General features: G+C 31.7%; 4 protein-coding genes across 4 annotated transcripts; 3 read left to right on the forward strand and 1 right to left on the reverse strand.

Annotated features, from left to right (window-relative positions):
• The first annotated feature begins 12674 nt into the window (after positions 1 to 12674).
• On the forward strand, positions 12675 to 343193 carry LOC115891359 (fasciclin-1-like). Its single transcript, XM_030911811.1, has 13 exons — positions 12675 to 12855; positions 13040 to 13115; positions 98565 to 98637; positions 159241 to 159385; positions 232321 to 232508; positions 235337 to 235470; positions 250576 to 250672; positions 258411 to 258588; positions 289492 to 289652; positions 305228 to 305353; positions 320075 to 320083; positions 342843 to 343097; positions 343167 to 343193. Exons 2-13 carry the CDS (start codon positions 13075 to 13077, stop codon positions 343191 to 343193), a joined length of 1434 nt encoding a protein of 477 aa, XP_030767671.1. The 5' UTR covers positions 12675 to 12855; positions 13040 to 13074.
• A 3498-nt stretch (positions 343194 to 346691) lies between these two features.
• On the forward strand, positions 346692 to 449598 carry LOC115891260 (fasciclin-1-like). Its single transcript, XM_030911698.1, has 6 exons — positions 346692 to 346788; positions 376087 to 376307; positions 420517 to 420679; positions 427379 to 427577; positions 438162 to 438185; positions 449209 to 449598. The coding sequence occupies exons 1-6, from the start codon at positions 346783 to 346785 to the stop codon at positions 449406 to 449408; spliced, it is 813 nt and encodes a 270-aa protein (XP_030767558.1). The 5' UTR covers positions 346692 to 346782; the 3' UTR covers positions 449409 to 449598.
• Positions 449599 to 463309: 13711 nt separating this feature from the next.
• Positions 463310 to 476089, forward strand: LOC115891267 (gamma-interferon-inducible lysosomal thiol reductase-like). The gene is made up of 4 exons (XM_030911711.1): positions 463310 to 463481; positions 472313 to 472444; positions 472513 to 472695; positions 475732 to 476089. The coding sequence occupies exons 1-4, from the start codon at positions 463422 to 463424 to the stop codon at positions 475975 to 475977; spliced, it is 621 nt and encodes a 206-aa protein (XP_030767571.1). The 5' UTR covers positions 463310 to 463421; the 3' UTR covers positions 475978 to 476089.
• Positions 476090 to 476796: 707 nt separating this feature from the next.
• Positions 476797 to 483400, reverse strand: LOC115891276 (elongator complex protein 4). The gene is made up of 8 exons (XM_030911721.1): positions 483179 to 483400; positions 483077 to 483112; positions 482901 to 483016; positions 481773 to 482007; positions 481391 to 481525; positions 480761 to 480912; positions 478890 to 479118; positions 476797 to 476982 (listed from the first exon to the last, which is right to left on the reverse strand). The coding sequence occupies exons 1-8, from the start codon at positions 483279 to 483281 to the stop codon at positions 476894 to 476896; spliced, it is 1095 nt and encodes a 364-aa protein (XP_030767581.1). The 5' UTR covers positions 483282 to 483400; the 3' UTR covers positions 476797 to 476893.
• Positions 483401 to 489295: the final 5895 nt, after the last annotated feature.

The raw sequence follows: 489295 nt of genomic DNA on the forward strand, positions 1-489295 counted from the left end.
TATTCCCAGTTTCCAAAGATTTCAATAAATCTTTAATATCTAGGATTAAAAAAACGATTCTTGATTTGAGGTTAGATCATTCATTACCAACATGACGTTAGCCACGGGCCACGGGTCATTATGTCACCGAACTAGTAAGGGGTGTTCTTTTAATATATCGATAACATATTTTTCTAACAGAGAAAAATGCAATTACGCGTGGGCTACTCTCTTTTTTCCCTTGTATAGCAAAATAACTAAGCTGTAACATCTCTGGGACTATGCGTATATTGCTTTCTTTGATGGTGCCTCGAATAACGTTAACATTTGCCTATAAAGTTATATCGCTATCTTAATTTCTATGAAATGTTTAATAAAAATTAAAAAAACATCATAAAATTATAAAGCTAGAAATAGTATACGGTATTAGGTATATTAACTCTAATTTTGTTGAAGTTTGTAAAAAGCATTGATAAAAAATATATACACTTAAAATTCATCAATTTAATAGCTGTTAGTAGAGTGTTAGTGCAATAGTAAATTAAAGTTAGTGCACACACTGTTTTTTTACGAATAATTTAATACCACACACTTGGTATTTCGAGTCAAATTGTCGATATGAATCGCATGTTGCAATTTCAAATAAACCATATTCGAAAATGTCAAAAGTTGACATACGATATGTCATTCTATTCATTTGTGTGTGTGTCTCATTTTCAATCGAATAAAGTAAAAAAATATTGAGGGTGTCAGTTAAAAATCAAAAGTTGGAATTATTTCCTGTGAAACAGGAAGTGACCGAAAACAATTGAATACGTCAATCCAATCAATTTCCTAATTTATGTCATATACTAACATACCAAATCTCGTTTTTTTATCTGAAAAAATAAAAAAGATATAGAGGTGCGTCACGAAAGTGGCTCTTTCAAGACGCAACCCGTATTTCAATGTCTTTCTAGATTTGAGTATGCCACATGTCCCACAATTTTTCTTTGAATTTCTTTTCTATAATGTCTAGTGTGTCCCTAATTGTACAGTGGAGACCGAAATCGACAAAATATCAAGATACAACTTTAATAATAGGAAAAGAAAATCATTGGCGCACATGTTTTTTCAAATTGTTCTTGTTGTTGAAAAATATTCTATCACTGGAATAGTTTGCACACGTGACCTATATTCAGGTCCCCGGTCAATATGTCGGCACTTTTTTAACATTAAAATATGTTGACCTTATAGTAACTCAAAATTTCATTCGAATTGTTTAAAGGATTTGGAAGAAAATTATAAAAAAATGAAAAAAAAAAAAAATATTTTTACCCCCGGTCGCAACCTTTGTTGGTATGAAAAATAAATCTTATTTTTAAATGAGCAATATACACACGAAAGATGGCACTTGTTTTTTGAAACACCTGGAATACCTATATAGAGCATTTTTAATTGATTTTAAATAATAAAAAAAAACGCTTTATTGTACAAAAAGCCAAAACAGCTTCATCGACAAAGCAAAACAAAAAAAGCACAAAAACCAATATACAAATAATAAAAAAAAAATTCATACAATACAAATCAATTAAAAAAAAACGTTATAAAATTACAAATAAAACATATATGGACATTGCAGAACATATTCGTATCTAGAAAATTTTACAAAAGGAAAACTGTAAATGGATAAAATCATGTTATAATAACATAAAATCAAGTAAAATATTACAAGGTTAAGCTTCATTCAGAACATCGCAATTAGTGGAATAAATTTGTGGTTTCTATTACACTTTATACTTTTTAGTTTACGATCATTCACAATGTCTAAAAAATACAATTAAAATTAATAGACTATCCTAGCAACAGCTTGCGGCAGTCAGTTGTATCCATAGAAAATGTCTAATGTTTACCTTATAAAACAATAAACTTTTCATTTCTAACCACAATTTCTCTTGACGGATGATAATCAAACGCCAAAATGACATTTATCGCAAATTTTGAAGTATATAATTAGTGGAAAAAGTTAAAAGTTTGATAACTTTTTCTACTAATTTAAGATGTCTACCACTAATTTTGACATTCCGAATGTTTAATGCTTACATTAAAATTAAAGGAACAAACTTCTACCCTAATTGAAATCACTAATTTATTCCACTAATTGCGAGGTTCTGAATGAAGCTTTACCGATAAAAGCTTATACACAACAGTAAAATAACTTTATAATATTTAAAATAAAATACATAATACATTTTTATTGTATCCAATATAAAAATATAAATCAGCAAGTATTTTTCAATAAAACTTTCGTAATCCAATCACGTAAAACTTCTATTATTCACCGAGTTTCCCGGCGGCGTCGGCGGAAATTTTGCCCGCCAAAGTCAAACACCGAACTGTTCCAAACCAATTACAATCAACCGGATGGAATTGGTAACTCATTAAAATTTATTCAAGAAAAGAATACAATGTCCCGAAAGCCGATAGTCCTTTCAGCTAATTAGAGGAGGAAATTTTTGCACTTATTTTTCCTAAAAAATTAATTAAAATTAGTTGATAAAGCTTGTGCGGACGATGCAATTAATTTTGACGAAGGTCCGTTTATGAACGAATACAGCTTTACGAACTTCAACATAATATCCTCCCTCATAATTGGAAATTACATTGAATAAAATTTAATTTGGTTATTGCAATTGTGAAACTTTTCCAAAAAAATCATGTTAGTAATAGCGAGTTGTCATAATTCATAATAGGCTAAGATCCGGCTGCATGATTATTACGCTTATCTTATTTTGAATCAAAACGTAATTTTTACGAATATTCTTGAATAGGAGAATACACTTTTTACAAAAACTTGCCGCAAATAGGGGTTGCCACGTTTCAAAGATTTTTCTACGAGCCCGGCAAGTATATACTAGGATGTATTTCAGGAAAATATTTTAACTTCTACAGTCTAGCTCAAAAAAGTGTGATTGGATCGGCATGACTTTTTTTTAAATACTTGTATATTAGCCTCTCATTAGCCCTGTATATCATGGCATTTTTCGTTTCCTTTCTGATCACTTTACGTAATCCAAAGATATCATTAAATATGTTTTGATACTTGAGATGTTAATAAATAAATAAAAAAGAAGTCTTTTCAGCCTTTTAAAAAAATATATTAAAAATACAAGAAATATTCTGAAATCAAAAGTAAATTAGGTGCCCGGTGGCGTAGAGGTACAGGCTCTCGTCTACCAATCTCAAGGTGTGGGTTCGATTCCCACACTCGGTATTTCATCAGCCGACTATTTTTATTAAAATAAAAATAATTTGAGTACCTAGGTCGGCTCAGCCTTAAATGAGTACTTGGGATTCACAATCCTGAGGTAATAAAAGGCGGTTGAAGCGTGGTGCTAGCCACATTACCTTACTTGTATACCGGCTCTAGTATAGCAAGCTGTACCTTGCTACTCCCAAGGTGTTAAACGCTATATACGGGAGCTATTATTATTATTATTAAAAGTAAATTAGGTATTTACTTTAGATGGGCTATGCTCTCATTGCTACAAATATCGTTATCTTAAACTATACAGGGTGTTCAAAATTCGATACCAAACTTTCTAGAAGACCCTGTATATTATTCCATTGTTAGATGGAGAATTAAAAGATTATACAAATATTCGCCTTTTTACATATAGCTCTTTCAACTATAAATACGAGACTAATATTGACACAAGATACAAATTTTGAAATACTTTAAATATAAAAATGATTTAAAGTATTTTTTTAATTCTCATCTAACAAAGGAATAATATACAGGGTGTTCCATTTAAAAAAATAATCCCGATCCACTCACACTATTTTAGGTCACCCTGTAGAAGTTAAAATATTTTCCTGAAATACATCCTGGTATATAGGTACTTTAGTTCGGCCTTATACCAAATTTCTATTTTTTTATTATAGGAGCAACAGATGCTCGATGAACTGTTACCGGGCTCGTAAGAAAAACTTTGAAACGTGGGAATCCCTAGTTGCGGCAAATTTTTGATTGGCACCCTGTAAAATATGTCTTCTCATATTCATAAATATACATAAAAATTAGATTTTGATTAAAAATACGATGAGCTTAATAATCATGCAGCCGGATCCTGTACTAAATTTCAAAATTATATGAAAATGGCTAATAACAAAAAATTAAGTAATTCGCCAAGTCTACAAAAAATCAAGTAAGTACCTATAGAGATGTAAACCCGTTTAATAATGTAAGTTTCTATTCTGAGATCAATCATTTAGAAAGTTAAAGTGAATCGATTTTGTTAAAACGATCATATCTAAAAAATATAAATCATTCTTACATAAAAATCTAAACAGTAGGTACAGAAAAAATATATAATATATAGTCTTCAAAATTCAAGTAAAAAGTAACAGCGAAAAATACTTTATTATTATTATGAGTAGAATAGTACATGGTGTCCCATTTTTCGGCGTCAGTACTCGGTTTTTTTAGTTCTGGTTTATGACGGCGGCGAACCTTTCATTGATGCTGGTGATGCTCGCATCTCTTTAAAATATTGTAATACGTTTTTATTTTAAAAAAAACTCACTGAGATCTCCTATAATAAATTAAAATTCTCAGTAAACTTATTCAAATAATTAAATTCAATTATTTAATGTGTGTATTGATTGAGCTTTATAGACAACGCTAAGACCTACGCTAAACGCGAAAAATATCTCGACAGCTCGAGGATGCGACTGTCTTCATTGCATCTTGAAAGCCGTCGATCACGAGCCGGGATCAGTGAACTTTCTAGTCGCGATTACGTCTTCTGTTCGCTGTTTTAGTCGGTGGGTGATACGGTTTTTTAAACACATCTCGTTCGCGGTATAAAATAAAAAATATCGTCGGGATGACCGATTTTGAGTACAACTGTAAACTAGAAATAATTTTGCAATCATCCTTCAAGTCTATGGTGTAGAAAAATTGAAAAGTATTGAAGAAGGACCTCCAAAGCATATTTTGAATATTAGTACTAAATTAAGATCTAAAAAATAAATAAAACTGAATTATACTGGTTATGTGGTTGTTAAGGCACACAATAAACTTCTTTGTTGACCTTGTCTACTATCTTATCTAACATATACGTTCACAGCTTTGTTTTTTACTTAAATTTAGTTATTTTTTTAAATCCGTTTGATTATTTTTTAACGTATTATATTTTTTGTTTACTTAATTTTTGTAACTTCAAAATTAAAGAATTTAATAAAAAAAGAAAAAACTTTATTGTGTTGGCAAAATGTTAATTGCAGTTATTTATTATATTCTCTTGTATTGATGCCACGATACGCCGCTGGTTTATGAGTAGACCTACAAAGATACCATTTTTATATCACTATGCTACTTTCTTATGAAATTAAACATAATAATAAAGTTTTCCTAAGAAGTTAAAACATATTTTATGCATCACATTGTGTTGATTTACTAAAGCTAAAGAGTTTTACAAATTACATTCTTTAGCTTATGTGTTTAGTGCAAAACTTCATGCTAGTGTTTTTCCTTAAATACGAGTAAGTGTGAAAATGTTAGTATGGTCTATGAATAGAAGATTTCATAAGGCGATATAAATATTAATAATTGATAGCATCTGTACACAAATTATAATTGGGGGTTGAAACCTCTAAATTGCCACAATACACCAAAACACTTTTACTTTTACACTATACGCGCATTTCGCTAACCATCATCAGCAAGTTATTCACACTAAACTAATATCGATAAATTGAGCGCTGATTGAGCGTGACAAAAAACTAGCCAAGAGAGTCAAAACAAACCGAGCGTAACAATTAATAACCTAAACTAGAGCAGAAGGAACAGAGAACTGGAAGGAATTGGCCATTGTCTCTGTTCATACTATCTTTACATTTATTAATTTTGACGCTAAATTGCCTATTTTAACCTATCTATACTTTATTTACATTATATTAATATTTGTGTTCATAATGGCGGCTATTAGTAGACAAAAATAAAAAGATAACATATTTTTATATATTTGTCATAATGCAAAAAATGGGCCGTATAGCCGCCCATACTAAAATATGTTAATAAAAAGTTGGTAGGCAGTTCTTTTAGTTTCAAAGTAAAGGAATTTTTCAATATTTTTTATCTCAAAAACTGCGACTTTGACTGATTTTGATGTTATTACAAATTTTGTTGCAAATATTATTCCTTATCTTAAATTGAAAACCGCGTTTCGCTAGCTACTGTAATTATGGAGTTACGATTTTTTAAATTTTTAACCCCCTCCCATACCCCCTTACCAACCCCCCACCCCCACCAAAAACTAATAGCCAGATTCTCGGGTGCCACAGTATTTTTGTACCAAATTTGGTTAACATCGGTTTAGCGGTTTTTGAGTTATCGTGAGACAGACGGACAGACAGACAGACAGACACCATGAAAATATTTTGTATTTAAGTCATTTATGATCCAAATAACTCATTTTGAGTGAAATTAAAAAAACTTTTTTTTGCCGATCTTAATAGCCCAGCATACCTATTGGTATGGTCGGCTAAAAATGTTGTAATAATAGTAAAAAAATATTATGTAGTAATTGTTAATATTTATGTAATTTATGTTATTTATATTAATTTAGAGGAAATCAAATTATTTATGTAGTAAAAGTAATATTTACATATAAACTAGTCTAAGGATTTCAGGTAACTAAATACAGGAATTTAAACTATGGTATTTATTATACCTGGGTAGTTTTGTTCCGCTTAGAGAAAATTATTAGTGCGGTTATCTGGCTCTGTAATGCATTTAGATGACCGCTAAATATCTTGTCAGGTTGCTGTGAAATTTGTGAGGCAACTTTCACCAAATTATGGTTATATTTTGGAAATTGGTATTTCTAGGCTTCCTTAGCTTCTACGCAATTTGTATTGAAGTAATTAAACATTAACAAAAATATGAATTTTTAAAGGTAATGTTTATTTGTGTGTCACATCATTGAAACTTCTTCCTTTATCTAGTAGTAGAGTCTTATAGCAAAACCTTAAATACTATCATTATTTTTGGAGATACTAGTGTTTAAAAGTAAGCAACATTTTTGAAAATTATTAATTTAAATTTACACTTTTCCTTAGGACCAAAAAGAGTCCCAATTGCAACACTGAAAAAATTAATTTGTGAATTTAGTAACAATATTGATGGTTATTTCTTGCCACAGATTATTGTAGTAAATTTACCAGCCGTTCTTTAGTTTTACAACTCGTTTGTAAAATCGCTGTATGGCTAATTTGTGGCATGTATGTAAATTTGTTATAATATATCTTTATATTCACCAATATTCTTTGAGAATTTCTCTGAAAGAATAAATTAACTCGTCGTCTCGTCTGAAAGAATAAACAACAATTTAGATATGTTGATATAGAGAAATCATGAAACAATTATGTTTATATAAAAAAATCGCTAAAATTAAAATGCATATAATTATAATAAATGGAAATTGTGTTTTCTAATAGGGATGGCTTTATATTTACAGACACTACATATAAACATAATTAATATAATATTTTATACTAACCCTTAAATTATAAAAACACTAATCACCCATACAATCTGAAAAAATATTTTTGTAAAATTACTTATATTGTTTTCAGTGTAGATACTAGTTAATTTGTCACACCGTATAATAAAATTTGAAACTTTTACAACTTATAAAACCAATAAACAATAATTGTATATTAAACACGTATTTTATTCAAAATTTGGAGAAAATGTGTTACACTATAAAACTTATTATTTGTTTGACTGCTTTCAAACTTTTCGGCCGAGTTTCGCAAAGCAAATGATTCCAGTGTTCTTTGTCCGATCTACGCAAATATTGAATGTAGCAAAAATCCATCAAAATATGATACTCGCCCTCGAGCATGGATCCCTGAAATGTTTACTTTGGCATATAATATGCTGTAGTTTATGTCACCAGCCCGTCTCTATGCTATGCGATACAGTTGTTTGCTCAGTCACACCGGATTCGTGTTATAGCCTTTCGCGGGAGCTTATTTTCCATAACTATTTTGCATACGAAGCTAAAAGATGTCTTGGCAACTTTTGAAATCAAGCAAACAATTTTTTTTAATACTGTGATCTGAATACCAAAGAGGAAATAATTGGAAGAAAAAACATATTTACGTTTAAGATACAGTATGATTTTGTAACTACAGCCAAATTAATTATTCAATAATGATATTAGCTAATATTATAATTTATAAATTCTTTGAGAAAAACATTTTTAAAAGTGTTATTAACCATATTGTATTAACTTTGTTATTTAAGATTATTTCGTAAATACAGAATGATAATGATTTGCTATTTAATACAAATATTCATTAAATTATTATAGTTATTCAAAAAAATGTTTATTTTTTAAATCTGAACTAAACTTGTCTAATAATTAAGTAATAATAATTATGTAACCACCGAGATGAGTTAATAAAATCTATTTAGTAAGAGAATTTACACACAGTTTAAAACTTAATATTTTTAAACATTCTCATAATTTTTCATTCTAAAAAAATTATGAATAATTGCGACTCATAGTTGCATTAATTATGGAAACTTATTATTTTTTTGTGATAAGAGTTATTATTTCTGAAAATGCTGGAATTTTTTACAAATTAGGATTTTTTTATTTTAGAGAGATAAAAAAGTGTATGGAGAATAAATTCAACATGCCTATTAACAAAAAGGTATATTTCATATCAAATAAACTTTAGTCACGTGATTAGGCACTTTTACATATTTTTTTAATCAAAATATTTTAGTAAACAAAAATAAATTAATTATATAGATACAATATACACAGTTATTATTTACATCAAAAAATCTCACCTTCTTAACAGCACTTAAGGGACATAAAGGGCCATTATTACCGCTTTCCTGTTCAAAATATTCTAATAAAGTTGCGATGATTTTTTTACAGCTATTAAGCTATCGTACACTTCGCACTTATTTTTTTTAAAGGACAATATTCGACTGCAAGACCTGCTAGTAAACATTTTTAAGGTTAAGGTATCACAACCCTGGGCCCGAATTCTGTAACTTAGAAAACGCTAAGCGCTTTTAGACGCTCAGCGTATATGACGTTAATTTTTGCTGAGCGCGCACTTAACTAACGATTTGAGTATTTTCGTCTGATGTCTTAGTGTATGAAAACGAGAATACGGACCCTAAGCGCTTTGAAAACGGTTGCCTTAAAGGATCGTTTTGCTTGTCGAACTGTCAGTGAATATCGAAAAAATTGTGATTTCGTGCGTTATCTTGCTCTTTAGTGAAAACTACTACTTGTTCTATAAATTCCTAAATAAGTAATCGACAAATTACAAGTTGGTAGCTATAAATATTGTTGAAAACATCGAAAATGCTGAGAAGCGTCTTCAACATTTCCCTCGTATAATAAGAATAATGACATATCCATAGAAAAATAGGTTGACATAACTCAACAATAGGTTATAAAATTCACGTAACATTGACATTTTTCATTGTTATAGTCACATTTGACTATTAGATACCTGCGAAATTACGGTGCTGTCAATATGTGCTCAACGCGTATCCAGAAAACGATTCGCACAGCAACGAGAATACCAAAATCGACTGCCTTGCGTTTCGCTGATCGAATACATGCGCTCACCGCTTTGAAAGCGTAACGTTTTTATGTCAAAGTTACAGAATTCGGGCCCTGATCACAACACTATTTATTTAAACAAAAAACTCGTAAAATACAAAACTAAATTGTCAAAACGAATGACAATATCAGGAAATAAATAAATAAATGTGGCAACTTGCCATTTTTTACAGCAGAGCTACCACTTGAATCCCCAGCGCGAAATTCAAATTCCAGTTAGTCAGCCAGGCGCCGAATATGTCCATGGTTGGCAACAATGAATTTAAAAATCACGCTGTCGATTACGTAACTAAAGGTTTTTTAACTAAAAATTGATATCAAATACAGTTACGGCAATGTCATGTCATCGGTTTTATACCGAAAAGGCGTATCACAATTTTTGCTACTTTTCAGGAGAGCAATTTAAAGAAAAGCACTTACTTTATTTGGCCAATAATAATTGTGAAGTCTTTAGTTTTTTAATAGTATTTTTATTTTAACACTTAAACGGAGACCCTGAAGAAACGTTCTAAAGATAAATGAAGGGTAAATTCTAATAAACAATTTATTTTTATATATGCCTTTTGGTTGTAATACAATAATTTTATTACTGATTGAATAGTATACATACGCCTATCTAAAATAAACTTACAAATTATGATAAAGTGTTCTTAATAAGGAAAAATGATAATACAATATTCACTTTAGATAAATACCATAAAAAACTAGGAATCACCAAAATAAAAGAAACAAATATGTTTAAATATCTTTATTCGATTTGGATTAAATGAATTAAAAATAAAGGCTATGTCATTCTAGAGGCAAAAATTAGTTAATTGTCGCATTAATTTATAATAAAACATCTTCTGGTGATAGGTTTTTAATAGGTTCATTAGACTATATTTCTACTAGGTACATTATTTTGAAAAAAAAATTGAGAAAGTAACTTAAACATTCATAAAAATAGAAGTAATTACTGTTGTTCATTCTTCGTTATATTGTAAACATTGAAATAACTGGAAGCTAAACTTTCTACCTGCTTATATTTAGAGCCAGTGTCTCACGATCTTTTTTTACGATGGCCCTAATATGTTTACTCCTGAAGTCGATAAGGGCGCCATATCAGTAGAAAAAATAAACAGAACATCTCACTTTTTGTCGGTCGCGCGTACACAATGCTTTTTGTTTGTTGTGAATAGCAACTTCGCTTTTTAGTTAACTCTATATATTTTAACATTTCTGAAACAATATTCTCTAATTGGTAAAACGTAAAAAATCGTTAGATTTGACAACTCTGTTGAAACTGGTCGTTCATCTGGCCGCAGCTAAAAACGCAATACATCCGACCAGCCGACGGCCAGGTCGTTGCGACCTGGTCGTCAGTGAGTTCGAGCCCTTAAGTGCACGGAAAATGAACGGCCAAATTTCAATAGGCCTCATCAAAAATTTTGAAGAAAAGTTTCTATATATACAGGGTGATTCCTGTAAGTCGGTCATGCTTTCAGGGAATGACGGGGGGCGTCGAAATATTAATTTTGATATAGCACACTATGGGTCGGATGCCTCTTACGCAAAATACAGGGTGTTAAAGTTTTTGAATTTAGTTTAGAATGTGATGTTGAAAAAATTAGCTATCGTTTTAGGGTTACTGTTCTATAACTTTCACGAGTTACCCATAACAGCTGGTTGGGCATAAATAATTTGTGTGTTTTTTTTATCGCATAAGCAATATTACATCCGATGTAGTAAAATTGTTCCAAAACAATTCACCAAAGGAGAATTACCCGAAAACAATTGATCGAAAAGAAAATTAACCAAAAAAGATAGTTTCACGAAAAGAAAAATCATCAAATTATTGACAGAAATAAAAATTCTTCCCTAAAATGTTGATTTTTGTTGAAGATTGTCCTAATACAGGGTATTTACATAAAAACACAGTTCATTTAATAAAAACCAAACTAAACAAAGGGAAAACATGTCTCTTCAACCGTGCCTTTTTGATAAAAATAACTATGGAATAACAGTTTTTGTTTTCCCTGTTCACTGGTTAGAAAGTCGAATGACAATAACAATGATCTAACAATGATAATGAGCAGACAATTATTGTATTTTTCGGAGCAACTTTCTAGTTCGCTAAAATGGGGGTTAAAAATTGTGTGTATTAATGTATAATGTAAATGTGGGAAATTATAATTTCGGGCAATTTTCCATTAGGGCAATCTTCATTTCGGTGATTTACGGGATACGCAATACAGCTATATGCAGAATCTAACTCATTCCGATCATGGCTTGTAGCAAAAAATCAGCGACTTATTTGCTTATTTATTTTAAGTGGGTTGAATTAGCCGCACTGTAAAAAAGAGCTGCTGCCAGATAGAACTTTTATTTTGTCCCAAGCAATCATCAGAAAATAATTAGGCAGAATGTGTCATTTTCTCTCGCACGTATTTTCATAACTTAAAACAAAGGACCTATCTCAAATTCCATCTTTATTTTAGTATGATAACAATAGATATAACAAAGAGCCCTATCTCAACTTACGGTTCTTCGTCATAACGAAGAATTCTAGTATTTGAGATGGGGCAAATTCGCTATGTTAAAATATGACCCAAAGGGCATGTCATGACATTAATATCACAAACACGCATTGTGTGTATTAAATTTCTAATTATTTTCTTATGTTTCGCAACTGTAATAGTCATTGTTTTCTATAAATGCGACTGGGTTAGAATCCAACAGGCAACGACTTTCTCAGTGCTTTTTACTTATCATTTTCCTAACCAATTTTTCATTGTCTCTGTCGTCAGACCACAAAAAAATTCAAAGTATTTTTTTTAATATGGCTAATTTAATCCGCGCGGTATGTATACATAGTATATTGTTTAAAAGAAATAATTCGATCTAGCCGTATCATATTTATATATTCATTTAATTTCTAGTTTTACATTTTAAAAAATATTTGATTTGCATATTTGTATATTTGCATTTCTACCATTTCCGATCGAATAAAGTTCGTTTTATATGAAGCTGTCATCCCAATTTATCGTTGACACACACCTATCAACCACGTCATGTCTCACGTACGAAATATAAGCCAAGGAAAATATGTTTTTATCCTTTAATTTCATTTATAGGATACATTGCCAACAGATGTTACACTGTGGGTATTTTATCAGTTGTGGATACATTTCTTAAGAAAGAAACATTGATTTTCATGCACATTAGAATTCATATTTGGATAAATACTAACAAGGTCTATAATCTATTAATTTGTAACTAATATGTTTTGTTTTTACAATAAATATTCAGAACTTTCTGAGAAAAATCTTAAGGAAATTTTTTTCTCCTATTCTATAAATATGGAAAAGAAAATAAATAGAAAATATCTTTAGAAAAATGTCGGTCGAAAAACTAATTTTGTTTTTTTTTCGTTTCAGGTAAACATCTTCAAAGACCTAGGACAATTTTTTTAATGAATGAACAACCTCGAGCAGCTATAGAAATTTCAGCAAGGTAAATGAATATTTACTTTATCAAAAAAGATAAATATATACCGTACTTCAAAACGAGGAGATTAAAGATCGAGTAAATCATTTTTGATATACAGACTTTTGAGAAAATTTAATTATAAATATTTTTACTAATTTTGTGTATTAGTTTATTTTTTAAGTATTTATTTTACTAAACTTAGGACGAACCACTACCACTAGGTACGAACATTAACACAAATATACAGGCCACAAATAAGTACCATATGTTTTTATACACTCAGATGGAAAAAAACGCAAGGGAGAAATTTTTCAAATTTAAAAATGTTATATTTCTGTGAATTTATTAGCAAGCTGTATACAGGTTGTTGCCTCGAGTAATAAACAAATTAACAACCTGTATAATTGTTTCAACTTTAATTCGTAAACTCAGTTTTTTATAAACTTTAGTATTTGGAATATTATACAGAGTCAATCAAGGGGTCGTTTTTCTACCTCAAATTTAAAACACCCTGTGCAATAATTTCGTGTATAAATTTTCCTAAAAAATAATTTTACGGTCAGAACCATGTCTCCTGAGCATTTTGCAATTTTTTCAATTATTATTTCTTTTTGAAGTTATTTTTCAATATGACAAGGCGGCTTTGGCGATTATATCGTCCTTTGGGAAATGCTTAGCAGGAGTGTTAGAGAAGTACCATGTTTCATGTCCTGAAAGGCGCCGCACTCGCATTTGTCCTCATTTATGTCCAGCAAACCCCATTTGATTGTATTTTACTGGAGCCACCCCAGTTCTGATACGGTTGAGCATTCTCCAGGTTTTCCAGTCGCTAGAAACACCATTTGGTGGGTCCTCTCTAAGTGGGTAGTGGGAGAGAGGTTAATCCAAGGGGTGGCTTAGTGAAGTATTATCATGAAAAAGGTGATCGAAATTCGAAAAAGCAAATGTGTTTAATATTTCCCAAAAAAAGATAAATGATAAGTTAAATCATGTCTGCCATGAATGGCGTTGCTACGGGCGTGTTTAGTTGCATTCATTTGTTTCAACGAAACGTTAAAGTGGTTACTTGTCACAGATATGAGGTAAATGGCTAAATTTTATGTTTAAAATTATAAATTGTTGTTGTTCTTGTGCTCCTTTTACGTTTATATTATTGTTTTGATTTAAAATGGCTCAGCTCAATCTTGGGTCGTTTATTTTAGTCATCATTTACCTACATGTCTAGAAGTGAATCGCTATGGCAATCTTGTAAGTCGGGGAGAGAAAATTATTACCTATCCACTTAATCCGGAGCTCAACTTCATACGCTTGGGAAAATTCTTGCTCTTTTCTCTTTGTTCATTTATACAATCACAGAGTCTATAGACTCTGTGCACGACAATCGGCACCCAAAGCCGTGTGTACATTATCGGTTATATCATTAAATAAACTAACCAAAAAATATGCTGTATTACGTAGTAAATAGTGCAAATTCTATTGTCGACCATTCTAATCAGTATTAAATAATAATGGAGTGAGCCAGTGTGAAGTGAGACATTAAATGATTGATCTTTTTGTTAAATTACGTGGTATAACTTAACACAATGATGAATCGTTTAATGTTTCATATGCACCTCCATAGTTATTTAATCTGTAATCATACTGACTACATTGTTCGACAACAGAATTTGCGCTTTTAGTACGTTTTGGAATTAATAGATTATCTGTCTTATTATGCAACTAGGGATGTACGTGTCTACGTAATAGAGCATCAGCATCTCTCTCAATATATCGTATTGTACTGAACACGTTGACACACGAGAATCAGCAACCAAAGCCGTGTGTACGCTTCATTAAATAAACTAACCAAAAAATATGCTCTATTACGTAGTTGCGTACATCCTCAGTTACATAATAGGACCGATAATCAATTAATTACATAATGTTGTAAATATCACAAATTCTATTGTCGACCGATCCGGATTAAGTGGATAGTTAATAAACTTCTCATTTTTCTCCCGTATTTTATAGTCTTTTCTCTTTCAGTATATCGTATTGTACTGAACAAACGTTGACTTTATTCTTCATACACACGACAATCGGCATACAAAGCCGTACGTTGTACGTTTTATTAAATAAATTAACCTTTTTGTTTATTTATTGGTTCGTTTATGCTTTATTTAATGATTGATATTATTTTGTTATGTTATACCACCAAGTGCTATAAACTAGTACAAAATTAAAAAAGTTAATTTGAAGTAAAGTTCTTTGAAATATATCTATATTACTATAATGAGTGAGAACTCTTATCGATTTTTAATTTGGAATTATATTAATTGCCATGTGTCATGTTTTTATTATTATTGTCAATTTTCTGCGGATAGCTGATAAATTAATCTATTGTCAATTCAATATGATTATAATATGATGTTCAAATACCATTTTGTTATTCATAAAAACGGCCTTTTTATTACTTCTCTGTCATACTGATCCATCAATAAATATTTCTTACGTGTTGCAGCAGACGAGCAAAATTTATTAATTTTAGGGTCCTTTATATTTACTCATCCCTGATTCCATCCAATTATGGCCGCTGATGAAACGGGAGGTAGACGTTCGCTTTCGGTCATAGGCGTACTGAAAACTAAAATTTCTTATCCTCGTATTCAGAATTATAAATAGCAATAAAAAGGATAAAGATAAGTAAAACTTTATACTGATAAGTTTGCTGTACCAATATTAAAAAAATTGGTAGTAGGAAATATTATTTCATAATATTATGACATGATAATGTTATAATGTAATACTATAAAGTAAAGTAAAAGTTAACGTCTCCTTTTTGCTGCCACACAGCGGTCCTCGGTCAATGACCGAGCAAGTGTCTAAATCGACTCTTACTCACGAGATATCCGATCTCATCCGGCCTCGAACCGGCGTGAATGAGCAGTGTGTGTCAATATATTTTACACTTTTGCCTTTATTGGACAACAGCACGATACAGAGTTTCGAACTGGTCACCCGTCTATCAACTAGTATCGCCTTACGTTGCTTAACTTCGGTGTTCTAATGGGAACCGGTGTTTCGACGTAGCTGGACCGTTGGTTGCCCGTAATACTATAGCTACAACCGTTATAACACTAGTTATACCACCCCGCATAAATTCAGTATTATTATAAATAAGTAATTTATTTCACACCCCTTAAAGTGTAGCACAATTAGAATCATAAATACGATGCCCACTTAACAGTTATATAATGTTTATAATGTTAATTTTAAAGGTCGTTTTACATAAAAATTGTTTATCTGTTTTTATTTATGATACAAAACCCGCTTGATCATAAAACTTTTTGATCATGTCGATGAGTTTTTTTTATATTGAGTATGTATGGGGCTTAAGAAGCAGCGTGGTGAAGGCGTTCCACTGTTCGCATCTTAAACATTGTCAGCTGTCATAAAAAAATATTATTAAAATTCTAATAAATTAAATTTTACAGAATTCATAAGCAAAACTTTTAAACTAAAATTGGCTGTAATACTAAATCTAAATGGAAATAAAATATTAGTACGCCTATGACTAAAGAGTTTGGTTTAGTTTGGGGGCGACACGTGCGAAGAGATATGCATGGCTTCCACATTTCGAGAGGCGGGGTGAGACCAATCAGCTAAGACAAATCAAGTGGTGGGAAAGAATATGGCCGTAGATGCCAGGTCTAGGAAATATTCCCTAACATTAAGGTTTCTATCCAGGAAATACATTTTTAGAAAGCATATTTTTGGACACAATTTAGTGTGTGTATTTAATTTGTTTTCTCAAACTTGGCATTTCTAAAAGTATCATCAGATAAATATTTTAAAAGAATATTTTTTGTTGGTAGATTGACCGTGCCAACCAGGCTTCAGGAAATTTTCAAAACTTCATCTGGCAACACTGACAGTATCGAAGTCCTAGAACGGTAGACATACTTTGACACATTTATCAAATCAGTCGGATTTTGAAAGGGGTTGGGTGTACATCATTCTACAATATATTTACGATTTTGAAGGTTATCCATACATCTCGAGACGTTTAATCTTTTAACAATAAAAATAATTAAACGTCCGGTTGTATCTACACTGCTCATGTTTTTGTTGCTGTTTCAGCATAAGTTAAAACAAGCATTAAAAAAATGACTAAAAATCAACTTTAATAAAGGACAATTAGCAAAATAATTATAAAAAATTAAATCAAAGGTTCAAAAATACCTCCCTGTTGTGCTTCGCAATAGCCAAGACGGTTATAAAACTCTGACCTAACTTTAGCTAACATAACAGCGGGGATATTTTCTATAATCAGGAGAACGTGGTGGCCAATTAATTGTGCCTTGTGTGAAAATTAGCCGATTGGGAAATGTGCTTTGAAGGAACAGATTTACGTTCCGCGCGTTATGCGCAGGACAGCCATCCTGCTGAAACCACACTTCCTCAAAATTGATTGGCAAATTTCGAACTGCTGGTACAATTTGGTTTTGTAGCATATTCAAATATTTGGCAGCTGTTAACATACCATCAATAAAAAAAGGCCCAATGATATGATTTTGCAGCATGCCAGCCCAAACATTTAGTTTTTGTGGATATTGTGTCCGCAGTGCCATACTAAGGTGCTTATTTTCTCGAGACCAATAACGTACTATCGAGGATTGTGGTAGCCATGTAAGGGAAACGAGCTTTCATCTGAGAATAATATATTTTCCAAAAATAAATTATTCCGATCGGCTCTTTCTCTTACAGCCTCGCAAAACTCCAGACGTCTGTTACAATCTGCGGGAAAAATTTATTGCGTGGTACTGATTTTGTAGGACTTTTTTTTGTAGGATTTTGTAGGACTGATTTTGTAGGATTTTTGTAGGCTTTTTTAAAACCCTGCGCACCGTTCGAGCATTGCAACCAACTTGTTCGGCTATATTTCGGCTTGAACAAGGTTCGCTTGTTTCGGCCGCGGCACAAATATTAATTTCCTTGTCGGGAATCACCTTCTCTGCGCCTTCCTTATTGTCACAATTTCTGCACGCCGCAATGCAGCCTGTTTGCTCAAATTTATGAACAATGTTGCGTACAGTTGTGGCATAAGGCACAGGGCGATCTTGAAAGGTGAACACATAACGCCCAATGACCTCTTCCACACTTGAGGAAATGTAAAACCATTTAACGATATGCACCTTCTCTTCGGTCGTATAAATAGCCATTTTTGAAACACTTAACGTACACACCGAAACAGCTAGGCGAAAAGAATGATGCAAAAATAGTTTGGATCTCAGGTGATCTATTTCCTTTCCCCACCTTTTCATCTACATAAAGGTGCGTATTCACTATCCGAACGAACGAATGCTACTATCCAACGAGCGAACGTCCAGTCTTGTTCGCGCGGTTCTATAATTCTCATTCGTTTGCGAACGTCTTTGATATACCGAATGGAAACAGATGAGGGAGCGAACCGAATGGCGAACGGCCGCATGCATTCGGTTTGCTGTCCAAATATACCGAATTTCATTCCTTTGTTCTTTCGGATAGTGAATACGAACCTTAACATAAAGCACCGCCCCTCTCAATGCGTTCTCCCACCATGCTTATGCTTTACCTTGCCCACACCCGTAAAAACCGGCAACACTGTATCGGTCGCACCGGCTCCTCGCCGGCCCCTTTTGATGCTGTCTCTCTGTCTGTCAACCGGTCATTTATATTATTCTCTGTCTTACACGTTAAAATCCTATACACAGTAATCAAATGACCAGGTCGATATACGTTTTACTTAGTAAACATTTGGCTTTCATACAGTAAAATAAAATACTGCGACTTTGCTGATAAAATGAGAAAAATATTCTTCGTTTTCTCTAATTTGCAAATCAGTCATATACTAATGCGAGGAGTAAACCGCGATGACATTGTAGTGTACAAAGCGATCGCATTAGTGCCATTAGCAGTATAGCACAATTTGGCATTAGTAACGGCTTTTGTGGTATGGGCATTGGTCGCGGATTAATCGTAGCATTAGTAGTATTAGTTGCGATATTACTACTGGCATTAGTGGCATTGACGTGGAAACATTGGGACAGTGATTTTTCTTTCTTTTTTTTTGAATCGACGAATTATCCTTTATTTTGTTCATATTATTTCCTCTTTAATTGAAAATAGCAATAATTTATATAAGGTCTACATAAAAAAATCTCGATCAACTATCGGTGTCAAATACCCCACTGTGCACCGGTGCGGCGTCTGGATTTAAGTTTACCTGGGCCGCACTCTTGACCAAAAATTGAGTGACGAGCATCAAAGGTTTGTTTTAGCTTCTCACTATGTTCATGAGCTTTTCTGCTTAAATCGGAGCTTGTAAAACCTGCGGCCTTGTAAAGGTTTTCTAAGGGGGTGGGTTTCATACAACCTATTCTGCATTCACTATTCTGCATGTTTCATTTAGGCTGATATTCACCTTTTTTGCATGGGCAGATCTACACCACACTGGGCAGGCATATCAACAGTTGAGAAACATAGAGCTTGAGCAGAAGTTCTGACCACGATAGGCTTGGGTCCCCATTGACAATTGGTCAGCTTCCTTATAAGAGAATTTCGTGCCTCCGTTTTTTACGTGTTTCTTCGTAGTGATACTTGTAGGTCAATGTTTTGTCCAGCACGACACCAAGATCGGTAGGCTTATCTGTGTGTTCTAGTGCTGCCCCGTCCCATGTGACATTAAGTCTGCGGCTCGCCTGTCTCGAATTCAGGTAGAATGCACTTACTTTAGTTTTGATGGGGTTGGGTTTTAAAGAATTCTTTTTGTAATAAGCTGACATTGTTTTTAGGGCGGTTTCTAGTTTATCCTCGATATCTTCGAACCCTTTGTTTTTAACAGTTATTGCTAGGTAATCTGCATATGCACGCTCTTCTTCTGGTTTCGCCATCCACTCTTTTTGCCCTCGCATCACGAAAAACTGCCTGTTTTGGAGCAAGGATTCAAGTATCTTGATTAGGTGGTAATGTTTCAAGGTCTCGTTAGCTTTATGCAGTGATATCTTGTGGTTTACTCTGTCATAAGCGGAATTTAGGTCGACTAGGGCCAGCCCTGTGATATGCTTATTCTCAAAACCCTCGCAATTCGAGGTCTGAAACCCGCTTGGTGTGGAATCAGCTTTGAATCAACGGTCTTCTCTATTCTGTAGAGAGAGAATCTTTCGTAAAGCTTAAACAGATGGCAATGGAGGGATATGAGTCGGTAGCATTTCGGAGAATCTGGATCTTTTCCGATGATTATATTCACTATGATCACATATTTAATTTCTAATATTTTTATGATGCCACATTCTACTTAAATAGATATCTTTCTTTTTCTTAAGTCTTTATTCAATATTACAATTGTGATTTTTTTGGTTTTTTATTAACAATTAAATGATTCCTAGGTGTTTTTAAATAATTTATTTGCCGACGTTTCGATTTTTTTTATGCAAATCTTTCTCAAGGCATCTCAGATGTTGTTTCTTATTGTTTCGGCCGTTGAATTCTTATATTGATATAATATAAGAATTCAATGTTGAATTCTTATATTGATTAAATATAAGAAATTAGAGTTAAAAATATAAGAAATTAAAATTATAAACATTACTTCCCGTTCAAAATATTCTGAGAAAGTTGATGTGATGGGTTTTTTGCAATGGCTATTAAGCTATCTTTTACACTTCGCACTAAATGAGGTTCTAAAAAGAACAATGTTCTACTGCAAATAAAAATGTTTATGCTTAAAGTATCACAACACAATTAATTTACACCAAAAACTCGTAATAAAAAACTAAAGTATTAAAACGAATGACAATGTTAGGAAATAAATGAATAAATGTGGCAACTTGACATTTTTTTACAGCAGAGCTACCACCTGAATCCCCAGCGGGAAGTTTAAATTCCAGTTAGTCATCTCCACGCTGAATATCTCCCTGTTTGGCAACAATGAATTTAAAAATCACGCCCTCGATTACGTAGCTAAAAATTTAATTGGTATCGCGTATATGCGAGTTTAGCTGTTAATCAAATATGAGCATATTAGTAAATATTAGAAATATCAAAACGTCTGGCAATAGTTTCTACTATTGGACTCATTACAAATCATAAATATTTCACAGTCTAGTATGAATTATTGATATATGATTTATGTTCCCATGTGACCATATCGATGTACTGTTTGAAAATGAAATTGACGACGAACCTATAGCCGAAAGGAAAGGTTTGTATAGAATATTCTGAAAGATAAAGAATATCTATCAAATAGTCAAGGATAAAATAACATTAATAAAATAATCAAAATGTCATTTAATATACATATTTTTGATAGGAATAATAATATACTATAGAAAAAGATAGAAGCTATAATTTCATATATTTTTAAATGACATGATTTCAAAAGTTTTTGTGTGCAGTAGTTTTCCTGTAGTATTATTTATATTACCATTTATTGCCTTAAATTTCGACTTTTACATTTAGTAACTAAATTTTCTTTATTTTGTTAGTTACATATCCATTTCCATTTTTGTTAGTAACATTATGAGATAACAGATCTGTTGAATGATATAATATGATCTTTATATTTATGATTTACTAGTTGAAGCCTGACGCATCCGCCACGACATCAGGAACCAAATACTTTTTATTTTTTGTTTAACTAAATGAAAAACAAAAAATCCGGCGACGACAGTTTTTAGAAGAGCCATAGAATGTAGAATGTAGAATGTTTAGGAGGGGAGTTAATCACCGCGACCTTATAGATCTATTGTGTGTTCCCCTTTCTTGAGTTATAACGAGTTATAACTCATCATACAGTCTCAGGGCTTTAAGAAAAGCCAGTATCTGAGACGGCTAAACAGAGGCCAGCTCTCCATCCTCGACATCAGACGTACCAAGGTTCATGGCACGAATGGTCGTCGTCTCGGCGCACTCAGTGATAAGGTGTTCTGATGTTTCCCCATTTTCCCAACAAAATCTGCATTCGCCGTTGTTTCTCAGTTTCAGCCTACTGAGGTGTTCGTTGAGGAGACAGTTTCCTGTTAGAAACCCCGTGACAATCCGAAGATTGTTTTTACTTAAATCAAGGAAAACCTTTGATTTTTCTCGGTCATAAGTTCTAAGGAACTTTTTCGAGTGTCTTAGACCGTTGGAGGACACCCATTCCAAGTTACGGATGGAGTCTTCCAGATTCTTCAGTTCCGCTTTCAGTTGGTTCCCGTTTGGAAAACAGAACCGTTCTGGTCCAGTTAGTGGAGTGTTCGCTCCTTTCTAGCTAGATCATTTGTTTTTTTTTCATTGCCTTCTATCCCTTGGTGAGCAGGCACCCAGAGTAGGAGGACTTTATTTTCTTTGCCTAATTTGTTGAGCTTCTCTAGGCATTCTTTGACCAACTTCGAATTGATGGTTACTGAGTTGATCGCGTTAAGTGCTGCTTGACTATCGGATAGGATGGCAATTTCCTGTTTTCGATAGTTCCTATCCAAGATAAATTGTACGCATCTTTCGATAGCGCAAATTTCTGCCTGAAGGATACTGGGGTAGGTGCCCATTGGTTCGGAGTATTCAGTTTTCGGCCCAAATACTCCTATCCCTGTCCCTGCTTTGGTTTTGGAAGCATCAGTATACCACGTGATGGTATGGTCTTTTATATGCTGAGTAAGCGTTTCTTTCTTCCAATCCTTTTTATTACTCAATACTACAGTGAGGTGTTTCTCAAAGTTGTAAATTCTTGGTATGTCATCCACTGGGAGTTGGAGAAGTGGAATTTTCTTTTTGAGGGTGTTCCAAGCCCCTGACCTGAAAATTCTCCCAGTACTGTTTCCGTCAATGACCATTCTAATCATTGTCGCATTGGCATAACTACCGACGACAATATGCAGTGGTGTTAGGTCTAGAATGACCTCCATTGCTGCTGTTGGACATGTTCTCATGGCACCTGTGATGCAGATACATGCCAGTCTCTGTACTTTGCACAGGGTTTGCCTTGCTGTACGTTGCTCTAGTTTTGTATACCAAGCAACTGCTCCATAAGTAATCATGGGTCTTACTATCATGGTATACATCCAGCGCAAAATGTTAGGGGCGCAGCCCCACCTATTTCCCGCCAGTCTTCTGCATATCATGAGAGCCTTTGTGGCTTTGCTGGTAATGTTCTTAATATGCCTGTTCCAGAGAAGTTTACTATCCAGGGTTATTCCCAGATATTTCACTTCCTGTGATGGCAGTATTTCCTTTCCATCTAGATGGATTCTTTTCAAGTTTTTCAAACTTCGCTTTCTGGTGAATGGCACTACTGCGGTTTTATCTGAGTTAATACTCAGCCCGACAGTCCTGCACCATCTCTCAGCGATGCGGAATCCTCTTTGGATAATATCACACAAGGTGCCTTCATGTTTCCCCCGTGCAATGATGACTATGTCATCTGCATACCCTATGCAGTGTATTCCCGCTAGAGTTAATTCTTCCAGTAGTTCATCCACTACGAAGCTCTACAGTAGGGGGGAGGTCACTCCACCTTGTGGAGTTCCTTGCGTTGGTTTAACAACTACAGTTTTGGTACCTATCTCAGCCTCTGCTGTTCGTGTTGAGAGTGTCGTGTCGTGTTCGTCCCAACACCAGCGAATTATCGTACTGTTCACCCCTCTTGTTTCAAGAGATTGCTTGACCACCATATGAGTTATATTGTCAAACGCCCCTGCAATGTCCAAGAAGGCACAAACCTATCAATATATTATATTATATAAAAGCTATCTATATATTATAGCTATATATTTCTTTGCTATCCAGGCTTGCCTGTATTAGCTCAGTTTACTGGTACAGAGCAGTTTCTGTGGATTTGCCCGCTCTATATGCATGCTGACTATCGTGCAGTGGTTTAACTGTAGATGATTTACTCTAATATGCAAGAAGTCCACTACTTTCTCCATCGTTTTTAATATGAACGATGTGAGACTAATAGGCCTAAATGATTTGGGGTTAGCCCAGTCAGTTTTGCATATTTTGGGTATGAAGATGACTTTCGCTCTTCTCCAGATGGTTGGTATATATCCCATCGCTAAGCTGCTTCTTGTAATGTTTAATAGATGGAGTGTAACTATTTCCTGACCCTTGCCTTCTTTAGAAGGGCAGGAAAAATCCCATCTATTCCTGCTGTTTTATAAGGCTGAAAGGTGTCAATAGCCCATTTCAGTTTTTGTTCTGTTATTACTAGCTTGGCCGTCTCCCAGTCTTCCCTGCGAGGATTGTGGGATTCGGTCGGAGCTACTTGCCTATCAATAGATATGCTACCTGGAAAGGGTGTATGAAGTAGGAGGTTAGCTCTCTCTTCATCTCCTTCCGTGTAGCGTCCGTCTGGTTTCTTAAGTGCCATGTTGGGGATGGGCCCACTCTTGGCCATAGCTTTGTGTAGCCTAGCTGCATAAGTAGTTGAAGTGATGTTTTCTCAAAAGCATCTGAAGTCAGACCGCTTTGCCCTTCTAATCTCCTTATTATACTCAGTTCTCGGCGTAGAGCTGCCATTCGCCGCTGGGTTTGGCTCTGTTGAAGAGTCGTCGGACCTCAGATCTAAGATTGGCCAGCTTTTTGTTCCACCAGGGCTTGTTGTTACTTTTTTGTATGCCCTTACTTATGGGGCAGCTAGATTCATATGCATCCAATATTGCACCACTGACTTCCTTTGCGTACCATTCTAGATACAGGCGGTTCCTAGCCCTACCTGCATCTATTTGGTCCAGGTTGTCTACGAGATTGGTGTAGTATAGTATAGAAGAGCCATAAATTAGCTCTTTTAGTACAAAAGCAACTTTCTAGAGCAAGTCGTTACTTCAGTAGAGACGACACAGATAAACATTAGCATTTTATATATGTAGATATTAGATAATATGATCTTTTATAATCAAGCGATCTCAATTCAGTTTCCTAATTAATTAATTAAGTTAAATTTTCTAAGATGATACAGGATTTAGCATGTTTGTATTTTACGATATATTTATATCTTCAGTTGAATTCTTTTTTAAGATATCGACTATCATTCATTTTATTGGTATATAGAAATTATATTTTTATATTTTGGTTAGCTGGTAAATAAAAATTAGTGGAGTACATTTTAATTTTAATTACAAGAAGTCCAAGCAACCTAAATTATTAAGTAATAAATCAAAGAAAAAATACAAGAAAGCAAGATTTCGATCATGCGAGATAAAGAACGAAATTGTGGTTATACTAACAGTTTATACCTAAATTAGTTAGGTAACCTAATCAAAAATCGAACGAACCATATAAACCGGGTTCACATCAAAGTTAACTCTATAACTTTTTTTTTTCAATTAAAAAAAAGAGATTTGGTATGTTAGTATGTGACATAAATTAGGATTAATTGACGTATTCAATTGTTTTTGGTCACTTTTTTTCACGATAGAAAATAACACTCTGAATAGAATGATTTATCGTATGTCAACAATTTGACTCGAAATACTAAGTGTGTGGCGCCAAATTATTCGTAAAAAATGCGTTTTCCAAATATGCTAATGAGCCATCTTTGTTCAATTTGAAAAAAAATGAGATATGGTTAAAAACACGATTTGGGCATCTTTTAACCAGCCAGGACAAGACACGAAAAACATTAGATGGTCAAATATATTTTTCCATGGCTCTTAAATTAGTGTTTCAACACAGCCATAGCACTCTAGATTGAAATTTAAAATACGATTTTTTTATGCGAACATGTCAAAAGTTGACATGTTCAGAGTGTCATTTTCTATTGAATAAAGTAGAAATATACCAAGGGTGTCATTTAAAAATCAAAAGATGTAGTTATTTGCGGTGAAACAGGAAGTGACTAAATACCAACTTTCCAAAACTTTTTTCCAAGTGACCCATTTAATTTGATTGGCCTAAATTAGGAGTTATTCTGATAATATAAATATAATAATTTATTTTTACCGATTACAACTGTGTTTACTTGTATATGATGCCAGGCGCTCAACTGATATATTGACGAACCTACAACAATTCTCTGAACAGTACGAGTAGGCCGTTCGCGAAGGGTGTAAATTGAAAAAAAAACTTACAAACTTTTTTAGATATACAGGGTGTTTCAAAAAAAATGTGCAATCTCTCGTGGAGAGATTCCTCATGAAAAAATAAGTTTAATTTTTCATATCAACATAGGTCCGATTCTGATTCGTTTCGTACCTGTACGGGGTGTTAAAGTTTTCCTTTTTTTTGGATTTATTATATTTTTCTTCTAAACACTTTTAGCGATTTGAATGAAAATTTGAGTGTAAAACATACTATAAGTGTGACATATTTTAATGCTAAAAAAGTGTAGACAGATTTACCAGGGACGTGCATATGGGTTATCACTGGAATATTTTTTCTAAAAAAACATATGCGCCACTGATTTTTTCTCTTGTTAACATAATTGTGTAGACCGTTTAATGCCGATTAAAAGATGTCTCTTGATATTTTATCAAGTTCGGCCTCCTTGTTGAGATAAATGCAAATTTATTAATTTGCCTTAGTCAAGTCTAATAGCAACTTTTAAAACATTTTAGGTCATTAACAGGTCAAATTACTAAGTGTGCATTCATTGATTCCTCATCAAAAAATATGAAAAAAAGTTCATATAGACATGGGTGCGAAAATGCACAGTTTTAAAGTTACAGGATATTAAACCTTAGTAGGTCTAAAAAAGTAGGACTTGTAATTATCTTAAAAACCATTTCTTTTTTTTAATTAACGGCAAGGAGCACTAAACATCAGTATTAATACACAAATACATACATTTAAAAAAATATAATAATAAATTAGATGAAATAAATAATATATTATTTTAATTTTATAAATTGCAATTAGTAAAATTTCATTTATCTCATCAAGAAAGCCGAAATCGACAAAACAGCAAGAGACAACTTTTAATCGGAATTAAACGGTCTACATAATTTTGCTAACAAGAGAAAAGAAAGTCAGTGGCGCACATGTTTTTTTAGAAAAATATTCCAATGATAACGCATATACACGTCCCTGTTAAATATGTCGACACTTTTTTAGCATTAAAATATGTTGCACATACCGGGTGCGTCTCAAACGTAGCTCACCCCTATAATTTTTTTTATTTTTTCAGATAAAAAACGTATATGACATAAATTGGGATTGATCGAAGCATTCAATTGTTTTTGGTCACTTCCTGTTTCACCGGAAATGACTACAAATTTTGATTTTTAAATGGCACCCCCGGTATATTTTTACTTTATTCGATAGAAAATGATATTCTGAATAAAATGACGTATCATATGTCAACTTTTGACATTCTCGCTTAATAAAAAATTGTATTTTAAATTTCAATCTAGAGTGCCATGGCTATGTTAAAAACACTAATGCTTAATCAAGGAGCATTGGAAAAATAGATTTGATCGTCTAATGTTTTTAGTGTCTTTTCCTGGCCGGCTAAAAAATGCCCAAATCATATTTTTAATCATATGATTGTGCCATTTGGAAAAATTGAGATATCTCAATTTTTTCAAATGGAACGAGGGTGGCTCATTAGCATATTTGGAAAAAATATTTTTTTACGAATAATTTGATACCACACACTTGGTATTTCGAGTCAAATTTTTGTTACGAACCGCAAGTTATAATTTCAAATAAACCATACGCGGAAATGTCAAAAGTTGACATATGACATGTCATTCTATTCAGAGTGTTGTTTTCTATCGAATAAAGTAAAAAAAATAATGAGGGTGCCATTTAAAAATCAAAAGTAGTTGTAGTCATTTCCGGTGAAACAGGAAGTGACCGAAAACAATTTAATACGTCAATCAATCCTAATTTATGTCATATACTAACACACCAAATCTCGTTTTTTTAACTGAAAAAATAAAAAAGTTTAATGGGTGAGCCACTTTTGAGACGCACCCGGTATAGTAACTTTTACCCTCCAAAATTTCATTCGAAACGCTAAAAGGATTTCAGAGAAAATTAAAATAAATCGAAAAAAAAATTAAGACTAACCCATTGTAGGTACGAAACGAAGGAGAATCGGACCTATATTGATATGAAAAATAAATCTTATTTTTACATGAGAAATCTCCCCACGAGAGATAGCACATGTTTTTGAAACACCCTGTATAATAATTGGTCAAAAATACTACAACATAGTATTCAAGTCATTCTTAGTTTAAAATCTCCCCTGTTTCAGAAAATTTTAAAGTTATTAAATCAACTTTTCCCAGAAGCTTCGATAAATTCCTCTAGCTAAAATCAGTCCACTTCGCTTGATATTTTCATTAATCCTCCCGACAATAATTTGTTTAGAGCCGAGTTAAACTTCTAATAAAATCAATCGACAGTAACTTGTAACACTTAAACTGGCGAATCTCTGGAGAGGGAGATGGCGAATACTTCTCCTGCTATTGATATTACATCATTGTCAATTAGGGTCAGTCCCTTCTGCCGACAGGGCTGTAAATTCCCATTAAGTGCAGTGATTGTAAGGGATGTTGTGTTTCAATTAGGGCCGAGAGTTTTGGGGCGTGCAGTTTGAATTTCAAACCTTACTGTGCTCTTTTTTGTTCGTCCCAAAGGGGCGATTTGAAGTTACTGGGAAACGAGAACATCAAAAAAGGTTGGAAGTTTAATAAAATTATAGAAATTGCTTTTTGTAATAATATGATATATTTATTGGTTCAGAATCTTGGTAGAATGAATATTGTAACGTGATTAATATTACAGTTGTGAGGGAGAACCTTTGGTTATTAGATTACAACAGCAAAATAAAATACTATTTCGCCACAATACACCAAAACACTTTATTAAAATAATAAAAAGCAAGTCTGTTATGAAATTTCTATGGTTTATAAATGAATTAGAAAAAAGGACAAAAATATATTTAACTATATTTACTATACTTAAAATACTTCATAAAAGTTGAAGGGTTTTTAAAATCCATCGGAAAAAATGAAAATATATTGTATGTGCCATTTAAAGAAAAATTGAGAATATTGATAATTAATATTGAATATTGAATTGAGAAATTCATATTATACTGGCACATATTGGATGTACCATTTAATTCCAATTTGTACCATTTAATTTCCATTTAGAATATACAGGGTGAGTCTTAAATAAATGCAAATATTTTCAGGGCTGGTAGATCTCGATGAAACAAACATATTTTCTCTTTACCGTTTTTCAAATAAGTCCAAAATAACCGAGATATTTTACTTTGAAAATAAAAAAAAGTTTCCTTAAATTTTGAGGACCACTGGTTCTTTTTTGGATTTTCCTTCTTCTAAATTTAAACTAATACCTATGTTGCCATATTATGAAGATATTATGTTTTTTAAGTAAAAATTAAACAACATTCCAATTGTTTTTAAAAAAAATTTTCAAAATTTTCAATTTTTTTTCACGAAAAAAAAATTGAAAATTATATAAAATAAAAATATTTGCACTTATATAACACTTACCCTGCATAATTCATAAATATGTTGAACACCCTGTACTATCTAACTCCAATATCTTTACATATAGGTGTGTATCTTTTTTTTTCAAATCTAACATTATTCTACCAAATTTGGATACTCCCACTTCAGAAACAATAGCGTCACTGACAAATGTTTATCATGAATACTAATACTTTTCTAAACAGATTGAAGTATTACAAAAATCACTAGTTTTGGGTATGTATCATAATATATAAAAAAGTTATACCGTATGTCCCCGACAGGAAACACTTTTTAGTACGAGAGCTGGCAACGTCGGAAAAAGAAGTATTTTAAGACGTCTGGCTCTTTGATATATATTTTGCAATGCTCTCTAGAACAGCATGCGGCCCGTCTGGCTGCCGGTAAACGTTGCGTTCCATACTGCGCATTGAAAGAAGATCCTATATTTTTATTAGTCCTTTAAATTCTAGTATTGAATATAAACTGACCGAGTCTCCATAGCTCAGCGCGTAGAGGTTTCGCCTATCAAGCGAGGAGTTAGAGTTCGAATCCGGGTCAGGACAAAAGCTTTCTTATTTTATTTTCGTTTACATTCTGAGTTCTGAGTTCTAAGTATTAAATATTTGTTTTTTTTAATCACCAGAATTATTTAATACTTTACTATCAGAATATAAACGAAAATAAAATAAAAAAGTCTTTGCCCTGACCCGGATTCGAACTCTGAATCCTCGGTTCGTAGTCGGAAACTATAGGCACTGCGCTATGGAGAAATGTTCGATTTATATTCAATACTAAAATTTATAGGACTAAATTAAAAAAAAATATAGGATCTTCTTCCGATGCGCAGTAGTGAACGCAACGGATATCGGCAGCCAGACGGGCCGCATGCTGTTCCAGAGAGCATAGTAAAAAATATATCAAAGAGCCAGACGTCTTAAAATACTTTATCGAAGACGTTGCTAGCTCTTAGACTGTTTTTATTAGCGACATTGTGAGAAAATGCATTCTTTATAAAATTTTTTGCTTGTTCTAAAATGGTTAATCCTGTTTTTACTTCTCCATATTTCCTTACCATTTTAGAGAAAATAAAAAAAACATGTAAATATTGTTGAATTTTTTCAAAGTCCTAAAATCAGAAGGCGTTTCTATGGTAATATAATTTCGATATAATTCTTTGCTAAATGGTTGATTATTAATTTTGATTGACGTTGTATTTTTTGCTATTGTTAAAGTATCACATTTTGCGATAACTATTATCACCCTTTCCGTAGTATTGAACTAAATAAATTTTGTGCTTCTTTAACATTTTAAAATAGTAAAAAATGGCGTTCATTAAAATTCTGTCAATAACAGACTATCAAAGAATGAAAATAACATTATGTTATTATAAAAACGCGTTTTGATTTTTTAGAACTTTCAAAAAAAAATCAACTATATTTTCATGTTTTTTTTTCTAGCGTTCACTAAAACTGTATGGAAATTTGAAAAAGTATAAACGAAATTGCCCATTTTAGAGCAAGCAAAAATTTGTATGAAAAATATATATTTTTTTCTCAATACATCAATAATAAAAGTTTTACTTCTTGTAGAACAAACCGGGGCACACTTTCGAATTTTACGCAAAATCTAAAAATAAAATAAAAATTAGTTTAATTTGTTATATCGGCCACGCTTTTTTGAACTATACTGTTTATTCAAAAATAATTTTAAAATATACATCTTAACCTTCCCTAAAACTTTTCTAATTAACATTTTTTCATAATTTTGAAAACTAATGAAATAATTAACTTAACTCACTCGCCCATATTAATTTTATCAATAACTTTATATTTGCCAGCGATATTTGGTTCATTATGTATGTCTATATTTGTAATAATATTTAAGACCTACATAGGAGGCGGAAAATATACCTTTATTGTACTGTAACCTGAATATTATTATACTGCTTACTATAGAAGTATATATTCCAAGATAAAATAAATATCAATTTATATTAACTCCCTTAAGCATTGTTGTTGTTTCATAAACCAGACAATATTACGGTTGAAAGTTTTTCCTGTTATAGAAACATAAACATACAGCGCAGAGAGATGAGAAAAATTTTCCATCAACATAAAACAACAAAATGTTTTCAAACTATTTGACTTTAGAAAAATTCTATTGTAACATAGAATTCAAAAAAAGTGTTTTAGTGTACTGTGGTGTAGAAGTGTTATTATAAATACATAATATTTCTACCTAAGTTTTTATTTATGGATTTCTGCAAACGTGACAGACGGCGACAAATGTAATTAAAATTGTGCGAATCTTATTGCCTAAAGCTTCATTCACAACCTTGCAATTAGTGCATAAAATGAGTGGTTTCAATTAGCGTAGAAGTTTATTCCTAAGGTATCAATTTAGGCATTCAGAACGTCAAAATTAGTGGTAGTAATTTTTATTTACTAGAAAAAGTTAACAAACCCTAAACTTTTCCACTAATTATACTTCAAAATATGCGAATAGCATTTTAGCCTTTGATTATCATCCGTCAAGAAAAATTGTGGTCAGAAGTCAAAAGTTTATTGTGTGTTTTATATAAGTACTACTACAAACAATTATCTTCTTCTTCTTCTTTCTTTCTATTATGGTTGCCCATATAGGTAGGCTATCGCCTGTTCAATCCTAACAAGTCTTCCCCGGAGGACGACGTCCAGCATTCTCTCCACCGTTTTGGCGGCCTTCCTTGCGACCTTTTTCCAATTGGGTTGTTTTGTTGCGCTTTTTTTGCTAGTCTGTTGTCGTCCATTCTTCTTTCGTGTTTGTTCCAGTGCCTCTCGTTTGTCTAACCCATCTTCCTATATCCTGGATTTTGCTCCACTCTCTAATATCTTTGTTTCTCGCTCTATCATGTAGTGTTTTTCCGTGTATGCTTCTCAGCACCTTCATTTCTGTTGTTCTCATCATTTGCATTGTTTTGGCCGTGTCTGGTCTTGTTTCGGCTGCGTACGTGATGACTGGTCTTATCGCGGCTTTATATATTCTAATCTTGCTCTCTGTGTTGGATACTTGTTCCTCCAGACGATGTCATTTAAACAGCCCGAAATGCGAGACGCCTTCATAGTGTGTTCTCTAACTTCTTTCTGCAGGTTGCCATAACTTGATATTCCAACCCCTAGATACTGAAAGTGATTCACTTGTTCGATCAGTTTTGAGTCCACTTCCAGTTTGCACCTTACCGCCTCCTTGGATGTTACCAGGCATTTTGTTTTTTCGGTGTTGATTATCATGTTTAATTGTTTGGCCTTTAGATTAAACGCATGTAGTAGTCTCTGAAGATTGTCCTCTGTATCTGCAATGAGTACTGCATCATCAGCGTAGCATACTTACTTAGGCTTTCTCTATGAATATAACTGACTACCGCAAGCTGTTTCTAGGGTATTCTATTTATTCTACTTGTGTTATTAATACTTCTATAGTATTGGAATATATACTTCTATATTATACAGGATGTTCCATAATGACCTATTAATATTTAAGGAGGTGATTCTTGGAGCTGTTCTAAGAGAAAAACTTCATATGAATGTATGTCCTGAACATCTTAATTTCTGAGATACAGTGAGGTGGTAAATTTTGATGAGGTGGTAAATTTTTCTAAAAAAAATCAAAAAAAATCATTCATTTCATCAAATTCATAATAACTCTGATTTTATTACAGATATCTTTATCACCTCCTTAAATATCAGCATGTCATTAAGGAACACCCTAAATACATATATTATATGGTCATGTACATCGACATACACATCAATTTGTACATGGACTGAGAATATACTTAGGTACTGTATGTGCTAAACTATAATGCACATGTGCATCGTAAGAAATTTTAATAAAATCCATAAAACCGACTGGATATGTAGGAATGTTACTGGGAGAATATGAAACGAGGCCATAACAACGTCTGGAAGTTTCGACATGGTATGCGAAATATGTTTATCACTGCGTATGAACTTGCTTCGAATAATTATGTTATAGATATATTATGATATTGGCCAGATATTACTTTCCATAACAAATTTATATATTTTATATATACTCGTACATCACAAAAAGGTCCGCCATATGCGATTTTTTATTAATTCCTATAGGTGAAATTTTTCTATAATGATTTGATTAAAAACATAATAAAATTTAACCGATGCTATGGCTGCCTGGCACATTTGAAATTTAAATAAACAAATGTGTAAACTACGGGTATTACTTATTCAATTATTTTCAATTATTTGAAATTATTTTTTTTTTAATTTTACAAGTACTTTTAGAAACTTTGAGCGGATTGCTGCATCAAGGACAGTTTTTATTCAAAGGTAAAGGTTGTGACAATACTGTACACAGTTTAAATATATCTTGTTTATAGATTTATCGATGTTAGCTTACAGTATTCAAATATGCTTAAAGCCATTAGTTAAATCGAATAAAAGTATTTTTAGAAATAGAGAAACATAATAGGCGTTACTGAAAAAGGGCGGACAGGCACTGAACTTAATTAGTAAAGACAAATCGTATTTTTGTTTTAAATAATTATTTATAACAGTCTATACCGGGTGTTTTTTTCAAAAGTGTCTCACCCGTATAACTTATTTATTTTTTCAGACAAAAATGACATTTTGTATGTTTTGACTTTCGGCCACTTTCTGTTTCACCTGAAATTACTACAGCTTTTGATTTAATTATTTTACCCCTTCATTTTATTTGATAGAAAATGGCATTCTGAATAGAATTATATACTAGGTACGTCTCAAAAGTGACTCACTCCTATAACTTTATTTCTTCGAATAAAAAAACGAGATTTGGTATGTTTTAGTATGTTAGTGCATGACATAAATTAGGATTGATTGGTGTATTCATTTTTTTTTTGTTCACTCACTGTTTCACCGGAAATGACTACAATTTTTGATTTTTACCTTTTTTATTTTTGCACCCTCGGTATTTTTTTACTTTATTCGATAGAAAGTCACATTCTGAATAGAATGAGATACCATATGTCAACTTTTGAGATTTCCGCTTTAAAAAAAAGTATTTTAAATTTCAATCTAGAGTGCCATGGGTGTGTTAAAAATACAAATTTTTAATCAAGGAGCCTTGGAAAAATAGATTTGATCGTCTAATGTTTTTCGTGTCTTGTCCTGGCCGGTTAAAAGATACCAAATCGAATTTTTAAACATATCTGAATTTTGAGTCAAATTGTCGTTATGAACCGCATGTTACAATTTCAAATACACCATATGAGACAATGTCAAAAGTAAACATATTTCTGATATCTTATTCTATTCAGAGTGCCGCTTTCTATCGAATAAAGTAAAAAAAACAAGGATGCCATTTAAAAATCAATCATTTCCGGTGAAACAGGAAGTTACCAAAAACAAATGAATACTAACATACCAAATCTCGTTTTTTTATCTGAAAAAGTTATAGGGGTGAGCCACTTTTGAGACGCAACCGGTATTAATATGTATTATTAATATAATAATTAAATTCCAATCTAGAGTATCAAATAGCTGTGTTTATAATGCCACTTTGACTCGAAATATACTCGACCAAGTGTATGGTACCAAATTATTTGTTAAAAAATGCTTTTTCCAAATATGATAACGAGCCACACACGTTCCATTTGAAAAAAAAATTGAGTTATGATTAATAAAAAAATTATTTGGGCCTCTTTATCCAAAGGCTCCTTGATTATAAATTAATGTTTTTAGCTCAACCATGGCACTCTAGACTGAAATTTAAAATACGATTTTTTTCAGCTAGAATGTCAAAAGTTGACATATGATATGGCATAATGTCATTTTCTATCGAATAAAGTAAAAAAATACCGAGAGTGCCATTTAAAAAACACAAGATGAAGTCATTTCCGGTTAAACAGGAAGTGACCGAAAACAATTGAATACAACAATCAAACCTAATTTATGTCATATAGCCTAGACACTGTAGATTTAAATTTAAATTACTATTTTTTTAAGCGAAAATGTCAAAAATTGACATATGATATGTCATTCCATTCAGAATATCATTTTCTATCAAATAAAGTAAAGATATACCGACGCACTGTGTCATTTATAAAGGAAAAGTTGTAATTATTTCCGGTGAAACAGGAAGTGACCAAAACTAACTGAATACGTCAATTAATCCTAATTGGTCATATACTAACACACCAAAAAAGTTATAGAGGTGAGCTGCCGGTATAAATATATACATAAAAAATAAATTAAAAACACCTGGTATAAATATTAAATGTCAAGCTATTTTTGTAATATATTCTGTAATTAAAAAAATAAGCATAAGTACTAGGTCATAGAAAGAAAAAGTAAAAAATAGTACGTACATTAATATTTTATATCATCAAAGCTAAAGAGTGCGAACTGTTTTTAATTATACCATTCCATTCCCAAAACGTACTGTTATCTGTGCGAAAAGATCGGCAACTCGAATCGTAAATGAACGTTGCTAGAGAAACTTCAGTCGAACGAAGTTTATTTGGCCACTATATTACCAGCATATCTCCCTCGACTTCCTGGCCGAGTACATAAAAGCCAGAAAAGGACATACTGTTAACGAAACGCTGCTTATTGACCGTAACGATCATAAAGTTTTTGTCCCCACGCTCCCTTAACTTAATGAAAATGTCTTTGTCGTAGGGACGGACGAGGCCGACTTACGAGGGTTGAATAGCAATTAGATAGGAAAAAATTCGACATTGGGGAAATATATTCATATATTTTATATGTGGACGCCTGCGATTTAGTGTCCTGACATTTAATGTCACAGAAGAAATGCTTTATTGCAACATTAGATTTGAATATGTAATTTAGTTTAAATATTCCAGTGTATCTATGATTGTAGGATCGTTAAGCTTCATTCATAACTCCGTAATTAGTGGAATAAATTAGTGGTTTCAATTACACTTTATACTTTTTAGTTTACGATCATTCACAGTATTTAAAAAACACAATTAAAATTAATAGAATGTCCTAGCAGCAGCTTGCGTTAGTCAGTTGTATCCATAGAGAAAGCCTAATATTTAGCTTATAAAACAATCAACTTTTGATTTATAACCACAATTTCTCTTGACGGAAGATAATCAAAGGCCAAAATGATATTTCTCACATATTTTGAAGTATAATTAGTGGAAAAGTTAAAAGTTTAATAACTTTTTCTACAATTAAAAATGTGTTGCAAAGGTATGCACTTATTTTGACATTCTGAATGCTTACATTAAAATTAAAGGAACAAACTTCTACGCTAATTGAAACCACTAATTTATTCCACTAATTGCGAGGTTCTGAATGAATCTTAAGGAATTTTAATTTTAAAACTTCATTTAGAACCTCGCAATCTGTGGAATGAATTAGTGGTTTCAATTAGCGTGGAAGTTTGTTTCTCTAATTTGAATGTAAGCATTCAGAACGTCAAAATTAGTGATAGGAATTTTCAATGAATGGAAAAAATTAACAAACTTTTAAGTTTGCCACTAATTATACTTTAAAATTTGCGAGAAATGATATTTTGGCCTTTGATTATCATCCGTCAAGAGAAAATGTGGTTAGAAATCAAAAGTTTATTGTTATAAGCTTAATATTAGGCTTTTTCTATGGATACAACTGATTACCGCAAGCTGTTGCTAGGATATTCTATTAACTTTAATTGTGTTTTTTAAACAATGTGAATGATCGTAAACTAAAAAGGATAAAGTGGTATTGAAACCACTAATTCATTCCACTAATTGCGAGGTTCTGAGTGAAAAAAACAGTAAAACAGCCTCTACACTATGCGGAAAGCTCTTTGAAACAGGTCAAGGTCGCCTTTCGTCGCCCAACTTTGTCGCATTTCGAGTTATTTCCAGTTGTCTTGACCCACTTCGGTTTGCCTGGACTTACTTCGATTCTTAAAAGCGCCTGAAAACTACTCTTGAGGAGATCGTGAGGGGATTTTTTTAGCGTTTTTTGCTGCCTAGTTCAATTTTGTTTCGTTTTGAGCTATTTCCAAAACGTGGCTGTATCGGTACGCGAGGCAAAGGATTTTTTTTCATAAATCTCAGTGAAACAAGTAAACCTAGAGGTTTTTAAAATAACTGTTGTTACGATGATATTTCGTTAATTACATCTCGTTTTATGTTGATATATATTCCACAAAATTAATATTATGATATATGTTTATACGAGTTTATAATATGTATAGTAAGATATTTAAGAACAAAACTTTTTACTTAAACTGTCGGAATATAATTTCGGGGATAGTCTAGAGGCTTTTTAAGGTTGTAGTGGGTTTGGCCAAACGCAATAAAGATAAATAATATTGTAGAAGACCCACCAAATAAATATCTATGATGCTATAAATTACAGAACTATGGGTAGCATCCTAAATGTAAATTGCAAAATTATGTTTATATAGGACAACACGTACCGTGTACCACCAAATCTAAATAAGCCATTGCTTTTTGATAAGTTGACAATATTTTACATTGTGATATATAACTTTTTTTTTCCAAATGGCGTCCCTTTTTTGACAAATCATGTATCTATCAAGTCAAGTATTCTTTGAAAACCAAAACAAGAAAAAAAAATAAAAATTAATACGGACAGGCTTAAAAGGTGGCCGCCATAGGCAATTTTAAAAGGGACCCTATGAAAATCAAGTAGGCGTAAAAGGTATACAAATAACAAACTCTGATCCAGAATTTGCCTGTCATCCAGAAATGTAAAAATAGATACAAGGCTTTAAATATTAAAAACCTGGGCCACCGAAAAACGAATAATTATGCGAGAACTCTTCCCTTCGTATGCCATATATTTCTTTTTGCTGGGTTTAGTAGTCAATTTTTAGAAGTTACGGCTTGTCTAATAGGCTCATTGAAGATTTAAAAATAGTCAACTCTTACAAAAACACTAATGCCAAAAGCACTAATGCCAATCTCAAAAAGTTAAGAGTTAAAAATCAATCATGTAAAATTTGCAATATTCATACCTATATTCTTATACATTGTTTATTAATATACCTGGACTATAAATCAAGACCAACTGATTATGATTATAATTTTATAATTTCAGTTTTTGTTTCAAAACTTACTACAAAAAAAGAGTGAAAAGAAACGCCCAATCTATAGATCATATCAAATAAACTTTTAGTCACGTGATTAATCTTTATCCACACAGCGTTGATAGAGCCAGCCATTGTAAATGAGGTTGAAAATCAAAGAGATTTGGAAGGAAATTTGACTCTTAATGAATACCTCATACACTTTCAGCAAGATGGAGCCCCTCCGTATTATTCTATTGTCAGAAGGCGGTGGTTGGATAGATCTTATCCAAGGTAATGGATTGGCAGAAGGTGTCCAATCGAGCCAAGGTCACCTGATCTCACTCCTTTAGACTTTTTCTTGTGGGGTTACACTAAATCCATAGTCTACAAGACAAAACCAGATTCGTTGCAAGAATTGCGGCAGAGGATAACTGAAGCATGTCGAAATATTCCGAGAGAGACTTTCCAAAAAGTGAGAGAAGAATTTGAAAATCGTTTGTATTTTTGTATGGAACAAAACGGCTGTCATTTTGAGCAATTGTTAAAATAAATTATCATTGATGATATCTGGTCATGATATATCATGACCATCGTTTAGCAATTTCAATTAGCTTTCTAAAGAAGTGTCACAAGTGGGGTATGGCTATCTTGAGATTAGAAGTGAGGGGGTGGCACCTAATGATGGGTCGGGGTGGTTTGAAAAATACTTCATTTGCCTCATTTAGCTGGGTCCCAATTTGTAACTTATGCTGAAAAAATCACTTTTTTATTAATTTCCACCTAATTTTTCGTGTAAGGGGTAGTTTTTCAATTTCACCCTAAAAACTTTATGATCATCGTTTAGCATTTTTCATGGACTTTCCAAAAAGGCGCCATAAGTGGGGTGTTGCCATTTAAGATTTTCAAGTGAGTAGGGGTACCGCCTAAGGGGTAGGTCGGGGTGGTTTAAAAAATACGTCATATGTATTCCCCCTCGATATTATAGAAACAGTACTTTTTATTTTTTTGATATCTTTTTTGGTTTAAAAATTATAGCCATTGTAACTTTTCAGTGGCCCACCCTGTATACTTACGTGGATGCATAAACTCCAGACGATTAGCTTTAAAAACAATGTCTCCAACATCACGACATGCCATTTTCAAACCTTCTTTATTGCATTTATGAAACGTCCAATAGGTTTGTCGTTTCCGAGGACCTTACTTACGTCATCATATTGTGATAATTTTTTTTCCAATGTGTAACGACGCTTGTTCTTTGCGTTTTTTATTTTAAAAATTGTAATAATTACTCTTTTAATGATAGCTTTTATATAGCCAAGGATGCAGATGCAAGTGTGCAGTGGGAAGTTAATTTTAAGTTTGTCCAATTATATTTCTATTTTTATTTGGTAGACTTTTTAAATACTCGTAAAAATGACTAGGAAGTGTTCTGAAAATGACTAGGTGGTGTGGAAGTTCTAATATAAAGGTCCCCGAATTATCTTTTCATAGGCAAGTAAATTATTCAGTTGTTCTTTTATTTAAATTAAACCACACGCATACTTTCTGGTTAGATTTCCTAACAATATTGATATTCGTTCGGAGTGGCAATATGTAATTTTTATATAATTTAATTTTGTGACAGTAAACATTGAATTTATTGTTCAAATATGCATTTTACAAATTAAATTTTTATAATTAATATTCAAAGGCGCTTGGACAATAGGTCTTCGACAAGGAGATAGAGTTGAAGCACCGCATGTACAACAAAGAAAGAGGATAAATGTAAGTCGTTGATATGCTTGCGACAGTTTCCATAGTGATTTACTTATCCACGTAAGTATATTATGATCTAGGTTATCACTCCACCAAATTCATCTGTTGCTTATGGTTTTTTCATAATTATTTTTATTTATTTTTGTGTCATTAAAACCACCGTTCATATACATATATTTCATATCAATATAATTAAAGTTTTAGTTACGTAATCGAGAGCGTGATTTTTAAATTCATTGTTGCCAACCATGGACGTATTCTGCGCCGTGCTGACTAACTGGAATTTAAATTCCGCGCTGGAGATCAAGTTGCCGCATTTATTCATTTATTTATTGTCACTGACATTGACATTGTCATTCGTTTTGACACTTTAGTTTTGCATTACGAGTTTTTGGTTTAAATAAATAGTGTCGTGATACTTGAAGCTTCAAAATATTTACTAGCAGACCCAGAGACCCAGTCGAACATTGTTCTTTTTAGAACCTCTTTTAGTTTAGTGCGAAGTGCTACAAGATAGCTTAATAGCGGTACAAAGCTCATCGCAACTTTATTAGAATATTTTAAACTGGAAAGGAGTAGTAATGGCCCTTTATGTCCCTTCAGTGCTCTTAAGAAGGTGAGTTTTGTTGATGTAAATAATAAATGTTTATATATTTATGATTAATTTATTTTTGTTTCCTAAAATATTTTGATTAAAAGAAATATAATATAAAAGTGGGCAACGTTGTGCCGGTCAAGCTTAATCACGTGACTAAAAGTTTATTTGGTATGAACTGTAAATAATAATTTTTCATAACTTTTAACCTAGGATTTAACTAATTCCAAAGAGAAAATGACTTGTGTTTCAAAAGATAATCTCAATAACTGTCCACGGTAATAAAGAATGATTAAAAATGACTTTTTTACCCTGTCGATTTTTACAAATTACGAAGAAATAAAGCCTCTATATCCCGTCGCTGGAAATGACAGTCAACACGTCATGTCGACGGGGGGTGGCTTTACGACCACGGGGTGAACGGACCCCTGCAGCATAAAATTTTGTCGGTTTGGGGGTGGGGGAACACCGGAATCGTCTGGGTCTTGGATTTCCGACTCACCACGTGGAATGCCTCGATTTTACGAATTATGGATCGAAGGGTCGTTTTCTTTGGAAGGCCCTTCCTTTTCTTAGAATATGACTTGTCGTTAATTTCGGTTTATGAATGATCGATAATCTATAAATACAAGGGTTTATTGGGTCTCGAGTTCTACCTCAAATTTTAACATTAATATGAAAAGTAATATAACAAGGTAAAAGGGCCGTCTAAAAGCTTTTAATCGTATTCGTGGTATTTTGGGAAATGGAATTATATTTTGATTAAATTCTGATGTGTATTATTTTTAATATGAAAATATATTTCGCTACTGAAACAGTATTTAAAGCATAAAAATGGCATTTTTTGGAGAAAGAGATGTAGAACATATTTAAAAGACAAAAAATATATTTTGGTTATATTCCAAACACAAACGGAACGGAGTGGTTCCCGTTTGTGTTTTTAATTTTTTCAGAGTATTTTGGTTTGTATAAATACATTTTCCTAATCCACAAGAACAATTAACATTTCAGAGAGTTATTTTCACCCGTCGGGCATCGGTGGTCGTAAGAAGCAAAGCACAAATATTAATGACAAAAGTTTTTAAAATGACTAACTCCGGCTATTTCGACCACACTTTTTTTTTCAATAACAAGTGGCCGTCATCTTCCAGAAACGTTGCAACCTGTGACGTCTATTGTTGATGTCTATCCGAGGTGTCCCTTTTCTATATCTGCGCTCATTCTCCTATCCCTGTGCCCTGGACTAACTTATGCAGGTCCTTGATAGGAGGGGAGCATAGTTCCTCCGGTTCTAGCCTAGCTTTCCTAAATAAAAAGTGTCGCTTGCGATCCAGAGCCTCGCAGTGACATATTATGTGCTCCGCTGTTTTAGGATCTTTATCGCCAAGTCTGCAGTAAAGACTTCCTTGATACAGGTTGAGCTTGTTCAGGTAACGCTTGGCAGCCATGTGCCCTGTCAAGAGGTCCGTTGTAATTCGCACTTTATTCCTGCTAAGCAGTTCCTGCCTTAGCAGTTCTTTTGCGGTTTTAGAGCTAGGTTCTTGTCTGTACCCCTGTCTGTTTCTCCAGTGGACATTCTGCTTTTCCTTGATCCAGAGTTTTAGTGCACTACGGGCCATATATTTGGGTATTCCCAGTACTGGCTCTGGCCCAAAATAGGATGCAAAAGATCCTTACTTAGCCAGCTCTTCGGCTTTTTCGTTGCCTGGGATGCCGCTGTGACTCGACACCCAGAATAATTTAATTCTGTTTCATCGTTCCAGAGCTCCCAGTTCACCTAGGCATTGACGACTAGTCTCTATCTGACGATATCTTTGGGCTCATAAGCGCCCCAAGTGCCGCCTGACTGTCTGAGCATATATTGATGAGCTTACCTGAACAAGGTCTTCTATTGTTTTCTCTCGTACATTGTAGAATGGCGAAGATTTCTGTCTGGAATACGGTTGAGTATTTACCCAAGAAAAAGGATAAGCTTACCCTTGGTCTTTTCCCAAATACTCCACCTCCTGTTCCTTCAGCGGTCTTTTACCCGTCTCTATGCCAGGTTAGTCCGTCCTGAAGGAATGTTATATTTGTCCACATTCCTCGATCCATTTTGATCACCTCGAATGGTTTGTGATAGTGATAAGAGGGGACATTTGGTTCGATCTCATTTGAAGTAGAGGTCCCCCGATGGAATCCCCCATCTTTACTTTAACCACAATTCCATTATTTAGTAATAGATACGTCTAAAATAAATCGTCGTTCGCGTTTTTTGGAAGCTCTTTTTTTTTAAATATCACTTGTCTTTAGTTTTGATTTATGAAAGATGGATAATTAATCTCTAAATACAAAATATTAGTATTTTAATAAATCACGCTTTTATATGTGTCAAAATTTAATAAGAGAGTAACTTTATCTGTACATATTTTTCGGTTATTTACTAAGGGGGCAGGTTTAGGGAGTTTACAAAGTTAGAAATGTTAAGATCAGTTAAAAACGACAATAATATAAACGACGAACGAAGATTTCTAAACACATTTTTTTATTACCACTATTGTAAACTTATTAAACACACCCCCATAGCAAATATACAGGGTGGTCCGAACTGTATTCCGGAAACTTCGGCATCATATTCTGCAGGTAATAATAAGTAAAAAAGTTTGGTTTGGTTGCAATTCAGTAGTTTTTTTGAATTGGTTTCAATTTTTTCCAGAAATATATAATTTTTGGTCAAAATCAAATTATGTCATTCTAAACAATTTTTTAAAAACTTCTATGTTGACTCGATACAAAAAATATACCTTTATCACCAATCCCTGTTGGATAGCGTGCTATAATGTGCTATAATGCCCAACAACTGTGCTATAATGCACTGTACATATGGTAATATAGAAGCTCTTATATTTTTTTATTATTATTGCTTGCTCTTAGTTTCGGTAAGATCGATAATCCATAAATGGATGGTTTATTAGGATTTGCTTGACGACGCGACCGCCTAAAATTTCCACGTTGATGTGGAAACTTGGCGAATTGCAATTAGCCTTTATACAATAAAGCAAATGTTCCGTATAATGAAGATTTTATAGGTTGAAGTTGAAACTCACCTTTTGGAAAATTAAAAAGTATGTATAATAAATTGAGTATCAAGGGATCCTTTCTAAATTTAGAAGAAATATTTCCATATTTTAGATCACGATAATGAAATATGTTATTTTTATTAACGGAATTTTAAATAAGTTTGCAATAGACTAACTATACATATAAGAATATTTCCTATGTAGACTAAATTATATTTGATACCCTATACTATACCACTTTTACCATATATTAGGTATACTTAAAAATTATTTCAGACTGTAAAATTAGGTGGTGTTACATAACAACAAAAAATGTTAAAAATACATAACATGCTCTATATTGGTGATATAAATTGTAATAACAAGAAATGTTCAAAAGATTTGACATACGAATGTGAACATGATATTCGTTCATCTTACAGCGTTACATCAATAAAAAAATTTAGAGGTATAACCATAATGGAAACTAAAAAACCGTCTATATACACTCACCGGCACGAAAAATAGGCACCTTCAAATTTTGATGTAATTTAAAGTTCAACAGATTTTGTTCTAGAGGGCTGATTTTCATGATTTTTTGAGCAATATGTAGCTAAATTATTTCACTTTTTAGTATCTCTTTCTAAATTAAAAATGAAAGTTCCCATCTGTGAATTATACGAGGGAAAACATAATGTTGATAGTTTGGTGAAAGTTTGAAACGCCCTGTGGAATATACTAAGACAGCAAGAGATTTATAAATCATTCACTTAGATACATCCTTTTTCGATAGTTTGTTTTTAGATTCATCTCAATAGCTTTATTTCTGTTGGGAATATTCGCATTTGAAGAAGACACTAACATTTTTTATCATATCATCACATAAATCATGCCTTTGCTTTTGGTCTTAGTCAAGTGTGACCAAGGTGAAGCAAGCCTTTTTGACATAAGATTCACTTCGTTTAATCTTCTTACGGTCCGTTCACTTACATATACGCTCCTTAGGTGGTTGCCAACTTTCAAATAAAAAATAGAGGACGAGAGGGTAAAAAAGAGGCACAGGTGAAACATGTTTTGAAACCTCGCCCAAAAAAATCTAGAATTTACCAAAAAGTTATGTCAATGGTATGCGATTGATGGTGTTTCTTACTTTCTTAACAATATTTTTTTTTAATCAAAAGTTGTTAAAATAAAACAAACCATTTTCAACAAAACTTTTTTGTCAAAACATGAACCAACAATAAGTACCTAAACATAAAATATACATGTTTATCGCTTCCACAAATATTTCTTTTACATAAATATTTCTTCGACTTCTTTTCTGCCCAAACGGGTGGGAGCAGCGAAAGAAACAGATTAACAATTTTTTAAAGCATTGTAGCGATACACAAACATTTTTTGTGTATGTAAAAAAGAGGACTTTTTCAATACGCGAGAGAAATAGGACAGTGAGATCAAAAAGAGGACTGTCCTCTGGAATAGAGGACAGTTGGCAACCCTATCCTTAGGTGCAATTCATTATAAATTTGAAAAGCTGGCAAACGGCGCGGCAATTTGTTAGCGATAAATTTATAACAAGTCCGTTGTCTAGATTCGAAGTTCTCATACAAAAGTTCCTGGACGTCTAGCATATGAACTGGTCTAGAGGAAGTGACTGCACTCTACTTCGTGCACACCCAAATCTGTTAGCAACATACTTTTGATCTCTGTCATCTTCAGTTTAAAGCAGCCATAGCGGACACAACTTCTGGACTTAAAACCATCTCTGCTAGAGTAACTGCCCAACAGCCAGCAGACAATAATAATATGACTTTTCAATAACTCTATTACATAAATCATAAACACTATTTCATGGATGCGTTGACTGGGCCAAAAACAAAGGTATGGTTTTAAAAATAAAAATGTAATTTTAAAATATCTTGCTGTCTTAACTTATTCTACAGGGCGTTCCAAACCTTCACCAAAGTAAATGAAATTATGTTTATTACCCTTTTAATTTATTACTTTTTCAACATTTCAAACAACACTTTTTCAAACATGTTCTTCAATCCATCAATTTAATAGCTCTTAGTAAGAAGATTCACTTCTAATATGAGCACATAGTGCACACACACTTTTTTCTATTTAATATGTCGACTGTTTTTGATTTCGCAATTGGAATCGACTTCGGCATGAACAATCAGGATATTTAGCGTGGACGTTAGATAAATCACACAAATGTGCATCCAAAAATCACGTAGCCATGCATAAATAGTAAACTGAACGGTTTACCGAAAGCTTCGGTTAGGTAGCACGTTATACGTAGGCTTAAATATGTTTGATTTTAACTATCTGCTATTAGAATCAAATGTAAAAAATAAGATCGATATTTGTAGATCAAATTAAAATCTGAGTTTTAAATTAATTCCAATAATTAGCTTATTTAATAGAAAAAATAAGCTTATTATTGGAATAGTTACAGGGGACTCAGTTACTCTGTTGTCTTGTTTATTTGGATTGTATTCACATACTAAGAGTGGGTCCAAGGTGGTACCCTCCACTGCTTTCGCAAGGGCCTACTGTGGCTCAGTTATACAAACTTTAAAATTCACCTTCAAGACCCATTCTAATAGGTTGATATGTCACTAAGGTCTGACAAATGTTGCAAAACAACTCAAACCTGGTCCTGCTTCCAGCGGGGTAGGTAGATATAACGTGCTTCATAGTTTCGTCACTTTTTATAGAGTCGGCATTCGGCGTCTTCCACCAGTCCCATCCTCTGCATGTGTGATCTCAGCCTGCAGTAGCTCTTGTATACTGGAGTGAGCATACGCGCACCACTTTGGCGGTCTTTAAGAGTTCTGTTCTGCATTTGGAAAGCCCTGACAAAATTTTCTTCACATGTTCCATTTCGGGACTGTCATTCCAGTTTTGAAACCACATGTCTCTACTCATTTATTTCTTGCGGGATTTTTTGGAACGTTAAGTGTCGGTTCTGGACCCACCAATAACGTATACCTGCATCTATTTTGGAGAAGGGGTCGGTACATTCGTTGTCCTCTTTTACTACTAAAGTACTCTGGTTGTTTAGTTAAGGCTCTGAGATTTATTGTCAAGATAATTAGACATCTACTCACAATGAAAAAGATTTCAGTTTTCATATTTCTATTTGAAGTATTTTTATGGAATACGTCATCGTGGACATTATTATTCACATGCTTTCGTCCACTATAATTTTTTCAGTGTAGTAACTATGAAGAAAATAGATGCTAAAAAACGGAAATCATATTGAATTTTTATTTTATTTATGATATTTAAGCTTTATTCAGAACCTCGAAGTCTAGTCTAGTCTGTTGTATCCATAGAGAAAGCATGATATTTAGCTTATTAAACAATAAACTTTTGATTTCTAACCAAAAATTTTCTTGACGGGTGATAATCAAAGACCAAAATGACATTCCTCAATTCTGAAGTATAGTGGACAAGTCAAAAGTTTGTTAACTTTTTCCACTAATTGAAAATTACTACCACTAATTATGACGTTCTGAATGCTTACATTAAAATTAGGTGAACAAACTTCTACGACTAATTGAAACTACTAATTTATTCCACTGGTTTCGAGGTTCTGATTGAAACTTAATTGAAACCACTAATTGCGAGATTCTGAATAAAGCTTAAAAAGTATAAAATGTAATTGAAACCACTAATTTATTCCACTAATTGGGAGGTTCTGAATGAAGCTTTACACAATGAACGTATATAGAAATCAATAACATTTAAACGGAAAAACGACATTGATAAAGAACCAAAGAAGAAAACCCTAACTTTCATAAAGTGTGCAATATTTCAGCTAGGATAATAAAAATAAGTCTACAAATCAAGACCTTGTCACGCAAGACTGGGAGAATAAAAGGAAGTATATGCTAGATAAGAAGAGTTTTGTGCCATATTTCAGTATTATTATATCAAAGAGTTTTCTTCGAGATACTGAATTTAAAAGAGAAAATTTTGTTAATGTTGTTTTCTCTATTTAATTATAATTTGTGCTTTAGACAACTTTGATGTTTTAGTTTTTTCATTAGACAGGCATTTTAAAATATATGTGTGAATATATGTGTGATAAATATATATGTATGAATTATACAGTACCTCTCGCACAGCAGATCGCCACAGTACTGCTGGAGCTTAACTGGCAGCCCACTAACGAAGTTATTTGCTTATGGCGCTTCCCTAACGAAATTATTTGATAAACATTAATTATATACATTTCATTGTTTGGTTCATGATTGTGCAAAAAAACACAAGTGTTGTGTCATACGAGTATATCATATTATTTATGTCAAAAGTAAACAGTTGAAATTCCCAAACACGAATTTTCAGAGGACCGAAAAGAGACTTAGAGAAATAGAGTTTACAGAAAAATACGCTAAATTAAAAGTTTATTAGAATAAAATACAACGTGAATATACCTATTATATAGTATAATAGGTATATTCACGTATATTTTAAATTTCACTTTGTCATTTATTACTTTTGCTTTAGGTTTGGCTACTTCTAAATTTTAATTTGAGTTATAGCAATATTCGCGTTTTAGAGATGAAGAAATATATACCGGGTGCGTCTCAAAAGTGGCTCACCCCTATAACTGAGATTAAAAAAGAGATTTGGTATTCAATTGTTTTTGGTCACTTCCTGTTTTACCGTAAATTACTACAACTTTTGATTTTTAGATGGCACCCTCGATATATTTCTACTTTATTGGATAGAAAATGACACTCTGAATAGAATGACATATCATATGTCAACTTCTGACATTTTCGCATATGGTTTATTTGAAATTCTAACGTGCGGTTCATAACGACAAATTGACTCGAAATCCCAAGTGTGTGGTACCAAATTATTTTTGAAAAAATAATTTTTCCAAATATGCTAATGAGCCACCGTTGTTCCATTTGAGAAAATTGAGAAATGATTAAAAAAAAAGATTTGGGCATCTTTTGACCGGCTAGGACAAGACACGAAAAATATTAGACGATTAAATACATTTTTCCAAGGCTTCTTGATTAAAAATTACCGTTTTTAACACAGCCACGGCACTCTAGATTGAAATTTAAAATACGATTTTTTTAACCGAAAATGTCAAAAATTGTGTTTATGAATGACATATTGTGTATGAATGACATATGATTTGTCATTCTAATACCGAGGGTGCCATTTAAAAATCAAAAGTTGTAGGTAGTCATTTTCGGTGAAACAGGAAGTGACGAAAAAAATTGAATACGTCAATCAATCCTAATTTATGTCAATACTAACATACCAAATCTCGTTTTTTTATCTGAAAAAAATAAAAAGTTAGGTGAGCCACTTTCTAGACGCACCCTGTATATACTGGGTGTTTCTCAAAAGTGACTCACCACTATAACTTTCTTTTTCAGATAAAAAACAAAATTTGGTACCTGTATGTTAGTATATGACATAAATTAGGATTTATTGAGGTATTCAATCGTTTTTTAGATTTACTTTAGGTTAGCACTTATACAAAATGTCTAAGTTGTTTGTTATAGGAGCTGCATATGCCCTACGCGCTATATCCGGACTCTGTATGTCAATAACAAATGATTGCCAAGTACACGAGTCCCGGCTGTATAATGAAAAAATAAAAATTGAGATGTTTTTGTTGACGGAGAATGCTATAAAGTAGAATGGCGGCTTGATCTTGAATTCCTAAATAATGATGATTTCAGATTTAATAAAAACGCTGTCAGCTTATACTGTTTTTTATGCCTAATGTTTCTGGCGTTTTTACGAAATATATACATTTTTATTATTACGTCTTTTAATATTTGTTTTATTAAATACCAAAAATATGTTTTCTTGGAATTTAATACTTGGTTCATTTATGTTACTTATTGTTGCTTTGTCCAGATATAAAAAAATAACAAACCATGATAAATATCTATCTATAACAAAGAGGTTTTGTATTAATTTTAATTAATTATGACTCAAAAAATACCCTACATAATGTAAACAAAGCTGGTTATGTTATATGAAATATGAAAAAACATTGAATATTGTGCTGCATACTGTTATTTATTATTGTTTATCTATAGTATATTATAAATTGTTAATTAACTCTGTTATGGAGGTACAACATATATATTATAGTGGAAATGATTTATTGTTTAACGTACTTTAGTTTTTTGATACATATCTAAAAAATTGTTTAGTTAAAATTTCTACGTAAATTAATACAATATTATAATACATTCATACAAATAATAGTAGTATATCTACCGTATGATAAAAAAAACAATGTTAATTTGACTTGGAAATGACGATCGATGACATTTACCGTGTAATTTTACATATTAAATGACAGCCAACTTTATTTTCAAGACAGTTCTGACGTCTTTCCTTTTTGTCGATTCTTTATATAATGAGTTGCACCTAAGTAAAGTTGGGAAATGTTAAAATTAACTAACTTTATGTTTTACTAAATCACATCAAAGTACAATCTAAATGAAAAAAAATCTGTATTTATACAGTACAATAATAATACGTCTGTATTGTCGACAAAAAGTGCCGAACAAAAGAATTAATAAATAAATAATGACTGAAAAAAAAAGAAATAAAGACTATGAAATAAACTAGGCAAATCCAATAGTTAATATTAATTAAATAATATGTAATAATTCAAATAACAAAATGTTTCATAAATCATAAAAGCTAGTCTAAATTTTCATGAATGAAATACCCTATAAACAAATAAAATATACTGATTTATTGCTACAATTGCTAGGAATGATAAAACAAAATTTAAACGTTTTAATAATGGGTATATAAAGTACGTCTACTGGATCTGTGTCTATGAAAGAAATTTCAAGAATGCACACACAATATTGGAGTACGATCAATTTACTACAAAACACATTAATAATACACAGCAATATATTCTATTTGTTTTTTTTTATTATTATATTATAAAATATTTGCGTGGTTTTATTGATTTTTTATTCTTTTTCTTCTTAATTTGTTAATTTTTATAAAGATTATATCTCATTTACGTGGAAAAACGTTGAAAAAAAGCTGATTTGGTATTTTTAAAACGCTACAAAGAATTTTGTTTCCCCCTTTACGGGTAGGTACCTCGTAGCTACAGAACGTACTGTACATATATTTATTATTAATAATAAATGCACAAAAATTAATATGTCAATAAAAATACACGTAGGCTGGTATGTAGTACGATTTGTTTTAATTAAAATTAAATTTAAACAAATTGAATAAGTAAAATAGGTGTCTCGATCTTTTTTGTGGAATTAATTAAAATGACCCCACGTTGGGCACCAAAAATAAAATTTTGTAACGCTTTCTTAACACGACAGGTAGATCTTTTTATTATGACCAGTGACCAAGTCACTTTTCCCAGATCTTATGTTCCCTGACTGTTACCCAAATCACGATTCAATAACGGAATATTTTTCTATAAAAAATATGATCATAGAATCTTATGATCGTCTTAATTATTTATGACAAATACTATCTAATAAAGTTGGAATAAACATAATTAGTTAGCTCCAAAAATATTTTTAATAACTATTGTATCAGTTTTAAAAATTTAATCTTGTCATTCCATAAATGTTTTGTAAACAATTTTCACCACCAACCATAGACCTTTCAGCAAATATTATTTCAACATATTTCGCATTTTTTAAAACTTATGCTCTGGTATTACGTATGCCGTTTGAATGTTTCCATTTTACTGTTTTTACTTTCTCTAAATCGCCATTTAGAATCCATTTGATGTCTAAATTATTCAAACACGGAAAGCATGGCGCATCCGTCCGTCACTGTTTGCAATGACAATAATGGTTTTGGGTTGGCGCAAAATAGGGAAGTCGTAATAATTGGCAAATGGTCAGTGTGTGTCCAATTTGAAAAGTCAGTTAGACAGTCGGTATCCGATTTTGCATATATACGATGTGTTTATTGAGGTTGTAAATTTATTTGGCGTTCAATAAAAATCGAGCTTTTTAGAACAATTTGACATGCATAGGTATTTGAAAAGCGAATAGAAAATAGTTTTAAAGTTTTAAAAAAGATGTGCAATATTTAATATATTCTTTTTTTATTTTTAATATCGACCAAAATCTTTAGTATTACTGGTCGAATATTAATTAATCAAAAGAGAGTTTGCAAAAGCTTACATTTTATTAATGCACTCAATATTTTTCCCCAATTTTTTTTAACAAGTGACAGTGAATTCTTTCATCTGTAACTATAGGCACCTGTACTTATATTTACATCTAATTTAAATATACCTAACGTAAATTTGATATTTTCATTATCGGAGATGGTATAATTGTTGTAATCGCTATCTATATGACATTAAACTTAGGTTAGGTTAGGTTAGGTTAGGTTGCTGGGGTTTGGGATCATGTTTGATCCCTCACTCGGAGGTCTTGGGCCCATTGAGATACCCCTATATTGTTGTACCAAAACTTCCTCTGATTCTTTCTTTGCGTTAAAGCACTTCCAGTTCTTTGTAAAGTTCCCGATGTCGCTGATGTTGGCTTCTGCTGCTTTCTCTAGTCTCCAAAAAATCTTGCCCTAAAGTTTTAAAGCGTCGGTATTCCAGTGGCACAGCAGGTGCTCTATGGTTTCTTCTTGCTCTCCGCATTCTCTGCAGTAGTCGTCGTTTGAAATCTTCCATCTTAGAGATTTAAGTGGGGCAGTTTCCAGTGATGACACCTACAATTATACGTACTAGGTTCTTTTTGTGCTCTAGTAGTTGTTTTGTCTTTTTGCTATCTACCATTGGCCATAGTCTTCGAGCTGTAGCGCAGTCCTCACGGTGTTGCCACGTCTCTTGCTGCTTGGCCTTGATGGTAGTTCCTATAACTTCCTTTAGTCTGTTGATCGTCACAAGTGGTGGGTCATCTGCCACGGCTTCTCCCCTGGCCCCCTCTTTGGCGAGTCTGTCTGCTTCTTGATTGCTCACCACATTGCTGTGGCTTGGCACCCAGCACAGAGTACCCCTGACGCAGCCAGGACAGTGCCTCGGCAGTCCATCACAGTTTTCGATCTCACTGATTGCATGGTAATGCTTCTTAAAGCGCCCAATCTGTCAGAGTATATCAAAATTGCTGATAGACCAATAGGGGATATCTATTGGTCTATCAGCAATATTCTCTCGGATACAATTGGCCGCTTCCTATGGCGTAAACCTCTGCTTGTAGAATATTACAGCCATCCGCTAGCCTTAAAGATTGTCGGATGTCTAGTTCCTCTGAGAAAAGATGTCTATACCTGACACTAAACTAAAACTAAAAAAAGAAAATAAAGTACAAAAAGTAAGTGTTTACGCAGACAACCAAAAAAAGCTAATTTTCAAGTGGCTCTTGAACCCGAATAGTTCTTCAGAGAAAAAAATAATTAACATTTAGGATATTATATTTATCTACTTTAATTTTGAATAGAAAAATTATTTACGAAAAGATGATATTTTTAGAATTATAAACAAAAAAACCCTAAAAACAGCTTTTTTCCACTGTTTGGAATTATTCTGTTACGTCGCTAACTTTTGTTAGCAGACCTCAGATTCGAATTCAGCCCACCAAAAAACATAATAAATAAAAGAAATTAAAACTAAAATCAATCAACCATGGCTTACCAAATAAAGACAAAGCAATTTCCAAATCCGAAAATTCAGGCAATTAATATTTAGTTACAATTTAAAAGTTTTTCAATGCTGATAATTGTTAAAATTTAAATAAATAGGTATGTTTTACATAATTACTCATTTAATCCAATTTTTTTCGCATGTTTCTCATCAATAATTAATTGGGGTATTAAAATACCCGACTCCAGTACTTACGTGAAAAAAAGAGGCGCGAGTAACAGGAGGTTAATTTCCCCACGTGTTAAATTAGAAATTAGATTAATTGCGATAGCCTCTAAAAGAAAAGTAAAAGTGGTTTTTAAATACAATTTAATAAAATTAAATGTATTGCTCATGCTTCTGTAGATGTTAGTAATGTATGGCAATCGCTATAATATATATGTTGGAGGCAGATGCCGAATTTCGGCCAATGTCCCAAATAATTATACATATGGCAATTTGTCCATACTAAACTTGCCAGGGGTTAATTTTTTATTTGATATAATATAACAACAAAAGATTAACACCCTCCGCATAGAAGTTGAAACCATTGCAATGAAAACTCTTCCGCGTAACTATGTGGATATAGGTAGGTATATTTAATTATAATCGCCATATGTCTAATTTTCGGCATCTGTCTCCAACATATATAATATAAAATTGATTTTAAAGAACATAACATAAATAAACATAACATACGTAATAATTAAAAACAAATTAAAAATAATCATAGAGAAAGTTTGAAGTTTTTTTGGTTTTACCTTATTAAGACTCTATTAAGCTGTACTTTCGGGTCGCTTACAGGGGTCGGGTAAAGCGGGTGTGTGACTGAAGGAAATATGTATTATATTTCAGAAATCTGCCTAAGGCTTAACCCGATCCTGTCGTGTTAATCCACACCCAAAATTCCAAACACACGTGCTTTGATTAAGGCTTGATTAAAGTTTGCAGAGCTTTAGCATTTGCCATAAAATAGCGAGCAATTTATTACAGAACCATATAAATTATATATCACTGTGATTACAAAGTTTCAATCTATTTCCGTATTGTAACGGAATTTTAAATTATATCTTTATTTTCGAGAAAATTTAGTCCAAACATAAGGAATATTTTGTTGATGTTTGACCATCAAAATCTTGAAAATAAAGAAGTTGTCTAAAAATATGCTACAATACGGATATAGTATAATCCTTTATATTTAATATCCTTCTTCATTTGTGTAAAAATACCTAGCCAGTTTTACATAAAACGTTAAATGCCGAACGCTTATTTTGCTACTTTTTCGGACTAATGAAATAGACTCTTAACCCAAGTACCACAATAAATTATTATGAGAGTGAAGTTTTATTATTATACGATTTATTAAAGCGATCTCATACACTGAATTGTTATATAATAAACGCAAAGAACACAAATTTATTATAGAGACAAATGTGTTTTATTATTTTTTTATATAGATGTTTTGGCGACTAATTTATAAAATATTTTTATAAATATATTCGTTAATATGCTCAGGAACGTTTATATAACAAATCTTATACAACTATTTATACTTGAGCTAGATATATTTTATAATTGATTTATAATATAATTTAAAACAATTATAAAATAATTACAAAACAGCTATAAAAATATGCATTGTTTATTAAAACATTATTGACATATTTTATAGCTGTTTTTACGACTGATTTATAAAACAATTTGATCTTCGCAATAATTTAGTCGCGACCGCTACCCTAAGAAAACAATTTTATAATTGCTGTTAAAGAAACGAATTAAAATTCTTATAAAGCGATTAAAAAAACAAAAGTGTTTCCCCAAATACAAAAATGTTATTTAGGAAACCTTATAAAATATACTATAACATTAACCTCAAACTTTGGTTATGGTCAGAGTTTAAAATATATTTTAAAATTGTGATTTTATCTCTAAAACTTAAAATGTCAAGTATTTTTAACTCGAAGATTTTATTTTTGATATTAAACATATTTGTCTAAGTATAGCTAACAAAAAATAAATAACATAAGCAAAATGAATAAAAAATAATCAGGTTTTGAAATAGCGGGATAACACCTAAAGTGCAACAATATTGCTATGTTAAAACCGGGTTCGACTACATAGTAGTGAGGCCCATTTCTACGTTATTATTATGTGGCGTTCGTATCTAAAAGGCGAAGGAAAGAAAGTCATCCAATGCCAGAATAAAAATAAAGTCTGCGAATATAATTAAAAGTCAAATTTGTGTATGTAATTATGTATTTTTTTCTAAATATTTGCCGAAGAAAAATCGATGAAAATTTTAATTTTTTGTAATGTAATCTGTAATTAATGTCTTCCTGTGTTATAAGTATTGATGAACCTACTAGCGAATTTAAAAACAAATGTCTATAATTTTATTGTTGTAAATGTGACAGCACCGGAATATATAGACGAATTTAATTGTATTTTGCCGACATTATTTTAAGTAATAAAACAAATATGTTCCGTATAGCATCATTGTAAAACAAGTTAATTGTATAACTGTTCCCTGAGCAACAAAAATGTTTTTTTAGTCGACGCCATGATTTTATGTTGAATTTGGACGATTGTATGTCGGCCATTTTATCGAGTCGGGATTTGCAAAACAAAATAATCGAAATTTAATTCAAAATAAACGTATTTATAAGAAACGAATTAGTTTCCATTAATATCGGATATTGGACAATGTTGATTTCCAGTTTACAGGTAATTTTGTAGTAATTTCCTAAAAATTAAATATTTATTATAACTGCAAAATCTTATTAAAATGAAAACGCCTTAAAATATTTCCACGAATATGGATATACAATATCAGTAAAATTTGCTCCGCAGTAAAATTTGACTCCTGGAGCGTTTTAGGCGATATACTTTTTATACAATTTACATCTTTCTTTAAATTAGCCATATCTGTCATTTAAATAGTATATATGTGTACTTTGCCATTTTAAAATCAGTTTTATCTTGGTCACTATAAATACACGATATTATAATTTTATTCTTGATAACTAAAAAACAAAAATGCAGATGCATGCTACAAAAATATTTTAACTGAGACAAAATATGTAATTTTTAAAATATTTATAAATCTTTTATAAAACAGTTTTATAAATATTTTGTAATGTACTCAATATTATTTTGTAAGCGTTATCGGAGATTTTTTAACGTACTTCTAAATAAGTATATTGTTTTATAAACCTGCTCCTTTTTCGTGTTTATAACTATCGTATTAGGGTTTATAAAGCACTTAAAAAATAGTACATATTTATCATGAATTGTTTATAACACTCTATATAACCATATTAAGCACATTGGTGCCACTTGGGAAGTAATTGTTATCAGGTAAAATTTCAAGTTAAACTTCAAAACTGTTAATTTTGAAGTTTAACTTGATATAATGTCATTTTAACAGTATGTCAACGTTTTTTGTAGACGTATCTGTTTAAAAAATACTAAAGTGTCCTCGAATAGTTGCATTTAGATATTTTAAATAATTTTTTCTTTGTGCTTTTTGTTTTTTTGCTTACGACGATGGAAAGAGATATAAAAACCGAAACGTTAAGCATTTTTTTTGTTCGTTAGAAAAATTTGTTTATTAGTAATTTATAATAATTAATAACTGCTGACAATATTAGTCTACGTTGGATGCGCGGCAGTGTTTACAAAAAATAATTAATTTTATTTTGTAGATTTTCTTACAGTGGCGAAATACCCTTAGGACTTTTTTGGAGAGATGAATCCGCTACAGAGGGATAGACATTTTTTGATAAGCAATAGTTTTCTTCAAAAAATTGATCTGGGTTTTTTGCTACTAAAAGAAAATTTTCAAGAATTAGAGATAATTTTATACTTTGTGTGTCTCATCTAAAATAAAGAGATATAATTTCGCCAGTGCCTTTCTGAATACTCCATGTAGCTATGGATTATCTGCATTTAGACATAATCTTCCATCATATTCTGATTAGACTACACTTTATATTATTGTATTCGGTAGAAAAATCTGCTAGCAAATACGAAGCACATATTTTTCCGATTCATGTTATAACAGAATCTAATAATAGTGTTAGAGAAGCGAACTGTCTGGCAATAATACGTAAACGCAATATCGCAGAGTACAAAAATGTGAATAAAAATTGTTTTATATGCATCGCTATCTCCCAAATAAATCCGGATTTTTTTTTCGCAAATATCTCTGAAAAAAATAGACATTTTTGAAATTTCAAAACAGCGTGGTTTTAAGCTCGTTATACTTTGTCCCGTTTTTTGTTATTATTTACTTAACGCTGTGCTTTTTTTTAAATTGAACATACACTGCAATATCTTCTAACAGATTGGAGTATGATTTTAAATAGATATACTGGGTGCTATAAATTCGAGGTACAAGCATTGGTTGGTTACGGTCTCTGTAACCGTAATAAATACGAACATAATTAAATTGGGGCAAAGTTGCGCTTTGGGATGTTCGCCAAGATGCCATCAAAAAGTTTTAAAAATTTCAAGGATTGCTGAGTTTTATGGAAAAAACGGATTTTTTTGAAACTGAATTTTATTTTTTTCGGTCATTACTTTTAAGAAAATCCAAAAACCAAATTTTGCACATTTTCATAGCCACTTTATAAGGACTATCTGAAAGTATATTTGGACTTTTAAATTAGCTGATAATTTATGAGTACAGAGGCCAACTTATTTTTTTAAATACGGACCTACATTTTTTATTTCAGATTTTGAAAGAAGTCGGCCTCCTGAGTACAATGATATGCCACACTTAATATTTCTTGTTTGTTTCGGACATTTGAACACAATTTATTTAAACTAATTTCAAGTCCGGCTCTGTTTTTTTAAATATTTAATCTATTCATAATTCACCGTTACAACATTGATAATCAAATGCAATAAAATACAAATGAATACATTACTTCACGTCACTTGTGAAATCAAAAGTGAAATCAACATATTTCAACATTTACAATAAAGAGTACAAAATGCATTCGGAAGTATAAGAAGAATGTCCAAAGAGCTATAAATAAAATTGAACGAAAAATAAATCTGTGCAATAGGGATGGTGGTAATCCTTTCGAACATGTAGAGCATTAGAAACTAGTTTGTAGAAGTTGGTTTATTTATAATAACTACAATAATTAATATTACGCATATTATTAGATCGCACATTGAGATTTCAAATTCACAATAAGAAAAGTTAAAAATAATATCTTTAAATTGCTCACCTGGATATATGTATGTAATTTATTTGAATCTTCCAATTGGCTCGATTTTCCTTATCCAATGTTAATTAGCGCTGATCAATATTGTTGCGATGAATATAATCAGATTAAATAATTTAAAAAACCAGAGTCGGACTTGAAATTATTTTAAATAATAATTAAATAGTTTTGTTGTTGTTAAGGTACCCAAAACAAAAAAAGTATAAAGTGCGGCATATCAATGTACTCAGGAGACTGAGTTCTTTCAAAACCGGAAATAAAAAATGCAGGTCCATATTTAAAAAAATTAAGTTGGCCTCTGTTATCAGCTAATTTGAAAATCTAAAAATACTGTCAGATAGCCCTAATAAGTGGCTATGAGAATGTGCAATTAGTTGTTTGAGTTTCTTAAAAGTAACGACAAGAAAAAATAAAATTAATTGTCAAAAAATACGTTTCTTTTTCGAAAGAACTCAGCAATCTTTGAAATTTTTAAAACTTTTTTGATGACATCTTGGTGAACATCCCAAAGCAAAAGTTTGCCCCAATTTAACCATGTTCGTATCTATTACGGTTACTGAGATACCAATGCTCGTACCTTGAATTTGGAGCATCCTGTATATACAAATGTACCGATATCGGCTTTTTCTTTATTGGTGTGCAAAAATCTATTTTAGTTTAATATTGCAGATCTATCGAAATTTCTAATGCCACCTCATCTAAAGGTACCCGAATCATAGTCACGAAAAAAGCTCAATTCAGACAAATCTTCGATTTTATCTAATCCTATTTTGATGCTCACCATGTTAGCATCATCCGCAGATAATTAAAACTGTTTGAGGGTTCTAGTTTGGACGAGTAACCAGCCAAAAATTTTGTTGTTTTTTTTTTTGCTTAATAATGTTAAATTATTGTGTACAATAATAATTAGATTACACCCAACTTACTAATATGCTCTAATATACAAATTTTTACATCAAAATAATAGTTTTTAATATGTTCAGTACTTTTATAAGTTTATTTATAAAGTAATTAAACTGTATTAAAGAAAAAAAAAATATTTTTTCAAAATTATCTTCAATGTTTTCATCAAAAATGAAAACATTGAAAATTATTTCTATTTAGGTTTATTATTTTTCTTTTGAGAAAATATTCTCAAGTTATAACTTTTTCTTTCCTGGGAAAACATAATAATGCTGCATTAATTTTCCAAGAGATATATTTCGCACTTCCAAATTGTTTTTCCTTCTTTATTTAATCCTGTAATGCATTTTCTCCTCAAAAGAAATTTATCGACCCTTGTATTCGTTTACAGATGAAATCCTAGCTGCCACAATATAGCCTTAACATCTCATTAATTTTGATATTTTTATAAGTATTTTATTTTATCTGCTCATTTATTACTTTTATTTCATATTTTAAAAGTAGCATTTTAGACTTGAATTAGAAGAAAACAATGTATAATGTAATAATAACAATAGATAAAGCTTTATAATTTTATTTTGTCCTACTTTATCATGATTTAACTTTTTTATTTTTTGGTAACCAAAACTTTTATTACAAAAATAAATTAAAGGGTGTTTAGTCAAATTTGTTAATTTCACATGTAACTAACCTTTGTTAAATGTGGAATAAAATAAAATACTGGTAAAATTAGTTTAAAATTTCATATTTATTTCGATTTTTTCCAAATAATTTCTGAAGTAACGTCAATATTTGGATGAAAATTGATGTCTGGGGGTTTTTTGACATGATAAATTTAATTTTGATATCAATATGACTCCTATTTGTAGGGGGCGCCACGTACATTATTTGTTTTAACTATTTTGAAGCCGTAATAACTTATTGTCTGTACCTGTATAAAACTACTGAGGAAGAAAATACACATCACTGTGACTTTTTACGTAAAAAATATTTCTTTGTAAAAGTCGCTACGAGTAACCGTTCTCAAGATATTTAGAATGGAATACATGTCATTATTGACGAAAAATAAACACGTTGAGTAAAAAAAAATATTTTTTTTTTTAATTAATCATAAATTTTTCTACCAAAAAATTATGATAAAACAGAACTGTTGGCACAAAAACATTTCAAATTTATGATTTAAGTCTAATAACTATTTAGTCAACATGTTTAATTTATTTAAATGATGACAGATATTGATAATTTCGATTCCAAATATCTCGAGAATCATTACTCGTAGCGATTTTTAAACTCGTAAAGGTATATTTTTTCATTCATAGTTTTATACAGGTATGGACGAAAAGTTATTACTCTTCAAACCAGTTAAAAAATATGTAGGTGGCGCCCTCTACTAGTAGGAGTCATATTGATACCAAAATCAAATTTCTCATGTCAAAAAACTCCCAGACACCAATTTTTATCCAAATATTGACGTTACTTCAGAAATTATTTGGAAAAAATAGAAATAAAAATGAAACTTCTACACCCTGTACCTATATCCGAAACTAAGCATTTTAGGACATACATTTATACGAACTTTTTCACTTATTTTTATCTGCAGAATATGCTGCCGAAGTTTCCGGAATACCTCGGACCATCCTGTATATTATAAAAAAATTAATCAATTACAGTTCAAACTTTTTAACTGTAATGCTTTTTTAACTGTAATAGTTTTATAGTAATCTGATCAGAGTAATGTTCACTCATTGTACCAATTAGTTTCAAAGCACAGCGCTAAAAGCGTTAAAAGCTGAATATCGAAAAATGTTTTCCTGCCACGTTCCAATACTCGGTTTAAACGTTAAATTTAAAATATTTGATTTTAACACATTTGCATTCGGGATTTTTTCACTTTTATAAGCGACAATTTTTGACATTGTTTATATCGTTCTTTCGATACCTACTACGTATTGATATTTACAAAAGATGTGAATAATAGTCTAATAATATTCATTTTTAGTATAAAAGTTAGCTTTTAAGTTATCGATAAATATTTAACCACCTATTTAACTAAAATATACCACCTATGAAAATATTTGCACTTATTTAGGACTCGCCCTGTATAGCAGCTACTAAATGTATTATAGAGAAATTAATACAAATTGGCGTGCACCAAAAAAAAATTATTCTTTGTAATACGAATTTTATTTCAGATTTGTCAAAAGTCAAGGTTTCGACGATTCTTTTTCAGCGATTTTGATGAAGTATTGCACGTCTTTTATGACGACGTGAAAGACGTATACAGAAAAGCGCAAGTAACCGCATATCAAAAAGAATGCAAGAAAACCGCATACCAAAATCTCTGCTTTACGGTGAGCTTGTAGGCGGCAAGAGGAGGCCTGGTGGACAACTGAAAAGGTATACAAGGACATTTTCCACGAAAACTTAAAGGGGATTAACATGCAGAATGAGTGGGAAGAAGCTCACAATAGAACTCAATGGAGAAGAATTGTAAACTCAGTTAACAGCGACAACCAAACAGTAAAGAGACAACAAAGCAATTAGATTTTTTTATTGATTTTCTTATAAATATTATAATAGATAGTTTATTATTATGTATGCTGAACTGATTTCGCATAAGCTTTTTTCAACAAACCAGTAACAAAATAATAATTTTCAATTTGCTACATATTTTTTGACCATTTTTGTCACTGTATAAGAAAAAAAAACAAAGAGTTAAGTATAAGATTTTCCGCAACTACGCTTTTAGACGCTTTTGCTCAGAAACATTTGCAGTGCGGACATTTCCTTTCAGTTGTTTCTTCGTTAATTGCTCTTTTCTATTTGCGGGTCCATGGCGTTCAAGAGGCAAGAAAAAGTAGTTACCCGCTGTTATTTCGTTCCAATAGAATTAATTTAATAGAGTAATCCGGATTATTCTGCTTAAGGTTAACTCTAAATTCTTTGTATGTTATTAACCCGTTTCACAATTTATATTTGTTTCTGAAATTATTACTTTCACTAAACAGTTTATACCCAATAGAGATGAGCAAAACTTCGATTCTCCAATCGCAATTTTGCGGTTTTTAAATCGCTGCGACTGTAACCTGCGATTGCGATCTTAATATTTAAATATTGTAGTAGGCATTCTATTCAGAGTGTCATATTCTATCGAATAAAGTAAAATAATACCGAGGGTGCGATTTAAAAATCAAAAGTTGTAGTCATTTCCAGTGAAATAGGAAGTGAACGAAACGAATTGAATACGTCAATCAATCCTAATTTATGTCATATGCTTACATATTAAGTCTCGTTTTTTATCAGAAAAAATAAAAAAAGTTATAGAGGCGAACCACTTTTGAGAAACACACGGTATATTATTGATCTTGCCCCTAGAAAATACTACCTTCTCTATAAATAAATAAAATCAGAGAAAAAATCCAATCGCAGTTTACTATAAAATGCTTCAGTGGACCACAAAATTATATTCGCAACAAAATTGCAAATCCCAACTCCTAAAAATTCAAAGTCGCAGATAGAAGGTTATCTAATTTCTTCATACCCATACTCTATACAGAACGTCGCGTCGACTACCTCTCGCATGTACTTGTGATGTGTGTCATCACTGTTTCACAAGTACACGGGACCTACAGTTTATCACCGAATCCAAATGGCACTATTTGAGAGGCTGTACAAGGCAGATATACTCAAGGTGGCTTGCCATTGCCTTCCATGAGGTGGCGGCTCGCTGGTCGCTCTATTTAGATAAATCAATATTTTTATTTAAATAAAATAAACCGACCGTACTGGCTGAGGATCGAACCTAGTAACATCCTATCTCTCGCACCGCAGATCGACACACTAACTGCTTGCGCTACGGCCGGCCACAACATTCCTAATTTGCAAAATGACAATCTCATCAAAATCGCAAATCGCAACTATAGTAATATTAGTTGCCTAAATTAAAACTCGCAAATAGAAGAAATCGCAAATCGCAGCAAAATAGCAACTCGCAACTATAGCAATATTGGTTGTCTAAATTGAAACTCGCAAATAGAAAAAATCGCAGTCGCAGTTTCCTAAGAGAGCCAATCGCAGGTTGCGATTGCGATTTTAAAATCGCTGCGATTGAATCGCAGTTTGCGATTTGTTGCTTATCTTTAATACGCAATAAACTTTTAGTCACATGATTAAGCTTGACCGGCGCGGCGCAGCGTTGCCCACTTTTGTATTGTATTTATAAATTAATTATCAATATATAAACAGTTATTATTTACAGCAACAAAACTCACCTTCTTAACAGCACTTAAATAAACGACATAAAGGGCCATTACTATCGCTTTCCCGTTCAAAATATTCTAAATCACTAGCTAGCCATTTTTAAATACCGGATGTTAATTAAGTATCTGGCCAATCTTCAGGAGGTGATTCTTTGAGTGTTTTTAAGGTAAAAAGTTCATATAAACAAGTGTTCGGAAATACATAATTTTAAAGATACAGGGTGTCAAGGTGTTTTCTAAAAGACTTTTTTATTATTATCTCAAAGATCCGTTGGCCGATTTTGTTGAAATTTAGCCGTGTTGTGAACTTTAATAAGTTATTAGCACTAATTAAATGATAATTATTATTTAGAACAATAATCAAACGATAAAAACTTATACCAATAAGGCAATAAATATTTGGCAACGCCTTGGAGTCATTTGTTTTTACGCCTGTTGGCGGTGGAAACCATGCAAGCTTTTTATTTGTCCTAAGTAGTTAATTAAAAAAATAGTGATCATAAAAAAGTTCTAATAACCTAAATTTTAGCAAAATGTATCGGCAGATCCGATGAAACCCGAGTTATTATATGTTTTGGAACTTAAAGAGAGAAAATATTGCATTAGTCTAAATTTATTATTTATATGATTCCGCTTTTTCTCGTATAATTTACCCCTTATTTTACATACGCAAAGAGTTAAATTAAAATAGCCAAACTGGACACCATGCCTTGACACATATTCTTTTTTATAATAATATCGCCTTTGTTTATCCGCCGGCCCAGACTAAACATCCATATCCATAAAAGTTGGTCCACACTGATAAAACCTCATTTCGGCACTTCGGCCTTGCTCTATTCGCTGATCAACGCCGGCTAAACTATCGACTTACGTGTTGACAAGTTGATTAGACAGGTTATTATAGATAGGTAGACGGGGGTCCCATATACATGAGGCCAGAAGTATTTTCAATACTAAAAAAATTGAACTGTTAAAAAACTGTATTTATATGGAGAAAAATATCTGTATTTCAAATACAATATGATCGAAAAAAACTGCGTCAGCGATGGCTTTGAATATCGCTTTCATTTTATATGTAAATCTATATGGGGAATGCCATCCATCGCCATTTCCATGACATCTAAACGACGTTTTTTTTTTCGATCATACGATAGATATGTATATCAAATTTAATATTATCTGCATTTATAACATTTTGGTGTTTTATAGCTTCTTTTATATCTCTCCATAATATTTTTTGATCTTTTCAAAATGTTTAATTTTTAAAATCTGATGAATTATTATTGTACCTTTAGGGGCCGTTATGAATTATCGAATATCACATTTTGCTCTATTGCTGCTATTGCTGTTATGCTCAAAAGCAATAAAATATATTTGAATCGAAATAGGGAATATTACCGGAAATTGGTCAGTTGACGATGTCAGTTTTCAGATTTTAGGGTCGAATAAGGCTTTCGCATAAATATGCAAATTAAAATTTGCTGCTGGTGACCCGAAACTAATTATAGAATGACTGAATTATGAAAAAAAACCGTGGCTATTTTTAAAATTATTTGGTATTCTTTGTAGTATTAAACCTCTTATTTCAATATTTAGTACTTTTTCAATACTTATCTAATAAAATAATTAACATAAAGTAATTGCAAATTATTCAGTAAATTCATAAATCTGTATGTACTGTGTTTTCTGCATAGGTTCTGTCTAAAGAGTTCACTTAATTTAGAAATTAGTATAACCAATTTTTCTATTTTTAGATTAAATTGTCTATACCTACCGAGTGCGTCTTAAAAGTGGCTCACCCCTATAACTTTTTTTAATTTTTCAGGTAAAAAAACGAGATTTGGCATTTTAGTATATGACATAATTAGGATTGATTGACGTATTCAGTTGTTTTTGATCACTTCGTGTTTCACCGGAAATGACTACGACTTTTGATTTTTAAATGGCACCCTCGGTATTTTTTTACTTTATTTATATTTTGACATTTTCGCATATGGTTTATTGGAAATTGTAACATGTGATTCATAACGACAGTTTGACTCTAAATACCAAATATGTGGTACCAAATTATTCGTAAAAAATGTTTTTTTTTTCAAATATGCTATGAGCCACCCCTGTTCCATTTAAAAAAATTGAGATATGATTAAAAATACAATTTGGGCATCTTTTGCTCGGTCAGGACAAGGCACGAAAAACATTAGACGATCCTATCTATTTTTCCAAGGCTCCTTCATTAAAAATTAGTGTTTTTAACACAACCATGGAACTCTAGATTCAAATTTAAAATACGATTGTTTTAAGCGAGAATGTCAAAAGTTGACATGATATAACATTCTACAGGGTGACGCACCTCATTCGCCTTGGTTGATTATACGAAAACGGAAACGTGTAGAAACAAAATATTTTATGGGTATATGTGGGAAGGCAATGTGCATAATTTAAAATTATTTTGAAATGTACAGGTTGTGTCAGAACTAAGATCCATACCATAGTTATATTTTTTCTTATGGAACACCCGGTATTTTATTTCATTTTTGAATTCTTGAACATAAAATAAGGCATTTATTATAAAGGTTTAATATGTTTAAAAGTTTTGGTTTTTGAGATATTTAAAGATATTTAAATATGCATGCTACAATAAAAAGTGTCTCAACACCCTGTACATTACTTTTCGGAATTAATTCTTGTAGTGACTTTTAAGCCAAAGAAATAAACTTTACTAATTAATTTAATTTCATTGCTTCCAAAAATGTATACAGGGGTATCAAAAATTGGTGGTCTATTTTAAATATTTATTTTACATAAAAACTTCGTTATTTCAAATGCAACACCATGTATATTTTAAAACAAGTCAAAGCAGATATAAATGCTCTTTCAAACTATATTAGGGTTTCCTATACCTATTTGTCTCAGATTTCGAATAAAAAGCGATTTTTTAATAAAATGGCAATCAAGATGGCTGGTGTTGCCATGGCAATTTGCTAGTGACAGTTAGTAGTTATTTTCAAATTCGTCATTAGTTTATTGATTTTATTTAAATTTATAACAGTTTACTTTTATTTAATTTACCTTCAGTAGTTCAATAAGTAAATATTTATTATTTTATTAAGAAAAACGAAGAAGTAGTTCTTTGATTTATATTACGATGATTTGTGGATAGATTGGATTTTCTATAAAAGAAACAATTAAGGCAAACTCATTTTCTTCACTTCCAACGACATACTCATGAAAAATTTTATTTCTACATCTGTCCGTTTTCGAATAATCAACCGAGGCGAATGAGGTGCGCCACCGTGTATATTGAGAGTGTCATTTTTTATCGAATCAAGTAAAATGTCGAGGGTGCCATTTAAAAATCAAAAGCTTTAGTAATTTCCGGTGAAACAGGAAGTGACCAAAAACAATTGAATACGTCAAACAATCCTAATTTATGTCATATACTAATATACCCAATCTCGTTTTTTTATATAAAAAAATAAAAAAGTTATTGGGGTGAATCACTTTTGAGACGCACCCGGTATAATTAAGCTCTCTCAAAATCTATAAATCACAAATTATTGATGCTTTTTTATTTAAAACTATTATACTATAGTGTCGTTTTAATTAGGTTTTATTTAATAAAAAATAAATTTCGATAAAAACTATTTTTTTTTTCAAACGTCACAAAAGTATTAATTTTTGCGACTTGATTGACAATATAAAAAAACAACAAACATTTTAACGTCTAGGCATAAATCTAAAGCACTTTTATGCTTAAGCAAAAAGGTAGGAAAATATATTATTAAACTGACATAAAGTGTCAAATTCAACGAGCGTAACCATAGTTTCTCTGTATTAATATTTTTATATTATTTGCACCGTTTGAAATTGTTTATAAAATTATTTGTGACGTTAAAATTGTTGAAAAAATTGTTTTTATTTTTTCATTTTTACTGCTAATAAAACTATATATTATTATTTGTATCATATATAATACAGGCTGCCCAATTTATAATAGGGAAAAATAAATAATATATAGTTTTGACTTACCCTGTACATAACATGCAATATAGTTTCTTCCAATGCATTTAGTTTAAGAAAAACACTTCTGAAATATTTATAATTGAAAAATTGATAAAATTGGCATTTTTTATTTTTGAAACGTGTATATAATTTAATCTGAAAATGGGCATTGTATTATGGTCCTATATCAAGAACTACTCAGTATAAATTATATCATTATAGTGTGGAAAATCCGCCTAGTAAAAAAATATAGACAGTGAAAACTTTGACTTTAGCGCAAAATATAATATGAACCAATTTGTAGATTATATATAAAAATAATATAAACACGTTTGTGTTAATAATATTTGCTACAAAAAGTGATCGTCATTGTCAGTGCCGTTTACCTTTATTATTATTAATTTTAGATTTTCTTTGAATTGGTCAAATATATTACAACCGAAAAACATAAAATTTGTAAATAAAATTTCACAAAAAATGACAATCTCAATAAAAGACAAAGTTGATACGATATTTTATTTCGTTTGTAATATGTGAGCTACTATTACCCGCATATGTTGCAAAGAAGATTTAAGAGAAAATTTCATATAAGAAACCTGATATAGGGCTTTTTAAGAGTATTACAATACTGTGAAATCTTGTATAGTAATATATTTTTCTTTCATTTTTATTTTTGGTGTGTAAATAATACATGTATCAGATATACGTGTGTTTTCTAAATTATCATTTAACTCTAAAATACGATTTGATTAACTACATAATATAAAATTCCTTTTATAGAGATTAATTACTATTATTATTATAGTATACAGAGTCGTACGAATTGTATTCGTGAAACTTCGGCAGCATATTCTGCAGATTAGAATATGTAAAAATGTTCTTATAAATTTATGTCCTAAAGTGCTTCGTTTTGGGAGATTCCTTTTATTTGGGATTTTGCATATAATTTCTAAACTATATTCGTCATCCAAATATCTACAGATATTTGATGATAGTTGGTGTCTGGGTGTTTTTTTACATTAGAAATTTGATTTCGATATCAATACGACTTACTTGTAAGAGGCGCCACTTATATATTTTTTAACTGATTTGAAGAGTAGGTAATAACTTTTTAACCTGTATAAAACTACTGAGCTAAAAAAATATACATTTACGTTATTTTTTTTTTCGGAAAAAAGATCTCATTCCAAAAATAGTTACGAGCAGCAAGTTCTCAAGATATTTAGAAATTAATTAGTCAATGCATGTCATTATTGATAAAAAATAAACATGTTAACTAGATAGTTATTTGACTGAAATGATAAATTTAGTAAATTTTCTTTTTTTAATTAATCATAAATTTTGTAGAAAAAAATACGATTAAACATTTTCCGTTGAACCTTTTGGCACAAAAAATATAAAATTTAGTATTTTAGTCTAACTACTATCTAATTCTAGTCATGTTTACTTTTTGCCAATGATGATATAATTTATTGACAATATGCCAAATATCTTGAGAAGGGCTATTCGTAGCAATTTTTACCAAGCAATATACCGGGAGCGTCTCAAAAGTGGCTCACCCTTATAATTTTTTTATTTTTTCAGATAAAAAAAACGAGATTTGGTATGTTAGTATATGACATAAATGAGGATTGATTGACGTATTTAATATTGTTTGCGGTCACTTCCTGTTTCTGAAAATGACAACTTTTGATTTTTGAATGACTCGGTATTTTTTTACTTTATTCAATAATAATACACATTATGTGTCAACTTTTGACATTATTGCACATGGTTTATTTGAAATTGTAGCATGTGGTTCATAACGACAATTTGACAGACACCAAGTTCCGTTCAAATATGGACGTTCAAAAAAAAACATTTTAGGATATAAATTTAACTAAATTTTTAATAAACTTTTTTACTTATTTTTATTTATAGAATATGCTGCTAAATGTAGAATATGCACTCTGTAGTTGTTAATCTTCAGAACTATATTAACGCTATAGTTTCTTTTTCATCTCTACGTGATTTTTATACATATTTTACGATCATATATTTTACTTTTTTATCACTCCAAAAGAAAGATTATAAATACTAACAGTAAAAGCGAACACAAAAAAGTGACTTATGTCTCGTCGTCTGTTTCCTTTCGGCTGATTCCAGCCAGTTCTGCCCTATCTTTTCAAAATGTTTATTTATTTGAACCGTAAAAATTGCTACGCGTTTTGGAAGGGTCATAAATAGTGGAGAACGCATCACATTTCGCCCGAAAACATTGCCGCTGTTCGCAAAAGCAATAAATGGCATACGAATCGAGACAGACACCATAACCGGAAATTGGTCACTCTATGCAGGGTTTCTCAGCTTTTCTATATGCAAATAAGAATTCATATAATAAAATGAAAATCATATAATACCGAATTATGCTAATATTGAGAAATAACCAAAAGAATATACAGCAAATATACAGGTGTCCCAGAAATGAGTGCAAATATTTTAATTGGTAGTATAGTTCAACCCCAGAAACACGCCTATGAGGGTTTTTTTGCGAAAAAAAAATGTTGAAAATTTTATATTTTTCTTGACATTTTCCGGAAAATTTTGAAAAACTTTTGAGTGCCACTGTTCACTCTCTGGAAATTCGTTTATCGTACATAGAGAGAATTTCGGAGAGAATGCAATGTTGCGACTTCCTACCATACCCACATTCTAAATGTTTATAAATTCACAGTAATAATTTTAATGGGCTACAACATAGTGGTAATCATAATCATCATTTTTGTCTTAAGCATAAGCACAGTCACAATCACAATTTTAATATGCGTTTATACAATATATATTGTGCATAACTTGGAATGTAAATTCAGCTGATAAAGTAACCTAATTTTCTTATTTTTCTATTTCATAATCATTTTAGAAGTGTATTTTTGTTTAAATTTTATTACTCAGGTTTTTTAAACACGAAAATTATCATAATTAGTAAACATAAAAATGAAAAAAGTAATAAATAATGCCCCCTAACTGATTTTTGTCGTAATCACAATCAAAAAAGTTAAAATTTACGAATTTCAAGGTTATTAAATTATGCTTATGATTACGACTGCGATGTATAAACGGTCGTATCTAAAATAATGGTTTTAACTTTTATGATTGTGACTAAAATTGTGATTATGATTACGATTATGTTGTACAAACCCACCGTAAGTTTCTATAGAAAAATACGAAAACTAAATTTATTCATATTAGTGGACATTGCTAATACTAATTTTAGGAAAATGCGCAATGTTTAAAGTACTTTTTGCAGTTGAGTAGGCTGAAAAAATAAATTATAAGAGCTTCTTTTTTCGCCCTATTAGGATTTTTTTTTCAATCGTTTATCGTTTCAATCAACAATCATAATCTTTAAATATTAAGTTAGAGCTTATCCTTTTGATGAAAATTGATCAGTATTTTTATCCAACATATACCATTACACATACACACCAAATATCTAATAATCTGAACATCACAAATCTATCACTTGCAAAATATTATTTAAAATGTTTCACATTAAACACTAAACTCACAAATACAACAAAAAGTGTTAAAAAACTTGCTTTAATAACTACTTAAAATCTCTACTGAACTCTCCCACAAAAGAAAATTAATGATTTTACACCAAAAGTGTCAAAACGCGATACACGCACGATACACGAATACACATACAACATACGTTGATTTTGGTTTGTTTACATTCTTTAAATGATTTTGGAAACCCCCGAGAAATCGTAAATACCGTTAAGAGCAATAGAGCCCTCTACCGCTCCCGTCTAATACGACTTGCCTTGCGTGCCACAGTGCCTATTGTCCGTTCACCAAAAAAGCTTAATTCGATATTCTATATATGTCGCTGGTTTATCGATTTGAGTTTAATTTTGGTTAATAAATACGATGATCAGCACAATCGACTATCAGAAATCGTTCTAATAGTATCGAGCTTTTAAAACTCCAGAGAATTATCCATATAGTTATTTTGGGAACCCCAGAAAAATCGTAAATACCGTTAAACGCGCTAGGGCCCTCTACCGCTCCCGTCTAATACGACTTGCCTAGCACGCCACAGCGCCGATTGTCCGTTCACAAAAAAAAGCTTAATCCGTTATTCTATAAATGTCGCTGGTTTATCGATTTGAGTTTAATTTTGGTTTGGTTAATAAATAAGATTTGTGATCAGTACGTTCGACTATCAGAAATTGTTCGAGCATAGTAGTATCGAGCTTTTAAAACTCCAGAAAGTTATCGGAGATTGTGTTTAAAATGTTCGTTAGTGCATTTTTTTGTGTCGGTAATCGGTATCAGTATCGGTAAATCGTGATGGCTGGGCCTATACAAATCCGAAGAAGGTGGATATGCTTCTAAACTCTACCTAAAGTGTGAATTTTGCATTCTTCCTCCTGGCAGGTGAAGGGGCTGCGGAAGCTAAAAGGCTTTATTCCGAAGAGTATTCGAATAGAGAGATCACGAATGCTCGAACCTTTGTGAGTATATTGAAAGTAAAAGAATTTCGGATTTCCATTGTCTTTATTTATTTTGATTAACCCAACATTTCGGTCAGAAGGATCGCTTACCGTTATCAAGTGTAAACTCTGTGAGCTGTGAGTATGGTTCAGTATTTGAGGGATTTTGGAAGTTTGGATCCTCAGGGGGGCATCAAAGTTCAAGTGTTGTTAAGAATTGTAGTGAAGTTAAGTGTAGTGTTAAAGGCAGTTTTAGGACTGGTAAAATGGAAAAAAAGAAAGCTTTGCAATTATATCGATCATTATTATTATATTTTTTAACGTTTGGTAAGTTTTTTTTCTTTTAATTTAATTTGGGAAATGTGGGAAGTATGGCTACTGGCGATCATCCACTTAGTGTTCTGGAATTTTGCAAGTAGTTTTTAAGACTTTCTAGTCGCGGCAACAGCGGGCGGCGAATAAGGCGAGATCCGGGAAATTGCCGATTTCCCCCGACGCGGCGGCTTTCAAAATATGGCAATTTATTTTTAAAACTTTCAAAGTGAAATAACTCGGTTATTTTTAATTTATTTTAAAAATGGTAAAGAGAAAATATGTTTCTTTTGACCAGATCTACCGCCCCTTAAAATATTTGCACTCGTTTCTGAGACACCCTGTATAATAAGAAATTAATATTAAATAAATATAATTATTATTAATTACTTGTGCTAAAAAAATATTAGTCGTTGATTTAAGTAAGCAATTCTTATTGACAATAATTACAAATGAAATTTATAAATAAATGCTAATTTAAACGTTTGTAAGCGCTCTTGTTTTTTTCAGGTTGATTACTAAATATAAGAATAGCGTTATTTTTTAAGACATTTGTATTAAAAGTGGTCTATAATTATACAATATATTGGGTGCGTTTCAAATGTGACTCACCCCTATTACTTTTTTATTTTTTCCGATAAAAACGAGATTTGGTATGTTATGTATATGACATAAATTAGGATTGATTGACGTAATTATTTGTTTTTGGGCACTTCCTGTTTCAGCGGAAATTACTACAACTTTTGATTTTTTAAATGAAACCCTCGTTATATTTCTACTTTATTCGATAAAAAATGACACTCTGAATGACATAGCGTATGTCAACTTTTGACATTTTCGCTTTAAAAAATTGTATTTTAAAATCTAGAGTGCCATGTTAGTGTGTTAAATCCAATAATTTTTTACCAATGAGCCTTGCAAAAGTAATTCTCATCGTCTATGTTTTTTGTGTCTTTTCCTAGCCTGTTAAACGAAGAACTTTTAATTTTTAAATGGTATTCTGGATATGGTTTGCTTTATTTGATAGAAAATGACATTTTCAATAGAATGGCTTATCATAAATATCTCAATTTTTGACATTTTCAATTAAAAAATAGCATTTTAAGTTTCAATCTACAGTGCAATGTTAGAGGATGTGTTAAAACCGTTAATTTTTTACAAATGAGCATTGGAAAAATGATTTTCATCATCTATGTTTTTCTGTCTTTTCCGGGTTGGTTAAACGATGTCCAAATCGTATTTTTAATCAAAACTTATTTTTTTCAAATAGAATGAGGATGAATCATTAGCATATTTTGAAATAGCATTTTTTACGTATAATTTGGTTCTACATGCTTGGTTTGATTGGTATTTGGAGTCAAATTGTCATTACAATTATCGTCGTGGAACTCTTGATTATATTTTAAAACATTGTTTTTAATTTAAAATGTAGAAAGTTAACCTATGATATGTCATTCTATTCAGAATGTTATTTTCGATCAAATAAAGTATAAAAATACCGAGGGTACCATTTAAAAATCAAAAGTGGCAGTCAATTCCCGTGAAACAGGACGTGGCCGAAACTAATTGAATACGTCAGAATTCTTAACCTGAACCGCCATGTCCTAACAAACCACATCTCGTTTTGTTATTTGAAAAAATAAAAAAAATATAGGAGGTGAGCCTAGTTTGAAAAACACGAGGAATAACATAATGGTAACGATTTTCTTTAAACGAAACAACTATAATAGAATTATTATCTTTTAAAAGGCTTTACTAAAGAAACCAGAAGTTTTAGGTATAAAAGCAAAAAAAGGTTCAAAAAAGGTTCAAAAGCAATTTTATTTGTGATTCGAATTTCTAAATAATATACACAGGCTTGAATTTAAAATATCAATGTTTTTTTGAGCGATCTTATAATAAACGGAAATAAATATTTTTTCTGATCTCCCTCTTTAATATCCGATCGGTTGTATTAGACAGAACGAATATGTGGACTTTATAAATATAATTTATAAACCAAATTTCAGCTTTCAATATGCCGAATTTATGATTTAAACAATGCTTAATTAAGGTTATGTTTTTGTCAATTTTACACATGTTTTAATTTTTATCTCGAAAACTATTAGAGATATGATGTATAGGTTAGTATAAGAGAAAAATTATTAGATATAAAAGTAGTTTCGAAAAATGTAATAATATACCGGGTGTTCTATTTAAATAAACAAAAATGCTGCCACTTTTAGTATGAAGCGCGGCAACACTGTAATTCTAAAAATATTTTAGACAGATGGAGCAGGTGCCTTTATGCAAAAATCACCGACTCTCCATAAACGTCTAACGTACCATGGCCGTGAATCACCCTATACCGTACAAATATTGGGTGCGTCTCAAAAGTGGCTCACCCCCTATAACTTTTTTATTTTTTCAGATAAAACAACGATATTTGGTATTTTAGTATATGACATAAATCGGGATTGATTAACGTATTCAATTGTTTTCGATCACTACCGGTTTCACCAGAAATGACTACAACTTTTGATTTTTAAATGGCACCCTCGATATTTTTTCACTTTATTCGATAGAAATTGACACTCTGAATCGAATGACATATCATATGTCAACTTTTGACATTTTGGTATATGGTTTATTTGAAATTGTAACATGCGGTTCATAATGACAATTTGACTCAAAATACCAAGTGTGTGGTATCAAATTATTCGTAAAAAATTCTTTTTCCAAATTTGCTAATGAGCCACCCTTGTTCCATTTGAAAAAATTGAGATATAATTAACAATATGATTTGGGCATCTTTTAACCGGCCAGGACAAGACACTAAAAACATTAGACGATCAAATCTATTTTTCCAAGGCTCCTTGATAAAAAATTAATGTTTTTAACACAGCCATGGCACTCTAGATTGAAATTTAAAATAGATTTTGTTTTTGAGTGACTATGTCAAATATTGACATATGATCTGTCATTCGATTCAGAGTGTCATTTTCTATCGAATAAAGTAAAAAAATACCGAGGGTGCCATTTAAAACTCAAAAGTTGTAGTAATTTCTGGTGAAACCGGAAGTGACCGAAAACAATTGAATACGTCAATCAATCCCAATTTATGTCATATACTAACATACCAAATCTCGTTGTTTTATCTGAAAAAATAAAAAAGTTATAGGGGTGAGCCACTTTTGAGACGCACCCGGTAAAACTAAAATTTTAAAAAAAGCAAATGATAAGTGTATTATTAAATATATTTGATACCAATTAAACCTTTAGTTACGTAATCCAGTGTGCGTTTTTTTAATTCATTATTGCCAGCCATGGTAACATATTCGTCGCCAGGATGACTACCTGGAATTTAAATTCATGGATTCAGGTGGTAGCTCTGCTGTAAAAAATGTCAAGTTGCTACATTTATTGATTTACCTGACATCGTCATTCGTTTTGACACTTTAGTTTTGTATTACGAGTTTTGGTTTAAATTAATTGTGTTGTGATATTTCAAGCTTGGCCAACGGCCCCGCTACGTCGAAACACCGGTTCCCATTAGAACACCGAAGTTAAGCGACGCAAGGCGATGCTAGTGGATGGACGGGTGACCGGTTCGAAACTTTGCATCCTGCTGTTGTCCAAAAAAAGGGAAAAGTGTAAAATCTATTGATACACACTGCTCATTCACGCCGCACTGTGGTCAATTTTTAAAAATTAACAGGAAAATATTAAAAAATCTGATGAGGCTAAGCGGCTTCAAAAACTCCATAAGTAGGCTTTGAAATAGTTGCTAAAAACATTTCATTAACAAATATGTCAAAGGTCGTTGCGAACTTACTGTTATTTTGATTGAAAGTGTAGTATAGTTGACAAATTAAACTAAATAATCTTGTTATTTGCACATGAATAAAGTTTTTAATTTGCGTATTCCGTGCAAAAAGTTATATGTCATTAATACTATCTAAAATGGAAAGAGCAATTGTTGTTCGTCGTGGTAAGTTTTTTGACATTAATGTTCTTCTGTTGAGTATTGAATATGAGTAAATAATTTTGATATGGTTAGATTTTTTTTTAAATTATTAGAATATACATTTTTTTAATGAACTAGCAGAAAAAAGTCTTATGAGGTTTCAGTTTTAAATAAAGTTAAGTTGATAGTTAAACCATTAGACAACTTTACCAAACCTACAAATTTACCGTCCTAGTCCGTCTATTAAGTCCAGGCAATTTTTAGGACGTATTGCCCATATTAAATGCTTGGAGGTTGTTGACTTTTTAAAAGCAACTTTTAGCAAAATCTGTAAGATCCATAGTATTATTCTTATAATATGATAATTTGTAAATATCTAACATATGCAAATGATCGCGACCAAAATCTATTTAAAATAAAAAATAACGAAACTTTTTAAAGAAAGTTTTTAATTATGATACACCCTGTATACAACTTGTTCTTATTAATTATATTTTTAATGTAATTTTATGATACCTAACATATAAAATCGGATATAGCTAGTAATCAAAGTTAAGTAATTTTCACTAATATTTTTTTCCGGCTAATTTGACAAAATTGACCACAGTGCGCCGGTTCAAGGCCGGATGAGATCGGATATCTCGTGAATAAGAGTTAATTTAGACACTTCCTAAGTCGGTAGGCCATTGACCATGATATGGCCGAGGACCGCGGTTCGGATTCCGCGTAAACAAGTAGGTCCCGTCCAGTTTAGCCATTGCAGCAGAAAGGAGACGTTAACTTGAACCTCAAAAAATATTTCAAGCTTAAAAATATTTACTAGCAGATCTTGCAGTCGAACACTGTTATTTTTAGAACTTCTTTTTGTGCGAAGTGTACAAGATCGCTTAATAGCCGTAAAAAACTCATCGCAACTTTATTAGAATATTTTGAGCGTAAAAGCGGTAGTAATGGCCCTTTATGTCCGTTAAGTGCTGTTAAAGAAGTGAGTTTTATTGATGTAAATAATAACAGTTTATATATTTATAATTAATTTATTTTTGTTTCCTGAAATATTTTGATTAAAAGAAAATATGTAAAGTGGGCAGGCTTAATCACGTCAAGCTTAATCACTTGACTAAAAGTTAGAAACTATAGATTGAGAAGCTGAGTGAAATAGACTGAGAGTATTTGTGAATATTTAATATACATAGCAGATACGATTTCCAATCGTTTAATGTGTATAACTCCACATTTGAACATCATAAACTTGTTTAAAATCAAATCTCTTAGCATATTCGGAAAAGTTTCAAACTTTAAAAACTAATTAAATAACTTCTTTTAGTCTAGTTTGCTAAATATCAAAAAGTTTTTACTTAACAAAGTTGAATTTTAAAGTAAACTACACCGCGGAGAACTTTTAGCTTTATGGAAAAATGGAGCGGACTGAGATTTATTTATGATTAACTTACTCTAGGATGAACTAGTTAGCTATTCTTTTTAAGTCAAAAATAATGTTTTAGAAAGTAATGCATTACAGTATCCTCTTTTTCTAATATGTTTTTAATGGAATTTTAAGTACAATCATTAATCTGTAAAAAGTTAGGTATACAGGGTGGCGTCTCTCATACGCTGCGGAGACTCCAAGGAGAACGACAGTTTGTATTGAAATCAAATTTATTATTCAATTCGGAGCATTTTTTAAAAATATAGAGAGTTGGGTGTCCCCAAAAAAGTTACATATCAATGTTGTGTTTTTTGTAATGGAACACACTATATATTAATTGATTTTTGGATTCTAGAAAAAAAAGGTGAGTTTTATTAAAGAAGCATGTGCCTAAAACGTAAGGATTTTGACATATTTCACATTTTGTGAAAATGAGGAGTAAATTTTATATTTCAATAAAAGGTACCTAAATTTTAATTTACCCTGTGCAAAATTAAAATTTGACCCGCAAAATTATACAGGGTGAGACAAAATTAATATGGAACATTGGTTACTTTCAAAAGCAAGTTACTCCTTTATTTTAAATGGAACACTCAGTATATTATTCCAGTGTTCAATATGGAATTCATATGTCTTCAAAATATTATTAAGGTTGCCTACCCCTCGGACAAAGATTTTCCTACATATTTTAATTTTTATAATTTTGCGTCAGTAGATTTTTATTATTTGAAAAAATCTAGGTGGCTGAGATATACCTTTTGTTAATTTAACAGAAATTAAAGGATGTAGAGTAAAACACCAAACGGTAATAAAAATATACACGTTTAAAATATATTTTAATTATTATAGAACTAAAACTAGATATAAGGTCTGTTCTCAGAAGAATCCCTGACTAGTCAGCACGTTTCACATTGGTTGCGAATCAAAATGCGTAGAAACCTGATTGTTAGTCTGGTTTCTACGCATTTTAACCAATGAGAAACGTGCTGACTAGTCAGGGATTCTTCTGAGAACAGACCTATAAACGTATAATTATGTGACAAAAATTAGGTAGATGTAGAGCATTAGACATATAGTAGATTTTGAGTATTGGATTTGCTCAAAATACTTCCTATCCTGTTCAGTGCATAAAATGATTCTCTTTTTAAAAGATCTTTTGATTTTAAAAGGCATATGTGTAGTTCTACCTCGAAAAGCAGTCACAATCATTTCACTCATATAGTCGACAATAGGTGGTCAAGTTTTGTAAACACTCTCTTTAATATATCCCCATAAAAAAGCCCACACTAGTAGTGTGTAAGTATTCTTTTAACTGGTGAATGCGGTGTGCACTAATAAGAATCATATCAATTCTCACTGATGTAATATAAGTTTCCATTTTTGGCAAATTTCTGGGATTTCTTTTGTTTTAACTGACACAAAATGATAACTAGTATTTAAAGCTGAACTAATTAGGCAGCTTTCTTGAAGTAACGTTAGACACATTACAGGCTACCCTAGATTTATCAAATAATAAAGATCTACTGACACTAAGTCATAAAAATGAAAATATCTAGGAAAATCTTTGTTTGAGAGGTAGGCAATAATATTTTGAAGAGACATGAATTCCCCATTGAATATCGAAATAATATACTGTGTGTTACATTTAAAAAAAAAGTAACTTGCTTTTAAACGAGCTTTTAAAGGAGATCAATGTTCAATATTAATTTTGTCTCACCCTGTATAACTTTTTGGGTCATGTTTCAATTTGATTTAATATACAATGGTCTACTAGTCCAAACTACACCGGGTAAATTCCAATTTAGGTAGATTTTATTGAAATTTAAAAATCGTTTTTTATTTTTAGAAAATGTTAAATATGTCAAAAATCTTACGTTTTAGTCATATACTTCTCTAATAAAACTCACCTTTATTTTTCTCTTAGAATACAAAAATCAATTAATATATACGGTGTTCCATTATAAAAAAAACTTTGATATGTAACTTTTTTGGGGACACCTTGTAAAACTCTCTATTATATTTTTAAAAAGTGCTCCGAATTGACCTACATATGCTCACAAAATTTCAGTTCGTTACAAACTGTCGTTATCCTTGGAGGGAGCCTCCACGGCGTATGAGAGGCGCCAGCCTGTACTTTAAAATATTTTCATACTCTAGAATTGTAGAATATTTAGGAGGGGGTCAATCACGGCGACCTTACAGATCTATTGTGTGTTCTCCTTTCTTGAGTTATAACGAGTTGTAACTTATCATACTGTCTCAGGGCTTTGACAAAAGCCAGTATTTGAGACGACTCTACAGAGGCTTGCTCTCCATCTTCAACATCAGCCGTACCAAGGTTTATGGCACGAACGGTCGTCGTCTCGGTGCACTCAAAAATAAGGTTCTAACTTTTTCGAATGTCTTACACCGTTGGCGGATTCCCATTCCAGGTTACGAATGGATAGAGTGAGTCTTCCAGGTCATTTTCTAAATTAGATATGCTTACTAACGGAGTTTAGTGGCAATTTACGCCACTAAATATAATTTAAATTTATTTAATTGATTGCCATTTCAATTACACAACATCTCAATTTACACAAAATTATTTCATAGAAATAACAAAAAAATCTGTTAAAACATATAAAATAATAAAATAAATTAAAAAGACTAATAGATGTTATAAACAGATATTGACAAATTTAAAAGTATAAATTGACACTGTAAAGCTTGGAAATGTATTTCCTAGAATTTTCCAATTTGGCTGCAAAATAAATAAACTAAATTTAATGTGTGTGTTTTTATTAAATATACCTACTTTTGCAAAAAAAAATATGTTGAAGATGTTATTATATTAATATGAATACATTTTCTAAAATGGCATATAATGATACAGTGAATCTGTGGTAGCGCTAATTTTTTAGCTGGTTTCTATTTTCAGACTGGATCTCAGTAAAAATATTAGTAATTTTCTTAATTTATGGTAAACAGTTTTAGCATACCTTGATTTTCATGCGTCAGTTATCTGTTCATAACTTTGAATAAGAAGACTAAGGAAGGAGCATAATGCTATCCATGTATTCATGCATGGTGGGCGGAAAAGCCACCATAAAAGCTCTCTAGGGTGGGGATCCTTGACAGTTCTGTTTGACGATTCATTTGACACATTTGAATTTGATTTGAAATTTTGTGGATTTGTCAGTCTTTACGGAGCTTATTTTATGTTATTTATTATTTATTCTACTACTGATAGTTGTAAAAGGTAGTAAATCTAGATGGAAATTGTGGCAGAACTTAAATTAACAGTGACACTATCGCGATTTATCGAAAAAGACTCTAAAATAGTTGGTTGTGTAGCGTGCGGTAGATCTCGGAAAAATTGAGTGAAATAATGGAACAACTTTTCGCTAGTAAGTGACTATATAATATACATACGTGTAGTAAACCGATCATTTATGAAATTCACTTAAATTAACTAAATTATATATTTTTCTTGCATTTTTAGCTTTTATTTATTACTTGTCAAAGATTAGATGTCAAAGAATTTAGATACGTTAATTTGACTTACCTGCTTCAGTAGCGTATCGGATGTTTGTGTTAATAAATACTTATTATAACTTATCTATTTTTATTAGAATTATATATTTTTATAACAATTTTAATAACTACCAACATTTATTCACAACGTAAAATAAAACAACAAATTATTGAGTCTACCCCACGTCTACCCTAGATCATAGTTTTACATTTTTTAAATAAAATTAGAACGACACTGATAAACCGGAATTTAAGTCGGCCATATTTGAGGCCCATCGCGGTGTACCTAAGATTTTTGATATGCTCCTTCCTTAGTCTTCTTATTCAAAGGTTCATAATTAAAGTATTTTTTTACTCCAGCCCATCAACGGAGAAAGATCGTACGATGTCAGATGTTTTGACACTTTTTTGACAAATTTAATCTAACCTTAATAAAAATATAATAGTACAAGAGCTAGCACCGTCGGGAAAATGAAAATTTTAAGAAAGCTGATTCTTTAATATACCTTTTGCTATGTTCTGTGCAGCAAAAGATATATTAAAAAACGTTACTAGGTCTTAGACTATAAAGTAAAACGGAGAAATCATTATGGAAATGAAAATATAAAATGACACCAATCACAAGCAAATCGTATATCCGACGAACGGAGGTACGAAAATGCAATAAATTGCGTAATTTTCTAACCAATTGTCTTTAAACTCGTCGTAAACCAGTCTTTAAATTCAACCCAAATAAAATTAATATCATATCATCGTATCGTCGGACAACGGATGCATGAAAATCAAGCTTTATGCTTACTATAGTCATAATACCAAATAGTAATAATTGGGAGGTTTACTACTAATATTCGAAGTATATTAGGTCAATCAAATTAAAGGGGTCAGTTCTAAAAAATGTTGGACTTCAACCCCAATCTCCGTTGAGGATTGTCTGTTATTTTAGATTCTAGATACCACTTTTTGTTCAAAATTGTATAACCACTGTTATGAGTAGCCTTTTGCTGTCCCTTTGTCACTTACTATGATGAGTGACGGAGGGGACAGTGATATCGAGTCTGTGTTGGATACCAGCGAAGATATAAATAAATCTCAATCCCAGTTTAATAATTATTGTTTTAGTGTATAGTCCAAGAACATAAATACCGTATAATCGAAAAACGGCGTCCAGTTGGCTGGGAAATGATGATCGTTGACATTTTAGTTATAACTCATCATACAGTCTCAGGGCTTTAACAAAAGCCAGTATCTGAGACGGTTCTACTGAGGCCAGCTCTGCATCCTCGATATTAGCCGCACCAAAGTTCATGGCACGAACGGTCGTGGCTGTCTCGGCGCACTCAATGATAAGGTGTTCTGGTGTTTCCCGATTTTCCCACAGAATCTGCATTCGCCATTGTTTCTCAGCTTCAGCCTACTGAGGTGTTGATTTCTATCCCTTGGTAAGCAGGGACTCAGAGTAGGAGGACTTTATTTTCTTTGTCTAATTTGTTGAGCTTCTCTAGGCATTCTTTGACCAACTTCGAATTGATGGTTACAGAGTTGATCGCGTTTAGTGCTGCTTGACTATCGGGTAAGATGGATATTTCCTGTCTTTGTATCTAAGATAAATTGTACGCATCTTTCGATAGCGCAAATTTCTGTCTGAAGGATGCTGAGGTAAAAAAAAATCAAAAAACAACGCTTTATTGTACAAAAAGCCAAAACAGCTTCATCGACAAAGCATTTACAAAGCAAAAAAGCACAAAAACAAATATACAAATAATAAAAAAATATCATACAATACAAATCAATTAAAAAAAACGTCATAATCAACGTCATTAAAATTACAAATAAAACATACATGGACATTGCAGAATATGATGCTGGGGTAGGTGCCTATTGGTTCCTAGTATTTAGTTTTCGGCTCAATTACTCCTATCCCTGTCCCTGCTTTCGTTTTGGAAGCATCAGGATACCACTTGGAATCATCAGTATACCACTTTTCCCATTTAAATTGACATATAAAATGACACCGATCTTTATTTCACAGACATCGCTGATGCCGGTTTTTTTTTCGATCATACGGTATATTACTCATTTTGAATTCGTTAAATAATAAAGGCCATATCAAAATCTATCTAACCAATAATAATAACAAAAAAGAGTTATGAATTAGATTCAAATGTAAGACCACTGCTGCCAGGGCAGATGCTAAAATCGGTTCTCAAACCGTTCCAATCGCATTTAATTTTGGTATCGTAACAGAACTGCCCAAGTTGACACATGCGCACAAATTCGATCGCAGCGATACCAATAACCGTTCTAGAACGGTACAAATTTCTGCGTCGGAACAAAACTATAGTTGCAAATATAAAGATTTGAATTTATACTAATAACCAAATCTCTGTTAAGGCATACTTCATCTCTTTGATCGGCAAAATTACGTCGAAGAGTGTCTTTTAACTCATCCCAAGTTTTAACGTTCTGTATATTAACAATTAATTTTGCGATCAACGAGTTAAGTAAATAAGAATTTTGAAAATTCTGTGATTCAGCAGCAATATATAAACATTATCGTTTAGACTCTGAAAAGTTACTAAGTATTCTATTTAGATCATTTGGGTTAGCGTCAAAGAACGGAACACAGTTTAGATATTCTGGTTTTAAAGACATTTGAACGTTTAAAATTAAATTATCTTCTCTAAAATTTCTTAAATTATTAGGTACACTAGGGTCACTTGAAGGCGTTAAATTTAAATTTTGTAAATTTATAATATTTTCGAGCTCAGACATTAAAATAAAAATTGCACTTCCAATAATATTTTGGACATTCCTTTTCTATCAGGTCTCTGGTTAGCGATGCTGTCATCCCAAATTACTGGTTGTTGCGAAATTCGACGATGCTGGTCAAATCCCCTTTAGAGTTCATGATCTGAAAACAAATCTTCTGTTGACCAAAATCTTCTTTCTTGAACACCACTCTGTTTTGGACAGTTTTTGGTTGAAAAATTCAAGGTGCGATACGCTAGAATCTAAAAAATATCCTACCGACTGCGCCAGTTAAAAAACTAGAACAACCAAATTCGTTTTAAAATATTTATTGATTAAAAATTACAAGTTTTTAAAATGACATCTGCCTTTACAATAACTAATGATAAATACAAGTTGTCTAAGCTACTCAAAATGTCTAAGCTTGTCTGGGCTACAGCGGCGACGCGTGTTGCGGGTTATATAGGCAAAATATGATGATCCAGCACCTTTTGGGGTAGCATCACGACATAACTCATGTAAAAATATAACTTTTTTATTATATTTCTCTTTCACTGACTTAATGCCCACTATTTTGTCAAGTAATATTAGGTACACAAATAAAACATTCCGTATTAAACGAAAATAAATTTGGCTTTTTCATAACTCAGACTTTGATACCTTAATTATGTAATTATAAAGGGCCTACCCTGTAATATTTATTAATTAACTGTTTTATAAACTTGAAAAACATAAATCCCTTAGGACAGCTTAATCACTGTCTTATATATAATATACCAAAATGCCTCTTAGTCTCGGCTCAGACAAAATAATTTGTATTTTCTTTGTGTTGTCTTTTATTTTATGAGCGAAAACTTGCCGGCTACCAAGCCTTATTTGTCTTTATTACGAGGATGCGGGGTAATTGTAATTTTATCTTTATGACTGGCGACTAAAAACTGTTCTTCTTCTTCTTCTTCCATCTTCCTTTAGAGTAATTGCCACAGAGAAAACTTTATTTCAAGAACAAGGAATGGAACATTTGGGGATTTTTGTTTATGTTTAAAATAAGCAACTACGCAATTAACCATTTACTTATAAATGAAACATGGTAGTCATTAGCTCTAGTGTTAGATATTTTAAATGGCAAAAAATATTTTAAATATTTTAATATTTTGCTTTTATCAAATATGCAGTCGAATGTCCCAATCAACACAAAAAAGGAATGATTATTTGAATAAGAAAATGATGTCAGATAAAAATATGTGAAAACCATAGACCGAGCCATAGACTTAAGGCTGATTCATGGTACACCGTGACGGGCCGGGGCCGTGCGACGGTGAAGGCACGGCCAAACATTGTCAAATGGTATTTATAATGCATCCAAATAGAGCATCCGGCCGAGCTTCGCCGGAATCCGTGTGCCCCGTCAGTATTGTCGGTTGTCATTTTCCTCGGATCCGCTACGGTCCGGTTCTTGCGGCAAACAAGAATGACTAGTAATATTTATCTTTTACTCCTTGGAGCTATGTCCAAGGGGTTGAAAAAGAAAACTGTATGGCAACGATTCAAGTTATCCTCACGGGCCTATAAAGCGACTGTTTTTTTAGCAGTGTTATTAGCACCCAACTTTGAACGCGTACCACATTAGCCGAATCTAAAACTGAAACTTTCAAACTTTGGTACAATTTTTTAAAGCACAACAAAAAACATCTGCAAATGACTTTAAATAATTTGTCGCTGTGAATTTCTTCATAAATTTCTACATAAAAAAACTTCCTGGAGAAAGACACAAATCGAGACGAAAAACATGAAATAGAAATTCAGAAAACCCAATTATAAGTATGTATAGGTTGAAGAAATCTAAGTAATTCTAATACTATACACAATACTTGGAAAACTTAAATTTTATTTAAAAAAAAACGCAAATATAGAAGCATGTTAGAAACAGTAAATTTTCACTTATAATATCACAAGAGCTTAAATTATTTTCGGAAATTTTTTTGAGGGCACGAATATTTTGAAAATTATCCCGAGTCGAAGACGAGACGTTCACAGACAAGACGTTCACACACAAGTTTTTTATTTTATTATTAGTTTCGGTCACTTATTGTTTCACACACACACACACACTAACTCAATGACGACCGTGCAAATGACTACAACTTTTTTTTTAAATAGCATCCTCTTTATTTTTATTTTACTTTATTTGATAGGAAATTACATTCCGAATAGGCTGACATATGTCAACATTTGACTTTTTCGCTTAAAAAATAGTATTTTAAATTTCAGTGACGACAATAAATTCAGGATGAATCTTAAATAAGTGCAAATATTTTCAGGGCAGGTAGATCTCGATAAAAGAAACATATTTTCTCTTTACCGTTTTTCAAATAAGCCCAAAATAACCGAGTTATTTTACTTTGAAAAATTCAACAACAAAATTATATTTTGATTAAATTTTGAAAACCACTGGATGTCTTCTGGGTTTCCTTTCTTGTAAATTTAATCTACTATCTATGTTGCCATATTAAAAGAAATTATGTTTAACTAAACTCTAAAAGAATTTCCAAAAATTTTTTCAAAGAATTCTCAATTTTCAAAATATGTTTTCGCGTAAAAAACCCTCATAATCGTGTTTCAGGGGTCGAAATATACTACCCCTAAAAATATTTGAACTTATTTAAGATTAACTCTGTATAACGACAATTTGACTCGAAGTACCAAGTATGTAGTACCAAATTATTCATAAAAAATGCTTTTACAAAATATGCTAATGAGCCACCCTCGTTCCGTTTGAAAAACATGAGTTATGATTAAAAATACGATTTGGGCATCTTTTAACCGGCAAGGAAAAAGACACGAGAAGCAATAGTCGACCAAATATATTTTTCCAAGCCTCCTTGCTTAAAAATTGGTAATTTTTACACACCCATAGCATTCTACATTGAAATTTAAAATACCTGTTTTTAATTTGCAAATGTCAAAAGTTAACATATAATATATAATTCAATTCAGAATGTAATTTTCTACCAAATAAAGTACTATCAAGTAAAAAATACGAGGTTATCAAAAAACAAAACTGGTAGTTTCTGGTGAAACAGGAACCGAAACTAATTGAATACGTCAATCAATCCCGATTTATGTCATATACTAAAATACCAAATATCGTTTTTATATCCGAAAGAATAAAAAAGTTATAGGGGTGAGCTACTTTTGTCATTACCATCATCATCATCATCATCGTCATTCTCAGCTTTAATGATCAACCAGTGATCAACCATTTCCAATTTTGGTGTAGTCTCCCTCGCATGTAGTTGGGCTCATTGTTGTCTATTATTGGCTCTGCTGGCTCAAGTATCCCTGCTAATTTTCTAATATAATAATCCCATCTCAGTTTCGGTCTTCTTCTAGGTCTCTTAATTCCTCGTGGGTTGCTAACCTAACCAGGCTGTAATCTTTGTGATCCATCTGTTGTCAGTGTTGTCCGTTCTTCTTGTCAGGTGTCCTACCCATTCCCATTTGGGGAATTTGACTCTGTGGATGACATCTATTAACTGGGTCTTTTGTCGTATCCACTCTATTCTTTTACGGTCTCTGTTGGTTATTCCCAGCATATTTCGTTCCATTAAACGTTGTGCGACCTGCAGTTTCCTTATGATGTCCGTTTTAATTGTCCAGGTTTCGCATACTTAGGTCATGACTGGTAATCTCACTGGTCGAATGTTTTGTTCTTTAGATAGAATGGCATTCTAGATTTGAATATGATTGAGTTTCTTCCATAAGTACTCCGTGCTAACTTAATTCTTCTGTCGATTTCTGGTAGTAGAGATCCCGAGTTGTGTATTAGTTGTCCCAAATATATATATTCTACTATTTCCAGTGTTATGCCAGTTATTAGAATGTCTTTCCTTTCCACTAGTTCGTTGTACATTACCTTAGTTTTTGCTAAATTCATTTTGAGACCCACATTATTGCTGGCTGTATTTAGTTCATAAATTTGTGCTTCTACAAGCTATAGTACTGAAGAACTACTTCTTCAGTACTATTATTAGCAATTAGGATTATGTTATCAGCGAATCTTAGGTGGTTAAGATATTTTCCATCTATTTTTAATCCTTTGTTGTTCCACTCCAGTTGACGAAAGATTTCTTCTAATGTTACTGTAAACACCTTTCGAGATATCACATCTTCCTGTCGTACTCCTTTGCCAGTTGGGTTTTGGTGCTATGTTTGTATCACCCGGTATATATAAAAAATAAAACCAAAAAAAAAACAATTATCGCTAAGATAATAGATTAATTTTCTTGGTATGTTCGATATTGATTAAATTCTATTCCTTAATATAGACATCAGATGGTGCCAAGAAATATTATTTAATTGCGCTAATAAATGTATGTAATTTATGCCCCTGGTCCGTCCAATTAAATTACAATTAACCATAGTGAAATAAATTTCGCAGAAAATGGCACAATTGTGCTAATAAAATTCTAAATTGGATTATATTTTCCGCAGAGTAGGTTTTTATTAAATTTAGTCTGGATTCCCCATTTTTGACTAAAAGCGAGGCTCTCGCCAAAATCGATTGTATAGCTGTTTATTTTACACATTTCCTTTAGCCTTATATATAGAAAAGCCGTAAATTGTGTTTGTGTATTTTGAAAAACGCTTTAGATTTTTACCATAATGGATTTTTTTGGGAACAGTAGAGAGGTTTGAACACATTTTTAAATTCACCGGTTTAATCCAATATTTTTTTATTGATTTATATTCTATAACAATCAATCGTTGCTTTTTCTACTATACTTTGTTTTTCTTTTCTTAATTTCTCGTAATAGAAATTAAAATATTTTTATCAAACTTTTGAACATTGAGCAGAAATTCGCACATGCAGGTGTTAAGGCGTTTTATATTTTTATATGATACGGCTAAAATGGATAGTTTTACTAAACTATCCATTTAAAAAAAAACTAATTTTAAAACTAATCAGCAATTTTGGAAACTGTATCTGTTATTTTGAAAGAAGCGCCTATTAGAAATACTAAGTCTCAAAAAGCAGTTCTTCCACTTCAAAAAATTGTAAGTTTGTCTGTTAAACCAATACAGATATTTTAATTAGTATCTAGAGAGGCATCTAGTCAACAGCTTTGTTTTAATTTCCTTGTTTTTAAACACATTTGGGGTATATGTACCCCAAATGTTTTGCGAAATATTTGCGAAGCATTTCTCGAAATTCTTTCAAAAGCATTGAGTTTAGCTTTTCTTAGGTTGTGGAGAATTTCGGCCGCAAACACCGAAATAGATCGAAATAGACCGAGATACGCTGTATTTGGTTTGTTTTTTATATTATTATTATTGGAATTGTCTCGAAATGCTGCCAGAAACGTTTCTACCAGATTCGACAAAACCTTTGTAACACGTGTCTATATTCTTTATACTACTTTGCGAAGAAATCAAGGTCCCCCCCACCAGATGGTAGATTAAATTAACTATTCCTCTAATACTCTCTAATTCCTCTAAAACTCTACACAATACATGGGCTAATACGCTGGTCAATGCCGTTGGCAGCATTAGCTGAGTTGGCCCAAGCATTGCCGATCAATCCGTCTGTTCCCCGTTGAAGAACGCTTCTCTTGAATCCGTCCTCTACAAACAATGTGTTGGTCAGTGTCACATGTTGACTGCATTAGTCAGTGATATTTTGCTCTGTATTTTTAATAGCGTCTAGTGAGTTTTGAAGTCCCGGATAATTCCGACCAGCCAAGCTACAAGGATGCTGTTTTTGTCTTACTGCTCAATACCGATACCGACCGACAGCTGATTGTGAGACATTTAATTGTAAAATCCAAAAATTTAAAGTAATCAAATTTGTATTACAATTAAAAAAAACTCACAGATTTCGCAATCGCTGCAACCATCAGAGACATTGAAAATGATAACACAACATATAAAACATAATTAACGTTATGATTTTTCATACACTTACTACACTACCTTGAAATTAAGTACATATATTATATCTTTTAATCCTTCAATCCTTTCTGAAATATATTAATACATAATACACAGTACATATACAGGGTCCGGCAATAGTGCGTCGGGCATCTGTAGCTCCTAGAATAAAAAACTTGAGAATTTTGTTGAAGTGCAAACCTAAAGTATGTACCAGGATGTATTTCAGGAAAATATTTTATCTTCTATAGGGTGGCTCAAAAAAGTGTGGGTGGACCTGGATGATTTTTTTTAAATGGAACACTCTGTATATTATTGCATTTTTGGCTTCCTATTACATCACTTTACATAACTCTAAAATATGAATAAATATATTTCGATAGTTTCAGAGATATTAAAAAATAAATCAAAAATATATATTTTTCAGCCTTTCTTAAAAAAATTATTAAAAATACAAGAACTGTTCTGAAATCAAAACTATATTAGGTATTTACTTTAGATGGTCTGTACTTACTTTGCTATAAATATAAAAATCGTAAATCATACAGGATGTTCAAAATTCCACGCCAAACTTTCTAAAATATAAAATAATTTTTCTTCGTTTTTTTAAATGGAACTTCCTGTATATTATTTATTCAATAGACGGAGATTTAAAAAATGAACATTTTTTGTATTTAGAGTATTTTAACATTTTTAACGGTTTCGCGGATATTTGCGGTTTTATATTTCATATGGCATTTTCCACAGTAAATTTTTATCAAAGCCACCCAATGATTTTTCTCTCGTATTTTACCATTGAAAGCGCCATATGAAATAATACTGCGTGTATCTGCAAAACCGTTAAAAATTTTGAAATTCTCTAAATACAAAAAATGTTTATTTTTTAACTCTCCATCTAATAAAAAAATAATATAGAGGGTGTTCCATTTATAAAAACAAAGAAGAAATAGTTTATATTTTAGAAAGTTTGGCGTAGAATATTGAACATCCTGTATGATTTACGATTACCATATTTATAGCAAAGTAAGAACAGACCATCTAAAGTAAACACCTAATATAGTTTTCATTTTAGAACAGTTCCTGTATTTTTAATAATTTTTTAAAGAAGGGCTGAAAAATATATATTTTTGATTTATTTTTTAATATCTCTGAAACTATCGAAATATATTTATTCATATCTTAGGGTTATGTAAAGTGATCTCAAAGGAAGCCAAAAATGCAATAATATACAGGGTGTTCCATTTAAAAAAATCATCCAGGTCCACTCACACTTTTTTGAGCCACCCTATAGAAGTTAAAATATTTTCCTGAAATACATCCTGATACATACTTTAGGTTTGCACTTAAACAAAATTATCAAGATTTTAATTCTAGGAGCTACAGATGCCCGACGCACTATTGCCGGACCCTGTATATTACTAATAATAACATTATAATAATTGTATATCACTGTCAATTTGGTCGACTGTGCGACTCCGGTGCTGAAATGCTAGAAAAAAAACTCGAAATTTGGCCCCTATATACGAACATAAACATTTCCAATGTTATCAAAGAATCACAAAAAAAAAATCAAAGCAATCAAAATTCAAAAAAATAGTATTACCAGGTGGGAATTGCACTTGCGACCATTTGATTGAAAGCGCGACAACCTATGGCGAGACAAACCGAGACAACCGGAGACACTCCGATACGAGACAAACTTAGACGAGGAAACATGACCTTGACCTTCTTCGAACTGTTTTGCGCATAGTGTTGAGGGTTTGTTAAGACACTAATTATTACAAAAAACTGCCTTGCATTTTGTTACATTCTATGTTTTGATTGGATTTAAAGCTTTACCAAAATATTTCAATATTGAGTATTTTATTGAGCATTCGGAGCATGCGTAGACGTTTATCAAGGGTCAAAATATCTTATAAATAACTTTTACTCCATTTACATTTAATATTTTACTTCATTTGATTTTTATATTCTTAGACGCACTATACAGGGTGGTCCGTACTGTATTCCGGAAACTTCAGCAGCATATTCTGTAGATGAAAATAAGTCAAAATGTTCGAATAAATGTATGTCTTAAAATGCTTAGTTTCGGAGATACTGGGTGTGGAGGTTTCATTTTTTTTTCGATTTTTTCCAAATAATTTCTGAATTAGCGTCACTATTTGGATGAAAATTGGTGTCTGGAAGTTTTTTAACATGAGAAATTCGATTTTGATGTCAATATGACACTGCTATTTGTAGGGGGCGCCACTGACATGGGTTTAAACAGTTTTGGAGATTAATAACTTTTCATTCAAGAAGACGTTTTTTACGTAAAAAAGGTCTCTTGGTAAAAATCGCTACGAGTTATGGTTCTCCAGATATTTGGAATCGAAATTATCAATACCTGTCATCATTGACATAAATTAAGCATGTTGACTAAATTGTTATTAGACTGAAGTCATAAATTTGAAATGTTTTTGTGCCAAAAGTTTAACAGAAACATTTTTTATCATCTCTTTTTTTTTTCGAAAAAAAAATGATTTAATTAGAAATATTTTTAAGAAAATTTAATAAAACAAAAATTTCCTAAATTTATCATTTTAGTCAAATAACTATCTATTCAACATGTTTTTTTGTCAATAATGACACGTTTTTGACTATTTCTATTCTAAATATCTTGAAGACGGTTGCCCGTAGCGATTTTTACCAAGAGACATTTTTTACATAGAAAAACACGGAAATGCATATTTTTCACTCAGTAGTTTTATACACGTACGGACAAAAAGTTATTACTCTTCAAAACAGTTAAAACACATGTAGGTGGCCCCCCAAATAGGAGTCATATTGACATCAATGTCAAAAAACTCTCAGATACCAATTTTCATCCAAATATTAACGTTACTTCAGAAATTAACTGGAAAAAATCGAAATAAAAATGAAACTTCTACACCCTGTATCTCCGAAACTAAGCTCTGGCAGATGCTGATATGCAATTTTCATTTTTTGTGATTACTCCACTATCTTTTTAATATATCCAATAATTTTTAAATATCTATTTCATAAAATTAAATCAATTATTTGTAAGGTTTACTAAGTTTTATTAATGGCTCTTTTTCGTATGGCGATAATGAGTTTAGTAATAGTAGTTCTTTCATGAAAAAAAAACTTCTGCAATTAAGTTTCAAAAATGCGTTTTAAAAGCTTTCTTTCTAAAATTTTATGGTGGCCATAAAGATTTATGAAAGCTATTTGCGATGGCTGTATATTTCATTAAAAGCTGTCCGTCAGAAAAACTATACAATAACTTGCTCCTTTACTTCTAATATTCACTACAGTAATCAATTTTTATTATATCTAAAATGCTGAAAAATGTCATGTAATTGCTAAACGAGAACTTTTCGTGTCGATGCGAAAAACAACGTTTTAAAATGGAATTAAAACTTTAATTATCTTTCTAGAAATTGGTACCAAAATAATAAAAGAAACTTTTAGTAATCTAATTTTTGGCGCTGGAAATTTCGAGGCGTTGGACTAATTACGTTGTTTCTTGCTATTTTTTTTTAATTCATACTTTTTAAATGTTACAATTTTACTTATTACTTAATCGAAAACTTTTTACTAAAGTTAAATTTTTTCAACATAACCAAGTTTCAGTTGTTTCAAGTAGTGATTAGGAATTCGAAGTGAATTATTGTTTTCAAAATTGAGAATGTTGACGGTGCATATCGGGTGATAATAATGAAAAAAAAATGTAGTGATTTTGACCAGAAATTTATTATGACTCAATTAAGATATAGTAAATCAGATACGTACGAGTTGTTCAACATATTTTATGGAAGAATCTTTGCACAAATAATGTTCAAGTAATTTAAAATTAGTGTCAATCGTTTTACCACGACTTATTTTACCTAAAAAATAACGGCAAATATATATTTTTTTACTCGGTAGCTTTATACAGATACGGACGAAAAGTTATTACTCTTCAAACCACTTAAAAATATGTAGGTAACGCCTTTTAAAAGTAGGAATCATATTGGCATCAAAATCAAATTTCTCTTGCCAAAAAACATCCAGGCACCATTTTTCATCCAATTATCGACTATACAGGGTCTTAAATAAGTACAAATATTTTCAGGGGTGGTATATTTCGTCCCCAGGATATTTCGGTGGGATATTTCGACCCCAAGAACGCGTCTATGAGGTTTTTTCGCAAAAAAAAGATGTTGAAAATCGTGCATTTTCTTTTAAATTTCCCTGTATATTTTTCGAAAACTTTTTAGAACTGTATAATTTATCTCTGATATTACCATAGTTACTGCTTTTCTCTATGGTTACGGCATTAAATGCAATGCAAATACAGAAAAAATCCGGTGGCTCTCAAAATTTTTCCAAAAAAAATATATTTTTTTTTAATTTTCAAACTTAAATAATTTTGGACTTACTTGAAAAATGATAAAGAGAAAATATTTTTTTATCGATATCTACCAGCCCTGAAAATATTTGCAAGACTCGCCCTATATACAGGGTGCTACAAATTCGAGGTACGAGCATTGGTAACTCGGTAACCGTAATAGATACGAACATGGTTAAATCGAGGCAAAGTTGCGCTTTGGGATGTTCATCAAGATGCCATCAAAAAAGTTTTAAAAATTTCAAGGATTTCTGAGTTGTGTGGAAAAAACGGATATTTTTGAAAATCAATTTTATTTTTTCCTGTCGATACTTTTTAGAAAATCAAAAAACTAATTGCACATTCTCATAGCCACTTTATTATCTGATAGTATTTTTCAGTTATCTAGCTATCTGATATTATTTTTAGATTTTCAAATCAGCTGATAATTTGTGAGATACAGAGGCAAATTAATTTTTTTAAATACGGACCTGCATTGTTTATTTCAGATTTTGAAAGAACTCGTTCTCCTGAGTACAACGATATGCCACAATTAATATTTTTGTTTGTTGTGGAAATTTGGACACAATTTATTTAAACTAATTTCAAGTCCGGGTCTGTTTTTTTAATATTTAATATATTCATGGTTACAATATTGATAAGCTTTCAAACTTAACAGTGACGTGGGTTGAATACGGAAAATCAAATGCAATAAAATAATAAAAAATAATATAAATAAAATGTAATATAAACAATCAAATTATTTCCCCGGAAGATGGATTGGAAATGGTAGAGCAGTATAATGGCCAGCGAGATACCTGGACCATCTGATGACGTCAAGTAATTCGACAGGTCCAAATTTTACAAAAAAGTGAAATCAACACATCTTGGCAGTTACAATAAAGAGTACAAATTGCAAGTATAAGAAGATCAAATTCGAAAGCTATAAATAAAATTGAATGAAAAATAAAATTGTGCAATAGGGAGGGTGGTAACCCTTTCGAACAGGTAGACTATGTAAAGCATTAGAAATTAGTTTGTAGAAGTTAATTTATTCAGAATAACTACGATTAATATTATGCAAATTATTAGATCGTACACTGAGAATTTCTAATTCACAGTAAGAAAAGTTAGAAATAATATCTTTAAATTGCCGATCTGGATAAAATTTATTTGAATCTTTCAATTGGCTCAGTTTTATTATTCAGTGTTAATTAGCACTGATCAATATTGTTGCGATGAATATAATCAGATTAAATAATTTAAAAAACAGAGTCGCACTTCAAATTATTTTAAATAATAATTAAATAGTTTTATTGCTGTTAAGGTACCCAAAACAAAAAGAAAGTATAAAGTGTGGCATATCATTGTACTCAGGAGACTAAGTTCTTTCAAAATCTGAAACAAAAAATGCAGGTCCGTCTTTAAAAAAAATTAAGTTGGCCTCTCTATCTCACAAATTATCAGCTAATTTGAAAAGCTAAAAATACTATCAGATAGCCCTAATAAAGTGGCTATGAGAATGTGCGATTAGTTTTTTGATTTTCTAAAAAGTAACGACAGGAAAAAATAAAATTAGTTTTCAAAAAAATCCGTATTTTCGAAAAAACTCAGCAATCTTTGAAATTTTTATAACTTTCTTGATGGCATCTTGGTGAACAGCCCAAGGCGCAACTTTGCCCCAATTTAACCATGTTCGTATCTATTACGGTTTCCGAGATACCAATGCTCGCACCTCGAATTTGTAGCACCCTGTATAGATCATGGGAATTTTTATGTTTCCAACCCCGATGCACCACCTAGCGTATTTTATTACATAATTTAAACATAATACTCACCTCTTTTTCAAGTAAAAAATAGAAACAAAATGGTTACAATTTAATTATTACTTTTTTTAGACAATGAAAGGTTATCGTTTAACTAAGAACTAACTAATCCTTAATGTAAATGACTACCACTAGAAAGCTAGGATCTTTATAAATTCAGGTAAAGCTTGTCAATGGAAATACGTTAGATAAGTAGAGGAGGCAGGGGTTCGAAAGTACTAGAAAATATACTCCGTTATCATATTTTTAAATAAGTAACCTAATTACGGATTTAATGGAAAATGATACCCAAGAGAATCCTCTCTTAGAGCTTAAAAATACCTAGGTGCTAGGTATTTTTAAGCTAGTCTTCATCAGTAATAGTTATTTTTTTATTAACAGAATTATTGTACTTAATATTAGCAATTAATTTTATTAATAATGAACAATATTCAAATTACAAGAAAAAGTTTTGACTAATCAGAAAACTGATAAGTCACAAAGCCATATTGATGAAGGATACTGCTTTACAAAGTTAATAGAGTAAATATTTAATTTATCATTTTTTATTTAATTTTACTTTAATTTACTTAACTTTAAAATATATGGGTGTCGCAGCACACACATGTATTTTTTTAGTCTGTATAATTTATTATTTTAGTCAATTTGAGAAGATTTGTAATTTTATTGTGACAAAATATAAGGTGCAACATTGTTGTACCTCATATTTTGCAGATTTGTTAACTTTTCTATTTGATCGTATGATATAATGTAGTTTAAATTACTTAAGAACTTCCGTTAAATATGCAATTTAAGAATTGAAGTGTGTAATAATTCTAAATTGGATAATTCTGACGTTCATTCAACTGGTATACGATATATCAAGTCAGTTTATAGGGCTATTCATTTTTACAATAGATTATATTCATCAAAATTTTATACTATAAAGTGACGTATTACTAAAAAGATTATACAGGGTGAATCTTAAATAAGTGATAATATTTTTAGGGGTCGTATATTTTGACATCAGAAACACGTCTATCTGTTTTTTTTACGAAAAAAAATTGAAAGTTTTGAAATTTTTGTTTTTAATTTTTAGTTAAAAATCTTATCTTGATAATATTGCAACATACGTTGTAGTTAAAATTCACAAGAAAGAAAACCCAGAGAAGATCCTCAAAATTTAAGCAAAAAATATTTTTTTTGGATTTTTTTTTATTTTCAAAGTAATATAACCTCGGTTATTTTGGACTTATTTGAAAAAAAAAGGTGCAGAGGAAACATGTTTCTTTTATAGGGATCTACCAATCCTGCAAATATTTCCACTTATTTCTGGCTCACCCTGTATACCATATAAAAATGAAGTATGTTTTATTTTACGATGTACTTAAACAGCCGTTAAACGGTAGCCTACTAAAATGCCGTTAATAGATATTGATAGGCGAGATTGATATAGGTCATCGCTTCGTGAGCGAATGGTCCGTGGTTCAAATCTCACGCCGACCAAGACTTTTTTATATTTTTTTTTGCTTATAGCGTGATATTATTGCATTGGTTTCACTCTTTTTGGTTGGATTGGTTTAGTTATTTGTCGGGTTGGTTAGCGTGATTATTTGGAGGGTGTTAATTCATTGGTTAGTTGGTTATTTGGTGGGGTTGGTTTGTTTTTACTAATTTATATTTGTTTTTTATATTTTTTATCAGTGTCGAGGTTAGTTGCGTTGGTTAAGTTGATTATTTGGTGGGGTGGATAGCGTTGGTTAGTCCTTATAAAATTCCTATATTTCATAAAGTCGTCAAGTGCGTCACATCAACGACGTCATACCTATTAACGGCATTTTAGTAAGCTACCGTTTAACGGCAGTTTAAGTACAGCCTGTATTTTATAGGGTTTATTTTGTAGGAAAGTGTATACCGGGTGCGTCTCAAAAGTGGCTCACGGTATAGCAATATGTCTGTATACATATAGTATTAATAACCTTATTAATTATATCTAATTTCCTTTCAGGTATGATTACAACAAGAATTATATCATAGCTAGAGGGTGTGTGAGACAAAGCTGTTTAGTAACACGTGAAGTAGTAAGTTATCTATAAATTTATTTTAATACTTTTTTTAATACATTTAATATATTTATTTTTCAATAAGAACAATGATCACCGTTTTTAGACGAAATTATTAAAAGCTAAACTGGCAAAATGCCCACAGTTTACTATTAATCATTTACTGACTGAATCATTTACTGACATTTACTGATGTTTTACTAATAAATAATTTTAGGAATAAGATGCGGATATCGGTTTCATGGTAACATAACTTACAATCCATTCGTTCTGATTTTATTTCAGTAAATAAGTTTGCATATAGGGCGTCAACGAGGCGACGATCTCAATTGTGTGTTAACTCATCGATTGTCTATAGCCTGGAAAATTGAATTTTCAATCTTATTTTCTTAAAGTGACTTAATTTGACAACGGAACAAGGTACTAAATTTTAATTTCTATTTGACTTTGATAAAAAATTTCAAAGTTGGATTCTAGTACAGGATCTAGGTAATTTGCACTATCCCGTTTACACATACTTCTCATAAAAAAGTCGGACATATAACCCACCTCTGAATTTGTTATCTCCTTTGCAGTATTTCTTCAAAAATAAATTGAATTAAAATATTTTAGGCGGATAATAGGTACACTCTAAAATTTCTTTGTCAAAGATCTTTTATTTTTTATAAAAGATATTTTATGAAAAATTTGACAGTGTTAATATACAATATTTTATAAAATTCCACGTAATCTTATAAAATTCCATTATTTTAAATTTTATAAAATTCCATCATTCTTCATATAATCTAAAAATCGCTCTATTTAAATAAAATCTTGGACAAAGAAATTTGATAGTGTAATAGTAGCTTTTTTAGGTTCTGAAAATTTTTATTTTTTAAACGTCAATTTCATAATTACCTTAAAATAAATACACTACTGTTGTTATAGAGATCTATATCTAACATAGTAAAGCAATTATGAACAATATGCATTTTCAAAAGAGATATAATTCGGTGAAGATCTCAAAATATATTGATTTGGTTATTTAATATTAGCTGCCGAAAGTATTTATTATTATTTTTATTCAGAATTGCATATTCTTATTAATCCCGAGACGAACACTAAAATACTAATGCTAAACTTTGCCAGAATATTCATAGTCGTGTAATCTGATATCCATTAACGTTATACAATATTGATTTTCTGAAGATTAGTTGTCGATGCCCACAAAAGGGACGTACATATTTAATGTACATTCGCTACTTACCTAAATCGCAAGGTACGAGAATTTAAGGCTTTTAGTTAATTAATAATATATGCTCATCAGGTATGCTACACTTGATACTTTCATAGTTTTCCTAGTTTGATCTTTAAAGGAGAAATATTGTTATCTTTAAATATTTAACGTTAATTACATGGGAATTTACTGCTTTTGGAAAATGAGAGTAAGGGTTTAAAATGTATTTTAAGTTTTATTTTATTATGATCTGCAAAAGCTGTTGACTTTTTTACTAAAATTTGAAATTAACATGGAAAAAAATAATATGCTCTAAATATCTTTAATTATAACAATGAAGAGTTTTATTTCAAATTAATATATTCATGAACGACAAGTTGATCAGTCATCCACAAAATCAAATCCCTCAAGTGGCAATAGGGACCTGATAAGAAGGACGGACAACAGATGGACTACAAAAATTACAGCATGGTAGCCACGAAGAATTAAAAGACCTAAAGGAAGACCAATCCTGAGATGGGACTATGATGGAAATCAGCAGAGATAACTTAGGCCCACAAAGCCAGCAATAGACAACAATGGGCCCAACTACAAAGAGAGTATCTAAACATGTGAGGGAACTACACCACAATTAGAAATGGTTGAATAAGCTGAGAATGATGATGATGATGATGATGATGATGATATTCAGGAATGAAATGGTCAACAGGGCTCATCAATACCATTGATAGCAGAAGCCTTCTGCGATGCTGCACAAGGATGGCCAGCAGTTACAAGCATAACCACAAAACTATGAGTAACCAACAAGTCTCTAGAATGGTGGAAAAATTCATCAGGGCAGAGGCAGACAAAAAAAGTTTATAGTAGAACAATTAAAAATATACGGCAGACCTGATAAGCAAAAATAGGAAGACTGTCAGTAATTAATTTATTTTATTAATTTTTGATGCCAATTAATGGCATCTGAAACGTGAAAATTAAATGCATTACAGATACTCCCGTACTAAGCAAAATATAAATAAGTTTTTTTCTTGTCAATAACTTTCTTATCATTTACATTTTATGCCCATGATGTTTGTTTAGATTCAAAAGCTGTTTTTTACGTTTAGCTGTTTTTGGTTCAACTCGCGCCGTAGAAATGAACTATTCGCATTGTGATCCGATTCAATTCTTACGACTCATCGTTCAGATTTTATAGATCCGTGCTGGCCACGATTCAATTGAACGAACCGTGTTGTAAGCAATGAAATTTCACGACTCTTTGAACGAACGACCGCATTGTGATCCGATTCAATTCTTACGACTCATTGTTCAGATTTTATAGATCCGTGCTGGCCACGATTCAATTGAACGAAGCGTATTGTAAGCAATGAATCAATTCTCACGAGTCTTTAAACGAAAGATCCGTAGAAACGAATTATCGCATGGTGATCCGATTCAATTCTCACGACTCTTTTTTACAACTCGATCGTTCAAATTTTATGCATTTGTGAGTAGATAACCAGACAATTCGGTATGTATGTATGGCTGGCTGCATTATGTGTATATGTCAACAATAATAATCTGTAGTAGTAGATTCTGTTTATAGTGTCTGCCGTTTTCAATAAAAGTTGAATAAGTGTTGCGTTTACTCCTGGTTTATTCTCAAGCCGAGTTGCCCACGATTCAATTGAACGAACCGTATTCTAAGCAGTGAATCGAATCTCACGATTCGTTTTTATTACTCGTTCAAATGAACGATTCGTTCAATCTTTGTCCACCTCTGACAGCCATCTCTCAAATTGCCATTCTATATTTAAGAAATATACATTTCAATAACTTTATTGACTAAGTTTGTTTTATAACAATTAAAGTTACTAATTCGTTTAATTTTATTACGAACTGAAATTTCTAAATATTAAATCCTGAAAGCACGCAACGAATTTTCAACTTCCGTTTAAAATAATAACCGGTTTATATCGAATTAAAACTATATCTGCACAATTAAAACTTTTAAAAGCTTTAGAGACCTATAAATCCCCAAAGTTTTCCAAGCTGGTGTCCGACTAGTTCAAAAGTTTCAGTTTGTACTAGAATAGAGCAACGCTTTCTCTAGTAGCTGTGCACATGTAAATAATTATTGATAAAAGGAACGCGAATACTCTAAAAATATATATACAAAACATTCGTTTTAGAACGTTTTCCGATTCCTAACCGCCACTCTTCTCGATCTTGCGACATGTTATCATCAAGCTGTCTTTGTTCCATTTCCTTTCATATTCCTTCTCTCCAGCTCGTTCTGGGTCTTCCTTTTCTTCCCCTTTGGGGCATCCATTTCAGCAGTTGTTTTGCGACCTTGTCGTCTGATATCCTTTGTACATATTCGTACCATATCAACTATATTTTGTAAAATCAACAATCATAGAGTACTGAAGCTGTGGTTGGTTCCTTGTGAAACATCGTTGAAATATTAGTATTTTAATAAAGCACGCTTTTAGATGTTTCAAAAAACTTTTACTCTTATTAAAAGTTTTTTGAAACATCTAAAAGCGTGCTTTATTAAAATACTAATAATAATCATAGAGTAGTTTAGCTCCCATTAATTCTCGTATTCTTTCGCTCTTGACCATATCTTGATTTTCCAGTCGTTCTTCTCCTGAGATCCATTTTTGTTGTAAATAAAAAAAAATATCATATTTTCGGTGCTCTGTTTTATAGGCTATACTTCGCTGCTATATGCAGGGTGTCCCAGGCTGAGCGTTCATTGGAAGTTTCTAGACAACTACAATATCTAGATCGGAGATTTTTTGTACATCACTGATTCATAACGAGATATATCGATTAAAAATATTTTCAAGATGGCACCGGCAATACTGGAAGTTGACAGCAAATTTCTTATATTAAATGGGTATCCCAATTTTATATTCTTCTTACAGTGCCATACTCTATATAGAGCATTGGCTACCTCTCGCATTTACTTGTGATGTGTGTCATCAGTGTTTCACAAGTACACGGGACCTACAGTTTATTGCCGAATCCGAATGGCACTATTTGAGAGGCTGTACAAGGCAAATATACTCAAGATGGTTTGCCATTGCCTTCCTTGAGGTGGCGGCTCGTTGGTCGCTCTATTTAGATAAATAAATATTTCTATTTAAATAAATAAAGCGACCGTACTGGCTGGGGATCGAACCCAGTACCTTCCGCTCCGCAGATCGACACACTAACGCTGGAGCTACGGCCGGCCAACTATATTACATACTTAAATTCTCTGTAAAATTTTATGAATTTTGATATCAACCAAACCAAATCAAACACTCTATATCTAACATTAACCGTTTTTGAGAAAAAATATATTTAACATTTTTGGAGGAAAAAAACTCTCTGTCAAAAAAATGTATACCGGGTGCGTCTCAAAAGTGGCTCACCCATATAACTTTTTTATTTCTTCAGTTAAAAAAACGAGATTTGGTATGTTAGTATATTACATAAATTAGGATTGATGGACGTATTCAATTGTTTTTTGGTCACTTCCTGTTTCACAGGAAATGACCACAACTTGACCTAAAAAATAATAATGACCTAAATGACCTAACCCAACCTAGCAACTTTTGATTTTTAAATGGCACCCTTGCTATTTTTTTACTTTATTCGATAGCAAATGATATTCTGAATAGAATGACATATCAAATGTCAACTTTTGACATTCTCGCTTAATAAAAAATCGTATTTTAAAATTCAATCTAGAGTGCCATGGCTATGTAAAAACACTAATTCTTAATCAAGGAGCCTTGGAAAAATAGATTTGATCGTCTAATGTTTTTAGTGTCTTGTCCTGGCCAGTTAGAAATTGTTCAAATCGTATTTTTAATCATATTTCAATTTTTTCAAATGGAACGAGGGTGGCTCATTAGCATATTTGGAAAAAGCATTTTTTTACGAATAAGTTGATACCACACACTTTGTATTTCGAGTCAAATTTTCGTTACGAACCGCAAGTTATAATTTCAAATGAATCATATGCGAAAATGTCAAAAGTTGACATATGATATGTCATTCTATCCAGAGTGTTATTTTCTTTCGAATAAAGTAAAAAAGTCGAGGGTGCCATTTAAAAATCAAATGTTGTAGCCATTTCCGGTAAAACAGGAAGTGACCGAAAACAATTGAATACGTCAATCAATCTTAATTTTTGGCATGTACAAAATATATCAAATCTCGTTTTCTTAACTGAAAAAATAAAAAAGTTATAGGGGTGAGCGAGCCACTTTTAAGACGCACCCGGTATAGCCTAAACGTCAAATTTAGTGATTACTACAGCCACTGTGACATATCTAGAAGACATGTCACTATTTAAAATATTCAATGGTTTGAATGACATATAATATTGGCCGTAGCTGTCATGGAATGGAGCTATTAAAAATGATGGTAAATCATTTTTTTCCAAATGGAAACCCATTTTTCTTATTTCACTAATGAAAAGTTTTTTCAATTCGTTACTTTTTGATTACATATTCCAATACCTAAAATAAATCGTTTTTAAATTATTTAAGATTTAGTTTTAAAGCTTATATTTTTCTTGATTTTATCTAGCTCCCTTTGACATTAAGTGTCAAATAATAATCAGACAATTTATTTTCTTCTGTCCGAAAAATAATTATCTGAATATCGTATATTATAAATACAGCTGCTTAAAAAGTGTATTTATAAAAATATATTTTGCATTTTCGCTTTGGTGATATCTAATAGTTGATATTATTAATAATATACTGTATAATCGAAAAAAAACGGCGCAATGTTGAGTAGATATAATGTTTTACGTCGCTTGACATTTAAAGTCATAAGCTACTTGTTAAAATCTAGAAAGGTAAAAATCATTTATTTTAGGTATAGGAACATGTATAATCAAAAAGTAACAAATTGGAAAACCTTTTCACCAGTACAATAAAACAGTAGGTTTCCATTTGGAAAAAAAATGGTTTATGCTAATTTTTAATCGCTCAATTCCATGATTGAATCTTTGAAATAGGTAGCCACATGTCTTCTCTTTATGTCACAGTGGCTGTGGTAATCGAAAAATTTAACGTTTAGGCTATACAAATTTTTTGGCAATTTTCTTTCTCCAAAAAATTTTAAATACTTTTTTCTCTCAAAAACGGTTAATGTTAGGTATAGAATGTTTGATATCAAAATTTATAAAATTTTACAGATAATTCAAGTATGTAATATAAAATAGAGATACCCATTTAATATACGAAAGCTGCTGTCAACTTCCGGCATTTCCTGAAGTGCCGCCATCGCCATCTTGAAAATATTTTTAATCGATAGATCTCTTTATGAAACAATGATGTGCAAAAAATCTCCGATCTAGTTATTGTAGTTCTCCAGAAACTTCTAATGCACGCTCAGTCTGGGACACCCTGTAAATTAGTTTTTTATTTAACTTATATATTTTGGTCCCATAGTATTCCGTTCGTTATGGAGATAGCCTTTTTGCCTTGTGAATTTCGATCTTTGATTACTGTATCGAAAACTCCACTTTAAATCATCAACTTATGAAAGCCTTTACGAAAATGGCAAGATGTCATCTTTATAGAATATATATTTTAGTCAATTTCGTTATTCTTCTTCTTGAGATGCCTCTTTTCAGCGAAGATTGGCGATAACCACAACTAATTCTTTTCGTCTTTCTGCTCTTCTGACGAGTGTTTGTATATTCCTGTCCAATTCCTTATGTTTCTCATCCACGACATCTGTCTTTTGCCTGGACCTCGCTTCTGTTCGATATTACCTTTAATGATAAGGTGTAATAGATTGTATTGGTCGTCCCTCAGAATATGACCAAAGTATGCTGATTTAACATCGTAATGGGATTAATATATTTAAGTAAAGTAATACTACATTCTTTATTTTCAATAACTTCTGTATCTCGCCTGATGGCGCCCAATACTTTTAGTTTCAGTGTAATTTGGTTTCCTCCAGTGGAAATACAAAGTATATTCAATGTTAAACTTACCTGTATTATTTTATATTTTTGTTAGTATATTTTCCTTCTATATTGTATTTCATGATGTAAATAAATGTAATTTTGATACTGTTTATGCAATTTTAAGGTTACATACTTGTAAATTTATTTAAGATTTAGTTTCATTATTTTTTTATTGTGTTAACAAATATTTTCTTTTCTTTGAGTTAGTTGGACAGAGGACAGATATCAGATCTGCTCAATTGAATCTCGCTTTTTTGTAAATAACAACCGGTTTATATCGAAATTAAAATTATATATCCACAGTTAAAACTATTAAATTCCAAAAGTTGTCCAAGCTGGCGCGGACGTCCGGCTAGTTCTAAAGTTTTAGTTTGTTCTCGAGTAAAAGCGCGCGTTCTCTTAGTGGATGTGTTATAAATAATTATTACTAAAAGCTATGAGAAGTTAAAAGTTGTCTCGCAATTTTGTCTCGAAGTTATATAATGATAAATCGATGGTAGCAAAGAGTTTAAAATTACAATCGATTATTATTAGTTGTTGAAGTTCTAAAGTTTTGAAGGGCTTAATAATATCTTTAAACTGATTACAAATTTTATAGTATTAAATACGAGGGGTGTCGTAAATAATTTGGACAAAAAATGTATATGTACTACAAAAATATCATTTTACTGCCAAGGGATTGCAATGACTGTCAGCGACTGTCAAGAAAATGTACATGTAGAAAATGTACAATAGTGAGACACCCCTCGATTACATTTAAAACTTTACTTAAGCCTGTTATTAGTTTTAGCTTGAAGTATTTGTTCATTATTTTTAATTTTTATTTTTTCCAATAATCTCTTATCGATGTGATTGATGAAATTCTGAAGACATGCATTATGTCTTCAGAGTTTCATCAATACATCTAACGGCTAAAGAAAAGCATATCCTATACTATCCCAGATACACTATAGGACAAAAGTAGAGCAACAAAGGTCATTTTTATTCATGTTTGAATAAAAAAATTTATTAGATTGTGATTTTCGGCTATGTTTACTAACACACTATCCTTACACTAAAAGTAATGTTTTACAAAATTTTGGTGTACTTTTAATCAATTTAAAAATGGTAAATAATAATGATTATAAAAATTGATTAGAATGGGGCGACAAAAGTAGAGCAACAAATTGTATTCAACATATTTTATTGTGTCTTATTTCAACGAAAAATATTTAACACATTTAAGAACAATAATAATTGAAAATAATACATTAGTAATTGATAGAATATCCATTATTATTTACAACTTGCTGACAACGGCGCGGCATTGAAGCAATCCACTTCTGGATGACATTTTCGGGAAGATTTGTCCAAACTTCATTAATTTTATCTATCAAGGATTGTTTATTTGGAAACATTTGGGTACAAATACGACGTTCTACTTCTTCCCAAAGATTTTCAATGGGGTTAAGGTCTGGAGATTGTGCTGGCCATTGCAAAACTCGAACGTCATTTTCCCTAAACCACTGTTGAACAACATGTGAAGAGTGTTTTCGATCGTTGTCCTGTTGGAAAATAAAACGCAGTGGCATTTCCCATTCTGCATAAGAAAGCATAACATTCGGCCTGATATCCCTAAAAACAAATCGGTCCATCGTGTCATTAATAAAGTGTATAGGGCCTATCCCATAAAAATACACTGCCTTTACCGTGTTTAATTGTAGGTGTTACGTATTTAGGATTAAACCTTGTATCGCCTCTCCTAGAATTAAACCCTGGTCGCCTCACACATCTCATTCAATCAGAATTGAATATTTTGTAGCACGTTTCATCACTGAACAGAACTTTTTTCCAGTCATTGACGGTCCAAGTGTGCTCTGTCATTATACGATGAAATTTTTTTAGATACACTGTACCGGGGTAACATAAACTGTCTTGGGGTCCGTTCGACTTTACGGACACAAGAATTCTAAAAAAACAAAAATTGTCCTGAAAAGTACGTGTTTTAGTAGGTAATTTATCCCAAAAAAAATTGCGGATTATCCAGTAAATTTTAAAATATTGAAATAAAATGATGGTACTATTTGATGCTGCGGAGGAATTTTGACAGATGGCACAAACATATGATGACACATAACCAACATGACGTTAGCCACGGATGGCATTAACCTGTGCGACGTTGCCGCTATTTTAGGCCAATTTTTCACATGCCGGTCGCCGGAGGAACAGCTCTTACGGTGGAGCCATCACGGTGAAAACAAATAAATTATTTTAAAATCTGTGTTTAAAATCAAATCATTGAAAGCACTCAGATTCGTATTAAAATATAAAAAAACACAGCTTAACACCCCTCACCATAGAAAACCTAACCAAAGCAACCCAAATGCTAACCAATCTAATATTTTTGCAAATTCACAGTTAATTATTAATAAAAACCACAGCTTAACACCATCCACAAAGAAACGCTAACCAAAACAACCCAAATCCTAACCAATCTAATAATATTTCTGCAAAATCACAGTTAATTATTAAAATATAAAAACCACAGATTAACACCCTCCACAAAGAAACGCTAACCAAAGCAACCCAAATCCTAACCAATCTAATAATATTTTTGCAAAATCACAGTTAATTATTAAAATATAAACCACAGCTTAACACCCTCCACAAAGAAAAGCTAACCAAAAATTCAAAACCACAGAACCCCTAAAAGAATATCTAACCACTTCAGTAGAAAATTATATAAAATAATTATATTGACAACGTCGCAAATAGCATGCGAAGGCCGTCGATCAACTGTCAATCAAATGGTTGCTAGCTCGGAATATTGTAAATACATGTATTTTCTTAATTTTTACGCTTACAAAGAGGTTTTCTTGAATTCTTGTGCTTAAACTAGGTCAATCCACATCTATATAATGTAGTAAAGTGCTAATATTCAATGTTTCTACCTAATCTGTATGGAAAATTTAACGTTTTTAGTGTCCGTAATATCGACTGGAACCCTGTCTTGAAATATCGTCTTGTTTGTTACCTTCCATGAATGCTTTCACAACTCTTTGCTTCAAGTCTTTTGAAATTGGAATTCCTCTTGGCATGACTAATCCAGCATAGAAATGTTTAAAAAAACATAAAATAAACCTCGCACAATTAGTTTGGCCTTTACTTTTGCTAAAACCCTTCTTTGGAATGAATTGTTGCTCTACTTTTGACGCGTTACTATTAATCATTTAAAACTAATTATTGCTGTCATGGATACTCATAGCCTACTTCGTAGTTTTTAAATTTATTGTATTTGTATACATTATTGCATGTATAATTAAAAAATCGCGATTTGCAAATATTTCTCGAAGTGTTGCTCTACTTTTGTCCGCTAGTGTATCTTGTGGAACCGGTTAATTAATTTTAGATTAGCTCATGCCCTTGAAAATAACATTTTCACTTTTTTAGTCTCTGTTAGTCTAACTATTTACTCAACTATTTTAGGTTATCGTAAAAAAGATTATCACTAAAGTTCTTTAAAATGAAGAGGTTTGAATTTTGCTAAAATGGAATGAAAATGCCGCATTTAGTTCAGAAGATTCAAAACATAACGGAAAAGCATAGGAATATAGATTCGAGCCAGTGATTTGTAGGTACCTTTCTGGTGGCGCAGTTTTGTACATTGTTGTATACAAGATTTTCGAACCAGAAAAATTAAAATAAAGTTTTTTAAGATATAACGCCTCCTTTTTGCTGCTGGCCTTTTGCTACTTAATCTATTGACTTAGCGAGGGTATAAATCTTATCTTTTCACGAGATATCCGATCTCATGCCTCCTCTAAAGGTGTGTACATACCGGAGGAGACGGGTACGAAACAAGCCTTTGACGAAAGAGCGACTAGCGCAAGACCGTCCAGACTGCTTCAATCCATTTTTTTGAGAGACGCCTTCCAGGAGCCAAGCAAGTTACAACATATATTGCAACCTCGCGCAACTTCTAGGTACCCGTCCATAGAGCGCTGCGAGCTTTCTTTGATCGGCAGTCGAGAAACCGACAGAAGGCGGATAGCAACGAGATTCCGTGGGTTGTCTGGTTGTCTCGCGAGTCGCTCGCGACACGCGTCTAGCGAGAACGGCCACACTTAGCAAAGTTGGAATATCTCGCGCTCGTCTAGTCAGATTTGTACGCACCTTAACCGTATTGAATGAGCAGTGCATCTCTAAATTTTACACTCTTGCCTTAAGATGCGCACAGACGCGAAACGGAACTTTGACGAGATCCGTCTGCATTTTTGGCTCAGCAAATTTGAAATGTCTCGCGCTCGTCTCGCTTTCGTTTTGTCAAGTCTATAAGCACCTTTAGAACAACAGAATGACGGAAAGTCAGTTAGTAGTTATAAAGTGGACAGTAAACTATTGATTCGAAATAATATTTTGTTACTGTCACATTTTACTTTTTAATTTTTACTTAATAACGTGTAGATATTTCAAAAAGTTAGATTTCAATATTTTAATGGTAATAATTCATCCTCTACACAGAAATTTGTGTTGAAATATTGTATTTTTATTAGGGACCCTTAGTTAAATGGAACTTAATGATTGAACTATAAGTCAAAGCAGCTCTCTGATTTGTTATTAATTAAAATTAAAGCAGCACGCATAGATTTTAATAAACAAGTAATTTTGCGCTATTTGCCAAAGATATATTCATATTCCAGACCAATTATAACGAAATGCAATATAGCAATCGAACTCCGTCTATTAATTTTAATTATGATGTTTTCAAATGCAGAATCAACAAAACAAACCTAGCTCAAGAACTAAATAACTATTAATTTCAAAGCGCTCGATGAAAATTGTGAAGAGAGTTGTTATTATAGTTGAGAGAATATGGAAAGTTAAAACTGATTAGAAATTTTAATTTACTATAAATATCATACACCTACCTATTCTAATTTCTAACTTAATATTTTTATTAGTTTACTACTTCTTGCTTTTCATACCTATAAGTAGTTAATTACCTACCCAACAGAGAAATGTGAATGTGAATAATAATCAAGAGTTAAAACAATACCTACCAAATAAGGAGAAAAAAATGGTTAGGAATCAATTGACAAACGCAATTTCATATGATATAGGCAACATGTAGCAGAATACCAAAATATACAGGGTGTCCCAGAAATAAGTGCAAATATTTTAACTGGTAGTATAGTTCAACCCCAGAAACACGCCTATGAGGTTTTTTTTTCAAAAAAAAATGTTGAAAATTTAAAAATTTTCTTGACATTTTCCGGAAAATTTGAAAAAACTTTTTAGTGCCACTTGTTTATTCACCTGAGATTTCTCTAAGGTGTATCTAAACCTTGCAGTGTTGCAACCTCCTATGTTATCCACATTCTACATAGTTTTACATTTATAAATTCATAGACAAATTTCTACTCAAAAAATTAGGAATGTTAAATTTAATCTTTTATCAGTGCTCATTATTAATAATTATAGAAAAAAACACATTAATTATTTTTAGTACTTACCCTTTCAATGAAAACTTAACAAAAACCACCGAAAATTAACTAAAACATTACGTTTATGACGTTTACGAAAATCTTTGTTATGCTGCAAAATAACTTTATTTTGGAATAAATTTAATAAAACGATTCTTCATGTTATTCACAATCAGGTTTCTCTGTTTTATTTGAACCACTGATTTACAAAACACCTTGAAAAGCGCACATTACTTTGAATACATTTCCTTTCTGAATGAATAATGTTGAGAATTATTGTCTCTTATCGCCACTTTACGAACTACTTTCAATCTAAGAAGATACATATTTCACTCAACAATTTTAAATACGTATTTTGTTTTTCGCTATTTTTTCGATGTATTTCGACAATTATTCCATCGACAGTCCAACCTGTGGTCCAAACGCATAACGTGTGAACTGGTCCTGTGAGGCGCCGCGCCGTCGTGGCGGGCTTGCGTCAGACGATGATGTTAAGCAACGTTGCCGTAGTTACAACAATTTCAAATTCAAGACATTCGAAGCAATCAAATTCGTATTAAATTTTAAAAATGAAACAGAGAAACATGAAAGGAACTAAACAAAACAAAAATAAATTGATTATTCGGCGGGCTGTTTTCGATATATTGAATTCTGAATTACGATAAACATTTTAGAAATTTCTGTTTTGTGACCTTATCAATAATCAATCATTTGTGTTTTGTTTGTTTCCTTTCATGTTTTTCTGTTTTATTTTTAAAATTTAATAAAAATTTGATTGCTTCGAGTGTCTTGAATTTGAAATTGTTGAAACTACGGCAACGTTGCTTAACATCGTGACAAGGAAGCAGTGAGCAGTTACTAGTGATGCGCGGCTCTCTTGGTTGACGGTTTGGCTGTCGATGAAATTGCCGAAATACATCCGAAATAATAGCGAAAAAACAAAATACGTATTTAAAATTTGTTGAGTGAAACATGTATTTTCTTAGATTGAAAGTAGTTCGTAAAGTGGCGATAAGAGACAATAATTCTCAACATTTATTCATTCAGAAAGGTATTCAAAGTAATGTGTGCTTTTCAAGGTGTTTTGTAGATCAGTGGCTCAAATTGTGATGAACCTTATATGAAAATAATGTGTTAGTTAAGTTAAAAATGGGGACTGTTATTTTAGCAGTTATTATAATAGCATATACAAGTAAAGCAGCACAGTGAAGTGTATTTTAGTTAAATGTGTATCGAAAAAGAGAACTGTCACAGTTACATCGGTCTGTCATGAGTATCTTTTTTAATGTTGGGTAAGTTTTTTAATTTAACTTTTTTAACTTTTAAACATTTAACTTTTAATTTATTTTATGTAATAATATCACAATCTTGAAAATGTAATGCATCTCTGCAAACTCCTCAGGTGTTGTGATTTTATGACTTACTTTTAAACATAATATACTTTCTTATCCATATGGCAACACAGTGCGTTGAATTAACTGAAATCCGGGCTTGATCCGGGTAATTGGATGTAGTTGGCGATATCTGCCGGCGGTTCTCAAAATGTTGCGATTATTTTTTTTTATTTTCAAAGTTAAATAACTCGGTTATTTTCAATTTATTTTAAAAATGGTAAACAGAAATTATATATTTATTTTGACCATATCTACCACCCCTTAAAATATCTGCACTCATTTCTGGGACACCCTGTATATGAGACCCATCCTAGTGTGTATATTTTTGGGGAGCAGACTTACTAAATGCATTTTGTCCGTTTTTTATGATTTTCCACCAAAAAGGTGGCATTGCAAACTACCTCCATAGAGTTACAAAAATTTTAAAGTTAAATACATTTCCCATTCGAATTTAATGGCGAAAATAGCTTAGACTTTCTATGTGTTGTATGTCCATTGGCGGTAGACAAACAAAAGTATGTCATTGTGTGGTGTGGATATACTGCTGTTTGTATGTCATTGCCAGATGAAGAGTTTTTTAAAGTGAAACTTCTTTACGCGCGTTGGGAGTAAAACTTTAAGGCCGTGACACTCGGCTTTGAATGACGCCCACACGACGGCCATGACGCACGAGCCATGCGCGAGCTAGCGAGAGGAAAAATGATAGCGGCAGTGTTGCCACAGCTACCCCATTTGGGGTAGATCTACCCCTTTTTAAAACAATTTAATCCCGTTATCTCATGATAATCTATCCCGATCAAAAATAAGCTTGTGGCAACACTGGGTAACGATCTGTATCATACGCGACTAAGAAAATCACAATAATAAACTTGAAACTGTACCAACCTTGATTTGATTTCTTTTTTTTCATTCTGTGAGTGTGGCTCTGTTGAAGACCTAAATCATATCTTTTTAGAATGTTTTATAAATTTTTTGTTTAATTTGGATTTATATCAAAAATTTATTGAAATGAATTTTCCTACTCCACTATCAATAGTTACAGTTTTGTCTAAGCCAAGTGAAAAATTAATAGAAACTATTATGATATTTTTAAATATTAATAGAATTAAATTATAATGCTCAACTTTCTATTTTTTATTTTCTTTTTGTTTCAGTTTCCGAATGCAATCTGTTTGTGTGACCTCTATCCTATGTGCCTTTGTGTGTGATATAATCTTCCTTTCAGCACGTCATTTATATATTTAATAAATAATAATAATAACATTTTACAGTCACAGGTCACAGGTTACCTTCATAGAAGTTAGTTATATTAAAATTTACCCATTATACATTTTACTCAGATAAGAATCAGTGGCCTTGATATGGTTTAGAGCCAGTCAACATCTTGGTCACTCTCAAATTGAGCTGGCGGTTGCCTTGTAGCAGAGCCATCATAAAAAAAAGAAGAAGAAGAAGATACAGATGTAGTGTTTTAGTTTAATGGCCACAGCTGCCAAGTTATCCGGCCGAGTGATAGAATTATTGTTTTTTAATAAAAATTTAAAAAAAACCTAACCTAACCAACAAATATTATAATAATTAATTATTATAATTAATTTATTACTTTTTCAACATTTGAAACTACACTTTTTCAAACATGTCCTTCAAATCCTTCAATTTAATAGCTGATAGTAAGAAGTTTCACTTCAAATATGCGCACATAGTGCACACACAATTTTCTTTGTACTACAACTTCTCTATTTTTTAAATAATACTAGGTACTTAAAATAATGAATGGAACTACAACTGGAACTAGTTTTTCGGTATGTTTCTTGCAAAAAGCGGAGCAGTTTTTCTTTGTTTGTCAGAATTCGAAAAAATGAACAAAATGCATCTAAAAAGTCTGCTCCTCATTTACTCAGCAGCAAGGTCAAATTTGGTATATTTTAGGGTATTGTACCTGAAAAAGAAAAAACGGAACCTTTATGAGATGCCGTCCGTCTGACCGTCTGTCTGTCGGTTTGTCCATCTATCTGTCCGTCCGTCGGTCTATTTGTCAGGTTGTATCGAGTTGAAATTAAAACCATATACTCAGCTCTATACTCCCTTATAGCTGAAAATATATTGTTTTATTAAATAGTTACTCTAAATAGTGTCTGGTCGCGGACATCAGCTAGTTTTATATGATTCCTATCTCGCAACAATCTTTTATGTCATATAAATTGCATAGTGTGTAATGTAATAAATTGAAGAATTCAATTTACCTAATTTAAAGTTTATTTTTTAGAGGGCATTTAAATGAAAACTTATTTTTAAAAATATTTTTTATTAATAATTTTACTCTAACTCTTTTCACTCTATTTTAATTTTAATTTTTCTTTTTACATGTTCAAAGAGTAGCAGAGAATTGATTTAACTTTCTGCCGTAAAAATTAAATAAAAAATTAAAACGGGATATTAACTTTATTAGTATAAAATGAACTTTAAACTTTTTGGAAAGATTAACTTTTAAGCGGACTTGGTTTCATCGCAAAACATGTAAAACAGTAAGCAAGTGCTTTAAAACTGGCACCAAACTTCCCTACGCCAGAAACGTATTAGACACAACAAGACATTCAAAATTTGCATTCTAGCCTTGGCCTAACTGCTCTCATGAATCTTGTATGCCAAAACTGACTGAACGAAATTAATGTTGCGAAATTAATCGTTCTTAAATGGAACATTGTTGCCACAACGAAACAGTCTTGGATGCCTTAATTCCTTCATTCTGCGACGCGTTTACTAAAACTGTTGCATTTTAGTGAAATATTATGAAGTTCATATTCTTAAATGGCATTGCTGTTTGCGCTTTTTATTGCTTACTAATCAGTTGTATTAAATTTCGTCAGTTTTATTCTGAGAAAGAATTTATATCTAAGCTCACCGGCAAAAAAAACCGGCCACTAAAAACTAGACCCAATTTCAAAGTTGGATTTCTCGCGAACCACTCATTACATTTTGATGATTTTTTTTAAAATTGTTAATTAATTCCTTTTTAACGGATGCTATATATATATTGAAACGCTTCAGTGTTAAAAGTAAATCACGTGACTTACTTTTAGACCAGTGCTAAAAGTAAATGACTTTTACCATCAGTGACATAATGTCACATTTTAGACACTGACAGTGCGTTAAAAATTACATTTTTACTGACGTTTGTAGAAAAAATATTTTATGATAACACTATACTCGACTATACTTGATACTTTTTCTTATAAAATTCAGTTTTAGTTATTAACACACACATCATTATCATCATTTTCAGCTTATTCAACAATTTCTAATTATGGTGAATATCTTTGTAGTTGCGTCCATTGTTGGCTATGCGCTTGCTAATGCACTATGCTAATTTTCTAATTTCATGGTCCCATCTCAGGGTTCGGTCTTCTTCTAAGTCTCTTAATTCCTCGTGGGTACCAAGTTGTAATTTTTGTGGTCTATCTGTTGTCCGTTCTTCTTTCCAGGTGTCCTGCCATTTGAGGGATTTGACTCTGTGGATGATATCTATTACCTGGGTCTTTTGTCGTATCCACTCTATTCTTTAAAGGTAGGATGTTTTACTTTCCGACACTGCGACATGCGACAACGACGTTCGACACTGCGGTGTGCCGTAAATTTAATCTAGCACTAATCAAATTAGTATGTTGTTTAACCTATCGACTTGCGACAGCGACATGGCGGCATGTCGCTGCGGCAGGTCGTCGAGAAAGATAAAATCTTTTCTGAACGACATCGCAGCTAGTACTTTTGGGGCATCCACGGCATCGGCGTTGGTCTATTTGGAATTTTTGGCGGTTAAATTATTTTTTTTTTCTGCCATGTCACAAACATGGGATGATGACTTCGACGAACGTTTAGTAGATTGTGTACATACATTTCCAGTTCTCTGGGAGATGAAAAGAAACTCATATGCCTTGAATACGCCTTGAATCCCGTGTCATTATCGCTTAAGTAGCGTTCAATAAAAATGTTGTAAGTTCCCTCTTTGTCACGATTCTTGTATATGTCAGAATGTTTCTGAAAAGGTTCAGGAGCGTGAAGTAGTAGAGCTAAATTTTCTTCTCCTTCGTCATAGGCAAAAGTCAGCAAAAGAACCGCAGCAATATTACGACGAGTAGCGTTCATATTAATAAACTGCACTGCTTCAAACGACTTGCAGAACTGAAGTGTCGTATGGTAAGAAAACACGTTTGTCGCAACCCCGTAATCCGCGTCGCCACAGTTTATCGCTCGTCGTTATCGCATCTCGTAGTGTCGGAAAGTAAAACATCCTACCTTTACGGTCTCTCTTCGTTATTCCCAGCATATTTCGTTCCATTGAGCATTGTGCTTGCAATTTGCGAACACACACATATTATACTTACTATTAATTAAAACTGTGTAGGTATAGGTTTTTATTGCTCTATACAGGGTGCTACAAATATAAGGTACGAGCATTAGTATCTCAGAAATCATAAAGGTAGGATGTTTTACATTCCGACACTGCGATATGCGACAACGACGTGCGACACTGCGGTGTGCCGTAAATTTAATCCAGCACTAATCAAATTAGTATGTTGTTTAACGTATCGACTTGTGGCAGCGACATGGCGGCATCGCAGATGTCTGCGGCACGTCGTCGAGAAAAATAAAATCTTTTCTGAACGACATCGCAGATAGTACTTTTGTAGCATCTACCGCATCGGCGTCGGTTTATTTGGATTTTGGCGGTTAAATTATTTGTTTTTTTTTCTGCCATGTCACAAACATGGGATGATGACTTCGACGAACGTTTAGTAGGTTGTGTACGTACATTTCCAGTTCTCTTGGAGATGAAAAGAAACTCATATAAGGATAAGGTGGCCAAAGACAACGCATGGAAAAATATCTCGGAGTATATGTCAGAATGTTTCTGAAAAGGTTCAGGAGCGTGAAGTAGTAGAGCTAAATTTTCTTCTTCTTCGTCATAAAGCAAAAGAACCGCAGCAATATTACGACGAATAGCGTTCATCTTAATAAACTGCACTGCTTCGAACGACTTGCTGAACTGAAGTGTCGCATGGTAAGGAAACACGTTTGTCGCAAACCCACAATCCGCGTCGCCACAGTTTATCGCACGTCGTTATCGCATGTCGCAGTGTCGGAAAGTAAAACATCCTACCAAATAGGTACAAAGATGGTTAAATTGGGGCTAAGTTGTGCCTTCGGATGTTCTACCAATATATTCTGCAGATAAAAATAAGTAAAAAGGTTTGAATAAATTTATGTCCTAAAATGTTTCGTTTAGGAGATGCAGGGTATTGAAATTCACATTTTTTTCAGTTAACAATTTTTGAACTAATGTCGATATTTGGATCAAACTTGGTGTCCGGGTGTTTTTTTAGCATGAGAAATTTGATTTCGATGTCAATATGACTGTTACTTCTATAGGGAGCGCCACCTACATATGTTTTAACTTGTTTTAAAAGTAATAACTTTTCACGCGTACTTGTTTAAATCTACCGAATGAGAAACTATACATTTTTGTAATTTTTTACTTAAACAATGCCTCTTGATAAACATCTCTACAAGTAACCCAATACCCTAAACCAGTTTTTATTTTTGTTGTATTTGCTGAGATAGAGATATTGTACATCTATAATGCATTAGGAAGTTTATAGTTGAAAGTTATCTATTTCATGTTCTAGTTAAAATAGACAATATTATTGTGTATAAAGCTTATTAGTATGTGAACGTTAATCAATATTTACTCGATCCTATAATGTTTAATGTACTCAGAGCTGTTTATTATGTCAAGAGAGACTATTTCCTTTATTTGTGTAGAGTATCACACACATTCAACCTTGTTTTATTCTTACTACATGGTGCCACCAGTTTTTTTTATTAAACAATACAGCGACTACAAACAAATCCATTGAAAAGTTCAGATATTAAGTTATCAAAAGTGTCACAATTAAAAAAAATTGGCGCCGGGAGGCACGTATAGCCGCCCATACTAAAATATGTTAATAAAAAGTTGATAGGCAGTTCTTTTAGTTTCAAAGTAAAGGAATTTTTCCAATTTTTTTTTATCTCAAAAACTGCCACTTCGACTGATTTTGATTTTATTACAAATTTTGTTGCAAATATCATGAAACTGAAATATCATGTGAAACATTCCTAATCTTAAATTGAAAACCGCGTTTCGCTAGCTACTGTAATTTTGGAGTTACGATTTTTTAAAATTTTTATATGATAAGTTTGACGGTTCAAAGTTGTTTAAAGAAAGTTTTTAATGTATTGATGTAGAATTGTTTGATATCTAAAAGTTAAAATAGTACTCTTCTAAAAGTTATAAAATGTGATGTTCAGTTTAATAGATATTTGGATAAATTAATGTGGATGTGCACATTTTTCCGTTAGACATGCTGGATATAAAATACTGTTAAGAGTAAAAGTACCGTATGATCGAAAAAAAAACGGCGTCCAGTTGGCTTGGAAATGACGATCATTGACATTTCCCATATAATTTTACATATAAAATGACAGCGATCTTCATTTCGTAGCCATCGCTGACGTTTTAATCGATCATACGGTACTATCAAAATATATTATATATGTTATAACTGTTGAGGAAACCGATTGAAAATATTTCGTAATATGACTAAAAAAAAGCTGCTATATTTGTTCATTATTTAGAGTTTCATTATTTCAGTTTAATATACTGTAAAAAAAGGTATTTAAAATAATAGACTTTGCACTATACCTAATAGTGATCCACAATAATTAAAAGATTTACAATAAATAAAATTAATTTAAGTATTTTTATATCGAAATTTAAAAATGTCAACTTCTAACCTACAGAATGTGGATAACGTAGGAGGTTCAGGTTGTTAATGTAACATTGCATTCTCTCGAATCTCTATAAACAAATTTCCCAAAACTGAACAAGTGGCACTCAAAAGGTTTTCATTATTTTCCGGAAAATGTAAAGAAACATATAAACTTTGCAACATTTTTTTTTTCGCATATAAACCCTCATGGCCAGTTAAAATACATGCACTTATTGCATTCTCTCGAAGCCCTATAAACAAATTTCCCAAAACTGAACAATTGGCACTCAAAAGTTTTTCATTTTTTTCCGGAAAATGCCAAGAGACATATAAAATTTGCAACATTTCCTTTTTTTTCGCATATAAGCCCCCATGGTCAGTTAAAATACATGCACTTATTTCTGGGACACCGTGTATATTGCTTATACAGGGTGTTTCAAAAAATATGTGCTATCTCTCGTGGGGAGAGATTCCTCACGTAAAAATAAGATTTATTTTTCATATCAACATAGGTCCGATTCTGCTTTGTTTCGTAGCTACAGGGTGTTAAAGTTATATTTTTTTGATTTATTCAAATATTCTTCCAAGTACTTTTAGCGTTTAGAAGGAAATTTTGATGGTAAATGTAACTACAAATGCGATATATTTTAAAGCTAAAAAAGTGTCGACTATTCACCAAGGACGTGCATATGGATTATCATTGAAATATTTTTCTAAAAGCATGTACGCCACTGAATTTTCTTCCCTTGTTAGCAAAATAGTGTAAGGAGTTTAATGCCGATTAAAAGTTGTCTCTTGATATTTTGTCAATTTCGGCCTCCTTGATGAAATTATTTTATTAATTTGCGTTGATCCAAGTCGAATAGCAACCTTTAAAAAAATAATATCATTAAATTGCGAAAGTTTAAAATAAGTACTCATTGATTCTTCATCAAAAAATATGAAAAAAGTTTTTAAAAATATTTAATAATAAATTAGGTAAAATATGTAATTTATTAATTTTATTTTTATTTTAATTTTATTAATTGTGACAATAAAATTGCGTTTATCTCATAAAGGGGGCCGGTTTGGACAAAATATCAAGATATAACTTTTAATTGGCATTAAACGACCTACACAATTTTGATATCAAAAGAAAAAAGTCAGTGGCGCACATGTTTTTTTTAATATTGAATTTATCGACATTTCTTTAACATTAAAATGTGTAGCACTTCTAGTAACTTTTACCCTCAAAATTTCATTCAAATCACTACTTGGAAACAAATTATAATAAATCGAAAGATTATTAAGATTTTAACACCCGGTAGCTACGAATCAAAGCAGAATCGGACCTATATTGATATGAAAAATAAGTCTTATTTTTAAGTCAGGAATCTCCCCACGAGGGATGGCACATATTTTATGAAACACCCTGTATATTTGCTTCAATAATAAGTGAGAATAGTAAATTTTAAATGTAATGTCTATAGCTTTTGTGTCCTTGGTTCATTCCAGTAATTTGCTGGGAAAATCGCCGCTGACAAAATCACGAAATTAAAATTATTCATAAACTAAAATAGCAATAAATCTATTATTTTTTTTCTATCCAAAACTTATTTTTTATTAACAATATATTATATATTTCTTATAACAAATACCAAACGAATTTATATTTCAGCAAATTTTAAGAACTAAAATTTGTCCGTTAAAGTCAATAGAAAACTTATTACAATAGAGCTTTGCTGATAAACACGATTGCTTGGAGTTGCGGAGTTTCGACTCCTGAATTGTAATTTTGATTGGGACGTGTACATCATGACTTGTTAGATTAAGATGCTTTACGAATCACTTTGATTTTCCGATAGTGTCAGTCGATATTTGAACATAGCAAATTTGCGCTCTGTTTGTCAACAAACAAACTAATTGTATCTTCAAATCTAGCTTTGGAACTTATCTGTATTGTATCTTGTTTTATAGTTATTGCATACCCAAAAGCGTAACTTTTACATAATATTAGAAATTTCGCCAAACGATGGAAATTGAATATTATTTCACTACATTAGCTGAACTCGAGGCTGAACTGATTTTTTTTTTAAGTGTTTGTTTTGTAATTATCCCCAGTATATTTTATAGAAAAAAATATATTTTTATTTATATAATTCTAGCTCTAGAAGAGCATATAGCAAAATTCGGAATATTTTTTTATATTTTAATTTTTTTGGCATGTACTTGATCGATTTAAAATTTAGAATACACTTTAAACCCACATATAGAATAATGCTTTCAATATGGCTGACAATTGAATGTCACTTTAATGCATTTTTTCAGCAAAGTGGTAAAATATCACCATTCTTCAACTTTCGATTTTAGTCGGCTCCAGAGATACCAGCTCAGGGCACTCGGTGATAAGGTATTCTGGTGTTTCCCCATTTTCCCACAGAATCTACATTCTTTCTCAACTTCAGTCTACAGTGGCCTGTTAGAAACCCCGTGACAATCCGAAGATTGTTTTTACTGAAATCAAGGAAAATCTTTGATTTTTCTCGGTTGTAAGTTCTGAGGAAGTTTTTCGAGTGTCTTAGACCGGTTGGACGATTCTATTCCAGGTTCCGCTTTAAGTTGGTTTCCGCTTGGAAAACAGAACAGATCTCGTTCAGTTAGTAGAGTGTTCGCTCCTTCTCTGGCTAGACCGTTTATTTGTTCATTGCCTTCTATCCCTTGGTGAGCAGGCACCGACGACAATGTGCAGTGGTGTAAAGTCTACGATGACCTCCATTGCTGCTGTTGGACGACATGTTCTCATAGCACCTGTGATGCAGATGCTAACCAGTCTCTGTGCTTTGCACAGGTTTTGCCTTGCTGTACGTTGCTCTAGTTTTATGTACCAAGTAACTGCTCCGTAGGTAATCATGGGTTTTACTATCATAGTATAGTTCCAGCATATATACGTCCAGCATAAAATGTTAGCGGCGCAGCCCCATCTATTTCCCGCCAGTCTTTTGCATATCATGAGAGCCTTTGTGGCTTTGCTGGTAATGTTCTTAATATGCCTGTTCCAGAGACGTATACTGTCCAGTATTTCCTTTCCATCTAGATGTATTCTTCAAGTTTTTCAGACTTCGTTTTCTGGTGAATGGCACTACCGCGGTTTTGTCGGAGTTGATATCCAGCCTGATTTTGACGTTAACTGATAACCAACTATCTAAAACCGCGGTAACGCTCAGTTAAAAATTAAGGCGAGCCAGATTTTACTAAAACCAAATTTTTGAACTGCGTGTCTAAATGGCCCTTAAAAAATGAAAGTATCAAATCTGATGAAAAATATATTAGAATTTGTCTACAATCCGCATTGGATGTCGGTATAATTATAACATTTTTGATTGGGCAGTAGTTTTTTTCTTCTGACAGTTCTATTGATCTAGTTTCTACAGTTTATTGTCACACCGACACTAGGTTGATTTGATTTGGCTTCATTATTTTTTACACTCTTTAACAATGCCAATCAATTAATTTTTGTATAATAATTTTTAAGTTTAATCTCTGGTGATAATTCTATAACATGTATGTAAAAAGTGTGATGTAAAAAGTGTATTAAAATTATTTGTTTTTGATTTTGTTCCTTTAACACTGAAGTTTCCAAATTATTTCTTCTAAATACTATTAAATTTATTTTCTAATAATCGGTGTTGCGAAAAAGACGATACGCTACTGTTCACTATATAACCTTGGTTTTCAGGCAAACGTAATGGGTTATCCGTTTTCAGTTCTGGCCAGTATATTTCGATGCAGTTGGAGAAGGAAAAATGAAGTGAAGTTTGAACGCACACGGACCGCGGCACATTTGAAAGCATCTTGTGGAGGAATGTGCATTATTAAGGAAAATACTTTGCTCGTAAATTTCAATTTTTCCAAGCTGACAGTTTCATTTTGACGCCGCCGCTAGGTTTCGGTCCGAGTTTTCCGACCATATTTATGCCGCAATTTTCGTGGAATTTTAAAGTTTAGCGATGATGACACGAAACTTTAAAGTGGATTATTTATAGCCAGCTAACGAAAAGGAAAATATATACAGTGTCACAGATAAAATCCGCATCATATGGGATGTTTTATGTATTTTTATTAGTGAAATCTGATTTTTTGGCGATAGTTCTTGCTTTGAATTAGATTAAAATTGGAATATTTATATCTGCTGCTTTCCGCTAACAGTCACATTTATTATTTTAAGTAATATATGATTGAAAAGTGGATTTATTAACCAAATTTTGTAAAAAAATTTTTGAAGAAGTTGCTTCCAATTTTCACTTAAGTTAATTAAGTTAAATTTCTTTTATTAAACTTCTTTTACGGCTTATGAATATTAACATTTTGTTTATACCAAACAATAAATATTTGCTAAATATAACTGGTTTGCGTCACATTTGACAGATGTGCTCAACGTAACATTAAATTAATTTTGATACGATTTCCTCAAATTGAAACCTAACTATATTATATGCTACTTACAATAAATATTTCCTGCTGATTAACATAAACTAATTCCTAACTAATCACTAATCACCATCAAAAGATTTACTCTTGTATTCTGATGACCTTGATGAGCTATACTTCTCTTGTAACATATGGTCGATATCTTCATATTGATATTTATTTTATATACAGAACGTAGTATTAATATACCTAAGACTTTGGAAGGGAGATTACCAGTATATTTCTTAGATCATCATTCATAAATTTGGGTGTAGTTCCGCAAATATATAGAACTTTTGTGGCTAAGTAGTTTCGGTCAGCGCATTGCACACTTTTCAGTCAGACATCGTGAAACATGTTTAACCCTAAACTCAGTACCATCAATGACATTGTCAATAATAGTGATTTTATTTCGTCGAAATCTTTGTTTCAGTCACGGTAAATTAGGTGTTTTCTTTTGAAAAAATAAAGTTAATTGGACCATAGTATACAGTCACAGATGGTCGAGGATTCTGCGAGATAATATTACTACTTTGGTCAAGTAATTAAAGCCATTGAAAAAAAACAAGCAAAAATTCATAAGTGTTGTCGACAATAGTGAATTTTTATTTGTAAGCGCTGGGACCGAAACTTCCATCACATTCCCACTTACTGATAAGAGTCAATATAGGTTGGTTGCACATCATAATACGACCACCAACAAACTTCATAAGTAATGCTTTGAATACTAATAATAATAATAGTAATACTTTTAATGGCTTATATTATACCATAAATTGCACCGTCAGATATATAAAGACTTTTCAAACTTATCTTATTAAACAACTGTAATTATTCGTCAGTTGATTAACTTTAAACAAGAAAAGTAATAAAATCGAAACTATCGAAGGTTTGTTTGTAATTTTCTGAAAAAAGCTGTTAAAATTTCCCTAATGACTTTTGACCAGCCAGCTTGCCTTATCGAAACACTGTGCGTCTGTATAAAAAATCATAATTTTTAACCGAAATAACAGCATAATATCTCAAGAGAGACACATACTCATATACATATAGGCATAATATGTCAAAAAAGTTGTATATGCCCTCCCCCATGTTTAGCAATATCAAAAAACGTGCCAGGAAATACTAATTTATAAACTTAATCATGACTTAGTTTAGACCGCATGAAAAAAATATTTCTGTATTAACGCTTTTATTACAACTAAATTTAATAAACAATAGAAAATTGATGTAGAAAGTTTAAAAATTAAAATTAAACTCAAAGTGTAAAAACAAAGAACAAAGAAAAATATCGAACTTAATAGTCTGTATTTCCTCCTCGGACATTAATGCACGTTCTCAGGCGGTTTGGCATACCTATCGCAGATTATCTAGGTAAGTCTGTGGAATTTATTCTCATTCTTTGATTGCCGTAATTCTCAATTCTCGTAAGGTGAAGGACGGGTTATTTCGTTTCTTTATTCGTGATTTTTTGTGTAATAGGTTCTTATGTGATGTGGTGAATTAGTAGGTCATCGTAAACACGTTATTCCCCCTTCGTCACAAAAGGGTTATACTTCCATTGTTCGAGGTGGTGGTGCATTATGATCAACGAAGGCAAAATTTTCTCCAACTGCCCCTCGGAATAAACGCACCATTTGGTTTAATATCTCCTGAATATAACCTCGTCCTGTCATTGCACCATCAATAACAACTAATGGTATTCGAGCACCTCTTATTATCCTAGCCTAAAACATCACACTACCCCCTTGAAATGGGACGAGGGGCTGAGCTGTAGCTAATCTGGCTTGACATTTTGGAGCTTTCCAGATATGGATTTGTCGAGAATCCACTACTGGGCATATTCATGTTTCTTCTGAAAATATGGCATTTTCCCAGTTCTGATTTTGTTCAACCATTTCATGTGCCTGTTGTAAAGGTCTCCGCTGATGTAAATTAACATACCTTAATCGACGTGACACAAATCGTCTTGATATAATAACTTCCTCAAGCAGTGCAAGCTCTCTACATAAAGTGCTTTTTGTACTTAATGGGTTCCTTCTAGCAATTATTGACAACTGACGATCTTGTGCTGCAGTAGTAAGCTTTTTCCCACCTCTTCCTTGTCTGTCCTTAATATCATTGGTTTCGCGAAACTTTTTATTTATTCTTCACTTTATTTTGTGATAGACCTTGTAACAAAGTTACTATTCGGCTTCTGTTTAACCACGAAAAAACATTTCTTGGCATTTTTATACGATAATAGCGCGATCAAAATGCAAAAGAACTAAAATACTACTAATCTGCACTGGAGGAATTTATAATTTCAAATAAAATATAAATAAACATTTCTTATCTTACTTTATTGTTAAAGTTTGTGCGAGGGTTGTCTGACTTGGGTAAAAAATGTCATATATTGCCAAAATATAAGTGCAAAGAGACTATACTATACAAGTACTATAATTACTCCCAGCGACTGCCAAGAAAATGTACAGGGTGTCCCATTTTGGTTGAAATCATGCGGTATCTCCGTTGTTCGTGAAGATATTTAGATGGCTGCGGTTTGCACAACACGCACATCATTACAATCTGTGCCACTTTTTTGTCAAACGGAAGATTTCATGCAAACAAAATGTTCATAGCCCTCTTCATTTCTGAGCTGTATCTCTGCCATTCTTAAAGGTATCGAGACTGTTTATTATAGAACTTTTTAGGTACAATACAGTGGCGTAGTCTGGCTATTCTACGAAAAGAATATTATAACTAAAGTTATGCTTTCTTAAATGGAACACCCTGTATATTTATAAATTATATGATCTGGCTTGCCATAAGCAATAAGCTTCTCAAAACTATATATCATCCTATATTTATTTTCACTACTTATTGCAATGTTTAAAAAAAATATATATTAAAATATCATATTTATAGTAGGCCGTGATTGATAATAAAAGAAACTAAAGAATTATTAAAATCGTGGCAACTAATACAATGTCGAAGACTTGGAAAATGCTTTAATAATGCAAGCTAATAATGCAAGCTTTTAGATATTTGCAAACCCATTCCGTTATAAAAAAAGAAAAATATATTCAGAGATTCAGTGGTAACAGTTCAAAAGTAAAATATATCATTTGCAAATAAAATTTTAATATGTGTAGGACTATTTTAGTAAATACCTTTTCGATTTTTTCTTATTTATCACGGCCTACTAATAGGAAAATTATATATTTTAAATATTGCAGTAAATAATGAAAATAAATATAGAATGATATATATTTTTAAGAAGCTCATAGCAAAGCGGATCATATGATTTATAAATATACTGGGTGTTCCATTTGAAAAAACAGAATTTTAATTCATCTTTTCAAAAATATTTTTATCGTAGAAAAACAGACTACGCCACTGTATTTTACATAAAAAGTTCTACAATAATCAGTTTTGTAGCTGAGAAACGAAGGGTGCTATGAAAATTTTGTTGACAGCATTTTCCGTTTGACAAAAAATTGGCACAGGTTTGTGCAAACCGCACCCTTCTATCTTCACGCATAACGGAGATACCGTATGATTTCAACTAAAATGGGACACCCTGTACGTGTAATTCTACAGTGGGAGACCCCTGAAGTTTGTGCAAAACTTGTGAACAATACCCCTATATACTGAATATTTAATTCTAAAGGTACGTTCAGGCTGAGAGCGTTGAGCGTCGCGTTTGCGTCGCGTCCGCGTGTCGAAATGGAATCAATTCACTTAACTTAAATTATACCGTTCAGGCAGACAGCGTCGCGTTTGGCGTTGTGCTAGCGTCCGCTGAGCGTTGGTGTTCGAGTTCAATGGGGCGGACGCGACGTAAACGCGACGCGACGCTCGACGCTCTCAGCCTGAATGTACCTTAAAAATACCAAGAAGCTCTATTTATCGATATGTAATAAGTATGAAGTAATAGCTTCATAATCTTCAGTAAATTTTGAATACTTTTTGTTAGAGCCATTTTCCCCTATCTACCAAAATAAAGTGGTGGGGAAGGTTAGATCTGTTTTTATTTAAATATTAATAACTCTGGACTGGATGATCGGAATCCAACAAGCGAGGGCTCGTTTAAAAGAGTGTTTCTTACTCTATATTGTACCATATAAACAATAATAATAAGCTTTTGAGCGTAGACGCTAGGGGGCGTTGTCTTACAATTTAACAAACATCACGTTTTTCATTGAGATTCTTTTCTCAATTTTTCATTGAGATTCTTTTAAACGAGCCCTCGTTTGTTGGATTCTGATCATCCAGTCCGGAGTTATTAACATTTATATAAAGATAGATCTAACCTTCCCCCGCCACTTTATTTTAGCAGATAGGGGAAAATGGTTCTAACAAAGAAAATCCAAAATTTACTGAAAATTATGAAACTATTATTTATAGTACCCATTATCTAGGCAAAATTCTGTAAAAATTCTATTTTCTTATTTTCCATAGCAATTGCGACCCCTAGCGGCCGTTTTGCAAACTTGAAAATAATTTCCTGCAATTTCTCATAGCATCTTTAGTTATAAATATTTTTTTTCCGTAAGCCCTACGGCTAATGCTTTCCGAGATACAGCCGAGAGCTATTCTTAGTGGGACACCCGGTACATGAAAATTAACTTCCTAGTAATACCGGTTCCACACTAGTCGCATTAGAATAGCGACCGTTCCAGAGAAATACCGCGACAAAATACCGCCACTTAGTAACCGAGGACCCGGCTTCTAAAGTGTCGCTGTTACCGCCCTATGTGATGTTTCTGGTCACTGTAACTACCTACTCCTATCTATGCCGTTATCTCTGTGTCAAAAACAATAACAATTCATAAACCCGCCCTTCATAAACCCTCATATACCCCATATTCCCATATTCAATACTTTTTATTCGCCATCTGTTTCAGACTGAAGAATAGCTAAATAGCTTTTATATTTTTGCCAATAATATTTAGATTTATATTCTTCTGATACACGTTATACAGAATCGGTTCGGACTACCCGAACTGTATTCCGGAAACTTCTGCAGAAAATTTTTATTTCGATTTTTCCCAAATAATTTCTGAAGTAACGTCAATATTTGGATGGAAATTGGTGTCTGGGAGTTTTTTGACATAAAAAATTTGATTTTGATGTCAATATGACTCCTACTAGTAGAGGGCGCCACCTACATATTTTTTACTGGTTTGAATAGTAATAACTTTTCGTCCGTATATGTAAAATATACATTTACAGCGTTTTTTACATCAAAAATTAGTACTGGTTTTCGAGATATTTGAAATCGAAATTCTCAATACCTGTCATCATTGACATAAATTAAACATGTTGACTAAATAGTTATTAGACTGACATCATAAATTTGAAAGTTTTTGTTCCAAAAGTTTAACAGAAACTGTTTTATCATCATTTTTTTGCAGAAAAATTTATGATTAATTTAAAAAAATAAAAATTTCCTAATTTTATTATTTCAGTGAAATAAAGCTATCTACTTAACGTGATTATTTTTCGTCAATAATGACATGTATTGACTATTTCCATTCTAAATATCTTGAGAACGGTTGCTCGTAGCCACTTTCACAAAGAGGTATTTTTTACGTACAAAGTCACAGAGATGTATATTTTTTCCTCGGTAGTTTTATACAGGTACGGACAATAAGTTATTACGCTTCAAAACAGTTAAAACACATATAGGTGGCGCTATCTACCAGAATCATATTGACATCAAAATCAAATTTCCCATGTCAAAAAACTCCTAGACACCAATTTTCATTTAAATATTGACGTTACTTCAGAAATTATTTGAAATAAAAATGAAATTTCTACACTCTGTATCTCCGAAACTAAGCCTTTTTAGGACATAGTATACGAACTTTTATTTTATTATCTTTATATTAAGTTTCCGGAATACAATTCGGACCATCCACCGTGTATATACCAACTACCAACCCAACCCAACCGTTAGAATTTAAATTAAATTACATACATTTGTAAGATAGATAGATATTTTTCTGTTTTTTTTTTCTCCTAAAATCTGTTTACTTTAAGCGGCCCATACATTATCAAACAAATTGCGCAACGCAGGCTGTTGCGCAACGAGTTGCCAATGTATGGCAGTGTTTGATGCGTTGCGCAATTGTTTGATGAGTTTCAAGAATGTTTGAATTCTTTTGTGCAACAGGACTGTTTGCGCAACGCGTTGTGTAGTCTATGTGTGTATTGCGCTTCTTTGTGCAATATTTTAGTTCTTTCATCAAAATTCATTGTTTTCTTTTCGTTTTTTGGTATCATCGACATCATCTAGAATGAGGACATGATTGTTTCTCAAACAATGCACAACTTTTAATAAAAAGTTTGATCAAAATTTTACTAAGTGCATGGGTGATGCAGTTGTGCAACGGAATGTTGCGCATCGCTTTGTTGCGCAACTTGTTTGATAGTGTATGGACCGCTTATCAGTTGAGCAACGTAGCGTTGCGCATCGCTTTGTTGCGCAATTTGTTTGATAATGTATGGGCCGCTTTAGTAATAATAGTTTAGTTTAAACCATAAAAAGTAACATACCTAATTTGAATCATTGTTGTATATGTTTTTATCTACGTATTATACCGTGTCACGGCTATGAATTTTTACTCCCAACGCGCAGAAAGAAGTTTCAATTCAAAAAAGATGGGTGGTTAGGTTAGCTCTCATAATCCACAAAACAGAAATTTCTATTTTAAATTAATATCTGAAAACCATAATTTTAAACAGATATAGTTTTTAATTTTGAAAATATACACAACGTTTCACAAGGTAAAATCAAAAAGCTTAATATTTTTGTATATGATTTTTGTTTGTATTTAATTTTTACTTTATGTTATGATTATTTCTGTTACGTTTAATAAAATCAAAGAAGCGGTAGCCATACAAAAAAGATTCATTGTAAAGGTACACGACCTAGTTATAAAATTTTCTTGTTTCGTCTTTTTCAACCGCTCCCTTATCGTTATTTGTAGAGCTTTTTCTGTAATAATTTATGGTAATTGAAGAATAAAATTGTTCCCGTTTCCTGCGCTTTGAGCTCTCGATTGAAAATAAAATATCGACTATAATTCCGATATAATTCTGAGGCAAATAAGTCGAACGAAAATGCGGGAAAAAACCTCGGTGTTAAATCGATGGAAATGCAGACCAGACCGTGTCGGCGGAATAAATTAACTATTGAGGGAAGCCCCTCTCTCGGTCTTATTCGCCCTACGGTTTGTCTATTGACAAAGAACAAAGAAAAAAAAAAGATGGACGGTTAATTTAGCTTTCAGAATCCATAAAATAGAATTGGAAAGGTTGGTTTTATTTTTCTTCTTTCAGGGAATTTCTTAAAAAGGTATTTTTTTTCAAACGTCACAAAAGTGTTAATTTTTGCGACGTGATTGACAATATAAAAAGTGATTTTAACGCCTAGGCATAAAATTTGTTTCTCTCAGAGATACAGCGATTTAATTTTTGAAGTGTAATAACTTTTTGTCCATACCTGTATTAAACTACCGAGCGAAAAAATATACATCTCTGTAACTTTTTACGTAAAAAATATCTCTTTGTAAAAATCGCTACGAGCAACCGTTTTTAAGATATTTAGAATCGAAATAGTCAATACATGTCATTATTGACGAAAAATAAACACGTTGAGTAGATAGTTATTTCACTGAAATAATAAATTCGGGAAATTTTTATTTTTTTAAGTTAATCATAAATTTTTCTGCAAAAAATGATGATAAAACAGTTTCTGTTGAACTTTTGGCACAAAAACATTTCAAATTTATGATTTCAGTCTAATAACTATTTAGTCAACATGTTTATGTCAATGATGACAGGTATTGTTAATTTCGATTCCAAATATCTCGAAAACCATAGCGATTTTTACCAAGAAACCTTTTTCACGTAAAACACGTCGTAAATGTATATTTTTTTTACTTATTAGTTTTATACAGGTACGGACGAAAAGTTATTACTCTTCAAACCAGTTAAAAAATATGTAGGTGGCGCCCTCTACTAGTAGGAGTCATATTGACATCAAAATCAAATTTCTCATGTCAAAAAACTCCCAAACACCAATTTTCGTCCAAATATTAACGTTACTTCAGAAATTATTTGGAAAAAATCGAAATAAAAATGAAACTTCTACACCCTGTATCTCCGAAACTAAGCATTTTAGGACATACATTTATACGAACTTTTTTACTTATTTTTATCTGCAGAATATGGTGCCGAAGTTTGTAGCATTTTTTATTTCCTTTAATAAAATTGAATTTAAAAATCTATTTTTATTTAAATTTCTTAGTATTGGCGCCATCTATTTGCTAGATGCCAAAGATACCAAACTCCATTTGTTACAGCTCACTTGCCTCGATATTTAATTTTTATTAGCGCATCTATACGCTAGATGTCAAACTTCATTTCTTACAGTTTACTTGTCTTGTTTATTAGCGCCATCTATTCGCTATATGCCAAACTTCCTTAATTGCATTTCACTTTTCAAAATCTCACTTCGCTGTGGATTGCGATTTTCTGTTCTAATGATTTCAATCATATGATATCACTTTTTTCTCTCTCATTTTGTCGGTGGTGAATAGGGTTTTTTTTGTTTTCGTTTCTGAAACTGAGAAGAAGGTCTTTTTTCTGGGAATTTGGATCTGAGGAAGACGCGTGTTTCGGCGTCCGACAAATTTTCCAGTGAAAAGCACTCTGCATCCACTTTTCGATTTCGATTGCATGGGTATCCGATTTGGAGATTTGAAAACCTTGTAAAGTATGCAATTCAGAGTATAGATCGTATTTGTTTGGATTCTTCTTGGAATGATCACCGTAAGTTTATCCGCCATTTTATATAGCCCTATCTAACTAAATTCTATTTCAGTTATTTCCGTTTGTTATTTCGTTTATTTGAGTATTTAATTACTGGTTTGGATCGGCATATGGTTTGAATATATTTATGTAAAGCTGATTTTCAGACCGTAAGTTGTTTCTTTTATTGAGTATCTGTCCTGAGAACTATTTTTTTATTTATAGAGTAAAACTACCACATGGTACTCAGTAACTACCACATGGTACTCAGTAACTACCACATGGTACTCAGTAACTACCACATGGTACTCAGTAATTACCACATGGTATGCAGTAATAATGCAGTAATTATTGTATGTTTCACCCACCTTCATTTTGTATGGACCTATGCAGACCTTAAGACAGTGTTCTTGACATTACAATCGTTTCTTTTGGCTGATATGGAAGACTTCTCCTGCCATAGTCATCTGCATCCACTTCTGTTAGTCTGGAGAATACCTACCTACCTGTTTACATCATAAGAAACTACATACAGATAAGTCTTAAGTTTGATGCACAAGGTACGCTTTTATTTTATAAATTTTGAGACAACAGATTTAATAACCTGGTAAATTATCACTATTTATCCCACATATTGTAGTCAAAATTATTTTTTATTTAACGTTCTAAGTTATAATTTGATTCGTAGAGTACTCTCTTACTTAGCTATGATATTTTATATGAAAATTATTAACACATATTCATTTTAAAGGTTTTTGTACACGACATGTTTCGAAACATCATCGTATTGAGACATACATAAATTTCACCTGTTTTTATTAAGTATTTTACTTAGTTCAAAGAATACAGTTACTAAATTCGAATCTAATTAAAATAACTTGCGGTTTTATTGGGATCACTGTGACTAATTCATGATACTTGTGTTCGTTTTCAATAAATGTTTAATGTAGGATAGTTATTTCTGCCTTTTATTCCTGATAAACATAATAGACCCTTAATGCTGTTGATTACTTTATTTTAGCTATGTTGTGATATCGTATTTTTCTTTTTGGTTTCTTACTTTACCACTCTCATAAACAAAGTAAGTGGCGCCCTTTTCACTGTCTTTGACCATACCTATCGGAATTCTTAACATCAATATTAAAATCTCGGCAGCCTACATATTATAATTTTTTTTATTTTTTAACAACATTAGAAAGTCACTGTGAGTCAGAAGCCTTACCTACGAACCCAGCTTTCCTCTAACCCTGAGCAACGGATTCTTTTTTCATTCTATTTGGGTAACGACAGAAAAGTCGTCACAAGTTTCCGGAATACAATTCAGACCACCCTGTATATTTTCATCGATAGGTTTGCAGCTTCTGAATAACGGTCTAGGTAAATAACTTGTCAGCTCAGAATTAGAATTTAGAGATAGCTAAACTCGCATTTTTATTGGATGATACTGTCATATTAATATCAAACACAAACTAATAATTAACGAGAATATTTGTATAATTCAAAAAAAAATACTGTACATGACTATAACTGTTTGTAATTGAACTGTTTGTAATTTCTGGTTTGCTAATCCGGTAAATGATGGAGATAAACAATTGTGATTGATTAAGGTTTTATTTTAAGATGAAACTTTTGTTAGCAACATTCTGAGAATTCGAATAATGAATTGAATAATGATAAGACTAGTGACATCTGTCTAAAAAAGACAGCGATTTAGAGTGACAATTTAGTTATGTAAAATTTAGAGTGACAATTTTGATTTTGCAAAAGAAATACTGATATGAATATGAGTTTACTGATTTTCTAACGATTAACATATATAATAATAGCTCCCGTATATAGCGTTTAACGCCTTGGGAGTAGCAAGGTACAGCTTGCCATGCTAGAGCCGTTCGTGCCTATATAAGGAAGATAATGTGGCTAGCACTACGCTTCAACCGCCTATTATTACCTCAGGAAATGAGTACTTCGCGTACTCATTTAAGGCTGAGTCGACCTAGGTACCCAAACTATTTTTTTATTTTAATAAAAATAGTCGGCTGATGAAATGCCGGGTGTAGGATTCGAACCCACTACCTTGAGATTGGTAGACGAGAGCCTGTACCTCTACGCCACCGGGCACCACTTCTAACGAATAACATTAATTTAAAAATAAATCCTCAACATGAATAATGAACAAAACATTTAAAGAAAAACAGTCCACACAAAACAAATTGTTGGTTAGTATCAGTTAGTAGTAGAAGGGTAGTAGTCAGAGATATAGATGTAGTATTTTAGTTTAATGGCCACAGCTGCCAGGGCTATCCGGCCGGTTGATAGAATTATCGTTTTTTAATAGAAATTAAAAAAAAAACATAAAATTATAAATCTAGAATAGTATACGGTTTTATATTAACTCTAATTTTTTGAAGTTTATAAAAAGCATTCGTAAAAAAATATGTATATATGTTACTGTAAATGTCCGAAATGCGGTAAAACCTAGGATAAGCGCGCTAAACCTAGAATTTACCAAAAGCATTAACTAATTAGGTTAGCCTGGTTATTTGGAGGGTGTTAATGCATTGGTTAGCCTGGTTATTTGGGGGTGTTAATGCATTGGTTAGGTGGTTATTTGGTGGGGTTGGTTGGTTTTTACTACTTTTGGTAAATCCTAGGTTTTACGACATTTCGGACATTTACAGTAACATATATAATTCAAATCCTTCAATTTAATAGGTGTTAGTAAGAAGTTTCACTTCAAATATGCGCACATAGTGCACACACAAATTTTTTCTAATATAAATATAAAAACCCTAGCGCTAATAAAACACGGCCCTGGCCTGCATTTCCATCGATTTAGCACCGACGTCTTTTCCCGATTCACGTTCAACTTATTTGCCTTAAAATTATGTCGGAATTATAGTCGATATTTTTTAAATTACCATAAATTATTACGGAGCTCCACAAATAAAGGTACGGGAGTGGTTTAAAAAGAAAAAATAAGAAAATTTTATTTATGAAGTAGGACATTTGTTTTTACAACGAATAAAATTTATTTAATGCTTTTTTGAAAAATGTATCTTATGGGCATATTTTCTTTATCATATTATATTAGTATATCTGTTGACAAGAGCCGAAACACGATAAAAATGGAAAACGAGAACAACAAAGATGAAAATATATTACGAACCGTTTTAGTTTTTACAGTTTTTGAAAAAAAAAATAATTAAAATTTTTGGAGGAAAAAAAAAATACCTGTCGAAAAAATTTGTATGGCCTAAACGTCAAATTTAGTGATTACCACAGCCACTGTGACATAAAGAAAAGGCATGTGGCAATGTGGCTATCTATTTCAAAAATTTGTTGAATGTCATAAAATATTGGCCATAGCTGTCATAAAATTGGGAGATTAAAACATTATATAGGGCTGTGGTGATTATAATAATTTGACGTTTATTTTTTTCCTCCAAAAATTTTAAATTTTTTTTTCTCAAAAACGGTTAATGTTGGGTATAGAATGTTTCATATTAAAATTCATAAAATTTTACAGAAAATTTAAGTATGTAATAAAAAATGGGCGTACGCATTTAAAATACGAAAATTTCTGTCAACTTCTGGTATATTGGGAAGTGCCATCATATTGGAAATATTTTTAATTGATAGATCTCTTTGTGAAACAATGATGCGCAAAAAATCTAATACTCTTTCAGGAAATTAAAATCTAAACCCTTTCAATATACACAAACATTTTCTTTCACACGACGTTAATCTTATAATGCCAGCCTATTACGTACAAAAAATAAATTGCTTCCTGATCCTCCTATACAGTATCCAGTATCCCGGTAACCGTAGTATATCCTTTAAGAGCATCACAGGAACAAATTCCGAATACCATTAAATAGATCACTCCGGAGCAACGTGGCTACTCTTATCGCTCGGCCGTTTCTGGAACAGACAATCTACATAGCCTGTGGTTTAAGCTCTCGTCCACTTAATTAATAAACCTCATGATAAATTAATATTTCTGGACCGTAAAATAAACTTAATGAAGCCAGAGGGTATATGTTAAGCTTTAATTAATTGTGCTTTGAAAAAAAAGGAGAAATGTTGTATTGTTTTAATAATTTATCAGAGTGTTTAATAGAACATACTTAAAAGACGGAGTAAAATAAGATTTTTGAACATTTTTTAGTGACAATCTGAACAAATCAGAGTTATCTAAAAACTGGAGAACCAGATATAATTATTATTGTAAATAACACAAGGCTAAAAAAATTGTGTGTGTACTATGTGTGCATATTTGAAGTGAAACTTCTGTCCGTCTGTCCGGCGCGACAGTCTGTCTGTCCATCTGTCTATACGTCAGTCTTTCTGCCCGTCTTCCTGCCTGTCTGTCCATGTTCTAGTGTTCTAGTGATGGGAAAAACCGATTAATTTCAATAATCGAGTACTCGAGTTTCAAGCGATTGCAATAACCGAGTGATCGCTCGAGCAAAATATCACTCGTATTTAAAAATAGGTTTTCCTCCCCCGTCGCTTGTTGTAAGTACACGTTAACGCCAAGCGCCAAGCAGTAAGTTGCGTGCGCAGTGATGAATGACAAGTAGCAAGCGGCAAGCGATTCGCTTGATCACTTGATTTAGTTTAATTCAAAGCATTGTCGATGTAGGTCGTAAAATGTTGTCCCTCAGATACGCAACGGATGATGCATACCTGCAATGTATGTAGAAAATTCGCTCGGCTTTTTATTGAGTATGTCACATTAAAATTGGATTTCATTTTATTTCATTCTAGGATCGCTTGCGTTCGTTGCTCGGTACTCGTCACTTGCATCGCTCGTTCATAATCGAGCGGTGTCGGTTATTTCAATAATCGAGTACTCGAGCGAATTTTCGCTCGAGTTATCCACTAGTGTGTTCGTCCGTTTGTCTGTCCGTCTGTCTCTCTCTCCCTCTCTCCGTCTATCCGTCCGACCCTGATGAACATATAAACGAAACGTCGTATCCAACTTTGCAGGGTGGGACCGCTCACATAACCTACTCACCAAATTTGATCGCAATCGTACAAGATCAACAACGTTCCTTACGTCAAAACTAACTGTCACAGTGACACGTGTCGTGCACGGTCAAGTTGGCTTTGGTTCAATCCAGGGTTGGCATGATTTAAATCATTTGATTTAAATCATGCTTGATTTAAAAGAAAAAAAGTACTTTACACTTTGAGATTAGATAATATTAATTTCATTCATTACTAAGACTATTTCCGAGCAATAGTGTATTGTTTTATTAGGAGTAAAAATTATACTTTTTTGACGATGCTGTACATTTGACGCACCAGTACAGCGCAAAGCTATTCCCACGGTACAGGGAGGCACAAAAAGTACATTTTTACTCCGAATAGAACAGTATATTTTTTTTAAAACATTACAAATAATATTTTAATGAATTTGAAACCTTGCAAATAATATAAAAAGTAATTCTTTGTAGGTAATTATATATCGAGCAACAATTTGTACACTCATTGAACTTGACACTTAATATCAGTTTAATAATATATTTTTTACTTGCGAAGGCGTTAAAATGACAAAAATCCTTTTGATCTGAAGCGAGCGATTTTTTTGCGGAATTTATTGGTGACCGATGTGGAAGAGTGACACGCGTCGAGAATTGTTAATGCTATCGGTATCGAGCAGAGTTATGGAGTGTTAATTATTAATTTATTTAGTTATTTGGAAATCCAATTTAAATAATGTTTTGTATTAAAATCAAAAAGTCTGATTTTTTGATTTTTTTTAAATCCTAATTTTTTCCAACCCTGGTTCAATCTATTGACATACCAAATTTTTACCAATACCAATTTAAATCGGACGATTTTTTTGCCATTGATTATGGGGTTTCATGCACGAAACGTCGTAAAAATATCATGAAAAGATATGGCTCACCTCCTATATTTTTTTTATTTTTTCAGATAAAAAAGGAGATTTGGTGTGTTACTGTATAACATAAATCGGAATTGATTGACGTATTCAATTATTTTCGGTAACTTCCTGTTTCACCGAAAATAATTTTGATTTATATAATTTTTATAATTTGGTTTTTAAATGAAACCCTCTGTATTTTTTACTTTATTTGATAGAAAGTAATATTCTGAATAGAATGACAATCATATGTCAACTTTTGACATTTTCAGTTAAAAAAACGTGGTATGTTTTAAATTTGAATCTACGGTGCCGGACGGCTGTGTTAAAACCACTATAATTTTCAATCAAAGAGTCTTGGAAAACTAGATTTGATTGTCTAATGTTTTTCGTGTATTTTCCTTCCTTGTTAAAATGTGACCAAATCGTATTTTTAATCACAACTCAATTTTTTCAAATGACACAAGGGTGGTTCGTGCATGTTTGAAAAAAGCATTTTTTTACGAATAGTTTGGTCTCGCTTGGTATTTCGAGTCAAATTGTCGTTATGAATCAATATGCAAATATGTCAAAATTTGACGTATGATATGTCATTCTATTCAGAGTGCCATTTTCAATCGAATAAAGTAGAAATATACCGAGGGTGCCATTTAAAAATCAAAAGTTGTAGTCATTTCCGGCGAAGCAGGACGTGACCGAATACAATATTATACGTCAATCAATCCTAAATTATGTTACATACTAAGATACTAAATCTCGTTTTGCTATCTGAACACTCGGTATATTACTAAAATTTTATATCATTTTTCTGTGTTTCTTAATATATTTCTTGTTAAAAATAATAAAGAACTTTAATTTCGCAACTTTTAAAAACATATTGTACAATGGAACGAAACTATAAAGTTAATTTGTCGTTTCAGGAACCACATTTCGAACTTTTTACTCCCGCAACAGCTAATCTAACAGAAAATCTCTAAACACGGGAGAAGTTCTAGCGAGTTCCCTTAATTTGACTTAAACGTTGTAAATGCCTTCCCTGGTACGTTTTCCTCGAACACCGAAAACCGTTACAAAGTTCCAGTGGTCAGCAACCCTACGCGTCATTGTCGGACGGCGCCTTTACGGAACTTCCTAATTGGTCCAGACTGGATGCACGGACTAATTACCAGACGTCTTGCAGAGAAGGGTCATAATTACTTGAAGGCATTAAGTACACTATCTGGGTGACTCGTACGGTGCTGATGGATTTGGTATGTTAATAGGACTAATAAAGCCGCCTTTAACGAATTACGTTATTTTTAAATAGCACTGGGCAGGTTCAGTATGTGTAACGGTTAATTACATCCCGTGCGGATGTCAGTTACAATAATTAAATGTATATTGTTCATTAATTGATTAATTACATTTAAACGCATTTTACGTTATGTCGACTAATAAAACTATTTTGTTTCATTATTACAGCATTATTTAAGGAGATGCCTAAAAAAATATAAGGAACTAAACGAATCCCGTTTATTGTTACAAATTAAAATTAATCTAACTAGGGATTCAGATTAATTACAGAAATTTGTAGAGAAACTAAAAAATAGTTTTCAGTATAGTAGAAAATAATTTAGTTTAGTACTCTAAGTAAGGCTTTTTATACAGGGTGAGTCTTAAATAAGGGCAAAGATTTTCAGAACTGTTAGATCTCGATAAAAGAAACAGATTTTCTCTCTGCCGTTCTTCAAATAAGTTCCAAATAATCGGGTCATTCAAAATTAAAAAAAAAAGATTTATTTTAAAAAAAATCAGAGTCACCGGATTTTTTCTGTATTTGCATCCCTTTTAGTGCCGTAACCATCGAGTAAAGCCGTAATGATGGTAAAATCAGAGATTAAGAAATTATATCTTGGGAAAATTTTAGGTGAAGAGAGGCAGCTCTAAAAAGTTTTCTAAAATATACAGGAAAATTAAAAAAAGCACAATTTTCAACATCTTTTTTTACGAAAGAAATTCTCTTAAAAGTGACTTCCTTGACAAATGGTTTATTTTATTTTACAAAGAAATAAGTTGGTACAATTGGAACGCACAGCAGAAAATTAATATATTTAAAATTTGAGTAACAAGCAGGGCCGGATCTACCTAAGGGCTGTTTGGGCTGCAGCCCAGGGCCCCGAGGTTACAAGGGGCCCCCAGACCCCACTAAAAACAATAGGCGATAATTTGAATTTAAAAAAATAATCTAAATTAAAAAAAAACTACCATAATTTTTAATTACTGCACTCATTACAAAGTATTCACGCATTCAAATGCAACGATTATCTCGTTCACTGTTTATTTTCAGAAAAAAAATCAAAGTCTTAATTTACAATAATGTCTGTTCGAAAGTATAAAAGTGAAGCTGAGAAACGCAAATTACAGCTAGATTGAGAAAAAGAAAGAAAAAAAGGTGCAAAAATTGGGACTTGTTTCAAATCAAAACATAAAAACGAGGACGAACTCGCTGAAAATTCATCAACAAGCGCCAAGGAAGGGATCTTATCTGAAGAGAATCTATTTGAAGGGAGTAGCAAATCGCAACACCAAGAAAAAAAGACAAATGATGACAATGTGCAAAGTTTTGACTACCAGCAACCCTCTGATCAAACGGAAACGATATTGGTGTTCAGCGACAGGATGGTAACACAAACACGGAGACAGAGACACGGATTTAGAGAATACCTATTAAGTTTGAGTTTGAGAAATATGTTGACGTGGGCTCGTTTCCAGAATTGCTAAATAATGATTTAATTACATCCTCTCACATAAAATGATTGACTTTCAAAATAAAAATCCAAAAAATATATATTCAGCTTCTATAAAGAAATACAAGGAACAAAACAGAGCATTTTCAAATAGCCATTTCACTAAAAAATTAAAAATGGTCAATCACTGGAAAGATCTTGGCTAACATATTCAACCAGTGTTTGTGCTGTTTTTTGTTTGGTTTTTTTTAAACCTCTTCTCAATACACGACTGGAATTTCTGATTGAAAATACATAGGAACTTGTTTAGAAACCCACGAAAATTCTAATGAACATAAGAAATGTTAGTGTGGTTGACACGAAAAGAAAATAAATCTGTTTTAGGCAAGCAGCTTCAGGAGTAATTAAGAAAAGAAATATATTATTATCAGAATGTCCAAAAACGAGTAATTGTAGTGGTAAAATTTTTGAGTATAAGAGGCTTAGCATTTAGAGGTTCCGAGGAAGTATTTGGTTCTCCACATAATGGTAATTTTATGAGGAGTCTGGAGCTATTGGCAGAGTTCGATCCATTCATTCGTGAACACATTGAATGTCGGGAGCTGCCACCAAAACCGATAATATCCTACTTATCAAAAACACACAAAGACACAAAATATTATTCAACTGTGATGGATTCTACACCAGATATGTCTCACAATGATCTGTCTCACAACTTGCTATTGTATTACGATACTGTTTTCGGGGAAAAGTATATGAAAGATGTGTAGCCTTCATTAAAATTAGTAGTCATACTGCCTTACATTTATTTAATATTCTACAAGACTTTATAGAAACAAATGGATTACTACTGAGGGGGCAATCTTATGACAACGCTGCCAATATGGCGGGTCACTACAATGTTTTTTGACATGGCTATAATTGAGTACTTAGGTAGGCCTCTAAGTAGTTTCAGTCCAGAGCCCCACAAATTCATGATCCGCCTCTCGTAACAAGTGAATACTTCAAATATTGTGGAAAAAACTGTATAAAACTGAACAAATCTAATAGAGTTATTTTGTTAAAAAAAATACGGTATGTGTTAATACAAAACAAACAAGGGTGTATTTTAATGGAGCTTAAAATTGCGTAGTTCTTCTCGGACGATAGAGACATGATTAACGACTAGACGAATTTTCGCTGGATTTCTATGGATCGCGGGATGTTCGTTAAAACAATAAAAGTAACGCGCGGACAACGCTCGGCGCGCGCGCTGCGTGTTCGCGGAGCAGCGCACCAATATATACGTACCATTAAACGAAACACCACATATACCAAAATATATAAAAAGAACTATTTCTTACTTTCAAGCTCAAGCAACTCCCTGCATTTATTATTACATTTATCAATAGAACTTATTTACAAATAGGTTAGGTTGCTGGGGTTTGGGATCATATTTGATCCCTCAATCGGAGGCCTTGGGCCCATTGCGATAACCCTGTATTGTTTTACCAAACCTTCCTCTCATTCTTTCTTTGCGTTAAAGCACTTCCAGCTCTTTGCAAATATTTACAAATAAAAAATGTTTAATATTGCAAAAAAATGGATTTTGTAGTCACGTACTTGAACACGGAATTCAGCAGGAACCGAAATGTCAAAAATCAATATTTTTTAATGCTTACCCTATACCTATCATGTTGAAATATAATCTAACTCTCTGTTGTTTTAACATAATGTTGCGCCTAGGGTGTCCAAACCAGGATGGGCTCCCGGTGTATGTTTATCTTCCAAGTCCCGGGATCCTGAAAATCTCGAAAAATTTAAATGCCCAATCTAAACCAATTTTTCTTCATGTATACTTTATAGACTTTCAAAGATCATATTTTGTTTATACTAAGCAGAACGTCAATATTTAAAAGTTATATTTTCGTGTTTGCTATATTTTATTTTTTATGCAAAAGAAGATTTTTTTTACTTTGTATTTTCTATTTTAATAATGCTGTTTTCTCATTTTCTTTTTGATGTAATATGTAGCTGCATTTGTATTAAGTATTTCTTTAAATTTCTCATTCTGATAGTCAACCCGGCATCTCGGGATTATATATATTCCTATTCCGGGATTTCAAAACGGGATCCCGATTCCAAAAAATGGAAACCTTAGTTGCCTCTATATGAACTGAAGCAAAACCTTTTATGTAAAATTAGAAGATTTGCCATTTTTTGGTGCCAATGAAAGAAAGTGACACCAGGGACGATTTTAGCGATTTTTAATAGTTTGTTGGGTGTAGCGAATTTTGTATAAACTTTATTATAATGGTAATTACCTTAATTTTCCCTTAAAAATTTCATATTCCTTCAACTTCAAAAAAAATTCCAGATCTTGAGAAAAATCACCAAAGTTCATGTATTTTACCTATTGGTATTTTACAATTGGTTGCGTCTCTTTTTTAAGCATGCTACGTTATATCCGTAGTTTTAGTCAACTCTTACTATTTAATATGTGAGGCTATTGAATTAAACTAGGTATATTATTCAACCTTAGGGTTGCTTCTTTTTATTTTTTGATGGTTTATATAATTTCAATTCTGCTGCGAAAAAGAATTTCAATTCATTAATAATCAGTAGGTAAACGTCAAGTGTTTTTCAAATCCTTTTAATTTAAAAATCTCTAAAATTACTCTTATACTGTCTCTTATAAATATAATCTCTTCGTTATTTGTATATTTGACTTGAAATTTATTAACGAAGAACATTTTTAATAGTTTATACTGATACATCCAAGGGCCTAACGATTTAGATTTATCGAACCTGTTCGAAATGATTTCTCAATAAAGCATCTTATTAAGGTTGCTTTTAATAGCACTATTAATATAGCAAACCTATTGGAATCGTACCATTCGACCAGACATTAAGTAAGAACGATGTAGTAATTATGACCCTTCTCAGCACGACATTTTGGTAATTAGTCCGTACATCCAGCTTGGACTAATGAGGTATCCTTAGAAGGCGTCCGATAATGGACGAAAGATTACTGATTAATAGAAAGAAACTTTGTGATTGTTTTAATATTTTAAAAAAATGTAACGACGGAAACATTACAAGACGACTTCAAATACTTGTTGAAATATTAAAATATTTATATTTTGTATTTGATTTAACAATAATTATTGTAAATAAAATGGAAATGTGTAAACACTACTAAAAAAATTTTTTTGGCTTCAAATATCATGGACCGAACATGTTTCAAACTATTAAATCTCAAGAAAAGCTGGAATAGAGAGGGAGCTTTTAAATATGTTAAAGCATCAGAAAATAACATCAAAGCATCATTCTTGGCATAAAAATAAACATATTAATTAGATAATTATTTGACTGAACTGATAAACCTGGGAACTTTCTTTAACTTAACTGGAATCTCTGGAACTTATTTACCGTGCATCTCCGAAACGCCGAAACGAAGCATTTTAGGAAATAAATTTATACGAACTTTTTTAGTTATCTGCAGACTATGCCGCCTGTGTTTCAATATAGTTCTGACCACCCTGTAGATACAACAATATCTCATAAAACATCCTAAATCTGAATATTAAATATTTAAGTTCAAGTTACAGTGTAAAAATTACAATTTTACAATTTTCTGTCGCATTTTAACGACTAAAAAAGCAAACTAGTCGTTGGTAAGAGTGGATTTCTTGGAAAATAGGATAAGCGTCGTCTCTAACGAGGTGTTGGAAGTTGAAGGAAATGGCCGGCATTGTAAAAGGGCACAACGTATTGTGAGTGAATAGGGAGGGTTTCTCGAGAATACTTTTATGGATTATACAAGGAAGCAGCTGGTTTCACCTTTTTTAGGTCATATTAAAGGTCTTTCAGTCAGCTTCAGATGTTGACTGAAATAGTGTTGCATACGGTTACTTTGCTTTTTACGTGTATATACGTAAATAAAATGTTCTTAGGCTTTGAAGTTTTATTTCAACAAAATGTTATATTATTTTTACAACAAAATAAAATTGTTTTTCCTATATTCTGTAGAGCTCCGTTTCTTAGCCATAAATGCAAAAACAGTCAATCACCGAATAATAAATTACTTCATTGAATAATGCAGTCGATCCCACGAAGATAAATGTAACAAATCGAATTGGTGGACAAAAGTGTTTTAAACAAAATGTGGCAAATACCTTCCAACGTTGGAAACACGGACATTTACCACATCGCTTGGGAGACACTTGCCAATTATGTTTATTATATAACATTGTCGAAAACTTATACATATGTAGTGTAGGACCGGTTTTATAAAAATATATAACTTAAATTGCTGGCGTTTTTCTTCACAAGGTAAAGAAAAAAAGGTTGAGTAAAATCTCAAATGAATTAGATAACCTAAAAATGTCATCAGCTGATCTGTTTAAATGTAGGTCATACGTTGGCTATTTACATATCTAATTGAGGGCGCTGAATCTGAACTCTTCTAGGTTAGGTTAGGTTAGGTTGCTGGGGTTTGGGATCATATTTGATCCCTCACTCGGAGGCCTTGGGCCCATTGCGATACCCCTGTATTGTTTTACCAAACCTTCCTCTCATTCTTTCTTTGCGTTAAAGCACTTCCAGCTCTTTGCAAAGTTCCCGATGTCGCTGATATTGGCTCCTGCTGCTTCCTTTAGTCCCTCCAAAAAACCTTGCCCTAAAGTTTTAAAGCGTCGCGTCGGTATTCCAGTGTCGGACAGTGGTACAGTATGTGCTCTATGGTTTCTTCTTCCTCTCCGCATTCTCTGCAGTAGTCGTCGTTGGAAACTTTCTATCTTACGAGGTTTACCACCGTGGGACAGTTTCCAGTGACGACACCTACAATTATGCGTACTAGGTCCTTTTTGTGCTCTAGTAGTTGTTTTGTCTTTTTGCTATCTACCACTGGCCATAGTCTTCGAGCTGTAGCGCAGTCCTTACGGTGTTGCCACATCTCTTGCTGCTTGGCTTTGATGGCAGTTCCTATAGCTTCCTTCAGTCATCTGCCACGGCCTCTCCCCTGGCCCCGTCTTTGGCGAGTCTGTCTGCTTCCTGATTGCCCACCACATTGCTGTGGCCTGGCACCAAGCACAGAGTACCCCGCCCCGACGCAGCCAGGACAGTGCTTCTCGGCATTCCATCACCTTTTTCGATCTCACTGATTGCATGGTGATGCTTCTTAAAGCGGCCAGGCTGTCAGAGTTTATCACTATATCCCCTATTGGTCTATCAGCAATTTTCTCTTGTATACATCTAACCGCTTCCTTTATGGTGTAAACCTCTGCTTGTAGAACATTACAGCCATCCGATAGCCTCAAAGATCGTCGGATGTCTAGTTTCTCTGAGAAGATGCCTACATCTGTGCCCCCTGAATTTGCGGAAGCATCTGTGTAGACTGCTATCTTTTGAGTGTTCATTACTCGGTTGCTTTCCCATTCTTCTCTTGTCGGGATGCGAATCCTTATCTTTTCTCCAAAATCATGTTTAGTGAGCATATAGTCCGTTTTCTGGTCTAGCAAATGTAGACTCGTGTTCACCATGATTTTCCCTATCACTGGCAATATCCTCGAGTAACCGTAGTTGGCCTGGTTCCACAGATTGGATTCCCTTAATCTTAGTGGACCCTTAGCGGCCAGATCCTTCATGAGCCAATCGATTGCTTCTAGCGCAGCTTGCGCTGTATTGTTCCTTGCTCAAGTTGTACCTAGAGCTGCTAATCGCTGTACTTTTGTGAGGCTTTTTCTATTAGTCTCTTTAAGTACCGCTTCCCATGGCTGCTTCCATCCCCTGCTTTTCCATAAGTGATGATTGGTCTAACTATAGCAGTGTACATCCAGTGTACAATGTACGGTTGCAAACCCCATCTCTTTCCAAATAGTTTTTTACATGCATAGAATGCATTTGAGGGGTGTAGTAACAAAACGTACAATCTCGACTTTTTATAAAAAATGCGGTAAAATATGATTCGGATACTACATTTCGAGCTACATTAGAATAAGATGCTATTTAACATCAAAATGGGCAATATCCCAATGTATTTTACGTTCAAATGTTGGTTCAAGTGAATATCGAAGCGTGCAATCTCCAAACAACCAATAGGAGAAACCACAACAAGACCACGTGATTTGGTTAGTTATATTAATCTAATAATATTAGCGAATAATAATTACCAAAGGATTGAGGCACAGAATCCAGGTACGTGGAGAAGTTACCTATAAGAATGACTTAGGTGCTGATAAACTGGTTTGCAAAAGAGGCAAACGTTTAGGTGATATTGTACCAAATATTATTGAAAATCAAAAGTGATAAAGGAAAAAAAATCACCATCACTGCTTTGCTGAAAGGTCATTATTGTGAAAACTGGAAAGAAGATAAAGATTTGGAATTTTATAAGTTCGTTCTAGATGAGGCAGAAAAACAGTCTGAGGAGGATAAAGGAGAAGAAGAAATTTGCGAGTATGATGAGGGACCCAGCGTGAGAGTTTAAGATTTACTTAATTAGATTTAAAGTTTAGATAAGAAAAGATAGTTTGAAACCTAAACAATAAGATTTTTTGTATTTGAATAAACTACTTTATTTTCTTCGATATTATTTTGTTGTTAAGTCGGTCAATTACTACAGTTTACTTTCAAAATGTACAATCTCCACAGTTTAGTTTCAAAATGTACAATCTCCAAATTAAATTTTTAAATTTCGAAGTTAATCCGCAATATTTTTTTATTTTTCTTGTAGCATGATATACTAAGTACTTACTTAAACTGCAGAGCCATTGAAAATTATGTTTGCATGTATATTTTGATTTATAAGAGTTTTTCGTGATTTTCTCAAAATTGACACAGAAGGAGATTGTACGTTTTGTTTTGGTTGTGACTACACCCCTCATTTATTCCCTTTATCATCCTTTCCTTCGTGTTCCTTTTCCAGGAAAGCTTCGAGTCCAGAATGATTCCTAAATATTTTGTCTCCTAAGCAAGTACAAGTGTCTTCCCTTCCAGCTTTGGTAGCGTGAACTTGGGTATCGTGTATTTTCTTGTAAACCGACTGAGTTTGGTTTTGTCTGGGTTGATGCCCATGGCATCCCATGATGCCCTGGCGTTGAGGCCCAGAATGGCGTTCATTGAATATCTGCGCAACCCGATTGCCATATTCATTATTTTTAAAATAAAGTTCGATTATTTCCACTTTTTCTGCAAGTGAGTACACCATAATTGTTAAAAAGTTTAACGATATTCAGAAGAACTTCAACGCAGAAGTCACAGAACAGCTATCTAGCAACTACCGCACCTGATCTTCAACCTTGTGGCAAGTGAAAAATGCGTAAACATCTAGAATTAATAAGAAAAAACAGCAAATTGGTCGAAGGAATTTATCGTTATCATTTACTCTGATAAATGTTTAAATAAACTTTTCAAATTTCAATCCTTCACATTTTCTCAATGACTCGATCGATTTTCAAAAACGAAGCGGGAAAGTATAGAGAATAGAAAGCCCTTTTCATTGCGGTACCATTTGATCCCCCTTCCCATTTGAAAAAAACTGAGGGATGACACCCCCGCTTAGAGGGTTGAAGATTCTGCAATCATTTTTGGGGCAAAAGCTGTCCCCCTCACAAACAAACTTGACGTGTTTTTGGATCTTTTGAAAAAAAATACCCTGGCCGTTATGCCTTGCGGAACGTTCTCGATGGGCCACCCTGTATTATGATTTATAACAAAAAATTATAAAAAACAATTTTTCAAAAAATTCAATTTTTTTTCGCGAAAGTAACCGCATAGACGTCTTTCTGGGGTCGAAATATACTACCCCTAAAAATATTTGTACTTATTTAAGACTCGCTCTGTATAAGTAAGAAAGTCCGAGCACTTAAACCATAAAAAATACTTTTTATAGAGTGAATTACTAGTTTGTATTAGTACAAAACTAATAAAAGATGTCTATACCTATATTCTATATTAGGGCGAATTCATCTCTCCAAAAAAGTCCTGGGGGTATTTCGCCACTGTAAGAAAATCTACACAATAAAATAGTTATTTTTTGTAAACACTGCTGCGGTAATTCAACGGAGACTAATTGTCAGCAGTGGTCTACTGATAAACAAATTTGCCTAACGGACAAAAAAATGCTTAACATTTCGGAAAGTATATCTCTTTCCGTCGGCGTCGTTGGAAGTAAAAAATCAGAAAGAACAAAGAGAAAACTATTTAAAATATCTAAATGCAACTATTCGAGAACACTTTATTTTTTTAAACAGATACGTGTATAAAAACCGTTGATGTTCGTTAACTCGCCTTGGTTCTGTTAAAATGACATTATATATGAAGTTATACTTCAAAATTAACAGTTACTACCTGATAACAATAATTAAGTAACTGTTATACAAAAAACCTTCAAACTTTCTGAATGATTATTTTTAATTTGTTCTTAATTTTTACGTATGTTTTGTAATGTAAAAATTAAAGATTTCGGTTAACATCTCCTTTATGCTGCCAGGGCTAATCTGGACGGGGCCTACTTTGTTTACGCGGAATCTGAACCGCGGACCTCGGCCATATCATGGTCAATGGCCTACCGACTTGGCAAGTGTCTAAATCGACTCTTACTCACGAGATATCCAATCTCATCCGGCCTCGAACCGGCGTGAATGAGCAGTGTGTGTCAATAGATTTTACACTTTTGCCTTTTTTGGACAACAGCACGATGCAGAGTTTCGAACCGGTCACCCGTCCATCCACTAGTATCACCTTCCGTCGCTTAACTTCGGTGTTCTAATGGGAACCGGTGTTTCGACGTAGCGGGGCTGTTGCCACGTATGTTTTGTTTATTTATGTTTTGTTCTTTAAAATTAAAGAAGCGATTGCCATACATTACTAACATCTACAGATACATGAGCAATACATTTATTAGCCGACTATACCAATAGGTATGGTAGGCTATTAAGATCGGCAAAAAAAAGTTTTTTTAATTTCACTAAAAATTAGTTATTTGGATCATAAATGACCTAGATACAAAATATTTTCATGGTGTCGTCTGTCTGTCTGTCCGTCTGTCCGTCTGTCCGTCTGTAACACGATAACTCAAAAACCGCTAAACCGACTTTAACCAAATTTGGCACAAAAATACTATGGCACCCGAGAATCTGGCCATTAGTTTTTGGTGGGGGTGGGGGGTTGGTAAGGGGGTATAGGTGAGGCTTAAAAATTTTAAAAAATCGTAGCTCCAAAATTACAGTAGCTAGTGAAACGCCGGTTTTCAATTTAAGATTAAGAATAATATTTGCAACAAAATTTGTAATAACATCATAATCAGTCAAAGTCGCAGTTTTTGAGATAAAAAAAATTGGAAAAATTCCTTTACTTTGAAACTAAAAGAACTGCCTACCAACTTTTTATTAACATATTTTAGTATGGGCAGCTATACGTGCCTCCCGGCGCCAATTTTTATTCTTAGATTGAATTAAAAAAGCCTCTTTTATTTTTCTTTTAGAGGCTATCGCTACTTTCATTATAATTTTAGCGTTGTTAAAATTTATTCTGTGCCCTGTGTCCCATGAATGCTGACAAATCTTAAATTTGTGAAAGTCGCCCGAAAGGAAAATAATAAAAATTATTTAAGAAATTAAATAATTTTTATGTTATTTAATTCGAACATTTTTTTTACAGAATTAACGTTAATCTTTACTTATTATTTATGTAATTGACTTCCAAAGTTATTTGACCACTTAATCGCTATTCTAAAATAATGAATTGTCTAAAACATCTATAGAGGTATATCCGGTTTCCGACTTCAGATAATTTCAATTTATATTTCACCTCGGGGGTACAAAGGGAGAACCGTTGGATGTCGTTTTTCGTTTAAATCCGCTTGGATATGACAAGCCATTTCGTCCGGAAAGAAAGTAAATCCTACAAAAGTAGCGCATCCACGTTATGTTCATTGCCGTATTAGGATATGTAATAGCCCGAGTGTTTTTGGGGTAGGATCATTTATATCCAGATGGGTTGATGGACCATGATCTAAAAAATAGTGTGTTAGGCAGAGGTTTTCTTTTATCCTGCTATGAAGGAAAATGTTTTATGTATCATTTTTGTTTAAATATAAAAGCATATTTAAATGTTAAGATACTGGCTTTTGTCAAAACCCTGAGACTGTATGATGAGTTATAACTCGTTCCAGCTCAAAAAAGGGGAACACATAATAGATCTGTAAGGTCGCGGTGATTAACCCCCCTCCTAAACATTCTAACATGTTTAAATATATCACATGAAAATAATTACTATACACTGAAAAAAATATAAGTAACTGTACAAAAAAATATTGATACATTATAGTATTTTTAATAAGAAACTTATAAAAGTAAGATGTTTTTGCATAGTTTCACAAAAAATGTAATTTTGCAAAACAGTTTAAATGATTTATTACTAAAAGATATTATTTTGACAATGAGTTTTGTGAGTTTATAAATTAAATTTAAATCAGAAATACAATCTTGCAGTAAAATTGCATTTCTCTAGAGATATTCACGAAACTTGTGTGAATTTACCATAATGTATTTAGTATAAAATGACGCCACGTCACGTGACTTCTTGTGAAGCTGATGCGAATTAAGTAATCGATTAAAAACGTAGTTAGAGAAAAGACGAAGAACATTTTAAACTAAGCAGTTTTTTGAACCGGAGGAGTCTCAGACATTACAGGCTAATCACAAAAAGTCATTTTTACTCCCAATAGAACATGCTATTTTTTTCAAACGTTCACAAATAATTTTTTTAACAATTTCAAATGTTGCAAATTATATAAAAATAAATATTTAAAAATAATACCTTGTATGTAATTATATATCAAGAAATGGTTACGTTCGTTGAATTTGATACTTTGTGAGTTTAATATACAGGGTGGTCCGAACTGTATTCCGGAAACTTCGGGAGCATATTCTGCAGATTAAAAGAAGTAAAAAACTTCTTATAAACGTATGTCCTAAAATGCTTAGTTTCGGAGATACAGGGTGTAGAAGTTTCATTTTTATTTCGATTTTTTCCAAATAATTTCTGAAGTAACGTCAATATTTGAAAGAAAATTTGTGTCTGATAGTTTTTTGACATGAGAAATTTGATTTTGATGCCATTATGACTCCTATTTGTAGGGGTCGCCACCTACATGTGTTTTAACTGCTTTGAAGAGTAATAACTTTTTGTCCGTACCTGTATAGAACTGCTGAGTGAAAGAATATACATTTTCGTATTTTTTTACGTAAATAATGTCTCTTGGTGAAAATCGTTACGAGCAACCCTTCTCGAGATATATAGAATGGGAATAGTCAATACATTTCATTATTGACAAAAAATAAATGTTATGTTGAGTACATAGTTATTGGACTAAAAAGATAAATTTGGAAAATTTTTATTTTTTTAACTTAATCATAAAATTTTCTTCAAAAAAATGATGATTGGTGATAATTTGGCACAAAAACATTTCAAATTTATGATTTCCGTCTATTAACTATTTAGTCAACATGTTTAATTTATGTCAATGATGACGGGTATTAATAATTTCGATTTCAAATATCTCGAGAACCATTACTCGTAGCGATTTTTACCAAGAGACCTTTTTTATGTAAAAAAAGTCGTAAATGTGCGATTTTTATTAAGATATCTTTTTTACGTTAAAAACGTTGTAAATGTATATTTTTTACTTAGTAGTTTTATACAGGTACGGACGAAAAGTTATTACTCTTCAAACCAGTTAAAAATATGTAGGTGGCGCCCTCTACAACTAGGAGCCATATTGACATCAAAATCGAATTTCGCATATCAAAAAACTCCGAGACACCATATTTCATCGAAATATTGATGTTATTTCAGAAATTATTTGGAAAAAATCGAAATAAAAACGAAACTTCTACACCCTGTATCTCCGAAACTAAGCATTTTAGGACATACATTTATAAGAACTATTTTACTTATTTTTATCTACAGAATATGTTGCTGTAGTTTCCGGAATACAGTTCGGACCACCCTGTGTAGTCCAAAATAACTGAGTTATTTTTCTTCGAAATTTACTTTGTTTTTTTCTTGTAAATTTAATCTACTACCTATGTTGCCATATTATCTAGAAATTATGTTTTTTAAACTAAAAAAATCATTTTTTTAATAAATTCCAAATTTGCAAAAAAAAAATTCGCGAAAAAAAAACTCGTATATATACTCGTATTTTCTGTGGTAAAATATACTACCCCTATAAATATTTGCACTTATTTAAGACTAACTCTGTATAGTATGTCCAACGAGTTAGGGAAGATTTCGACATACAAAAAAAAGACAAAAAATACCATCTACTTGAATTAAAATGACAGATCCAACTGTCACTGTCATGTATCCTCTCGTTAGACAGATTGTGTAGGAAAATGTAGAATGTTTAGGAGGGGAGTCAATCACCGCTACCTTACAGATCTATTGTGTGTTCCCCTCTCTTGAGTTATAACTCGTTCATCATACAGTCTCAAGGCTTTAACAGAAGCCAGTATCTGAGACGGCTCCACAGAGGCCACCTCTCCATCCTCGACATCAGCCGTCCCAAAGTTCATGGCACGAATAGTCGTCGTCTCGGCGCACTCATTGATAAGGTGTTCTGGTATTTCATTTTACCCACAGAATCCTGCATCGCCGTTGTTTCTCAGCTTCAGCCTACTGAGGTGTTCATTGAGGAGACAGTGTCATGTTAGAAACCCCGTGACAGTTTTTACTTAAATCAAGGAAAACCTTTGATTTTTCTCGGTCCTAAGTTCTGAGGAACTTTTTCGAGTGTCTTAGACCGTTGGAAGACACCCATTTCAAGTTACGGATGGAGTATTCCAGATTCTTCAATTCCGCTTTCAGTTGGTTCCCGTTTGGAAAATAGAACGGTTTTTGTTCCAGTTAGTGGAGTGTTCGCTCCTTTTCTAGCTAGATAATTTGCTTTTTTATTGCCTTCTATCTCTTGGTGAGCAGGCACCTAGAGTTTATTTTCTTTGCCTAATTTGTTGAGCTTCCCTAGGCATTCTTTCGCCAACTTCAAATAGATGGTTACTGCGTTGATCGCGTTTAGTGCTGCTTGACTATAGGATAGGATGGCAATTGCTATTATATATATATATATATATATATATATATATATATATATATATATATATATATATATATATATATATATATATATATATATATATATATATATATATATATATATATATATATATATATATATATATATATATATATATATATATATATATATATATATATATATATATATATATATATATATATATATATATATTGTTATATTTGCTATTATATATTGCTATTTATATTATATTTATATACATTAATTACCAACTTTCCTCTTACAGTTATGACTAAAAATTTGGTTGGGGCCTCTTTTAACCAGTTAGGAAACGTCACGAAAAACATTAGACTATTAAATGTATTTTTTCAGGGCTCCTTGATTAAAAATTAGCTTTTTTAATGCAGCCGTAACACTCTGGATTGGAATTTTAAATACCGTTTTACTGTAAAAACGTTTATTTGTACATCATAATAATTGTATTTCGCAACGAATTGTTATTCTGCTAGTTACAAGTTACAATTAGGAAAGTTTCAAATAGTATAATTTTAAATCAAGAATTATTATTTTCTATAATAAAATGGAGTTTTCCGGACTTATATTAGTTCTATATCAAACCAATATTATTTAACTCATATTATTCACTCTTTACTGCAGCCAATAATAGATCTAGACGGCACTTGGTAAGATCTTCTTTAATGGAGATATTTGACGATTTAAGGTTGGCATAACGTTTTATGAACTACTGGCGGATATTAATTATTTATCACGTTTATATAATTGAATTACTCTTGTAAACTGTTTATTTGTCAAACGTTGAATGTGGACTTGAATTGAGACACAAATCTACTAAATAATTGGATATCATAGACTTACTAATCTGGATTTATGTTACGAAATAACGTTAGTTGACCACATCCATTGAGACATTGAAATAAATAGTTTACTCGTATTCAATGTACGGAAAGGAAACATGCAATTGAGCCAGAGCCAAATGGGTTTTACACGAATTGGTTTTCAAACAGACGATTTGGATAAGGAAAAGGCGCTTCAGAGATTTAACTGAATAGATTTAAGATTTTAAATGAAAAAATATCATATCTAGGACTGTTTCTATAAAAATACCAAGTATAGTACCCGATATGTGAAAAAGAGTATATTGATAGACTTATTGATTTTATGGACAATTTTTATGGTTGTCATTGGTTAAAAATGGTGAAACAAAAACCACTTAGGTGGCTGAAAATTAACAAAAAACACTTTTTGAACACTTAAAATAAAAAAAGAAATAACTCTTTCAGATAAAGTTTTTCAGAATTTGGCGAAAAATACTATTTTTTTGTTATTTTTTTAAGTGCCAAGTTTCCAAAGGCTCCATGCCAGTGAAGGTATAATTCATAAGTAATTTGTATTTTCTCTCATTTTTAGATGTCGTCTGTCAGAATCTTCCCTGACTCAGTCGCAGGAACGGATCTAGACTACTAGTATTAAGAAAGCTCAAATTCGGAAAACATGATTTTTTGGATCAAAATCACATTACATTATCGACTTTCAAAAACAGCTTGCACTAGAAAATTGAAATTTAGTGTATCGATGGCACTAAAAAAAGCTAAATTATTAAGTTGTCAGATATTGATAGACGCCTACTGTTTTGTCTTGAAATTTAATATTATCTTCTAATGCGATTGCTAATAGAAAATTCTATTTACTAATTTTATACTAACCTTTAAATTATCCGGAGGACAAAACAATATAGTAAATATTGCCAGTAGATATAATTATTTGAATCCTGTACAGGGGGCGCCTCTCTCGCGACGTGGAGGCTTCATGAAGAACGGTAATTTATATCAAAATGAAGTTTGAGTAAGTAGGTTATAAGTAGGTTAACTGAAAGCATCTTTTAAAAATATAGAGAGTCCTCAAAATAAATAACACATCAAAGTTGTGTTTTTTGTAATGGAACACCCTATATATTAACTGATTTTCGGATTCTAGGAGAAAAATAAAGGAGTGTTTCATTACAAAAGTATATGACTAAAATGTAAGGTTTTTGGCATATTTAACATTTTCTAAAAACAAAGACCAAATTTTAAATTTCAATAAAAGCTACCTAACCGGTATAGCCTAATATGTAGTTAAAATTACTTTTGTAGATACTTTAAATTAAATTAAAACTTGACCCAAAAAGTTATACAGGGTGAGACAAAATTAATATTAAACATTGGTCACCTTTAAAAGCAAGTTACTTTTTATTTTAAATGGAACACCCAGTGTATTATTCCGATATTCTATGGAGAATTTATGTCGCTTCAAAATATTATAAAGGTGGCTTACCTCCCAAACAAAGATTTTCCTAGATATTTTTATTTTCATGATTTAGTGTCAGTAGATCTTTATTATTTATTATCAACGCTGCCAAGACCAAACTTATGGTAATAGGACGCCAGCCTACAATCAACACCGCATTGACCGTGGATGGAAATATTATAGAGCGAGTTCCACGATTTAAATATCTGGGTGCCATGATCAATGAACGATGGGACTGCGATGAGGAAGTTAAACTTAGAACGAATTATGCAAAGACAACATTTTTTAAACTTAAAAACTTCCTATTAGCACGCAGTCTCCCGCTAACACTTAGACTACGGGTAGTGAAATGCTACATATAGCCCATCTTACTATACGGCGCAGAAACCTGGTCTCTCAAGACTAGAACCCTGAACCGCATCGAGGCTTTCGAAATGTGGACTCTCCGGAGACTCGTACGTGTGCCATGGACCGCACATGCCACCAACGAAGAAGTTTTAAGAACTGCAGGCTATGAACGAGAAATGTTTAATATAGTTAAAGAAAGGAAAGTCTCGTACCTCGGCCATATCCTTAGAGGAGACAAATATTACATTCCTAAGTAGTGATGGGAATAATCGAATTATTTTCACCATCGAATAATTAGTAATAATTCATATTTCACAATCGAATTAATAATTCGAATTATTTAGTAGTATTATAAATTTAACCTAAAAATAAATTTGTCCCAGCTAGTGCTCGTCTAGGGGCTATTTTAAACAAATCTGAACCATTGCCATACCTATATTCTATCACTGAATAAAAAATTTAAAAAAATATTCTTTATTCAATGTATTCTATTAACTGTGCCGAAGCCGTTTAATAAATTAAACCATAATTTAAAGTTTTAAATTTAAAAGTGCCGAGTTTATGATTGTTTCAATTCCTACTGAAAAGCTCATATCTAAAAGAAAAGCTTCTTCTAAAACGATATAGTATGTCTTTGTTTACGTGCGGTTCGTATTTCTTTTTATTTTATCAGTTGCAATCAATAATTATTTAGATAAAAGAAGAAAATGAATTTTAGTGTTCGGTGAAATTTGGGTGAGATGGAAATGAACCAAATAATAGTAGTATTCTTTCGTTCTGAACGAAATGAAAATTTTCACTTAAACTGATTTATTCCTACGTGGTATAGGAAATAACTATGATTTCTGGATTTTTCTATATGGGATCGTTCCTTTCTTTGTCGATTCCATTTATAAATCAGTTTAACTGAAAATTTTCAGTTCATTCAGCACGAAAGAATACTACTAATAGTACTATACTAATTACTAATATTCGTATTTGTCCATAAGAGGTGATGTTTTATGTTCATTTGTAATTCGGTTACCACAGATATAATATAAAATACTACTAATTTTTATCTCGATATATCGAAAAAGATAATTCGAATTAGTTAGTTTTAATTTACTACCTATCGAATTAGTCGTATTATTTAATTCGAATTTTTCCAACACTATTCCTAAGCTGATTCTACAAGGAAAAATAGAGGGACGGCGAGGTCCAGGAAGAAAACAACATTCCTGGCTAAGAAACATACGGGATTGGTGTAACATCAGCGACGCAGCCACCATATTTCGAAGAGCCGAAAACGGCACTCTACACATTGGATGAAGAGTACAGACAATCGCCAACGTGCGGCTAAGCACAAGGCACAGGAAGAAGAAGATCTTTATTATTTGATAAAGTCAATATCGATCTCTTCGAGTCCGATCTTTTATGGTATTTCGACGACGTTTTGTGCACTATAAAACTCAATCATCAATGGTGAAAATCTCGTTAGATATAAATAAATTTTGGTATGTCGCTAGATTGGACCAAGGCCAACTTGTACGACACGTGTCACTGTGATGTGTTTTAATGTAAGAAAGTCGTCAAAAGTTGATATCGTCCGATAGCTATCAAATTTGGTGGGTAGGTTATGTAAGCGACGGACCCACTCTGCAAAGTTGGATACGACGTATCGTTTACATCTTCATCAGGTGGGACTAAGGATTTGATATTGAAGAAAAATGTGAGTCAATTTTGGCATAATTGGGGACGGGCTACTGGATCACGCCCTCGAAATTTCAAACCGATGCCTCTAACTAAATGGACGAAATCACTAGGATTTTTTCCCGAATTGAGTCCTCAAACGGACAGACGGTCATTTTAATACAAATTTTTGAAAGTGAATCAATTTTTTTATTAATTTTTAATTTTTTTTAACATTTCGAACTAAACTTTTTCAAACATGTCCTTCAAATCCTTCAATTTAATAGCTGTTAGTAATAAATTTCACTTCAAATATGCGCTCATATTGCAGACACAATTTTTTTTATTGTAGATATAAGCGAATATATTTTATTTTGAAAATTAATGATGCAAAATAACCTGATGATAAATATTAAAAACAGCTACGGTGTATTTCTTTACGGAAATTTTCTTCCTTTAATAAAAATGCTGCATTTTACTTACTACCTTCTCTTGTTTCAGTTCTACTCGTACCTCGAACAATGCCGCGTATGCAACAATACGCTGGAATCGGAGGAGATGACAGTTTTTGCTCCCATCAACGCGGCCTTTCAAAAGATCGTGAAAGGGAATCCGGACACAAACTCCATGGTTCTATATCATATAAGTAAGTTTCATAAAACTTTAATAAGAAAAGTTGGAGGGATATCTTTTCCGGCTAAAAACGGTTGCTTTTTTGTTTCTAGCCGGCGACGGAATATACGTATAAAGTTTCGGGTTGTTTCCAACCCAGGAAAAAATAATGATATTTATATTTATAAGGAAACGTAGAAACCTGAGCAGAGGAAAAACATATTTTTTCCACTTGAAGCGAATTAAATTTGCTTCCCCAGAAAAGGTCGCAATACGTGACACAAACTTTACAACAGTTTAACTTTCATAACATTTGTGCACGGATAATTCAACATTAAATATAATTTATTTAATATTAGATATACATCAGTTCGAGTACGTATATTATCTAAATATACAGGGTGTCCTAGACTGAACGTGCATTAGAAGTTTCTAGAGAACAACAATATCTAGATCGGAGATGTTTTTGTGCATCACTTCACAAGATCTATCGATTAAAAATATTTTCAATATAACGGAACTTCCGGATATACAGGAATTTGACAACAACTTCCTTATTTTAGATGGGTACCCCCATTTTTTATTACATACTTAAATTCTCTGTAAAGTTTATGAATTTTGATATCAAACACTCTAGACCTAATATTGACCGTAAATGTAAAATATTTAAAATATTTGGAGAAAAACAAACTGCCTGTCAAAAAAATCTGTATAGTCTAAACGATAAATTTAGTGATTCACAGCCACTGTGACATAAAGAGAAGACATAGGGCTATCTATTTCAAAAATTAAATTGTTCCAATGTCACATAATATTGGCCGTAGCTGTCATGAAATTGAGTGATTAAAAAATTATCATAAATCATTTTTTTTTAATGGAAACCCACTTTTTTATTTCACTAATGAAAAGGTTTCTTAATTCGTTACTTTTTGATTATACATGTTTCTATATCTAAAACAAATCGTTTTTAAGTTATTTAAGAGTTAGTTTTAAAGAGTATATTTTTTTGTTTTTTAACCAGTAACTCATGACTTTAAATGTCACGCGATGTAAAACAATATCTGGCCATGTCACATTGCCATTACCTAGCACTAAATAACGAGATATATTTTTATAAATACACTTTATAAAAGTTTTACCAGGCAGTAATATTATATTATTTATAATATACGAAATATATAGTTTTATACAAATAAATAGTTTTTTGACAGAAGGAATTAAATTTTCTGATTTGACACTTAATGTCAACGGAAACTAGATAAAATCAAAATTACACTTCAGAACTAAATCTTAAATAACTTAAAAACGATTTATTTTAGGTATATGAATATACAGGGTGCTACAAATTCGAGGTACGAGCATTGGTAACTCGGTAACCATAATAGACACGAACGTGGTTAAATTGGGGCAAAGTTGCGCTTTGGGATGTTCACCAAGATGCCATTAAAAAAGTTTTAAAAATTTCAAAGATTGCTGAGTTTTTTGGAAAAAACGAATATTTTTGAAAATAAATTTTAAATTTTCCTGTCGACACTTTTTAGAAAATCAAAAAACTAATTACACATTCTCATAGCCACTTTATTAGGGCTATCTGACAGTATTTTTAGATTTTCAAATCCGCTGATAATTTGTGAGTCTCAGAGGCCAACTTAATTTTTTTAAATACGGGCCTTCATTTTTTATTTCAGATTTTGAAAGAACTCGCTCTCCCGAGTACAATGATATGCCATACTTATTTTTTTTTGTTTTGGAAATTAGGACACAATTTATTTAAACTAATTTCAAGTCCAGCTCTGTTTTTTTTAATATATTCATCGTTACAATATTGATAAGCTTTCAAACTTAACAGTGACGTAGGTTGGATACGGAAAATCAAATGCAATAAAATTATAAATAAAATGTAATATAAATAAAATGTAATATAAACAATGAACTCATTTCCCCGGAAGATAGATTTGAAATGTTAGAGCAGTATAATGGCCAGCGAGGTACCTGGACCGTCTGATGACGTCAAGTAATTCGACAGCTCCAAATTTTAACAAAAAAGTAAAATCAACACATCTCGGCAGTTACAATAAAGAGTACAAAATGCATTTGAAAGTATAAGAAGATCTATTCAAAAGCAATACGGAGGCTGGTATCCCTTTCGGACATGTAGACTATGTAAAGCATTAGAAACTAGTTTGTAGAAGTTAATTTATTCATAATAACTACGATTAATATTATGCAAATTATTAGATCGTACACTGAGAATTTCAAATTCACAATAAGAAAAGTTAAAAATAATATCTTTAAATTGCTGATCTGGATATTATTTATTTGAATCTTTCAATTGGCTTAATTTTCCTTATTCAAAGTTAATTAGCACTGATCAATATTGTTGCGATGAATATAATCAGATTAAATAATTTAAAAAACAGAGTCGGACTTGATTTTTTTTTAAATTATAATAAAATAGTTTTGTTGGTGTTAAGGTACCCAAAACAAAAAAAAAGTATAAAGTGTGGCATATCATTGTACTGAGGAGACCGAGTACTTTCAAAATCTGAAATAAAAAATGCGGGTCCGTATTTAAAAAAATTAACTTGGCCTCTGTATCTCACAAATTATCAGCTGATATGAAAATCTAAAAATACTATCAGATAGCCCTAATAAAGTGGCTATGAGAATGTGTAATTAGTTTTTTGATTTTCTAAAAAATAACGATAGGAAAAAATAAAATTAGTTTTCAAAAAAATCCGTTTTTTCCAAGAAACTCAGCAATCCTTGAAATTTTTAAAACTTTTTTGATGGCATCTTGGTGAACAGCCCAAGGTGCAACTTTGCCCCGATTTAACCATCTTCGTATCTATTACGGTTTCCGAGATATCAATGCTCGTACCTCGAATTTGTAGCACCCTATATAATCAAAAAGTACTAAACGGAAAAACCTTTTCAATAGTGAAATAAAAAAGTAGGTTTCCATTTGAAAAAAATGGTTTATGATAGTCTTTTAATCACTCAATTCCATGACAGCTACGGCCAATATAGTATATAATATAATATCTCCGATCTAGATGTTGTACTTCTCTAGAAACTTCTAATGCACGCTCAGTCTGGAATGCCCTGTATATAATATATTTATCTCGTTAGTTTACTTGTGGATTGGGCCAAATAAACGTAATTAAATTGTATAATAATAATAAGAAAACTTCTTTATTCGTTAATTTCAAAAATTGAAACAAATGATATAGGGCGAAGTTTAGCTAGGGAGCTATTCTACCACTTAATCTCTTAAAACTAACCAAAAACAAACTTTTGTAAACTCTTGTAAAGACAATCCGGGAACATACTGTATATAGAAACCGTTTTTTATACCAATCGATGTTATTACTAAAAAACGGTATTTCGTTTTTTTGAAATACCGAGTCAGTTTAAATAATTACAAAATGACGACTGGTGAAACCGAATAAGATACCGTATGATCGAAAGAAAACAGCGTCCAGTTGGCTTGGAAATAACGATCGATGATATTTCCCATATAATTTTACATATAAAATGACAGCGATTTTCATTTCACAGCTATCGTTGGCGCCGATTTTATTCGATCATACGGTATTACAAACATAAATGGCCTAAAAATGAAATCTTGGTATTTAAGTTTTTTAATCACATTTATGAAATATTTTTCTTAATAATTAACTAATTTTAGTGGCACTGGATAAGGAGTGCTCATCTCAAATAAAAAAAAGAAATACGGAGGTTATCAGATCTTTCAATTCGGTTCTTCTAAACTGTGACAAAAACATCCAAAAACTTTTTAATACAATTATGAGCGGTCAACAATATAACGCCTTTGCTTTCGGACCATGTCTGTCCATTAGTCTAATTGAAGGAAATGGTTTGACACAATGTAATACTCCCTTATTCTCGATTATACGTTTAGAGAGTATTTCTAACTTGCCAGCTGCCGGCTTTAAAACAAGTTAATCTCAGATACGAAGCCAGCGAGAGGATGAGGCTACCGACCTATAAATATATGTTGTTAGTAGATAACGTTTATAATGAATGAATAATTATTAGAAAATAATAGAAAAGGTGAATTTAAAATTTTTACTTTAAGTTATTAAAAATGTATGTAAATATAAACAATGTAGTAAAATATAGTAAATGTAGTAAATATAAACATGTTGCAACGTGGGGAAGAGTGTACATATGAGATTTAGGACAGATGAATTGCCCATCACACGTGTGATAGCGTGGGATGGCGTGGGGTGGCAAGTTGCCTAGTGTATACGCAATACATGTAATTAACTGGAAAAGCATACGCACAGATCTTCATGACGTGAAGTGGCATGGTGTGGCGTGTGGCGTAATGGGGCCCCGGCTTAAAGTTAACAAATCATTATTGTAAAACTAATAAAAGCAATAAAATCATTTTGCAAAATCAGGTAAAATACCGGGTGCCTCTCAAAATTGGCTCACCCCTATAACTTTTTTATTTTTTCAGTTAAAAAAACGAGATTTGGTATGTTAGTATATGACATAAATTAGGATTGATTGAGTATTCAATTGTTTTCGGTCACTTTCTGTTTCACCGGAAATAACTGCAACTTTTGATTTTATGGCACCTTATAAATGGCACCCTGGGAATATTTTTATTTTTTTTTGATAGAAAATAACATATATCATATGTCAACTTGACATTTTCGCATATGGTTTATTTGAAATTATAACTTCCGGTTCGTAACGAAAATTTGACTCGAAATACCGTCTAATCTAATTTGACTCGAGCCACCCTCGTTCCATTTGAAAAAATTGAGATATTAAAAATACGATTTGAGCATTTTCGAACTGACCTGAATAAGACATTAAAAACATTATATGCAATCAAATATATTTTTCCAAGGCTCCTTGAGTAAGAATTAGTGTTTTTAACATAGCCATGGCACTCTAGATTGAATTTTAAAATACGATTTTTTATTAAGCGAGAATGTCAAAAGTTGACATATGATATGTCATTCTATTCAGAATGCAATTTTCTATCGAATAAAGTAAAAAAATACCGAGGGTGCCATTTAAAAATCAAAAGTTGTAGTCATTTCCGGTGAAACAGGAAGTGACCAGAAACAATTGAATACGTCATCAATCCTATTTTATGTCATATATTCTAACATACCAAATTTCGTTTTTTTATCTGAAGAAACAAAAAAGTTATAGGGGTGAGCCACTTTTGAGACGCACCCCTATAACTTATACCGTATATATGTGAAAAATAAATACCTATACCCCGGTATAGGTATTTATTTTTCACATTTGTAAGTTATTACAGATATTTTCATTCATTGAATAAACTATAAAAATCTATTTAGTTAAAGACGTTTTCAATATTATTTGTCAAATTAATTTCGAAATTTCTAACCTTGATGACAGGTTAATATATCAGTTCAATGCGGAGAGCAATTGCTCTGTTAAATTATAGTATAATTGTATTGTCAATATGATTTGGTCCGAATAGACATATCGGCTCACGGAGAACGACCACCTGCATAAAGACGGAAACTGTAATTATCTTCAAGCTTAGAGGACCTACATCGGCCTCTAGTCAATAAGAAATACGTTTATAAAGACCATACATTTGTCTGTATGGCTAAATATATAGATACTACCAACATTTATATTAATTAATTTTTTGGATTTTTCATATTTTGTCTTCGCATGTTGAATTGTCTTATTCAGGGTTTTAAATTCATCTTCGGTTAAGTTTTGAAATCTATATCCAATCATTTCTAAAGTAGTAAAAATAAAAAAAAAAACAATCAGTTGTAATAAATATAACATGAGAAACTTTCCTCTTGTGAAGGCAGTTAGCTCTTTGAGGCCTTTTAGGTCCTTATTTTAAAAATCTCAAATGCTTATAGCATAAAAAATATTATTGAGAATAATGAATACTGAATATTATTTATTATTTTATCATTAGGTGCGAAATTTTAGTTAGCTAACCTAAAATATAAGATTTCTCTTAAAAACAAACTAAAAACAATTTGTTATACTTATTCATGGCTAAGTATTAAAACACATATAATAATAAAATTAAATGTTTGTGTATTTTCTTCAACCTTCCTTTGAATATAAATATATTTTTTGTATTATTGGGATCAATGACTAGAGAATACAAGGACGTAACGCCCATATACGGGCTGCAGCAGAATTTGTTACGTTAATCGCCATCTTATTGGAGCCTACGGATGAGTCACCACCAGGGTTCGGAAGTAGTTAACTAAGACGTAATTTACCTGATTAACACCGTGTAGTTTTTCTTCAAAAACTACGTCTTTTCCCGTTCATTAACTACATGAAAACTACGTTAATAAACTATGTATTGATATTATGAATAATTTTCCTTTGTATTAGGTGTAATAGAGATAATATTGTCAAGGTGTATTACTGGTTGCATAACTGCATACTATATGATGTAAATATTATATTTAAAGCCATATTTCTTCTGTTTTCTTAAATACATTATGTGTTTTTAAAGCTTCAACTTATTATAACCTCACCTCAAACCTTTGACATTTGAAAGTTACATACATAGGTTACATAAACTACACCCTCTACATAAACTACATTAACTACATGTGATGTAGTTTATGTAGTTTTTAAAAGTAACATGTAGTTTTCCGAACCCTGGTCACCACCTCGTCAACAGCGACAATTTTAGCGATTTTTAATAAATTTGTTGTGTGTAGTAAACTTTGTATAAACTTTATTACAATGATGATGTGTCTAGCTTCCAAGTGTAATGCTAGGACCTACATCATAGGCGTATTTTGTATTGTATTGTATTGACTAAGAGTGGGTCTTTAAGCTCTTTAATATAAAAAAGAGCATTAAAGTCTCAAGACCCAGCCTTTTAACATAGGCCGTTATGTCCGAGGGTGATATGTCTCCCAGGTCTGATAGGTCTAGCATGGGTTTGCCAAACATCTCAAATATGGTCCTGCCCCCAGCGGGGCAGGTGCACATAACGTGCTTCATTGTTTCGTCATCTTCCATACAGAGTCGGCATTCGGCGTCTTCCACCAGTCCCATTTTAATGTAACGTGAGGTTTTTTGCTAGGTGGGAGGGTATGTATGAAAATATTTTTAAAATGTACGCTACCGTTGCCTCTATATAGTTTACAAAAAAATATAACAGAAAAAAGACCCTGTGTGGTACAAGCAATATTCACTATGTTTCAGAAAAGTAGTTTTCGTCCTTAAAGAACTTTATAATTGCATAATCTACTATGCCGTTATTTAATTATAATAACTTTCAGATAAAAGGTAACTTACCTGTTGCTCCTCCTACATAGTTATCTCGCATTATCTATTATAGACAAAGTTCCAGCGTCATAAACTTCTTCCCGTTCGTGCCTGCGCTTTCAACATCTATTCTGAGTTAGACTGGTTATGCCTCCCACCGGGAGTATAAACTTTTAACTTTTGCGCTAAGGAGAATTTTACATAAAACAGGGCCATTTGTACTAAAATATCAAGTCAAGTCCCCGCGGGCAATAAATTTTAGGATTAGACTTAAGTACATCTGATAAAGTGATATGGTATAACATGTTAAAAGGAATGTATTAAAGTTTCAGATATATTATAAGGAGGGAAAACTTTTTGAGCTATAGATTAAATTTTTTCAAGTTTTTTTTACATTCGTCTCTCGAGCAAGGAGACGTTCACTAAGAATGGATTTTGACCAAATCGTTTTCAAAGTACAGTTATTATATTTTATATATTATAATTCGGAAAATTAGGAAACCATTTTTTATCGCCATATAAAAATGCCAGATAAACCAATAAAATTTAAAAAATTGTTCCCTTGTTTTTAGCTCGGAAAAAGGAAACATTTCAATATTACTTTCACTAAAGGATGTATAATGAATTAATTCCGTTTTTTTAGATTGTGTACCTAATAGAGATAAATCATAAAAAACACATTTTTACGAATATGCAAAATATCTATAAAATTAGAGAAAAATGTCAGAACTGAGAAATTCCCATCAAATTTATTTTTCGAAATTAAAAAACTTTAAGCTTGGTCCAGACCAAACGCGCTGCTCCGCACCGAGCCGTTCTAAATGCATAGCGTGGCGCTGCGCATGAGGTTTAGTAGCGCGTTTTCTCAACATGTTGCGCAACTTTGCGTAAGAGTGAACACGATCCGCCGGTACATCAAAGAAATATGTTTGGTAGTGTGCGTTGGGTTTGGACAGGGTTTTCATTTCAGCTTGATCACTATTTGGAAGTTGTGTGGTCACAAGAAGCTATTGAGTACGAGTTACGTCTCATACCGGGTTATACCGGGTGCGTCTCAAAAGTCTCCTACCCCTAAACTTTTTTTTAAAATAAATAACGATATTTGGTATGTTAGTATATGACATAAATTAGGATTGATTGATTGTTTTGGTTTGGTTTGGTTGGTCTCTTCCGGTTTCACAAAACTCTTGATTTTTAAATGGCACCCCCGGTATTTTTTTACTTTGTTCAGTAGAAAATGACACCCTGATTAGAATGACATATCATATGTTTACTTTTCACATTCTCACATATAGTTTTTTCGGGCCTCTGTTTTCTATTATTTGAAATTGTAACATGCGGTTCATAACGACAATTTGACTCGAAATACCAAGTGTGTGATATCAAATTATTCGTTAAAAAAATGCTTTTTCGAAATATGCTAATGAGCCACCCTCGTTCCATTTGAAAAAATTGAGATATGATTAAAAATACGATTTGGGCATCTTTCAACCGGCCCACAGTGGGGTATTTGACACCGATAGTTGATCGAAATCTTTTTATGTAGACCTTATATAAATTATTGCTATTTTCAATTAAAGAAGAAATAATATGAACAAAATGAAGAATAATTCGTCGATTCTAAAAAAAAAAGAAAAATCACTGTTCCAGTGTTTCCACGGTCAATGCCACTAATGCCAATAGTAATATCGCAACTAATACTACTAATGCTACGACTGATCCGCGACCAATTCCTATACCACTAAAGCCGCTACTAATGCCAAATTGTGCTATACTGCTAATGGCACTAATGCGATCGCTTTGTACACAACAATGCCATCGCGGTTTACACCTCGCATTAGTATATCACTGATTTGCAAATTAGAGGAAACCAAGAATGTTTTTCTCATTTTATCAGCAAAGTCGCAAAAAGTCGCAGTATTTTATTTTACTGTATGAAAGCCCAGTGTTTACTAAGTAAAACGTATATAGACAATATGCTGAATTCTTCGAAATGCGCAACTAAATCTCTAAGTATAATAAAAATGTCACAAATTTAATCAAATTTTCTGAACGCCTAACTTTTAGTTGCAAAAAAAATCGTTAGTATAGAGAATACTAAAATAAATAATATGTTTTTGTAGAATACATACCTGCAGCTTGCTGAGCCATTTTCAATCAAAACAATAATATAAACGTAAAAAGAGCACAAGAACAACAATAATTTATAATTTTAAACATAAAATTTAGCCATTTACCTCTTATCTCTGAGAAGGAACAACTTTGACGTTTCGTTGAAACAAATGAATGCAACTAAACACACCCATAGCAACGCCATTCATGACAGACATGATTTAACTTATCATTTATCTTTTTTTGGGAAATCTTAAACACATTTGATTTTTCGAATTTCGATCACCTTTTTCATGCTAATACTCCACCGTGCGGCCAGGACATCAAATCTATTTTTCCAAGGCACGTTTTTAACGCAGTCATGGCACTCTAGATTGAAATTTAAAATACGATTTTTTAAGCGAAAATGTCAAAAGTTGACATATGATATGTCATTCTATTCAGAGTGTCATTTTCTATCGAATAAACTAAAAATATACCGAGGGAGTTATCAGAGTAATTCTCTATCGGACAAACTAAAAAAATACTGAGAGTGCCATTTAAAAATCAAGAGTTGTAATCATTCCCTGTGATATCGGAAGTGACCGAAAACAATTGAATACGTCAATCAATCCTAATAAATTAGGATTTATTATAATTATTATTTAATTATTATTATTATTATTTGTCATAAATGTCATATTAACATACCAAATATTGTTTTATTATCTGAAAAAATAAAAAAGTTATAGGGGTGAGCCACTTTTGAGACGCATCCGGTATATATCGACAGAAACCTGAATTGTGATTTCCAAATAATAAAAGCTCAAAACCAAAAACAAACCAAATCAAAAATAAAAAGCATGATGCCTGGGCTCTAATTGGTTCTGATATCGGATTAAGAGCTTGACAAACTTTGATAGCTATTGTTGAGATACTTTACTTAGATATTTTGAAAAGATACATTAAACTGTTAAATGAATCTCCTGTGGCTAAAAAGCGTAAAGCTATAGCCAACTTTTCTTTACGGGGAATGAAATCTCTATAATTTGTATCCTGTTTTCTTATTTCGGGCACAATAATAGTTATTTTTTATACAAGACGATAAAATGGTATTTTATCGCCGACCGAAAAGATTAAGAATTAATTTCGGGAGACGATAATGCAATTTTATCGTCGTGTATAAAACAATATTTTTTTCAATAGCGAGTTGCGTTTTAAAAAATATTCAGAAATTATTATTTCAAGGAATTTATTAGGAGTAGAAAAAATATTGTGCTGGGTTGGCGGTTGGCGTTGCTTTCTATGTAATTTGACAAATAAATAAAGTTGTCTCTTTAGTTGTCACTTTTGACTCAATATTTTTTTAATTCTCTCTCGTGTCGATTGCTGATTGAATTGGAGCCAGAAATGGCTCACAACGAAATAAGTAAATTTCCAACAGATATTCAGGCTGAGGCGACAAACGTCATATCCAAACTACTTCCATTTAAATCCCGAATAACTTATGAAAAAGGAATACAAAAATTTTCAAAAATGAAAACAATTAAAAAGCGTGCGAGAAGAAATAAGGTTTTTAACCTATCCTCGCTGTTAAATTATAATTTAATCTACCCTTGCGGTTAAAGTACTATTTTTGATAGAAATAAGGCAATTTTAACAGTTGCTATAATATTTGAAAATCGTCAAATGAAGGCAACAATTTTCAAATTTCCAAATTTTTATGCACAGAGAAAGTAAAAGGAATCAGCAAAATAAAACACTATTATATTTTTAGCAGTTATCAGCTAGGAGGAAATTAAAATAACTTTTATGGCACATCATAATACGACCACTAGCCAACTCCTTAAGACGACGCATGGTGTCATTGATGACGTGCAACGAAAGTTGTTTTTAGTTTAATATTAATTATAACCATAATCTTCAGATTCAATATGTGTTCAATAAATTTACCAACGTAAAGTATCGTATGATCGAAAAGCCAGTTTAGCCAAAAAAATCAATCAATTTAACCAATCAAATTTATGGCATATTATTGAAAATATAAGTTAATATAAATATTAAAATTTGCTAAACTCAGTTGTTATTCAGAATTTTCGAAATAATTTGCAAAACTTGGCATACTTTTTTGCTTGGCTACTATTTGAATTTTTAACCAGGTATATTCGAAAGGCAGTGGTACTCGTTATTGTAACATTTATCGCTCGGGCACAGGTTGGAATAATAATGGGTTTGTACTAGAGATTAAAGAGCATATTTTGACAGTGCCATTGTAAATTTTTTCGAAATGGTCAAATTAATGGTCAACGAACTGCGGTGCATATGCTAATAATAATTCTCTTGCATGTACGATACGTCGAATAAAAATTCAGCTCTAAGAGCCTCTTTTAAAAATGGCTTTCCACTCGAGACCGTTGCAGAGATTAGGTTGCGATCTGAATGCTACTTTACAGTTTTTTATGGTAGCTGTATTTAAAATATAAAGTGTACTTACAATTTTGTAATACCCGTTTTAAAATTCTCTGAAATATTTAATGTGTTCTAACAAAAACGCTCTTGACAATTTCTGATACATGAAATGTAGACGTATTTTTATATATGAACTTTATGTTGTTTAAAATCTGGATCAGATTTCTAGATTTTATTATTTCGTTTAAGAACTAAATAGTATGTTATACACTAACAGGAAAAATTCATAGTAATGGGGTAAGCATGGAATAGAATAATGAAATATGCAGAGATTGATGTAAATTTGACTTTCTATTACAATTTTTTTAATAGGTTGCAATTAAATATGTTAATATTCACATATGTTATACATTTATAGCGGGTGGTGCCTCGTCGTTGTAAACATAGGAAATGGCATGCAAATTTTGAAGTGTCCAAATATTGGCTCCACTATTAATTTTACACAAGTCGAAAATATTTTTTTTAGGTCTGCATATGCTGAATAATGTGCCAAATTTGAACAATTTTGGACAAGCCGTGTAGTAAAAATTCAAGGCCGTGTCGCACAGCCTTAAAAACCACACCACGTAAAGCATCTAGCGCATTTGCCAGCTCAGAATTAGAATTTACAGTGAGTAACTCACATTTTCATTTGGAGGACACTGTCATAATTATTTCAGACCAATAACCAACGAGAATATTCGTATAATTTAATAAAATTACTGTAAATGAATATAAGTAATGAATTGTTATATTGCTTTATTATTAATCCGGTAAATGATGGAGATAAACAATTGTGATTGATTAAAATTTTATTTTATGATGAAACTTTTGTTAACAACATTCTGAGAATTCGAATAATGAATTGAATAATGACAAGACAAGTTACATCTGTCTAAAAAAGACAGCGATTTAGAGTGACAATTTGGTTATGTAAAAGAAATACATGTTCTATGAGTTTACTGGTTGCCTAACGATAAACACAATATAAAAATAAATCCCCAACATGAATAATGAACAAAACATTTAAGCAAAGACTACCACACAAAACAAATTATTGGTTAGTAGCAGTTAGTAGTAGTCAGAGATAGAGAAGTAGTAGTATTTTGGTTTAATGGTCACAGCTGCCAGGGTTATCCATCCGGGTGATAGAATTATCGTTTTTAATAAAAATTAAAAAAACCTTATTAAAAATTATTATAAAGCTAGAATATGTATACGGTTTTATATTAACTCAAAAAAAAGCATTCAAAAAGAAATATATCCTTCAAATCCTTCAATTTAATAGCTGTTAGTAAGAAATTTCACCTCAAATATGCACACCAGTTTTTTAATTAAAACTGAACAGGTACCACTGCAAAACCAGGCAAATGACATCGTACCTTAAGTTGTCATTCTATAATTTTGTCAATGTCAAATTGCAAATTTTTAAATTAGAAAAATACATTTAGCGGACACTAAGCGTAGGTACTATAACGTCGTAGCACAGAATATCTAGCTACGCAACAGAAGCCTCGTTACATGTATAAAATTGTAGGTATCAAAAGGAGACAGGCTTTAAGGCTTTAAAAGCCTGTCTCTATCTTGATGCGGTAGTTTCGCTACTACATAATAGAGGGCGATACATTTAAAAGAAAACAGTTTTCTACAAACGAAATTTAAAAGAATTTTGTGCAGTGTTGCTATTGTGTAATTCATATTGTAATACTTCCTGATAAAGCCTACCTTCAAATTTGCTACATCATTTAAACATATTAAAATAGATCAGAGCCCTTTTTTCAAACATTTAAGTATTTAACTTGCCATGTTAGTTGGAGTTAAATCTTACGAGCTGAATTACAATCAGTTCCTGACGTTTGATGGTTCAATTCAAATTGTTCAGGATTCAATTAATTGAATCCTGAATTTTGATTGTAATTCGGCGACAATATAAGTATTGTTCTATTATTATGATACTACTTCCTGACGTTCAATTGTGTTCATACTTTATACCGTATGATCGGGAAAACAACGGCTTTAGCGATGGCTATGAAAAAATGAAGATCGCTGTCATTTTATATGTAAATTTATATGGGAAATGGTACACCATAATATAGTACCATATTACGATACATGGCGTTCGATTAAACTTAAACTTGGTATTCTACTTATCTTTTGTAACACCGTAATATTATGGTACCATGGAGCATATAAAGTGGTACCTTCTATAATACCATATTATGAGATCACTTTCTGACGTTCGATTGGGCTCATATTTGATATATATTTGCGTATTTTTGATGACGTTGCAATATTATGGTACCATGAAGCATATCAAGTGGTACTATAATATAGTACCATATACTACATAAATGGCGTTCGATTGGGTTTAAACTTGGTATACTACGTATCTTCGGTGACATTGTAATATTATGGTACCATGGAGCATATAAAGTGGTACCTTCTATAGTACTACATTATGCTACCACTTCCTGCCGTTCGATTGGGCTCGTATTTGATATATACTTGCGTATGTTTGATGACATTGCAATATTATGGTACCATGAAGCATATCAAGAGGTACCATAATGTAGAACCATGTTACGATACCATTTCCTGGCGTTCGATTGGGCTTAAACTTGGTATACAGTTGAACAAATATAGCAAGAGACTTGGGGATAGCACCGATCGCCGTGTTATTTTATATTTCTCACGCCCCAACTATACTTGTTAAGTTGTACTACGGATCTTCGGTGACATTGCAATATTATGGTAGCTTGAAGCATATCGAATGGTACTATAATATAGTACAATATTATGATATCATTTCCTGGATTTCGAGTGGGCCCAAATTTGGTATACTTGCGTTTCTTTATAAAGATTTGTTTAATTAATAATTTTAATTTAATTTACGAATTTTAATTTATTGTACGATGTCGTGACAGCAACTTTTATGCCGATTATGATATTATTCATTGTACCTGTGTCACTTTTTAAAATCTACCTAGGTCTATATAAATAACGTGGCAAACAGAAGAAATTTGTTATTATAGTATTTTTTTAATTAATTAACATTTTTTGTGCTGAATTTTAATAAATTATTTTCATTTATTATTAAACTTATATTTTATTACTAACGTTCCTAATAAATATCACTATCAATCGCCCTGTATATTATTAATTTTAAACGTAATTAAAGGTATTTTCTTAGTTAACAATATAAGGTAGTGTATATTAAAAATGTATTTTGTGAGTATATGTTTTGTAATAATATACTTAAAACTATTTTAAAAGCCAAACGCTAATTAATATAAGCAGATATAAGTGTGTCTGACAAGAAAAGAAGAATAGAAAGAAACTATTATCACAGAATATCTAGCTACGCAACAGAAGCCTCGTTACACGTATAAAATCGTAGGTATCAAAAGGAGACAGGCTTTTAAAGCCTGTCTCCAAATCAGATATTTTGATGCGGTAGTTTCGCTACCTCATAATAGAGGGCGATAAATTTAAAAGAAAACAGTTTTCTACAAACGAAATTTAAAAAAATTTTATGCAGCGTTGCCATTGTGTAATTCATATCGTAATACTTCCTTATAAAGCCTACCTTCAAATTTGCTACATCATTTAAACATATTTAAATAGATTAGAGCTCTTTTTTCAAACGTTTAGGTATTTAACTTGCCATGTTAGTTGGAGTTAAATCTTATGAGCTGAACTCAAAGACATTATAAATATAGACCGAACATCTCATTCATAAATACTCGTTGGTAGTGTATCAAACATTCCAATGTGTCAAACAAGGACAGAAGAGAAGTCGAAAATTTCCGACCCCGGCAACTAGGCTCATTTGGATTGTTCTAATGGCCAGTGGCGTATCGTTTTTTGGAACGAATTTAATTAGTAAAGTAAAAAGTAAAGTAATTAGTAAAATGTTTACTCCATATTAATATACTACATTAACACTTTTCGTCAGGTGAGTTTTGTTATAAGGTCTAATATAATAATATAATTAATATCCCACATATACTTATGTTGAAACGTTAGTAGGTAGTTTTCGAAAATCGCTCCAACGTCGATTTTCAATTTAAACTTTCAGTTAATTCTTTATAAACTTTCAGTTACTTTTGAATATTTACAGGGTGACTCAGGCTTCCGAAACAGTTCTATATTAGGTTAGTGGTTGGTGATTTTTCTTTCAATTTTTTTTTCAGAATATGGAGGCAATGATAAAGCACATTTTAGACATTTTTGTAAACATAGATGGCCGGAACATATTTTCAAACTAAAGTTGTAGATTTGCCATTAAATTTCCATTCCAGAAATACCTAGGGTTGCCACCTGTCCTTTTTTGAAAAGGACAGTCCTTTTTTGGAATAACTTGTCCTTTTGACTTTTTTTGACTTAAAAAATCATTTTTATTTACGTATTTTCCCTGAAAAATTGAAAATTACCTACAGCAAACAGAAATATTATTTTCGTCCAAATTTAATTAGAGATGTTATAAAACTTATAAATAAATTTTTCTTGTTTAAAATAGGCAACATTATTTAGAACTTCGCATTTAATCTCAAATGATAATTTAGGTTTTAGTTTTACCTTTTTTGATCTTAAAAAGAACTTTTTAAAATTAGTAATTAGTAACGATTTAGTTAGTTCGCAATCGATAGCTACCTGTAAAGTACTGTGTAATAGATGTTTAAATGTTTAATCTTGTATTATTAATAACTTCCTATACCCAAAATCATTATTTAATGAGAAAATTGTGTTTTTTTGAAAATATAAGAAGATTTAACTTTCGGTCTTCTTCTTGTATTATGATGGCTCTAATACGAGGCAATTACCTTTTAGTCTCTCAATAGAAGGCATTTATCATTAAAAGTATCAAATCTGTGTGCTACAGTATGGGATTTCTGTCGCACAATAATGAATATTACGTTTATTTACAAATCCATTACTTTTAAAGGTAGCTTCATCAGACAATCAAATTTTAGTTAAATGTCCCAATCTTCATGAACTGTATTAAGCATATGTATTGCGGTTTGAATCACCCCGAGAATCACCCTGTATGTTGACAAAAATATTTTGAAAATGTGCGTTACAATGGCCCCATCTTATGTAAAAAATTGAAATAAAAATTACAAACCAAAAACGTAATAGGTAAAAAGCTTTTTGGAGGCCTGGGTCACTCTGTATATAGGTATGTATAAAACTAGTAGCCTAAGAATTGTTTACAGTTCGTCCCATTCTAAAAAAGGTAAACACACCGTACAAATAACTCTAGGAGAGGTATTTGTACGGTGGTAAAAATGTTTAAACGAGGCCGAAGGGGCAGATAATGCAATAAAATGTAAAAAGGGCGGGTAAACACCTTTGTTTATTTGTTGAGCAAAATTCCTTTAGAATATCGTATATAATGACCAAAAATATGACGCAATTTTAAGAAAAAATGTCACTTTCTGGCTTATCATAAAGTTTCAAATGCAACGTTTATATTCAAATTTGTTATGATCTACAACAGTTAAGTAGTAATTGAGACGAATTATAATTCAATTACCGGCTACTACGTTCTTGTTTTAATAGCTCAAAATTCAACAAATATAATTAGAAATTATTTTAATTGTGAGAGGCTCCCTTGTGAGATGCCTATGTATGGCGATTACGGCGCGGCGCGGCGGAAACAATACCTACCTGTGAAAAGACAAATTCGCGTAATTTGAGCTTATTTTTCCACACATTTGACACTGTCGTACTATATTGAAAATTCGCAGATTCAAAAGTACGTTAAACAAAAGCAAAAACTACTGAAAAACACTGAAAAGTTCACTTCGAACTTGATTCCGACTTCAAACATACCGTAAGCTAAACGTAGTACGCTATAACGGACCAAAGGCCGTCGCGAGGGCTGGTGGGACGCACGGCTCATTTCATTCTGGAAGACTAGCAGCGACGTTGCCAATAGTTCTAGACGTTTCAGCACATTAAACAATAAACATGTCCTTTAATAGTAACGCATATATCATCTGGTTAATAACCATATTATTACGCATGCTTCTTTAAAAATAAACTATTAATTTAATTAAAAAATTGAGATTTATTGATATCCCGTGAAGGTTTTAAAGTCACCTTTTCTGCAAATCAAACTAAGTAGATAGGCGCAAATTTGAGATGTGGCAATGTCGCTTTCTCTATCTCAGTTGGTTTTTACAGTACGTAGTCAACCTCCGATTGTTTGATCGGGTTAAAATGCAAAATGTGATATCTGTTCTTCCTAAATCTATGGCTGAACTATAATCACTTTGTGACGTTTGATTGTAATTGAATTTCCTGGCGTTCGATTGGACATATATATACTTGGTATAGTAAGTATCTTCGGTGACATTGTAATATGATGGTACTATGATGCATATAAAGTGGTACCTTAATATAGTACCATATTACGATACCACTTTCTGACGTTCGATTGGGCTCATATTTGATTATACTTGCGTGTTTTTGATGACATTACAATATTATGGTACCATGAAGTACATCAAGAGGTACCATAATATAGTAGTACCATATTACTATACCATTTCCTGGCGTAAGATTGGTCTTATACTTTGTATACTACATGTGTTCGGTGACATTGTAATATGATATGATGGTACTTTGATGCATATAAAGTGGTACCTTCTATAGTACCATATTATGATACCACTTCCTGACGTTCGATTGTGCTCATATTTGATTATACCTGCGTATTTTTATGACATTGCAATATTATGGTACCATGAAGCATATTAAGGGGTACCATAATGTAGTACCATATTATACGATACCATTTCCTGGCGTTCGATTGGGCTTAAACTTTGTATGATCCGTATGTTCGGTGACACTGTAATATGATGGTACTATAATGCATATAAAGTGGTACCTTCTATAGTACCATATTATGATACCACTTCCTGACGTTCGATTGGGCTCATATTTGATTTTACTTGCATATTTTTGATGACATTGCAATATTATGGTACCATGAAGCATATCAAGAGGTACCATAATGTAGTACCATATTACGATACCATTTCCTGGCGTTCGATTGGGCTTAAACTTGGTATAGTACGTATCTTCGATGACGTTGTAATTTGATGGTACTATGATGCATATAAAGTGGTACCTACCTATAGTACCATATTACGATACCATTTCCTGGCGTTCGATTGTGCTTAAATTTGGTATACTACGGATCTTCGGTGACAATGCAATATTATGAAGCATATCGAGTGGTACCATAGTATAGTACAATATTATATGATATCATTTTCTGGAGTTCGATTGGGCCAAAATTTGGGATACTTGCGTTTCTTTATAAAGATTTGTTTAATTAATAATTTTAATTTATTTTACGAATTTTAATTTATTGTACGATGTCGTGACAGCAACTTTTATGCCGAACTAATATATTATTAATTGTACCTGTGTCACTTTTAAAATCTACCTAGGTCTATATAAATAACGTGGCAACAGAAGAAATTTGTTATAGTATTTTTTTAGTCAATTAACATTTTTTATACTGCTTTTTAATAAATTATTTCCATTATTATTAAACGTATATTTCATTACTAACGTTTCAGCATTAATAAATATCACTATCAATCGCCCTGTATATTATTAATTATAAAGGTAATTAAAGTTATTTTCTTAGTTAACATAATAAAGTAGTGTATTACATATATTAAAAATGTATTTTGTGAGCATATGTTTTCTAATAATATACTTAAACTTAAAACTATTTTAAAAGCCAAACGAATAATTAATGTAAGTGTATCTGACAAGAAACGAAGAATAGAAAGAAATTATTATACACCAGAAAAAGAATGGGATGCCAATTAAAGTCTTTTTGAATCTGGCAACTGTGCATATTTAGCCGAGCTTTAAGGCCGTCGACGTGTCGTCGACAACCGTCGATCTAAAACCGAAAATTGAAAATTTTCAATTATATTCTGATTATGATATTGTCGCGCCATCTAGTATTTTATTTGTGCAATTTTAGCTCTTTCAATTCGAGTATTTTTCTGTTGCGTAGCTAGATATTCTGTGCTATTATACACCAGAAAAAGAATGGGATGCCAATTAAAGTCTTTTTGAATCTGGCAACTGTGCATATTTAGCCGAGCTTCAAGGCCGTCGACGTGTAGTCGATCTCGTCGAACCAAATACCGAAAGTTGAAAATTTCCAATTATATTCTGATTATGATATTGTCGCGCCATCTAGTATTTTATTTGTGCAATTTTAGCTCTTTCATTTCGATTATTTTTCTGTTGCGTAGCTAGATATTCTGTGGTAGTAGTGTAGACAGCACAACAAGTTACATTCGACAGTGGTAAAATCATAAGTTGACATTCGCCTGGTTTTGCATTGTTACAGATTCAGTTTTAATTAAAAAAAATAGATGCAGTTTTTCTTAAATTCCGTAAAATCAGCTTGTCGAAAATATTTCAAATTTGACATGTGTATTCACCATACGCAGAACTAAAAAAAACTATTTTAGCTATTAAGAGCAAGCTAACTATAAAGTTAATAGGGGAGCTAATATTTGGACAGAATGGATATTCAAAATTTGCATGGGATTTCCTATGTTTTCTACGACGATGCACCACCCGGTATATTACTTTGAAATAAAGATATTTTGAATAATAGGTATATAGGTATAGAATAAAATGATATTATATGATATGAGTATGTCATAGCTACTATTTAGTAATTCTAAAAATGATTTGACAAAAATTCCATGGTTGTATACATACAACTCGAATTTTTATTCCAGCTATTTTTGAAGTGTAGCAGCCATATTCGTTATTGGAATATGTATAGCTCGAGTATATGTATGTATAACAGATTGCAATAAAAATGAGTTTCTACTAGAGATTAATGAGCAGCCCGCAATTTTTCGACTAGTGCCACTGTAAAACTTTTCGAAATAAATGGTCAACGAACTACGCGGTGCATATGCTAATAATAATTCTCCTGTGTGTACATTACGTCAGATAAAAATTCAACGCAAGAGCGTCTTTTAAAAATGGCTTTCCACTCGAGACCGTTGCAGAGATTAGGTTTCGGTTTGAATGCTACTTTACAGATTTTTATGGTAGCTGTATTTTAGTAGGTAGTTTTGCGTTTATTCTTTGCAGCTTTTCAATGTATCCTAGCAATGATGCTCTTGATTATTTCTGATATACGAAATGGAGACATTTTTTACATCTGGGTTAGTTATAATGAGCTAAAATAACGAATAAATAATAATCATACATACACTATCGGACAAAAGTAGAGTAACAGAGTTCATTTTTATTCATGTTTGAATAAAAAAAATATTAGGTTGTTATTTGTGACACACTATCCTTACACTAAAATTAATATTTTACAAAAATTTTGGTGTACTTTTAATCAGTTTAAAAATGGTAAATAATAATGATTATAAAAATTGATGAGAATGGGGGCGACAAAAATAGAGTAACAAATTGAATTCAACAGATTTTATTGTGTCTTATTTCAACAAAAAATATTTAACACATTTAAGAACAATAATAATTGAAAGTAATACAATAGTAATTGATAAAATATCCATTATTATTAATAACTGGCTGACAACGGCGCGGCATGGAAGTAATCAACTTCTGAATGACATTTTCGGGAAGATTTGTCAAACTTTATTAATTTTATCTATCAAGGATTGTTTATTTGGAAACATTTGGGTACGAATACGACATTCCACTTCTTCCCAGAGATTTTCAATGGGGTTAAGGTCTGGGGATTGTGCTGGCCATTGCAAAACTCGAACGTCATTTTCCCTAAACTACTGTTGAACAACTTGTGAAGAGTGTTTTGGATCGTTGTCCTGTTGGAAAATAAAACGCAGTGGCATTTCCCATTCTGCATAAGGAAGCATAACATTCTGCATGATATCCCTATAAAGAAATTGGTCCATCGTTTCATTAATAGTGTATAGGGCCTATCCCATTCCATGAGAAACAACCCCATAAAAATACACTGCCTCTACCGTGTTTAATTGTAGGTGTTACGTATAGGATTAAACCTTGTATTGATTGGTCGCCTCACACGTCTCATTCCATCAGAATTGAATATTTTGTAGCGCGTTTCATCACTGAACATCCCTCCCTCCCTCACTGAACAGAAGTTTTTTCCAGTCATTGATGGTCCAGTTTAAATGTTGTTTGTTACCTTCCATGAATGCATTCACAATTCTTTACTTCAAGTCTTTTGAAATTGGAATTCCTCTTGGCATGACTAATCCAGCATAGAACTGTTTAAAAAACATAAAATAAACCTCGCACAATTATTTTGGCCTTTACTTTTGCTAAAACCCTTCTTTGGAATGAATTATGTTGTTCTACTTTTGACGCATACTATTAAGCATTTAAAACTAAATGTCAAAATAAATTCATTTGTTTTGTTAGTAAAAATTGTTCCTGTCATGGATACTCATAGCCTACTTCGTAGTTTTTAAATTTATTGTATTTGTATATATTATCATGCCGTGTATAATTAAAAATCGCGATTTGCAAATATTTCTCGAAGTGTTGCTCTACTTTTGTCCGATAGTGTATACCTACCAGTTGTTTTTCAAAAGTCGCCCACCCCTATAACTTTTCAGTTTTTGAAGTGAAACTACTTTAGGCGCTATTGTAGTAAAAAAATCAAGGCCGTGACACGACGCGGCCTTGACCCGTCACGGCTTTGACATACGAGTTGCCATACGGCCTTGACAAGCGAGAAAAGAGTGGTAAGTCAAGTAGGAACTTAAAGGAGGGTCCACATTTAGTAACACGTTATATAAAATTGCTATTTAACAAGCTACATATCACATGTTAAAAAACCTGGAGCCGTCCACATTATAGTTTTCGTTATCATGAATCGTTTTGGTGAGAAAGAGGTACTCGCAGCAGCAGCGTGCGTAATTATTTTTGAAAGAAGAGAAAGAAAGTCGAGAAAAAAACGGTTTTGAGTCCGCCATCGCCTACAAGCAAGATCTAGATATAGTTGAACTCAATTAGCTTACCTTTTCAATACCTGCCTCGGCTGTTTCACGTGGTGTGTTTCTGTCTTTTAAAAACATTAATCACTTAAAAGCAAACCATTTTGAATTATCCACTTCATCTAAACCAGTACCTGATTTGCATTTCTTTTATTCCCTCTGGAACTTGCCTATTAGATAACGCAATTTTTTCTCAACTTTTTCTCTTTGCAAATACATACTTTTTGCAATTTTTAATGTTAGTGTTGAAAATACTATTTCCATTGAGCTCTTCCAAATGACGTCACAAATTAATATAAAATGTAAAAAAACAGGTGAGTGAAACCGTCGACTTGTATCTGGTATTTTCAATACGCCTATGATGGTCGCGCATGTTGCAAAATCTGTGAATTTTTTTTTATTTCACTTTAAATGAGGGACTACGGATATCCCATAACACTGTATGATCTCTATACAACTTAATTAGTTGACAAGCCTGCTCTTGGCTCTACTCCATTAATAATATAAGAACCATACGATCGAAAAAAAAATAGCATCAGCGATGGCTATGAAATGAAGATTGCTGTCATTCTATATGGAAAATTATATGGGGAATGGCATCGATCGTCATGTCCAAGCCAACTGGACCTGAGGCCGACTGGACGCAGTTTTTTTCGATCATACGGTATTATTGACCAGTAAATAAACAAACCAATATCAGCTCACAACACTAAGATTCTGTCGCGTACGTCTCTGAAAACATGAGCAGCTAAACTAGAAATTTAGCAAGTCTGGACGCGTTGTTTCATCTTACAATAGCAGTGTTGCGCAAATCTTTTGATCTTTACCGACTACAAATGGATAACATCTATCAAGTTAAATAGCAGAGAAATTTGCTAAATATGACTAGAAAATATGTAAGTTATATAACTTTTCTATATAGCAGTGTTATATAGCGGTGTGGACCGTCCTTAAGATAGGTCTTTGGGGCGTCGTAACTCGGGTCCTATGTGAGCTAGGAGGCTGAAACTCGGAATGTAGATGGTACTCGAAGAGCTCCATCTTTTCTTGATATTTTGACGACGATTTGTGCACTGCGACATCCCATCATCAATTAATCAAATCAAAAAATCGTCCGACCCCGTCCGAATCGTCCGTCTTTGGAGCGTCGTAACTCGGGCCCCATGTGAGCTAGGGGGCTGAAACTCGGAATGTAGATGGGGCTCGAAGAGAGAAGTAAGAAGTTTCACTTAAAATATGCGCACATTGTGCACACCCAATTTTTTTTCAGATGAAAAACGAGATTTAATATGTTAGTATATGAGATAAAATGAGGATTGTTTGACGTATTCAATTTTTTTCGTTCACTTTGTTTCACCGGAAATGACTACAACTTTTGATTTTTAAATGGTACCGTCGGTATTATTTTACTTTAAATAAACATTCTTTGTTCATGTCAACTTTTAACATTTTCACTTAAAAAATAGTTTTTTAAATTTCAATCTAGAGTGTATACCACACAATATCTACCTACGAAACCCTTCAATTCTAAGAAACCATTTATGCACAGTCAGATAGACGACTGATGGCGCCATCCCATGGCCTATTTTTCGTTTCTTAAATGTTTATAAGGACTCGTACAAAACAATTTAAATTTGAAATTTTACCAGTATCGAAACACGCAAATATCTCGAAAACGGTAAATAGCTAAACGACCAGTGACACCTCTACGGATAGAGCTAGTGGAGCTCTAAAATCGCCCCATTATAGAAAATTCCTTCGAAAATTTCCAAAAATTTTCCCAGCCAAAATCGAGCTTTTTCCCAGCAAATTCGATGCAGATCGATTAGTTAGTTTTTTTAGTATCCATCAGTTTGTCAAAAAAGTACATACAGGGTAAGAAAAATAAATACAAACGATTAAATAATTTTCGGGAATTTTTAAAAATACAACAAAACTTAAAAATGGGGTGAAATTGCATTTAGAATTCTCACACGGTTAGAAGACGTTAATTCTAACCGTACCAGGTGAGAAAAGTGGAAGAAGTTAATAAATAAAATATAGGATTTTTTTTCATAGGGGGTAGGTATATCCATAGAATCGACAATCGAAATATTTCTAATTAAATATCTCGGAAACTGTACATTTTCGAACACACAGTTTAAATGGGGCAAATATAGAGCTCCACTAGCTCTATCCGTAGAGGCCTCACTGGTCGTTTAGCTACTTTAACTACTGCCCTAAAAACACACGCATTTTAGTAGCTCAACCGAACTACTGTATGCGTCTTAAAAGTGGCTAGTGGCCCTATAACTTTTTTATTTTTTTAGATAGAAAAACGAGACTTGGTATGGTAGTATATGACCTAAATTAGGATTGATTGACAGTATTCAATTGTTTTTGGTCACTTCCTGTTTCACCAGAAATGACTACAACTTTTGATTTTTAAATGACACCCTCTATGTTTTTTTACTTTATTCGATAGAAAATTACTTTCTGAATAGAATGACATATGATATGTCAACTTTTGACATTATTGCTTAAGAAAAAAATGTATTTTAAATTTCAATCTAAAGTGCCATGGCTATGTTAAAAACATTAATTTTTAATCAAGGTGCCTTGGAAAAATAGATTTGATCATCTAATATTTTTAGTGTCCTATCCTGGCCGGTTCAAAGATGCCCAAATCGTGATTTAATCATATCTCAACTTTTTCAAATGGAACGAGGGTGGCTCATTAGTATATTTGTAAAAAGCATTTTTTGCGAATAATTTGATACTGCACACTTGGTATTTCGAGTAAAATTTTCGTTATCAACCGCATGTTATAATTTCAAATAAACCGTATGCGAAAATGTTAAAAGTTGACATAGGTATGATATGTTATTCTATTCAGAGTGACATTTTCTATCTAATAGAGTAAAAAAATACCGAGGGTACCAAAAAATCAAAAGTTGTAGTCATTTCCGGTGAAAGAGGAAGTGACCAAAAACAATAATTGAATACGTCAATCAATCTTAATTTATGTTATATACTAACATACCAAATCTCGTTTTTCTATCTGAAAAAATAAAAAAGTTATAGGGGGTGAGCCAATTTTGAGACGCACCCGGTATATACTAACAAACCAAATTTCGTTTATTATCTAAAAAATAATAAAGTTATAGAAGTGAGCTACTTTTGGAGACACCCGGTATGCATGAGATGGAATAAAAAAACATTAAGTTGCGGTGCGGTACAGTTGAATTTTATAAATATTAATTTTCTCAATGATTTCCTTATTACAGAAAATATTAATATACAGAGTTTAAAAATACGTACAACAGAAATTAGTAATTCTAATTTTAATGTTCCTTTGTGAATTTAAATAACATTTCTAGAAATTAGTTAACCATAAAGTAAAAAAGTAAAATGTAACATTAAATTCAATTACAAGATATCTAATAAGACTATTTCAAACATAAAAGTTTTTGATCCTATATTAGGATATCTTTTCAGAGGATTTGTATTTCTATATTAGTAGTTCAACATAGCTAATATTGATTTTCTCGTATATTATCCGGTTAATATTTTTAAGAAATACAAACTGAAAAAAATCAAGATGTTTTGTAACTTTTTATCCATAGCGATTAACGTTAGCGCCAAGCTGTTTCGAAAAGCGGTGTAAAATTTGTTAAAGGGACTTATCCTCTCGTAGATAATAAATTTCCCGCCTAAGTGTTACTTCGGATCGGAGTTTTAAGGTACCCTCTTTAGCCTAAATGGCTTTTAAAATGTGTGGAGGAGATAATTTTTTGGTTTATAATAGATGATTGCTTGGGAACTTTCCATAGAGAAAGACTAAAATAAAAGAAAAAAATATTCGACGTCAGTATATTTTTCACCAAAGAGGGATTTAAATATACAGATTTTTACAATCTCAAGTTTTATTCTTAAAGACAAAATATGTTTTTCCATAGCAACTGTTAAAATTGCCTTATATCTATCAAAAATAGTAGATAAAATAGTACTTTAACCGCAAGGGTAGATTAAATGATACTTTAACAGCGAGGATAGGTTAACTTTATTTCTTCTCCGTATGTTTTTTAATTGCTGCCATTTTTGAAAATTCTTGTATTCCTTTTCATAAGTTATTCGGGATTTAAATGGAAGTAGTTTGGATATGATATGACATTTGTCGCCTCAGCCTGAATATCTGTTGGTAATTTACTTATCAGCAATCGGCACGAAAGAGAATTAAAAAATATTGACTCAAAACTGACAACTAAAGAGACAGCTTAATTGATTTGTCAAATTACATAGAATCGAATGCCAACCCAGCACAATATTTTTTCTACTCGTAATATTCCTTGAAATAATAATTTCTGAATATGTTTTAAAACGTAACTCGCTATGGAAAGAAATATTGTTTTATACACGACGATAAAATTGAATTATCGTCTCCCGAAATTAATTCAGTCGCGATTTCATCGCTCGTGAATTAATCTTTTCGGTCGACCATAACATACCATTTTATCGTCGACCAAAGATGATAAAATACCATTTTATCGTCTTGTATAAAAAATAACTATTATTATTTAAAGGTGCCCGGTGGCGTAGAGGTACAGGCTCTCGTCTACCAATCTCAAGGTAGTGGGTTCGAATCCCACACCCGGCATTTCATCAGCCGATTATTTTTATTAAAATAAAAATAGTTTGGGTACCTAGGTCGACTCAGCCTTAAATGAGTACTTGGGATTCACAATCCTGAGGTAATAATAGGCGGTTGAAGCGTAGTGCTAGCCACATTACCTTCCTTGTATACCGAACGGCTCTAGTATAGCAAGCTGTACCTTGCTACTCCCAAGGCGTCAAACGCTATATACGGGAGCTATTATTATATTATTTAAAGTGGTATTTAGATTTTGTTACAGATACAAATGTATTTTACTATCTTTGTGGAGGAATCATTTATAGAAAAAATCTGGACTTTCGTCAATGAAGCGCTGAAATTTAAAAAAAGAATAAAACAAATATTTTGTAAAATTTACTACACTATATATGCAGTGTTGGAAAAAATCATGATTTAAAAAAATAAATAAAAAAAATAAGATTTTTTTTATTTAAATCAGATTTTTTTGATTTTAATTCAAAACAATATTTAAATCGGATTTCCAAATGACTAGGAGTTATTTCCAATTAAAGTCCTATCCTAAATGGCTAAATCTTTATAACTCTACCTGATACCGATAACATTAACAATTCTACGGCGCGTGTCATTTTTCCACATCGGTCACCAATATATTCCGCAAAAAAAGTCGCTCGCTTCAGATCAAGACGATTTTTTTTCAAACATCTCAAAGATATTAACTTTTGTCATTTTAACGTCTAGGCATAAAAGTAAAGCACTCTTACGCCTAAGCACAAAAGTACAAAAATATATTATTAAACTAATATTATGTGTCAAATTCAACGAGTGTATAAATTGTTGCTCGATTACTGTTCATATTATTTGTAATGGTTTGAAATTGATTAGAAAATTATTTGTAATATTTTAAAAGAAATAGTATGTTCTATTCGGAGTAAAAATGTACTTTTTGTGCCTCCCTGTAACGTCGGAATAGCTTTACGATAGTCCTTCATAGGTACAGCATCGTAAATAAAGTATAATTTTTACTTCTAATAAAACAATACACTATTGTTCGGAAATAGTCTTAAGCCGGAATGAAATTAGTAGATATGTATTATCTAATATCAAAGTGTACTTACTGCAGATCAAAATGTCGGTAGGAATTTGGAAACATACAACCGTTTCAAAAAAAAATAAAACATTTCGTCTTCTGACAACGATTATAGGTTCTCGGGAATGAAGATATAGTCTCTATATCAGAAGAACCTAGTTCTAGCACTAGACTTTGCTAATAATATGTATTCGAACAGCAAATTTTTGTCACTTATACATAAATTTTAAAATAAATATCTGCGTTTAGCGGTCTAATGGATTCACACGAAATTACCAACCAAATCCAACATTTAAATTGATAAATAGGTATTTTTATATAGTTTTATAACATTTACAATTTTTTTCGATTTATTATCTGTTATAGAATTATTTTTTCTAGTTTTCTAGGACACAGTTTTATAACTTTTACAGTCATTTTTTGATTTGTTATAAAATTTCAATAACTTTTTTTTAATTTAAATCACATTATTAAAATTAAAAAAATTACTTGATTTAAATCACGATTTAAATCATTTGATTTAAATCATGCCAACCCTGCTAGATTAGGACTCAAACGGAAAGCTTTACCTCAGCGTTTTTTTACTTGTTTGCAAATTTGCCTAATCAGCAAAATAACTTTAAAAACTTTTCAGTCGTTATATCTCCCTATCTCCTCCCATCATCAGAAGTAAAATCAAAAAGGATAAAGAAAAAATAATTTATAACGTTCGAGATAACTATTTCGAGAAAAGTTTAGTTATTTAGCCGTCGCGCGTCGCGTCGTTTAAAGACGTCTATTAAAACCATTCGCATTATGAATGACATTACATAGAACCATACATGAAACTAAGATAAAAGTCAGATACAAAACTTAAAATCTCTGTATATTATTTTTGTTTCACGAAGATTTGTGTTGTGTGATATGATATTTTTTGAAACAGCATAGAAGCGATGCATGAGCAATAGATACCTCTTTTTATAGTAGATTGAATTAGAAAAAGTCTTTTTTTATTTTTTGTTTACCATTTAGCGGTTTTTATTATATTTTTTGCATTATTAAAGTCTACTTTATGGCCTGCATCCCATAATTGTTGACAAATTTAGATTTGGAAAATCAAAAAGTATGCAAGAAAAAGGTATCTTATCAAAACAGTTACCTTACCAACTTAGAGACTATGGATGTAGAGAGTCCTCTACTCTGGTCCTCTATTAAATTTGTCCTCCGAAACACAGTCTGAAAGAATAAATAATACTTGTGATATGTTGATATAGAGAGATCATGGAATAATTATGTTTACATAAAAAAATCGCCAAAAATTAAAATGCAAATAATTATAATAAACGGAGATTGTGTTTTCTAAGAGGGCTGGCTTTATATTTTCAAAAACTACATATAACATAGTTAATATAATATACTTACCCTTAAATTATAAAAACACTAATCTAACTACGTTTTCAATCGAAGTCATTTTTTACTAAATATATTATGATAAATTTACACAAGGTTTTGTGAATTTGTAAATAATAATAATATAATATATGCAATTATACTAAAAGATTGTATTTCTGATTTAAATTTAATTTTTAAACTCACTAAACTCATTGTGAAAATAACATCGTTTTGTAATAATCATTTAATGTTAATAAACTGTTTTGCAAAATTATCTTTTTTTGAAACTATGTAAACATATCTTATTTTTACAAGTTACTAATTAAAAATACTATAATGTGTCAATATTTTTTTTTTGTAAAATTACACTTTGTGAGTATAGTTTTTTAAATTTTTACAGTTAAATAACTTGATTATTATCAATTGATTTTAAAAATGATAAAGAGAACATTTTTTTTTGGCTAGATCGCTAGAACGCCTTGCCTATATAGAATTGTTAGTTATATATTTGTGTACTTTCTTTTTTTTTCGAGGGGGGGGGGCTACTTGGACCTAATATACTCGTACATATTGCTTTTATGCCTACCTATATCTTTGGTAAGACTAAACTGGGACGAAATGGGCATTAATGTTAACGGGGAAATGCTCAATAACCTGCGTTTTGCTGATGACTTGGTGCTGATTACAGATAAAATACACGAAGCACAAAATATGCTAGAAACACTTAAACAGGTGTCAGATCAAATTAGACTACGCATAAATTATTCAAAAACAAAACTAATGAACAATCTTGTTATTAGTGGAAATGTCTCGGTGGACAGAGCAAATATAGAACAAGTAAATTCATATAAATATCTGGGGAATGAAATAACAATTGGTCGCGATAACCAGACACACAAGATACAAAGAAGAATAGGAGTAACATGGGCAGCATTCGGCAAACCAAGATATGTGTTAAAATCAGATCTACCAATGTGCTTAAAGAGGAAGGTGTTCCATAAGTGCGTTATGCCAGTACTTACATATGGCGCAGAGACACTTACACTGACGAAAAAGTCATAGAAAAAATCTGTCTAGCCCAACGAGCTATGGAAAGAGCAATGCTTAGTGTATCTCTAAGAGACAAGATACACAAAAACAGTTATAAAACAGCGTATAATAGATGCTATATATCTGCTTAAAAAACTCAAATGGAACTGGGCTGGGCATATTGCTAGAAGAACGGACAATAGATGGACCAAGCTATTACTAGAATGGCGGCCAAGGCAGGATGCTCTCAGAAACAGAGGCAGACCTCCGACAAGATGGTCAGATGACTTAAAGAGATTTAGGGGACACTGGATCCAAGTGGCACAGGACCGAGAAGAGTGGAAAGATTTAAGGGAGGTCTATGTCCAGCAGTGGACACTTCAGGCTGGTTGATAATGATGATTATGATGATATCTTTGATGTTGCAATACTTGTACAATTTTATCTAAATGAAAACGCATTTGTAAAAAAATAAAAATAAAAAATATGATATAAAGTTTTTTTCTGGTTTTACCTCTCATTGGGTGATCATGCAGTATAGGCAAGTGTTAACGTGAAAGTTGATTTCATTTAATGTCATTTTATCAGAACGTCAGCTGTTTTTATATCTGCTGGGAGAAAAACCTAAAAACATTACGCATTCTTTTCGGTTAGGCAAATTTGGTTTTAAAAATAAAAAGACACTGACAAGCTAGATTCCGTTTCGATTCTACGCAGTGGTATTTACAAAAAAATCCTTTTCTATTTTTTACATTTCTTTCAGATTTCTTTCTTTTTCAAAGAGCAAATTTTTTTTTGTATATTATAAAAAAATGTTAAATATAGAACTAAAGCGACTTTAATATGTTTTGTCATTTACTAATCTCGGTAATTAAGAAACCGTAATTAAGTTTCAGGCTTAAATAAAGCGAAACAGCCTCTTATAGATAATGGGAATTTAGAAAGCTTCAGTAGTTTCAAGAGGGGCGATGTATTGTGCTATGATCCGATGCGATTGTTGCCAAATCCTGTTTGAAATTCCGCCAAACACTTGTCTAAGTATGTTAAGTACTTTGTAGAAGTACACATTGGAAGTTACAAAATCGACAGTAAGATTTATGTACTGAAGAGTTCATTTCATAAACAAAATTTTTTATGAGTCAAAACCGGGATTGCCGAGATTGGATTCATATTTTTAAGAAGATAAACATTTAAATGTTCTTGTATGGTAGTTTTATATTTATTGATACCAAACATTGGACACAACTTACCTCTATACAAAGGTGCTTCGTTTGTCCGTTAGGGGGCTTCAGACTTTGAAAAAAAATAAACATATTTTTTAAGATACTTTAAGAACCATTATTCCGATTTGAATAAGATTTGAGTTGCCTATCTTTTGATAAGCACTTTAACATTTGACTTTTACAAAAAATCAAAAAATTGTGCAAATATTGTGAATATGGAAGATTATTTTACGAAATAAAAATCGGTCTTCGGTCGTATTTTTTACCCTTCCCGTACTTTTTTTAATTTTGTGGATGTCAAATGTTAAAGCACCAAGCCATCTCAATCTAATTTAAATAGGAATAATGATTCGTAAAATACCTTAAAAAATGTGTATATTTTTTTAAAATTTGAAGCCTTCTAACGGACAAACGAAGCACTTATATATACAGGTAAATTGTGTTCAATGAACTAATTTTGATTTCAAAAATACGTAGTAGTTCTATATCCAGGGAATATTGGAACACTTTGTATAAGGATGATTTTTTTCTATTGGCCTATGAGAGGTGTGTACAAGAGAGAGTGATGATATATGACATATATATTATATGTCAATATAGTTTTTTCTGTTTTTTTTATGCATATTGAATGGTTGCCCTCTAAACTTTTCTTCAATAACATAATAATAGAGAATATTCTCAGTCGTTGTAAACTTTTTGGCACGTACTGTATCAAAAAATAACGATTAAAATCTTTATGAGTTACGTTACAGTTAACCTAAATGAAACAATGTTGAATGAAAGCCGAAATCTCAAAGTTCTGTAGAGAATCTGCTAATGTAGATGCAAATTAAGTCTTGTTAGCGGCAGCAGATGGGATTGTAAAACCATTGATCCTTGCACAAGGCAGTTCGTTCTGAACGTAATTAAAGTCATAAGTGATGGGAGATATTCCGCTTCTGGTTAAATGTTTAAGCTGAACTTCCAATCTCGTTAGGCGTACCATATCGGGTAAAACGGTATATTAGAAATGTCATCATAGTAATTGGTAATATACTTACACAAATCGAATTGGAAAAACTAAGGAAGATGTATATCAACAAATCAGTTCAATATGGCTGACTTGAATTCCGGTTAAAATGCATAAATATCTACTTTCAATAATTTGCAGGTTTTGTTTTATATTGCTTTATCAAGTAATAATAATTGTGATAATAAATGAATGATAAATATGATACATACAAGAATAAAAACATAATTGATTAATTCTAAACCAATTTTTTAATTGATTCGATTACTACTCTTTAATTTTTTTCCAAATATGTTAATGAGCCATCCTCGTTCCATTTGAAAAAATTGAGATATGGTTAAAAATACGATTTCGGCATTTTTACCCGGCCGGGCCAGGACAAGACACGAAAAACATTAGATGATCAAATCTATTTTTCTAAGGCTCCTTGATTAAAAATAAGTGTATTTAACACAGCTATGTCACTATAGATTGAAATTTAAAATACGATTTTTAGTATTGAAAATACTTCTGGCCGCGTTTTTATGGGACCCATCTTTGAAAAAACTACATGCTAGAGGCGACATGGAGTTCAATAACCTGCCTAATCAACTTGTCAACACGTAACTCGATAGCTGAATAGAGCAAGGCCGTCGGAAGGCTGAAATGAGGTCTTATTAGTGTGGGCCAACAATTTTATGGATATGGATGTTTAGTCTGGGAAAGCCGATATTATTATAAAAAAGAATATGCGTCAAGGCATGGGTTGTTAGGTACAGTTGGGCTATTTTAATCTAACTCTTTCCGTATGAGAAGCAGGGGCCAAATTATACGTGAAAGAGCGGAATAACATAAATAAAAAATTTAGACTAATGCAATATTTTTTCTTCGCCCGAGGATAATGCGCACAATCGAAGCATTAAAGGGAATAATTAATTAAATTATTAAGTTCCAAAACATATAATAACTCGGGTCTCATCAGATCTGCTGATACATTTTGATAAAATCCTTGTTAAACAGGGATAAAATTTAGGCTATTAGGACCTATATTTTTTTATATCATTATTATTTTTTTAATTAACAACTTAGGACAAAGAAAAAGCTTGCATGGTTTCCACCGCCAACAGGCGTAAAAACAAATGAATCCAAGGCGGTGCCAAATATTTTTTATTGCGATAAGATTTTATCGTTTGAATATTGTAGTAAATAATTATCATTTAATTAGTGCTAACTTATCAAAGTTCACAACACGGCGAAATTTCAACAAAATCGGCCAACGGATCTTGGAGATATTAATAAAAAAGGTCTATTAGAAAACACATTGACACCCCTGTATCTTTAAAATTATAGCGCAGTTTAAAGAATATATACATAATATATTTATATTCTTTAAACTGTGATTATACATTTCCGGACACATGTTTAAATGAACTTTTTACTTTAAAAACACTCAAAAAATCACCTCCTGAAGTTTGGCCAGATACTTAATTAACACCCTGTATTTAAAAATGGCTAGCTAGTGATTTAGTAAGCTATGTTTATTTTAATAAGAAAAAAATACATTTCATAAAAAATAAACAAACCCATAATACAAATACTATACACCAATTAATTAATTTTAAATGTATCTAAATAGGCACTTTAATAATTGAAAAATGAACAGAAGCACTTCCTAAATCACTTCATAGAGTATGCAAAATATGCTAAAAATAATAATTCCAAAAAAAAAACACACACATTAAAATCTGCATTATCTGAAATCAAACTATAGCTAAAAGTCTAATAAAATAATAGAGACAAGACGCCGACATCTATAACGCGATGAGCAGTTTTTAATAATTATTCCGAGTTATTATTACATACTTGTTTTATAATTTATTGTAATGATGGTTATGGCATTCCTTCAAATAAATATTTTTTTAAGTATTGTTAATATAGTCATATTAATGATTATAGCCCGTATGATTTCTAAAATAAATAATCAAGCGTGTTTTTATCAGAATTATTAAATGATAAGTCAGTAGCGTAACTTCAAATGTGAGGCCCCCCCGCAAGATTTTTTTGGGGCTCCTATATTAAAATAAAAAAAAACACACTAAAAACATAATATAGCTTTATGTACGTACGTATATCAAGTCATTTAATATATATATTAATAATAATAATAGCTCCCGTATATAGCGATTGACGCCTTGGGAGTAGCAAGGTACAGCTTGCCATACTAGAGCCGTTCTGTATACAACTCGTCATTATTAACTCGTTGGTATTCAAATACTCGTCATTTAAAATATAAAAACAAAAAAAACTTATTCCACATAAGAAAAAATAATAATAAAGGAACATAAAAAATAAATCAACATTTTTGGAAATTGTAGGGGACGCTGTTCACATATATATGTATGTATTTAGTAAATAAAATTGGGGGCCCCGCAGGGAGCCTATATCGTGGAACTATATTTTAATTTATTTTTAAATCTTTAATAGTAATAGTTATCTACAGTAACTATTACTTATATTTTGTACGGCGAATTTAAATTTATGGGCCATCCATAAATTTACACCGTAAGTACGAATATTGGATAAACCTAGAAATACCTAGGTAATAGCCCGAAATATGCAAAAAAGGGAGTGAGTTTAAGTTAGATTAGAATTAGGTTTTAGTTGATTTTGCATTAATAAAAATATAGGCCTGATCTAAACTTAACCTAAACTGACCTTTTTTGTATATTTCGGGCTCCTACGTGGGTAACCCTACGTTTAACCAATTCGGGTTTTTACGGTAACATGATACTCATTCTGATTGGTTTAATCTGGCTCCATAATGAAACTGTGGATTCCAGGTGCTATTGCAAATTAATGCGATTAATTCTATGTATATACCTCACATTAATATAGTGTAGTGACCGTGATCGTGACCATTCATGAATCCTCACACGTCCATCTCCATCATTAATATTTTTCTTACTAAATTCTTCACTTTTATAAAAAGCCATCACGATAAAAATCAAATATCAAAATTATTTAACGTTGCGAACGGTTCACTTATTCACTATACGTATCTGGAATATACCCTACTGGCAAGCAAAACCTTGGGTCGGCGTTTACATGTATAGGAGTGAATCGCTATGGCAATCTACTAAGTCGGAGAGAGCCAAAATACGAAGTATTTATTATATAATCACTTTAATATGACGCTAGATTCCACGCGCTTGGGAAAATACTTGCCTTCTGTCTTTATTCAGTACATCTTATTTTACGTTTCGTAAACACGAAAATCGGCACCCAAGACCAGTAATGTCGACCCTAGTATTTGCGAATAGTGATTGGCGATACGTTAGACTGCCAGAATGCTGACGTCACGAGTCACGAATGTCAAATTGCTTTCCAAACAAGGTTTAGTTCTTTTATATTTCTATTGAGCTCTTTCAAATGACGTTACAAGTTAATATAAAATGTAAAAAACAGGCGATTGCCGACCACCGCCGACTTTTGTGTCTGGTATTTTCAATACGCCTATGATGGTTGCGCATGTTGCAAAATCTGTGAATTTTTTAAGCGAAAATGTCAAAAGTTGACATATGATATGTCATTCTATTCGGAGTGTCATTTTCTATCGAATAAAGGGTGCTATTTAAAAATCAAAAGTTGTAGTCATTTCCGGTGGAACAGGAAGTGACCAAAAATAACTCAATATGTCTGTCGTTCCTAACTTAAAGGGATTTTTTTCCCTTTAAATTTTCAGCATCAATGACACCATGCGTCGTCTTATGGAGTTTGCTGGTGGTCGTATTATGATGTGCAACCAAAGTTATATTAATTTAACTATATGTCATATACTAACATATCGTCCTATTGCTGCCAAAAGTCACTAACTAATATTTTTTCGAACAACCAAATTCAATCACTAAATATGTTTTGAAGCGGAGAATCGATTGCAAAAGTCATTAACTACGATTTCTGGCTATTTATGTTTTATTTTAATACCGAATAGTTACTCAATAACATCTTTATGCAATGCAATTCATCTTTACACGCATTTTTCTCGGAAGTAATAAAAAGTAAGTTAGTGACTTTTGGCAGCAATGGGACGATATGACATATAGGGAAACTTACATAAAACAAATTTACATAAAATTTAAATAATAAATGTTTTTTATGTATAATTAAAATTAGAAAACGTTCAGATTAAATCAATTTACTTTTTATCTCGCTTTTTCATTACATTATTATGGAAAACAAATTTAGAATCGTCAAAAATGAATAGTATTATACAGGGTGAGTCTTAAATCAGTGCAAATATTTTCAGGCAGATCTCGATAAAATAAACATATTTTCTTTTTACCATTTTTCAAATAAGTTCAAAATAACCGAGTTATTTAGGTTTGAAAATAAAAAAAAAATGATTTCTTTTGGAAAAATTTTGAGAGCCACCGGATTTTTTCTATATTTGCATCTTTTTTAGTGCCGTAACCATAGAGTAAAGCCGTAACTATGGTGATATCAGAGATTAAGAAATTATACCGTGGGAAAATTTGCGGTGAACAGGCAGTTCTAAAAAGTTTTCGAAAAATATACAGGAAGATTTAAAAGAAAATGCACGATTTTCAACATCTTTTTTTTTTCCATAGCCGTGTTCCTGCTATCGAAATATGCCACCCCTAAATTATTTGCACTTATTTAAGACTCGCCCTGTATAATTTTTCGTTTCTTTTGACGCTAGTGATAGCAAACTATAAATATTCGAATTTCTTAAATGCATTGCCAACCAAACCAGCATAACCAGAATAGCCAACTATAATCATATTTGGTCGCTCCTTACATGTAATTAGGTAAATATATTCTAATTTGATAGCTTTTGAAGTGAAGTGTAATAAGATGGACAAGAAACAGGAGAAGAGAGTGGAGAGACCATGTGGACAGAACGCCAAACGACGCGACGCGACGGGTTAGCGAAAATTGCTAAGAAGAAACGACCTAACACACCTCCACCGCCTGCACGAGCACCTATAAGATGGTATGAAAGCTAGTCTTCATCATCCCAACTGTTCTTAGTGAACCATTGAAGAAGACACAAGATTTGGTTCTGACGTGTGAAGAAGAAGTGAAACTTCTTTACGCGCGCTGGAAGTAAAAATTCAAGGTCGTGACACACGAGCTAGCGAGACGACATACGAAACGAAAAGTCGTAAAGACGCGCGCTGGAAGTAAAAGTTCAAGGTCGTGTAAGACGAGCTAGCGAGAGACAGCCTACGACTTAAGGTACGCGCACACTGACCAGCGCCGCACGCGCCTCATGAATCGCACTTTGTTATCTTGTCGCGCATACTGACCCGTACCGAACGCGCCGCATTATTCGCTATTTTGTTTCTTTTTACCTCTACTACACCCGTATTTGCCAATCGAATTTCTCATCAGTCCCTTCCGGGATCGTGTCTGCGATGATAAGCGTATTTTTTAATATTTCTCGACAATGAATGACAACGAACAAGAAATAATTATGAGCTCCTTGCTAATAGAAGAAGAATAAATCACGAGAAAGAATCGAAAGTTGTAGGTTCACAATATTTGCAAAAATCCACATTATTTCCATATTTAATTGAGGATAAACTAAAAAATTTTCAATATTTCAATATGAGCCATGAAAAATTTGCGAACTTTCTTAGCATATTGAATTTCTAATGTCCTCTTCGGCTACCTACGTAGAGTGGAAGGAATTGCGTCAGCAGCACTAGCCGCATTTACCGAAAATCATTCTGGCCGCATTTTCGTCGATGCGATTCGTGCGGCTCTAGCTAGTGTGCGCACCTTCATTGAAAGTAACACAAACAATATTTTTTTTCGGTCGATGCGGCGCGTGTGGCTCTGGTCAATGTGCGCGTACCTTTACGCTTCATAACGTCCTACGAGGGAGACAAAAGCGAGAGAGCGGCGCGTACGCCAACAGAGTGCGACAACAATCGCCTACGATGACGCCTTAGTCGCGCGCATCTCCTACCTAGGACAGCATCGTAAGAAAACTTTTGATAAATACGCGTCGCTCGCACCGCCCGAATCGCGCGCTTTTGTCTCCCACGTAGGACGAGGCGATAGAAATACGTAATGACGCGATGGGCTTTATGTTACGCGTATTGGGTTGCAACCTTCGGTGTTACACAGCAAAATAAAACACTAAATCACCACAATACACCAAAGTCCAGTGTAAAAATAAAACTGTTTTGGTGTATTATGGTGATTTAGTGTTTTATTTTACACGTAAAAAGCTATTTTTATGCATAAAAAAGTATTTGTTACACGTAAAAAAATATTTTCACAAAAAAATCACTTCAAATATGGGCACATAGTGCACACAAAATTTTTTTATATTATTTTACTTTTTCTATCTAAATTTTCTTTTTTATTTTTCTTTTATAATTTCATTACAAGTGTTATTAAACTATTTTGTTTAAAAAAAAGTATTAAACTGGTTCTGTTAAACAGTATTATAGACTGTTAAATTAGTCCCATTTTGTCGACATAACAAAAATTCACATAGAAAAGCGAGATTCTCGCTTTACTTTGCTTTATTTAATTTCGGCTGTCATCAAGATTGCGGCTGAACCGAGGTTTAGGTTACAAAGCTCTTAATTAGATGGAATTATGTAAATTAGTAAAACTTTGATACAAGGAAATAATACTTACGATTCAAATTATTCGAGAGCGTCCTTAACTATAGTTCTCTATTCTCTCAGCGGCATGTTTAATATTATTATACTTTTATTGCAGTTTACGAGTATTACTTCTATTATTTTAGAAACTAAATTAAAACTTTACATTTTGTTAAAAGTTTACATTTAGAAAGCCTGCATTTAACCACACTCGTTTAATAATTAAATATAATTATTATTAATTTTTTTTAACTGCTTTTAATATCTGGTGAAATCACTTTTTAATAAAAGCTGTAATATTAAAAAGCCATTATGATTATTCTTTTTTTTTACCATCACACACACACAAGTTTGTAAACTACATTTCGTACTTTATGTGTATTGGTATTTCTATAAGTCAATTAGATTTACGCAAGTAGGTATTTTATCAAAATTAAATTGTCGAACAAAAATTTCGTCTTCTATACAGGGTGTCCGAGAAATAAATGCAAGTATTTTAACTGGTAGTATAGTTCAACCCCAGAAACACACCTATGAGGTTTTTTTCGCAAAAAAAAAATTGAAAATTTTTTTGAATTTTTTTTTAGTTTTTAGTTGAAAAACATAATTTCGTGATAATGTGGCAACATAGGTATTAGATTAAATTTCAAGAAAGAAAATCCAGAAAAGATCCAGTGGTTCTCAAAATTTTAACAAAAAATATTTTTTTTTAATTTTCAAAGTAAAATAACTCCGTTATTTTGGACTTATTTCAAAAACGATAAAGGGAAAATATAGTCGGTTTTATGACGAAAAGGCGTATCTTGATTTTTGGCGATTTTGAGATATCAACGTCATGACATGCCCAATGGGTCATATTTTAACATAGCGAATTTGCGCATCTTAATATTGTACCTTTTTCATTTTATATTCGTTTAAAAATTTGCCCCATCTCAAATACTACAATTCTTCGTTATGACGAAGAGACGTATGTTGAGATAGGGCTCTTTGTTATATCAATTGTTATACCAATTGTTATACTACAAGAAAGATGGAATTTGAGATAGGTCTTTTGTTTTAAGTTACATACATACATACCGCCATTACTCGCTGACGAGTATTTGACACGCATCAGAAGATGGTCACGCAAGGCGTTTTCTTTCATGAGCTTTTCTGTGACTGAAAAGCCCGATACGTGATGTTATCTGTCTACCGCACTCCGGACATTCAAAAATCTCATTGCTTTGTTGCCTCTTTACTTTTTGGTTGTCGCTCTTAACTGACTTTACAATTCTTCTCCATTTCTTTCTATTGTGAGCTGCCTCTTCCCACTCATTCTGCTTGTTAATTCCCTTTAAGTTTTCGTGGAAAATATCCTTGAATCTTTTGAGTTGTCCACCCGGCCTCCTCTTACCGTCTACAAGCTCATCGTAAAGCAGAGATTTTGGTATGCAGTTTTTTTAAGTTATGAAAATGCATGCGAGAGACATCACACCATTCTACCTAATTATTTTCTGATGGTTGCTTGGGATAAAATAAAACTTCAATCATGGCAGCAGCTCTCTTTTACAGTGTGATTTTGAGTCTGTGTTTTTGCCAAAAACCATTGTTAGAATGAGCTAGACTCTGCACATAGCTGTATCGGGTATGCAAAAGATTGTCCGAGAATAAATGGCCGAAGAAAAATTGATCGAAAGCAAAACAACGAAACGAAAATTGCCCTAGGGGACAAATTCCCGAAATTACAATTTCCCTAAGAACATTTTAGCGAACCAAAAACTTGCCCGAAAAATGCAATAATTTTGATCTCATTATCATTGTCAGGCCATTGGAATTGTCATCCCTGTCAATTTTTGGAAAATTTTATTTATTGTGCCTATCATCATCCTGCATAAACACATGGAATTAATCATTGAACAGGGAAAACAGAAACTGTTAGTCCACAGTTATTTGTATCAAAAAGGCACGAATGAAGAAACATGTTTTGTTTTTGTTTAGTTTGGTTTTTATTAAATGGACCTTGAGTTTAAATGCCTTGTATTAATGCCCTCAATTAACTGAATAATTACTAAAAATATATTAGTTAAAAAAATGTATTTTTTATAAATAACAATATTATTGAAATAAGCTAAATAAGTGTATTTTAATTGATTATTGTCTTTGCTTCGGGAATGAAAATTGTCTTTGTTTTCAGTTGATCAAATCCAACGCGAATAAAATTATTTAAAAATATTGGTTTCTGATTTTTTGGTGATTTTCAGATTTTTTCTGTATGTATGTATTGTATTTTCTTGTATGTATTCCATAATGTGAATATTGTATTCTTTTTCCTTATTAAGAATACTTTACCATCATTTTTAAATTTATTTTACATGGGCGTATGTATACTATTCGTTCGGAAATAAAATTATTATTATTATAACAAAAAGGCCTATCTCTATTAAACAACTAAAAAGAAATTATTTGTTAGAATTTACGCACAATTTATCTTCAGAGCGTTTCCTCAATGTCTCCGTTTAAGTGTTAATACTAACACTATTAAAAAATTAAAGACTTTACATTTATTGGCCAAATAAAGTAAGTGATTTTCTTTAAATTGCTCTCCTGAAAAGTAGCAAAAATCGAGATACGCCTTTTCGTCATAAAGCCGGCGATTATGTTTCTTTTATCGAGATCTACCACCTCTTAAAATACTTGCACTTATTTCTGGGACACCCTGTATAAAGTTAAAATCTGCATTTTGGTGAGTATAATAAGTAGACTATACCAGAAACATCAAATAACAATAAATTAAGTATAAATAATGATGTATACAGATTGATAACTGGACGGTTACTTATTGGGGAACAGAATGGCAACACTGCTAAGCTAAGGTGCCGACTCGTCCCGCCACCGCGTCGTCTCTCGACGAGCGGGCCGAGGTTGCCATATTGTCACGACCCATTTTGTGGATTATGACTAGGGGCATAACGGAATGAAAGAGATGATTTAAGTTTAACAGTTTTAATTAATTTACGAATAATACATAATTCTTTAATACTCATTATAAGGGTAAATATGTACTTACATATATTTATGGACGAACATTATCATCATTGGCTCGGGGGTAGTGTCAGGGCTTCGAATGTCAATGCCGGAATCTCGACCGCGATCTTATCGAACATCAATTCTCGACTGTCGACTGTCCCCCCAACACGTGACATTTGTGTATATTTTGGTTCGTTACCTCGAATCATCAAATCAGCATTATTGGTCTATCGGTGCGATGACCGCGGTAGTGCTGATTTGATGATTTTATAAATTCGTAATATTGAAAGGAAATATTTTTCGCAATTGCCAATTATGCTTATAATTTTGATTTTAAAAACTTTGCTTTTGTTGCGTAAATTCGATATGCCAATGAACTTTAAATATTTTATATTTTTTTATATTATTAATAAATAATATATTATTAATTTATTTCCTTTCAATCGAATTATTAATTTACGAAATATATTTAAGTTATTTTATAAAACCAATAATTCCTTCATTGGCAATATTTCAACCATAAAGCTCTTACCGCGAGTAATAAACAAATTACCAACCTGAATACGGGCTTCAAGCTTAAGGCAAGCAATCTATAATACGAAGTAAACTATACAGGACTTAAAATGAGTATCATATCTAGTAAGATTACAAAGGTTATTTTTTTTGTATTCTCTTTATTTATATTGGAATAGTAAACTATCAATTCTTTTGCAATTGGAACGATTTTGTTCTCTTCAGGAGCACTTTATTTTGCAAATAAATATCTACTATTTACTTTGTACAGCGACACATAATATTCTATAAGAATAATTGATAAATAGTAATAAATAATAGTATTAATACAGTTTTTTGTTTACAAAATAGTGTTAATACAGTAGCAGGAGATAGATAAAAAAAATATTGGTACTGAAGATTTTCATTTATTTTGTAGATTTTCTTGCAGTGGCGAAATACCCATATAGGATTTTTTGGAGAAATAGATAGTTTGTCATTTCTAGTAATAAGTATTAATAGATAGTTCCATTTCTTGAAGTGAAGACCAATCGTTGACGTATAGAGATAAATAAATGATAGTAAATTTATGACTTTTTTTATTTCTTTTATCGAATCGTTTCCTCTTCTAAAATTTTACCGTCCATCACTGAAAAGTATTTTTAATACACTCATTAAATATAATAAATTACACTACCGAATTAAATATCAAAAATACTTATTTTATTAAAAAATATTTATATTCAGTTTAATTTTTTAAAAAACTTACGGTAGATTTTCGTCAATTTGCATAATAAATTAAATTAACTTTTATTCTGCAATATTCTTACCAAAAATATAATATTATATATTGAGAAAAGTTAATTGAATTTATTGTGTTCTATACGAATTTTAATTCTTGTTACAAAGTATTCCGTCCGTATTGTATTACTTTTTCTATAGCTTTCACTATTTAATTTTAAATGTAGCAACGTAAAACCGAATGCAGTAATTCTTTTTGCCAAATCTAATTGAAATTTTCAGCTAGTCTGCAAGGAAATGCTTTTAGAGTCAATTAAAAAATCATATTTACATTTCTTTTCAGTAAAGATGAAAAAAAAATAGTCATATTTTATTACGTACCTTTCAAATTAACAAAAACAATCACGCCAAGTTATGAGACTTCAAATTAAACATATATTATTACATTTTCTATTTCTTTTTATATAATATTTTAACTATAATATAGTTTGTCAACAAGTAACTTTCCTATACAAATTTATACAACATTATTAATAAAGAAATAAGTGTCACTCATAACTAGTGTGATTATGAAAATTATATTATCTTAACTAAACGTTCTATATATTTTCTTAGTTTACTTATATTGTATTACTTTTTCTATAGTTTTCGCTATTGAATTTTAAATATAGCAACGTAAAACCGAATGCAGTAATATTTTTTGCTAAATCTAATTGAAATTTTTAGCTGCTCTGCAAGGAAACACCTTTAGAGTTAATTAAAAAATCATATTTACATTTATTTTCAGTAAAGATGAAAAAAGAATAGTCATATTTTATGACGTATCTTTCAAATTAACAAAAACGCCAAGTTATGAGACATCAAATTAAACATATCATTACATTTTCTACTTCTTTTTATATAATATTTTAACTATAATATAGTTTGTCAACAAGTAACTTTCCTATACAAATTTATACAACATTATTAATAAAGAAATAAGTGTCACTCATAACTAGTGAGATTATGAAAATTATATTATATTAATTAAACGTTCTATATATTTTCTTAGTTTACTTATATTGTATTATTTTTTCTATAGCTTTCACTATTGAATTTTAAATGTAGCAACGTAAAACCAAATGCAGTAATACTTTTTGCTAAATCTAATTGAAATTTTTAGCTGCTCTGCAAGGAAATGCTTTTAGAGTTAATTAAAAAATCATATTTACATTTCTTTACAGTAAAGATGAATAAAGAATAGTCATATTTTATGACGTATCTTTCAAATTAACAAAAACAATCACAGCAAGTTATGAGTCATCAAATTAAACATATATCATTACATTTTCTACTTCTTTTTATATAATATTTTAACTATAATATAGTTTGTCAACAAGTAACTTTCCGATACAAATTTATACAACATTATTGATAAAGAAATATATATATATATATATATATATATATATATATATATATATATACCATAATATATACTATATATATATATATATATATATATATATATATATATATATATATATATACTATATATATATATATATAACAATAACATATATATATATATATATATATATATATATATATATATGTTATATTAGTCCGCAGCGTTCACCCGGCAGGCCACATCCTATTGCGGCACGTCCGGCGCGCGTTGCGAAATCGCGAACGTATCATAATAATATTCAATTGTTCTCACGATTATTGTTATTCTTAATCAATATTTTCATTATAAAACCTAATTATTTTTGTTAATCAAAAAAGAGTAGTTTAGTTGCCGAACGAGACTATGTCCGTTTGAATTTTTAGTTAGAGTATAATGTTGCCAAATAAATAAAATAAAATATTTATAAATGTTTTAAAGCAAATAAATGTTTTTTAAAGAGTGGAATCGCATTATTTGTGATCTAACAATTGGCGCAGTCGAGTGTAGGATCTGAAACGTCGACAGAACACGTTTCTGCGGAAAAACCAACTGTTGACGGCGGATTCTAATCCCTTAAGAAGAAAAAAGAACCTAAGTCCTGACTATCGACACTGTGGAAGGAACACCTAGTGACACCCCTGGCAGTTACCAGATCGATAGAAACCGAGACGAAAAGTTCAGGGAAGAAACTGAAGAAGAAAGAAACTCGAAGAGTCCTCACTATCGTCAGCTGTGGAAGGAACACCTAGTGACGCCCCTGGCAGCATCCTGATTGATAGAACCAGACGAGACAGTCTTTCACACGAGCGTAAATATTGAATTATCATATTATTTTATTTATTGATTTGGAACCATATTGTTCGATATTCTATTATAAAAGAGAATATTAAATATTTTATTTATTATTATAAAAATTACTACTCTTCACTCAACATCTTTTGAAAATAAGCAACTACAAAAAAAAAATCTATATAAAAAGAAATATTTAATTTTATCTAAACAAAAGTATTGAAATACATAAATATTTTTTTTTTTTATCAAAAATTAATTAAAACTATTTGTTTCAAAATGAGCAAAAGAAATAAAACTCTAAATTTCTAAATAGAAATCTTCCGTACTAGTGTGAATTCTCCGTAAGGTGAATAAACTACCTTACATAATTACTTTATTTTCTAAAAATAAATACTATTTAAATAATTTACAGACATTTTTGTATTTATTAGTTCGTTACCTCGAATCATCAAATCAGCATTATTGGTCTATCGGTGCGATGACCGCGGTAGTGCTGATTTGATGATTTTATAAATTCGTAATTTTGAAAGGAAATATTTTTCGCAATTGCCAATTATGCTTATAATTTTGATTTTAAAAACTTTGCTTTTGTTGCGTAAATTCGATATGCCAATGAACTTTAAATATTTTATATTTCCTTTCAATCGAATTATTAATTTACGAAATATATTTAAGTTATTTTATAAAACCAATAATTCCTTTATTGACAATATTTCAACCATAAAGCTCTTGCCGCGAGTAATAAACAAATTACCAACCTGAATACGGGCTTCAAGCTTAAGGCAAGCAATCTATAATACGAAGTAAACTATACAGGATTTAAAATGAGTATCATATCTAGTAAGATTACAAAGGTTATTTTTTTTGTATTCTCTTTATTTGTATTGGAATAGTAAACTATCAATTCTTTTGCAATTGGAACGATTTTATTCTCTTCAGGAGCACTTTATTTTGCAAATAAATATCTACTATTTACTTTGTACAGCGACACATAATATTCTATATAAGAATTGATAAATAGTAATAAATAATAGTATTAATACAGTTTTTTGTTTACAAAATAGTGTTAATACAGTAGTAGGAGATAGATAAAAAAATATTGGTACTGAAGATTTTCATTTATTTTGTAGATTTGGCGAATACAGTGGCGAAATACCCATATAGGATTTTTTGGAGAAATAGATAGTTTGTCATTTCTAGTAATAAGTATTAATAGATAGTTCCATTTCTTGAAGTGAAGACCAATCGTTGACGTATAGAGATAAATAAATGATTAATATGAATAATTTATGACTTTTTTTATTTCTTTTATCGAATCGCTTCCTCTTCTAAAATTTTACCGTCCATCATTGAAAAGTATTTTTAATACACTCATTAAATATAATAAATTACACTACCGAATTAAATATCAAAAATACTTATTTTATTAAAAAATATTTATATTCAGTTTAATTTTTTAAAAAACTTACGGTAGATTTTCGTCAATTTGCGTAATAAATTAAATTAACTTCTATTCTGCAATATTCTTACCAAAAATATAATATTATATATTGAGAAAAGTTAATTGAATTTATTGTGTTCTATACGAATTTTAATTTTTGTTACAAAGTATTCCGTCCGTATTGTATTATTTTTTCTATAGCTTTCACTATTGAATTTTAAATGTAGCAACGTAAAACCGAATGCAGTAATTCTTTTTGCCAAATCTAATTGAAATTTCCAGCTAGTCTGCAAGGAAATGCTTTTAGAGTCAATTAAAAAATCATATTTACATTTCTTTTCAGTAAAGATGAAAAAAAATAGTCATATTTTATTACGTACCTTTCAAATTAACAAAAACAATCACGCCAAGTTATGAGACATCAAATTAAACATATATTATTACATTTTCTATTTCTTTTTATATAATATTTTAACTATAATATAGTTTGTCAACAAGTAACTTTCCTATACAAATTTATACAACATTATTAATAAAGAAATAAGTGTCACTCATAACTAGTGTGATTATGAAAATTATATTATCTTAACTAAACGTTCTATATATTTTCTTAGTTTACTTATATTGTATTACTTTTTCTATAGCTTTCACTATTGAATATTAAATATAGCAACGTAAAACCGAATGCAGTAATATTTTTTGCTAAATCTAATTGAAATTTTTAGCTGCTCTGCAAGGAAATGCTTTTAGAGTTAATTAAAAAATCACATTTACATTTATTTTCAGTAAAGATGAAAAAAGAATAGTCATATTTTATGACGTATCTTTCAAATTAACAAAAACGCCAAGTTATGAGACATCAAATTAAACATATATCATTACATTTTCTACTTCTTTTTATATAATATTTTAATTATAATATAGTTTGTCAACAAGTAACTTTCCTATACAAATTTATACAACATTATTAATAAAGAAATAAGTGTCACTCATAACTAGTGAGATTATGAAAATCATATTATATTAATTAAACGTTCTATATATTTTCTTAGTTTACTTATATTGTATTACTTTTTCTATAGCTTTCACTATTGAATTTTAAATGTAGCAACGTAAAACCAAATGCAGTAATACTTTTTGCTAAATCTAATTGAAATTTTTAGCTGCTCTGCAAGGAAATGCTTTTAGAGTTAATTAAAAAATCATATTTACATTTCTTTTCAGTAAAGATGAAAAAAGAATAGTCATATTTTATGACGTATCTTTCAAATTAACAAAAACAATCACAGCAAGTTATGAGTCATCAAACTAAACATATATCATTACATTTTCTACTTCTTTTTATATAATATTTTAACTATAAAATAGTTTGTCAACAAGTAACTTTCCGATACAAATTTATACAACATTATTGATAAAAGAAATAAGTATCATAACTAGTGAGATTATGAAAAGTATATTATCTTAACTACTTAAAAAAAACTTTTTTTTTCTTAGTTTACTTAATTTATCGTATCTAAAAAAATATTTTTGCACTAAATTTTTATACGTATTTAGGTATTTGAAAATGTTAGAAATTATATATAATCTACATAAAAATAGAGGGTGTTGGCTTGTTATATTGGACAGGGCTATTATATTGTCCTTTCTCTTGTTTTTTTACACAAATGAACAAATAGAAGAGAATCCAATTTAAACTGATTAGTAAATTATATAGTTCTGAAGTGTAGTGTGATATATTGTGATATTGATTTGTATAGATACTGAAGTACATTAATTTACAAGAACTGAGTTTAATTTATAAACTCAATTCTTAATATAATACTGTACTTGATTGTAAAATAATCCAATAATCCATATTATATTTAAAACTGGTCATAATAAATATCAAACAATACATAACAAAACTATACTGCCAATTAGAGAATGGTTTAGAAATTTACAGATTAGTTATCATAGACATGTAAACTCGCATTGATAGTCAAATTAAATTTCATATTAACAGAATTAATGAAGCGTAATTGATGTGACTAAGGAATAATGATAAAATAAACCATACTATATTCCTCAAATTTTGTCTTCAAAACTTTTATAGAGTATTCCATTTAGTAGTGGTTTTATATAAAAAAATCAAATTATATTTCTACGACACACCACAGACGCTAGACAGCAATATAAAATTGAACCACCGAATTCTACCAATATCAGGTTTCGAAATATGCACATATTTTTCCATTTAAAATCTTATTTAAGCTTAGTGCCCTTTTGATAAAAGTAAAAATGTATGCCCTGCCCCGGTTGCCCGAACATTTCGTAAATATTTAACAAGGTTGCACCTGAAAGAGGCGTTAGCAATTTTTTTGCTCTTTTCTTACTGTTTCCCATTTGCCGCTTGAGCATGTCGATGTAAGTTTTCAACGCGGCATTCGAAATTATTTTATTTTCATTTAAAAAAAACTTACTTACCTTTAATTCGAAAGCGTTGGTAGAGTAAATGCATTACGAGACAGAATTATTTATTATTATTAATAACATTTAAAAAAAAATAGTGTGTGCGCTATGTGTACATATTTGAAGTGAAACTTTTTACTAACAGTTATTTAATTGAAGGATTTGAAGGATATGTATCTTTTATCAATGTTTTTATCAAACCATTTACCATTCTAGCCAATTTTTATTAAAACCAATTAAAACCAATTTTTATTAAAAAACTGTGGCTATTAAACGAAAATACTACTACATCTAGGGTAAAGTCAAGTCGGGTGAGATGGCCAATGTTTTGAATAGGAGGCGCTTGTAATTTTTTTGTGAAGGTTGGGTTTTATAACTTATCTGTTTAATAATAATAATAGCTCCCATATATAGGGTTTAACGCCTTGGGAGTAGCAAGGTACAGCTTGCCATACTAGAGCCGTTCGGTAGGTATACAAGGACGGTAATGTGGCTAGCACTACGCTTCAACCGCCTATTATCAACTCAGAATTGTGAATCCCAAGTACTCATTTAAGGCTGAGTCGACCTAGGTACCCAAGCTATTTTTATTTTAATAAAATTAGTCGGCTGATGCGATGCCGGGTGTGGAAATCGAACCCACTACCTTGAGATTGGTAGACGAGAGCCTGTACCTCTACGCCACCGGGCACCTTATCTGTTTAACATAGCTTAATTATCATCCGAACTGATAGGAAACTGATTACAATCCAAATACTTATAATTTATTTATTATTGATTATATAAAAATAATCTGCATGTGGCCATCTATCCCCGCATGCCGGGGTTAGTTGGCCAATGTAATAGGGGAGAGTTCGCCATGTAATATAAATCAAAGTAAAATGGCAAAACTTGAGAACGATAAACTTTTTATGAGAACGATTAAAAAGAGTTCTTGATACCTATTTTGATTCTTTTTAAAATTATTTTTACCACAATTTTGGTAAGTCTTTAGATAGGAAGAGCAATTTTCATGAAACCACTCCTTACATATTATACACTGCAATCAATCTTCCTTTTTCGGGTGTTGTTTTTTGCTTTCTCCACAACCTACATGTTTGGTTCGTCCACTTCAGAAAAAGTATCACTATCTTCCTCGTATTGGACTTCCAAATCTCCTCATCATCAAGTAAACAATATATGGCCATTTCTCTCAAAAATGCTAAGAAGAGATGGCCACCGGGGAAAAAACAGAACTGACCGCATATTTTTTAACTGTTTCTGATAGTTAAAATTATCTAATAAACATTGTACTTACCTAATAAGTTGAAAAATATAGTAAATTCAGTAACATACGTTCACAGTAAGGTAAGTCAATTCTATTGTATAATTTTATAAGGAAGAGAAAATGTTTTTATTTTTTGGGTGTTATATCACATTTATATAAGCTATAATACACTGACTGTGCGTATACAATAATGTCCTTTGTAGTTGATGTCAGGCGGGAAGACGCGTTTTTTGAGTGTGGGTCATCTCTCCCAGCTGGCCATCTCACCCCTACCTTACCCTATATCTCTGACTACTACCAACTGCTACTAACCAACAATTCGTTTTGTGTAGTCTGTGGTGTGTTTTTGTTTAAATGTTTTGTTCATTATTCATGTTGGGTTTTTTTATAATAATCAAAATTGTCACTCTAAATCGCTGTCTTTTTTAGACAGATGTCACTTTTCTTGTCATTATTCAATTCATTATTCGAATTCTACGAATGTCGTTAACAAAAATTTTATCTTATAATAAAATTTTAATCAATCACAATGATTTAACTCCATCATTTACCGGATTAATAATACAGAAATTACAGCTCAATTACAAATAATTCATTATTTATAATGGTTTACAGTAATTTTATTAAATTATACGAATATTCTCGTTGATTATTGGTTTGAAATACATATGGCAGTGTCCTCCAATGAAAATGCGAGTTACTAACTCTAAATTCTAATTCTGAGCTGGCAAATGAGCTAGGACGCTTTACCTAGACCATTATTCAGAAGCTTCAAACCTATCGATGAAAATATGCATCAAATCTAGATTGGTACAATTTCAAGTTTATTATAGTGATTTTCTTAGCCGTGTATGGCACAGATCGTTACCCAGTGTTGCCCCAAGCTTATTTTTCATCGGGATAGATTATCACGAGATAACGGGGTTAAATTATTTTACAAAGCGGATCTACCCCGAATGGGGTAGCTGTGTCAACACTGCCGCTAACACTTTTTCCCTCGCTAGCTCGCGTGTCCCGGCCGTCTCGCGGCTCTCATTCAAGACCATGTGTCACGAAAATATTACCCAAGATATTCAACATGTAATTTTTCTAGTTAATATTTTTAAAATGCCTTTCAGAATAAATATTGTATTATGCGTTTAACTTTTCCTTTCCATTCTTATTTAAACATATTCTTTATATAAAAGTAAAAATGTTTTTCTGTCCTGGCATTCCAAGCGTTTCGTAAATATTTTAGAAGATTGCACTTGAACGAGGCGTTTGAAAATAGAATTTCGTATTTTTTTTATTTTTGTCCCATTTCCGTTTCCTAACTTTATCCCGAATTCGTATGTAAATGCAACTTTGCACACGGTATTCGAGTTAAACATATTACATTTATTTTATTTATTTTTTTCAAGGGAAATTTCCTGACTAAAACGTTGAAATATTTCCAAAAATTTCTAGTAAAAGTAATTTGGATAAAATCTAATTGTGGTTTATCCATAGACTTAGAATAAAATATAGACTGAGCATCTCATTCATAAATAGCTGGAAGATGCGGACAGACAACGTCTTGTTATTGTTGTGTTATTGTTTTTGGCTCTAACGAGTGCGACACGAGCGATAGATAGGCTGTCTCCGTCGTAACGGTCGTTTCCTGACGGCTCTCTGCCGCCCAACGCAACACTGTCTTTTTGTTTCTTCAGTGCACCTGCACTCTCCGTATCATAGGCGGGTAATACTTTTTGCTAAATCTAATTGAAATTTTTAGCTGCTCTGCAAGGAAATGCTTTTAGAGTTAATTAAAAAATCATATTTACATTTCTTTTCAGTAAAGATGAATAAAGAATAGTCATATTTTATGACGTATCTTTCAAATTAACAAAAACAATCACAGCAAGTTATGAGTCATCAAACTAAACATATATCATTACATTTTCTACTTCTTTTTATATAATATTTTAACTATAAGATACAAATTTATACAACATTATTGATAAAGAAATAAGTATCATAACTAGTGAGATTATGAAAAGTATATTATCTTAACTACTTAAAAAAACTTTTTTTTTTCTTAGTTTACTTAATTTATCGTATCTAAAAAAAATATTTTTGCACTAAATTTTTATACGTATTTAGGTATTTGAAAATGTTAGAAATTATATATAATCTACATAAAAATAGAGGGTGTTGGCTTGTTATATTGGACAGGGCTATTATATTGTCCTTTCTCTTGTTTTTTTTACACAAATAAGTATATTTTATTTCTATCAAGTTCTTTAATGAACAAATAGAAGAGAATCCAATTTAAACTGATTAGTAAATTATATAGTTCTGAAGTATAGTGTGATATACTGTGATATTGATTTGTATAGATACTGAAGTACATTAATTTACAAGAACTGAGTTTAATTTATAAACTCAATTCTTAATATAATACTGTACTTGATTGTAAAATAATCCAATAATCCATATTATATTTAAAACTGGTCATAATAAATATCAAACAATACATAACAAAACTATACTGCCAATTAGAGAATGGTTTTAGAAATTTACAGATTAGTTATCATAGACATGTAAACTCGCATTGATAGTCAAAATTAAATTTCATATTAACAGAATTAATGAAGCGTAATTGATGTGACTAAGGAATAATGATAAAATAAACCATACTATATTCCCCAAATTTTGTCTTCAAAACTTTTATAGAGCATTCCATTTAGTAGTGGTTTTATATAAAAAAATCAAATTATATTTCTACGACACACCACAGACGCTAGACAGCAATATAAAATTGAACCACCGAATTCTACCAATATCAGGTTTCGAAATATGCACATATTTTTCCATTTAAAATCTTATTTAAGCTTAGTGCCCTTTTGATAAAAGTAAAAATGTATGCCCTGCCCCGGTTGCCCGAACATTTCGTAAATATTTAACAAGGTTGCACCTGAAAGAGGCGTTAGCAATTTTTTGCTCTTTTCTTACTGTTTCCCATTTGCCGCTTGAGCATGCCGATGTAAGTTTTCAACGCGGCATTCGAAATTATTTTATTTTCATTTAAAAAAAACTTACTTACCTTTAATTCGAAAGCGTTGGTAGAGTCAATGCATTACGAGACAGAATTATTTATTATTATTAATAACATTTAAAAAAAAATAGTGTGTGCGCTATGTGTACATATTTGAACTGAAACTTTTTACTAACAGCTATTTAATTGAAGGATTTGAAGGATATGTATCTTTTATCAATGTTTTTATCAAACCGTTTACCATTCTAGCTTTATAATTTTATAATGTTTTTTTTTCAATTTTTATTAAAAAACTGTGGCTATTAAACCAAAATACTACTACATCTAGGGTAAAGTCAAGTCGGGTGAGATGGCCAATGTTTTGAATAGGAGGCGCTTGTAATTTTTTTGTGAAGGTTGAGTTTTATAACTTATCTGTTTAATAATAATAATTGCTCCCGTATATAGGGTTTAACGCCTCGGGAGTAGCAAGGTACAGCTTGCCATACTAGAGCCGTTCGGTAGGTATACAAGGACGGTAATGTGGCTAGCACTACGCTTCAACCGCCTATTATCAACTCAGGATTGTGAATCCCAAGTAATAATTTAAGGTTGAGTCGACCTAGGTACCCAAGCTATTTTTATTTTAATAAAAATAGTCGGCTGATGCAATGCCGGGTGTGGGAATCGAACCCACTACCTTGAGAATGGTAGACGAGAGCCTGTACCTCTACGCCACCGGGCACCTTATCTGTTTAACATAGCTTAATTATCATCCGAAATGATAGGAAACTGATTACAATCCAAATACTTATAATTTATTTATTATTGATTATATAAAAATAATCTGCAGTTGGCCATCTGTCCCCGCATGCCGGGGTTAGTTGGCCAATGTAATAGGGGAGAGTTCGCCATGTAATATAAATCAAAGTAAAATGGCAAAACTTGAGAACGATAAACTTTTTATGAGAACGATTAAAAAAAGTTCTTGATACCTATTTTGATTCTTTTTAAAATTATTTTTACCACAATTTTGGTAAGTCTTTAGATAGGAAGAGCAATTTTCATGAAACCACTCCTTACATATTATACACTGCAATCAATCTTCCTTTTTCGGGTGTTGTTTTTTGCTTTCTCCACAACCTACATGTTTGGTTCGTCCACTTCAGAAAAGGTATCACTATCTTCCTCGTATTGGACTTCCATATCCTCCTCATCATCAAGTAAACAATATATGGCCATTTCTCTCAAAATGCTAAGAAGAGATGGCCACCGGGAAAAACAGAACTGACCGCATATTTTTAACTGTTTCTGATAGTTAAAATTATCTAATAAACATTGTACTTACCTAATAAGTTGAAAAATATAGTAAATTCAGTAACATACGTTCACAGTAAGGTAAGTCAAATCTATTGTATAATTTTATGAGGAAGAGAAAATGTTTTTATTTTTTGTGTGTTATATCACATTTATATAAGCTATAATACACTGACTGTGCGTATACAATAATGTCCTTTGTAGTTGATGTCAGGCGGGAAGACGCGTTTTTTGAGTGTGGGTCATCTCTCCCAGCTGGCCATCTCACCCTACCTTACCCTATATCTCTGACTACTACCAACTGCTACTAACCAACAATTCGTTTTGTGTAGTCTGTGGTGTGTTTTTGTTTAAATGTTTTGTTCATTATTCATGTTGGGTTTTTTTATAATAATCAAAATTGTCACTCTAAATCGCTGTCTTTTTTAGACAGATGTCACTTGTCTTGTCATTATTCAATTCATTATTCGAATTCTACGAATGTCGTTAACAAAAATTTTATCTTATAATAAAATTTTAATTAATCACAATGATTTAACTCCATCATTTACCGGATTAATAATACAGAAATTACAGCTCAATTACAAATAATTCATTATTTATAGTGGTTTACAGTAATTTTATTAAATTATACGAATATTCTCGTTGATTATTGGTTTGAAATACATATGGCAGTGTCCTCCAATGAAAATGCGAGTTACTAACTTTAAATTCTAATTCTGAGCTGGCAAATGAGCTAGGACGCTTTACCTAGTCCATTATTCAGAAGCTTCAAACCTACCGATGAAAATATGCATCAAATCAAGATTGGTACAATTTCAAGTTTATTATAGTGATTTTCTTAGCCGTGTATGGTACAGATCGTTACCCAGTGTTGCTCCAAGCTTATTTTTCATCGGGATAGATTATCACGAGATAACGGGGTTAAATTATTTTACAAAGGGGATCTACCCCGAATGGGGTAGCTGTGGCAACACTGCCGCTAACACTTTTCCCCTCGCTAGCTCGCGTGTCACGGCCGTCTCGCGGCTGTCATTCAAGGCCATGTGTCACGAAAAATATTACCCAAGATATTCAACATGTAATTTTTCTAGTTAATATTTTTAAAATGCCTTTCAGAATAAATATTGTATTATGCGTTTAACTTTTCCTTTCCATTCTTATTTAAACATATTCTTTATATAAAAGTAAAAATGTTTTCCTGTCCTGGCATCCCAAGCGTTTCGTAAATATTTTAGAAGATTGCACTTGAAAGAGGCGTTTGAAAATAGAATTTCGTATTTTTTTATTTTTGTCCCATTTCCGTTTCCTAACTTTATCCCGAATTCGTATGTAAATGCAACTTTGCACACGGTATTCGAGTTAAACATATTACATTTATTTTATTTATTTTTTTTCAATTGAAATTTCCTGACTAAAACGTTGAAATATTTCCAAAAATTTCTAGTAAAAGTAATTTGGATAAAATCTAATTTTGGTTTATCTAATGAGGGGTCTGTTTTACTTTAAACTGCTGCCATTTAATACTATGAAATCATGGTATTATTAAGTAGATTAAAAAAAATACTCAATTTGAATTGATATAACTAAAGACTGATGATATGCTAAATATTATTTCACTAAATTCTACATATTTATTACTTTTTTGCAACATTAGGGGTGGTAGATCTGGCCAAAAGAAACATATTTTCTTTTTAGCATTTTTAAAATGCATTGATTATAACCGGGTTATTTAGCTTTGAAAATTTTAAAAATTAATGACAACATTTTGAGAGCCGCGCCGCGCCGGCGCCCGCAGCAATCGATAATCAGTCCCAAATACCTAGAAATTACCCGGATCTTAGCTTATTTGACGCCCATCAGTGTTGACACATCGACAAGAAAAGATTTAAAAACAACTTGAAAAATTCAGATTAAAAGTAAAAATGCACCTTTAACATTGGAAAGCTAGACTCCGATAGATATCAAATCGATGTAATTATGTTAGAGCGTCCGTCGTTTTATCACTTTATTGAAAACCGCAACTCTACACTTAACAACACTGCAATTATTGACACCACTACACTTACATATGTATTTCGCACAAAATACATATCGTCAGTGAAACGTGATAATCTGCTGACTCCATTTTTGATTTTAAGTATATAATACTTTTAATACATCATTTTTATCTAAAAATTTTAACGAAATATTGATTTTTATTGTTCCCCAACAAATATTATTGTTCTCTTTATCATATTAAAGCATGAATATACTTGCTACACGTATACCTATTTTTGTGCCGTTTCTTTTCTCCTCTAAAACTAGGAATAATGGAGTTAGCAGTTTATCACATTTCACCGACGATATTCGGCGCCGCCGCCGCCGCGCCACCGAATTGGCTAACTGAAATTTAAATTTTCCGATATGTCATCTGAATTATGTAGGATTATTTTTTGAGAATTTAAACTCCTTTGTTTTTCTATCTCACACTATTGTTTTTGTGAATAAACACCAAAATAATTGATATTTCTATTTGAATAATAAAATTATTTTTACAGGCTTATCTTATATTTGCCTTTTTTTTAATTTTGCCAGAGATTTACTATTTTCAGTAAAATCTCAAATGAATTGGATAACCTAAAAATTCAATCAGCTGACCTCTTTAAATGTGGGTTAAACGTTGACTATTTACATATCTAATGAGGGCGCTGTTTCTGAACTGTTGACAAGCTGCTATAATTGTCCATTATTTAGTTTTATTATTTCAGTTTACTAAACTGTAACAAACTATTTAAAATATAGTAGACGTTGCAATATACTTAATAGTAATTTACAATGTTTAAAAAATTACAGTGAATAAAATTAATTTAAGTAGTTTTAAATTTAAAAATGTAAACTTATAACTTATAAACATACAGAATACATACATACATACAGCCGTTACTCGCTAACGAGTATTCGACACACATAAAGAAGATGGTTACGCAAGGCGTTTTCTTTCTTGAGCTTTTCTGTGACTGAAAAGCCCGATACGTGATGTTATCTGCCTACCGCACTCAAAACTACCGGGCATTCAAAAATCTTATTGCTTTGTTGCCTCTTTACTTTTTGGTTGTCGCTGTTAACTGAGTTTACAACTCTTCGCCATTGAGTTCTATTGTGAGCTGCTATTTCCCACTCATTCTGCACGTTAATCCCCTTTAAGTTTTCGTGGAAAATGTCCTTGTACTTTTTCAGTTGTCCACCCGGCCTCCTCTTACCGTCTACAAGCTCACCGTAAAGCAGAGATTTTGGTATGCGGTTTTCTTGCATTCTGCATACGTGACCAGCCCATCTTAAGAGGGATTTTGTATTCATCACTCCAATACGCTCGCAGTTAGCTTTTTCAAGGACCGATACGTTTGAGACATGATGGAACCACCGGATTCTTAAGAGTTGTCTAAGGTATCTCTGTTGCAACTTGTTTAATGCGTTTATGTGTCGGCGGTACGGCACCCAGGTTTCACTCCCGTATAACATGGTGGGGATTATAATTGCTCGGTACACTGCAAGTTTTGTTTTTGTACTCAAATCATGATTGTAGAAAACCCTGTCTTTTAACTTCCAGAATACTCTTGAGGCGCTACTAATCCTGTGCTGAATTTCAGAGTCAATATTGGCCTTTTCCGAAATCAAACTGCCAAGGTAATTGAATTCCGCCGCATATTCCAATAGTTCTTCTCCGATTTTTATCGCATTGTTATGATCTTCCGGGGGAGTGCACATGATTTTAGTTTTGTCGATGTTTAGCTTAAGGCCCAAAGCCTCGTATGCCCAGGTATAGGTGTTCAACATTTCTTGTAATTGCTGTAACGTATTTGCAACTAGAGCGCAGTCGTCAGCGTATTGAAGTTCTGTGATGAATTTTGTACGTGTTTTTGCCCTGAGTCTTTTTATGTTGAACAGAATACAGAATGTCGATTACGTAGGAGGTGGCAACATTGCATTCTCTCAAATCACTATAAACAAATTTCCGGAACCTGTACATAAGCGGCATTCAAAAGTTTTTCAATATTTTCCGGATTTTTTTCCGGAATTTCCATTTTTTCGCAAAAAAACCCGTATGGTGTTTCTGGGATCAAACTATACTACCAGTTAAAACACTTATTTTTGGGACAACCTGTATAAAAAATGTTACATTATACCTCTGCTAGATACAACAGACGGTGGACTAGATACAGCAATTTAAAATTGAACCACACTGATGTTGCCCATATTGCATTTTGAAATATGCACATAACTTACAAACATTTAAAATCTTATTTAAGCTTAGTGCCCCTTTGATACAAGTAAAAATTTATGCTTCGCATCAATTTTGATTTTAAATGTTTTACAAAGTTGCACCTGAAAGAGGCATGAAAGGTTTGAAAATTTATCTTGTATTTTTCTGCTCCCATTCTATTTTCTTTTTTCCGCTTTTTCATGTGAACGTAAGTTTCCAACGAGACTTTTGGGATTATTTCATATTTACTTTTACAAAAAATTGCTACGTTTATGTGAAAAAGAACTCGCGGAACAGTATATTTAATAGAATTATAATATTATTTAAAAAATTCACAGTCCTTTACAAAGATGCAACCGGGGGGGCATTGAAAATGATGAATAAAAACGTAAAAATATGATTAGTGTTAATATGAGTGTATTACATACAGATGTTTAAATAACGAACTTAACAAAAAACAACAGATTTAAAGATTCACTGAAAAAGTAGTAATGTTAACATTAAATAAAACATTATCAATACTAATTATGCGATCGCACCTATCCGTAAAACAAGCAAGCAAAAAACCTCGAAAAAACAAAATAAAATACAAAACATCAGGTTAACATGATGACAGATCATGATCAATGACAGATAAAGAATTCTTACGGAAAGTTACACTTTACGATATAATTTTTTAACTGTTAAAGGCAAACCCCATTTAAACACAAAACTTTTTAATACCTACTACTGTATCTAAAAAGTTATTTTTCAATATGACAAGCCGGCTTTGATGAATATTGCTATCTATATACTACTATGAACTGTCCTTCATGTTCGGCGTTTGGGACATGCTTGGCAGGAGGGTTAGAGGTCACGAAGCGATACCAGCTTCAATAAATGAACTTCACTTGGTTCTTAAAGAAGAAAGGGAAAGCATAACAAAATATGATATATGCAGCCTCAATGGCAGTATGAACGGACGTATACAGGTAGTTATAGCAGCGAAGGGAGGCAATGCAAAGTATTTTTCTCTTTGTATACTTGAGTATTACATGTTACATATTTAATATCGTTAGTTCTGTTATCTATGTTATTAATATTTATTAAAACCATGACTGTATGGTTAGTCTTTAACGTTTTTTTTATTTAGTATAAAGTATCCAATGCAGAGTAATATGACGTTACGACAATAGTCACCAAAACCATCTCGTCATTTAAAAAATTACATCAAAATGTAATGATAATCGAAAAAATTGAAAAATTGATCGTGAGTTCGTTTCGTTCTTAAAAATTAACCAAAGGATGTATTGACGTGAATCAAAAAACAAAATGCTCAGGAGTCATGGTTCTGACCATAATATTATATTTTAGCAAGATTTACACACGAAATTATTGCACAGGGTGTTTTAAAATTAAGGTAAAAAACAACCCCTCGATTAATCCTGTATAATATGCCAAATATTAAAGTTTATAAAAAACTTAGTTTGCAAATTAAAATTGATATAATTATACACAGTTTGCTAAAAAATTCATGAAAATAGAGCTAATAATAACAAAAATAATAATACTTTTTAAAATAACTTTTTTAAATTTGACCAAAAATTTCTCCGTTGCGTTTTTTTGCATCTGAGTGTATAAAAAATCTCCGTCAACTAGTCTGAACCAATAAAGGAATAAAAATAGATGGAGAATGTCTTAACTATATAAGATTCGCTGATGACATAGTCCTAATTGTCATTAGATCTGAAGAACTACAAGCACAAATTAAGAACTAAATATAGCAAATAAGATAGTCAATTAAATTCAATTCTAGAATGCCAATTTATCTAAAGAAGGAAACATTTCGCCAATATGTACTACTAGTCATGACCTATGCATGCGAAACCTGGACACTTAAAACGGTCATTATTAGGAAAGTGCAGGTCGCACAACGCTCAATGGAACGAAATATGCTGGGAATAACCAAAACAAGACCATAAAAGAATAGAGTGGATACGACAAAAGACCCAGGTACTAGATGTCATCCACGGAATCAAATCCCTCAAGTGGCAATGGGCAGAACACCTGGCCAGAAGGACGGACATGAAATGGACCACAAAAATTACAGCATGGAACCCATAAGGAATTAAGAGACCTAGAAGAAGACCAAACCTGGGATGGGACCATGAAATTAGCAGTGATAACTTTTGGGTCCGCATAGACAACAATAGACAATAATGGGCCGAACTGCAAAAAGAGTATCTAAATATATGAGGGAGGCTATGACAGTGAAAATACATACCCCCAGGGTATATAAATTTTGAATTACACGTTTAACTTTCCATGTTAATTCTTATTTAAATTTAGTATTCTTTATTAAAGTAGAAATATTTGGACAGGATGCGTTTCGTAAATATTTTAGAAGTTTATACTCAAAAGAGGGGGGGGGGGGATTTTCGGTCTCTTTATTGTTTCCTATGTTTATCCCGCATTCGTATGCAAAACAACTTTGGATGTAGTATTGGACATAAATGAAACTTTCCTACAGAAACGTTGTAGTTTTTATAAAAATTTCTAGAAAATATATGTTGAATAAAATCTAATTTGGTTTTCTTCAGACCCAACAATACGATAATTGTTTTACCTAATGCTTTGGAGCAGTTCTTGTAAAACAAAATAGGGAATGTGTTTCTGCTAATCTTGAATCGCTGTTTCTTGAATATTGAAAACAAATCAAATATCTAATTGATTTTTCAGATTAGATAAGATTTCAAAAGTGATGGTACCAAATCTATACTTTTTGATAAAGTTACTTATCTATCAATATTTGTTAGCCGAAGGATAAACGCTATAAAAAGAAGAGGATATACGCTATAAATTGAAAAATATACAGGGTGTCCCAATATTCCGTGGATGTAGAGCTACTACGTAGTTTTGGAATCAAAATAAGTTTATTGGACACAATTTATCTCTATGCAAAAGTACTTCGTTTGTCCGTTAAAGGGCATCAAACATTAAAAAAATAAACACATTTGTTAAGATGATTGGAACCGTTATTCATTTATTCAGTTATCAGATTTGAATGGGATTTGGAGTTCGTATGTATGTTGAAAAAAAATTACCAGAAAATAAAAATAAAAAAACATTGATTATTACTATTTATTAATATTTATTAATAACTCTTTAGTGCTTAAAAAGGTAAATTTCATAGTAAGAGAATTAAAGAAAAAGTATTTGATACAACTAAGAAATGATTGATAAAATATACCACAATAAATTCCGCATATTTCGAGAGAATACTATTTAGTAGTGGTTTTATATAAAAATCAAATTATATTTCTAGGATACATCACGGCGCTAGACTAGACTGCAGTTGAACTGCAGAATGCTACCTTAAAATTGAACTGCAGAATGCTACCAATATCAGGCTTCAAAATATGTACATAATTTTCCATTTAAAATGTTATTTAAACTTAGTGGCCTTTTGATAAAAGTAAAAATATATGCCCTGCACGGTTTCACAAGTATTTCGTAAATATTTAGCAAGGTTGCACCTGAAAAAAGCGTTTGAAAATAGATGTTAGTAATTTTTTGGCTCTCTTTCTTTCTGTTTTCGAGTTACCGCTTTTGCGTGTGATTGTATGTTTTCAACGATGCATTCGAGAATATTTCTCCATTTTCCTTTACATAAAATTGCATACCTTTATACGACAGCATTTATGTGGGAAATGAATTGCGAAAAAGCATTCAGTATCATTAAAAAATATTAAAAACATTTTTTGCCCATATGTGATATTCCGTTTGATAATTTTGTGATAGTATATTTTTCACAAGACATCTCAAAGTTAATTTTGAATTATGCTGAATTTTTAATTAAACTTAATACTCCCATTTGATAAGAGTAAAATTATCCTTTCTGTTTTAAGCCTTCTAAGCCTTTCATAAATATTTTAAAACATTGCAGTTGAAAGTAGAATTTGGGATTTTTTTATTTCTTCCTTTTTTGTTTTCTATCTTTATCCCGCATTCGTATGTAAATGTAACTTTACATGCGGTATGCGAGGTAAACGTATTTTGTCGATATATTTTCTGAAATTCTCTCACTAAAACGTCGCAGTCTTTTCAAAAATTTCTAAAAAAATATATATTGGATAAAATCTAATTTTATTATATGCACACAATACGCCAATTCTTTATGAAGGTTTTAAATAATATTTTGAAGTATTTCTTGGATTGCAGAAAAGTAATATGTTTCTACTTATTTTTTGGAATTTGTAACATAATAAAATATCTATTTTTTTGTTTCAAGAATGTTTGTTTGAACAAAATTGACTTTTTTTAAAAATTAATGCTAGTGCCTTTATGGTGCCTTAATGGTTTATTCAATATCAGTAATATTCGGAGTTTCAATATATAATAAATACAATGTAAATAAATAAATTTATTTATGTATTAATATTACGTATAAACATTCACAAAGTTTACTAGAATAATATAAAAGTGTTTAGTCAGTAACATTCTATAACTACTGCAGCATTATTGCTGATTTAGAATTGGTTTTATTTTCATAAGATTTGCTTTTACAACGGAATACAGCCTAAAATGTTGTGTTCAGTTTCTTACCTTGGTGATGGTTTTCTGTTTCGCTTCTGCTTTGCCTGAAATTATTATTCTTATGAAACACAGTTCTTGAAAATATATGTCATAATTGTCACCAAATCGCAAAAATAACCAGCGCAAAAAGGCTGGTTTTTCTGGTTCAAATTGTTAATCTTATAAAAAAAACTTAAACTCTCTAACGAGTTTAACAGCTCCTTTAGAAAGTATTTTATCGACATCGTGTTTAACAACGGAATGTTAACTGTTGTTTTACTACTATAGTAACTGTTGTTTTACTCTATAGAGCATCTATGTTTTACCGATATTTTTATTATTGTGGAACACGATTCTTAAAAAATATTTGTGATTATGATCACCAAGGGTGCCAGCTCAAAGGAGGGATAGAAGGTAATGAGAAAGTAAATAATCTAGCTAGAAAAGGAGCAAAAATTCCACTAATTGGACCAGAACCGTTCTGCTTCCCAAATGGAAACCAACTAAAAGCAGAACTCAAGAACTTGGAAGACCCCATCCATAACCGGAAAGGGGTTTCCTGCAATTGTCTAAGATACTCGAAGGAGTTTCTGACGACTTACGACCAAAAAAAATCACAGATTTTCATTGATTTCCTCTTACTTAAGAACAATTTTCGGATTGTCACAATTTATTGTCAATTTTTAACAGGAAAGTGTCTCCTCGATGAACACCTCAGTAGATTGAAGCTAAAGAAGCCAACCAAACCAAACCAAACAGCCAATTCAGATTCAGTGGAAAATAGCAGAACACCTCATCGCTGAGTGCGCCGAGATGATAACCATTCGTGCCCTAATAAACTTTAATAATAAACTTTATTTCTAAGTTACAATATAAAATTGTGATAGAATAGTCAAAACAAATACAATAATAAACCTTTTACGTACGCATCTATGTGAAAACGAAAAAATACTGATACAAACAATATCTTTCTTTTTTCTTCATGCGATTTTAACAATTTATTAACATTTTCCATAAAGAATTCATTTATGTTGTAATATACTTTTTCTAATAAAAAAAATTTCAACTTATTTCTAAAAACATTTATATTCTTACTTAATTTACATTCAGTTGGTAAGCAATTAAACATTCTTAATCCTAAACACTGCGGTGAATTTAACAATACATTAGTATGACATGGTACTTGATAAACTTTGGTACGACTGATATTGAAGAAAGAGAACTACCCTCTGTTAAACCGTCCCAGATACTGGCTTTTGATGAGTTATGGCTCAAGAAAGGGGGACACAGTAGACCCCTCCCACTCATTTTATATGGTAACCAAATTAATAAGCACAGAGAAGTTGTTTTTTCTGATTCGTTTCTTAATTATACATCATTTAACCTCTTACGTTCCTTATAAAAATGGGCACGAGTTTAACCAGGTCCTCACAATAGGAATTTTCCTCAAAACCAAGGAGGCAATAGAAAAAGAGGGATATATCTTCTATTATAGATTCATCACCGGTATGAGGTCTATTGAAAGACCAAGTTAAAGAGGTGGAGAAAATGGAGACAGATCCTCCAGCTTCCACCTCATGGATACCTCAGTCAGTACTCAAACTTTTCGACTGTGGGCTAAACCCGAAACGTGAAAGTATATCCTCGTAGGAGGTAGATCCCCACTCCTCGGAGGATAAACATCCGTTGTCAGAGGAGGAGGGGAAATACCCTGTTCCCCCTATAATAGGAATATCCCCATGTGTGATGAGTTATAGACTGCATGATGAGCAACAAAAAAATGGGGACACAATAGATCTTTAAGGTCGCAGTGATTATCCCCCCTTCCACTCATTCTACATTCTACAACGAGTTTGACAGCGTTATTTTACGAAGTACTTGTTAACATCAAACTGCTTTGAAAATATGGAAAATTGTTAGAATTTCCAAATTGAACCAAATTGGTTCCAAATCAAATTGGAAATTAACAAAGAAAAATAGTAAATGTGACTTTTCAACTTCTTTAGTTTTTTGTTTCACTGGTTAAATACCCAGACGCTTTTAAGAAATATCAGGCTCTCATATACGAATTTCATTTTTCATTTTTGGAATCATTTTTAATTCTTTTTCATTCATTTTAAAACTAAATCCGGTCGAACCTAAATATTTAACAAAATTTTACATGAAAATGCGTTTGAATATAAATTGTCTGAAAATCTTTGGCTTTTTTGTTTTCGTTCCTTCAAATTTGTATGTAAATGGAACTTTACAATGCAGTATTCGAGATAGACGTATTTTGCCGACACATTTTACCGAATATCCTGCTAAAAAATTCAAGTTTTCTCGAAAATTGACAGGTAAAAAATCGTGTATAGCAAAACGCCCCACTGGTTCTCTAAAGGCTGACTTTAAATCCGTTTGTTTTTTAATTAACGTTCGTGCAGTTTTCGAGATTTAACTACAAATAGAAGCATCATTTGACATTTTGTGAAGATGAAGAATAAATTTCTGCAGCAGCTAAGCTAAATTGTAATTTACCCTGTATACTCAGTATATGATTCCGGTGTTCAATGCAGAATCCATATATCTTCAAAATATTTTAAAGTTACCCCTTAGACAAAGATTTTCCTAAATATTTTGATTTTTATGATTTTGTGTCAGTAGATCTTTATTATTTTATACAATCTAGGGGGCTGTGATACACCCTTTGTTAATTTAACAAAAACCAAAGGATGTAGAGTAAGAATATTCAACAGTAATAAAAAGATACACGTTTAAAACAAATTTTAATTATTACATAATTAAAACTAGATATAAACGTATAATAATGTTACAAAAATTATCTAGATGAAATCAAATGCTCAAAAAGCTGATATAAGGCAATGCAAACAATGTTTCTATTTAAAAAAAAAAACTTTTTATGTTAAAAGGCATATGTGGAGTTCTCCTTCGAAAAGCAGCCACAACCATTTCTCTCATAGTTTTGTAAACGCTGTATTTAACATATCCCCATAAAAAAGTCCAGACTAGATAAGTCAGGAGCACCTAAGTATTCTATTAATTGGTGAACGTATACTACAGACGTCAACTAATAGAATCATATCAATTTTCTTTGGTACAGGACATGGTACAAAGAATACAAGGTATGATCGATAGCGGCTCCAATTTCGTTCAGTTCGCGCATACCACCTGTGACGTCACTAGGAAAATAATGAATAAATAAAAAATAAAGAAAGTTGACAGGAGATCTGCAATCTGCATTTTTTGGGATTATGGTTAAGAATTGTTTATTTTTAAGACTTTTTAGTTACATCCAAAAAGTACAGGGTGTCGCATTGTAGTTGAAATCATACGGTATCCCCGTTATTAGTGAAGATAAAAGAGTGCGGTTTGCACAAACCTGTACCTCTTTTTTGTCAAACGGAAGATGCTGCAAACAAAATTTTCATAATCCTCTTTGTTTTTGAGCTACAGGGTATTTTTGAAAATTTTGCACTTTGGGAAACCTCCCGTATCTCTCTTATTGTGAAAGGTTTGGTTTGGTTTGGTGAAACTGTAGAAGGTGAAAACTGTTGAGAAAATGATTTGGCTTGCAACCTCAAAAATATATATCACCCTATATTTATTTTTAATATTTATTGCAATATTTAAAAATTTTCATTAAAAGATAATTTTTATTAGTAGGCCATCGTTGATTATAAAAGAAACTAAAGAATTATTAAAATATAATGCTCTCTGTCTTTTGTTTTATTTTGGGAGCCACTAATAAATTCCTTATATATCAGAGAAACTTAACTCTCTCCGCTATTTGTAAATTTGAAAGCTCCCCGGAACTTTTAGTTTTTCCTTTAACTAATTTACGTGAAATACTTTCAGTTGTGGGGGAGAGCTCTATTGCTCCCCCTCACAACATCAAATATTAGAATTTGTTAAATGCCTACTTCCCAAATCAATGAATTGGGACAAATGAACCTATACGATGGCCTCCTTAATCCCCGGATTTGTCCGTTCTCGATGTCTGTATTTAGGGATTTTTGAAATATGAAATATATCGTGGCAACTACAACAATATCAAAGACCTGGAAAATGCTATCAGGCAAGCTTTTAGATATTTGCAAACCTATCCAGTTATAATAAATCCCGTTATAAAAAAAGAAGAAAAATATACTCAGGTATTCAGTGGTAACTGTTATGTTAAAAATGTAACGTTTTAAACTGTAACGTTTAAAATTAAAATATTTCAGTACCGAACGAAATTTTTTAAATATTGCTGTAGATTGTGAAAATAAATATAGAGTAATATTTTTTATTTTTGAAAAGCTCATAGCAAGACGGATCATATGATTTATAAATATATACAGTGTTCCATTTAAAAATACATAACTTTAGTTCATATTTTTAAAAATATATTTTTAGTAAAATAACAGACTGCACCACTGTATTCTACATAAATATTTCTACAAGAATCGGTTTTCACTTTCTCGATACTTTTCACAATAACGGAGATACGGGGGCTGACCCAAATTGCAAAATATTCGAAAAGACCCTGTAGCTCAGAAACGAAGAGGGCTACGAAAATTTTGTTTACAGCATCCTCCGTTTGACAAAAAAGTGGAACCGGTTTGTGCAAACCGCATCCATCTTTACTAATAATGGAGATACCGCATGATTTCAACCAAAATGGGACAACTTGCACTTTTTTTATGTAAAACATTTTTTGTCGATTTTTTTCTTATTTTCCTCCCCGTTCAATCTCAATTTTCTTCGATTTCGAAAGAGAGCAATTCTTGCTGAGACTTTTCCACACTTTATCCTTGTCGAGAAAAGTCAAATCTTTAATCTTTCCACATTGTTTGTACTTTACATACTGAGACTCATTTGTTTTTATGCAAATGGCCTCGCTTAGCACGGAATATGTGATTAACTTCCGAATAAATTCTCCGGCTAAGCTTCTGTGCGGGGCATGAGTGGCACGAAGTCATTACGTTTTGTTAGTATAACAAAATGGCGTGTATAAGTGCATTAAATTGCTTTTAAACCTAATTTAACATAACTAGATTTATAATTGCCTCGGAGCAATTTCAAAAACCCTTTTGTATGTAAAATAGGGTGCAGCGTTTGTACGGACGTCGTGAGTGTCTAGTTCTATTACTTAAATTTGAAACGGTTTTCTAGGAATGCGGCTGTAATTTTTGCAATGAATATACATTATATTAATATTAAATTATTAACTATAAGTTATTTTTATTTTATTGAGTTTGAAAAAATATATATTATTTTTTTCAATAAGTTATATTATGTTAAGAGGAATGTAATGTTCTTATCTGGATATAAGTGGATTTTAATAAATTTTGTTATCATGACCCTCATCAAATTCAGTTTCTTTGTAACATTGATTTACTTTGACACCTCGCCTCGGTTGCATTAAATTGCTATATTTAACCAAAACTTAAAAAAATATTCAGCATATTTTAAATTACACTGGAAGCTTGAATATTATTAATTTTTAGAAAGCTCTACCGGCATCACAAATTTGAAATAGTAAGGTACATACATACAGGGTGTTTTAAAAAACATGTGACATCTCTCGTGGGGAGATTCCTCTCGTAAAAATAAGATATATTTTTTATATTAACATAGGTCGGAGTTTGCTTTGTTTCGTAGCTACAGGGGGTTAAAATCTTCATCTTTTTCCGATTTATTATAATTTTCTCCCAAGTGCTTTTAGTTTAGCGAAATTTTGAGGTTAAAAGTTACTATCAGTGCGAAATATTTTAATGCTAAAAAAGTCTCGACATATTCATCAGGGATGTGCATATGGGATATGATGTAATATTTTTCTAAAAAAATATCTGTGCCACCTACTTTTTTTCTTTTGTTCGAAAAAATGTGTAGGCCGTTAAATACTAATTAAAAGTTGTCTCTTCATATTTTGTCGATTTCGGTCTCCTTGATGAGGTAAACGCAATTTAATTAATTTGCCATCTCCCAATTCTAATAGCAACCTTTAAAAATGTTAATGTCATTAACTGTCAAAATATTAAATAAGTACCTTATTGATTCCTCATCAAATATATAAAAAGTTCCTATAAACATGGGCGCAGAAATGCATAATTTGAAAGTTAAAGGATGTTAAAAGTTTTAAAAAATAAACCTTTTGTAATTATCTTAAATGCCATTATATTTTATGGGAATTTGTAGGTAGTACTATACATCAGTGTTATAAATTTTAGTAATCAATTACATTAAATAAATAATTTATTAATTTTATTTTTATTTTAATTTTGTTAATTGTGTTTAATAAAATTGCGTTTATCTCATCGAGGAGATCGAAATGGACAAAATATCAAGATACAACAATAATAATTTATATCTAATCGGCATTAGATTGCCTACACATTTTTGCTAATAAGGGGAAAAAAGTCGGTGGCACATATGTATTTTTAGAAAAATATTCCAATGATAACCCATATGCACGTCCCTGGTGAACCTGTCCACACTTTCCTGTCCACACTTTTTTTAGCATTAAAATATGTAGCATTAAAATATTTTTTGACATTTTGATATCAATATGAGTCCTAGTTATAGTGGGCACCACCTACATGTTTTTTGAAGAGTAACAACTACTCGTCCATACCTGTAAACTCTACTGAGTAAAAAACGTGCGTTTCGCTAACCATATTGGCATCATCAGCAGATGATTAAAACTGTGTCCTGTGTTTAAAAGTAAAATATTTTCCTCTATTTTGGTGAATTGGTGTTTTATTTTGAAGCAGTCATATTGACATCGTAATAAAATTTCTCATGTCAAAAAACATCCAAACACCAATTTTCATCCAAATATCGACGTTAGTTAAATTATTTGTAAAAATTTGAAATAAAAATAAAACCCCTACCTATTTGAATTTCCAAAAACGAAGCATTTTAGGACATAAATTCATACGAACATTTTAAATCATTTTTACCTGGCGAATATGATGGCGAAGTTTCCCGTATACACTTTGGACCACGCTGTATATCTTTGATAAAGATTTGATAATATAACGCATATTAAGGTAGGCAACATAAACCTGCAAAATATGGAATGTTCAGCCATCATTCAATGTCACGTAATATTGTCGAACTCTCTCAATCACTTGCCAACCAGATGAAAGAGATTGGTGACATCATTACGGCATTTCGTAAATTACTGCATATTCTCTTTAGTAATTGTCATTGTCATTTGATTTGTGGTTATAATTTTATTGACGGACATTCATCAACGTCAAAATTAAAATATGTTGCTGTAAAACAAAATTTAATCTTTTATTACAAAAATGCCTCAAAGATTTAATCAAAATGAACAAATAAATTGGAATTAAAAGGATCGTAACTGATGGAGAGTTAAAAAAATTAATAAATGCCGAAAAAATCGAAACTCACTCAATCAATAATATAACCGTACTTAAAATTTTCTAGACAATATGAACTGATCTTAGACACACCCTTAAACTCATATTTCACAAATAATAATGACACAACGGTGAATAATAGCTGAGCAGTCTTTTACAATTGTTATTTTACGTGCCCAGCATGATTATATCATACGTTGAAAATTAATAGTGAAAAGTTTTTATAATTTTTAAACAATTATACAGGAAAATGTTCATCATTTAACTTCAATCATTGTGCATCGCTCCTTATAAGCTAACATAATTATTTAATAGCAAAAATTTAATTACATGTACGCTACTGAAACAAATTATCAAGTCAATTAGTCAAGTTAGGTATTCTAGGCAAGTAGCAAAAGAATGCAGATTAAAAATAATTTTAATTAAAGGTGGCATATTTAAATAGCTGTTCACAAATACTTTACAATTGTTTTTCTCATTGTTTGAGGTTTAAATAGTTTTAACTATGTTAAACTTTTTTCGATTACTCGGAAATTATTAGATTCCTGAATTAAAAATAGTTTTCCTCTGCTCAATAAGGTCTTCTTGTTTATTATCTAGAAAAATGGTAATCAAATAATTTACTATTTCTTTCAATGAGAATATTAACCTGTTGATTTTTGATTTTTAACTTCAATCATTGTGCATCGCTCCTTATAAGCTAACATAATTATTTAATAGCAAAAATTTAATTACATGTACGCTACTGAAACAAATTATCAAGTCAATTAGTCAAGTTAGGTATTCTAGGCAAGTAGCAAAAGAATGCAGATTAAAAATAATTTTAATTAAAGGTGGCATATTTAAATAGCTGTTCACAAATACTTTACAATTGTTTTTCTCATTGTTTGAGGTTTAAATAGTTTTAACTATGTTAAACTTTTTTCGATTACTCGGAAATTATTAGATTCCTGAATTAAAAATAATTTTCCTCTGCTCAATAAGGTCTTCTTGTTTATTATCTAGAAAAATGGTAATCAAATAATTTACTATTTCTTTCAATGAGAATATTAACCTGTTGATTTTTAATTTTTCAGTTAACGTACCCAAGAAGACAGAACAACTAAGTGGATCGTACACGTACATGCCGTCACGACTGAGCGGAAGTCCTCCATTATGGATAACACACAGCCAGGGCAGATTTCAAAACGAAATCTATATCAATAATGCAAAATTGCTAATAGGGCAGTCAAACGTGATAGGAAAGAAAGGAGGGATGCAGCAGGTGAGAATAAAATTTAATATTAATTTTCTTAATGTTGATATTATTATTAGATAAACCAAAATCAGTGTGGTCTATTTAACTGGCGTAATTAACAGTACAACATAAAAAACAAAGAAATCTTATAATTTTGTAAAGATTTACATTATTTTATTTTTGTTAATTATTATGATAGAACACATTAATTAAATTACAAACGAAAAGAAAAAAGTAACTTCTCATATAAATAATATTTTTTGAAGTGAAATTTCGTTACGCGCGATGGGAATAAAAATTTAAGGCCGCGACACACGAGCTAGGGTGACGTGAAATGGTAACGATTTTGGAGCATCGTAACTCTGGTCTTATGTGAGCTAGGGGGCTAAATCTCGGAATGTAGATCTTTTCATGATATTTTGACGACGTTTCGTGCACTACGAAACCCCATCATCAATGATCAAATAAAAAAATCGTCCTATTTACATGAAATTTGGTATGCCGATAAATTGGACCAAGGCCAACTTTACCGTGTACGACACATGTCACCGTTACAGTTAGATTTGACGTAAGAAACATCAAAAGTTGATGTCGTCCGATCGCCACCAAATTTGGCGGGTAGGCTATGTGAGAGACGCGACGTCTACAGGATGACGCCCCCGACGTTTCGAACCGATGCCTTTAAATGGACGAAATTATCAGGATTTTTCTCTTAATTATGTGTCGATTGGAACTAAACTCGGCAAGTGGATAGAGGTACGCGAATGAAGTCCTCAGACGAACATTTTTTTTCTTTAGGTATAAAATACCTTTACGTACGGAGTGTGGGACTCAATCTCTCCTTAAGCTGACGGGAGGACACTACCCACTAAACATCACCCTCTCGGTCCTGCCACGTCTACCTGGACTCGCTGGACGCATCTCCTCGAGTAGACGCCGGACTGTTCTTTTTGTTTGATTATCCCTGCTTTTTGCTGTATTTTGCCTCTAGTATATTTTAGGCCAGTTTTGAGATTGCTTCAAAATTTTCTCTTCTTTCTGTTACCGATTTTAAGAAGGTGTCTGCGGAGATGTTGCCACCAATCGTCATGCGTGCCTCACATCTTTCCTTGTCTCATCTTGGACAGGCAAACATTGTGTGTTCTGGAGTATCATTGGGTTCAGCACAGTATCGGCATGCCGCGGCTTCCCTCTTTTCAATTTTACACAGGTAACTCCCAAAATTTCCGTGACCACTCAATATAGAAGACCACTAAAATAGAAGTTTACCTCTCCATGCTTTCTTTTAATCCACATATTTATATTTGGGATGAGCTTATATATCCATCTTCCTGAGCGGTCTTCCATCTCTCGGCTTGCCCTGGTTTGTAGTTCACCCTTGAGAAAGAGTCGTCCTCTTTCTCTTGAGAGAAGATGCAGCGGCACTAGACCCGATATCACCAAGCCTGCTTCAGTTGAAGTTGTCCGATACGCTGAGCAGACCCTCAAGCCATGATTCTCTGTGCACCCTCAAGTCTTTTTTTATTTACGTGCATATTGATTGCTTCATTCCACACAGGTACTCCATACATAATAATATTCTGGCACGCATATGCCAACACTCTTCTCATTACTGGTGTTGGGCCTCGAACGTTTGGCAGAATCGCGGACAATGCTTTAGCAGTTCGTTGTGATTTTAAACACACCTCATCGTGAGTGCACGGTCTATGTGGAATCCAAAATAGTTCACTTGCTTTACTGGATTTATTATTATATCCTTAAAATTAAACTTTATATGGTCAACTTTTCTCTTGCGGCTCAGTAAAATCGCCTCTGTTTTTTTCCACAGAGCGATCATAATGACAATGTATCTCGTGCACTATGAAATCCCATCATCGATGGCGAAATTTTTTTCCGATTTAAATGAAATTTGGTATGTCGATAGACTGGACCAAGGCCAACTTTACCATGTATGACACGTGTCACTGTGACAGTTAGTTTTGACGTAAGAAACGTCAAAATTTGATTGGGAACGGGCTCCAGGATGAGCCGTCGACGTTTCGAACCGATACCTTTAAATAGACAAAATAATCGGGCAGACGGAAACAGACAGACGCAAGTCAGAAAAAGTTTCACTTCAAATATGCTCACATAGTGCAGACACAATTTTTTTAATTAAATTATAACAAAAAAAACTATTCAGTTTTACGCAAATACGGTAATACTATCAATACTACTACTACTAAAATATTATGTCCGTCACACATTTTTGTTACAGTCTGTATAACTCTGATATAATTTTTTAATTTTCTAGAGAAACTAAATTTTGAAAAAAAATAAAATAATGAACTCTGTCATTGACTCACACAGTACTAATTTTCAAAAAGTTGCGTAAAAAATATGCGATAATATATATTTTTTGAATTGAACTGCGTGAGAGAGTGAATATAACAGAAGGAATTTTCGATATATTGAAAATGCGCATAGTGAAATTTGTTCTACATTTTCTTATACATATTTATTATAATGAAGTGCAAACGAAACTATTAATTAATTCTCATACACAATTAACGTGCTGTTAAATATCAGCTTGTTTACACAGTTCTAATTTTCAACCGTTATTGTGGAATTCAAACGTTACTTTCTCTCTTACCTTTCTATATACGAACTATTAATATAGCCACACTTTACTAATTCACCCTTCATCCACCGAAGTTTGCTTTTAATCAAATTATTTCGTAATATAAAATAAACACAATTAACGTTATGAGTTTGTTTAAGCCGAGTGCACCGCCTCGATCCTCCTCGACAACACTTCGGTTTATGCGCGTATTTTAATAAAAATTCTAATGCAGATCCTCGTTTCCATTTTGCAGATCATGCATAAAATTGACGAAGTGCTGATTCCGACGAGGTCTTCTTTAGCAGCCAGCAATTCGATCTATAATCCGAGCGCGTGGGAGTTTTTGGAAAATTACGAATCTCTTATTCAAGGCTCGCACAGATTAAGGTAAGTAAACTAGAAGAAATAGATGGTGGTTTGAGATTATGAAATTTTATTAAGGTTTATAAAGAAGCGCTATAACTTTATTTATTTTCTTTTTAATGCGACTTTTTTAAAATCTTAGAATTCCAGTAATAAAATTATATTTAGAAATTCTTCAGATTCTGAATAGTAGGGTTTCCGGAACCGGGAATTTCGGTACCGCACCTTTTAAGAACCGGGATTTCCCGTTTTTTCGGTACTTTCGGTACTGACTAATTTTTGTTCAATGGTAGTGCAGTTCATCAGTCAGAAAGCAAGAGATGGGTTTTCCAAGTAAAATGAATAAAAAATTGAGATTTTTAATGAAAATAATAGCAAATTATTAAGTAATCAGTCATGAAAAAATTAACATAAACACAAGTAAAGAAAAAAGTATAGGTAACTTAAATGTCGCATCAAAGAACATAAACCAAATTAAATGAATTTGATACAAAAGCCCGAAAATATTGAATTAAAAATGCAAATATCTATTAAAACATAAAATAATTAATATTATAGGAACTTAAAAAGAGAAAAGAAGCAAGAACAATAAGAAATAGCATCATCAGAAGAGTTTGATTTCGACCGCTAGAAAGTATCAAAGGACTTCATTTCTCACGTAACAAAAAATATTTTTTTTAATTATTGTTACCGAGGCCCGGTTCTGTGATGGCCATAAAGATGTGAATCCTAATTGGTAGTATTAATTAGAGTTTCCGGAACTGTACTAAAATATTTTCGTTCAATGATTGTGGAGTTCGCCAATTAGCAAGCAAGGGATGGTTCTCAAAAGTAAAACCGATAAAAAATTGAGTTTCGAATGAAAATAATATTAAATTATTAAGTCATTAGAAAGTAAACATGAACAGAAATAATGAACACAAGCGAAAAAAAAAAGAAAACACATAGGTAGCTTAAAAATTACATCAAACAACATCAACCAACCTCGAAACCAACTTAACTAAATTTGAAAAAAAACTTTGGTAATATTATACTAAATAATAAAATAACCTATTTAAACTTCAATAATACTTGCTAGTAAACATTATGGAAACTTCAAAATGACTTTAGAAGTAAGAACAGTAAGAGATAGCATCACTACTTATTTTTTAGAAGAGTTTGATTTCGACCGCTAGAATGTATCAAAAGTCTTTCGCACGTAACAAAAAATATGATTTAATTATTATTGCCGAGTCCCGAAAGTACCGAAAGAACCGGGAATTAACAATTTCGAGTCCCGGTTCTGAACCCTAGTGAATACCATGCAACCTTTTTAATCGGGACACACGTTAATCGAAATAATCTCCATAATCAAAACGTTCATCTAAAAACTTATCAGTTACGTAGCACGGTGTCTCCTTGCTCTGTCTTTCGCGTTCCTGCCTCTTTGAGTAAACCAAACCAAACACGTTTGCATTTAAATGTACTTGTAGAATGTTTAGGAGGGGAGTTAGTCACCGCGACCTTACAGATCTATTGTGTGTTCCCCTTTCTTGAGTTATAACGAGTTATAACTCATCATACAGTCTCAAGGCTTTAACAAAAGCCAGTATCTGAGACGGCTCCACAGAGGCTAGCTCTCCATTCTTGACATAAGCCGTACCAAAGTTCATGGCACGAATGGTCGTCGTCTCGGCGCACTCCGTGATGAGGTGTTCTGGTGTTTCCCCATATTCCCCACAGAATCTGCATTCGCCGTTGTTTCTCAGCTTCAGCCTACTGAGGTATTCGTTGAGGAGACAGTGTCCTGTTAGAAACCCCGTGACAATCCGAAGATTGTTTTTACTTAAATCAAGGAAAACCTTTGATTTTTCTGGGTCGTAGGTTCTGAGGAACTTTTTCGAGTGTCTTAGACCGTTGGAGGACACCCATTCCAAGTTGCGGTTGGAGTCTTCCAGATTCTTCAATTCCGCTTTCAGTTGGTTTCCGCTTGGAAAACAGAACGGTTCTAGTCCAGTTAGTGGAGTGTTCGCTCCTTTCCTAGCTAGATCATTTGCTATTTCATTGCCTTCTATCCCTTCGTGAGCAGGCACCCAGAATAGGAGGACTTTATTTTCTTTGCCCAACTTGTTGAGCTTCTCAAGGCATTCTTTGACCAACTTCGAATTGATGGTTACTGAGTTGATCGCATTTAGTGCTGCATGACTATCGGATAGGATGGCAATTTCCTATCTAAGATAGGATCCGAATTTCCTATCTAAGATAATATGTACACATCTTTCGATAGCGTAGATTTCTGCCTGAAGGATACTGAGGTAGGTGCCCATTGGTTCGGAGTATTTGGTTTTCGGTCCAAATACTCCTATCCCTGTCCCTGCTTTGGTTTTGGAAGCATCAGTATACCACATTATGGTATGGTCTTTTATACGCTGAGCAAGTGTTTCTTTCTTCCAATCCTTTTTATTACTCAATACTACAGTGAGGTGTTTCTCAAAGTTGTAAATTCTTGGTATGTCATCCACTGGGAGTTGGAGAAGTGGAATTTTCTTTTTGAGGGTGTTCCAAACCCCTGACCTAAAAATTCTCCCAGTACTGTTTCCGTCAATGACCATTCTAATCATTGTCGCATTGGCATAACTACCGACGACAATGTGCAGTGGTGTTAGATCTAAAATGACCTCCATTGCTGCTGTTGGACATGTTCTCATGGCATCTTTGATTTAGATACATGCCAGTCTCTGTACTTTGCACAGGTTTTGCCTTACTGTAGGTTGCTCTAGTTTTGTATACCAAGCAACTGCTCCATATGTAATCATGGGTCTTACTACCATGGTATACATCCAGCGCAAAATTTTAGGGGCGCAGCCCCACCTATTTCCCACCAGTCTTCTGCATATCATGAGAGCCTTTGTGGCTTTGCTGGTAATGTTCTTTGAATGTACTTGGTACAGGGTGTTTCAAAAAACATGTGCCGTCTCTCGTGGGGAGATTTCGCACGTAAAAATAAGATTGATTTTTTTATATTAAGATAAGTCCGATTCTGCTTTGTTTCGTAGCTACAGGAGGTCTTAATCTTTTTAAGTCTTCATCTTTTTCAGATTTATTATGATTTTCTTCCAAGTGCTTTTTGCGATTCGATTGAAATTTTGAGGGTAAAGATTACTATGAGTGCGACATATTTTAATGCTGAAAAAGTGTCGACATATTCACCAGGGATGCACCAGGGATACAAATGTATCTTTTTGTTTTGTTAGCAAAATTGTGTAGACCGTTAAAAGCTGATTAAAAGTTGTCTCTTGATATTTTATCGATTTCGGCATCCTTGATGAGATAAACGCAATTAAATATTAATTTGCTTTAATGCCATTATTCTAATAGCAACATTACAGTTGGGGGTTGGAACCTGGGTCGGAAACAGCAAAATAAAACACTAAATCACCACAATACTAAAAATCACCACAAAACTAAGTTTTCATCATGTAAAAGTAAAAGTGTTTTGGTGTATTGTGGTGATTTAGTATTTTATTTTGCTGTTTAACACCAAAGGTTCCAACCTCCAACTGTAATTAAAATATGTAGCACTCATAGTAACTTTTAACCTCCAAATATCGTTGGAAACACTAAAAGCACTTGGAAGAAAATTATAATAAATCGAAAAAAAAATGAAGACTTTAACCTCCTGTACGAAACAAAGCATAACGTCTGTGAAACGTGATAACCTGCTGACTCCATTTTTGATTTTAAGTAAATAATACCTTTAATACATAATTTTTACGTAATTTTTTTAACGAAATATTTGTTCCCCAACAAAGACTTTTGTTACCTCTATATCATATTAACACATGAATATATTTGCTACATGTTTACATATTTTTTTGTACCGTTTCTTTTCTCTCCTCTAAAATTATGAAAAATGAAGTTAGCAGTTTATCACATTTCACCGACAATAATAGGAACCCATGTTGATATGAAAAATAGGTCTTATATTTACGTGAAGAATCTTCGTGAAGAGATCTCTTACGAGAGATCGCACATGTTTTTTGAAACGCCCTGTATAAATCAGTTCACTTCTGATCTTTAACATCTACCTCTGATGATCGTCAGTTTCGTGAATCAGTACCTTCATTAGAAATCGAAGATAATGTTCAAATGAAAACAGAATAAGTTTAAAACAAACATAAAAAGCGAGGTAATTTCAAAAACTTCGTAAAATTGAGATTTTCTTGCATTCCAAGGGTGGCATCAAAGATTTAAAAAACGGTTTAATAAATAATATCTAATCCTTTGTGGTGGGTTTATTACTAAATTCTTTCAAGAAATAATCCGCGGTTCAATATTTGTTTGTTGACTGGCGAATCATTAAACATGATGAACTAATAAAAAAAACAACGTTTTATTGTAAAAAAAACAAAACAGCTTCATCGACAAAGCATTCACAAAACAAAAAAGCACAAAAACAAATATACAAATAATAAAAAAAATGTCATACAATACAAATCAATTCAAAAAAAAATTACGTCATAAAATTACAAATAAAACACATATGGACATAGCAGAACACAGGCGTATCTAGAAAATTTTACAAAAGGAAAACTGTAAATGGATAAAATCATGTTATATATCATAAAATCAAGAGTTATAAAATATTAAATATTAAATACTAGACCTTTAACCAGTGTGTGATGATGATCAAAATTTTAAAATTCAAAATTGTTCATGATTAAACATCAACAAAAAAGTCGTTTACCGCATATAGGGCTCTCTCCAGTAAGTATGATTTCAGAGCTTTGCGAAATGCGGGAAGGAATGAAAATGACTTGATATTCGAAGGCAAATGATTGTACATTGTCTTGGCATTGTACAGTATTGAGCATTGAGCATTAAGTATTGAGTATTAATATCAGCCTTAAATATCTTGGGCATCGCTGAATATGACCACAGAGTATGATATCATTTTATATTTTACTAACCTCTTTTAGTAAAATAATATGATGCTCTGCGGTCATATTCAGTGATGCCCAAGCTATACAGGTATTCAAGGCTGATATTAGTTAAAGATGCATTACAAAAAAACATAAACAGCAGATAATCACGTTTTTTTTAAATATCGCCAAAAAAACAGTCCAAGACCAATGTGAGATAGAATGGTTATGGTGATGTGCATTTTTTACAAAGAAAAAAATTCTAGATCTTCTAATCGCCAAATTTCGTGTATTTTACCTATTTTATAATTAGGAGAAAATTTTTAAAAACTTATTTGTGGTAACTTTTGGACCCCGATGTGTTTAAAAAAACTTTTTATTAAAAAAATAATATCAAAAGTGTCGTGATAGAGACTCGATAGCAGTATTATAAAGTATGTTTCAAAACATTCATTGCTTACAATGACTACTTGAACTGGCTTGAACTGAGAATTAATCATGCATGACTCCATAATCAGCTGACTTATTAGATATGTTTTCCGTTTACCTATTTACTTCTTTCCAACGTCAAGAACTTTGGTTCAGTTATGGTTTCTATGTAATAAGATGTGTTGAAATATATAAAAATGTATCTATTAACTTTTTGCAACATTGCTTTGAATTGAGGCATCCTTAATTAAACATCGTTAAAGTGAAAAAATAGATGTAGGAAAAACAATAAATACTCTATAACTAAACTACATATTTTAACAATTTTTATTGTGCAAAACTGATGGAAACCTTCATAGTTTGTTCTTTTTAAAAATCCTTAAACCTCTTAATCTCCGAAATTTGACTGTAAAATCCTTCATATTGAAGGAAATCCTTCAATTCTGGCAAGTCTAATGCAGTATGTAAATTAGCCCGTGCGCTGACAGATAATTTTTAGTCAACCGACTGTTTAGTTGCAGGTTTGTGACTAATATATAATTAGGGAGCCGCGATATTATGCCTGCAATCAAATATCGGCTCTGTAAGAATACATTGGTTACAAACTTGCAACTAAATAATAAGCCGACTAAAAATTCTCTGTTAGCGCAAAGTTTTATTCTCTCTTAGCTTGGAACAATAGAACGACAGCGTTTTCAAGATATGTTTTCCAATTATATTGAAATTTTCCGGTCCAAATACTTACAGTATGTCTATCCGTTCTGTAGCTACGGGGCATCCGTAAGGGGGGAAACGATATTCTCTCGATGTTTCTCGTAAAAAATTAGACGACGCGTCCCATCAATGAAAATTAGACAAATTTGCAAGTAGCCAATGAAATGAGTCGGCAGAGTGTTTTGCGGTGGACTTGTTTGCGGTGGTGTTTTGAACGTGGACTCTCTACCACTTCTATTTAGGTAGCGATTTATAATAGTATATTGTTTTATTAGGAATAAAAAAGACACTTTTTGTGGAGAGGCTGTACGTTTGACGATATTACAGCCGAGGCACATAAAGTTATCTTTACTCCGAATAGAACATGCTATTTTTTTCAAACGCCACAAATAATTTTTAAACAATTTCAAACGTTCTAAATAATATAAAAAAGATTTAAAAGTCATACCTTGTATATACTCGTAATGTCAATATGTCAGTTTAATAATATATTTTCGTACTTTTAAGTGCTTTTACGTTTTCGTATTTTTATACCTAGGCGTTAAAATGACTATTTTATACTATTGTCAATCACGTCGCAAAAATTAATACTTTTGTGACTTTTGAAAAAATATTGCTGTTTATTTAAATGTTTTTTTGTCCGCATTCCTTTCATAGACACAGATCCAGTAGATGTACTTTGCATACATAATTTTATTTCGCTTAACTTCGATAATTAATCGTATACCGGTGTTTTGACATGACTGGGCCATTGACTTATCTTAATAAAAAATGTCTTCGTCGGTCACTCTTGAAATATTTTTTTAATGAATAACCTTCTGGTAATAATTTAGTTAACTGAGAATTCTAGAAAACAAATAATTTTACACCAAACTTGACGCCTATTGCATAAGAGTTTAGTTCCATTTTACACTTTTCCAACATTTTATTTGGCTACTTAAAAAATTAAAAATGAATATCAACACATGAGTTAAATTTTATCAGATTTTTTTGGTTTTATATTATAAGTAGAGGGAGAACGGGGTTTCTGGGCCAGGAACAAAGAGCAGGAAATGACATTAAGCACTACTGTACTACTACTTTTTGCCTCTTGCGTTTTTTTCTTGTTTGATTGTGTTTTTCTTGTTTATTAGCAGTTTTTAACAGTTTTTTAATGTTCTACTCGCCAGTGCTTCACGTCATTTCCTGCTTTTTACTCCTGGCGTAACTCTTTTTCGCTCTATGCTAATATGGAAATGACCTATATTCTTTAAAAACCGCATTGACGGAAATATTTGTTAGAATACAAACATATTGAAGAGGTATTCATTCATAACTCCTTATTCCAATACCACATACTCGGATGAATACTATACAGAGTGAGTTTCCTACGATGTTCTCTATGAGTATCTCGGAAACTACTGGAGTCGATTAAATGGAGAAAGAATTGCAGTTTTGTGGGGTCATAAATATGCGCCTTTTAGATTTTTGAAAAAGTTCACGGCTTACTAGATATTTGGAAAAAAACAAATGTTGGCTATTTTAAAAATTGTCCCTAATTCCATTATAATCTATTTTAGACAAAAAGTTTTCAGATAAAAGTTGTAGATAATTGCATCCCTAACGAGTCTGTGTTCTCTGATTTTTTCTAAAGCCTGTCATTTTTGACATATGATACAAACATGTTTTTTTAAATGGAAACCATAGTTGGTCATGACTTTATGAAAGGCGCCATTTTTTAAGCTTTTCAACGATATAAGCTATATGTTTTTTTTAATTACTGAGTTATTCTTTTTTTACTGAGCCAATTCTTATCATTATTAAACAATTTCAATTAGTTAGCCATGGAAACAAGTTCAGTCGTCGGTGCTGTCAGAAATATAAAACTGTCACATCCAAACTTTATTAATTAAAATAAACAAAATGTGTAAATACGAATTTATTTTAGAAAATGTTCAAAAATTCGCCATTGTTTTGAGTACATAAATGCATCTTTTTAAAACTGAAATACTAGCTATTCTCACAGAACGACCGATCGACTTAACTTCTTCCGTACCATTCCGTAATTTAACTTCTTCCGCATAATTATGATATAAATAATTTTTTACATTTCTTTTATTTTGGAGGAATGTGTCATAATGAAAGTCATGTTGGAACCACTCTATTGATGCGCCAGTATCTAAATTTAACATGTATTGAAAACTGTTGTCTAAAAAATGTAAGTAACGTTCGCCCGTCAACGTATCCTCGAAAATGTATGGCCAAGAAAAATTGAATCAAAAATCCTACTAAAAACTCGTATTTGCAATTTTTGTTTATTAAGTTTGGATGTGACAGGTTCACATTTCTGGGAGCAACGACGATTGAACTTGTTTCCATGACTAACTAAGTGAAATTGTTTAAAAATGATAAGAATTGGCTATAACACAGTAATTTTTCGAGAAAAACGTATTATAGCTTATATCGCTGAAAAGCTTAAAAAAACCTTAAAAGATGACAGGCTTTTGAAAAAAAAAGGAGGGCACAACTACAACTTTTATCTGAAAACTTTTTGTCTAAAATAAATTATAATGGAATTAGGGACAATTTCTAAAATAGCCGAAATTTGTTTTCTTCGAAATATCTAGTAAGCCATTAAGTTTTTCAAAAATCTGAAAGGCGTATATTTATGACCCCACAAAACTTCAATTCTTTCCCCATTTAACCGACTCTCTATCATCAGTAGTTTGCGACATACCCATAGAGAACATCGTAAAAAACTCACCCCGTATATACTCTACATTTGATATACCGGGTGTTTCGCAAATATTATTCACCCCTATAACTTTTTTTTATTTTTTTAAATAAAAAACGAGATTTGGTAAAAATTGAGTTATGATTAAAAAACGATTAGGGCATCTATTAACCGGCCAGGACATGACAACTAAAAACAGTAGACGATCAAATCTATTTTTTCAAAGTTCCTTGATTAAAAACCGGTATTTTTACAGCCATGGCCCTCTAGATTGAAATTTAAAATACGAATATCGAATAAAGTAAAAATACCGAAGGTGTCATTGAAAAACCAAAAGTTGTAATCAATTTCGGTAAAACAGGAAATCACCGAAAAGAATTGAATACCTACGTCAATCGATCTTGATTTATGTCATATATTAACGTACCAAATCTCTTTTATTTATCTGAAAAAATAAAAAAAAATAGGGGGTGAGTCACTTTTGAGAAATACGAATAGAAAAAAAATTCTTATAGAATTGTCAAGTTTATTTAGCATTTCAAAACATTATTGGAATAAAAAAAAGATAAAACTGTTAACACTCAGTTTTATCTTGTGTATTTTTTTTATAAACCAACGAGACATCTGTAATTTTTTAGCTCTACATAACAGATCCTGTCTACAATATTCTATTAATTTTATAGCACATTGCATGAAAAGAAAAATAAAAATAAAATATTGCGTCAATATTTTACATGTTTCTCGGATTTAGGAACATATTATATTGTTACCATATTTTATAACAAAAACGTCACTATATGATTTAAATTTCAATAACCTGGAACTATTTTTGATTACTTGTGCAGATATTAAATTGAAGACCTTTAACTGTTTTTTTTTGTACTTTTAAGTTATTAGGTTAATATTCTGTAACAAATATAATGTATAATATCTTGATAAATATAATATTAAATTTATTAAAAAACATTTGTGACTGGTCGTTAGTTTCAAAAAGATCAAATGTCCCACATTACGATTATTTCATATTTTAAACCGAATATTATGCCATAAATATTTTTAATAATGAACATGTTTATTATATTATTTAGTATAAATTTGTCGAAATTTACATATTTCCAATATAAAATGTATAATTAATGATTTACTACGTAATAGCAAAGATAGGAATAATTTTTGTATTTGATATTAAATTGGAACAATTATATTTTTTTAACTTGAACTATTTAAAGTTTAATTATGTTCGTAGTATAGTACTTTTTTTTAAATTAATCATAAATTTTTCTACAAAAAAATACCTATGTAAAACAGTTTCTGTTAAAGCTTTGTTACACACAAACATCTCCAAATTTATTATTTCAGTCTAATAACTAACTATAATTTGTGTCAATGATGACATGTATTGATTATTTCGATTCGAAATATCATGAGAATCATTACTCGTAGCAATTTTTACCAAGAGACCTTTTTTACGTAAAACACCGGAAATGTATATCTGTTAAGTCAGTTGTATAATACAGGTACGGACGAAAAGTTATTATTCTTCAAAACACTTTAAAATATGATGAATTATATTATATTATATTATATTTGTTTAGCATGGACTACTTTTTTTTGTTTTATATAAAATTTAATTATATTCGTAGTAGTGCATATTTTTGTAGAATTAAATTTCGCTATCTCTTATTTCCCGAATTGAAATATTATGGATGAGTCTTAAATAAGTGCGAATATTTTTAGTGGTGGTATTTTTCGATCCCAAAAACACGTCTATGAGATTCTTTTCGCGAAAAAAAAATTGAAAATTTCAAATTTTTTTAAAACTTTTTGGATTTTTTTTTAAATTTTTAGTTAAAAAACATAATATCTTTATAATATGGCAACATAGATAGTAGACTAAATTTACAAGAAATAAAGCCCAGAAAATATCCAGTGGTTCTCATAATTTAAGCAAAAAATATTTTTTTTTAATTTTCAAAGTAAAATATTTCGGTTATTTTGACATTTAGTAGATTTTTTTTAAAACGAAATACAGAGTGGCACACCTCATTCGCCTCGGTTGATTCTACAAAAACGGAAAGATGTAGAAACAAAATATTTTAGGGGTATATGTGGGTAGACAATGTGCACAATTTAACATTATTTTGAAATATACAGGGTGTTTCAGAACTAAGATCCATACCAAAGTTATATTTTTTCTTATGGAACACCCGGTATATTATTTCATTTTTGGATTCTTCGGCCCAAAAAAAGGTATTTATTATAAGGGTTAAATATGTTTAAAATCTTTGGTTTTTGAAATATTTAAAGATATTTAAATTTGTATGCTACAATAGAATAGATTATTAACACCCTGTACATTACTTTTCAGAATTAATTCTTATGCTGAGATTAAAGGTAGAGATATAAACTGAATTTACTGAAAAATGGTATTAGTTCCTTAAATTTATACAGGGCTATCGAAAGTTGCTGATCTATTTTAAGGATATATTTTATATAAAAACTTTGATATTTCAAATGTAACACCCTGTATTTTTTTAAATAAATCGCACACTCAAATGCTCTTTCAAAGTATATTAGGGTTTCGTATACCTATCTAGCTCAGATTTTGAATAAAAAACGATTTTTAAATAAAATTGTAATCAAGATGGCTGGTGTCGCCATGGCAATTTTATAATGACAGTTAGTAATTATTTTCAAAGTCGACATTAGTTTATGGACATTATTATTTATAATTTATAACAGTTTACTTAAATTTACCAGCAATAGTTTAATAAGTAAGTATTCATTATTTTATCAAGAAAAATAAAGCAGTATCTCCTGGCGGAACGAATAGATATGTGACTAGTGATATCATTTTGTGAGGAAAATTGATTGTTGGCCTCAAGGGCTTATGCTCAAAGATATCCAGATAGGAATCTTCCTGATAAGAGTTTCTTTGAAAAACTTGTGCGCTACCCTGTATATAAAATTTCCATAAAAAATGCGAAAAATACTCATAGACGTATTTCTGGGGTCGAACTATAATACCCTTAAAAATAGTTGCTCTTATTATAACTATAATTCACCCTATATAAAATGTTAACACAAACATTAAAATTATACCTGGGTTTGTACAATATGCTACGAAAAAACAAGGCGTCGGCGATGGCTTTGAAATGAAGATCACTGTCAGATCGTTAAAAAATCATCCCGATCCACTCATACTTTTTTGAGCCACCCTGTAGAAGTTAAAATATTTTCCTGAAAGACATACTTTAGGTTTGCACTACAAAATTCCTAACTTTTTTATTATAGCAGCTACAGATGCCCGACGCACTATTGTCGGACTCTGTATAATGGTCCATGATCTGTGATAATTTATTAAAAGAGAATATTTTTTCAAATTCTAATTCGCAAGGAAAATACTGATAATGTCTAACAGAAAACTTGGAAAACCGCTACTACTGACACGATTGATTTATACGTAAAAACCGTAGATCAGGAGTAGCTTTACATTATCTGACACTACCACTCTTCCAGGGATTATCCAGAGTCCATAAATCTGAAATAGTGTCGACCGGCATTAAGTTTTTACGAAATAACTGTTGAATCTACTGCGGAGTTTGCAAAAATGATTGACTTTAAAATGTAAAATGTGCTATTTCAGAGATAATAAAAATTTAAAATTCATGGTTTCTTAAATCTATAACAATGGTGAAAGTATCTAAAAGTTACATTTAGGAGTTTATTTTTTTTATTAATTATTAATAAAATAGAAAACAAATTTCTTGCAGTATAGGTATATAATAATTATATAAGGATTCTTGCCACTTAACTGCTGATATAGAAATTTAATTCTACGCTGTGTTTGTCATAATGTGGACCAACCTGCTCTCACTACCGGTTTAGGAGCCCTACTCCATCATCAGGTGAGCTTGGGCAGATTTACAAAATGACAACCACAGCGCAGAGATAGTTAATTCCGACTTGTCGGAAAGTATCGGTTAGATATTAAGTCCCGAATGGGAGATAGCGGCCTGAGTGCAATGGTAGTACTTTCGTACCACCGAGGCGCAACTATCGATAGTAAAAGGATGCCCAAGCTCACCTGATGATGGAGTAGGGCTCCGAAACCGGTAGTGAGAGCAGGTTGATCCACATTATGACAAACACAGCGTAGAATTAAATTTCTATATCATCAGTTAAGTGGCAAGAATCCTTATATAATTTTATTATTAATAAATTGCCCAACATATTTTTAACTTTTTGCAAATTTGTTTATTAGTAAGCCACTGCTAACAATAGTTAGTCTCCGTTGAATTAACGCAGCAGTGTTTACGAAAAAATAACTATTTTATTTTGTAGATTTTCTTACAGTGGCGAAATACCCATACAGGACTTTTTTGGAGATATTTTTAACTTTATAGCTCGACCTTTATAGCTGTTGTATTTGTACCTATTTTGTGACATTTTGTCACTTTAACATTTAGCTTTGAAAATTAAAATATTTATTTTAGGTAAAAATAATCATTAGATTTAGAGTCTACTGTAGAAAAAATTCCAACATTTTTAGATTTTACGATTTACTGTGGGAGAGTAAAATTAAATTACTGCATTAGGGAACGGACACAAACAAAGCTGGTTAATAAGCACCTATTACCAGCGCCGAAAATCAGCGCTTATAAATGGTCTCAATTAATAGTACACAAGAACGTAAAAAGTAAGCGCCAATAGTTATATTTAAACCTGTTCGGTGTTGAAATTTGAACACCGGTGTTAGGTGTTGATGACCGCCGGTGTTTCAGTCGATGTACCGGTGTCAACACCAACACTGCTGTTTATCTCAACACCGGTGTTCATTTCAGAACCGGTGTTCATCTACAACACCGGTGTTTATCTTGACACCGGTGTTTATCTCAACACCGATGTTCATTTCAGCACCGGTTTTCATATAGGTACAACACCGGTGTTGATCTCGACACACACGGTGTTGAGATAAACAATGTCGGTGTTGAGACAAACAACAGTGTCGATGTCAATGGTGCCGTTTGTTTGTTTTTTAGTTTTTTTTAATTTAGTATTTTTTAGTTCGGTGTTGAGATTTGAACACCGGTGTTAGGTGTTGAAGACCACCAGTGTTTCAGTCGGTATACCGGTGTCAACACCGACACCGATGTTCATTTCAACCCCGGTGTTTATCTCGACACCGGTGTTCATCTACAACACCGGTGTTTATCTTGACATCGGTGTTTATCTTGACATAGGTGTTTATCTCAACACCGATGTTTACCTCAACACCGGTATCGCGATGAACACCGGTGTCGATGTCGATATCGATATCGATGCGGTGCCGTTTCTTTGTTTTTTTTTAGTTTTTTTAATGTAATATTTTTTAGTTTATTTTACAGCTACTAGTTTTTGTTTCTTTATGTTTTGTTTTGTTTTCTATTTGTTTTTGATTAAACAATTTTTTTACTTTATAGTTGTTTATCTGACGCTTCCACTCTGTTTTAGTGATTAGTGTGGCAAAAAAATTATATTTAAATTTGAAAGTTATAAGTCGGTGCGCTTTAATAAACGATAAAAATAAGCACCGATACGACATATTATTATCAGTTTTATTTTGAACTTATTAATTAACATTATTTCTTCTTTAACCCGTTTACCAAACACCGGTGTCGATATCAAAATCGGTGCGTAGTCAAAACCGGTGTCGAGATGAACATCGGTATTGTAGATGAACGATGAACACCGGTATCGACACCGAAACACCGGAAAGCCTATATTTGGCCACCGGTGTCAGCCCAACACCGGTGTTAAAACGATGTTCCGGTGTTTGGAATAGTTAAATTCACTTTTCAACACACCTGCACACAGAAAAAAATCGTCGGCGCTTGTTATCAGCGTCAATTGGCCCGGACTTTTCACCGGAACGAATTATTAATTCTTAGTCGCTTGTTGTCTGTGCTGGATGTGCATATTGTGATATTCGGCGCTGGTTTTCGGCGCTGATTAACCAGCTTTCTTTGTGCGCGTACCCTTAGATATTCTTTTTTATTAACTTTTCTTTGTTTTATGCCGTTCTAAAAAAATATATATTTTTGTACATTTCTCTTTAACTTTTCTCTCTTTTCTTTTCTATAGTTCTATATTTTATTGTGAACTAACTTCACTTAGTGACTTAGCTCTCAATATACGTGATTTTTGTAATTTGTCACCATGACAGTTATCGACATGACATATGTCAAAATTATGTTTTTTTGTTACTGGGCATGCTTAAGAAATTTTGCATAACCTTTTTTTCCTAATTGGTGCTAACTTTTTGACACACTTTTAATACAAAGAAAGTAAAATACTAAAGAGTATACCTACTAAAACATTATTTTTTTGCAGAAACTTTAGACAAAAAGTACAACAGAATAACAAGCAAGATATATTCAAAACCGAAGGAAGCTACACGTTTTTCATTCCTGTCGATGAAGGATTTGCGGTAAGTTGCTAAATAAGTTTACGGTATAGACACTTACTACTACCCTTGTTTATATATTCTTAAAGTTGGTCAACCTCTCGACAAAATGTGCTGCCTCTGGTGAACAATTCGTAAAGCTTTAAAAGAATGAAGCATGTGATTAGGGGCGGAGTCAAAAATATCGATTATTTGCAGTATTTCCCTCAGAGTAATGTAATAATATAGCTCGGATTTTTGCGAACTATAATAGGGCTCAGCTGATTAAGAAATTTAAACAAAACTATTATTTCATTGTTGATTTTCGATTATTTTTGCTGTTATTTTAAGGATTCTAAACCGTATTTAACAAAAGAAATAACAATTTCAATATGTTGGTACATTAATGCTAATTACTGGTAATTATTAATATTTAAAAAAAGTTACATACACTTACTTTATTTCGATTTGATCCAGGGCTATAACATTTTATTTCATTCTTTCATCATTTTATTCTAAATTGAGGTTTTACGAATTTAAGATAATTTTTTTTTGAAAACAAAACATTTATACATTCTTGATTAATTTTTTTCTTAATTAAAAATAAAACTTGGCATTTGTTTCAATAATATTATTTGACATTTAAAGAAATATTATGTACTTAATACACCATTTAAATCTTTATTACACGAAATAAATCTTTCTTAGCGTAAAACATGGTCAGAGTCAAGTTTGCTTTAACTTTGTACCATATGAAAAAAAAACGGCATCCAGTTGGCAGGGAAATGACGATCGACGACATTTCCCACATAAATTTACATATAAAATGACAGCGACCTTAATTTCATAGCCATCGCTGACTCCGTTTATTTTCGATCAAGAATTATAAAAACTGAAAATATCATTATGTTTTAACTCACAAAGCCCGTTAAAACATAAAAATTTCTAGTATATTGTTTTATTAGGAGTAAAAATGACACTTTTCGTGGCGAGACTGTAGGTTTGACATACAGCCGAAGCACAAAAGTCATTTTTACTCCGAATAGAACATGGTATTTTTTTCCAACGCCACAAATAATGTTTTAAACAATTTCAAACGTTCCAAATAATATAAAAATATTTAAAATTCATACCTTGTAAGTAATTATCATGTCACAGGTGATAAACGGCAATATTGGTCGGCAAGCTCCACGCGCCAATTTCAAATTTTCAAACAGATGACACATAATAAATGTGTATAATCTGTCATAACTCTTCAAATGTCCAGCTCGATGATTTTACATAACTTTAGGGGTTATTTAATTCTTCCCTATTTTAGGTCTTTTTTTATTAGTGGCAATTGAACAATACGGATATTTTGTTGTATGGCATATGACGTTACAGGCGATATGCGCAAACTGAACGAAATTGGAGACCCTATCGACCATACCTTGTTTTCAAGTTTGCTTTGTACCATGAGTAATTATATATCGAGAAACTATGGTTACGGCTCGTTGAATTTGAGACTTATGTCATTTTAATAATATATTTTCATACTTTTATGCTTAGGCGTAAAGTGCTTTACTTTTATGCCTAGGCGTTAAAATGACTTTTTTATATTGTCAATCACGTCGCAAAAATTAATACTTTTGTGACGTTTGAAAAAAAAATAATATTTTGAAACTAACTGGTATATTTTTCTGCCACAACAAAGTTATTATACAGTGATAAATGATAAGATCATATTGAAATACGCTACTGGGTAAAAAAAATTGGCTAAATTTTATCAATAATACTCCATTTCAAAAGTTATTTTCCAAAATAATTAATATTTTTTAATAATTGATTGCAATTAATATTATTTGACTAGTTTAATTTGATTAATTAATAAGACTAGATTAATTTCATTTAAAATAAATTTGATCAGATTTTTTTCGTATATTCAACTACCAGAAAAGTAGAAGGAAGATTATAATGTATCTATCACAATATTTAAAAGAACTACTACAATAATTATTAGAAGAAAAACAAAAAGAAAAAAATACCCAAATACCTTCACCTTCTACTCAACTACAAAATAAATGAATATAATCTCTTACAAGAACACTACACAAACTACTTCTTGTATTCTACACTAAACAAATTATCAAACTTATTAATTAATCAAACATAAAGAAAAATTAACCAAATTACCCCTTCACCTACTACTTAACTTCAAAATAAAATATAAAAACACTACTAAATTTCTTCTGGTAGTCTACACTAAACATTATAATCAAACTTAATAAATTAATCTAATTTTACATTACAACTACAAAGAAACAAGAAAATATTTTAAAACTACAAGAAATAAAACTTCGATACGTGCGACCAGTATAATAGATCAAGCGGACAAAGAATATAAAATACTTTAAAATGTGCATTCAGAAAGAAAAAATATCTCGAAAATTATCTAAACAAACATTTTTTTTTCTTATCAGTGAAAAACATCGACCTCGTCGGCCTTGCGGAATTTGTCGGGTATTTACAATGGTCGAATTGTATAATTACCAGCTTTTATAGCATATCTAATAGACAAAAAGTATCTGGTCGATTAGTAACCAATTGGCACAGTCCGAAAATTATCGATTTTTATTTTCTCTGTTTTTATTGGCCGCTTCAAAATTCAGAGTAACAAAAAATATTTTTCTCTAGTAAAAGACTGTGAAATACGTCCCGCCATCTGGTGCTTTACATCCATAAACGTCTTAGGTTGAGCTACTTTAAAAATTCATATACAAGGCTACTACTAACTAAACTGTGGATGAATGTTACAATGCTACTGCTAAAATAAAATGAAATTCTTTCAACCAATGAAAAAATTTGTGGTTCATTCCTTGAAAAAAAAAACACTCTTACGAGTATACAGGGTGGTCCAACAATTGTATTCCGGAAACTTCGGCAGCATATTCTACAGATAAAAATAAATAAAAAAGTTCGTATAAATGTATGTCCTAAAATGCTTAGTTTCGGAGATACAGGGTGTAGAAGTTTCATTTTTATTTCGACTTTTTCCAAATAATTTCTGAAGTAAGTCAATATTTGGATGAAAATTGGTGTCTGGGAGTTTTGCGATACGAGAAATTTGATTTTGGTGTCAAAATGACTCCTATTTGTAGGGGGCGCCACCTACATGTGTTTTAACTGTTTTGAAGAATAATAACTTTTCGTCCGTACCTGTATAAAACTACCGGCTAAAAAAATATACATTTCCATGACATTTAAAAAATGTCTCTTGGTAAAAATCGCTACGAGCAACCGTTCTGAAGATATTTAGAATGGAAATAATCAATACATGTCATGATTGACAGAAATAAGCACACTTTGAGTATAGTTATTTGATTGAAATAATTATTTTTTATTTTTTTAAATTAATCATAAATTTTTCTGCAAAAAAATGATGATTAAACAGTTTCTGTTAAACTTTTGGTACAAACAGATTTCAAATTTATGATTTCAGTCTAATAACTATTTAGACAACACGTTTAATTTATGTCAATGATGACAGGTATTCATAATTTCGATTCCAAATATTTCAAGAACCATTACTCGTAGCGATTTTTACCAAGAGACCTTTTTTATGTAAAAAAAGTCGTAAATGTATATTTTTTTACTCAGTAGTCTTATACAGACATGGACGAAAAATTATTCTTTATAGTCTTCAAACCAGTTAACAAATATGTGGCGCCCTCTATAAGTAGGAGTCATATTGACATGAAAATCAAATTTCTCATGTCAAAAAACTCCCAGATACCAATTTTCATCCAAATCCTGACGTTATTTCAGAAATTATTAGGAAAGAATTGAAATAAAAATGAAACTTCTACACCCTGTATCTCAACAACTAAGCATTTTAGGACATACACCTATACGAACTATTTTAATCTACAGAATTACTTATTTAAATCTACAGAGTTTCCGAAATACAGTTCGGACCACACTGTATATATTTTATAGATTTCTCTTTCAGTTGCGAAATACCCCGGTTTTTACCATTTTTGTCATGATTTAAGTGATATATAACATATCTCATATATAGTTCATATCAAATAAACGTTTAGTCACGTGATTAAGTTTGACCGGCACAGCGTTGTCCACATTTACATATTTTATTTTAATCAAAATATTTTAGGAAACAAAAATAAATTAATTGTAAATATACAGGGTGTCTCAGATTTTAATCGGGAAAATTTAATAGACGATAGAACTTGCAAAAATAAAACAAAAAGTTCATATCAACTTGTAAGATTTAAAGCTTCCTTTTCGAGATACAGGGTGTTAAAGTTACTTAAAAAAAGAAAAAAAAGATATTTGAAAAACCATTTAATCGATTTTGATATAACTCGACCCGTTTATAATACTTACTATGGGACTTAATTTGATGTAATTAGATGTAAGTTTAATGGCCAGAGGCGGCGGTGGGGCATCACTGTTAAAGTATTTTAGAGGAAAAAATACGCACGCCACTGCTTTTTTGGAAGTTTAATATTATTTTTGGATGGAAGTTTAATATTATTTTTGGATTTAGTAATTAAAAATATTATTTTTTTGTCTCCTGACTTTTTTGTCTATCTTGCTTACTTCTTGCGAAAAAACAATGGAACTGGAGTAAATAAATGAATATAATTTTTTTTCACAAGAAGTAAGCAAGATAGATAAAAAAGTCAGGAGAAAAAAAAATAATATTTTTAATTACTAAATCCAAAAATAATATTAAACTTCTAAAAAAGCAGTGGCGTGCCTATTTTTTCCTTTAAAATAGTTTAACAGTGATGCCCCACCGCCGCCCCTGGCCATTAAACTTAAATTTAATTACATCAAATTAAGTCCCATAGTAAGTATTATAAACGCGTCAAGTTATATCAAAATCGATTAAATGGTTTTTCAAATATCTTAATTTTTTTTTCTTTTTTAAGTAACTTTAACACCCTGTATCTCGAAAAGGAAGCTTTAAAACTTACAAGTTGATATGAAGTTTTTGTTTTATTTTTGCAAGTTCTATCGTCTATTAAATTTTCCCGATTAAAATCTGAGACACCTTGTATAAACAGTTATGATTTACATCAAAACTCACCTCCTTAACGGCACTTACGGGACATAACGAGCCATTACTAAATACTGCTTTCCCGTTCAGAATATTCTAATAAATTTGCGATGAGTTTTTACGACTATTAAGCTATCTTGTACACTTCGCACTAAAAGAAGTTCTAAAAAGAACTATGTTCGACTGCAAGGTGTGCTGGTAAAATTTTTTAAGCTTAAAGTATCACAACACAATTTATTTGAACCAAAAAATCGTAATACAAAAGTAGTGTCAAAATGAATGATAATATCAGGAAATAAATAAATAAACGTGGCAACTTGACATTTTTTACTGCAGAGCTACCACCTGAATCCCCAGCGGGAAATTTAAATTCCAGTTAGTCAGCTCGGCTGGTTCGCAATAATGAATTTAAAAATCGCGCCCTCGAGTACCTAACTAAAAGTTTCATTGGTATCCGCGTCCTTTTCTAATTTGAAGTTCAATAAAACACAAGTTTACTTAATCGAGATGAGTTGCATAGAGGCCACTAGCTTTTTAATTTTTAACAGCCGGGTGGTCGGGGTTCAAAGGGCGCCACGAGATTATACTCTATGAACTCGGCATAAAAGATGTTACTATTAAGTAGACTTCAACACTAACCTCGAACTGTTGAGTGCAACTACCATGAACTTCAAATCTTACTATAATTATTGGAACTTAAATGACTCTAACTTAACTATGAGACTAGACTGTAAATAATACTACTAAAAATATTTAAGCAATTTATTAAAATATTAAGAAGTTAATATATAAAGAAAATTATGAAATGTATGTGAAATAAAGTAGAGTTTAGATCTATAAGAATAAATGAAAAATGAAAATGGTCTAAGCTATACTAAAACTGAGACGTCATCCCCCTTAACTTAAACTAAGTATGTTCTAAGGGCGAAATACAAATAGCAAACTAAATCTAACTAATATCTAAACAGTCTTACTCTAAGTCTTGAAACTACTTGACAATTCCTTCGGCTGAGCTACGGTGTATAACTACAGGATGGCTACAACAGGGTACAGCAGCTCGGTGTACTGTCACTGGAGCCCGTCCGCAAATGTACAGGCAGGTGGAGGATTTCAAAAGGTGACATAAAAACCCCAAATAATATTGGTTGTCTTAGAAAAGAGCTTCAATTATAGAACTAGGACTAGCACAACGTGTTGGAGTTAATAAAGATAATAAAGAAGGACTAATCAAATCTGAACTTTACCTCAACGAGGGTTTGTGATGTCCAACGGGTCCTCTACAACGGGACCTCTACACGGGCAACAGGATGGAATTCTGGACTGTTCTGTGCACCACTACGGTTTGGATAGGTCTTCTTGCTCTACAATTACGAACAACCAAATAAGATTTAAGAAAGATAACACTCAACTAATCTTTCTACACCACGTGGGCGTGGAAAAGTCGAAAACCAGTCAACACTACGAATAAAAATCAGTTGAGCATTGACTTAGAATAGGCAGAAGAATTATAGCATACCTTGGAACTATTCGGGACTTCTTGGGCACGTGCAATCGGAATATCGGTCGGAAAAAGGCTATTTTAATCCCATTACGGAAATTGGTCGGCGGTCCATGTAAATCCCACAAAATACAACCACGTCTCTAACCAAATGTGTTCCGGAAGACTTAATCCTTCACTAGGAAGACCTGCTAATCACCAACAGGGAATGCTTCACGGAACGGCAGCCAGTTTTTCACGACGATACTCTTCGGTCGGTGGATACGCAAGAAGTGATGCAAGGATTCGATTTCCTTCACAAAATCAGATTTCAACCGGAAATCTCCCTCCAGGATATAGATAGAGAACTATATATCTTGACTAGTCCAACTAACAAAAAGGCATAAATAAAAAACGATGTTCTAGAATATTTTCACAGCCATATTCGATATCCGGTCAGTGAACGAACTTAACTCAGAAATTCCCACAATTAAATGAACGAATTGCACACTGCGATCCACATCAAAAATAAACGATTTAACTACGAAATTTTATCTGATAATTATAAAACTTCAATAACCAAAACAAAGGATAAATAAATCCAAAAACATCTGATTTGATCTGACAGTGACAAGTGACGGAGGTGATGATCAAAGATATAGAGAGATGGACAAAAAGCCTACTACTGATAGTGTACCTGGTCCAGTGAGAATATCGTTGAGCTGTAGCTGTATAATATCGCGGTGTATATCGGGTTGCATAATCGTAAAATTTAAATAAAATAATATTTAACAATAAAATTATAGTAAACATGATGCAAAAATAATAGTTATTTGCGATAATTCATGAGCTAGCACACAGAGGTCGTAGCGATGAAATTTAACTGTTACAATCGAATATATGTATAAAGTCCCATTTAAATTAAAATTTGTTTGTCATTAATTAATATTCAGAGATTTACCAAAATAATCAACAACAGTTTTATGTACTAATCAATCATTTTTTCCACATAGTATTATATTTAGTTTAAATTATACACTCGCATTCTTTATAGGCCTTTATATTTCCATGCTGAACTTTATTAATGTGTTATGGATTTATATATTAAGCTCTAATAAATTGAGAGAATTACCAGACTTAACCTCACAAATATATTATTTACTAAGCTTTAATAAATGAAGCTGCCTGCCAGCGCCTGACAGACACCTAAATTGTTATCCTTTTTTCTTTTTCACCTGTTCCAGAACTCGAGAGCCACTTTAATCGACGAGAAGATAATTGATGGGCACGTCATCCCGAAACGAGTTCTTTTCACCACTCCGACACAAAAAGACGTACCGTTCCCCACTCTGGCCAACGGCGATAATGACATTAGGGTCGTTATTTCTTTCACGCAGGAACAGCGTCAAAATCTTATTATTAGTAAGTAAATTGCTTTCTAGAATTAGTCGTACTGTGTGGTTGACAAATTGAGTTTGAATATCGATAACTGCTAAGTGTAATGGGCATAAGAAAGTATGATTTATGTGTTTTTTGTATAATTTTATTCTTCGTGGCTTCATGGATAATTTTTTTCCATTTTAATTAACTAATGGCATAATTGAAAGGAAAAAAATAACAAAGATTCCATCGACATATTACAGTAATGGTGCCGTCAAAATATCGACCTGTATTATCAACTGATGAAGACTGCTTGCTGGTTACTGTCAAGCAAATGTACCAAAATGCCTCTATTTATTAATATATACAGGGTGTTTCAAAATCAGTCAGTTGCAGTTTTTGAGATATAAAAAAAATATCAACTATAGGCGGCTATACGTGCCTCCCGGCGTCAAAGTATTTAAATTTGGAGCAGTGTTTTATTGTTCTGCCTATACCAATATCCAAATCATTGTGATCGTCGTTTCCTACAAGCATATATTCGGTCTATTCATAGTTACTATCAATCTAAATTATTGTTAAGTCTTTGTCAAGCACTCTCAGCATGTAGCTAGCATCATCTCGGTCTCCTGTTATCAAAACTTGATCATCGGCGAAGAGAAGAGTATATAGCATAGAATTCCCGATTGGCAGACCCATTCTACCACATCTTCTTTTCCATTTTTTCAGAGCTTCTTCGACATATATCTTAAAGGTGCCTATAGGGCGAAAGAGCATCCTTATCTGAGACCCTTGGAAACAATAAATTCCTCAGAAGTGTTTCCGCCCATTTTAATGTAACTTTTACTGTCACAATAAGGTTTTTTGACTGCGTTAATATAGACTTCATTGATACGATTTTCTCCGTTGCTGGCCATAACTTGTTCAATGGCACAGTATCATAGGCCTTTTGCAAGTCAATAATTACAAAATTTACTTCTCGCTCCTGCTCGACAGATCTGGATATCCATACCAATACCAAGAGGTAAGACCAAAGTGTATACCATAGGTGTAGGACCACTTTGATCCTACCTCTAAGTTAATGAAGTCGTGTCTTAGAGCTCATAATAATCATGGACAAAAATTTAGTTGTTTCAAGTGCTTTTGACCAAGTGATTTTTTTTAGTGGTATAGTTTCTAGTGGTGCCTACTATAGATATTGTTGGGTTTAGTTCTTAGAAGCTTAAAAGAGCATCAATTTTTTTGGCAGCTTCGATACCTAAATATCCTAGGACATACGTCATAGTATCCGTGTTTTAAATGCTCCTTTGTTCTACCACAGATTAGGTATACTATATGTGTATAGATAAAAATCTTGTCCCTAATTCGTGGTAGGAAAATGGTTTTTTATGACGATGAGCAAACGAGTTAAATTTCCTGTGCGCAAAAATAAACTCGAGTTTAAACAGCGTAATAACTGGGCCGGTCAGCCACTGTGCACAATTTTAGAGGCCATAAGTGGATGTGCTATGTGCGCAAACTAGTCGCGACTCCGAAAATTGGAATCACGAAAAACAATGCTTTTGACGATAAGTTTATAATTTGTATAATCTTTGGTTCTACGAACTATAGTATGATCGAAAGAAAAACTGCATCGAGTTGGCTTGGAAATGAACATCGATGACATTTATTTCATAGCAAAATAATTGACGACGTTTTTTTTACATTATATTACATTTTGAAATGAGTTTTCCATTGGACTGACCAATGGATATTTTACTTATGTAATCTTCAATTTTTTGTTATATCATCAAGTATTTTAAATTAAAATGCATTTTATGGTTTTATCTAATAAATAGTATATAGGATATAAAGTATTTAAAACTATTTTGATACTGATATTTTAAACTAATTTTCAAGAAGCAAATGCAAATTGATATTTAACCAAACACAAATACACTGCACAGTAGGCTTTTTCGATGTGTGTATAATTGAAACAGACATCGATACACCTTATTACGGCAGGAGAATCAAGGGGGAAATTAACCGATTTGCCTTGACGAACATTACGTCATTGTAACAGGACGGTAATTAGTAACGAGATTTATGCACGCGAGTACAATAACTGCCACGAAATTGGCAAACTATCGAATCATGAAATTTACCGGGCTGCTTGTGGTATTGTTGGAACACATTTTATTGCTCCTGTCTGAACAATAATACTTTTAACCTGAATGAAGAAATTAAATTTTGGTAAATTTATGGACCTATTTAAAAATATACAATTATATACAAGGATTTTTACCGAATTTGTTCATTAAATTTTTTTTTCTGCACAAATGTATATGTATAAAAGGTAACTGGAATAGAAGTTACGATATACGTGTATATAAAGCATTTGTAATTTTGTAATTGGTATAGTCGGTCCAACGACAAAATCCTTGACAATGATAGATGTGTCTGTCATTTTAATTTTAAAGTAGTTTATTTTATTTTACAAGGAAATAAGTTGGTACAATTGGAACGCATACCAGAAAAATAATATCTTTTAATATATTAAAATTTGAGTGACAAGTGATTAGAGATTACCGGACCAAAATATTGTGAAAAAAGAAAGTAAAAAACTGAAAAAATCTAATCGAGTTATTTTATTAAAAAAAAATACGGTATATGTTAATATAAAACAAGCAAGGGTGTATTTTAAACAAAACACCACATACCAAATAAAATATAAAAAATTGGCGCCGGTAGGCACGTATAGCCGCCCATACTAAAATATGTTTGCTAAATAACTCATTTTGAGTGAAATTAAAAAAACTTTTTTTTGCCGATCTCAATAGCCTACCATAGGTACCTGTTGATATTGTCGGCTAAAAAGTTATCTTAGTTTCAAACTCAACCAACTTCCTGCATTTATTATTACATTTATCAATATAACTTATGTACAAATAAAAAAAAATATTGCAAAGAAATAAATAAAACATAAATAAAGCAAAATATGTTAATAATAACACTTGCTGAATTTTATACCTTAAAAGTTGGTTAATTAACTTTAATCTTAACTTTTTTAAACCAATATCTTTTGACATTATGTCTCTGTAGTACTAAAATTTATTATTTACCTATCGTGTGATGTTATATTACAGATACTCAAGTTTTTGGTACCATATACCAAATACGATGGATGGTATCCTGTATGGTATGCTGTATACAAACTTTATTTGTAGCTAATACAACTCTCTGGCCATAGCCTCTGGCAAACTATATCTCTGGTGATTTCTGGGCTCTGAATATTAACTGTAAACTATGATCTGGGCCGACACTCAATTTTCCTCCACTTAATTTTAAAAAACACGAAATACACTTAATAACACAGTTCAAAATGCAAAATATTTACCTATCATTTCTGTTTGACATAATTTGACACAAAATTATAACCTACAATTTGGCAAGAGTTTGACATTTCTCAAAAATCTTAAGTCGAGTTCATACACATCGGCGTCCGTTTGTCATTCATCGTTCCGTCAAACCAATAATATTGAAATATGATTTGTCATATTTGAAATAAACCAATAGAACTAGTTAAAAACAACAAGAGGCGACCCAGGACGGATTTATATATAAACCATAGCTAACTAAAATATTAGAAATTTTTTAGCGAAAAAAAATGGATTGATATGGACGTCATCTGCTTTTTTCCTGTCATCGTCTGTCGAAATCTTACCCGAGAAAAAAAAACAGTATAATTGGTATTCTCAATATTAGATACGTATTTTCGAAAGGTTCTTATTGAGATAATATACTTTTTGAAAGAAATCACGTTGTTGTATCGTAACTTAACGTTTATTTAGCATATTAAACAGGGTGAGTCTTAAATAAGTGCAAATATTTTTAGGAGTGGTATATTTCGACGGCAGGAACACGTCTGAGTATTTTTTTTTTTTCGTAAAAAAGATGTTAAAAATCGTGCGTTATCTTTTAAATTTTTCTGTATATTTTAAAAAACTTTTTAGAACTGCCTGTTCAACGCAAATTTTCCCGCGGTATAATTTCTTTATCTCTGATATTACCACAGTTACGGCATTAAAAGGGAAGCAAATACAGAAAAACTCCGGTGGCTCAAAATTTTTTTTTAAAAATAAATATATTTTTTTAATTTTCAAATTTGCACAACTTGGTTGCATTGGACTTATTTATTTGAAAAACGATAAAGAGAAAATATGTTTCTTTTATCGAGATCTACCAGCCTTGAAAATATTTGCACTTATTTAAGACTGTATTACTAACCCTGTATTTTAATATGATTTATAAAAAAAAATAAATCTAAGAAAATATTATATTTTGAAAAGTGTTTGTCTCACTGAGACTTAAGTAAAACCAGTTCATCACTTTATCGTTCATTGTTTTTGATGTCTCATATTATCACTTGTCCAAAAGAGAATAGACGTTCCACAGGACGAAACCTTTTTAGGGGGTTATATTTAAAAAAAATGTTTTCTATTTTAGGATATACGCTTAAAATATTTAAACTCATGTCTTTATTATTTATAATGCAGTGTTTCCATGATAAATGTGCTGTCAGTACACCTCGTTTTGTCGCTGCTTACAACAGAGGAATCAGATTTCTCTTAAAATATGTAATGTAAAAATATGTAAGATTCATCTCTTCATCGAGTACTATTTTTAAATCTTCTCTAACGAGATATAATTGTGAAAATGGTTGTGTTCAGAGAGAGAATATTTGCACGTTTTTCTTTGTAAAATTGAATACGAGCTGGTGCTCTCGAAGTTTTTACACGGTTAATTAAATTATCAAAGGAAACTTCTCTTAACACATTCTCAAACTTTGTTTATAATCTGAGCTAACGTTTTTGCAAAAAGTAATTTTATAATTTACTCCGCTTTGTCATATAACAGGCAAAATAGAATACTTAAATTAAACATTTATACAATGGATCGTATTCTTCAATGGATCACTAAATAATAAAGTTATTATCAAATTTCAAAAATATTTTAAACAGAAACGACATGTAATGGTACATTTTCTAAATCAGAATATACAGGGTGGTCCGAACTGTATTCCGGAAACTTCGGCAGCATATTCTGTACATAAAAATAAGTAAAAAAGTGCGTATAAATGTATGTCTTAAAATGCATAGTTTCAGAGATACAGGGTGTGGAAGTTTCATTTTTATTTCGATTTTTTCCAAATAATTTCTGAAGTAACGTCAATATTTGGATGAAAATTGGTGTTTGGGTGTTTTTCGACATGAAAAATTTGATTTTGATGTCAATACGACTCCTACTGGTAGAGGGCGCCACCGACATGTGTTTTAACTGTTATGAAGCGTAATAACTTTTTGTCCGTACCTGTATAAAACTTCCAAGCGAAAAAATAGACATTTCCAACACTTTTTACTTAAAAAATATACCTTTGTAAAAATCGCTACGAGCAACCCTTTTTAAGATATTTAGAATGGAAATTGTCAATACATGTAATTATTCACGAAAAATAAACACGTTGAGTAGATAGTTATTTCACCCAAATAATAAATTTGGGAAGTTTTTATTTTTTTTAAATTAATCATAAATTTTTCTGCAAAAAAGATGATAAAACAGTTTCTGGTCAACTTTTGCCACAAATATATTTCAAATTTATGATAATGATTTCAGTAATAACTATTTAGTCAACATGTTTAATTTATCAGTCAAGACAGGTATTGATAATTTCGATTCCAAATATCTCGAAAACCATTACTCGTAGCGATTTTTACAAAGAGACCTTTTTCACGTAAAAAACGTCGTAAATGTATATATTTTTACTCAGTAGTTTTATACAGGTACGGACAAAAAGTTATAACTCCTCAAACCAGTTAAAAAATATGTAGGTGGCGCCCTCTACTAGTAGGAGTCATATTGATATCAAAATCAAATTTCTCATTGCAAAAAACTTCCAGACACCAATTTTCATCGAAATATTGACGTTACTTCAGAAATTATTTGGAAAAAATCGAAATAAAAGTGAAACTTCTATACCCTGATCTCCGAAACTAAGCATTTTGGACATACATTTATACGAACTTTTTTATTTACTTTTATCTACAGAATATGCTGCCAAAGTTTCCGGAATACAATTCGGACCACCCTGTATATGTACTATCTAATACATTTCTACTATGCTACGGTCGGCATTTTTCGCCTTGGGTGCCGATTCCGGGTGCAGTACAGTAAATAACGCTCAGTAAAATAACATATACTGAATAATGAAAGAAGAACAAGTATTTTCCTAAGTGCATAAAATCTAGTGACGGATTAAGTGATTATTAGAATTTAGAATGAGTGGGAGGGGGGTTAATCCCTGCGACCTTAGAGATCTATTGTGTCTCCCTTTGTTGAGTTATAACTTATCATACAGTCCCAGGGCTTTGACAAAGGCCAGTATCTGGGACGGTTTTTCAGAGGGTAGTTCTACATCTCCAATATCAGTCGTACCAAAGTTCATGGCACGAATGGTTGTCGTCTCGGTTTGGTTTAGTTTTGCACTCAGTGATGAGGTGTTCTGGTGTTTCCCTATTTTCCCCACAGAATCTGTATTCGCCGTTTCTTCTTAGTTTCAATCTACTGAGGTGTTCATTGAGGAGATATTGTCCTGTTAAAAACCCCGTGACAATCCTCAAAGTTCTTGAGTTCCGCCTTTAGTTGGTTACCACTTGGGAGGCAGAACGGTTTTGGTCCAATTAGTGGAGTGTTCGTTCCTTCTCTAGCTAGATCATTTGCTTTTTCATTGCCTTCTATACCTTGATGAGCAGGCACCCAGAGTAGGAGGACTTTGTTTTCTTTGCCTAATTTATTCAGCTTCTCTATGCATTCTTTAACCAATTTCGAATTGGTTGATACTGAGTTGATCGCTTTTAACGCTGCTTGACTATCCAATAAAGTGATTATAATAAATACTTTGTATTTTTGCTCTCTCCGACTTACTAGATCGCCATAACGATTCACTCCTAAACATGTAAACGCCGATCCAAGGTTTCGTTTGTCAGTAATGGTGTAGGGTTTCCCATTTAAAATTATATAGCTTTTGCCAATTTATATAATTATATACATATTATAGTTGTTAGATTATTCAGTTTCTGAATAACAAAAGAGAGGGAAATACTTCCTCAAAAAAAATTTCAACTAACGTAATTGTCTGAAAAAAATGTATTGGTATAATAATATAATCTAATATATAGCTCTCATAAATATAGTTTTATTAGTTTACTACGTTTATGGTAGCAAGAATGTAGAAAACCGAATGGTATGAAATTTTATTAATGGGATAAGTTTTGGCGAAAAGAGTAGGAACATGCTCTGTTAACACAAAACTGTAGTTTATTCGGAACTGGTGGAAAAATTTATGAATATAATGTATTTATTCTATATTTAATTTTATAAATTATGAAAATTATACAGCGAAAGTCTTAAATAAGTGCAAATATTTTTAGGGGTAGTATATTTTGACCCTAGAAACACAATCATGAGGTTTTTTTCGGGAAAAAAATTGAAAATTTGGAATTTTTTTTAGTTTTTAGTTAAAAAAACAAACCGTAAAACGGGGGTACTTCGACTTCCAGGATAACTTCGACAGCGGCCGGGGCTATTTCGACATCGCTACCAGATCGGTTAAGACAATCGAAATCGCCTTACGGTTTGACATTTAGCAATTCAACTTAAAGGTTGCTTCTGCAAATATCGATATTCGACCTACAAAGATTCAAGGGATTGGATATACTGCGTTTCCTGCCTAGAGTGGGTATGTGGCATCTCTAACGAAGGTTCAGATATTCCACAATTTGAAAGTCCAAAGTGCAGTACTTGCGCGATATGCCAGTGCGACTTTTCTTCATGTTTCAATCAAAAGGCCTGGATACGCTGCATTAATAAATTGCAACCGTTGGGTTTGTGGAATATGCAACAAACCCAACGGTTTATATCCAAAATATGAATGTGCAGTATGCGAAGATTGATTTGTTATTGTTTTGCCTATTTTTTCTTATGTTATGTGATTTTTTTAAAGTTAAAATATTTATTAAGATTTAACTGCAATATGCAAGGAAAGTATCTGTAGTTGATGTTATTTACGTTTTTTTTTTCACAATAAATCACTTTAAATAACGTTATATACTTTATTAATACATAAATTGATGTCGAAGTAACACCCAAGAAAGGTTAGTTCAACTTTAAAGCTACTTAGAAGTAATGTCGAATTAACCCCACTATGGAGGTTACTTCGAGACAATTTCCTCTTTAAAAAAAACATGTTCCAGTTATTTTTTGTGTCAAAATTAGCGTTAGCGGACAGACAAGGCTTCAAATGTCATGACTAGACCAAAAAACGTCCAACATGTCAAACCAACTCGTCAAACATGGATTTTTTACTTTGAACTCCACTGTACAATTGCAAATGTATCAAAAACATGTCGAAGTACCCCCGTTTTACGGTAATTTCTTGATAATATGGCAACATAGATATTAGCACAGATTATATTACACAAATTATAAACCTATCGTCAAAAGCATTGTATTCGTGGTTCCAATTTTCGGAGTCGCGCACTAGTTAGGTTACTAGTTTGCGCACAAGCACGCCCACTTATGGCCTCTAAAATTGTACACAGCGCCTGACCGGCCTTGTCACCGACCAAGTTATTAGGTACGCTGTTTAAACGGGAGTTTATTTTTGCGCACAAGAAAATTTACTCGTTTAATTAATCGTCAATAAAAAACAATTTTCGTACCACGAATTAGGGACAATATTTTTATCTGTATACTTATAGGATACCTAATCTGTGATATTAGATTAAATTTACAAGAAAGAAAATCATAGAAAAGATTCAGTGGTTCTCGAAATTTTAGCAAAAAATCATTTTTTTTTTAAATTTTCAAATTAAAATAACCCGGTTATTTTGGACTTATTTGAAAAACGGTAAAGAGAAAATATGTTTCTTTTATTAAGATCTATTAGTTCTGAAAATATTTACACTTATTTAAGACCCACTCTGTATTCAAGAGACTAATTAGTAGGTAAGACATATATCGTATAAAAACAAACGGCGCCAAGTTACTTTAGAAATGAATATCGATGATTGTTTATGCAAAACTATATGATAAATAGTAAATATGTATAACTGATTGACATTTCTAAAGTGACTTTGTGATTTTCGATCATACGGTATAGAAAGCAGACATATAATACCTAATGACATGCTAAGTCTATTCCGTTTCTTACCCTAGTTATGGTTTTCAGTTCTGTTTCTATGTTTTGCTTGAAATTTTTATTATTACGGAACACGGTTTTCATGTAAAGAAACATAATCTTTATAAAAATTAAAAAATTAAGAAGAAAAGCAATAAAAAAATAATAAAATCGCGCAACTATTTTACTGATAACGACTTCACTACCCTCCAAGCTTGTTCTGTGACCGTTCTCGTAAAAAAAATTAGTAGAAGCATCCCGTCAATAAAAATTCGACATATTTGCAAGTGGCCAATGTAATAACTGGGCGGAGTGTATTTGTATTTTGCGGTGACAACTCGTCAACTCCTACGTGGATTCTCTACCGCATGTACATAGGTTGGTAGCGATCTATAAAATATGTTGCTGTTTGCTGTTTATTTAAATATGTTTTGTGGTAAATTTATCATACTTCAATTGTGTCTGCATTCTTGAAGTTCCTTTCGTAGACGTACATTATACAGGGTGAGTCTAAAGTAAATGTAAGTAATTTTTAGGGGTGGTATATTTCGACCCCAGAATTACGTGTATGAGATATTTTCACGATTTTTTTTTCAAAATTTGGATTTTTTTTTAAATATAATATAATAATATATTATAATATAATAATAATAATTTTAAGTTAAAAAACATATTTATCTCAATAATATGACAACATAGATAGTATATTAAATTTTCAAGAAAGAAAACCCAGAAAATATCCAGTGGTTCTCAAAACTTAGCCAAAAAATATTTTTTTTAATAATTCAGTGTAGAATAACTCGGTTATTTTGGTGTTATTTGAAAAACGGTAGAGAGAAAATATATTTCTTTTATCGAGGCCCTGAAAATATTTGCACTTATTTAAGACTCACCCTGTATATCCGATCGTTTCCTTAGTTTACCAACCTAGTTAACCTAAAACTTTATATTGGTAAGCCTAAACCTTAAATATTCGTGTGAAATTTTATTATACCATCTATCCAAGTCCGATCTATATGAATCTTTAACTACACTATTCTCTATATCATAAGTATACATTTCTGATCATAATTATTTTTGTGTTTTATTTATTAAACCGGTTATGGGAAAAATGAGGTTTAATCCTTTTTGTAATAGTGCGGTAATCATAGATGTCCGATCAGGCATTTCTGAGTACGCCATTGATCCTACAGTTCATATCAAATAAACTTTTAGTCACGTAACTAAGCTTGACCGTCACAGCGTTGCCGACTTATACAGGATCTCATTGAAATGTTGTAAAAAAAATCGGGGGTGATAGTACTCTTAAAAGTAGTAAAAAAAATTCCTATAAGTATACGGCGGAAAATGCATATTAAGGGAGTTAGGGGCACTGAAAGTGTAAATTTAAAAAACGGTTGTTTTAAAATTGAAGGCTTAAAAAACGAGATACAATTTCGAAAAAAAATCCTCTGCCATAAATTTTACCCTAAATCAAAAGGTGATACTGAAAAATTATTTGGAAAAGCGGAAAGGGTAGTTTTTGCACTGGTAGGGGGTTGTTTCGTGAATAACTTTTTTGAGGTTATTTTTTTGCAACGTGGGTTATTTTTTGAAAACTACATACTTTTTCCTACAAAAAAGGTACTCTTGTTGCACATCGCCCAGAGCGATGGTTTTCGAGAAAATTGAAAGCAAAGAGATAGCTCTGATGGGTTGCTAACTGGTTCATAAACATAAACTTATGAAAGTTATGGCGGTTAAAAAAGTATCCAAGTAGTTATTAAATAATTAATTGGAAAATCAAAATTTCATGATTTTTAAAACATCTTATTGCTTTAAACAAGGAAATAATCCAATTACCAAAATTCCTTATTAAAATAATGCATTCCGTAATTCATTTATAGTAAATGTTCAAAGTGACCACCATTCATTTCAATGTAGACATCTGATCTTTTTTTCCACGTTCTGCGTAGGTATCCTGTGGAATACCCTTAGTGTTGTCCGCATTTGGTTGGAACAGTCAATAATGCGTTGCGGTAGTTGCTCTTCAGAATTAATCGGCACCAAGTAAACAAAAATTTTTTAAAACCAAAAAAGTTTATTTCGTTTTTAACGCAATAAGATGTTTTAAAAATCATGAAATTTTGATTTTCCAATTAATTATTTAATAACTACTTGGTTACTTTTGAACCGCCATAGCTTTCATAAGTTTATGTCGATTAAACAGTTAGCAACCCATCAGAGCAATCTCTTTGCTTACAATTTTCTCGAAAACCATCGCTCTGGGCAATGTGCAACAAGAGTATCTTTTTTGTAGGAAAAGAAACAACCTCCTACCCTTGCCAAAACTACCCTTTCCGCTTTTCCAAATAATTTTTCAAAATCACTATTTGATTTAGGGTCAAAATTTATGGCAGTTGATTTTTTTTTGAAGTTTTATCTCGTTTTTGAGCCTGCAATCAACTATTTTCAAAACAACCGTTTTTTAAATTCACCCTTTCAGTGTCCCTAACTCCCTTCATATGCATTTTCCGCCCTATACTTATAGGAACTATTTTTACTATTTTTTGGATTACTATCACCCCCCAATTTTTTTACACCATTTCAATGACACCCTGTATATATTTTCTTTTAATCAAAATATGTTAGGAAACAAACATAAATTAACTATAAATATACAAACAGTTATTATTTACATCAACAAAATTCACCTTCTTAACATCATTTAAGGGACATAAAGGGCCATTACTACCGCTTTCCCGTTAGGTTAGGCAAAATATTCTAATAAAGTTGCGATGATGATTTTTTACGGTTATTAAGCTATCTTGTACACTTCGCTAATACACACTAAAAAAGATTCTAAAAAGAACAATGTTCGACTGCAAGGTCTGCTAGTAAACATGTGTAAGCTTAAAGTATCTCACAACACTATTTATTTAAACCAAAAACTCGTAATACAAAATTAAAGTGTGAATTTAAAAGTCGCGCCCTCGATTACGTAACTAAAACAACAGTTTAATTGATATCAAATATAGTTGATTGTCAAGATGCTCTATATTATTACAATAAATAAAATATCCCCCGTAAATAAATTAGGATCACTACTGACATAGTTTACGTAATTAAAAATCCACTATCTACTGAGAACAAAGCAGTAGTAATTTTGAAAAAATCACTCTGGAATAAAAAAATAATAAAGCTAGATAAGTCACACGTCAAAGGATTAAAAAAAATAAAAGTATCAATTTCCAGTTCCTTTCACGACAGTAGTCACAAAAAATACTTTTTGGTAGACTTGAAAATGTTAACATTTTCTAAATACGGCTCTATATTTTATATATCATAGCCTTTTTCCTCACTCTAATATAAAAACAGTAAAAACGGACGACAACCTTCATCAAATATGAAATATAGCTTTCTTTGCGCTATTTTTAGAGCTTTATGTCGCGCAAAAAGCCTTTAAATCAAATGGTGGATTTCTTTTACTCTCGCCATTTTTTATTTCTATAAAATATGTTGCCCAATTTTCAATACATAAAAAGTTTGCACAGTCTATGGAAAAAAAACGTGCCACATACTTTACCTTACTTAAAGTGTCTCACACTTTGATATAGAAGATTTCTCTATTTTTTTATAAAACATGTCAGATTGAAAAAAAAGTTTAATATGCGGGACTTTACTGATGATTTGGATATAATCATTTTTGATGTTCATTTAAGTATGATCAAAACTAACTATATATTTTAAACTATCGAAACTATCTTTAAAACTATCATAAATATATTTAGTTTAATAAATAAGATACTGTTGTTGTGATTGATAGGAACTGATTTATATAAATAAACATGGCGTCCGAGTAAGCAAAGCATAACTTGAGGTCGAAGTTTAGTATAATTTCTTGTTAGTAACAGGTGGCAGTTTATCATAAGTTATTTAAAACCCTTGTTAAATATTACGATATATAAACTATTTAAAGAGTTTATATAAAAGACTTATTCTTATTAATCCTTTTATTATGATATTTTGAATTTTAGTAGTATAAATATAAATTTACTTTTAAGATTTTAAATATGTTCAATAGGGTATCTATCTGTTAGAAAAAATATTAATGTTGATAAATTAAAATCTCTACCTATAAACCACTATGGTAGAATCGCACTATCTACCAGTATAGTAAATAGATTATTATATTTCTTAGGGTGGCCGCAACGACATCCCGTAATCCTGCTGTTAAAATATAACAATTGGTTTTTATATATAAAAACCAGCTGTTATGTTTTAACCGCAGGATTACGGGACGTCGTTGACAGCCAGTCTAAGTTGGCTAAAGTTATATTGGTAACTAGGCTAAAGCTTAATTGACACAGTGAAAGGGTCAAAGGGTATTTCGATCAAATACATTTGGTCGCCACTAGGATCGTATTAATCGATTTTAAATCCGTTGGTACGATCCAAACAGGCAGCGTCCATGTGTCACTTTGACAGTTAACACATGACCTTTAAGTAGTCAGACCTTTAAGTAGAATGTAGAATGAGTGGGAGGGGGATTAACCACTGCGACCTTAAAGATCTATTGTGTCCCCCTTCTTTGATTTATAACTCATCATACAGTCTATACCAAAAAAATCCTGTATGGGTATTTCGCCAAAATATATTGTACATTAGTGTTACAAAAATGTTAAGCAAAATATAAAAACAACATCGCGTTTTATTAAAAATTTCAGTATTATTAGAAATTCTCACACATCGACAAGTAAAAAATTGTCCAGAAAGCAGAATGCCACGCTCTTTCTAATTTGAAGTTCAATAAAACACAAAGTTTACTTAATCAGGATGAGTTGCATAGAGACCACTAGCTTTTTAATTTTAACAGCCGCGTGGTCGGGGTTCAAAGATGTTAATAAAAGGGCGCCACGAAATTATACTCTATGAACTCGGCAATAAAGATGTAACTATTAAGTAGACGTCAACACTAACCTCGAACTGTTGAGTGCAACTACCATGAACTTCAAATATGCTATAACTCGTTAAACTTAAGTGACTCTAACTTAACTATGAGACTAGACTGTAAATAATACTACCAAAAATATTTAAGCAATTTATTAAAATATTGAAAAGTTAAATATATATAAAAAAAACGAATGAAATGTAAAATGTAATAGGTTAAGAAATGATTTAAATCGAAAAGTTGGAAAAGAAAATGGAATTTTAAATTAAATGCAATAACTAAACCTATGACGTCAAACCCCCTTATCTAACTTAATACTAGATTCAAACAGGGTGGTTTACACAAATGAAATCTATATTATACTAATCTAAACTAAAATTGTACAGTCTTACTCTATTTGATTGTACTTGAAAACTTCCTCCGGCTGAGCTACGGTATATAGCTACAGGGTGGCTACGGCGGTGCACAGCAGCTCGGTGTACTGTCACTGGAGCCCACGAATGTCAGCAGACGTACGGATGCCGGCCAGGTGTAGGACTTCAAGAGGTGAACATAAAAAACCCTAAATAACATTGGTTGTCTTAGAAAAGAGCCTCAATTATAGAACAAGGACTAGCACAACGTGTAGGAGTTAATAAAGGTAATAAAGAAGGACTAATCAAATCTGAACTTTACCTCAACGAGGGTTTATGATGTCCAACGGGTAACTCTACACACGGGCAACAGGAACGGATGGAATTCTGGACTGTTCTGTGCTGTACGGTCTGGATCGGTCTTCTTGCTCTACTATTACGAACAACCAAATAAGACTTAAGAAAGATAACACTCAACTAATCTTTCTACACCACGTGGGCATGGAAAAGTCGAAAACCAGACAACAATATGAACAAAAATCAGTTGAGCATTGACTTAGAATAGGCAGAAGAATTATAGCATATCTTGGAACTATTCGGGGACTTCTTGGGCATGAGGAATCGGAATATCGGTCGGAAAATTTGGCTATTTTAATCCCATTGCGGAAATTGGTCCGCGGTCCATAAAAATCATCAAAATCCAACCACGTCTCTGACCAAATATGTTTCGGAAGCCTTAATCCTTCTCTACGAAGACCTGCTATTCACCAACAGGGAATGCTTCACGAAACGGCAGCCAGTTCTTCACGACGACACTCTTCAGCCGGGGAGTACACAAGAAGTGATGCAAGGATTCGATTTCTTTCACAAAATCAGATTTCAACCGGAAATCTCCCTCCAGGATATAGATAGAGAACTATATATCTTGACTAGTCCAACTCACAGAAAGGCATAAATAAAAAATGATGTTTTCTCCTCAGCCATATTCCATATCCGGTCAATGAACGAACTAAACTCAGAAATTCCACAATCAAATGAACGAATTGCACACTGCGATCCACATCAAAAATAACCAATTTAACTACGAAATTTTATCTGATAATTATAAATTTTCAATAACCAAAACAAAGGATAAATAAATCCAAAAACATCTGATTTGATCTGACAGTGACAAGTAACGGACAAAAGTGATGATCAAAGATATAGAGAGATGGACAAAAAGCCTACTGCTGCTGGTGTGCCTGGTCCAGTGACAATATTGTGTATCTATAGCGCGGTGTATATCGGGTTGCATAATTGTAAAATTTAAATAAAATAATATTTAACAATAAAATTATAGTAAACATGATGCAAAAATAATAGTTATTTGCGATAATTTATGAGCTAGCACACAGAGGTCGTTGCGAGGAAATTTGACTGTTACAAGAAGCCTAGTGAATAACATGTGGTCATATCAACAGTCAAATAGAAACAAATCTCTAACATTTAACTATTTATAGTCAAGAATTAATTTTATCGAATATGCAATCGTAGGTATAGTACGTTATTATCTGGCTAAAGCATCATTATCATCATCATCATCAACTTCATCATCATCATCATCGTCATCGTCATCATCATCGTCATCATCACCGTCATCATCATCGTCATCATTTATTCAACCATTCAAATTATTATAATGTAACCTCCCTCACATATTTAGATACTCTCTTTGTAATTAGGCCCATTGTTATTAATTTTCATCTAATTTTCTAATATCATGGTCCCATCTCAGGTTTGCTCTTATTCTAGGTCTCTTAATTCCTCGTGGGTACCATCCTGTAATTTTTGTGGCCCATCTGTTGTCCGTCCTTCTTGCCAGGTGTCTTGCCCATTGCCGCTTAATTGATTTGATTCTGTTTATGCCATCTATTACCTGGGTCTTTTGTCGTATCCACTCTATTTTTTACGGTCTTTCTTGGTTATTCCTAGCACATATTTCATTCCATTGAGCGTTGTGCAACCTGCAGTTTCCTTATAATGTCCGTTTTAAATATCCCGGTTTCGCCATACATAGGTTATGACTGGTAATACACATTGGTCGAATGTTTTCTTTTTTAGATAAAGTGGCATTCTAGATATGAATATTACTGAGTTTCTTCTAGTGTGTTGTACATTACTTTAGTTTTTGCTAAATTCATTTCGTGACCTACTTTACTGCGGGCTGTATTTAGTTCGTTAATTTGTTCTTGTAGTTCTTCAGGGCTATTGGCAATTAAGACTATGTCATCAGCGAATTTTAAATGGTTAAATTAAGATATTCTCCATCAATTTTTAATCCTTTGTTGGTCTAGTCCAGTTGGCGGAAGATTTCTTCTAGTATTGCTGTAAACAGCTTTGGGGATATCGCCTCTCCCTGTCGTAGGTACTCCTTTACCAGTTGGGAACTCTGGAGTTGTTTTATATATCATTATTCTTGCTTTGGCTTCTTTGTACATTGGCGAGAGTTTCTATATAAGGCCTGTCAACACCTTGTTTCGCTAGGGCTTCTATCATTGCCTTAGGATATATCGATTCGAAAGCTTTCTCACCGTCTATAAAGACTATAGCTAGTGGAACTTCGTATTGTTTTGTTCGGCTGATAGTTTCTCTTAGTGCATGAATGGTTAAAGCATATTACGCACTAATAGAATAGTGCACTTGATATACACGTTATACACTATTAATATGTATTTTGCATCCGAATACAATTTTAATAGTTACGTTTATTCACTATTATATTATCATACTTTACTCTAATGGAAGTTATTTCATGTGTAGTAAATTTAATATTCTTACTATTAACTCTCAAAATATGATTATAAAGTGAAATTGCATTTATTCAACATTTTAAACGAGAATATCACGGTAATATAAAATTCTTTGTTAAGATCTGATTCCATGCAACGTGCAGTTGACGTATTCATTTTTATAACATTTTCGCCGTTGTGACTTTTTAATACTATTAAAATTCTCAAATTCTGTTTAAAAAGAGTTCAGAATATAAATTATCTTTTCTGGTACGATGTTAAATTTCGGTCCACCTTGCTTTTATACAACGCAACTGCATATTAATTATATATTTATTATTATATTATTTATTTAAATATCTATAATTTTTTCTTAACTTTTTTTTAATTGCATATTCTTCTTAATTAATATGACTGTTTAAAAAACTATTTCAAGTAATTATTGAAAACACTGGAAATCGTCCGATTTTGACAAAAATTTGTATACACCCTATTTTGAGGTCGTAGATTACGAATCTGAATCTGATCTTTTTTGGCGGTCTCTTACTGTTTTTTAGAAAAACGAAAATTTGTTAAACATTGCATTTTTCTTAATTTATGCTATATAGAGTAATAATTTCATTATATTATCATATTCAATTATAGCTATCTAAAAGCCACACTGGATTGGACATAGATAAATTAATAATGATTTAATAAAATTAATGGGATTCTATAAATCTAAAAATTTGCAACGTGCAATTTGCAATTTTAAACTCATGGTTTGGTTTGGTTTGGCCGAGGATTTGGCGGTTTCGATGATTTCATGATAATGAATTATTTTGTGTGTGTGTTGGTGAATGCGCATCTCTTGATGCGTACACACCTTTTCAAATAGTTTACAAATTTGTTTTGGCAAAATTTCCTCTATAAGGCATAGAATTGGTTAAAAATAGTAACAGAAAATAGCAAAAATCTGAATGTTTATTGAATAACTACAACCTAACAAAATTGTTAGGTTGTATATTTATGTGCAACACTTTACAAATATGAGAAATTTTGAAAAATTACATTTTGTTACATTTTTGGATTTTTCTGATAAGTACTGGTAAGAAATCGCCAAAAAAAATAATGATTCACAATCAGATTCGTAATCTACTTCTTCTTCTTTCTGTGCCTTGTGCTTAGCCACACGTTGGCGATTGTCTGTACTCTATATATAATGTGTAGAGTGCCGTTTTCGGCTCTTCGAAATATGGTGGCTGCGTCGCTGATGTTACACCAATCCCGTATGTTTCTTAGCCAGGAATATAGTTTTCTTCCTGGGCCTCGCCGTCCCTCTATGGTGCCCCTACAGTAGTGCCCGGGGGTGCCGTCCCTCCCCAGCTACTGCTGGGCACCCCCCAGAGAAATCTTGAATTATGAATCTTTGCTAAATAAGTATTCATTTTTATGTGCTTGTGATGTCGTAAAAATGACGTTTTCTAGTTTTGTTTAGTTAATATTATTTTGTTGTGTTCAAAAAATGTGTTAATTTTAATTTTTTTTAGAAAATTTGTAGGTATTTAATGCCCACTTGCACCGTTTGTACAAGTGGGCATAAGTAATCTACGGGAACACGGTTTGATACCCAAGCCTATGAAATTTATTGATAGAGAAATTAACGTAAAAATTTTATTCAAAAAGTGTGTTTTTTTTAATTATTCTTCATTTAAAAAAAGCATAGGCCCCACTTAGCGAAACTCAGCCCCCTTCCCAGGATGAATTGCTAGTTACGCTAATGCCAAAGTAGGAAATTTTTCTTTCTTTAAGTATATTAAGTATTTCTCGTTCATAGCCTGCCGTTCTTAAAACTTCTTCTTGGTGGTGGTCCATGGCATACGTTAGGAGTCCCCGGAGAGGCCACATTTCGAAAGCCTCGATGCGGTTCAGGGTTCTATAGCCTTGAGAGACCACATTTCTGCGCCGTTTAGTAAGATGGGCCATATGTAGCATTTTACTACCCATAGTCTAAGTGCTAGCTGGAGACTGCGTGCTAAAAGGAAGTTTTATGGTTGGAAAAATGTAGTTTTTGCATAATTCGTTCTAATTTTAACTTGTTGTGACCGCAGTCCCATCGTTCATTGATCATGGCACCTAGATATTTAAATCGTAGTACTCGCTCTATAATTTTTCCATCCACCGTCAATGCGGTGTTGATTATAGGCTGGCGTCCTATTACCATAAGATTAGTCTTGATATGGTTGATTTTAAGACCGAAACGATTTCCTATATCCTCTACGTTATTTCTTATTTGCTGGAGATCATCTAAGGTTGGTGCTAGGATTGCCGTATCATCTGCATATCTTATATTGTTAATTGGAACTCCGTTAATCTTAATTCCTCCTCTTTCTTCTTCCAGGACCATTTGAAATATCTTTTCGACGTATATATTAAAAAGTATTAGTGACAGTATACAGCTCTGGCGAACTCTTTTACACAGATTAACGGTGTCTGTGGATAAGTTTTTGTTAACTCTTATCTCCGCTGTTTGGTTCCAATATAGTTCCTGTATGATTCTAATGTCTTTAACGTCTATTCCTATCTCGAGCAGTCTAGCAGCCAGGAGAATATCTACCATCAGGACGTAATCTACGACCTAAAAATAGGGTGTATACAATTTTTTGGTTTAGTTTCGAAAACTGAAAATCAGACGATTTCCAGTTTTTCTAATAATTACGCTAATTCCATATACCGGGTGAAAAATTATTGTACAGACCGTCACTTCATTCAAGATCAAAAACTCACATTCTTCGTTAGTAAACAATTGAATATAATTTTTATTTTAACAAGAAATGGGGCTTTACCGAAGAATTTCAAATAGCACCATGTATGTCTTTTTACAAGTATACTAGTTGGTATATTTATTCAAAATGTCGGAGGATATTTCTATTGCATCCTATCATATACTATCCCGTATAGGTATAACACCGTTCATTCTAAGCCCATACAAAACCAGGTTAAACTACCTATTGAAATATAAATCCCATGAGACTTTTTTGTTCATGTTTTATTTAGTTAAGTTTCAGAATAAATAATTTGTCATTAAAAAACTTTCAGCTAATTATTTAAAATGTCAAAATTAATATACAATTTGCGGTATTGTCTAAATACTAAAAAGTTGCGAAAATACCGTATGATCGAAAAAAATGCGTCAAAACGACTGGAAATCGATGAAATTACAACTCGTCAAGTTATTTAAATTATAGGTACTTTCAATTAACCCAATATGTGAATTGAATTGAGTGTATAAAATATGTGAATAATAATACTTTGCTGATTTAAATCTTTATTCTTGAAATCATACATATTCTTTCTTTATAAAACAAATGTCTTTGATATAAAGATATCATTTAGACTTTTTTTTTCTTTCCTTTGTTCCACAACACAAAATCTGTTTCCTTTGAAATATTGACAGAGAAAAATTTTAAGAGGATATAGAGAGACTAGCTTATCAAGAAGAATAGCATTCAATTTACCTAGCTCGAGATATAATCTTAACCATAAATAAAATACTTACGCCTTGATTTTCTCTTTTGCTGTTGTTCTGCAGATTAGGTAATCGTTGAGAGCCAAGTAAAAGAAGAAAAACCTGTGCAAAAAATGTATGCATTTATTCAACAAGTTTAAAGTACTAAATTTAAACGAAAGGAAAAAATAATACTTATTACGGAAAAAAGAATATCAATTTTTAGGATCATCATACAAATTTAATATAATATATCTGTAGGTACCTAGAAGCAAACTATGTTCAAAAAAACAAAGCCAAAATTGGAATATTTGATATATATGTATATGTCAAGTTACTTAGCTTTAGAGGTGGGAATTCTAGTTCTATGGGAGGAACTACTTCATCTTCATTCTTAGTTCCAGTTCCTCCAGAGGAATAGTTCCTTGAACTAGGTTTTAGTTCACATTAATTCCCGAGTAACAGTGATATCCCCGTTGCTTGCTCATGAGTTTCGTTATAAGTCAGAACTATTCACAGTATGATCTGTATAAGTAAAAATCATAATAAATGAGTTTTATTGCAGATAAAAACAAAAAATTAAAAGGGAAACTCAAATCAGAGTTTAAAAAGCTATATCACAAATCAATTGGAGCAAATAATAAAATACTTAATATTGGCACATGTGTAGGTGAAGCTAAATGATAAATATGACTGTAAAGTTTTCTCTTTTATTTTATGAAAAATGTCATTTTTTCTCACTTCAAGCTTTTTGTTTTTGTTTAAAAAGTAAGAATATCTGCTTCGTTTTATAAGATATTTCGTAATTTTTGGGACCTTAAGTGGTCCGGTACCGAGAGGAACTATAGGAAATAAATAAAAGACTAGTTTACGTACTGATCGGCCAGCGCGATGCTAGCCTGATGCTAGGCGGGAGTGGATAGTGCGAGCCGTATGCTACTGGTCCCGAACTGACAGGACTGAGAGGAACTAGAGGAACTAATTATAAGACCAGTTCACGGGGATCTATTCAGTCCGGCCTTGTCTATTGCCGCGGCCGGCGTAATTACCGCAGAAAATTTTCGTAGATGCTAATTTTAATTTTTACTTATTTTTTTGTTTTTTTGAATATTTTATGAGAATGCTTCACTTAAGGTCCCAAAAATTACGAAATATCTTATAAAACGAAGCAGATATTCTTACTTTTTAAACAAAAACAAAAAGCTTGAAGTGAGAAAAAATGACATTTTTCATAAAATAAAAGAGAAAACTTTACAGTCATATTTATCATTTAGCTTCACCTACACATGTGCCAATATTAAGTATTTTATTATTTGCTCCAATTGATTTGTGATATAGCTTTTAAACTCTGATTTGAGTTTCCTTTAATTTTTTTGTTTTTATCTGCAATAAAACTCATTTATTATGATTTTTACTTATACAGATCATACTGTGAATAGTTCTGACTTATAACGAAACTCATGAGCAAGCAACGGGGGATATCACTGTTACTCGGGAATTAATGTGAACTAAAACCTAGTTCAAGGAACTATTCCTCTGGAGGAACTGGAACTAAGAATGAAGATGAAGTAGTTCCTCCCATAGAACTAGAATTCCCACCTCTAAAGCTAAGTAACTTGACATATATACATATATATCAAATATTCCAATTTTGGCTTTGTTTTTTGAACATAGTTTGCTTCTAGGTACCTACAGATATATTATATTAAATTTGTATGATGATCCTAAAAATTGATATTCTTTTTTTCCGTAATAAGTATTATTTTTCCTTTCGTTTAAATTTAGTACTTTAAACTTGTTGAATAAATGCATACATTTTTTGCACAAGTTTTTTCTTCTTTACTTGGCTCTCAACGATTACCTAATCTGCAGAACAACAGCAAAAGAGAAAATCAAGGCGTAAGTATTTTATTTATGGTTAAGATTATATCTCGAGCTAGGTAAATTGAATGCTATTCTTCTTGATAAGCTAGTCTCTCTATATCCTCTTAAAATTTTTTCTCTGTCAATATTTCAAAGGAAACAGATTTTGTGTTGTGGAACAAAGGAAAGAAAAAAAAAAGTCTAAATGATATCTTTATATCAAAGACATTTGTTTTATAAAGAAAGAATATGTATGATTTCAAGAATAAAGATTTAAATCAGCAAAGTATTATTATTCACATATTTTATACACTCAATTCAATTCACATATTGGGTTAATTGAAAGTACCTATAATTTAAATAACTTGACGAGTTGTAATTTCATCGATTTCCAGTCGTTTTGACGCATTTTTTCGATCATGCGGTATTTTCGCAACTTTTTGTATTTAGACAATACCGCAATTGTATATTAATTTTGACATTTTAAATAATTAGCTGAAAGTTTTTTAATGACAAATTATTTATTCTGATACTTAACTAAATAAAACATGAACAAAAAAGTCTCATGTGATTTATATTTCAATAGGTAGTTTAACCTGGTTTTGTATGGGCTAAGAATGAACGGTGTTATACCTATACGGGATAGTATATGATAGGATGCAATAGAAATATTAAAATGGAAATATCCTCCGACATTTTGAATAAATATACCAACTAGTATACTTGTAATAAAACATACATGGTGCTATTTGAAATTCTTCGGTAAAGTCCCATTTCTTGTTAAAATAAAAATTATATTCAATTGTTTACTAACGAAGAATGTGAGTTTTTGATCTTGAATGAAGTGACTGTCTGTACAATAATTTTCCACCCGGTATATGGAATTAGGGTAATTATTAGAAAAACTGGAAATCGTCTGATTTTCAGTTATCCAAACTAAACCAAAAAATGTATACACCCTATTTTTAGGTCGTAGATTACGTCCTGATGGTAGATATTCTCCTGGCTGCTAGACTGCTCGAGATAGGAATAGACGCCAAAGACATTAGAATCATACAGGAACTATATTGGAACCAAACAGCGGAGATAAGAGTTAACAAAAACTTATCCATAGACACCGTTAATCTGTGTAAAAGAGTCCGCCAGAGCTGTATACTGTCACTAATAGTTTTTAATATATACGTCGAAAAGATATTTCAAATGGCCCTGGAAGAAGAAAGAGGAGGAATTAAGATTAACGGAGTTCCAATTAACAATATAAGATATGCAGATGATACGGCAATCCTAGCACCAACCTTAGATGATCTCCAGCAAATAAGAAATAACGTAGAGGATATAGGAAATCGTTTCGGTCTTAAAATCAACCATATCAAGACTAATCTTATGGTAATAGGACGCCAGCCTATAATCAACACCGCATTGACGGTGGATGGAAAAATTATAGAGCGAGTACTACGATTTAAATATCTAGGTGCCATGATCAATGAACGATGGGACTGCGGTCACAACAAGTTAAAATTAGAACGAATTATGCAAAACTACATTTTTCCAACCATAAAACTTCCTTTTAGCACGCAGTCTCCAGCTAGCACTTAGACTATGGGTAGTAAAATGCTACATATGGCCCATCTTACTAAACGGCGCAGAAATGTGGTCTCTCAAGGCTATAGAACCCTGAACCGCATCGAGGCTTTCAGAAATGTGGCTCTCCGGGGACTCCTAACGTATGCCATGGACCACCACCAAGAAGAAGTTTTAAGAACGGCAGGCTATGAACGAGAAATACTTAATATACTTAAAGAGAAAGAAAAATTTCTACTTTGGCATTAGCGTAACTAGCAATTCATCCTGGGAAGGGGGCTGAGTTTCGCTAAGTGGGGCCTATGCTTTTTTTAAATGAAGAATAATTAAAAAAACACACTTTTGAATAAAATTTTACGTTAATTTCTCTATCAATAAATTTCATAGGCTTGGGTATCAAACCGTGTTCCCGTAGATACTTATGCCCACTTGTACAAACGGTGCAAGTGGGCATTAAATACCTACAAATTTTCTAAAAAAATTAAAATTAACACATTTTTTGAACACAACAAAATAATATTAACTAAACAAAACTAGAAAACGTCATTTTTACGACATCACAAGTACATAAAAATGAATACTTATTTAGCAAAGATTCATAATTCAAGATTTCTCTGGGGGTGCCCAGCAGTAGCTGGGGAGGGACGGCACCCCTGGGCACTACTGTAGGGGCACCATAGAGGGACGGCGAGGCCCAGAAGAAAACTATATTCCTGGCTAAGAAACATACGGATTGGTGTAACATCAGCGACGCAGCCACCATATTTCGAAGAGCCGAAACGGCACTCTACACATTATATGAAGAGTACAGACAATCGCCAACGTGTGGCTAAGCACAAGGCACAGAAAGAAGAAGAAGTAGATTACGAATCTGATTGTGAATCATTATTTTTTGATTTCTTACCAGTACTTATCAGAAAAATCCAAAATGTAACAAAATGTAATTTTCAAAAATTTCTCATATTTGTAAAGTGTTGCATATAAATATACAACCTAACAATTTTGTTAGGTTGTAGTTATTCAATAAACATTCAGATTTTTGCTATTTTCTGTTACTATTTTTAACCAATTCTATGCCTTATAGAGGAAATTTTGCCAAAACAAATTTGTAAACTATTTGAAAGGTGTGTACGCATCAAGAGATGCGCATTCACCAACACACACACAAAATAATTCATTATCATGAAATCATCGAAACCGCCAAATCCTCGGCCAAACCAAACCAAACCATGAGTTTAAAATTGCAAATTGCACGTTGCAAATTTTTAGATTTATAGAATCCCATTAATTTTATTAAATCATTATTAATTTATCTATGTCCAATCCAGTGTGGCTTTTAGATAGCTATAATTGAATATGATAATATAATGAAATTATTACTCTATATAGCATAAATTAAGAAAAATGCAATGTTTAACAAATTTTCGTTTTTCTAAAAACAGTAAGAGACCGCCAAAAAGATCAGATTCAGATTCGTAATCTACGACCTCAAAATAGGGTGTATACAAATTTTTGTCAAAATCGGACGATTTCAGTGTTTTCAATAATTACTTGAAATAGTTTTTTAAACAGTCATATTAATTAAGAAGAATATGCAATTAAAAAAAAGTTAAGAAAAAATTATAGATATTTAAATAAATAATATAATAATAAATATATAATTAATATGCAGTTGCGTTGTATAAAAGCAAGGTGGACCGAAATTTAACATCGTACATAAAACAAAAAAATAAGTAAAAATTAAAATTAGCATCTACGAAAATTTTCTGCGGTAATTACGCCGGCCGCGGCAATAGACAAGGCCGGACTGAATAGATCCCCGTGAACTGGTCTTATAATTAGTTCCTCTAGTTCCTCTCAGTCCTGTCAGTTCGGGACCGGTAGCATACGGCTCGCACTATCCACTCCCGCCTAGCATCAGGCTAGCATCGCGCTGGCCGATCAGTACGTAAACTAGTCTTTTATTTATTTCCTATAGTTCCTCTCGGTCCGGTACCGATAACATACGGCTGGCACTCTTCATTCCCGCCTAGCATCGGGCTATGATCGCGCTGGCCGATCCGTCGCCGTCGCATATTATATATATTACATATGCCCTCGGCATAGATCCTGAGGAACTGGTCCTTTGAGAAACCTGGAACTAGTTCTTTTCGTTCCGGGGTCGGAATAGTTCATGGGAACTAACTCGTTCACGAACTACACACCTCTACTTAGCTTTTTAGCTTCTACCAACCTAACCAATAAATAAAATAGTCGGTTTAAAATCAAATTAAGTCCGATATCAGCCCTGGGCTAAATGAGTTTAAGTCACGTAAACGCAGTTTGGCTCAAACATTTTTGGTTAGTTTAGTATATTATGTCCACGGGTTCACACAGTGACAAAAATTGATTTTGACCGTTTTGCCATTATAGGGTAGTCAATTTAAACTTAATAAAGATAGTAAATTGGTTCCAAAATGCTACATACATGTAGAACCTAAAATGTTTAGGCGGGGAGTTAATCACCGCGACCAGATCTATTGTATATCCCCATTTCTTGAGTTATAACGAATTATAACTCATAATAGGGCTTTAACCAAAGCCAGTATCTGAGTCGGCTCCACAGAGGCCAGCTCTCCATCCTCGACATCAGTCATACCAAAGTCCACGACAAGACACGACCGGTCGTCGTCTTGGAGCACTCAGTGATTAGGTGTTCTGGTGTTTCTCCATTTTCCCCACAGAATCTGCATTCGCTGTTGTTTCCGACGACAGCGTAAATTTTTGCCTGAAGGATGCTGGGGTTGTAGGTATAATATAGGTAAAAATATTTTTTCTATCGTACTTCTATGGACCACTTTGGGAATCCCTGATTTAGAGCTTATATGCTTAAGGGAATCAAAGTTTACAAAAAACGCTTGGTTTGGTTGGTGCGTCTCACAATAATCTTATAACAAGGACATATTATAACATTGTCGGTATCTGAAAGTTGCTGCTGATTCTATTTATTTTTAATCTTTTATTTTTTTTATGAAATACTGCACTGGCCGCTATGCGCCTTATGTGTGATAGTGCTTAATTAGTGCGTAATATACTATTTACAACAGTAGTATTGGATAATGGAATTTTAAATACCTTCGATCAACCTTCATTTTTATTTTCTTAACCCAAGTCGCCAAGTTTGAATTGCCCGGTAAATGTATAAGTACTCTAAAATGAATCTGCAACATTGATATTTTAAGCATTTTTATATAGTTTTAAATACCAGACTTCTGAGAAGATAATTTATATATTTGATGGCTTTAGCAAAAGGGAGAGATCTACTTCCTTTATCTATGGACCCGAAACTTCCTTTTGTGTGACAAAATAGCAGGTCTTAACTGTCCAAAGATCTTAGATAAGGAAGGTATTAGAAATTTCAGAAACGAACATTTCAAACTCGGCAGAGGAAGTGTATCAAAGACAAGATTACACAATTACATAGCCACTACAAGAATATAGTAGGAGGCTATAGAAAGTGAACAACTACTAAATTAATACGCCTAATAATATAACAGACATATTATTTTTAAATACCATCTGAACGAGACCTATTAAACTTGAGACCGCATTAGTTAATTAATCTCATAAACTCAGCATGTTTGATATACAATCAGATGCAAAAAAAATCGCACGGAAAAAAGTTTTCAATTCATTTCCTTGATTTTTTAAAAATCTGTATATAAATATATCAAATTTAATTCGTAAACTCAGTTTATTATAAACTTTAGTATTTGACTTATTATACAGGGTTAATCGAAGATTTGTTTTTAAGTTATCTTTAAAACAACCTGGTGCAATAATTTCGCGAGGAAATTTTCCTAAAACATTATTTTTCGGTGAGAATCATGTGAATCCTAAATATTTTGTTTATTTGCAACACATGCCTTGATTCATTTTTAAGACAAAAATGAACTTGCCAAAAACTTTTTGCAATTTTTTTTCAATTATCATTACTTTTTGATGTTATTCTTCAAAATGACGAGATGGCTTTCGTAACTATTGTTGGATACGATTGAATATTGTGCAATATTGTGCAGGTCCGTATGACCGATTAAAGTGTGATAAAAAAGTTAAGAAATGTGTAAATTGTTTTTATGTGAGCGGTAATTTCAATGCTTATTCTTTTTTAATTATGGTGCCGTGCAATTGCCAAGTCATTATAATTTTTACAGCAATATAGATGTCTAATATTGACATCAACAATTTGTAATGAAATTGTCGAATAAGTGCTTAAAGAGAAATTAAATAAAATAAACTGACTTGGAGGACCCATCAGGAATCAAGAGACGTAGCGGAAGACCAAACTTGAGATGGGACCATGATATTAGGGATTTATTGAGATCTCACAGCTTTTTATAGTCGAAGAATTGTATTGCGAGAGTTGGCATTTTTTACATTCTATGTTTTTGATTCAAATCAGCGAAGTGAAATACCTATGCTTTGGAATAGACGTATATATAAAGTTACAAAATCAGTTAGAATTTGAATTTATAAATTTCATCTATTGACAGAATTTATGAACACATCTCTGATGATCCTAATATATAGATCATTTGTCGAATATATTCTGAAATATGGCATTCTCGTGTGAAGAAATGCATCGAAAGCAATTTTAAGCTCTTTAAACATTCCACAAAATTGCATATTAAAAGTAATATTCAGAAAACCGAAATTATTTAAGTTGTTATATTCATTCGGCTGTCCCCACAAGAAAAAAAAACAAATTTAACCGGTCTATTTTAATACACATTTCCTTTATTTTATATTTAATATTTTTGTGCAATATATCTCTTTCATGTTAATAAAGTGGAAACGTAAAGTATGATTCAGAGATTTGTTATTTTATATAAATTATAGTATCATTATGGATACAGTAATTGTGCCGTTATTTAAATTGGAATTATGTTCAGTTTATATTTGAAACATAAACAGACCACCATTAATTAACCTAATTAGCAGTTGTCTCATATTTTTGCTTGCAAAGGCTTGTACTGGCTTGAATTTATAACATAATAAACATTAATTATTGAGTTGTTCAAATGAATTTTGAGTTTGGTAATATTATTTAGTAGCATTAATAAATCGCAAAACACTTTCTTTTTACAAAGCTTAATTTTTTTATATTTTTTTTATAAAAAGTACAAATTCAATACAACTATAAATAATTTTAAATATTATAAAATTCTTGTATTTTTACACAGTTTTAGTTACTATTTTGATGAAATTTTATATGTATATTCAGTAGGTCTGAGAATAGGTTGTTATGTATTTTTTATATTATACTTAAGTGTTAAGGATGGTCCAAGTTTTTTTTTTGACAAAATTTTGTATTTTTATTTTTTATGATGTGGCACAATAAATATATATATACAACCCTAAATTTTCACCCTTCTACCATGAACCCCTATTCTTTAATAAGTTGTTTTTTAAATTTTGGTTAGGTTAGGTTAGGCTCCGAAACGGCTTGACCAATTTTGATGAAGGTCTGAGAATAGGTTGTTATATATTTTTTATACCCCTAAGTATGAAGAGTGGTCCAACCCCGAGTCCAACTCAATTTTTTTTTACTTTTCTGACAAAATTTTTTATTTTTATTTTTTATGATGTGGCAATAAAAAAATACATACAACCCTAAATTTTCACTCTTCTACCATCAACCCCTATTTTTTAATAAAGCTTTTTTAAATTTTTGTTAATATTACTCCGAAACGGCTTAACCGATTTTGATGAAATTTTATATGTGTATTCAGTAGGTCTGAGAATAGGTTATTATATATTTTTAGACCCCTAAGTGATATGGGTGGCTCACCCCAATTTTTTTTTATTTTTTGGACAATATTTTATATTTTAATTTTTTATTTTTATGTGGCACTAAAATGTTTACCCTTCTAACATCAACCCCTAGCGATATTAGTAATTCAATAACTTTACTTTTTTACCTTTCAAATTAATGAAATAATTAATAAAATGTTTTAACTTGTTTATGTAAATAAGTATAGAGTATATTATCATATTTTTAGAAAGCTATCTAGCTAAAATAAAAAAATTATATACAGGGTGTCCCATTTAAAAGAAACTATTTGAGTCATATTCCGAAAATGTCAGCTCCCAACGAAAAACTAGTTCCGCGACTGGTTTCTACATAAAATACTCGACGAGACTATAACCAAGATACGAAGGGGGTCGAAAAATGCAACATTTTCAAATTCGCCCTGTATTTCAGAAACCAAAGGGGCTAGGACAAGTTTAAGTGTAGCATCTTTAGTTTCATAAAAAAAGTGCACGTGATGTGAAAACTGTATCTTTGTATTTTCACTGTTAAACGAGAAACTCCATAAAAAACACGAAAATGGGACTCCCTGTACACTGCTAAAACGTTTACTGGAAATATATTTTTGTAGGTTCTTTTGCTATTCAAATATTTAATAAATATTATACTATTAGTTTTGTCATTTTAATTATTAAATATTATATAATGGAAAAGTAATAAAAATTTCACCTGTGCAACATATCGAACTAATATCGAAGATGGAGAACTAACTCTTATGAAACCGTCTTGAGATACTGGCTTTTGTCAAAGATGTGAGACTGTAATACTGTATGAGTTATAACTTAAAAAAAACGGACACAATAGATCTATAAGTTGATTAACTTCCCCATCCCATACAACTTACAATCTACACCTTTTTTCAGTTTATAATACTGATATTTGTAAATATCTTTTTCAGATTATGTAAAATCTCACACTCTTTTCGGAGACGGAAAGCACACGCCAGGAGTGGTTCTAGCGGAGATCGTTAAGGGCAACATTCCAGTGAAAAATGGAGTCGTTCATCTTATTCACAAGCCACTAATGATAGTGGACAGTAACGTCAAGGAGTTACTCCAGGTAACGTTATTCAATTTATGTACTCTAATAATTTGTTCCAGACAACAGGAGTTTGCAACTTTGGTGTTTAATATGAAGTATAATTGATATGAGAATAGAAAGAGAAACAACAACTAATTAAAGTAAAACTAGTGCATTGTATGAAATTAGTTTGAAATTTATATTACGAAAACTTGTTGAGTGTATCAAGTTCATTATTACTTCACCATGCAGGACAATACAACGTCTATTTAAATTTTGTTCAATAAATTAAACGTTCAATATTTTAGTAATAAATATTTTGTTCTTTGATTACTGTTCGATCGCTCTAAACATAATAAAAATCAAATTATACTGTCATGTTTTATAACATCCTCTTTAAAAAAAACTTCAAATAAATATGTTATTGCTTGTTTCAATATGTCGTTTAAATAACATTTAAAAATCGACCAACAATTTATGATATTTTTAATGTTTCATTCACATTTAAACGTATTTTTAAGCTTTCATACACAAGCGAGTAAAATTAATAAGTTAAAGACGATACAGTGCTTGTTATCCACTCTTGGAAAATGAATATAGCTAATCAGTATCGAATAAATAATATTATATGCGATAAGCTAGGAATATAATAATAGTCCGACATTTATAAAAAAGTTACGCAAAAAATAATGATATTTTCAATTTAGAGTAATAATGATAGATAAAAGCTCTTAAGTATTTTTGTTTAGCTCGTCCTTTTTAAAGATATTTATCTGTAAATAAAATATTAAATACAGTAGAACTTCGATAATTTGGGCACATATCGGAACAGGTATGACCGAATTAATGAGGTATCCGGATTACTGGAGGGATATTTTTATAATGATATTCTTTCATACTTCTTTGTTTCCAACCCAAACTCAAAATTTAAACACTATTTTATTTAAACCAAGACGCCAAACTTTTTATAAAACCCATTAAAACGTTATTGTACGTTTAAACTTAGGACATACTCATAAAATAACTCACCACTTACTGCAATATCCATATTAAGTAAGTATGTGCACCTTAATACATATTACTTACTTACATAAAAATTATTAAACTTACTTATTATTACATAAAAATTAATATACTTACCAGTGGCGGCTCGTGGTCATTATTGTAGGGGGTCAATATCTAAAAATATCGCGTCGATTTTTTTTAAGACGCGCCCTCGTACGCGCCTAAATTTAATTGGTTTCTTACAAGGTACTTGTACGTTTGGTTAAAGGAAAACAAATCTAAAAATAAATATAAATTCTGTTAAAATGAAACCTACCCTTACATGTTTAAACAGTGTCATTTCACAAAAATCCAGTCAATGTTCTTTACACAAATTTTCCACGGTAGGATTTAAAACACACACACAATTCTAAAAGTTTTATTTCACATTTTTTTATATTTTAAGTCAATGCGGCGTTTTTTCTCTAAACGTTTTTCGAAATTTAAGCAATTGTTTTCGTTTAACCACACAATTTCATAAACTAAACACCATGTTGTCTATTTTAAAATATCTATTCCAGAATCAGTCAACCACAGTTCATCAATTGTCCATAACCAGAAAATTATGAATTATTACCTACACAAATTTCGGGCTACAGCTCAAACTAGATGGGATTTCTTTCAATATTAAAAATTTGAATATTGCTTTATATTTATTAAACCAAACATTATACGCGATAAACGATACAAAACCCTAGGTTGTTTTATAATTTGAGTTTTTATAACACCCAAACTGCCCAAACTGCGAAATTTTTCCAACGACTGAAATTCTTTTATGAATGACGCGGTCAATGGCCAATATAAACTATATCTATCGCACTTTAACCCGTTATATTTTCTACACGTAGTATACCGTTCCTCGTTGGCGTTAAGAGCCGCGGCATTTGGAGTTTAATACGTGCAAAACATAGCGGGAACGAAGGACAAAATGAAATTTTGACCGGCAGTAAAGAAAATGGGTAAAATAAAATGTTTTGCAGCGAAAATTGGACAAGTTGATGGTTTTTGGGAATAGCTTAGAATATCTTAGGATGAAAAAAAGTTAAAAAGTTAATTTAAATAGGTTTTTCCTAATTTTCTTCTGATTTTTTTGGGGGGCCTTTGACCTTGGGTGCTTTGAGGGTTAAACTGCCACTGATACTTACTTAGAAGTGTAAGCAAATGTGAAATTAATATTTAATTTGAAGGTTTTTAAAACACGAATTGATTTTTATCTGCTTATTTCTCGATTTTGATGCATCAACAGCCTTCTCTTTTAGTTCATTTTAAACCCAACATTTTGTCATAATTTGTTTCACTTAAGTCATCATTTCTTATTTTTGTTTCCAATGTCTCGTTGTTACGTTTTTCTCTTCAGTTTGTCTCTGGCTTACTTAGGGTTAATAGAACAAACAATCAAACCAGAAACAAATTCTATTTCTTATGCTCATTTAATTTTTTTTTATATTGTACATGGTCCTTGGTATGGTTTCACTCTAAAACTCGTACGTATTTTATTTCTGAATTTTTCATATCTGAAATGATGAATTGTAATATATTACATTTTTTCAGCAAGAGTCTTGGGTATTTTTCGTATCTCTATGGCTCTTGCTATTTTTTAGCAATATACGACACTCTGTAGTATAAAGAAAAGACTATGTACTGTATCTAACCATTCAACAGCGACTGGTTATAATTCGTTTTAATTAGAAAAATGCGGACTTTACTGTAATTCGCTTTTGAATATTGTTGGCATCCGGAATAAGGAGGAAAATATATTAAAACTGTTCGATTGATAAGAAACGCCGAACTACTGGAGTGTCCGATTTAGCACGTGTCCGAATTAGAAAGTTCTACTGTATAACACAACACAAATGAACCACAATCTCTAGAAAATGGTTGAAATATTAATTTGTTATTGATATTATTTATATTGTCAGCTATTACTTTTATTTGTGTTTATTTAATATTTTATTTTGATTTTACCTTTAGCAAAAGGTGTATCATATAAAAAAAATTATAACAAGTTGAGAAAAAAAGCGATATGAAATGCAAAAACAGCAAACGTTTTTTTAGGCCGGGTCCAGACCAAGCAGACAAAACAACGACAAGACAGAAACATTTATGTTTTACGACAAAATTGCGACAAATCCAAAATATTTCTGCGACATGTTTGTCTCATTTTTGTTTTGTTTCAAAATTCGGAGACTTTTCAATGTCTCGTCTCGAGTCGGTAACAAAGTGTCTAGGTTTTGTTGTATATTTTACGATAAGTTGTCGGCGCAGTATGGATGGCGCGTGCTGCCTACAGTAGGAGACCAGTGAAATCACACACATGGTTAATAAAACTCATTCGCAACAACTAAACTTTTCACTTTGTTGTACTTTTGTCCTTTTGGTGTGGACAATTTGTCTCAAGTTTATCTTGAATTTGTCTCAAAATCGTGTTTACTTTTTGTTGCCTTGGTCTGGACCCGGCATTAGAAAACATATTTTTTAAAGAATTAAATTTAATTTTTTAAGAAGTAGCAAGCGCACTTTCTAAAATTAGAACATTAATTTAACTATTTTGAAATTTTATTTATCTTTAACGGTTTTAAAAAATTGGAAAATAAATGATTTACCAAATTTTAAACAGCGAGCAGCGTAGAATTTATATTTTATAACTTTATATCGTTTAAGTTTTAAAATGTTTATGGCACTATTCTCAAAAATCCAGTTAGCTTTTATAAATGCAAGGAGAAAACATTCCGAACATAATCAAAAAACAAAATATTTTAAAAATAAACTAGATTTATTTTGTAACTTTAAATATTTTAATTTATGGTTGTCTATATATTTAAAATCCCCTTCAAATACAAGATGTTTTACAATGAAGATTTTCAATCTGTACCTGTATTATAATTCGAAATGTAAATTTTTTACATCTAAATTTACATAATTTGAGTTTATATATATATATATATATATATATATATATATATATATATATATATATATATATATATATATATATAAAAAAGGAACATATCTGTCATATATAAAATATTGGAATAATTTGGAGAATTTGATCTTCAAATAATATTTTATTTTATAGAAAAGAAAGACTCATTTTTATATTTAAAATTCTAAATTTATACTTTTGCTTCATGCGTTGATAGATTATTGAGTTAATAATTTAAAATCTACAGGGTGGTCGGAATTGATCTGTTTTAACAGAGAAAACCTATTTCCTGACTAGGCAGAACAAAACCGACATAGATGTCATGGTCTCGATTTCTCAGACACGTTTAATGGCATAAACCACCTGTTGATATTTTCACTGCCAACTGAGATACGGGGTCTTTTTGATTTTTTTACCATTTTGAAAATTGCCCATAACTTTTTTATTTCGCGGAATATTAAAATTCTGGAAAGACGTTCTTAACGCACTTTTTTAAGCACAGTCCATTGGCGTAGTGAGTTTTTTTTTCTGTGCTTGCTCTTTTTGTCAGAAATAATAAAATATAGAATATAGAATTAATTAATAAGAAAAAAACAATATAGAATATTAAATTGCGATAAAAAATAATTAGGCAACTAGGTCAACACAAAATTAAGGCACGCTTCGATACAAAGATGAAAAACCTAATATTATTCTCATTCTTAGAAATAGGTACCCATAACTTTATATCGTTCGAAATGGTTAAACGCCAGCATTTTTTTAGGTTCATAGCCAACTATGATTTCCATTTAAAAAATTATATTTTTTATTATTTCTGATAAAAAGAGAAAGTATAGAAAAAAACTGACTACGCCACTGGATTGTGCTTAAAAAAGTGCCTTAAGAACGTCTTTACAGAATTTTATTATTTCGCGAAATAAAAAAGTTATGGGCAATTTTCCAAATGGTAACAAATTCAAAAAGACTCCGTATCTCAGTTGGCAGTGAAAATATCAACAGGTGGTTTACGCCATTAAACGTGTCTCAGAAATCGAGCCCATGACATCTATGTCGGTTTTGCTCTATCTAATCAGGAAATTGATGATGAAAACCCAAAAACGAATTGGGACTTGGAACTCCCGAAGTCTCTTTGCGTCAGGAAAACTGGATAATGCAATTCAAGAAATGAAAAGAATGAACATTGACATTCTTGGCATGGCGGAAACAAGATGGCCTAATATGGAGAATGGAACATGTAGAAAAAGCGTAACAACATTCTACTACTCTGGAGATAACAACCCAGATCACAGAAATGGAGTAGGCTTTATTGTATCGAAGGAGATGGATAAATACGTAAGGAATGTTGTAGATTACTCAGACCGAATTATACTTTTACAATTGAGTACTAGACCGATGAACATCAATATACTGCAAATATACGCACCTACAGCAGACAAGGCAGCGGTGGCAAAACACTCGAATTTTAGGAACAAATTCGGGAAATCCTGCACTCACTGAAGCCCGAAGATATTAATGTGGTATTGGACGATTTCAACTCAAAAGTAGGTAGTGGAAGTGTAGAGGGAGTAACAGGGGCGTTTGGATTGGGCGACAGGAACGAACGTGGTGAAATGCTAGTCCAGTTCTGTCTTGAGGAAGATTTGGTTATTAAGAACACATTCTATAAACTGCACCCCAGAAAACTCTATACCTGGAGGTCTCCACAGGATGAACAGGGAAACATTGTACAGAACCAAATTGACTATATTTTGATCAAAAAAAGATACCGAAATAGCATTACGCGCGTTGCAGCCTACCCAGGGGCAGATATCGGCTCAGATCATAATCCTCTCGTTGCGAACTTCTGTTTTAGGTGTAAATTGCTATCAAAACAACGAAGACCTCAAAAATATGATATTCAGGCACTAAGACAGCCCGAAGTACAGGAAAACCTGAAAACTGAACTCGACAAGCTTTGCCAAGAGAACGACCCTAGTCAGGAAATTACAGCTAATAATATCTGGAGTAAGCTGAAAAGAAACACAATTGCAGCCACAGAAACTGTTATTGGCAGACAGAAAAAAGTAAAAGCCTTGGATGACAGATGAAATACTGACTCTGATGGCGGATCGTCGAATTGTTAAAAACCAACAGGACAAATATAATGAAATAAATCGGAGTATCAAAAGGAAAATATTAGAAGCCAAAAAAAATGGACCCAGGAAAAATGCGAAGGGGCTGAAAGACTCCATCAACTACACGATTCCTTTGACTTTCATAGGAAGATAAAAGAAATAACTGGAGAAAATAAAAGAAATACACTAACGTCAATCAAAAACAGACAAGGAACAACAATTCTAGATATAAACGAACTGAACGATACATGGAAGAATTACGCGGAGGCACTGTTTTGGGATCAACGTACCCATAATCCTGCAAACAACTTTGGAAATATGGAAGGTCCAAAAATTCTTGAGTCTGAAGTCAGATACTCAATAGATTGTTTAAAGAACGGAAAAAGTCCAGGTCATGATGATATATATGCTGAAGTTCTAAAGCAGACCGACATTAAACAGCTCACATATCTCTTTAACGTGATATATGATTCTGGACAAATCCCACAGGACTGGCTAAAGTCCACGTGTATCGCCATCCCAAGGAAAACAAATCCCAAAAACTGCGGAGACTATAGACTCATAAGCTTAATAAGTCACGCACTTAAAGCGTTTCTTCGAGTCATCCATTCTAGAATATATAGGAAGTGTGAAGAGATGAGTGGCGATACACAATTTGGCTTTATCAAGGGTCTTGGCACTAGAGAAGTTCTCTTCTCTGTGAAACTACTTGTGCAGAAATGTTATGATCAGAGGCAAGATGTTTTCATCTGCTTTATTGACTATCAGAGAGCCTTTGATAACGTAAAACACGAACCGTTGATGGAGAGACTACAGGAGATGGCAAGGACATCAGAATAATTAAAGAACTGTATTGGCAGCAGTCGGCGGAGATCCGTATTGATGGTGATCGAACAACGGAAACCTTCAGCGTATTGAAGGGAGTTCGGCAGGGATGTGTACTATCACCCATTCTGTTTAACATCTGAGAAAATCTTTCAGATGGCATTGGAGAGTGAGACGCGGGGTATTAAAGTCAATGGCATCCCAATAAATAATATCCGCTATGCAGATGACACCGCAATTCTGGCTAACAACCTTGAGGACCTCCAGATTCTGCCAAATAAACTGAACGAATGCGGTGAACAGTTTGGGCTCCATATTAACGTCGCGAAAACTAAAATGATGGTGCTCAGCAGACACCAGTACAACACTCATCTTAACATCAATGGAGAGAACATCAAACGGGTCACAAATTTCACCTATCTTGGCGCCTTCCTAAATGAACGGTGGGATTGTGATGAGGAAGTTAAGAGAAGAATCGGCCGTGCAAAAACAACCTTCTTTAAACTTAAGAATTTACTCCTGCATAGAAATATATAGAAAAAATATGCCGGCTACATACCAGGATACGGGTAATTCAATCGTATGTGTGGCCTGTGATATTATATGGCGCTGAGACTTGGTCACTTAAGGTAAAATCAATAAACAGAATTGACGCTTTCGAAATGTGGACACTTCGCCGATTGCTGCGCATACCCTGGACGGAGCATGCAACAAATGATGAAGTCCTAAGAAGAGCCAGAGTAGACAGACAACTAATGGATACCGTAAAACAACGCAAAGTATCATATCTAGGACATATATTAAGGGGACGTCAATACTCCATACCAGGTTGATACTGCAGGGGAAGATCGAAGGCCGACGGGGACCAGGTCGAAAACAGCATTTCGCAACATAAGAAACTGGAGTGGCATACCTGACGCCGCAACCATATTTCGACGAGCCGAAGAGGGCACTCTAGTCATCATAAGATGACTAGAGTGCCCTATGGCTATAAAGCCATAAAACAGACGAATGATCACCAACGTGCAGCGTAGCACGTGGCACCCAAAGAAGAAGTCAGGAAATAGGCTTTCTCTGTCAAAACAGACCAATTTCGACCACCCTGTACACTCACCGCCACGAAAAACGGATACCTTAATATTTTCATGTATTTTAAAGTTTTATACATTGTGTTATAGTGGACCGATTTTAATGATTTTTTAAGCAACTTTTAGCTAAATTATTTGACTTTCTATTGTTTCTAAATTAAAAATGAAAATTGTCATCTCTCAATTATACCAGGGAAAACAAAATATTGATATTTTGGTGAAAGTTTGAAACACTGTGTGGAGCACATTAACAAAGCAAGTAATTTAAAAATAATTTTAGCATCTAGACGTGTCTTTTCTCGATAATTTGTTTTATGATTCATCTCATTAACTTAATTTTTTGGAGAATGCTTTTGAAGAAGACACTAACATTTTTTTGCATTTTTTTACGTTAAAAACATGCCTTTGCTTTTGGTTCTAGTCAACCTTTTTTAGTCAACAGGCCTATAAAATAATGGTTATGATTTATGTAATGTCACTGTCTTTGAAAAATTATATTACCATTGTCTGTTTGGCATCAGTTTAACCAACGGATCTCTACCATGATCAATTAAAGCAACAATAGCCGATACTACCGTACATAAAACCATCTCTACTAGAGTAAACGTCAATAAACAATACTAATATGACTTTTCAATGACAATGATTTATTGATTAAACAATAAACACTATTTTAAGTGTATTGATAAGGGCTCAATCATTGCTAAATAAATTTGCGTTAAAATCATTATCATATTGTCACGCGTTTTGGCCTTAGCTCGGCTCTTTTAAATTAAAAAAAAAAGAAAAAAAAAATTTAGAAAAGAAGTAAAAAAAATACGAAGAAGAAAAAAATATTATTAAGTTAGCGATTAAGAAAAATAAATATTTATGGAATTTGCAGGGGTCTAGTCATGAACAAATTTATGCCCTAGCTCAGAAAATTCGGAGAGTAGGGGCGGGTTAAGAGCGCCACTGACTTTAGACGGAAAAAAAAAAAAAAAAAAGTCAGAAATCCCCAAGGTGTATTTAGGGCCTTACAAGTTCCACAAATACATAAATAAAAAAAAAAGTAAATAAATAAACAAAAAAAGTCAAGATCTTAGAGAATTATGTAGACATAGGGCCAAAGGAAATATAAAAAATAATGCAAACTGATTAGTTTCAGTACCCTCTATTGAAATATAAAAGGAAAATATAGGAAACAGTAAATAGAAAATACCAAATAGCAAATAGTAAATTAAATAAATCAATAAAAAAAATTGTGCACCAAGAAAAATATATCTCACAATACGCAAGTAACAAAATTACGTAAATACCTAGGTACCTTTCGTGATCACGTAAGATTTACAAAATAAAATATATATGTATATATCAGCGCAACTAAATTCAGCTAAGATATCAAATTAATCAACAAATTAATAAATCAAATAAATAATACTAAACCAATTCACTAATAATAATAATTAATAATATAATTATTAAATAAATAAATCAAAATAATCAACTAATAATTATGAATTCATCAGTTCAAGAAATTTAGATATCGATAAAAAAAATGAATAGATTTAAATTTTAAATAGAGACAAAAAGAAACTGTGTCAGCTGTATTAAATTTACAAAAAAAAATTAAAGGAAAAAAAAATGAAATATTATTTTATCAACAGAATTAAGTATGTGAAAATTTATTCTAATTAAATTATAATGTTAAAAAAATTATCTACGTTCAGTATTCGTACGCACCAATGAAATTCAAATCGTAAGATAGGAAAAAATAAAAATTGAATTGTACGATACCAAATAGTTGAAAATCTTCTAAATCAAATCAATCTTGGGCAGACACCGTCGGCTGTCAACTGTCAACCGTCGACTGTCAACTCCTCCAGAAAAGTAAAATGGATACAGCGAAAAAAAAACTGCTCCAACAAAAAAACTGGCTCAGAGAGAAGTCTTCAACACAGAAGAAAAACTTCTTCGGCCCAGACAAAAAAACTTCTTCGGTCCAGACAAAAACTCTTCGGCTCCGACGAAAAAAAAACCCTACGGAGAAATAATATTATAGTTTCTCCATAGTACGAGATACCATAAAAAAAGATAGTTTTTTTTTAAAGAAGAAAAAAAGTGGAAAGAAATGTATTAATAAAAAAAAATAGGCTTTACCTGCTAACTCAGGGTTTTCTACGAATCCTCAGGTGATTAATATTATTTCTTCCCCTGGATGGAATGGGGTGCTCAATAAAAAAAAGGCGGGCTGCTTGGTTGACCCACGTCAGCGTTTTGAGGTGAAAATCCCGTCACCGGTAAACCGTAGCACCGTCCAAAAAACAAAAGGTAAGATAGGATGCTGCAGTAATTTTTGAGGCACACTCGAAAATCCCCACAAGGGTAAAAATCAAAAACTTGACAAAAATGACCGAGAGGCCTCTGTACCTCAACTAGCTGAACATAAAGTGACCAAACCAAGGTAGTTCCAAGAAAAACGAAAACCTTTTTTGCAACAAAGAAATAGCCAGATAAAAACACGAGCCCTTGATAAAATATGGATTGCCAACCATGAGCTGAATAAAGACATGAAGAAAAAGTTATATATTAAAGGAAAATAAAGTTAATATCAATAATTTATATAATTAATAGAATAAATAAAGTTAACGAGATTAATGAAAGTTATATAGAAATTTGCTTATCAAAACATTCAAAAATTAATAAATAACAACAATCTAGAGATATTGCGCATGACTCACTTGCCGGATCGATACGATATTTTTAAGACAATTATGCTTAGAAAATTCTACCTAAAAATTAAAATAGAGCAACATAAATTTAATGAGTTTAACTAAGTGACAATAGGCTCAATAATTACTGTTGATTAAATAAAATACAAAAATATATAATCAATTTATTAAAGTATATTTTGGGTTGCCTAATAGTTAATGTTAATAAAAATATAAATAAATATTTGACAGTTCAATTCAAAAATTTCTAACCTACGTATTTAGTATATAAACAGAATTAACGGCGGAAAGAATTATTTTATCTATTTCGGCTAAAATAAATATTAAATTGTATTAAATCAACTAGTTTTGTGCTGCAAAAAAAATGTTATTAAGTGTGAAATATGTTTAGTTAAAAATAAGGATGGAATAATTACTTTTGTTAACATGTAAGTACGATTTATTTATTCTTGGTTTACTGAATTGAACTGATCGATATTTCAGACTAATAATAATATCAATTAGCGTTAAATTATTAAAGAAAAGAAATAAAATAGTTTAGTGAAATTTTGGCACGTTACAATATAAATAAAGTTATGGAGACGAATCAAACAACGAACTATCAAGAAAAGACGTACCTAGATGATTAAATCATTTTTAAATTTCTTGCTTCATTAACATATTCCACAGGGTGTTTCAAACTTACACCAAAATATATATACGACATTTTGTTTTCCAACAGATGGAAATTTTCATTTTTAATTTAGAAAAAGATACTAAAAAGTCAAATAATTTATCTACAGATTGCTTAAAAGGTCATCATTGGCCCAAAAAAAGTCATCATCAGGGTCAAAATTGGCCCATTAGAGCAAAATATATTAAACTTTAAAATACATAAAAATTTTAAGGTTCCCGTTTTTTGTGCCGGTGAGTGTATATTAATTATTTTAGCAATTTCTTAGCCAATTTTGACATCTTTCTATTACTTAATATCGCTTTTTAAAAAGAATGTAAAATTCTAACTAAAAATATTTTTATAAAATGTAGACGTTTAAATGTTGTGTTTCCGAAACATCTTGTTTTGAAGCGTGATGTTAAATAAGTACTCTGTTTAATGGTGTTGGTAGTATTGATTTTTCTTTTCTAATCAATTTAAGTAGTTAGTGTGTAGCTAACTAACTCTCACAGCACTTACGAACAAATACACGCTCAGCACAAATTACTAAACTTTTCAGCTATCACACACACAGTAGTACGTTTTCTCACTTTTTATACTTTGTTAAGTTTGCCTTATTTTCATTACACTACCATCTACGAAATACACAAGGCGTTACACATTTTATCATATTCTCTATCTATAAAGTAAAACATTTATATTAGCAGCTTTTCCTAAAAACCTATCGATATTCCGGTAAATGTAAGAACTGGAAAATAATAAAAATTACGGAGATTTGACTGTAGTTAAATATTACATTAGGCAAAATATTTATACAGGGTGCTACAAATTGGGGGTACGAGCATTGGTATCTCGGAAACCGTAATAGATACGAAGATGGTTAAATTGGGGCAAAGTTGCGTTTCGGGATGTTCATCAAGATGCCATCAAAAGTTTTAAAAATTTCAAGAATTGTTGAATTTTTTTGAAAAAAAAACGGATTTTTTTGAAAATCGATTTAATTTTTTCCTATCGTTACTTTTCAGAAAATCATAAAATAATATTTTTCTTAGATATTCAAATTAGCTGACAATTTGTGAAATACAGAGGCCAACTTAATTTTTTTAAATATGGACCTGCATTTTTTATTTCAGGTTTTGAAAGAACTCGAACTCCCGAGTACAATGATATGCCACACTTTCTACTTTTTTTTGTTTTGAATACATTAACGACAACAAAACTATTTAATTATTATTTAAAATAGTTTCAAGTCCGACTCTGGTTATTTTAATTATTTAATCTGATTATACTTATAACAATAATAACATATTGATCAGCGCTATTAACCTCGAATAAGAAAAATCGAGCCAATTGGAAGATTTAAATAAACAGTATCCAGATACATATTATTTTTAACTTTTTTTATTGTGAATTTGATATCTCAGTGTGCGATGTAATAATATGCATAATATTAATCGTAGTTATTACAAATAAATCAACTTCTACAAAAGAGTTGCCCTACATGTCCGCAAGGGTTACCACCCTCCCTACTGCACAAATTTATTTTTCGTTTAATTTTATTTATAGCTGTTTGAACTTTCTAAATCAACTTCTACAAAAGAATTTCTCATGCTCTACATGTCCGAAAGGGTTACCACCCTCCTTATTGCACAAATTTATTTTTCGTTTAATTTTATTTATAGCTGTTTGAACTTTCTTCTTATATTTCCGAATGCATTTTGTACTCTTTATTGTAAATGTTGGGATGTATTGATTTCACTTTTACAAATGACGTCAAGTAATGTCCGCCTCCCGTTCCTTGGCGACAGGTCTAAGAGCCTCGGTGGCCATTATACTGCTCTACCATTGCCAATCCACCTTTCGAGGAAATGATTTAATTGTTTTATTATATTATATTTATATTATCTCTTTTATATTATTTTTTATCATTTTATTGCATTTGATTTTTCGTATTCAATTCTTTACCACACGTCATTGTTAATGTTAAGTTTGAAACCTTATCAATATTGTAACGGCGAATAGATTAAATATTTATAAATTGATTTTCAAAAAGATCCTTTATTTCCAAAAAACTCAGCAATCCTTGAAATTTTTAAAACTTTTTTGATGGAATCTTGGTGAACATTGGCTTCTACCCTCTTTGTAGCACCCTGCAGATTCATAGTAAATTTTAGTTTGATGGTATATGGACAAACTTTTAATTCGTATAATATTTAAAAATAGATTATGTATAAAACTTATTTCCAAATTCGATTAAAAGTAACAAATTATTTTATACAAATGGAATAACGTATTAATAAAAAACTTTATTATAAAACTCATATATTCTTATTTTTCTCTATTAATATACCGTTTTCACTAGTTCGTATACTCCGCTATAAATCGAACTTTCCGAAAAAAGGAAACAAAATTTACTTCCATTATTCTCCTTTTATAAAAATGGCCGCGAGCTACAATCTGTCCCGACCATACGAGTATAAAACTAAAACCTATTTACCTATAAATTTATTTATATTTTGCGGAATTTTTCATACAAACTTTTTTATTGCTCGAAAACGAACTCTCTTCAACCTTGCCATTAATTTGCCGGAGAAGCTGACGATGTAGTTTATTTTTTATTTAGTTTTATTTTATTTTTCTGTTTTTTTTTGAGAAAATAATAACAAATATAATTATTTTTTCTCTAATAATGTTTTTAATGATGTGTGTGATAAATATTCCAACAAGAGATTGGAGTATAATATATTATTGCGTAAAATGCGCATTTGTCATAATTTCAAAATATATGATTGGCAGTTGTTAAGAAATAACTGTTCAGTTAATTTAACTAATATATAATATTTTTTTACTAAATTAACCCAGTAACTAATTACCAATTAATTTATGTTTATATATTATTATTTAAAGAAAATAAAAGATTCTTAATTTAATATATTGTCTAAATAAGATAGGTACACCTTACATATTTTTTTCACTATGGCAATTTCAAATGTAAAAATATTAATTTGTTAAGTATTTAAAAGTTATTTAAAATATATTTTTAAGTTCATAAGTCTTTAAGTATAAGATTATATACATATATATTTAAAAAAAAGAATTGTTTAATATAATTATAGGAATAATCTCAAAAAAAGTTTTACAAATGGCTGTAACGAAATTGGTTCAAAATATACAGGGTGGTCCGCATTGTATTCGGGAAGCTTCGGCAGCATATTCTGCACATAAAAATAAGTAAAAAAGTTCTTATAAATTTATGTTGTCTGGTTGTTTTTTGACATGAGGAATTTCATTTCAATGTCAATATGACCCCTACTTGTAGGAGACGCTACCTTCATGCGTTTAACTGTTCTTTCTGAAGAGTAATAACTTTTCGTCCGTACCTGTATAAAACTACTGAATGAAAGAGTATACATTTTCGTCATATTTTACGTAAAAAATGTCTCTTGGGAAAAATCACTACGTACAACCGTTCTTAAGACATTTGAAATAGAAATGATCAATATATGTTATCACTGACAAAGAATAAACATGTTGGCTGGGTAGTTATTTGACTGAAATGATGAATTTGGGAGCTTATTATTTTTCTAAATTAGTCATAAATTTTTCTTCGAAAAAAATTATGATAAAACAGTGTTTGTTGAACTTTTGGCATAGAAACATTATGCCAATGATTGGAGGTATTAATAATTTCGATTCCAAATATCTCGAGAACCATTACTTTTAGCGATTTTTACCAGGAGACCTTTTTTACGTAAAAAAGGTCGTAAGTGTAATTTTTTTACTCAGTAGTTTTATACAGGTACGGACGAAACGTTATTACACTTCAAATCATTTAAATAATATGTAGATGGAGCCCTCTAAGTAGGAGTCATATATTGACATCAAAATCAAATTTCTGATGTCAAAAAAACCCAAAACACCAATTTTTATTCAACTATCGACGTTAGTTCAGAAATTATTTGTAAAAAATCGAAACAAAAATGAAACTTCTACACTCTGTATCTTGACGAAACTAAGCATTTTAGGATATACAAACGTTTATACTTATTTTTATCTGCAGAATATGCTGTTCAAGTTTTTCGTTACAATTCGGACCACCCTGTGTATTAAGTGAATTGGAAACAATATCTATTCAATAACAATATCTAATTTATAACTATTAAAGACTAGAAGAATACAAAAATACATAATGTTAAGAAAAACTTTATTTACTGCATTAGTCTGGCGTTATATTTGACGGCTAATTTTGTATAGGAGCACATGGACTATATTTGCAGAGTAGGAAATATTCAAAGTATGGAAAATGTCATCAAGGAAGTGCCAGAATTACCTCCAAGAGAGCCCAGTCTGAACGCCTATCCTTACGATTACGATTATGATGTATGTTCGGTACCTCTTTTTTTTTCTTAAAATATTGGGCGTATTTAGTGCTTTTATGTAAATTATTTAGCTACCTAAGCTAAAAGTGCCATTTTCTTAATAGAAACGACAGTAAGTTGTAAAAAAATGTTGATTTAATAAGTAATATTGGTATAAAAATAAATAGCATAATAAATCCAGTAACATCTTTACAACCCCAACGACCTAAAGCCAAGAATAAAAAGAAAAAAAAACAAAAAAATAACTAGCTATTAATTTAAAGTTGGCCATGTTTATTTCTTACATAAATGGTTTATACTATACATATGTGTTTATACTATAAATAATATAAAAATTATAATGTAGGTATTTGTTATATAGTATGAAAGGCTTAAATCTGAAAATATGAAATACAATTTGTAAATATTACAGAAATTTACCTCAACGTAAGTTATGTTATCATCATGGGCAGATCATCATTGCCATTACTCGCTGACGAGTATTTGACACGCATCAGAAGATGGTTACCCAAAGCGTTTTCTTTCATAAGCTTTTCTATGACTGAAAAGCCCGATACGTGATGTTATCTCTTTTCCGCTCTCCGCAAATTCAAAAATCACATTACATTATTGCCTCTTTACTTTTTCGGTTGGTGTTGTTAACAATTATTCTCCATTGCGTTCTATTGTACGCTGTTTCCCCCCACTGGTTCTGCATACTTATCCCCTTTAAGTTTTCATGGAAAATATTTTTGTACCTTTTCAGTTTTCCACTCGGTTTCTTTTTACACTCTACAAGCTTACCGTAAAGAAGAATTTTGATAGGCGCCTTTCTTGCATCCTGCATACGTGGCGCTGCGTTAGTGAGTCTTGGCCATCTTAAGAGGGATTTAGTAATCATGACTTCGGCGCTTTCGCAGCTAGCTTTTTTAACGGTCGATCCGTTTGAGACATGGCGGTACTTAACATTTGGGCATTTATTATGTATTTCATATATTTCTGATATTATATATGACCTTACAGGGAGTAGATTTCAATAAACTTTAGTAGCTACTTTTAAAAATTATACAGAATATGAAGATATTTTATTGATGTTACGACCAGCTTATTTATAAATGTAATTTTGTATTTAATCTTAAAATTGATTTCTTAATCGGATTTATTATGAAAATGGCACCGAAAGCTGTAAGCTAGAGGCTTAAGCGTATTAGCTAACTTGCAAAACATTGATTTTAATAATAACCTTAATGTTACACTAATATCCAAATTGAATTAATTTTGATTTTAATAAAAATATATGGACATGAAATAGTAAAAATAAACAGTGTAGAATATTTTCTAAATCAACCAACGAAAATTAACCAATGAAAGTTAGAAATTAGTCAAGTCAGTGTACCTGCCTCTGACTAGGTAAAAAAACTGTTGACTATATTCATTCCTGTGTTATAGACATGTTTGGAAAAATATTTGCTGAGTAGTTTTCATTTTTATATCATTGTTGTGTTTTATTTAATAATACAAATTTAAATAAATCCACAGGGATAGTAATTAGGAGCAGAGTCAGTAAACATTTTTTTGTAAAAAAAAAAATCTTAAATGTATTTTGAAAATCACATAGGAAGTTTACTTTTCATTTTAACTCCTGGGTGAATTTAGAAGAAACGCTTACTAAAAATAGTAAAATAATACCAATAGTTCAAAGAGAAAATAGATATAATTATTCCTGGATATTTTCGAAATTTATTACTTATTAATTATTATTTTAATATCATTGCAATTCTACTTATTTTTTATATATAAATAGGTAGGTAGGATTAAAGTAAAAGAACTAAATATTTAATGATTTTGATATTTTCTAAAACTAACAGTGCAATGAGAACTATTGCTATGCGGTGTGTGTTTTTTTAATTTCGCAAATGTATACTTATATTACAAATATAGAAGTAGATTGCGTGAGTGTAAGTTTTAATTAACAATTATTCTAGGTCATCTTTATTACTGTATTAAATGCAGGGTTATTCACCACATACACGGAGTATTGTCGCTAAACGAATAGATCTTTATAAATTGTAAATTTTGGATTTGTTGAAGGACTATTAGAGCTACAATTTAAAAATATAGAGATACAGAGTGTCCCAAATAAATAAAAATATCACAGTTGTATTTTTTTAAATGGAACACTCTGTATATTATTACATTTTTAGTTTCTATGATTAAAATAAAGGTAAATTTGATTAAGGTTTATCGCATTTTAATCTTTCTTATCTTTCAGCAGTTTTAATGATTCATATCTCTAGGCGTATTTAAATTTTTAAAACCAAATAGTGTACTGAAGTTTTTCTATTTACTAAATTTTGTGTTACAATAATAAAAATTATACTACCTTACACAGAGTGTATAAGAAATTATTTTAAATAATTACTAGTTTTAAGCGGCAATAACTTGTTTAATTTAAATGGAACATCCTGTATATTTTATGAAAATCATGCACGATGCACGATTTAATTGTCTATAAAATTGTATTATACAATTTTTTACCTATCTCCTCAAGTTTTCTTAGAAAATGCATTTTCTTATAATTTACACCTCATTTATCAATATAACTTCTCCAAATACTAAAAAACTGAATTTTTTCTGTGTATTAGACAGTGTGGTAAAAAGTAACACCTTATAAATTTTATTTCATAAAACAGAGACAGAGTCCATTTTCATAACTGATTATTATATTAATTTCTGATTCAAATTCATATTTATTTAGAATAATTGATTAACTAAAACAATTAAGTATGAAATAACTCATTTTTGGGCGGAAATAATGGTGGTATATTTAATTGGTATACTCTTTTACAAAGATTTAAAAATAGTTTTCTTTTTATAACCAAATGAGTTTGCAATATAAATGTTTTTAGCACTTGTATATTTTGTTGCTTTTAAAAAAATCTAAAATGGCAATATTCCATTGTTATATTGATAAATTAGATCTAAATTCTATGAAATAGCATTTTCTACGAAAACTTGAAAGAGACAGGTAAAATATGGTATGACACAATTTGATAGACAATTAAATTGGTCATCTGATTCTCGTAAAATATACAGGGTGTACCATTTAAAACAAACAAGTTATTGCGGTTTAAAGCTAGTAATTATTCAATATATTTTTTTAGACACTCTGTATAAGGTAGTATTATTTTTATTATTGAAACACAATACTTGATCAATAAATAAATTTCAGTAAATAGAAAAGAGAAATTGGAGAAATGAAACTTTAAACATTTTACTACAATTTCACAAAATTGAATATATTTCAAAAACGGTAAGGTTTAAGTGTGATAAACACTAGTCAAATTTACCTTTATTTCAGTCGTAGAATCTAAAAATAAAATAATATACAGAGCGTTTCATTTAAAAAAATACAACTACCTATAATATTTTGATTTATTTTGGACACTCTGTATCTTGTGAAAATATTTTTAAATTGTAGCTCTAATAGTCCTTCAACGAACCCAAAACTTACAATTTGTGAAAATCTAATTGTTTAGCTACAATACTCTGTTTCGTATGTGGTGATTAACCCTGTATAATTGAATGGCTTCATCAAATTTTTCAGTAATATTACAGCACATAAAAAAGACTTTTAAGGTAGTTAAAAAATAATTCGTAGATTATAAAAAAAATCTCATTAGAAACGTACTGCATCTATTTTTTTAAATAAGTTTTTACGAATTAATTAAAACACATATATTTTATAATAGAGAAATAATTATTTTTGGGCGTCCATATGACCGATATTAATTTTAATTATTGAAAATGTTTACCAAATATTGATACAAAATTTATAATAATTAGAATAATATTATAATTATTGTTCTCTCTGTTTAGCGTCCGATTTTATATTAGAATATTTAATTATTCATAATGGCGCAAAATTTACCACAACTCCCATATAACCCAACATATAACCAACTTGTTTGTCTGTCAGGATTAATCAGATAATTCTTTTGAAATTTCAGCTAATTAATATCGAAAATTGAATTAATGTATGAAAATACACACATTGTCCTGTACATTTAACACTGTAAACATGTGGTAACACTGTGTTTTGGAGATATGACAATATAATATTATTTAGGGTATTTTCATTACATAGAATACCTGGCTTCTTTCGATAGGTATTGTGTTTACAATATGGCCCTATTTTAACACAGAAAATTGATTTTCAGAAAAACAATTATTGTGTGATATTGTGTGAATTTTTTCAGTTGGTTAGGTTATTTAAATTGGGTTTAGAGTATTAGGCCAGTAAGGGAAGGTTTTAGGGTCCGAATTCTGAACACCTGCACCGATTGACGTGAAATTTTAACAGTGGATAGAGATATATGTAAGAAACAAAAGTTACATAGTAGCGATCTGGGATGAGTGCCACACCTTCTCGAGGGTGAAAAATAAATCACCCATTTTAATTGCAAAAATCAATAAACGGACGAATTCTAAGCAAAAAATATTCTACGACATTTTTTCAGAAAATTAATATTTTCCTAGTTATTTCGGATTGAATATGTTGATTTTTCATCTAAAAACTGCATATTTTTCTGCCATTATTTATAAATAACTCGCGCAAAAATTATATATTAATAATATAAATAAAGCAAAATAAAACTAAAAATAACTAATAAAGAACAACTAAAGCAAAAATGATGCTTTTGGAATAACTAAACGATTCAGTTTTTGCTGATTACTCTAGGTTAAATAATAACCGAATTATCACTCTGTAAAAGTGATTTTTTTTATTTTTCGAAAACTAATCTGCTACATTTTACCGTAAAATAATGGCGAAAGAACACAATTTTTCTAAGTAAATGAATATGACCGTTTTTAAAGTGCTTGAAAAGGCCTTTTAAATGCTTTTTTTTAAAGTTCGTAGCTCATAAACTTGCGGAGTTATGATAAAAATAAAATGGTCACCTCATTTTCTTGGAAAAAAATTAACAACAAAATCTATGACTAAAATTATAAAAATAAAAACTAAGCGTAATACATATACAGTTGGCTATAATTAGGTACTAACAATGGGCTTTGCAAGTTCGAGCGGTTTAGAATGTCTAAATTTGGAAAAAAGTTGAAAATAATGATTTTTTTATCTTTTTAAAAATTTTAATTTTTTTGACATATCTCAAAAACTAAGCAAGATACGTTCAACTATAGAGGTTAATTTGTAGCTCGTGTAATTTCCTTCAAATTGATGGTTTTTATTTTTATGATTTTAGTCATAAATTTTGTTTAGTAGGTGTAGGTAGTAGGTGTAGGTGACCATTTTATTTTTATCTTAACTCCGAGTTTTCTACCTACGAATTTGAAAAGACCTTTAAAAAAAAACATATAAAAGATCTTTTCAAGCACTTTAAAAACGGTCATATTACTTTTCTTCAAAAAATGTGTTTTTTTGTCATTATTTTACTGTAAAAGTTTGCAATTTAGTTTTCGAAAAATAAAAAATTAACTTTACAGAGTGATAACTCGGCTACTATTACACCTCCGTTAATCAACAAAAAATGAATCAATTTGCTAGAATCGCTAGAACTAATTTGATCTCTACTATATATTTCAGCAAACCACCTTATTTTCAATTTTTAGCGAACAACGTATGAAATTAGTGCATTATACGGAAGTGAACCTTTTTTTCCTAATGTTTAGACTTTTCATCAATATATACCTTAAAATGTTCTAACTATAATAAAATTTAAATTTTGGTTTTAGAAAGTTTCAAAATCGAGATAAAATTGCACAACAAAGAATTGATCACTACTGAAATACTCGTAGTAAACTTTACTTGTTCGATTGGAATTCTGTGTATCAACCAAGCATATAGACTATTAAAAAAGTTATTTCATTTTAATTAGCAATACACTCACTTGTCAATTGGCTGTACTATATTGCAAGATTCTTTATTTGTTAGATATTTATAAAAAAAGTTCGTATACAAAAAAATCATATTCAAGTGTGACCCTAAAGGTTTATATAATCATTTTTAAAATAATGAAATTACACAAAGAGTAATTAGGAATATAATATAATTAAATAGTTTAATCCTTAATTGAACCATTCAATGTTATTGTTGAAAAATGAACCCGTTTTTCCAGAGTTATGGATATACCGGATATACACCCACCGGCACAAAAAAACCTTAAAATTTTGATGTACTTTAAAGTTTAATATATTTTCTTATAGTGGGCCGATTTTAATGATTTTTTAAGCGATATGTAGGTAAATTATTTGGCTTTTTAATATCTCTCTCTCTAAATTAAAAATTATCGGTCAATTATACGAGGGCAAACAAAATGTTATATTTTGGTGAAAATTTGAAACACCCTTTAGAATATATTAAGACAGCAAAGAATTTAAAAATAATTTTATTATCTAGGTACATGATTGGTACTTGATTCATCTCAGTAGCTTTATTTTTGTTGGAGATATTTGCTTTTGATTCTTTTGACTCTTTTGACATTAACATTTTGTCGTAATTTTTACATTGAAACTATGTCTTTGCTATTGGTCCTAGTCAACAGCCCAACTAGCATTTATAGTGACAGATACGTAACTGCTCCTATCAAAGCCACTACAAAGTGGGCGGTGACCATCGGCGGCTACGTCGTATATTCGTAGCTGCTAAGTAACTGCGACCAAAATGGGAAAAGATTTTGAGTAGCCGGGTAGTGTCTTGGGTAGTTTTTGCCACTAAAAGAGTTACTATGATGTGTTACTATAAAGTAGCCTACTGGTGAATGCGTCTTATCCGTTACGAAGCTGCCTAGTCGCGGGTTCGTGGCAGCCAAGTGTTAGGCACCGACATGTGGAACTTTCGTTAAACTGTTGAACTTTATTCGCAGGGACCTCTTCATGCAATTTCACATTTCATAAAAATAAATGTCATGATGGAAAATAATTATGGAAGCCATTATTATTTTTACGTTATTTGTGCGATTTGCCTTACCGTGCGATTTTAACGCCTTTTTAGGTAAATTCCAGAACACAGTCAACTTTACTGAATAAAATAGTGGGTTTATATAACAAAATTTTCGAGCGCCTCTCAAAATATTTCAAATTATTATATTATTTGCAATAGAAACTCATGTTTGTAATTAAAAAATAATAATAATTTGCTTGAAACCGTGGTCAAACTTTAAAATATTAGTCCACCGTCAGAAATAAGAAAATAACTAAGGAAAAAAGCTTTAATCTAGGTATATTTAGCTTAAAACCGCATAATGTTTGAGCCATTTGGCTGTTCGTCTAAAAATTCATGAAAAAGATATGGCCGTTTAATCCGAAAAATACTTAGTAGTTCCATATGCTTCCACAAAGTACCGGGAACAATAACATATTAGGCCAACCCTACCCGTTTGGACCTTTAAAATCTTCGGATTGATAAAGTGACAATTGTAGCTATCCAAATGCGACTTTATAGAAACAATAACTTTTTTGGAACTACATGGTCAACGATTCTTTGGAACCATAAAGTGATTTTTCCAAGAAAGTTTCCTGCGCCACCAAATTGCCGCTTAATTGGAGCGTTGCTACACCTATCGCGGTGGTGGCGAATATACATTCCATTGGTGCTACTATAACGTTCCGCCTTGTCTTTTGAAGTTATTTTTTACTAATTGTGCCTTTTCTATTATTAGTGTTTCTATATTATTCAGAGTTACATGAGGTATAGAGTATTTTAACGCCCACTCTTTTAGCTCTTGTTTTATATTGTTGGTTCTCAAATTAGTTCTCCTCTGAGATTCAGTTTCCGATGAACTAACACTACAGTCATCTACAGAAACAGCTTCAAAAATGTCTCAGTCACTAGCTGATTTATGATGTTCATCAGTAAGATTATAGAAAGATGTAGTTTTTGTTTCTGATGTTGATGCATCGGCTCGCAGTGATTCCTTTTGTTTAATTCTTCGGTAGAAATACTAGAATATCTAAATTTCTTTTTATTCACCTTAGGGATTTCACAAAATTTTAATAAAGCTTAAAAGCAAGTAAAAGAAAACACTAAAACAGAGTAGCACACGATGCAATCTGAGGCAATTACGTTATAGGGGTATAATAATTAGGGTATATTAAGTTACGGTCACTATAAAGTAGCCGTTTTTGACCCCCGTGACTTTTTAGTGGCAATGGATGAGCAACGGCTACTTTATAGTAACCTAGGAAGGTAGCAGTAACCATTTTGCTACTTTCAATGCTACTATAAATTAGAAGTAACTAGGTGTCGTGGTACGCGACTACCCCGTAACATAAATTGTTACTATAAAGTAACAAAAACTTAATGGAGGCATTATGGTAGCACTTGTTGGTAACCCCTACTTTCAAAAGTTACTATAAAGTTTTTGGTCTTTTATGGTGTCATATTCGAAGATTCGGGTAGTTCCAGTCTCTTCTTTAAATTACATGTTTGCGACTTGCAATCGGGGTGTTTATTTTCCACTTTTATGGTAGGTAGGGACTAACCAGTCACTCTCGAAATATACTTCAAACTGACTATTCCTTATAGAGTAACATTTTAAGTGGCAGAGTGGGCCCAGGAACTATACTTTAGTAGCAGTGACATTTTAAAAAGGACTGGGAACTATATTTGCTAGTTGGGAGACCTAGTAAGTTGTGTTCCCGCAGCAGGCCGTCTTGACATAAGATTTGCTTCGTTTAATCTTCTTCTTACAGTCCGTTCACTTACATGTACGTTCCTTAGGTGCAATTCATTATAAACTTGAAAAGATGGCAAGTTGGAAGTTCTCATACGAAGGTTTCTGGACGTCTAACATATGAACTTGTCTCGAGGAAGCGATTGTACTTTACTTCGTGCAAACCTAAATCCCTTAGTGACATAATTTTTATCTTTATCATCTTCAATTAAAGTAACTATAGCGGATACAATTTCTGGACATCAAAACCATCTCTATTAGAGTAACAGCTCAGTTAGCACATCAGACAATAATAATATTATTTTTTAATAACAGTGACATTACATAAATCATAAGCACTATTTCAAAGATCTGTTGACTGGGACCCAAAGCAAAGACATGGTTTCAATGAAAAAATTTCGAAAAATGTTAGTATCTACTTCAAAAGCGAATATCTCCAACAAAAATGTATTGAGATGACCTCAAATAACTAACTATCGCGAAAAGGTGTACCTAAACAATAAAATTATTTCTAATTTACTTGCTTTGTTAATATATTCCACAGGGTGTTTCAAACTTTCACCAAAATATCGATGTATTGTTTTCCCTCGTATAATTGACAGACTTTTCAATTTCAATTTAGAAAGATATACGAAAAAGTCAAATAACTTTGTACAACAAATTGCATAAAAATTATATTAATCGGACCACTAGAACAAAATATATTAAACTTTAAATTACATCAAAATTTTAAGGTGTGAGTGTATAAAACCAAATTAGCCTAACTAACCAAGCCATAAACACAATATTTTGTTTGTTCATTTTTTACCTGTACGTTTTATAGAAAATAACTTGCATTATGGGGTTAAGTGGTAGAATAGCTACTAGCTAAACTTTGCCCACAAATTGTCGCTCTTTTTTTTAGTACAATAAAGACTGTTTATCATTATTATTATTGCAATATTCCTAAAGATACATTATAAACTACAAAACAATCTAAAAAAATATTCTACAGTGATTGGTGGTGACTATTAAATAATATTTGTAGTAAAAAAAATTCAACCTACATTATTATTTCATTTGAATTGCTAGATTTGAGGAAATAACAGTAAATACTTGGTCTTTTGTTAATATATGTTAAAGGATTTGTGTTGACTAATATTCATATTCATATTTTCTCAATCCGAAGCTGTTGTACAAAATTTTACATAAAATTATTTTCTTTAATCGTTAGTTAAAAAATTACAAATATTTCTTTTTTGTATTTCAATTTCAAATTGTTAAGTTTAGGCTTTGATACTTCTTTAATACTGGAATATATTTGATATTATACATTACAAAGACCAAATTATCTATGGATTTTTATTTTAAATTTAAACACATTTTAAGCTTCAAAAAGTATTTCATAATTTAAAGGGCAAAATATTCTTCTAATGAAGTTTTTCTTATGTATATGTTACGGTTAAGGTCCGATGTCCGGTTAATCTCGAGAATAAGATACAACAAAACAACCAAAAACATAGCCAAACCCAAACATTAACCTGTTAATGTCGACATTAACAGAACATCGGACTTTAACCCTAACATATGCATATTACACTCTTAGGTTTAGTCAGAGGTTTATGTCGCTAAAATTATTGAGACGTGGACTAATTTATAGGTAAATGTATACAGGGTGGTCCGAACTGTTTCCCGGAAACTTCGGCAGCATATTCTGAAGATAAAAATAAGTAGAAAAGTTTGTATAAATATATGTCCTAAAATACTTAGTTTCGGAGATTTATTTATCATTATTTCGATTTTTTCCAAATAATTTCTGACGTAACGTCAATATTTGGATGAAAATTAGTGCCTGGGAGTTTTTTGACATGAGAAATTTGATTTTAATATCAATGTGATTCCTACTTGTAGAAGGCGCCACCTACATATTTTTTAACTGGTTTGAAGAGTAATAACTTTTCGTCCGTACCTGTATAAAACTAGTAAAAAGTAAAAAAATATAGATTTACATAAAAAAGTGTCTCTTGGAAAAGTAGTATTAGTAGCAGTAGTTTTGTACAGGAACCGACGAAAAGTTATTAATCTTCAAAACAGTTAAAATACGTGTAGGTGGCGCCCCCTACAAATAGTAGTTATATTGACATCAAAATCAAATTTCTCATGCCAAATAACTCCCAGACACCAATTTTCATCCAAATATTGACGTTACTTCAGAAATTATTTGGAAAAAATCGAAATAAAAATGAAACTTCTATACCCTGTATATCTTCGAAACTAAGCATTTTAGGACATACATTTATACGAACTTTTTTACTTATTTTTATCTGCAGAATATGCTGCCGAAGTTTCCGGAATACAGTTTGGACCATCCTGTATATCTAATAGAACGTTCATTAAATATTTTACATTTATTTATATCTCGTATAGTAAAAAGTACCTAGAAATTAGAGTAGAAAGATTGATACAAAATATTTTTTTACTAACACATAATAAACTAAATTAATAAAGCTTTTTATTTAATTAAGCCTTTGTAATTTAGACTATAATATTAAGTTGGTAATTTCAGTTAAACAGCCAAAAACATGAATACAAATACATTCTAAACACTTTCAATAATAAGAGAGATAATGTAAATCAGCATGTATAAAATCATATTTTCATTGATCTTGTATTTAGCATTTATGCATGTTGCAACGTTAGTGTAGATAGTCGTGATAGTTTTTAGATAGCAGCATATATTTAGAAATTAGAAAATTTAGAAATTTTATTATAATATTAAGTATGTGACATTTTAAAGTTAATTAATTATAAGGCATTAACCTCATTTATATTTGATGTTATTAGTATGCATTTATTATTAATTAGAAGTAATAGGTCATTACTTTAAATGAGTACCTAATCCCAGATATATTATTTAATGTATTAGAAGATAGCTCTGCTTGTGTTCAGCTTTGTACAGTTAAATAAATAAACAACAGGGATCATCTGGGAATAATACCACCAAACAATTATTCCACTTATTCTCATGAGAGTTCTGTATAAACCCGACACAATGGTACAGACGTTAAGTGAAGATAAAGTTTTAGTGTATAGGGTATCAAGAAAGTTTGCATATCTTATTTATGTCATTATATTTTGCATGTTAAACGAACTTAAAATTAAATAACTCTAAGATATTTTAATTGTTTGATGAATAAACTACATTAAATTCATATTAACAGACATATAGTAATATATACTTTAGAGACTTAATACATTATGATGTTAATAAATAAATTGAAATTATATTCACTTATATGCATTTTTTCAAAGTTATAATAATTGTATAAATAAAATACATATACAGGGTGTTTCAAAAAACTTGTGCCATCTCTCATGGGGAGATTCCTCACGTAAAAATAAGTTGTATTTTTCATATCAACATGGGTCCGATTCTGCTTTGTAAAGTCTTTTTTCCAAGTACTTTTTAGCATTTTGAATGAAATCTTGAGGCTAAAAGTTACTATAAATGCGTCATATTTTAAAGCTGAAAAGTGTTGACATATTCACCAGGGACGTGCATATGGGTTATCACTGAAATATTTTTCTTAAAAAAAAATATGTACGCCACTGACTTTTTTTTCTCTTGTTAGAGAAATGATGTAAGCAGTTTAATGCCGACTAAAAGTTGTCTCTTGATATTTTATCGATTTCGGCCTCCTTCGTGAGATAAACGCAATTTTATTAATTTGCCTTGATCCAAGTCTAAAGTAACCTTTAAAAAAAATATTATCATTAACTTGCGAAAGTTTTAAATAAGTACTCATTGATTCCTCATCAAAAAATATAAAAATGTTCCTATAAACATTAGTATGGAAATGCATAGTTTTAGAATTACAGGATGTTAAAACTTTTTAAAATTAGGTGTTCTGTAATTATCTTAATGGTAATTATCTTGTGGCCGGCCGTGGCTTCAGCTAGTGTGTCGATCTGCGGAGCGGAAGGTACTGGGTTCGATCCCCAGCCAGTACGGTCGCTTTATTTAATTAAGTAAAAATATTTATTTATCTAAATAGAGCGACCAACGAGCCGCCACCTCAAAGAAGGCAATGGCAAACCACCTTGAGTATATTTGCTTTGTACAGCCTCTCAAATAGTGCCGTTCGGATTCGGCAATAAACTGTAGGTCCCGTGTACTTGTGAAACACTGATGACACACATCACAAGTACATGCGAGAGGTAGCCGACGCTCTATATATGGCACTGTAAGAAGAATTATCTTAAATACCATTATTTTTTATTGAAAATTACTGTAGGTTGGACTAATATTAATAATATAGTATGTCCAACGATAAGATCGTTGACAATGATAGATGTGTCTGTCATTTTAATTTCAAAGTAGTTTTTTTTTATTTTACAAAGAAATAAGTTGGCACAGTTGGAACGTATAATTAATATATTTAAATTTTGGTGACAAGTGATTACTTTAAAATATTGTGAAAAAAAAATGTATTAAACTGAAAAAATCTAATTTTGGTTAATTGACTTTAATCTTAATTTTTTTCTGCAGTACTAAAATGTATTATTTACCTATCGTGTGATGTTATTTTACAGATACTCCAGTTTTTGGTACCATATACGAGATAGTATACAACTTTATTTGTTGCTAGTACAACTCTCTAGCCATAGTCTCTAGCAAACTGTGTTTTTGGCGGTCTCTGGGCACCGAATATTAACTGTAAACTATGGTCTGGGTCGACACTTAATTTTCCCTCGAGTTTCCTCCACTTAATTTTAAAAAACACGAAACACAAGCAACACAACACAGTCCAAAATGCAAAATGCAAAATATTTATCATTTCTATTTGACACAAAATTATAACCTATAATTTGGCAAGAGTTTGACAATTCTCAAAAATCTTAAGTCGAGTTCATACGCATCGGAGTCCGTTTATCGTTCATCGTTGCGTCAAACCAATAATATTGAAATATGATCTGTCGTTTTTGAAATAAACCAATAAAACTGGTTAAAAACGACAAGAGACGACGCATGACGTATTTATTTATAAACACGTCCATAGTTAACTTAAAAATATTAGAAACTTTTTTTAATAAAATAAATAGATTGGCATGGAAGTCATCTGCTTTTTTTCTGTCATCGTCTGTCGAAATCTTACCTGAGAAAAAAAGCAGAGTATAACTAAATTGATAATATTGAATAATAAATTAGGTAAAATTAATAATTTATTAATTTTGTTTTTATTTTAATTTTATTAATTGTGATTAATAAAATTGCGTTTATCTGATCAAGAACATACAATATACAATTTTGCTATCAAAAGAAAAAAGTCAGTGGCGCACATTTTTTTAAAATATTTTAGTGATAACCCATATGCACGTCCCTGATGAATTTATCCACTCTTTTTTAGCATTAAAATATGTAGCACTTATATAATAAAAATAATTGAACATGTTGAACTACAACTCTTAATTTACTTCTAGATAACTTCTATCTTCTATACAACTAAAGTAAACGCCACGAATGTTTGGGATTGATTCATCGCTTGATGAAATTAGAATCGACACGGGCGCTATCATTTTTACATTAAAAACGTAAATTTTTACCGCAGACGTAGGTTTTTAACGGCCCGGTCTAATCATCTGCCTGCGCTCCTCCTACTTATTCTAAAATGTTAGCGTGATTGACAAAGACGATACTATATCCCGTTTCTTTGATTGATTCGTTTTTGTGCGTCAATCCATTGGTGTGCTTGCAGTGCGACCAATGGGGCATTTCAGTTTATATTTATAACCAAATATATGTTTTGACAAGACTTTGACAGTTAAAACAACAAATTACAACAGATTATATATTGACTATTATATGACTTGAAACACCACGACACTGGAATTAAGTTTTATGTGACCTTGAGCAGATTAGTTCACATGGTAGCGACCGATGAATCACTCCCAAACAATTGGAGCGGCTATATTTTATAATACATATATTTAATTTTATAAGATAAACTAGATACTAACACTTTTAACACTTTTCATTTCATTATTTTCTGCTTATCCTTTGGAAATTGCAGCAATATAAGGTAAATTTTTCTATAATCATAATATATATATTATTGTCCATTTTTAACTGTAGATGATGTACAAGTTTTTACCAAAATGTGAGCGTCTAATGTATGCATGTAATAATATTATAGTAGAAAATTAACTATAGCATGCTATTTATATACTAGCCTAGTATTTGAACTTTTTAAAATAAATCTTTAAATGCTTGACAGCAGAGAAGACATTGAAAATATATGTATTTAAAATACAACATCTTGATTACATAAATTCGAAATAATCAAGAATAAATATAAATAATTTGATAATAGAAGACTGTTAAAGAATACTAAAACTAGGTCCACCATCGAAAAATATTTATAAATAAACTGCATCCAAAAACAACCAGTATAAACAGGAGGAAATAAAATAATTAATAATTTCGGATGGATGATTTCTGTTTATTTAGAGAATACTTCGGATTTAAAACGGATATTGATAAACTGTGGTCCTATAAAATAATTATAACAAAAAATCTATTTCAGATAAAATTAAATTTCTAATTTTGATCGAACATTTGCTTATACCAATAATTGAAATTAAAAATCAACAAACAAGATCGTATTATTGTCGAATATATATTTTTTTAATAAATTGCATCAACGACACACGATACGAAAAGATGAAATTAAAATAATTAATACTTTCAGATGAATTATATGCATTTCATTAAATCAAAGTTAATAACTTTAATATATTGGAATATAGCAACTGCTAAATGTGTCATTTCAAGCATTTCTGATGTCTCAGTGTTGGAATTACATGTACAGGGTGGGTCAAATTCGACGCTTTTAAATGGAAACAACCTTTTCTATAGGAGATAGACTAATTAGAAAACTAATATCGGTGTCTTGAGCTCAATTTTTGTGAAAAACATGATGGTGAAAACCGCATATCGATATCTATTACAGTTTCGGAGTTACGGGGTGTTTTTCAAAAATATGCATTTTTAACAAATCGCTATAACTTTTTTACTATGAAAAATTTTGTATTTTTATGAAAGCATTTCCAAAGCATCTTTTTACGTAGAATTTAATGATTTAAGTATATTTTTTTTAAATTAATAATTTAAGAATTATCAACAGAAAATTTGATTTTTTATATGGGACACCCTGTATATTTTTAATTTATTGAAAAGAATTTAAAATTACCTTTCCAAAAATAAAAATATAAAAATTCGCCGCTTTAAATAAGTATAGGCTTTGAACGGCACCGGCTGTAATGCAAAAAAATTCTAGCTGTGAGCATCAGTTAAAACGAAAATAATATTTGCTATGAGAGATGCAGAATTTTATAACAATTTAAAATATATTTAACCAACATCAACACATTTAAACTATATCTAATAACAATAAAAATAAATAGCAAACCAAGACATGAGATTTTGCTACAGGTGTGTGACATATCGACCGTCTTCTGTTATGGACAGACGGGGCAGTTTTTGAACATTTCTCGCGGAATTCATTAACTCAGTCAGTGGCGGATACAGAGGGGGGGGCATGGCCCCCCCCCCAAGATCTGTAAATTTGGTTAAATATTAGCCTTTTGGGTTAAAAATGGCGCCCTAAAAAGCTTATTCAACGTTACTTTTTTTTTGGGCCCCCCCTAAAATAAATTCCTGTGTCCGCCCCTGAACTCAGTGGTGGTGAAAGATACCCTCTCATAACTGCTAAGTATTTCCAATTATTGTCTAGATTATACGGAAGAATAAGGAACCTTTATTCTTCCGCAAATATATCCATAGGATTAGATCCATGGGCACTAAGTCAGGCGGCCTCGACGGCCAACGGCTGGGATCTTGGTTAGCTATTCAATTATTCTTGAAATTGGCTGCAAAAATTTGCTGATAACTTCAGCGTTCAGAGGCAGTGCGTCGTCTTGCTGGAAAAATATGTTTTCGAGTTCCATTAAGGGCATATCATCAATAAGGGGTCCAAAGCCTACTAGTTAAAAGTGGCGAACTTTTTAAAATTCTGTATTTCGAAGGGGATTATAACAAAATATCAAGTCTGCTATATTTTTGGAAAGGTAATTTTAAATTCTTTTCTGTTAATTAAAAATATAGAGGGTGTTCCAAATAAAAAATCAATTTTACTGTAGCAAAAAAGTTACAGCTATTTGTTAAAAATGCACATTTTTGAAAAACACCCCGTAACTCCGAAACGGTAACAGATATTGATGTGCGGTTTTCACCATCATGTTTTTGATGAAAATTGAGCTCCAGACACCGATATTAGTTTTCGTCTATCTCCTATAGAAAAGGATGTTTCCATTTAAAAGCGCCGAATTTGACCCACCCTGTACATTTTCTTGGCAGTCGTTTGCAGTCATTGGCATTAGGTAAAAATGCGAGTAAAGCATTATAAATCCGATATGATTGACGGTAGATGATCTGTCGAGTCAAAAATATGTATAGCTCCCGTTTGAAATTGCAGTAAATATCTAGATCTTTCTTTATGTATAATAATACCGTCTGATCGAAAAAAAGTGACGTCAATAATAACCAATGATAATTATTTTGACGAGGTCAATCTCTAGACGTAATTTACTAAAAATTGACCTAAGGCTTGTTAAAATCAAAATACTAAGTAATTATAGAAAGATTAAAAAAGGATAGAACGTTTCCAGACACAACTCGACTTCTAAAAAAAAATATTTTAAATACACAATAGGTACAATTTAAAAATAAGTTACAATTCTCTATCTATTATATTACAATCCTATTATAATATATTAATGCTAACTGGCAGAAAGTGTTATTAAAAAATAAAGAAGACTACGGGTCAAGTAATGACGTCTGGGGCTTGACCTCGCCAAAATTATCATTGATTGTCAGTCCTCAGCCGTTTTTGACGCCGTTTTTTTTTTCATATGGTAGTAAGCTATAGTTGATATTCTTATTAAAAAATTAGGTTAGCCTTAATATAAAACACCTCCACTTGAAAGGTCGAATATTTTTTAGAAATATCTTGGACTGATGGCCCTAAAATATCTATATTCTATATAAACTTATATAAGAGTTTCTTGCCTTGAACTGCTAATATAGAAATTAATTCCACACTGTGTTCGACATAATGTGGATTAACCCGCTCTCACTACCGGTTTCGGGGCCCTAACCCATCATCAGGTGAGCCTGGGTCGTTTCCACAATATGTCGAGCACAGCGCAGAGTATATAAACACGACTTGTCGTAAAGTAGCGGTAAGATATTAAGTCCCGCATCGCGAGATAGCAGCCTGCGTGCAATGGTAGTACTGTCGTACCACCGAGGCACAACTATCGATAGTAAATAAAGTCTATCTCGCGATGCGGGACTTAATATCTTACCGCTACTTTACGACAAGTCGTGTTTATATACTCTGCGCTGTGCTCGACATATTGTGGAAACGACCCAAGCTCACCTGATGATGGGGTAGGGCCCCGAAACCGGTAGTGAGAGCAGGTTAACCCACATTATGTCGAACACAGCGTGGAATTAATTTCTATATTAGCAGTTCAAGGCAAGAAACTCTTATATAACTTTTTTATATACCTAAAAACTGCACGAAATTTATTTTCCATTCTATATAAATTATGTGAGTCTTAAATAAGTGCAAATATTTTAGGAGTAGTATAGTTCAACTCCAGAAACACTTCTATGAGGTTTTTTTCGCGAAAAAAAAATTGAAAATTTGGAATTTTTTGGAGAAAATTTGGAATCGGGAAAATTTGGAATTGGTTCTCAAAAATTTAGCAAAAAATCTTTTCTTTTTTAATTTTCAAAGTGACATAAATCGGTTATTTTGGATTTGTTTGAAAAATGGTGAAGAGAAAATATGTTTCTTTTATCGAGATCTACCAGCCCTGAAAATATTTGCACTTATTTAAGACTCATTCTGTATAACAATATTCAATACTTGATAGTATACTTTAAGATTTAAATAGTACAGCTTATTAATCTTGAGCTGGTCAACAGGTTTCTTTAGAAATCATTAGCATAGATGTGTCAATATTTTAAAATCAGATGTATTAAATTTAATACATCTGATTTTAATCTTATGTATACACATATTTACATTGTAATTACAGACAATTAGTCTAATGTAAAAAAATATGAAAAGAGATAATATTTCCGTTTTATCTAGTTCTCTGTTCCAATAGTTCTCTAATGCAAATTAAAATCCGACGAACAAGGTATCCCAATTATAAATTGAAATGTATTTTTAAAATATTTATATTTATTTCTAATAATAATGTTTATACAAAAAATATTTTCAAATATTCAGTTCAATTTATCCTATGTTATAAAAAATATCGGACCTTCGTTCAAAAATTATTAATTAATTTCTTTCTACCTGACCGTGTTCCACAGTCAGTTTTTTCAATACTATTTATATTAAAAAATGAATTGACGGTACGTCCGTTATACGTATATATTATATTGTTTTTTTTTAAATATATGTCAAGCATTTTTATTTATTTTTAATTCGGAGACAAATGATTCGAGTATGAAAGAGAAATTCTGAAAATAATATTTATAAATTAAAAGAAATTATGTTTTTTTTAAATTAACATTGCGTGAATAATTAGCGGAAATATCCCTGTATTTTTAAAAATTGGCATCTCACCTTACAATGAGTTTATTTTCATCCGCTATGCGCTACCCTCCGTTACATCACTCCAATCGCGTTGATACATGTCATGATATAAACTAGTGACAGCATCAGTGATGCATGCCGGATGCGTATAACCGTTGATTGATGAAATAAGAAGATGCGCAACCTTATGGGCTATTTCGTGGCACAAAACCTGTCCGAGATATAGCTGGCGATACCGTCAGACTTTAGCTCTGAGCTGCTGCGCGCTGATAGTCGTTTACAGCGCAGCGGATAAAGACGGTGTTGCCAGAACTACTGATAAATCCGTAGATTTGCGGATTTTGAGTACAGTACGTTAATAATACGGATTTTCTATTATTAAACAATTTAATATAGTATTATATGATTAATAAAAGAACGGCGTCAGATTTGGCTTGGAAATGAAGATGGCTGTTATCTCATATGTAAAATATTATGGTAAATGTCCATAATCGTCATTTCCAAGATGACTAAACGACTTTTTTTCGATATACAGTACCTAGAAAAGATTTTTTACTTTTGATGTTTATTCTATGTTTAACTCAAATAAATTTTCAATACATATACGCGGATTTTCCCTCCAAAGATATTTTCGTCAAACAAGGCGTCATGTTGCAAAACCCGCCTTATCCCTTGTTTTAGCAAAAAAACATTGTTTTAGCAAATGTTTAAAGTGTTAATTTACGTTGTTAATTAAAGGTGTACAGGGTGGGTCAAATTCGACGCTTTTAAATGGAAACACCCTTTTTGTATAGGAGATAGACGAAAACTAATATCGGTGTCTGGAGCTCAATTTTCATCAAAAACATGATGGTGAAAACCGCACATCAATATCTGTTACCGTTTCGAAGTTACGGGGTGTTTTTCAAAAATGTGCATTTTTAACAAATCGCCGTAACTTTTTTGATATGGAAAATTTTGTATTTCTATGAAAACATTTCCAAAGCACTTTTTTACGTAGAATTTAATGGTTTAAGTATAATTTTTTTAAAATTAATAATTTAAGAGTTATCAACAGAAAAATTGATTTTTTACTTGGGACACCCTTTATATTTTTAATTAACTGAAAAGAATTTAAAATTACCTTTCCAAAAATATAGCACACTTGATATTTTGTTATAATCGCCTTCGAAATACAGAATTTTTAAAAGTTCGCCACTTTTAACTAGTTGGCTTTTTACCCCTTATTGATGATATGCCCTTAATAGAACTCGAAAACATATTTTTCCACGAAGACGACGCCTCTGAACGCTGAAGTTATCACCAAATTTTTGCAGCCAATTTCAAAAATAATTGAATAGCTAACAAAGATCCCAGCCGTTGGCCATCGAGGCCGCCTGACTTAGTACCCATGGATCTAACCTTATGGATATATTTGCGGAAGAATAAAGGTTACTTATTCTTCCGTATAGTCTAGATAAGAATTAGAAATACTTAGCGGTTATGAGAGGGTATTCACCCCCACTTCACTCATTCTTTCACCCTCACTGGGTTAATGAATTCCGCAAGAAATGTTCAAAAACTGCCCCGTATGTTCCATATAACAGAAGACGGTCGATATGTCGAACACCTGTAGCAAAATATCATGCTTTGGTTTGCTATTTATTTTTATTGTTATTAGATATAGTTTAAATGTGTTGATGTTGATTAAATATATTTTAAATTGTTATAAAATTCTGCATCTCTCATAGCAAATATTATTTTCGTTTTAATTGATCCTCACAGCTAGATTTTTTTTGCATTACAGCCGGTGCCGTTTAAAGCCTACTTATTTAAAGCGGGCGAATTTTTATATACTCTATATCTCGAAGAGATATCAAGAAGAAAAATGAGAGAAAGAAAAATATCAAGTGTGTTATATTTTTGGAAAGGCAATTTTAAATTATTTTCAATAAATTAAAAATATACAGGGTGTCCCATATAAAAAATCAAATTTTCTGTTGATAATTCTTAAATTATTAATTTTAAAAAAATTATACTAAAACCATTAAATTCTACGTAAAAAGGTGCTTTGAAAATGTTTTCATAAAAATACAAAATTTTCCATAACAAAAAAGTTACAGCGATTTGTTAAAAATGCATATTTTTGGAAAACACCCCGTAACTCCGAAACGGTAACAGATATCGATATGCGGTTTTCACCATCATGTTTTTGACAAAAATTGAGCTCCAGACACCGATATTAGTTTTTGTCTCTCTCTTATAGAAAAGGATGTTTCCATTTAAAAGCGTCGAATTTGACCCACCCTGTACATTGAGTGGAATCACTGTTTTGTATCTCGTTTTACTAGAAATAAAAATTAATGTTTAATTTTTAAACAGAAAAAACACGAAAATAAATCGGATAAGGCGGGGTTTGTTGCAGTATGATACATTTTGGCTATAAAATGAAGAACGCCGTCATTTTATATCTAAATTTGTATGGGAAATGTCATCGATCGTCATTTCCTAGCCAACTAGACGCCGTTTTTTTCCGATCATACGGTATTTACATCCTAACTTGATTTCTTAAATATACTCTTTTATTAAAATTAAGTAAGGATTTGAAAAGACGTAAGTAAAAATTGTGTAAAAAGCTTATGAAAAAATGCGGGATTTGTAACAATAATGACAATAAAAAGCAAATGTTAGTGGATAAGACTGATTTTGCTGCAATAACGTAATTTGTAGTGATTTTTATATAGGAATAGGCGACTTTTACTGCACTTTGATATTATGTTTATGTAGATTTCAGGGTCCACTATTAACATATGTCATTAGCTCATTTTTTTAAATGGATAAGGCGGGTTTTACAAGTTGACGCGTCAAACGTATGCTACACATTTTAATATGGCAACACTGTCGCTTTCAGTTCCACACCGTCTCCTATATGCCTTCGCTGGTCCAATTAGAGAAAACAACTGTTTTATGCGTTTGCCGCAAAAGGATTAGTATCTCCACCGTACAGCACTTGAAACGTAAGGGAAAATCATATCAGCCTTGTCACGAATTGACACTCCTTATGTTATCGTCTCTATCTATTGGCTATCCAGCAAAAAGTATATAACATTGACAGTTACTGTCTCATTTTAATACAAAAGTAGAGTGTTCTTTCTGTCTTTTTTATGTGGTGTTCTAAAATCGTATATTCTCTCTTCCTTTCTGTTGTTCTAATGATTTTATCAAACAGACATATTTGAAATATTCGACTACAACTTCAAATTATATTTCAGGAATATATAAAAATGTCCACATTAAAATCAACAAAATTAATATCCATATACCTGGTTTCAGTTAAAATTTATTTTCCAAAAATTATTGAACGATGCACCCGGAATAAATATGGTCGGAACGATTTATTGTCAGATATGGAAAATAAATTTTTAAAATTGCTACAGGCAAGAATTTGCCAACGGAATATGATTTTCTCTTGGTTGCTATTTTGAAAGATTTAAAATATTTGAGATTGAAGATTTTTCAGCGAAAATTCTAGAGAAAACTTTTTTATTTAGATTTATATAGTTTTGTATAATGTAAATAAGTATTTTACTAGAAAATATATTTATATCGTTTTAGGGTCCTTTTATTTTTATCGAAATCATGTACAACGTGATTTCAAACTCGGCGCCTTGCAATGCAAAAGAAAAATAATTGATACAATATTAATCCTTTAATAAATAATACAATATGGTAGAAAAAAAAACGGAGTGAGCGATGACTATGAAATGAAGATTGCTCTCACTTATGTGTAAAATTATATTTATTAAAGATAGTATATTTGTATACCGGGTGCGTCTCAAAAGTGGCTCGCCCCTATAACCTTATTATTTTTTCAGTTAAAAAACGATATTTGGTATGTTAGTATATGACATCAATTAGGATTGATTGACGTATTCAATGATTGTTTTCGGTCACTTCCTGTTTCAGAAAGGAAATCACTACAATTTACATTACAAAAATAAATCTGGAAATGACTACAATTTTTAATTTTTAAATGGCACCTTCTGAATTTTTTTTCTTTATTCGGTAGAAAATAACACTCTGAATAGAATGACATATCACATGTCAACTTTTGACATTTTCGCATATGGTTTGTTTGAAATTATAACTTGCGGTTCGTAACGAAAATTTGATTTGAAATACCAAGTGTGTGGTATCAAATTATTCGTAAAAAATGCTTTTTCCAAATATGCTAATGAGCCACCCTCGTTCCATTTGAAAAGATTGAGATATGATTAAAAATACGATTTGAGCAATTTCTATCAGGTCAGGATAAGACACTAAAAACATTAGATGATCCAATCTATTTTTCCAAGGCTCCTCGATTAAGAATTAGTGTTTTTAACATAGCCATGGCACTCTAGATTGAAATTTAAAATACAATTTTTTATTAAGCGAAAATGTCAAAAGTTGACATATGATATGTCATTCTATTCAGAATGTCATTTTCTATCGAATAAAGTAAAAACATACCGAGGGTGCTATTTAATAATCAAAAGTTGTAGTCATTTCCGGTGAAACAGGAAGTGACCAAAAACAATTGAATACGCCAGTCAATCCTTATTTATGTCAAATACTAACGTACCAAGTCTCGTTATTTTATCTGAAAAAATAAAAGGGTGGGGTGAGCCACTTTCGAGACGCACCCGGTATTAATTATAGTATACTTTTGCTATTTTCTAATATTATACCCAGTAAATGTATTCTAATATTGTATACCGGGTGTTTTTCAAAAAGTGGCTCACCTCTATAACTTATCAGATAAAAAATAACGAGATTTGATATGTTAGTGTATGACATAAATAGGATTAATTGACGTATTTAATTGTTTTTGGTCACTTTCTGTTTCACCGCAAATTACTACAACTTTTTATATTTAAATGACACCCTCGGTATTTTTTTACTTCATTTGATAAAAATGACATTCTAAATAGAATGACATATGACATATCATATGTCAACTTTTGAAATTTTCAATTAAAAAAAATGAGTGCCATGACCATAAATAAAACAGCAATTCGACTCGAAATACCAAGTGTGTGGTACCAAATTAATCGTAAAAAATACGCTAATGAGCCACCCTTTTTTATTGGAAAATTGAGTTATGGTCATCTTTTAACCGGCCAGGACAAAACACGAAAAACATTAGACGATTAAGTCTATTTTTACAAGGCTCCTTGGCTCCTTGATTAAAAATTATTTTTAACACTCAAAATTGAAAATTAAATAATAAGATTTTTTTTATGAGAGAATGTCAAAAATTGAGATAGGATATGTCATTCTATTCAGAGTGACATTTTCTATCAAATAAAGTTACCATTTAAAAGGTTAAGTTACCATTACCATAAGGGTACCATTTAAAATTCAAAAGTTGTCAAAAAAAGTCATTCAAAAGTCAAAAGAAAAGTAATTTCCGGCGAAACAGAAAAAGTGACCGAAAACATTTGAATACGTCATCAGTCCTGATTTATGTCACATACTAAAGGACCAAACCTCGTTTATTTATCTGAAAAAATAAAATGTTATAGGGGTGAGAAACACCCGGTATACCGGGTGCGTCTCAAAAGTGGGTCATCCCCTATAACTTTTTTATTTTTTCAGACAAAAAATCGAGATTTGGTAGGTTAGTATATGACATAAATTAGATTGATTGACGTATTCAATTGTTTTCGGTCACTTCCGGTTTCACCGGAAATGACTACAACTTTTGATTTGTAAATTGCATCCTCGGTATTTTGTTAGTTTATTTGATATAAAATGACACTCTGAATAGAATGACATATCATATGTCAACTTTTGACATTTCCACATATGGTTTATTTGAAATTGCAACACGCGATTCATAACGAGAATTTGACTCTGAATACTAAGTGTGTGGTAGCAAGTTATTCGTAAAAAATGCTTTTTTCCAAATATGCTGATGAGCCACCCTCGTTCCATTTGAAAAAATTTAGATTTTATTAAAAATACGATTTAAGCATCTTTTAACTGACCAGGACAAGATACTAAAAACACTAGACGATCAAATCTATTTTTCCACGGCTCCTTGATCAAAAATTAGTGTTTTTAACAGAGCTATGGCACTCTAGATTGAAATTTAAAATACAATTTTGTTTTAAGCGAAAATGTCAAAAGTTGACATATGATATGTAATTCTATTCAGAATGCTATTTTCTATCGAATAAAGTAAAAAAATACCGAGGGTGCCATTTAAAAATCAAGTTGTAGTCACTTCCGGTGGAGGAAGTAACCGAAAACAAAATGTCAATCGGTCCTAATTTATGTTATATACTAACAAACCAAATATCGTTTTTTTTTTATCTGAAAAAATAAAAAAGTTATAGGGTTCAGCCACTTTTGAGACGCACCCGGTATAAAATTATTGCTGTCGATATTCAGTCTGCTATACGCCTTGTATATAAAACATATTTGTGCATTATACATACAAGCATAATACATAATAAATGATTAAAGTCAACCAAGATGATGTTCCAAATATATTGTTCTGAATTAGTCAATAGTTTAAATAGAAAGTAACACACGCAAAAAGGAGTAATGAAATAATTCTTTTTTTAAAGGTTATTTTTTTCTTCTCTGTGTTATAAATAAGTTAAACAAAATATTGTTTTAAATAAAATGCAGATTTGATGAAATTTCAATTTACAATATATTTATATACCTACTTCGCATAATGCAGAAGTTAGCTGCATGCTTTTACCTACGTGTACATTCTGAATTTGAAAAGTATATTCGTTCTATAAATAGCCTACGTATTACAATAGAACTTAATACGATATTATTCGTATGTTAGGAAAATATCTATTCGTAGATTAAGTATTCTCAGGTTGTAAGCCCGAACTTGGCAACCGGGGATATGAAGTTATTTTACATCCGAATTTAATAAAAATGGAAATTTCTCCCTTAAAGGAAGTTCGAAGTGCACTTGAACATGCACTTTTATATTAAGCTACTTGTGATGGTTATTTGTACAAAATATGGAATAATTGAAGAAAATATGATCTGAGTAGGTACTTATCGGGAAACAAATTCTTTGAGAATTGAAAAAACAGTATTTTTTTACTTTTATTTAGTTTGAGTTGCGGAATATTTTTTCCTTAAGAATTGTATAAAGAAAATCCCAAATATTCCCATAAATTATTATTGATTCCAAACCAATAAATTTATATACAGGGTGAGTTTTTTACGATGTTCTCTATGGTTATCTCGGAAACTACTGGAGATAGAGTGTCGGTGAGATGGGGAAAGAATTGCAGTTTTGTGGGGTCATAAATATGAGCCTTTTAGATTTTTGAAAAAGTTCATGGCTTACTACATATTTCGAAAAAATTCATTTTAAAAATTGTCCCTAATTCCATTATAATCTATTTTAGACAAAAAGTTTTCAAATAAAAGTTGTAGAAAATCACATCCCTAATAAGTTTGTGTCCTCTATTTTTTTTCTAAAATGCCTCATTTTTGACATATGACACAACATATGTTTTTTTTAAATGGAAACCATAGTTGGCCATGACTATAAATAGCACCATTTTTTAAGATTTTCAGCGATACAAACTATAATATTTTTTTTTTTGAAAAATTACTGAGTTATGGCCAATTTTTATCATTTTTAAACAATTTCACATAGTTAGCCATGGAAACAAGTTCCATCGTCGTTGCTCTCAGAAATATGAAACTGTCACATCTAAACTTTATAAATTAAAATTAACAAAAATTGTAAATATGAATTTTTCAAATGAAGAGAAGCGTGTAGGATTATTGGTTCAACTTTTCTTGGCCATAGATTTTCGAGGATACGTTAACCGGTGAACGTTACTTACGTTTTTTAGAGAAAGGTTTTCAAGACATGTTAGAAAAGTTAAATTTAGATACTCGCGCCTCAATAGAGTGGTTCCAACATGATTATGATTATTATGACTTTCTTAATGAAAGAAATGTTAAAAAAATTATTTATATCATAATTATGTAAACTCAGGGATAGGACGAGGTGGACCAATTGCATGGGCCTCCTCGATCACATGACCTACTTGTTTTAGATTTTTTATGCGGTATGGTTAATAACAAGGTTAACAAAAGAACTTAGGAATTAAGAGAGGCACTCGAAGAGGCGGTACGGGAGAAGTTTAATTAAGTCGACCGGTCGTTCTGTGGGACTAGCTAGTAATTCAATTTTAAAAAGATGCTTTTATGAACTCAAAACAATGGCGGATTTTTGAACATTTTCTAAAATAACTTAAAGTGTATGTAGTGATATTATTTTTTAAATTTTACTTTTTGTAATGTAAATTGTAAAGAACCAATAATATATTCTGTCTTTTTATAAGTTATAAGTTATAACAGAATAAGAATACCAGGCCAACTAAGTGAAATTTGTCAAGAAAGATAAGAATTGGCTATAACACAGGAATTTTTTCGAAAAAAAAAACAGATTATACCTTATATCGCTTAAAAAATGGCGCTTTTATGAGGTCATGGCCAACTATGGTTTCCATATAAAAAAAAATATGTTTGTGTTATATGTCAAAAATGACAGGCTTTAGAAAAAATCAGAGAACACAAACTCATTAGGAATGTGATTATCTACAACTTTTATCTGAAAACTTTTTGTCTAAAGTAGATTATAATGAAATTAGGGACAATTTTTAAAATAGCCATAGTCTTTTTCGAAATATCTAGTAAGTCATGAACTTATTCAAAAATCTGAAAGGCGCATATTTATAATCCCACAAAACTGCAATTCTTTCCCCATTTAACCGACTCTCTATCTCCATTAGTTTCCGAGATACCCATAGAGAACATCGTAGGAAGCTCACCCTGTATACAGCTTACCTACATTTGTTCAACGTTCAACATCTCAAATAAACAATTTACTTTTTTACTTAAAAGCAAAAAGAAATTATATTTATAGTTTTTGTTTCTTAAGAAGTACTATGCATAATAACGTATGCTGTTTTACCTAAATATAAATCTGCTGATTTACCTAAATATAAATCAAGAAAAATCTTTGATTTTGATCGGTCGTAAGTTCTGAGAATCTTTTTTTTTTTTTGAGTGTTTAGACCGTTAGAGGTATTCCATTCCAGGTTACGGATGAATTCTTCCAGGTTCTTGAGTTCCGCTCTAAGTCGGTTTCCGCTTGAAAAGCAGAACGGTTCTGGTGCAGTTAGTGGGAGTGTTCGCTCCTTTTCTAGCTAGATCATTTACTTTTTATAGCTTTCTATTCCTTGGTGACGTGGGTGCCGAGTTGGAGGACTTTTTTTTACTAATTTGTTCAGCTTCTCTAGGCATTCTTTGACCAACTTCGAATTGAGGGTTACTGAGTTAGTTGATCACTTTTAGTGCTGCTTGAGTATTGCATAAGATGGCTATTTCCTGTTTTCGATAGTTCCTATCTAAAATAAATTATACGCATCTTTCGATAGTATAGTTCTGCCTGAAGGGTACTGGGGTAGGTACCCATTGGTACAGAGTACTTAGTTTTCGGCCCAAATACTACTCTCCCTGTCCCTGTTTTGGTTTTGGAAGCATCAGTATACCACGTTATGGTATGGTCTTTTACAGTCCTGAGCAAACGTTTCTCTCATCCCATCATTTTTATTGCTCAATACTACAGTGAGGTGTTTCTCAAAGTTGTACATTCTTGGTATGTCATCCACTGGGAGTTGAGGGAGTTAACATTCCTAATAAACTAATTTTTCTAAATTAGTTTATGAGAAATATTAACTAATTAACTAATGGGTAATTTTTAAAACATATGTTCCATTGTGTGTGGCAACGCTGGCGCGCAGTGAATAAGTATTAATGCTGTAATCGCGGAGAAATTTTTTGAGTTTTTTGTGGTTCCTAGCTAGAATAAATTAAATACAGTGTTACAAGTAGTTGACAAAGTAAGTCTTTAGTCTTTAAATAAAGAAGTGCCATAATTAGAACGGCTAATCATCTTTAAAAAGGCAAATTTGTTAGAAAACGCCCCGCCGTGGTCAATAACTTTGGACTTTGAACCATCACATAAATCGATTAACAATAATTATTTGACCTAGTTTTGGACAAGTACAGCGGACGTCGTTGCCAATTGCAATATTTTTTATTTGAGTAACAGATATTATAATATATAATATACACCGTAAGAATGGTAGATACGCTCATATTCAAACAATTTCAAGAAATCAAATCTTTAATACAGAACAGCAAAAAAGAATTAAAAGAAGACATTAAAACGGTGAGAGAGGATTTGTCAATTCAAACGGAAGTTCTAAAGGAGAGTATTACTGTAATACAAAGTAAATTAAACGATATAGAATACAGGGTACAAGCACTAGAAAAATTAGCTAGGAAGAACAATTTGATAATATTTGGGCTACGGGACCACAGAAACCTAAAGGACTTTGAATTAGCTACTTGGGTAACCGAGCAACTAAGAAATCTGTTAGAAGTAGATATAAATATAAGCGATATAAACAATTTATACTACTTAGGAAACGACTCAACGAAACCGCTACGTATAGAACTCAATTCATATTTAAAAAAGGCATTGATTCTTCGAAGCGCCTATAAGCTGAAGGGAAAGAACATTTTTATTAACCACGATCTTTCCAAGAAAGAGAGAGTGGTGAACAAGGTACTCAAACAAAATTTAAAAGAGGCAAAGGAAAAGGGTTTAAGGGCGTACATTAAAAGGGATACTCTTGTAATTGGCAGCGAAACTTATAATTACGAACAATTGGTGGAGAGAGGAAATAAAGGTAACGAATCTGATTGCGAAGTCTTTACCGATATTCCATCTAGACCATCCCTAAGTGCTCCGGGGACACCCGTCAACGAACAACCTGTACAACCTATAGAGCGTCACAAGCAAGAAACTCACTATCCGGATCCAAAAGCTAAGCCGACCAGTACTATTGAATTTACCATTAATCCGGGAGCATCGACTACGCAAACTCGCAGGGGTTCGGCTGGCCTTATAACCGCATCCCTACCTTCAACTAATAAGGGAAGACCAGCAACAAGAAGTTACTCGAAGCCGGTATAGAAATGAAGATGTCGTCAAGTGTAAAGAGACATTTTTTTTTAAACAAAACGTTAGTGAATTATTTATATACATTGATGGCGCTCGTTTGTGCGCGGCTACAATTTCCTTGTAATTTTAGTCTAATTGGAGATATAAGCATATATCGCGACTTGACTCTGCACTTTTGGGACTTTTAAATAATTAAAATATACTATATGTTTAAATTTAATTTGGTGTTGGGCTAAAAATAAATAGACTATTAATATTTAAATATATAGTAAATACATGGACGTTTATAAACCAATATAGATTATTTGTTTCTTTATTAAAGGTATTTGGAGTATATTGTAAAACAAAAAAATATATATTTTATCTTTTATTCTCTTTTGAAAAATTAGGTGTTTCCGATATGGGTCAGATTGCAAGTTAAATATTTAAAAGCTTAACATATAAGATAACAATGAATTCATATATTAGGGACTTTGAAACAAGGTTGATTGAGGCAGATGTGGTGGATGACATTAATATATGTAAATTTGACATTGAATTATCATCATTTAAACTTTTTCATAATAATATTCGTAGCATAGATCACAATTTTGATGAGCTTCTTGTTCTTTTACGTGGAATAGATTTTGAATTTATTGTATAGTACTTACTGAAAGTTTTAAAATTTGGAATATTGATTTATATAGGATACCGGGATACAACATTATATATAATGAAGGAAGTCTAAATAAAAATGATGGAGTAGTAGTACTTATAAAATGTTCGTTAAATTATTCCTATAAAATACTAGATATAGGAGATAATAAGGCACTGAAAATTGATATAAATATTAATAACCAAATAATTGAGATAATCGCAATCTACAGACCCCCCTCTACAGATCCATATGACTTCATCACAAACTTAGAAACAGTACTTTCTAGAAATACTGCTAAGGGTCAGCTGAATATTATTGTAGGGGATATGAATATTAATTTACACGATACATCTGAACGATTTGTTAACGAATATATGAATGTAATGAATGAACATGGATATGTGTCGTATATAAACACAATTACTAGACCAGCATCAGGCTCGTGCATAGATCACATATTTATAAAATCTCAAATTCCAAATGAACTGCTTAATTCTATACTTTTTAGAACAGATATTACCGATCACTATACAGTTATATTTTCTACCACATATCCATTAAGAATAAATCGGAAACAAAATGTATAAATGAGTCGTTAAAACACAAACAATACATTAATTACAAAAAATTAAATGATAAATTAGAAAAAAAGAAACATGGGTCGATATTTACAATGGGGAGATGCAGATACCGTAGCAGATTTCTTTGTTAATAAACTGCAAAAACATATTGATAGTAGTGTTAACATTGTTAAATCAACGCATAAAAATAGAAAAAGAAAGGAATGGATAACAAATGAGATTTTGAATGCAATAAATACAAAACATAATTTGTTTAAACAGACATTCTAAAAGATCCAAACAATAAGGAGCTTTCTGATAGATTTAAAAAGATATAGAAATCATCTTAATGACATAATAAAATTGACCAAAAGGATTTTTATAAAAAAAAGAAATTAAAAGCAACAAATGTCGTCAGGTAATATGTGGAAAACAGTTAATAATATTAGAGGTCGGGATAGACAGATATCCCAAATAGCCTCAATCAAAGAATGAACAGGGCGTGAGTGTGACAGATGCGTTGGATATCGCAAATACGTTTAATGAGTACTTTAGCGAAGTGGTTTCGAAGTTGGCCTCTAAAATTAATGTTCCAACAGAAAAAAATGTATCAGGTTACATATATTTCACATTCTTTTGTATTATTGGAGACTGATGTAAACGAAGTCGGAAACGAAATATTAAATTTAAAAAGGACAAATCTCCAGGATTTGACGGTATTCGGGCAAACACACTGCAACAAATAAAAAGAATTTATTGTTAAACCTTTAACGTACATTTATAATTTATCTCTAAATAATGGCACTTTTCCAGATATATTTAAAATATCTGTTGTTAAACCTGTGTTTAAATCAGAAGAAAAACAAATATGTCAAATTATAGACCAATTTCAGCTATTAAGTAACTTTTCCAAAATTCTTGAGAAACTTATTAAAAAAAAGAATGTGTTTGTATCTGAAACAATTTAAACTCCTTTCCGAAAATCAATATGGATTCGTGGAGTCAAATCCGCAAAGTGATGCTATTATAAAACTATCAGAATTGGCTTCTGGAGGCACTTGATGCATCCGAGGTTTCTTTTGTGTGTTTTTGTAGATTTAGCAAAGCGTTCGATACAGTTCACCATGAAATCCTGTTATACACACTTAGTAATATGGGTTTTAGAGGAAGGACCAAACGCATCTATTTAGAAGCTATCTAAATAACCGACAGCAAAGCGTGTCCATCCAGGGTGTTAAAAGCGAGAAAAGGGTGGTCAACTATGGTGTACCTCAGGGCACTGTACTGGGCCCTGTACTTTTTTGTATATACATTAATGAGTTACTAAACTTGAAACTCGATGCACACATTTTGAGTTATGCTGATGATACAGCAATTTTCTTCAGATCAACGTGTTGGAATCAATTGAAAGCAAAAGTAGAAAAATCAATGGAAATAGTGTGCAATTTCTTTAATAATAATCTTCTTACTGTTAACTTTAAGAAAACTTTCTTCTTACCTTTTGCCTGCTATTCAGATACTCTTCCAAAATTCAATTTAGATATAACTTATAACAATAAGCTAGTGACAATAAGCTCAACAAACAAATTTAAGTATCTTGGAGTCATCTTTGATAACCACATGAAATGGAATTATCATATTCAGTTTGTGACTAAAAAGTTAAGATCACTTATTGTAATATTTAAGTTTTTAAAAAGTGTAATTCCTATAGAATTACTAAGAAATGTGTATTTTGCTTTAGCTCAGAGCCATTTACAATACGGTATTGTGGCCTGGGGCTCAGCAAGCAAAAATCAATTATCAAGTGTAAATATAGTTCAGAAATGGTTGCTGAAAATAATATACGATAAAAACTATAGATATCCCTCTGATGCCTTATACATAGAAGCAGCCATTTTTGACGCTAAACAATTATTTTGGTTTAATACATTATCTATAACATTCAGTAACAGAAGTAAAAATAATCTAATCCCACATTCATACCCACTACGTCGACTCGAATTAACTATTAATGTACCTCGGATGCATAAAACTATCGGACAAAAAAGTCATTTATATGTAGGACCTAAAATTTTTAATGTTTTACCTAAAGAAGTTGTTAATTGTCAAAACATTAATATTTTTAAAAAAAGATTAAAAGAATGGATACTTGGTAAAACAATAACCGAAATGCATACATTTATACTCAGCAAAATGTGAAATATTAAAAACCATTCACAATAAATATAATATTTGAAAATAATGTAATCTTATGTGCCTTAGAACTTACCAATCTACCCTATGTCAATATCTGACCGCTGTGTAATAACTTGTTTTTAGCGTGCTTAAGTGTTGGACAATGAAATATATTAATTTGATCCCTGTCCCTGTTTTGGTTTTGGAAGCATCAGTATACCACGTTATGGTATGGTCTTTTACGTTCTGAGCAAACGTTTCTCTCATCCCATCATTTTTATTGCTCAATACTACAGTGAGGTGTTTCTCAAAGTTGTACATTCTTGGTATGTCATCCACTGGGAGTTGAGGGAGTTAACATTCCTAATAAACTAATTTTTCTAAATTAGTTTATGAGAAATATTAACTAATTGGTATTGGGTAATTTTTAAAACATGTTCCATTGTTTTATTATCATTTAAAGCAAACTGGATCATAAATATTGATCACATTTAATATATGTGTATTTAGTATAAAATTATTTTATAAAGAGAATGAAATTATTCTCCAATCATCTCCAAATTTCAATTTGAAAAAACTCATAATTAAATACAAAAAAATTCTTATTAAAGAATAAGAAAATATTGTTAACTTTGTCAATAGCATAGCAGCTGCCTAATTATGCTAATTATAAGTTCAATATTATTAATTTTAGAATTATTCACCCAAAAATACAACTTCTTCCTTACCGGGAAGAACCAAATACCCCTTTAATTAAAATGTTAATTAACGATATTAACGAAATCTATTCTTTAAAATTTTCGAGGAGAGTTTAATTAAATTTCGTTTCAGATCTTTCACGCATTTTTTTATTAATTAAGTTATCTTGTCAATATTCGCTTTTTTCTTGACTTTAAATTTTTGGTTTTGTCAGAATTTTTCTTTTGTGTGTTGTGCTCCTAGGGTATTCAGCGGAAGTTAAATAAGCAGTTTAACTTATTCTACTACACTTATTTTTTTTTATTTAAAAAGGTATCAATTTCACTCAATTCATTATTTATTTATTTATTTATTTATTTAAAAAAAGTTTTACTCGTTTATTGCAATTACTCGCTGACGAGTATTTGACACGCATCAGAAGATAGTTACGCAAGTCAGATCGGTAGTAGGTCACTAGCTTTATTTCTTTTCACCCCTCTATAGATAAAATATTCGCAGCAGTAAAATAACCAAATAGTAGAATAGGTGTTTCACACCAGTACAATATTACTAGTGGTGTCTCATCCCATTTCAAATCCTTACCTAATTTTAATAAAATAGTATATCTAATAAATCAAGTTAGGATGCAAATATCTTGCTGTAGCAAAACCCGTAATATGCATCATACTTCAACAAAATCCGCCTTTTCCGAATTATTTTCGTGTTTTTTCTCTTTAAAAATTAAATATTAATTTTTGGTTCTGGAAAAACCAGGTAGTTCCTACAAAACAATGATTCACTCAATGGATGCTTTTTTTGTAAAATAACACTTTAAACATTCGCTAAAAGTTTTTGCATATTATCTCGAAACGAGGTTTTTGGGATAATACGGGTTTTTGCAACTTAACGCCTTATTTGAAATCTGCTGGTTTTTCCGAAGTATCAAATTCTGTAAATTTTAACGGTATCTTGTAAACGTAAAACTGAAAACGCGATATTTTTGCCAAAAATTATTCTTAGTAAATTAAAATGCATTGCTGAATTGCTATTTGCTTTATTGAGCACACATGCACTTGCACGACTAACAATCAATATCGGTTTTTAAAAATGTTGTTTTATTTTTTTAATGATTTAGTATTTATTAATTTTGACAAAACTCATTTATTTAAACGCTTTGTAAAATCCTCATACCTTTTTTTACTACTAGATATTAATATTAATTATATATTTTTGGTATATGATCAAATGATCATATTGCTGTGAACAGTAGCTTGAACAAAAACTGTAGTTACTTCAGTTTACCTATGCCTAATTTTTCAAATAATTTTGGTTCTTTGTCATAGAATTTGTTACTGCAGTTTCTGTTATAATAGCCATGCATATAGTATTAGGCTTTCAAGACTAAAAACCAATTAAGTATGTTTGCATGTCAATTAGCGTTAGTAGAAATACTGATTATATTGTAGTACACTCAGATGCAAAAAAATGCAACAGAAATGTTTTTCGTCAAATTTAAAGTATACCTATATTTTTTATTCTTAGCCTTATTTTAATGATTTTTTAGCAAATTGTATATAAATATATCTAATTTAATTTATAAACTCAGTTTTTTTGTAAACATTAGTATGTAGCTTATACAGGGTTAATCGAAGAGTTGTTTTTTACCTTAAATGTAAAATAGCCTGTGCAATAATTTCGTGAGTAACTTTTCTTAAAACAGTAAATTTCGGATAACCACGTCTCCGTGCATTTTGTTTTTTGGCTCATGTCAACACATGTCTTGGTTAGCTTTTAAGAGCAAAATGGCTTGCCATAACCAATTTGTAATTTTGTCAATTATTATTACATATTTGTGTTATTTTTAATATGACGAGGTGTATTAGGTGACTAGTATTGTCGTAATGTCATATTGACAATTACACTTTGTATACCTACGATTTGCCTACGATTGAATATTGCCCTTAGTGTCAAGGTGCGTCATTGGGTCTACAGTGGTCTACAGAGGTCTACATTGAGGTCTACATTGCTCGTGACCCTGCTCGCGTTCTTGCTTCTGATTGTGCTTGCGTTGCTTGCGCTTCCTGTTTGTCGTGTTTCTCAAGATCTTTCGGCTCGCAAGCAGCGGCGTCCACATTGTAATGTAGTGCTTGCGTTCGTGCTGTTCGGACATGTATCATACCGAAGTATTTTTAATAGCGGCTGCTAGTTCGATCATTATTATTAATATAAAAAAACACGACAAACAGGAAGCGCAGGCAACGCAAGTACAATCAGAAGCAAGAGCGCGAGCAGGATCACGAGCAATGTGGACGCACCTTGAGTGTATTAACAGTTCATCGTAGGTACATAAGATGTAACTGTCAATATGACATTACGGCAATAGTCACCAAAACCACCTTGTCATATTAAATAATAACATACAAATGTAATGATAATTGAAAAAATTGTAAATTGTTGGTGGCAAGTTCTTTTTGGTCTTAAAGATTAACCAAGGCATGTATTGACATGAATCAAAACACAAAATGCTCCGGAGTCATGGTTCTGACCGAAAAATAATGTTTCAGAAAAATTTATTAACGAAATTATTGCATAGGGTGTTTTAAAGTTAAGGTAAAAACAACCGTTCGATTAACCCAGTATAATAAGCGACATACTAAAGTTTATAATCAACTGAGTTTACGAATTAAAGTTCATATATTTAAATACAGTTTGCTAAAAAAATCATGAAAATAGGGCTAAAAATAAAAAATATATAACACTTTAAAAAAAATTGACCAAAAATTTTCTGTTGCGTTTTTTTGCATCTCATTGTAAATTGATATATTGTATAATGTATTTAAATGCTTATTAAATTGATTTCATATATAAAAACTATTAGCCTGTGAATAATTTGCCGTAGATAATGTCATTGTGTAGTATATTTTTGATATTTGGCTGCATTAAGAAAATCATGCTAAATATGTAATAATTTAAAGTAGCTTATAAAAATATAATATATAAATAATATTTTTACTTCACGGAAGTAAAACGATAACTAATTACTTTTTATATTATGTACAGGAAAAGGACGGGAAGATCCTAAATAGTTTCATCGATGCCATAAACGGATTAGGAGCAGATGGAAAAGACTTCTTAAATACATTGGAAAAGTCGCCTGATATAACTTTATTTGCTCCATGCAACGCAGCCTTGGAAGGATCTCTAGTGAACAATATTGTTGCCCAAAAGCAGAAATTTCTGGATATCCTGAAGTTGCATTTGGTAGTGGACAATCGACTCTATGTGGATACGGTTATAAAGAAAAATCAAATGAAGGTAAGTGTTTTTGTAGATACATAAAAATATATAAAAAAATATTATATAATATAAAAAATAATATTATAGAAAAATATTCGTATTCAAAATTGTTAATACACTGACTGTCACATTTACTCAAATTGTTTTAAACATATAGAAACCATTAATTTTTGTTGAAATAGAAACAGAAAGGAAATAATAATTAAAAATATCTAAATCAGGGAAAGAGATAACAACATACCAGGTTTTTTTGAAAAGTGGTACCCCTATAGTATTTTTAGTTTTTCTCACAAAAAGCGAGATTCGGTGTAATAGTATATTACATTAATCAGGATTAATTGACATATTTATATTTAATTATTTTCGATTATTTCATGCTTTCCGATAGAAAATGAAACTTTTGATTTTTAAATGGTACCCTTGGTATTTTTTTAATTTATTCGAGGGGTAATTATATTTTTAATAGAATGACATATCATATGCCAATTTTTGACATTTACGATTAAAATAAATAATATTTTAAATTTCAATCTAGAGTGCAATAGCTGTGTTTACAACGAAAATTTGACTCGAAATGCTGTGGTACCAAATTATACCTAAAAAATATTTTTTTCAAATATACTAATGAGCCACCCTCATTCCATTTGGAAAAATTGAGATTGAATATGATTAAAAATACGATTTCGACGTGCTTTAACCGGCCACGAAAATTCACGAAAAACATTAGATGATCAAATCTATTTTTCCAATGTGTGTTGATATGGTTAAAAATAGTTGTTTTAATACAGCCAATCACACTATAGATTGAAATTTAAAATACTATTTTTTTAACACAAATAATGTTAAAAGTTGACCTTCAATTTGTAATGCAATTTTTCTTCAAATAAAGTAAAGAAATACCAAAAATGAAAAGTTATAATCATTTCCGGTGAAGCAGGATGTGACGGAAAGTAATTGAATACGTCAATCAATCCTGATTTATTCCATGTACTAACGTAGGTTTGCCAACTTTCATAATGAAAAATAGAGGACGAGAGGGTAAAAAAGAGGCATAGGCAAAACATTTTTTGAAACCTAATGTCTAGAATTTACCAAACAGTTATGTCAGCGGTATGCGATTAGTGGTCGTTCATACTTTCTTAAAAACATATATACTCAAAACTTGTTAAAATAAAACAAGCCATTTTCAACAACACTTTTGTTTCAAAATATAAGTTAACAGCAAGTAAACATAAAATAGTATCGCTTCCACAAATATTTCTTGCACATAAATATTTCTTCGTTTTCTTTTCTGTACAAACGAGTGGGTGTAGCGACAGACACAGATTGACAATTTTTTAAAACATTGTGGCAATAGACGAATCTTTTAGAGTTTGGTATGTAAAAAATAGTGATTTGGTATGTAAGTTATAAAGGTGAGCCACTTTTGAAAAACATCCGGTATTTTTGTATATTTTGTTTAAATGATTTAATACTATTTTATCTCAAAGGTTTCAATAATAAATCGAAAGATTATTAAGATTTTAACACCCAGTAGCTACGAAACAAAGCAGAATCGGACCTATGTTGATACGAAAAATAAGTTTTATTTTTATGTGAGGAATCTCCCCACAAGATATGGCACATGTTTTTTGAAACACCCTGTATAGTACATTTTTATTATGTTATAAAAATTAAATGTATCACACATGTTCTTTCTTTTAACAGTTTTATCGAAATTCGAAAAAATTATAAACCAATGTTAATATGTAATTTGTTTCAAGTTCGGTAATTTTTAAAGGGACACCCTGTATATTTTTTTATTTTATTTGCCTTGTTATGAGCTTTCTACAAATATATTATACTTATTTTCACAAACAAGGTAAAAAATGCATTTTTTTAACTTTTTAACATGAATAAACTTGTTTAAAAGAGCATTATTATTTTATTTTATTTAATCAGATAATTATGCTTTCCACGGTGTTATCTTAATAAACTGCACTGAAAATGAACTTGTGTAATTTTTACATAACACGGCTGTCAATCAGAGTTACAGAAATTGTTGATGCACTTGTGCAATAATTTTACACACAGAAGCGTGGAATAACCAACATCTAAAATTTGAAGTCGAATAAATTATTCGATTTGGTTGATTACGCAATTCAAACAAGCCGCGTATGCGAAAATGTTAAATATAATGCATTTTTTACCTTATTTATAAAAATAAATATAGATTACCTAAATTATATTTTTAGAAATCCCATAGGAAGGCAAATCAAACGAGAAAATAATAAAATACTAAATAGTGAAAACCTCATCTTTGTACTTCTACTCATAAATAAGAAACCCTGTAAAACACACGAAAATGGGACACTCTGTATATACTATAAATATCAAAATGAAAAATACATAAATTTTTTTCTCCTCTATAAGTCAATATATTTAAAACTTCTTTTCATTAACTAATTTTTAGATTTGACTCGACAAATTTTTATTTTGTTTCTTTGATTGTCAAATGTTGTTATGTAGCTTTTTGTAAAAATGAGTGTTATATACTAAAATATGTTTAGTTTTTATTTCAAATTAACTTGTATCAAATTTCCAAAAAAAATCTAAAGATAAATGCTAAATTCAATATAATTTTATAACTAAATAGATGTTTTCTAAAATACAGTTATTGGCAACGCCGCGTCTCGTTCACGAGGGTTTCCGCACGAAATATTAAAGTTTACGTGTGCATTGTTGTCTTTTGGCCGGTTCCAGCCGTCCCATTTACATGGGTTATCTATTGGTAGTAGAATTATCTTTGGTTGAAGGTATCGTTATCAAATTTCATTATAGGAATCTACCTAACAGAGACACTTTAAATGTAAAAAGGAGAGGTTTTAGTTTCAACCAGTGGCGTAGCTGTGATACGCATGGTGTAATTTTTTCAAAAAAAAATAGAACGCCACTGATAAAAATAAAAATTTCGGAGTTGTTTTATTTACTCGGTTTATTTCCAAAAAAAATGTCTCTTGCAACTCTCTCCTATCTAACACCATTTTGTCACAATTTAAAAATAAATAGATTTTTTAATGAGAATCTTAAATACAGCGAATTATTATAACTAGAGAGCAGAAACACATGTGCATCGTTAGCTCCCTTCATATTGGGTAACTTTAGTACTTTTTTCTATTAGCACTAAATAAATTTTTTATAAATTATAAATTTTAACTAGATTTTTTTTTTATTGTTAATAATAAAATTCGTAGTTTTAAGGTAGTTATAATAATTCGCATATTTAAGGTTCTCATTAAAAAAATATTTATTTTTAAATTGTGACAAAATGGTGTTAGATAGAAGAAAGTTGCAAGAGGCATTTTTTCTTGGAAATAAACCGAGTAAATAAAAAAACTCCGAAATTTTTATTTTTATCAGTGGAGTACTATTTTTTTTTGAAAATATTAACCGATGCGTATCACAGCTATGCCACTGGTTGAAACTAAAACCTCTTCTTTTTACATTTAAAGTGTCTCTGTTAGGCTGACTCCTACAATAAAATTTTATAACGATACTTTCAACTGTTAAAAAACTATTAAAGAATATCTTTAATTTTTCAAAAACTTCAACACCCTGTATCTTACCTATTGTTGCCCAAAAGCAGAAATTTCTGGATATCCTGAAGTTGCATTTGGTAGTGGACAATCGACTCTATGTGGATACGGTTATAAAGAAAAATCAAATGAAGGTAAGTGTTTTTGTAGAAAAATATTCGTATTCACAAAAATGTTAATACACTGACTGTCACATTTACTCAAATTGTTTTAAACATATAGAACATATAGAAACCATTAAAAGTTTTTGTTGAAATAGAAACAGAAAGGGAAATAATAATTAAAAATATCTAAATCAGGGAAAGAGATAACAACATGCCAGTGTTTTTTTGAAAAGTGGTACCCCTATACTATTTTTAGTTTTTCAGACAAAAAATTGAGATTCGGTGTAATAGTATATTACATAAATCTGGATTAATTGACATATTTAATTATTTTCGATCGTTTCATGTTTTTCGATTGAAAATGAAACTGTTGATTTTTAAATGGTACTCTTGGTATTTTTTTAATTTATTTGAGGGGAAATTATATTCTTAATCGTATGACATATCATATACCAATTTTTGATATTTACGATTAAAATAAATAATATTTTAAATTTCAATCTAGAGTGCAATAGCTGTGTTTACAACGAAAATTTGACTCGAAATGCTGTGGTACCAAATTATACCTAAAAAATATTTTTTTCAAATATACTAATAAGCCACCCTCATTCCATTCGGAAAAACTGAGATTGAATATGATTAAAAATACGATTTCGACGTGCTTTAACCGGCCACAAAAATTCACGAAAAATATTAGATGATCAAATCTATTTTTCCAATGTGTCTTGATATGGTTAAAAATAGTTGTTTTAATACAGCCAATCGCACTATAGATTGAAATTTAAAATACTATTTTTTTAACACAAATAATGTTAAAAGTTGACCTTCAATTTGTAATGCAATTTTTCTTCAAATAAAGTAAAGAAATGCCAAAAATGAAAAGTTATAATCATTTCCGGTGAAGCAGGATGTGACGGAAAGTAATTGAATACGTCAATCAATCCTGATTTATTCCATGTACTAACATAGGTTTGCCAACTTTCATAATGAAAAATAGAGGACGAGAGGGTAAAAAAGAGGCATAGGCAAAACATTTTTTGAAACCTAATGTCTAGAATTTACCAAACAGTCAGCGGTATGCGATTAGTGGTCGTTCATACTTTCTTAAAAACATATATACTCACAACTTGTTAAAATAAAACAAGCCATTTTCAACAACACTTTTGTTTCAAAATATAAGTTAACAGCAAGTAAACATAAAATAGTATCGCTTCCACAAATATTTCTTGTACATAAATATTTCTTCGTTTTCTTATCTGTACAAACGAGTGGGTGTAGCGTCAGACACAGATTGACAATTTTTTAAAACATTGTGGCAATAGACGAATCTTTTAGAGTTTGGTATGTAAAAAATAGTGATTTGGTATGTAAGTTATAAAGGTGAGCCACTTTTGAAAAACATCCGGTATTTTTGTATATTTTGTTTAAATGATTTAATACTATTTTATCTCAAAGGTTTCAATTTGTATCAATTTATCCAATCTTAACTATTTGTAGTATTTTTTATTTGTGGAACAGGTTTATGATAAATTTCTAATCCCAATATAGGTAACTATATTCTGTGGTTAATACAATATGACTTCCAGCTAGCGTCGTCTCTATAAGTTAAGTTACAGAAACCTTAGCCGTGTTTTTAACTTATACCAATTTGTCCAACGTATACTGAATGTTCGAAAAAAACGACGGCAAAAACGGCTGGGGAATGACAATCGATAATAATTTTGGCGAGGTCAATCTCTAGATGACATTTAAAAAAAATTGACATAAAACATGTCAAAAATTAACGCTACTTTTAAAAATATTAAAAAAGGATAGAACTTTTCCAGTCACAAATTTCCAAAGAATATTTTTTTCGAATTTTAAAAAACCGCACCATTTAAAAATAATTTTACTCCATATAAAAATAAAGTACAATCTTCTTAAATCCAACTGGCAGTAAGCGCCATTAAAAAATAGAGAAAAGTACAGTCCAAGTAAACGACGTTTAGGGACAGTGGCGTAACAACAGACACACGAGCCTGTCTGCAAAAATTTTACCGGGCCCCCTATTACACCTACATATTTCAATACTTATACAAGGTGATTCCTGTAAGTCGGTCATGCTTTCGAGGAATGATAGGGGACGTCGAAATATTAATTTTGATATACCACACTATGGGTCGGAAATGCCTCTTACGCAAGATACAGAGTGTTAAACTTTTTGAAAAATTAAAGATATTCTTTAATAGTTTTTTAACAGTTGAAGGTATCGTTATCAAATTTCATTATAGGAATCTACCTAACAGACACACTTTAAATGTAAAATGAAGAGGTTTTAGTTTCAACCAGTGACGTAGCTGTGATACGCATGGTGTAATTTTTTCAAAAAAAAATAGAACGCCACTGATAAAAATAAAAATTTCGGAGTTGTTTTATTTATTCGGTTTTTTTCCAAGAAAAAATGCCTCTTGCAACTTTCTCCTATCTAACACCATTTTGTCACAATTTAAAAATAAATAGATTTTTTAATGAGAATCTTAAATACAGCGAATTATTATAACTAGAGGGCAGAAGCACATGTGCATCGTTAGCTCCCTTCATATTGGGTAACTTTAGTACTTTTTTCTATTAGCACTAAATAAATTTTTAAAAAATTATAAATTTTAACTCGAATTTTTTTTATTGTTAATAATAAAATTCGTAGTTTTAAGGTAGTTGTAATAATTCGCATATTTAAGGTTCTCTTTAAAAAAATATTTATTTTTAAATTGTGACAAAATGGTGTTAGATAGAAGAAAGTTGCAAGAGACATTTTTTCTTGGAAATAAACCGAAATTTTTATTTTTATCAGTGGCGTACTATTTTTTTGAAAATATTAACCGATGCGTATCACAGCTACGCCACTGGTTGAAACTAAACCCTCTTCTTTTTACATTTAAAGTGTCTCTGTTAGGCAGACTCCTACAATAAAATTTTATAACGATACTTTCAACTGTTAAAAAACTATTAAAGAATATCTTTAATTTTTTAAAAACTTCAACACCCTGTATCTTGCGTAAGAGGCATTTCCGACCCATAGTGTGCTATATCAAAATTAATATTTCGACGTCCCATATCATTCCTCGAAAGCATGACCGACTTACAGGAATCACCCTGTATACTAATCTGAATCATATATGCACTCATATTTTAGGTTAGAAATAACATTATCAAATTAATTTTTATATAGTATTATTTATTACTGCAACACAGAATATGTAACCCAAAACATATAAAATATCAAATAAATAAAAACAAAGGAAAACACAGCTACAAAATTGCACAAGAACAAGTGTAAAGTAATAAGTTATTTTAGCGATAGCATGTGCTAGTTAAGTAGTTAAGAAGATATGTGATAGATAAGAACTTAATTCGGGATCGCCCGATTCTGCTTGATTCGCGATAACATGAGATAGATATGGAAATGCGGCCCGGGCCCCCCGAGGGCACATCGACCCGAGGGCCCCCCGACGGCACATCTGTAGTTACGCCACTGTTTAGGGATCGTATAGTATTTTGCTAACAAAATTAGCATTCTCAATTAATAAGATTTAGTGAATGACCAGTGCAAAAGGGTTTATTGAGAAATGGCAAAGAAAAGTTTAGAATATTTTTTTATATTCGTGATTGAGAGGATACTAGAAATATTTACCTTATACAAATTTTTGATAGGGATTAACATAACATCAATGTTTAGAGTTTTTTGTAGTATAATGTTTTTACAATATTAAAAATATTTTATTGAAATTTTTAAATGAAAAATCAAATTATTTCAACAATATTATTCTCGGCACTTGTATTCGTACATAAAAATTATTAAAATAAAAGCCATATTTTATTCCTCTGGCATAATATAGTAGGCGATATATAAATCGGCGTAGTTTTTGTATGTCATATTTAAATTTTATTAAAATTTATTAAAATATTATGGATATTTTGTGGATGATACTAAAGAGAAAAAGTTTTACAATTTCATCTGTGATTGACGAAAGTTGTTGAAATGGTAGCGCGGAAGTTCCGTCTATCGAGTAGGAACCGCCAACCAAGTTTGCTGGTTCGAGTTCAGCTTCAGACATAGTTCTTTAGTTTGTGTCTTGTCTTTGTGTCTGTCTCATTTTAAACGCTATATACAGGGTAATTCACGGCGATGGCGACGCTTATGAAAAATCGGTAGTAGGATTTTTAAAAATTTGTATTTTTGGATAAAGGCACCTGCTCCTTCTGTCATTATTATTTTCAGTATTACAGTGTTACCGCTTCATACTAAAAGTGGTAGCAACTTTGTTACTTTAAATAGAACACCCAGTATATTATTACAGTTTATAGAAAGTTGACATATTCGACCTGTCTAAATCAACCGATTCTTCCGTCAAACAGGAAGATCAGAAAAATGATTTATTTCCGTTTGTTATAAAATCACTCAAATCATTGTTATTTTAAATTCATGCCTATGCATATTATTTAAAAAATCGAAACATAAATAAAACTGTTTTTCAACGATATATCATGTCCATATACAGGGTGTCCCAGGCTGAGCGTGCATTAGAAGTTTCTAGAGAACTACAACATCTAGCTCGGAGATTTTTTGCACATCATAGTTTCACATCGAGATCTATCGATTAAAAATATTTTTAATATGGCGGCATTTCCGGAAATACCGGAAGTTGACAGCAACTTTCTTGTTTTAAAGGGTATGATTCCCCCATTTTTTATTACATACTTAAATTCTCTGTAAAATTTTATGAATTTTGATATTAAACACTCTATATCTAACATTGACCGTTTTTGAGAAAAAAATATTTAAAATTTTTGAACGAAAAAACTGCCTGTCAAAAATATGTGTATAGCCTAAATGCGGCTATCTATTTCAAAAATTAAATTGTTCGAATGTCATATAATAATGGACGCAGCTGTCATAATTGAGCGATTAAAGAATTATCATAAATCATTTTTTTCAAAAGGAAACCTACTTTTTTTATTTCACTAGTGAAAAGATTTTTCATTTCGTTACTTTTTGACTATACATGTTCCTATACCTAAAATAAATCGTTTTTAGGTTATTTAAGATTTAGTTTTAATGCGTATATTTTTCTTGATTTTAACCAGTAGCCTATGACTTTAAACATCAAGTGATGTAAAATAAAAGATCTGGCCATATCATATTGTGACGCATTGTTCAAAAAGCGGCATCATTTCCGAGCCAACTTTGCGCTGTTTTTTTTTCGATCATACGGAATATTATTAATAATATCAACTACGAGTATTAGATATCACTAAAGAGCGAAAATACGAGATATGTTTTTATAAATACAATTTTTTAAACTCTTAAGCAGGCACTATTTATAATATAGGAAATTCAAATAATTCGTTTTTTGACAGAGGGAAATAAATTGTCTGACCGTTTAACACTTAATGTCAAAGGAAGCTAGATAAAATGAAGAAAAATATACGTTTTTAAATTAAATCTTAAATAACTTAAAAACGATTTATTTTAGGTATAGGAACATGTACATTAAAAAAGTAACGAATTGAAATACCTTTTCATTGGTGAAATAAAAAAAGTGGGTTTCCATTTGAAAAAAATGATTTATGATAATTTTTTAATCGCTCAATTCCATGACAGCTACCGCCATTATTATATGACATTTGAAAATTTAATTTTTGAAATAGATAGCCACATGTCTTCTCTTTATGTCACTGTGGCTGTGGTAATCACTAAATTGGACTTTTGGGCTATACAAATTTTTTTGACAGGTGGCTTTTTTCGTCCAAAAATTTTAAATATTTTTTTTTCTCAAAAACGGTTAATGTTAGATATAGAGTGTTTAACATCAATATTCATATAATTTTACGGAGAATTTAAGTATGTAATAAAAAATAGGGGTACCCATCTAAAATAAGAAAATTGCTGTCAACTTCCGGTATTTCCGGAAGTGCCGCCCGATGGGTGTCTCATTGTTGGAATTACATGTACATTTTCATGGCAGTCGCTGGCAGTCATTGGCAGTCTTACGGCAGTCACCTATAATAATTACAATGGCAGTCATAAGCAGTCTTGTTCGCGGTCATTGGCAGTCGCTTAGTAGTAGAATGATATTTTGGCAGTACATGTACATTTTTTACCCAAGTGAGACACTCCCCGGTGCCGCCATATTGAAAATATTTTTAATCGATAGATCTCGTTGCAAAACATGGATGTGCACAAAATCTCCGATCTAGATATTGTGGTTCTCTAGAAACTTCTAATGCACGCTCAGCCTGGGACACCCTGTATATGTTACCTAAACATTGTCGTTTCTTCAGTAAAGCCATTTAAAAGACAATAATTTTATATGTAGTTGTTTTGTTTAAACAACAGTTACTATGACATAATATATTCAAACTCTATAACTATCAATTAGACTTTACTTGCTAAATTTCTAAAATTGTCATGGTAAAGAAACTTTTTAGATTAAAGACATTTTTGCGTATGGGTAAGGTGTTTCTTGGTCGATTTAATCTCACGTTGAATTTTATAAGTGCAGTTGCACTAATGTTTGGTATTTTTAGATTTTGTTTTCCTTCAAACACTTTAAAAATGTCGAAGCGATTCAGTAAAATTTTAATATCTAGGTACTTATTATAATATAAATAGATATGATACGCATTTCTTTAAAATACCGGTTTATTAACGCGTAACTTTATTATTATCATTTTATATTTACACATTTTGTATTTAATAGTTTTTGCTTTTTATTTTTTAATAATTTTAAAAATAAGGGCACTCTAAGTTATAAATATGAGCGATTAAATTTTTGACATTGACAAAATTATGACAACTTAAGGTAGGTTGGCATTTGGCTAGTTTGACATTGTCACCTGTTCAGTTTTAATTTAAAAACATATGCAGTTTTTCTTAAATTACTTAAAATCGGCTTGTCCAAAGTAGGTCAAATACGCATGTATGTTCAGCATACACAGACCTTTAAAATACCTATTTACGACTTTGCTGTAAAATCAGTAGGGTAGCCAATATTTAGACACTTCAAAATTTGTGCAGGATTTCTTTTTTCCAACGCCAATGCACCACCCAATATAAATCTTCTGGAAAAATCCGATAAAAATTATTTTTTGGACATATGTGTTTTTCTTGTAGACCGATGTGTACTCATATACCCTGCTGGCAAGCGAACCTTTAGGTCGGCGTTTACATGTATATGAGTGAGTCGTTATGGCAATCTAGTAAGTCGGAGTGAGCAAAAATACGAAGTATTTATTACATAACTACTTAATCTGATGCTAGATTCCATGCGCTTTTATTTTACTAAACTTGTTGACCGTACTCTTCGTACACATGAAAACCGGCACCCAAGATGAAACGGCACCCAGAAATGTACGTAAAAATATCTTATATTTACGTAAAAAAATATTATTACGTAAAAATATCTTATATTTTATTGAATATTTTTTTCAGTAATTTTTACTTACCTACTATTTGTTAGCAGTCATGATGCATTTCTTTAGATCTCATTAATTGCATTTGCACGTGCATTTCGCCAATATTTTGTAACTAGGAAATACTTTTGGATATTTTTCTACACAGAATAACTAACATATTTATATCATGAGCATGTTGTTTTGATTGAAGTGTAAAAGCAAATCAAAAATAAACAAATACAACAATATTGGAGCATATCATTTCTAGTTTTTAATTTTTTAATTTTTATATTATCTCAATAAATAGAGTTGGTAATTCTAGGAATAATCCTATATAGAAAGTGACCTAAAATTAATTATGATTTTTAGATTTATTTAATATAAAATCATTATTGCCAATATTAGTGCTATAAATATTTAAAGAGTTTATAAATGTTCAGTGCTTATTACTTTTCCAATTAAACGACAGGTAGATTTATAATAAACGGGTAAATATATTTGCAGTTCTATATAATTATTTTATATTTCGCAGGATTGCAGGTTATTATTAGTTGGACATTATGAAATTTTAAGAAGATGGGAATTATTTTATACTCATTTATACTAATTAGATTGAGATGTGGAGATTAATGTATTTCTAAACATGTAAAAAATGCTATTTATGCTTTTTATCAAATTTGAGCATTTTCAATATGGATTAAAAACATTTAATATTGGTAAATACCACAATTTTTCTAATTAAATAATTAGAAAAACTAACTAAAAGTTTATAAAATATATTGATTATTTTTCAATTATATTGAAAATATATAGTTGAATATTGTTATATATTGAAAACTTGTAACAATCTATCAATAAATGAAAACTAAGTTATATTACCATAGAAACGCGTTTTGATTTTTAGGACGTAGGAAAAAATTCAACCATATTTTTATGTTTTTATTAATTTTCTCTAAAACGATATGGAGAAAAACAAAATTTTTATGAAGAATACATTTTTCTCAAAATGTCAATAATAAAAAAGTTTTTCCTCTTGTAAAGACAATCCGGGGACATCCTGTATAGTGTCCCATTAAATATTACAACTTTGCCAAAAAAACAAATAAAAAAAGTTATGTACAAAAAAATATATTTTAGTATCGAATGAAAATCGTATAAAAACTCATATTCAAGTTTACAATATTTTTTTAATAGCTTTAATATTTTTAAAGATAACACTAACACTAAGATTTAAGAGGGCTATGACAAATATAATAATTTCCTAATTTATGTGCGATTTTTAAAAAATAAGAGGTTAAAATTGGGCATGGATGATTGTATATTTTTTTAGTCATCAAAATATGTTACCTCCGTTTTCTGCTTACCCTATACACAAAGAAGAATCATTAAGGGAAATCTGCTACCAGTTTGGAACTTACTTTAATTGAATTGTTATAATCAATAAGTTGTATTGCAGTCCCCACTATATTTAGATTCTAAAGATAGGAGAACTGCTTTTCGTTCAATTTGGGATAATGCTTGAAAGTGTTGGTTGGAATTGGAATAGATAAGATTCGGAGCCTAATTCGAGTGTCCCTTGAGCTGAGTGAATAGCTACGATAACTCCGATAGCTACGCCACTGCCCGTTCTACTTTAAATTTGATATACGTATTTAGCCGAATGAATCAATTAAAGTTCCAAAACCAACTTTTACTAGGAACTACCGGTATTTTATTTAATCTATCACAAACTTAGCTGGATGTTTTAGACTTATTAAAACTTTAAATAAACTCCTATAAGGAAATGGACGAAAGCTTTTAAACTGAAAAGTTATCAAAATATTCGCTCGAAATCATTTGCTTATTTATTTGTCAATGGAATTTAGTACCAGTAACGTTTCATAATATAATGATATTAAAAGTTCACGTATTTCAAATTTCTTGGGTAGATTGGCTTTCAGACGCCAGAGTGCCTCAGTAACAGATTCCAATGGCATAAATTAGCTTCATTTGTATATAGTGCGTTTGAAATACTTATTCTTGGGAAACCGGAAGGTTTAGGTTAGGAACATCATTATATACATATATCGTTAAAAGCAGTTTTATTACTCTTTTGATTTTTAAATAATATACATAGGGTTGAAATTAAAATAACAAAGATTTGCACAATGTGATAACAAACGGAAATAAATAAAATGTTTGCTCTCCCTGTGTACTATCTACTCGATTTATTTAGACAGATCGAATATATCGACTTTCGTTAAATTATAACCCAAATTTCAACTTGAAATGTTTTAATTCATGATTTTACTCATTCAATACTTATTCACGATCATGTTTTTGTCAATTTTACACATGTTTTATTTTTATCTCAAAAACTATTATAGATACCTATACCTAGGTTAGTATAATAGAAAAATTATGAGATATGAATGTAGTTGCCAAAAAATTTAATTATATACTGGGTGTTCCGTTTAAAATAAGAAAGATGCTACCACTTTTCGAATGATGCGGCAACACAGTAAGGCTGAAAATATTTTTAGAAAGATGGAGCCGATGCCTTTATGTAAAAATTCAAATTTTCAAAAAAATTCTGTCACCGGTTCTCCATAAATGTCTAACGTGCCATCGCATCGCCGTGAATCAAACTATACAGGGTGCTACAAATTCGAGGTAACGAGCATCAGTATCTCGGTAACCGTAATTGATACGAAGATGGTTAAATTAGGTCAAAGTTGCCGCCTTGGGATTTTCACCAAAATGCCATCAAATAAGTTTTAAAAATTTTAAGGATTGCTGAGTTTTTTGGAAAAAACGCATTTTTTTCAAAAATAATTTTATTTTTTCCTGTCGTTAGTTTTTAGAAAATCAAAAAACTAATTGCACATTCTCATAGCCACTTTATTAGGGCTATCTGATAGTATTATGAGATTTTCAAATTAGCTGATAATTTGTGAGATACAGAGGCCTATTTATTTTTTTTAAATACGGACCTGCATTTTTTATGTCAGATTTTGAAAGAACTCGGTCTCCTGAGTACAATGATATGCCACACTTTATACTTTTTTTGTTTCGGACATTTGAACACACAATTTATTTAAACTAATTTCAAGTCCGGCTCTGCTTTTTAAATATTTAAATGATTCATCGTTACAATATTGATAAGCCTTCAAACTTAACTATGACGTGGGGTAAAACATTGAATACGAAAAATTAAATTAAATAAAAATAATAATTGCATTACTTCGTCATTTGTAAAAGTTAAATCAATATTTTTCAACATTTACAATAAAGAGTACAAAATGCATTCGGAAGTATAAGAAGAAGATATGTTCAAAGAGCTATAAATAAAATTGAAAGAATAATAAATGTCTGCAATAAGCAAGGTGGTAACCCTTTCGAATATGTAGAGCATTAGAAACTAGTTAGTAGAAGATGATTTATTTACAATAACTACGATTAATATTATACATATTGTTAGATCCTACACTGAGAATTTCAAATTCACAATAAAAAAAATAATATTTTTAAATTGCTGAGCTTGATAATATTTATTTGAATCTTTCAATTGGCTCGATTTTCCTTATTCAATGTTAACTAGCGCTGATCAATATTGGTGCAATGAATAGAATCAGATTAAATATTTTAAGAAACCAGGGTCGGACTACAAATATTTTAAATAATAATTAAATAGTTTTGTTGTTGTTAAGGTACTCAAAACAAAAAAAAAAGTATGAAGTATGGCATATTATTATACTCAGGAGACCGAGTTCTTTGAAAAACTGAAATAAAAAATGCAAGTCCGTATTTAAAAAAATGAAGTCGGCCTCTGTATTTCACAAATTATCAGCTAATTTGAAAATCTAAAAATACTGTCAGATAGCCCTAATAAAGTGGCTATGAGAATATGCAATTAGTTTTTTGATTTTCTAAAAAGTAACGACTGGAAAAAATAAAATTGATTTTCAAAAAAAATCGGGTTTTCCAAAAAACTCAGCAATCCTTGAAATTTTAAAAACTTTTTTGATAGCATCTTGGTGAACATCCCAAGGGGCAACTTTGCCTCAATTTAACCATCTTCGTATCTATTACGGTTTCCGAGATACCAATGCTTCTACCTCGAATTTGTAGCACCCTGTATACACTCACCGGCAAATAAAACCGGCCACTAAAAACTAGTCCCAATTTCAAAGTTGGATTTCTCGCGAACCACTCATTAGATTTTGATGATTTTTTTTTAAATTGTAAATTAATTCCTTCTTAACGGATGCTACGTCAGCAATTTTTATTCCGAATTTATTTTGAGCATATACAGGGCACAACAATAAGACGAAGTTTTGGGCCCAAACTTTGTAACATTCTGTAGGGTGCAGCAGCTGTAGTAGCTATTGCTAAATCAAATCACATTGTAGCCTCATCTTTTGTGGGCATTTTGTTTTTTTTAATCACGACATTATCTCTGTTTTTATTGGAGATACACTGCTTTAAAATTTAACATCAGAACGTAGGTAAGTTTAACCTGAAAACTAACTAAAACATGAAAAGTTAAAAAGAAATTGAAATTTTAAGGGACTAATATGACTTGTTCGAAATATACCCAGGGTGTCGAAGACATAACGTTGGCTTCGGCCATCCTCAATTAAAACCACAATACGAGCAACATATGATACAGATAATGGCATTTTTTAATTTAACAACCGTTGTTGTCATATTGCAAATACTCATAAATCCGTTTTCGCCTATGTCGCCTTGATTATTTACACATAAAACTTTCTGCCTGCGAAGCATTTTTCCGAGACCTACGTTTTAAAACAGCATATCTCCCATACAAAAAGAGGTAATGTGGCTATTAAAAAAACGAAATGCTCACAAAAGATGAGGCTGCAATGTGATTTAATTTAGCAGTAGCTACTACCGCTGCTGCACCCTACAGGGTGTTACAAAGTTCGGGCCCAAAACTTAGTCTTATTGTTGTGCCCTGTATATGCTCAAAATAAATTCGGAATAAAAGTTGCTGACGTAGTATCCGTTAAAAAGGAATTATTTTAATAATTTAAAAAAAATCATCAAAATCTAATGAGTGGTTCGCGAGAAATCCAACTTTGAAATTGGGTCTAGTTTTTAGTGGCCGTTTTTTTTTGCCGGTGAGTTTATAAAAAATAAAATGCATTTTAATGCTATTTTCAGGATTTCATAAAAACTAATTTATATTAATAATTGTCAACGGCCTATATAATATAAAAGGATTTAAAGTATTAATTAAAATTCGATACAATAAAGATCCAATTAATTTAAGTGCGCGTATCTGTTGACGTACAGAATAAAAGAGAGATTGAAAAAACACTGACAACATTATATATTAGCAGAGCTAATTTAATTATCGAGTTTGCAATGGAAAGTTCAGTACAATATCTGATAATAAAAAGTATATAGTATTGGAAATTGAATTGCAAATTTGTCTCTAATTTTGTTGAAATGTATTTTTAATTTTCGAAATTGGGTTTAAATTCGAACAATTTAATTTCAATCAAGTAATTTTACAAAAATATATTTGTAATATATTTATTCCATAGCGCTACTGATTTTAAAGGCATATAGGGTGTTTAACGTTCCAACTATTTTAACAGGTAATTATAGCAAAAAATCAATTTAGTGCGATGTCTGAAATTTTTTTTCAGTTTAGTCAAGAAGTTCTATATGTGGGACTATTATGTGGATAAATAATTATAAAAATGACTTTTACATATTCTAAACGTGGCAATAAATCGAAAGGATTCAAAAAGAAAAGAAATTGTTTGGATGTATTTTTATAGCAAAACATAATTTATTGCAAAATGTATTAGTGTTCAGCGATAATTGGACATGTAGAATGTATAGTTTAGAATGAGTTAAAAGGGGGTTAATCACCGCGATCTTACATACATATGTACTTACATCTACATACATACTGCCATTACTCGCTGACGAGTATCTGACACGCATCAGAAGATGGTTACACAAGGCGCTTTCTTTCATCAGCTTTTCTGTGACTGAAAAGCCCGATACGTGATTTATCCATTCTCTTCACTCCGGACATTCAAAAGCTCATTGCTTTGTTCTTCTTTACTTTATGGTTGTCGCTGTTAACTGAGTTTGCAATTCGGCTCCTTGCGGTCTATTGTGCGCTGCTTCTTCCCACTCATTCTGCATGTTTATACACTTTAAGTTTTCGTGGAAAATATCCTTTTACCTTTTGAGTTGTCCACCCGGTTTCCTCTTACCGTCTCTCCTCTCACCGTAAAGCAGAGATTTTGGTAGACGGTTATTTATATTTTTTGGCATTGTGCATACGTGACCAGCCCATCTTAAGCGGGATTTTGTGATCATGACTTTAACGCTCTCACAGCTAGCTTTTTCAAGACCGATAGGTTTGAGACATGGTGGAACCATTTTATTCTTAAGAATTGTCTAATGTGTCTCTGTTGCAACTTGTTTAATGCGCTCATGTGTCGGCCGTACGGCACCCAGGTTTCGCTTCCATATAACATGGTGGGGATTGTTATTGCTCGGTACACTCGCAAGTTTCATTTTTGTTCTCAAGTCATGATTGTAAAAAAACCCTGTTTTTTAATTTCCAGAATGCTCTTGAGACGCTGCTAATTCTGTGCTGAATTTCAGAGTCGATATTGGCCTTTTCCGAAATCAAACTGCCAAGGTAATTGAATTCCTCTACATATTCCAATAGTTGTTCTCTGATTTTTATAGCATTGTTGTGATCTTCCGGGGGACTGCACATTGCACATGATTTTAGTTTTGATGTTCAGCTTAACACCCAAAGCCTCGCATGCCCAGGTATATGTGTTCAACATTTCTTGTAATTGCTGTAACGTTTTTGCAACTAGAGCGCAGTCATCAGCGTATTGAAGTTCTGTGATAAATTTTGTATGTGTTTTTGTCCTGAGTCTAAGACCCAAAGCCTCGCATGCCCAGGTATATGTGTTCAACATTTCTTGTAATTGCTGTAACGTTTTTGCAACTAGAGCGCAGTCATCAGCGTATTGAAGTTCTGTGATGAATTTTGTACGTGTTTTTGTCCTGAGTCTTTTTATGTTGAACAGACCGCCCGCGCTGGCGTATCTGTATCTAATGCCCAATCCTCTTTTCTGCATTTTGCTGTCCACTATAATGGAGAGCGCTACCACGAATATGTTGAATAGAATAGGCGCTAAGACAGATCCTGTTTTTGTTAGGAAGGGATCGCTCAGTGATCCATGATGGTGACACTCTTGACTTGTTATTGTTATGAAGCCTTTTATACATTGTAAGAAATTTGTTGGGTACTCCGAACTTCTTCATAAGTGCATCTCTGTACACAGTGTCGAAGGCTTTTATTAGGTTGATTAATGCAACATAAAGTTTACACTGCTGCTCTATTACTTTTTTCTGTAGTTGGTGGGAAAACCCGTTTGATATTCTGGAAGGATTTTTTCTATATGTTGATTCAGGCGGTTTTACATAATTTTTGCAAGTATTTTTCCGCGACATTACAGATCTATTCTGTCCCCCTTTTTGACTTATAACTCATCATACTGTTCCAGGGCCCTGACAAAAAACAGTATCTGAGACGGTTTAAAGGACGGTGCATCTCCGATATCAGCCATACCAAAGTTTATGGCACAAATGGTTCTTGTTTCGGCGCACTCGCACGCAGTGATGAGGTGTTCTGGTCCTTCCCCAGTCTCCCCACAAAATTCGCCGTTTTTTCTTAGCTTCAATCTACTGAGGTGTTTATTGAGGAGACAGTGTCCTGTTAAAAACCCCGTGTCCCCCGTGTCAGTTCGAAGATTGTTCTTACTTAGGTCAAGGAAAATGAGCAAGTCCTGAGCAACTTCTTCGAGTATCTTAGACCGTTGCAGGATTCTCATTTCAGGATGGAGTTTTCCAAGTTCTTGAGTTCCGCTTTTAGTTGGTTTCCACTTAGGAAGCCGAATGGTCGAGTTAGTGGAGTGTTTGGTCCTTTTCTAGCTAAATAATTTGCTTTCTCATTACCTTCTATCCCTTAGTGAGCTGGCACCCAGCGTAGGAGGACTTTATTTTCTTTGCCTAATTTGTTCATTTTCTCTAGGCATTCTTTGACCAACTCGAATTGATTGATACTGAGTTGATCGCTTTTAACGCTGCTCGACTATCAGATAAGATAGTATTTTTTGTTTCTTATAGTTCCTATCTAAGATAAGTTGTACGCATTTTTTGACATGCCCATTGTTTTGGAGTATTTGGTTCTCATCCAAACACTCGGATCCCTTTCCTGCATTGGTTTTAGAAGCATCAGTATGGTCTTCTAACTGCTGAGCAAACCTTTCTCTCTTCCAATTCTTTTTATTGCTCTAACTGGACATACAAGTTAACAATGAGTTGACAAGTGGGGGGAATAGCTGCGTCAAAGATAGCTGGGCAACAATAGCGGCAAAAAAACTGCGTCAAGGACGGTTGGGGAATGAGAATTGATGATAATTTTAGCGAGGTATCATGAGACGTCATTTACTTTACCCGTACCCTTCTTTATTTTTTAATGGTGCTTACTGCCAGTTAGCTCATTATAGAAGGTTGTAATTTATTTTATATTGAATAGAAATGATCTAAAAAAATGTGTAGTTTAAAATTCGAGAAAAAAATATTTTTTGGAAATAAATTTGTGCCTCTGGAAACGTTCTATCCTTTTTTAATCTCCGATTACAGGGGGTTGCTATAAACCTAAAATAAACTTAATTTTAGTACTTTTTGTCCTTTTGTTCTTCTGTAGTAAATAGTTAAACCCCTTGCCGACAAGATTTAGTTGGTAAGTCCCCAACCAATTCCATCCTTATAATGTGGCTTAAGGTAAATGAATTTAGAACGTAACGAACTAGTCCATTAAGGGTCTACGTGAAAGGCCTTTAAATTGACCATTTGACTTGCCTTTTCTTGCATTTCCTTGGATAACTTGGTTATCCGGTTTTTTATATCAGACTTTTTCTAGAGCAAAATATAGAGCAATAAATCTTTACCGGGAAGATCATAGAGGATGTACCTATTGTATAAATAAATACTTAATATTAAAGTGGTCGTCGTAACAAAATAAAATTAAAAACATTTTGTATGGTAATTTTGAGGGTAACTATAAAATATTTACATTTTAATTTTCTACATAAAATATTTATGTAGAAAAACATACCATTTTAAATCTTACATTTGACAAATTATGCACATTATGCACAAGTTTACATCTCTAGACTGTACAGGGTGGCGCATCTCATACGCCGCAGAAGCTCCAAGGAGAACGGTAGTTTATATGGATATGAAATTTTGGCAGCATCTATAGGTTAGCTGAAAGCATTTTATAAAATATATAGAGTTATACAGGGTGTCCACAAAAAAGTTACATATCAAAGTTGTGTTTTTTCTAATGGGCATCCTATATATTAGTGATTTTCGGATTCTAGGAAAAATTGGCACCGGGAGGCACGTATAGCCGCCCATACTAAAATATGTTAAAAAAAAGTTGGTAGGCAGTTTTTTAGTTTCAAAGTAAAGGAATTTTTCCAATTTTTTTATCTCAAAAACTGCGACTGATTTTGATGTTATTACAAATTTTGTTTCAAGTATTATTCCTAATCTTAAATTGAAAACCTCGTTTCGCTAGCTACTGTAATTTTAGAGTTACGATATTTTAAAATTTTTACCCCTTCTATACACCCTTATCAACCCCCCACCCTCACCAAAAACTAATGGCCAGATTCTTGGGTGCCACAGTATTTTTGTGCCAAATTTGGTTATAATCGGTTTAGCGGTATTTGAGTTATCGTGTTACAGACAGACGGACAGACCGACAGACAGACACCATGAAAATATTTTGTATTTAGGTCATTTATGACCCAAATAACTCATTTTGAGTGAAATTAAAAAAAAAGCTTTTTGTCGATCTTAATAGCCTACCATACCTTTTGGTATGGTCGGCTAAAAATAAGGTGAGTTTTATTAATGAAGCATATACCTACCTAAAATCTAAGGATTTTGACATATTTCACATTTTGTAAAAGCAGCTACAATAATTTCTCTCATGTTGTCGATAATAGTTGGTCGTGTTTTTTAAACACTGTCTTTAACATATTCCCATAAAAAGAATCAGAGACCAGATAAAATTAGGAGCATTTAAGTATTCTATTAATTCTCTCTGATTTAGTTTGTATTTTCGGCAAATTTCTGAGAAAAATTTTTGTTGTAACTGACACAAAATGATAACTAGTTGTTAAAGTTGGACTAATTAGACAGCTATGTTGAAGTAACGTCAGACATATCACAGCCACCTAGATTTTATCAAATAATAAAGATATACGCAGATCAAATCATGCAAATGACAATATCTAAGAAAATCTTTGTTTGAGGGGTAGGCAACCTTAATTGTATTTTGAAGAGACATGAATTCTCGATTGAATATTGGAATAATATACTGGGTGTCCCATTTAAAATAAAAGAGTAACTCTTACTTTTTGGATCAAGTTTTAATTTGATTTAAAGTACACTAGTTACTTAAACTACATATTAGGCTATACCGGGTAAATTCCAATTTAGTTAGCTGTTATTGTAATTTAAAAATAGTTCTTTGTTTGTATAAAATGTTAAATATGTCAAAACCTTGCATTTTAGTCATATACTTCTCTTATAAAACTCACCTTTATTTTTCTCCCAGAATCCGAAAATCAATTAATATATAGGGTGTTCCATTACAAAAAACACAACTTTGATATGTTACTTTTTTGGGGACACCCTGTAGAACTCTCTATATTTTCAAAAAATGCTCTGAATTAACCTACATATCCTCACAAAATTTCATTTCAATACAAATTGTCGTTCTCCGAATTTTGGATTGTCGAGCCCCCGCGGCGGCACAGTAGTTCCCTCCCTTATAAAAATTTGGCCAAAACTCAATATATCGAAAAAATTATTTTGATCATATATGATCAAATATTTTATAATCTATATTTAAAAACATGAAAGGTTTGTTATAAAAATATATTTTGGAAAAATGCACTTTAGAGCACCTATGTAATAACATTTTATATACAATAGTCTAAAAAGCATTTAACTATTTTTGTATCGACAATGAATAAATTACTCGCTTAGTGTTTTCAAAATAATACAAAATAGTGCATATTATAATTAGACTATACTGCGTATACTTTCCTCATATAATATCAGTTTTTGATAAATAAAATGAAAAAAAATAATACTAACCATTTCAAAATATCAAAATATATTGTACCTTTGAAATATATTTTTATACATAACTAAATCAAGGATATCGAAGCTGAACTAAGTGATTGTTTTTAACTTAAATGAAACTTCATAATGTCTTTTTAAGAACCATGTCAAATTAGTTGCTAATATCTGCTATTCAGCATAAATTGTCTTCGTAAACAAAGTTTTATATAAATGTTGCATGGCTAAGAAATGTGCATTTAAAAAATTGAAATAGAGTATTTTAAATATTACATTGTTAGCCACGCCATAAAAAAATAACCGGCACACATTAATGTGAGTTTTTCTTCACAAATTTATTCTCGTTTCTTTGGTGTTAAGAAAATATTGGTAAAGTTCAGGGTATTACATAGTATAGTACTAGATATTAACAAATATAAATTAACTTCAGGTTTTAACCAATTTTCGGATATATGTAGATACCTACTATTTACTATACTACCAAAATTTTACTACCTACTATACTACCAAAATTTTAATAAAGAAGAAATAGCACGGCAACACCGCATAGTTTTCCAAATAAAAATAGTGTCCTATATGCACAATTTTATGCTGAATCGAATTATGTACAGAAAAATGGGAGCTGTGATTTAAAAAAGACGACTTTATCATTACTTTTTTTGATACCCTGTATATAACAAAATATTTTTAGGATATGCACTGTTATAAACCATGCAAATATTTATATAATACTTTTTTCATATTTTCGTCTACAACGATGATATTGGACTTTCTCACACTAATAGGCCACTCTGTATCTATCTATTTATTAGCTTATGAACTATATACCGGTTATGTTCTAACCATTCTTCAATCTGTTTTTTTTTCAATTTTTGTTAAATACCTTTATAAAGTAATACCCTTGTAATTATTGGTAAATAAATAACACTTTTAAATTCTAATGAACCATCATCATCGAAAACGCCTAATGATAAAGAACTTTTTTTATATGTTAGGCAACTCCAAACGCCTAAATATTTATAGATTTACTAAAAAATGTTAACTGATACATTCATTTTCACTGATATAATAAAATACAGGTTTTGGCCACGTACGTCCATAAGAGCGAACCAGTGTGCGGCGGCGCGCGGCGCGGCGTATGAGAGTCGCCACTCCCTATTGTAGTGAATAAAGTGATAATATATAAAATAATTATCATTTAAATAAATATTTTACAATTTCTATTTTTATCGCTTTCTAACGCAGATATTTTACTGCATTTTAATAATTATACAGGGTGAGTTTCCTACGATGTTCTCTATTGGTATCTCGGAAACTACTGGAGATAGAGAGTCGGTTAAATGGGGAAAGAATTGCAGTTTTGTGGGGTCATAAATATGCGCATTTCAGATTTTTGAAAAAGTTCATGGCTTACTAGATATTTCGAAAAAAAAACAAATTTCGGCTATTTTAAAAATTGTCCCTAATTCCATTATAAGCTATTTTAGTTAAAAAGTTTTCATATAAAAGTTGTAGATGATCATATCCTGAATGAGATTGTGTCCTCCGTTTTTTTCCAAAGCCTGTCATTTTTGACATATGACACAAACATATGTTTTTTTTAAATGAAAACCATAGTTGGCCATGACTTCATAAAAAGCGCCATTTTTTAAGCTTTTCAGCGATATAAGCTATAATGATTTTTTCGAAAAATTAATGAGTTATAGCCTTTGCTCTCAGAAATGTGAAGCTGTCATCCAAACTTAAATCCGTAAATTAAAATAAACAAAAATTGTAAATATGAATTTTTTGAATGAAGAAAAGCGTGTAGGATTATTGGTTCAACATTTCTTGACCATACATTTTCGAGAATACGTTGACCGGTGAACGTTGCGTTTTTTAGAGAACGGTTTTCAAAACATGTTAGTAGTTATAGCCAATTCTTATCTTTCTTGACTAATTTCACTTAGATTGCATGGTATTCTTATTCTGTTATGATTTGTAATTATAAAAAGTCAGAATATGTTATTAAACGGTTCTTTGCAATTTACATTACAACTTAACAAGTAAGCCATGAACTTTTTCAAAAATCTGAAAGGCGCATATTTATGACCCCATAAAACTACAATTCCTTCCCCATTTAACCGACTCTCTATCTCCAGTAGTTTCCGAGATACCCATAGAGAACATCCTAGGAAACTCACCCTGTATATGAAGAATTCGTTAAAACAACATTAAATATTCAAGAAAGATTAACGACGTATGACGAAAACTGAATATATTAAAAATTTCACGCTGGCATATTTAATAAACGCAGTAGGTCGCCTATACGTTTAAGCCTAATGGGTATATTAATATAAATATGAAATAAAAGTGAGAATAATATTGCCTATACGGTATGCGCAAAAGAGTTAAGTCGGAAATGATGTTAAGACAACTTAACATTTCTAACAACACTAGCGGTCTAGTGATCTCAGCGTAATGCATCTTAATATTAATAATTAAAAAAAAGGAAATTAATCTATTATCAAAAACCAAAATTAAATAATAAAATATAAGTGCTAGAGAATAATTAAGTGTACTGATTGTTGTGAAATGTTTGTTTCAGAATTCGAACGAGACTTGTCCAAAATTTTGTGAGCATCACTGTTCAATAACTTTATTTATTTAAGGTATTATTGAATCTGATGGCGACTTGGGAAATATCTTCCTTAAAATATTAAAACATTTTTAATAATTGGCTCTACGCTCTATCATTCTCGTATGTGAAATAAGGACTAACTGAATTAAACAAAATTCTCTCTTTGGATTTTCATTTTATTTCAGTTTGAAATTAAATGACATTTTTCGTTAAAATAATAGAATAGGTATATATTTCATAATACGATTTCTAAATTCTATAAATTCATTGGCTCATGGTTGATAATTGATTTATGTCTAATATTATTTCGGTTAACATGACGGGGAAAATGCATCCATGAAATACTAAACCAATTTTTTATGGATTTGGCTCCAGCGTCATATTTTTGCCAATAATTACGAATAACTAGAAAAATATTCCTTTTTTTCGATAAAAAAATTGTTGGCGGTATTATATTCTAAAGATGTTATTTATTAAAGATATGAGCTAGAATCTTTTTCTGCACAACAAATAACGTTATTAAAAAATGTATTATTCAAAAATATGCTTTGTATGACAACATACAAAGAATTTTTATAGAAAATTACATTGCAGTATTTTACAACGGAAAAGTTGAAGCTAACTCGATCACAATGTGATCGTACTGCCCAGCCACAGATGGGCAACCACCCCGCATATTGAAATTTCGGTGAATACTCGATGTTTTGCATCCGGTATAAACCCAATAGAAATGCATTGAATTTGGGTAAATACTACATATCGTCAGTGAAACGTGATAACCTGCTAACTCCATTTTTTACGTTAATAAGTTTTTTTATACCATTAGAAAGAGAAAAAAAATACTCTATAAGTAGGGAAAGCAAATAATGTTTTCCCATTAAATTTGCTATTTGCTCTAACTCAATAAACTCCCAGTGATCTGAAATAGCCACTGAAATGAATATCTCCATAATTTCCGCTACGATCACGCTAAAGCAAATACACGCATACTTACTCGTATGTTTCTTTAGTACAGTACGACGAACCAGGGTCGTACTAGGCCAAAGGGTGGCAATGTTAGGAGGAGCCCGTGTGAATTTTTTTTTCATATTTTTTCGCCTTACGTTTTGCTCAATTTTTCCCTATTATATACAAGGTGAGTCTTAAATAAGTGCAAATATTTTTATGGGTAGTGTATTTCGACCCAAGAAACACAATTATGATGTTTTTTGCGCGAAATTTTTTTTTGGAAAATTTGGAATTTTTTTAAAAAAAATTTTGGATTGGTTTTGGATGGAAAATTACAAGAAAGAAAATTCAGACTAATATGAAACTGTGCGCATCATGCGTTTAGCTTCACGATTTAATTACGTCTCGTGATACTTTATTTGTTTATTTATTAAAGAGTCGTTGTAATTTTCCCTATAGCTTGTAAATTTTTAAGTGCAAGTTAGAAACACTTGCACTTCTGGTAAAAATAAGTGGAATTGAGTTGGTGTTCGACCAATTATACCAAAGTTAACCAAAAAATAAAGTTCGACCAAGTTCTAACAGCTCGACCAGGATGTCAGTCAAGATGCCTGAGACAAATAGTGTGGACAAACCCCTTCATGCGAACAGACAGCAAAATTAAAAATTATAAGACCTGCATCAGACCAATAATGACGTATGGTATAGAAATCCGAGAGGAAACAAACGAGACCAAAAGCATGTTGAGAGTCGCTGAAATGAAGAACTTAAGAACCATAATGGGGAAGACTAGAAGAGACAGAATTAGAAACACAAATATCAGACAACAATGTGGAATACAGGACGTAGTGAGATGGGGTAGGCAAAGAAAAAGACAATGGTTCGCACACCTAAAACGCATGGAAGAAAGCAGGCTACCACGCATAGCCCTTGAAGGGAAACCTATGGGTAGAGACAGCCGGGAAGACCTCCAAAAAGATGGAAAGACAGTTGGCAGTTCATCTCCCAAGAACTCCTACAGAGGCAACCTTAAAATTAATAGATTGAAAGATCACAAATAAGTCATATAACTAATTTTGGTGTAGAGAATCGGCATCCTCGCGAAAAATTACATTAAAAAATTTTTCTACTATCTTTAAATACCAAACAGGAAAATTATAAATCGAGTGAGACACTTAAAATGATGTCCCTGTACATACTTTACTCCTGTCTGACTATGACATTATATTATATAGTAATAGTATCTGAAGAACCATTTCCATAAATCAGCGGGCCTTTATAACGTTCCAGCTTTAGATATCACAGCGGCGTAAGATAATGGAGCCCTATGCAAATCGTCATATCAAACGTTATTGCCCCTCCTTAGACGGCGGACTCGCTTTGTATCTCCGTTAATTTAACCACAAAAGGTTTACGATCGCTTAAGCTAAATGTTAAGTTGTACTTAAAGTCAGTTTTTATCGGCGCTTAACTAAGGATACTTAAATAACAAAGTTGCCCGCTTATTGTTGGTACAATAGAGAGAATTTAGATACAAATTAATATGTACTTGGGTGTCCATTTTGGTTGAAATCATACAGTATCTCCGTTATTAGTGAAGATAGGAGGGTGCGGTTTGCACAAACCTGTCCCACTTTTTTGTCAAATGGAAGATGCCGTAAACAAAATTTTCATAGCCCTCTTCGTTTTCTAAGCTACAGGGTCTTTTTGAAAATTTTGCAATTTGGAAAGCCCCTGTATCTTCGTTATTGTGAAAGGGAGAAGGTGAAAACTGATTCTTGTAGAACTTTTTACGTAGAATTCAGTTGTGTAGTTTGTTTCTCTACGAAAAAAATAATTTTTGAAAATTTAACTAAAGTTATGTTTTTTCAAATGGATCACCCTGTATATATAAATAGTATAATTCGACTTGCTATGACTGAAAAATATAAATTCTCTATATTTATTTTCACTATTTACTGCAATATCTAAAAGATATCATTTTCTTATTAATAGGCCATGATAGATTACAAAAAAATCAAAATGGTTTTTATTAAAAGAGTTATACACATATTAAAATTTTATTTGAGACTGAAATATTTTACTTTTAAACTGTTACCACTGAATATCTGAATATGTTTTTCTTCTTTTTATAACGGCATTTATTATAACAGGATGGGTTTGCAAATATATATCTAAAGCTTGCCTGATAGCATTTTTCAGGTCTTCGACATTGTTGTAGTTGCCACGATATATTTCATATTCCAAAAATCTCCAAATACAAAAATCGAGAACGAACAAATCCGGTGATCAGGGAGGCTATCGTATGGGGTCCATGGGTCCCAATTCATTAATTTGGGAAATAGTCATTTGACAAAATTCTAATATTTTCAGGTGTGAGGGGGGTCCGATCTTGCTGAAAGTATATTTCACGTAAATTATCTAAAGGAATATCTAAAAGTTCCGGTACGATAGCTTCCAAGATTTACAAATAGCTGTGGAGAGTTAAGTTTTCACGATATATATAAGGAATTTATTAGTGGCTCCCAAAACTAAACAAGAGACAGATAGCAGTATACTTTTAATAATTCTTTAGCTTCTTTTATTATCAATCATGGCCTACTAATAAAAATGATTTTTTAATGAAAACGTTTAAATATCAGGTACAGTAAATAGTGAAAATAAATATAGAGTGATATATATTTTTGAAGAGCTTATCAATATAATTTAATGCAATTCGATGCAAGCTATATCATATAATTTATAAATATACAGAGTGTTTCATTAAAGAAAACATAACTTTAGTTCATATCTTCAAAAATATTATTTTCGTAGAATAACAGACTACGCCATTGTATTCTACATAAAGGTTCTACAATAAACAATTTTTACCTTCTCGATACCTTTTACAATAACGAAATACGGGAGGTGTCCCAAATTGCAAAATTTTCAAAAAGACCCTGTAGCACAGAAACGAAGAGGGCTACGAAAATTTTATTTACAGCATTTTCTGTAACAAAAAAGTGGGACAGGTTGGTGCAACCCGCACACTCTGATCCTCACTAATAACGGAGATACCGTATGATTTCAACTAAAATGGGACCACCCTGTACAATAAATTAGTAAACTTTTTTATATTAATTGTGCGACCAAATTTGAATATTTTGACACTTAACGAGAAGACTAAAATATATTTATATTTTTTAAAATGCTACTGGGATTTAGAATCTATTAACATAGATTTGGAGACTTGAGACTATATATTCATGAACAAATTTGCGAATCAAATCAAACTGGCGTAACATTTAAATTCCAAAATAAAAAAGACTGTTTTGTGAAATTCTACAACGTTAGAATACAGCAAACAGAAACCAGTTTCTCAGTCGCTTTTTATTTGTAGACATATTTAACTAAACCAACAAAAAATATTTAAAGTTTTAGGAAGTATAGATATCTATCCCCATCGACAGAAGCAACTGAGAATTGAGAATTCACCTCAATACACCAAAAAATGAGAATACAGGAAACATTACTCAAAATGTTTAAATCTATCTATAATCAAATCATATTGGATCGCAGACATATTTTGTCTATTAACACCAACACAGGATAAGTGTACAGGGCGGGTCAAATTCGCCGCTTTTAAATGGAAACACCCTTTTCTATGGGAGATAGACAAAAACTAATATTCCAGAGCACCTTTTTACGTAGAATTTAATGGTTTAAGTATAATTTTTTTAAAATTAATAATTTAAGAATTATGAACAGAAAATTTGATTTTTTATATGGGACACCCTGTATATTTTTAATTTATTGAAAAGAATTTAAAATTACCTTTCTAAAAATATAACACACTTGATATTTTGCTCGATTCCTCTTTGAGATATAGAGTATATAAAAATTCGCCCCCTTTAAATCAGTAGGCTTTGAACGGCACCGGCTGTAATGCAAAAAAAATCTAGCTGTGAGCATCAATAAAATTAATAATATATTTTGTTTATCCTTATAGATACAACAATTTCAATAAATGAAAATTAAAGCTAGGACTTTTTTATGTAAAAAAGAAAAAGGTGCTCTCTCGGCACCCTGTAAAGGGTGCCAAAAGATACAGGGCAAAAAACCAAAAACCACAAACCAAAAACCACAAACATATAAAATATGATATCTTGTATATGTTTAATAAATTTACAAATGTGATAAAAGTCACACATTAATCCTACATTTTTTGTATTTCTCTTTCTGTACTTTCAAAATTAATTTGAAGAGAAATTTCTAGTTCAGAGTTTATTACTCTAAGGTGCGGAAGCATTGAAGTTTTCCTGTTAAATATCGATCGTAACCGGATAATGAGTTTTACGCGGTTAATCTTTGGGATAGTCCCTAAGCATTCTCGAGGTTCTTTTGTGTTAATCCTACGTTTTTAAGGGAGTCGTTTTTTTACAAGAAAACAATGTTCAGACCCTGCCTGGGACTAATCGTTTTTAAGTTTTTAATTTTGTTGTTCTTTTTGTTAATTATTTTCGAGCGATAAATTAATTTTGGAAAGTTTTATTTTTAAACCACAATAAAATAAATAATATTCTCTTCCTGTATTAAAATGGAAACAAATGGAAATTAATGTAATTTTTGAAGTGAAACTTCTTTGCGCGCGATGGGAGTAAAAATTCAAGGTCGCGACACACGAGCTAGCGTTACGCGAAGCGTCACGCCAAGTCGCCAAGCGTCACAAAAATGGTATCTATCTTGGAGCGTCGTAACTTGTGCCCTGTGTGACCTAGGGAGTTGAAACTCGAAATGTAGATGGGGTTTGAAGTGCCCCATCTTTTCATGATATTTTGACGACCCCATCATCCATAGTGAAAAAATCGTCCGATGTAATGGGTCTTTGGAGCGTCGTAACTCGGGCCCTATGTGAACTAGGAGGCTGAAACTCGGAATGTAGACAAGGCTCGAAGAGCCCCATCTTTTCATGATACATTCAGATGCAAAAAAAACGCAACGGAGAAATTTTTGGTCAAATTAAAGTGTTGTATTTTTGTTATTTTTAGCCCTATTTTTATGATTTTTTTAGCAAACTGTGTATAATTATATCAACTTTAATTTTTAAACTAAGTTTTTTATAAACTTTAGTATTTGGCATATTATACAGGGTTATTCGAGGGGTTGTTTTTTTACCTCAACTTTAAAACACCCTGTGCAATAATTTCGTTTTTAAATTTTCCTAAAATATAATTTTATGATCAGAACCATGACACCTGAGCATTTTGTTTTTTGGATCATGTCAATATATGCATTGGTTAGTTTTTAAGAGCGAAATGAACTGATCACGATCAGTTTGCAATTTTTTCAATTATCATTACTTTTTGATGCAATTTTTTAATGACGAGATGGTTTTGGTTACTATTGTCATAATGTCATATTACGCTGCATTGGATATTTTATACTAAATAAAAATAAACGTTAAAGACTAATGTTACAGTCCTGGTTTTAATAAACATTAATAACGATAACAGAACTAACTATATTAAAGAAAGCATCTGTAATATTTAAGTATACAAACAGAAAAAAAAAATGTAAAAAATATCCTAATACATTGCATTGCTTCCCATGGCTGCTATAACTGCTTGTATACGTCCGTTCATACTGTCATTGAGGCTACATATATCATATTGTGTTATGCTTTCCCATTCTTCTTTAAGAACTAAGCTAATTTCCATTAAAGAGGCTGGAACCTCTTTGCGACCTCTGACCCTCCTGCCAAGCGTGTCCCAAACGTCGAACATGATGGGCAGTTCATAGTAGTATATAGTTCACAATAATCACCAAAGCCGGCTGTCATATTGAAAAATAACTTAAGAAATGATAATTGAAAAAATTGCAAATTGTTGGTGTCAAGTTCATTTCGCTCTTAAAAATTAACCAAGGCATATATTGACGTGATCCAAAAAACAAAATACTCAGAAAACATGGTTCTGACCGTAAAAATATATTTTAAGAAAATTTACACACGAAATTGTTGTGCAAGGTGTTTTAAAGTTAAGGTAAAAAACAACTCCTCGATTAACCCTGTATAATATGGCAAATACTAACGTTATATAAAACTGAGTTTAGTAATTAAAGTTTATATAATTATGTACAGGTTGATAAAAAATTCATGAAAATAGACCTAAAAATAACAAAAATATATCAGTTTTAATTTGACCAAAAATTTCTCCGTTGCGTTTTTTTGCATCTGAGTGTATTTTGACTTTTTGTGCACTACGAAACCCCATCATCAATGAATCAAATCAAAAAATCGTCCGATTTAAATGAAATTTGGTATGTCAATAGATTGGACCAAGGCCAACTTGACCGTATACGACACGTTTCACAGTGACAGTTAATTTTGACGTAACAAACGTCAAAAGTTATTTCGTCCTATCGCGACCAAGTTTGGAGGGTAGCAAATGTGAACGACGGTGCACACGGTCCAACCCTGCAAAGTTGGATACGACGTAACGACGTTTCGTTTACATCTTCATCAGGGTGGGACTAATGATTCGATATTGAGGAAAAATGTAGGACGATTTTAGCATAATTGGGGACGGGTTACAGGATGACACCCTCAACTTTTCGAACCGATGCGATGCCTCTAAATAGACGAAATCGTCAGGATTTTTCTTAATTTTGGGTCGATTGGATCTAAATTGGGCACGTGGATAGAGGTACCCGTATAGAGCACTCAGACGTACAGACAGGCAGACGAAAGTAAGAAGTAGTTTCACTTAAAATATGCGCACGTAGTGTACACCTAATTTTCTTTCCAGTGCAGATTTGAATAACAATATATTACTACTAAAAAGTTATTACATCACAGCTTACTCGGTACCAGCAGATCATCTTCATTTTTTTTGAGTTTCCGTCATTCGTCTGCTGCGGCTATTGGCCAGAGTTGTAATCGCCGGAGCACCAGTCATAATATAATTTTTAGAAGATTCATTAGAAGGCAAAACTCGATTTGATATAATAATAAATAATTAAATAATAAATTGATACTAAAATATTACTTTTTGGCAGAAAATATAAAATTATATTTTATTCGGACTTCTGTCTGCCTTTTTAATTATATTTTGTATTATTTTAATTTTCAGATTTTTCAAGCTCCCACATATTCCAAGGGCAAAAGCATCTATTTTAATGTGGCCACAATAAACAACAATAGAACAATGACTGTGGAAGGAGGCGGTGTCAACGCCACCGTTATTCAGCCGGACCTTGCGGCCAAAAACGGCATTATTCACGTCATCGACAGAGTTTTGGGAATTCCGTACACCACTGTTTTGGACAAGCTACGCAGTGACCCCATGTTGAGGTAAGTGAATTTGTAACGAGGCCTTTTCACTGTTTTATTTACATTTCATATAAATTAGTTTATTCAAAGCTTCATTCAGAACCTCGCAATTAGTGGAATAAATTAGCGGTTTCAATTACACTTTATACTTTTTAGTTTACGATCATTCACAATGTCTAAAAAACACAATCAAAATTAATAGAATATCCTAGCAATAGCATGCGCTAGTCAGTTTTATCCATAGAGTCTATTATTTAGCTTATAAACCAAACAATTTTTGATTTCTAACCACAATTTCTCTTGATAATCAAAGGCCAAGATGACATTCCTCGCAAATTTTGAAGTATAATTAGTGGAAAAGTTAAATGTTTGTTAACTTTTTCTACTAATTGAAAATGACTATCACTATTGACGTTCTGAATGCTTACATTTAAATTCAAGGAATAAACTTCTACGCAGTGGCGGATACAGGGGGAGGGCCCGGGCCCCCCCTAAAGTCTGTGAATTGTGTAAAATATTAGGCTTTTGTGTTAAAAATGGCGCCCTAAAAACCATATTCTACATTGCTTTTCATTTTGGGCCCCCCCTATAATAAATTCCTGTATCCGCCCCTGCTTCTGCGCTAATTGAAACCACTTATTTATTCCACTAATTGGGGCCTTACGCAACCTGAAAAAAAATTAAGTTTTAAATTAGTTAAAAATTAAAAAAATAACTATTGTCGGCAGTACTAGACCTATCTATACCGTGTATTGCATCGTCATCCTGAACCTAGGAAATTTCATGTAAATGTTGATTAAGTTTCTCCATTTTATTTTACAGAAAAATGTATTTAAAACTTTTTAAAGAACTTAAAATGAAGCAAATTGTTGATTTTAAATAATTTATACGGATTGATTTTTGAGTTATGAGAGATACAGAATTACTAAATTATACTACAATTTATAGTAATCCGGTCCTGGTAAAACAAACATAACAATTACGTCATAATATGACAAGAAATTAATATTTTATCAATTATGATAACAAATCTTTTATGATTTTCTCTGAAAAGTTTATGAAAAACCCTTTGTGTACACTGTAAACATAATAGAATCTTTAAAAAATCAAATATATTTCGTATATAGGTAATGTTAACACTCTCTTTCAAAATAAAATTATTTACTAAATACTAAACAGTTTGAGACAAAGATTGACAAAAAAGAAATAGACGGCAGAATAGAGAAGAAGACAAAATTGAGAATATTTGCCCTACGTTTTTCACCCCGTAGGTGTTTTGATTTATTTAAAAAAAAATATGCTTTTTTAAAGTTCTACTTTTTGACTATTTCTCCAAGTATCCTGGTACTTACTTGTTTTTCATCTTCTACTTGTAACACAACATTTAATTCATTTTCATTTATTATTCCTTGTTGATTTTTATCAATATAATGCTTCTTTTTATATTTACAGTCTTTATGGACTGGACACGCGTTTTGCTAACCGTTAGCATCATAAGCAGATTATTAAAATTAAACTAATATCTACAAATTGAGCGTTTATACCGGGTGCGTCTCAAAAGTGACTCACCCCCTATAACTTTTTTATTTTTTCAGATAAAAAAACGAAATTTGGTATGTTAGTACATGACATAAATTAGGATTGATTGACGATTCAATTGTTTTTGGTCACTTCCTGTTTCACCGGAAATTAATACAACTTTCGATTTTTAAATGGCACCCGCGGTATTTTTTTGCCTTATTCGATAGAAACTGACATTCTGAATAGAATGACATATCATATGTCAACTTTTGACGTTCTCGCTTAATAAAAAATCGTATTTTAAAATGTAATCTAGAGTTAAAATTTAAAAAAATTAAATAATTTTTAATTTTAATTTTTAAATTTAATCTATGTTAAAGACACTAATTCTTAGCCAAGGAGTCTTGGAAAAATATATTTGATCGTCTAAAGCTTTTAGTATTTTGTCCTGACCAGTTAGACAATGCTCAAAGCGTATTTTTAATCATATCTCGATTTTTTCAAATGGAACGAGGGTAGCTCATTAGCATATTTGGAAAAAGCATTTTTTACGAATAATTTGATACCACACACTTGGTATTTCAAGTCAAAATTTCGTTACGAACCGCAAGTTATAATTTCAAATAACCCATATGCGAAAATGTCAAAAGTTGACATATGATATGTCATTTTCTGTCGAATAAAGTAAAAAAATACCGAGGGTGCCATTTAAAAATTAAAAATTCTAGTCATTTCCGGTGAAACAAGAAGTGACCGAAAACAATTGAATACGTCAATCAGTTTTAATTTATGTCATATACTAACGTACCAAATCTCGTTTTTTTAACTGAAAAAATAAAAAAGTTATAAGGTGAGCCACTTTTGAGACGCACCCGGTATACTCGAGCCATAACTAGCCAAGCGAGTCAAAAAGAACCGAGCGTAAAGCGGCCCATACATTATCAAAGAAATTGCGCAACAAAGCGATGCGCAACGTTACGTTGCACAACTGATTCAGCGACACATATATTATCAAACAAATTGCGCTACAAAGCGATGCGCAACGTTGCGTTGCACAACTGCCTCACACATGCACTTGTAAAATGTTGATCAAAGTTTTTATTAAAAGTTGTGCATTGTTCGAGAAACAATCATGTCCTCAATTGCCATTGCGTCGATTATTATCGTATATGCCCTAGATGATGTCGATGTTACCAAAAAACGAAAATGAAAACAAAGAATTTGAATAAACGAACTAAAATATTGCACAACAAAGCGCAGCAAACATATATACTACACAACGCGTTGCGCAAACAGTCCCGTTGTACAAAAGAATTCAAACCTTCTTGAAACTTATCAAATAATTGCGCAACGCATCAAACGTTACCATACATTGGCAACTCGTTGCACAACAGCCTGTGTTACGCAAATTGTTTGATAATGTATGGACCGCTTAACAATTAATTACAGAAACTAAAGCGGTAGGAACAGAGAACTGGAAGGAATTGGACCATTTTCTCTGTTCATACTATCTTTACATTTATTAATTTTAACGCTCTCAATTAATCATTAATTTAATAAACTCTGTGATTCTTTTTGTCTTGTCATTAACAATATTTATTGATGAAAAAAAATCATTAGAAAACCAGTTGATTTATATCTAGATCGGATTGAAAAAAAGGAATAAACCGAGCATTCGTTTATTTATCTTCAGAATCAACCCTCGTTCAAAGTTATTTTTGCCACGATTAAAAAAACCCTCCTCGCTAATGAAAACCTAAATTCAACTTCCATTCGCGAATTGATCAATTAACCGTTGGCGTGGAGGCTTTGTAGCCGGAATTACTCTCTGAAAAATGAACCTAGTGGGTTTTCCAATATATACCGTAACAAGAACGAGCAATATTCGGTTTTTAATAGATCAGGCACAACAGGGTATAAGGCAAAGGGAAAATTGAAAGTATAAATTTACCAAAGCTGGGCTAAAATAAAATTATACTGCCTAGTCGACTGATAAAAGGGGGGTAAAAATTAGATTAAATAATACACTAGTAGGATGGATCGATTCTTACGATGAATAAAATTAATTGTATATAAAATTGCAATAATTATACAGGGTGATTCACGGCGATGGCACGTTAGACGTTTATGGAGAGCCGGTGATACGATTTTTTTTAAATTTGGATTTTTGTATAAAATCACTTGCTACATCTGTCTAAGTTATTTTCAGAATCACAGTGTTGCCGCTTCATACAAAAAGTGGTAGCATCTTTGTTACATTAAATGGAACATCCGGTATATTATTACATTTTTCGAAACTTCTTTCATATCTGATATTTTTTCTATCATATTAACATATACCTATCTCTAAAATTTTTCGAGATAAAAAATAAAACATGTTTAAAATTGACAAAAATTTCATCTTGAATAAGCGTTTGTTAAATCATAAATTCTGCATATTTAAAGCTGAAATTTGGTTTATACCGTATGATAGAATAAAAACGGCGTCAACGATGACTATATGACTATGAAATGAAGATTGCTCTCATTTTATACGTAAAATTATATGGAAAATGTCATCGATCGTCATTTCCAAGCCAACTGGACGCCGTTTTTTTCGATCAAACGGTACCTAGGTTAACGATAGTCGACATATTCGACCAATCTAATTAACCTCGACCTATCAAACAGGGAGATCAAAAAAAATATTTATTTCGGTTTCTTATAAAATCATTGTTATTTTAAATTCAAACCTATTATTATTTAAAAAATCGAAATATGTCATGTTCATATACCTAAACCTTCTGTTACCATGACAAATGTACACCGTTACCAAGACAAATATTCAAACTTTGGAAGTATCAATTAGACTTTACTTGCTAAATTTCTAAAATTGTCATGGAAACGAAATTTTTGAAATGAGACAATATTAGAATTATTAATATTTAAAGAGCTCTACTTATGAAATTGGAAGGTTTAGGTATAGGAGCATGATATGTCATTGAAAAGATATTTTATTAGTTTTTTGATTTTTTAAATAATATACTTAAGGTTGAATTTAAAATATCAAAAATTGGAGCAATCACCAACGGAAATATATATATTTTTTTGCTTTCCCTGTGTAATATCAAATCAGTGGGTTTAGACAAATCGAATATACCGACTCGTTAATTTATAATCCAAATTTCAACTTTTAAAATATTCAGTTCATGATTTTACCAATGCTTATTCAAGATCATGTTTTCGTCAATTTTACACATGTTTTATTTATTATCTCAAAATTTTAGAGATAGATATAGATTAGTAAAATAGAAAAATTATGAGATATGAAAGTAGTTCCCAAAAAATGCAATAATATACCAGATAATCCATTTAAAATAAGAAAGATGCTACTATTTTTCAAATGATGCAGCAATATTTTAAAGCTGAAATTATTTTAGATAAACGGAGCAGGTGTTTATAAATCCAAATTTAAAAAAAATAGTATATACAGGGTGGTCCGAACTGTATTCCGGAAAATTCGGCAGCATATTCTGCAGATAAAAATAACTAAAAAAGTTCGTATAAATGTATGTCCTAAAATGCTTAGTTTCGGAGATACAGGGTGTAGAATTTGCATTTTTATTTCGATTTTTTCCAAATAATTTCTGAAGTAACGTCAATATTTCGATGAAAATTCGTATCTGGGAGTTTTTTGACATGAGAAATTTGATTTTGATGTCAATATGATTCCGATTTGTAGGGGGTGTCACCTACATGTGTTTTAACTGTTTTGAAGAAAATGACTTTTCGTCCGTACCTGTATAAAAGTACTGAGTGACAAAATATACATCTTCGTGTCTTTTTATGTAAAAATGTCTCTTGGTAAAAATTGCTGCGAACAACAGTTTTCAAGTTATTTAGAATGCAAATAGTCAATACATGTCATTACTGACAAAAAAATAAACATGTTGAGTAGGTAGATAGTTATTTGATTGAAGAAATAAATTTGAGAAATTTTTATTTTTTTAAATTAATCATACATTTTTCTTCGAAGAAATGATGAACAAACAGTTTTTGTTGAACTTTTGGCACAAAAACATTTCAAATTTATGATTTCAGTGCAATAACTATTTAATCAATATGTTTAATTTATGTTAATGATGGACAGGTATTGATAATTTCGATTCCAAATATCTCGAAAACCATTACTCGTAGCGATTTTTACCAAGAGACCTATTTTACGTAGAAAATGTCGTAAATGTATATTTTTTTACTCAGTAGTTTTATACAGGTACGGGCGAAAAGTTATTACTCTTCAAAAAATGATGATAAAGCAGTTTGTTGAAATTTTGACACAAAAACATTTCTAATTTATGATTTCAGTCTAATAACTATTTATGATGATGGCAGCTATTGATAATTTTGATTCCAAATATTTCGAGAACCATTACTAGTAACTATTTTTACAAAGAGACATTTTTTTACGCAAAAAACGTCATAAATATTTATATTCTTTTACTCGGTAGTTTTATACAGGTAGGGACGAAAAGTTATTACTCTTCAAACCAGTTAAATAATATGTAGGTGGCGCCCTTTGTAAGTATGACTCCTACTTATAGAGGGCGCTCTATAAGTAGGAGTCATATGGACATGAAAATCAAATTTCTCATGTCAAAAAACTCCCAGACACCAAATATTCAAATACAATACAATTCATCCAAATATTGACGTTACTTCAGAAATTATTTGGAAAAAATCGAAATAAAAATAAACCTTCTACACCCTGTATCTCGGAAACTAAGCATTTTAGGACATACATTTATACGAACTTTTTTACTTATTTTAATGTAAAAAAATGCTGCCGAAGTTTCCAGAATACAGTTTGGCCCACCCTGTGTATGAATCACCGTAATATATATATCTGAATTTGATTTGGCAATTATCTAGCAACGATAAACCTCCATAACAAAATTCAAAAATCATTTGATATTTCTCTGACTTTAACCAAAGAATATACCAAGAAAAAAACGGAAACTATCTTACTGAATAATGGTTCCAAGTCAGAGGCGCTATCTATAGTTATCATTAAAATACTGGAGCTATTTTATTTGGAAACGATGAAACCGCTTTTGCTATTTCACTTTCAGGTCCCTAACTTTACCTAATAAAATGTTAGCTTTAAATTTGTATATTAAATCAAAGATAAAAGTATTTAAGTAATTCGTATTATAAAAGCTTATTACACACTCGTAAAATAATTACTGCCTAATATGGCGATAACTTTTCCATTCGTATTTAGTATGAAGATTACAACACACATTACATAATATCTTAGCATAATATACTAGTATTTTTTTAATAAATTAAATTATTTTAGCGAAAAAGAATAACATATTTCCCCAATTTACCTTATTCTTCAAGTTTACTTATTCATTTCATTTACTTTAAATATATATATGTAAGTAGCCGTATATCGATGATTATAAACTGCAGTAAGCTGACCACGAGAATATAGCCATTATTTTCGCTTACAACACAATGTGCTTTGTTCAGAACGATTTGCTCTACACGCTTTAAACGTTCTTTAGGAAACGGAGTCGATTTTCCACAAAATTGCGTTCCTAAAAAACATCTCAGTTCGTGTCAGAGGAAATTGAATAAAGGTCCTAAATAAATCGAAAAAGGTTTATTTATTTTTTAAATCTTTCTCAAAAACCTATTTTGCTGTCCGGTGCAAAAGCGCCGGATATCTCTCTTTCTAATGGAAATCGAGGCGTCCATCTGTATATAGGTCAATTAAGGGGGTATTGAAAGAGGAACTTTATACTACAATGAACTTTTTTAACTATATACCTGTTTCTTGGGATTATTTTTAATGTCGCATTGTCCAATGTTTATTTATAGGAGCTTTGTGAATTATTTAATATCTGTAACTAATGCTAACTGCTTCTTACTAACAGTTATTAAATTGAAGGATTTGAAGAATATATATTTGTTATGAATACTTTTTATAAACTTCAAAAATATAGAGTTAATATAAAACCGTATACTGTTATAGCTTTATAATTTTATTTTTTTTATTAAAAAACGATAATTATAATACCCGGCCGAATAGCTGTGGCCATTAAACCAAAATACTACTACATCTATATCTCTGACTACTACTAACTGCTACTAACCAACAATTTGTTTTGTGTAGTCTGTGGTCTGTTTTTATTTAAATGTTTTGTTCATTATTCATGTTGGGGATTCATTTTTAAATTAATGTTAACCGTTAGGCAACCAGTATTTTTTTGCATAATCAAAATGTCACTCTAAATTTTACATAACTAAATTGTCACTCTAAATCGCTGTCTTTTTTAGACAGATATCACTTGTCTTGTCATTATTCAATTCATTACTCGAATTCTCAGAATGTTGTTAACAAAAGTTTCATTAAAATACAATTTTAATCAAAATCACAATTATTTATCTCCATCATTTACCAGATTAATAGTACAGAAATTACAGTTCTATTACAAACAATTCATTACTTAGTGCACGGCCACACAGAAAGCGTTTTTTGCGTTTTTAGCGTGAAGCGTCTTTTGCGTCTAAAACAAAATAACAGGATTATCTAGGAGTGGCCCCACCAAAAGCGTCTAGCGTTCGGCGTGTCTCGCAAAAAACGCAAATGAAAACAAATCAATTTGTTTTCTGTAGCGTCTTTAGCGTTTTCTATGAGACCCCGTCATAGGCGGACGTAATATTGAATAATACAATAACAAATAAATTAAATAGTAAACATTTTTTTCGAGTATTATCTAAAAATATTTTTATAGAGAACATATACTGTTTAGGAAGATTCTATTAAATTCAAAAATTTGAAGGAAATGTTTGACAAAGTGTAGTTTGAAATGTTGAACAATGACAAAGTGTTGTTTGGGGTGCAAGGGGTATTGAAGCGATACATATAGCCTAGCTTACCCAAAAGTCAACCTCACCTTCACGTGGTGCACCCTGTTTACACAAACGAGGCTCTGACGTCCGAGTATAGGCGGTATAACCTTATACAACCCTCAGACCTACCATCTTCTGGGGAAAAGGAGTAATAAAATACACCTAGCCGGCCGAGAACGTAGCACAAGGGAACTATCGTCGCAGTCCTCACTGTACCATAGCCATCCCGATGCTACAGTTGCAGCCAAACTGTGCGGCAGCGTAACCGCCACAGTTAAACCTTTTCCCGCGCAGCTTACACACAGCAATGATGGAACATTCGAGGTGGGACAAAATTATCGTCCGGAGGTAAAATACCCCCTCAATCGGATCTCCGGGAGGGTGCCTACTCGAAAGTATCATCGGAGAAACAAAAAACATCAATGTTTCACGTTCGCGGCGTGGAACGTCCGCACTCTACTGGACAAGAGATAAATTCAAATCGACCAGAGAGAAGAACAGCACTGGTCTCACAGGAACTCCACCGATTAAATATAGATGTTGCCGCTCTAAGCGAAACACGCTTTGCAGATGAAGGTAGTCTCACTGGGGGCATTACACCTTCTTTTGGAAAGGTCACCCCGCAACACACAGGAGAATTCATGGTGTAGGCATTGCGATCAAAAACGAAATCGCCACCAAGTTAACAGAAGTACCTATTGGTGTCTCCGAACGTCTTATGACCCTAAGGTACCCCATATCAGACAAAACTTACGTCAACAACATTAGTGCCTACGCTCCCACCCTTGACGCTAAAATTGAAGATAAGGATAAATTTTACCAAGCATTACAAAATGCCTTTCAACGAATTCCAAAGCACGAACGAATCATCTTGCTAGGTGACTTTAATGCCCGTGTAGGCAAACAACAGGAAATATGGCCTGACGTATTGGGAAAACAATGGAAAACGCAAATAGCAATGGTGAACGCTTATTAACAACATGCGCAGAGTATAATCTTTGCATCACCAATACGTGGTTCATGTTGATGAACAAGTTTAAAGATACCTGGAAACATCCTAGATCAGGCCACTGGCATCAATTGGACCACATAATCGTTCGAAGGATGCATCTAAAAGATGTTAGGCTCACAAAAGCTAGAATAGATGCCGAATGCGGCACTGACCACCGACTTTTAATTTCAAAAATGAAAATCCAGTTAAAACCCAAACATCCACGCTGTAAAAAGCAAAACAACATGACCAGATTGAACGTACGGGATCTAGAGAACAAGAATACCGCCGACGCCCTCCGGGAAGCCATCAAAGAATCACTTCCACCGATAACTTCAATCTCAATATTGGAAGCTGAACAAGACTGGACACAATTAAGGGATGCGATTCATAAAACCAGCGAAGCAGTACTGGGAAAGTCGAACAAAAAGAAACAACCAGACTGGTTTGACGAAAATCAACAGCATATACAGGCTTTTTTGGAACAAAAGCATAGAGCACATCAAGCCGTCACTGCAAATCCACTTAATCCAAGACTGGTAGATAACTTTAAAGCAGCCAACAACACCCTTCGAAGAGAACTGCGCCAAGTAAAGGATAACTGGTGGTCACAAAAAGCGAATCAGATTCAAGAGTACGCCACTCATCACGATTATCGTAAATTCTTCGAGGCTGTAAAAGAAGTATACGGTCCAACTAAGAAGGTAAGCTGCCCAATCATGGCTCAAAATGGCGAACTTCTAAAAGAGGAAGAACAAATCAGAAATCACTGGAAAGAACATTACAGCCATATCCTTAACCAAGAAAACAACCCCAATATGGAAGCACTAAACACAATACCTCAGTATAACAGCCTCGATGTATTAGACATCCCAATAACAGAACAAGAAATAAAGACCTCCATAAAACAGCAACAAATCAGCTGGCTGTGACGCGATTCCGGCGGAAATCTATAAGTGTGCAAGTAAAGAAATTATGGATCATCTTAAGGCTCTCTTTGATGTCGTATGGGAAAGCGGAGAGGTACCTCACGATTTTCGCAACGCGAATATAGTGAATATATTTAAGAACAAAGGAAGTGCATCAGACTGCGGTAATTACCGGGGAATTTTGCTATTAGCTATCGGCGGAAAAATTCTTGCAAAAATAATGTCAAACCGCCTGCACCCATATATAGAAAAAAAATCCTCCCAGGATCGCAAACGGGTTTTCGTACCAACCGCGGCACCGTCGATTCCATATTTTCCATCCGTCAACTACAGGAAAAAGTAAAAAAGCAGCAGTCTAAACTTTATGTTGCATTCATCGATCTAACAAAAGCCTTCGACTCTGTGAACAGAGATGCGCTTTTGGGCAATTATGGAAAAGTTCGGAGTACCCAACAAATTTCTTACAGTGTGTAAAAGCCTCCATAACAACAACAAGTCAAGAGTGTCACATCATGGATCACTGAGGCGACCCATTCCTAACAAATACAGGAGTTAGGCAGGGATGTGTCTTAGCGCCTCTCCTATTCAACATATTCATGGCAGCGCTCTCCATTATAGTGGACAGCAAACTGCAGGAGAGGATTGGGCATTAGATACAGATATGACGGCGTCTGTTCAACATAAAAAGACTCAGGGCAAAAACACGTACAAAATTTATCACAGAACTTCAATACGCTGACGACTGCGCTCTAGTTGCAAACACGGTACAACAATTACAAGAAATGTTGAACACATATACCTGGGCATACGAGGCTTTGGGCCTTAAGCTGAACATCGGCAAAACTAAAATCATGTGCACTCCCCCGGAAGATCACAACAATGCTATAAAAATCGGAGAAGAACTATTCGAATATGTGGCGGAATTCAATTACCTTGGCAGTTTGATTTCGGAAAAGGCCAATATTGACTCTGAAATTCAGCACAGGATTAGTAGCGCCTCAAGAGCATTCTGGAAATTAAAAGACAGGGTTTTCTACAATCATGACTTGAGTACAAAAACAAAACTTGCAGTATACCGAGCAATTATAATCCCCACCATGATATATGGGAGCGAAACCTGGGTGCCTTACCGCCGACACATGAACGCATTGAACAAGTTGCAACAGAGACACCTTAGACAACTCTTAAGAGTCCGGTGGTTCCATCATGTCTCAAACGTATCGGTCCTTGAAAAATCTAACTGCGAGAGTATTGAAGTCATGGTCACAAAATCCCGCTTAAGATGGGCTGGTCACGTATGCAGAATGCAAGAAAACCGCATACCAAAATCTCTGCTTTACGGTGAGCTTGTGGACGGTAAGAGGAGGCCGGGTGGACAACTGAAAAGATACAAGGACATTTTCCACGAAAATTTAAAGGGAATTAACATGCAGAATGAGTGGGAAAAAGCAGCTCACAATAGAACTCAATGGAGAAGGGTTGTAAACTCAGTTAACAGCGGCAACCAAAAAGTAGAGAGGCAACAAAGCAATGAGATTTTTGAATGTCCGGAGTGCGGTAGGCAGATAACATCACGTATCGGGCTTTTCAGTCACAGAAAAGCTCATGAAAGAAAACGCCTTGCGTGACCATTTTCTTTATGTGTGTCGAATACTCGTCAGCGAGTAACGGCTGTATATGTATGAAATGTTGAAAAAGTAATAAATTAAAGGAATATTTTTTACGCGTAAAAATTTGTTTTTTATACGTAAAATGTTTTTTTACGCGTAACAAATAGTTCTTTACGCGTAACAAATATTTTTTACGGGTAACAAATAGTTTTATACGTGTAAAAATAGTTTTCTAGGTGCAAAAAATAGATTTTTATGTATAAAAAATATTTTTTTTTTGTAAAAATATTTTTTTACCGGTAGCGAGTAGTGTTTTACGAGTAAAAAATAGTTTTTTACGTGTAACAAATAGTTTTACATGTAAAAAATAGTTTTTTGCGCAAAAATGGTTTTCTACTAGTAACAAATAGTTTTATATGCGTAAAAAATATTTTTTTACTGGCAGCAAATAGTTTTTTACGTATAACAATTTTTTTACGTATAACAAATAGTTTTTTACACTTAAAGAATAGTTCTTTTTGTGTAACAAATAGTTTTATACACGTAAAATAAAAAAAATATTAAAAATTGTTTTTTACGTGTAATAAAATTAATTTTTTAATAAAATTAATAGTTTTTTACGTATAACAAATAGTTTTTACACGTAATAATTTGATTTACTTTTACAAAATTTGTATTAAAATATCAATATTGTTACAGATTCCGTGGGTCCACTATTTAAACTCACGATAAAATACTTAACGAATTTATTTGTTTCACTCTGTACACACAACTTATACTATTTACAACACAACTTATGCAACTACTATTACTCTAACGGTATTTCGCGGTATTTTTAAACTTCAGACTTCAGACTATCTTCAGACTTCAAACTTTAAACTTGTCCAACTGTCAAAGCGCGGGCCTTATATACCCCCTGGCGGTTGTTTCTAGATTTTTCTAAAGAATTCTATAATTTTCTTTACTTTCTGGCGAATGCGCCAGGTTCCTCAATGCACGATTTTTTTTTGCAGTATGCAGTTATGCAACCAGTAATACACCTTGACATTGCCCCCTTCTCAAATTTGATCGTCCCGATCAAGGTTTCCTGTCTGGTATCTCTTCAATCGATCCAGATGAACTACTTTCATCTTACTTCTAGGGCTGCGTTGAATCCGATACACAACATCATTTATCCTCTTGATGACTGTATAAGGACCTTCCCATGCTGGAGTTAACTTTGGGGACCTTCCTTTCTTGCGCTGTGGGTTATACAACCATACCCTATCGTCCTGTTGAAATCCCGTAGAATTAACTCTGAGGTCGTAACGAGCTTTCATCCGATCACTGGCTAGCGCAATCTTACATTTAACGGTCTTATGAATTTTCATTAACCTTTCCTTCAGTTCATCCGCGTAGTCCTCTACGTTTGTGGTGCCGTCGTCTGGTGATCCGAACACCAAGTCACAAGGCAACCGTAATTCTCGACCAAATAAAATCTTCGATGGTGAAAGTCCGGTGGTGTTGTGAATTGCACTTCTATATGCCATTAGGAATAGTGGTATATGCTGATCCCAATCTCTTTGATGTTCATCCACCATTTTCGAGAGATGTTCTTCAATGGTCTTATTGAATCTCTCGACCATCCCATCAGACTGAGGATGTAAAGCTGTTGTCCTAGTCTTGTGAATACCAAGCAGATCACACATCTTCTGGAACAGTCTTGACTCGAAGATCCTTCCTTGGTCAGTGTGAAGCTCTAAAGGAATTCCAAATCTACTGAAGACATTATTGACTAATACTTCAGCTACAGTCGATGCTTCTTGGTTTGGAATGGCAAAAACTTCTGGCCATTTACTGAAATAATCCATCGCCACTAAAACGTACTTGTTGCCCTTGTGCGTTTCAGGGAATGGGCCTGCAATGTCAACAGCGATTCTTTCGAATGGCAGTCCAACGTTATATTGTTTCATTTTTCAAACGCAAAAACGCAAAACGCTAAAAACGCTTTCTGTGTCGCCGTGGGCTAAAGACGCTTCACGCTAAAAACGCAAAAAACGCTCTCTGTGTGGCCGTGGGCTTATAGTGATTTACAGTAATTTTATTAATATATAAAATAATAGAATAAAATATTCTCTCGATAATAGAGAATATTATCGTTGATTATTAGTTTGAAATAAATATGACAGTATCCTCCAATGAAAATGCGAGTTACTAACCCTAAATTCTAGTTCTGAGCTGGCAAATGAGCTAGATGCTTTACTGTGTGTCACGGCTTTGAATTTTTACTCCCAACGCGCGTAAAGAAGTTTCACTTGAAAAAGTAAGTTAGAAAATCCTGACCAGAAATTTCGATTTGTAAATACCTACCTACATAGAAAATAAAATAAATATGAAATAGCCAACAGTTCTAACATATTAAAATACAGTACAGTAGGTATCTTATACCTAATTTAATATAAAATAATAATCTACTCAACTCAATATTATATACAGCATGAGTTTCAAAGGCCTTAATCGTCCCTAAAAAGAATATTCGCCTCCACTGGCATTTTTTACTTTTCTATGATAAATAATCCACTTCCCAACATTTTAAATGATCTAATAATTCCTCATGATACGGAAAGAAAATCTTTTCGTTAGCACACAAAGCACAAAAGATATGTTGGCTTATTTTCAAATTGGCTACTTTTCCATAGATATCCTCGATGCCAGTTCAGAGACAATGAACATGAATATTATTTATCACGAACATCGCAAACTAAAACCCAAATAAACAATAGATAAATAACACTAATTTTTTATCAAAGTCGTCTAATGATTTTTATCTGGTATTTTACCGCTGAAAGATCCATATGTAATAAAACCGAGAATATTTGCGAAACCGCTAAAAATTAGCACAAAAATGTTTCCTTTTTTAATTCTCCATCTAATGGTGCGTCCAGACCTGAGGAGCCAAGCGCGAGACGAGAGCGAGACAAGGGCGAGACAAGAGCAAGGCAAGAGCAAGACGAGTGCGAGACGAGAGCAAGACATTTTCTATCCATTTTTTGACGCAAGCCTGCCGCGAGACAAGCGAGTTGGATCATAGTGAAAGGTGACCGGTTTGTGTAAACATGTCCGATGAAAAAGCTGCAGCAAATAATAACGCATAAGTAATAAATTTTTGTATCTTTAACATGATATTTGGTTGGTCCTATTTTATTCATCGTCGATTTTTTCCCCTTTTGCCCTTCATTTGTTTCGAAACACGACGTCTTTTACAAAATTCGTTTTTTAGAACAAAAATGTTAAATAGAAAAGTTATAGGAAAGGTTAGGAAGCACATTTGAAAATTACTGTAGAGTATACAGGGTACTTTAAAAAGTGTTACGGATATACCGGGTGCGTCTCAAAAGTGGCTCACCCCTATAACTTTTTTATTTTTTCAGATAAAAAACCGAAATTTGGTATGCTAGTATATATTAGGGTGTCCGTTATTTCCCAAGTTGATATTTTTTTTGGTGCCGCCCTCTGAAGTTTTAGTTTTTGGTCTAAAAAAATTATCCAATGTAAAAAAGCTCTAAATTTTTAATTTAAACCGTGCCGGAATCATGATACTTTTCCCATCTAAATAACATGGGATTTTCTGACCTTTTGCATTTAATTTTTTATCTTTAAAGCAAATGAACCTACAGCTTCGACAAACACATATTCTAGTACAAAATTTTACGCTCTACAATAAAGGTCTCTTTGGTTTTTTCCATAAAAACTTTCCTTTAAAAGTTATTCGCGGTCTAAATTTTTAAAAAGTTTATAGTCAAATTTTTTTACCATTCCCTGCAAATTTTAATTGCGTCTTTTCATTTTGACTAAAAAAGGATCTAGAACCATACTTTTTTCAATAAAACAATATTTCTTTACCAACTTTAATATGAAAAACTAATATTGTGCCATCTATGATCAATTGATCAAAACTGTAATTTAAGGTTATTGTTTATTGTTTCAGTGCCTTTCAGTGTTCGAAAATATGTGTGTCAATTGAAAAGAATGAACACATTTCTAGTGGTTTTTATCTTAAAGATTACTTGTATCGAATTAATTAAATTAAAGTATTAATTAATTAAATTAAATTAAATTAAAATATTTAATTATTAAATTAAATTATTAATTAATTAATTTAATTTAATTAATTCGATACAAGTAATATTTAGGATAAAAACCACTCGAAATATGTTCATTTTTTTTTAATTAAATTAAATTAAACTATTTCATTATTAAATTAAATTATTAATTAATTAATTTAAGTTAATTAATTCGATACAAGTAATATTTAAGATAAAAACCACTCGAAATGTGTTCATTCTTTTCAATTGACACACATATTTTCGAACACTGAAAGGCACTGAAACAATAAACAATAACCTTAAATTATAGTTTTGATCAATTGATCATAGATGGCACAATATTAGTTATTCATATTAAAGTTGGTAAAGAAATATTGTTTTATTGAAAAAAGTATGATTCTAGATCCTTTTTTAGTCAAAATCAAAAGGCGCAATTAAAATTTGCAGGGAGTCGTAGAAAAATTTGATTATAAAGTATTTGCAAACTTAGACCGCGAATAACTTTTAAAAGAATGTTTTTATGGAAAAAAACAAAGAGACCTTTTTTGTAGAGCGTAAAATTTTGTACTAGAACATGTCTTTGTCGAAGTTGTAGGTTCATTTGCTTTGAAGATAAAAAATTAAATGCAAAAGTTCAGAAAATCCCATGTTATTTAGATGGGAAAAGTATCATGATTCCGGCACGGTTTAAATTAAAAATTTAGAGCTCTTTTACGTTGGATAATTTTTTTTAGACCAAAAACTAAAACTTCAGAGGGCGGCACCAAAAAAAATATCAACTTGGTAAATAACGGACACCCTATATATATGCTATCCTGTTTCACCTGAAGTGATTACAACATGTGATTTTTAAATGGCACCCTCGGTATTTTCTTACTTTATTAGAGAAAAAATAACACTCTACCTCTCTCACACGCGGTATGTTTTAATGGGAATACCCTATTTTTTATTTTATTATTAGATTCTACATACAATTCGGTATTTTTTTGCATATGCATGTCTAAAATAATCGATTTTGTAATAATTCAATTTCAATGCCCGACACACTATTGCCGGACCTTGTATAAAGGACAAAATTATAGAATTTTTACTAACAATAATTCGTAAACTATAATTTTCACCTATTTATAATAATATATAAAATCAATTTGATGAAGAATATTTTCACGGAAATTGCTTATAAGAATCTTATAACAGTTATATAATTTCATATTTCGTTGGAAATTTCTCCCTCTTAATACAATTTTGTTCAACCGTAAAAATACTTAAAAATATACACCTTACAAGCATTCAATTAAAATTTATAATTCCTTGGGCCTTTTAATTATCACTTTATTGAGCCGTTATTAAAAAATATAAGCACCTTAACATTCAATTAAAACCTATAAAGCAGCGACATTTTTTAAGTAAGAAACCAACAAGTAAATCAAACAATTTTGAAGTACTATAAATATCTTTGATTTAATTATGCGTTTATATTTTTGCAGTAAGTATTTTCCTAAAAAACGTTAATTAAACATTTTATTTCCATTTAAAATTTGCACAAAGCAGATTCTCCTTGTAAAATTGAAAATTAATTTGCAATTTCAATAGCAACAGTGAAATAGCAGCAGCAACATTTGGCTAACAACGCTCTAGAATGGCGGAGAAATTCACCAGAGCAGGCGAAATTGTTCACAGTAGAACATTCGCCAAAATTCACGACAGAGCTGATAAAGTGGGTTACTAACAAGTAAGCTGAATAGGCATGTAAGGCTAATGGGATTGACGGATGAAGCCATGTGCAGATTCTGTCAATCTGAAGAAGAAACTACAGAATATACAGGATGGTCCAAACTGTATTCCGGAAATTTCAGCAGTATATTAAAAAATGTAAAAAAGTATTAAATATGTAAAAAAGTTCGTATAAATGTATGTCCTAAATTGCTTAGTTTCGGAGATACATGGTGTAGAAGTTTCATTTTTATTTCGATTTTTTCCAAATAATTCATCTATCCATTTTCATCTATCTAGTGCCTGCATGTTTCCTCAAATTGTCCGCCCATCTCATGTTATGATCTATTGCACTTATTTATATTCATATTTAACGTAATTCATTTTCTTAATAGAGAAATACCAAAAGCAAAGATCTTCAAAACTATTAAAAAGTAGCTAGTAAACTAGTAAAACAAATTACATTACGGATATTGGTGCTCGACTTAAATCTATATCTTTTACTGCATCAGTTGAATAGTACAACCGAAATACACCCTGTATTATTAAACAAGCTGTTTACAATAATCATTCATTTTAGGGTAGCGTTTATTTACGTAGGATGACGTTTCTTCCCACTTTTGTCGCCTTCGTGAATAACGGCCATTAATTCGAGTTTGATATATTTGTTCACTATCTACCCTTATCAAAATTTGTATCTGTATGTATATTAAATTATTATTTTTATTAATATTTAGTGCAAAATACCTACATCGAAGATTAATTAAGTAATCAGAGTCAAACAAACCTTCAGGTTCTTTCATATATCGATATAGAAATTATTAAGTATAACTTATTAATTTGACTTTATTTTTATTGTCCTTGGAGATTATTAAATCAATTTGCACATTTTTTAAAATCCAAAATAAATATACGAAAATAGTAAATTATATATATATATATATATTTTCTGAAGTACCAAACAATATTTTACAAGAAACAAGTACGGACAGGCGGCATCAGCATGAAATTCCGAGACTATGAAAAGAACAAAATTAAGGAGGAAGTCCAAATTTGTACTGAAGTAACTTGAACAGAAGCCTATAAACCTTCTTCTTCTTCTTTTACTTATTTGAGATCTTTCGATCTGTTAATTTTAAGGTTGCCTCTGTAGGAGTTCTTGGGAGATGGACTGCAAACTGTCTTTCCATCTTTTTGGAGGTCTTGCATTTGGAGTCCGGCTGTCTCTTACCCATGGGTTTCCCTTCAAGAGCTATGCATGGTAGCCTGTTTTCTTCCATGCGTTTTACGTGTGCGAACCATAGTCTTTTTCTTTCCCCATCTCACTACGTCCTGTATTCCACATTGTTGTCTGATATTTGTGTTTCTAATTCTGTCTCTTCTAGTCTACCTCATTATGGTTCTTCTGTTGTGTTCCATTCCTTATTACTCTGTTGTGTTCCGTTCGATAACCGATATTCATTGAGGTCACCTTTTCTATGATGATGTCCATTAAAAGATTGAATAAGAAGGGACTAAGGCTGTCTCCTCACAACCAAACCTGCTTTCACTTGAGTTGTGTTATCGATATTTAGCTTTCTGATGATTTTTACAATATTATATACATATATGTATACACCCATAAACCTATATTAGATCAAATTAACAGAATATGCCCTCGAGTTAGAAATCTACAGAAAACCAATGGAAAAAAACTAACAGAATTTGAAAGACTAGATTATTATCAACGTATGCTCTCAGATTCTGAAGAACAAATTTTGGGAAAGCGTGAATTTAAAGAAGCGTTCTCATATCTAGCAATAACGTCATCTTTAGCCATCAAAGTAAGCAAAATTCCTTTTCTTCGTGAGTACTATGCTGTAATTTTTGTGGTCCATCTGTTGGCCGTCCTTGCCAGATGTAGTTGTGGTTCTGCCCATTACCACTTGAGGGATTTGATTCTGTGGATGGCATCTATTGCTTGAGTCTTTTGTCGTATCCACTCTATTTTTTACAGTCTTTCTTGGCTATTCCCAGCGTTGTGCGACCATTAAGCGTTGTGCTCCATTAAGCGTTCTGCGACCTGCCGTTTCCTTATATTGTCCGTTAAGTACTTTAGGATTATTGCCAATTAGGACTATGTCATCAGCGAATCTTAAATGGTTAATATATTCTCCATCTATTTTTAATCCTTTGTTGGTCCAGTGCAACTGACGGAAGATTTCTTTTAGTATTGCTGTTAACTGCTTTGGGGATATCGCGTCTCCCTGTCGAATATAGCATTACTCTTGCTTTGGCTTCTTTGAATATATTGCCATATTACAAAGATATATTTTTTAGCTGAAAATTTAACAAAAAGAATCGAAAAATACAAAATTTTCAATATTTTTTACAAAAAAAAATCGCATAGACGTGTTTCTAAACGAAGTTTCATAAAAATATTCGCACTTTTTTAAATAATCATTCTGTATAAAGAGCTATTATGGATATCTTTAACTTTTCAGCTAAAAATAGAAAATAAAGAAGATTAAATTAATTGAGTTAGATTATTTAATATTTATTGGGATTTATAATTTTCCTTTTAAAATATTCGCAAATATTTTTGTTATGTTAGGTTTTAAATACCTTCAGCATTTTTAATTAAAAATTGATTAAGCTGTCTCTAGAATAAATGCATTACTAAGGACTCAAGATCGACTTCACTATTTATCATTAGGAATAATCTGGACTCGGAAAATAGGCAAAACAAAAACTTCTGTTAGTTTTTCCACTTGTTTGTTGTCGGCCGCTTTGTCTGAAATGTCACGTAAAAATAAAAAGGTGTTTGAAATATTGATTAAAATCGAAAATTCATCCGATACGGACAAACTATTTTAAGAGAGGTCATACTAAAACAAAATGGGAACGCTCTATTAAAAAGGTCATGAGAATAATGAAGCCAAAGGGATTAGGGAAGTCTGAAAAATACTGCGCGTTATTTTTAAACCAGATTATAATTTCCGTGCCGTTACTGGGAGCAACGAATTTTCCATTGAATAATATACAGGGTGGTCCGAACTGTATTCCGGAAACTTCAGCAGAATGTTCTACAGATGAAAATAAGACTCTACTTATCAATAAAGACTGATAAGTAGAAAAGTTCGTATAAATGTATGTCCCAAAGTGTTTCGTTTCGGAGATACAGGATGTATAAGTTTAATTTTTATTTCGATTTTTTCCAAATAATTTCTGAAGTAACTCCACTATTTTGATGAAATTTGATTTTTTATATCAATATGACTCCTTGTAGATGGCGCCATCTACATAAATAAATAAATAAATTATTAATTATATTAAAATCATAAATTTGGTGTCAAAAATTCAACAGCAACTGTTTTTTCATCATTTTTTTGAAGAAATATTTATAATTAATTTAAATAATAAAAAGCTCCCAAATTTATCATTTACGTCAAAAATAACTATCTACTCAACATTTTTATTTTCTGAATAATAACATGTATTGACTATTTCCATTCTAAATATCTTGAGAACGGTTGCTCAGGACGATTTTTACCAAGAGACATTTTTTTTACTTAAAAGATCACGGAAATGTATATTTTCTCACTCGGTACTTTTATACAGGTACGGACAAAAAGTTATTACTCTTCAAAACAGTTAAAACACGTGTAGGTGGCGCTCCCTACAAATAGGAGACATATTGACATTAAAATCAAATTTCTCATGGAAAAAAACTCCCAGATACCAATTTTCATCCAAATATTGACATTACTTCAGAAAATATTTGGAAAAAATCCAAATAAAAATGAAACTTCAAACTTCTACACGCTGTATCTCCGAAACTAAGCATTGTAGAACATACATTTATACGAACTTTTTTTACTTATTTTTATCTGCAGAATATGCTGCCGAAGTTTCCGGAAAAATAGTTCCGACTACCCTGTATAAATTATAAAGTTTGTTCATTCTCACAAAGTGGTGACCCATGGTAAAAAACCTAATGTTAAGATGGAAAACACAGTCCAAACCACTAACAAAAAATTCTTTATTAGTGACCGGTTTCGGCAATTCCAGCCGTCATCAGACCTTTGTCAAAACCAGCTGTTGATAAGTCAAACAAACACATATGATATAGTCACTTACTATATGATATAGTCAGGTACTAGCGAAAAGTTATTCCATTATTTCCGTCGATTTTTGACCGAGATCTACCGCACGCTTCACAATCGACTATTTTACAGTATTTTTCGATAAATCGCAATAGTGTCACAAAATTATTTTGAGTTCTGTCACAATTTCCTTCTAGATTTACTACCTTTAAATAACTATCAGTATTATGGTACGTCTACATTGGTGCGCTGCGCCGCGAACGCGCAGCGCGCGGACCTAGCGTTGTTTTTATTGTTTTAACAAACATCCTGCTATCCATAGAAATCTCGCGAAAATTCGTTTAGTCGTTAATAATAGCTCTATCGTCTGAGAAGAACTACGCAATTTTAGTAATGAGCAGTGCGGTACTTTGACCACTCCATTAATAAATTATATTCAAAGAAAAATATACAATAAAAATAGAATTTATTCAAAGAAAACACACTTAGTCACTGATAAAGGCGCGGAATGTCCGCGGTGTCTTCACCGGCCGTCCCAATTGAACAACGAATATACAAAGTGGAGCGTCGAAAAACCGACTGGAAATGGTTCGAGGAAAGCGATTTGCGCGCAGAGCGCGTGCATCTTTAAAACACTTACAAGCGAATCGACGTACCATTAGAATAAATAATATAAAATAAGCTACCTTGCATGAACACATGGATAGCATTATACTCCTTTCTTAATCTTTTTATTCAAAGAATTGAGGAGACCATTTGGACAGCTCACAAAATGCGCGTATGCTCGCACTAAAATAAATTTAAATGTACATGTAATCTATGTTTTATATTCTACTTCATAACGGAACATCTTAAGGTGCATTTAGACTTGAGCAGAGCACGCACGAGCTGAGCATACGCGAACGACATTCCGTTCGCGTTCTCAGCTCCGTTTAAATTAAAACAATTCAACAATGAAACAATTCGTCTCCTATATTTACACATAAATCTTTATTATGGTGCTACTAAAAAAATTAATTTACTTCTATTTTACTAATCTTCTTAACTAATCTTTTAACCTTAATTTTATATATTTTTTGTAATAATAATAAATTAAAACAAATAATAATTTGTTTTAATCAAAAATATGGATCAGGTTAAAATTAGATTAATTAACTGATACTTTTTTGGGTGTTATTGTTAACGAACTTTTTTATTCTTTGTTTCTGTACGCTTTTAATTAGCACAAACTCATTGAAGCCGTTCCTGCATCGGTACTCGGAAAATTCACTTTGTTTACTAATTAATCATTGAGAATAAACTAAAAGCCGGAAAAAAAGGCCAAAATGAAAACTGCTATTAGTATCTCTGTTTTTTATTTTGCGTTATTTGTTTTGAATGCAGCTTGGAAAAAAAGATGAAATATTGATTAAAACTAGGAATTAATCGGATATTAGCACACAGTATTTTAATGCGATATGGCAAACAAGGAATACGAAGGAATACGAATAATAAATAATAAAAATAAAAAAAATTCAGAAGTTTTATATACCGGGTGCGTCTCAAAAGTGGCTCACCCCTATAACTTTTTTTTTATTTTTTCAGATAAAACAACGAGATTTAGTATGTTAGTATACGACATAAATTTGAATTGATTGACATATTCAATTGTTTTCGGTCACTTGACATATGGTCATTCGATTCAGAGTGTCATTTTCTATCGAATAAAGTAAAAAAATACCGAGGGTGTCATTTAAAAATCAAAAGTTGTAGTCATTTCCGGTGAAACAGGAATTGACCGAAAACAATTGAATACATCAATCAATCCTAATTTACCATACCATACTGCCATTACTCGCTGACGAGTATTCGACACGCATCAAAAGATGGTCACGCAAGGCGTTTTCTTTCATGAGCTTTTCTGTGACTGAAAAGCCCGATAGGTGATGTTATTTGCCTACCGCACTCCGGACATTCAAAAATCTCATTGCTTTGTTGCCTCTTTACTTTTTGGTTGTCGGTGTTAACTGAGTTTACAATTCTTCTCCATTGAGTTCTATTGTGAACTGCTTCATCCCAATGATTCTGCGTCCCAATCCTAATTTATGTCTGCCTCCCAATCCTAATTTATCTCATATACTAACATACCAAATCTCGTTTTTTATCTGAAGAAATAAAAAAGTTATAGGGGTTGGGTTGAGCGAGCCACTTTTCAGACGCCCACGGTATTCTGTAACATTAAAAAAAATATTGAAAAAAGGGATCAAAGACGGCCGGGAAATACCATTCGATGATAATTTTGGCGAGGTCAAGCCCTAAACGTCATTTACTTAGACTTCTACTTTAGGCTTCTACTCTTTTTTATTGTTTAATGGCACTTACTGGCAGTTGGCTTTAAGAAGATTGTAACTTATTTTTATTTTACGTGAAAATGATTTTTAAATAGTGTGGTTTAAAATATGTGAAAAAGTATTTTTTTTTGGAAATATATTTGCGTGTCTGGAATCATTTATCCTTTTTTAATATTTCTATGATTAGTATTCATTTTTGACAAGTTTTATGTAAATATTTAGTGAATGACGTCTGGAGATTGACCTCGCCAATATTATCATATTGTCATTTCCCAGCCGTCTTTGACGCCGTTTATTTTTCGATCATACGGTATTAACACGCTATAACAGTAGTAAGGTATCTCTTACTATACTTATAGAGCCGTTCGTAGTGTGGGCAGCAGTACATTTTCAACGATAATAATCTTGTAATTTATAGTTTATAATGGAAAGTTTGTGTCTTTTAATTCTAAACTCAGTACTACTTTACAGATATTAATTACGTATCTACTTTTATTTTCATTATAGTCACATTTTACGATTAATTACCCTATGTTCCAATTTTCAATGTATAAATATAAAGAATTGGGTGCGTCTATGGGGCTGCCCCATGGACAGACTCGAATCATCTGAGACAAGACTTCTAGAGCGTATAATATACTTTGGTATATTTTAAATTGGTTTATATTTTTCTTTGGTTTCCATAATTTTAATTAATATTTTTTTATCTCCATTAACTAAAAGTATATAGGAGTATTTTCATCTTGAGTCAGAAACCTAATCTTTAATTTACTTCCAGATTTAACTAATATATCAGTATTTCTTTTAATTTTCATTCATTCTTTATTATATTTTTTCAAAGAAATCTGACTTAAAAATATTATTATTCCACTACAATGTTATTTTGAAATATTTATTATAAACTAATACAGCGTGTTGCACAAATAAACAGACATAAACATTAAAGTTATTATAAATAAAAATTGTTTAGTTAATATTTTTATATTTATTATGTCTCCGAAGAAAGAAGAAATCTACTTCAGACGGATTTAAGATTTGCGCTTTAAATAAATGTTAACAAAGAGAAAACATTTATGTAAAGAAAATGAAAATCATAACAAATAAAATTATGCATTAAAGTTGATTCTCACTATACCTTCCGTTTCTATTCCATATCCGTTCCGCATTTTTTATTGTATTCACGTTATACGTAAGTTTCCGTTCCGTATCAGTTCCATACTTTTTATTGAAAAATTTATATAATTACGAAAGTTTTATTTTAAAAATGTGTATCTTTTGAAAAAGGTAATAGATTTAATTAAGAGGTGATAGAATAAGTAAATATCAGCAAAATGTTAACATAGCTGGGACAAATGTAAGAACTTGACAACGCTGTTCCAGATACGCTTCTGTCCGTCCGCCAAAAAAATGTATGGAAGGAAAGGATATGGAACGGAAGCGAAACGGAACGGATAGTGTGCATTGTCCAATTCATTTACAATGATATAATATTTTATGTAAACGGAAGGGAAACGGAAGGTATAGTGAGAATCAACCTTAAGGCATAATTTTATTTATTATGATTCTCATTTTCTTTAAATAAAAGTTGTCTTTATTGAACAGAGAAATATATAAGATATATAATAAGGCAAATTCTACATAAATACACTTTTAGAAATATCAAGAATATTTTAAAATATATCGATATGAATCTTCGGACTTTCGTTATAAAACAATCGTTTTTAAAGAATTTAATAGAAATAAATTAAGTAAATATTTTTTTTATAAAACGGGCAATGATTTAAATATTTCAGATTAGTTATATATGTTATTTTTACTTTTATATTAACCAATACATATTTTTATTTTAGTGTTAAATTATTGTCAATGACCTTATGTTTATTTTACATTTTTTTTTGTTTTAAATTAAAGATTAATTAAAACGATTCCTTTTTCCTTCAACGGTATTTCAACGAAAAATTCGAACATCCACTTTGTTTGCTAATTAATCATTGAGAAAGAACTAATAGCCGGAAAAGAGGTATTACGAAAACAGCTACCTATTAGTTTTTTACTATTTCCTGTTAACGTTCTTTGTTTCGGGTGCAGCGTTGGGAATAAAAAAAGCTTGAAATATTGATTAAAAACGGGGATTAATCCGATATGGGCGCAAACTACTTTAATGCGATATTCCAAAAGAAATACTTTGATGCAGGTACATTATTTTTTCTTGCTCTCTTTCAAGGAACACCTTGCAGACTGCAGATTATTTTACTTTAGTTGCAGAATAAAAAAATTATATTTTTTTTTGTATTTAAAGTGCTTTGAAATTATTTATCGTTGCGCAGTTATTCGCGGTATTTTTAAGACAGTTAAATACAGTTTAATATTAGACACAAAATAATTTATTTTAAATAATTAAATGGCTTTTATCAAAAACTACTGCTGAGCGAGTCACATGCTGTGCATTATTTAATTTTTTTATCGAAAAGGTAATAGTATGGGTAGTCATCACTTCAAAAAAAACAAAAAATTGCATTATATTTTAACAATTTTAATATTAAATTTTAAACACCCTGTACAATTTACAATTACGATATTATAATAAATTCAGAACAATGTGAAGAAAACAACTGTAGAAAAATCTAACAGTCTTGATTTCGGAAAATGTCTTTAATTTTTCATATTTTTTCTAAATGCTACAAAATATATTTTTATTTATTTCTCCTATAGAATCAAAACAAATTTAATATCAACTCAGATATATTATGTAAAATGAACAGGAGGGAACCCCAAAATGCCATTATATAGGGAAAGCCAAATCAGACTGTAGCTTATTGTACATTTTTTTTAAACTTAGGGACGCAATATGTGCGTGGTATTTCCTTCAATTCTAAACCCAATATTACTTAATTAATTACTTTAATTTTTAATATAACAAGATTTTACAATAAATTACTCTATATTTAATTTTTGACTTTTTGAAATTTTAGTGACATTGTTTTTTTTGTTAGCTTTTTAATATTCTTTATTTATACAGGGTGAGTCTTAAATAAGTGCAAAGATTTTTAAGGGGTAGCATATTTCGACCCCAGAAACACGATATTGAGTTTTTTTGCGATGGAGGCTTTTATTCAGGTTATTGTCAATGAACTTTTTATCCTGCATTTTTTCCTGTTTTTAATTATCAATTCATTGAAGCGGTCCCTGCAACGGCACTGCTACAGGATATTCGAACAGTGACTTTGTTCGCTAATTAATCATTGAGAATAACCTAAAAGCCCGGAAAAAGGGGCAAAATGAAAACAGCTGCCTATTAGTGTTTTCTATTTTTTGTCAGCGTTTTTTGTTTCGGATACGGCTACGAAAATAGAAGAACATGCTTGAAATTTTGATTAAAAACGTTGTTTAATGAGATATTGGTGCACATTATTTTAATGTGATATTCCAGATAAATAAAGATGCTGTGTTGTTAGAGTTTCCATACGTCCGGATTTATCCAGTCATGTTGGATTTTTTAAGGTGGTTCCATCGGAATTTTAAAATTGTCCAGGAAATCTGACCATTATATCTTAAATTTGATGAATATTTTAGCTGCTACGATGTAACATCTTTATTAAACCGATGCATGTTCGTAATATTTTTCGTTTTAACTGCACTCGTGGATTATATTATGTGGATTTTGAACTTTTTTGTTTTTATCTTGTTATGGTTATTACGTGCGCTTCATGGATAGCTTATGTTAATTGTATATGTAATCAGTAAATCGTTATGGAAGTATCGGTATATAACGTATAATTTTAAAAGTTATCTACCAATTGCATAATTATGGAAAAAATACTCAAAGTTTTTCCTTTCTATTAATAAAGGAAGATCCAGTTTTGACGTCAATGCAAATGACAATACCATTTGCAATTTGACAATTGCAAATGGTATGCAATACTTAGTACTACTCACAAAGACAAAACAGTACTTAACACTCTTTTAACTATCTGTAAGTGAATGTTCCCTTTAAAGTAGATTAATAAATTAATCATAATGTATATTTCGGTAAAGTCCAGATTTTCTCCGGATTTCAAAGCCTACTTGTCCAGAATTTCTAAATATTTTATCTTATATTAAACATATGTGTTGTACATGGTAGGTACAATAATTTTCCTTGTTTTTTTTGTACGGAACACAGCGTATATTTTTTTTACCTGTATAATTAAAAGATTTTTTCCATAGCAACTGTTAAAATTGCCTTAGGTCTATCAAAAATAGTAGATAAAATAGTACTTTAACCGCAAGGGTAGATTAAATGATACTTAACAGCGAGGATAGGTAAACATCTTTATTTCTTCTAGCACGTTTTTTAATTGCTTCGATTCTTGAAAATTTTTGTATTCCTTTTCATAAGTTATTCAGGACTTAAATGGAAGTAGTTTAGATATGGCGTTTGTCGCCTCAGCCTGAATATCTGTTGGTAATTTACTTATTTCGTTTTGAGCCATTTCTGGCTCCAATTCAATCAGCAATCGACACGGAAGAGAATTAAAAAATATTGACTCAAAACTGACAACTAAAGAGACAGCTTTATTTATTTGTCAAATTACATAGAAACCATGAAACAAACGCCAACCCAGCACAATATTTTTTCTACTCGTAATAAATTCCTTGAAATAATAATTTCTGAATATTTTTTAAAACGTAACTCACTATGGGAAAAATATTGCTTTATACAAGACGATAAAATGGTATTTTATCGTCTTGTATAAAAAAATAACTATTTTTGTATTCAAAGTGTTTTGAAATTTTTAGCTTTATTATATTACTTATGGTCTTTAAGCAGTAAAGTACCATAGCGTAAGTGACAGTGAGACAGAGTGGCCTAGTTAAAAAGAAGTGGAAAAGTTAAAATTATAGTAAATTAGCAGACCCAGCCGCATATTTGTAAACGACGTCCATGATCGCGATTCGGTTCTAGGCCGAACGATACAGCGTAAACAGCATACGATATCGCAAATCTGTCTGGTAAATAGCATCCGTGATTACAAATTTTAACTGCCTTAACACCTCTTATAAACACCAGACGATATTGCGAAATTTATTAATGGGTTGCTCGTAATCAGCATTCAGGATCGCAAATTTTGTCAACACAAATTAAACGAGCTAAAAATAAAAGTTTTTTTTTTCAAGCGGCCACCCCTTCCATTAACAACCACGCATATTGCTGCTTAACTTTGGTGATCGTACGAAAAATTACACGTTGACGTGCTGTTTATTCATAAAAATTTCGATTATTAAGAGGACTATAAAGTAAAACCTAAAATCGTGTCGAGAAATCAACAGAAAATAGATTCCCAGATGACACTATTTTATATCCATCCAACTTACATACATATGCAAATTACGTAAACCAAAATAGAAATATATTTTCCATAGAACCACAAACTAATTTTAGTCTGTGATAGAACTCAATAAAAATTTCTAACTAAGTCACAATCTTCTTGAACTTCTTGTACAAAAAAAAGTCAAATTTTAACAGCCTATTCTCAGACCTACCGAAGGAAAATTTAACAATCAACCCCTATTAAAATATAGGGGTTCAAGGTAGAGGGGTGAAAATTTAGGGTTGTATATAATATTTTGAAGCTTTAAGATTTTTAATCTATTTTTCAGATTTTTTGTCTAAAATTTTTAGAAGCTACGATTCTCATGCAATCCAACAGATAGCGCGAAAAAATAATATTGCAAATTTTTTGTTTTTTTTTTTGTTCACGGGCTTGGAAATTTTTGCTAGACCGGTATATGGATCAGAGCATTAAATTCCTTATTTTAAAACCTCCCTTAATTTCTTTAAGTAGTGTATTTCAGACGTGTAAAGGGACGGCTTGTGTTGTGCTTGCAATCTTCCATAAATTTGTTTGATTCTCTACCAATATAAATACGAATGCCAAGGACAAATATTACTCAATTGTTTCCATATTACACACACACACAAAATCGTTATTTTCTGTATTACAAGAGCTATAGTTGGTCCGACGCATTGTGTTGCAGAACCCCGTATATGTAATATAGAGTCCATCAACTATATAAATATTTAACACGTTCAAACTATTGATAGGAAATTAATTATTTTCAATAATTTATTGTTCTTGTGTAAGTCCCATATGCTCTATTTAAGTGAATAGTTAATAAATCACGGTACTCCATTAAACCTAATCCTATCTCAATGAATAGCACTCAGTTCATTGTTGTTATCGATTTACTCCATAATTAAACAATCGTTGGTATGGGATTCCGCATGAACACCTTTAATCAAATTTTCAACAGAAAAAGTTATTAAACTGCATTAAAAATTAATTTATAGGGTATTCCAACAACCAACAACTGTCTTTATTTATTTTAAATAAAATTAAATTAAATATTTTAACAAACAATTACTACCATTAATGTTAATACACTCAGATGCAAAAAAGGCAACGAAAATTTTTTTAATCAAGTTTAAATTGTTAATTTTTTTAAATTTTAGTCCTATTTCCTTGATTTCTTTAGCAAACTGTATATAAATATAACAACTTTAATATGTAAACTCAGTTTATTATAAACTTTAGTATTTATATCGAAGAGCTGTTTTTTACGCTATCTTTAAAACATCCTGTGCAATAATTTCGTGAGCAAATTTTCCTAAAACATTATTTTTCGGTCAAAACCATGTCTTCTAAATATTTCGTTTTTTGACTCATGTCAACACATGCCTTGTGCCTTGGTTAATTTTCAAGAGCAAAATGAACTTGCCACAAACATTTTGCAATTTTTTCAATTATGGTTACTCTTTGATGTTTTGGTCCTTGAAGAAGAATGGGAAAACTTAATACAATATATTTGCAGCCTCATTATCAGTATGAACCGACGCCGACATCTGCAAACAGTTATAACAGTCGGGGGAGGCAATACAATTAGAGTATTACAAGTTTTTCGTTTGTTTGTACAGGGTGGTCGAAATTGGTCTGTTTTAGATTATGGCTCGATTTCTGAGACACGTTTATGGTGGAAACCGCCTATTGATGTTTTCACTGTCGACAGAGATACGAAGTCTTTTTGAATTTTTTACCATTTTGGAAATTGCCCATAACTTTTTTATTTCGCGGAAAAATAAAAGTCTGTAAAAGCGTTCTTAAGGCACTTTTTAAAGCACAATCCAGTAGCGTAGTCAGTTTTTTTCTATGCTTGCTCTTTTTGTCAGAATTAATAAAAAATATAATTTTTAAATGGAAATAATAGTTGGCTATGAACTTAAAAATGCTGGCGTTTAACCCTTTCCAACCATATAAAGTTATAGGTATCTATTTCTAAGAATGAGAGAAATAATAGGTTTTTTATCTTTATATCGAAGCGGGCCTTGATTTTGTGACCTTTTTGCTTAAAAGTCCAAAAGCTTGCCTAGTAGCCTTATGCAATTCTTCTCTCGTTCCAATGTTTCTTCCTTCTTCCCTTATATATAAGGTCTTTTATTTTGCCCCATAAAAAAGTCGAAAGGAGTTAAATCACAGAATCTAGCAGGCTAAGATATGGGACCCCTTGTTCCAATCCAAGGCTCTCTAAATTCTCCATTTAATAGTTCAGTTGTAACCCTGACGTTTTAATTGTAATTGGTAATACTAATATAGAATGTTGATTTACCTTTTCAAAAGCCTTTAATTAAATGTAGATAAATAATAATATAGAATATTAAATTGTAATAAAAAAATAATTAGGCAACTAGGTCAACATAAAATCAAGGGCTGCTTTGATACAAATAAAAAACCTAATATTTCTCTCGTTTTTAGAAATAAATACACATAACTTTATATCCTTGGAAAGGGTTAAACGCCAGCATTTTTTAAGTTCATAGCCAAATATGATTTCCATTTGAAAAATTATATCTTTTATTATTTCTGACAAAACGAGCAAGTATAGAAAAAAACTGACTACGCCACTGGATTGTCCTTAAAAAAGTGCCTAAGAACGTTTTTACGGAATTTTATTATTCCGCAAAATACAAAAGTTATGGGCAATTTTCCAAATGGTAAAAAATTCAAAAAGACCCTGTATCTCAGTTGACAGTGAAAATATCAACAGGCGGTTTACGCCATTAAGCGGGTCTTAGAAATCGAGCCCATGACATCTATTTCGGTTTTGCTCTATCTAGTCAGGAAATAGGTTTTCTCTGTTAAAACAGACCAATTTCGACCACCCTGTACACTTAGTTATTACAGTTATTTTTTAATATTCTTAGTTCTGTTAGTGTTACTAACATGTATTAAAATCAGGCTTGTATCATTACTTTTTAACGTTTTTCTAACTTTTAATATAGAGAAATTAGTCACCACGTGATATTAAAAATTAACAGTCATAAAACATTGCTTAGGAGACATGGTTCTGATTGAAAAATAATGTTTTAGGGAAAGTTTCTCACGAAATTATTGCACAGGGTGTTTTAAAGTTAAGGTAAAAAACAACCCTTCAATTAACCCTTATAATAATCCAAATACTAAAGTTAATAAAAAACTGAGTTTATGAATTAAAGTTGATGGATTTATATACAGTTTGCTAAAAAATCATGAAAATAGGGCTAAAAGTAAAAAAATGTAACACTTTAAACTCAACGAAAAATTTTCCGTTGCGTTTTTTGCATCTTAGTGTAAAAGAAGCGTTTTAAAAAATCTGCCAAAGTATGTAATATGCCTTGAAATTCGTGCTATAAAGTTAGTTTTTATATAAATTAATCAATATTTTAAGTTTTATATTTAAGTTTTACATCTATTTCTGAAACTTCTTTGAATATGCTTTTATAACCTATGTTGTACAGAGTTATTTAATTTTGTAGATAGTACTTTTAACTCTCAATCACATTTTTATTTTTCGAGTTAGAATTCATTAAAAACAAATTATAGGATTTTATAGCCAAGTTTTAATTTATCAAAAAGGCATACTCCGTGAGATGCCATATTAATGATATTTTTAGATGGGTAACCATATACATATATTAGAAGTGTATTAAATAGTACTTTTTTCAATGTCAAACACATAATAAATGTCCTTTCTATTTAATAGTTTTATTTATAAAAAATAGCTTTAAAAGAGTAAAAGATTCATGACTTGATTAGCTACTCTATGGTCGAATAAAAACGGCGTCAGCTATGGCTATGAAATGAAGATCGATGACATTTCCCATATAATTTTATATATAAAATGACAGCGATATTCATTTCATAGCCATCGTTGATGCCGTTTTTATTCGATCATACGGTATATGTTTCCTCTAATGTCTGTCCTTCGCCTTTATTCTCCACGCATTAACCTTTATCCTTCTCAAGTCCCCTTCAACATCCCTTTAACATCTGGTTCTCGGTCTACCCCTCGTTCTCTTTTCACCTATTCCACGTCCCATTATCATTTTAGAAACTCTTGTTTCAGCCATTCTTTCAGTATATCCTAGCTATCTCAATATTTGTGCTCTTGCTACTCTCTTTATACTATGTGCACGATATAGTTGCTTTATGTCTTCGTTTGTTCTTCCGGTCTATCATGTTATCTACCTTCTTTCCTCCAAAACTGTTCATAGTAAACCCCATGCAATTTTTGAACTGCCTAAATATTGACCCCCCTATTAATTACGAGTATACAGCTAAGTAATAAATATATTTTTAGAAGATCTGTGTATGCTGAATGAAGAATGTAGAATGTTCAGGAGGGGAGTTAGTCACCGCGACCTTAAAGATCTATTGTGTGTTCCCCTTTCTTGAGTTATAACGAGTTATAACTCATCATACAGTCTCAAGGCTTTAACAAAAGCCAGTATCTGAGACGGCTCCACAGTGGCCAGCTCTCCATCCTTGATATCAGCTGTACCAAAGTTCATATCACGAATGGTCGTCGTCTCGGCGCACTCAGTGATGAAGTGTTCTGGTGTTTCCCCATATTCCCCACAGAATCTGCATTCGCCGTTGTTTCTCAGCTTCAGCCTACTGAGGTGTTCGTTGAGGAGACAGTGTCCTGTTAGAAACCCCGTGACAATCCGAAGATTGTTTTTACTTAAATCAAGGAAAACCTGTGATGATTTTTCTCGGTCGTAGGTTCTGAGGAACTTTTTCGAGTGTCTTAGACCGTTGGAGGACACCCATTCCAAGTTACGGTTGCAGTCTTCCAGATTCTTCAGTTCCGCTTTCAGTTGGTTTCTGCTTGGAAAACAGAACGGTTCTGGTCCAGTTAGTAGGGTGTTCGCTCCTTTCCTAGCTAGATCATTTGCTTTTTCATTGCCTTCTATCCGTTGGTGAGCAGGCACCCAGAGTAGGAGGACTTTATTTTCTTTGCCCAACTTGTTGAGCTTCTCTAGGCATTCTTTGACCAACCTCGAATTGGTGGTTACTGAGGTGATCGCGTTTAGTGCTGCATGACTATCGGATAGGATGGCAATTTCCTGTTTTCGATAGTTCCTATCTAAGATAAATTGTACACATCTTTCGATAGCGTAAATTTCTGCCTGAAGGATGCTGGGGTAGGTGCCCATTGGTTCGGAGTATTTGGTTTTCGGCCCAAATACTCCTATCCCTGTCCCTGCTTTGGTTTTGGAAGCATCAGTATACCACATTATGGTATGGTCTTTTATATGCTCAGTAAGCGTTTCTTCCTTCCAATCCTTTTTATTACTCAATACTACAGTGAGGTGTTTCTCAAAGTTGTAAATTCTTGGTATGTCATCCACTGGGAGTTGGGAAAATTCTCCCAGTACTGCTTCCGTTAATGACCATTCTAATCATTGTCGCATTGGCATAACTACCGACGACAATGTGCAGTGGTGTTAGGTCTAAAATGACCTCCATTGCTGCTGTTGGACATGTTCTCATGGCACCTGTGATACAGATACATGCCAGTCTCTTTACTTTGCACAGGTTTTGCCTTGCTGTACGTTGCTCTAGTTTTGTATACCAAGCAACTGCTCCATATGTAATCATGGGTCTTACTATCATGGTATACATCCAGCGCAAAATTTTAGGGGCGCAGCCCCACCTATTTTCCGCTAGTCTTCTGCATATCATGAGAGCCTTTGTGGCTTTGCTGGTAATGTTCTTAATATGCCTGTTCCAGAGAAGTTTACTATCCAGGGTTCCTAGATATTACTATTTTACTTATTAGTTACTATTTTAATATGAACGATGTGAGACTAATAGGCCTAAATGATTTGGGGTTAGCCCAGTCAGTTTTTTGCCTATTTTGGGTATGAAGACTACTTTCGCTCTTCTCCAGATGGTTGGTATATATCCCATCGCTAAGCTGCTTCTTGTAATGTTTAATAGATGGTGTGTAGCTATTTCCTGATCCTTCTTTAGAAGGGCAGGAAAAATCCCATCTATTCCTGCTGTTTTATAAGGCTGAAAGGTGTCAATAGCCCATTTCAGTTTTTGTTCTGTTATTACTAGCTTCGCCATCTCCCAGTCTTCCCTGTGAGGATTGTGGGGTTCGGTCGGAGCTACTTGCGTATCAATAGATATGCCACCTGGAAAGTGTGTATGAAGTAGGAGGTTGGCTCTCTCTTCATCTCCTTCCGTGTAGCTTCCGTCAGGTTTCTTAAGTGCCATGTTGGGGATGGGCCCACTCTTGGCCATAGCTTTGTGTAGTCTCTGTAGTAAAAGTAGTTGAAGTGTTGTTTTCGCAAAAGGATCTGAAGTCAGACCGTTTTGCCCTTCTAATCTCCTTATTATACTCAGTTAATTTCTCGGTGTAGAGCTGCCATTCGCCGCTGTGTTTGGCTCTGTTGAAGATTCGTCGGACCTCCGACCTAAGATTGGCCAGCTTCTTGTTCCACCAGGGCTTGTTGTTACTTTTTTGTATGCCCTTACTTGTGGGGCAACTAGATTCATATGCATCCAATATTGCACCACTGACTTCCCTTGCGTACCATTCTAGATACAGGTGGTTCCTAGCCCTACCTGCATCTATTTGGTCCAGGTTCTCTACGAGATTGGTATGGTATAGTTCCCAATTGGTTCTTCTTGGATTTCCCTTCGAGTTTCCGTTTGGAGTATGATTCCTCCTAATTTGAACTCGATGATTCTGTGATCTGATAGGGAAGGTTCCGTTGAGACCCTCCAATCTTTCACGTAACTAGTTACACTAGCACTCCCGATTGTTAAGTCTAATACTTCCGCCCGCGTTTTTGTCACAAACGTGGGAGTGTTCCCTATATTGAGAACTTCAAGATTGAATGCTAAGAGGAATTCTAGTAAACACTCACCTCTAGTGCTTGTATTAGTGCTTCCCCATACCTCATTGTGAGTATTGGAGTCACATCCAAATAGCAGAGGTAGTCGCCGTTGGCTGCAGAATCGCGCGAGCTCCACTACTTCCGGAGGCGGTGTCTGCCCATCACCCGGAAAGTATGCAGAGGCAATCACGATATTTTTGCTACAATCCTCGATATTTAATTGAATCATGATTGGAACAAGATCTCGGGTTGTAAATTCTGAAACACATGTGTAGTTAATGTTGTTTCTTATAGGAATACAAGCTCGGGGAAGTTCCTGCTTGTTATCATATATTACACTGGAATTTTTTCCAGACAACCCCTTAATTTGTCCCTGATACACCCAGGGTTCCTGGGCTAGTACCATTGCATGTTGGTTTTTCTCAAAGAGTCTTGTGATTGTGGCAGAAGACCCTTTTGCATAGTGCAAGTTTTATCTGGGATATCCCATGCATCATGTTTCTATCGAACCAAACTAAACGGTAGCTTGTGTCGCTTGTTGGGTCTAGAAGTAGACTCCCGACCCTTACTAAAGGAGGTGATAGCTTGTATACCACTTGTGGAGGCTAGCCTCGCGCATGTGTCGGCCGCCTCTCCTGTAGTTCCCTTTGGGGTTGGTCCCTTGGATCTTTCATTCATAATGTTCCTAGTGTTACTAGGGGGTTTCCCCACAGCTTCACCGGTGGTGTTATTATGATTGTCCGATCTCATAGTGTTCCCACGAGTCGCTAGGGATAGTCGGTCCACTTCTACAGAGTAGCATGTAGTAGTAAGGGGTAAATACAATGGGGTGCTCCCTCATGCCCCAAGGTTGAGACCAGTAAAGGCTAGTCCTCTATCTAGCCACCCTATGTTGACCTGGTCCCGCCATCGTAGGATTTAGGTTTTTGGTGAAGTTGTCTCCTCTTGGTCCGGGCGGTTAAACCAAGACCCCCTCACACCCTCTACCCGCAAGACTTGACCACAGTCAGTAGAGGGTGCCTGGTATGACGGACAGGCGTAGCCCCGTCCGGCATCGTTATATGTCTTGGTGCAATTCCCTGGCCACGACACTGCAGCTAGAAACAAGACGATGAGTGAGATGCTTCTTAGACCAAGCCAAGTGCTAGGGGGGATTCCCCCCAGCACCTGACCAGGAGCTTCCCCACCAACGACAAGGTCTTGCATCTCCTAGGGGGAGGTATGCTGAATACACATGCCAAATTTAAATAATAATTTTGGACAAACCGATTTTATAAGGACTGTATCTATTTTTAAATTAAAATTGAACAGGTAACAATGCAAAGCCTATCAAATGTCCACATGCCTTAAGTTATCAACTTATGATTTTATCATTATAAAATGATCCGCTCAAATGCAATTGTTGTACTGTCTACCCTACTGCTTTATAATTCCTAAGGTTAGTGTTTCCGAAATGCATTTTAACATTGAAAATGTTTCTGTTATCCTATATAAGGGAGCCCAAATCGAATTAAAATGCTACATTTGCCACACCATGACGTCATATATACAAGGGTAAAGGAAATCTCGGCGCAGCGGCGGCAGTCGGCCAGCGCGCGCAAAAACCATTACATCGCTAATTATTTATTGATATATCTTTATTAGTTTAAAAGAAAAAATATGGGGTTTGCTTTGATACCTTGTCAAGACATGAGCGAAACTTTTAAATTGTTTCTTTTTTTCATTTAGGCCTTCGTTTTTCGTTAAATGAAAGTTATATTAAAAAAAAATCTCTATTTTTAAACCAAATTTTCGCATGATTGAAATGATTATTCATGTTTAAAGTTTTTTTTTGGTCATAAGCGCTAATGGAAATGTTTTTTTGTAAATAATTATAAAAAATTACTCCCTACGAAGACTTTATTCTGTACTGGATCAAAAAATAAGTATTTGTTTTCTCTATACGGTGGTATTAATATATCGATTTTTGATGATAGTGCCTTTTTACCCTGTTTAATTTTGTACTACTTTCGGAATAAGGGTCCCCATATCATGTACTGTGATGTACTGTACTTCCATCCCTGAAAAATTCAGCTTGTGACACCGAAGTGAGAGGTAACGTCAAAATAAGCTTTAATCTACCTACATCATCATAGGTAGGTGTAGGTACTCTAGGTAAATTCTACCTAGACAGTAGCTGAACTAGCTGACAGTAGTAATTAATTTGTTATCCGATAAGTAGTTGTCATTATATAAGTTTAATCGTCTTATACCTCCTATAACGGTAGGTTTTGGATTTTTCCTGATTGGTTTGTTAAACAAAAATATACTGGGCATATAAATGTCTGTTACAGGTTAATTCGTTAAAGAAATATGTTACACACATATTATTTTAATAATAATAGTATAATAGTAATGGCTATATTATGTTATAACACATTATTGAATTAACAATTGAAAACAGTATTGAATGTACTTATTTTAACCAATGCATTGTTTTGTTTTTTTAATCTCACAAATAAGAAATATTTTATAGTTTTTATTATAAAAAACAGTGATTATACAATTTATTTACACCCCTTACACTGTTTTCTGTAAGGGGTGTAACCAGGAGTATATTTCGTAACCTTTTACGATATAAGAGGGCACAAAGTGTTTTATTACTTAATGCTTAAAATTTAATAATATATTTGTACATAAAATAAAATAGACTAGAAAGTCAATTAATTAATATTGACGTAATTACTAAATAAGTACAAGATTTTTTTTCTAATTATTTTAGTGTATTTTTAGTCACCGAATTATAAAGGAGAGATATCCAACCATTGCATTATTTTACTCACAAATAAATGTTTTATGGTTTTTATTATAAAACAACGATTAATTTATTATACACCCCTTAACCCAAACACTCCAAGGAGGATATTTCGTGACCCCGTATTTAAAGTGGACAAGGTTTATTAGTCAATGTTTTAATTACCCAGCGTCTTTAATAAAAATCTAATGTAATTTTTCATAGAAATGATCTGACATGAAAAGCAAATTTTATCAAAAAACTTTTTGATTATCTACAAGGAGTAAACCGCTGACAAATGTCTGTATACTAATGCCAAAGTAATGCCAAAAATACAAATTAAATACCAAAATTTCTCATATAATGCCCCACTAATGCCAAGCTGATTCCAATATAATACCACTAATACCACGAATAATATGTAACACATTTGTTTCACGAATTAACCTGTAACAATACTGGTAGGTACGTGCACAGATTTTTTCCTAGGTAACTTAAAAGTCGTTAAAAAGTCTAATTATATTTAAAGAAGATATAATTCCAACAAATTACATTATAAGGCCAATAATGCACAAGTAATACCATTAAAATTTTAGCGTTTTTAACTTGTGTAACATATTTCTTTAACGAATTAACCTGTAACAATAGTGGTAGGTACGCGCACAGATTTTTTCGCTAGGTAACTTATTAAGTCGTTAAACAGGCCTATAAAAGCTATAACAACATAGGTAACTAATATTTATAATTTAATTCGAGTTTTAATCTCAAATAATAAATGTTTTTACTGGTGTATTTCTGAAGTGTTCATTATTAAAAGTAGATATTCTTCAAGTTATGCGAAGTAATAAGTAATGTTTCCGGTGAGACCGCGTATATGTCACCGGATTCTGGTTAGTATAAAGACTTTTTCTATAGAAAGAGTTTTTTCTATATTTTCCTTTCAAAATAAGACTAATTTCTTCTTATTCTTTTAAATATTACAGTGTTTCTTTTTCCTAAAATGTTATACTTAATTTTCGCTTAAAATTAAAAAATCACAAATGGAGGAAAATATACGTTATTGAATAAAGTTTATACAAATCACTTTACCATAACAAAAAAGTAAAAACATGTCATGGCGGAAGATATTCAGGTGGCATTTCACACATTTATCTATTAAAATCGAGATTAAAATAATAAACTTGCGTAACATGTTATACACGAGATAGAAAGTTTCAGAATCGATTAATACGCAATACGCTACGCAGTCAACTTATTCCTATGCGCGGATGAGCGTCTTCAAGACTCTTCCTTCGGCCAGGGTCACGACGCCGCCGAAGAGGAATCGGCCTACGTTTGGCTAAACAGGCTGGACACGGTGGAGTACGATATTGGCGAGTCTGAATATTTATAAAAATTTGCAAAGTAAAATATGTTGGAAAAATAATTAATCCATACATATATAAAAGCTCAAAGGGTTTTTTTGTTGCATCCATCCCGCCGAAACCGCTTTACCAATCTTGATGATTCTTTTTTTAAATGAAAGGTATATATGTGTAGATTTGTTATGAAGTATTTTTATAGTGCTTAATGGCTATTTCTTTGTGTAAAACGACTAAATACTAAAACATACCTGAAAAACACCTACACACAATACCTCCAGAAATAAATTATTTGTCATTGTCAGTGGTGTGTCAGTTAGATTATATATTACGTTTTTAGATATTTTAGAGTGAGTTCATGCCGCCAGCTTTAGATACATAAATATTAGCACAAAGGTTCGTTTAAACGACATTAGTGAATTAGCTACACAAAGCGATTTTAGGAAATTCATCCTCTTAGAGAGTAAAATTATCTCGGAACAGTTTGTTGTATGAAAATTCCTTACTATTTGGTCTAGAAGAATGAAATCCTAAAAAAAGAATTAGAAGAAATTTTTGAAATTCATCAACCAAATGGGTAGTAAAAGTTAGTAAAAGTTAGTAAAAATGTATATAAAACTTGGTGACCTCTGGATTATACACATAAAAATTGGCACAAAGGTAAAGCGAATTTATGAAATTTATACCCTTAGGGAGTAGAATAGGGAATGAAAGTTTGCTGTATGAAAATGCAATACTATAACATTATAAACCAGACAGTATAAAATGTTATACAAGGGTTTATTTAGAGACATCATAACGAAATATATCTTCCTCAATTATCCTTCAAAGAATACAAAGAGAAAAAAAAAATAAGAAAAAATAACCTATAAAGAGAGTATTAGTGCTCTTAATAAATAAAAAAAAGATAAATAATAAAAAACATCTATGCTCACTTAACTAGCTCTATAAAGAAGTAAAAAATCATTTAAATCAATGCATGAACGATTCGAGGTGTAACGCGAACGTAGCCGCGGAAAAAAGCTAGTAATTTATTAAATTATTTTATTTAACTCATTAATTTTCATTGAAAAGGAATTTTTGTAATTCGCCACTATATTAGTTAAAAACTAAGAAACTCATATCAAATTTAAGTTTTACGATTTTGACTTATACTTTTTACAAAATCTGAACACATTTTAAAAGAAAAAAAGTTTTTGATAATATATGTGTAGATTGACTACAAGTTGTATAACATAAATTTCTACGACCGGTCTACCTAGTGGTCTGCAGCATCGCCTTGTGGTGCAAACGTGGGCCTCTTAATCTGTGATGTGACGCACAACAGCCAAGAAAAACAGAAGCGTGGCTAAGAATTTAGTAATTTAAGAAAATGTCTTTTAGATACAGTAGTAGGTATTAAAAAGTTTTGTGTTTAAATGGGGTTTGCCTTTAACAGTTAAAAAATTATATCGTAAAGTGTAACTTTCCGTAAGAATTCTTTATCTGTCATTGATCATGATCTGTCATCATGTTAACCTGATGTTTTGTATGTTATTTTGTTTTTTTTTCGAGGTTTTTTTGCTTACTTGTTTTACGGATAGGTGCGATCGCATAATTATTATTGATAATGTTTTATTTAATGTTAACATTACTACTTTTTCAGTGAATCTTTAAATCTGTTGTTTTTTGTTAAGTTCGTTATTTAAACATATGTATGTAATACACTCATATTAACACTAATCATATTTTTACGTTTTTACTCATCATTTTCAATGCCCCCCCTGTTGCATCTTTGTAAAGGACTGTGAATTTTTTTAATTTAAAACTGGTTTCAACGAATGAAAGCAAATTAGGAAAATTATAGGATCACAACTTAAGATACGTTAGTATTTGCCTGGTTTCTACCTGTTTTAATTTAAAAACAGATGCAGTTTTTTTTTTAATTACTTAAAATCGGTTTGTCCAAAATTGTTCAAATTTGGCATGTGTATTCAGCATACCCATGTGCATCTTTAAAAAAACCTATTTACGGCTTAGCTGTAAAATTAATAGGAGAACCAATATTTGAACAGTTCAAAATTTGCATGGGATTTCCCATGTTTCCAATGACGATGCACCACCTGGTATAGTAGTATTGGTCGTATCATTGTTTCGTACATTCTAACTTTTAAATTTCTAGAAATGTCTTTGCTCTTAGCAATTCTCTGTAGTATACCCATCTGGCACACATCTGTTTCCTGCGATTATTCTTTACATAATGTCCTGGGTTACATTAATTTGATTTTCTTTTAAATACGGATCCCAGATAATGTGAATCTATATACAGGGTGGCGCACCCAATTTACCTCGGTTAACTATACAAAAACGGAAAGATGTAGAAACAAAATGTTTTATGGGTATATTATGTGGTAGGCAATGTGCACAATTTAAAATTATTTTGATATGTATAGGGTGTGTCAGAACTAAGATCCTTAACAAACTTATAGTTTTTCTTATGGAACACCCGGTATTTTATTTCAGTTTTGGATTCTTGAACATAAAATAAGGCATTTATTATAAGGATTTAGTATGTTTAAAAGCTTTGGTGTTTGAGATATTTAAAGATATTTAAATATGCATGCTATTATAAAATAAGTTTGTCAACACCCTGTACATTACCTTTCAGAATTAATTTTTGTGCTGAGTTTAAAGGTATAGAAATAAACGTTGCTAAAAAATTTGATTTCTTCCTTAACTGTATACAGGGGTGTCAAATATTGCTGGTCTATTTTAAATATTTATTTTACATAAAAACTTCGTTATTTCAAATGCAACACTTAGTATTTTTTTAAATAAGTCGAAGCAGATCTAAGCGCTCTTTCAAACTATATTAGTATATAACTCTATATTTTCTATACCCATCTGGCACAGATTTTGAATAAAGAGCGATTGTTTCAATAAACTGTCAACCAAGAGGGCTGATGTCGTCATGGCAATTTTCTAGTGACAGTTATGTCAAAATCGAAATCAGTTTATAGACTTCATTTAAATTTATAGCAGTTTACTTTTATTTAAAATACCTACAATAGTTTAATAAATAAGTATTTATTTATTTATCAAAAAAACGAAGAAGTAGATCTTTGATTTCTATTAAGATGACTTAAGATGACTTGATATTAGATTTTCTATAAAAGAGCCAATTATGGCAAATTAATTTTTTTTTCAGTTCCAAAGACAGAAACTGTATTTCTCGAAGTTATATAGTTTCCCTCTCAGAATTTATTTATCTTCCCTTCTCAAAATTCATAACTGACTACCCCATAAACTTAGTTTTCTTCTCATTAAACATTAGGCCTACTTTTTGCTTGATCTTTGAGTCTTTTGGTCACCGATATGAGCTCTATCCCATCTCTTGCTAGGATAACTAAACCGTTTGCAACGGCTAGGCATTAAATTAAATTAATTAAAGGTTTACTACCTAACTGAATACGAGTATGACTAACTAAAATACATGTCTCAAGGTAATAAACTATGTTTTATAAAGCAACAAAATGTGTGTTAAGCAGAAACGATTAAAATAGAAAATTGTGTATTTTTGTATACATGTATTTGTTTAAGATAAACCAGTTACCAGCTACAAAAAAAAGTTACCCAGTTACAAAATAAGTATTTATGCGTGCTCATATCCGAGAATGTAATAAAATAAATTAATTAACATTACTGTGAAATTAGATGTATATAATAATTTTATTATTTTTTTCAGAGACACTTTGTACTTGGGTAACCAGGAAGGCTTCAATAACCAACTTAACGATTTAAACAAGAAGTTTACTTATTTCGTTCCGCGCAACAAAGCTTGGGAAGACGCTAAGGTCGTAATGCCGTCCGCCATCAAGAAACTTTTTATGAGGGATTTCGCATACCACGTAAGTCGAGTGAATGAAGGGAAGGCGAAAGGCAAAGAACCCTTAAATATTTAAACAAGCCTTGTCTTTCGTCCTTTAAAAAATAATAGGGTTTAAGATATTTACGTGATGTGTCTGCATGTGTACAAAGCTATCGTAAAAGCTCTAATAAAAAACTCTAATCTCAAATTTCCAAAATGTGTGTTCGTTTTTTGTATTACAGCTTGTTGCTTTCAGCAAAAAAACTGGAATTTTTTCATACAGGGTATCCCAATAGTCTGTAGGTATAGGTCTACTACTAAAGGGCCGGCTATACGTACAATCTTTACCACGAGCTTACCTGCGCAAATCTGTTTGTATCGGGAACTCGCTGTGTGTAGACGGTAAAACGGTAGCACGCACAAACCAACAAGTGCGGCCTGCGCAAACGTCGCGCTGCTAAAGATTTTAGTTTGCGCAAACCAGTTTGTGCGGTGATATCATACGTGTAGACCAAGGTGTAGACGGTATCAGCGAGTTCAAGGTACAGTTTTGTGACTTTTGTGGGTTTAGTGTTATTAGTTATTAACTCTTAGAAAATATCTGATATTTGTACTTATTCCAATAAGGAGTTTATGAGTTTTATTGAAATATATTGATCGCTGCCATGTCTATGGAAGATAAAATTGAAATATTATTCCGATAGAAACAGAAAAAATGATGCGTACAAGAATATGGTTTTCTATTTAAGTCAGTTTTTACTCCACTTGGATCTATATCGTTTATTTTGCTGTTTTTTCTTTAATAATAAGTAAAAAAAAACAATAATTCGTCACTTGACATTTACGACCAACGGAACCACAAATTCAGAATAAAAATAATTATGAATGTACGCTCTTACTTGCATCGTGTGGACACCGCACAGTGTTCCTTCTAGTTTGCGCAAACTATACCGTGCAGGCAAGTCGCTGTCGTGTAGCCGCCGCTTTAAAGTATTTTTGGATTCAAAATAAGTTCATTGGACATAATTTAGCTCACAGCCACACAGAAAGCGTTTTTTGCGTTTTTAGCGTGAAGCGTTTTTAGCGACTAAAACAAATTAACAGGATTATATAGGAGTGGCCCGACCAAAAGGGTCTAGGGTTCGGCGTGTCTCGCAAAAAACGCAAATGAAAACAAATCAGTTTGTTTTCTGTAGCGGCTTTAGCGATTTCTAAGATGGGACCCCATCATATGCGGACGTTATATTTAATAATACAATAAAAATAAATTAAATAATATGCATTTTTTCATTTTAGGGTATTATTTAAAAATATTTTTATAGAGAACTTCTACTGTTTAGGAAGATTCTATTAAATTCAAAAATTTGAAGGAAATGTTTGAAAAAGTGTAGTTTTAAATGTTGAAAAAGTAATAAATTAAAGCAATATTTTCTTACGCGTAAAAAATCGTATTTATGCGTAAATAGTGTTTTTTTTCTGCGTAATAAAGTTTTTTTAACAGAAACAAATAGTTTTTGACGCGTAAAAAATAGTTTTTTACGTGTAACAAATAGTTTTTTACGCCAAAAAAATATATTTTTTAGGTAAAAAAGTTTTCTTACCAGAAACAAGAAGTTTTTGACGCGTAAAAATTAGTTTTTTACGTGTAACAAATAGTTTTTTTACACGTAATTTTTTTTTGGGTAAAAAAGTTTTTTACAAGGAGCAACATTTTTTGACGCGTAAAAATTAGTTTTTTACGTGTAACAAATACTTTTTTACACGTAAAATATATTTTTTTTGCGTAATGTCATAGCTCGTATGTCATGGCCTTGATTTTTTACTCCCAGCGCGCGTAAAGAAGTTTCACTGCAAAAAGTTTTTATATAAATTATGTCCTAAAATTGCCATGTCCTAAAATTGGCGTAGTCTGTTATTCTACGAAAAGAATATTTATGTTTTCTTAAATAGAACACCCTGTATCTTTATAAATTAGATGACCTAGCTAGTTAGCTTGCCATAAGTTTCTGAAAAATATATATCACTCTATATTTATTTTCACTATTTAGGTACTACAATATTTAAACGTTCTTATTAAAACATCATATTTATTATTAGAAGGTCATGATTGATAATTAACAAAACTAATGAATTATTAAAAGTATACATGTATACATATATGTCTCTTGTTTTATGTTGGGAGCCATTAGTAATGTTTTTATATATTAGGAAAACTTAACTCTACCGCTATTTGTAAATCTTGGAATATCGTACCAGAACTTTTAGATATTCCTTTAGCTAATTTACGTGAAAAATACTCAGCAAGATGGGGCTCCCCTCTCAACTTTGAAAATATTAGAATTTTGTTAAACTATTATTTCTCAAATCAATGAATTGGAACCAATGGACCCATATGATAGCCTCCCTGATTCCCGGATTTTTCCGTTCTCGTTTTTTGATTTTGGGGATTTTTTTTGGACTCTTTTTGATGCTTTAATATATGCAAGCTTTTAGATATTTGCAAGCCCATCTCGTTATAATAAATTTAGTTATAAAAGTAAAGAAAAATACGAGGAAAAATATATTCAGATATTTTGTGGTAACAGTTCAGAAGTAAAATATATCAATCCCAAATAAAATTTTAATATGTGAATGACTATTTTAGTAAATACCATTTTGATTTTTTTGTTATTTATCACGGCCTACTAATAAAAAAATGATTTATATTAAATATTGCATTAAATAGTGAAAAAAAAATTGAGTGATATATATTTTTGAGAAGCTCATAGCAAGACGGATCATATGTTTTATAAATATACAGGGTTATTAAGATAATATATATCTTTAGTTCATATTTTCAAAAATATTTTTTTCTCAGAAAAACAGGCTACGCATATACATATTCTGCGTAAAAAGTTCTCCAACAATCAGTTTTTACCTTCTCGATATCAGCCACAATAACGGAGATACGGGGGCTGTCCCAAATTACAAAATTTACGAAAAGACCCTGTAGCTCAGAAACGAAGAGGGCTATGAAAATTTTGTTTACAGTTTGTTAACAAATTTTGTCAACCAAAATGGCACCCTGTACATAATATAATACCATAAAGCTCTAAAATTAACAATATCTGTGCTATAAATAAAATAACAAGACGTTTTTAATCAATATAATCGGATAACTTATTAAAAACATCGTAATTTATATACTCTATAACACTTCATTTTATATTATTAATTGTTAAATAACTAAAACTGCTAATGCTAATAAAACTTAAGCTAAAACTCTAAACGTTCTCTAACCCAGTGTGAGTACATATTATCAAAGTAAAACCTCTGAAGGCGGGTAAGGGGACAAATAACTCACAATCTTTAAGATGTTTATTTAAATTTAAATGCTTCAAAAAAAGCAGGGCGACATGTTTCGGGACTTAAACTATTCCCATCATTAGACCCAGAAAGCTGAAACAATTACAATCAGAATAATAGAAAATTCCAATAGTCAAACAGAGGTCAAAATTATAAAATACGATCACAAAACAAATTAAAAAGTTAATTTTTTTTAAAAAGGTTAAAACGTTATTTCTTTCACAATAATTGTTCAATCACAGATAACAATATGGTAAGCTCAATTTGAAAATTAAAACAACTAGACTAAAATCATAAGGTGAGGGGAGCCGTATAATCCACTATAATTAGATAAATTGACAGAAAAAACAAACAAGGCAATAATCACATCATACCTCAATGTACAATTCAAAGAAATTTACTGAAACATTAGTCAAATGTATTCTGAGGGATAATTTTTTTTATTTTTTGTATTAGTCATGTTAGTTAAGAATTATGATTATTTCAATTTGTATAAATATGTAGATATTTAATTTTGTAGGATAAATTTTTTAGTTATGTTAGTTAGGAATAAGTTTAGAATTATGTTTATTTTCATTAATTTGTATATGTAGAATTTTAATTTATATTTTAGTTTATATATTGTAGAAAATTAATTTTTATTTTAGTTTAATTTTTATTTTAATTTATATATGTAGAAAATTATTTTTCAAAAATAATTTCTTTTTTAGTGGTCATCAAAAATAATTTCTTTTTTTTTAAATAATTTTCTACATATATAAATTAAAATGAAAATTAATTTCTAAAAATTAAATTAAAATAAAAATTAATTTTCTACAATATATAAATTAAAATACAAATTAAAATTCTACATATACAAATTAATAAAGCAAAATAAAAACACTAAATCACCACAATACACCAAAACACTTTTACTTTTACACTGGACGCGCGTTTCGCTAACCATGTTAGCATCATCAGCAGATGATTGTAATCATGATTATAATCCAAAACTAAAACACACCAAAACACTTTTACTTTTACACTGGACGCGCGTTTCGCTAACCATGTTAGCATCATCAGCAGATGATTATAATCATGATTACAATCATCTGCTGATGATGCTAACATGGTTAGCGAAACGCGCGTCCAGTGTAAAAGTAAAGTGTTTTGGTGTATTGTGGTGATTTAGTGTTCTTATTTTGCTGTGTAACACCAAAGGTTCCAACCCTCAACTGTAATCAAATTAATAAAAATAAACATAATTCTTAACTTATTCCTAACTAATATAACTAAAATATTTATCCTACAAAATTAAATATCTACATATACAAATTGAAATAATCATAATTCTTAACTAACATGACTAATACAAAAAATAAAAAAAATTATCCCTCAAAATACATTTGACTAATGTAAGTAAATTTCTTTGAATTGTGCATTGAGGTATGATGTGATTATTGCCTTGTTTGTTTTTTCTGTCAATTTATCTAATTATAGTGGATTATACGGCTCCCCTCACCTTATGATTTTAGTCTAGTTGTTTTAATTTTCAAATTGAGCTTACCATATTGTTATCTGTGATTGAACAATTATTGTGATAGAAATAACCTTTTAACCTTTTAAAAAAAATTAACTTTTTAATTTGTTTTGTGATCGTATTTTATAATTTTGACCTCTGTTTGACTATTGGAATTTTCTAATATTCTGACTGTAATTGTTTGAGCTTTCTGGGCCTGATGATGGGAATTGTTTAAGTCCCGAAACATGTCGCCCCCCTGCTTTTTTTGAAGCATTTAAATTTAAATAAACAACTTAAAGATTGTGAGTTATTTGTCCCCTTACCCGTCTTCAGAGGTTTTACTTTGACTTAAGCTAAAAATGTTGATTCTAATAGCTTCAAAATAATAGTAAACTGTGTTATCCTTGCGTAAAGTTATTCCATATTCTTTTACATTAACTACCAAAGGAATCATATCCGATTTAGTTTAATATAATAAGTACAATGTGCGTACTTTTTTCCCTGGGTAAACGGATATTTAATCACTGAAACATAAATCTAAAAAATATCAAAGTACCTTAAGTTTAATATTTTTTGCTTGCCCTAAAGCACGCCACTGCCATCTGTAACACATTGTATAAAATATCAGACCATCCACTTGAATACCAAAGTGATGTATTACGTGCTGCTTCAATATTTCAACATTGTATTTGATGTTTAGATCCTAAATTTATAGACTATAAACCCTGAAACCTGATATGTTGTTCGATAACGGAATTATGACAACTTCGAGAGCATGTACGAGTCAACAATGTATTAACATACTTTTTTAATTTAAGCAATTTTCCTCACAAAATAATATCACTAGTAACATAAAGCAGATTCTGTTTTATTTTTCTTGATAAGATAATGAATACTTACTTATTAAACTATTGTAGGTAAATTTAAGTATACTGTTATAAATTATAAATAATAATGTCCATAAACTAATGTCGACTTTGAAAATAGTTACTGTCACTAGAAAATTGCCATGGCGATACCAGCCATCTTGATTGCAATTTTATTTAAAAATGGCTTTTTATTCAAAATCTGGGCTAGATAGGTATAGGAAACCTTAATATAGTTTGAAAGAGCATTTAAATCTGCTTCGATTTATTTAAAAAAATACAGGGTGTTGCATTTGAAATAACGAAGTTTTTATATAAAATATATCCTTAAAATAGATCAGCAACTTTTGATAGCCCTGTATAAATTTAAGGAACCAATACCATTTTGCAGTAAAGTTTATTTCTCTACGTTTAAACTCAGCATAAGAATTAATTCTGAAAAGTAATGTAGAGGGTGTTAATAGTCTATTCTATTGTAGCATGCAAATTTAAATAGTTTTATATATCTCAAAAACTAAAGACTTTAAACATATTTAACCCTTATAATAAATGCCTTTTTTTGGGCCCAAGAATCCAAAAAAGAAATAAAATACCGGGTGTTCCATAAGAAAAAATATAACTTTGGTATGGATCTTAGTTCTAAACACCCTGTATATTTCAAAATAATTTTAAATTGTGCACATTGTCTCCCACATGTACCCAAAAATATTTTGTTTCTATATCGTATAATCAACCGAGGCGAATGAGGTGCGCCACCCTGTATAATATTATACATTTTTATTATACGATTTATTTATTACTCTAAGAGATAGTACTATGGTATTTAGAAAACCTTCTTTTTTACTTCTATTGTCTTTATTCTGTCAAAATTTAGATGAAATTTTGGGATAAAGCAATCTTTGACAGTTTCAATATAATTTTTATCCATTATTTTTATTTTTATTGAGCAGAAAATATATTTTTTGTAGTAATCTTTATTTCTTTATTTATCGATAGTACAACAAAACCATCTTTTTAATACATCTAGGCTACAACTACTTTACAACGGCACCTCGTTATATCAGACGTACCATACACCATGGAAAGAATCAAGCAATTATCTAAGGCTAACGAAACGGTTCAAAACTTAGGACCTGGCAACAATATTGTTCATCAACCGGGCAACGTCGAACTTCCCACATTGAGAGGATCCCTGAAACTTTATGTGGAAGAACGTGCAGATAACAGTGAGTATCCTCAAAAATAAGCTGAAATGAAATAATTATCTGTGATGTCAGAAATATCTTCATTTTGATAGAACACCGTGTTGTCTGTTTCAAAATTATATCATGAATGAACATAAATATTTATTAACATTATTGCTATTTATTTCTAATAAATGTTACCTTCTGAAATTATTTTATTGAATTATCTTCAATATTAAATGTTTTTGGTCATATAATGCTTACATTAGAAGAACCAAATATAGCCATACTTTTAATTATTAGGTACCTATATTTCTTAATAAAGACAAATATTTACCCAATCTGCTTGCTATTTCTGATAAATTATTATAACAATTTTAATCAATTTATTTTGTGAATTGTCATTAATATAATGTTTTAATCATATAAAACTTTCATCACTCATCAACTAGCCATCATTCATTATAGGAAAGAATTATAAATGAATCCACCTCCTACGTATCAAACAGAATTACATACCTCCCCTGATGTAAGTGATGAATGAGTCCAGAAAAGGGTTGTTATTGGATAATCAGTTTATAATTTTGTTTTAGAGGTAAACTTTTTTATAAATGTTGCCACAAGTATATTTTATTTTGAATAGTGACACAGTTATTTCTATATTAATATTTCTGTATAAACAATTTGACTATAACTCCTTATGTTATATTTTATCATGGATAAATATGGTTGTATCAAATAAAAAATAAATATCCCTAAGAGAAAATACATTTAAATTTATAATATACAGGGTGTCCCAGAAATAAGTGCTGGTATTTAAGGGGTGGTCTCGGGGGTGGTAGATCTGGTCAAGAGAAACGTCTTTTCTCTTTACCATTTAAAAAAAAAATTATTATTCTTATTTATTTTTTTTATAAAATGAATTGAAAATAACCAAGTACAATTCTTTTAAAAGTTCCTCAATATGGCCGACCTAGTTAGGAAAATTAGTAATTTTTTTAATGAAAAATAAGTTGGCGTTAGCGAATTCAGAAATTGATTTAGTCTTTGGTCAACAATAACATTTTTCAGGATTGCCAAGTTGACGTTAAAGTTAGGTTATTAGGTGGTTGTCATAAATAAAATATAGATTATTGAAATTATTTAATAAGAATAAAGGTATTTTACAGCAGATTCGAAGAGATTTTACTTAAAGGTATTTTATAAACTTTCTCAGTGAGAATAGTAACTCCCCACTCTCCCCAGTTTCTTATATTTCAGTTAAAGGGACGTAAGAACTATAGGAAGTGAATTTTTGTTTTCATGTTTTGACGATATCTGAGAGTTCCTAGAATTATCAAGATTATTGAATAATTATAGTTGTTTAATAAGTGAAATTAATAGAAGACTTGGAAATAGGATGATGCGATTCATGTTATAGTTTATAGTAGTGATAAGCCAAAGCGTGATTTTCTGTTCACAGGCTTACCTGTGACAGCGACTTTGTATTATCTGTGACTCTTAACTGTGACTGCGACTTTATGATTATGAATCCGAAAGCACAATCACGGCTAAAATATAAGATACGATGTAGAAGAATGTAGAATGTTTAGGAGGGGAGTTAGTCACCGCGACCTTAAAGATCTATTGTGCGTTCCCCTTTCTTGAGTTATAACGAGTTATAACTCATCATACAGTCTCAAGGCTTTAACAAAAGCCAGTATCTGAGACGGCTCCACAGAGGCTAGCTCGATAAGATACGATACGTATGATACGATTCTGTTGTTGTTGTTATACTAATTTTTATTTGTCCTTTATCCAAGGCCGCTGAAATAGAAAACACTAAACAGTGGGTAAAAGGTATATTAAAAAATAAAAATAAAACAATTTTTTTATTTAAAGAAACCAACGGGAAAAGAATAAAATATGCAATATGCTCATAACCATAACGAACGAAACTTAACAACACGAGATAAGTAATACATTAAACAACAAATATTTTCCTTTGTATTAAAATAAACGAAATATATAAAAAATGAAGTTTCTAAAAAAAATAAACAGTATAAAGGTAAAACTTTATGTTTGGCTTTAAAAAACCTGCTAAACTAAAAAGGAACCAAACCGATTCGTAGTGATAAAAAATAGTAATAAAATATAAAATACATAAAAAATTAAATCACTTCTAACAGTCACTGTCTTTAGATCACTTTGTCAGATATCTATCCTATGAGACGTACGTCGTGACTCGTGACTGTGAACTGAGTCACGACCGGCGCCATTGGCAGCTGCGTTCGCGACCCGCGACGTCCCGCTCTGTGAAGTATTTTCTCGTTACCAGAGAAATCACAATTAGCTGTACTATCACGCTTTAGCAAGTCACCGTTTATTTTCAAATCAGTCACAGGCCGTGACTGTGATTATAGAATATCAGTGACAAAGTCACAGTTACCGATATTTCACTCATCGCTAGTTTATAGATCACCTCATTTCTCTTAATTTGTTTTTATTTCAGTACAGTTAATCACAAATTGAATTGATGTGTGCAAAAACAGCTATATATTTTCAAACATCTTATTTAAATAGTTCTTTTATATACTGTTAAACTGTATCAACTACAAAGTCTTTAGCAAAAAGTTATAAGGTAATAAATTTTGTAGATATAATTTATGAAAATTTATATATAAAGATTAGAACACAATCCTCTAAGGAAAAAAGAAATACTCAAAAACTCATTAAATATACTTTATACAATAACAACATACAAAAACATCCATGCAAACTGTAATAATCAGAACATTATCCACATTATACCTTTATTAAATTTGTGTTCATACTCCTGTCAGGAAAGCCAGAAATGTTTGTTTAAATATTAACTTATTTTAAATTGCCAGAAACACATCAGAATATGTCACAACCACAACTATAGGTTTGGAATCAGTACTAAATTTTGTACCTAGTAAGTAATGGTCAACTAACAAGTATAGAATAAAAAAATTATTAATATAGGGTGTACTATACAATGTCCTTCTGCTTATTTATGAAATTACTTTCCTTTCAAATGTGAGGAATACCAGTAAAATAAAACATAATTTTTGGTTTGGTTTGGTGTTTGATATTCTAACTACATCTATTACAAACCTTCTGCTTTTAGTGAGTAACTGTATTTTTTATTATTCTTTGTGTATCCTATAAAGTAAAAAAATATATATTTCAAGAAATATGTAAAAACAATGCAATAGATATCAAACAGATTCATAAAAACTACTTACAATTATTGTACAAATTATATATTTCAAGTGTTATTTGATCTTTGGTCATTACCAACATTACCTTATTTAGGTCTTCTCTACTAACTCAACTTTTAAACCTGTTTTAAACCTTCTTTATATTTTAAAACTGATTTACAACAAACTGTAATGCCCACGCTGTTTCCTGAAATATAAGTTTTAATCTATTTATTATCATATACATATTACAAACCTGAAAATTACTGATACGAGGAAACTTCTCAAAATAATTAGAGACCTTTTTACAAACATCTGGACTAATTTATTTTCACGAATTTGTGGACGAGTCAACGTTTTCTAATACGTTTTTAAGCGTTTTACACATTTTGAATATCTTCCAGTCTATTCCTCAGTTCTTGATCGGTGAAAAGATTATTTATAACTATATAATTAGTACTTCAGCCTGCACGTTAAATAAAAGAACAAAATCAAGTACAATTTGTGAATAAAATCTCAAAAAATAATGAAAATATTTAGAAAAAGGAACCGTAAACGTCAATGTCAGCCAAGTGTCAGAGTTCAATTGGATTTACCACAGATTATCAATTTGAACGATTTGAACTACAGTCGATTCCAGTCTAGAGATTTTCGTCTTTTAAGCCTCCCATACTGAAGTCCGCCATATTGGGAAGTTTTAAATGAATACAAGTATATTTAATTTTGAAAATTTTAAAAAATAATGGCAACATTTTGAGAACCACTGGCGATAACCGCCTATTAAGGGTTTTTCACGAGGTTTTTCAGCTTGTTCGACGCCCTGTGTTGCCAGACAGTCAAAGGAAGTATGTATATGCCATAATTAGTGAAATCTGAAATCCCTGGAATGATGTGATCTCGGTATGAATAATATGGTGAATTATTTTATTAAATGTAGTTCTAAATAAAGTTATTTTGCGGTATAACCATGGTTTTCGTAAACTTCATACGAATAATTTTACACAGTTTGGTTCTCATTAAATGGGTAAGTATACAAACGAAATATTTAAAAGAACTTTTTTTTTAATTGAAACTACTTCGTAATATGACAATGTTAAGAGTTATTTTTTAGGTATATGTTGTTAAAAATAAATATAAAAATGAGGTATGTGCAAAAATAATTAATGTGGTTTGTTTCTAGAATTGTTGGTAATAGACACTGATACGATTAGAATTAATTCTCGTATTTTTTTGTGTACAAATTTAAAATTACAGTGAATACAAATAATATGTTGAATATGGATAATGTAGGAGGTGGCAACAACGTAACATTTTGATACACCGCACACACGGCATCTATGTTGAGCTTGACAAAATCTAGGCTAATTTTAAATATTAAAAATTTTTCCATTCAACTAGAGTAGTCCAAGCGTTACCGAAAATTGAAGCAGTTCGCACCTTTCGTGGAGAGCAAAAGATTGTCTTTTACACCCAGCACAGCCATTTGAATGTTTTTCTACTGGCAATAATATATGAAAAAAAGCTTGTAATAAACTTATAAATTCATAATTTAAAAATCTGTCTTCCTAAAACTAAAAAAAACCTTTCTTGACATTACAAGACTGGTATAGAAATTAGCGCGACTATTTATTATTTAATTAAAAAAAATATTTATTTCAAAAAAGGGCAGATTTGGGAAAGCTGATTTTTTTATATTATATATATATTTTTATATATATTAGTGATTTTAATTTTATTAAATTAAAAGCGGAACTCCGTGGAACTCATAACTATAACCCATTATGAAATTATAAAAAAATAAACCCAATATAATGTGTTTAAAATATATCTTATCTACATTCAAAACAGTTTCAATTTATTATATTGATGTTACTTAATTATACTACATATCTGTTAGTTATATTGTCCATAATGATAATTAATTTTCAAATGGCTGTGTGCTGGGTGTAAATGACACTCATTGCGCTCCATGTTTGTGCAAGACTAACGCTCTTCCCAAAAAGTGCGGACTCCATCAACTTTCGGTATAAAAGCGCTTGCACCGTTATAGTTGCTCGGAAAAAATTATAACATTTAAAATTAAAAATTAGGTCCACAGATTTTATAAGAACGACAGTGAGTTGATGAACATACGAATCAAATATTTTTTTGTAATTTCGATTTTTGTCAAGCTAAACATAGCATTTTGCCGTCTGTGCACCGTAGAGAAATATCAGGTGAATAAACAAGTGACACTAAAAAGTTTTTTAAAATTTCCCGGAAAATCTTAAAGAAAAATATAAAATTTTCAACAATTTTTTTTTCGCAAAAAAAGCTCATATACGTGATTCTGGAGCCGAAATATACCACCAGTTAAAATATCTGCGCTTATTCTGGGGACACCCTGTATTGTTTTAAAATTGTTTTTATTTTTTGCATACATAAGTATATTAAAGTTTATTTATGTCAATTTAGAAATTTAAATATTTAAATTTAATTAGTGATGGCTAATTGAATACTATTGGCAAGCGAAGTCTCGAGTCGGTGTTTGCCTATCTAGGAGTTAATCATTATGGCGGCCTAGTAAGTCAGAGAGAAAAAATGTGCAGTATTTATTACATAACCCATTTAATCCGACGCTAGATTTCATGCGCTTGCAAAATAATTGAGCGTCCGGATTGCACAACGACCTTAGCGCGTGGCCGCGGGCAGCCCAGTAGGCAAGCGAGACAGCGACGCGTTGTTGCGCGCCGATTTAACAAAATAAATAGTTTTAAACCTGCCGTCATTTCGTTAATAATTATCGTATCATGTTGATTTTGCATAGAAATACTCATGAGTCTTTAGCGCTTCCGACAAGCCTAAATAACTGGATTATTTTTTATATTTTTGATTTGTTTACATTGCCCGAGCATATTATAACTTTGTTATAAATTTTAAAACTGACAATTAGTTATACATTTAGTTACAACATATTCAAAATTTAGGTCTATCTGTTTATGCTAGCAGTAATAACGAGTATAAATAAAAAAAATGGTCAGTACAACGCTCGCCGTTTTTAGCGCACGGTCACTTTGGTTTTAGTTTTAGCGCTATTTTTACAGAAAATAAATTCTGAACTTTGATCAAATGACAAGAACATTATCATTGGCGATATCTCCTGGTTATAATGTAGTTCTTTTTTCAAAATATTGCAAATTATTTTGCATTGTTTTAGCTTAAAAAATCAACCGAAAGACAGTATTTGCGATAGTCTTTTGTTTACATGGAGTATAGAAAATTTTTGCCACAGCTTGTTTACTACCAGTAGTATTTGTGCGTTTTTTTTAAATTATTTATTATTAAATAGAGGGAAATGCGACCGAAAAGAAAGGTCAAAAGTTAGTAGAAATTCTGATAAATGGAAGTGCAATATTTCCAAAAAATCTCGTGACGAGGCAAAATTACAGTCTATTGTGGCTATGATTGACGTACATAGCCATCTCTTTATTAACGCAGCTCCGGTAGCTCTCGCAAAAAAAGCCGCATAATTCAAGTTTTTTTAAGTTAAAACAATGCAATATTTTGAAAAAAGAACTACATTATAACCAGGAGATATTGGCAATGATAATGTTCTTGTCATTTGATCAAGGTTCAGAATTTATTTTCTGTAAAAATAGCGCTAAAACTAAACCCAAAGCTGAACGTGCGCTAAAAACGGCGAGCGTTGTATTGACCATTTTTTTATTTATACTCGTTATTACTGCTAGCATAAACCGATAGACCTAAATTTTGAATATGTTGTAACTAAATGTATAACTAATTAAATGATAGTATTCATATTTATCAGTTTTAAAATTTATAACAGAAGTTTTTATCTCAAAGTTATAATATGCTCGGGGAATGTAAACAAATCGAAAATATAAAAAATAATCCAGTTATTTAAGCTTGTCGGAAGCGCTAAAGACTCATGAGTATTTCTATGCAAAAATCAGCACGATACGATAATTATTAACGAAATGACGGCAGGTTTAAAATTATTTATTTTGTTAAATCGGCGCGCAATAACGCGTCGCTGTCTCGGTTGCCTACTGGGCTGCCCGCGGCCACGCGCTAAGGTCATTGTGCAATCCGGACGCTCCATTGTTCTACTTTCTTTATACATCTCCATCTCATTGTACTTATCATATTGACCGTACTCTTCGTACACACAAAAAAACCCTGTATACCTAATGATATTATATCTAAAATGTGCGGATATTGAAAATAATATTTTATTATTGAAATGAAGAATTTATTTCTGATATCATTTTTATTACTGTGCAATATTTCAATCAATTTTTTTTACACATCACTATTTTTGACAACTCCCTAGTATAAATATATTGACACTTAAGCAATTGAACTATTGCACAATGACAAGTAGTTAGTTTCTATAAATGTTGTTTTGCCTTGTTGCTTTAAATATATATTTTACAATTTTTTTGTTAAACATATTTTTTTTATTTTCATAAAACAGAAACCCCCACTTCAGATTCTGATAATACAAGTAAGTTTGATGTTCGCCAAACGATAAACATCTAAATGTAAATTTATGTAATTGCTTGGAGTGGGCTCAATTTCAGTATATTAGCGCTACTCCCTGAAATTGAGTGATGGGTCACCATTCGCTGCACTTTTTACAAATTTCTTACCATCACATTACTTGTTTCCACATAATTTTGACACTTCACATGGAAAGCATTGGCATGTATTAAATACGAAACAATAATAAATAAATGTTAGGTTAATGGAATTCATAAAATTTCATTAACAGTAAGTTCCTTATATCCTGTTATCCTGAGAATTAATAATCATCTATAATATAGGTATACATTACAAAAAAATATATAAGGATGTTAAATTTCATTGTCTGTTTTGGGATTAATATATTATAAATAGAAGAATTTCAAATTGAAGGAATGTCCAAAGTAAATTACTACGGTTGGATAGTGTCATATTGAGTTTGAAACTCGACGTTTTACACACTTTTAAAAAGGGGTTCTTCAGTAGTGACAATCAGGTTACCATATCTGTTTACATGGTTACCAGGCTTCAGGTTACCATATCCTTTGACCCAGCCCAAGTTTATCGTGGTTCTCTATGAGTGCTTAATGATTTTTCCATACAGAGTATTTCCATGATAGTTAAAGTACTACCATGGAAATGGTAGGTACCTATGAAATTATACGCATCTTTGGATAGCGTAGATTTCTGCCTAAAGGATACTGGGGTAGGTGCCCATTGGTTCGGAGTATTTAGTTTTCGGCCCAAATACTCCTATCCCTATCCCTGCTTTAGTTTGGAATCAGCAGTATATCACGTTATGGTATAGTCTTTTACATACTGAGCAAACGTTTCTCTCTTTCAATCATTTTTATAGTTACCAAGCAACTGATCCATAGGTAATGCAAAATGTTAGGGGGCTAACCCCATCTATTTCCCGTTAGTCTTCTACATATCATGAGTCTTTGTGTCTTTGCTGGTAATTTTCTTAATATGCCTATTCCAGAGAAGTTGTTATTGTTTAATTGTTATAATTAATTCTCTTTATTCTTAAACAAATCTATTTCGTCGTGACGTAAGAAATTGTTGGCCTGCCATCGACCGACAGTACTTATATAGTTCAGTAGCAAAGTTACCATGTTCGCTTGACTGGTACTTGAGAGTTGATTTTCACTCCAAATATGGTTTGCATACTGTGCTCATCAATTTTTAGAGTTCCGTACCCAAAGGGTAAAAACGGGAACCCTATTACTAAGACATCGCTGTCCGTTCGTCCGTCCGTCTGTCACAGAGGTCTATCTTATGAACCGTTATAGCTAGACAGTTGAAATTTTCACAGATAATGTATCTATGTTGCCGCTATAAGAACAAATACTAAAAACTGAATTAAATAAATGTTTATAAGTAAAAAAGTACTTTCACTATCTTTTAAGTAAGAATTTTACATAGAATCTTTCAAGTCTTCGGTGGCCGCGTGGTGTTCAGCTAGGTCCTTGTATGTTTGTAACATTTTATATCGAAATAATTTTCTTTCTCTTACCTTATAAAAGCTTTATACGGTGGGCGAAACATCGAGTTTCAGACTCAAATTGACATGGTCTAAATCCATAAAATGTTTTACTTTTAATTTATTAACATATTTCTTTATAAAAAATAACAAAAAAATATGAAAAACTAATAAATAATAGAAACAGAGCAGTCTAAAATTATTTATTATAATTACATACCTACCTATGTAATATTTATTTTTTTAAAGTCTGAAGCTTCATTCAGAACCTCCCAATTAGTGGAATATATTAGTGGTTTCAATTACACTTTATACTTTTTAGTTTACGTTTATCATTCACAATGCCTAAAAAACACAATTAAAATTAATAAAAGGTCCTAGCAACAACTTGCGGTAGTCTGTTGTATCCATAGAGAGCGCATAATATTTAGCTTATAAAACAATAAACTTTTGATTTCTAACTAAAATTTTTCTTAACGGGTGATAATCAAAGGCCAAAATGACACTCCTCGCAAATTTTGAAGTATAATTATATAGTAATAAAATAATTATTATATAGTAATAAAATTATATAATAATAAAGTATAATTATTGGAAATATCAAAAGTTTGTTAACTTTTTCCACTAATTGGAAATTACTGCCACTAATTATGACGTTCTGAATGCTTACATTAAAATTAGTCGTAGAAGTTTCTTCACCTAATTTTAATGTAAGCATTCGACGAATGTCATTTTGGCCTTTGATTATCACCCGTCAAGAAAAATTTTAGTTGGAAATCAAAAATTTATTGTTTTATAAGCTAAATATTATGCTCTCTCTATGGATACAACAGACTACCGCAAGCTGTTGCTAGGATATTTTATTAATTTTAATTGTGTTTTTTAGGCATTGTGAATGATCGTAAACTAAAAAGTATAAAGTGTAATTGAAACCACTAATTTATTCCACTAATTGGGAGGTTCTGAATGAAGTTTCACTTTTTCATCGCGACCGTTGATTATGAAAATATAACAGGAAACTTTTTAATAATTTGGATTTCATATTTTTTATCAAAGATAAATGCTGTATTTGTTTCGAAGAAACCAAACAAATTTCTTTTTTAACTTTATTGATAGTTCTTTTTATAATCTACATTAACAAATATTGGCTACTATTAAGTTAGGCGCTAAATTAGTAAAAATATAATAAATCGAATCAGAGATTCCTGGACGAATATTATTAGAATATAAATCGAATTTAATCAAATACATGACTACGTGCTCGCCTGCTATTAGCACACAAATTACTTTATGCTGTTTCGCAAAATATTTATATTGACTTTATTTTAGCTTTAATTTATTTTTGCCGTTTTCGTTAAACATAGATATTTGCTTCGTGTATAAATATGATTTTTAATAACGGTATTATTCTAGGTTTAAAGCGTAGTTCTGGTTCAGGTACGTATGTAAAATTTCAATCGCAGATTTAAATTGGTAGAACAAACATCAAAATTTTATTTTTTCAATTGAAAAGCTATCTTGGAAATTGGTTGAAATCATTTATCAAAACATCGTCGATTTCAACAACACTGAACATTTTCTTTTTTTTAATTTGAATCTCTCTTACTCTTGCCACAGCTTAGTCATTATAATTAACCAACTAATCATTACTGTGTACAAACGTACTTATATTTGAAAATATACAGGCTGTTTTAAAAAAAATATGTGCTATCTCTCGTGTGGAGATGTCTCACGTAAAAATAAGATTTATTTTTCATATCAACATAGGTCCGGTTCTGGTTTGTTTCGTAGCTACATATAGGTTGTTAAAGTCTTAATAATTGTAAAATTATAATAAATCAAAAAAATATATTTTCGGGGGGTTAAAGACTAACCCCCTGTAGCTACGAAACAAAGCACAATCGGACCTGTGTTGATGTGAAAAATAAATCTTATTTTTACCTGAGGAATCTCCCCACGGGAGATAGCACATATTTTTTGAAACACCTTGTATACAGGGTTATTCACCACATACGACACGGAGTATTGTAGCTAAACGATGAGATTTTTACAAATTGTAAGTTTTGGGTTCGTTGAAGGGCTATTAGTGTTACAATTTAAAAACATTTTTACAAGATACAGCGTGTCTTAAATAAATAAAAAATATCAAAGTTTTATTTTTTTAAATGGAACACCCTGTATATTATTACATTTTTAGTTTCTACGATTAAAATAAAGGTAAATTTGATTAAGGTTTATTACACTTAAACCTTACCGTTTTTGAAATATTTTCAATTTTGTGAAATTACAGTAAAAATTTTAAGGCTTCATTTCTCCAAGGGTATCAGAGTTTTTAATACTAAATATTTACTAAAGTTTATTTATTGATCAGTTGTGTTGCAATAATAAAAATAATACTACCTTATACAGAGTGTCTAAAAATTTATTTTAAATAATTATTAGATTTAAACGGCAATAACTTATCTAATTTAAATGGAATACCCTGTATATTTTATGAGAATCAGATGCACAATTTAATTGTCTATCAAATTGTATTATACCATTTTTTACCTACTGTATACAGGGTGGTCCGAATTGTATTCCGGAAACTTCTGCAGCATATTTTGCAGATAAAAATAGATAAAAAAGTTCGTATAAATGTATGTCCTAAAATGCTTAATTTCGGAGATACAGGATGTAGAAATTTCATTTTTATTTCGATTTTTTCCAAATAATTTCTGAAATAACGTCAATATTTAGATGAAAATTGGTGTCTGGGAGTTTTATGACATGAGAAATTTGATTTTGATGTCAATATGACTCCTACTGGTAGAAGGCGCCACCTACATGTGTTTTAACTATTTTGAAGCTTAATAACTTTTTGTCCGTACCTGTATAAAACTACCGAGGAAAAAATGTACATCTCTGTGATTTTTTACGTAAAAAATATCTCTGTAAAAATCGCTACGTGCAACCGTTCTCAAGATATTTAGAGTGGAAATAGTCAATACATGCCATTATTGACAAAAAAAACACGTTGAATAGATTCACTGAAATAATAAATTTGGGAATTTTTTTTTTTTAATTAATCATATTTTTTCTGCAAAAAAATTATGATAAAACAGTTTTTGTTGAACTTTTGGTACAAAAACATTTCAAATTTATGATCTCAGTCTAATAACTATTTAGTCAACATGTTTAATTTACGATGTACTTAAACTGCCATTAAACGGTAGCCTACTAAAATGCCGTTAATAGATATTGTGACGTCATTCATGTCGGCGGAAAGTAATGCCTGGACTATAAGCATTCTGTAAGAGCGCCTGTGGCTCCGTGGCTGAGGCTATCGCTTCGTGAGCGAATGGTTCGTGGTTCAAATCTCACGCCGACCAAGACTTTTTTATATTTTTTTTGCTTGTAGCGTGATCTTATTGCATTGGTTTCACTCTTTTTGGATGGATTGGTTTAGTTATTTGGCAGGTTGGTTAGCGTGGTTATTTGGAGGGTGTTAATTCATTGGTTAGTTGGTTATTTGGTGGGGTTGATTGGTTTTTACTAATTTATATTTGTTTTTTATATTTTTTTATCAGCGTCGAGGTTAGATGCGTTGGTTAAGTTATTTATTTGGTGGGGTGGATAGCGTTGGTTAGTCCTTATAAAATTCCTATATTTCATAAAGCCGTCAAGTGCGTCACATCAACGACGTCATACCTATTAACGGCATTTCAGTAAGCTACCGTTTAACGGCAGTTTAAGTACAGCCTTTAATTTATGTCAGTGATGACAGGTATTGATAATTTCGATTCCAAATATCTCGAAAACCATTACTCGTAGCGATTTTTACCAAGAGACCTTTTTTATGTAGAAAGCGTCGTAAATGTATATTTTTTTACTCAGTAGTTTTATACAGGAACGGACGAAAAGTTATTACTCTTCAAATCAGTTAAAAAATATGTAGGTGGCGCCCTCTACTAGTGGGAGTCATATTGACATCAAAATCAAATTTCTCATATCAAAAAACTCCTAAACACCAATTTTAATCCAAATATTGATGATATTGCAGAAATTATTTGGAAAAAATCAAAATAAAAATGAAACTTCTACACCCTGTATCTCCGAAACTAAGCATTTTTGGACATACATCTATACGAACATTTTTACATATTTTTATCTGCAGAATATGCTGCCGAAGTTTCCGGAATTCAGTTCGGACCACCCTGTAGATATATGCATAATTTTTATAAATAAAATATAAAGCTGTTGAAAAAATTAGAGCTTTAGTTTAAAATTATACTACATACTACTTTCCAAAGTACATACTTACCTTCCAAACATACATCTTCCAAATATAATATGCTCACTACGATTATTTACTGATTTTATCTCTATGGCGGGTGCGTCTCAAAACTGGCTCACCCCCTATAACTTTTTTATTTTTTCATATATAAAAACGAGATTTGGTATGTTAGTATATGACATAAATTATGATTGATTGACGTATTCAATTGTTTTTGGTCACTTCATGTTTCACCGGAAATGACGACAACTTTTGATTTTTAAATGACACCCTGGGTATGTTTTTACATTATTCGATAGAAAATGACACTCTGAATAAAATAACATATTATATGTTAACTTTTGACAAAACAATCGTATTTTAAATTTCAATCCAGAGTGCCACCATGGCAGTGTTAAAAACACTCATTTTTAATCAAGGAACGTAGGAAAACTAGATCTTATCGTCTAAAATTTTTCCTGTCTTTTGTCTTGGCCGGTTAAAAAATGCCAAAATCGTAATGCCCAAATCGTATTTTTAATCATATTTCAATTTTTTCAAATGGAACAAGGCTAGTTCGTTAGCATATTTGGAAACAGCATTTTTTTAATAATTTAATACCACACACTTGGTATTCCGAGTCAAATTGTCGTTATAAACCGCATGTTACAATTGAAGACCTTGGGGGAAAATAGTAATAAGCCACATTTCAATCGTTTAGAGAAAAACACGATAAACGTTTTCCATTAAATCCTGACATGAGGATAATTAAAACATACCTATAAATAATTGTTTTTCTTGTTTATACGACAAAATAGTATCATTCAGTTTCCGCAATAAGAAAAATGTCGTGACGGATTTTGAAAAAAAGATGAAATTTTGGAAAAAATGTGGCTTGTTACCTTTTTGCAAAATATTATACATGTTAAATATTTACCAAAGAATGAAAAGAATGATAGGTAAAAATATTTATTGAAATCAAAATGTCAATGCAAAATCAAAACAGATATTAGGTTATTTGATTTCAACGAGAAAAATAAACTACTTAATCGGATTCAGAGTCACCATCGATATTTTCCACTCCTCCTTCTTGGTCTTCACCGTCATCATCGATTTCATTAACAGTAGTTTTGACACCAACACTAGCATAATAGTTGTGGTAAACTCCAGGAATATATGGAAGTAAAACCTTCAAATTCGCCAACTTTTTTGCATTAATAGGAACTGGGCCAACTTTTCGAATCTTTGACGGCCTCTACCCAACATTCAGGAGAGTAAACTTGTCCCAAGTATTTTATATGCTTTTCAATTGCAGCAAAGTCTCGATCGCATGGTAAGTGAAAAAAAAAAAGTTAAACTTCCAAGTCATTTTCATTTTTAGATCTTTGAATTTCATTCTTGAAAAAAAAAAAGTTAAACTTCCAAGTCATTTTCATTTTTAGATCTTTGAATTTCATTCTTCGTGTTTGTCTGCATCGCTTCTGCTCGTCTTTGGTGTAGGTCTAAATTTGTTTTGATTTCCTTCAATTTATTCTCATCACCTTTGTGGGTATTAAGCAAAGTATTATATTCATCACACGTTGCACACGTGTCGCTCTTAGGGAGTTTAAATCCGATGTTGTATTCAGAACAAAAGATTCTGCGATATCTATCTTCCTTTGCGGGAATAATGTTCCGTTCTTGACACCAAGGGATATAGTATTTTTTGTATAGAGAAGATATAGATATATCGTGATCAATATAGCATTTTTGTCGGTTACGTTCTCTACTATAATGACTACGATATTTCGGAATGGCCTTAATGTGGTCATGAATAGACTGGATAGTTTCTTCAGGTAACCTGTTTTTCCGATTCTTGTGTCTTCCGCGACCATCGCTCTTTGGTGTGTGAAGTCCTTGGTTTATCTGGGTACAGATATTATAAACTCGTCTTTTTGAATTTTGCAAACCATGGATAGATAAAAACTGTTGTTTACAAACTTCTTGGTCTTTTCCGTTGATTTTTACAAAGTAGTGTAAAAATGTATACAAAAGTATATTATAAACTCGTCTTTTTGAATTTTGCAAACCATGGATAGATAAAAACTGTTGTTTACAAACTTCTTGGTCTTTTCCGTTGATTTTTACAAAGTACCTAAACGTAGTAGATCTTGAGGATGTCTGCCTTTTGGTTTTCTTTGGGTAGATTCGTTTTTTACTGACACTCTTGATTGTGCCAAATAAATAAGCGTTTTGTTTATCGAACGTTTGTAGGCCCCAAAATGATTGAAATATCGCCATTTCTACTCCGTGTAGTAATTCTCTGCATTTCTTCTTGCAGCTACATGGTGGGCCCAAAGTTCTAAGTATTTGAGTCTTTCCTTTTGTAGTGGTATATCCATGTCCGAAATTTCATCTATGTTGGGCTTTAACTTTCTTCCTGCATTCTGTGTTGATTTGTCTTTTCCTGGCGGCCTTCTTTTTCTCCGGCGTTTCGATGAATCCTCTAGTAGCACGTCCACCCTTGATAAAAAAATAATACATTACCTTTTTATCAGTTGTTTTCACCAAAACTGAAATTGATAATTTTTTATGCAAAAAGGTAATAAGCCACAAGCCATCTGAAATAACCTAACCTAACCTCTTTCTATTCAAAAATCTTACGCCTTTTTTAGAATAAGAGTACGTTCCATAAACTCAGGTGGAAATAAATACCCAACGCATATTCCAAGTTGCAATAATTGAAATATTTTTAAGCTTTCAAAAACGTTCAAAATTTAGTTAAAAACGTAACAAGCCACGTTATATTCTATTTACCTCTGAGGTGACAACACTGCTGTCATCGCTGCTGCTACTCGAATTAAAATAGTCCTTATCCCTTACACGATCATCCGTTTCACTCGAAATATCACTACTGTCGCTGTTTTTATCATAAATAAACAACTTTCGCTTAACCGCACTATCTCTGCCGGTCGCCATGATTAAAATGTGTGGCTTGTTCCGTTCTTCCGTCAACATCAGACAGTATTCAGTCCTGACCGAAGAACGTCACTAGATAACTGTGGCGCCATCTGTTGCCCAAATACCGCACTTTCTTCCTTGTGGCTTGTTACGTTCTTAAATCAATAAATCATAATATTAAATCAATTTCACTCATGTTGTGGCTTGTTACTATTTTCCCCCGAGGTCAATTTCAAATAAACAATATGCGAAAATGTCAAACGGTGACATATGATTTGTCATTCTATTGAGAGTGTCATATTCTGTTGAATAAAGTAAAAAAATACCCAGGGTGTCACTTAAAACTCAAAAGTTGTAGTTATTTCTGGTGAAACTGATTTCTGTGACTAAAAATAATTGAATACGTCAATCAATCCTAATTTATAGTCTAAGAGCTGGCTACATAAAAAACCTTATCGTCGTTACATGGCTAATTTTTCTTGTGAAGTCTCCTTATGTGTAGCCATTATGAAATAGTCATGTCTGCCAGCGCGATCCCGGGGCTCAAAGCGGGGGCGGCCAATCGAAAGGGTGAAATTTTGACACGTAAAATATTATAAGGTACACGAGTTATAATTGCGAAAATAGCTTTTATTTATTATTAAGGAACGTGAAAAATTGATGGCAGGCATTTTTCTTGTCGCTAAAATGCCGACAGACAACGCGAAAGGACACAGGCATGAAATTTTGGAAAAAAATATGGCTCACATGCATGCCGAATTGTGAAATGTCATATATATTCATTTTAAAAGCCGTATGCAGAAGGGCAGACAAAAAGATCGTGGCTAAATCAGCGGCAGACAGTTATCAAAAGCGCGATATTACTCTAGCGCTTTCAGGGAATGCTACCCGCCTTGAAAATCGTGCATTTTTTAAAAATGTTCCTTTATATTTTAGAAAACTTTATACAACTGCCTGTTCGCTGCAAATTTACCCACGGTATAATTTTTTAATCTACCATGCTTACGGCTTTACTCTATGGTTACGACCGAGGGGTGTCTCACTATTGGAATTACATGTACATTTTTCTTGGCAGTCGCTGGCAGTCATTGGCAGTCTTACGGAAGTCACCTATAATAATTACATGACAGTCATAGGCAGTCTTCTTCGTACTCCTTGGCAGTCGCTTGACAGTAAAATGATATTTTGGCAGTACTTGTACACTTTTTACCGAAGTGAGACACCCCTCGGTTACGACCTTGTTACGACACTAAAAGAATGGATGCAAATACAGAAAAAAACAGGTGACTCATAAATCTTTCTAAAATGTATTTTTAAATTTTCAAACTTGAACGGTTATTTTGGACTCATTTGGGAAAACGGTAAAGAAAAAATATATTTCTTTTGTCGAGATACCAGCCCTGAACATATTTGCACTTATCCAAGACTCACACCCTGTAGAGTAATATCGCGCTTTTGATAACTGTCTACAGCTGATTGAGCCACGATTTTTTTCATCTGCCCTTTTGCGCACGGGATTTTAAGTAAATTTAAGTTTTCTTAATAATAAATAAAAGCTCTTTGGCAATTATAACTCGTGTACCTTATAATATTTTTAGTGTCAAAATTTCACCCTTTCGATTGGCCGCCCCCGCTTTAAGCTCCGGGATCGCGTTGGCAGACATGACTATTTCATAATGGCTACACATAAGGAGACTTCACAAGAAAAATTAGCCATGTAACGATGATAAGGTTTTTTATGTAGCCAGCTCTCGGTCTATTATGTCTTATATACCAAACCTCGTTTTTTTACATGAAAAAATAAAAAAGTTATAGGAGGTGAGCCACTTTTGAGACACACCCATTATAGTTATACTTACAAATAATTTTTTATATAACGGAATTTAAATATGTTTCTTCTACTTTTTTAAGTTTAATAGTATTTTTCTACCGTAGAATAGATATTTTTTCACGTATTTTTAGCAATGGCATTCAATTGCAGATAATATAGTGATGTAGTTTTTATATTTATTTAGATTGAGGCTGTAGTATATAGATTTTTTATACTTTAGAAACTAAACTTGCAAACCTAATGTATTTTTTAGAAATGTATTCTAGAACTTAACTAGTCTTAGACAGATAAATATCTTCTAGAAGAGCTTAAAATGTAACCACGAAAGAATATAAAAGGATATTGATTGCTGCTATACGGCTAAGCATCTTCGCATTACTTGTTTCCTGTACATTGATATATTTTTCCTTAACATAGTCGGTCCATTTCAATTTATTTGAATTTATTATTTTTACTATATCCGGCATATTACGTAGATGATCCAATTCCCAGTTAATTCTCACTGTATAGTTAGTTATTCTTTTTTCTGCTATTCTGGAGAAAAGTATCGAATTAATGTCTCATTGCCCGTATTCGCCCGATTTATCGCCTAATGACTTTCTTGTTCCTCACTGTGTGTAAACAAAGGATGCGCGGACAGCGGATTACCTCAAAATATCACCTCAAGAAGCTGTTGAAGACTTTCAAAACCATGTTTTTAAGATACCAGCTTCATAGTGGAAAAAATGTTTCCAGAATTGGTTTCACGTATGCAAAAGACCTTAAGGGCGAATATTTCGAAAAGCAATAAAACACTTTGTTTCGAACTTGTTCGTTTCTGTTTCACTTTTTGTAAAAACTTAAAAGGCAACCTACGTACAGTCTTAGTACAAAAGTACATACAGCCGTATTTTATGGGCCTCCTAAGAATGGTGGAAGTTGGAAGTTCCTCTCTGGAAGTTCCTTCCTGGAAGAATGGAAGTTCCTCTTTGAGTTCGAATAATATTCCTTGTAGTTTTTGGGGGTGCACACACACAACACATTAGAAATGTCTGCTCTCTTGTGGCATCCTAATTGAAGTTTATGTAAGAAACTTCTTTAAATTTTATTTTCTTCGGATGGGGTTATTTTATAATACTTCTGTATGTTCTCAAACTATGCGGTAATCGTTGGCCTTCATGTGCTCGGCTATACCAGATTTTTTCTCTCCATTCTTCAGCTGTTCTTTAGCTCTAAGCATCATGAGCTATTCGTTTTTTTAATGAGTTTAGTTAGATATCGATTCACGATAAACACAATCCAAGTCCAATATTAAACAGCCTCTACACTATCCCAGAAATGTTTCACGAAATATTTCTGGAAATATTTCGTAAAAACATTTCTAGAAATACTGTCTGAAGTAAACTCAAATATAAGCCCGTATTATAAAAATTAGTTCCTACGTTTCGTGAAATAGATCGAGACGCGCCGTGATTGGTTGTTTGTTTTTTATTGCTAACCCAGATTATCCCAGATTAAATTAATCTGGATTAACAATAAAAAACAAACAAACAATCACGGCGCGTTTCGATCTATTTCAGGAAACGTGGGAACTAATTTTTATAACACGGGCTTATATTTATCGTAATATTTTGTGAAATAGCCCGAAGCAATCAAGGTGAAACGTTGCGGTGGCTTCAGAAAAATAAGTAAACATGAAGTGTGAATAAATATTTTAATTTGAAATGGAGTGTAATGTATCTAATACCACTATATTAAACTGATATGAAAAATTAAAAACAGTGCGTTTAGAAAACAGTTACCGATGGTAGATTTAATTGACTATTCCTCTAAGGTTACACAAGAATATTTAGTTTTAATCATTGTCTAACATTATTAATTACAATATAATTAAAAAAATGTATTTCCAAAAATTAAAATTGTAAAAATGCAGGGCAATACGCAGTGACTAACTATTCTGGTGGTTTGCCTTTTATAGCTTATAATCCGCGGTGTTAAACTATTTAAAAAATCGTCTAATTATTTCTTATTTTTGAATGGATTTATATCAAACCATGTTATTATATATAAAAGTGTCTTTTATTGACGTCGCGTCGGGTCAATCAATAATTTTCCCAATAAACTCGACATATTGAGGATGTTGCTAGTATTACTCATTAAGCAATACTTCTGTTATATTAATCAATTAAGGCCTCGTAAATAAACATAACATATACAGTTTTATATACTAATTCATTATAACAAAATTAAATAAAAAACATATTGTAAATTTCTGCAGATTGAGTCAAAAGTTTTGTTCTTAAATATCTACTCTTCATATTAGAAACGCGTATTCTAATATTAATTTTGTGGAATATACACGGTGTCCCAGAAATAAGTGCAAGTATTTTAACTGGTTGTATAGTTCAACCCCAGAAACGCGCCTATGAGGTTTTTACGCGAATTTTTTTTTTTGAAAATTTGGAATTTTTTGAAAATTTTTTGGAATTTTTTTTAGTTTTTATTTAAAAAAAATAATTTTTTGATAATATGGCAACATAGGTAGTAGATTAAATTTACAAGAAAGAAAATCCAGAAAAGATCCAGTGGTTCTCAAAATTTTAGCAAAAAATCATTTTTTTTGGAAATTTTCGAAGTAAAATAACTCTTTTAATTCGGACTTATTTGAAGAACGATAAAGAGAAAATATGTTTCTTTTATCGAGATCTACCGCCCTTTAAATTCCTTGCACTTATTTCTGGGACACCCTGCGTATCAAAATAAAACATATTATATTAACGAAATATCGTAACAACAGCTCGAGGGGTGTCTCACTTCGGTAAAAAATCTACAAGTACTGCCAAAATATAATTTTACTGTCAAGCGACTGCCAAGGACTACGAAGAAGATTGCCTATGACTGCCATGTAATTATTATAGGTGACTTCCGTAAGACTGCCAATGACTGCCAGCGATTGCTAAGAAAAATGTACATGTAATTCCAATAGTGAGACACCCCTCGCAACAGCTATTTTAGAAACGTCTAGGTTTACTTATTTCACTGAGATTTATGAAAAAAAGTCCTTTGCCTCGGGTACAGATACCGCCACGTTTTGAAAATAGCTCAAAACGAAACAAAATTTAAAGAGGCATCAGGAAGAATAAAAAATACCCACGCCCTCCTCACGAGTAGTTTTCAGGCGCTTTTAAGAATCGAAAGTAGGTCGAAGCAAACCGAAGTGGGTCAAGACAACTGGAAATAAACCAAAATGCGACAAAGTTGGGCGACGAAACGCGAACTTGACCTGCTTCGAAGAGTTCTCCGCATAGTGTAGAGGCTGTTTTAGAGTATTACAGCAAATCATACTTTCTCTTTAACTAATTTCATATTCCTTCTTGTTAAATTTTTTTAACTAATTTAGAATAACTTTACAAAAAATAATATGTATAATTAATGACTTGTTCTTTGCATTATAGCTTACGTCATTCACTGGAACGAACAAAAAATACCCGTTTTCCGAGCCAACGTCGAATGCGTTAATGGGATCATACACGTCATCGACGCTCCATTCTTGAAAAAAGACGACATCAGAGTTAGCTTTGGAAGTTCTTTGAAACCAACTGCAGCCTTTGTGCTGATAGCTGCCGTACTCTCTTCGAAATACATATTACATTAATTATATTTATTTTATTATTAAGGTATAAATTGATTTTGTATTTGGAATTTTCAAATTACGTTTTTATAAAAACATTGTGCACTTGACTTGGTTACGTCACTATTTGCTTTAATAAGTTTTTGTTTATGGTTTTTATATTTTATATTTACACTTAAATAATTAGCTATTTCAGTGTAAATATAAACGATAGTTTGAGGGAAATTATATGTTTTAAGAAAATAAATTTAAACGTTTTACACTTTTTCGTCTTTTTAAATTTTTTAAATATAAACCAATACATAGACACCTCCAGCTTGAAGCTAAATTTATAGAAAAAAAATTGTAATTATTTATCTACAATTTGAATAAAAATACATTTATTTATAATAAAGTAGCTAAATTATTATTAAAAGTTAAAAAAAATATATATAATTGGAGAAAACGTTTTATTTAAAGATCTCATACCATTAAATACCAAATCTTCATCATAAGTATATAAAGTAAAATAAGTATGGTAATCGCAAAACAATTTCCGATGCACGTGATCAACTTTGAGTGACAAGCGATGGCGACAGCGCTGCCAAATTGTGATGGATTTATGAGATGAATCTTAATTAAAAAGTGACAAACAATATATTTATTTTATAATTTTTTAAAGACTTTTACGTTTTATTTTTAATTTAATAACTAATATTTTAGTAATCAATTGATTTATTTGTTTTATAGCTTATTTTACTTATTACATATTGGCAAAGACTAGTCCATTAGGAAGATTATTCTAAGCGTTATTATGGGTTATTTATTTATTTATTGAAGTACATCTTACAACGCCATTAAGTGGTAATAACAAGTAAGAGGGTGCTATTATTGCACAAACTAATAATCACAGAATTTAATTAAAACTAACGTAGAAATAACATTGAAAGTGGTGCAATGTGCTTATCAATCAAACTTACTTCTCTGACTGCAGTCAAGGGTAAAAAAGGGCCTTTATTGTACAAACTCTGCTTCGACTGTTTAAATGCTTTGGCATATTTTCAACACACAATTTCAAGAAATGCAATACAAAAACTCGAAAATTGAGTTCTTCAAAGAACCGTTTGTACTTAAAAGTACAATTTAAAAAAAACTATGAAAATAGGCAAAAAACTAGAATTACACTCAAAGTGGCGCAAATGGCGCAAAAAATTACACAAAAAAATGGCCCAATGTGACCAATATGGCGATAATAAACTTCGGTTTCAACTAATTTTTGCAGTATAAATAATATATCTGTTACATTTGATCTATAAAGTCAAATGAAGAGCTGCTCGGTATCTTAAATTATACAACAAATTTAAACATTTTTGCCAAAATTTCATTTAGCCAGGTTTATAGACTTTAGGGTCAATGTCGATATGATTGATGACGTGCATCGGAAAATGTTTTGCGATTACAAATAACAAAGTAACATTTTAACGTTAACATTTCTTCATTTATTTCTCTCTAAATGACATTTGGCATATTTGATTGTATTCACATGGACAGATTTTTATTTATCTTACAGTATAAAGAATATTAGCAAGAAATAGATAGATTGATAATAGTCACTGACTTACATGATATTTGTAATAAAAATATTATACAGGTTCAGTCTAAAATAAATATTTTCAGGGCTGGTAGATCTCGATAAAAGAAACATATTCAAAAAACATATTTCAAATAAGTCCAAAATAACCGAAATATTTTACTTTGGAAATTAAAAAAAAAAGATTTTTCGCATACATTTTGAGAACCGCTGGATCTTTTCTGGGATTTCTTTCTTGTAAATTTAATATACTACCCATATTGCCATATTATGAAGGTATTACGATTTTTAACTAAAAATTTTTCAAAAGAAAATTTTTCTGTTCAAATAAAAATTTTCGCGAAAAAAAAACATAGACCTGTCTCTAGGATCGAAATATACCACCCCTAAAAATATTTGCAATTATTTAAGATTCACCCTGTATGTAGACTGCTTATCTAATATATTTTTTTTCAAATATATAATAATACAATTTAACAAAGGAATAAAGCTTTATATTTCTTTCCTTTTCAATATTTTTGTTAATATTGATCTCATCCGAATTATGAAATTCACGCTGGAGTATATATGGATTTTTTTTATTGAATATTAGATTTAAATTTATTCTAGATTCTCAAATTTGTAAAGACTAAACCTATGGAATGTTGAGAAAAATATTTAAGGTTGCTGAAGAAATTGTTAGGAAGAACAGCAAATACTGGACAATTTACTATTGTAGGAATAGCACCTAGATAGGCTATTTGTACATAAAATGTAAAAGGGCTAGATTGTGCAAAAATACTTCTAACATTAAGACGCACTTTCAAAATTAGCACTAATACTAATAAACTCTATACATTACTTTAAACTTAGAAAGTATAATATAATTATTGTACATTTCTGTTAAACTTAAAAGGATTAATTTAAGTTTAATGCAACAATTTAAACATTAAATCATAAAAAGGTTTTAAATACGTATTGATTACTCATGTGTCAATTTGGGTGGAAGATAATATTATTTCCAAAATAACTTAATACATATAACGATATTATTTCTATACAAGAAACTTGACGATTGTATTTAACAACAAATAAATATAAAACAGATTAACCATTTAACTTAGAAAAAAGTACCACCTAAGCAGACTGAAAAAAATATTTTGATAATCATAATAAGACATAATATCAATGAAAATGTGACATTTCTTATTTCTAAATTTTTTTCAGAAGTTGCTCTCATATACATATATGAGTGATTAAAAATATGAAGAATATATGTTTTTAAATATAAAATATCTTTCTTGTATTACCAGTTTGAAAACTTGAAAGATTGTTACTATAAACAATAATGTTTCTACCATTAGATATTTGTTAGTCAGCTCTGAAAATCAAAAATTTATATTTTATGTATTATATGGCGATCAATTACAGTCAAATTTATTACTCAAATAACATTAAAACCAGATATTATCTTATAGTGATAAAATGTTATGCAACAGCTATAATTTTATAAAGTTTTAAACTTTTTCGTTTAGTTCATTATCTCACCAAAAATAAACATAAACTGTCAGTTCATTATTGCTTCAATGCTCATAATTATATTTCATATATTTCCCACCTAAACCTAAAAATAATTTAATATAATTTCACAATGCATCACGTTATGATATCAATATTCTTGTTAGCAGAATATATTTCAATATAATTATTTTAAATAATGAACACAAGTCACTCAGTTTAAAAAATGTAATTATATATGTATGATTATTCCAAATCATCGTTAGTATTTAAAATATCAAACACATATTTATTAATTTATCAAATTTGTTAGTGAACTGTTAATTAAAATATTTATCGGTACTGAAAATAATTAATAACAATATATCATGCCTTTAAAAATCTACAGATGACTGAATCTAGAGTTTTTATTTCAAAGATTAATACTGTTAAGATCTATATAAAACTTTTTATGAAAGTATTAAAATTATAAATGCATTTACGAATTAAAATGTAGCCTCTTGATTTTTTATTAATAAAATGTTACATTCCAAAAAAAGCATTATACTATTGTGTCTTTTTTATTTATTATAGTGTCTCTTTAAAAATTAGATAAGGTTTATGCTATTGCAATATTTGATATGAACATTTTTATCTATATGTCTCATCTAGAATCAGGAGAGATTAATATAAATATACTGACATTAAAAAATGTCCTCAGTTCTTCATGAAAATTTGTTGATGCAAACAAAAAATTATGTTCTCTGGAATTTTTAAAAGCATTGACTTAAGTAGTGAAATTAAAATACCTAATTCATTCTTAAAAGTGTTCATATTATTTGTAGCGTGTGTGATTTTCTAGACTACTTTGCTTAAATATTATGTATATAAAGAGTTTGAATGTGTAAAAAAATCAATGTTTATATCTTAAAATCTAAAAAAAAGATAGGTTAACGTTTAGTGTAATTTCAAAGAAACTGGCTTTTTCTCTATACATATATATTTTTAGAGCACTGAATTAGCTACCTGTAATATAGATATCAATAAATGATGCTTAATATGCATATTGATGATATAGTATCAATTTAAATAATGTATAAAGGTTGATTGTTGTCACTATACATTTCGTTTTCGTTCCATAGCAGTTCCGTATATCGTGTTAAATTCTTTTGAATTCGCGGTTAATGTCAAGCAGTGACTGCCGCGGCGACGCTATTCCTTAACTGTCGTTCGCGTCCCGCATTTTAGGCGCACATGCATGAGCAACCAAATAATTAAATAGAGCGCCAAATTCATATATTTAAAATAGAATCTAACAATCGTACATCTGCCGTATAATTTGATTGTATTCATGCTTTTAAACGAAACCATGGTAATGGTACGAAAACGGAAAGTAGTGGATAGGGAACATATAATGAGAATCAACCTTAAACAACAAATCATTTATGGATATTTATTGATCCCTCTCTTACCAAAGATGTAAAATTAGCCGTAGGTATTGTAAATGTTTACAAAAGTTATTGATGTTAAATGTAATAGGATCTACCATAATGATAATCAATATCTTGATAAACATATAATCAATTATTTAATACAGGAAATATGATTCTCATTTTTTTTAATAAATTGTAACTTGTTTTAAGGTTCCTTTTAGAATATCATAAATACGTTGTGCGGTAAATAGTCCTAGTTTTATATTCTAATAAATTATTATTTAAAATATCGTTATTATCTAAAACCAAAATAAAAAAACCGTTAATCAATTCTTCTTCGTATATTGTGTTATTAACTTAAATATAAAAACCTATAATATGAACTATAATAGCATTGAAAAAGAATAAATGTATTAAGCTTGAAATTATATTTAGAAATTACCGAACGATCAAAAAGTGATATAAAGTAAGAATCAATGAAGCAGATGAATAGTAATTTTAATTGTCTAGTTATAAATATTTATAAATTATAATACATATTATAATACGTTATTACGTAAGTATTTATTATACAATTGTATCATAAATTATTACGTACTAGATATTAAAAAAGTACTAGTACATAAAACTGATTGATCGTACGGTATTCATATAAACAGTTATCTATATATATGTGTGTCTATAAAAATATGTTATGCACTGCCAATGTTTAACGAAATTTAAAGGGTATATGTTAAGTTCATGAAATGAAAACAAATTTCTCCCGTGTGTCTGATTTTCCTGTATTTTAAATCCCAAAGATGTAAATAATATATAAATAAAGCGTTCAGTGCTCTTGTAGTATGTTTTTCAGTATGTTACATTCCCCAAAATATTAAACTTAATAATATTTACAACTGAATTGCGACAATTTATGTAGAACGAACAAAATGTCCAGGTGCACGTTAAGGGGTACTAATATAAACTTAGCTGCGATTCCCACTCTACATAATGTCACCAATTACCAATAATGAACAAAATCACACTCTCAGTTGTGTCAACTTTAACTTTGCCAAATTCAAAAAGTCACTTTTCTATCACCAATGTTGTGTGTGAGAGCCAAAACCAACCATACGACTCCCTAAAAAACGATGTTTCTGCACAAATTCTTTCAAAGAAGGAACTCTTTGTGAGAATAAGTAGACAAAGTAATTCTGACATATCTCGGTACACTATTTTTTCTTGAAAACGCCATTTAGGAGTGCCTAAGAGCTAATATAAATGAAAGACCCTCTCAAAGCTTAAGAATATCCTACTTAAATGTCTTAACGATAAAGAGCGGCTTTAATTTAGTGTCAAAAAATAGTGTATCTAATTTTAGTGGGAGATTCCGCAAATAAAAATAAAACAAAAACTTTCTATGAACAATTAATCAAAAAGTTCCTAAAGTTCTTCCCGAAGAAATTACAGCCCTCGCAGGGGCGGATACAGGAATTTATTTTAGGGGGGGCCCAAAATAAAAAGTAATGTAGAATATGCCTTTTAGGGCGTCATTTTTAACAAAAAAGCCTAATATTTAACATAATTTACAGATTTTAGGGGGGGGGGTCGGGCCCCATGGGCCCCCCCTCTGTATCCGCCACTGAGCCCTCGAAAGGTTAAATAAAAATAATATATTTTCTTTACTTTTAAGAACATTTGTAAACCGTTTTTCCTGAAATTTGGTACTCTTACACACATTTTAATGCCGAAGCGAATGGCGGTCATGTAAAATTCCGTAACACCCTTAAAATGGTACTTTCCACTAAGGTAGATGGTACTACTGGTGGTACTTCTTTAACCCTTATAGATACAGTAATTTCAACAAATAACATAAAAAGCTAGAACTTTTTTACGTAAAATAGATGCTCTTCGTTTAGTTCTCAACGGTGAACGGTTTTCAGGATATTATTTGCTTTTAATGTTACGATGCATCGATTTTAGTATTAGTGAAATAATAAAATGTAAAGAAATTTTAATATTAAGAATTATCTTTATAAGAATCTCCTAATTTCGCTAATACTAAAATCGATGCATGGGAAACTTTAAACTCAAATATCTTGAAAACCGTTCACCGTTTAGAAATAAATGAACAGCACTTTTTTTACATAAAAAGTCCTAGCTAGTTGTCATCTGTTGAAATTACTGTTTTTATATAAGGATTAAAGAAGTACACCAGTGATACTCTGTACCCTAATGAGCACAACCTTGGGTTATACCTTTCTAATGGGCATTACCTTTCTTTGTTCTTTAGTACCCTTTCAGGGCTGTTACGGAATTGTACACTATCGCCATTCGATTTGGCATTAAAATATATGTAAGAGTATCAAATTTCAAGAAAAACAGTTTATAAAAAATGTTCCTAAAAATAAAAACATTATACCGTATGACCGAAAAAAACGGCATCCATATGGCTGGGAAGTGAAGATCGATGACATTTCCCATATAAATTTACATATAATGTAAGAGAGGAGCGCCAATTTTGTAAGGTTCTCTTCCTTTTTGAGAACGCTTACGGACGCTGAGTTGCCTTGGTTCGGTACTCGGGCGCCACCCTCAAAGTTTAAAGCGTTTGAGAGACCACTAGTGCCAGTACGGGTAGCTTTTATACAGTGGAGATACCAGGGAGTGATGAGATGAAAAGAAAATAAAACACACAATTAACTATAACACAACACTAGGTTTTTATTTACCAAATTAATTATATACAAAGAGTAGGTAAAGAAAAGTTTACGTTCTCGAATTGCAATAATAAAACAAAATAACATGAATGCTAGAAACTCGTAAACCAAAATTTACAATAACAACCGTGTACCTCTAGAGTTCTGATCGATTATTCCCAATACGTAACTCTCTGACTGACTCTCTCGCTCGAGCACAAGACGCGTTCCCGGAGTGACGTTCCGTTATACACAGAGACGCGATTCCCGGATCGATGGCGATGCTAACAGCATCCCACTGGACACAACAACGCGAGTCCCGGATCGGCGTCGAATAAGTTAGCGACATCCCTTTGGACACAGAAACGTAGGCACCGGAGCAACACACTACAGAGACGCGACTCTCTAAGCGTCGCGTTGACGGCGTTGTTACCTTCAATGGAAACACCGATCGACAAAAAATCTTCAGTCTCCATATCGCTCTAGATTTCACTAGTCTTTAACTCAGAGGTACTGAGACTTTTACTGCCTCTAGAGGTACTTATGCTCGACGGTTGTTACTTTCTTTTTACCTCCTCTCACACTGTTTCAATAGCTTTCTCGCTTTTACCAGCTTTATCCGGTTTTCCTGGTATTTTTGACGGTTTTAGCTTCAAGTCCCTGCTCGGGCGCCAATTTTGTAAGGTTCTCTTCCTTTTTGAGAACGCTTACGGACGCCGAGTTGCCTTGGTTCGGTACTCGGGCGCCACCCTCAAAGTTTAAAGTGTTTGAAAGACCACTAGTGCCAGTACGGGTAGCTTTTATTCTTGTATAATATTAATTAACTCACTATACAGGGTCTCCCAGGAATAAGTGCAGAAATTTTTATAAACTTCATTACAATAAAATGAAAATTACCGAATTAACGAATGAACATTAATTAGTATTTTATGCCTATTTTAACTTTGGTGTAGTAACAGAGTAAGTAAACCGACGAGTAGCGACAGTCCCGTTTTCAATTTTCTTTGCGGCTGCGCGAAATAAGTACGTTATCTGTCATATGAAGAAGCGAAGTTGCCACTGTTGCCATTTATCAAATATCTCTATATACTTTATTTCAAGTATACCTCAGGCAGCGAATTGTTTTTTTAATTATTTATTACCTGTAAGATAGTTTATACATTCAAATTTAGAAATAAGGATAAGACAAAACAAAAAAAATATGTATAAAACTTTATAATTAATTCTACTTCAAATTATGAGCAGTGTATACCATATTTTTAGGACCACTTCATAAGTTGAGCAGTTAAATACGTAGTCTATCTGTCAAACACGTCAAAAGAGAGAGAGAGAAAGTTTGGTCCCACCACATCAAAAGAGCCGACGGTTTCTGTCGCTACTCGGCGATCTACTTACTCTGGTAGTAATGCCAAGTAATTTGTTTATTGCGATACACACGATTAATATTACACAATGATTTTACATTAGCTCAAGGCAAATTTTAATCATTGTTTGTTTTTATTATTTGAAGTTTTACTTAATCAAGTCCTGTCCAAAGGGTCCACTTTTGGCCCCGCCAAAACAACGAAGTGAGACTGTTTTTATCCTACAGAAATACGTGTAGTAGCATCTCCCCTGTCTTATTCCTCCATGCTGGCACCCAAAATGGCGGCATGCGCAAGGACATGCGCGTAGCGCCCCCGCCGAAGCAAGTCGACCAATCGGCCTGCCGGTTGATTTATATGCCGTGATCTGCCGTGATATAATCATATATTATGTAGGTTATTATGTTATTATCACGTTTGTAGGATTATATCCTCAAAATTGTCCATTACCATCAAAATTGAATTATTTTGATTTTGGACATCTGTATTTTATTAATTCAAACAAAAACTGAATTAAAAAAAACGATGAAGTGATAATTTTTAAATTATCCTTAATCTATGAAGTATTTCTAATAATAAATTGTAAAACACTTTACTATTTAGAAAAAATATGTATATATAAGCGGATAGTAAATATTGATTGGCTTCTTTTGATAGACTTTGTCTTATTTATTATAACGTTTTAGGTTAACGTTTTGGGGTGCAAGGGGTATTGAAGCGATATATATAGCATAGCTTACCCAAAAGTCAACCTCACCTTCACGTAGTGCACCCTGTTTACACAAACGAGGCTCTGACGTCCAAGTATAGGCGGTATAACCTTATACAACCCTCAGACCTACCATCTTCTGGGGAAAAGGAGTAGTAAAATACACCTAGCCGGCCGAGAACGTAGCACAAGGGAACTATCGTCGCGGTCCTCACTGTGCCATAACCATCCCGTGCTACAGTTGCAGCCAAAACTGTGCGGCAGCGTAACCGCCACAGTTAAACCTTTTCACGCAGCTTACACACAACAATGATGGAACATTCGAGTGGGTCAAAATTATCGTCCGGAGGTAAAATACCCTCTCAATCGGATCTCCGGGAGGGGGTGCCTACTCGAGCGTATCATCGGAGAAACAAAAAACATCAATGTTTCACGTTTGCGGCGTGGAACGTCCGCACTCTACTGGACAAGATAAATTCAAATCGACCAGAGAGAAGAACAGCACTGGTCTCACAGGAACTCCACCGATTAAATATAGACGTTGCCGCTCTAAGTGAAACACGCTTTGCGGATGAAGGTAGTCTCATTGAGGAGCATTACACCTTCTTTTGGAAAGGTCACCCCGCAACACATAGGAGAATTCATGGCGTAGGCATTGCGATCAAAAACGAAATCGCCACCAAATTAACAGAAGTACCTACCTAGATGTCTCCGAACGTCTTGTGACCCTAAGGTACCCCATATCAGACAAAACTTACCTCAACATCATTAGTGCCTACGCTCCCACCCTTGACGCTAAAATTGAAGATAAGGATAAATTTTACCAAGCTTTACAAAATGCCCTCCAACGAATACCAAAACACGAACGAATCATCTTGCTAGGCGACTTTAATGCCCGTGTTGGCAAACAACAGGATATATGGCCTGACGTATTGGGAAAACATGGAATAGGAAACGTAAATAGCAATGGTGAACGCTTATTAACAACATGCGCAGAGTATAATCTTTGCATCACCAATACGTGGTTCATGTTGAAGGACAAGATAAAAGGTACCTGGAAACATCCTAGATCACGCCACTGGCATCAATTGGACCACATAATCGTTCGAAGGACGCATCTAAAAGATGTTAGGCTCGGCGCCTCTCCTATTCAACATATTCATGGCAGCGCTCTCAATTATAGTGGACAGCAAACTGCAGGAGAGAGGTTTGGGCATTAGATACAGATATGACGGCGGTCTGTTCAACATAAAAAGACTCAGGGCAAAAACACGTACAAAATTTATCACAGAACTCGAACTCCAATATGCTGACGACTGCACACTAGTTGCAAACACGGTACAACAATTGCAAGAAATGTTGAACATATATACCTGGGCATACGAGGCTTTGGGCCTTAAGCTAAACATCGACAAAACTAAAATCATGTGCACACCCTCGGAAGATCACAACAATGCTATAAAAATCGGAGAAGAACTATTGGAATATGTGCCAGAATTCAATTACCTTGGCAGTTTGATTTCGAAAAAGGCCAATATTGACTCTGAAATTCATCACAGGATTAGTAGCGCCTCAAGAGCATTCTGGAAATTAAAAAACAGGGTTTTCTACAGTCATGACTTGAGTACAAAAACAAAACTTGCAGTGTACTGAGCAATTATAATCCCCACCATGTTATATGGGAGTGAAACCTGGGTGCCGTACCGCCGACACATGAACGCATTAAACAAGTTGCAACAGAGACACCTTAGACAACTCTTAAGAATCCGATGGTTTCATCATGTCTCAAACGTATCGGGCCTTGAAAAAGCTAACTGCGAGAGTATTGGAGTCATGGTCACAAAATCCCGCTTAAGATGGGCTGGTCACGTATGCAGAATGCAAGAAAACCGCATACCAAAATCTCTGCTTTACGGTGAGCTTGTAGACGGTAAGAGGAGGCCAGGTGGACAACTGAAAAGGTACAAGGACATTTTCCACGAAAACTTAAAGGGGATTAACATGCAGAATGAGTGGGAAAAAGCTGCTCACAATAGAACTCAATGGAGAAGAGTTGTAAACTCAGTTAACAGAGACAACCAAAAAGTAAAGAAGCAACAAAGCAATGAGATTTTTGAATGTCCGGAGTGCGGTAGGCAGATAACATCACGTATCGGGCTTTTCAGTCACAGAAAAGCTCATGAAAGAAAACGCCTTGCGTGACCATCTTCTCTATGTGTGTGTGGAATACGCCTCAGCGAGTAACGGCTGTATGTATGTACGTTTTAGATAATTTTAAAATATAATTTTATATATAAAGTAAAGCCAAAACAAAACAAACAAAAAGTGTTTTATGCCAAAAACTTCCGCATTCAGAATACAGTAGATTTAATATGTACGTATTTCAAAAATTGTATAATGTCTTGAGTAATTTATTTCTAAAGTAATTTATTTCTCAATATAATAATTATGATACACTGTAATTAGAATGTAACTAAACAATTATTAGGAACTCAGTGGTTCTGTAAATATCTTGTTAATGAAGTAAACCAATTTTTGCACACAAATACACTTTCAGGGAAACAATGTGTTTCATCTTCTAATACTGGGTGCGTCTCAACAGTGGCTCATCCCTATAACTTTTTTATTTTTTCAGATAACAAAACGAAATTTGGTATATTAGTATATGACTTAGGATTGATTGATTGACGTATTCAATTGTTTTTGGTCACTTCCTATTTCACCGGAAATAACTACAACTTTTGATTTTTAAATGATACCCTCGGTATTTTTTCACTTTATTCGATATAATATGACACTCTCAATAGAATGACATGTCATATGTCACCTTTTGACATTTTTGCATGTTGTTTATTTGACATTGTAACATGCGGTTCATAACGACTCTTTGACTAGATATACCAAGTGTGTGGTACCAAATTATTCGTAGAAAAATGCTTCTGCCAAATATGCTAATGAGCCACCCTAGTTCCATTTGAAAAAATTGAGATTAAAATGAGAGAATGAATGATTAACAATACGATTTGGACATCTTTTAACCGGCCAGGAGAAGACACGAAAAACATTATACGGTCAAATTTATTTCTCCAAGGCTCCTTGATTGAAAATTAGTATTTTTTACACAGCCTTGGACTCTAGACTGAAATTTAAAATACGATTTGTTTTTAAGCGAAAATTTCAAAAGTTGACATATGATATGTCATTCTATTCAGAGTGTCATTTTCTATCGAATAAAGTAAATATAACCGAGGGTGGCATTTAAAAATCAAAAGTGGTAGTCATTTCCGGTGAAACAGGGACTGACCAAAAACAATTGAATAGGTCAATCAATCCTAATTTATGCCATATACTAAAATACCAAATATCGTTTTTTTATCTGCAAAAATAAAAAAGTTATAGGGGTGAGCTACTTTTGAGACGCACCCGGTATAGAGGTCTGAAAATACACTGTACCAAAAAAAATACAAATGTTTCAATAATTACATACATACATTTACAATACCTCGTTACGTACATATTTCTGAAAAAAAATCCCGTTTTCTTATTAGCCATAACAGATGCGCCTTTTTTTGTCTAAAAATACAAATTACGTGCCATAATCGCAGAAATTATTAACTGTAAATATAGTATCACCTCTCATTACAAATTCATGGACATGACTGATTATTGCTTTTATCAACTCGTTAAATTAAAACCAACAATGTTTCTTGTCAAATGTTTCTACTTTAGTTTCCAAACAGAATATAGAATCAATGGGAAGGGGGTGTTAATCACTGCGACCTTAAAGATCTATTGTGTCCCCTTTCCTTTAGTTATAACGCATCATACAGGCTATAACCCTTCATACACGAGGATTTTCCTGTTGTAGGAGGGACATGTTCTTCCTCCGAGAGTATGCACGCTTTCACGGTTGGGGTTTGGCCCTACGCCTCCTTTACAGTCTAGAAGCTTGTCTCCGGCTGAGGTATCCGTGAGAGATGGAGGCTGGAGGATCTATCTCCATTTTCTCCACCTCTTTAACTTGGACTCTCTTTAGACATGATACCAGTGTTGTCCCGAATCTGTAATAGAGGATATATCCCTCTTTATCTATCGCCTCTTTGGATTTGAGATAAATTTTCCTACTGTGAGATCTGACCATGACCCTCCTCCCTCGAGTTGATGACTCGCCAATCGATTTCCTTGCATTGGAGTTCTGAGCCTGGATCGGGCTCAGCAGGTAGGTGGTGTCTTTCCCCTTGCTCCTCGACAGAAAGACCGTTATGGTTGTCTCTTTTGGGATGGTTTCTCCCTTCATTGCAACCAATCCCGGCCCTTGCCAATTCTTAAGTAGTTTCCACGTAACATTTTTGGTTACGTAGAAAGTTTTTCCACATTGGACAAAAATAAAATATACTCTTTTCTTAACTAACTACTATAATATAGTATTAAAATTATCGATCTATTGTAAACAACATGACATTCAAAAAGTTAATTTATCATTTTATTATCTAATTTATAATAAAAGAATAACCCCACTACTAATACATATATTCTATAAGTATTATTTGGATTAGATAAATCTAATTTTTCCTAGGAAGTTTTGATTACAATCGTCTTTCTTTAAGTCAAAATCATTGTTTGATATTATCGTATCAGGTGATTAAGGAAATTTAAATCTGACACAGCACTTGATAATTAAATATAATATCATTGAAATCCAAACAAGATTGTCCAGATTAACTTTTTGGTTTGATCGGATTCATATAAAAGCTGATTTATTGTAATTCTCATCTGTACTATAGTTAAATAAATTATTCTGGTAAAAATGTTCAAATTAGTCGCTACGATATTTATGTGCCTGTATGTTTCTTCATCAGGGGCTGTTGTAAGTATCTTGGTACATTTATAATAATATCGTCTAAATTTATTTTGCCACTAAAAACATAATTAAAAAAAATGGTTAATACCAAATATGTTAACATTGCTTTTGGATTATAACAACTAGTATTTTATAAAAAAATAGGGTTGATATAAAGAGTTATTTACCCAAAGAGTTTCAGTAATAATTAGCACAGATTTGGAACCAAAAGGTTCATCTTTATTAATACGCCAAAAAATACTCAATTGCACTCAAAAAATGGGACACTTTGTTTATTTGAAACTTATACATCATGTGCATATACAAAGTGAGTCTTAAATAACTGCAAATTTTTTACGGGTAGTATATTTCGGCCCAAGAAACACGATTATGAGTTTTTTTCGCGAAAAATTTTATTTTTGCAAATTTTTTGAAAATATTTTCGGAATCGTTTTTAGTTTTTAGTTAAAAATCATAATTTCTTGATAATATGGCAACATAGGTAGTAGATTAAGTTTACAAAAAAGAAACCCCAGAAAAGATCCAGTGGTACTCAAAATTTAAGCAAAAAATCATTTTTTTTAATTTTCAAAGTAATTTTTTTTAAATAACTCGGTTATTTTGGACTTATTTGAAAAACGGTAAAGAAAAAATATGTTTTGTTATCTACCAGCCCTGAAAATATTTGCACTTATTTAAGACTCACCCTGTATAGGCCAGTCAAATATGATTTTATAGGGGTCACTTGGAAAAAAGTGTTGGAAAGCTAATTATTGATTTGATCGGTTCATTTGACGTGAAATAGAAGTTTCCTAGGCACGGTTATTCGACTGCTGCTCGATTCAGGAGGCCTAAAAGATGGTAAAACATTTTTGGACTTTTTTCAGATTTTCGCATAGCTCCCAAACGTTGCGTTCTCGCGAATATTTCAGTAAATTTTCTTACTTTAGTTTCTTACGTAAATTAAAGAGTATTAAATTATCTGTCGAATAAGCAATATAAGCACACATTCATTCTAATCGATTCTGTAGTATAACCTGGAACCTGGTATAACTAAAATGAAAAGTTGAAGAACGTCAATATTTACCCATTTTGATGAAAAATGCATTAAAGTGACATTCAGTCGTCTGTCACATGGATTACGTTATTCTAAATAAAAAAATACAACGAAGGTTTTAAAGCATCAAATTGTGGGTTTAACCAAAGGTTTAACATATAAATATTCCGAAGCTTGTCATAATGCTCTTCAGTGTCGAAGGAAGGTATCTTTCCATATCTCTTCTACCTTTGTATAAAATTACTTAAAAAGTGGTATTAATGATAGATATTAATTGCCAGATAGTTTCCATTTTCTGATGAAAACCTGCCCTTAAAGGATTTTTTGGCTTCGGTGAACTATCCTGACACACGATTTTTCTTAGAAAATGAAGTTTATGTTACCTTAAAATGAACTTCTTGGATTCTTTGACTAAAATCTGATGCGGAAAAACACGTTTTGCATAAAAAATATTCTTAAAAATGTTGTTATTTGATTTTTATAGCAAATTCCAGGGCAAATTCCTTAACCGATAATGAAAGAGTCGCGGACTTGTTTATATCCGTTTCTATGTTTACGCTGACAGTAGTGAAGGTTGAATTTTGACAAATATTGCGAATTGATACATGGTTGTCAGATCAGCTAGTAAATTATCCGGAATTTCATGCATCTTTTTTGTTTAGGGAAAAAAATGACGTCATAGGTTTTAATTTTTTTTAATACGAATTAGATTATTTTAGTTTATCAAATTGGCTAAATTACCGCGCCGCACTAGTTATATAGCTCTAGCAATGAAAACACGCTGGAAGCTGGAAGCCACCAAAGCAAAGAAAACACGCTTACAGCGTGTTTTTATTTTTTTGGTTTGTGTTTGGCTCGGGTTGAATTGGTTTGGTATTGGTCGGTTTGGTTTGGTTTTGTATTGGTTGGTTTTGTATTGGTTGGTTTTGTATTGGTTGGTTTTGTATTGGTTGGTTTTATATGGGCTGGTTTTGTATGGGTTGGTTAGGGTTTGGTTTGGTTGATTTGGTTGTTTTTTTTCTTTTTATTTGTTTGATTGATATTTTGGTTTAAACAAGAGCGAAACAAAAGCCACGCGTGTTTTGGTTGCTTTCGTTTCACTCTTCTGTTGTTTTTTTTTAGTTTTCCCATTCACCCATTATTAACGCATTTTTATTATTAAAAATGGCTATTTTTTCAAAATAAAAATAAAAAACAGAAACAGAAAATTCAGTGAAACTGGCAACACTGCTTTTCCTTTTTTCGCTGTCATGTTAAATCAAGCCAAAATCAAGCGTTAAAATTCTCCATAACGTCAAATATGTGTCAAAAACTACTTAAATTGAATAAAATTATTTTAAAATTCTGTGCATAATCTCCATTTATTTTTATTTAAAACTACTACAAAAAATGGTTACTTTTTGACAAAAAAAAGAAAAATGCAAAAATCGTGGGTCAGGATAGTTCACCGGACCCGGATTTTTTTCATTATTGTAGCTGAACTGGGAGATGACGAATATGTGCTTTGCCGTATTTGTTTGGTAAGTGATCTGGCGGAAGCGGCGAGAAGCCTCCATAAAATAATAAATACAAGAAGAAGTGTCAAGTCAATGTTAAATTATGGAAACAGCGTGGCTGCCTGGGTAACTAATTTTCAGATATGGCGGCTGGGACATTTGACATGATTTGACATGACATAGACACTTCATTGACATGACAATTTCAATTTTATGAATTTTATTTCCGTTTCCGGTTTTTAATGGCGGGCTGTTCAGGAGGTTTAAATGAGGGTTAATATACTTTTTACTTTTTCTAGTAGTAAATAATACAACAAAATTACTCAAAAATATTTATTTGGAATTTAGAACAATGTAAATATGCAAATCAACACAATTAAAGAGCTATAAACCCATAAACTACTGTATCAATATCAAAATATTTAAATAACATCAGAGATGCTGTGTTAAAGTGAAATAGTAAAGTAACAATGCACTGACTTACAGAAACTTGAAGATAAATAAATGTTTTCACAGCTTCACGGGCGTAAAACTAACTGGAAGCAAGAAAAAGACAACAGGAACCCACGCAAAACCTGGAATCAAAAAAAATATGTAAAAAAACATAAATATAGGTACATAAGACTGTTGTGAATTAAATCAAACAGGACTTGAATGAAAATAAAATGAATAAAAAATATGATACATATACATCTAATACCTCATTTGTATTTTAAAATAATCTACATACATAGCATTATTGCTATGAAAATACATAATAGGTACCTATGTGATATGTAATTACGCATTTCTGTTCATCTTGTAGATAATTAATGTAAGCTAATAATAGTTCAATAATCATAATTTACCTTGTGCAACTTGCTTTCAATTGCTCAAAATCACCGATCAGTCTTTAAAGTAGAGATACGGAAAAATCCTTGGTAAAGAATATCCCAAGATCCTTGGATCTAAAGCTAAAAAATATAAAAACAGTTAATATATTACCTATTTTTACATATAATATGGCTCATACCTACTACACGCTGAAACGTCGATTTCATCATTTTCTTCATGTAATTAATACCATATATACTTTATTAAAGTGTTAACAAGGAACTTTATATCAAAAAACATCTTTGTACTTATAAATTTCAGCCGAAATATCATAAACAAACTTCCAATAAAATCTAAAACGGCAAAAAAATAAAATGGCGCCCGACCTTGCCAGAGGCCTCGGTAGTTGACACATGGCTGACACACAGACAAAAGAAGAGGACGCCGACGTGCATAAAAATGTTCCGTAACTGAAATTGGCAGAAATCATATAGAAATATTCAGATTTTTGTCTAGGACAGTCTAGAAGGCCATGCTTTCCGCCTGGGTAAGACCGCGCCAGAACTGTTTCCAATTTTCCGGTTTACTGTCACCCCCCTGGAAGCCTCCACCAGGGGGGTGACAGTGAAATAGGAAAATTGGAAACAGTCATTAGTGTCATTCCTGTCATCTCCTGACGACAAGTATGGCCGCCTAGACAAGGACAGCAATGTTTCTCTCTAACTATTGTCTAACTTCACAGTTTAGAATTGACAGATTTCAGAGACAACTTCAGATTTGTTCTAGAACAAATTTCGACGCCATTTTAATTCTCTCCGTTTAGTTTTGTTTTGTAAATTCAATTTGATATTTCGGCAGAAATTTATAAATATAAAGGTAATAAAGCATATAAAATATATATTACATGAAAAATCCTGAAGAAAAAGACGTTTCTGCAGTACTAGGTATGTCCCATGTATATTAAAAATAGGTAGTAAAAAAACACTATTTCTGTATTTTTTAGATGCAAGAAAATTTTGTTATGTTTATCATCGGCGATTTTTTGAAAATGGAAACAATTTACAGCAAGGTAAGATCATTTTTAACTATAGCCAACATTAGTTATCTCCAGTATGTGCGATTTATTGTCAATAATGCAATAAATCTGACTGATACAATCCGTTTGTTATCCGACTAAAAGGGAATAACTCTTTGGGAATAATGGACGCTTTTTTTAAACAGTATATTTGTATTTTATACCTACTGATATTTTTATTTGTTAATTTTAGTTTGGTTTGGTTATAAAAAAATGGTTATAAAAAAATTTGTTTTTCTGTTTTCAGGTTTTTGTATAAGGCTCCCGTTTTCATGTTCCTGCCCCCGTTTTCTGTCCCTGATGGCTGTGAATACGTGTATTTATTTACAAATTACTGTAAGTCATGCTTATACCTTACTAATTTACGTTAAAATTGCATATAATTAAGTAATTGCTGTTGAAATCATTCAATTCTTTATTTTTTTATATATATATTTAGTCACGTTGTCTTATATTTCAAATAAATATGTTTGAATAAAATTTTGTTTTGTTTTATTTATGATAAGAAAGAGTACAAAATACATTTAAACTGAAAGAGGGCCCGCCATTGAATAACCGGAAACGGAAATAAATACGAAGCCATCATGTCAACCTGTCAATTGAAAAATTAGTTCTCCAGACGACAACGAAGGCTTTCGGTGGCGTATCGTATTTCCACGATTTAACACAGAGTTGACACTTCTTTCTAGTTAATTATTTTATGGCCTCCACTTGTGATAGATGCTACTTAGCACTATGTGGTTCAAAAACATTGGGGGTTGAAGTTTTTGCCACTATTATACGAGAGGACATACAACCCATAATATTCGCAAGAACGCAACGTTTCGGAACTATAGGTGAAAATCTGGTCAAAGAATTTTACCATCTTTTGGGCCTCCTCAGTCGAGCAGCGGTCGAGCAACCGTACAAGCCGAGGAAATTTTCTTTCGCGTCAGATGAACCAATGAAATCAACAATTAGCTTTCAAAAAAAAATTTCGGAGTGTCCCGTCTAAGTTGATTTGCCCAGGGACGCGCCGTCCATATGGGCAAGGTCGTGCGGCGCACGACGGCGCCAAAGCCCTAAAGGCGCCTGCGGTCACTGACTTTAAAAAATAATAAAACCATTTTTTAGAACTTATCAACAAATTAACATAAAATTTAAGTAATACTTTTATCTATGAACACCAGTGGTGAAAATATATTATCCACCAATGTCGAGCTGGTCATTGGAAATATTGGAGAAAGGCGCCTACCCTTATTTTGCACGACGGAGCCGAAAATACTTGGCGCGTCCGGATTTGCCTAATATACAGGGTCCGACAATAGTGCGTCGAACATCTGTAGCTCCCAGAATAAAAAACATGGTAATTTTGTTTAAGTGCAAACCTAAAGTATGTACTAGGATGTATGTATAGGGAACTATGTATGTAAAGGGAACACCCTGTATATTATTGCATTTTTGGCTTCCTTTCAGATCACTTTACATAATCCTAAAATATGAGTAAATAATATATTTCGATAGTTTCAGAGATATTAATAAATAAATAAAAAATATACATGGTGGCGCACCTCATTCACCTCGGTTGATTATACGAAAACGGCAAGATGTAGAAACAAAATATTTTATGGGTATATGTAGGAAGTCAATGTGCATAATTTAAAATTATTTTGAAATGTACAGAGTCTGTCAGAACTAAGATCCACACCAAAGTTATATTTTTTCTTATGGAACACACCCGGTATTATATTTCATATTTGGATCCTTGGACACAAAATAAGGCATTTATTATAAGGGTTAAATATGTAAATTAAACATATTTAACCCGTATAACAAATTACTTTTTTGACAGCATCTCCAAAACTTTCTGATTCTGAGGTTCAAAATTCTACGCCAAACTTTCTTAATTATAAAATAATTTTTCATCGTCTTTTAAATGGAACACCCTGTATATTATTTTTTATTAGATGAAGAATTAAAAAATGAACATTTTTTGTATTTAGAGTATTTAAACGACAAAATTGTTAACGGTTTCGGAGATATTCGCAATTTTATATTTCATATGGCATTTTCCACAGTAAATTTTTATCAAAGCCACCCAAAGATTTTTCTCTCGTATTTTACCGTTGAAAGAGCCATATGAAATAATAATGCGTGTATCTGCGAAACCATTGAAATTTTTGAAATACTTTAAATACAAAAAATGTTCATTTTTTAACTCTCCATCTAATGAAAAATAATAGACAGGGTGGCGCCTCTCATACGCCGCGGAAGCTCCAAGGAGAACGGTAGTTTATATCGAAATTTGTATTTTGGCAGCATATATGTAGCTTAACTGAAAGCGGTGAGAGTTTTATTAAAGAAGCATATACCTAAAATCTAAGGATTTTGACATAAGTATTTCACATTTTGTGAAAATCAAGAGTAAATTTTAAATTTCATTAAAAGCTGCCTAAATTTTAGTTGACCTTGTATAGCCTGATATTTAATTACAGTAACCATTGTATGTTAAACCAAATTGAAATTTGACCCGAAAAGTTATACAGGGTGAGACAAAATATGGAACATTAGTCACTTTTGAAAGCAAGTTACTCCTTTATTTTAACTGGAACACCCAGTTTATTATTCCGGTGTTCAATGGGGAATTTATGTAATCTTCAAAATATTATTAAGATCGCCTACCCCTCAGACAAAGATTTTCCTAGATATTTTAATTTTTATGATTTTGCGTCAATAGATCGTTATTATTTGAAAAAATCTAGGGTGGCTGTGATATACCTTTTGTTAATTTAACAAAAATTAAAGATTGTAGAGTAAAATACTCAACGGTAATATAAAGATACACATTTAAAACATATTTTAATTATTACACAATTAAATCTAGATATAAACCTATAATTATGTGACAAAAATTAGCTAGATAAAATCAAATGCTCAAAATGCTTCCTTTCCTGTTAACTGCATAAAATAATTGTCTTTTCAAAAGGATTTTTTTATTTTAAAAATCATATGTGGTGTTCTACCTCGAAAAACAGCTACAATAGTTGGTCGAGTTTCTTCGTCCCTATTAAAAAAACCGGGATAGATAAAATCAAGAGCATTTAAGTATTCTATTAATTGTTGAATGCACATTGCATTTACCAACTAATAGAATCATAAATATCAATTCTTTCTGATGTAGGATAAGTTTGCATTTTCGGCAAATTTCTGAGAATTTTTTTGTTTTAACTGACACAAAACGATAACTAGTTGTTAAAGTTGTACTAATTAGACAGCTATGTTGAAGTAACGTCAGACATGTCACAGCACCCCCCTAGATATGTTATTAAATAATAAAGATCTACCCAGATAAAATCATGTAAATAAAAATATCTAGGAAAATTTTTGTTTGAGGGGTAGCCAAACTAATAGTATTTTGAAGAGACATGAATTCTCCATTGAATATCGAATTAAAATAAAAGAGTAGGTAACATGCTTTTAAAGGTGACCAATGTTCAATATTAATTTTATTACATACTAGTCTCACCCTGTATAACTTTTTGGATCAAGTTTTAATTTTATTTAAAGTACAATAGTTAATTTAACTACATATGAGGCTATACCGGGTATATTCCAATTTAGTTATTTTTATTGTAATTTAAAAATTGTTCTTTATTTCTAGAAAATGTTAAATATGTCAAAAACCTTACATTTTAGTCATATACTTCTCTTATAAAACTCACCGTTATTTTTCTCCGAGAGTCCGAAAATCAATTAATATATAGGGTTTCCATTATATTGTTCCATTACAACAAACACAACTTTGATATGTAACTTTTTTGGAGACACCCTGTAGAACTGCCTATATTTTTAAAAAGTGCTCTGAATTAACTTACATATGCTCACAAAATTTCATTTCAATACAAACTGTCGTTCACCTTGGAGCCTCAGCGGCGCATGAGAGGCACCACCCTGTACAGGGCGTTACATTTAAAAAAAATAGAGAAAAATTATTTTATATTTTAGAAAGTTTGCCGTAGAATTTGCAACACCCTGTATGATTTAAGATTACGATATTTATAGCAAGGTAAGTAAAGACTATTTAAAGCAAACACCTAGTATAGTTTTGACAGTTCTTAAGGAAGGCTGAAAATATATATTTTTTATTTATTTATTAATATCTCTGAAACTGTCGAAATATTCACTCATATCATGGGATTATGTAAATTGATCTGAAAGGAAACCAAAAATGCAATAATATACAGGGTGTTCCATTTAAAAAAAGTCACCCTATAGAAGCTAATTTTTTTTCCTGAAATACATCCTCATACATACTTTAGGTTTGCACTTGAACAAAATTCTCAAGTTTTTTTATTCTAGGAGCTACAGATGCCCGACGCACTGTTGCCCTGTAGAATATTAATTTTAAAATAAAGGTACCTACATTATATTTTAACAGGAAAAAGTAAATTTTACTCTGATCTACGAAACAAGATGTCCTTATTCTGTAGAATTTATTTTTGACCAACTCTATCCAGGATATCAGAAAATTGGAGAATATCTCAACGTAACCTTGCTACCATACGCCAGGGTAAGTTACAGTACATTTTGACTTTTTATAGAATTATTTTACACACAGAAAATATATTTTTATTGAAGGAAAATGAAGCGGATGGCGGTATTACTTGTCAGCATGGCGACAACGAATGCTACATTAGCAGAGCTCAAGTTTGTTCTTTAAAAGATTCTGCTATAACTCAAGAACTTCAAGTAGAATTTCTACATTGCTCTGAACAAGGAGTATATGATAGCCGAAATGTGACTGATGCAGATATTCAACAGGTTAGATTCTTTGATTCTTGTAAATAATTTTAGATCAAACCTAATTAAACTATGCAGGGTATTTCTTAAATAATTGCAAAGTTTCAAACTTTTAAGACGTATATAAGAGTGATTCACGGCGATGCGATGGCACGTTAAACGTTTATGGAGAACTGGTGATAGATTTTTTTTGAAAATTTGGATTTTTTCATAAAGGCACCTGCTTCCATCTATCTAAAATATTTTCAGCGTCACAATGTTGCCGCATCATTTGAAAAGTGGTACCATCTTTCTTATTTTAAATGAAAGACCTGGTATATTATTACATTTTCGGAAACTAACTTTCGTTTAACGTATCTCATAATTTTTCTATTATACCCTATACCTAAAATCTAACATTTTGGAGATAATAAATAAAACATATGTAAAATATACAAAAACATGATCTTGAATAAGCATTAGTAAAATCATGAGCCTAACCAATTGAACATTTTAAAAGGTGAAATTTGGATTATAAGTTAAGGAAAGTATACAGGTTGTTAACTGGACAATTACTTATAGGGGAACAGAATGGCAACACTGCCTATTGAGAACGTATGCACTTATAGGGTTTTCTGCCGACTCGTCCCGTCGCGTCGTCTATCGACGAGCGGGCCGAGGTTACCATGTTTCAACCATAAAGCTCTTTCCGTGAGTAATAAACAAATTAACAACATGTAGATATATTCGAGGGGGAGCCAAAAATTTATTTATTTCCGTTTTTGATAAGATTGCTCAAATCTTTGATATTTTAAATTCAACCCTACGTATATTATTTAAAGAATCAAAAGACCAATAGAATAGCTTTTCAACTATATATCATGGTCCTATACCTAAACCTTCCGGTTTCTTAAGTAGAGCTCTTTAAAAATTAATAATTCTATTATTACATAAATATAATAAAATTTTAGAAAGATACTTGAAAGAAACTGATACTTACCTATAAAGTTTGAATATATTTGCATGTCTTGGTAACGATTTTTTTTAAACGGAACAACTGTAATATTGGTTATGGTTTAAATGACTTTACTGAAGAAACCAGAAGGTTTAGGTATAGGGACATGATATATTAAGGGCTGGCAAAGGTTTGTCTTGGGTCGAGATTTCCGTATGTAGGAAGAGTACAATGCGTTTATAACGTACTGAACAAAGATAGAACAGTAAACACGTTGCCAAACGCATGAAATATACCGAGAAACTGTACACATTGCTAAGAGACGTGAAAGGGGATATAGCAGATTTGTCGCAGTTGACCGGTCGACCCAATCAGTACCTCTGTCAGTACTTAAGTTCTAGAGAAAGGTGTTCATCATGCGTGCAGCTTCACGATTTAATTACGTCTCGTGCTATTTTATTTGTTTATTTATTAACGAGTTGTTGTAATTTTCCCTATAGCTTAAAAAAATTTAAGTGCAATTGCATTTTTGGTAAAAATAAGTGGAATTGAGTTAATGTTCGACAGAGATTGCGCTATTAGAACTGTGAATTCAAAAATCAATATTTCGAAATCTATTAGAAATAATTGATTGTAGTTTTTTTCAAAATCTTTCTTAATATTTCTGCTATATTTTCTTCGCAGACAGTATGTGAAAATCTTTATAAATAAAAATGCACTAAAAGTAAATGGATGGGTTATTTAAAATTTTTGAATGGGAGAAGAGCAACTTTGTCAAATTTTTCTTATTTAAACATATTGTAAAAGATCCGATCTTTAAAATAAAATAAAAAGTTTCTAAAGTGGTTCTTAAGTTATGGCATGTTATGTGTTAAAAAGTTGAGTTTTTAAATTATCGCGATTACTGAACGTTTTTTCGTTATAAAAAAATACAACTACGATACCATAACGATATCCTTATAATACTATTTCAGATGCTCAGAAACATATCTAATGATTTTATCTAGTTATCTTTACGAAAAAAAAAGTATTTTAAAAATAAGCGGTTTGTGATCGTTTCTTACTTTGTTATCGATTTTACTTTACTTGATAGGGAAAGGTATACCGACAACGCCGCAACAGCACACCGTCGCATTTCTCTCATTCCGACTTAATAAGATGTAAGTACCGACCCAAAAGTAACAGTTGCCAGCACGGTATACTTTATGGGTATACTTACTGTCATTACTCTCTGACGAGTATTTGACATGCATCAGAAGATGGTTTACGCAAGGCGTTTTCTTTCATAAGCCCCACTTCTGTGACACAAAAAGCCCGATGCGTGATATTATCTCTCTTCCGCACTCCGGACATTCAAAAATCGCATTACTTTGTTGCCTCTTTATTTTTTGGTTGTTGTTGTTAACTGAGTTTACAATTCTCCTCCAATGCGTTCTATTGTGCGCTGTTTCCTCCCACTGATGCTGCAAAAATTCCAAATTTTCAAGAATTTTTTTTTGCGAAAAAAACTCATATTGGTATTTCTGGGGTCGAAATATATTACCCCTAAAATATTTGCACTTATTTAAGACTCACCCTGTATATTTTTTTAATAATTGGCTTTTATGGATAATGGATGGATATTTAAAAATGAACATTTTTTGTATTTAATATGCCCCTTTATAAACCATGCAACATCTGTATAAAACTTTTTTTTCATATTTTCGACAACGACGACGATATTGGACTTCCTCGCACTAATAAGCCACCCTGTACTTCACCTGTACTTCTCTAACGAGACTCGTCATCTTAATTTTTTTCGTAGAATTCGAAAATCAATTAATATTTAGAATGTTCCATTACAAAAAACAAAGTACTTTGATATGTAACATTTTTTAGGACACACTTATACACTATAGAATTCCATATATTTTTATAAAATGCTTTCAATTAACCTACATTTTTTTTCTAATTATCCTTTAGCTATTAAAATTTTATTTCAATACAAACTAACGTTCTCCTTGGACATTCTTCAACATCAGATACTTTTATATTGTCTGCTTTTGTTGCTTTACCTGACCTATTTCATATATGTTACCTTTAATTGTAATTAAATATTTAATATTTTTTTATATATTTTACAGTGTTTAACTTCGGTACTACCCAACATCTCATGGGATACTGTCAAGACTTGCATAGAAGGTGAAGAATCTACAAATCTGTTGAAAGATATTTACGATATTGCAGTAGCTTACGGTAGGACTTATGTGCCATACCTCATCTTTAATGAACAGCATGACCAAGACCTTGAAAACAAAGCACGTGGTGACTTCGTCGCAGCTGTATGCAGTCTGCTGACTAGCCCACCAGCAGTATGCCAATCTAACTGAAAAGCAATTATATACTATAAAGTAACAATGTACTTTAACATTATTACAACACCGTTATTATAAAGTAACAATGTACGTTAAGAAAAATAAAATTTCAAAAAAACTATAAAAACTACTCCTTTAAAACGTATACCTACCGCCTATACATGTCGCGTGTCAAAGTCACATATTTTATCTTTGAACAGTCATGAGAGTCATATAATCATTTCGAACGTATGACTTATTAAGCTTGATTTTCATGCATCCGTTATACGTTGATACGATGGTCCGACGGTGCTCTGATTGGTTATAGCATTTTCGCGCCACTTTTCATCCGCAAATATTTTACTTCTTGTCTATGCTTCAGCCCGTCAACGGACCCGTTCATACGATAACGGACATTTTGACACTTTTTTGAGAAATTTAATCTAACCTTAATAAAAATATAAGTAAAATAGCAAAATTGTTACAGAAACGAAAATATAAAATGACACCAACGTACATCCGATGAACGGAGGCATGAAAATGCAATAAATTTAAAAACTGCGTTATTTTCTAACCAATCAAAGTCTTTAAATTCTGCCAATAAAATTAATATCGTATCAACGTATCGTCGGACAACGGATGCATGAAAATCAAGCTTTAATCATAAATTGGTATAATTGGTATTTAATTTTCTATAAACAATAACAATAAATCAAGTAATTCTATTTACAAAACAGAAAACTTATACGTGTTCATAACCCATCAATCATAATCATAACATTCTGTTTCTATAACTCATACTCAGAATACCTACATATGTACTTAAATAAAATTAAAAGCGTTCAATTATATTTAATTTATTCAATACTGATATAAAAATTTATTCGTCAATGTCCAAAATATAATACTCTGTAATAAATAATTAGAAATAATTCATTAAGGTACAATATCACTAAAATTCCAATAAGTGTTTGTTACTTCCTCCACAACCTAACATTGGTACAGATTCTTTCTTTTTATTTTCTTTGTCATCTCCTATATCTAAAACAAAATAAATTTATGAAAAACATGGAAGAATCTACAGTATGATCAAAAAGTCGTTGATCAAGCGTACTTTACATGATAAAAAAATTCAATAAATTTAAGTTTAATAAATAAAAGTTCTGTTAAGCTTCTTATACTCAAAATAAGACGTTTTTTGAGAAATTATTGGCTTTTTGAAAATAAAATAGAAAAACGATAACAGAAAATTAGAGTTTATGGCTCCATGGATGTAGAATTAAAAGCAATTTTTTCACACCAAGCTGAATAAAATCAGCAAAATAAAGCACTAACTCACCATAACGATACACCAAAACGCTTTACACTTCTCTTTTTTGCACTGGACTCACGTTTCGCTAACCATGCATCAACAGCATCAACAGTTTTAATCACCTCCTGATGCTGCTAACATGGTTAGTGAAACGTGAGTTCAGTGCAAAATGTTTAATATTGCCTTTCTACTCTACTTTCAAAAACAGACAAAAATAATCTGAGCAATCTCCATTAGGGAAATTTATAAGAAAATTGGCATTTTTACTTTCTATTGCTGTTATGGCGTCTAGCGGCCAACTTTCAAACTTGATGATAATTTACAGCAGTGTTGCCAGAATTGAAGCATTTCTTTAGTCATGGAGATCGCCAACGCCTGAAGATAGGCACGACAAGAAGAAGGGCGGAAGGATTTTTATCCAAAAAGAAGACAATTATAAAGGTTTCTGACAGTTTTGCACTATAAAAATTGTTAAAGTATGTAGTAAGAGCATTTTTTCTACGAAAGCAGCCTGTGGCTCCGTGGGTGAAGCGGTTGCTTCGGGAGCGGGGGGTCCTCAGATCGATCCCCGACAAAGGTAGTTTTAACTTTAACTGTTTTATTTATTTACAGTTGTTTTTATTTTTTTATTCAGATTGCACGCGAAATACCCGTTTCGCGTGCACCGAAGTTTCATTTTTAGTACACGTTAACGTGTACCTAGACACAGCGTTTTTTCAAAGGAGTATATCCAGAAAATCGACAATCGAAATTTTTCTGATTAAATACATATCGAAAACAGTGCATTTTCAAAAGACAGTTTAAATGGGGCGAATATAGAGATCCATTAGCTCTATCCGTATAAGCCTCACTGGTCGTTTAGCTACTTACCGTTAAGGAAACATCTTATTTTTATTTACACATTTATTTTTTTTTCTGCCGATATAATTTAATGTAGCGACTAAACGCCAAAATTTTCGAAGTGACTTCCACGCTAAAATAAAAACACACGCATTCTTTGAATGCCTTGATTAATCTCTGGAGGTATTTTTTTATTCAGATTGCACGCAAAATACCCGTTTCGCGTGCACCGAAGTTTCATTTTTAGTACACGTTAACGTGTACCTAGACACAGCGTTTTTTCAAAGGAGTATATCCAGAAAATCGACAAATCGAAATTAAATACATATCGGAAACAGTGCATTTTTGAAAGACAGTTTAAATGGGGCGACGACGCATTCGACCGGACTGTTAGCCATATTATTAGAATTATTTTTCCCTTAAGTTCCAACATCCTCTTATATTGGACCATGCTGTATGAAACTATTTTATGAAGTGAAACTCAAAAAAAGATATCTTTTAAATATTAGTTTGCAGTGTAGAACCAAAATTTATTTCATATCAGTATATATGTTAGGGTTAAGGTCCGATGTCCGGTTAATGTCGACATTACCCGGTTAATCTCGAGAATAACACACAACAAAACAACCAGAAACATAACCTAACCCAAACATTAACGTGCTAATGTCGACATTAACCGGACATCGGACTTTAACCATAACATATACATCATAATTCCATACTGATGAAATGCTTACTAATTCAGAGGTTATTAAACCAGCCGTTACGTTTATTATACAAGCATACATCAACTTACCAGGGGGCAAGTGTAGCATATCAATAACAAACTTCTTCCTTCTTAATTTAAAGACGTATTCTACAGAACCAGGATGCTTTGAGGCTAAAGAATTTATTGCTGCTAATTTTGTTAAATAGAAAAAACCATGGTAGTCCTGTAAACTTTGATTGTTCTCTAATTCAGTACCAGTAAAAGATTGGAGCCTCATTGATATGTCACTAGAGTGAATGCATCTCTCTAAAGATTCCTGAAATTTCTTATCATTAGCAATGGATACATTTCTGGATAGAGAATGTAAAATTTCTAAATTTGAGACACTCGAAAAATAACATTAAATACAATTTACTTTTGAATTAAAATTATAAACAACTGTCACTGTCATATATTCTCTTGTGTGTCTATGTATAAGGAAACCCCTCTTATACAGGGTGGTCCGATCTGTATTCTGGAAACTGTGACAGCATATTCTGCAGATAAAAATAAGCAAAAAAGTTCATATAAATGTATGTCCTAAAATGCTTAGTTTCAGAGATACAGAGTCTAGAAGTTTCATTTTTAATCGGATTTTTTCCAAAATTTTTCGGAAGTAACGTCAATATTTGGATTAAAATTGGTGTCTGGGAGTTTTTTGATATGAGAAATTTGATTTTGATGTCAATATGACTCCTATTTGTAAAGGACGGCACATACATATTTTTAACTGGTTTGAAGGGTCATAACTTTTTGTCCGTACATGTATAAAACAACTGAGTAAAAAATATACATTTACGACGTTTCTTACGTAAAAAAGGTCTCTCGGTAAAAAACGTTACGAGTAATGGTTCTCGAGATATCTGGAATCGAAATTATGATATCTATCATCATTGACTTGACATAAATTAAACATGTTGACGAAATAGTTATTAGACTGAAATCATAAATTTGAAATGTTTTTGTGTCAAAAATTCAACAGAAACTGTTTTATCATTGTTTTTTCGCAGAAAAATTTATTATTAATTTAAAAAAATAAAAATTTCACCAATTTATTATTTCAGTCAAATAACTATCTACTCTACGCGTGTTTATTTTTTGTCAATAATGATATGTATTGACCATTTCCATTCTAAATATCTTAAGAATGGTTATTCGTAGCGATTTTTACCAAGAGGCATTTTTTACGTAGAAAGTCACGAAAATGTATATTTTTTCACTAAGTAGTTTTATACAGGTACGGATGAAAAGATATTACTCTTCAAAAGAGTTTAAACACATGTAGGTGGCGCCCCTATAAGTAGGAGTCATATTGACATCAAAATCAAATTTCTCATGTCAAAAAACTCCCGGACACCAATTTTCATCTAAATATTGACGTTACTTCAGAAATTATTTGAAAAAAACCGAAATAACATGAAACTTCTACACCCTGTATCTCCAAAACTAAGCATTTTAGAACATACATTTATACAAAGTTTTTTACTTGTTTTTATCTGCAGAATATGCTGCCGAAGTTTCCGGAAGACAGTTCGGACCACCCTGTATACTATTTGTTGTTTACTTTTATTTATTTCTCAAACAATATATACCATTTAATTAGTGAGTGTAATAAAATAAAAACTTATCTGTACATTTTTCTTTATGTAGTATTTTTAAATTATTTATAACATTACATTAATCAAATTTTCCATATTTTTCACTAATTATTTTTTAATATTTTAATTTTAATATTATTAATTATTTTAGATACAGTTCTGCTTGTCTTATTTTATTTAATATAAAAAATTATGATATAATTAAAATAACCGTATGTAAATATAATAATGATTTTCCTAAGTCAACATAACTGCTACTTAGGTAGGTACCTAGCAATATTAGGTATTTAACACATTTATATCTTAAACAAAATTACTTACCTCCCCATATAAATATGAGGGAACTGTAATAACAGCTACAGCATTAGCAGATCTAACTAGAGCCCGAAGGCAAAAAATAAACATATTTAAATCTTGGCTACTACTATCCATTGAGTGTATAGATTTTCTACATGGTAACCACATTGGAGAACCTATTAAATTCGAAAAAAAGTCTATTATTAGTAAATAATAAATTTATTTTAAATATACTACACTATTTTTTACATAATGAAGGCATTATTGAATTATTGTATGTAATTTTTTTACAACAAAAAGTAGACATAACATTGTAGTTTTTATTAATTTTATCTCAAATATTAACTATAAATTACACTTGTACAATATTTAAATTACAGAAAAAAATTCACACAATACCACAGTCTTTCTGTATTTGGTTTTGTTATAACAAAAACAATCTATGTAGCATTTGTATTTGTCTAGTTGCAGTCTAGAATATTTAACTCAAATATCTAATACCATCGAATTTTTTTCATAATAAGAATGCGTAACAATTTTCATTATAATCAGATTTGCAATATCATAAAATAATTATTTATAAGAATTAATAATAACCAAAAAAAAATTAAAATAACAAAAAAATTAAAAATAATAACCAATACAGAAACTTACCTAAAGAATGAATTCCTATTCGAAGTATTGTTTTACTTTCAGGATTGTCTTTCAAAAAGAACTTTCCCTCTTTAATTTTATCCTTAACTGATTTCAAGAGATCATTATAAGCAGGATTTAAAAATGAATTTGTACCTAAACAAACAAATACGTATGTAAGTACTATATTATGATCGAAAAACAACGGCGTCAGCGATGGCTATGAAATGAAGATCGCTGTGGTTTTATATGTAAATTTATATGGGAAATTTTATAGATTGTCAATTCCCAGCCAACTGGAAGCCGCTGTTTTTTTTCAATCATATGGTATAAGACAACTGTAATGTATAAAAGAAAGAATGAAAGAATTCTATAAGTACTAATAAATGTCTTTTATAGTAACCTGTTTCTATTCTTTGGCCTGTCCAATAATAAATATCTGAATTTTCTAAATCACTAAAAGACATAGTCCTTGATAAATCAAAATGATGACCGATATGTTTGATATGAGAGCTCTGCATTGCTGAGGATATATTTTGATATCGAAATGCTATTTTCATTTTATCATTAATTTCATGCCCTTTTGAAGGGTTCTCTGGTTCTGGATCACTTTCAATCACAGCAGGTAATTCACTAACCTTAAATGAAATATTAAAATATAAAAATTAATAGTATTATTACCTAAAGGCCTGTTTACACTACGTACAATACGGTACAATGGCAATTTTAGTTGCCCGAACGCACTTCACACTTTTCGATTAGCTGATGCAATTTTCATTGCATGGAATTAGAACACGAGCTAATTTGATTGCACGTAGCATGCAACTTTTGCTTCTACCAACCAAAAAAATCAAATTTATAATTAAAATAATATAGTTTCTGTTTTACAATTCATGTTATAGGTACAAATAATAATAAATTAAGATACAAACTCAAACTACAAAATCCAAAAACCTTTAATAAGACATACAACGATACCTCATAGATAAAATAAAAAAATAAATGAAACAGTTGTTATATTCATTTTATTTAGGTTGGCACGATAGATTCTCAAAATTATGTTATGTATTTTATTGCACCATAATTGCATTCTATGTAAACGGTAAATTGCGCGTGCAGCCGAAATGCATGCCATTTTTAAAAATTGCGTTGCATCCAATTGCATGTAGTGTAAACACCATTTAATATGAAGTACATACAAAAAGCAATAAAATAATTATGACATTACCTAATACCTATATGTTGATAAAATGACTGTTGATAAAAATACAAAATACACTGCACATATCTCTGGGAAAATACTACCTATCATTTAATGTGAGTCATAACATGCATTCTAGTACAATATTTTATAGGTAAAATGTAGGTATCGTATTTATATATTATGCTGAAGCATATATAAAAATAAGTTTTAAAATACTGATTTGTATTTAAAGCCACCTTATTAAAAACCCGAAATAAAAAAATATGAAAGTTTAATTACTTCTGAGTATACCTACTACTATGTATCATATTTTTTAAATCTACTTACTATATTTGCTGGATTAACATCTTGACTAGCTATAAAAATGGAATGCTTCGCTGTTAATCCCTCTGCTAAGAAATATTTAAGTAGAACTTTTGAGTACAGTCCTCGAAAATCTTCCTCTATAAATTATTTCAATAAATATAAAATCTATTTTGCAGATGAGAGAAATGAATATTTACCTATTAAAGCTACTGTTCCCACTGGTAAACCTCCTCCTAAAAATTTGAAACGTTTTTTACAGTTTTCTGAAACAAAGAAAAAAAAATAACCTAGAAACTTACCTAAAACTGTATCCAGAGAATCAATCCCTGAAGATACTAATAGATGTCCATGTTGGGTACTTATCACAGTCCCTGGAATAGAATATAATTTCCCTTTTTCCATTAAATATAGGTTTGAAAATATGTACAATTATAAATACAGCTCTTAACGAATTTTCTTTTTTTCAGCTTTCTCTTTTATTATCTGTCAACTCAACTGTCAGCACTGTCAGCTAATTTACTAAAGCGCGGTTCAGACGCAACGACTTACGACTTTGTTCGTACGATCTGTTTGCGTCGACGCGTCGACAAACGGTGCAAACCAATTTTGGGTAAAGTTTTTTTTACTTGAAATCGCTTATGAAAAAAGAACAAAACATCAATTTAAAGATATTTAAACTGAAGAAATACAATAATTGACAATTGGTTAACGTTTTTCCTTCATCGGACATTATTCTATCCTTATTTTCCCATCTCCCTTACACCGAAAACGTTTGCCAGATTTACCACGAGTTTTATGTACGATGGATTTACCTGCACCAAACCTGTACATTGCTATTAATTAGTAGTCGATTAAACACCACAACAAATTATGAAGTAATAAATAATTTCGTTATATTTCTACAACATATCAAATACATTAATTTGCTAACGTTAATTATTTCATTTAATACTTAATTGCTTAACTATCTTAAATTTTATAATGGAATAAAAATATAATGGTCAGTCTCTCAACTTATGGCTTCCATGCAGCTTCCATGAAGGCTTCCAAATGACAATAAACAAATATTTTACTTTATTAGTAATGTCGGTTAAACGTAATTTTACCCAATTTGTCCTTTTTTAACTTTATTTAAACAAATAGTAAACATTAGCCTAGTCCATGCACTTGCGAATTGCGATTTACGAATTGCGAAATGCGTTATGTTTTTGTTCTGATTGGTTGCCTTCAAGAAAGACCTTGAAAGCGACCAATTGCAAAGTTAAAAAAGGGCAAATTTGGTAAAATTACGTTTAACCGACATTGCTAATAAAATAAAATATTTGTTTATTGTCATTTGGAAGCCTTCATGGAAGCTGCATGGAAGCCATAAGTTGAGAGATTGACCATTATATTTTTATTCCATTATAAAATTTAAGATAGTTAAGCAATTAAGCATTATATACTTGATATGTTGTAGAAATATAACGAAATTATTTATTACTTCATAATTTGTTGTGGTGTTTAATCGAATCAGAAAGGCCATGATAATATGACGGAATACAAAAGACCACCATAAATCTGACGGACAAGTCGTGGTAATATGCACAAAACTAGATATTTACGTTCTATCTACAACAATTCGTTGTTTTTGTACGTTGTACGTTTATGCTATTTGTACGTTTTAAGCCCCGTTCTCAGAACAGCGACTGTCGCCAGCGACACGTCAAGAGGACCAATGAGATTTGTACAAAATTCAAACAGCTGTCAATTTTAAATTTAGTACAGCTCCCATTGGTCGTTTGAAGTGTCAATCAGTGTCGCTGTCGACACGACGCAGTTCTGAGAACGGGGCTTTACGCAGGCAAATCGTGCAAAGTCGTTGCGTCTGGACCGCGCTTAACAGTTTGATAATCAATCTTTCAGTTTAGCCAGAGAAATAGAAGGGATAGAGAATCTTCAACATGCGCGGAAGGTCTAATCAAGTTGGGCGCCATATTCCAGGTCTCCGTGTCATTTTGTATATAGGTGGTAATCTATAAGTAATCAAATATCAATTTGCTGTTTTCAACCATACGGGGGGCAATTTAAATTTAGTGGAATTCTATCATTTATTATGGTTAGTTAACATTAATATGATTTATTTAATTATCAGTTTCAAAACTGCGTACAATATTGGTATATAATACACTAAATATAAGAATATTCTGACAAAAGACGCTACGGACAGATGACCTTTTCGTCGTTAAACACTCGAGATGCCATTAAATAAGTATTTAAATTATTTCATGTTTACTTATACAGAATTACGCGTTTCAATTTAAAATTTTTGCAAATTTGGTAAAAATTGTTCTAAACAACTTTTTGTTCAAGTTGTATATTCATAAAAAACATTTGGTGCATAATTATTTTTGATGATTACTTACTTTGTATTTTTAATATAAACCTAGAAAAAATGTTTTTGTTTTATTTTTTTTATTCGTCCCTTCAAATTGTGTTACCAAAAATTGTTACATAACATGTCTTCTAACAAATATTTTCATAATACATAAACATCATTGATTTTATTATGGGTATTATTATTAGTATTTATCCTGGTTTTTGTCGACAAAAAAAACTCAGTCTTGTAATAGAACATCAATTTTATATTTCGTAAAATTATTTTGATACAAATTCAATTTGTCAAAATTCAAGTCATTAATATATTGATAAACAACCCAAATTATTCCTAAATATTTTATTATAAAAAAAACTGTTACCGGTAAGTTTGTAAAACACATTATCGTTTGTCTTAATACTACAAAAAATAATTTATTTTTTGCACAAAAGAAGCTTGTCGATCCTTATTTGTCCATACCAAAATTCTGTATGTACAACATACATATACCTAATTTATTAAGAAAATTAGATTATATGATCTCAGAATTTTAAGAAATTTTTTTTAAGATAAAATAGTTTCTTCTCAACTGTAATATTGTCAACTTTGGCCTGTATTTTATCTATTTAAAAACATGGGATTGACAATCCCCTGATTAAGTTTCATTGCATCAAATACCTTTGCTATAAATCCTGGCTCACAATTTAAGGCCATTGCAAAATGCTTTTGAGCTTCATCATAGATTTTACAAGAATAAAAGTGTAATATTGAAACAAAGTAACATTGTAAGCTTCATGACTAATAATCTCATTTTTAACACTCTTTAAATATCATCTCGTTAACAATTATGAATATTATATGATTTTTCTCAGTGATTTGTGGCACAGATACAAATTAATATATGCCCCATAACAGTTTTTAAATAAGAAACTTCTGCCTACAGATTTAATTTTCTTATTGGCATAATACCCTTTCTTCCTATATAAATCTGCCATTTTTCCAGTCCAATGTTCCTTGTTTTTACAGTTGTAGGAATACTAAAAATGTTGACTATAGAACTCGATACTATGTTTGAAAAAGCCTTCATACCTGTAACTGTGCATAAATCTAATTAACTGAATTCTCCTCCTCTTGACACTCTGAACACAGCCGCTGCTAATGTTAGAAATATTTAGCACAAAACTACAACTACCTACAACAAACTTTACAATAAAAATGTTAAATTTTCGCTGTTCGATTAAAATACCCTATCTTATGTTTTCTTTTCCTCCAAATAATCTTCTTGTCAAGTAAGGACCAATCTTATTTGATATATTTCTGGTCACTTGAACTTGTGCTTTCATGGACACTATAAGAGTGCACTGTTTTACAGAACCACGAACATTGATTCCAAGTATCTTCTTCCTCCACACGTAATAAAAACATCCTCTTTAAATGGCCACATCATACACTTATTTTTGACCATTCCCAATTACAATCACGATTTTTACAAATCGCCTTTAGGAAAGTTAAAAATAAACAGTTTTGAATCATCTGTAAACACGATTATGTTGTATAAACTTACACATGAAAACTAATCATTATTCCCGGCGTATTAGCTTTCTAGAATGACTATGAATATACAACAAGCCTTTTTGAATTAGTGTTTAGAATAATTGAGATAATAATAAATTTTAACTAGATAACAACACAAACGAAAAACAAAACAAAACAAACAGATGTCAATTACAGAGGGGAAGTGACAGCGAGACCTGGAAGATGTCTGCCATCTTGCCGTCGACAAAAATTTGGATGCGTTGGGATGCGCACTCACAAAACACATACACAAGAAGAAGTGCGAGCGCCTTGCTAAATATTGGAAAGTGAAATTGACGTTTAAATTTGACACTGTTGACAAGTCTACTGCTACTAGCGCCCCCAATTTCGCTTGTAGGAACTACGGACTAAATTGGCACGCATGGCGGGAAGTTTAAAAAAATAAACAATTTTATTTCTTCATTTATTTTTAATTATGACATACACAAAAACACAAAAAATACACCATTTTTTAAAAATATGTTTAATATCAATATCAAATATACAACAGAAATTAATTTCACCACAATAAATTAATAAAATTAAAAGAATAATGTTACAAGTAGATCAAGAGACAAAATTAATTATAACAAAACTGAAAAAAATGGCGTCATAGATGGCTTAGAAATAAAAGATATATCATAATTTTGAAAGTAAAATTATATGGGAAATGTCTTCGATCATCATTTTTAAGCCAACTGGACGATTATTTCAAACATACAAGCTGAGTTCGTTCATAGTGCTCTGAGAAATCTAGATAAACAAAGAATAATAAATTAAAAGTATTCCAGGGGAAAAGAGAGGAAAAACCTGTATCGTCTCTGATATCTGTCAGGGTATTGTTGAAAGTGTCATCTTTTTGCTCGAAGTTTTCAGGTCGATCAAAAAGATGACATTTACAACAATACTTTGCTGTAACTTTCACAAATATCAGAGAGAGTACATACAGGTATTGCCTCTCTTTTCCTCTGGGATGCTTTATATCTGTTGTTCTTTGTTTATCTATATTTCTCAGAGCATAATGCCGAACACGACTACAGTATATAATAATTTCAATATCCGAAGTGGAAAGAAAAAAGATCACCTTTCTGTTTTGTACTATGGTCCCTTTCTTCCGATGGCTCATCTCGTTGATATTTAGGAAGGATAAATAGGAAGGAAAATATAAAATTCAATTTGATTTGATGATCCTTTTCTGTCACCTAAAATCAGGAGAACGACAATGAGCATGTTAAGATGAACAAAAAATTATCAACACTTACCTACACGTTAGTCCGAGGAGTTTTATTAAAAACCTATATATTTGCCTAAATAATTTATGTATTAAATTTGCAAAGCAAAATGCAGCGTGTAAACAAAAGAAATAAAATGGCGACAGGTCAACGTCAACGACCCGACAAGGAGAAAAGTGGTGTTCGAATCATAAAATAATTAACTAGAAAGAAGTGTCAACTCTGTGTTAAATCGTGGAAACACGATACGCCACCGAAAGCCTTCGTTGTCGTCTGGAGAACTAATTTTCCAATTGACAGGTTGACATGATAAGGACATGATGACTTAATTTTCATTTCCGTTTCCGGTTATTCAATGGCGGGCCCTCTTTCAGTTCAAATGTATTTTGTATTTTTTCTTTTCATAAATAAAACCAAAAAATAATTTATTCACATATATTTATTTGAAGTATGGAACAACGTGACTAAATAAACATAAAAATATAGAGGATTGTATTGTTTCAATACCAATTAGTTAATTATATGTACTTTTAACGTAAATTAGTTAAGGTATAAGCATGACTTACAGTAATTTGTAAATAAACACACGTATTCGCAGACTTCAAGGACAGAAAACGGACACAGGGACATGAAAACGGGAGCCTTATACAAAAACCTGAAAACAGAAAAACAAATTTTTTTATACTAAAATTAACAATGTAAAAATATCAATAGGTATAAAATATAAATATACTGTTTAAAAAAGCGTCCATTATTCCCAAAGAGACCTGGCTTATAAATCAAAAAGAAGCAAAAAGAGACTTTTAGTCGGATAACATAATCAGATTATCAGTCCGATTTATTGCATTATTGACAATAAATCGCACATATTGGAGATAAATGATGTTGGCTATAGTTAAAAATGATCTTACCTTGCTGTAAATTGTTTCCATTTTCAAAAAAATCGCCGATCAAAGAGATTATAACACCATTTTCTTGCATCTAAAAAATGTAAAAACAGTGTTTATTTACTACCTATTTTTCATATACATGGGACATACCTACTACGGCAGAAACGTCATTTTCTCCAGGATTCTTCATGTAATATATATTTTATATACTTTATTACCTTTATAATTATAAATTTCAGCCGAAATATTAAATTGAACTTCCAAAACGAAACTAAACGGAATGAATTAAAATGGCGTCGAATATTTTCGACACAATTTTCGAATTTGTTCTAGAACAAATCTGAAGTTGTCTCTGAAACTGAA

The sequence above is a fragment of the Sitophilus oryzae genome, unplaced genomic scaffold, assembly GCF_002938485.1.
Source record: "Sitophilus oryzae breed Bouriz unplaced genomic scaffold, Soryzae_2.0 scaffold_1179_pilon_pilon, whole genome shotgun sequence".
NCBI classification, from domain to species: domain Eukaryota; kingdom Metazoa; phylum Arthropoda; class Insecta; order Coleoptera; family Curculionidae; genus Sitophilus; species Sitophilus oryzae.

What these genes read in the sequence shown, in the direction of transcription:
- LOC115891359 (XM_030911811.1), top strand. Translation starts at nt 13,075, where the DNA reads ATGAATGAACAACCTCGAGCAGCTATAGAAATTTCAGCAAG. An exon ending in GTTTAGTAACACGTGAAGTA is followed by an intron (nt 98,638 to 159,240) that starts GTAAGTTATCTA and finishes CTCTTGTTTCAG; the next exon opens with TTCTACTCGTACCTCGAACA. An exon ending in CATGGTTCTATATCATATAA is followed by an intron (nt 159,386 to 232,320) that starts GTAAGTTTCATA and finishes TTAATTTTTCAG; the next exon opens with TTAACGTACCCAAGAAGACA.
- LOC115891260 (XM_030911698.1), top strand. An exon ending in CGCAGTGACCCCATGTTGAG is followed by an intron (nt 376,308 to 420,516) that starts GTAAGTGAATTT and finishes TATTTTTTTCAG; the next exon opens with AGACACTTTGTACTTGGGTA. An exon ending in AAAGCGTAGTTCTGGTTCAG is followed by an intron (nt 438,186 to 449,208) that starts GTACGTATGTAA and finishes TTTGCATTATAG; the next exon opens with CTTACGTCATTCACTGGAAC.
- LOC115891267 (XM_030911711.1), top strand. Translation starts at nt 463,422, where the DNA reads ATGTTCAAATTAGTCGCTACGATATTTATGTGCCTGTATGTTTCTTCA. An exon ending in CCTTGCTACCATACGCCAGG is followed by an intron (nt 472,445 to 472,512) that starts GTAAGTTACAGT and finishes TTTTTATTGAAG; the next exon opens with GAAAATGAAGCGGATGGCGG. An exon ending in CTGATGCAGATATTCAACAG is followed by an intron (nt 472,696 to 475,731) that starts GTTAGATTCTTT and finishes TATATTTTACAG; the next exon opens with TGTTTAACTTCGGTACTACC.
- LOC115891276 (XM_030911721.1), bottom strand. Translation starts at nt 483,281, where the DNA reads ATGGAAAAAGGGAAATTATATTCTATTCCAGGGACTGTGATAAGTACC. An exon ending in TTCTCTGGATACAGTTTTAG is followed by an intron (nt 483,113 to 483,178) that starts GTAAGTTTCTAG and finishes TCAAATTTTTAG; the next exon opens with GAGGAGGTTTACCAGTGGGA. An exon ending in TATGCTACACTTGCCCCCTG is followed by an intron (nt 476,983 to 478,889) that starts GTAAGTTGATGT and finishes ATTTTGTTTTAG; the next exon opens with ATATAGGAGATGACAAAGAA.